General features: G+C 48.7%; 5 protein-coding genes across 15 annotated transcripts; 3 read left to right on the top strand and 2 right to left on the bottom strand.

Annotated features, from left to right (window-relative positions):
- Window positions 1-1,520: 1,520 nt before the first annotated feature.
- Window positions 1,521-109,624, top strand: SFXN5 (sideroflexin 5). 3 transcript variants are annotated; one of them, XM_074903689.1, is made up of 14 exons: window positions 1,521-1,624; window positions 14,778-14,846; window positions 25,978-26,055; window positions 43,575-43,601; window positions 44,921-44,975; window positions 46,928-46,953; window positions 51,176-51,229; window positions 54,385-54,441; window positions 55,303-55,368; window positions 69,718-69,808; window positions 74,416-74,531; window positions 76,612-76,697; window positions 85,603-85,720; window positions 108,535-109,624. In XM_074903689.1, the coding sequence occupies exons 1-14, from the start codon at window positions 1,568-1,570 to the stop codon at window positions 108,610-108,612; spliced, it is 978 nt and encodes a 325-aa protein (XP_074759790.1). In that variant the 5' UTR covers window positions 1,521-1,567; the 3' UTR covers window positions 108,613-109,624. The 3 variants fall into 3 exon arrangements, with proteins under 3 accessions (XP_074759790.1, XP_074759791.1, XP_074759792.1); XM_074903690.1 differs by lacking the exon at window positions 43,575-43,601; XM_074903691.1 differs by lacking the exon at window positions 14,778-14,846 and having other exon boundaries at window positions 1,542-1,624.
- Window positions 109,625-116,935: 7,311 nt separating this feature from the next.
- On the bottom strand, window positions 116,936-126,132 carry EMX1 (empty spiracles homeobox 1). Its single transcript, XM_074903688.1, has 3 exons — window positions 125,751-126,132; window positions 122,923-123,107; window positions 116,936-117,103 (listed from the first exon to the last, which is right to left on the bottom strand). Exons 1-3 carry the CDS (start codon window positions 126,130-126,132, stop codon window positions 116,936-116,938), a joined length of 735 nt encoding a protein of 244 aa, XP_074759789.1.
- Window positions 126,133-143,817: 17,685 nt separating this feature from the next.
- SPR (sepiapterin reductase) lies at window positions 143,818-147,402 on the bottom strand. The gene is made up of 3 exons (XM_074903687.1): window positions 147,025-147,402; window positions 145,312-145,602; window positions 143,818-145,156 (listed from the first exon to the last, which is right to left on the bottom strand). Exons 1-3 carry the CDS (start codon window positions 147,365-147,367, stop codon window positions 144,966-144,968), a joined length of 825 nt encoding a protein of 274 aa, XP_074759788.1. The 5' UTR covers window positions 147,368-147,402; the 3' UTR covers window positions 143,818-144,965.
- A 13,723-nt stretch (window positions 147,403-161,125) lies between these two features.
- Window positions 161,126-490,245, top strand: EXOC6B (exocyst complex component 6B). Of its 8 annotated transcripts, XM_074904230.1 has the most exons (24): window positions 161,126-161,308; window positions 216,403-216,568; window positions 223,077-223,124; window positions 225,277-225,367; window positions 225,475-225,520; window positions 232,236-232,440; window positions 292,397-292,468; window positions 317,739-317,915; window positions 329,134-329,202; window positions 358,973-359,056; window positions 359,221-359,267; window positions 360,479-360,599; window positions 362,986-363,057; window positions 363,478-363,575; window positions 365,329-365,434; window positions 366,611-366,720; window positions 372,896-373,007; window positions 376,454-376,588; window positions 377,606-377,785; window positions 383,135-383,164; window positions 399,841-399,982; window positions 413,810-413,883; window positions 477,815-477,927; window positions 484,528-490,245. In XM_074904230.1, the coding sequence occupies exons 1-24, from the start codon at window positions 161,196-161,198 to the stop codon at window positions 484,652-484,654; spliced, it is 2,538 nt and encodes an 845-aa protein (XP_074760331.1). In that variant the 5' UTR covers window positions 161,126-161,195; the 3' UTR covers window positions 484,655-490,245. The 8 variants fall into 8 exon arrangements, with proteins under 8 accessions (XP_074760331.1, XP_074760335.1, XP_074760333.1 ...); XM_074904234.1 differs by lacking the exons at window positions 292,397-292,468; window positions 383,135-383,164 and adding an exon at window positions 480,599-480,610; XM_074904232.1 differs by lacking the exon at window positions 292,397-292,468.
- Window positions 490,246-519,935: 29,690 nt separating this feature from the next.
- On the top strand, window positions 519,936-539,653 carry CYP26B1 (cytochrome P450 family 26 subfamily B member 1). 2 transcript variants are annotated; one of them, XM_074904225.1, is made up of 6 exons: window positions 519,936-520,286; window positions 522,996-523,220; window positions 535,946-536,221; window positions 537,260-537,415; window positions 538,069-538,350; window positions 539,246-539,653. In XM_074904225.1, the coding sequence occupies exons 1-6, from the start codon at window positions 520,083-520,085 to the stop codon at window positions 539,636-539,638; spliced, it is 1,536 nt and encodes a 511-aa protein (XP_074760326.1). In that variant the 5' UTR covers window positions 519,936-520,082; the 3' UTR covers window positions 539,639-539,653. The 2 variants fall into 2 exon arrangements, with proteins under 2 accessions (XP_074760326.1, XP_074760327.1); XM_074904226.1 differs by lacking the exon at window positions 522,996-523,220.
- The last annotated feature ends 5,407 nt before the right edge of the window (window positions 539,654-545,060 follow it).

The following is a 545,060-nucleotide window of genomic DNA, read 5'->3' as shown; positions in this document are numbered from 1 at the left end:
GACTGCCTTCCCGGCTTCATCCCCATCTCCAGTCTATTTGCTGACCCTTTGCTCTTCCTCGGAGAATTGATCCTAATCCTCCAAACAATTTCGCTGGCATTTGAAGGGCCAGACACTTCTTATTCCACTAATCTAGAGAAGGGGATTCTGGAGATCGCTTCATACGCACCCCTTCTGCTCCCAGCCCCGCACGACCTTGCCTTTATCTCCACAAATCGGAACACGGAGGAAGTGGATAAATAAGTCTGCATCAAAGTAAACTTATTATTTCCAGCTTTCCTATTCTTCCTTTTTAATCACGTATTTTGAAGGTCAATAGCAATTGTTAGGCCTCCCATCAAAGTAAGAATATGTATTTCCACAAGGAAATGATGAAATTTGGGGGTTTATTTCAGAAGCTTTTGGGATTTCACCTCTCTCTGTTATTATTTGCTCAAACCATTTCAGAACTACGGCAAACACCTGCTTTCCCCTTCACGTTCCCCTGCACCCTCTATCACCACATTCTGGCAGCTGTTGTTGGTGTCACTGAGAAAAAGGCGTTTCTGCTCAAAAAAGAACATTTGAGAGTCCCTGGTGGTCAGAATCACGACCTTGTGGTTGTGCGCCACATGGTGTACGTGCTTTTAGGGCAGGAAGAAGGGAGCTCCATCATCTGGGCATGGCTGGTTGTCTCAGACACCTCTTTAGTTGCTAAATTCAGTCGGTATTTCACAAAAATTGGAAATCGAATTTAGGGCAACGGAGCTGGGGCAGGGTCTGGAGCACAGGTCTGCTGGGGAGCGGCTGGGGGAACTGGGGGGGTTCAGTCTGGAGCAGAGGAGGCTGAGGGGAGACCTCCTGGCCCTCTGCAACTCCCTGCCAGGAGGGGGCAGAGAGGGGGGATGAGTCTCTGGAGCCAAGGCCCCAGCGCCAGGCCCCGAGGGAATGGCCTCAAGCTGCCCAGGGCAGGGTCAGGCTGGCTCTGAGGAAGGATTTCTGTGCAGAAGGGGCTGTTGGGCGTTGGAATGGGCTGCCCAGGGCAGGGGGGAGTCCCCGGGATCCCTGGAGGGGTTGAAGAGTCGGGCTGAGCCAGCGCTGAGGGATCTGGGGGAGTTGGGAACGGTCAGGGGGAGGGTCATGCTTGGGCTGGAGGAGCTGCAAGGGCTTTTCCAACCGGGATGATTCTGTGAAAGTAAGGGGGAAGCGGCAGCGGAGGCAGGGGTGCGTGGCTCTTGCAGAGCCCTGACGCCACGCGGGGGGCCCAGCGCTACCCCAGCCCTTTGCCGCTCCCTCGGCCTCACGCTGCCCTCGCCCCGCCCCGCTCCTGCCTCGGGGCTCCCCTCGGGTTCCCGCCAAACCACATTTCCCGTCGTGCCCCGCGCCGCCGCGCCCTTCCCATTGGCTGGCGGGGGCGGCCCCGCCCCGTGTCGGCGGCCCCGCCCCGCCGCCTCTCGGACTGCATCTCCCGGCGTGCCCCGCGGCAGCTGCGGTTGGCCTCGGCCAATCAGCGGGGCGGCGCCGCAAGGGGCGGGCCCGGGGCGGCGGGGGAGGCTGTTTAAAGTGGCGCTTGCGGCGCGCGAAGGGAATGGCGGAACCGGCGGACTATCCCCCGTTCCAGCTGGGGAAGCCCCGCTTCGAGCAGGTACCGGCGGGGGGCGGGACGGGAGGGGGAGCGGCGGCGGGAGCTGCCCCCCCCCCATCTCGCTACGCGGCATCGTTTACCCCCCCCCCCCCCCCTCCTCTGGGTAAGGAGAGACCCCCTCTCCTCCCGCCCCCCCCAGCGCCGCGCGCTGATTGGTGCGCAGCCCCCCTGCCGTTGGGCCGCGCGGCTGTCACTCAGAGCCACCGCCCCCCGCCCCGCGGCGCCTCCCGCGGCGGGCGGTGATTGGCGCGTCCCGCCGTGCCCCTGGGCCGCGGGTTCGAGCCCCGCGGCCGCCGCTCGAGGGCAGCGGGGTTGGGTGTGGGGGGGTCCCGGGCGCCAGCGCACGGCGCGGCCTCGGCCTTTCCCCAGCCCACCCCTTCCCCCCGCGGTAGGATGTGGTGAGGGCTGGGCCCTGCCCTGGCGGGCGTGGCGGCGGGCCCAAGGTTGCAGGGAGGTGAGGAGCTGCCCCGGGAGGGAGCGGGGCCTCCGGGGCAGCAGGGAGCCCTGGGGGGGCCGGGAGCCAGGGCCGCTCCCGGTGGGGTGCTTTGGCCACCTCACAACAGACTGGATGAGCTGCGAGGTCCCTTCAGCCACCTCCACGCGGTCGGGGTGGCAGTTGGGGAAGGGCTGATGCTTGGGAAATGGCGTCGTGTGGGGTGTCTGAGGGGGCCGTCGAGGAAACATGGGTTAGGAGCAACGCGTGAGGTGAGGAAGCAGCACCTGCCTGGCAGAGCCGCCCCGTCCTCGGTACCCGATGACCGGGGAAGGGTGAGGAAGGCCTGCGGCCCACAGTGGCCGTTCCCAGGTGAGGAGAGCCAGTGCAGGAGTCAGAGCAGCTCGGCCCCGCTGCCGCCTTCCACAGCCTCTCTTGACAAGCGCCCCACAGGCTCCCGGCCATGGCACAATGGACCGCTCTTCATTCTCATGGAGCCGTGTCAGGCTGACAGAAGTTCATAAAACCTCCTTCCGTGGCTCGTGAGCTGGTTAGGGCTCCTCTGGAGAGGAACGAGCCGTTGCAATTACCGAATCAAGAACGAGTAGCAGGAGTCTGCTCATTAATAGGTGTGTACCCCCCGCCACTATTGGGGCAATCTCCAAGGAGACTCTCTTCCCACCATCCGCACAAAATCTGTACGGGACTGCTGTTTGCCAACCATCTGACTTGTTAATTGCAGCTCGCAGAGCTTGGCTTGACCGAAGCCACCCGTTTGGGTTGCTGAGAAGTCCGGTTGCTGATTTCCCGTGGGGAGCCAGCTCTCGGGTGGTGGATCTACATGCCTCTTTCCCCGCTGCCTTATCCCTGTTCGGGAGGTTGTGGCGGGACCTCAGAGCAACAGATTTCCCCCACAGCAAGGAAGGGGTGACTTCCCCGCGCCGGGAGCCTGCTCGGCTGCGTGAGCCGAGGGATGCTCAGGCTGGGGAGATGAAGCTTTTTAATAAGGAGAGGAGGAGGAGGAGGAGGAGACGCTACTCCCTTCTAGACACCACAGATGATTCGAGGCACACTTGGCAGCGAGTCAGGCACAGAATCGGTGCGTTCTGTTCATTAAGGAGCGACTGTCACTTGTAGCAACATTTAGAAAATGTTTCGAGGGGTATGGCAGGATGTTAATGATTGCGTGCGCGTTTGAGCGGAGACGTCCTCTCTCCTCGCTGCCACTCCTGGGAGATGAGACGGGTGCGTTTCCACCGCCGGCTGGATTCAGGGTGAGGGTTGCCCGTTGACAAAAGCACCCTTGGGACTGGATGCTTCGGGGGTGCTTTGCCAGAGGGTCACACCAAGCATCAGAAATCATTCCCCTTCTCTTCTGTAGTGGTTTTATTCCTTTTCGTGTAAAATTTTCTGCAAAGCAGCGTGGAGGCCCAGTGGGAGCTGTAGAATGGGTCACGGTGCTGGTGTCCTGCCAGCTCTCACCCCGTGCTCCCCTGCTTTCTCCTGCTCCATCTACCCATGTGTTAAGACCAGTCTGGGGTCCAGCAGTGTTGTGGGGTCACAGAGCAAGGGAGGCTAGAGGCCGCTGGGGCTTAGGACACCCAGTTGGCTCTGCTCAAGCTGGGACAGAGCAGCCTGACCCAAACCCATCAGTGCTACAACCACATCCCATCGCCCGACCTGGCAGAGCCGAGGTCCTTCATCTCAGGGTCAGACAGTTATGGTTATTTATTTCCCGTATTGTTTGCTACCAAACTTCAGTCTCCAGTGCTGGGTAACAACACCTAGGTGAGCCCAAGGGATCAGCAGACCTTAAACACCACAATCCTTTTCTAGCAGCTCTTCGGTGCATTTTCCCTCATAGCTGTCAGCCTTTCCCATTCTTTCAGTGGCCTGTTGCAGGGTTTTATATGTTTATAAGATCTGGGCTTTAGCAGCCCAGCTGACAAAGGGTGCCTTACTTGTTTTGGAAAGGATTAGTGACGCTTCGGGTGGCTGTTTGAATTCTAGACGTGGCCCAGTGTGATGACAGCATTTACTTTTCCTCTGAAATGCTGGCTGGGAGGAGGACTGGGGCTATTTAAGGGGAGATTTGACTAAAACTGGGGCTGGGAGAGATGCAGGGAGCTGTGCTAAGCATCTTTGTCCCTGCGGGGGGGGGAAACAAGGAAAAGTTATGTGTTAGGAACAAAAACCTTGGAGAACAAACTCAGATGCCTGGGGATTTGGTTCAGAGGAGACACGGTGGTTTCCTTCCCCTGCCGTGGCCCTGAGCTCCCGGAAAGTGGCTGAGCAGAATTTAGGACAGCAGGCGGGAGAGGTCCATCCCCACCTCTGGAGTTATTAAATTCCCCTTTCCCCCCCCCCGTGTTTTGCAGTTCACTTCTTTTTCCTGATCTTTAGGCAAGAGGCATTCTGTCGAGTCACCTTTTTTGTTGTTGTTGTTTCTTTGCTGGAAAGAGCCTCTGCCTCCCAGTGGAAGCAGCCTATTTTTAGGTAAAAGAAGAAATGAGGACATTGGGCTTGAGAATGTGTGATAAGAACTTAATTTTCTGACAAGTAGTTCTAACTTGTTAGGAATACTTTTGTTTTTTTTTTTTTTTCCTTCCTCCCCCTTTAGGGATTTGCTAAGTGCTCCTCCTTTTAGAGCCAGAGCACTAAATATGTGTTCCCAGTGCTCTGAGGTCTTTGCCTGTAGCCCAGACATTTACCCTGGTCGAAATAAATGCAATTTTTTCTCTCAGAAGAGCTGAGAAAACCTTTCCAGTAAGGGTCTAAATAAGGTGTGGTTGTAACTGATTGCTAACCAGGGGTGTTAACTGCTGGGGGAAGGTTGTGCCAGTTAAACTGGTGGTTTTTATTGGGGTCAGCCCTCTAAAAAGTAACACGAAGTTGTGTTGGCTAGTGTGAGAGGACTGCAAGCACAGGGGAAACCAAACGAGAACTGAGCTGACTTCCTTCCCATCTGAAGTTGAGGGTGGTCATCTCTGCAAGAACTCCTGAGCATGCCTTGTCCTCTTTGCAAAGTCGGAAATAATACAAAAAAAGTCACAGTTCTTAGATCCTTCAAGGGGAGGAGAGGGAATTAAACCCAGAACTGTAAGCATCTTTTATCCCTTGAACAGCTCAGCATGTACGTACGGTCATGGAGTACATGGTGTGCTTAGGCTGTTTTATTCTGTTGGCCAAACACGCCATTTCTGTGCCTGCGATATCAACAGCATGGCTAGAGATGTGCTGTTGTCAGAGCTTGGCCTTGCAGATATTTTAAATGTTGGAACTCAGCACATCCTAATCTCAGAAATGTCTTATAAGGACATTATTAGTGCTGCAAATCATTATTTCTTGCTCTCTGTATACTTGACTCTGTTAAGTTTAAAGCACAGACAGGGTTTTTTAGCCCCCCCCTTCGCCAAACGACATGCCTCCTATGTCCAGGATAACCCTTGTAATAACAGACAGATGAAGAGGCTGTTGATTTGATACGCCTCTCAGGAACTCAGTGGGTCGCTGCTTGCGTACTCCGATTGCTGAAAGCCCTGGGACAGGCAGCAGGAGGAACCAGAGCCGTGTCGTGACATTAACACAGAAGTTTCGCCTCGTGCTGCTTGTGTGATGTTATTCTCCGCTTTAAAAAGTGAATGAAACTCCTCTCTCCTAAAGGGGGATCATTATGGAGAAGGGATTTTCTTGAAAGGCTGTGGGAGGATCACAGAATCCTCTCAGTTGGAAAAGCCCTTGCAGCTCCTCCAGCCCAACCATGACCCTCCCCCTGACTGTTCCCAACTCCCCCAGATCCCTCAGCGCTGGCTCAGCCTGACTCTTCAACCCCCCCAGGGATCCCGGGGACTCCCCCCTGCCCTGGGCAGCCCATTCCAACGCCCAACAGCCCCTTCTGCACAGAAATCCTTCCTCAGAGCCAGCCTGACCCTGCCCTGGGCAGCTTGAGGCCATTCCCTCGGGGCCTGGCGCTGGGGCCTTGGCTCCAGAGACTCATCCCCCCTCTCTGCCCCCTCCTGGCAGGGAGTTGCAGAGGGCCAGGAGGTCTCCCCTCAGCCTCCTCTGCTCCAGACTGAACCCCCCCAGTTCCCCCAGCCGCTCCCCAGCAGACCTGTGCTCCAGACCCTGCCCCAGCTCCGTTGCCCTTCTCTGGCCACGCTCGAGTCATTCAATGGCCTTTTTGGGGTGAGGGGCCCAAAACTGAACCCACTCCCCGAGGGGCGGCCTCCCCAGTGCCGAGCCCAGGGCTCAGATCCCTTCCCTGTCCCTGCTGGCCACGCCAGTGCTGACACAAATGTTTGAGGTTGGGTCATAACTGCTTTAACTCGTTGTATGTGCAGGTCCAGCCCAGCACATACAAACGACTTGAGATGAGGTTGGTTTATGGTAAATGGTGTTTGCAGTCGCCAAGCGTGGCTTTCTGAGCCCTGAAGATGCGCTGACCCTGTTGATTCCATACGGGGGCCTGCAAACACATGCTTAAAATCAAATTGCGGAGAAGAGGAGGGAGTAGGGACACCTTTGAGTTTGATGTTTCTCTCTTAACTTCAGAGAACCTGCCAAAAAAGCCATCCGTTGGCTTTTTTACATCTCTATAAGCCAGGATTGGGTTTTACACAGGGAGTTTGTTTGTTTGTGTCTTGTGCTACAAGACGTAAGTCCCTACTGCTCCACGTAACGCAGGTGGGAGGTTTCCTTGCTGCTCCCTGGCTGTGCTCACGTTCACGACCTGTCACTGCAGGGGGCTGAAGTTGCTGAGATGCAGGAGCTACTCCCCGACAGACTCTTGGCCCTTTATTATTGTAAAGTCACACTGTGAGCATCAAAGGACTGAAAATCTGTAGTTTTAGCCTGAACTTGTAAAGGGTTGGTCCACAAACATGTGTGCAATTACACAGCTCCACTGTCCGGCCGTACCTTGCCAGAGTTCTATTGCTTAGTGGCTTGAATTTTCTTAATTTGGTCTGGTTTAGCTTAAATCTCTTCCTAATTAATTTAACGCTGACGTAAGCCTGATTTTTTTAGCTAAAAAAAAAAAAAAACAACCCAAGCCTGCATGCCTTTTGCTCTGGCTTAATTAAATCCTTTTAAAAATCTCGCTGTAATTAACTCAGTAAAGTTGCGCATATCTCCTGTTCTTCCCAGGGCGGCCCAGCACATATTTAAAGGACCTCTCTTTAAGGGGATAAGCAAGTGCTTGTTAATGGTCACTCACCTCTTTCGCTGCCTTTCCTCCAATTTCTGGAGTCTCCAAGGAGTCGTTTTCCTTCGAGTTCTTCCCTCGGAGTCAGCTGGATGGCGCGTGGTCCCCAGCACAGCCCCTTTAACGAGCCGGAGTTGTGATGCGCTCGCCGTGAACTGCTGTGCCATGTCAAGGAATTAATATTCCCAGCCGCTTTGCAGAACTTCATCTTGCTTGCAGGCTGGTGAGAAGTGGTCCCAAAATAGCCGCGATTAATCACAGGAAATTTGTGTTTTTCGGTTTTCTTCCAGATAACTGTTTACTACCACAGATGTTACAGGAAGAAAATGGCAAAAAAAAAAAAAGATCGTGGATGGTTATTTGGGAGGTGAAGGTCAAACTTCTGGGTGTCTTGCAAGCTCCATCCCTTGCATGAGTATGATAGCCAGAGCTGGAAATGATCCTGTTTAACTGGAACTGTCCTGAATTCTCACTTAAATCAGAGTTTGGTTGCCTGCAGTGTGGTGTGGGGCTGCTGGTGTGCTGAGCCATGCCTGGCTGTTCCTGTGCCCCAGGGCTTGATCCTCTCACCCTGGTCACTTGTCCTGACAACTCCTGGTCCGCTGGATGGATGCGGAGTTGGTGTGTCCAGTTCAAACCTTGGGGGGAGGTGGAAATACCTTGTTTTCCTGCTATTAGATGATAATTAGCGTGGAATGATGGAGAAAGGGTGGAGGAGAAATGGTCAGAAAGGAGGTACGGGGAAAGAAAGTGGTTTGTGTATGATATACAGCAAAAGAGTAACACTGTTTTAGCGCTGAAATGGCATTTTTAAAGCAAATAAAATCAAATTCCCTCTTCTTAGATTTTGTAATAATGAATTAATGAATGAGCACGTGTTTGCCAGAGCCTGGGACGAGGCAGTAGCTGGTGGGAGAAGGGCCGAGCAGTGCCTTGGCTGTCTTGAGTTGCAGGAATAACAGGGTGCTCTGTTGTGTTGACCTGCAGAAAGTGGTTTCTGAAGTAAAAGGACTGACAATATGGACCGTGGGCAAGTTCTTGCCACAATGCCTGGCCTTTCCCTCCTTGTCCTGCACCCCAGGAGTTTGTTTTAGCACTGTTTTGCTGAGCTAATTCTGTTCTGTACGAGAGTGCCAGCTGCTCCACGTATTCTAAAGCCCTCAAACTAACAGAGCTGAAAAAGAAGGCAGTCATAACCCAGGGAAGTAAACGCTTGGTAGCAATGGCAGAATTTCAAGCAGTTATGGAAGAAAAGTATAAAAACTAGAAACTGCAATATTGTGCTTCACCTGAGGTCAGTCTCTTGTTTTCCCGAGGCTGAGGTGTTCCATGAGGTGTCTCTTCACTGTAGAAACTGCAGTATGATGTGGCAGTGTCTGGTCTGATCTAGATTAACACCAGATTTTAAATAGCTTTTTCGATAATAGTGAGACAGGAGTTAAAAAAAACAAACCAAACCAAACAAACACGTTTCTAACATGTCTGAATTTATTTCTTCCAATGCTTTTAAAATTAGCTTCTTTGTAGGGGCTTCTCCATTCCTCTTAGCAGAGCCAAAAGGTCTTGTAAGAAAACTGAGAAGGTCACTGTGGGCTTGCTCACTTGGCTTTACCTGCTGCTTTGGAGTGCAGAAAAGACAGCCAGTAATGTGCAGTGGATTCATCTGATGTTGGAAAATAGTTTGGGAGTTGAACGTATTTTAAGCTGAAAGAATTTTGTCGTGTTCTTGTTTACTTATTTCTCATCGTTTTTATTCACAGTTCAGTGCCACGCTCCCATCACACAAAGCATTGCAGTGCTCAGTGAAGCCTGAGTGTGAGCGAGGAGGGTAAAAACGTTGGTGTGCAAATGAAAGTAAATGTGTTCAGGGGCTCTCTGGGTTGAGCCCTTGTAGCCCCACTGTGGGAACCAATTTTTTTTAGTTTGTTAGAGCCAAAGAAGCCCTTCTTGAAGGCTTCTTTGTGGCTGGTCTGCAAAATAGTCTGTTTTGACTGTTGGTTTCCTACTTATCCTGTAGAAACTTGGTGTTTGCAGGAAGCTATTTGAATTAAGACTGGAGAGCAAAATCCTGATCTGTTCTGTGAGTTTGGTTTTGTGGTTAAGTCCGTGAAGGCGTCTTGAGTTGCAGTTGAGTTGCAATGGTTGGATCTGATTTAATTTACCCCTAAATTTCCGAATGGAAACCAAATGGGAAAACAAATACCAATCTTTAATTAAAAATATTCTGATAGATTCTCGTCAGGAGACCAAACCTGGGAAGCAGGAGCTGACCTGGATGTTGGAAAGGCAACCAGCAAGGTCTAGCAGTGAAGCAGCTTTCCATGCTTACCTGAAACAAACCCACAAACTCCCATGGCTGGATGGTGGTAAAAAAAAGAATATTTTTTTGCTCAGGGGCTGTAAAGTCGAGGTAAATCCACTGCTGCTTAGGAGGGCCGGGCAGTGAAATATGCAGTGATGATGTTTGGATGCAGCCTCAAAAAGACAACTTTGCCCTTGGTTGGAATTTGGTTCCATTTTTTGTTCTCAAAGAGACCACAGAAAGAGATCTTTTGTTGTGGAAAAATGAGGTTCTTATTCATCTGTTTGAAAGGTAAACCAAAACTTGTTCAAACTCATATTCCTCTCCTTTGTTTCGGGCTGTTTTTTTCATGAAACAAGCTATGGCACCGTCACTTGGAGACGTTTTAGATGTAGAACTGAGAACTTCCACCCATCCCATTCTGCCACTCATCTTGCTTTCCTGTTGTTCTCCCCTCTCCAAGGCTGAGCTTTATTTGCTTTTCACCCTTTTTTTTTGATAGCAAGCGAGCCCAGCTTGCGTGCACATGAGGGGGAGAAGTGGGATGGGGAAAGAAAGTGCTTTTTTACCAATTAGAATGTTTTTCTTTTCCGTTGCTTGATTAACAAAGCTGCTCTCTTTAAAATCTTGGCCTGTATGTGGGAGTGAATGAGGTTTAATGCAGTTGCCTCATTTGAAGGAACTTGGGCTAGAGGCAGCAGAGTGAGAAGTTTGTTAATGGTTTGTCTTCTGCTGTGGTGGCGATGAGGGATGTCGTTGAGGCGAGCTGTGAGCGTGCCCAGCTGATCAGGATGTGTTAAAGGATAACTCGCTGTCATGGGACTGCAGCTCACCCTGTTTCTTGGGATCTGGGAAAGAGGTTTTGGCTTCAGTCACTGTCACGGAGATTGAGCCTCAGGGTGACGGAAGGTTGGGTGGTGGTTGAGCACCAGAATCCCTTTCGTGGGAGACTTTGAAGAGGGGTTTTTCACTTCCAGGTGACTCATGAGAGCAACAAAGAAAAGCACATTTATGTAATTGTGTTTTAGAGAGCTCATTGTAATGCAGAAAGAAAGTGGAAACCACAGGTGATGAGTTGGGTCTTGTTGCCTGCCCAAGGGGAGGGAGGATGGGCTCCAGCTCAGGTCTCGCCGCCTGGTCTCTTTGTGCATCACTGATGGTCAGAGATGTTCTTCAGAACTGGCTTCTGCTTTGGGTTTCAGCCTGGGGAGGAAGTCCCTGTGTGCTCCCCTTGTCCTTTCTGTGAAGTGGCAGTGGCAGGAGGGTCATTTCTTTATTTTTTCAGAAGTGGGGATGAAAGAAGTGAGCACTGAAATAGTGGATGGAAAAGTGAGCAGTGATGAACCTTGGTCGTCATCTCCTAGCAAGCCCGTAGCTTGGTGCCTGCTACCAGTCCGGGTTAATTTTCTTGGTTCCTAGTCTAGCCTGTATATCCAGACTTTTATTTTCCAGGATAAAACAATTTTGTTTCTTGGAGAAAGCCTTCAGAAAGTCCCAAGACTTTTTCATCCAGTTCTTTTTAAGTTTCATGAGGCTGGAAAGGCACTTTTTCCCTTACTGGGTTGCAGCATTTATGGTTGGTTTTGTGTGTACATGTACTTAAAGATACAGATGTTGGCCATAAGCATTTGAAGGAATGGTTAGCAACTCTGCATGGTAGAATTAGCTTTTTTTAAAATTTTTTTTTGCTGTGGACCTTACTGTGAAGTTTGTGGGAGACTCGGTGAGGCCTGTTGTCCTGACCCTGCTGGAATGGCCCTGCCTTTGCTAGCCAGAAATATTTCTTTGCAGAAGGGGCTGTTGGGCGTTGGAATGGGCTGCCCAGGGCAGGGGGGAGTCCCCCGGATCCCTGGAGGGGTTGAAGAGTCGGGCTGAGCCAGCGCTGAGGGATCTGGGGGAGTTGGGAACGGTCAGGGGGAGGGTCATGGTGGGGCTGGAGGAGCTGCAAGGGCTTTTCCAACCCAGATGATTCTGGGGTTTTTGCAAACGTGCCACTGAGAACAAGCCCAATCCATAAAGTTATGGTTTCTTTTACATAGGTTAAGGTTCACAGTCAGTTTTATGCTGTGTGTTTGTGTAGGGGATGGCACGATGAATGCCAGCCCTAGTTTAGTGCTTGGACAATTCCGCAATAAATGTAAGACATAAAACTGTGGCTTGTCTGACTGCAGAATGAACGGGTTCAGGCAACACCACCACCTGAAAGCGAATCCTTTATTTAAGGATCAGCCTTTTGGCACTCTCAGCTCCCCGATCAGACGGTTGCAGCAGCGGGAGAGTGTCAGCGCTGGCCCAGGGCAGAAGAGGAGGAGAAGGCGTGGGAACGGGGTTGCAGCAGGATGGGTTTGAGCTGCTGAAACGTGTCCTAAGCTGGGGGTCACTGAGTTGGCACTGGGCAAAGATCGGAGCAGGAGACCAGCACTGGACCCGAGCCAAACAAAAACCGACCCTGGGCTACGGGACCGGCTTCCCGAGAGCCTCCGCAGCTTTCAATCTGTACTGCTAACAGAACATTTATATCATGTACCCTTGAACTTACGGTCTCATTCCCCCTTCCTTGTGCCTTCTGTCGATTACACCTTTTAAAGCAGGTGTAAAATACTGATGTTCTATTTAATTCTATTTAATATTGTTTTTCACAACGTGAAATGCAAATCACAACGATGAAGGCAGTGGAGAAGTCAAGACCACTTAAATTTAAAAGTGTGTGTGTCCTCTTTCTGTTCCTGTTTAAACCACGTACTCCCAGCTGCTCTGAATTCTCCCGTTGCTGTTTGGCGTTGAGCAAGTGCAGCAGGATGGGCAGTGGGAGAGGGACGCTGGAACGTGGGAGCGCTCAGGATAACGTGACGAGGGACCAAGTGAGTCACACGTTCGTTCTGTCACTCCCTGCACCACTGGCAAGCGTCGGGCAGCAGCGATGTGGAGGGCAGTGGCATCTGCAGAGCTCTTTATACTGAAAAATAAAAGTAAAGCAGCAAAACGCCAAGCTCACAAAAGCTAGAAATTACCAGAATTAGTGTTAATGAAATCAACGCTAATTAAAAACCACTGGGCTGCTTTTTTTTTTTTTCTTTCTGAAGTTATGTGAAGCTATTTTGTTTAGTTGCGGGTTTTTCTTTTTTTAGTGCAGAACATGGAAAAATAACAGCAGAGAGTTTTGTAAGCAGCTGAGAACGGGGTGTTGCAACGCGGGGTGGTGGACGGCAGCGATGCTGGAAACTGCCATGAGAGAGGGATTTCTGCCTGAATAAGTAGGCTGTATTACTGATATTTCTCTGTGCTCGATGGATTCAGCAGAGAATAACCAGCATGTTTCATAAAACGATGCCAGGCTGTGATTAAATGCCATTCTCACTGCTGTATCCATATTCCGCTCTTTTATTTATAGCGTGTTTCTGCATTACAAACTCAAAAAGAGGTTTGCCTGCACGTGGCTGGAGAGCACCCAGGGCAAAGGGGTCCCAGTATTCAAGAGCACATGGGGATCTGTGTCCTGTGTCCTTTCTGCATCTGTGATGGGCTGCAGATTCTGCTGGGGAGAAGCCACGGGAGAGAAAGCAGCCGCTAGACCGGGCTGCCCCGCGCCCGTTTGGCCTTGCCCGTGTCCAGATGAGAGTTTAGGCTGTGCTGAGGCAGCGCTGGCACCCAGCCTACGTCTGCATCCGGATGAAAGAATCCAGACTGATGTTTGAGTGATGGTGTACATGTGTCCTGAGTGCTCTTAACATCTCAGTATTTCATGGTCCGGTGCTTTGGGCTTGCCTAAGTTAATTTCTTTTTTTCTTTTCTTTCTTCTCTAAATACTGAGTCAGAACTGCTCTCCTTTCTTTTGGAGCTGCCTGTAATCTTTTCAACTTGTAAAACAATTTGGTTATCTCTGCCTTCTTTCAGACTTTGTTCCCTGTTCTCTGGATCCCCTTGTGGTCCTTCAGACACTTTTGCTGCTCCCAACGAAAGCATCTTCACCAGCTTTTGCACAGCGTTATCCCTATCACAGGCATATCTAGATTTAGGGAACTGGGGGGTTCAGTCTGGAGCAGAGGAGGCTGAGGGGAGACCTCCTGGCCCTCTGCAACTCCCTGCCAGGAGGGGGCAGAGAGGGGGGCTGAGTCTCTGGAGCCAAGGCCCCAGCGCCAGGCCCCGAGGGAATGGCCTCAAGCTGCCCAGGGCAGGGTCAGGCTGGCTCTGAGGAAGGATTTCTGTGCAGAAGGGGCTGTTGGGCCTTGGAATGGGCTGCCCAGGGCAGGGGGGAGTCCCCGGGATCCCTGGAGGGGTTGAAGAGTCGGGCTGAGCCAGCGCTGAGGGATCTGGGGGAGTTGGGAACGGTCAGGGGGAGGGTCATGGTGGGGCTGGAGGAGCTGCAAGGGCTTTTCCAACCCGGATGATTCTGTGATTTTTCTAAATGTGGCACTAAGAACAATCCATAAAGTTATGGTTTCTTTTACATAGGTTAAGGTTCACAGTCAGTTTTATGCTGTGTGTTTGTGTAGGGGATGGCAAGATGAATGCCAGCCCTAGTTTAGTGCTTGGACAATTCCGCAATAAATATAAGACATAAAACTGGGTTTGTGCTTGGTCTCATCTTTCTCATTCTTTCCATTAAAGAGAAAACTACTTCCCTTGCTGAGACATTAAACTCTTCTTGGAGCCTTTGAAAATAAAATCTCACATACTTTTTTTTCCAGCAGTGGAGGAGTTTCTTTGCACTAGTTTCTCCCTAAAATTGGGGACCCCGTGGTGCTGCTGGCCCTGCGGGATGGGTACCAGAGGGTGTGAGGCTGAGCGGCGCAGGGACGGCGATAAAGACACTGCGGGGTGGGAACTGCTGCCACAGCATTGCTCGGTGTGGGGGTCTGGAGCTGCACGTTGGTGACCTCAGACATCTCTCAGGAATCTGATAGCAAAGCAGGCAATATTTTATTTTGGGGGAAAAAGTAAAGGATGTTTTAGCAGCTTGATACTACCCTTTTATTAAAGCATCTGTATTAGTGTCCTGTTAATAGCAACACTGCTGTTAGCAGGATCCAAATCCTCATCTTTTCCTTCAGACTTCCTATAACAAGTTACCAGCAAATAGCTTCTATATTACTTCTTTTTAGTTGCTACTTAGTTCTACAGGGGAAATAAAACCTTTCTCTGCAGCAGGTGAAAGGCAATTTCTAACTGAACACATTTTTTTGTTTGTTTTTTTCTTTTTTTTCTTGTCTTCCAGACTTCATTTTATGGCAGGTTCAGGCACTTCTTGGACATCATCGATCCACGCACTCTCTTTGTTACTGAGGTAATGTATATGCGCCTTGTTTTCTGAAAGTACTGTTTATTAGACAGGTTTAGATGAAAAACAAGTTTTTCTGTGAACAGCAGAAGTAATGAAGTCAGGTTTCCAGTGGATTTGTGTCTCACAGTTGATTGATTGCCCAACTGAGCTTTGTTAAATGCCTAGCAGAAACCTGCTTTTATTAGACATCAGTGAATCCACACCTGTCAGTCTCCTATCTTCCTCTAGTAACTGGTGAGACCCTGAACTGGTTTCAGTTAAGGAAAATTCCTACAAGTCTTCATGGGAAAAAAATGCAGGTGAGTAGATGAGAGACCAAATTCATTCTCCTGGAGGAAGGGAGCTGGGTGGGTTCACACTGTAATTTTTCAGTGGCTACACTCGAAGACCTTTTCTGAGCAAAATGTTGCAGTTTTTCCATGGATATTTCCCTGTTTTTAACAGATGTCTGGGTTTCTGGCCCATTTATGTTTCATTCAGTGTTGTCCAGCATGACTGCATTTCTCTGCTTTCATAAAATAGGTGTGGGGAATCCTTTAGAAGAAATATTTCTACTGGTGATCTTAAATTCTGCCTGTTGGCAGAAAATTTAGGATTTTGCTTTCAGTGAGGGCAGCTGCTTTTTCCTTTTTATTTTCTCTCTTTTTTTTTTTTTTTTTTTTTTTTCCAGGATAGTGTAAGATGAAAATATATGTGCAAGCAATTCTCAAAACACAGGGTGCTGAACTGCTCGTTGTAGCTAGCGGTGAACTGAGTCCAGTTCTTTACACACTGTAGTAGTGGTGGGAAAAAAGACCTGATGCAATTTTAAATAATCTCTTTCTCTGAAATCAGCCAGCTTTTTTCCAAAACATAAAGCTAAGATGTGTGGTGTTGTTCATTTTGATACCTTTTATATGTGTGCCCAAGAGACCTGCAGACTATAAAGCAGCTGTTCTTCCACTGTCAGATCGAAGATTATACTTTCTATTGTGAATGCACAGGTTCAGATCAAGCCTGAGATTAATTTTCAAAAACCGTGCTGTGGAGCTCAGGCTGGGGAGGTAACCTGCTAGCAAAAGAACGTGGCAATTCCAAAGAGTTGTCACCGTGTCATGATAAAGGGGAATGAAAATCACGATATTACCTGGATGCACTGCACTTTGCAGACTGTAGAGCTACTCTTTAAAGAGGATGTAAACACCTATGCCAGAATAAAACCAATACTCCCCGTTAAAAACTGGGTGCTGCTGTTACCTTAGCAGAGATTTAGTTAAGTGCAACGTAGTGTGTACTGAAGGGGTGTGTTTGACAGCGTGAGGAGTCCTCCGGTGTGAGTTTGTGATGATGCAGAGGCTGTTGTATGTACTTTTTGAGCGCTCTCACTCTCTTTTCATAATTTTGATTCTGAAATTCATAAATAGTGCAGAGGGCTTTCACTGCCTATTGATTTTTGGAGGGAAGGAGAGGATACCTCGCATGCAAAAGGGAATGGGGTGGTGGAGAAAGGAGACTGTCTTTGGCCATTTTTGTCATGCTCTAAGAAGACTAATAGAACACTTAAAGACGGTGAGGAAAGAGGCTCAGAAATGGATCCCGACAAACATTGAAACACCCCTCTCTCACCATTTTCACCAATTTGCACTAGAAAGCTTTGTGGAGTTGGTATTTGGTAGGTTTCCATGAGTGTGTGCTTTCCAGCCTCCTGCTCTGGGGCGCGATGTCGGGGCCAGGATGTGCTGAGGGTATCTGAGGATGAACACGGGCCCTGGGTGCACCGCGAGGTCCTGAGTTGAGATCACTTGGACAGGGGTTCTTCTGCTCGGACAGAAGGAGGTGATTCTGCTCATCTTTTCGGTACATTTTGTTACGCCTTAGCTTGTTTTCCTTTTTTCAAGAGAATTCTGTTGGGTGGAGATAATCCATCCAGTCTGTTTAGTGAAAATTTATCATCTTTTGGGAATGTTTCCATGTTCTAATAATACTCCTCACCTTTCTCCAATCTTCATCTAAGCTATAGCATGTGTATGTATGCAGTTTGTTGGGGTTTTTTTTAATCTGGGTAACCCACAGTGCAGGACTAAGCTTGGTTTTGGCAATGACATCAATATAGAAATAAGACAGAACTCTCAAACCTACTTCTTGTGTATCACCAAAGTTGGGGATACGAGTGAATTTGATTGAGTTAGACTTTTTGCAGCTACAAAAGAGGTTTAAGAAGGCAGCACTGTGTTCACATTTGGGATGGGGTAAGCACTTTCACACTCTGGTTATGGCAGTGTAATGAAACAATTTAAATCGAGTGCCCTAACTCCGTCTGGTTTCACTGTGTACCCAAAACCTGTAATTTTTTTCTGCCCATTTTGTTATCTCCAGCAACAAGCAGTTCTGGTTCCAGAATGAAAAAGTAAGAAATTCACAAAGGAGGAGAGAAGTGAGCTTTTCAGGATCTAAAATACCCGTTTTAAGGGCTGTATCTCTTCTGCCTTTTGAGGGTAATTATCTTGCTCGTCATGCTCCGCTGAGTGTAGAGGGTGTCCAGACTCTTGGGTCAGCTGTCTGTGAGTTGGGTACCTGCTCTGAACTTTGAGATGATCTCTCCTTTGGCTCAGCCTCGTGCTTTTCTACCTGCCCGTTGTCACCTTTTCAAATTGTTAGAAGTTTTTGAAGAGCTTGGTAAGGTTGGGGGTACAGAGTAGTCAGATGGTGTAACTTATTTTATCTAGACACGTTTTGACGAGGTTCTTCTAAGAAGGTGAGACCTAGGGGGGACAAAAAGAGCAAAATCTGAGTGGCCCGTTTTTATCCTAGAGACAGCTGTCAAGATCTGAGTGCCTCAAGCAATTCTGGACCCCAAACTGAACTTCAATGAATGAGGGAGGTTTGGTGGCCGCCTCTGGAGTCTAATAAGCATAGATCTGAACTTCATGGTCTTCAGGAATGGCTTGGTGGCTTTCCAAGGAAGGAAATGCCCTCCGTCCGTTTTCTTTAGCAGTTTGAATTATATATTATTATATGATAGTGATGCTTCAGCAGAACTTCTGCAGCACATATTGTGAAGTCTACAACTATTTCATGAAATCTACTTCTCTTAAGTCTACTTGTCTATCCCTGGAGAAGTCTCCTGGCAGAACAGACGTGAACACCTGAGGTCACGGGAAGCACTTCCCGAAGCACAAAAGCTGCTTTGATTGCTGTGCTCTGTATATCTCATCTTATGCTTTAAAATACTTTGTGTGTATATACGTATAACTAAAAGCTGTTTGGTTTCCTTTGATAATTTAGGTGGCAAATTAAAATCTAGAAAGGGTTTGACGAGAAAGCAGCCGTTTATGGAGAGCTCCTTCCCGCTGACAGATGGCTGCATCTTTCAGGCCCGGGGTTCTCTGAGAACAAATAAATTGCTGTTTGTCTTGGAGGAGCTCACTAGCAAATGCAAAAAACGTAGATAAATGAGTCTCTAATGAGAATGGAGGTTAACCCCATGGAAAATGCCTGGAAATGTAATAATATAATTTTTTTTCTACATCCTTTTTTAAATTGCTGTGTGTTACATTATTGCATCCTGCTGGTGGCTGTTTTGGGGAAGGATGAAGTGATCCCTCTGAGTAGGGGAACCAAGCACAGTGATATCAAGTATAATTAGTCTCAGTGACAGTCTTCTCTTACTCATTTCTTTTTTAATAAAGCAAATTCTTAACACAATTAAAAACTTCCTTGTCTTTTAGAGGTTCTTAAGCATTAATCCTCAAGGGATGGGTGCTGAGTACTGGGTTATGTTGAGCCATACTTTGCAGTCTAAACTCTCAAAAAGGAAGTGTGTGCTTGTGCGAGGCACGTGCCAGGGGCAGTTGGAAGCCGCTTGCTCCAGTTTTATCTTTAGTGGGCTCTGGTAGAATAATTATCTATATCAAACCTGCCTACCAATTTTACTTGCTTTCTGAGTGCATATGATACTGAAACAAGGCACCGACCTCGTGTCAATATTGCATGTAACCTCTAAAGAGGAGGTTTTCTTGCGTGCTAATTCATATCATTACCGGCTTTCTAATGAAATAATTTTTTGGCAGCTACAAATTTGCAAACTTGTCCAATAATTGGGAAATGTGTCATTTCAGAGGTCAAGCCCGACAAGTCCTGTTGCTGAGACCATGAGAAACCCCTCAGTGGGTGTAATGCCTGTTCTCGAAATGTGTGAGGTCAAAATGATCGGAATAATACTTTTAATTGCTCTGTAATTAAGGTCCATTGGGAGAAGCAGTAGGGTCCAGCAGATATTTTGATAGGGCCAACATCCCATCTGACGTTAGCCTGGACAGACTGTTAACACTCTGTGGGAAGCTCTTCATGGAGAAAGCTGTGGGCCTGATAATAATTTAAAACAAAAGTGAAATAAGCATTAAACTGAGCTCAGAGGGGCTGTGTGTTATCTGCTTTTGCTTTATCTCATTGTTCAAAGCATAAATCTGCAGAGCGCCGAGCATCTTGCATTCCCATATTTGGGTTTAAAATGGAAGCAGGATTAGATGTATGTTATTTATATGAACGATACCTTCTTACTCAGCAGATTGACTGTCTGTGTTTATTCAGTGTCACATCTGCTGGCTCTACTTGAACAAAAAGTTTCTGGCTCCTGTTGTCTGTCACTGTAGATCCAATACAATAGGGCCAGCTGGAGTCAAGTCTGCCGTATGTATCATCCATGGAGCAGTGAGACAAAATCGGAAACTGTTGAGTCGCTGATGGCAGAGCACAGCTGGATTTCCATATCCCACATTGAGTTTGTGGTGCCGGTGGCCAGCAGACTCTTACTTTGGCTCACGTGCCAGGAAGTCATCGTTGGTCCGAACCTGAAACCGGTGAAACTCGCAGGCACGCAGCGGAGCATCGCTGGGCTAACGCGGCCTCAGAACCACGAGACAAGCCGTCGTCTGAGCAGAGTGAGATACAAACTGTTCCAGCTTGCCCTGTCCCATCAGTGGTTTTTCTCTTAAAAGCCTCGAATGCAAAACTTGACTCTTTTTCTGTTGATTCTGTAGCAGTAATGTTGTAGTGCTACTGGCATAATGACTGTTATTACGGTCTGTATGTGCACATATGGGTTTCTGGAGGCAGCTCTAAGCCATGTGTAGGCATCAGCTGAGATCCAAGAGAAGACAAGGCACAGATCTTTCAGACAGAAACAGTGTGCCCTGGAGCAAGGAGGACAAGGTGGAGAATGGGTACAAGAGCTCACGTGCTGGATGGAGGTGTCTGACGCGTGTATGTGTGCAGTTATCTACGGGACCCAACGGGGTTGTCTTCTGTTTGCCAGGGTGCTGGAGTGATGGCTGTGAGGGACTTGGGGTAACAATGGAGGATTCCTGGAGGTGGCCATCAGCTCAGCGTGATGTGGGCTACTTTCCTGCTGACATCTCTGAGTTGGTTCTTTCTCCTCCTTTCTCTGACGTGCCAAACGAAGCCCCGAGTAGCGTGATCCTTCAGCAACTCTTTCTACAAAGACTGAAGCATTCTGTTGATGTAGTCCTGCAAGTGTACTCCAGGCCATGAGCTTCTGAGTCCATGCCTGTTGTCCTGAGTCGAAGCAGAGTAGGTTACGTTAGCTCTTTGCACTAAAACTAATGGGTTAAATCTAAGCTGGTTCATTTTTGGCCATGCAGCCAGCCCGTGTGGCTTATGTCATGCAGCAGAGCCCTCTTCCTCTCTGAAAGGTGCCTCCAGGCAGCTGTCCTGGCCCATGGTAACTCCCAAACTGTGACTGGGAATCACTTGGCAGAGGGCTGGATGGTCTGAATCAAAATTCTGCAAGAGATCCTGCTGATGCAGGCTCATGCCCTGGCTCTGACTTGTTCATAACCGTAAACCCAGGCTCACAGATCAGTGGTAGCCCATTCCATACTTCTCGTGGGCTTAGTGAACTGAACTGTCGTTCAAAACGGGGTGTTTCCCAGCTGCGGTCAACACGAGGCAATGACTGAACCTTTTTTCCAAAGACTTGTTGCTGTTGGGGAGCGTCTCCCAGGTGGACGTGGCTTAGGCTGCTGTGGTGGAGCACCCAAGCGTGGAGTTTGTGCTTCTGAATCGCTGAGCTTGGTAGATCCCTGGCACTGCTTCTGGGCTTAGGTTTGTAAGAACATCCTCCGGGTGCAGATGGTCTGTCTAGCACCCTATTGTGAGAGCTGAGACCCCATCATCCACCACTAGAAGTGCTCTAGTTTTTATGAGAAAAGGGGTATGAAAGAAATGATACATACTACTAAAAACTGTGGTTGCTTTTTTTTTTTTAAGTGATGCTATAAAAACTCAAGTGACACTTTTTTTTTTCTACAGATAGCAGTAGAGAAATCAGGCAACAATAAATATTGAAACAGTAGCACAACCTTGTAGACAGACTTTTTTTTTTTTTTTTCCTGTTAAAATGGAAACTAAGTGTAATCTTAGACATTATCAACTCTCATAATAATGCTGTATCGTGCTAAAAGCCAGGGAGTGGAGCCGGCTGGCATTTGGAGCTGTTGCACGCTGTAAAGTTATTTCCTATTTTTTGGAGGCTCTGTTTAGAAGAGTGTGCCTGACTTTTCTAGAAGTGATTCAAGGCAACCATGTCTTTTCACTAATGAAATTTTGAGACTGTGGGTCCTTCGCTAAAACTACCTGAACACCTCCAAGCCATGTGAAAGGCATCTTCTTAATGTGGTCCTTGTGTTTGACACTTTTGTTCGCTTTTTGTACCAGGCTTTTGTCAACCTCGGGAACCATCAGCAGTGTTGGTCTAGGACTCTTTTCTTTGCAAAAGTTCCCCTCTTCCCCCCATGGAGCTGAAAGGGGAAATTCATGAAGACTGCAATTTTAAAAGCAAAATCGGGCTTTTTTGTTTTCTGTTTGTTACCATACTAAACAAGATGGGATCTGGCCAGGGTTGTTATAGTAACTACTAAGATTTCCTCAAGAGAAGGAGAAAAAAATAGAACACAGACCCATTCATCTATTACTTCCAGTTTTTCATTCAGAGTTACATGCTGTTCTGTGGAGATAATTTGCAAGACACACAGTGTAGGTAATTTCAGTGACAAAAACACATACCAGTAATGAGCACAAATGGCTCTCCAGAATGTTGTGCTGGCACTCCTGGGTTATTTTCTAGCTTTGGAGGCAAGAAGGGTTGTCTTCCCTGGATCTGCAGTCATTAGTCATTCAGCTCTCTGGCTTTCCACCTCTGGATTATCAGGCTGTCTGCAATATTATAGAATTATATTTTATTGATACTCATGCTAGGAAATAGCTTTTTTTCCTAATATGCTATTTTAAAACAACTGTGAGGCCAACAGGGCAAGGAGCTATCAAGAACAACTTCAAGGAGCTCAAGCCCTGTTGTGTTCTCGTATGATTACTTTTTCCCACAGGTTGGAAATGCCTGAAACAGTCTAAAATTCCGATTTGTTTCTCATGCCTGCAGTGCTTCACAGTTTTCCAGTGATCAACCAACACTCTTAAATGGTCTTTATTGTAATTGGTTGTTCCAGCCCCAGAGCCCTGAGGGTCTTGCAGAAATCTGAGCCTGCCCAGAAGAGCACGGCCACATGTCCATGCCATTGGATTTCATCCCATGTGCCCGTTTCTTCAGGTCAGCTTTTGTTCCATATGAGATCCTCAGTCCTTCTGGAGGAACAGTACATCACCTAGTGCTGCGTCACCAGAAAGTATCATCCTAATTCATAACTCTTCCTTTTTGTCCATCGTAAGGAGGACTTGGCTTGAAGGACTCATTTCTCTGTCTGGAATATTGGATAGACTTGGAAAAGTACAACCAGTGACTGGCCTTATCCACTGAAGTATTCAGGATGCACTTACTTACGCTCCTAAAGAATGCAGGCTCCTTCCAGGAAAAAGGACTCACATGTTCACTCTGTCACTTGCCTATTATTTTTTATTAAGAGATGTTGAAATTTTAAGGCAGGTTTAGTGTATGCATGCATAGGGAAGGGAGCTAAGAGTTAAGACACATATTTTTGTCACTACATACAGCTTGTCTGTTATGTCTACTCAGACAATGGCAGTTTGGTTCAAGAGCAAGGAGCTGGAGGAGGAATCCACTGAAGATCCCTAAATCCACAGAAACCTCATCAGCCTTGGCTGAAAGTAGTGGGAGGCTGGGAAGGTGCTTAGTGGAGACGTTATTTCTGCTTACCTCTTCCTTGCTTTTCCCTGTGAAACTGCTTGTGGCCACTGTTGGAGGAAGTTCGAGTTGGGTGGATGTCTTTCTCTGGACCAGTAATGAAAGCTTTTATATATTAAGTCATTCTCTGATTTTTTTTTTTTTTTTTTGAGCAAGGCACAGTGTTTCCATAGCCAGCTTTTTAGGTGAAATGAGTGATTGCCTAGCCTTTGAAGACGGGGAGGATTCTTGAACACACTCAGTCATCCTTCATCTTCAATACTCTTTGTAAAATCTGTAAAAACTGATGAATGTAGTTTTGGAATTTCACAATGCCCCAGTAAAATGGGGATAAAGAGAAAACGAAAAGTGTTTGCACCAACCATTAAAAATACAGTTAGTTCACTGTTGGCCTTTACTATCTTTCTTTGAGATCCTTCATCCTCTCAACATAGCCGAGTCCCCTTTGGGACAGGACATGAACGTGGCAGCAGTTGAGGGTGGTGCCTGAATCTCTGAGTGGACCTAAGCCTCATCTGGTAGGAGAAATCCAGAACAGCTCTGTGAAGTCCCAAGCAAGTGGCTTAGCAAAGTGCGAGAAGGACAATGGGCAGCTCTTTCTGCAGGAACATGTCAGGAGTGGAGCGTGGGACAGGCTGAGTCAAAGAGGGAGCTAATTTTAGGCAGAAATAGGGCAAAATGCAGAAAACTTATCACTTGTGTGTAGTGATGCAGGGCTGTGAGCTTCGTCTGGTAGCACTGACCTCGGCCTTAGCACCACTGTTAACAAGCCCCATCACCTTTTCCCAAGAGTATGTAGGGTTTTTTTACAGAGGTTGTTCCTATCTGATGTTAAGCCTCATTTAGCATCTTTGTACAGGCTCTCTACTTCTGCTGAGTAGCTGCTAATCAGTGCAAGAATATATGAAATACCAGGGCTGGAAATAGCGTGGCACTGATGATGTGAGCTCAGCCAGTGTAAAAACAGCCGTGGAGCCGATCCCAACCCGCTCCCTCTGCAAAGTGGAGGAATTGCCACTCTTCCATATGTCTTGTGTGTTGAATGTTTTAAGGACAATAGTCATTCATTAATTGCCGCTTTCAGGTTGGCGTAACTGCTGGCGCTTCCAAGGAAACAACAAAGTACTCTTTGATGTTTGCATGAAAGGGAGAAAAGTAGTTTCCCTGCAACCGATCCCATGGACGCCAGCTCGTAATGAGCTCGGGGACTCTCGCCTTACTTACAGGAGTGTTGTGAGAGCGGAGCTGCGGTGCCGACGAGGAGCCTTGACACCACTGCACTAAAGCCACGGGGCTTTAGATGAGCCACCATCACACTACATGTTATTTTAGACAAAATATTCCCTATTTATGAAATGTCCTCCGGCACTAATATTAGAAAAGCTGCCAGAACAACAGAGCTAGTGCAGAAATGTCAAACCCAAGCCGCTGTTACTCATCTGGATGACAGATAACCTGCAGGAGGCTTTTGAAAATGTTTAGCTGAGTGATTTGTTTGGCTTCAAATATTTGGGAGCCATTACTCGGCGATCTGGTGCTTTTTGCAGGCTTGGATAAGCAGATTTAACTCCACAGAAGCCTCTCTTTATATCCTGACTTGTTCCTCTTTAGCCTGAATTAAAGAATCTTTCTACCTGTCTACTTCTGCCCTGTGGGGTTTCTTTTTTTTTTTATTTTATTTCAAGAAATATATGTATTGTAGAGAGTATGTATATATATAAACCAATATATTATTAACTTACTATAATATACTAATTTATCAGGTATATAGAGTATATATACTCTATAATATAGTATCTATAGGTACACACAATATATCTATTTCTTGAAATTGTTATATGTATAATTCCTGAAAGTATTATATGTATATGTAAACTTTGCTTCAACTGCAGAACACATTTCTATATATATGAAGAACTCTTCTGGGAGTAGATTGATGATTCTGACAGGCTGGTAGCATGGCTTAATGCTCTTGTGATCCCTTGAACACATGCAATGTATTTTTTTTCTTCTATTTTATCACAATGTGAGGAAGTTCTTTCTTTACACGTGGCTGTATTTGAATCGCTAGTGACAGTCGGATTCTAACTTTAACTGCACTGGTGACTGACTCTGGTATTTTTAGAGAGAACAGAACCGGTTGCGAAAACCCCGTCTGAATAAGCGTGTAACAGGCGCCGTAAAAAAGCAGCACAGGTCAGCGGTTCAACGTCGTGGCACTCGGAGATCTGCCTGAAGTACATGAAAATGTCACGGAGTTTCAGATAAATTAACTTGGCTTGGACTTCACTGTGCAGTTACAAAGCGGTGCTGTCACGTTGCCTCGTGTGCCGTTAAACGCTGGGTCCAGCAGAGCTGCTGTTCTTTAGGGGATGAAACTTGCTGCCTTGTAAATATTTAGTGGACGCTGAGTTTGTAGCGGTGATGTTTAATACGTGCAGGCTTCTACTTTGCTCTCCCCTTCAGCTACACCTTCCCAGTACATGTACTGGGAGAGGGCACGGGGCCAAAGTCAGGTCTTCCATCGAAGTGGTTTCCCTGTAGACATCACTGGGGAGGTTGATCTGAGAGTGACGTGGGGTGATACTGAGGTGGATATTCCACATTGCACCTGAACATACCTGTTTTGTCTTAAACTATTTTCTACCTTTAAGTGAGAACTTGTTCATCTCCAAGATCTCTAGTACCACACAAGACTCTCAGGTTTTTAGTCTTCTGTAGATCGTTTTTTCTATTTTCTCTTTTGTTTCTTCCTCTATCCCACTTCTGTAGTTAAATCCAAACCAGCGGGGCTGTACCAGACAGCCAAACAAGCATCCACACATCCTTTTCCCTTTTATATCGTGCGGGTAAAAAAGGACCCATCGCAAGGTTTGCATGAAAGAAGATAGAACTCTGTAACTTAAATTCATTGCCTTCAGTAAAACGATTCAGACCGGGACAAGCATTGCAGACCACGCTGCTGTTTTATTTTTGCAGAGTCGTCTGAAGGAAGCTGTGCAGCTCTTGGAGGATTACAAGCATGGGACTTTACCCCCAGGAGTCACCAACAAAGAGGTAAGAGGAAAAAAGCCTTTGTTAAATTTCTACTTCTTCCTGTGGTCTAAAGCAGGGAGGGTGAGGTGGCATTTTAGGCTGTGTCTACAGTCAAATTCACTGCTGCAGAGCTTTTTTTTTTTGTGTTTCTACTGGTGAAATCCCCTACCAGCTCTGCTCAGTTGATTGCTGACTTCTGCAATGTTGCTTCTGGTGCCTTGCAGCTCACCTGCCAGTGTGTAATAGTGATTTTGGGTTGTTCTGAAGTTCTCACGTTATAAATATTGTTGAGCAGAAGAGCTTGCAATACAAACATACAAGTTTTTTTTATTTAGAATAAGTAGAAAGTTTGCAGTTTCTGACTTGCACAGTTATCAATTACCGTTGGCCAACGCTATTGCTTCCCTTTCCCTTCCAAAGTGTACTTGTACAATTAGAAGAGGGGAAAAAAAAAAAAAAAAAGTTGTTTGCTTTTTTTAGCTGAAGGAAACCTTGCTGTCAGTCCTGTAGGTTCTTGTACCAGCAACTGTGATGCATCAGCCCCCTCTCCTACTGTGTTCCTGTTGGTTATAATAATTGCCGTTTCTTCACGGAAATAAATGTTGTTTGGGCTATGTATAACCCTCTGGCTGTCCTCACGTTGTAGATGATACCATTGCTAGCAGTACTTTTTGCTGGGTGGTGTTCCTACTGTTAGGATGGAAGATGAAGGGGGTTGTGGAAGCCCCACTGACGCGAAGGTCTTAGCAGGGAAGAGGCAGTGGCTGAGAAATTTTTTTTTTTATTTCATTTTTTTAAATTTTTTTTTATTATTTATTTATTTCATTATTTTTTTTTATTTCATTTTTTAGTAGATTTTGGTCATTTTGGATGGAGGGATGTGCTGGGTGATCTCTCCAAGAGCCTGTCAGTCCTGTTGTCTGGACTTCGGTCTGATACTCATCTATATGAACACATGGAAGCAGAGATGAGTATTGCTGAGGGGTCAGACTGCTTTTTGAGCCTTTTATCCCCAAATCAGTAGCATAAACCAAAAATCGTTGCTCTTCTTGTGGATATCATCTCAAACTCTTCTCCTTATCTGCCCATGTGTAGGCACCGGACCATAACACCAACACAGGGGCTTTTTTGTGGTGTGTCTTTGTGCATCTAGCACAAAAAGCTTCAGTCCTGTGTAATTTAATGTAATATAAAGACCAGCATGAATTGGTTGGCAGACCAGGAGGTATAAGAAGCAGCTGTGCCAAGGGACCAGTGCACCTCCTTAAATAAACAGTGATGGAAATGGTAGAGACCTCTTCTCCCACACCCTGCTGTAGGTGAAATAACCCACACTTTTTTTTTTTTTTTCTTTTTTTTTTCCCCCCCCCATTCATCTGTAATAATTTCTTAGGAAAGACAAGTATGGCAGGTAAATGAAGAAAATTGAGATTTGAATTCACTTTTGAGACTGGCTACGTGTGTGGTAGGTGCTGTGTTGGGAAAGAGGCATGGCTTCAACAAAAAATAAAAGGGAAATATTCCCTCCCTGTGTGATGTGCGGTTTGAGACATTGCTCTCCTGGTCTTTTGATGTCACTGCATTCTTTCAACCATAATCTGATGGTAAGAAAAAAGAAACCGGGGTTGAGGAAAGGAAAGAAGCGAAGAATGATGCAGCAGCAGATGACTCAGTTCCCATCTGCCTTCAGGCAGATGAAATACAAGTCACTCCCTGTGGCAAACCACGCACAGACTTTTGACCTACATTTTGGGTTTGCAGAGTGACAAACCCAGGACGTACCCGGAATTCATTCAGAACGGCATCAAGAGAGAGCAAACAAAACCATCGTGCTTCTTGTTTCCCTCAGTCAGGAGGTGAACTTTGTTCTGCAAGTTGGAGGGTTCTGAGTGTAAAAAAAAGGGATGGGGCAGAGGAAGAGAGAGAGAAAATGATGCCAAAAATGCCTTCCCTAGAGAAATCTTAGCACATCAGTGTGAGAAAAAGTATTTTTTTGTAGTAAAAGCTTGATATGGTTCACTTTGATCACAGTGTCAATTATGGTAGAGGGGTTTGTGTAGTTTTCCTTGCTGACTGCAGGAGAAAACAGCTCTCCCAGGAGGAGCCTGGGGTGGAATTGCAGCACGTGCTTGTTATTATATTTAACTGTGCTTTACTGCATTAATTAAACCAAACCACAGGGAGAAGTGAGCAAGAGATGGGTAGGTTCCAGCAAGGCTGAGAGACTTGAACGTTCACCCAGGACACCACAACCACTCTAAAAAGGGTAAAAATGGAAGAGACCTAAAAGCAGATGACAGTAACTGTGCCCAGGCTGCAGTGGGATGGGAGCAACCACAATTACGAAGCAGCCAAAAGCTGTATTGTTAATTTGGAGAAAGAATCCATGAAGTCAGCAGATATCGGTCCTTTAGTCCTGGAACTGGCTGGCTGTAATGAAACGGGAGGTAAATTGGGCAATAAAAGCATCAAACACTCTCTGACACTCTTGTGATCCATCTGGGTGAAGGTGAATGGGAACTTCTGATTGGATTAATTCCCAGCGTGGTGTGATGGGCTGGCCAGCTCTTGGCCATGATGGTGACGTTCCTCGAGGGACACCTGGAAACCCTGAGTCCCTTTTGTCTGAATGTTCCTCTTCTCCCAAGTGTGCTTGAGTGGACTTGAATAAACCTTGCCTGCATATGGTTGCAGTGAAGCGGGTGAAAATCTTCAAAACGTGGTTGATTCTCTCTTGTGAGAGCGTGATTATCGCCAAATGGGTGGATATCTTCATCCTCTCAAGTGGAGCCACAAATTTAGAAACAAACTTCTCCTGTAGGAGGGCATTACTTTGCAGTTTTAAGCTGTGGCATCGAAAGCTGCAATTAATCATTGCAAGCACAAAGCATGTGCTTTTCTCTTAGCATCAGAGGTGATCTTTGTAGTCTTCTATCGACATTAAATATTTCCATCCCCTGGGGCATCTTCTTGTCGTGCAGCTCACGGGGTATCATTCTGCCTTTGTGTTTTGGTGTCACAAAATGATACTCAACTTCCAGCTTTGCCAGTGATGAGACTTTCTACCAAAGAACTAAAAGGCCCAGATGATCTGTATGGAAATGGGGTTTGGTTGAGCGCTAAGGCTGTGGTGACATCAGGCGTTGGGTACATCTCATGTTGGTTAGCCAACTACTTTCCTTCTCTGAGACTGAGAGGAAGATCTGGGGTAAATCTGGGAGGATGTAGGGCTGGCTGCTGCTCTCAGGCTACGCCACGGAACTTGCCCTCTGAGCATCGGTTGTTTTCTAACTCCAAGGGCAGAGGGGAAGGTGGAGGGGAGCGTGCGGGGAGATCTGGCTCGCAGGCGAGCTTGCCAGTGCTGAATTAAATATGAGTGTGCCAGCTCTATACAGCTGTAAGTGTCTCATTAATTACTGGTGCGTTTGCAGAACATATGATGTGCTGGTTGATTGCTTTGGGGGAGGGGAAGCATCTCACTTGCATAGAGATCACCTCAAATTTTCCACTGGTGAACCAAAGACACCTCGAGAATACATTTTGTTTGGTTTTTTTTTTTTTTATTTCCTCTAGCTAAGTTTTACCATTTTTATGGCTTTTCTGTGCACCACTATCTGCAGGATGGATTCTGGCTACAAGGCATTAACAATTTGCAGTTGTTCTAGTGCTAATTTGGGAAAGGGATTCGAATCAGCTCTGGAGAGGTGCCCACTTTGTGGCTCGTGTGCATGGGTTGATGTTGGAATAAAAGTCTGAGCTGTCTGTTTTACGTAGCTGATAACTGAGTGTCACACACACCTCTGATGCACTGATGAAGTTGCCACATGCTGGCAGAAGCTCAGCAGATGAGAAGTAATTTGATTTTTGACTGATTTCTTTTTCTATTTTTTTTTTTTTTTTTATACTGCTCTTTGCCTGTGAATAGAGCTAATCACCTCGTGTTCACTGTGGGCAAGAAGTGTCTACTGGAGTAGTCACTTGGCTGATCTGACATGGTAACACAATTGTATCAGAGGGGCTAATTTGCTGGTATTACTCATCAAAAAGGCTGCGTAGAACTTCATGTGATGCTCAAGAGAGAAGCATTCAACTTTCTGTTCTTTGTTTAAGAGCTGATTCAGGTTTGGTTGCTAGAGCCCCTTAGAGATGAAGTTGCTACCCTCGTAACAGGCTCTTCAGGTATGGATTGGGTATGGCACGTGCGTGGAAGAGATGCCTGAATGGTCTTCCAGGCCTCATGATCAGAATTAAAAGCATTATCACCTTAGAAGCCTTTAAAAATAACAGTTCGGGCAGAGTTTTAATGCATTAGCTCTCTAAGAACCCAACACTTTCCCCCCCCCAAATATCAGCTTGGAGATCAAGAAGACAAGTTGTTTTGACAGAGTTGTTTCACTAATCTCCTGTCTGATCCACTTTTGTGGTACGGCGTGTTTGACAGTGTTCAAATTCCTTTTTTTTTTTTTTTTTTCCCTCATTCAGAAATTCGTGGCTCTCATGAAGGATGGCAGGCAGTAGCTGAAAGCATAACAACAGCTCAGCACAATCTATATTGCTTGCTGAAATGGTTTTACCGCCTGAAAAATGGAAAAATATAAGAGCCTAAAGCTATGTAACGTCAAGTATCTCCTCCACACTTATCTTCTTGACAGGGTTCTTGTAGAGCGAGTCTTTCTCTTCTGCATTTTCAAAGCAGATTTTTCAAAATGAGCTGAAATGGAACAATTATGGACTATCTAAAGAAAAAAAACCCAAACCTTTGCAAAGCCATAATCATACTTTGCTCCAGTTCCCCATGACCATTTCTAAGCCTGTTTCCAGAATAAATGCTGCTTTTCTCCAGTTACTCTCCATGTGATGATTCATGGACAGTCACACTGCTAACACCTACATTTCATCCACTTTCAGGCCTCTCACACTCACCCAGTAGCTCTTGTACTTGCTCTTGAACTGGAGTGGTTTCACTGCTCGGGAAAACGACCATGAACTCAAGGTGGTAAAAACCTATTTCTTGGGTGTCATTAGCAAAAATGAAGAATTGATCTTTTAACCGTCGATAGCTGCTAGACTGCTGGTAGCTTTTTATTGAGGGAAATGATGTTTTTTTTCCCTACATTAGAAAAATGTTTTAAAAACATGATTTTTATCATAGATGTATCAATTATGTAGTCAGCAAAACAGAGGACTAATAGCTGCTTGGGGAGTATTTATTCAGTGTTATGTATTGAAGCAAGAAAACATGCTCTAGTCTCCACTTCTTCAGCTTAGCTTATTTACCCAGCTTTTTCTTTGAATATTTAAGAGCCAGACTTGTGTTTTATGAGATACGAAGTTGAGTGTTTCACATTCGACTTATTAAATCCCCACCAACCAAAACCCTTCCATGTAGTGGAAATAGCCCACACTGTAATTAAGCCCCATCTCTGACAGGCTCTTACCATTTCATAATTTTTCTCTAAATAAAAAGGTATTCTTGGTAATGCAGCCATTTGGGGTGTGTTTCTGTTCTCTTGGTCGCTTGGGTTAGATATTTTAACAGGATTGGAGAACATGCTTGGAGAACAATCTCCCTGATGATATTGGGGAGGTTCGGTCTCCTGGTGGGGCATTTGGGGTGGTTGCATGTCTCTGCGTTGGGTGATTGAACTTCATGGATCCAGAAGTGTTTGATAAAAGAAATGGCTCTTTCTTATGTTTAGAAGTACAAAAATTTGCTGTGAGAATGTCAAGAGAACTGGTGAGTTTAGTAAACTTCCTATTGCTTGGTGACCACATCTCTAGCTGTCCTTCATGTGGCTCCTTCTGCAGAGGGTAAGAGGATCTGAAGTGCTGGCGTGTCATCTGGTGGCGTGTATCCCCTTTCATCTCCCTGTCCTAGAGGAAGCTAGAAAATAGTAGGATCCTTAGAAGGGAGGGGAAAAAAAGGAAATGTGTAGGATTCATGTTGATGGGAGAAACTGGTTCAGTTGTCATTTATGCCCCATCTTTTCCAGCTCCGTAGGTGCTGTTGTATTATTGCCCTTCTGTGAGGATTCCTTAGTCTCGAGCATACGTTCTTTGCACTTTGCGCTCCTCGTTTCAGTGGTCTCTTCTACTTCAAGCTTTTCAGCTCACGTTCCTTACAGACGGCTCCGTGGCAAGAGGGAGATGTGCTAAAAGGCCCACTGCTCCGAGCCGTTTTTAATGACGGTTTCTGCCGGCGGCTCCCGGGGTTGGCAGAATCCGGCCCCTTCGCACGAAGCTCCGGTGGCTGGTGCGATCTGCGAGTGGGTAGGTGAAAATGACACACACAAGTGCACCCGGAGCCAATTTGCAGCAGAAGGTATAGACTGTAACATATCCAATTCTAAACAGGGCAGGCAATTCCCCAAACTGCCTCCTGGAGGGAATCTCCGCTGGAGTAAAAAGGTTTCATTTGAGGGAATAGTTTCTCCTATAAAAACAAGGGCTGTAAAATATCAGCCTGATAAACAAGGATGAAGAGCCAGCTTGCTTCAAAGTGAAGGTTTTCTCTAGCTCAGGAGCCACGGTGCTGAGGTTTAGCCTCCGACCAAAAGGCTGTACCAACTGCAGGGCATAATGATGTGTGGCTTTTGTCCTTTATCCTCAGGCTTCTTCTACTAATTTGTAGGATTGCATCTGTGTCCTCTGTGTGTGTGAGTCCCTTTCCCAACCTGTCCAACAGACCAGCACAGATTGGAGGAACAGATTGATGCTGGCATGTCAGCAGTGGTAAAAGTTAAGAGAAGCAGCACTCGGCGGCTATCAGATACAGAGCGATTTCCATCACTCCCGGTTTACGACACAGCTGCTTTTTCCTGTGTGATTTTTGTGCTCAGTGCTGCAGAAATGTGCACGGCAGAAAAGGCTGATGAGCATCGGATGCGGACAGCAGTGTTCGGGCACTGGAGATCTGCCTTGGAAGGACTGCAGTAAGGTCTCGGTGCCGGGGAGATTTTGTTATGAACTTCAGGCTGCTCTTTCAGCTTTTTTTTCCCCCCCCACAAATGCCTTGTATTTTTATTTTCTTAGCTAGAATTCCCTGCAGCTTGAGCTACACTGCTGACATGCCCAGCAAAACGTGCCCTTTCCCTTGTGCACTGAATTATTTTTGTCTTTGAAATGGGGGTAGAACTAACTGCTAAGCATTCCGCTTAATACCACTGCCTGAGATCACTGCTCCTCAGCCTAATACTGCTCCAAACACTGGCTGCTAGTTAGGATCAGAGCCCTGGTTTGCCCCATTTGTAGATTCATACCACTCCGTCCTAAAAACTTAGTATCTAAGCAAGTAGAATACAGTCTAAGAAATGCAGCAACGAAGGTTCAGTGTCCTCCTCTACCTCCCCACTGTCCCTTCGGTCTTGGTCGCAGGCTGGCACCCCAGCTTCTCCCTGTGGTCCTGCCAGCAGAGAGAGGTAAAGAGCCACAGAATAGCAGAAGTGTCTGAGGGTGATTCGTGTGCATTGAACGAGGACTCTCAAGAGTGAGTGATGCTTTTTCCATGCGAGGTTTTTATTTTTTAATGCCAGCAATAGAGCCAATAAGAGGTTTAAAAACTCCTCGAATTAACTAAATGCAACCCTGGTACATGGGCAGCCGTTAGTCTTACAGAGGTGACTCTGTCCATAAATGTGCACCCACAGTAAGGATGGTACCTATTAAATTTATCATTCCCTGAACTTTATGTGTGAACTGGTACAAATTTGTTCTGTGCCCAGAATATTGCAAGGGGAAGTGTGATGCCATGGCAGCGTGAGCTGATCTAAGTCAGCACTGCCATGTCTCTGCCTCTTCTCCTCCCGGCCATGTGTTCCCACCTCCTTGCTGGCTTGCCCTGGCACAGCTGGTTCAGAGAGCTGATCTTAATAAAAACTAAAGCTCCCTTCCCCCATTCCCAAAATGCTTCTTTTTTTTTTTTTTTTTTTGACTTGAGCAGCTCTGTATATTTTCTGTCTGCTCTGTGTTGTCTGTACAAACGTAGGGGATGGGGTGCAGGCCTGGGATGGGGGGGCTGTGGTACTGTAAATATCTACTGACTTGAGCTGCTGAAGATAAATCTGGGATGGAGGTAGGAAATTAATCCAGGTTTCATAAGACCAAGACTAAACATCTTGAGCTGTGGATCTTTTGCTGACTCTGAGACACCAGGTGTTTAGATTTTTGATCCATCCAGATCATCCCCTTTGTCTGCTGTGGGATTGTAGGCTAATCGAGGCTGGAGGGGACCTCAGGAGGTCACCTAGTCCAACACAGGTCCCTAGATTTGCTGTTGGAAATCTGTCTGTTCATTCGACTGCATGTTTACTTACACGTGCATGTTAATATGCATGAATATCTGTTTGTTAGAAAACAAGATAGCAGCGAGACAGCTCTATTACCTGATTTTGTACCCTTAGAAACCTCACCCTGCAAGCTTCACCCCTTCAACATGAAGGGGGTGGTTGGAGGGGAAAAAAAAAAAAAAAAAAAAAAAAAAATTAAAAATAAACTCAAGCTGAATGATCTGTAGTGAGAGGAAAAATGCAGCTTTTTGAAATTGTCCCTTGGAGACAGACATTTGCTATTCTCCAGCCAGCCCCTTCCTGCGAGCGTTGGCGGAGCATGAACTGTGGTGTGTCAGTTGTGACTTCTCACTCTTCAGCCTTTCCAAATGCAGTTTTGGCAACTTGCTGTTTTGAAACTGTTTCATTTCTTCCCCATTAGTATCAGTGAAGTGAAAAGAGGCTCACCAGCTTAATGGGCATATATTTATTACTGTGTTCTTCCTTCAATCATGTTAGCAGCGGGAAGAGCCGCTCATGCTGTCCCAGACACAGCAGAGAACAATGAATCTATCAGAGTCTAAACAGCATCCCTTTTGGAGAATAATAGCTTTTCTTAACAGTGTTGATGAAGAGCGAAGAGGTCCATTTGCAGTAAACTGTACTTTTTTTTTTTTTTTTTTTTTTTTCCCCCTCTGGTCTCTTGCAGGATACAATAAAACCTAGATACATCGCTGGTCCTGCTGCTTCCTTTTCTTTGCAAGAAAGTGCCTTGTTTGCTGGTCCAAGGGCTGAGCTTGGACCTTCTCTCTTCTGCAGTCTAAATAGTCTCTGTGGCACTAAGATGGGGTGAACATTTTTAGGCATCGTTTCCAGACTGTCAGAGGACAAAAGGCACCTAGGGAGGTGGACAGAAGTGTTGTAGGTCAGTGCACCTTAAGCCATGCTAAACGCTGCTGTTGATTGCTCCTACTCGGTTACAAACTGGCTTTACTTCATCTCATCGTGTGAGGATTAAGAGAATTTATCTAAAGTCATGTCTAGATTACAAATCAGATTAGATTTGCAAACTCCATATGGCTAAAATAAACTGAAACAAATCTGATCATGAGCAATCTAGTTGGATTAGCGAACCTGGTTTCCAAAAACTGTACTTTAAACTGTGTAATGGCATCTAAGTCCTTCTGCAACCCTGGTGCAAGTCATGGTTTTCAGTGAGTGCTTCTTATTCTGCTTAAGTCTTCCCAGTAGAATGCTGTGAGGATTAATTAGTTAATGTTTATTGAGTGCTGAGAAGCTGCAAAGTGTTATTTAAGTGCTATCTTTTTTTATCAGTCGGGACTTGATTCTGGTTCCACCTACACTTGGGTTTGTATCTGTGTAAATCTGTGGATTGTACTGGGATTGCTCATGGTTTCCAGTCCGGTTCCCGACGCCGAGGCGCTTGCCTTGCCGTGCTCTGGTGCAGGCAGGTATCTCAGCCGATGCTCTTCCGTGTGTGGATTTGTTCAAAAGCTTTATGGTCCTGCAGATGGGCAGCAGGTCGTGGCCCTGTGACAGTTTTCCATCAGCATCCAAGAAGAGCAGTGGCTTCTGGTGCCTCTTCTGGTGACATTTCCATGCCAGATGTAGGGCAGAACATGTATATAGATACCCTCTGTGATTTATCCCACACGTTGGATCATTTGAGCATTGGATCATTTATCTCCTTAGAGCTAAAACCTTTTTAATGTAAAGATTATTAGGAGCAGGGTTGCAAAAGGTCCATTGGTGAGATTTCCTACTGAGGAGCAAGTGTAGGCAGTGGTTTATTTTACCTTGTTTTGTCATGGAATCATAGAATGGTTTGGGTTGGAAGGGACCTTAAAGATCACCCAGTCCCACCCCCCTGCCCCGGGCAGGGCCACCTTCCACTAGCCCAGGTTGCCCAAAGCCCCGTCCAACCTGGCCTTGAACCCTTCCAGAGAGGGGGCAGCCACAGCTTCTCTGGGCAGCCTGTGCCAGGGCCTCACCCCCCTCACAGGGAACAATTTCTGCCTCAGATCTGATCTAAAACTCCCCTCTGTCAGTTTAACCCCGTTCCCCCTCGTCCTATCCCTCCCCCTGATGACGAGTCCCTCCCCCCGTTCCCGCAGCCCCTTTCAGCCCTGGGGGGCCGCTCTAAGGTCTCCCCGGAGCCTTCTCTTCTCCAGCTGAACCCCCCAACTCTCCCAGCCTGTCCTCACAGGGGGGCTCCAGCCCCCCCAGCATCTCCGTGGCCTCCTCTGGCCCCGCTCCAGCAGGTCCGTGTCCTTCTGCTGTTGGTGCCCCAGAGCTGGACCCAGCCCTGCAGGGGGGTCTCCCAGAGCGGAGCAGAGGGGGAGAATCCCCCCCCTCGCCCTGTGCCCACCCTGCTCGGGGTGCAGCCCAGCACACCGTTGGCTTTCTGGGCTGTGAGTGCCCATTGCTGGCTCACAGTCAGTTTTCCCTCTACCAACACCCCCAAGTCCTTCTCCTTGGGGCTGCTCTCAATCCACTCCTCGCCCAGCCTGGATTTGTGCCTGGGATTGCCCCAGCCCATGGGCAGGACCTTGCACTTGGCCTTGTTGAACTCCATGAGATTTGCACGTTCCACCTCCCCAGCCTGCCCAGGTCCCTCTGGATGGATCCCTTCCCTCCAGCACATCGACGGCACCACACAGCTCGGTGTTATCAGCAAACTTGCTGAGGGTGCCTCGATCCCACTGTCCATGTCTCCAACAAAAATGTTAAACAGCACCTGCCCCAACCCCGACCCCTGAGGAACAGCACCCATCACTGCTCTCCACTTGGACATCGAGCTGTTGACCACATCTCTTTGAGTGCGACCATCCAGCCAATTCCTGATCCACTGAGTGGTCCTTCCATCAAACCCGTGTCTCTGCTATTTAGAGACAAGGATGTTGTGTGGGACAGTGTCAAATGCTTTGCATTTTTCCGTGTTTATTAGTAAAGCCACATGTCAGGTTCTATATATATTAGGCACATCAGCCAGGTTTACAGACATTCAGGTGACATTAAATGTGGAACCAAAAGGTCTGGGATTCCAGTGTTGGCAGTCTGTAAATCTTGCTAAAAGCAGTCAGCCCTAACTGAATCCTTTGGCTGGAGCTTGTGATGTACATTTGTCTCTATGTTAAATATCACTCTTAAAGAAGTGGGATTTTGGGACTGAAGCTGGAGAGAAGTGGGAGAAAGCCACGCAAAGCATGAGTGATCGCACTCCTGGGGGAGAAAGGACGGGTGGAGAGTGAAGCAGAACGCGTGGTAGCTCTGTCGGGTTGCACCAACCTGCCTTGAGTGTGGCACTGGTGTTTAGTTTTAGTGAAATACTAAAAATAGATACTTATTTGTTTTCTTGTTACCTGCTGAGAGGTTCTGGGGGTGCTACCTGGGGTGGACTGACCCCTGTAAATGCCTTTATTAACTAGGAAGGTGGTAGGGAAAAATGCGGTGCTGTGGGAGACTGGACTGCTTGGGAGATCTTCATCCTTCACCGTATAAACTTAAAAAACAACAAAACCTCTCAGAAGCATAGTGAAATAACAGTGAAATAATGTCCAGGGAACCTGCTGTCTAGGATGGGCCTCCTGTTTCAGTGAGTGGGGCTTCAGCGGTGAGGCCATGGATGGATGTTCTTCTCCAGCTGCACTTGCTGCAGACTTTACCTTCTTGCCAAAAGGTTTCAAATAGAAATGTCCCACAGTACTGCTGGCAAATGTGAGTTTTCAAGTATGATTAACCTTATAGTGAAGATAAATATGAGCTGATCCTGCTGATGGGGTGTGGTGGAGCTGCTGCTGAGTGCTTCTGGTTCGTGCTCTAGGGAAGGGCCAGATCTCCTCAGCTAGATCTGTGGAAGATGTGTTTTGAAAATTTGTAGTGCTTAGGTCTGGGATTCCTAAATGTTCTAACACAAAATCTTAAACTTTCATCAAATTCCTGTTGGAATCCAAAGAAATTGTATCTTTGCAATCCGTGTTGAAGTTGGTATGAGCTGCAGGTGCTTGGCACTTTGGGATGTTTCTACATCTTGAGCTAAACCCACTTTGAGCCAGAACTAATCATGTAGGTCCCATCTTAAAGTCAACGGAGAGAGGCAAGCACTGCTTGAGTGTAGGTTACAGAATCCCAGAATCATCCAGGTTGGAAAAGCCCTGAAGCTCCTCCAGCCCAACCATGACCCTCCCCCTGACCGTTCCCAACTCCCCCAGATCCCTCAGCGCTGGCTCAGCCCGACTCTTCAACCCCTCCAGGGATCCCGGGGACTCCCCCCTGCCCTGGGCAGCCCATTCCAACGCCCAACAGCCCCTTCTGCACAGAAATCCTTCCTCAGAGCCAGCCTGACCCTGCCCTGGGCAGCTTGAGGCCATTCCCTCGGGGCCTGGCGCTGGGGCCTTGGCTCCAGAGACTCATCCCCCCTCTCTGCCCCCTCCTGGCAGGGAGCTGCAGAGGGCCAGGAGGTCTCCCCTCAGCCTCCTCTGCTCCAGACTGAACCCCCCCAGTTCCCTCAGGTTATGCAGCCTGTACTGGTCATCTCATCGGGATGAATTGAGCCGCTGACATAAAGGAAATCCAGAGGCCTTGCTGGAGGAGGTATTTATTACCTCATAGACGTTTGTTAGAGGGGATGAATCCCACCTCCAGTGTTGTACTCTGGCCATTTGACTACCAGTTAAGGGATAGAGTATGAAGTTAAAACTTGTTCAGAGTCATCACTATCACCGGACACTAATGCGATGCCAGATCCTTGTTGCTGGTCTGAAGGGTTTCTCAGTGAATTTTCCAAGTACAGAAAGTTATGCCTTTTAAGCCAGGTTTTCTTTTTTTCCTCAGTTTTGTATCATTTAAACAATCAGGGTGATCAGAAAGCTCATCCGGTTTTGGAGGCTGTCCTTCCGAATGGCCACGCGTATGAAAGCAGCTTGCTCTTCTTCTTCAGAACAAGCTTTGCTGCATCACACGCTCCGTTCCCGACACCCAATATTTGGAATTCAGTGTGGAATAGATAATCCGAGCTTTGCTTTAATAAACCTTGCAACTCCCAGAGTGTGAAACTACTGGCAATTTCTCATGGGGTGCAAACTCCAGGTCGTTACCTTATTAAAATTTCGTTGGTGCAGGTGGGGTTTTGTGAAAGGGTGAGAACCTCCCTGATGGAGCGAGAAGGGGATGAGCAGATTTCAAGATGGGGCTCTGTCTCTCCTTGAGTGGGCAGATGAAATAAATAAACCGAAAATACTCATTATTCTGAGGATTTCCTCTTCAACCTTGTCTTTACTAGGGGAACTTTGTCAACTGTTGGGAGTGATGTTGGTGCAAAGTCTAACACAGGTGAGCCACTAAGTCTTTGCAGAACTTAAACTGTTGTGGTTTTTCTTATACGTCAGGCTCATCTACCACGTGACTTCTCGTTAGCTCTTTGAAAATGAGCTAATGCCTTGTCGTTACTCATGTTTAATGTGTGGTTAATCAGTAAGAGCTTTTCTCTGTAGAGTTATTCCTGACATGGCATATCCAGAGCACGCACCCGTGAATTTAAGATCATTTCAATGTCTGCTACAGTGTTGTGCAAGGAACCCGGGTCCTGTTGGTGCCTACAGTCGAGGGAGGGAAGTGTTAGAGCATCTATTACAGATTCCTGACATCAAATCTGCCTTTGTGCCTCTACTGACCGTAGGGAGGTGGTTGCTGGAAACGCAAGGGAGTAGGTGGTGTGAATCCATCGGTGCTCTCCTGACTGTAGACACTCAAGGCCAACTTTGGTGATGTAGTAGGTGGTCTGGATACAGCCAACTGCACTGGTGTAGGGTGGAGCTGGCCACTTCTTTTAGAAGCATTGGAGCCTGCTGGAAACACGGGTGAACAGTTTGTAGACCTGGTTTTTCTAATCTAGGTGGAACTTTGTGCAGAAGGGAAAAAAAAAATCCCATCTTTGAGTCCAGGACGATGAAATCTTACTGCATTTAATAGGAGGGAAGTTAATATTTTAAGAATAACTGGTACTCTTTGTACTGCTTTTATAGTGGCAGGTGTTAGCTAATAGATTTGGGCTGGATACATTCTTTTAATAAATACTTTTTTTGAAAATTATCTCTAAGCTGCGATTCTGCTGCTAAATAAGGAATGCTAATGAATGTCCTGTCAACCAAAGATGGTCTCTATTCCCCAAGAGTTATTCCAATCTCTAGCTCCTTTCCTTAGCTTTTGTTCTCCTTCGGTTGTGGCAGTCTTTGATACCCTTCCTTAAATGTCATAAGCACTTAAAGTTTCTGTATAACTGAGTTCAGTTCCTGAGTTCGGGGTTTTAAACCTATCTGCTGTAGGCGGTGAGCCAAGTGGTGAGTATCTCTTTTTTAAAAAATTGTCAAAAAAGCAGAATCTGGAGGTGATTCCTCTGCAACGATGAAGGAAATATCCATGATGCAGAGCATGGTCTGGCCTGGTGGAAGGCTGCACTGGCCCCAGGCTGGAGAACGTGGCCATCACTGCCTGCGTAGGTTGCTGGGTGGATAGTGAAATATGTTAACAGCATTCCAGCACTCCTGCCACTTTGTCCTCTGGGCTTCTTTGGTGTAAACCCATGTATGAGCAGGTTTTGTTCTTGCACCCAGATTTGAATGGCGAACCCCCCGTGTTGCTTTGAGCCAGTAATATCCAGCAAAGCTGGTGCGAAGGAAAATCATCTGTTACAGGAGACCCACCCAGTATGGGCTGACTATATTTAGAGACCGTGGACCTAAATCTAACATAAATTGAGCACGAATCTGGAGTCATTTCACGTGCTTCAGTGAAGACGCTTTGGATTCACGCTAGTGAAAATGAGATCGAAATCTGGCTGCTTCTCGAAGATGGCCGGAGAGAGCGTGAATGAAATCCCCAGCAAAAATAGAGACTTGCTCTCAGAAACGAGCCCCCCAGCTGGCAAGACTCGTCAGAGTACTGGAGCTATTGAAAAATGCTGCAGACAGAAAATGAATTAGAGGATAAAAAAGTGAAAATGAGCTGGCAGAATCTTTAGGTGACTCATCAGGTGCATCTTGTAAAGTCTCTTTCTGAGAAGTAATGAAATCGCATGTTCTAACAATATTTGCACTGCAGCAGGAAAATGCATAAATATTGGGATCAATTAATGAAATTAGATAATTTGACCAAAAAAGCCATAGTGCTGGCTCAGAAACCATCCCTCTTCCTTTTTGCTAGTCTTGGTGCTTGCAGTTGGAGAGGAAAATCCGGTGGTTTTGTTTGACTTCTAAGATACACGAGACCTGGGCAGCCACAGGGTTACTGGGATGCTTTGAGTAGCCACCTACAGCTCGAGGGCTTCCACTTTCACCCCATGGAAGTCCTCGAGCCGGTGGGCAGGCAGGTGCAGAAAAGCCCTGGTGGCTCTCTGGGCAGGCAGCCTCCCACCCGTTGGATTTTAGGATTGGTGAGGGGTAGACGCATCTTGTCTCCGCCAACCACAAGCATTGTCTCTTCGTGTCCCTCAACCTCTGTTTTTTGACTGTAAAATGGGGAATAATGATTTTCCTTAAAAAGAGAAGTTTTCCTCAGGGAAGAGCCTTGGGGATACGTGCCTCAGTCTGTGACATTTAGATACTCCAGTAACTCGTCGCACACAGTGGAGTTCATCACGGAGCTTCAATTCTGGAGTGAGAGCTGAATTTGGAGTGAAATACTGGGGTGGCTGGTATGAGCGGGTCAATTTACGCTATTTGTAATCGAGTGGTTACCTCATTTCAACAGTATTTTAACGGATTTATATTTGGGGAAGGCACTAAACCTCCTCAGGTGAGGAAGAATGGCAGAATGAGGCTTTATTTATACCATAATACTGATAAAATTTAAGCGTGAGAGCCTGTGTTGTAAAATACGTGCACGGCGCTTGGGTAGGTATTTGGGTGGGGAATCGTGAGCTCTCCAAGCAAAAAGAGCTATCGCTGTCTTCGGATTTATCAACAGCAAGAGCAGAACTCATCAGGTTAGCCTACCCTTGGTTTGGCAGGGGTACAACTGTTGTTGGAATAATTTGTCTGGTTTCTGGCGTCCTCGATTCAAGAGGATGTTGACAAATTGGAAAGATGTAAAAGAGCCACGAGGGTGGTTAAAAGATTGGCAAACGCGCCTTGCCAATGAAACAGCCAGTCTCCTGGCTCGGTTGAATTTTGTATTTTATTTTTTTTTCTTTAAATGAAGGTTAAAGGGTGGCTTTAGCAGCTGCAAGTACCTGTGTGAAGAACAAAAATAGAGCGCGCTGGAGGCTGTCAGACAGAGGTGTAACACAAGCCGGTGCCTGGAAGTTGAAGCCAGACTTGAGCTGAGCAGAACAATTCTTAATAGTAAAAGCAATCGATCTGTTGTGGTATTTTACAGGAGTCCCAGTTTTTTATCCTTCTCTAGAATTATATACATCAAAACGGGGATTTTTCTTTTCTTTTTTTTTTTTTTTTTAAGATTATAATTTGCATTTAGGTATAATTCGTCAGGGAAAGCCCTCTGCCTTAATTAAGCAGGGGCAAACTATGGGTTTATGTATATGCCAGAGCATCTCTTGGTGGCGTGCACCTACTCATTAGTTCTACCTGCACCTCACGCGGGATGTTTCTTCCTCAGCGCTCGTAGATCTCTGCTGACTGAGCCTGACTTGAGGTGTTTTGCTGCTGCTGAATTACAGTCAGTAAATAACAGTAGGCGCTCGTGAGAGTTTTAAATGAGATTTTTTTCCTCTTCATGAGCATTTTTCGGTGCGTTTCCCTTGTGAAAAAATGAAAAGTAGTGGTGGTTTATTCTGAATCCAGGTTTTATATGAAGAGATACTTCTTGTATTTCGCTGCAGGGCTTGCTCCACCTTTGTTCCCCAGCAAGGCTCAATTTCTGCAGGAAGCTCATCCAAGGAGAGGCTGTGCTAAATTTACCTTGAGCTCTACGTGCGGCAGAGTTGCCGAGATAATTCTCGATTTGTAAAGCTTATAGCAGAGCGTGAAGTCTGGTTGTTGTTATTCTTTCTTACCATTCATTATCAGAAAGAATATTTTCCTTGCCTTGCTGGTCTTACTGGCCACACAGATTTGAAGGAGCTCGGTGTGTGTAAAGGATCTTTAAATATATCCTGGAAGGATGCAGAGAGTGAGTCTGGTTTAAAGCAGTCCCTCGTCTTCATTTACTACAGGAGCTAAAAGATGAATATTTGGGGTTGGGTATAAAACTACACTGCTCGGTTTTTTTTAAATGCAATGTTCTCTTTTATTTTTCTAGCTGTGGGGAGCTCAAAAAATAAAGCAGGTAATACGATTTTTTATATATTTCATTATTATTTTCAAATATTGCTGCTTTTTTCCTTTTTGCTAAGCGATGCTGTCCTCTTCTCCATTATTGACTCTGCCAGTTGCTGTTTTGTCTTGCCACAGAAATGTAAATGCAGAGAACACTGTTGCCACCAAAGAGTCTGATTTTTTTTTTTTTTTTTGTATTTATATATTTTGATGTCTTCATTTTCTCCTTCCTGTCTAGTCAAGAGATTTCATGTCTCCAGTCTTTTGAAAATAGTTTGACAGTTCTTTGGTAAGGCTTGTAACTGTGTCGTACCTTCCTCCCCTGCAGTCCTTGGATTGCTTGGGGACTGATTTTTCATCCCCAACCAGTTAATGCCTGTGCAACCTCCTGGGCTAATTGTAAAATTTGGTAAAAACGGGCCAAGTGAGCTTCGTTGTCTGTTTTTCAGTAGAACAGATTTAGGATTTCCGTGGAGGTTGAGCTGTCCACAGCCGCCAGCGTTGACTGAGAAGCTGCAGATAAAAGTAAAGGTGGAATTATCTGGCAAGTCCATATCCCATGACATGCGAGGGGATTTTATTGGGGTCACCCTTAGGGTGACAGCTGGAGCGGACCATACCTGCGTGGTTTTTCCCCAACTCAGCCAGATCCTGAAGCAGCGTTTCAGGTTTCCGCCGACGTGCCGTGCGGGCTCGTGCAGACAGAGCTGCAGATGGGGAAGATGTTCCTCAGTCTCAGTCTGTCCACCGTGGCTAAGCCACACAAGTTCTTACGGGGTTCTCCTGCAACTTGTTTGCTTGACAAGCAGAATAAAGGGATTTACACCCTCGTTCCCTCCTGAGCAGACAGTCCTGCCCTCCCTATCCCTCTGCCACCGCGAGGGCTTTTCCTTTCTTTCATAGGGCAGAGTTTCAGGACATTAAGCTGCACCTCACGGAGATGCTGAAAAGAGGCAGGGACAGAATTTTGCTTTTCCTTTTCCCCTCCTAAATCTGCATTTCACCCCCTGGGGTTAAGATACAGCAGTGGGTGGCCTTTGGGGACATTATAGTCTCAAGCAAGAGCTGCTTTCTGTATTTCAGGTTAAATTATTTACTTCTAAATTATTAATGTGTGCTAAATTATTTAAGGAGAGGGGGAGGCAGAGGTAGGAGGAGGTTTTGTGGAGGCTGCCGAGCAATAACTGCCTTTGGTTGGAGCTGCAAAAGCCAGGAGGGTGCCGAGGCACGTGAAGCCCCCCGGGACAGTTGAAGGTGCTGTTTGTAGAGGCTGCTCCTCGCTAACTGTTGCTCTGCCTTCACTGTGTCTCTCTGCTGACTCTTTTACAGGCCATCATCCACCCTGACACAAATGAGACCATCTTCATGCCTTTCCGGATGTCAGGTATGGTATGTCCCAATCGGGTAATCATTCATTTTACTGGGAATTGGTGCAAAATGTTGTTGTTTGGGTTGTTGTTTTTTTTTTTTTTTTCCTGTTTTTGAGTTGCATCTTGTAAACATTCAGACCCAAATCAAAAAAGGAATTCAAATGCCTAAATCCCTTTGCTATCAAGAATTGGGATCCTCAATGACTATGTGAGATCTAGCGCTTAATATTTTCCTTTCCTTCAGATATTTTAACGTGGACTCGAGCTAATGTCTTTTCTGGCATTTTTGAGGTATCCATCACTAAAACAGACATTTTAATATTGTAGTTAACCTGAGGCTTGAGGCCCAACGAGCATCTTAGGGTTTTACTCCCCAGGAGAGAGTGGGATGACGCCTATTGGTCCGTGTGTGGTGGTACCTGATAGCCATGGCATTGGGAGCCCAGGAAAGATCAGCTTGTCCGTGCCTCAGCTGGGCTGCTGAATGATTAACTCACTGCCTCCTCCTTCCCACTTCGGGGTGTCCCTCAGCCATGGGCAGGTCCACAGCTACCTCTGCTGTGGGTCGAATAGCAGCTCTCTAGAGGGTGCAAATGCAGCCTGGTCCTTTCCCAAAGGACCTATTTAAATAAACAGGACCTTTTCCATATTTTTGGAGGGAACATCTTCACCTGAATACTGGGCACAGGGGAAAATTAACAGGGTTGGTGGGGTTTGTTTTCTAGTTCTTTCGAGAAAGATAATGTTGAGAGTGGAGAGGATAAAAGCCAGGACCCACTCTTTTGCTGCCTTGTTCTGTTTTTTTTTTTTTAAATATTCCTTCCTCTCAGGTCTCTGCCCTTTCCAACTGTAAATTGGATCCATGAGGCTTAATTCAGTAATATTGGTAAAATGCTCTGAGACCTTCTAGTGGAAGTCATAGAGATGAATTATAATTAGCACAAAAATTGGCAGACTTAGCAGGGGAAAAATGTGAAGCATTTGATTTTTGTGGCACTCAACAAGATTTGGGGTAAAGCCTTATCTCTAATATAGAGAGCTTTAACTTATACCTATGATTAAAATAGTCCCCCTCTCCTCCGTGATGCAAATATACTTTCTTCAGCTTATACCCCGTTCCTTTTTCTACTGACCTAGAAATAAATGAGCTCTCCTGGTATAAAATCACTAGTGGAGAGGTTGATAAAGGAGATGGTAGAAGAGGGTGGTTCCACCTGTGGTGGCACAGTCCTGCTCCTTAACTGGCTCTGCAGCTTGTTAGATGGCTCCATGAGCATCTTCAGCACGCTGTCCTGGTGGGACCAGGCTCAACAAGAGGGGAAGTGGCATGGAAAGCTGGAGAGTTTTCCTCTGGGTTAGTGAGGGTAGGTTGTGGGAGGGTCTGATGAGCAACCAGAGCTGGCACGAGGGAGGGAACAGATTGCGTGAGTGAGCCAGGGAAGGGGGGCAGGATCTCCCCCTTGCCGTGGCAGCAAGCCACCAGGTCAGCTCAGAGAGCAGCATCCAGCTCCTCCTGGTCCAGACTAAGCAGCTCCTGGTCTGAGCTGTCATCCCTTTGCTTCTGCCAATGTGAGTTTTTGCTGGTGCCTGGCCACGCTCAACAGCACGGTGCCCTCTGAAGTGCTGATCCCCTCCACTGGCTCAGGCTGGGTTTACCAGAGTAAGCTTTGGGGTCTAGGTGTTATAACTTTCAGGGAAACTCTTAGACCACAACCCAAGAAAAGCAAATAGAGGATGGGGAGGACGTTGGGCAGAAATCAGGAGGCTGCTCTAGTCGATGCTTGGTGCATCAGGTGTAGGTGTCCCCGCTGGGGGAAGTGAGCGCAGCCCATCATGCCAGGTTGTGGCTTCTACCCTAAACTGGTCAATGTCTTAATGTGATTTTTTTTTTTTTCCCCATTCCAAAACCGCATATTAAAACTCATGCATCTCTTTTTTTCTTTCTTTTTTTTTTTTTTTTTAATAGGTTACATTCCCTTCGGAACACCCATCGTAAGTATTTTAACATCTCCCCCACCCGCTTTGTTTGCAAGTACCAAGAAATGCATTTTTTAGCACCCGCAGACAATTCTCCCAATTCCACCTTACCTTTCACAACACGTTCGCACAGGGCTCCCACCTTTCCCATCACACCTTAGCAAGGGCTTCCTCACGGAAAACCTGCCCTTTGGACCCAGCTTGTTGTGCTCGAGGTTATTGATCTATTTAACATCATTCGCCCAGCCCCCTGCAATGTCTTCAGCTTTATCTTTCCCTTCTGGAAAGGGAAGACCAAGATGAGCTCATTGCCTGCAAAATGCAACTTCTGCAACTCTCAGATTTCATCTTTGGACACTTTTTTTTTTTTTTTTTTTTTCATTTGCATGTTTTACAAGTCGCTTCCTGAACGTGACAAGCTGCAGCACGGCAAGGCCGGTGTCGTGCGCTCTCGTTTTGATTAATTAAAACAGCGAGTGCTTTCCGGGGGGTTATCACTAAGGGCTTTTTTAGTTTGTACTTGTTATTGTGAAATTTGTAAGCATTTGGGTGCTCTTGATAGCGAAAGCCAGAAGGGAGATAATTCTGCCTGTCTTCCTAATGCCGAAACCTCAGCTCCTCTTCAGGAACGGGAACGGTTAATTAACCCCATTTTATAAATGGGGAAATTGAGGCACACAGTTTTGCCCCAAATCACCCAGAGTTGGTGCTGGAAGGTCCTCCCAGCTGCCAGCTCTTGGCTCAGCTTAGTAGATCACACGTGTTAAAATGGCTGAAGGAGCAAATTCTGCTAAATTTACTCCTCCTAAACCCAGTGGACTGTGGCACAGTACTTGTTTAAAGGTAACGATCCTTCCCCAAACGGCGGTAGCGGGGTTGCTGTCACCTAAAAGCAGAAATCGTTCGGGCTGTTACTATTTGTTGTCATGAGTAAGGGTTTGGTGGTAACTTTGTATGGGGCATTTTAAAAGAAAAGGTTAAACAAAAATGAGTTAACGATCAAATTGACAATGAAATCGGCCCAAATCCAGAGCTGTCAGAGGAGCCGAGAGCTGTCAGATGAGCCCAATTTCACTAGCTGTAAAGGATAAACTGGAACCTCTTGTCATTTAAAAAAAAAAAAAAAAAGAAGAAGAAAAAAAAAAAAAACCCAAACGTTTCAAATGTTAAAATTAAAATGTAACATTTATGCCAATCGATCTGTGAAATTTAGTGACAAAATTGGCAGCCTGCTCTAGCATAAAAACAGTTTGAGTCTTGCATTTCACATAGGGGGATGGGATTTCCTCAAGAGAGACTTAATGTGCCTGCGGTGGGCTCTGCCTGAGCGAGCGTGGCTCTCCTCGCCCGCCGAGCCGTGCCGGCGTGCCCTTGCGCCCGGTGCTCGGGGGTCACTGCAACCCCCAGCAGAGACACCGGCAGAGACGTGATCAGATTATCGATGAACACGTTTTACTGCCTATCGGTCAATACACGATGCTGCCTATATACGAGTTGTAATTTTTTTTTTTCCCCCCCCCCCCGCTATAGCTAATGCAAAATAATTCAGTACTGTTTAGCTCATTGTGAAAGAGATTAAGGTCTTGCTGAAAATAATCATTTCTTTTCTGGCCGAAGCAGCTACTCCCTTGACACAACCAAATCCTGCGGCTGTTTATTCTTTCCCAGAGTCACAATCATTTGCTTTTTTTTAGCCTCTGTCCTTTCTGTGCGCAGGTTTACGGTTCGACCCCAGAATCAGGTGCAGCGGGGACAGGATGGGGTGTGTGTAAGTGCAGGGAGACTTTGCCCACCTGAATTTCAACCCCGGAGGGAGCGAATCCAGCCGCTCGCGTTATCTCCCTTTGCTGCAGAGGAGAGATGTGCAGGGCAGCTGGTGGGCTGTAGCCTTTTACCCTGGGTCTGTGTTTCATCCCAGCTCCAAGGAGGAAGATTTATCTGCATTTAAGAAGTTCAGCTCAAATGGGCAGTGAGGATGGAGCAGAAGCTGTGCTGCTGTTCCCAGCTGCCACCCACAGCTTTAAGCACCATATTTTCCCCAGCTGTTTAAAAATGGGGGGAGGTCTTGCTGAGGTTTCAAAGCACGTAGAGATAGACCCGGGTCTTGAGACGGGGTTGGGGGTGACTCTCGCTGATGCACGAGGCAGGACTTGGGGCTTGCAAGAGGAGAACTCGTAACACAAACGTGCCACGAGGCTGCTCCGAGCCGACAGCTGTCCGAGCGGCGCCTTTAGCCCTGGCTTTGGGGCCATGAAGGGCTGGTTCACACCTGATAAGCAATTAAATTTTGTAGCTGGTACTTTTCTAGTGTTTAGAAGCTTTTTTTATTTTGTTTTCCTTCTTAGTTATTTTTTCCCCTGACAGTAATTAAAAGTGAAGCTGTACATTTCTTGACAGACTCTTGCACATATGGAGAGTTTGCATTTAAACGTGCCTCTTTCAGTCATACAGATTTTGGGTGCTCTTTTTTATTTATTTATTTTCCTCTTTTATTTTTCTCGGCGCTCAGCTTCAGCTGACAATGTAAGTAGCTGCCTGCAGTCTTCCCTCTCCTCCGGAGCCTCATTAGCCCGCTGGCTTCAGGCGCGTAAGTCAGTCCTGGGGTGAGGAGGTTCATCGCCTGTTGAATTCGTTTGGCTAAGACCAGCAACGGAGTAATTAATGACAAGATCCACATATTGAATGGAAGCAGTAAATTAGTGTAACTTGCACAGATTGGCGCTCGGCCAGCGTTCAAAGTAGCTGTAACTTCACGAAGGGCTGTAGGAGGAAAAGCTGGAGGAGGAGGAGGAGAAAGGAAAGAAGATGTAAATGAAATCAGGCCTCCCAACCCTATTACCCTTTTGTTTGTTGTTATTTCTCTCTTATGTCCTTAAGCATAGAAGTTGCCTCCTCTTCAACTGATGCTGCTGCAGATGTGCAGAGATGGCTTTAGCTTATCCCTCCTTGCAGTGGGCTCTCTGTGCTCTAACAGGGAAGTTTTCTTTCTTCTCAGCTTCTTAGGAATAAACTTAAAGAAAATGATGCAGAAGATGGTCAGAGTGTGGGAATGAACTCACAGCCTTCTTGCCCAGGTGCCTCAGAAGTGTTTGAGTTCACATGAGTGTCCTGAAAATAAATGTATTTGGGATTAAAAGGAGTTGTTCAGTCTTTATACTCTTAACAAAGATGTGTGACTTTGCAACAAGAAGACCTTGTCTTCTTCCAAAACTATCAGACATTTAAGGCACAGGAGGGGAGAAAATGACAGTGATGCTATGAAGTATCTCACCAGTTTCTTGCCCAAGAACAACTCATCTTCCTGTCCACATCTGTTGGGTTTATTGCTGGGAGTCCCATTGCTTTGCATCCCTTTCCTCTGCTTCAACTTCTTATGCTTTAAGAGGAAAGGTTGCTGTGAAACAAGGCGGGAGGGAGTCTGGCAGTGCTGCGCCGGGTGTAAGAGATGGGGTCTTTAAAGAATTGCAGAGGGTGTGCTTGGAGGTCTATTGAACCCTGTCCCAAGGGTGCTCTCAGCACTCTACAGGCAGCACCCACGTCTGTGGCCTTGAGTGCCATGATGGGTGACCTTGCAAAGCCTGTGGCATCTCGTGTTCACACAGGAGCAGGCAGCACCTGGCCAGAGGTGCATGGACAGGCAGCCGTAAGCCGCTGGGAGCCGGCGATCGCCAGCCTGAGCTCAGAGCCCAGGCAGGAGTTTTCGCAGCTCGGAGTATGACACATCAACAATTCTCTTGAAACAAAATTCAGGCTCCCAAACAGGAGCACATGTGCTTCCAGGTGGCACTCCTGTCTTCAGATGTTCAAATCGGATTTCTTTCTTGTGCTTGAAACAGCGAACGTGCCAAAGGAAAATAAGAAAAGCCCCCTTCACTGCCAATAGCAACAACTTTGAACTCTTGCATTCATGCAATGTTTGTGTTGTTCTCCAGAAATACCTGGATTAAAGAACTGATTATATTTTAGTGAGCTAATCTTTCGACATATCTGCTGCCAGACTCTTTGCATGGTGTGTTGCAAGCAATAATTAAAGACGTGAAGCTTTCACGGGCAGCTATGTTACTCCAGAAATGGAGAGACAATAGGCAGGGAAGTTCAATAACTATAATGAAATAAAGCTATAATTAAGATAATTTATTCAGAGAATTAGAAATACGCTTGCTGTTTGCATGCCTAGAAGAGCACCGAGAGCAAACCAACAATGCATTTGCTAATGAGAAACTTTTTTTTCCTGCAGGTCGTTGGTCTTCTCTTGCCCAACCAGACGCTGGCATCCACCGTATTTTGGCAGGTAACGCTCGTCCTCCATCACGCACCAGATGGGGGGAGAATGGGATGGAAAGGGGAAAGCAGCAGTTGACTTGTGTCTAGAGGACAAACCGATGCACGTGGCTTTTCTGCACCGGCAATGCTTTAGTTAACGGGGACATGGTGTGGCTGGATATAAGCAGGGAAAGGTGTTGTAGGTCTGGAATGAGCTGTAAGCAAAATATTAGGTCCGTTTTCCAGCACCCAGCTATTTATGCTGTCACAGGGGAGATGCAAAATAGCCCAGGATGTCAAAATCAGCTTTTTGGACCCGTTTTGGACAGCTGTAAATGATTGCACAGTGTGTACTTCCATGAAAATGCAGGCCCTTAAGCACTTAAGCTCACACATCTGCTGTTTTGAAGACACCTTGTCAAGTAGTTGGGATCTTCCTTGGTGAATTCCCGTTGGAAGTGCAGCGTGTGCTTAAGGCTGGGGGCAGCGGGAGCCCCTGTGCCCAGGAATAGCTGTGCATTGCAAAGCCAAGGACCTCTGCGTTCAGTGTGCTATAGGGGCTTTGTGGGGAAAAAAAGTCTGTATGTAGGGAGCTGTTGGTGTTATTTCCCGTTAAAATTCTGGGAATTAAGAGAAAGGGGAAGAAACGTGCGCGTGAATGAGTTTTATCCATAGTAAACACCCCACTTGAGTATAATTTAAGCACGAACAGAAATGCAAGCCCAAGTTACTTTCAGACTTATTTTTAGTTGCGAATGTCTTTTTATTGTCTACAGAGTAAGTGATGAGAGAGAATTATGCGATTAAGAAATATCAAAGCAGAATGGGATCTGCCTGGTATGTTAGAAAAGACTGCAGAACCAAGAATGTGTTGGTACGTGCTAGTACCTTGTGGTTTGGGGTATTTAGTTAGAAGTTGGGCCATGTGGCTTTACCTTCTGGGAGTGGGAGAGTGGCTGGAGACATCTAGATTCATTCATATTTTTGAAGGCAACTTGCCTCACCCTTTTTTTTTTTTTTTAACGGAAAGTGTTGGCTTTTGGAGAAGTTACTCTTGCGCGCGTGAGGAGCGAGCCAGCCCAGAGAGCTGGTGTGGGCTCAGTGCCCTGTAAATAGCTTATGTGAGGAGCTCTTATTCCCACTATCATGGTGTAGCTGGGAGAAACTTTTGGCTTTAAAAGAGTGGAATAATTCTTTTAAAACTAGACAAATGTGGAACCAAAACAAGCCCGCTCGAGGAGGAAGTTGTAGCAGGCAAGTCCGACAGTTGTAGCCTGTCTGAGCTACTGCTGCTTGACGAGTGGTTCTCAAACTTCTCTCCACCGTGATGGGCCCGTGGGTCACCCCTTTCTGAAAAATGCAAGTAGGAGGAGTAGCAGCCTAGAGAGGCACCACTCAAAAAGCCCATGAGGGTGTCAGGTGGCCACCTGGGAAGACAATGGAGTCATGAAACAGGTAGGGGGATTGTCTTCAACCTAGAGATGGATTAAACTCTAGATTAAGGGCAATATCTGAGCAGTTTGTCTACATCTCTCTGAAAAGGAGAGTCATCTGAGTAAATAGCATAGGATTTAGGGACGGTGTGTGTTATTGCATTAACAAACTCTGGGTTCTGTAGGAGCAGGATTGTACGGTGAAGCGGTTGTCAGTGCCCAAAATGTACATGTCTCAGGTTAGCCCTAGCCCAGTCCTGTGGACCTGCTCATGTAGATATGAGCTGTGGGGGTTACAAAAACCCCCACAGCTGGAAAACTGAAGCAAATTTCCAGCGCATATTGGCAAGATTACTTTGTAATTATTACTATTATTTAAATAAAACAATAAGGCAAGGTTTGCTAGGTCCAGAGTTCCAGGCTAGAGAGCTGGTCGGCAGGAAAAACGTGTTTGTGGGCCATGGACTTGGCAGTGACCGATTCCCATGTTTTAGTGCCTCCTTTCACTCTGTCTCTCCTCACCCCTACTTTATCCCTCACACTTCTCTGTTCTGGCCACAGCTGGAAGAAGTCAGAGTTGACCCAGCGCTGAGGGATCTGGTGGAGTTGGGAAGGGTCAGGGTGAGGTTCATGGTTGGACTGGAGGAGCTGCAAGGGCTTTTCCAACCGAGAGGATTCTGGGATTCTGAGTTTGGTTCTGACACTCTCTGAATTGGGAGTGTGATGTTTTGGGGACAGAAACTATTATTTTCTTTGCAACACCATCAGCTGCTGTGAATAAAACCCTTTAGGAGCATTGTACTACTCATCCCCAGTTGCTGCTTTGGTGGAAGATCCTAGTCCAAAAATTTCTGGACAGAAATAGCAGTTTAGTGGCATCTGTATCCCTACGATGGTAGCTCTGCATATCACAGAACCCCAGAATCACTCAGGTTGGAAAAGCCCCTCGGGATCACCGAGTCCAACCCTCAGCCCGACTCTGCAAAGTTCTCCCCTACCCCACATCCCCCACAGCTCATCCCAACGGCCCTGAAACCCCCCCAGGGATGGGGACTCCCCCCTCCCTGGGCAGCCTGTTCCACTCTCGGACCACTCTTGCTGGGAAACATTTTCTCCTCCTGCCCAGCCTGAGCCTCCCCTGGGGCAGTTTCCAGCCGTTCCCTCTTGTCCTGTCCCTGATCCCCTGGGAGCAGAGCCCAGCCCCAGCCTCTCTGCAATGTCCTGGCAGGAGCTGCAGAGAGGGATGAGGGCTCCCCTCAGCCTCCTCCTCCTCACACTGAACACTCCCAGCTCCTTCAGTCGCTCCTCAGCTGTTCCTCATCTCCAGTTCCTCATCTCAAACCTCCTGTGACCCCCTGTTTGAGAACCACGGAGCTAAAGAAATGACTGATACACTGGCTGCTGGGCTTAGTGCTACGTCTTAGCAGTACGGATTTGGTACCGGCAAAAATAAAGACCGATAGCACCAAGGCGTCGTGTGGAGGTGGACTGGGCCAGGAGAAGTTGCACATGAAGTAGATGGGGAAGCAGAGCTGCCTGCTGGGCGCTGGGTGCCTCAAGATTTCTGTCCCTCCCTTCAAAGAGATTTAGCTTGGACGTAGGGTGTGCATGAAGAGAGGTGGCAAGTTGCGAGCCGGTCCGAAGGGAGATGGGTTTTCCTGCAGCGCTCTCATGTTTACAGATTTTTTTTTTGTTGCTGTTATTTTTGTAAAGTTATGTTGATGCCTGTCTCTTCTTGTTTCTTCTTTAGTGGTTGAATCAGAGCCACAATGCCTGCGTCAACTATGCAAACCGCAACGCGACAAAGGTGAGGAGACCCAACATATGCGGCGCGTGCAGCGCGTTGGGTCTGTTTTGACACAGAAACATAAGTCTTGTCTCTTTGCTGTTAATAGAAACTCTGGAGTTGACACTGTGATGAATTTATAGATTGGCCATTCTCCTGTGTAGACTTCCATTTTAAACCTCAACTGTAAATGGCATGAGGATCTCAAAATGACTTGAGGCACATAAGTAGCGCTCAGTGCCTTGAGCTGAACCAGTATATAGTTCAAACTGGTATGAAATGGTTTCATTTGATGTGTAAATGAGCACAAAGCAAAAGTGTATCTGGATTTTTGGATAGGAGAAGGTGGCTCCGTGATCACGCCGCCGTCTCCCCAGGGTTTTATATGCGCTACCAGCAGTGGTGCTGGGAAGCGGTGGGGCTGTCCTTGCTCTCTTCCATGTCTTGAGCCTTCATTCATCCCGTGGCAGGATGTGGGAAGCTCAGGATGAGAAGCTGAGCTGGAAACCATCCAGCTCATTGAGATAACATTTCGAAGACAAATATTTAAAGTGGAGAGTTTGGGGTTCATCACTAGTGTGTAAGAATGCTAATTTTATACCATTTGCTGAATTTCATTCACATACTTCTTTTAAGCTGCTATTACTATAATTTTTTGATGCCAATTAATTTTCCATTCCCTTTAACCTTGCTCGTGAGGCTACAATTTTCCTTGCTTTTGCCGCTGCTAGATGACAGACCATGTGTCACAGAACAATATGACAAAATTAAACCTGTCTCTGGTTTAAAACAAATAAGACGAAAACAAACAAAAAAGCTTGGTTGCGTTTTAATAACCAGAAGTTTGTTTATTGAAAATATGTTTTGTTTTTCTTTCCAAAGCCTTCTCCGACATCCAAGTTCATCCAGGGCTACTTGGGAGCTGTCATAAGTGCTGTCTCAATAGCAGTGGGTAACGCTTTATATCTATGTATTTCACTACTAACTGCTCCCTTGCAGTACTACTGCAGTGCTTTTGAGATGTTTGTTTGAATTGCCAAGCATGTTTTTCTTTTAATTGACAGAATTCAGTCTGCATAACCAGAAAACATTTTAACCGTGAGGTGTTTCTGTCCATGCACGCCCAAACTTTTCAACAGAAAGAGACTTCTACCGCTGCACCATGCACTGCCTGAGTCTCCGGTGAACTCAAATTATCCACACGTGCATTAATTGGTGGTGAATTTTCCTAGTCTGAGTTAAAAGAGTGACTTTGAGGCTGCAGAGTGATAGTGTGAGAGCTGAGGCTTTTGGAGATCTTCTCCTGGTGGCTCAGCACCTTAAACTGGAAGAACCACAGTGCTCGAAATGACCGTGGACGGTGTTCAAGCTGGAAACGGTGTTCGAGTCGTGTCTGAAGTAATCTGTAAGGGAGGAGATTTTAACACTGCTAAAGTCATGCTCTCGTGGTGCAGTCATCAGGCTTTTAACGCTCAGGTTCCCAGAAGCACAAGTTGACACCTTTAGCAGGGTCAGCTAATTCCCAAGGAGGCAGGTACATTTTTCAGGAACAACTTAGGGAAGTTTTTTCTTACGCTGGGTTTCAAATAAGCCTCTGAAACGTACGGTCGTACCTTTTCTGCTGGAACATTAAAGATCCCACAGCAGTTTGTATTTTTTTCCTCTGGCCAAGAGTTTTTTCCTTTTGCCCAGCCACAGACACCCTTTTCCAGGCATTTCTTCTGCAAACAGCCTGTGCCATGGGAGGAGGTTGGCACTCAGCCTGCTCACCACACCATTTGTACTCAGGTTCCCTAATTGACCTCTGGGAAGAAGCTGCATGGGCTCGTTTCAATTTCTTTGCAAGGTAAAATATTTGTCTAGAGTGGGCTATGGATCGTTAAGAGAACTATAGAGGCAGGAGCCCCTGGCTGGGAACTGGCAGGGAGTGGTTTGGCACGTCGTGTCCACAGTGGACAGCAGAAAGTCTTCCCAAGGCCAATCTCTGTGTTCTGCAGCTGCCAGGTGGCTTTTCAAAGGGCGTAGAGGCGGTGAAGTGCCTGATGGTTTTGAGTGGAAACTGTTTTATTGGATATGCTTTTGCTTGATAGTTTTCCGTATTGCTGGCTTGGCTTGCTCACCGGTTGCCGTACTCGTTGTCACCTGTGTCATCCCTTCACTGCAGAATTAACCCAGACTGTGCACACAGACCGGCCTTGCGCTGGTGCGAGCTCCCACACTTCATAACCCCCTGAGGATGTGTCCACGCCAGCTCCACGCTTCTGCGGCTGAACTACAGCCTGAGTCCCCACCCCACCAACCTCAACGCGGAGGTTAGCAGCCGTCTTCTGTCCACGGTTTCCTGGTGTAGCATGGGAGACCTTGACTATCCTCCTCGACCCTTAGTTCAGAATTTTTTCCACCTTGGGATTTAGTAATGCAAAGCTCACGCTGCTGCTGCTCACAGCCTGCCCTCCAGCCCCCCGGGCAGCTGCAGCAGAGGGATGACGACTGGTTCCATGCTGTTGGCATTAATGCTCCTCTCCATTTTGGCAACAGGGGCAGATACAGGGCAGGAGACACAAAGAAGTGATGTTGGCAGAGTTTTGTCACCCCGAGAAGCTGACAGGCTTTGGTAAGGAAACCACCTGGGCGGCGAGCGGAGGTGTCCATCTTTGGACAGCTGATGCAGGTCTTTAAAATCTCTGGTTCCTTCTAGGCTGACTGCAAAGGAGTTGAAGCAAAGAGATAGGTTCAGAGCGCAGAAGTGACCAGTAGTGGTGCTGTGAGAAAGGCTTGTTCTCTGAATCAGTGTGAAAAGCTACACCAGGACTTGTAGATAAAAGAAATCACAGCAAACCAGCAGTGACTTGCTCTTACTGCAGTGTGGCTGTCACTGCTGGTGGCTCATCAGGCTGCTGAAGGTAGACTAGCTCTTTGTCCCGTGGTGCTGTGTACCTCCGTTGAGTTGTACCGTTTATTCCCTAATGGTGAAGGAGCTGATGGTCTGTACAGAGCAACGAGCTTTGAATAAATGCAGAAACTGAAATGATGCTTGGGTTTACCCGTCCACGTAACTTGTAGGTGCATCTCCAGCTGGAGCCCCAGTGCCTGGTTATCTTGCACACCTTGGCTGTCCATCCTGGAGAGCTTTAAAAGCACCATGAGGAAAGGCAGTGCCACAATATTCTGTGCTTAAAGCATTGGGAACAGAGTTAAATCCTGTTGGCAGCCGGTCACGAGTGGTGTCCCCAGGGCTCGGTTTTGGGGCCACTCCTGTTTTAACATCTTTATTGATGGTCTAGACGAGGAGATCGAGTGCCCCCTCAGTCAGTTTGCAGAGGACACCCAGTTGGGTGGGAGTGTTGATCTGCTCGAGGGCAGGGAGGCTGCAGAGAGACCTGGCCAGGCTGGAGCCATGGGCTGAGGCCAACTGGGGGAGTTTCACTGAGGGCAAATGCTGGGGGCTGCCCTTGGGCCACAACAACCCCCAGCAGGGCTACAGGCCTGGGGAGGAGTGGCTGGAGAGCTGCCGGTCAGAGAGGGACTGGGGGGTGAGAATGAGCCAGAGTGTGCCCGGGGGGCCAAGGAGGGCAACGGCATCCTGGCTTGTGTCAGCACTGGCGTGGCCAGCAGGGACAGGGAAGGGATCTGAGCCCTGGGCTCGGCACTGGGGAGGCCGCCCCTTGCTGAGGGGGTTCAGTTCTGGGCCCCTCACCCCAAAAAGGCCATTGAATGACTCGAGCGTGGCCAGAGAAGGGCAACGGAGCTGGGGCAGGGTCTGGAGCACAGGTCTGCTGGGGAGCGGCTGGGGGAACTGGGGGGGTTCAGTCTGGAGCAGAGGAGGCTGAGGGGAGACCTCCTGGCCCTCTGCAACTCCCTGCCAGGAGGGGGCAGAGAGGGGGGATGAGTCTCTGGAGCCAAGGAGCCAGCGCCAGGCCCCGAGGGAATGGCCTCAAGCTGCCCAGGGCAGGGTCAGGCTGGCTCTGAGGAAGGATTTCTGTGCAGAAGGGGCTGTTGGGCGTTGGAATGGGCTGCCCAGGGCAGGGGGGAGTCCCCGGGATCCCTGGAGGGGTTGAAGAGTCGGGCTGAGCCAGCGCTGAGGGATCTGGGGGAGTTGGGAACAGTCAGGGGGAGGGGTCATGGTTGGGCTGGAGGAGCTGCAAGGGCTTTTCCAACCTGGATGATTTTGTGATTCATTTCAATCTTGTGCAAGAGGAAACCTTCCTCCAGCGGTGCAGATGCCGAGAGCGTGTTGCTGCTTTCTTGTGGAATTGCCACCGTGGCCCCACCACCAGACAGTTCTTCCACTGGGATGCCCTTAGTGTATGTGAAGAGTACCGTGAGGTCTCTAACAGCGGTGGGTTTGTAGCTGTGGTGCTCTGAGGATCAGATTATTGTTATAGGGAGGCTGGAGCTTTCCGTAGATCCATCGATGTATTCGGGGGAGCCGGGAAGGGCAGCAGCCTTCATGGATTCTGGATCTGAAGTGGAGCAGGCCCACAGTTGCTGTGCACTGATGTCCCTGTGTAGACGAGCCGTTGGGGACACTACTGATGTGTGTGTTACCACCGAATAGCTTGTGTCCTGATAATCCTTAGCACCATTTATTGCAGGCTCTGTTGCCCATGGAGAGCAGCCTAGAGAAAATCCTGCAGACCAGAGAGTGATTTTTATATTGTAAATATCTGCATTAATAACCAGCATCCTGAGCGTTTTGTTTTTGTTTTGTTTTTTTTTCTTAAAGGATGATGACAAATAATATAGCAATAGCCCTGAGGTTCGTTACATTGGATTGTAAGGACTCAACCCTCATTAACTGATCTCTGCTGTCAGTTAGCAACAAATCACCTCCCAGTGTAAGCCTATTAGGACCAGATGACCTGAAAACAAGTGCCACTGCCTCCAGTGGTCTGCTGAGACCCGGTATTAATTAAAGCGAGCCCCTTCCATGTTTGCAGTTGGCAAGCGACGCGGGGAGAAGGCTCACGAGATGACACATCAGTTGACTTGTGATTGTGCTTCCCATCGTCTTCACCCTCCACGTCTTTATCTAACGAGAGGGGCAAACAAATTACTTTCTCATGTGTACAGAAGAGCAGATTTTGGCTTTGCGCTTCTTGCAATTAAACTAGAAGTCGTAACAAATCTTTGCAAATAACCTGATTGTCTCCCCATTTCAGAGGGAGAGGAATTGCTTCTCTCTTAGATCCAGTGCTACATCTAGGAGTCCTGATGTGCCGCCCTTCAGGATGAGCTTTCTGAGGAATCAGTATTCTTTTTTTCGGTGTTTTTCAGTATTTCAATATTTTTTCCCCAATATTCCTTTTTTTTCCCATCTATCCCCAGCCCAGAGCAATTCACAGCGTAGCTTCAGGCAAGGAAAGCTGTGCCAGCTCCAGAATTTTCTCTTCTCCCATACTCAGGTGAAGCAACCCCTTGAATTAAGGCTAGAGAAGACGTCGGAAGGGGTAATGCTAAGACTGAGAGCGGGGAAAGAAGTGAAAAGGCTGATGGAACAGATCTCTTCCATCTCTAACTTCTTCTGTGACACTTCTGCACCGTCTCTGCCACTAGGCATGTGCCAGGAGCTGGGCTACCTGGTCCGCATGAGCGTGTGGCACCTCCGAGCTCCGCTGGTGTCCAACAATACGTTCAGAGGAGTCTGATTACCATTAAGTAACCTAGATTTCTCTTTTTCCTTCTGTGATTGTAGTTTATTTTTATCACATTTCCCATCCACCAGCCTTCTTCCTGCCTTTTCTTTTGATTACTCCCGTTTTACTGCTTTTCTGAGCGGTAATTGTTTTTTGGTTTTGGGGTTTTTTTTAAACAATCGAGTGGATTCCTGTGATTAGGCCTTATTTTCTGATATCTGGCTGCTGTTCATGATGGTGGTGTACGAAGCGCAATTAATACCAGCTGGTTTTCCTAAGCAAGGCAAACAAAGGCAGAGAGTAGTAAAAAGACTTGAGAAAGACCAAGCATATTTTACATGTTTGGCTTTTTTTTTTTTTTTTTCCCCCAAATATTCTAGCGCCAAGAGCTCTACTGATCAGAGGGTTTGTAATTATACAGAAACCCTTTCCAGCAGACACACACACGCTCTTACTAATTTTGTCACGCTTTGAAAAGGTTAAAAAAGATACATAATCAAAACCAGTTTTATTGTTAATAATTGGGGTTTTTTACATATTTTATAAGTTGATTTCTTAATTTCAGATCTAAATGTGATTTGCTGCTGTATTGCTAATCCCTTTTGCTTCTGACCCTTCAGTTCTATGGCCTTAGACTGTACCTTCGGTTTGAGGTCAGAAGTGATTCTTGCAGCTGCAGTTAAGTGCCTGCAAGTTAAACCAGGTCTGGACAGGGGCTGGGTTGTTGCTGGTGCTGAGACCTGGAGACTGGAGGTCAGTGGTGTTAGCCCAGGGGTTGCCTGACCTGGAGCCTGCCGTGATGAGTCGTTGGGTTTCTCTGTACATTCTCCTTGAAGCATCTCACGGCGCTTGGTGTTATTGCCGTTGTCTTTGGATCAGAGCTTCATGGTTTTTAATTTCCACCATCATGGCTTCAGGTTCTGCCAAGACCAGCTCCTTGTGATGCTGAAGCCCCTGTGCAGACTCTCCAAGGGGTTTCTCTCTTCTGCCAGGATCATTTGGCCACGTTTCTGACATCTCCCAGTAAGCAGTGTGTTGTCGCTCAGCTTGGTGCCCAGATCATTACCTTGTTGTCCATCTGTTGTCCACTCCACGTGCCCTGGAGGGGCCATGTACATTGGTACTGCTGGCATAAAATCCCAGAATCCTCCCAGTTGGAAAAGCCCTTGCAGCTCCTCCAGCCCAACCATGACCCTCCCCCTGACCGTTCCCAACTCCCCCAGATCCCTCAGCGCTGGCTCAGCCCGACTCTTCAACCCCTCCAGGGATCCCGGGGACTCCCCCCTGCCCTGGGCAGCCCATTCCAACGCCCAACAGCCCCTTCTGCACAGAAATCCTTCCTCAGAGCCAGCCTGACCCTGCCCTGGGCAGCTTGAGGCCATTCCCTCGGGGCCTGGCGCTGGCTCCTTGGCTCCAGAGACTCATCCCCCCTCTCTGCCCCCTCCTGGCAGGGAGCTGCAGAGGGCCAGGAGGTCTCCCCTCAGCCTCCTCTTCTCCAGACTGAACCCCCCCAGTTCCCCCAGCCGCTCCCCAGCAGACCTGTGCTCCATTGTCCTCCCCTCTTGACAGGACGGGCTCTAATTGAACAGCAGCAGGCCTGGCTGGTATACAGAGTGTGTTTTACATATATAGATGTCTATAACTTAAACAGGGAGCATCTGCTGTGACTACCTAGGCATGATGGCACTGAGCTTCCCCCTTGTGATAGGGGTTTGAATCTCCCCTGGTGAAAGGGGAAGCAAAACCACATGTGTGAGATCAGGCACCTCGTAAGTAGAGGGATGGTGGGGTTTTCCCTAAGTAATAAAGTGTCCAGGCTCCCTTCTTCCCCTTTCAATTATACTGAGGTCTGTAACTTCTTAGAAGGTTTTTATTAAGTGCAAGTTGGGGATTTATGGTCTTGTCAGTACAGAGGCAAATAAATACGTTGTTCTCACTTAGCAACCTGAGCTAAATTCTGACAAAAGTAGGTGTTTTGTCTTCTTTTGTATGAGAGAGAGAGATGCAGTGTCATGTAACCATGACTGCCAGCCAGGCTGTATATTTTGTATTGATCTGTACACTTAAAATGTACATTCTCAGGACTCAAACGTTTCCTTTTATCTTTCCTTACCGGGTCACCTCGGTGTTAAAAACTCAGGTGATTAATGCCATTAATAACGTTGGTGCTATCGGCTACTAATGACTCACCTTGGAGTCACTGCCGGCCGTGGCATACGGGAGAGTGTTTAAAGCATCTCTTCACAGGCAGAGCTAGGTCTTTTCATTTTAAAAGTGCCTCCTGGCTTCTTGACCCTAAATCCTGACTCTGGACCAGCCAGTGGAGGGAGGGAACTGGTGCCAGTATGGTTTACTGATGCTCTGACTGACTGTATGGGTGCACGCGGTGCTTTCACAAACCGTGAAAATCTACAGAGTTAAACTTGAATATGTATAGAACCAAACTAAATTAAAACTGGAGAGAAGCAAGACAGTTTTAATGAGCTAATCTGGTTTGCTGAGGTATCCCATGATAAATTGCAAGGGAAAAAAGAAACATTCCTGCTAGTCTGGAGCTTTGTACAGATCAGTTTTAGGACCCTGGGCACTGTTAGTCTTGGTTTGTGGGTTTGGATACGTCTTCATCCTGCTGTAGCAGTTGGAGATGTTGCCTCCCTTCAGCTGCTTGTCACCCCTCTTGTCCCTGCAGTGGCTGTGCAGAAGTGGAGCGTGCCAGTGCTTCGTGGCTTTGGGCAAAGAAAAAGATGGCTTTGGGGCGTCTGTGGGTGCTGCCAGCAGAGCCCAGGTGGAGGTTAATCCCTCCAGCTGCTCCTGCCCGCTAAAGGCTGGTGCCTCCACGAGCCCAAAACAGGAGTTGAAAGCAGAAACCAGCAACATCTGCTGAAGTTAAGTGCAACGAGACCACTTGGGCAGGAGCCAAGGGCAGGGCTCTCGCTATGGGGTAGCACTTGTGCTGCAGTGATCCCCCGCACGTGGTACGGGAACCCCTGCAGATCTTGGGGTGTCCTCAGGAGGGTGGGCTTGGCTCTCAGCTCTTGCACGCTTGGGAAATGGAGACAGAAGCAACGTGAGTTGGTGTTGGGACCTATGTAGGAAGCTTTTCAGAGCAGAAACTCAAACCTAGATGCTCCAGGACTCAAATTCCTGCTCTCGCAGCGGGAAATCATTCCTCTCTGACGCAGGTGTCTTAGTCATCCTGAGGCAACTTTCATCTGTACAGAAGCCGTGGTGATGTTATTTCCAAGAAAATACAGCTTTTTGGGAACTCCTGTAGTGACTGTAGGGTTTCTGCAGAGCTTTTGAATTCTTGAAGCACAATAATTTGTCTTTGAGATTTTTGGTTGTATTCCCACGGGTTTCATAGATTCTAATTCCTGCAGGAGTCTCAGCCGCAGTTGGAACTGGTCAAGCACAAAGGTTACACAAAAATTAGAACTCTTAAATTTTATATTTAGCTATATCAGGGAAAAAACAAAAAAAAAAACAACAAAAAAAGTTGTGTAGGAGTCTAATCAGCAAAGCCCAGTGTGGGTCTGAGAGATCAGGTTAAAGCAGAGGCGGCTTTTGGACAAATGGACGTTGCAAAAATGATATTTTTAAACCAGCTGGATTCCCCCTCTCCCCTAAAAAAGGTTAGTATTCTGCAAAATCAAATTGTGCTTTGTCTTGAAAACATCCCTTGCAACCCAAAACATTCTCAGGACCACATAGGATTTCAGCAGAAAGATCTTGTTTTTCTTCTCCTAAGGCAGCAGAGAGGTGAAGACTGTTCAAGCCCAAGGCTGTAAAATAATATTAGCGTTGTGATGGTTGTGTCACAGCCAGCTCTGGCGATACCTGCCCTTGCAGCCCTGACTCCCACAGCTCAGCAAACTCTATCGCTGCTACCATTTACAAGGGGCACGTTTGCTCCGATACGCAGGTTTGAAAATCTTCTGACACTGGGAAGCGTGGATAATAAAAAGTTGCTTTTACAGCTCTGTCCTTTAAAAGGAGCCAGGTGATGCTTGAGGGTGTCTGACCAAAGCTAGAAAGAGAATCTAAGACCTTTAATTAGATAAATTAAGAGTTGGGCTGGCTCATTACGCTTATAAAATTCATGAGTGATAAAAAGCCAGGATGTTGATTTTATTTTCCATGTTCAGGAAGGACAGGATCTTGCTGGACCAAGTTTTCAGTCTCATCTGCGTGTGACCCGGGGCACATCTCTGTGCGCAGTGCTCTGGGACAGCAACCCTTCTCCTTCCCGTGCCGTCAGCCCTAGGTTTTCCTCCTTCCCTTCTCCCATTGCACACTTAACTCACACACACACATACACACACACACACACAATTTTTCACTCTCCTCTCTAGGTGGAGGCGCCCCTGTGGATTTTTCTAATCCCAGCTCCTTCTTCCTGATAATTGTTTGTGAGCCGTGTGGAGCGGCTGCATTGACAGCCTGTGAATTTGGTGTGATGCCCATAATCAGCTTGTGAGACGGCGCGGGAGGCCACCCACTGCCCTCAGGACTAGCCGCCACTTAGGGCAGTCAAGAAACACTTAGAAGCCGGAGGAAGTCGGTGCAAAGTCGGGCGAGGGATGGGAGGGGATGGAGCACGGCCAGCTACTTCCTCGGAGGTGAACTGTTGCAGGGAGCCAGGAGCAGGAGGAAAACCACAGTAGATTGGAGGAGCTGGTGATGAACTTCTGTTTGCTGCTTAAAGTTTTTTAATGGAGCGGTGCCTGTCTCTAAAATCTGGATGCCTGTGCTCAAAAGCTCCCCTTCCTGCACCTCCTCTTCTCTAATGGTTCACAGAGACCAAGTCCAGATAGCAGAAGACACCAGAAGAGCACGGTATGATCACTCAGACTGGAAACCCAGCCTGGGGATTCCTTCTCAAGCCTTTGGCATAGCAGAGGCAAAGATGGGCACCCAGTCCCCTCACCCTGCCTCTGGGCTCAGGAGCACGTGGCAACAGCCAGGTCCTCGCCGCCTGCCGCCTTCCAAACCCCTCGTTCTTCTCTGCAGTATTTTCTCTCTTGTTTCACCGGTGTGTCTTTGTTTCCACCAACTTTGTTCTCACCCGTGCCCTTTCCTTCCGCCCCTGTCCAGCCCTGCAGCGCCCAGGTGTGGTGTTGCCTCTGTGCAGGATCCAGCCTGTTGTCCTGGGCATGGCCCCTGCCATCCTCCTTTCTCCAGCATCTGCCAGATTAAGTTTCTCTCATTATCAGCATTTATCCCCTCTTTTCCTGCTCATACCTCTCCTACAGTCTTGCTTCCTTCTCAAGATGACACCATTTTCTTCCAACTATGTGGCTACTGCGGTCATCTCTTCCGCAGTCATCTTGGGTGTGACTCAAATTTCTTCCTTTCCTTACTCTTGCTTCCCTCTTAACTTCCTTCTCCACTTGGATTGTTATAGCTTTCCCTTCCCTTATACTCCTCCATTCTGTTCTCCTTGACTTGGTAAAGCTCCAGTTGGTAAACAGCCCAGTTTTCCATCTCTCTGCCTCCATCTTCACCTCTCAGCCCTAATGAATGATTTTTTTCCTTCCTTCTCCTAATGCTCTTTTCTTCAGTTTGTCTGTATGGGACTCATCAGATCCAATTAGTGTTCTAATTCAGCAATCTGGTGATTTGAGGGCTGAAGGATAAGCTGCTTTGGAGCCAGTTCCTCCTTCCAAGTTGACTTTCCAAGTCACTTGGGGCAGCCAGCTCCAACTGCAGTGGTCAGGGTTGCCCCAGTGCTAGAGGAACCTCGAAAAGTTGAATCCCTTAAATCAGTGGAAATCTCACCAGTGCAATTAATAATGTCTAGAGAGCTGCTTAGTGATGTTTAGGTGGTGTCATCTGCCAACCGATGTCCACCTTGCTCGCTAGACTCCTAATACTCCTTTATTTTATAAAAGGTCCTTATCAAAATTAAGTGAAATAACTTCTTGAGCTGCTGATGTACTTACTGCTCTAGAACTGGTTTAAGAGGTATAGGGTAAGTCCTCCATCAAATGGCTCAATCGTTGCCAACTTCAGACCTTTAAAAGCCATTTCTCAGGCTTCAAATATCTTAATAGTTATAGAGAAAGAAAAAAAAAAAAGTATTTTTTCAAAATAAAGCGGGGATTTTTTTCAAAAATTCCTGTGCTTTTAACATTCATGCCCTGGTGGACATGAGTTCAGAACTTTTTTGAGACAAGGAGGAAAAGAAAAGGAAACAGAAATCTTGGTTTATTATTACATAGTGACTCTGACTGTGTCTGATGGAATGGCTTCAAGCATGGCAACACCGCAGACTGTCCTTCTGCCGAGATAAGGTTGTTGATGCTGAAAACAAAACCGGTAGCAAAATAAATAGCAGGAATTCTCGCCACTTGAAGAAGAGGGAGGGAGACAGGGCAGAGTGCTGCTGGAGGTGTAGTAGAGCAATAGTAAGATTATGCTCCCATTGACAGCGCTCGGCCCCGGTTTCATGCTGCGGGATATCAGCCGTCACAGTGTAATGTATCCCCCGTGCCCACCTTGGGGGTGCTCTGTCAGCCAGATCAAGGATGTGCTCTGGAGAGTTAAACCTTAAAAACCAGGCAATTTGAAAAAGATGGAATTTTCCCCTAATCTGTGTCACAGCACAGGAATATTTTTTAGTCTGGAGCAGAGGAGGCTGAGGGGAGACCTCCTGGCCCTCTGCAACTCCCTGCCAGGAGGGGGCAGAGAGGGGGGATGAGTCTCTGGAGCCAAGGCCCCAGCGCCAGGCCCCGAGGGAATGGCCTCAAGCTGCCCAGGGCAGGGTCAGGCTGGCTCTGAGGAAGGATTTCTGTGCAGAAGGGGCTGTTGGGCGTTGGAATGGGCTGCCCAGGGCAGGGGGGAGTCCCCGGGATCCCTGGAGGGGTTGAAGAGTCGGGCTGAGCCAGCGCTGAGGGATCTGGGGGAGTTGGGAACGGTCAGGGGGAGGGTCATGGTTGGGCTGGAGGAGCTGCAAGGGCTTTTCCAACCCAGAGGATTCTGGGATTCTGTGAATATTCCAAACCAGTACTGCCCTGAAACCAGTATGGCAAATCCACACTCGGAGCTCCCAGCCGTGAGGAGGAGCACTTGTCTTGCTTTAGCTGAGACATCACCAGTGTAGATATCTTCATCGGAGCTGCGTCCCCGGACCCCTTTGGTAGTCAGCAGGATTGAATGGGCACCGCTGGGGCTGTTCCACATGAGCACCCACAAATGGCTGTCTTGGGAGGAGAATAAAAACCCTTAAAAAGGCTCATTTCTCTACCCTGAGCTGCAGAGGCCCATCTGGAGGTACCACATTGGGTGTAATGAATCCACCTGACTCTGTGTTTGTACAGCATCAGCATCGTGGATCCCAGATCTGTGACTCAGGCTGTAGGCAGGGTGATGATGATGATGATGATGATAATAATAATAATAATAATAATAATAATAGTAATACTCCTGCAGTTGTTTTCATAGCGATGAATTTGCCTCGATAGTCAGTGTTCTTTGGCCAGCCCCATGAAGTTAAACTTATTAAGCTCTCTTTGCTGATGGTGGTCTGAGGTTGAGGAGTACCTGCTCCTTGTTGGATGCTCTCCTTAACCTGTTTACCCTCATCCCACTTTGTGACCTGCAGGAAAGAGTTCACAGATTGGCTAAAGCAATTTCAAAACTGTAAAAAACAAACCCTCATTAGTTTCCTAAATCTAGTCCTCGTGTTGGGAATTTGGGAGATTGGATTTAAATCTATACCAACATTTAATTTCATATTCACAGCGGGGTGGTTGCTGTAAGTGGAGGAGCGAGTTCATCTGCAACACCAAATTGAATCTGAAAGTAAAATGCTTTGATTACCACTAGCCTCACAGTGGTGTCTCTCCCGGGCTCGGCTACATCTTTTCTGTTTTAAAAGCTGCTGCTCTTCCACTTCATGGTCAAATCTTTCCATCAGACCTACAAGCAGAGGTTGAAAACCCAACAAAATTTGTCATCTACACCAATGAGCTGTAACCAGGCTATAAATACCTAAATCCATGGGGCAGCACTAGCAAAGCCATGCTTAAGACTATCTTAGGTTTACTCTTAAAGCCACTCGTTTTCAACTGCTTTAGTTTCTGGAAGCATTCAGATTTTGCAAATATGGAACCCAGAACTTGGAAAATGTAAGAAAAAAAATAAATCATTCAGTCATTTTTGAAGGGGAAAAAAAAAATTAAGATAAAAATCCTTATTCTTGCTTAGACTTAAGAAGAACCGCCGTGGCTCTGTTGGGCTCAACGCTAGTTGCGGTGGCCGAGGAGAGGAGGAGGGGTTCCTGCTTGGGGTCCTGGTGAAAGCCGCGTGGGGCTCTGGAAACGCTCCACGGGTTTTGAAAACCAGCACTCTGCTTATGCAGGGCTTACCCAGCAGTTCTGCTTCTCAACATCTTCCTCTCAGCCTCCAAAAAGACGAGATGCACTGCGGATGCATGTATAATGTAGCAGCTTGCAAAATATGTTCTCTCATGCTTTTCTTTTCTTTTCTTTTTTTTTTTTAAATTTAAAAAAAAAAAAAAAAAAGCCCCCAAATCACTATTTGCTGTCAGGTTTTTGGCTTTGGCTGATTTTTTTTTTTTTTTTTTTTAAATTTTGCTGCATTTTTGGCTGAAAACTTTTTGGCCAGGCGTTGCTAAAGACTTCCATTTTCGGCCTAAAATTCCCAGTTTGGGGCTGTTGGGTTTTGTTTGCGCCTTTGGGGTTTTTTTGGATGACAAAGAGAAAATATTGTGAGGGAGAGTAATTTGAAGACAGAAGTCATTCCCTGCAAGTGGGGTTGTTTAATTAATAACCCCAGTTCTGCTTGAAACAAATTTTGATGGAAATTCTCCGACTATCACTACTATCCAACCACGCTGAGGCTGACGAGGCAGCCACTCTCCTCCGTGCCGTTTATATTAACATACACAATGACTTAGATCCCTGCAAAACTGTGGAGAGCTCTGCATTATTCAAGTGTTGGAGGAGGCAACAAAAAAATGATCCGTGGTTATAATAAACTGCCTGCTATCTCTTGTTGCTATTAATAGCTCCTTTATAGCCCAAATGTTTGCATTGGAGTGGGGTGGTGTGGTTTGCACAGCCCCTGGGAGGAGGAATGAATTGTGTTGGCCCAACCACCACCCCTGATATTTGGCTTTTTTCCCAGCTGGGTGAGGACTCCCAGCCCCGATGAATTTGTGCTGAATGGGGAAAATGCCAGTGAACTGGGTGAAAATGCAGCTAAAGGCATTTCCAGGAGGACTGAACAATGTTGCAGTGGTTTCCAGCTTGTCTTTTAGCTGGAAAGGGTTTCAACTTAATGGCTGGGTTCAACCCTTTCTTTAAACCTGATGGTTGGGTTCAACTCAGCAGTTGGATTCAACCCTTCCTTTAAACCCGATGATTGGGTTCAACTCAATGGTTGGGTTCGACTCTTAATTTAAGCCCAACAGTTGGGTTCAACCCTTCATTGAATAAAGAGTTGAACCCAACACAGCTAAACCATGCGATGTATGGGGGGGGTTTAGTTCTCAAACAATTCTGTGTGGGGAGAGACCCCAGCCTGTCCCACTGAAGAGCTCTGCTGCTGTCTGCAACCTGTGGCATCTACCCTGCTCCTTGTAGCTAAATGTTTTTTGCTTCTCTGTTTTGTTTTGTTTTGTTTTTTCTATTCAAAGGTGGGCCTTAATGTTCTGGTTCAGAGAGCAAACAAGTTTACCCCCGCCACTCGTCTCTTGATCCAGAGGTTTGTGCCATTCCCTGCTGTCGGTAAGAGATAACACCTTTTCTTTATATTCAAAGCATTGGCTGTAAATCTACCGGTGGCTAAAAGCAACTGGGATGGGCACCTAGCTCCTGCCTTCTTGCTTTACACCATCGCTGCTGTCTCCCCTCAGCGGCGGGTCCCTGCGTCGGGGCAGACAGTGACGGGATGGTGCAAAGCAGCATTTCGGCAGGAAAATGATGCAAAGCTGCTGGCGGAGGCAGCTCCCAAGACTTTATCAAGCTGCACTTTCCACTCTCAAGCAGTTTAAAAAATAATCAGCGTTGACTGGTCCCTGACCAGCCAAATTCGAGAGCATTTAAATTGTAAGATCTGATTTGAAACACATCAAATCTTCCAAGTGGTAGCATTAGGGTTTTTTTTTTACAATAAAAATGCAATGAAATGCTCCTGCTCTGAATATGCAGATTTCTAAGAGCCACTGATTAAAAAAAGACCGAAGTGTGTGAAGAATTAAGGCTGCTGCTGACTTGCTGGAGCACAAAATAAACCCTTCTGCATTTTATCAGCTAACTGCTCGGTGTCTGAGGAAAGGGACACCCTGGACTCGGCCTTTTCTGAAGCCCGTGGTTACAACAAACGATGAGTTATTTTAGCCGTGAAGAAATCGCCGGTGGCGTTAGGGTAATTCTTTATGTAAGCTTGTTTATTTATAAAGATGGTGCAAAAATTGTCCATGCATGGAGGAAATCAGAAACAAAGGGTCTTTGCTCACTGTGGCACGTCCCTTTTCAACTGTGTTAATGCAAAACTTTCCTTTAAGCTTTTCCCTTCGCTGTGTGAGGACCACGTCCTCAGAGCTTTGCTCGAGGATGCCGAGCCTCTTTCCCTAGTTGTTGCTCTCGGTTTCTCCGGTCTTTCCGCTCCTTTTTTTTTTTTTACAGAGAGCTGGTTGCTCTGACCCTCCATCCTTCAGTTCTCGAGTTGCTGGGTTTCTTTGCCTTTTTCTGCCAGAAAAACAGCTGCTTACCTTGTCTGCAGAGCAGGGGGTGATGGGAATTGTGGTCTGTAGGTTGCACTCGATCTTGTGTCTGAGCACATTGCTTGTACAAAGGGGATCTGTGGACGTTACTGTTGTATTCTTGACACTTTTCTGGAATATATTTTTAGTGAGTTTCATCTTTCTTTTGGTTTTTATAACCAGGAGGGCACTAGAGGTGAGCACAAGATCCGGGAGGCAGCTCTGAGGCTGGGTTTGAGTCAGAGATGCCCATGGGAAGTCTTTGCCGCCGGGTTGATCTATTTTCACACCAAGGTGTAAGGAGAAAGAGCTTACGCTTGTGTCGGCATTGATTGAGGACCCGTAATTAATTTGTTTAGCCCGTAATTAATTCTCTAGTTCTTATTTTATTTGTGTACTGTCATGCTTCATTATGTGCCAGGACATCAGGAATCCTCCCACTAATTGCTGTTTTGTGGTTTTGAAAGCTGTGAGTGATTGGTTTGCAGACCTGGACAAACTGTTTAATTAAGATGCGTCTTCCCATCGCTTTTGAACACCAGCCCCCCGCAAAAGGGCAGAATTTCACTTTTTCTACGTGAAAAGCCAGACACTGGAGTAAAGCCCTTGCTCCACTACCATTTAGCAGTTTTCCCCCATGGCCCTTCCTTGCCTCCTGCTCCCAGTGACCTTGGCTGAGCTGTGCTGGTTGGTAGCAGCTGGAAATCTGGAGGTGAGCATCAAAGCTTGATGGTCTCTCATCCCAAGGAGGTGGAGACTCAGGGAAGTGGCACTGGAGCAGGGTGCTTAGAGGTTGGGCTGCACCCTCACCCTCTGCTAAAAGTAATTTGTAGTAGCTGGAAATCACAAGTTGTCCAAAAAATCCTCCCCTGCCTCAGAGGACGGATCCAGGAAACCAAGCCAGGTGCAGCAGCTCATAGAAATGGCCAAGGTTGTGCGTAACCAGCAGCTGGCTTGATGTAAAAGGTGTTCGTGCTTGACGTTGACCACCCTGGAGATCATCTGGGTGGTGAAGTTGTTCTCCATGAAGGTTTTTGATGCAGGAGAAGGGAAGGAGTGTGTCTGTGTTCTACAGAGACGTGATTCCCCAACTGGAGCAAGAAGGGGCTCAACCCTTCCTCAGAGATGTAGGTGGTGAAGGATATCGATGCTCAGAGTTATTGCAGGGAACTCAATTTACCCTCTTCTTCCCAAGGACTGGGTGTGGATAGCTGTCATGAAGGTAAGGGGTGTCACTGGTGGTGGTGTGCTTGGTACTGGAGATGTACGTGGCTAAAAAAACCCCAGAAAACCCCCAAACCTGATCTGAAGGACGTTAAAACTGGTAGAAAGATACCCGTTGGAGGGAAGGGAGGTGAGGAGGATGAAGGCTTTCTTCTCCTTGGGTTTTTTGGTTTGTTTTTTTTTTCGTGTGTGTGCGTGGGGTTAAAATTGTTAAATGTGTTTAGGTGGTGCACGAGGATGTATTTGGTGTGTGGAGAGCACCCTGGTTTAGAAAGGATATATATACACATATAGAAATAGGGTAGTGGGTTGCTTTTCTATCTGAACCCGGTTTCCAATATGTCACTCAGTGTTTCACAGAAGTGGCTTCCAGGCTATATTATCACAATTTCTTCCCAAATTCTGAAAATCAAATTATCTGCACATATATTTATTTATTTCTCATCCCCCCCACCGTGTTTGCGACGTCCATAAAATCCAAGTTTACCCGTAATTAGCAGCATTTTCTGCTTGCTCAGAAAGCAGAACGGGAGCTGCTAAGACTGTTGCTTGTCTCAGACAAACGGGCTGGACTCAGGTTTTAAATTTGGGACAATGAAACCCAATAAGGTCCAGAGACTTGGAGAAGCATCTAGCAGCGGTGGGGGTGCTGCGGGTTTGGACACCCCGTCACGAGTCTCACAAGAGCCTTGTGCTGGTGCATCCTGGCTTGGCCAGAGCATCTGTGCTGGCGTGTTTTGATATGTTCAGGCTTGACTGATAGCTAGAAGGACAGGGCATGCGAGTGTTAAAAAAGAACAAAAGAAGGGGGGCTAAACTTGCTTTAAATGAAATGCCTGTTTTCTTTTTTATCTTGGATTAAGGAGCTGAAGGGTTGATAACACAGATATTTTGATAGATAGGAAGACTGGTCCAGTAGTTCGAATATTAAAGAGAGAGACAGAGTGTGCGTGTGTGTATGTTCCTCTTATTCTCGAGTGTAAGGAGCATTTGTCACCACAAATCATCCTTGATTGCAGAGAGCTGCATTCGTATAGGGCTCACCCACCCACCACCCTCAAAAAATTAGACATTTGTTATATGACATGAATTGAGATTAATTAGCGAATATTAACCCATCAAGCAGTACAGAAACACATTTTTGGAAGCAGTGGTACTTGCAGCAACAGTGAGTTTGTATTAGCTCTGGTTGGAAAGTTTGCAACAAAATGTGGTGGTTGGAGGGGGGGGGGGAGTTGCTGGAAAATGTCATTTTGTCAAACCCAAAACTTTTGTAGGAATTAGCAGCTTTTCTTTGGAAAAATTTAAGAAGTGCCTGGGCCCCGGAGAGGAGCTGCACCTGGGAAGGATGTTTCTCAACCCCCACTCTTAACATGTTACTTGAGGAGCAGAGTTTGGGGTCACCTCGAGAAGGCTACAAAAGCCACGGGCTGGGCAAGGCGGGGGTTGTCAGAAAGGGTCCCAGACCTGCTCCCACCTCTGCCATGAATGCAGGGCTGAGATCTGGGAAATGTCAGTTGGGAACCCGAGCCATCCAAAGCACTGCCGGTTTGTGTCATAGTTCAGAAAAATAACGTTAAAGCAAAGAAAGGGATCTCTAACTCTACAAAATAAGCCCACAGAGCCATTTTTCCCCTAAAACAGGTGAAATAAGGACAAATAGTCAGCAGGACCCTCACTAATAGGATACGTGTCCATGGAAGCAACCCAACTTTGTCTTATTTGAGTAAAAAAATAATTCTGTCCTCTTAAGAGCTCAGATCTTAGCTGTCCTTCAGAGCTCAGTGCAATCCCTTGCAGTGTATTTCCATCGTACCTGCTCAAATCTGTTATTTAAGAAGAGTTTGTCTGCTGGCCTAGTAAGGGGAGTTAAGACCCGCTCTGGGATGTGCCATCAGAAGAGGCAGCTGCCAATCAGCAGTGCCTGGTTGGCCAAGACCAGCTGGCCGCCCAGTACAAGGACCCGTTTTGACTTAGAGGAGATGTGTGGGGGATGTGAGGTAGGGGAGAACTTTGTAGAGTTGGGCTGAGGGTTGGACTCGATGATCCCAAGGGGCTTTTCCAACCTGAGTGATTCTGTGATTGTGTGACTTAGTAGATTGAAATGTTGGGTGAAGGATCGCTGTGGAGAACGGCAACGCCTGGAAATGCTGGTGTTTCTTTGCATCAGTACGTTTCTTTTTGTGGCAGCAGATCCTTTCGTGAGTAAAAGAAAATTATCTTGGTTATTATTCCCTGCTTAAGAATCACATCTTTGTCTTGCTGTAAGAGTGGCTTCTTGACTTGCAGAAGCTTCTTGGCAGCTTGTTGCAAGCAAAGCTGAAGGGCTGTCATGGCGAACAGAAGCCTGCCATTTGGTATTGACCAGGGCTGCGTTGCTAATCATCATGCTTTTCTCATCCTCAGCTAGTGCCAATATCTGCAATGTTGTCCTGATGAGGCACACGGAGCTGGAAGAAGGAATTGATGTTTTGGACAATAACGGAAACATTGTCGGGTCTTCCAGAATTGCTGCAAAACATGTAGGTACCTGTGATGTTTCTGGCCAGCACTGGGGTGAGCTTGTACACAACTGGCCTTCTGGCTCAACATATCCCACAGCCGTAGGAACTGGTGACTTAAAAGAGCTAGAAATAGATGAGCTTTACCCATCGTGAAGGAAGAATGAAACAGGGAAACTTAATGCCTGCACTGTACCCACGCGTGCGGTTACGTAGCCCCAAACCTGAGTGTGCTGGTGGTCACAGGCTGGTGTCCTGCAGGGAAATTCCGTGACCAGCCTTGGTGGTTTGGAGGGGCACAGACTGACATCAGGAAGATCCTCTACTACCCTGATGCTTTCACAGCCGTAGGATTTCTTTGTGGAAACTTGTAAGCGGTTCATGTTAAATACGAAGCAAAGATAACTTACACCTTTTTCCAAATGAGGAAGACTTCATTTTCGAGCTGAGTAGCTTTTTAACCCTTGCTGTGTCCAAGCTGCATTAACAATTGCCAACCAAAGCGTTGTGAGGGTAGCCAGATGTTTTTGTCCTCATCCTAACACCTGCTTTGTTTTCCCCCATCACCTTCCACTCTCTGCCATCTGCCTGCAATTATTCCCTTTTCTTCCCTTCTTACATAGTTTTGTCTTCTGAGCATCATCTGATTGTCTGAGGCATGTTGTTTCCAAGTGGGCTTTAATCTGAAATGTAAAGCATGTACCGAAGCACACGCCCAGGCAGAGGAGTTAATAATATAATGCTTGGCATTTCTCTCACTCCTTCTGTCCAAGGCTCTTAAGGCACTTCGTAGACAGCAATTAATGTACAGATTCACAGTCCTCGGCAAGAAATGGGAGATCTCTAATATCTCTCCATATTGTTGTATAACAGGGAGATTAAAACAATCTGTTGAAGGGCTCAGAGATACTTATTTGAGCCAGTTTTCCTCACTTACATTAACTGGCTTTAGGACCCAGCTTCCCCTCTCCATCCTAATGGTCGAGGGGAAGACAGACAACATAAAAATTAAATATTAAAAGTGAAGGTACTTCAAGTGTGATTTACATGCATTTTAAACAAATTTGGGACTTCTGAGAACTTCTGCTCGCCTGCCATCTAATCCCAGTCCTTCTTCCCAAATAGTTTAGTACTGGGTTTTGTCGTGTAAAATTTGGCAGATCCTCAGGGTAACACATCTGTGCCTCTCGGACCTCCTCCTATTTGGAAGGAGTGAGTGCTCCCAAGCCTTCGTCATTTCCATCCAAAATCTGGGGTATCCTTTGCCTACATCTTCCAAAGCCCTATGTGTGGTCGCAGTGCTTGGGGCACCCCGGGTGGGTGCTGGCAAAGGTGGTTGGAAGAGGCACATGAAGACACCGCGGTGGTGATACACCTTGCTTGAATACCCGTGATCTTCTCGAGGTCTCATCTCAGGGTAGTTTATACAGATCACATTGCTTTGTTGGCTGCTTCCTGCTGCCAGGGAGAAAGCACGAGTGGAGGGGCAACTACAGCTTCTGGGAGAGCAGAGCCCTGTGTGTGATGCTTTGCAATAAACCACCAGTGAACCAAAACTAGAAACAAGTCTTGGAGCAGGCAATGAAAACCAGAAACAAGTCTCGGAGCAGACAACAGGGTGCTGCGTTGCCCCAGCACGTAACTGAAATTGAAACTCAGTTGAGGGAGGGAGGGTTGAAGCTGCTGCTCAGCCCATACTGAGATATTTCACCTTACAACGCCTTCCAGGCAGCTGTTTGGCCTCTCTTTCTTCCTCCAGGCAGCACTAACATGTTTGTGTAGGAATACGAGGAGATCTTGGAGCACTTTTGGTCACCTAAAGAGAAACCAGGGAAGCTGTTTGGTGTCTCTGTTTACTCCACTGGATTTATGACCAAGCATGGGCTCCAGCCCATTATTTGTAGCAACGGAGTGAAAATAGGTTGTATACAAATAGCTGATAGCAAAGTTGAAAGTGTGTGTTGATACATTCATTCACATATGCGACAGAAGAAAGGCCAGCCAAACCATCTCTGTGCCCACGTGCTGATTGCTAAGCGAAGGTACATCCTGAGATTTGTTTTGAATGTCTTGGGTTTGTTTGTTTGTTTTTCCTTTTCAGGCACTGCTAGAAACGGCCCTGACTAGAGTGGTCCTGCCAATGCCTATACTGGTTCTACCTCCAATTATTATGTCCATACTGGAAAAGTAAGTGTTGGGTAGTATAATGGGGAAGGGGGGGGAAGGGGGAATTTTCAAGGGGAAGGGAGAAAAAATCCTCAGTAGGTGTTAATTCATTGATATTTCTTAGCGTTGGTCCATCAAAGACTTTTTTTGCTTATTAAAACTTTCATGTTCTGTCATTTTTAAGCATTGTTGTAGGCTGTTGAAGTGTTGTGTTGATGTGGTTATTTTAAACCATTTTTCTGAGACCCCAGCGGTTCAAATGACCCTATTCTGTAGGGTCAACGTGAGCCAAAACTCTCGGAATTCAGCAGAAAAGTGTCCGTTAAGTTTTCAGTCCTCCACTTAGCAAACGTTAGAGCTGCCACATGGGGTCAGACAAAAGGTCTTGGCTCGTGTTCAGCCAGCGATAGGGAGTGTGGGGACCACGCGCCGCATCCAGAGCACCTTGGCCTCTGTTGGACTCGCTTATGCCCTGTTTGAACTCACTTGTACTTTCTTTCAGTAACATGCTGCGGCTTGGACTTGCCCAGAAGAATATATGTTTCACAAATTGTCCAGAAATTTGCTTTCCATCACTGTTTAAGCCAGATTCTCTCCTGGCAGATGTCTCCGTGGAGCATGAGTGCAAGGAGAGTTGGCAGGAAAGGGCAGGGTTATTATTTCATGTCTAATTATCTCCTATCAGAGTTCTTAATAGCAAAAAAAAAAACCAAACTGCCCTGTCCGTGGGCCATTTTCCCACCTTGCTTTCCAACACCTCTGCTTTGTGAGCCTCCTTGGAGCTGTTGGGTGCCCGGGGCTCCTTAGGACACCCATCAGTGGCTCGCTGGGTGTGAATGGTCCGTGGGGTGGGGATCACCTTGCCAACCCCCGGAGCCTGATTAGTGCATTGAAAGATGGAGGTACTAAAGGGTTTGCTACCTTTGTCCAGACAGCCAAGCTGGAAGCACTCTTTAAACAAATCTGTTGATAATGGCTGTTCTAAAACACTCTGCTGACAAAGTAAATAGCAATTAGTACAATTAGGGATTGACCCATAACTTTGGTTAGCCTTGTTTACCCTTGTAGAAACACCCCCGGGCAATTTTCTCTCCTTAACGGAAGGGTCGTGGCTGCTTCTGTACATTTGGAGACTGATTTTTAACACATACATTTAAAAATATAGTCTGGTAACCCTCTTATCACCTAAAGGCTCTCTTGCCAAGATCGGTTCCTCCCATGGCCTGGGTGTGGGGAGAAATAGGGCAATGAACTTTTTGGAACCCTAAAGTAAGTTCTTTCAGCTCTTTTTAGCCAAAATACACCGTTTTCCTCCCTTTTTAAAGGGACTGTGGTGGTTCCCTGCAGCAGGGCACAGTCTTAGTAACACTTCCTGCTGGCCACTGTTTGGAGGAGGCTGCTGGAGACACACAGGGACTAGAGGTAGATTCCAGTCCCCCTAATTTTGTGCAGAGCATTTGATTTTCACTTCATGCTCCTCCATGACAAAAGCTCTGCAGCCTCTTTCCTGCTCCCAGACCGATGTCACCCACATGGTCCTCCAGCCTGTGGTCTACCTGCAGGAGAGGTGCTCAGGAGTGACTGTGTCTTACTCTGGATTACCTTACTCTGGAGTACCTTACTCAGGGCTTGCTCAAAGTCATGTGCAAGAACAAGGATTGTCACTTATCTGTGTACCCCGGCGTCTTGGCAGCTTCCCCGCTTCAAATTCAGACGCGTGATTCTAGCCTTTATAATCCCATCAAAGCTGCTTTGCTGTTGTCAGTTGAGAGGACTCCTGTTTTCATCTGTCCACATGCCAGACACTTCAGAAATGCCACCGATTTGTGATGTTCTTACTACAGAGCTCTTTCTTTTCGCCTTTCTGTCACACTGAGGCTCTGCGTGTGTTACCGCTGGCTTAACGTGGGCCCTGGTTCCAGTCTAACCCTACGCTGGTGATTCGCTCCTCTAAGAAGTATCACCCCCAAAGACAAATTATCTTACTGCTGCAATTCAGAGGATCCTTGCTATTCTGGTTATCAAAATGTGAACAGACGGAAATCTTTACGTGCAAAAATTCAAAGTTTGTAGAAAGCTGCTCTAGAAATGATTGTCTCCAACGGGAAGCACTGAGGACCATCGTGGGTCTTGCTAAACATCCACAAGCTTAAATAAAACTATTAGCAAAATTTGCTTCATACTTGGGGGCATCGTACTGTCTTGTATTGATATGAGTTTTACTAAATGCACCTGTGCTCTGTGCAGGACTTATAGAAACTGATTTTATCTGTCAAGCAAATGTGGACGTAGAGGAGTTTGTCTTCAAAATGTCATCATTTTAACTAATAGAAAGACTTAATTCAGGCGTGTGAGCATACTTGCCTTCCCACCACCCCCAAATGGAACTCTGTTGATATAAAAATATCTGGGCGCTGCTTTTGCCTGCCTGAATTCTCCTTAGAGCTTTGTGCCTGTACTGTTTCATTTTCCATCAAATATCTTTGGATTCCTGGAAGACTGTGAGTGAGAAACAGCAGGGATAGGGCGTGGGGTGCGGTTTGGCCACGCAGCTAGAGGTGGAGGTATCGCTGGAGGACATGGAAGCATCCTCTGGACGTGGAGATCATCCCTTCCCATAGCCGAGGGTTTCACAGTCCGGGTGTTGACTCCCAGATCTTTTAAAGTGGTGACTGCAGGACAAGTCAGAGATGAAAAAAACTTGGAGCATTTGGTGAAAAGTTAAACTTTTCAAATTTCATAGAATTTTAGTTACACTAGGGTGTTTTTAATGGGAGTCATATCAAGGCATGCATTATCAATTTATTTATAGAAATCCTTACAGTGTCTATAAATGAGAAAGACAAGAGTGACGGCTTATTATTTGGAGGCTGGAGATCTGGAATCAGAAGTCGCAATCTGGATCCTCTACTAAATCATTTGCATTTGGGGCTGTGGCGAAGGAGGAGAGCGATTCTCCTGCCTCACGTTTAAGTCCGGGTGGAAGTGGGTGACAGTGCTGCAGTTGGGTGGGAGTTACACCACCCCGGGGAGCAAGCTCCGTGCTCCCAGCAGCGGTTTTCAGATTCATGAAGAACTCGCTCCCTCGTTTTCCTCTTGGTAGTCAAAAAGTTTATTTTAAGTGGCCAGTTCCTGGTCGTCGTCTTTCCACTTGGATCCAGGTCTTTCCTCTCTCTCAGCCATCTCTCCATCTGCATGTTTTAACTCCCCCAGCTGCCTCTCTCGTCTCTTGTGCCATTTTTTTCAGCTCTCTTGGCTTCTCTCGTCTCTTTGCCTGCTGTGTATTTTAACTCCCAGGGCCGCCTTCTCTGCTCTCCAAGTAATTCAATGTTACCTCCCACTGCTGAGCTCCGCAGCGCGCCATTCTTTCCCCATGTTTCATGCATTTCCTGCTGCTTGGACGCTCTGTTGAAGCAGCTAACATATAGAATCAATGTTTATTTTGAGACTACATATGCCATGCGGGGAACACGGTGTCAGTTATTTTGTGCAGATGTATTCTCATTTAAGTTTTATAAATAATATCTGTGTTGGCAACTTTAATATGGAAAAATATTGGTTTTGCATTGTCTATGAGACGAGGACGACTCATCTATGGGATGTAGCTGGCTTTGGAGCAGACAATGGAAACTTCATTAGTACTTCCACATCACCGATGTGTGGGGACAACGATATCCACTGCATTCAGTTGGGCTTCTAGTCCCTCAGACGTTTCCCTTTATTCAGGTGCTTCTGTGAATCCTTTTAGCTGGCAGTTATGATGAAATTTGGGAAATGGTGCAGGTTTGTCCCAGCCATCACCCAAGACTTCTCCAGTGCTGCCTTTGTCCAGCTTCTGACTCCTTGCAGAGTTGAAGCCCATCACGCAGCTGGTCTACTTGTAGGCCACCCAGGTCTGTGTGGAAGTGCAAACTCAGGTTCCTTTGTAGGCTGAGCTTAGTGGTGGGAGAGTCCAAATCCAGTGGTTCTTGGTTCATGCGGTCTGGACAAGCGGTGAGCAAGCTCAGTCCACCAGCACCGTCTGCTGTGGATGCTCTGAACTAATAGCTGGCAGTGGAACTTGAAGAACATAAGCTCTTCTTAAATCCTTATCCTAAAGCCTCTTCTCCACCTCACAGTACAAGCAACCTTAGAGGGTCTGAAGCACGGCAGTCTTCAGAGGATTCTTCACAGGATCCTCTTCAGTCTGAGGATGGTCTCCAAGAGCTCATGGAGGTCAGACTAGACAGGCAGAGGAGAGGGCCTGGAGCTGACTGTGCAGCGTTTATGGAGGAGAGAGAAAGCTGGGGCTGATGGCAATGGGCAAGAGCTGAGAGAAGTGGGGAGCGGAGTAGTTGTGTCCATGGAAGGGGAGTGTTTCTACTCTTTCTTCATCTCCACGTCCTCCTGGTCTTGGGGCAGAGCTGCCACAGCATGTCAGCATCCTTGGGGCTGTTTTCATGTAAAGCTCATAAAATTAGGGTGCTCCCAGGCTGGATCAACATTACAGAGCTGCTCTGGCTGAGCTAAGTCAGTCTAGCCGTGAAAAATAGATTCGCCTGATGGATACCCAGTGCTCAGCCCATTGTTTTGTGGTGCTGGAAAGGTGTTTTATTCAGCTTAAACTATGTTTTTCGCTGCAGAAATGTGTGTGAGGTAGGAGGTCCTCCTGGACCTCATCTTCACAGCCTTTTGCTGGAAATATTCTTCTTTTGACGGTGCGTGCAGAACCTTTCCTACAGGTGCTCTTCCTCCTCTGGAAGCGCAAAGTCTCTTCGTCCAGCTAAACCCTCGCTGAAGTTTGTTTAAACTAAACAGCTGCCAGCAGTGACACCTTAAACTGCTGTGGCTGTTTCCAGAGTAAACATTGAAACTGCTCCTTTAATTACGTCAATCAAGTACAAAAATCCCCCAACCTCACTCGCTTTGCATCTGCTGTGTCCTCTGGAGGGGGCACTGGGGCTACACCCAAGAGCAGGAGATGCTCCTTGGCGAGGACAGCGGTGGCCTGGCTGGACAGGACAGCACACAGAGCTACTGGTTGCTAGAAGACCTCAGGATTCAGGATTCCCAAAATGAGTGAGAAAAGCTCAGAAACACCCTCTGCGGATAGCAGGGACCTGACGAGCTCTCTGAAGCAGAGGCTGTGGTACGGTGCCCGCTCTGGGAGGCTCTCAGGGGAGCTGGGATCTGAGGGAGGACAACCACCTCAAAGTTTGTTTTCACGTCGGAGTGTTTTGAACCCTGGGCTCTGAGGAGCCTGGGATGCCTCAGGATAGCCGGAGCTTCAGCCTCCAGCGCTTTCCTTACCCCGCCGGCATCCTCGGCGTCTTGCGATGTATGTATTAGCTTTGAACCTGTTTATACCAAACACTACAGAAACCCCACAGAATCTGTCAGCTGGGAGACTTTGGTTAACTCCTGTCATATTTAGTTTAGCATCTGACACCTCCTTCTAGACAAATACAGCTCTGGTTCACTGAACCTGATAACTCCTTTTTAGTACAGCAACTGACTTCCATATGGAATAAATTACAGTACCTCTTGAAAAACGCCAGAGGCAGCTGCCAAATTATGCAAAATTTAAACCACTAATGAACAATGTGATGAAAGTTGAATGAAGGTGTATTTACAAGATCTACAACACACTGTCTCTGCGGAGCAGATGTACTGTCTGTACAAGTATGCGTGTGTCTGTGTATATACCTACGTACATGCACGCTCATGCATATTGAAATGTTATCCGTAAGGTCTAGCTTTAGGTATAGCTGCTAACACTAAGCACTACCTAGGATCAGTAAACGAGAAGCTCCCCAGTGTGTTACTGCCTCTTTAATATCCGCTAAGCAAATTTTATGAAGGCAAATTGCAGAAAGAACAGGCATTTGGGAGTTTTGAAAGGGGGGGTGGGTAAAGAAACAAATCTTTTTTTTTTTTTTAAAAAAAAAAAGAGAAAAAAGAGAGAGGAGGAGGGAAGTCTTGCAAAAATACATGTTCTTTGCCATCCAAAGGTTGATGTATAAACACGGATCGCTTGTACTAGCAAGGCAGACCACTGGTGCCAAAAATTTAGCTTCTAAAATTGGGAACAATAAAGCATGCATTATATTGTCTTCCTGCTCTGAGCTCTTCTCTTGGTGCTGGCTTTTCAATCCCTAATTGTCAAACCCGGGTGCCAAGGTTGAGTTCACCAGAGCCTGGCTGGTGCTGTGCTGCGTACGTGGTGACGGTCTGTAAATCCGCTGTTCTTGTGTGAAAATAACTTCAAATACTACAGAATTACTGGTAGAGCAAGGTGATATTTGCTCCTGTGAACATAGCAGTCTGCTTCAGAAGATGCCAGTAGCCAAGTTGGGCTGTCAGGGGGATCTGAAGGTCCAGGCCCCCACTTCCCTGCTCAAACCCCTTGGCGGAGCACACAGGACCGTGCTGTAAACTAATTCACTCTCCAACAAATGGATATTATTATTATTATTATTATTATTATTATTATTATTATTAATTTATTTTTAATCTGCTGTAACACTCTGCAATTAAACCCTTTGGAATCATCTAATCATTCACTTCCACTGGGGGCCTAATGGGTGAAAAGAGGGTTTTCGATTGCGTTTGACAGCTAACAAAATGCAGCATGCAATATTTAATATTCTTCTGAGATCTGTGTCGTGAGCAAAGATCCTAGGGACAGAAGAGAAGTGGACCTCTCGACTAATTATGAGTCATTTATTCTGAACCGCACAAATTTTAGAATCCAAATCCCAATTAAGACATTACACTACATGTGTTAATTAGTCCCCTCTCCTTTTTAAAGCAAACCATAACTTCTTAATTAGGAGGTTAGCCATTGTAATTTGAACTGGCCTGAGTTTGAAGCACTCCTGGAAATCACACCTGGGGGCTGTACTGGGGATCCTTTTAAATTGGTTGAGTTTTTACTTGGGTGATTATAAGGTCCCCAACAGGGCAGTAATTAAAGAGGGTGCAGCTTCCAAATTAAGATGTCAGGGGTGGTATAAGCAGTGATGTCTTGGTTCTAAACTGTACTCCAGGGAGGCTTGAAGGATGCTGGTCATATGATTTTCTCAGCGAGGGCTCTCATGGATCACGACAGCTTAAGGAGGAGAATAAATCAGTTCCAGGAGTTGCCCCTCTGCATCCCAGGGACTAGTTATCACAGCTAATTGATGGCAGTTCTTGAATGTTGCGTTTGTTAAAGAGCACGGAGCAAGGCAACCCACTTGCCTGGCTCGGACAAAATCCTTGTGGACAGGAGTAGGTTAGATTGTGCTCTGTGCAAAACAAAGTAGCTAAATATTGGAGAACAGAAGCTTGGCTTTCACAGCACAAATTGATAGGATCAACTCTGTCTCGATAGCTTATTAGTGAGGAGCTGAGATATTGGAGGAGTTAAGGCTCTGGATCTTGTTTTCCTTCCCCACTTCCCCCAAACCTTCTCAAGATGAAGACAGCTTTCAGCAAGCATTGCTAGCAAAGGGCGAAGAGTCGGAATGTTCAGACACACAGACAACGTACAGCAGGGTAACAAGTTCCCACACATCAGCTGCTCCGTTATAATTCATCAGGTGCGTGTTTGTAGCCTGCAGTAAACGTGGAGTAGACGGGGGTTGAGGTAATCTGTTATCTTGCATTGGCTGCAGGCTCGGGCTGCATGCGGAGATGTGCCGGAAAAATCACTTGTGCGTGTGCCAGAGCACACCCTGCCCTGATGTGGGAAGGGTTGGCTTGGGTGTGGGGAGCACCTTGTGAATAGGATTAGAAAAGCTTTTTAAAACCCCCATGGTGGTAACCACAGTGATGTTTAGCAGTTAGTGTCATCTGATTGGATCTTCCTCGACCAAAAGAGAGCTCCTCGCTTATCACCCCAGGGACAGATCGCAGATCTCTGCCCGTGTTTGAAGGCAGGACACTGTGAGGTGTCACCATCCTCAAGATCAGGGTGGACAGAGGAGAGATGCACCTTGGGACTAAGGTCGGAGCTGGTGACCCCGTGGTGAATCTGCTGACATTGCTAATATACACTGAATATTCAAACAAAACTCACCGTCAACTTGCTGGTTTATAATCCCGGTTGTTTCAGACCGGTAGAAAAAAATTGAATGAAGGTATCATTTTGGTGTAAATAGCTCCAGAACAAACCCCTCAAGAATTATGTTTTCCCACTTAACTTGTAAACTTGTTTCCCATTAATGTGTAAATGGTCTGACATCCTCTATCCTGGAAGATACTTAGCGTGCCACCTTCTAAATGTTGTCAGTGGTTGGGTGTTAATTGCATCAGAAGGGTCACTTAATGGGTCATTATCAGAATCTGACCTTGCAGGTATCTTAAAGTGTTTGCTCTTAACAAGTCTTGAACTCATAAATATCCCCTGGGGACAGCAGGTGTTAAAACATCCCTATTGCCCACTCTGCAGATGTTTGATTTTTAACAAATTAAGGCATTGTCAAATTTACTACTTTGTTACCCCGTTAACAAAGTCGTGTGCCTTTTCCAGTATCCCTGTGTGATAGGGCTGACAAAGTTCATAATCTCTCTCGCGAACCTAATTTCCATCTGCTCACTCGACATCGTCTCCAAAGCCATAATGCAGGTGACGCCTGCGTGTGGCCCGGTCACCTCGTGTGCCGTTCGCTCCGGTGTGGGATGGTTTGAAATGGGGGAAGCAGGCATGAAGTCAGGCTGTTTTAATTTAGGAGTTGTGAACGCTTAGGTTGGCATGGGCTGTGTAACCCCAGCGGATACAAAAGCGCCGTTTGCAGGTCTGGGGATCTTTTGTGGGAGAACTTGCTGATGACCTGCTAAGGACGAACCTAGACCAGTTAGGGAGAGGGAGACCCTGGGTCTGGGTGAACACCAGTGTCAGTTTTGATGATGGCACGCACTCACCTGCTCTATGAAATGCTCTAACCAAGCCTTTCCTTTCCAGAACATCCCTCCTGAGGTCTCGTCCCCGGATGATTCTCCCAGTCCAAAGCCTTGTGTGCCTCGCGGCCTTTGGCCTGGCCCTCCCCTTGGCCATCAGCCTCTTCCCGCAGATGTCCGAGGTCAGTACATGTCTGGTCACTGCTGTGGGGTATCTTGGAGGGACTTACTAATGCCATTGCTTGTCTGGCCTTCCTGGATTGTCTCATGTCTATGGAACCTCCTCCATTTTTGGGTGGAGTCAGCTGCTGTCTTCTTCACTTTAACGAGCGCAGGTTCACTGGGCAGGTGATGTGAGTCCCTCCTGGCTAGCATAGCACAGATGAATATCCCACGGCTTTTCCATACTTCTAACCAGTGTTTGGATCGTGCGGTGGGATGTCCCTTCCAAGAGAACAGAGCAAGAACTGAACAGAGGAACCTTTGCTCCACCCACCAAACACACCTTTTACCGACAAGGGATGGTCACGTGGGATCCTCCTCGTTCTCCCACAGGGGTGGTCTGCTCCAGGCCTCTCCCATGTGGAGAACATTTAGTAATTAAAACACGAAGTATCAGGGGGACAACCAGGTTGGAATAAGGTCGGTTTTTAAATGTTTGAGAATAATGTTCTGCCTACTTGATCACCAGCCAGAGGAGAGTCTCAGCTATCGCAGAGGGTGTCTGGTCCCTCTTTAGTGATGTCCAGGTCAGGTCTGGTCAGATCACAAGTCAAGGGATGTTGGTGTTTCTGAGGGTTGGCTTCAGCTCTCAGACTCCAGCTGGGTTCATCCTGTCTTGTCTGGGGACGTGAGCTTAGTCAGAACTGAGCTGCAGTGGGGACAGCATGGTTCAGCTCACCTTTCCCCATGCCAGTGGTGTTTCCTTGGCGTTAACAAAGTCAAAACAAGTCTTTGCCCATTAAGCAAAGAGCCTGGGATGTACATTTGATGTGGATGTACTTTCCCAGAGCTTCTTTGAAGGGTTCTGCCTTTTCATCTTCTAGCCTGGCTCTGGGAAGACACAGCCTGGGGGTCAACAGAGAAAAACTAGTCAAGGAAACAGGCAGAATGACTAATGAAATCAGTTCAAATGCATACCCAAGTTAGTTAAGCAAATTGCTAAGCTGTATTTATTTGTAAGACATTAATTTTGACCATTCGGTGTTTGGAGTTTATAGATTTGCCGATTGTCATTTTGTATGTTTACAGGGAGGGTCACTAATATAAAGTGATAAAACCTCAGTCAAACAGAGCGAAGGACTTCGCTGGAGTTCTTTTTGTGTCAACTAGAACAGTTGACCAGAAGTTGGTATCACAGCCTCTACTGGTTAATTGAGGTTTTTTGGTCTGGATGGGTTTATTCACAGTTTCAAGCCAGGGAATCTTGCACACTTGTCTGCTAGACTGAAAAACGTGTTAGAGATTTTTTTGTTGTCCTTCTAGCTGTTTACAGGCTGAGATAAAACTGTCCCTTAATCTTCTCTTTAAGAAACTGAATATAGCTCAATCTTGGAGTCTCTTGCTAAAAGACGTGTTTCCTGAAGCTTTAATGATTCATATGGCTCTTCCTTAAACTTTTTCTAATTAGTCAACATCCTTTTTGGAGCATTTCCATAAGAACCAGACACACTATTCCAGTCAGAAGTTACACAAGTACCAGTTGCAGGAGCAATGTGATCTGCCTGCTTCTACTTGAATTCACAGAATCCCAGAATCGTCTAGGTTGGAAAAGCCCTTGAAGGTCATCTAATCCAACCATGACCCTCCCCCTGACCCTTCCCAACTCCCCCAGATCCCTCAGCGCTGGCTCAGCCCGACTCTTCAACCCCTCCAGGGATCCCAGGGACTCCCCCCTGCCCTGGGCAGCCCATTCCAACGCCCAACAGCCCCTTCTGCACAGAAATCCTTCCTCAGAGCCAGCCTGACCCTGCCCTGGGCAGCTTGAGGCCATTCCCTCGGGGCCTGGCGCTGGGGCCTTGGCTCCAGAGACTCATCCCCCCTCTCTGCCCCCTCCTGGCAGGGAGTTGCAGAGGGCCAGGAGGTCTCCCCTCAGCCTCCTCTGCTCCAGACTGAACCCCCCCAGTTCCCCCAGCCGCTCCCCAGCAGACCTGTGCTCCAGACCCTGCCCCAGCTTCAATTCATACATCCACAGAGCATGTTTATCATTTTGGCATGAGCTCAACCTTAGCTCCCCGTCCAATGTTTTTTTGCTGTGATCCGAAGTTCTACTCAGAGGTTTTGATTGTGAAGGACTGAGGAGTATTTCCAGGTCTCGCACTCGTTTGAGGTACATGCCCAGAGTATGTCCAAAGTTCCTCTTGGAAGGAGACTTGGCTGTAGAGCATCCCTTGTGCTCCTGTTTCCAGGGAAAGGAGCTTCACCCGCCAGAAAGTAGCCGTGGCCTTTCCTGGGAGGTCTCCTTTCAAGATAATCAGGGAAGCCAGACCACAGGAGGTACCCCCAACCTCATTTACTCCAAAGGTGTGAAACGCTGGGGTTTCAACCCCAAGCCCCCAGTTAAGGCTGACATCTGGGTGATTCCCCCACCCTTCCCAAAGGGGGGTGAGTTTCCCTTCAGGCTTCCCCCCAGGGTGCGGGGCCTTGCAGACAGAGCCATTGGGTAAAGGAGCCCCAGGGGTCTGCACTGAGTAACCCAAGGTCAGGTGTCCCCCTGAGGGATCAAAGCTGGGACCCCTTGCAGGGAGAGAGGAGAGTCTGTGTGTGAGGTGGGTGCCCTGTGCAGAGTTCCCTGTTGGGGAAGGACCTCCCGCCTCCCTGGGACTGGGCTCCACTCAGGTCTGGCTTTTGTAAACGTGGGCTCTGTGGGGATTCATGATGGGGCTTCCTTGGTCTGATGTGTTTGGCTGGTTGACCTGGTTGTCTCCCGTCCCTTCTATGGGAGACTGTATTTCACTGTTTATCCCACCCATTGTTGGTCGTGTGGTGTTGTTGTTGGGATCATTGGGATTGATGTTGATTATGTATAACCTGATTGACTTGTTTGTACCCCCAGCGCTCACCCATGTCCTGACCCTTTTGTATCAAATACAATCTGGTTATTGGTTCAGCTTGATGCTGGCTGGGTCCTTTCTGCTAGGCTTAATAATTGGCAAAACAAGGTGACATTGCTACTGTTCTCCCAGAATGGTGCCCCGTTCCATAGGTCCACAAGCTCTTTGTGCCCAAATGCAATCTTGTGTGTGACCATAGTATGATGCACGTTGACTTCTTTTCCACAGATCACCACAAGATCCAGAGCCCTGTGACCTGGGCTCTTAATTTCTTACCACTTCCCCAGACTTTGGGTCATCTGAAGCCTTAAGCAGCAGTCATTGTGTATTTTCTCTGTTCTTGCTGACGACACCTGTGTTCAACAGTGTTGGCCAAGCCAAACCATTCTTTCAACATAGACAGGAAACTCACCCTACGATTCTGTTTTGAAATTTAGCATCTTGTACGTTTCCAGTATTTTCTGCAGGCATCGCTTAGCATGGGCTTCTGTGAAACAGCAAGTGACTACTAAGGTCAGTGGGAACTAAAGTTTCAGTGGCAGAATCTGAGGCATTCAGTGTTAAACACTTTGGGCTCTACATAAATATTTATTCATTGCCTTAGTTTCTTTAACTAAAAATGAAGCTCAGAAGGTCTTTTTGCCTTTTGTATTTTAGTTTTACGGGTGACAGATAATTTATGATGTATAGTATCTGATATTACAGCATGAAAAATCATGTTGATGCTAACAGCTGAATGAATTCTAGGCCACAAGGAAAATTAAGGTCTGGCTTCCTTCAAAGGCTATTCAATTTGCAGGCGTCAGGCAATAGTGAAACCATACAGCATCACTTGAAAATGACCTTCTAAAAGCAGATGAAATGTTATCTGCAGTATAAACATGAATCAGCGCTGATTAGTAGATCAAACAGAATGACGTGCTCCCTGCCCACGCTTCGTGTCAGTGAAGAGAAACCGTTACAGCTGGTGGTATAGCTCATTCCCTACTGGGATTTTGTCTCTGTTCAACTGGAGTTAGCGCCACACGCGCAGCTGGACCTCACATCTGTTGATGTCAAGGAATCGGGTTCTCCATAGCAGCCTGGTCTGATCAGTCTTGTTTGCATTCGTGTTAGACGCGTGCGAGCGCGTGTGTAAAGGATGCTCCTCCCATTCTGCAGAATCTCATCGGTGGTGACTGTGGGGATGCCCAAGTGAGCAGAGCAGGTGATTTATCCCAAACAATCCACAGCCATTTCTTCACAGTCTTGGAGATCTGAGTAGCCTTGCAAAGAGCATTTCTCAGAACGTGTGACTTCTTGGCCACTCATCGCTGGTCCATGAACTTGCCAGACAACTAAGTTAACAGGCTTTAAGTGTTTGAACATTGACCTCTCTCTATATGCATATTCATGTGTGTGTTTGTGTGCACATGTGTGTTTGCTTTTCCTCATAACAGCAGTAGGTGAGGCAGCTACGAACATAACACGAGTGAGATGATGCTGTTGTAATGAGCACTACCCAGGGAGTAAATTATTAACAACAAGATGTAATAGGCGTGTTCTGTTCCAAAAATATGATTATGGTCTGAGCAGCAACCCTTTCAGGAATTGTAAATGAGCCAAATTCTGCCCTTAATCACACATTCACAGTCCTTTTTCTTCAGTCAGAGAGCAAACACAGAAGCTGATGCGTTAAGCGCTTGTTTTAGCATGGGAGCTTGCCTGGCCACCTTTGATCCACTCTTCTAAAGGGGCTCAAACTTACAATTAGTTTTCAAGGAGAATGAAGCCTTGCAATAGATTTAATAAACGTGCTAGATAAATGCTGCCACCTTATCACATCAGCTGTAGCTGCTTCAGAGTTACACCTGTTTTGAAACAACATGAGAGAAATCAGAATTCGGCTCTGGTTGCATACAGAAACACCAGTATCGGGTAAATGAAGATCCTGGAGCTGAACAACCTGCATGTGTTGGGAAGGATAATGCATCCAGATCTTCTCTTGGGTCGGTATTTAGTCTAGCTAAGACCTTATACCTTCCTTGATTTTGTACAGATGGAATCTGCTTTGATGTCTGCAGCAGTGCTCCAGAATCACAGCTTGTTTCTAGATGTTTTGAAGATCACTTTATAAAAATAAAACCCTAGTGTCAGCCGTAAAGACATGGGTCCTTGTGACTGCGCACGCCTGAGATGCTGAGAAACACACTTTTCATCCCAATATAGCGTTAACTCAGGTACCGAAATGCATCCATATGCATTAAATAATTCACTGCTGTTAAGTTTAGGAGAAACATCTAGTTAATGCATTTAGCCCACAACCTCCAACTGCCTCCCATGCCCCCCGGGGAATCTCTTTTCTAACCGCCTATCCTACAGCATCCCCACTGACAACTCCTACTCAGCTATGCACTGCCAATAGAAACAGCTGTGACAGTTCCAAACTGAAAATGGGACTTGTGCAAATGAAATTCAGTGTAGCAGCAAAAGAAATAACCATGGGGTTGCTCCACTGATTTTTCCACCCTTCGGGCCCTGCTCAATCCGGATCATTCATTTTTCAGCATCCAAGGGGATGCTCTTGAACTTCTAGGGCGCTGCCAACCCACCGAAACTTGCCTCAGCCCCTGCCCAGTGTGCTGTGTCGTGCTGATAAAGGAGGATAAACCCAGGTGAGCGATGGAGCTGAAGCAAGAGCTGATGGCAGAGAAACCCTTCCACGAGCTATAATACACATGCCCTCAGCGTGGGTGAAGTTTGAAGGGCCTGGGTTGCTGGTTAGGGCAAAACAGGCCATCTTCCGGAACTAGGCTGATTTCAGCTGAAAGCCTTTTCTTAAAAATAATCTTCCTTTTGGTTCTTCAGGACAAGGGGAATAAACAGCCTAAAATCCAAGGCTGAGCTATTGTTTTCCAATCTGTTTTAGCCTTCATCTTGTTGGCAGGCTGCTTTAGAAAAGCAAAAGGTTAATGAGCCAATGTGCAGTGGGATTATTGCAGTAAAGATGACAGTGAACCAGTAATTACTAATTAGATGCAGTTTAACAGGAGGAACAAGTGAAATCTCCTCTTCACCAACTGTCAATAATTAGCAGATTTGGTGAGGTTGAAATGTGTCCACAGTTAAAAGGCTGATTTTTTAATGAAATGGCACTTGACAAAAGAGCTGTATGGAGGTCACAGCCATAGCCCTCGAGACGCTTCCCTATACCATACTTAGGAGGGAAATCAGATGCAAGACAGCAGGGGGTCCCCATGAAACCATTTCTCCCTTGGGATTACATTGCACAGGGGGAGGGGAGCCGGAGGGATTCTCTGCAGTAATTTTGTCCAACTTGGATAAGAAGCAAAGGAAAGGATTTGCCAGCTGCCATGGGGAAAAATGTTTGAGAAGTGAGAAGTTCTGTGGTATTTCTTTGCTTCTGGGTCTGAGGAATGGTTTCCTGAGAGGCTGGTAACCTGAGGGTGCTGGCCAAAGTCTGCCCTTGGGCTGGAGGGTGGTCTGGGAAGGAGCTCCGCTTCGAAAAGAAGTGGCGCAAGGTCCTTAAGGCCTGGCAGGAGGCTGGAAGCTCAGTGGAATGTGTCTCCCAAAGACTGCAGAGCATTCAAGCTGTGCCCTGAAGGTTTGGTTTCATACTGACACACAGGTGATGCTCCCTCGTTGACTTATGAAGCATTGAGAGGTTCTGCTGAGGTTCCTCTCCTGTGTACTGATCCACTTTCTCTTCTGGCAAAGTAATTGTTGGCATAAGCAAGAGTATCTTTATTTTTCACATGAACTTAAAATGGACGGGTGATGTGTGTGAGCTTCTTTAATGCCAGTGAAACCTTTTACTTGAGCAGAAACACCCCAGATTTATATGATACCAAGTGGTTGAATACTGACCAGCACTAGTGTGGCCAGCAGGGACAGGGAAGGGATCTGAGCCCTGGGCTCGGCACTGGGGAGGCCGCCCCTCGCTGAGGGGGTTCAGTTCTGGGCCCCTCACCCCAAAAAGGCCATTGAATGACTCGAGCGTGGCCAGAGAAGGGCAACGGAGCTGGGGCAGGGTCTGGAGCACAGGTCTGCTGGGGAGCGGCTGGGGGAACTGGGGGGGTTCAGTCTGGAGCAGAGGAGGCTGAGGGGAGACCTCCTGGCCCTCTGCAACTCCCTGCCAGGAGGGGGCAGAGAGGGGGGATGAGTCTCTGGAGCCAAGGCCCCAGCGCCAGGCCCCGAGGGAATGGCCTCAAGCTGCCCAGGGCAGGGTCAGGCTGGCTCTGAGGAAGGATTTCTGTGCAGAAGGGGCTGTTGGGCGTTGGAATGGGCTGCCCAGGGCAGGGGGGAGTCCCCGGGATCCCTGGAGGGGTTGAAGAGTCGGGCTGAGCCAGCGCTGAGGGATCTGGGGGAGTTGGGAACGGTCAGGGGGAGGGTCATGGTTGGGCTGGAGGAGCTGCAAGGGCTTTTCCAACCCAGATGGTTCTGTGTTTCTGTAATGTGATTCAAGTAGGGCTGTAGAGAAAACCCGAGATTCTTGGAAATGTGTTGAGCCCTGGTTTGGCCTTCAGATGAAGGATAATGCTCAACAAGGTTTGTGTCTGATGTTCTTTGGTGAGGATGGACTCGTTCCTCTCAGAGGTTGGAGGATGACTGAGTGACCCTTCCAGAGCATAGTGCTGCACCTGGAAGGGTAAAGTGATGGGAGAGGAGGTGGCGTTTGGGGAACAGCAGAACTGCCATGACTGCACACAAAGGCTGGATGTGGTTGCACAAAACTCAAATATAAGTTTCTGGCCTATCTTTTATAAGAAATAATAGCCTAAGGAAGTCATAAACTACATCTGTACTCTAAACCCATCAGCGTCCAAGCACAAGCTGGGTCACTGGCCCATGGTGCCCAGCCTGGTTAACTGTCTGCATCCTCTTTGGATCAGTTTTGGCTTCCCAGCTGATGCTGGAGGGTAGAGCTCCCTGGGACTGCTCCCAACAAATAAAACCTTACGCTCTGAGGGAAAAGTTTGGCCGTGTGGATGCCAGGTGTGCTCTACTGAACCCAAGACATGTTTTTTCAGGCAGTTGTAGCCCTGACTGCCCCATTGCAAGTACTCAGGTAGTTGTGGTGCGAGAATTTTAGTCTGGGACCTCTCTTGGGTAATTTGTTTTATGATTATCAGCTTCTCTGAGCTGGGCTTTGACATTCAGAGGACCACGGCCTTCATCTTGAGTTACAGGAGAGTCATGTCTTCCTGCACCATGAGTGGAACATGTCTCAGCTGAGCAGTGGAAAGGCAAAGATCTCTTTAGTCTTTGCTTTAAGTGTCTGAGACTGTTGCAAAGTGAAGGGTACGTCTGTCCTGCCACGCTTCTGATGGAGCCTCCCCTTGCTGTCAGCCTGGGCATGGACCTGAAGTCTGGAGACCGAAGCGTTTCTCACCAGCAGTTTTTGTGACCAATCCTTCCCTCCTCCAAAGCAAGTCACAACCTTGGCCAGGAACCATCATGAAGTCACCAGAGCAGCTCAAAGCACCGTGGGACCCATCTCCAGGGCTCAGCCCGGATTTCAGCCCTGGGCTCAGCCGCTCATGCAGAGAGGTGGGACCTTGGTCCCGCAGCGCAGCAGGACTCCTCCCCTGTACATCTCCAGAAGGTGACTGTGCCGTAACTGCAGGGAAAGTTGGCCGGAGGCTGCTCGCTAAGGGATGAGCAGTGGACTTAAACCTGACCCTGGGCTAAACAGCCGATTTTTTGGCAAGGTTTTGATCTCCCTCAGTTTGAAACTGGAGAGCTTCTACCATTTCCTTCTCTACACTTCCCTTCCTTTCCTGCTCTCACCAGCCCTCTCTGGTTGAGAGCATCAAGCAGAAAAGACGATGTGTTCCCAGCCCCCCTTCTCAGCCCCTAGCTCAGGTTTTCCTTCACCTGCACCAGCTGCTGGGGCAGGGTTTACAAACCCGGCGTGTGTTTCCCGAGGAGCCAGACTTCACACACCGCTTCTCCCTTGGCCCTACCCTTTGGCTTTCCCTTCACACCTCCCCTGCTCTCCCCCCTCGCCCCCCTCAGCAGGCTGGCATCTGCAGAACACCTTTCCTGTCAAAGCAACCAGGAAAAAAATATTTGAAAAATCACAGTGGCTTGTTTTCTGTGCTGCAGATACACTCAACAACTTTTAGTTTCCTTCTAGTTGTGTCGTGCAGGAAAGCTGCTGCCCAGGAGCCTGCTAGCCTGGAGGAGTCTCTGCATTACTGGAAGTATTTAGGTGGCTGGAGATGGTTTGTCTGAGTTTATGGTTGTGCTTAAGCTTGCAGAGACAGGAGCTGGGAGGGTGTCTCCAGAGGATGGTGATGAGCTGTTATCATAAACTATCGCAGTAATTGTCAGTGTTATTCCTGTGCTCTGTAGATGCCCATGGACTATTCCAAACCTGTCGTAGGCCTCCTACACAGGTTTTTCTGTCAGGAGCAATCTATCCAGTGGAAGGTGTCCCTGCCCCTGGCAGGGGGGTTGGAACTAGATGATCTTTAAGGTCTCTTCCAACCAAAACCAGTCTGTGATTCTGTGATTCTCTAGCTTGCTCTTGGCTGCAGAGATCTGCCCCAGTTCCTGCTCCCACCCTGAGTTTCTCTCTGCCATCATCTCCAGTGTGACACAGACAGAAGCCCAGAGCTTTCACCATATTTACTTTAGAGCTTGCAAGGTCAGACCCACCCTCCATACTATAAACTTCCAAGTCAGAGTAGCAGCAGTGTTTTTTGGGGAGCTCAGGCATATTCAGAGCAAGGGCCAGTCAGAGGGGGACCTGGGGGGTGATTGCCAGCCGGCTGAACAGGAGCCAGCAGTGTGCCCAGGGGGCCAAGGAGGGCAACGGCATCCTGGCTTGTGTCAGCACTGGCGTGGCCAGCAGGGCCAGGGAAGGGATCTGAGCCCTGGGCTCGGCACTGGGGAGGCCGCCCCTCGCTGAGGGGGTTCAGTTCTGGGCCCCTCACCCCAAAAAGGCCATTGAATGACTCGAGCATGGCCAGAGAAGGGCAACGGAGCTGGGGCAGGGTCTGGAGCACAGGTCTGCTGGGGAGCGGCTGGGGGAACTGGGGGGGTTCAGTCTGGAGCAGAGGAGGCTGAGGGGAGACCTCCTGGCCCTCTGCAACTCCCTGCCAGGAGGGGGCAGAGAGGGGGGATGAGTCTCTGGAGCCAAGGCCCCAGCGCCAGGCCCCGAGGGAATGGCCTCAAGCTGCCCAGGGCAGGGTCAGGCTGGCTCTGAGGAAGGATTTCTGTGCAGAAGGGGCTGTTGGGCGTTGGAATGGGCTGCCCAGGGCAGGGGGGAGTCCCCGGGATCCCTGGAGGGGTTGAAGAGTCGGGCTGAGCCAGCGCTGAGGGATCTGGGGGAGTTGGGAACGGTCAGGGGGAGGGTCATGGTGGGGCTGGAGGAGCTGCAAGGGCTTTTCCAACCTGGATGATTCTGTGACTTAGGCAGGCTCACATAGTTTAACCCCCCCTCTCAAGCACATCTGCCAGGTGAAGGGACTCCTGAACACGTGGGGAAGGTTCAGACTTAGCACTCCTCTCCTCTGCTGTCAGTGGTGCTTTAGCCTGAGATGCTAACGGGAACCAACAGCCACAAGCTCCCTCCTGCTTCAGGGAGGGCTTCAATACAGTGGTTGATCTTTCTGCAGGGAGCTTCTGAAAACCAAACTGACCCACAGTTCCAAATTCTGCCTCACTGCGACATCATTGTTTTTCCCCCCAGGTCATGAAACCCCCAAATTCTCATCACTCCACAGAGCTCCCACACTGCACTGTGTGATGCTCGTTTAAGTTCTTTTTCTGGGACTGTAGCAGGAGGCTAGAGAAAATGTGGCACAGTAATTTCCTTCTGCCCTCATCTGGCTGGATGCAGCAGCAGTTCCAGATGCAAAGCTGTGGGTGGGAATCTCAGAGACGCAGCATCTGCCTCGTGGCAGGGCCGCCTCCCTTTTCCCAAATTCACGACTTATTTTCTTGCAGTGCCTTTTTGATTCATGTCCTGGCACAACTGAAACTCCTCTTGCTGTGGGGTCACTTACTTGAGACATGACCAGGAAAGAAGAAACCAATTGCACGAAGGACATTTCTGGGCCCTTTCCCTTTTTTTTTTTTTTTTCTCCCCCCCCCCCATGTCTTTCTCAAAATCAAAACATTTCCCGTGCCTACTTGCTTCCTAATGGGTTGAGATTGGGAGTTCAGTCACTTCTGGAAGCAAATTTCCTTCTTTCCAAGAGGAAGAAGAAGGCTCTGGTCTTCAGGGGTCTCAGCTACCCCCATCACTCTTTACAAGCCCCTAGGAAACGTTGGGGTGGTTAGATTTACAACTGCTCAGCCTGTTTGCACCTCACGGTGTAATTATTAGGCTCAATGACATCTCTCGTCTGGGGAAGGTCACGAGTGAGCAGTGCTCTGATTGATTTGGAGCCTGTGTCTTTGTTCTCAAGTTCCCTGTCCGAGAGGCTTTGATTTGTGACCGAGCTGGTTTTTGAAGTCTGCTCGTGAGAGTGGTCCTTTGTTTCACAACCAGCGTTCGCAGGACTCAAAGGGGCTGAAAACATGACAGGATCTGGCCCTAAAATCATAACCTGGACCAGCAGAGCTTGTTCTTGCTGGGAAGCAACAGCTTGAACCGAACTGTTATCTGTGGTCATTCGAGGTGGGTGTGGGGAGAAGGGACCCCTTTGTGCTGCCCAGGGGCTTGAGCAGCGGTGTCAGAGGGGATCTGGTTTCATGTTTATATCTCTGTCCCTGGGATACAGGTTCAAGTATGTAAACTATCTATCCTGCAAGCACAGGCTGCTGCAGGTGTGTGGGTGCTAGTGGGCATACAAAAACATTCCTGACACCATCTCTTTTGAGGAGTCTTCACCTCCTGATGGCTATAAGCCATTAGGAGTCAAAAGAAAGAGCTGACATCCGACAACTCCGGATAAACAGCTAAACATTAACCCTTAGAGTGGCTCAAAAAACATACTTAAAAGGCACTTTGTGGAAAGAAGCCATTTTTTTCCAGGCCTGTTAATTGCTGTCTTTCTTCAGGACACCTTTCAGCAGCACCTACTGTAAACAGAGCAGCTCCTCGCGGAGCACTTCCCCCAAGGATTCCTGCCCTGCTCGCCGGGAGCCTGTGGAGATGGCTGTCCCCATCGCCTCCTGCCCTGTGCAGTCCTCCTACAGGTCCTTGGGTTTGCTGTTTTTTTCTTGGCCTGACAGCCAAAACCTTTCCTCTCTTTCTGCCAGCTCGCTCTGAAAACTCAATCCCCTTTCTTGGCTGCCATCAGCCTGTTTATTTGGTGCAACTATGTTTGTCCCCAGCTCCTCCCTGGCCGTTGCCTGACCTACTCCTGTCTTTCTGCGTAGTGTTGGCTATGTCCTTTTCTGTGTCCTCGGTGACAGTTGTTTTAGCTCATCTGAAGGAACTGTAGCTCAGACTACTCCAAGTGAGACGTACAGGATGCGAGCAAAGGAAGGCGGCCAGTTGTCCAGACTTGCCTGCTGTGAACATGCTTGCTTACTGCAGAGAATGCCTTATTAATCACATTTCCCAAGCGCAGTTATCTATAATTATCTGTAATTGCTTTTTAAATCATTGGGATCTAGCAGCCTGTTTCCAGTGAGGCCGTCGGTCCTTCAAGAGAAGGAAATGTGGTGGAGGTTGAGATCCCGAGGAACTTGCTTCGCTTCTTTAAAACAACAAGGGCGTCCCTAAAACCTGCAATACTCATCATGCTCTTCCTTCTTAATAGCAAGAGAATTGCAACAAATGCTCTCTCCCTCGACAGAACTGCTGGAGGGACCCTTACCAGAATGAACCCAATAGCTTATTTTCATCAGAAGAGAAACTTGCTACATTCATAACGTCCATATTCAAAAGTAAGATTTTTTTTTTTTTAATCCAAAAGAAGAGAGGTGATTCTAACTCTTTTTGTGAATGCCTGTCATTCCAGCAAGGAATGGTGAACCTAAACTCTGCAATTTTGGGGCTTCTCCAGATCATATTTGAGGTGGGTTGATGACTTTTCCACCCATCGGTTGGCTTGAACGTTCCCCACCAAAATTTACATCATGTCATGTGAGGGTTATTCCTTGAGGCCAGGAAGAAGTTTCTTTTGCCCTACACACTGCAGATTGAATGCCGTGCACAAAATGTTTGGGGAGAAACTTCTCTCCTGAAGAAGAGTCTTTACCCCATGAGGCTGGGTGACCTGAGGGCAGAACATCTGTGTGCCTGCTGTGGTACCAGCCTAAGACATCCACCTCTCCCGTGCTTCTGTAGAAATTAATTTAGTGTGGCAGACCGAGCGTTTATTTCATGAGCGCTCATCTCCTACACACGAGCAGACCACCTTCTCCAGAGTAAAGGAGAAAAGGCAGCTTAGCTCCTGCAAAGACCTTTTGTGTGGTTCTTCACCTCATGGAGGACACATCATGCCACGGTCTCAGCTTCCCTCCATCACAGCTTCACTTCGATTCTTTGCTCAATCTTGTGCTTGAGCTTCCACATTTCTCTGTATGGGTGGTAAGTTTGTGTTACTCGTGTCTTACTACTCGGTCCCTTTCAAAGTGTTGCAGAACGAGGTGCTGAGCTCACCAGGGACACGGGCTGGCTCCTCCTGGATAGCAGTGACCGTGTGAAAGGAAGGAAAGCCCCTCGCCTTCCTGGATTGCTAGAGAGTACTGGAAATGTTTCTTTTCTCTGGAAGACAGACAGAAAGAACTTTTTTTTGGTTTTGCTATTTGAAACCTTATGGTTTCAAAACCTTATGGTTTCAAAACATTTATTTGGGTTTTGGGGGATTTTTTTGTAAATACTTGAGGTTTCTGGTGCTCTGGGCAATGCTCTTCTTTCCCAGAAGACTCAAACCCACAATTTTGCAATGACTTGGGGACGGTGTCATGCGGGGGATTCACCTTTCAATCTCTTTGTAAATCTGGAAGACTTGAGAGGCTCTGAGGACCGCACGAGCCCAGTGCTAACCAAACCCAGCTCCTAGGAGTGATGTTCGTTCATCTCACCACGTCTGTTTGTCCTCGACAGAAGGGTTCCCGTGGGGAACGGGAAGGTTAGAACTGATATCTTACTGGTGGACTGGTTTGGGGCAATGAACGAACACAGGGGCTGGAGCACAGGAGTGAGATGTGGGTGTTGAACCACCATGTTGGAGGACAGGCAGGGACACGCTGAGCGCTTGAAGCTACCTTGCAGCCTTAGGTGCCTGCTGCCATTTATTATGGCACCACCTGCTGACACTGTTCCCATCAGTCATTTCTTGAGCACCAGAAACAAACGTGCCACTGGGCGAGGGGATCTCATTGTCATGTGGGCAGTTATGCTCTGCTCCGCTTGGGCAGTAGCCTAAAATGCCATGCTTGCCTTCTCCTCACCTGATTAAAATGTTGAGGGGTTTTTGATATGTATATTATTTTTCTTTAGAGAAGCTGCGATACACTAATTTGCAACTCCTGAAGCTGAAGTTAAAAACTCCACCCCTTAATCATAGAATCACAGAATCGTTTAGATTGGAAAAGACCTTTAAGATCATCAAGTCCAACCGTTAACCCAACGCTGCCATGTCCACCCGTGAAGTGGTGGAAGTCCCATAACTGACCCATATATCCTGCAAACTCTCCGCTCAAACTCAGCCAGGGTTTATTAAGCTCAGCAGAGCTTTGCTTCGCTCTTATAGGTGGGTCTGGTGCACCAGGGTGTCCTGGGGCAGTAGCATTGGGCACTGTCTCAGCCTGGCATCCACACTGCTGCAGAGAGATGCTTGCTCTGATTATTTTCCCCCTTCTAGGATGGGACTGGTAGTTGGGGGAGAGTCAGTTGTTCCCGTTCAAGGTGAGGGCAGCAACATCTTAAGCCTTGTAGCTGTCTCAAAAGCAACTGAACATCTCTATCCAAACATCTGCTGAGCATGAGGAATATTCCTGCTCGTCTCAATACAGAAACCTGATGGCACCCAAGGTGCTGCTGACACTTGGCATTTTGTGCTTTGCTAAAAGCAGTGACGTTTTCGGGGGACGGTGCAGAGGTGTCGGCAGATGTGATAGAGTGTGAATAGCTTGTGGCACTAACAGCATCACTGACATACTTTATATCTAACGGGTGTCGTAGCGGGGTGCGCGTGGTGCCACATTCAGACCCTGCCCAGCCTGGTCTGAGGAGAAACCTCTGTTTTCTACCCTGTCCTACAGGCAGCTGGAGGTAGATGCTGGTGGTCAAAGCATCCATGGCAAAACCCAGAAAAACCTTCTGAAATGGATAACCTTCAAGAGCCAGAACTGCCAAATAGTCCAACTTTCCTCCTTGTAATTGTTTCAAGGAGAGGAGAGAAAATGGAGATAAAATGAATTCTAAACAGTGGTCCTTTTTAATGCTAGTTCTAGGTGTGTCCAACCAGAGGTTAGGCAGCAGCACCAAGGTGCATCTTTGGTGTAAATGTGCTGGCCACAGGTGCTGTCAGAGGCAACGCATTTCTCCTTCAGTGTAAGCCTGGCTTACTGTCTGCAGAGGAATGATATGTCCCTAAAAACTTACTTTTTTGGAAAGAGGGCTCTGAATTCAGAGCCATTTATGTGTAATCCCCCACGAAGCTACTACGTTTCAGAGATTTAACGGGTTACCCACTTGCTAGGCACGTGGCAATACTTCCAGATTTGCAGTCAAACAAGAAACTTTGCAAATTGCACCCGGACTGCCTGGTAGTTCCTTACTCATACGCTGAATGACACGTGAATCCACTTACACAGCAGTGGAAGGGTTGTATAAATCAAATACACTCCTAAATTTGCTCTTATCAGCTTATTCCTGAGCTGTCCTTATCTGCTGCTGGTTTTGCTTTACTTTCAAGCATGTCAGGGAGGAACCTCTTACTCCCTGCGTGTGGCTGCTCTCCCGGCGTGGTGCATCAGGGCTTTAGTTGTATCCACGGTTGTAGGCTCTCATCGCTTGGTTGAGGCTGTGTCGTGGCTTCATTAGAAATATAAGTCAGGCTCTTATGGTAGTAATCGTCTTGGTGCAGGAGTACGTGACAAATTTTCATCTTTTCCCTAAATAGATGAGTCCAGAGCCTCAGGGAGGTTTAATCTATTTGCTCATGTGGCAGCTCCCCACCCTCAGTGTCATCTTCCAAAGCCACTGCCCTCCCAGAACATCTTCTGGTGGTCTCTCCTCTGCTCCGGGCCGTGTCATCGCACACCCCAGGTTGCGTGGACGTGCCGTGAGGATGCAGAGCCTTCATGACGTGCTGCTGGCGGCGTGCGCAGGCTCTGCCTGACCGACAAAGCTGCTTCCAGTTGGAAAAGCCCATCTGCCCTGCTCCTCGCAGCGTGGCGGCCGTCCCAGGCTCTTGGGGAATGTCAGTCCCGGTGCAGTTGCATACCTTGGCGTGTCGGACAGAAGGAGATGATCAAAGCAGGGGTGGCGAGAAAGGAGGCTCCAACCCCTCAGCGGGGAAGCGCTCGGTTCCTCCACACCCACAGGTGCGCAGCTCTTTGATCCCCGGGGTTCGGGGGGTCCGGCCCTCCCTCCCCACCCTGACCCTGAAGTCGGCGCTTTTTTGGGCAGGTGAGTGGGATCAAACCCGCGAGTGGGCTCCCACCGAGCTGTGGGGCTCTTGCATCCCGGGTGGGGCTGGATCCAGGTGTGTGGTGACCGGCGATGGGACAGTGGAGGGACACCCGGCTGCTGGGCTGCGAGCGGCGGCGGTGCCTTCGCAGGCTCTGGTTATATTTTGTTAACACCTTGGCCAGCCTCAAAGATGGAAATGGAGTCAAATACCATTTTTTGGGAAAAACATTTTGACTAGATACAATGTTTTTCTTACGGAAAGGGAATGTTTCTGTAAAAGAGGGGGCTCTAAAACACTTGAGAGAGACAAAAATTAGAGATAACTGTGCCAGTCAACTCTTGAGTTCTTTTTTTTTTTTTATTATTAATTCGAAGGAAAACCTAACAAAGTTCAGTTTTATCACAAAATCATTTTCCCCCAGCTTTGTGATTGGGCCAGAAAACTGCAAAATCTTTTTGGCCAGAAATCAATTATTTACAAAGTTATTTGTTGCCGTGTATGTTCGTCATGAGACCATCTCTTGGCCAATGTGTCTAGTTTGAGGGTACACAGGTTTTTTTAACTCTGTAGAAAAACTGGGAGGAGGTCAGAAAAGAGCTTTAACATCAGTATTTCAAACAATCTGCCTGGCAGAGACGCAGCACGAATTTTTGTCTATAAATTTTAGCAGAAGTGATTTAATAATCTTTGAATACCTTTATGGGAAGAAAATTTCTGACAGGAGAGAGCTCCTCGGTGCAGCAAATGGATAAATGCAAAGCTGGAAGTCTGAATTTAGAAAAATGCAAACTATGCAAAGAGCAAAAATGATGCTCTTTGAAGCAGGATACTGAGAAGCCTTGTAGTTCCATTGTTGCTTGGACTCCTTAACCAGAGGCTGGATATCTTTTGAAAAACATCTTCTGTGATTTAATCAAAAGGTTTTGGGGTGAGATGGGGTGTTTCTGGAATTCTCTCACCTGTCGAATCACCTTCGGTTGGCCGTAGCTCCAAGAGAGACCCCTTAGGAAGCACCAATTTCCTCATCCTTAGCGAGTGGATCCATGGAGAGCACTTTAATTTCTGATGTCTGGGAAGAGCTTTGGAAAGAATTTACCTGAACAGAGGAGAAAAAAAGTCTTGCTGTCTTTAAATCATTCAGTATACATTTTCCAGTTTTCCAAGCTTTATAAAATTAAGCACAGGTTCAGATTTGTGATTTTGGCCCCGTCGGCATTCTGTCAATTAAGATCTGAAACACCTGAAAGAAGAACATTTAGGCAGTCTTGCCATGGGAACAAGACCATCAAAAACCCAATCAAGTTGGTTTTTTACCCCAAGTAAGCATGTTAAACCAAATGTAATGAGGTTCTGCTTCCCAGCAGAGTTGCATTAGGTGAGCACGTGTGGAAGGTGGAAGGTTGATCTGTACAAAGGTGATTTCACACCATGGTTACACCAGGCTACGAGCAGAGGTGCCTGGGGACCGTGGTGTGGCTGATGAGCAGTAGTTCATCTATCCAAGGGAAAACATGATGTTTTTCACCGAGGATGCTGAGGACAAGGCAGAGTCTGTTCGAGGTGCTGGAGGTGCCCCATCTCTCCATCTAGCTGTGCACAGAGCCCACCACCGGGGAAGCAGCAGCTGCTGGTCCTTCGCGGTGTTTCATGGTGCTCTTCATTAACCGTAGTCCTTGTTACACCTCACCGAGCTTCCCTAGGGCTCGGCTAGCTTGGCACAGCCCTCGGGCCAGTGCCCTGCTGTCTGATGGCCCCGCAGGAGACAGCACAGGGCTGCTGGAAGCACCAGGAGAGCCCTCCCAGGCTCCGAACCGGGGCCACCACTGAGTCTCCTCGCTGGCACTGCCAAGGCAGCAGCAGAAGACGCGGTGACCAGCCTGATCGTCCCTTCCCCCACCTCCCGGTGCAGCATCCGCCAGTCCGCATGACCCTCCCCCTACCAAAATTGGCTGCTTTCTTCCTTCTTCTCGCCCCCCCCCTCCCTTTTTTTGGCTGAGTGATGAGCTGTATGCCAAATCCATCTGCTCCTGTCTCCCCTAGCTGCCTTCCATATCATTACAGGATCCCTGGCAGCGAGCCTAGACCTATCTCTCTCCCTGCACTCTTAGGAGCACATTCCTTTCTACACCTTTTCCCGAGCTGGGATAGAAATGAGTATCAACCCCAAACAAAAAGCATCTGCTTTCTGCCTGCTTCTGCTTCACCGGACGCGCATGTACGCTACACCCGTGTCAGCAGCGAATGCAAAACACACACAACCCCCCACCTCGCCGCCCCGCATCCAACATGGGCTGACGAAACTTTGGGCGCCGGGAGCCTGCCTCACACCCTCTCCCTCTCCGTCTCCGCAGCACCAGCTGTGACCACCGCACCATTTGTTCCTCCAGCCCACGCCAGCACTCGGAGCCAGTTCTTTATCACCCCAATTAGCCTTGTCTGTGCTGATGAGAGGAGAGAGGCTTCCACTGCAAGGCAGAGACGGGGGGAAGAGAGCTGGCGCGCGGTGGGCACCGCGAGAGGCGATTCCCTTTACGGTGGCTTTGTTCCCCGCGAGGGATAGATTTCACCGGGTCAGGAGCACCGCTAAAAAGCCAGCGCTGTTATCCCGCCTGCATTACCTGGGTGATGCTGGTTTATAAATAGTTACTTGATTAAGGTCAGGGGACACCGTTTCTTGGGGTTTTTTTCCCTCTTTTCTTCATGCACTTGGCTATCTGCAAGAGGGAAGAGGAGCATCCTCAGGCTGCACCAGCTCCCGGGTGTTGTGACGGGCTGTGGCTAGTGCTGGCCTCATTTCTGGATGAGTTTGGAGATGCACCTTGGCCGTGTCCCCAGCAAGGACCTCCCTGCATCTATAGCAAAGCTTCCAGTAGCCTCACAGCGAGTCGAAGCAATTCCCCCTTCTCCCGCTGCCTCGTGATAGTGTCTCCCATGCTGGTATGTCAGGATAGCGACTGGTCGATGCTGCACTGATGCTCATGCAGCCATCAGCCTGAAAGCCTGGTTGTTTGTTTTTTTTCCCCCCCCCCCAAACCTTGTAGCACTCTCTAGGAGTGTTTATACATCACGCTTCCCTGTGGTTGTGACATTGTGTCCCTCCTGGACCTTGCTTCTGCTGGATTCAGGAGGCACTTTTCTGGTAGGCACCTCAGTGCTATCATCCCAGAGCCAGGATAGGATCCATCCTTTGTCCCAGCTCACGTAGATCCACCTCACTGGGAGGAGCATGATTCAAACACAGCCCCATGATGGACAAAGTCACCCCAGATGGGGTGGGGCAGGTCCCATCAACATAGTCCCAACAGGGTTGAACGTGTTCCTCAGAGCACCCTCCATGGCAGGCGTCCCTTGTTGGAGGGGCTCCCAACACAGCCATGACCCACAAGGAGCCTGCTGGGGGTCTTCTTTGAAGCCGAGGCATGAAAAACTTGAAAAGAATCTCTGTGGTCTCCAGATCCATTTCACAATGCCACATCCAGTGGAAGGTTGACTGAGCAGCCCCGGGGCTGCTGGACGGCTAGAATATCAGTCTACACCAAAATGGGTGAAATGACACTTTCCAACAAAAAAACCCCGAGGGATTCCAATATTCAACATATCTTAATCTGTAGCCCACTATCCCAAATGCTTTTCCCTGTTCTTCTGCGTTTGGTTTCCCAGTGAGAGGAGTACGTTACTCCTGATGCATTTCTGAACAGCTTTGCCAGTGCTGCTGTGGAGCACGTCCCTCCTGTACCTGCCTCCTTGGTGCAGACGCACCCCTTGGGGCTCCTGTAGCTGAGGGTCTCAAGAAGTTTTTAATATCTGCTTTATTAAAGTCAGCCAGAAACGGATCTGCAGAAATTGCACCAGTTCAACCAGTCACCCCCTGGCAAATTTATTTCACATCTTCCCAGGCTTCAGAAAGGGGCTTAAGTGAGTCCAGTAATAACACAACTCCAACCCAATGCCTGTGACGGATTGTGTCTTCTTGCAAGACCTTCAGAGGAGTCCCTGACTGTGTGTCCATCTTGCATTAGGCTTTGTCCTTCTGCTCAGACACCGTAACCTGTCTCTGAGCTCTCACACCTCCGTCCTGTCCCTCATAACACCATCCCATCTAACAGCCTTGTGTACAGCCTTGCCATGAACGAAGAGCTCAGCCATGCAGGGAAAGGGGGCCGTTTCCCTCCTGCACCCATAGAAAGGAAACTGAAAGGACCTACAAACAGTTATTTCATCTGTCTCCTTCCACCAAGACAAGCTCAGTTCTGCTTAAACTATTCTAGATGGGTTTCATCTCATTTGTGCTGAAAACTTCCCACCACAGAGACACCACACCTTCCCCAAGCATTTGGTTGCAATACTTTGCTCCTTCCCACTAGGATACTCTTCCTGCTGTTCAGCTTGGATCTTACTCAATGCTTTTTGAATTGTGTCCCAAGAGAGCGTGAACAAAACATTACTCCTTTCCTCTGTGCCGTAGCCTCTTGCACGCCCAAATACCACCATGCTGCCCTTGAACTTCTCTCTTCTAGACTCAGCGCATCCAAGCCCTCAACGTTTCCCGTAGGTCTTGCTTTCAGACCCACTAATTTGGGGTCTGCCAAGGCAGATGTGACGTTCCTCAGAGCTCCCACCTCTCCAGCCCCCGCGGGAGAGGAGGGGACTGTGGTGGCTCTCCGTTAGCTTTCCGTGGAGACTCCCCAGTAGCAGGTTGGGCTTTGCCCTGTCCGAGCTGCCCTGCCGACACCAGCGTGGACGGTCAGGGTTGGTCCCCTCCAATCCGGGGTCATTTTAAAGCACTTTCCACCTTGATATTTTCCTACCAGTGGGTGAAACCACCCAGCCCCAATGCCTCAGAGCTTTTCTTTCTGTCTCTGGAAGAAAAATAAGAAAACAATAGGAAGAAAAGCTGCGTCAGAGCCAGGCAGATCGGAGTTAATCCTCCCTCAAAATGGATCCCGTCAGTGCCGGTGTACGTGAGAATCGCCTCTCCTGCACCTTTGCTGGGTACTCTCCCCGGCACAATGCTTCACTTTGTGTTTCAGCACAGAAAGAAATGGTGAAGTTGCTAATAATGGCACTAAAAGAAAATATGCTACATCTGTTATGGATAGCAGTACAAAATTAGCTGATCACACCTCTGACACCCAAGATGTCTTCACTTAAAATACTCGTTGGCTTACTTTACATAATTTGCTGATTATATTTAAAAGAAATACAATTTTGCAATTACTGTTCTTTCTGGTGTGCTATCTATGCATCATTTTCTTTTTATGTTTATATATTTCTCCTTCATTAGTGCAGTCTGAAGGGTGATTAGATCCCTTCAAACATTTTACAGAGGTTAAACGTTGATTAAGATTTAATTATTACTGTAAATAGCTTGGAATGACATATGGTGCAAAAACCTGACATATGTGCATTTGAATAAATGAAGTGCTATTTCCCATGATGCTTCAGTAGCTGTTTAACAGCTTTGCTGAAGGGTTATGTTGCACCTCATGTTAAGATTGCTTTGATGTTATATTTTGTTGGGTTTTTGCAGCTGAAAGCTAAGAACAGTTTTTCCAGTTTTTAAAAACATTGAATATTTTAAATACCTAAATTGTTTTGCACAAATTTTTGCTAATTTGTCTAACTAGGTTAAACATTTTCAAAAGCATTTCGATTTTAACGTGGGTTCCTAGCATTGTGTCAGCAACAGCATCAATTCAATGTATAGGATTTCTAAAAGTCTGGTCTTGCAAGGTGCCCTGTCCCAGCTGGGAGCGGGATCTTTGCTCGCTGTGGGAACTGGGAGCACCACGGATCCCTCCCAGGGACGCAAAGCTTCGGGGTGATTGCAGAGCGAGGGGAAGCTTCGTGCGAAGCCAGCGAAAGGGAGAAATGGGGAAAGGGCAGGAGATTTTATGGAGGCAGAGAAAGGGGTAGGTAGGTTTTAGCTGTGCTCCATGCCGGGGGGAGGATATAGAGCCCTGGGGGTGTGCTGTCCCCTCGTGTCACCAGGCAGCCCTTGGCTTGGCCACGTCCCTACGGGAGCAAACCACAGCTCCGGGGGCTGGATTCCTTCTAGCACCAGGCAGGGGGACCTTGGCTGTGGGAAAAGGAAGGGATGTCTCCTGGAAAACGATGGGTGGGACCTGTTTGACTCTCAGAGACACTGTAATTCATGGAATACCTCAAGGCAGCGAGCGTGCATCATTTCATGGAATACAAGTCAATCCAAAGAGGGTTGTTTTGAGACTTGAGCAGAGTAAAGCCGGTTAAAATGACACAGAAAAGGCACGATTCCCACTGTATTATTTGCAAATTCTACTTCTCCACATTAATTTAATGATCCACCGAACTCCTGTCGCAACACAACGACGCGATACCTATTCTGATCTTGCCTCCTCTTTGATTTCACAGATTGAGACATCTCGGCTGGAGCCAGAAATCGCAATGGCCACTACCAGTAAGACTGTAGTCTACAATAAAGGATTGTAAGTGGAAGCGGAACATCTCAGCCCGGAAGATTTGGGGAGGGAAAGGGGGAAACTTGAGATCCCGACTGGGAAAAAGAAAACAAGAGAAAACAAATAATAGAGCTCAGCGATAGTAACATATTACCGCTCCCGGCGAACTGGGAGTAAATTAACACTTGCAGAGAACTGACACCTCACACCAGTCAAAAAGATTAATATTAAAAGTTTTAAATTAGCAACAGGAGCAGCAACAAAAGAATCATATTCAAACACTTTAGAGAACTAGCTAAAGAAGAATCTCAGCACTTAATAGCACTGCATGGAGGGATGTTTAACGGCGTGTTTACATGGTTATACCTAACTACATGAAAGTAGGCTTCACCGAGCAAATTTTATTTTCCATGCGAATTAAACCTCCACACTGATGCTGCACAAAAATAATTCCGTAGAGACCAACGGGTGCGTGAACGTGAAGCGCTTGGTAGGGTGTTTGCTACGTGTCCTGTATTGATTCCGTGCCGATCCCGCCCCAGGGATCATGCGCAAAAGCAGCCCTTCATGGTTCGACGTGCGACGCTCCGTTAGCGCAGCGACGGGCGTAGCCGGTGCGCCCTCCATCCCTCCCTCCTCCTTCTGCAGATGGTCCTGGTGGCATCTTGCAAGACTCTGTGTCACGGGAGCCTACAGCAGGTGTATCTGCAAGGGCTTTCACCTGCGATTCAAGATACTGGAAAGCCAACACACCCACACCTTGGGTCGGAAGTGATCTTCTAGCAAAAATGTGATTGATCTGCTCTTTTCCTTTGTGCAGACGTGAAGGATGGGCTTTGTCCCACCTAACATAGGCCCTCTAAAAGTAAGGTCGTTAATCTAAGATAACTGGCTAAGCTATGCTTTGCTAAGCTAGTTGTCTAAGGACAGAGAAAGAATAGGCTTTAACTTTTGATCAGCCCCAAAGTGGTTAGCCAGTGGGACTAGATGATCATTGTAAGTCCCTTCCAACTGGAACTTTTCTCTTCTCTTCTTCTCTTCTCTTCTCTTCTCTTCTCTTCTCTTCTCTTCTCTTCTCTTCTCTTCTCTTCTCTTCTCTTCTCTTCTCTTCTCTTCTCTTCTCTCTCTTCTCTTCTCTTCTTCTCCTACTATATCTTCTTCTTCTTCTTCTTCTTCCTCTTCTTCTTCTTCTTCTTCTTCTTCTTCTTCTTCTTCTTCTTCTTCCTGTTCTTATTCTCTCTCTATTTTTCCCAATACTTTCAGCCAGCAAACCCAACGCTGCCCAAAGCCTTGTGCTGGTGCAGAGGAGGACCCAAAGCAGAAACTGGTGGGCAGGACAGCTTCACCTGGCAGCTGTGCCGAGCTGATGTCTTCATGAGACTGCAGCCTCAGAGCGGGGCAGTGCCCTCTGGAGATGGCAGGCTGGCTGCCTCTTCAACTACTCCACTTTGGGGTGCTTAAAGTGAGGTGGGGCAAGTCCCCCCAGCACTGCACCGAATCCTGCTCTCACATGGGTTTGGGGCCGTAACTTGGCTTTCTGGTATCTTGTACCCAAGAGTAAGCCCCAAGCGAGTCCCTGAGGACCAGAGGAGTTAATGCAGATTTTGAACATAGTCACCAGCAGAAGACCACGCCGATAGCGAGATCCACCTCTGGGATCGTTGTAGGGATGGAGCTGTGGTGGTGGTGATGGCCACAACCGAACGTGTGGGCTGTCACCCTTCAAGTGCCAATTTGTTGAGGGTTTTGGGGAGGGTGGGGGGAAGGGAAACCAAATCGCCACTGACACAGAATGTATTTGAAGGATTTATTGCAATGCCTGAAATCAGGAGGCCTGAGCCCCGCCATGTGCTTCTTCACCATTGGCTGCTCTCGCTCCCCACTGGAGTCAGACCAATAGGAACTGGAATCACGCGACGGTCGGGCCAGCTCAGGAAGACTGATTCTGTCCCCCACGCTGGTGTAAATCAGAAATAATTGCACGACACAAATAATTTTTGTGAATTTACATGCCAGCGTGCAGGGGAGGAGAGGCCAGCTCTGGGCTCTCCATAGCTGCTGTTGATGGGCCAACTCCCGGTCCCTGACACTGGTGGAAATGCAGTGGGTCCAGTTACACTCATGGAACTATTCTGGATTTACACCAGGGTAAGAGGCTGCTGGATTTGACCCAGTAGAATTCCTCTAATGCACTAGATGAGATGAATGTACGCTCCAGAGGAAGCGAGGCCACCCCATGCGCTCGGGGGGGGGCGGGTTTGGAGAGGCTGCAGGGAGGTGGCATCTGTCCTGTGGACATTTTCATGGGCTTCTGTCCTGTGGGCAGCACAGAGTCAGGCCCCATATTTTGCCCTGGGAGCGAGTAACTCCCGACAGCAGTGAAAGACAGGGGGCAGCCCTCTCTCCAGCCTCAGGAAGGGGAGTGGGGATGCTGGCAGTCCCCCAACAGCCGCCCGCTGATGGCAACCGCAGCGGCCAGGCTTCGGAGAGCCGGCGGGGCTGAGCCGTGGGCCTGAAAAGGGCCCTTCCCACTGCCGCGGGGTGTGGGAGGAGGCGAGGGCTGCTGCCGGGTACTGGGGGTCCGGGTACCCCCTTGCACACTCATCCACCTGTGCGTGCTGCAGGGAGAAAGCTACTCTGAGCCTAAAACTTCACTTTACGGCTCTGCCGAGCCCGCAGAAGTTCGGAGCCAAGCCGCATCGTGTGTTGCATGGAGGCACAACTTGCCTTCTTCTTCCTCCTGAATGGAAATGTGAGGCTGAGACAGAAACAGCCTCTTGTGTTGACAGTGAGAAGCCTCCTGGCTCTGGCGTCTGTCTGGGTGGATCATTTCCCCTTCCCTGGTGGGTTTTGTTGCTGCCTGAACCATTCTGCTGCAAAGCTTGTTCATCCCAGGCATTTTCTTTTTTTTTTTTTTTTTTTTTTTTTTGTCGGGGGGGACAGGAGAAATGATGCCGTGAGGTTTCGGAGGGACAGAGCAAGGATGGAGACAGTGATTTGATTTTGCCTCATGATCACCAGTCAAAGATTTCGGTGGGCTGTGAGCTCCGGCTACCTGCCGGGCCCGCAGATGGAGAGAGGGATTTGCAGCGGAGGAGAGGAGTCGGAGCTTTGCTTGCTGTATTTTAGGAGACACCCAAGGAAAAGCACAGACTGAGCAAGTTCTGCCTCAGGAAAAAGCCAATTCCCAATTTTCCCTGTGATGGGAAGCGAGTATGGATGCTTTCCCCGCGCACACATCACCTGCAGAGTTTTGGCTGCTCAGGTCGTTAATTAGCAGGGGATGCTCATCACGTTAATCCAGCGATGCTCTGTAAGAACTGTGTTAGTTTGGAGGAGAATAGGCTTAGGGCTCTACTAAGCCACGTGGCTCCTGTGAATCACGAGGGCCTGATCCTGCTTGAGGGGGTGAGGACCAGCTTGAGGGATGTCAGAGGAGCCGCGCTGCGAGATTATGGCTTGGCTCAAAAGCAGCTGCACAGTCGAACAAGTGACAATCAAACGGTCTAAATGAGTCTGGATTTATCGTCTTCCCATACAAACCCCGTCAAACTTGTTTCGCTTTATGTGTCATGAAAATGGGTCTCAGTCAACTCGGCAGAGTTTGTGCTGAGAAATAAAATCCATCCCGGGGTCCTGAGTCAGGCGTTCGCCGGTATTTAGAGCTAAGAGCCGATCACAGCCTCTGGCAGGTTGACAACAACGTTTGCTCTCCCGTTTTGTTCAATCGCAACTCAAAATGTTGTCGTGTCCCCCCACCCCGCAACCCACTGGGAAAATGCTCCTGGTTGGAACTGGGAAGGGAGAGCCCCCACCTCACGGGGTCCAGTTCCCTTTTCTAACCTCGTCTAAAAGCACCTGCAGGTCTTGGCGTTGCGTGGTAGCACCTGCGATGCCCAAGATCTTGGAGACCTGAGGACTTGGCCCCCCCCATCTCCCAGATTTATGCGTGGCCCCTTTATCCAGGCAGTCAGGATGGTGCAGACCCGTCTGCATCCCCCCCCCGCTCTTCTCTGGCTTGTCCTCCTGGGTGTTGAGGAGGACGAGGTGCATGTCCGAGTAGCACATTTTGGTGGCCCCAAACTCTCGGGGAACACGAAACCACGGTGTCCCCACGCTGGAACACTGAAGCTTTTGAGCCCGCACAAGGGCGTTGAGGTGCTTTTCTATTTAAAAAGCAACAGAATGGTTCAGCAGACACAAACCTGACCCTTACGGATCTCAGAAGACCCTTTCGCTCGCCGGCAGCTCGAGGCTGGGCTCCCTCGTGCAGCGGTCGCAGCGCCGGCTCGGCGTGGTCGTTGCCATCGCGGTGGGACCGTTGGTGAGCCCCAAAATACCGTGCTCAACTCTTCCTACAGTTTTTTTCCCTAAAAACGAAAAGCATGGAGCTGGGAAAGTGGTAGCACATTAGTACTGTTTATTAGGACAGCAAATTGTGCCAGAAAAGACTACACACAACAGCTAATGATAACATTATGCACATTCACTTAATAGCTAATTAATCTCTTCGACTTTCCTAATGTACAAAAAGGAGCCTTCGGTTTGCGAGAACAACCCAACCATTTGCATTTCTTATTTCCTATAATTGGGGAGGTGGAAGAAATGGGGAGCGAAAAACCCACCACACACACATCAAGTTGTTCACCTCAGCAGATAATAATAATGAGATGATCATCTCCTGTAGTATTTAATTAGAAATGTCGCAGTTAATTGATTTCTTGGCTATGTTAATTAAGAAATAATGAGGACCAGGTTGCAGCAAAAGGTGCCAGCGAGAAGTTTTGAGTCCCTCCCGGATGATGTGTCTGTTGGCTGCGCCCCGAGCCGGCCTGGGGACAACCCCGGGGTTGTGTCACCCATGTCCTGAACCCACCTTGAAGCTTGGGCCCAGCTCAGCTCCCTCCATTTTTGCTTGTTGCTCATTTTTCTGCTCTGCATCCCCGCGTGTGGCCGGGTGTGGGCAGCTGCCCAGGTCCCGCCAGGACAGACAGTGGGTCACCCCATTTGCTGCCTGCGCATCGTTGGGATGCAGGGGGGACCCCTGACACCCTGGGACGGGCGAGGCCGGTAGATCTCAGGGTTACACCGATGCCACGTAGCCGAGAGGTGTAGGCGTGTGTCCCCCCCACCCTGCTTCGGTGGGCTCCTCTTCCAGGGCTGTGATGGAGATCCGGAGCCTGGGGTGCCCTTCAGCCGCGTGGGGAGAGCGCGGGGGCCACGGACAGCCTTTGGACAAAGGTTTTAGGGTACAGATACGCTGGCCCGGCCCCGAGAGCGTTCCCGGCTCGGGTGTGCGGGTGGTGGAGGCTTGAAGCGGGCCTGGTGGTGGTAGATACCCCCAACCCCGGCTCGCTTTAGGAAACGGCCACTTTTGGCATTTCTTTTTCCCACTTTTTTTATGGCTTATTTTGCACCCAACCTCCTCAGCCGCCCCTTCTCACGCCGTCACCCTCCGGCACCCGATCTGAATGCACCTTATAACCGCGTTACCGGCCGCGGCAAGGGGGGAGCCGCCCGCCAGCACCGGCACGTCTTCCAGCGGCCCTTGGCCGGCCCTCGGCGGGCGCTCAACCCCTGACCCCCCCCCGGGCACCCACCTTGCGCCCGCCGTCGCGTTTTAACCTTCCCGACCGCGACACGTTGTGTAACACTCGGATCCGTCTGGAATAAAAGAGTTTAAAGACTTGGCGGTGTGGTCCGGCCTCCGCGCGGCCGTTTGACGCGAAGGACGAGGCGGGAGGTTGGGTTTGACGGGCTCACACGGGGTGGTTGGGCTGGGGGGAGCTGCCGGGGATGGGGCCGTTCCTGCAGCACGAGGGGACGCGAGGAGGGGCCTTGCCGAGGGCAGGAGTGACTCCATTTGGGTCTGGGGGAGGATATATAGAATGATAGTTCATATAATTATATGATTATATAACATTATATATTACATAATATGTAATCATATGATCATATATATATATGATTTATATATGAAATTTTTTAATTTCTGTCTCTGTATATGTATAGAATGATAGATCATGTAATGGTCTGATTAAATAATATATAATACTCTACATTATATTATATTTCATGATATTATATTATCATACATACGATTTGTATGTGAAATCTTAAAATTTGTGTCTCCGTGTCTATGTACAGAATGACAGATCATATAATCGTATAATTATATAATATAAAATCCTATATATGGTATGATGTGCGATTATATGATCATATATATATGATTTATAGATGGAATTTTTACGTGTGTGTGCGTGTGTATATATATAAAATGATAGATCATATAATGATATGATTATATAATCTATAATATATATGATTCTGTGACTATATGTGATTATATATAAAGAGATAGAAATATATATGATATATACTCTATTTATATAGAATATATAGAAATATATATGATATCTTCTGTATACTTATATAGAATATAAGTATATAGAATACTTATCTAGAAGTTCGTATACTTATGTAGAAGTATATTCTCTATACTTATATAGAATATATAGAGAGATCTATGATATATATTCTATATATTTAGAATATAGAGATATATATGATATATATTCTATATATTTATGTAGAATATATAGGAATATATACAATATATTCTATATATTTATGTAGAATATATAGAAATAGATATGATATATATTCTATATGTAGAACATATAGAAATAGATATGATATATTCTATATATTTATGTAGAATATATAGAAATAGATATGATATATATTCTATATGTAGAACATATAGAAATAGATACGATATATTCTATATATTTATATAGAATATAAATATATTTATATATTTATATAGAATATATAGAAATATATACGATATATATTCTATATATACACGATTATAGTTATATACTATATGATAACCATATGATACTACATCATTATATATAATATGTAAATATATATGACAGAAGACACAATTATGTAAAATATACGTTATAAAATACAATATATATACATATTATATGCGCACACGTACATGTCTATGTTGTGTGTCTACACTAGTAAAAGATATCTACGCATACATATAAAATGCCCATTTAGAAGTACGAGATACATACACGTTCGTGTGTGGCTGCTGTGCGCACGTGTAGCTGTGTGTAAGTGTGTATATATGGTATATTTATGTAGTTATTATACTTGTGTGAATATATTTTTATGGTTTTTAATAGATATGTACCGTTACTAGCAGTGTCCTTTGCCCCGGACGCCAGCGAGCCGTGGGAAGGACGCCCGCCCTTTGTCGCCCAAGACCCCCCGAGTCCCTGATTGCGGGGGGCTCCCGGCGTGCCTGGGGCCCGGAGGGGGTCCCTGGGCACCCCGTGCCGGGGGTGTCCCCGCGGCGGGGGGATATTCTGGGGGCTGGGGGCGGGATTGGGGCAGAGCTGCCTGGACCCTGCCTCTCCCCGACACTCAATCCCCGGCGCAGGTGTGATGCTGCCGGCGTCTCACATACCGCTCATACCTGCGGCCACCCCGGCCGTGGCCCCCGCTCCCCCGGGGACCCCCGAGGGACCCCCACACACCCCCCGAGGGCCACCCCCATCCCCAGGGCCATCCGCATCCCCCCAGCACCCACCTCCGTGGGGCCACCGAGCTCCCCCAGGCCCATCCCTCCCTGGTGACACCGCTGTCCCCACGGCCGTGCCACCAGCGATGGGAGGGGGGGGGACGGTCCCCTTGTCCCCCTCCTCCGCCGAGGCAAGCAGACAGGTTTCCAGCGCATTTTGCTTTTTATTACCACGCAGTAACACACACTACAGCTGCTGACTACCTACGACAGGGAACGCACGCACACAGGCACAAAAATAAAAGAATAAATTAAAATAAAACTGTGTAAAAACAAACAAACAAACAAAAAATAACCAAAAAAAAATGGAGAAAAGGAGGGAGATCGGGGGGGGGGGGGGGGGGAGGGGGAGAGGAAAAGTGGAAAATCAAACTGAAAATGAAAAAGGGGTTGGGTACATTGAGCTTCTAGGTAGGACGGTTTGATTTGATCTCATGGCTGGCGGGCGGCTTCCAGCGCGGAGGAGGATGCGCGGTCGCGTCCCGGGGCCGCGGGTGCCCTGGCAGCCTCCTCTTCCTCCTCGGCTCGGCGGCGGGAGCTTCTCGAAAAGCACCTCCGAGGGATGCCCCGGGGCGGCGGGGGGGGACGGGGGTCCCCGGTCAGGCCGGGCGCCCCGGAGGAAAGGCAGCGGGCGGCGGCGGTGGCTTCGGCGACGTCCCTTAGAGTTCGTTTGGCGATGCCGCCTGTGTCCCCCCTTCCTCCCCCGGGTTCCTCTCCATGGTGGCTGCACCAGGAGCCTGTCCCTGCCTTAGTCGTTGGAGGTGACGTCGATGTCTTCTCCGCTCGACTGCTTGGTGGCGAGGCGCCATCGGTTGATGTGGTGGGAACCTTTCTTCTTCTGATCCGAGTCGGGTCCTTCCTCCTCCAGCTTCTGCCGTTTGTATTTCGTCCGCCTGTTCTGGAACCACACTTTCACCTGGGGGAGAGGGAGAAACGGCCGCTCGCAGAGGTCCCGGCACAGCCAGATGATGCTGCAGCCAGGCAGCAACCTGCCCCCACCCAAAAAAAAAGCAGTCCCCATCCACCCTGCCCTGCCTCAGTTTCCCCTCTGCCCGCAGCAAGGTGGGAACGGGGAGGGGATAAACGGGGCGGGTTGGAGGACGTGGGGTGCAGCTGCCTCCTGGCTCTGCTGCACAACCCGGCCTCGGAGAACCCCAAGATGGGTGAAGGACCCTCGATCACAGCTTGGACGTGGGGTCAGCAGGGACGCGGGACCCTCCTGACAGCACCCCAAGCCGGTGCCCATCACCCTGGTGTCGGGGCTGCGCCCCAGCCAGTGGCTAAACCCAGCCCTGTTCCCTCTGGTGGCCAGTGGCAAGTTGCCGTGGGCCAATGGAGCCGTCCCAGGGCCGCAGCGGCTTGGGCTGGACCATATAGAACCCGGTAGCTAATCATAGACAGCCTACAATGACAATTACAGATAATTAATTAGGTTTCAGGAAGCCTTTTCCTGCCGGATGGTGGGCGAACGCTGTCCCAGGAGCCCGGGGAGGCAGCGGGGGCTCCATCTGAGGCCCCTGCACCCACCCTTGGTGCCAGCGCCAGGGTGGACACGGCAGCAGGGGCACGGTGTGGGGGTCAGGGTGCTGAAAGCACCCACAGGGTCGGTGGGGTGGGGTGCTGTGGGCACCCATGCGGCTGGCAATGCAGGGTGCTGTGCAGGCAGGGGTGCGGGGTGATGCAGGCAGGGATGCGGGGTGATGCAGGCAGGGATGTCGGGTGCTGCAGGCAGGGATGTCGGGTGCTGCAGGCAGGGATGCGGGGTGATGCAGGCAGGGATGTAGGGTGCTGCAGGCAGGGATGCGGGGTGATGCAGGCAGGGATGTCGGGTGCTGCAGGCAGGGATGTCAGGTGCTGCAGGCAGGGATGCGGGGTGATGCAGGCAGGGATGTCGGGTGCTGCAGGCAGGGATGTTGGGTGATGCAGGCAGGGATGCGGGGTGCTGCAGGCAGGGTGCCCCAGGCCTCCCCAGCCCCACAGCTCCCTGGGTGCTGCTGCTCGGCCGCTGCTGCCGCCCAGCATGGGCCCGGCTGCAGCCTTCACCCCCTGGCAGGCGGGTCGGGGCCCGCAGCCCCCCTCATCCCCGCACCCACCACCCCTTTCCCCTTTCCCCAGCGCCAGGCGCAGACAGTACCCGCTTTCGGCCCCGGAGCCTCGGCAGCGAGGCCACGGCCCGCGCTGGCACCTCGCCGCGCTCCCCAGGTGAGCTGAGCCAGCGCAGCACCAACCCTTGACTTTAAGCCACGCTTAGTCCCTTGAAACAGCCGCTTTATGGCACCAGTATATATTATAACCCCCCTGCCCCGGACTCGAACCATTTTCTTTCCTAGCTTTGGGGCATTTCTGGAACAATAAGGAGCTGGCGCCTTTCATTCAATGACTGCAAAGCACTTTGCAAACTTTAATTAAAGCTCTCAGCCCTCTGGGAGCGGGGAAGTTGCCTTATCCCTAAATTATAGAAGGGGAAACTAAGGCATAAAGCAATTAAGATGCTTGAGTGAGGCTCTGTGGAAATCAGGGGTGGGTATGGAGCGTAGAGCTGTTCCTGCCCAGCTCCGAGGAACCGGGCACGGCCGTGCCCTGCGGGACGAGGCTCCCCTGCGCCTCCGCAGGGGCTGGGCTGTGGGAAGGGGGAGAATTCCAGGCTGGATGGGCTCCCTGAGCCCGCCTGTACCAGAGTCCTGGCTCCAACAGGCCAGAAGCCACAATGAGGGAAGTGTGAGAACCTCTCAGTGGGCACCGGGGGGATAAGCTGCCCCCTACGATGCCTCATCCTGACTCCAAGAGTAATTGGTTTAAACCCCCGAGCTCAGGGGGGTTTATCCCTTCCCCAGCCATTAACCGTTGTCATGCCAGGGGTTTGTGTGTCTGACCCGTGCGATGCTCCCCAGGTCCCCGCCCGGCCACCCCCCGGGGCTGGCTCTGTCCCCGCGCTCCCGCTGCAGGATGGGGACAGCCCCTGGGTGGCTCCTGTCCTGTCACCAAGCTGGGGACAATTGGTGGCTCCACGGGCGGCTCCCCTGGGTGATGACCCAAACCCCGCCAAGGCTGTGAGCACGGCGATGGCTCGGGGTGGTGACCAGGAGGGACCAGCCCCGCCTGTGGGGGCCCGACACGGTGACACAGTCCCAGCCGGGACTTTTCTTCTAAAAACACCCCAAAACTTTTAAAAGCTCGGTTTTGGGGACTGTCCTCACGGCAGGGGGGCACCACTGCCAGCCCCGGGGTTCACCGGGTGGCCGCTCTCTGGCTCTATCTGGGACGTGCATCTTTCCCCCCCCCGACTCCCAGGCATTCGCTCGGTTAATTATTACCCCTCCCGCAGAGCGGCTGCGATGCCCGGCCGGGGCTGCTGCACCTCCAGGCCTGCACCCACGACGCCAGGAGGGGACGAGGGGTTGTAGGGTGCCTCCACAGTCACCCCAAAGCTGGGAGGGGATGGGGGGTTATACGGTGCTTCCGTAATCACCCCAAAACTGGGAGGGGGTGCTGGGATATATGGCTCCTCCATAGTCACCCCAAAGCCAGGAGGTGATGAGGGGTTATACGGTGCTGCCACAGTCACCCCGAAGCTGGGAAAGGGTTCTGGAATATATGGTACCTCCGTAATCACCCCAAAGCTGGGAGGGGATGTGGAGCCATACGGTGCCTCCACAGTCACCCCAAAGCTAGGAAGGGGTGCTGGGCTACGTGGTGCCTCCATCATCACCCCAAATCCGGGAGGGAACACGGAGGTATATGGTACCTCCATATTCACCCTGAAGCCAGTAGGGAACACGGGGCTGTATGGTGCCTCCATAGTCCCCCCAAAGCCTGGAGGGGGTGCTGGGCTACACGGTGCCTCCATCATCACCCCAAACCTCCCGCGGGCAGGAGCCAGGCTGAGGCCTTGCCTTAGGGATGGCAGATTGGAGGCCCCCGAGGGGCGTTTGCGCCATGAGCTGCCAGGGATGGGGAGGCTCTGCCCGGCCGGCCAGGCTGCGTGGTGCAAAATTAACTCCGGGCTGTTATTTCCCAGCTCCAACGTGCTCCCCGGGGAGGTGAAGCGACCCGACGCCACCGGCGATGGGCACAACGGCCTGACTGCCTGTGGTCACCCACCCCGGCACGACCGCAGCGTGGGACCCCCACCCGCTCCCCACCTCCCCGGCACCCCAGCCCCGTGCACCCACGCTGCCTGGCACCCCCGCGGCACACCAACCGCCAGCCTCCTCGTGCCATCACCCTGTGTGTGTGTGTCCCCCACTCGCCAAAACTCCCCGGGTGGCTCCTCTGGACCAGGAGCATCCCCCCACTGAGCCCTCCCTACGCGTGCTCCAGCCTCAGCCCGCTTTGGGACCGTGGGCTGCTGCTGGATTTTCTCCCAATCCCTTTTTTTGGGGGGTTGATGTTGCTTGGGCCTGTCTTATCCCAGACTAATGGAGCTCCTTGGTAGGAGAGAGGATGGGAAGGGGTTAAACACCTCCACCCTTCCCCACCTTATATCCCAAGGCATTTCCTGATGCTGGGCAGGTACTGGTACCCTTTTCACCTTCCCCCTGGGCTGCTCCAGGTGTTGCTCCCCGGCTGGGAGACCAGGAGCCCCTTTTCCAGGGGGAAAAGCAGCTGGGAAATAAGGTCAGGCACAGCCGTAACCGGCAGCCCCTTCTTGGAGGGGAAAAATGATAAAAAATACCCAGGCGGGGGTTCGGGTGTCTGTGCTGGGTGAAAACACGCCCGTGTCAGCTGGTGTCACACCGGGGATGCGTGTCACTGAGGGCAGGGGGAGGTTTGCACGCATGTAGGACTCATCACAGGATATGTAATAATAATAATAATAATTATTATTATTATTATAATAATACCTGGTTTTTGGCACGACCACCAGCCAGGCTGGCTCTCCCACCCTGCTAGCCCCAGTACATCCCGTAGCGCATCCCTCTGCACATTGGGGTTATTTCCCTCCAGGCAATTAAAAGATTTTTTTTTCAAAAGATTATTTTTCTAAAGCCACAAAGCTGAAAGGGAAGAAAAAGTCTTCCCTGCTCCCCCGCGCCCCCCCCACCCTCCCCCCGGCTGCCTCCGGGGACGCTTTGCTGACACTCGCCGCAGCCCCCCTGGGCCGAGCCCGGTGCTTTTTCCGGGGGGAGCCGGCCCCGGCCCCCCAAACGCTCCCGCTCTGACCCGCACTCGCTCCCTGCCCGCAGGTGATGAATTATCCCTGAGCCGAGCGGCCGCAGCAGCTTCCCCAAACCATGGAAATACCGTACTACAAAACACGCTGCAGCGCATTAAAAAAAAAAAAAAAAATTCTATATTGCCTCTTTCCATTTCCAAATCTCCACCCGGATTCAGGGACGGATGCCTCTGCTTTTTCAAAACCCCAATAAATTGCATTATTGCTTTTAGGCTCAGGGCAATGATGCAAAATCTGAGGGACTCGCTGAGCTCCCCCTCAGGCATCCCGCAGCTGCCCTTTCCTCCCCGGGGAAGTTACTATTTGTTCTTTGACCTTTCAGGGCTGGGGTTTTTTTTTTTGTCTTTAACATAATTTTCAGCCCAGACTGGTGACAGAAGCAGCAAGGAAAGGACCCGAGCTGGGGTGCCAGCGCCCTGCGAGTTGCAGGGCTGGGGGGTCAGGATAGCGTCAGCATGAAGATACAAACGGCCTCTGGATTTTGTGGGCTTGATCCATTCCCCCCAATATCTGCACCTGCGGTTTCCCGCTCTCCCCGTGACATTTTTCTCCCAGTAACTTCCCTTTCACAGGGATTTATTCGGAGGTTTTGCTTGGCAGAGCCTGGGCAAGGATAAGCCAGGTGGGTACCAGGAACACCCACAGCTCCAGCTTTATTTTCCAATTAAATTAAAGGATAAAAAATAAATTAATTCAGAATACAGGCCAAACTACCTAGCCAGCATTTGGAGAAAACTTTCTCCATCGACTCAGTTAGTGAATATTATGGGAAATAGAGTGCTTTCACCCGGAGCATTTGGGAATAGCTGCTCACCAGGACACAGGGCTTGGACACGCACAGAGCCCCGACTCCCCTGTTTTCCCCCCCAGCACCGTACGCTTTTCCATTTCCTCTCATCCCTCCGGTTCTCGTGATTATCTAAACGCCTGTAAAATGTCTTTTCTAAAAATCAGAAAGTTGCAGCTGGAACCAGCGCCCTTGGGCAGGCACCCACCTTCACACCCGTCCTGAGTGCGGGGCGCCGCGGTGGTTGTGTACCGAACCGAAGCCGCACAGCTGAGGGGTGTTTCTGCAGCTTTTGGGGAAGGGTCTCATGTTGCTGCTCCTTTCTTTAAACTTTTTTTTTTTTTAATCATATACTGCTCTTAGGAAAAACACCCCAAGCAAGCAAGAACTAACACCAGAAAAGCTCTCTGGAGAGTGGCACGGTGTGAGACCAGCATCCCCAGTCTCAAGCCCTGCTGGGGACGACTGTAACAACCGAACGCTGCGGTTTAAAAAAAAAAAAAAAAAAAAAAAGAAACAAACCTACAACAAACCAACCAACAAACAACTCCCCAAATCCACCCAGAGCCCTCAGAAACCCGCACGGCTCAGCCACGGTTTCCCCGCGGGATTCCTGGCCAAACCCAGCTGGGATTTTGCAGAGCGCGGCCCCGGTTGTGTCCGCTGCCGAGCTGCTGCCACCGGCGGCCGGCGGGACGGCCAGAGGGCCGGAGGGATGCAGGGATGGAGGGATGGAGGGACGGAGGGACAGAGGGACGGCCGGGGGGGGTACCTGGGTCTCGGAGAGGCTGAGGCTGCTGGCCAGCTGCTTGCGCTCGGCGCCCACCACGTAGTGGTTCTTCTCGAAGGCCCGCTCCAGGCGCAGGAGCTGCGACGGCGAGAAGGCGGTGCGGATGCGCTTGGGCTTGCGGGCGAAGGGGCCGTGGAGGAGCAGGCTCTCCTGCGACACCTCGCTCCCTGCGGACAGACGGCCGAGTCACGGTCCCGCACCGGCACCCCAAACCCCCCCAGCACCCCTTCTGTGTGACCCGAGCGGGGTGTTGGGGAGAGAGTCTTGCCCTGAGACACGGGAAGGAGAGACAAGGGGGTATTGGGGGGCCCTGGACACCTTCCCCGCTCCAAGATTGAAGGATTCATTTCCCCCCCCCCCCAACCCTGCCAAGTGCCGCGGTGCCACGGCCACGCTCCCCCCCCCGGCTGCCCTTAGTGGTGGGGCTGGACATGGGGGGGACGGGAGGGGAAGGGAAAGGAGAGAGAAAGAGGGGGAGAAGGGGTGGATGGGGAGAGCAGGAGGAAGGGGAAAGAGAGGGAGAAGGAGAGAGGCAGAGAAAAATAAGAGAAGAAAAAAAGATTTAAAAAAAAAATAGAGGAGAAAGCCTAAGAAAGTGATGGAAAAAAGACAGGAGAAGCAAGAAAGAACGAAAGAAAAAGAAAAATCAGACAGAAAGATGGACAAGAAGGAAAAGAAACAGTGAAAGGGAGAAGGAAAGAAAGAAGGAAAGTGGAAAGCAAGAAAGAAAAGAATGGAAAGAAGGAAGAAAAGATAGAAACGAAAGAAACTAAAAGGAAAGAAAGAGACACAAGGAGAGAAGAGAAAGAAACGAAAAAGAGAAAGAAAGAAAGAAAGAAAGAAAGAAAGAAAGAAAGAAAGAAAGAAAGAAAGAAAGAAAGAAAGAAGGCAGGAAAAAGAGGAAGGAACGAAAATGTGGAAGGAAAGAAAAGAGAAAGAAAAGGCAGAAAACCGAAAGAAAGAGAAGAAGCAACAGCGCGCAACGGCGATGGAGCCGGCGGCGGGGGAGGCACCGGCGGCCGGGCCGGGCCGGGAGCGGCGGGGGCGGCGGCTCCGGGCCCGGGCAGGACCGGGGAGCCCCGGCCGGGGCCGCTCCGGGACGGTCCGGGCCCGGGAGGGGAGCGGGGCCGTGTCCCCGCGGGCCGGTGCCCCCGGGCGGCGCCGGCAGCGGCCGCGATCCCCGGCGGAGCCGCCGGAGCCCGGAGCCAGGCGAGGGGTTGGTGCCGGACAGATAAACCCTAATCGGGGCCCCCCCGGCCGCGGGCCCCCCCGGGACAGCGGGGACGGCCAGGGGACGGGGATCGAGAGGAGATGGGAAAGGAAAGGAAAGGATGGGAAAGGAAAGGATGGGAAAGGAAAGGATGGGAAAGGAAAGGATGGGAAAGGAAAGGATGGGAAAGGAAAGGATGGGAAAGGAAAGGAAGGGAAAGGAAAGGAAAGGAAAGGAAAGGAAAGGAAAGGAAAGGAAAGGAAAGGAAAGGAAAGGAAAGGAAAGGAAAGGAAAGGAAAGGAAAGGAAAGGAAAGGAAAGGAAAGGAAAGGAAAGGAAAGGAAAGGAAAGGAAAGGAAAGGAACACAGAGACAGGAAAAGAAAGAAATAAGAAAGGGAGAGACAAAAGGACATAAAGAAATGAAAGATAAAGAAAAGAGATAGAGACAGAGTCAGGAAGAGAAGAGAAGAGAAGAGAAGAGAAGAGAAGAGAAGAGAAGAGAAGAGAAGAGAAGAGAAGAGAAGAGTCTATAGAATTAAACAAAATCTCGCTGTGCAGCCGAGATCCACCCGTAATCAATCTTTCACTTCGTTCCGAGAAGCAGAAACCCAAACTCCGGCTCCGGCAGCCGCGCAGGGAGGCGGCAGCGCCGGTCCCGTCCCCGGGAGCCCCGCGATGCCCGGCGGGACCCGGCTCCGGCCCCGGGGCTGCCCCGGTCCCCCCGCCCGCCCTCTGCCCGGCCCCGGCCCCGGGAACGCACCGGCCCCGGGCCTGTAAACGCGCTGCGTCCCGGGTGTGAGAATGTACTGAGCACCGGGTGTGTAAACGCTCTGAGTACCGGCCGTGTGAATGTACTGAGGATGTGTAAATGCGCTGAGTACCTGGTGTGTAAACGCGCCGAGTCCCGCGTTTGTAAATGTACCGAGAACCGGTGTGTAAATGCGCTGAGCACCGGGTGTGTAAATGTACCGAGAACCGGTGTGTAAATGTACCGAGCACCGGGTGTGTAAATGTACCGAGCACCGGTGTGCAAAGGCGCTGAGTACCGGGTGTGTAAATGTACTGAGCGCCGGGTGTGTAAACGCTCGGAGTACCGGGTGTGTAGACACGCCGGCTGCGCAAACGCACCGACACCGGGCGTTCAAATGCACCGAGCACCGGCTGTGTAAAGGCACCGGGTGTTCAAATACCCCGAGTACCGGCTGTGTAAAGGCACCGGGTGTTCAAATACCGCGAGTACGGCTGTGTAAAGGCACCGGGTGTTCAAATACCCCGAGTACCGGCTGTGTAAAGGCACCGGGTGTTCAAATACCCCGAGTACCGGCTGTGTAAAGGCACCGGGTGTTCAAATACCGCGAGTACGGCTGTGTAAAGGCACCGGGTGTTCAAATACCCCGAGTACCGGCTGTGTAAAGGCACCGGGTGTGCAAGCGCCCGGAGCACCGGCTGCTCCTGCAGCAGCAACAGGTTCTGCCTCCAGGTCCCCGCCGGCCGCCCCCCCTCCCTCCCTCCCCTCCGGTTACCGGCCCCCGGGGCTCTCCGCGCCCCCTCCGCGCCCCCTCCGCGCCCCGGGAGCCGCCGGGCGCTGCCTCCCGCTCACCTTGGAAGCGGTGCCCGAAGAAGCGGTTCCGCAGCACCCAGGGGTAGAAGTTAAGCGGATCGCGGTGCTGAGGCCCGAAGAAGGAATGGGGGGGCGGGAGGGCCGACCCCCCCAGTTGGTGGGGCCCGACGGGCAGCGCCGGGTGCCCCACGGCCTCGGGGAAGACGAGCTCGGCGCTGCCGTAGAGGGCCCGGCCGGCGGCGGCGGCAGCGCCCGGGAAGCCGGGGGCGAAGGCGGCGGCGGCGGCGGCGGCGTCGGCGGCGGCCCCGGGCCCGGGGTAACCGAGGGCGGCGGGACGGGGGGGCTCCTCGGGGCCGAGGTGGGTGTCTTTGCCCACCAGAGACTCGATGGTGAAGCAGCGCTTCGCAGACGGCTGGAACATGGTGTGAGCCGGGGAAAGGGAGGGAGGGGAGGGGTGGGGGGGGGTGGGGGGGGACACCCGGAGCGGGGCTGTTCCTCCGGGTGTGTGTGTGTGTGTGTGTGCAAGAAACCACCCCCCTGGGCAGAGCACACACACACAGAGACACACACACACACACCCGCCCCGCCGCCCACCCGCGGGTGCCCGCGCAGCCCGCAGAGCCCCCGGCAGCCGGTACAAATACGGCCGGTACCTGGCGGGGCCCGGGGGAGGGGGCGGCCTCACCTGGCTCGGGCCCGGGCAGGGGGAGGCAGGGGCAGGCAGGGCAGGCAGGGCAGGCAGGGCAGGCAGGGGGAGGCAGAGAGCGCCCGAAAAACTGGACTGGAGCCGCTCCCGCAGGCGCGCCGCGAAGTTGTGGGAGAGGGGCTCCGGCTGCGGGGTGGTTTTTCCTTCTTCTTTTTTTTTTTTTTTTTAAAAAAAATTCTTTTTTTTTTAAAAAAAAAAATCCTATCCCCCCCCCTTCTCCCCCTCCATCCTCCCCCCCTCCCTCTTTTTTTTTTTTTTTTTTTTCTTCACCCCCTGCTTTTTAAAATAAATAAATTAAAAAAAAAATCCGCAGCGGCGGTTTGTAACTCCGCGGCTCGGGGAGCTGCCGGCCGGGGGGGGAGGGAGGGAAGGAGGGAGGGAGGGAGAGGGAAGGAGGGGAGGTGAAGCCCTCCCCCGCGCCCCACCGCGCCTCCCCGCCTCCCGCGCAAGCTCCGCTCCCCTCCGCGTAACCCCCCCCTTCCTTCCCAAGGCAGGACCTTCCCCCCCGGCCAAACGCCCGCTCTTCCCACGGGTCCGATCCTGCGCTGGGAAATAAATGAAAAAAAAAAAACAAACCCACAACAACAAAAAATCCTAATAACTCGCGATTTTGGCTGTTTTTTCGCTGGCGCGGGGGGATGCGCGGGGTGCGCAGCCCCTGCGCGGGCCGGTCCCGAGTTCACTCCGCAGTTTGGCTCTGCTCTGAGTTTTGTCGGCCCGCGGAGGCGGGGGCCAGCCCTCCCCTCCCGCACAAAGGGGGTTGAAAGTCTATTTTCCACTTGGCTGGATTGAAATACTCCGCGCGGGCACCCGCGGATCCTTCCCCCCCCCCCTCTCCCCTCCCGCGGAGAGGAGAGCGCTGCTGCGCGCCCGCGGGCTTTCCGCGGACACACTCCCGCAAAAGGCTGCGGGGAAGAAAGCTTGGGGGGGGGGGGGGGGAATATAGAGAAAAAAAATCCATGAAACCCCACAGAAACGAAAGCCTAAAAATGGAGCGAGCGCGTCGCCAAAGCGCTTTTATTTTTATTTTTATTTGCGAAAGAGGGAGAGGAAAAAAAAATATCTACATTTAAAATATATTTTTATATTAAAAATGGAAATAAAGAAGAGGAGCTGGGTCAGCCGGCTGGTGGAGAGGGCACCCGGGCGCGGAGGGATGAGGATGAGGAAGGGGAAAGGGGAAAGGAAAAGGGAAGGGGAAGGAAAAGGGGAAGGAAAAGGGAAGGGGAAGGAGGATGCGGGGACAGCGCTCAGCTCAGCCGCGGGAGCTGCGCCCGGCTCCGGACCATTTGTGGAATTTAATTTAAATCGATTCAATTTTTAATTTTTTTTTCTTTTTTTCTTCTCGCTGTTTTTTCTTCCACCCCCCGGGCCGGACCGGGGGTGCGGACCTTCCGCTCCTCCTCTTCCCCGCAACCTCCCGGCGGGACCCGGCGGTGGCGGAGCCGCGGACCGCGGAGCGCTGCGCGGGGCCGGGATTTCGTTCCGTGCGGATCTCACCGGCTTCTGAGCATCTTCCGTGGGGGAAAAAGAAAAAAGCCGGCGGGGCGCTGGCTGCTCCCCGCGGGAATCCCCGCCGGCAGCATCCCCCCTCAGCCCCGTCTCCGCAGGAACCTTTTTTTTGGGGGGGGGAGGGAGCTGCTTTGATTTAAGGGCTAAATCACCCTCTTGGAAAATGATAAATCTTTAAATTGATGATTTTTTTAAAAATTTTTTTTTTTTCCCCCCTATTCGCCCCGGTGGTTTTCAGTCCCGGCTCAGTGTCCAGGGGAGGCTCCCTGGATGCTCCGAAGAGAACCGGGGAGCTGCTACACTGAAACTGGGCAAGAAACCTAAATTTTTCTTTATATTTCTTCCCCCCATCCCACCCCCCCCGCTCCCAGGCCTGCTCCCACCTCCAGGAGAATTCAAGCAGATCTTTATCCCCTTCAGGAATAAAACGCAGACCCCCAGGCGGGTGTCCCCGGTTTATTAAGAGGGAAACTTTGGCCCCTGCATCCCGGGGAGGAGGTGAGGCGGGAGCAGCCTGTCTTCCCGCTGGATTTCTGGCCAGGAGGAGCTCTGGGTGGAGGAGAAAGACATTTTCTTTTTTAACGAAAGAGCGGCAGAGCGTGCCAGCGCAGCGCAGGGCCGCGGCTGGCAGCGGCGGTGGGCAGGCAGGGCTGGGCAGGGGGGTGCTGCACTGGGCTTAGGGGGTGCTGCTGGGGGAAAGGGGGGGTCTGACACCTGTTAAAATACAACAGTGAGGATTTTCCGAGGAGCAAACGAAAAAGGAAGGAAGGAGAGGGAGAGAGGGACGGGACAGGCACCAAAAACTGGCCTTGGGGTTGGGGGTAGAGGGGCAGTTCTGGGGGTGCTGGAGGAGCCATCCCCATCCGTCTCTGCCCCAATCCCTGCCCGTGCCCCAGTCCCTGCCAGCACCCCAATCCCTGCCGGCACCCCAATCCCTGCCCGCAGCCCTTCCTCCTGCGGCAGCGGAGCAGGCAGGCGGTGCCAGGGCCGGATCCGGCACGCTGCCGGCAGGTGCAGCGCGTCCCCCCAGTGCGTGTGTGTGTGTGTGTCCATCCCCCCATTTTGTTAATCTATAACACATCAGCCTCCAGCATCAAAGGGCAGAATGTGGAAAATCAGGCCCCGGGCCCCAGAGCGTGGCCACGGGCGCAGCTTGCCGGGATGTTAAAAGTTGACCAGACTTCAAAGTGCTGGATCATTTCCTCCTCACCTCGCCCGCCTGCTCTTCCCATGGGCACAGCTCCTTGTCCTGCCCGGATTTCTTCTCACCAGACTTCTAGTGCCACCCTGAAGTCAAGAAGGGGGCAATGGGGCTGTATTTTGGGGCAGGGAGTCTAAGGAGGTCCAGAGTCTGTCCCACGCTGTTTCCCCGCTCCTGATTCTTAATTTCTTTTAATTATTTCATTTAGTTCAGGGATATACTGGATGGGAATAAACTGACCCTACACAACCTGGTAGGCGTCAGTGGGTTATTCATCTGACCTCCCTTTTTTAGGGTGGATTTGTCAACTGGTCCATTGATGGTGGGTGGGTGCGTGGATGGATGGACGGATGGATGGATGGATGGATGGACGGATGGATGGACGGAAGGACAGATGGACAGATGGATGGATGGATGAATGGATGGATGGATGGATGCTTAGATGGATGCTTAGATGGATGGATGGATGCTTGGATAGATGCTTGGATGGATGGATGGATGGATGGATGGATGGATGGATGGATGGATGGACGGATGGATGGACGGAAGGACAGATGGACAGATGGATGGATGGATGAATGGATGGATGGATGGATGGATGGATGCTTAGATGGATGGATGGATGCTTGGATAGATGCTTGGATGGATGGATGGATGGATGGATGGATGGATGGATGATGGATGGACGGATGGATGGACTGATGGATGGACGGATGGATGGATGGACAGATGGATGGATGGACGGATGGATGGATGGGTGGGTGGATGATTGGATGGGTGGATGATTGGATGTTTGGATGGATGAAGATGACATGGGAATATGGGGATGGTGGTAGATAAGTACATTGACGTGGATGGATGGGTCATAACTTTAATCTATGGAACCAGGCCGATACTGAGAGAGGATCACACCGCCGAGCCTGGGAACTGGGAGCCACCCAGATCACATAGTTATGGGCTGGAAGAGGTCAGTCCAGCAAGGAGAGATGCTGCTGGGTCCTCGCCCACCTACACAGGGGTCACACTGGCTTTTCCACGGGCGCTGCAGCTGCCTTTACCTCCCCGCCATGGCCTGACTGCTATGTTGGTACAGAAACCCTGCTCAGATGTGGGCTCTGGTGTGATGGGTCCTAGTGGGCTTCCAACATTCTCTGAGGTGGGAGACCCTGGAGGCCACTTGGTGTGGACACGGCTGTGGCTTCAGTGGTTGCAGCCATGTGTCATGAACAGCAGTTTCACTCTTGCAAAGCAAACGGGATTTTTGCACCCAGCTCCTTGCAGAAGTTGAAACCCCCAGCTCCTGAAAGGATCATCTCCAAGCCCTGAAACATCTTGAGATGATCGTGCAGGTGCCCATAGCTCTGATAAAGCCTTTCAGAAAGCTGCAGCACCCGCAGCCATTGGTGGCAATGCCCGTCCTGGCGCCGAGGCTGCACCCGCGCCCAGGACAGAGATTGCTCTGGTCAGTTTTGCTCGCCAAGGTGGTCCCACAGGACCGTGGTTTTGGGGAATGTCCTTGCAGCTCGTTAGTTGAAAGTGATGTGCAGAGGTTGGGCACTTGAGGACCTTTCCCCTGACCTTGTGCTTGACCTTGGGGACCCCATGTCCCCTGTTTGCCCACAGGTTGAGCAGAGCAATGAGCTGTTTCACCCACGCTGGGGCCCAAGGAGGTCAGCAGCCCTGAAACATGCAGTTTTGGAGTAGCAGCACTGAAACAGGCTGGTTTGGGTCAACATCTGCATCTCCTGCTTGTGCCACGACTTGTCAGAGCAGCGCTGATGCCGCAGGCACCAGCAGCACACACGACTCCACAGTGGCATCACCTGGTCCTCCTTGGGGTGATGGCAGGGATGGCATCAGGGGGAAGAGCTGGGGGGGTCCCGGGGGTCCCTGGGTGGCCAAGGAGTGCAATCCAGCCCCCCCCCCAGTAAACCCAAACCGCTGACCCTGGTTTGTCATCCTGCTCTCTGGGGTGGCAGCAGCAGTGGGTGAGTGGCATCGCCATGCCCCGGCCGGGAGCGGATCTCTCCCGCATCCCTGATCCCAGATTTTAAACCTCCTCGGGATGCTGTGGCCAGGAGCTCCATGCTTCAGCACTGTGATTCCTGGGGAAGGTTTGGGGGGTTTATAGTACTGACAGCACAAGGAAGAGCTCAGCTGTGGTGTCTGGGTTCACCCAGACCTACCCACTGATTTTTGGGGGTGAAGACTGGTCCCCCAGCTGAAGTCTCACCTCTCTCCAGGGTTGTAGGATTTTGCCTGTAAAAATGCTTTTCCACGCAGGGCAGGGTCAGCGTTGCAGCAAAATGTCTTTCTAGGAGATCTCAGGAAATTTCAACACAGGAAATTACGCCTCCAGCTCCGGGGAGGGGTCGGGTGCTCTCTCAGATGGCACCGGAGCGTGACCCCCATGTCCGACCCCCCAGGGCTCACGTCGGCTTTGCCCCAGAGGACAAGGAAAATGATCTCCTGCCAGATTGCACCATCGCAGGGGTGGGGAAAGGTGGGACGGCTTCAGTGCCACGATGGGGAGACACGCTGTCCCTGCTCGGTGTCAGAAGAGTCCCCCCAAAACCCTGCGGGGACCAGGCAAACATTATATTAGGGGAGATCAGCAAACTTGGCTCCCCCTCACCTCCACAACACACCATTAAATGGCATCAAGACGGTCTATCAGCCGCTTGCATATGTTGCTTATAGACGCCAAACTTATTAACACAATAAAACTGCTGCTAAGAAGCTTTCCTGCCTATTTTTCTCCTGGAGAATGTCAGTGTTGGAAGCACCTAGCTGCCTCGTATGGAAACACCCGGGGTTGCTTTTCATATGGCACCCAGGAAAATAAATATAAGAATCAGCCAGGGTGCCCTTTCCAACATTTCCAGACAGGTCAGGGAGTTGGGGACACCTCGGAGCAGCGGGATTTAAAGCCAGCCCTGGGCTGAAGCCATCCCGTCCCACCTGGGTGCCTGGCTGGGGGGCAGGCGCTGTGCCTCGGGGGGATGCCGGGGCTCATGGGGTGCTGCTGGGTGGGCTGGGTGCTGGCGGCCTCCCCCAGTGCACAATGCTCTGAATCAACGCATCTTCCTCCCGCTTTGCTTTGGAAGTGGTCGGAGGGGGACCCTGGGTGATTCATATATTTATTTTCCCGGGTGCCATATGAAAGGCAACCCCGGGTGTTTCCATACGAGGCAGCTAGGTGCTTCCAACACTGACATTCTCCAGGAGAAAAATAGGCAGGAAAGATTCTTAGCAGCAGTTTTATTGTGTTAATAAGTTTGGCGTCTATAAGCAACATATGTAAATGACTGATATACTGTCTTGATGCCATTTAACATTATGTTGCGGAGGTGAGAGGGAGCCAAGTCTGCAGCATTTCGACTAATACGCAAGGAGCTGCCAATTCTGGTGGGTTTTTTGCTTCCTTTTTTTCCCTTTTTTTTTTTTTTAAAAAAGAATTCAAACAAGTTAGCAATCTGCCCGTGCCAAAATAATGACTCGGACCCTTCCATCTCTGTTGCCATTTCTTGGAAAACGGGTAAATATTGTGTTCATCTGGCCCTGGCGGCAGCTCGAGTTCCCGGCGCTGGGATGGAAAATCCCAACTCACTGGGTATCTCAGTCCCCAGCGCTGCAGAGGGGGAGAGGGGCCGGCGAGGAAAGAGCGGAGCCGCTGCCAAACACAGCCATGGCTGTCGGTAGTGGAGGTGCCAATGTCTCCACGTTTCCCCCTTCCCTGGCTGGGAGGGGAAGGGGAGAAAGAAAAAAAAAAAAGACAAGGGGAAAAAAAAATAAAAAAAAAAATGCCGTGAGTTTCTCCCTCTCGCAAGTAATTTTCAGTTAATTTATGTTGAATCAATGGTTCCTTGCAGTCATATGGATGGCAGGCTCCCAGCCATTATTAGTGTAAACAGATTTGTGAGCAGTATATTTAGCTGTTCCATATTGCTTTTAGGAAATGTGCACATTTCAATGGCGTATACTTAGAGAGGGCCATACCCTGCCACCGCTCTGCAGGTGGGGACGGTGCCTTACGGAGGCGTCTGCACTCCCGGCCTCCTCTTCCACACCCGAGAGAAAGCCTTCAGCTGGTGTGAGGGGTTTTGGTTGCCCTTTGAGGCAGCGGGGACTCTTGACTCCTGTATGTCCCATCTGTATTTCAGCTGCAAAAAAACCTCTGTGAAATTGAGGGGTTGCTAGTGGGGATGGTCTGGTCGAGGGCACGTTCCATCCTGCAGGTCGCAGAGGCCAGATCCAGCGCATGAGTGTGGAGATGGAGGCATTTGCAGTGGGTGTGTGGGTCCCTTGGGGAGGGTCCCCAACATCGTTTTGATGCTCTGGGGCACCCGTCTGTTCCCTGGAGCAATGTGCAGTCTCACCAGTCCACAAGTGGGATGAGCTGAGCCAGGGCTCAAGGATCGTTGGGGGTGAATCCCCAGGGGCTCGGCCACTTGTGGTGCCTGGGGTGGGTCCCCACCCATGGACTGTACCGGGATGCAGGTGACGTGTCCACCCAGGGACATGCTGGGATGTGGGTGACACTTTGACCCAGGGACCATGTCAGGATGCGGGTGACATGTTCACCCAGGGATTGTACTGGGGCGCAGGTGACATGTCCACCCAGGGACCACATTTGGAGCAGGTGACACATCCACCCAGGGACTGTGAGGGGATGTGGGTGACATGTCCACCTAGGGACACGCTGGGATGAAGGTGACACATCCACCCAGGGACTGTGAGGGGATGTGAGTGATGCATCCATCCAGGGACCACACCAGGACGCAGGTGACACGTCCACCCAGGGCCACTCTGGGATGCGGGTTACACATCCACCCAGGGATTGTGCTGGGACATGGGTGACACGTCCACCCAGGGACATGCTGGGATGCAGGTGACACATCCACCCAGGGACCGCGAGGGGATGCAGACGATGCATCCACCCAGGGACCACACCAGGGTGCGGGTGACACGCCCTAGCAGGGACCACGAGGGGATGTGGTGACCTGTTCACCCAGGGACCACACTGGAATGCAGGCGACACGTTTGCCCACAGACCATGCCAGGATGTGGGTGACACATCCAGCCAGGGAGATGCTGGGATGCAGGTGGCACATTCACCCAGGGACAGTGTCAGGATGCAGGTGACACGTTCACCCAGGGATTGTACTGGGACGTGGGTGACACGTCCTAGCAGAGGCCATGAGGGGATGCGGGTGACATGTTCACCCAGGGACATGCTGGGATGCAGGTGACACGCCCACCCAGGGACAGTGCCAGGATGCGGGTGACATGTCCACCAGCCACACCGCGTGTGCAGGACCCAGCGGCCGCATACCCGCCGTGCGGGGAGGGATCTGGACCCCCCCTTCTCCGCCGCCTGAGCGGCTGATTTCAGAAAAGTTGTTGTGCTGCGGAGAAGTGCCAATCTCGAGAGGGTTGGGGCCAAAATGTAAAACGTGCTAAAAAAGAAATCCCCAGATTTCAGCAGAACGGGTGTAAAAGCCCAGCCAGCGGCGCCATGAGGAGCCCTCCAAGTCCCGCGGGACGGATCCTGCCGCTCAGCACCCGCCGTTACTCCGCTCTGCCGGGCCCGCCTGCCGTCGAGGGAGGCTCCCCGGGAGCGAGCAGGATCAGGCCCTTCCCCACCTTCCCGCCAGCTTCCCCTGCTCGCTCCGCGCCGCGCACACGCCTCGCTTGCCGCCAAAATAACCCAGAAACGCCGAATCCACAACCCGTTGCCGGTTCACATGTGCCGGGACGCCACGAAGCGTGGGTGCAGCCCCTCCGCCAAGGAACCGGGGCAGGATAAGGCCCCGGGGGGCTTTTTTTGCTATTTTAATTTTTTCTGCCGGCTTGCCTGCGTGCCCAAAATAGCTGCCGTGAGCGGGCTGGCACGGGCGGCGTGGAGCATCGCCAGCCTCCGGCGGCACGGCGGTGAAAGGATTTGGGCAACGTCTCACCATGGCTACCCGGGCCGGGGAGAAGTATGTCGGCTCCGGGGGGGAGGGTGCCGGCCCTTTTCATGGAGGAGAAAGCCGCGACATCAGGGCTCTGTTGTTGGATGTCACCGTCTCCCTCCCGCCAGCGTGAAAAATCAATTAGGAAGAATTAGCGACGTGTCAACGGGTGTTGCGCGGGGAGAGTTACGGGCCCCATCCTGCACGCCACTACGCGGTCTCGCCCGGGGGAAGGCAGCGCTGTGCCACCGCTCCCTCGGCCACCCCCACCACCACGGCAACCCCAAAACCGTGATGCCCCAGCACCCAAATCCAGCCCTGGGGGGGTTGATTTCCAGCCCAGCACCTGGCCGTGCCTGCCCGGGGAGCTGCGTGAGGCCCCAGCGGTCCCTGCCTCAGTTTCCCCATCCTTGCCATGGGGCTCGGCCGGGCCGCAGTCCCCCAGCCCCGCAGCATCACCGGCCACGGATCCTGTTGGAGCCCATCCCCGTGGCTCCGGGGCTGGAAGCGGTTCAGTGGGAGTGTAACTCACACCGTGTTGCTGCTTTTCTCTTCCCTCCTCTTTCTGCGTGTGTGTGTATATATATAAATAAGAAGAAGAAAAAAAAAAAATCCCAAACTCTGATTAAAATCCCTTTTTTTATTCACCTGCCCATCTTTCCTCTGTCTCCATCTCCCATTCTATCCAAACTCATAATTAATCGCTCAAGGCAAAAGTAATGAATGTTAATTGGCCATCTGTACAAAGACTAATTAAAATCTACCATGCTGGGGATTAAAACATACCTATAGCAACTGCCTGAATTGAGAATGAGACAGAGGAGAGATTGAGAAAACAGCTGAAAGGCTTGTGCAAAACGCAATCTCGCTTAGGTGTGAGATGAGTTGCAACTCAGAGATCTGAGATGCTTTATTATTAAATTAAAAAAAAAAAAAAAAAAAAAAAAAGGGGGGGGGGTGTGGGGAAGAAACTTCTGAGCTGAGCCGGGAGATGGTTTAATGGGAAGAAAGGCCGCGGGAGATTTCAAAGGCGGAACGACACCCTTTGGACCCCAACATTTCAGGTTTGGTTTGGATGAGAATAATAGCCGCCCGCTCCCCTCCCCGCTGGGAGAAAATATTTCATGGTGTTTTCAGCTTTTTAGGGTTTCTGGATGTGAAGAATCTGCGCCAGGTGCTGGGGAGCTGCTGGGCTGGAGTGGGGAAAGAGGAATGGCCTGAACTGGAGGAGTTAGGGACGGAGGGTTGGCACCACGCGATGGGCATCGCCGCCCAGCCCCGACGCGGCGTCGTGCCCTCGGCCACCCCGCTCCCTTCTTTGTCCTAAATCCTCGGCTTTTCAGGCCGCCCGCCTCTTTGTTGCCGGGAGGGTTTAGAAGTTGGAGGAATAGCGCAAGACGAATAAACCAGAGGTAATTGTTCACAGGGCTGCTCCTCCTCCTTGCTGTGGCCACGACTGAGCCCCCCGGTCCCCATGCCAACACCCCTTGACCCTCCCGGAGCTGCACGTTGGGGGCCAGCGCAGAGCCTGGGGCCAGACGTGTCCCCTCCAGCGCTGGTGACATGCCTGGAGGTGGCAGGAGGTGCCCAGGGGTGGGGGACATGCTAGGGGATGCAGGCAAAGAGGCTGGACACTCTCTCCAAATGGGTCCCCCAGGCACGGGGCAGCTCTGGCACGTGCAAAATGCCATATTTTTAGTCTTTTTTTTTTTTTTTTTAAAGTGCTTTTCCTTCAGCCGAAGATGGGGTGGGTTTCTGCTAGAAATCACTGACCTGCAGTTCCACTGCCTTGTGTCCCCAAGCAGCTCCAGGCCAGTGCTGTCCCCATCTATCCCCTGCGCCAGCTCTGATGCCACCAAACAACCTATTTTTTAATCCCAGGTCCCCAGCGTTTCCTTCCGGGAGCAGCAACCGCACCCCTGAGATGCCGGGGGGCCGCCGTCACCCCCGAGCATCCTTCCAGGGGCTTTTTGGGGTTCACAGCATGGGATGACAGGGAGGTGGGGGGAGAAAATTGGGCATTATCCCCCCTCCCCTGCCTGTGCTGAGTGCGCTGGTACTTTGCAGCCTTGCTGGAAGCACCCGGGCTCGGCTCTGCTCTTGTTTTCTCAGATTCGGCTGTGTTTACTCCCAACACGAGTGACCGCCGTGGCCCTATTACGGGAGCGGCTGACAGCTCGGCTGACAAGTGTGCTCGCGGCAGGAATGTGAATGCGGCTCCCGGCCTCGGCAGCAGCTTTGCCGGCGGTGGCACGGGCAGGGTGAGGCCACGCTGGTGGCTGGGTGATCCCTAAGGAAGGAGATGCTCTGGCTTTCCCATGGGATCCCACACGGGATGGGGTGTGGCGAGTGATGGGTGCAGGGTGGCTTGTTCATCCTTTCGGGTCTAAACTTGGTGCTGAGGATCTGCCAGAGCCTCCCCCCAGCATCCTAATGGGAAGGACAGGGATCTGCTGGTGCTTGGGGCTGCCCCTCGGTGAGTGGGTTCAGTTTTGGGCCCCTCACCCCAAAAAGGCCATTGAATGACTCGAGCGTGGCCAGAGAAGGGCAACGGAGCTGGGGCAGGGTCTGGAGCACAGGTCTGCTGGGGAGCGGCTGGGGGAACTGGGGGGGTTCAGTCTGGAGCAGAGGAGGCTGAGGGGAGACCTCCTGGCCCTCTGCAACTCCCTGCCAGGAGGGGGCAGAGAGGGGGGATGAGTCTCTGGAGCCAAGGCCCCAGCGCCAGGCCCCGAGGGAATGGCCTCAAGCTGCCCAGGGCAGGGTCAGGCTGGCTCTGAGGAAGGATTTCTGTGCAGAAGGGGCTGTGGGGCGTTGGAATGGGCTGCCCAGGGCAGGGGGGAGTCCCCGGGATCCCTGGAGGGGTTGAAGAGTCGGGCTGAGCCAGCGCTGAGGGATCTGGGGGAGTTGGGAACGGTCAGGGGGAGGGTCATGCTTGGGCTGGAGGAGCTGCAAGGGCTTTTCCAACCGGGAGGATTCTGTGGTTCTCTGGGGAAGGGCTGACCCATCACCACAGGAGGGTGTCAAGGCTGGGCGGAGGACAATGGGCTGCAGTGGAGGGGGAGGATGGATGCGCTGATGGGAATCAGTGACTTTTCTGAAGGAAAGGGGACAGGGAGCAGCTGATGTCAGGACCAGACACCATCCCCAAATCCCAGAGAGTAGCTCAGCTACAGCCTGCCTCCAGCTCAGCACTTGATATTTGGGGAAGAAGGCTTGAAACGCACCCAGCTGCATCCCACATGGGCCAGCGGCAAACAGGACAAAGTTTGGCTTTGGGGTGGTACGTATAAAAAAAAACAGAGAAAAACTCCCATTTCTTTCAGCTCTTTCCCACTGGGGTGGAGGTGGCCACTGGTCTGCAGGGTCTGGTTTGACCACCAGTGAATTTCTGGGTGCAGGGCAGCATCGGGAGTGATGCCAAAGCTGGGGATCCGGCGCTGATCCCAGCTTAGCGCCCAGCACAGCAAGTCCAGCTGCTCTGCCCGCACCAGATAAAAGTGGTTTAATTAATCACAGATCATTTCTGCCATGTCCCCCCATTAACCTCCATCGCAGACTAAATAATAACTCATTAAAGGCATTTGAAGCTCGCAGGAACAGGACAGTTTACCAGCAAACCCACTGCTCTTTGGCTCTAAACTGGGTTAATCTGTCATCTCTGCTCGCTGGACCAACGGGTCCCTCGTTACACATTAAATGCTGCTCCGGGGGCCGTGGTCAGCCTGGAGCTGGTCCTTCTCCTTGCTTAACACTAAGGCCACCAAAACCAGGGGACAGTGTAGAAGGGAGAAGAATAACAAGTCAGCAGGCTGGGAGTGAGGAGTGTGAAGAGCTATGGGGAGGAGGATGCACGAGCAAATGTTCAGTCTCGGGGAGAAGAGGTGGTGAGAACCATGCCAGCTCAGCAGAAAGATGTTTGTTGTTGTAACCCTCTCAGGCTCGGTGAACCTCCACCAAATCCCAGCCACGGCCCTGAGAACACCCTGCAAAGCTCCCGACTTGTCGTACGGAGAGGTGGGAGGCTTTGGGATGGTTGGTTGTGTATCCACCCCCCCATCCCAGGCATCCCCTGTGTTGACTCCAGGCCATGCGTGTGGCTGGGGTGTCTCCAGGGGCATCTCAGGGGTCTCTGCATGCAGGATGGGGGTCCCTGGGTGGGGAGCGTGGGCACCACCAGACCTTTACCCCCCCAGGAACACCGTTGCTGAAAGAGCAGCTCATTTACCTTTGGCCTCGTGGCTGGAGGCGGCTGCTTGTTTGCGAGCGAGGAGCTCGCTGGGCACTCGGTGTCCTAGCCAAAAGGCCCGTGCTCAGCATTTCTGGCCACCGGATGGGAAATAAAGGTCTTCTTCTCCCCTCTGCTGAGAAACCTTTAATAAGGGGCAGAGGGACCTTGCTGCAGCCTCTTGCCCTGTTGAGCCGGGGGCAGCCCAGGTCAGTGGCTGAGATTTGGGAGGTCGTTGGGTGCACACTGGTTTTAATTTGGGAGGCTTTGGGGGGATTTAGGAGGCTCACCCTCACCGCTGTCCTGAGGACCGGGTCACACATGTGGAAACAAAACCCCAGCAGTGACATTGACTCCTTTCATAACCCAGATCCCCGCATTTCACCGCTGGCACAAAGGGCACAGTGTCTCCCCCGGCACGGGGAGGGGGGCTGGGGAGGGTCCCCTGGGGACCTGGGGCTGGTTGCTCAGGCAGTGTCACCCCTAAGCATCACACACACACACTTCTGGAGGCAATCCCAGGCACAAATCCAGGCTGGGCGAGGAGCGGATTGAGAGCAGCCCCAAGGACAAGGACTTGGGGGTGTTGGTGGATGGAAAACTGCCTGTGAGCCAGCAATGGGCACTCACAGACCAGAAAGCCAACGGTGTGCTGGGCTGCACCCCAAGCAGGGTGGGCACAGGGCGAGGGGGGGGATTCTCCCCCTCTGCTCCGCTCTGGGAGACCCCCCTGCAGGGCTGGGTCCAGCTCTGGGGCACCAACAGCAGAAGGACACGGACCTGCTGGAGCGGGGCCAGAGGAGGCCACGGAGATGCTGGGGGGGCTGGAGCCCCCTGTGAGGACAGGCTGGGAGAGTTGGGGGGTTCAGCTGGAGAAGAGAAGGCTCCGGGGAGACCTTAGAGCGGCCCCCCAGGGCTGAAAGGGGCTGCGGGAACGGGGGGAGGGACTCGTCATCAGGGGGAGGGATAGGAGGAGGGGGAACGGGGTTAAACTGACAGAGGGGAGATTTAGATCAGATCTGAGGCAGAAATTGTTCCCTGTGAGGGGGGTGAGGCCCTGGCACAGGCTGCCCAGAGAAGCTGTGGCTGCCCCCTCCCTGGAAGGGTTCAAGGCCAGGTTGGACGGGGCTTTGGGCAACCTGGGCTGGTGGAAGGTGGCCCTGCCCGGGGCAGGGGGGTGGCACTGGGTGATCTTTAAGGTCCCTTCCAACCCAAACCAGTCTGATTCTATAAGATCCCTTCCTGCCCCAAACTGCTATCGAGGCTATCGCAGGGGGTTTGGCAGCACTTTATAGGGGTCTCACACGGGGAGGCACCTGCCCAGCTCGTGCTCCAGCTTTGTCTGTCCCTGTTTACCAGGGCTCAGGGAAGCATCACACCTTCACCAGCACCCATCCTTTACAGAAATCACTGCAGCAGGGAAGGGCCAAGCACTATCAGCATGTCCATCTTGCTGCTCTGCCCCCCAGCAGCAAGAAAATTGCTTTTTCTTGAGCTCAGAGCAAGGAGCGGGGGGACACACGGGGGAACGGGCTGTCCCACAGGAGCCTTTGCAGCCACACACCGGGAGAGTGGGGCTGGGACAGTCCTTCCCGGGGCTGCCACAACCCCCAGCACTTCTCTTCAGGATGGGATGGGAAGGAAAAAGCAAAGGGGGGAAAGGCGGAAAAAAGGGGGAAAAGGGATAAAATGCCTTACGCAGTATTTTGCTGCAGGAGGCAGGGAGGGAAGGCAGGCTGGAGGGGGGCTGGCGAGGGGGCAGACCCGCTTGGAGGGACACCCCGTGCTAGGCAGGATTTGGGGCTTGAGAAGCCCCACTTTACCCCTGTCCGGGAGAACAGAGGCCGTGGGTCCTGTCTGGGGTGGAGGAGGTGACGGCTCCTTTTGAGGTGATCCCCTTCAGCCACAGAGTTCATCCTTCATCCTCATGGGGGGGCACTGCCCAAATATTGGGGCTCCCTCAGGGCACCATCGGATACACTTTCCCCCCAGGCGGGCTGGGAGCGCCTGTCTCTGAAATTAGGAGAGCTCAGAACTTCATGTTGTTTTTGTTTTTTTTTTAAAAAAACCCCAACCTTTTCTCCTCATTTAGCCTCTGGCACGGTCCCGTAGCTCCAGAACACGAAGGCTGAATTTAAAAAAAATAATAATCAGGCATTGTAGGGACCTGTGATGAGGTGGTGCAAAGGCAGGAGGGGAGCCTGAGCTTGTGTCCCGCTCCAGCCCACCCAAAAGCCCGCTGTTCCGGAGGCACCGATGCTGTCTCACCCTCCGGACCGGTGCCCGTTACCCGGTCTCCATACGCCCTCAGCTGGTCACAGAAAATGCTAGAAAAGGGAAGAAAAATATTTCATACCGTTTTGTCGTTGCATCTCACAGCACCCATGGGTGCTGGACTCACGGAGCGTGGGAAATGGGCCCACTCCCTGGGCAGGGGATGTGGGTACTGGGGGATGCTGGAAACCAGGGGATGCTGGTACCAGGGGGGCTGCTGGTACCCAGAGGATGCTGGTATTGGGGGGATGCTGCTACCTGGGGGATGCTGGAAACCAAAGGATACTGGTACCTGAGGGGATGCTGATACCTGGGGGGATGCTGGTACCCGGAGGATGTCCCGAAAGCATCACTGGCATTTCTCCTTGGGCAGGGGATGCCCTAAAAGTACCATTGGCATTTCTCCCTGGGCAGAGCTCTTGCTCCCAGAGCAGGAGTCCTAAGATCAGAGCATCACTGGTGTTTACAGAGCGATGCCAAACACTTAAACACATGCTCAGTGAGTCTAATGGGATGAAAACCCTGAAAATAAAACATCCAGGTTACAGCTTGGAGCACTGTCAAGTGACAAGTGGCTGTGCTGAAGACAAACTTACCCCCTTGAACTCTGACCACGTGGATGCTTCACCAGCAAAATTCAGCAGTGTGAGCACAGGAGATCACTGCGGGCATAGGATTCGCACTTGGTATGTGCTTGATGTTTGTAACAGGTTCCCTCTTTGAGCAGATGTAGTTTCCTGGTTGAAGGGACAGGGACAACAAGGCTGATTTTTGCTCCTGCTGCTCAGGGGCTGCCCCTGGGCACAGGGGAGAGAGAAAAGGGGGTGAAAAGTGACCCAGGTCCCAGCACAAGACAGACACGGACCTGCTGGAGCGGGGCCAGAGGAGGCCACGGAGATGCTGGGGGGGCTGGAGCCCCCCTGTGAGGACAGGCTGGGAGAGTTGGGGGGTTCAGCTGGAGGAGAGAAGGCTCCGGGGAGACCTTAGAGCGGCCCCCCAGGGCTGAAAGGGGCTGCGGGAACGGGGGGAGGGACTCGTCATCAGGGGGAGGGATAGGACGAGGGGGAACGGGGTTAAACTGACAGAGGGGAGATTTAGATCAGATCTGAGGCAGAAATTGTTCCCTGTGAGGGGGGTGAGGCCCTGGCACAGGCTGCCCAGAGAAGCTGTGGCTGCCCCCTCCCTGGAAGGGTTCAAGGCCAGGTTGGACGGGGCTTTGGGCAATCTGGGCTGGTGGAAGGTGACCTCATGGCAGGGGGGTGGGACTGGATGGGCTTTAAGGTTCCTTCCAACCCAGACCAGTCTGTGAATCAAATCCAGTGTTTCATTAATGATTTCATTAACAGTGGGTGCCGCAGGACGTTAAGCACCTCACTATTTAAAGTCGATGCTCCTGACCTACGTATCCTCTCCTGGGGGGGAGGTTTGGGTTGGAGAAGTGCCCGGTTTTGGGTGGCACCTCTGTGATACCATAAACCCCAACGCAGATGCTCCACGAAGACACAGAGTTGCTGATACACCCCCAGCCACCGGTGAGTGGTCAGAGCTCAACCGAGCACGCGGAGTCCAAAGCCAATCCCCCCCCCTCAGTTTCCCCAAAGAACCCAGCGGCATCTCCCACCCTGCCGCTACCAAAGGGTCCCTGTGACCAGAGCAGCCCCATCCCCCAGCACCCACCCACCTCCTCCTGCGATTTGGGGCTCCTTGAGCCTTTCTGGGGGGGCTCTTCCACCTTCAGCCCAGCCTCTGGCCAGCCCATGGCCTGTGACCTGCTAAGGGCAGGACTTGGCAGCCCCAGCACTGAGGTGATTTTTTGCAGACAGCCAGAGCCCATAAGAGGATTTCTGTCCAAGAGGGGATGGGAGAAGCCAACACGGATACAAGGTGAGGAGATGCGGGATTTTGGGCAGCAGCAAGTCTGTCTGGATTTCACAGACCACATGTACGATCACCAGGCATCAAACCCCAGAAAACCCACCCCACTGCCAGTGTAGTGAGCAGCAGAGGGGGGTTTGCTAACAATGAGTTTCACAAGCGTAGAGGGAAGGTGAAACCAAGCAGCAGACTAGCTGGAGAGAAGGTTTCTTTGAGCCAGACAGGGTTAACACAGAGTTAATGAAATGGCTCAGAGATGGAAGAACAGGAGGCCTTGTTAGATGAAGACAGTGCTTAACCCAGGCTCTCTCCTCCCACAAATTTATCCACTTTTAAAGATATAGACAGAACAGACAGACAAGACACAAAACTTTTAATGATTGTGGATCCAGGTGGAAACAATTTGAAATAAGGGGGTGACAGAGACTGCAGGGAGGTTGCTGTCACTGAGCACAGGGGACATCGGGCATTTCCAGGGCATGCAGGGGATGCCACTGCACTTCGAAGCAGTTCTCCTGCACCAACACAAGCTGCAGAGCAGCTGCTTTCTAGAGGGGCAAGACTACAAATGCCTGTGCCTCTTGGAATATGACAAAAAAATGAGAATAGACCCCCACAAATCATTAAAAGAACAACCCAGGAGGAGCTGAAGCCCCAGATCCAGGCTTGGACCCAGAACCTGCAAACAGGAGCACAGTCTGAACCGAGGGCACCGTCTCAGACGTGATCTGACCCGAGGGCACCGTCTCAGACGTGCTCTGACCCGCGCTGCGCCCACACACAGGTTTAGGTAAGCTGGTGACCCCAGTCAGGCACCCAAATATTCACCTCTCCTCCGTGGCCAGCTCCCTCTCCTAGCGATATTGCTGCCTTTGTGGAGAAAACACAGGGGTAGGCTTTGGCTCCACGTCTTAACGCATAGAATTCGCAGAGAGACAATGCCAGAACTGCAGGAAAGTCTGGCCAAGCCACTGCTGAGAAAGGGGACAGACAGGCAGGGCTCTGAGGTGACAGCCACCTCCTCTGGCCATGGGAATGGCTCTTTTGCCTGTTGGTGACTCGCTCAAGTGCTGAGCACACAAAGGGGACAGACACGGGGACACTCAGCTCTAACCCCACTGTTGGCTTCTTCGAGACCTTCCAGTTGACTTTCCGACCTGGCCTCGCGTGCCCTGGTACCTCCTTGCCTCACACACGCTCTCACACAGGAGAGCTTTAAGCCTCTGCGCTCATTCCCTTGGAAAAGCCACCTCTGCTCCCCCATCCCCAGCAGCTGAGACATCCCCGCTCCTGCTGGTGGGTGCCCAGGAGGGCTCAGTGAAGCAGTAACTTCCCCTCCATGCCCATCAGGGCACTAGGAGTATTTATAAGGCACCCGGAGGTCTTCTCTTGAAAGCTGCGCAGCACCCGGGGTTCAAACACAATCACCAAACAGCCTGGAGGCACCCAAGAGGTGGCTCAGCAGAAGGCAAAGCAGGAAGGCAAAGGTGGAGGTGAGAGTAACTCAGATATCGTAGAAATCCACGTGGGCGCCGGAGGGGAAGGTGTCCTCTTCCAGGAGATTCACCAGCTTCTGAGCCGACACAGCGCAGTCTATCAGCTGGCCACTCTCCTGCAGGCTCTGGAAAAACTGACGCATTTCAGGGTCCCCAGTCTTAGTCCGGGCTAAAAGCTGCATGTCCGTGTCCAGAGGACCTGGGGAAGAACAACAACAACAGCAAAAAAAAACCACATAAGGAGGAAGCAAATTACACGATTCATTTTCCCGCTGACCCTGGCTCAGCTGCAGGACTCTTTAACCCACAAAGCCAGGAGAAAATGAATAGCAATTAACAAACTTCCCTCCTCACCCGGGGCGTAGTTGAGCACACGGACATCAGGCTCCTCGAGCGCCAGCACCTGGAACATCATGTCGCGGGAAGCCTTCCCGCTGCAGTACAGCGCCCAGTTTTTGAAGGGCTTGATGGCACAGAGCGAGGAGACGTTCACCACTGTCCTGCTTGAGCTTGGCCGCACGCCAAAGGCTTGAAGGGCTGTGGCCGTGAGGCAGAGCGCCGAGGTGACGTTGAAGGCAAAGTAGCTGTTGATCTCATCTGGGTCGGTGAGGTCGAGAAAGGATTTGGAGATGTCTCCCAGGGAGCCTAGGAGGGATAAATGAGTTAAGAGTAGTTAAAGATGGGTTCAACACCACAGCACATCCCTTTTGCTCTTGTGTTTCAGTGTGCAACGCTCTCTTACATACAGAATCCCAGAATTATCAAGGTTGGAAAAGCCCTTGCAGCTCCTCCAGCCCAACCATGACCCTCCCCCTGACCGTTCCCAACTCCCCCAGATCCCTCAGCGCTGGCTCAGCCCGACTCTTCAACCCCTCCAGGGATCCCGGGGACTCCCCCCTGCCCTGGGCAGCCCATTCCAAGGCCCAACAGCCCCTTCTGCACAGAAATCCTTCCTCAGAGCCAGCCTGACCCTGCCCTGGGCAGCTTGAGGCCATTCCCTCGGGGCCTGGCGCTGGGGCCTTGGCTCCAGAGACTCATCCCCCCTCTCTGCCCCCTCCTGGCAGGGAGTTGCAGAGGGCCAGGAGGTCTCCCCTCAGCCTCCTCCGCTCCAGACTGAACCCCCCCAGTTCCCCCAGCCGCTCCCCAGCAGACCTGTGCTCCAGACCCTGCCCCAGCTCCGTTGCCCTTCTCTGGCCACGCTCGAGTCATTCAATGGCCTTTTTGGGGTGAGGGGCCCAAAACTGAACCCCCTCACCGAGGGGCGGCCTCCCCAGTGCCGAGCCCAGGGCTCAGATCCCTTCCCTGTCCCTGCTTAACCAAAAAGACAAACAAAAGCGAGCAGCTTTGCTGGCCCAACCTCTAGCAGGGTCTCACTGCAGGGTGAGGAGCTCAGCACAGCCTGGCTTTGCCCATTGCTTTCAGGTCACCTGCTGAGCCAACAGTGGTGACTCAGGACACGGACCTGCCCTGCCAATCCTTTGCCAAGACAAACAGCTCCTAACCCTCCAGCCTGAAGTACAAGGTCCCCACGGGCCACCACGCATGTCCCTCTTTTGGAGCCAAACAGTAAAGTCCTAACTCCTGTAGCACCTATTACCTACTGCAACGTGTGGTCTTATTCATAGTGATAACGGGTGGAAAAAAAGGCTCTAAAAGCAACAGGCATTACAGATTATAAGCAAAGCGCCCGCAAGGCAGGGCTAGAAGTTTTTCTGAAGGTCTGTACTCAGGGAGCAGAGCGGAGGAGGGTGCAGGAAGGTGGCCAGCTGGCCCTACGCCCTGAGTAACGGGTAAAACCTTGCGAGAAGCAAAGCACCGCGGTCCCGGCAGCGAGCTGTCGCTGGTCCGCTCCCCAGATTCATTACTTTAATAAACCAGGAAGATCCAGACAGGGTGAAATCCCCACTGCTCCTTCACTTATTTACTGGGTTCGGTTATTTACTGGCCCCCAAAGCACCGCCCAAGCCCCGGCTCAGCCGGTGTGGAACCCCAGGGGGACCCGCCGGCGCCGAGCCCCGCTGCCCCGGGGAGGCGGAGGAGGGACGGGGGGGACGGGCGCGCTGTTACCGGCGTTGTTGACGAGGAGCAGGCGGCCAGGCGGAGCGGCGGGCAGCACCTCCCGCAGGGCAGCGACCGCCCGCCGCAGCCCCTGCTCGCAGCCCAGGTCGGCGGCAACGCACTCCACCCGCAGCCCGGTACCGCCGGCCCGCAGCTCGGCCGCCAGCTCGGCCAGCGCCTCGGCCGAACGCGCCAGCAGCAGCAGCACCGAGCCCTCGCCCAGGCGCGGGGCCAGCAGCCGCGCCAGGCTGCGCCCGAAGCCGCGGGAGGCGCCGGTCAACACGCAGGCGGCCGCGGCCCAGCGCCCTGCCGCGGGTGTCCCGCCAGGCCCCGGCCCCGGCCCCGGCTCCATCGCGGCCCCGGCGCGACGGCGGCGGGGAGGCGTGGCAACGCCCCTCGGCACGTGACACGCCCTCACCACGTGACACGCGCCGGCACAGCTCCGATTGGTCCCCGCCGCCGCCTCTCTGACGCGCGCTGGGGGGGCGTGTCCAGAGCCGCAGCGCCCCCTTCCGGCTGGGGCCGAGCCCAGGGCCCGGCCTGGCCCAGGCGAGGCCGTGGCGCGTTTTCCCCCACAGTTGTATTTATTTCAGCGCCTTTGTCAATGCATTGGTTTTAATTACTTTTTTTTTTTTTTTGATACATTCTTTCCCAGCGCGCATGTAACCCCCCCCCACGCACCTCCCCAGCCTTGGTGCTTCCCCCCCGCTGCAACCCGCCAAGTGCCTTTGTCCTCTGCCACGGCTGCTTTTGGCACCGGTTGCTTATTAAGCAGCGAAAGCGCTGTCTGATCCCAAAGAGTCCTAAACCCCTGTTCATAAAAATACAGATCTTTGCGCATGACGATGCAGACAACCTGAGCCCTGTACTCGGCACTGGGGAGGCCGCCCCTCGGGGAGTGGGTTCAGTTTTGGGCCCCTCACCCCAAAAAGGCCATTGAATGACTCGAGCGTGGCCAGAGAAGGGCAACGGAGCTGGGGCAGGGTCTGGAGCACAGGTCTGCTGGGGAGCGGCTGGGGGAACTGGGGGGGTTCAGTCTGGAGCAGAGGAGGCTGAGGGGAGACCTCCTGGCCCTCTGCAACTCCCTGCCAGGAGGGGGCAGAGAGGGGGGATGAGTCTCTGGAGCCAAGGCCCCAGCGCCAGGCCCCGAGGGAATGGCCTCAAGCTGCCCAGGGCAGGGTCAGGCTGGCTCTGAGGAAGGATTTCTGTGCAGAAGGGGCTGTTGGGCGTTGGAATGGGCTGCCCAGGGCAGGGGGGAGTCCCCGGGATCCCTGGAGGGGTTGAAGAGTCGGGCTGAGACAGCGCTGAGGGATCTGGGGGAGTTGGGAACAGTCAATGTTAGGTAAATGGTTGGACTGGATGATCTTCAAGGTCTTTTCCAACCTAGACTATTCTGTGATTCTGTGAAGCGGGTTTTTGCAGGAGATACCTGGTCTGTGTGGGATTAGCTGGCAGCTGGGCTCGGTTTCCCAGCTGTTAAATCCTGAGGACAGATGGCTCCCGTGGCGCATGAGCAGGTAACGAAGCGGAGTTTCACTCTATTAAGCGGTCGCAGACTGGGCTGAAACCCTCAGGCGTTCTAATAAAGCATTAAAAATTCATGCTGTGGCAAAAACCCAAGAGTGATATTTGTTTTGCTAAAGCAAATCTTACACATTCAGTAAAATTAAGATCATCAGCAAAAAAATAAGACAGCAAACGTGTATCTTTTTCACAAGTAGCTTCTTGATGGCAGAACTTGCTTTTGTGACTGCCAGTTCCCCCTTCCCATTTTGGCAGCTCCAGTCTCCTGCATCCATCATGCTTCTTGCCCCGGTTCCCAGGCTGGCACCGCACCCTGTCCCACGTAGCCATGCTCAGCGCAGAGCTGGGCCAGCTGGAAATGGCCAGCATTCTGCTGGACTTTCCTTCCAGCAGACCATTTCTTCCATCTGACCTGTTATCAGGCTACACCAAAGGATGTAGAAGTAGGAGTGAGGGTCTGGGAAACAGGTTTTTTTATCTGACAGAAGTTGCTTGTGCTAATATTCACTAAAAATAAAAAATCAGAGGGAGGGAACTGGTGACTAAACTATCCCAGAGCTGGAACGGGAGGGCAGAGCTCCAGAGAAACTGCAAATCCATAAGCTACCTCCTGATGTCTGATTCCCTCCTTTGTGCTCTTCTGTAAATGAACAGGCTTGTGCCAAGGACAATTTGACTTTGATATTTTACTTTGCACTGTGCAAGTTCAGGCGAATGGAGGATGATGTGAGGTACCTCCTTGTCACTGCAGACACAGCAAAACGATTTCCCGTGCTCACGGTGCTGCTTTCGCACAGCTGACCTGTGACACCACGTCACCTCCTGGTGGGTTCGAGCCCTGACAGTTACAGCCGCCTGTGGAAAAAGAACAAAAACTCATGGTTTTTTTTTCTCTTGCCACCCACTTCTTGGGGAAGTCTCGCTGCTGGGTTTGCTGTTCTGGCTCAGACACATCACTTACCAAGGACAGACGCTGCGCTTTGCTGGCCTGGGTGTCTGCCCCGACCTTGGGTGGGTGAACTTGTTGTCTGTGACTTCTTCCCCTGCTTCATCAGTGCCAATAACATCACTTCTTTAGCCGCTGTGCCCACATTTTCTTTGCTTTGCAACAAAATGCCATCCCCGTCACTGATGGGGAACTTGCATCTTGGTTTAAATCTAATAATTTTGTACGGCTGGGTCCAGCTGTTGTGGGGGGAGATGTGCTGGGGGCAGAGGGAGCAGAAGGACATCAGCATTCCCCATCCAGGGAGGGCAAACCCCCACGATGGGCGTTACAACAATTCACAACTGGCCGAGCTGGCCAAGGAGAGAGGCTGGGGCACAAACTACAAGAGTAAATTTTTATTCATACTGAGACATGAGGTGCACCAACCAAACTGGGGCACCCTGGTGGTGTTTTATGTGGGGTTTTTATACCCTTCAAGCATTCAGGTACAACATGATTTAACTAATCACCAACACACACACACACACACCCCCTCTATTATTAATCATAGTAAAACTTTGCAAAGGAACTCTATTTTTGCAGCATTCTGGCTGCTTGACAATTGATCCAGCTGTCCCTGGAGTCAGTCTTGCTGGAGTTACTGATCTACGATGGGGCCGATGCTGGGAGGGTTTCAGAGATGTGTCAGAGGGGCTGGGGTGCTGCTGTTATCTTGGTTGACCCGGGGTATCCTTTAGTCTTCATGCACAGCTCTAAGCTTCCAAGAAGCAAAGTCCTTATTTCCAGGGCCAGGCTGTCCTTTAGTTTGTTTTACATGAGCATGAATGTAAAGTGAAGTGGAAGTAAAATTCCACTACCAGTGGAGAATGTAAATAATATATATATTAACAAAGTTAATATACTTTCACTCTACAAGGATTGGTTGATATAAGAAAGTAAGAAATTTTCACAGCCCATAAGAGCTATGAAATATCCCCTTCAGATCAACTCTCTTTTCATTCCCTGTGTTGCTTTTTTAAGTCAGTCATTTTGAGGATTTGCTGAATGTCACTTTATGCCACAAAGGGCATCTCCTGACCTCAGGTGGGTGACCTGTGGGGTGACGTGCTGTGCGCTGGAAACAAGGGAAGAAGAAAAGAAGAAGAAGAAAATGAGGAGAACAAGAAGAAAACAAGAACATTCTGACCTATTAGAAAAATCTGATTTCCAACCAAAATTGCTAAGACTGTGTCCAAGATGGATTTCTCTGTTGCCTGATGGACACTGTGCGTGGTGGAGACCCTCCGTAAACAGCTTGGTGAGGGTGAGCGTGGTGTGAGGAGCTCTGCCTGCATAGTTACGGAGGTGAAACTTCATTCCCTGGTCTCTCTGTGTTCTTACACCAGATACTCTCTGTCTCCCATGACATCACCTTGCTTCTTCCACTGGATTTTAACTTGATACAATCATGCTGATAGCAGCTATTTCATTTTTATTGGAGAACACTCCATCCTAAGCATTGCTCAGCAATTTCAGGGCGTGCTGCAGCCTCAGGTTTTATGTCTCCAGAGACAGCACTCTTCTTATCCTTCTTCCAAGCACCCTGGAAGTGCTGCTGCCAGAGCACCTCTGGGAGAAACTGAGATGGTCTGCAGCAAGGGTAGGGAACTTAGCATCAGGAAATCTGGACAAAGGGCTAAATCCAGTAAAGGATGTAGATACTGGCCTGGCATGTTTTGTTTTGGTTTTTTACTTCTGATTTTTTCATGCCTCTCTTTTTATAAATCTGCGGGTTTTTTTCCAACTTGCTAGTTCCTCTCCTTCTCCACCATCCAAAACCAGGCATAGGACTGCAGGGATAATTCACAGAGAGAAAGTTTCCCCGTGGAAGAAAGACTCCAGAAATGGCAGCTGCTATCAGAGCGGAGGAGGACTGCAAAAATTAAATTAATATTGGAAAAGAGCATGGAGCGGAATACAATTTTAATGTAATTTGTGGGAACCAGTGCTTTTTGGTCTGTCTGCTCTGGAGCTCTCTCAAGAGAAAATGTTGTAAAACATAAATGGTTGCTGTTGGCTGGGGAATTGAATAGTACATCAAGAAATACAACATTAAAGCATCTAATGCATGGAATAAGGAAGGGTGGGAAGGGCTGTACGTTGTAGAAATGTCGTCTCTGGGTTTTCAGAAGTGATGGGCTGGGAAGGTGATAGAGCTGGGAAAGCTCTGGAAGGTGACCGGTTGGACAGGTGTGGCTACAGTACAGGAACACCTTCCCTAGTTAGTGAAAGGCTTTGCCTGAGCAGTGTCGGGTGAATGTTGGAGGAAGCCACATGTGACTGGCAGAGCTGGTCCAGGGAGGATTTTTCTTCTGAGGAATATGAGCATCATCTCACTCCTGGGTGAGCATGTAGGTGGTGGAGGATGAGCAGGCTGACCCAGACCGGCAGCCGGGGCTCAGCTGCCTGCCAGGACCATGCTGTGGCAGCAGGAGGGTTTGAGCCCTTTCCAGGACGTTGGGTGAGAAGATGAACAGAGATGTCCCAGAACCAGCGAGAGCAATGGTCATTCTCTTAAAAGATGGAAGATGCTCCCCTTCCCTCCCACCCTGTGCGCAGTGGGGACACTGGGCCCTCAGCACTATCCTAGTCCCCTTGAAGATTTGCTCCTGCTGGCCAGACCCTGTGGCACTGTCCTGTGCTGGGACGACACCATGCAGACACCCCTTTGCCTTCACAAAGCAGGAGGTGGAAGAAGCTGGATGTGGAAAACTAACATCACGAAATCATCAGTATCATCAGTGAGCTTGCAGGTGACACCAAGTGCAGCGGGAGCGTCGATCTGCGCGAGGACAGGGACGCTCCACAGAGAGACTTGGAGAGGTTGGATCGGTGGCCAACGTCAACGGGATGAGCTGCAACAAGAGCAAGTGCCAGGTCCTGCCCTTGGGCCACCACAACCCCCTGTGTGGCTACAGGCTCGGGGAGGGGTGGCTGGAGCTGTCTGGGAGAGAAGGGTCTGGGGGTTCTCACTGACCAGCAGCTGAGCAGGAGCCAGCAGGTGCCCGGGTGGGCAAGAAAGCCAACGGCCTCCTGGCTGGTGTCAGCACTAGTGTGGCCAGCAGGGACAGGGAGGTGACAGTCCCTGTGCTCGGCACTGGGGAGGCCACACCTGGAGGTTGTGTCCAGGTTTGGGCACCTCAATCCCAGAGAGATCTGGAGGGGCTGGAGCGAGGGCAGAGGAGGGCAACGAGGCTGGGGAAGGGCTGGAGAATAAACCCTGTGAGGAGGCAGGGCAGGAGCTGGGAGTGTTCAGTGTGAGGAGGAGGAGGCTGAGGGGAGCCCTCATCCCTCTCTGCAGCTCCTGCCAGGACATTGCAGAGAGGCTGGGGCTGGGCTCTGCTCCCAGGGGATCAGGGACAGGACAAGAGGGAACGGCTGGAAACTGCCCCAGGGGAGGCTCAGGCTGGGCAGGAGGAGAAAATGTTTCCCAGCAAGAGTGGTCCGAGAGTGGAAGAGGCTGCCCAGGGAGGGGGGAGTCCCCATCCCTGGGGGGGTTTCAGGGCCGTTGGGATGAGCTGTGGGGGATGTGGGGTAGGGGAGAACTTTGCAGAGTCGGGCTGAGGGTTGGACTCGCTGATCCCGAGGGGCTTTTCCAACCCGAATGGTTCTGGGGTTCTATGAAATCACGCACACCACGAACCCCCCGGCTCTTCATCTATCAGCGTTGGGGCTTCCCTTCCTGCTCAAGCTGTAGTAGAGAGAACCAGCACTAGGTGTCAGCTGCATTTAAAATCTGAGGGAGCTGTGGGCAGCCCCTGCTCCCAGGGGGGACCCTGGGAGGACAGCGAGGAGGCAGGGGGCTTCGCTCCTGGCCAGCGCAGGGCAGGGAGAGGGCGAGTCACTGGTGCAAGCCAGCAGAGAAGTGCCAGGGAAGTAAAATTTCTCTTGTCTGTGGTGATTTTCAGTATCTACCAGGATATTATCCGAATTGCCCAAATTAGCCATCATTTGAGATTGTAGCTATTGGATTTATCCGGAGAGGTCACCTGGATTTTATCTGGAGAAGCCACCCGAGGCGCTTTGCAGCGCAGATCCTGTTGGCACTGGGCTGTTGGGCCATGCGTGTTTGCAATGGTCTCAGCACCCTCTGACAGGGATAATGGGGCTCCCACAAAATCCAGGGGAGGGCAGGAGGGCTTCCACAGGGGAAAACCCACCCCACACACCGCAGGGGCGGTGGGAACACCGTGGGGCTGGTACTCCTGAGCAGCAGCTGCCGTGACGCTGCCAGGGCTCACGCGTGTTGGAGAGGAAGCACCAAATTCCTTCTGCAAAGGACTGTTAACAATAGCTTTCAGGAAGAGCCCTGGGTATTTCTGCCCGGCGTTACCACCCAAGCAGGGCAGGGCTGGAAGTCACACAAGGTGGCCCTGGCTGTAGTCATCATTGCCATGACTACCCGTGGGCTGCTGGAAGGGAGGACTCTGGTTTCACTCCTGAGCTCTGCTTGTTGTTTTAGTAGCCCAAAGGCCACCCCAACTGTGGGATTGTAGCCCCAAGGCCACTCCAGCTGTGGGATCTCATCATGTTCAGCTGCTAATTGTGTGACCTCCTAAGGACAAGATGCCTTGGATGGCAGCAGATCCCTTGCCCCATACAGCGGGGCTGCTCTCTGGCTGGGTTTCATGGCAGCCAGGATAATGAGGATGGGCTGAGCGGCACAGCAGGAACCTCACTCCTGCAGCTCTCTGTGATGAGAAGGGGAACATGTGGAGAGGAGATCTCCCCTCGTTACGGGCTGGGAGGTAGGATCTCCCTCCTACCCACAAACGATGACCCCTTCTGCTGCTGTCATGGGTGAGCCACAGAGCCCCCAACCGCAGCAGGGAGCAGAACTCAATGCTTGCAACGGTGCTAACCACTTCCCGGCGTACGTGGAATAGAAATATATTGTGTTCAAGCTTACGGGTGAATGTGGTTGTCCTGCTTCTAAACAAAGACAGAGCGACCAGCCCTTTCCTTCACTGTGCTGCTCCCTGCCAACACGGGCTTCCCAGGGTCAGCTAAAGAGCCCAGAGAAGGAGCAGCTCTGAACTTCAGGTAGAGACCCATCTCTTCGGTCTCCAAGTCCTGTCTAGATGAAGCTATGCCATGTCATGTGGGTTTTGGGAGGACTTTAGAAATCCCATGTCAGCTTGCCAAAAGATCTTCACCCCAGCCTTGCCACCAGAGATCCCCATGACTGTATTTAATTAAACCAGAAACTCAGATTTGAAAAATCCCCCACAAAGGTTGAAAGCCAGAACTGCGTGCCCGAAGTTCATGTCACCACTCTTTCAGCCTGCCCGAGCTATTAATTTCCTGTATTCAGAAGAAAAGGTATAATAAAATGCATGAGAAAACAAGAGGTATAATTAAAAGCATCAAAGTAAGTCCCAAGCAGGGATTTGGGGAACAGTGTGATAATATCGGAGAGGCTTAAAAATTTATTTCAGTCCTAAAATGTGAAGCAGAACAGGATTTTAAGTACAGAGCCTAGTGACTGGAAAACTGGGATTTAGCCTCCATAAATAAACTGTGGAAGGCTGGATTATTTTGCGGTTACCGATACGTGTGGCTGAATGCACCTGGGGGCAATAAAACCACACAAAGCCAGGTCTAGGCGAGGGCACCTGCCCAAAAGCAGCACGACCACTGTGGAATCGCTTTACCAAGTCTCTGGCAAGCCGGGCTGGCTCTGCCACTGCTGTGGGTGGCATCAAAGTGTGTGGGATGGTGGCAATCAGTGCAGAGGGAGCTGTGGCCCTTCTCAGAGGCGGCAGCTGCTGACAGCGCTTCTCCCACCCTCCATACAAGCAGGAGCAGCCAGGCCGGCTCCCCGTGGCTCCTCTCTTCCTCTGCCTCTCCAACGCAGCTGCAGCCCTTTCCCCTTCTCCCTGCAAAAGGGCAGCCAAGCCCCGAGCTCTCCCCCACTGGAAAGGGCAAAATTGCATTTCATGGGTGGTGGTGGTGGCGTGCTTTCAGTTGGCACCGTGTGGCAAAAACGTGGAAGGTGGCTGAGGGAGAGGGGATAAATGAAGTGCAGGCACCTCTCCGGGCAGCAGAGATTTATTTATTCCCTTGGGGATGAAGCGGAGGGTGCTAAAGGTCAGCCTTGAAGAAGGAAACCAGGCTGCTGCACACCCAGAGCAAACAGGACTTGCTGATTTGTGTGCTGAGTCAGCACCCGCAGCGTTCTTGTTGCTTTAGAAATACCATGTGCTTCTCCTTGCCCAGCTTCAAGTGACTGAGGCTGAGAAAGCAAACGCCGAGTGTGCCCAGCCCAGCTGAGAGCAGGATTGGGGCCAAAGGGGTTTGGTGAAGGCAGAAGGGAGAAGCAGGGAGCAGGTGGAGGCTGGGGATCAGAAGGAGAGTGTGGGGGCAACTCCAGGACTCCCGTCCACACCCCAGAAAAAGGAACCTGCCCAGAGAGGTTGCTTGAGACTATCTGAGTGTCTCACGACGTGGGGTACAAGTCCCCCAGGCCCCTGCAGGAGGCTGCTCTTCCAGGTCAGCAGCATCTGGTCTTGTTTGTTCCTTTCCTTCTGTTTTTAATTCCTGGGTTTCTCTTTGCTAGCCCCTTCATTTCACTCTGAAGTGTTTTCCTGAATGACGCTGGTGAGACCAAATATAAGAGTAGCTTGGCATCGTGCCCGCCTGTCGTTGTTTGAATATAGGTGCAATCGGAAAAGCGTGGAGGCAACTGGAAGGGAAGAAGCCAGCGGCGAGACGGGGGAGCGGGTAAGGAAGCAGAGAAGCCTGGAGATGTTGAAAACAGTTCAGCAAAATAACAACCCAAAATGAAAAACCAAAGTGAGCGCAGTAAGAAGCAAATTGTTAAAGTTAAAAAAAAAAAAAAAAAAAAAAAGACATTCTGATGGTGGTATTGCCCTAGTGAAACGGCAGAGTTACAGCTCGTCCTGAATTTGGGACAATCCCAGGTGTCACAGTAATTTGTAGGTGGTGATGATGACTTTTCAGCAGTGACAGAGGCAGACTGTTGAACCCGCAGCTTCAGGTGACCCACACATGGGGCTATGTAAAGGCTGCTCAAAGTTTCTGACCTGTTACGTTGATTTTTTAGGAAGTTTTGGAACACTAGAGAAGTTCTGGAGGACTGGAAGACGCTGCTGAGAGGTCAGTAATTAAAAGGGAGAGTTTGTAAAGCTCCATCAGGCTGTTGTCAGTCCCATAAAAAACAATTATATGGAACTTTATTAGTAGGAAATTAAGGGAACATAAAAGAGTTAATGTCGGCCGGCATGGTTTTAAGGGAAATAGAGTCTGTCAGGCAAACTCAATATCATTTTTAAATGAGATTATGAGCTGGTAATAGACGTCTTTGATGCATTTGTTTTGGTACTGCATGATGATTTGATTAATAAATTAGAACAATACAAATTCAGCATGCTTATGTCAGTGACTGGTAAGAATAAATAAACTTCTTGTAGACAGGCTTTGAAATGGTACAAAGTTTCTGTGGCAGCAAATAATTAGGGCAAGTCCCAGACTTCTCGGTAAGCCAGATGCAAGCAATGAATATTCATGTGAAGGTGACCAAAAGCCATGTGTCCAGGGACAAAGGATGTAGCTTTTCTTACAGAATGGAAAATTTTATCCCAGACGGCAGTGACCTGAAAAGAATTGAAGGTGACAGCGGGTAATCAGCTGGACATCAGCCTCGGCGTGACCCTGTGGCCAGCAGGACTGGCTAATGGCACCTGAGATGGTACCAACACCGCGTTGAGGAGGAGCAGATGGATTATATTCTCGTTGTGCTTGTTACCAGAGCCACTGCCCTGTCCACTTCTGGCACCCACAGACTAAGGAAAATCTTGAAATACGGTGATTTTTGCAAAAACTGCATCGATGAGTAAATTACTGGAAAACGTGCCTTAGAGGAAAAGGCTCCAAGAACTCAATCTGTTCAGCTGATGAAAGAAGAGGTTGGTTGATCCCAGACCTCAGGACAATAGGTGAACACCAAAGACTCGTTAACAGCAGACTTCTGACTCTACTGGGAACAAGTAAAAAGAGATCTGTGGTTGAAATTTGAAGTTGGGAGGCCGGGTGGGATTTTCAATGGCATCAAAACCAGCCCTGAGTTTTCCTCTTAAAAATGTGCTCAGGTTTCACCACAGCTTTAGAAGCCAATTGACGTAGGGAAAATCTATGGTTGGTTCTCCTTAGAGGGTCCTTCTATGAGGTAACAAAATCCCTCCCCCTCCTCATTTGACATGAATATTTATGAACCTGTGGAAATGATTTTGGTGCTTTTCTCTCCATGAGAAAAATATGATGTTTTGGTGGACATTTAAAAAAAAAAAATTTTTATTCCAGTGAAACCCAAATATTTCTTTTTTTGGCAGACTGTTACAGTGTCTCATAGCATCTTTGCATGTTGCTCTGTGGAGGTTAATGCTCTGGTTTTTTTAGGCTGTGATCTTGCTAGTTGTGTCACACCCATGGTGATACCACGGTCCCACCATGCTCCAGGCACTGGGCTACTCTTCTTGCTGAATAAGAGGCGTTGAAAACAGTGGTCCTCTTTCTGTTGGTGCAGGACAGTGAGACAAAATAAGACTAAAGTCAACACTGGAGTTTAATGACTAATTTAGTTCACAGAATCCCAGAACCATTCGGGTTGGAAAAGCCCCTCGGGATCACCCAGTCCAACCCTCAGCCCGACTCTGCAAAGTTCTCCCCTACCCCACATCCCCCACAGCTCATCCCAACGGCCCTGAAACCCCCCCAGGGATGGGGACTCCCCCCTCCCTGGGCAGCCTCTTCCACTCTCGGACCACTCTTGCTGGGAAACATTTTCTCCTCCTGCCCAGCCTGAGCCTCCCCTGGGGCAGTTTCCAGCCGTTCCCTCTTGTCCTGTCCCTGATCCCCTGGGAGCAGAGCCCAGCCCCAGCCTCTCTGCAATGTCCTGTCAGGAGCTGCAGAGAGGGATGAGGGCTCCCCTCAGCCTCCTCCTCCTCACACTGAACACTCCCAGCTCCTTCCCTGCCTCCTCACAGGATTTATTCTAAGTGCCCATCTCTGTGCTCAATCTCCTAGTACCGTAGTCTGGTGGACCAAGCAATGTCGTCATACCAGAGGAAGCTAGGCCCTGTTTCTGAGAGCCTTTTTTGTGATAACACCATTGCCTAACTGAGCAGTCAGGATTGAACCTGGCGTCGGTGTCATTTGTAGTGGTTCTCATCCTGTAATTAAAACCATTAAGGATTGTTGCCAGCCACTCGCTCTTCGACCGCTGGCGTTCGATCTTGTTTCTAAAGCTCAGTGAAGACAACGTGATAGTTACCACTGACATCAGGAATATTGGCTCGGTCCCCAACAGCACAAGTGCCTACTAATTTGAACAAAACCAGTAATCTCCTTAGCTGCTAATGGCAGTAGACGATGCTGGGTATGTATTTCCCGTAGCCACAGGTGGCTCATCTCAACGGTCTGAAGTCCAAAGCAGTTTCAAGTCACAGATGATCTGCTCCTGCCACGGATGCCCCAGCTCGCCTGCAGCGCCGGCCGAGGCAGAGCAGCTGGTTGGAAACAGGCACAAAATGCACAGCGCTTCCTGCCGATACAGCTCCCGACCCAGCCCCGGGGGAAGGCAGCACCAGGCTGCTGGGCTCAGAAATCACCCAGCTATTTTTATTCGCTTTCCTTCCACCACTGACATGTCTCTTTGCTTCTTGGTCCTCAGAAAGCTTCTACCAGATCTCCATGGTGACTGCCGTCGGAGGACAGATTTTCTCGCTGGTGTTAACACATCTGAAGCGACATCCATCTGGTCTGGCACGACACCGTATTTGGCAACCGTAGGCATGATGTGCAAGAGCTGGTGAACTTCACGTGAACTAAAGAAGTTTTTGCCAAGTTCTCCTTGCCCCTCCTGCATTGTTCCAGTGCACCGTGTTTTGGGAAGGTCTTTTATCCCTTTCTCATTTAATTAAGTGATGATACAGGGATATTCAGACTGGCAGCTTGAACGTAGCAAGCAGCGCTGAGGGAAGCCAGAGGCGTGCTCATACAATTAGTGTAGTTTATTTATATCTCAGAAGATGAAACGACAAAAGCAAATGCAGAAACGTTTGGTGGTTTGCATAGCCTGGTCTCGGTCCTGCTCTGCATGCCCACCGTGCCTCTGGCAGAGTGTGGGATCTCTGTGCAAGGACGGCTCCGCTGCACCTGGTAACGAGTGGCTGGGAACGGGCCCCTTCCAGCCTTGTTTTCACAACACAAAAAAATAACAATAATAACCAGCTGCTTCCAAAGGAGGGAGCAGCCCCGGGAGCCGCAGTGTTAAACCTTGAGGAGACCTTGATATCCAAGGATGTTTCTGGGGACAGGCGGTGTTTTTCGGAGGAAGCTCCACAGTGTCCTTGGGTGAAGATGCCCCTTGGGTTGCTCAGCTCGGGGGGGGCCACGCTGCAGCTCGGCAGCTGGTGGGACACTCTAGGATGAAGCTGAAAGGCGGGTCGGTGTCAGCAGGGCGCTTTCTTTGGGACCACAGTCAATGACACCTTTTTAGGGGGGGGGACGGACATCGTTTATGGGGCTGAAGGACAGGATGGGGCTGGTGAAGAGGAGGTTCATCCCTCGTGGGGAAGGGGATGGCTCTGCTCAGGGCAGTGACACAGGTTCATTCCTGCTGGGACCTCCTCTCATGGCGGGTGACAACAGTGTCACTGCCATGGGGCTGTGTCTGTTCAAGGGGAGAACATGGGGTCCTTGCCATGGTGGGTGTCATGGCCATGGGTTGTGTCCCCTCAGGGGAGAGGACAGGGAGTCCCTGACATAGGGCTGCGTCCCCTCAGGGGAGAGGACAGGGGGTCCCTGCCATGGTGGCTGTGTCCCCTTGCGGTGGGTGTTGTGACCATGGGGCTGTGTCCCCTCAGGGAGGTGTTGAAGCCATGGGGCTGTGTCCCCTCACAGATGAGGACACAGGGTCAGTGCCATGGGGCTGTGTCCCGTCAGAGGAGGACAGGGGGTCCCTGCCATGGGGCTGTGTCCCCTCAGGGGAGAGGACAGGGGGTCCCTGCCATGGTGGCTGTGTCCCCTTGCGGTGGGTGTCGTGACCATGGGGCTGTGTCCCCTCAGGGAGGTGTTGAAGCCATGGGGCTGTGTCCCCTCACAGATGAGGACACAGGGTCAGTGCCATGGGGCTGTGTCCCCTCAGGGGAGAGGACAGGGGTCCCTGCCATGGTGGCTGTGTCCCCTCAGGGAGGTGTTGAAGCCATGGGGCTGTGTCCCCTCACAGAGGCCGCCACGGGGATCCCGCCATGGGGTTGCATCCCCTCAGGGCAGTGCCGCAGCCACGGGGCCGCGTCCCCTCGGCGGGAGGTCGGCCCCCGCTGCCACGGCGGACACCTCCCCTCGGGGGGCAGCGGGGACCGACCCCCGTCGCGGTGCTCCCCTCCCGCGGCAGCGCGCCCGGTGACGGGGCCCCGGGGGGGGTGGGGGGGCCGCGGCCCGCCCCTCGGCCGCCGGGCGTGTCGCAGCGCCGGCGCAGGCCGCGGCCCAGCCCCGCCGCCCTCCCGCACTACATTTCCCGGCGTGCCGGGCGCGGCGGGGCCGGGCCGGGCCGAGCGGGAGCGGGCGGCCCCGGCGCTGGTGCTGCCGCTGCCCGGGGCGGGGAGGTGCCGGGCCGGGCCGGGCAGGTGGGCTCGGCTGCAGCCCCATGGAGCGGGGGAAGATGGCGGAGCTGGAGAGCCTGGAGACGGCGGCGGAGCATGAGCGGATCCTGCGGGAGATCGAGAGCACCGACACGGCCTGTATCGGCCCCACGCTCAGGTGCGGCCGGGGCGGGGCGGCGGGACCCGGCGCGGGGGGGGGCTCGGGCGGGCTTCGCCTCGCCACCCCGCTCCCCAGAAACTTTGGAGAAATGAGGAAACGTGAAGGAGGATTATATTTTTTGTAATAGTCGTCTCGGAGAAGTGCCTGTAGCCCCCTCGCTTCCCCCTGCCCCGCCGGGCCGGGCTGCCCGGGAGCGCCGGGAGGGACGAGGCTCGGCCTGTGCCCGGCCCCTGGCCCCGGGCCGGGGTCGTGGAGCCGCTTCTCCTCGCGGCTGCGGGGTCGGCTCCTGCGGCGGGACCTGCCCGCCGGCCTCGACCCCCGCTCGGGGCCTGCGCCCCGCCGGCCCCTCCGGGAGCTCCGGGGTGCCCGCAGCCCGCCCCGGTGAAGAGGGGAGAGGAGGGCATTTCCCTGCCTTTCGCAAGGAATCTGTCAAAGTTATTCTTGTAAACCGGCGCTCGCCTTTTTTTTTTTTTTTTTTTTTTTGGCCGATTTGTGTCCCGTTTCGCAAAAACCATGGCTAATTGTGAAGCCCCGGGTATGGGTACAATTACCATCCTGATGATGATATGAGTTAATGCCTCCGTTTGCTTAATGGATCCTTTGTTCTCCTATTAAGCATCTTTCCCCAGCGGTTCTTGCAGTATCCTTCAGCTGGGAGAACCCGTTGCTTCATCTGCGTTAACTGCTGAGTTCTCCTCCTGCCCGAGGAGCGCAGATGGATACAGCTGCCCGCCCAGGACCGCTGCCCCTTCGCTTTTCCTTTTCCTTCTGCTCCTCTCCACGAGTCTGGGTCTGGCATTTCAGCCTTTTCGGTATTGGTGATGCTGGTTAGGATTTTGTAGCAGTGGCTTCTGCTGCGTTGTTATTCTGAAAGGTGCGGTAGCTGGCTCTTTAACCGAAGCCTGTGTCTCATGAGAAATCACCTGATTTTTTTTTTTTAAAACACGTAACATTTTAGATAAATTATGCACATCTAAGACCCGTTCTTGCTAGCCAGACCACATAGTGTTAGCGTCGCTGTCCTGGTAGAAGCCATTTAATGGATTTGGCAGACACCTCATCCCTCCTTCCCCTTCTTTAAAGTAAAACAGAACTTCTCCAAATAACTTTATATCAAAATCCAAGTGGGTTACTCGCAGTGCTGAGCACAAGTGTGTGTGTTGTCCTCCGGAAGGTTGATGGTGCAAAGGGGTAGAGGATATTTATAGCTCGTTGCAACCAAATTGAACAGGCTGAAAGGTGGGGAAAGATAGAGGTGTGTTACCAGAAATGCCAGGCTTCAAAATCTAAGTAGCTGCATTATCACTAACTTAAATTCAGGACTAAGCTTTGTTGCTTTTTGTGGCGAGGGGAGCACGGTGCCCTTTCACAAGGCAGTGCAGTTGGTTCAGCCTTCCTTTTCCAGGTGCACTGCATCAGCCCCAGAGCTGCTGAACTGGAAATCACGGTGCCAGGTGGGAGTGTTTGGGTATAAACAGGACTGGAGCCTCCTGTCCCACCCCCTCCACAACAGCCCTTCATTTATTTTCGATTATTTAAGTTTTACAGACTCATGGTTTTAAATGACTCGTGCGGCTGTGTTTAAAAATAAATGAGTTTAAGCTGTTTGACTTGCAGTGATACTGCAGCGCGGGCACAAAATTAAAGTGGGGAAGCTTTTCATTCATGGAGCAGTAGAGCACTGGGTTTATCTTGCTGTAGGGTTGCCCATTTGTTCAGTTTTTTTGACTTGTTGCAGTTTTCTTTCTGAAGTTCTGTGAAGCCTTTAAAGATAAACTGAGTGGTAGGAGATGCTGAGAATTAGATTTATTAACAAAACTGAAAAAACTGGTTTGAATGTCTGGGAACTGCCAGAATGAAGAGTGTAGGTGGTGTGTGTGTGGTTTGTTTTTTTCCCATGTCATAGAACTAAGTGCAGTTGATCTTGTTTCTTAGCGTTAAGGTTAGATGAGGAGTTGGTCTTAATGTCTGTCTTTGCATACCCACCGAAGGAACACTAATAAGTATCTGGGGTGAAGAAAGGTTTGTGCTTTGCTAGCATTAACTGCTGGAGTACAGTGAGTATTAGTAATAATAAAAGCATAAGCAGTACCTGCCCCAAGGATTTTTAGAGTTCAAACTAGACTGGCTCAGGGTAAACATGATGTGCTGAAGAGTCCGGAAAAGAGGATGATGGAAACTTTTAAGAAAAGGTGACTCACTTCTTGTAGGCATCATGGAAGAAATGTGTGTCTTCAGGAGCCAGGCTGGCTTCCCTTCTAGGAACAGCAGTCCCAAAGCACGGTTCAGAAATAGTCTGGACTGCTGGGCCTCTGCTGCCAGCGGGGGCTTGTTTGCAGAATTGTGCTTTTATCAGTTTCTGCCTTGGCAGGGTGAGATATTCTGACTGCAGCCGCTCTGCGTTGCCCTGACATAGTGCTCGGGCCTGAATTGCTACTATCGGAGGGTGACGGAGGGGTTAAGATGTTAAATTTAAGGTCCAACTAATTAATCTGTCTGGGTGGGTTTGTGTCCCACCCATCAGGGAGAGGGTTTTCTGCTGGAAAAATAGCAAGTGTAGTAACTCTCGCCCTGGGGCAGGGGAAGGACGAGATGCCTTCTTGAAGTCCCTTCCAGCCTTATTTTTCTGCTCTGTTCTCGCTGTGATTCTGGGAGACAGCAGCATGGGCCGGGACTCCATTGTGCCGGGCGTTGTGCAGATGTGGGGCGAAGCCTGCCCCTCTTCAAGGAGAGGAATTTCACTCTAAATATAAAACGGGAGATGAGGGTGTGTGAGGAAGTGTTGCAACAGCCTTGGTCTGTGTGATGAGCTGTGCCAGTCTCATGTCTTGCTACGCCGGTGGCTCCGATGCCATCAAGGTCTCTTCTCTCTCTCTTTTTTTTTTTTAATACCTGATGGCGAATGTCATTGTGTTTGAAGGAGAACACCGAGCGAGTTCAGTGAGTCTTTGTGGGGATCCCCTCGAGTCTGCAGTGTTCCTGGAATCAAAATAATCCACTTCAGGATGTCTTTCCTGCTATTCAACCTCTACTAATTATATCCATTGCTCCCAATTCCACTTCCTTCTGCTGTTCTAATTCCTTTTTTTTTTTTTTTTCTTGTGTTATGCTTCTTGATTTTGCAGGGTATTTTTGGATCTCCTCTCTATATCGAGGTTTCTAAGAATCACTTAATTCTGCAGGATCAGATAACCTTCTAGGGGAAAAGAAACTCCTTCTTGCTGAGAACGACCTATTGGCTGTGCCGCCCATGTGCTCTGATTTTTATTACACTCAATTGACTGATCAAGTTTGTTGCTCTTTGAACTTTCTGTCCATTTCAGCTCAGGTTTTTTTTTTTAGTGAAGGGAAGCTGGCGGTGGATGGTAATATTGTCACTGCAGACACTGTTTCTGGGATTTCTACTCAAAGTTACTCTTTGAGCAAAGTTATTCTTTGAGCGGCATGCTCTGCAAGCTCATACAGCATTTGCTGAGCATGTCTGAAATATTTCACTTTTGATATATAGAGATTACTTTGTTTTTTGGCTGATGCTGTCTTACCTTCTTCTATGATTCACTATTTTCTCCCTTTAACTTCTCCCTAGCTCTCTGTAGAAAATGTCCTGTGCTGTACTCCTAGATTATAAATGATTGACTCAAACTGGTGCGGAATAAAGGCAGGAAAAACGCTGAGATTATCGTGTGTGACACCCCATAGATGTGGGCTGTATAACTTCACCCACTTTTCCCTGTTCTCAGCCTGTCATCTGAGGATGAGCCCGTGTGATTATCTGAATTGCTAATCATTTAAAAAAAGTTCTTGGTTTCAGCCTGTGGATGTCTTGCTGTCCTTTCCTGTGCTCCTCTGCAGTGTCCTTTAACACCTGGTGTCTTCTCATGGTTAAAATACAGGCTTGTATTTTCAAGTCACTTCTTTTTGGTTACACAGCTGTAGCTCTATAAGTCTGTCACTCTCAAAAAATCCCTTTTCCTGCTCTCAAGCTGCATTTGCAGCTTTTTGAAATCGGTGAAGGATTTTTAAACAGCATTTGATAAAAAAAGCCCCGTCTGGCCACACAGATGTAGTTACAGTATTCCTGCTGTCTCCTCACCACTGTAGAGGCAGATAAAATTACACTGATACTGTAGTAGTCTCCTGCTAGCACACTGAGAGATTGGAGAAGCTCTCTTTTCCCCAGTGTTATAACAGGATTTGTTGCTGAATGCAGAGTTGTTTTTTTGGGAGCACCATTGTTGGTAGCTCTGGATCGTGCTCCTCATTGCTACATCTGTACCTTAGCGTGTGGTTCTGCAGTGCGAGTTGCTGGGAAGGACCAAGATTTCCGAGCGATTGTTCTCTAAGCTGCCTGATTTTAACAGTTTGTTATTCTGCCAGCTATTGTGTCATCTGCAAATTGTATCATCAGTCTTTTTTTTTTTTTCTCTTTTTCGGCGAATATTTACTTTTATTGTTCCTTAGCAGTTGAGATTTTATCAGTTATGTTGGGACTAGTACTTACCTGTGCCCCTTTAGAAAACTGAGAAATGTTATTTCTCAGACAGAAATTAAGCATCCAGTCTCTGCTTTTATACAGAAAGATATTTTTAATAGGAGTCTCATATCTGTTTGCTAATTATGTGTGTTTGGAGAGATTACAGTGTTGTTTAACCCAAGAATAAAATTAAGCACACTTGATAGGGTAGTGTTTCTACTAAGCAGTTCTTGACTGAGATTAAAGTAGGACAGTAATTAAGCTCTGTTCCCAAATCCTTTATCAACTCTTCCATGACTGTGTCTGGGATTAGTGTTGCTCTGACTGACCCGTTCACCATACTGGCAACGAGCTGTGTTCATCCCCTGCCTGCAGCTTCCCCTGAGCCCAGGTTCATCTTGAACAGTGGAGCCAGAGGTCCTCAACTACTTTTTTTCTTTGAGGATTCTGGGTCTCCTGGCTTGAATTCTTGAAAAATAATGTTCTCATTTGGGACTGATGGATGTAACTAAGCTTATCTCCCCTAGGGACCTCATCTGAGGTCCTTCATGGTACCCTCAGGCTGGGGCTGGCTGTGTAGGGGTAGTGTTGAGGCAGCTGAGCTGATGTGTTTTGGAGTCAGAGGTGATGTTGTGGCAGCCTGTTGTGCTGGCAGTGTTGGGTGCTACCTCGGGTCCAGGCTGGAGCAATGTGATGGTGCAAAGAGCAGCAGCTTGTCTGAGATCCTCTGACTCCTGAGCTGGTACTGATGGCTGGAAGGGGCATGTTCTCCAGTTTATTTTCCTCTATAGCTCCAAAAGGAGCTGAGCTGGAACTATTACAGCCCCATTCCTGTGTCATTCAAATTTCTGGTGCTGAACTTGGAAAACTGAGGCTTAGTTCTTAGACATAAACTTTAGGATGGGGTCTAGCAAGTGCTGGGGCTCTGGCTTATCCCCTCTGAGCTTCCCAGTGTCTCCTTAGCTGAAAGTTGCAGCATTAGTACAAACTCTGTGGTAAACCTGGTTGGAAAATAGATCTGGATGGAAAAATAACCCAGCTAAAATATGTTTTGTTTTTCATACAGCTCTGTTTCAATGTGTTTTGCTGTGTGGTAGCACAAGTACTGTTTCCAGCGCAGAGTTTTGTGGGGATGGGAGTGAGGGACTTGGTGATGGCAAAACTCAAGACTGAGTCTTGCTAGATTTAGAAAAGCTCAGTGAGTTTGTCCAACCAGACATTAAGCTGTTGTGTTGTTCCTAGTCCATAGTCAGGGGCACTGATGTGGGCTCGGTCAAGCTGCCTGTGGTTAAGTGCAGTTGCTTCTCGTGGTTGGGGCTATGGGGTGTATTTTGATGGGTCAGTATTGGCTTAAGCAGTCTCCCCATCTTTCATTTGCTCCTTCTGAGCGTTGCTGTGGCACAGCATTGGTGTTTGTGCTGAAACACAACCTTCCTCCTTCCCACCTTAAGGGTTTTTTTTTTCAGCTGGATCAGTTTGCCCCTGCTTCATCTTGAGTTTTGTGGCTTCTCAGCATCTAGACTGGCACAAGGGGTTTGGTGGCAGGGTACCGGGTCTGGGGACCAGTTGAACTTTGAGCCATCTAATGTCCATGAACTTGGACGTGTCCTTCTTCCATGAGCTGCTTGAAGTTCCCTCACCTGGTAGAAGACTGGTTTGCTTGGCTGGGGAGCGTGACTGGTTTATGGTGGGTGGGATGAGCGTGGAAACCGTGACACAGTAAGGAGCAGGAGGAGCAGTCTGAGTTGTCTGCGTTGGGTGCTAAGAACGGGGGCTGGCCAAGCTGGTCCTAATCTCTGCTGCAGGAGGTGAGATGAGGATAATGGTCTGCGTTACAGATGTGAGTGAAGCGAGGGGTAATGACAAGCGTCTGGTTTAACAGCTTCCCTCTTTGTATTTTGGAGTGGAGGAGTGAAGATGCTCCAGTGTCCTTCTGATCGCTCTTGGGGCCACCTCTACTGGTGGTAGGGGGCCGTGATCGCTGCCGTTTGTCCTTCAGCGGAGCCTGCCTTGGGCCAGGAGAGGAGGAGGAGGAGACCCTGGATCAGCTTTGGGATGAGGTTCACCTTCTCTTACACGTGCTGGGACTGGCTAAGAAGTGTCTCCCCAAGGTCTCGGGCACAGTAAGAATTGAAGAGCATCTGAAAACAACACACAGTATCTGTAAAAAATACCCTGAGGCTCAATACTGCGAGAACTTTCATGTAACAGAGCTAAAACTGCACTGAGTTGTCCTGACTTGGCTCCCTTTAGCTGCGCCCTGTGCCGTGCTTCGCCTTGGCTCTGCCAGTCCCATCTCGACAAGCCCCATCCCTGGTTTTACGTACGGTGATTCGCGAAATGCCAACTGCCAGCAGAGCAAGTCGTGAAGAAATAGCCCAGACCATCTCCAGGCTAACTGCCGGCCGCAGAGCTTGCTCAGGAAGCTGCTTGTAACAACTGTAAATTGTCTGCTAATAAAAGCCTCACAGGATCTTTTGAAGCATCTTTCAGCCCATTCTCCTGCCACCCAGACGGGGAAACTGCAATCTCCTGAAAATGAGCCTGGGCCTCTGTTCATATGTACATAATTAAGCGTCTTTAAAAGACAGTTCATTGCAATACTGCTTGAATTATATTAGCATTCCCTTCTGGTCAGGCTGATGCTGTTCAGCTCCCAAGTTTTCTGTTGTGGAGAAAAAAGTATCAGCAACTGCTCCTGTGAAATAATTTGGGATCAGCATAATGGTCTGTCAGGAGACTGGTCTGGCTTAATGTGTGGAGTGTCAGCAGCCTCTGCCTGAAGGTATGCTTTACTTAATTATCTCAGGTTTTGTGGATGCTTTCTCATTTGCCGTGCTAAGGTTCTGCAAACAACTTCGAGATGGTGAATCCTTATGATTCATATAACCCTTTTTATTTCAGTTCGCACCCTGAAATGCAGCCTGATGGAAACAGCTTGCAAGAATGTACTGCTCAATTATTTATGCCTTCTATTTTCTTGGGGTTTCTTTTCTCACAGATATACATTTCTTTCTGGAATTTAATGAATCTCTGTCAAAGGACAGGTTATCAAATGCCTGTTCCTATTCTGTGGGATGTGGTCATGTGCCTGGGCTCTCACTAGCTCACTGGATTTAGTTCCGTGCTTACCCCCTGACCACCTCGCCTGCGACAGCAGTGTTGTGAGGTAGTGAGCTAAAAGGGGATATTTCCCTTGAATTTTAGGGAGAGGCTGCTCTATTAATTTGTCTTGGTGCCTTCTGGAGGTGTCACTGCATATGATTGAGCAGTATTTCATCTCGAGCTGGCAGCTGAGCTCATCTTTAGAGCGCTCTGCTGTCCTGCCTGTAGAGGACTGCAGAAAAGTAGTAGCTTTGGGGACTTGGTTGATTGCCCCTCTGTAGGCGGAGTCCTGTGGCATTTAAGTCTACCTAGACTGTCTTTTCTCTTTCTGATTCTGCTTTTAGTGGTTTGAAGGATTTTTGTCTTTGTCTAAAAATAAATAAATAAAATGGCCACTTAGTCCATGGCTGCAGAAGCCTAATAATACTGATGTTCTGAATCTTTTTCCCCAAAGGAGAGTAGACACAACCTTTGAGGAAAAAACCCTGAAATGACTGGGATTGATTAATCTAGAGGAGACAAGACAGGCACACAACTCGTCTTGAGATGCAGAACAGGCTGTTGAGGAGATGAAGAAAAGCTCTTGTTTCATGACGGTGTGCAGGCTGGGATCTGGCCTACAGGTGCAGCAGCGGGGATTTCGGATAGATGGAGGAAGTGCTTTCTCATATTTGAGAAAATCACGCAAGTGTTCATACTGGTTGCATCAAAAGCTTTTCTTCATTGTCCCGTCTCTGAGGGTAGTGAGGAGTGGATGCTTATCAGATGCAAATGCAAACACATGCTTCTAGTCTCTTGCAGTCTGCGCTTTGGAGTCTTTCGGCACAGTTTGTACCAGTGTTTCTCTGTTCAGGAGCTTCCCATGGATCTTTTCTCCACAACTGTCTTGTCAACATTTTAGTCTATTAGTGCTCTCGCATTGAAACATTTTTACAGTGATGAGTTCTGGAGTTTAGTTGTGCATTGTGTATTCCTTTAGGGTTTAAAATTGTTGGGGTTTTTTTTGCTAGGACAAGGTCTAGGCTGCCACAAAGGATTACAAAAAATAGTAAGTCAGTCCTAATTTTTTTTTTTTCCTTCCGAGCTGAAGGTTCTTAATCAATTCATTCTATTCTCCTGGTAAAGCTGTTTTGAATTGCTCATTATCCCTGTTGCTTTTCTTGGTATCTTTTCTCATGCAACTATCACCTTTCTGCAATGACGCTGGAAAGATCAGAGCTGCACAAAGCAATCAAGATGCAGATTCACGTCTTGAGATGTGTTAAGTGGTGCAGTGGTGTTTTCTGCTTTGCTTTCTCTTTTTTTTTTTTCTTGCAGTCTCTGGTCTGAGCCAACACTTCTGACAGTATAGCCACAATCCCGCTGGCATGTCTCCTCCTCCTCAGTGGTAGTAGTTCATTTGGAGCCCCTCGCTGCTGGCGTATTATGAAGGATTTGTCCCCCCGTTCCTCCCCTGCAAGTGTCCTGCTTTACACTGCTGACACTGAGCTTTTATTTGTCATTTTGTCACCTGATACTCAGTGTTGGAAGATCCTTTGCAGCTTTTTGCTTTGGAGTTAATTCAACTGAATAGTTCTGTGTCCTCTGCAAAATGTCATCTTGATGTTCATCCTCTTCTCCAAACCACTGTGAAACATTGAACTAGAGGGACATCAACCATCTATTTTTCCCTTTGAATTTTCACAATGCTTTTAACATTCAAGGGTGTTAGGTTGACCAGATCCCCCTTGTTAACAAGTTTGCCTCTTTCAAAGAGTGCTAGTGAAGAAGACGTGTGAATGCCACCCAAAGAAGCTGTTGTCTCCTTCTCTGTATTGTACTTTTTACATGTTTGCTAACTATTTCATAAAAAAAGACTTCTATTTTGCCCAGTCACGTTTAGTACTCTGTAGCTTGCAGGATTCTTCATGTTCTGCAGAAGCCACTAAAGAAATTGGTGTCGCGTTTTCCATCTTCCCCTTCTCACATGGTAACCATAATATCAGCGATAGGTTGTTGCCAACCTGGTGTTCGTGGCCTGGTGGTTTTAGGTAACGCACCTTTGGCGGTGTGGAGCAAACACATCCGTTCATTTTACTGAGCTGGTCTAAGCCTCTTCTATTAATTTCTCAGTCCGCAGCAGTGAGAGAGTTTTCGGGGTAGAAACTCCTTAGCCCCATCCGTGGGATGCAGCAAACCATTTTTCCAGCCATTCCACTGTAGAAGACTTCTCCTGGAAAAGCTCCCACTCCCTTGCTTGCTCTGGCAGCTTTCCTGCTCCTGATATTCGAAGAAGCAACTAGTTTTTCTTGTATGAACTAACTAGCTTTTCACATCTTTATTTTTTTTCATGATTTTGCACGTGTGCTTAGCGTACTCAAATTCGTGCTCTTTAGTTTTCCGGAGTTGAACATTTTTTCTTTTATTCCTTGAAAGTCTCCTCTACTGCTGTTTAACCATGATGGCTGAGGGGGGGGGTGTGTGTGTGTGCGCATGAATGTTTAAAGCCTTTTCATAGTTAGTATATTGCTGCCTTAGAGCACATAAATATGTCTTTTTAAGCAGTTTCATTGCCACCCACAAGCATTTAATACTTCTAGCTGTTCCTTTTTAATTTCCTTTTTGGGTAGGGAAGAAATGAAGAAGCACTTCTTTGTAGTGATGTGCGACAGGAACAGTTTTCTCTCTCCCTGCTCCCACAAAGGTGCTTGGTTTGAGCGTTTTAACAGAGAGCCCATCGTTATTTTGGAACACTTCAAAGGGTTGGAGCACAAGTGCTTTCTTCTGTAGGCTGTCCTGACTCCCCGCTAACAAAACCTAAAACCTTCATCTTGGCATAGCTCCCTCATTTGCCTACAGAGCATCTTGTGTGAAGGGTTTGCAAAGTAGGGTAGGCATATGTCTGTCAGTAGTGGCTTTAGGGAAGGTTGACCTTGCTGTGGGGACTGCAGTGGAGGAGGTGGCTTCTGGAAATCCTTGCCCTGTGAATCAACAAGGTGCTTGACTTTGCTTCCCTTGGTCTGTCTGGTCATGAGCTGAGGTCCAAAAGCAATGGCCGGGCTGGTCGTGCTGGCCTTTCAGGAGGAGGTGGTGCTATGCAGCACAGTCCTCTGCCCATCATAAATTTAGTGTGGTAATTGTAGGGGGATCAGTATGTCTCTAGCTCCCTGCTGAAGCTTGGCTTACTCTGCTTGTGCAGGTCAACTGCCTTCTGTGTGTGACACTTGTGGTGTTTGCAGTAAGCACGTGACCAAGCTTCTGGGGAGGGTTTGTCCCACTCTCCCTGGGTTTGAGGAGCCACCAGAGTGTGGTTCCTTCAGCCCGGCTCTAGCTGCTGTCCTTTGTTAGACCTTGGCTGTGGGCTGAGTTAACCGGTTCTGACAGACACTGTCCTTGTCGAGAGGGTTCTGCCTCCCGTGCCAGAGGTTAAGTGCCACAGTTTCTTGAAAAATCTGAAAATAAGAGTCCAGGCTTCTTGATTTCCTGTGGCCGCACCTTAGAAAGTAACATCCTGTCATAAAATCTCTAGACGCAGTTTTAGGTTGTTGGAGAGAATTGTTTCTTGTTAATACCCAGCCTGTTTTCCAGGTGCTGTCTGTCTTGTGAGGATGCGCGGTGTGCTTGTCTGCTGGAACTTCCTCTCTCCGCTTCCAAATCCATTTTGGTTTGGAAAAATCAGTGTGCGGATAATTAGCTCTCCTGCTGGGTTGGCCTTAGGGCTGGAAATTTGCTCAGGCAAGACACACACATTCTGATGGTTGCCCTTTCAGGCACTTGGACACAAAGGAGCTGAGCAGCATTAGCTGGGCAGAACAGCAGGTGAGCAAATCCCCCGTTTCTGCTGCTATTAAGAAAACTGAGGATGAGGCTAGTCATAATCCTGCTTTTGGGGTGCACTAGTGCCTTTGGGATTTTAAACAGCAGGCAGCAATGATGGAAGGGTTCATATCTGCAAAGGTGGCTTCTTTTTTTTCTGAAATCCCTGTGGTGCATTGACTCTTGTCAGATAACAGGTTGCTAGACGTGTTTTTCAGTCAATTGCTTCTGGCCCGAGCATCCACTGCGTTTTGAACGTGCCCAGTGTTGCCACTAGTGCGGCCGGAGCACATGAAGTTCGGGCACCCTGTGCCTGGGGAGAGGCTTTTAATGGTGCTCTGGAGAGCGACCTGACCTGTCTGCCCGAGTCCTTGTGTGGGAGCAGGGATGTCACAGAGCTGATTTCACTTTGTGATGCCCGCTCTGGGTGTGGTGACACGTCTTACACAATAGAGAGCAATGTTGTGAGCACATATGTCCTTGCATGTCCCGGCTGGGTGAGGAGGAAGCCTGAGGATCTGCCCTTGGGTGTATTAATAGATGAGGATTTAGCTCAATGGCTGTATGATGAGCTGTGGCTTGGGTGTCCAGGACTCCTCATCGGCTGCTGTCCTAGTGAAAGAAAGTTACTTGTGTTCTTGAAAATCCAGAACTTGTCAGCACTGGCGTGGCCAGCAGGGACAGGGAAGGGATCTGAGCCCTGGGCTCGGCACTGGGGAGGCCGCCCCTCGGGGAGTGGGTTCAGTTCTGGGCCCCTCACCCCAAAAAGGCCATTGAATGACTCGAGCGTGGCCAGAGAAGGGCAACGGAGCTGGGGCAGGGTCTGGAGCACAGGTCTGCTGGGGAGCGGCTGGGGGAACTGGGGGGGTTCAGTCTGGAGCAGAGGAGGCTGAGGGGAGACCTCCTGGCCCTCTGCAACTCCCTGCCAGGAGGGGGCAGAGAGGGGGGATGAGTCTCTGGAGCCAAGGCCCCAGCGCCAGGCCCCGAGGGAATGGCCTCAAGCTGCCCAGGGCAGGGTCAGGCTGGCTCTGAGGAAGGATTTCTGTGCAGAAGGGGCTGTTGGGCGTTGGAATGGGCTGCCCAGGGCAGGGGGGAGTCCCCGGGATCCCTGGAGGGGTTGAAGAGTCGGGCTGAGCCAGCGCTGAGGGATCTGGGGGAGTTGGGAACGGTCAGGGGGAGGGTCGTGCTTGGATTGGAGGAGCTTCAGGGGCTTTTACAACCTCGATGGTTCTGTGACACATGGGGGGCCAAAGCCTCCTCGAGCTCAGGTGTCCCCACAGTTGCTGGCTGCTCATTTTGGAGATACTGTGCTTCACTCTTCATGCCAAGAGGGCAAGGGTGCTGGTAGAGCTACAAAATCCTTGTTTCTCCTCTGCATCCCTCTCCCTTGGCCAGCCGGCTGATGATTCATGCGCATCCCAGAGGAGCTTTTTTTTCCATCTCAGCATTGAAATAATTTCTTGCCTCCCTTTCTGGGACAAATAAAGCTCCAAACATCTCTCCCAGGCTGCTAGCTGGCTGCATGCCCCCCGTGCAATACCTTCTGCAGATGTCGGGACCAAGGATATCGACAGAGCAGAGCAGGGTGTGTGGCTGTGACTGATGCTGAGCTACACGCTTGCTTTGAGTTCCAGGCTTGCAAGATCAAGCAAACAAAAATCTCCTCCTTAAAATCTGTCAGTGATGTTAAGAGATTTGCCAGGTCTTCTGTAAAAAGTTCACTGAGAAGCCAAGTGTTGGTTGTTTTTGTTTTTTTTTTTTTTCCCCCCTATGGCCATCCAAGTGGAACAGAAAGGGAAAAGATGCGTAAGGCGCATTTTTTTTTTTTTTTCCCCTCTCTGCTGAGTAATGAAGGGCTCGACAGTAAGATAAGTTGCTGAAAATGTGGAGGCGGCTCTTGGCAGTGTTTTGGGTGACGGACATAGCTGTAGATTTTACTTTCAGGTTGATGTCTCGAAGTCCAAGTGGATATGTACTTCCTCACTAGTAGATGCAAACTCCTGAAAGATGGTACCTGTTAACAGAATATTTTTCAAATATCACTGTTCATAAGCTATCCTTTGATTTGCTTCTGGGTGGATGGTTGTTAGGAGCTAGAGAGAGAGCAAAGATGGTTGAAACATCTTGTGAATCTACTTCCTTCTTTCTCTGTTTATTTGGAGAGAATTGGACACTGAAAGATTATATCTGACTTTGTTAGAGAAGCTATGCCCTTGAAAGGCTTTTAAATATATTGGTATTGTTCTCAGTTTGCCTTTTTCCTGACAGTTAGTGTAATCCAATGCTTCCTTTATAATCCTGCGTGGTGAGGCTGAGCACGGTGGCATGTGCGGATGAGAAGACAACCCAAGCTTCCCCTGCAGTGGGAAGCTTCTGGAGCTGGTGATGTGGTTATGGTAAAGGGTTTGGCCGGGGCAAGGTCCAGGCTGGTGGGATGTTAGGTGAACAGGCTGAATGGGTGACCTGGCCTTGGGCGGGGAATGGAGGAACCTGGAGGCTTTTAAACTCAGAGTGAATTGACCTTGTGGTCTTGGCTCAGAAACCAACCTCATGGGGTGTTCCTGCACGGGTGATGTGGTGTCTCTGGTAGAAATAGAAACTCTAGAGTGCAGCTTCTTCGGTGATCATGTATGTTTAGGCCTCAGCAACCCCCAGCAGGGCTACAGGCCTGGGGAGGAGTGGCTGGAGAGCTGCCGGTCAGAGAGGGACTGGGGGGGTTGAGAATGAGCCAGAGTGTGCCCAGGGGGCCAAGGAGGGCAACGGCATCCTGGCTTGTGTCAGCACTGGCGTGGCCAGCAGGGACAGGGAAGGGATCTGAGCCCTGGGCTCGGCACTGGGGAGGCCGCCCCTCGGGGAGTGGGTTCAGTTCTGGGCCCCTCACCCCAAAAAGGCCATTGAATGACTCGAGCGTGGCCAGAGAAGGGCAACGGAGCTGGGGCAGGGTCTGGAGCACAGGTCTGCTGGGGAGCGGCTGGGGGAACTGGGGGGGTTCAGTCTGGAGCAGAGGAGGCTGAGGGGAGACCTCCTGGCCCTCTGCAACTCCCTGCCAGGAGGGGGCAGAGAGGGGGGATGAGTCTCTGGAGCCAAGGCCCCAGCGCCAGGCCCCGAGGGAATGGCCTCAAGCTGCCCAGGGCAGGGTCAGGCTGGCTCTGAGGAAGGATTTCTGTGCAGAAGGGGCTGTTGGGCGTTGGAATGGGCTGCCCAGGGCAGGGGGGAGTCCCCGGGATCCCTGGAGGGGTTGAAGAGTCGGGCTGAGCCAGCGCTGAGGGATCTGGGGGAGTTGGGAACGCTCAGGGGGAGGGTCATGGTTGGGCTGGAGGAGCTGCAAGGGCTTTTCCAACCAGGATTATTCTAGGAGAGAAAAGAAAGGCTGGGGTAGGCACACGGGTGGTAGCACTCTTTCGGGCACTGACTGTCCATGCTGCATTTGATATCTTGCCTCTGAAAAAAATACTCAGTTGATGGCTCACCTGTCTTTTGCCTCCTGTTCTGAATAATCTGATGTGCTGCTATCATGCTTTTATCCTAAAAAGTTGTTAAGTATCTGGGAAATTTTATAAATTAAAGCCAGAACTCAAATTCAAGTTAAAATGCTATTGTTTCGGGCTTGCATCTTGTAGCCCCGTGCAAACTGGGGAGCTTTTTGCCCACAGGACTTGAACTGGCTGTTCAGAGTAGTCACAGTCGTGAGCTGTGTGAGCTCCAAGAGCCGCTCTTACCGAAAGGCAGAGCTTGGCTGGCTCCCCTCGGAAAGGTGCGGGCTGTGTTACTGATTTGCTTCTGCTCTTCTGCCCCGGGTGCTCTCACTGAAACCAAATCAGTCTTCCAGTTAGAGGTGGAATCCTTCAGAAATATTTGATGTTACTGCATCTCCTTTGCATTTAAGTGCCAGAGAAACACCAGTCAGAGCTTGTTCCTAGATCCTGCCCTCCCGTGTGGGACTGTATGAACTTTTTAATGAAAACTTCTCTTTGGCCTTTTTACGTGTAAAGGGTGTTTATAAGAAGGATGGAGAGAGACTTTTTACCAGGGCCTGTATTGACACGAGAAGGGGTAACATTTTAAACTGAAATTGGGTAGATTTTAACTGGGTGTTTTTTACAATGAGGGTGGTGAAACACTGGATCAGGTTGCCCAGAGAGGTGGTAGATGCTCCCTCCCTGGAAGGGTTCAAGGCCAGGTTGGACGGGGCTTTGGGCAACCTGGGCTGGTGGAAGGTGGCCCTGCCTGGGGCAGGGGGTGGCACTGGATGGGCTTTAAGGTTCCTTCCCACCCAAACCAGTCTGGGATTCTATGAAAGAAAGCAACAGAGGCTAAATCCATGTAGTGATGGTTATTTTTGTGATCGCTCCTCTGAATTTGTGGCCCAGCACAGCGCGCTGTGGTCCTGGTAAGATTTTTTTTTTCTTTTTTTTGCAGTGCGAGCTGGAAATGCTGCAGTTGGGCTAGGAATTGTGTATTTTGTTGGCTGCAATAGATGGAGACATTTATGTTCTGGACAAGACAAAGTGGAAATTGGGGTTTTCGAATTTGTCCTGTACTTATGGTCTTTGCTGCAGGTGCAGATTTATCTCACTGTCCCTAGGAATCTGTGTGGTACCCTCTGGTGACCAAAAACACATGCTGCGGTGGTCAAGAGTGCCTGCTAGCAGTGGGGTAGCACAGGCAGGGTAAAAATAAAACAGGTAATTGATACAAACTTTTTTTTTTTCATAAGCTGAAGCAGGTTTGAGGCCATGCAGTACTAATAGGTGGATGGTTCCTTGTGTCCACCTGCTCCTACCTGCTAGCAATTTTTTGTAGTGAATTTATGTTGTTAAAAACAGGGTTTTGGGTTGTAATTTATCTGTTGACAACCTCCCCTCCCTCACCAAACCAACAATTTCTTTCTATATACTCTGTCATATGTTGGTCCTGCTTGTTTGCTTCTTAGTTTGGAAGCAGCAACTAAAAATGAACATCGTTGTTGGTATTGTGCCATGAATTGTTGCGTGCCAGACAAACTTGTGTGCACTTTATTTTGGAAAGAATTCCAAAATAGGTGCTGGAAGGGAACTTGATAGATGACACATCCATGGATTGCAGTAAAATATGTCAGGGGTGTTTGTGTTTTTCCAAAAGCTTCAAATAGTATTATGAGTCCGAGTAGAAAGTTAACTCTCTTGTCACAAAACTACCCAGTTCTTTCATTATCCATAGATATTATTCATAGATCTTCTGTCTCATTATTTGGCTGTACTTAGTCTTCATTTGTCCATTTGCTTAATTTCACTCTTTTTAAACTTAAATACAGGAAAAATCTGAAGTTAACAACAAAATATTCTCTCGTGGGAAGCGTAGTCTCATTTAATTCCTCTCAGATTCTCCCCAGTAATAGAAGTCTATGCAAAATAACCTTGACATAAAGTTGTGTTTTGTTACTTTCCTTAAAAACAGCTGTCTGAGGGAGATAAAATTGAGGTCAAATGTTGACTTTCTAATGACTAGATCCAAAGCACAGTGAAATGCCCTGCAGCTGGGTTGTGGAGGGCAGCTTTGTTTGGATTTCAGGCTCACTTCTTTAGGATGCCCTTCTTGAGCGGATCTCTGTGTCTTGTCCAAGACAAGATTTTGGTCGTGCAGGTTAAAAGCATATTCACAATTATTGTTTCTTGAGCATTTTTAGTGCTGATGCTCAAGTCTGGATCTGGTACAGATTCATCCAGAGTGTAATATGCAGGGTGCTCAGTTAAAGTCTGAGGTTAACTAATCCAAACTGGGCTAGTTGGGGTAGTGCTTTCATTTTTATTCGAAACCGTAAGTAACAATAATCAATGATGAGTTAGAAGGGCAAAATATGAGGGATGTAAGTGCTTAAGTATCTGTTCGGCTCTCTGTACTCAGAGTCCTCAGTCTTTAAGAGGTCATAATAACAAAACCATGTTTAATTACACCATAGATAAAACTGCAGTGCAGAGGCTGCAAGCAATGGCGAGGACAGAAAAATAAATGGAAGCTGGAAATAAAAGCAGGAAGTACAAGTTGAGATTCAACCTGGCTCAACCCAAGTGACGTTTATTTGAAAAATAACTTGCCTTTGAGTGTCGGCAGCGTACACAAAAATAAAGCTCCTTGTCAAGAAGAGAATATAATCCAAAACAAAGAGTCCTGATGGGAACAGAGTGCTTGAAAGGGGGAATTTCTTGTAGAAATCTAGTTGCTTTTGTGTTTGCACCGTCTAGCTTGTGGCACGCAGTGAGTCTAAGGACGGGGGGTGTGCCCGCTGCTCTGCCCGCAGCCTCTGTGCTGCAGGGCTCAGCCCACTCAGATCTTCGGTTTACTTTCCATGGGCAGACAGGAGAGGGGTGGAGGACCTGAGGAGAAGGAAAGGCAATGCTGAAAGATGAGATGGGGTAGGGGAGAGGTCACAGAATCCCAGAATCATCTTGGTTGGAAAAGCCCTTGCAGCTCCTCCAGCCCAAGCATGACCCTCCCCCTGACTGTTCCCAACTCCCCCAGATCCCTCAGCGCTGGCTCAGCCCGACTCTTCAACCCCTCCAGGGATCCCGGGGACTCCCCCCTGCCCTGGGCAGCCCATTCCAACGCCCAACAGCCCCTTCTGCACAGAAATCCTTCCTCAGAGCCAGCCTGACCCTGCCCTGGGCAGCTTGAGGCCATTCCCTCGGGGCCTGGCGCTGGGGCCTTGGCTCCAGAGACTCATCCCCCCTCTCTGCCCCCTCCTGGCAGGGAGTTGCAGAGGGCCAGGAGGTCTCCCCTCAGCCTCCTCTGCTCCAGACTAAACCCCCCTAGTTCCCTCCAGGGGTAGGAAACCACCTCTTGAGACTGAGATTGCGTGAGTGCTTCACCCACTGGCTGAATGCCGCGATGCCTCTGGCCTCAAAATATGCTGCTAATTGTCTCCTTGTGCTTCCAAGTTTTGACTGAGAAGATGCTTCCTCCGAGCTCCACATCCAAGCTCGGCCTCAGCAGTGGATGTTGTGGTGAGAGCAGCAAGATTGCCTGGTGGGTGATTTCTCAACCTTCTAAAGCACCAAAACATGAAACAGCAGAAGCCAACTGAAACTGCTTTTTGGATTGAATTTGCCCCCAGCTCGGTTTCTTAGGTGCATTTTCTCTATACAAAGTACACATGTATAAATTCAAACGTGCTTTGCTGAAAGGCTGTGACATTTTTCATGTTGGAGTGGAATATACTATGAGTTACAAGTCAGAAGAGGAGAATACTGCTAGTCTAAGATACAGAAAGCAGCAAGTTATGTTACAAGGTTCTAAGGAGCAGGTCCTACAAAGACTTGTTCAAAAACCAGGGTGTTGATATCCTTCTGCATAATCTGTGTGACACTTAGGAGTCCTTTAACAGGTCTTTTTCTGCATCTGGTATCTGTGACTGGGTCTTCTGTGGGGACCATCCTCTTCCACACGGCTTGCAACTGCAGCTCTGCTGACTGACAGATGCAGCCACCTTATCTCTGCAAGCAGTGTGAGTATCTCCATTTTCTGCTCTATTTCTTGGGAGGACTAGCTAAATACACCAAGAGTCAGAGGACTATGAGGTATCTTAAAGCATTTCTTCGGCTGCTGCATATAAAGGTATTTTTTCCTGCAGTCCTCTGTATGGATTTGTGAAGGTTTGGTGCTAGCAACTCTCTCCTTGGCTGAGAGAAATGCAACAGGCAGGCAGCGTACAGCCGCTCCAGCCTGGGTGCTGAGGACATGGTCTCTGCTGAAACCACCAGCCCTTACCGTGTTCAGCAAGGGGTTTTGTGCCCTGATGGGATGTCACAGGGACATCTGCGTGAGGTCCTGGGGACCCTTCGCTGGGGACTGGACTGAAAACCCGATAAACCCTGCGATAACCACCCTCACCCGTTAGAAATGGGAGCCGGTTTGGGCAGGCAAAATACAGAAAAATGCTCAGTCCTATCATCAGTTGAGTGCACTGTTGCTCAGGGATGACTTTCTTCACTAAAATCTGTGGGTTTTTTTCAGTATTTCTTTTTTTCTTGGCCACTATTTAGCAGCATGGCTGCGTGAATGGGATGTTTGCATCTTTAGCTGGTATTGCTGTAGTGGGCTGGGTGTTACGGTTTTCCAGCAGAAACACATTACTAAGTGTCAAAGCTTTAGAGGTTTTTACTGTGTTTGCTCAGAAAAGGTATGATAAAGGAGCAATTTGTTTATGTTCAGTGTGTGATTGGCCAGGAGTTTTGGGAGAAGCTAGCTCTCCTAGGTGGGGAGGAATAATACAAACATACACTCCCATCCAGAAGCTGAAAAATGCCATGAAAAAACCAGCGACTTCACGTTGGCAGAGATGCGGAATAAAAATGTGCTGTATTTAGGGTAATTGCATTTTGGAAAGCTTTCTCTGAAAGATTATTTTTTTTTTAAAGTTTTAAATATAAGATTTATGGTCTGTTTGCCCACCGTCTGGCAGGAGGGAAAGACGTAGGTGTGTTTCTGGAAGCTTGCAGGCTGGTCTGTGTTCGTTCTGGCAGGGTTGGTAATTATTGGTCTGTTAATTTGTGGTGTTCAGGAGGTGTCATTTAAACTGAGCAACAGGAAAATTCAAAGCTAAAGCAAATATTCTGCATGGGATTTGTCACAGGGACATCTGTGTGAGGTCCTCGGGACCCTTTGCTCACAACATTCTCCTGCATCTGTCTGTTGTGGGACTTTTTTTGTAATATCAGCATCTCTTGGTGGTCTGTGTATGAGATTAGATGAACTGACTCTCCTACACTGTGGCACAGAAGCTATTTAAAATTCAGAAATAATTGCCTTTCTGGTACCAATTGGTCTGACACCACTAAGTCGGAAGTCTGAGGCTGGTAGTGGAATGATTTAATGAATGTGAGGGCAAACAGGTTGCTTTTTTATTTTCTTTTAAAGATGCGAATGCACTTTGAAAAATAAGGCATTCCAAGCATTTCCCCATTCCTGGTGGGTTGTTTCCTCTTCTGTAAAGAGGATTTGGACACAAGCAGAACTGTTCAATTCAGGCGTTGTGACTCATCCTCCCTCTGCTATCAAGTTATAGATACGATATTGTACAACTAGATTGTTAAATCTCTGCTGCAAGCCCTTCACATGAATATTTTCCCTTCCCTTCTCTTTCCTGGACAATAGCAGTTTTATTTTTATTTTCTTAAAACCACGGCAGAGATAATTCTTTAGGCTAATCCATAGTGTTACCTCCTGGTTTGTCCTGTTACTTGTTTAATGCAATTGGACACCAAGTTTTGTGCCTGCTCCAAGTTGTTTTGGTTTCCAGCTGCTACATACACACACACACACACACATAGAATGAAGTTTGTGTATATATATGTATATATATATATATATTTATATTTATAATTTGGGCTTGTCTGGAGGTGCTGCAGAGGCTGGCCCTGCCCTTGGCTCCGGAGGTGTGCTTTTCCCACGTGAAATTTCAGTAGACTGGATGTTTCTCTGAAGTCCTCCCCATCCTTGTTTTCAGGCTGATAGCACAAGCTGGGAGGCTGTTTTTCACTTCAACAGACTTTCCGCTGCTCTTTAATGAGCTCTTGGCTTGCTTTTTTTGAGTCTCCTTAATGTGGATTATATTTTTAGAGCAGCTCATGCTTGAAGCAGCTACGACCGCGTAAAGATAATTCCTCAGTCGTGAGTTTAACCGTCTGAACCGTCTGAAAATAGCCCTTCCCAGGGGGTGGGTGGGGGAGCATGCGTGTGCAAGCGGCCGTGCCGTGCAACTGCTCCGGTGACCGGTGTCTCCATTCACTTGTACGCCTGGGAACTACATGGGGAGACATTATATGGGGAGTTTGATGTTTCTTTAGTTTTTCTTTTCTTTTTTTTTTTTTTCCTGTCCACAGCTGGGAAGGAGAAGGTGGGCTGTGAAAGCTGAGGGATGATTTTGGGATCTGATTCAGGTTTGGAGACGGACAAACCTAGGAACTCCCCAATTTTGGTGCTGAGTCCTTGATGTATATCACAGAATCATCTAGGTTGGAAAGGACCTTGAAGATCATCTAGTCCAACTGTTCACCTAGCACTGAGAGTTCCCAACTACAACATATCCTTAAGCACTAAATCAACCCTACTCTTAAACACCTCCACGGATGGAGACTCCACCACCTCCCTGGGCAGCTCATTCTGACGCCTATATATACTATACCATCTCTCCCTGAGCCACATTAGAGTTGTACACCCGTGCTGTGGCACTGGGAGAGGGCTTTGGTGTAGCTGGCATCTGGCCTTTGCCACCTAGGGTTGCTGTGGATAATTTTCTTTCAATTGGCAAACTGCCTCAGCAGGACTTCAGTCCAAAGGGTCTTCTGGAAAGTCAGGAGCTGCATTAATTTGTCCTCGACTGACATCAGACTGATCTTAACTAAACCAGAGGGTCCTTTCAAAGCTTTGAAACCTGCCTTAAATCCATATATCTTAATGCTGCAAGGCCCCTCTTTTGTCTGGCTTTCCCACATGGACTGTGCAAGCCTGGGGTGGGCGAGAGGGACAAGTCCCTCTATAAGCCAAGAAGGTGGGACTCATAAATAGTTGATTGTCCTGATCTAATCAGGAGCCCTATTTTTACACATCCTGTGTGGTGTGTGTGTGTGGTTTTTTTTTTTTAATTGAACCAGTGTACTACAGTGTTTTTCCCCTTGCCCACTTCCCAAACAGGAAAAGTCAGGACTTTATTTTTTCCTCTCAAGGAAGACATCTAAACTGCTGCTGAATGACACCCATATTTTGACGAGCCAAAGGTGTAAATATATGAGAGATGGGGTTTGGCTTTTTAAGCCCCGTCCCACGTGAAGATTAAAGAACTCTCTTCCGCAGGACGTGGTTCATGAGAAACTCCCTCGGTGGTGGTTGCTGTCTGCTGCCGTGTGTTGGCTTGGAGATGAAGCAGCTTTGCAAGCTGATATTTCTGTGGAAAATACCTTGGGGTAAGAGGGTTCATTTGCTGCAGAGAGTGATGATGTGCATCTGGCAAACTGCTCTTGTCTCTGGGCACTGCCGACTTGTCACATGGGAAATCGCTCTCGCCCAGAAGCATCACAAACCAAATGTGGGGAAGGTGCATTGGGAGGGGATGTAGTTGAAGAGAGGATCCCTTGTTCTGCTCCAGCACCCCACGTTCCCTGGCTGAAACCACGATGGAGTTGCAAACTGCTTTCAATCCCACTGAGGAAACGTTTTGTATGGGCCGTATTTGGGCTGGATTAGGCGTTCGTGGATGTAGTAAATTCAGAATGATTCTGCCTGCTTTGGGAATTGCCGGGCTGCTCCGTGTGTTTATGAAGGAGATGGATGGCTGCGATAGCCCCTCCTGGCCTGGAAACGCCTGGGTCCTGTGATAACGAGCAGCTCCGCAGCCCCGGGGCTGAAGAACAGATTTAAGAGCACAGCGTTGCACGTGGTCCGTCGTGTAGGGCTCGTTGCCGGAGGCAAAGCACCCCGCAAAATATAAAAGCTTTGTGCATAATTTCTTTGTTTTCTCTGTGTGCTTTTCTTCTTCTTAATTTCCCCTTTGGGGACACCAAGGTCCTTTGAAGCAAATTGGCTCTGGGCCTGAGACATGACATGTTGCCTTTTTAAAATTCCTTTTGCACTATCAGTTGGACACAGCATCCTTTGCTTCCTGTCCTGAATAGCTGCAGAGGGTCGCTTTGTTCTGCCTTAAGGATAGATGTGTTTTAAGTAGCACATGAAGCTGAAGTCTGAAAACTCTCTAGGAACCCTTGAGAGGTGCTCTCCATCATTTGGGACTCTTCGTGTTACCCTTTAAATGCACTTGTGGGTTTTCTTTTTAGTGTCATTCTCTTAAGTGCACTTCAAAAAAACGCAAAAACCCAAAAAACCAAAAATGAGCTGCTTGCATTTTGAAATAGCTTGGTGGTTTTGAAATTCGTTGCTGGAGTCTTGCATCTGTGCAAGCTCAGAGCAGTGACAAGCAAGCGGTGCTTCTACATCCCTGCCATTTGTTGTGATGTTCTATAAAGTCTGAGCGGTGGGTCCCAGGACCCCACTCGGGGAGAGTTGAGCAAGGGGAGCCTGAGCCTGGGAGCTGCCAGGGATGGGGAGAGAGAAGGTCGAAGCGGTGCGTGCTGAGATGGAGGTGGAACGGTGAGTCTCGGCGCCTGGGCCAAGGCACCTATGTGATACCTTTGTTTAAAGTCCCCCTTTGCCCCCTGTGCTCGGCACTGGTGAGGCCACACCTGGAGGGTTGTGTCCAGGTTTGGGCACCTCAATCCCAGAGAGATCTGGAGGTGCTGGAGCGAGGGCAGAGGAGGGCAACGAGGCTGGGGAAGGGCTGGAGAATCAATCCTGTGAGGAGGCAGGGCAGGAGCTGGGAGTGTTCAGTGTGAGGAGGAGGAGGCTGAGGGGAGCCCTCATCCCTCTCTGCAGCTCCTGACAGGACATTGCAGAGAGGCTGGGGCTGGGCTCTGCTCCCAGGGGATCAGGGACAGGACAAGAGGGAACGGCTGGAAACTGCCCCAGGGGAGGCTCAGGCTGGGCAGGAGGAGAAAATGTTTCCCAGCAAGAGTGGTCCGAGAGTGGAAGAGGCTGCCCAGGGAGGGGGGAGTCCCCATCCCTGGGGGGGTTTCAGGGCCGTTGGGATGAGCTGTGGGGGATGTGGGGTAGGGGAGAACATTGCAGAGTCGGGCTGAGGGTTGGGCTCAGTGATCCCGAGGGGCTTTTCCAACCTGAGTGATTCTGGGGTTCTGTGTGAAAGGTATCACAAGAGCAGCCCTAAAACCGGTACCTGCTTTTGGCCAGCTGAACAGGCTGGTCAAAGTCCCACCCACATCGCTCCGCAGATCTGCCCTGTCAGTCCAGTGCCACGTTAGTCCTGTGGCCGTCACCTTTCAGCGGGACCTCACCCAGCGATCAGCAAACGAAACGAGGCCATGTGGACTGCTAGCGAAGGCACTGAAATCACTATCTCAATTTTTATTTGTCAAAGCACAACTCTTCTTGAGCTTCATCCGGAAACTACTGACTTGCTGTTATCTTGCTGCTTAATTGTACTATGAAACTGTGCAGATTTAATTTTTTTCCCCTTTTGTGTCATGCGTGTGGTGGATGCGGGTGGAGTTGCAGCCTTCAGATCGGGAGCTGTTTCTTTTCGGTGCGAGTAGCAATGAGGGGTTGTTGCTCCATACAAAAGTGGCTTTTTATAAGTTGCGCACCCAGAGTTTCCCTGCTTTCTTGTCTTTTCTTGGAACCAATTTTACAAGGTAAATTTGCAAAAACCTTCATAGGCCTGGAAAAAATTCACCTAGCACATCTGTGTTCTCTTTGCTGTGCATTAGATGCTGGTGTTGGTTGCTTGCATTCAGGCCCTGCTGTATCCTGATCTTTAGTTGATGCAGGAAATGAAATGCTTTCCTGTCTCTTCACCCTCCATCTCTTGGATTTCTCATAAGTGTTTAACCTATCAGAGCTAGATATGTTGATCCACTAGACGTTGAGGAATGTAAAGTGGTGATGCCTTTACTCAGCTCTTGAGTCAGTTCAAAATACATTTAATCCATTTATTTTTTTTGTTGCTGAAGCTGCCTGCTTTGCAACAGCTGGACAAACCTGATGTTAAATATGGGTTTTTAAAAACCTTTATTTTACTGCTTCTCTCTTCCCCTCTTCCCCAAAGGCTGCACTGCAGCACTGAGAGAGGTGACCCTGGTGTGGTGGCTGATTGAAGGGGTGAATTAATTTATCTACTCTGACCGTTGCGTGATACAGACCATAAATTCCAAAATCACAGAATCATCTAGGTTGGAAAAAACCTTGAAGATCACCTAGTGCAACCCTTAACCTAAGGCTGTGACCTTTGCTTGAGCCAGAGTACAGCTCTGAGTTGAGATTAGGCGTCTTCATAAAAGACGCTGTGATGGAAAGTTTGTCTTTCTTGACTCTTTATTACCAACAGATTACTCTTACTGCTTGCAAAACCCTGCCTTGTTCCTAATGGGAATTTGCCTGGCTCTGGTTCCTGGATGACCCAGTCCTGCTGCTGGAAGCACTCCCATTAAGTAATATTAGTGATTAAATAGTAAATAACCTTAACAGATCGAGTTACTCAATACATTGACTCCTTTATTTTTCTCATTAAGCCAAACAGATGGCACTTCTTAGGTTACTTGGAGGGCAGTTTATCTGAGCCTTAAATCAGTATTTTTGTATCTATTTCAACTTATTACTCTTCCAGTTTTTCAAGTAAATGTTGAATCAGTAGTGCCACCATAAAAATGTTAATCAACAAAGACATGCTGTGACATTCATGGCACGAGCTTTATTCTTGAATGAAAACTCAAAGCATTTTGTACAAGCTAAGGCTATTACTCTCCAGGCTTTTGGGTGATTTTGTTCCTTGTGATTCCAGTTTCCTCAGTTGTGTCCCACAAACAGCCATCCAAAGTATGGATCCTCCGGGTAGCATCATGTCACAGCAGTGATGAGAAATTTAGACCCAGATGGGTAAGTGCTGATAAAATAATGCTGGTGTTGATAAACTCGTGAAGTTCAACAAGGCCAAGTGCAAGGTCCTGCCCATGGGCTGGGGCAATCCCAGGCACAACTCCAGGCTGGGCGAGGAGTGGACTGAGAGCAGGGGAAGGACTTGGGGGTGTTGGTGGAGAGAAAGCTGACTGAGCCATCAATGGGCACTCACAGCCCAGAAAGGCACCCATGTCCTGGGCTGCACCCTGAGCAGGGTGGGCAGCAGGGCAAGGGGGGGATTCTCCCCCTCTGCTCTTCTCTCCTGAGACCCCCCTGCAGGGCTGGGTCCAGCTCTGGGGCACCAACAGCAGAAGGACACGGACCTGCTGGAGCGGGGCCAGAGGAGGCCACGGAGATGCTGGGGGGGCTGGAGCCCCCCTGTGAGGACAGGCTGGGAGAGTTGGGGGGTTCAGCTGGAGAAGAGAAGGCTCCGGGGAGACCTTAGAGCGGCCCCCCAGGGCTGAAAGGGGCTGCGGGAACCGGGGGGGGGACTCGTCATCAGGGGGAGGGATAGGACGAGGGGGAACGGGGTTAAACTGACAGAGGGGAGATTTAGATCAGATCTGAGGCAGAAATTGTTCCCTGTGAGGGGGGTGAGGCCCTGGCACAGGCTGCCCAGAGAAGCTGTGGCTGCCCCCTCCCTGGAAGGGTTCCAGGCCAGGTTGGACGGGGCTTTGGGCAACCTGGGCTGGTGGAAGGTGGCCCTGCCCGGGGCAGGGGCGTGACTGGGTGATCTCTAAAGCCCCTTCCAACCCAAACCAGTCTGGGATTCTGTGACACAAATCCAGTGTTTCATTAATGAGTTAATTAATGCTGTGTGCAGCAGCATATAAGCACCTCACTACTTAAGCTCAGTATTCCCTGCCTTTATATACTACCTATTCTGTTGATAAGATGCATCAGTGCACTGAATTGTCTTACTTTTTATAATTCTGTGTTCCTAAACTGTTCCTGAGCAGGAAAAGCGGCCTGCATTGCCCGTTCCTGGATGAGCACACGCTGTTAAATCAAAGCCTTAATATACTTATTGAGCGATGGTCTACAAAGCACTCTCTGCTGTGGTAAAGCTCATTGGGCCTTACGGGGTTTTGTTTTTGCTTGCACAAGATAGTTTTATTTTTCTGGCTTCTCCGGCTGATGTATGGCTTTGGAAATGAATGTCTGTGGTGGTCTGTGTCTGATGTTGAGAACAAGCTCGCTTTGTATTTTTGGTTTTAACTTTCAGCATGGGCTTTTAATTAAGATTTCATGCAGCTATAATGTAGAAGGCTGTCTAGTCTAATAACAACAGTGATGTATTAGAGGTAAAGTCTTTTTGCATGTTTTTGAGACTAGTGCTTCTTAGTAGGTCTTTTGAACCAAGTAGTAAATACTTGGTTCTTGGGTACCTGACATAGGTAGAAACATATCACAGATATTTTTTGAAACATAAGATGTTTTAAAAACACGCAACCCTGCTACTTTAAAAAAAAAAAAAAATTAAAAAATATATTTTTCCCTTTTGCAGCCAGTTCATCCTGCTAATTCTTCAGAATTAAGAGGTGCTCTGAGGAAGGCAGTAAGAAATGTTGATATGACTCCCATGGGTTCTTGCTATGGACATATCCTCCTGGAGTTGGGGGTGAATTTTTTGTCCTCTAACAGGAACACAAATGGAGAAGCAGAATTTATTTTAGTTCCCCACAGGGCAGCAGATAATGGGAGGATGATCCAGTCTGGCTGTAGCAGGGGAGTTTTCTTCAGTGTTTTGCAGCAGTGAGTGCTCAGTTCTGGCTCCAGGTGAGGGGAGGACTGTCCTCCCCTGGCCAAACGGGTTGTGTCCCAGGGACGGTCGTGGTCTTGGGGCTCCTGCGCCGGTGCAGCATCCCGGGACTGCTTTTGTCTGCTGAACGAAGCAGCTTTGGGCAATCCGGTACCTTGGCATTGCGGTTGACTCTTGATTAACTCTGGGCAATTCTAATTGGATTGTGGATTTACCTTGGTGGAGGGCCAGCTGGGGCTGCCAGGCCGTGGTGTGCTCAGGCTTGGCTTTGGCTTCGTTTTCCCAGGTGGTAACCCCCGTCCTGGGGCTGGTTTCCTGCTGCTCCATCCCTCTCCCCTGCGCTGCCTTTTGGCTGGGTGCAGCTAAAGAAGTGCTGGGCTACAGAGCGTGGGTGGCGAGCGCCAACTTTGTGCTTGCAAGTGATGAGATGGGTCTTCTGAAATACCATCTGCAAAGCAGTGCTCACCGTGATCCAACAGCACCGACGTGCAAATCCACCTCCTCTAAGCGTTGCCATCACCCTGGGCTCCCACAGTGGGTAACTGGTGCTCCTCTTCTTTTGTTGTGCCGATATCTTGTCACCAGTGCTGGTGGATTTGTGTTGGGTTTCATCATTGGAGCGGAGCTGCTGGTTTAGGTCCTGTGTGAGCTAACCTACACACCTGCAGGGTTGTGTCCAGGTTTGGGCACCTCAATCCCAGAGAGATCTGGAGGGGCTGGAGCGAGGGCAGAGGAGGGCAACGAGGCTGGGGAAGGGCTGGAGAATCAATCCTGTGAGGAGGCAGGGCAGGAGCTGGGAGTGTTCAGTGTGAGGAGGAGGAGGCTGAGGGGAGCCCTCATCCCTCTCTGCAGCTCCTGCCAGGACATTGCAGAGAGGCTGGGGCTGGGCTCTGCTCCCAGGGGATCAGGGACAGGACAAGAGGGAACGGCTGGAAACTGCCACAGGGGAGGGTCAGGCTGGGCAGGAGGAGAAAATGTTTCCCAGCAAGAGTGGTCCGAGAGTGGAACAGGCTGCCCAGGGAGGGGGGAGTCCCCATCCCTGGGGGGGTTTCAGGGCCGTTGGGATGAGCTGTGGGGGATGTGGGGTAGGGGAGAACATTGCAGAGTCGGGCTGAGGGTTGGACTCGCTGATCCCGAGGGGCTTTTCCAACCTGAGTGATTCTGTGACCATGGAAAAGGCCGTGCTTGTAGCCTGTAAATACAAGCGGCGTGATCTCTTTTGCTGCAGTTTGGGGGAAGGAGTAGTATAGTCTAGGAGACAGTTATTTTCTTGTGTTCTTATGCAAAAGCTTGGCCATAAGCTTTTTCCTTTAGGGTTTAGACCCTGTCTTCCCTGACTTCTGAATCTGGCCTGGTCGTATGAAAATATAGGATTTTCTCTGGTGCCATCAAGTGGCAAAATACAGTATTGTTGCTTGGTTGAGGTGGGTCTCGGGACAAACAGGGGCTGCGATTAGGGATCAAATGACTTTGCTCAAGGGTACAGTGAGATTACTTGGCATGTGCCTTGTGTGGGAAAGGTAGAACATGGGAGTGTCAGGAATAACTTTACGTGGTGGAAGAGAGAGGCTACGGAGGATCTAATGGGTTTCCTTCGATTTCCTTTTTATTCCTGGCCTTCTGATTAATCTCATGCATTTCCTTATTCGAGAGATTGTATTTACATGGCTTACATCATTTGCTCCCAAGCAGCCTTTGAACATTTAAATTAATCCTTATGTTAAGCTGTGGAGAGCTGGTCGGATGTGTTGGTGAGCAGTAAGAGGAGCGAGTAGAGGGTGCTTGGCAGCACAGACTGAACCCAGCATTTCTTTGACAGCAGTGCTGAGGATGAAGGACGTGACCATGTACCATATTTTTACCCTACAAAGGACATCCCAGATTCTGTACTTTTCACTCTTTCCACTCCATGAAATTATCTTTATATGTATAAAAGCACTGCTGGGAATGGAGAGCCTGTTTATTGCGCTTTGTCTTCTGTTACCAAAACCTGCATCATGGATTGCTGAGCTGTGGCCAGGGGAGGGGTGAGGATGGGATTTGCATGGTATACTTGCCACTAGGTGAATTTGGGTTTGCTGCTTCTAATAAAAAAACCCCATGATGAATCTGTGGCCTTGTTGCAAAGCATAGATTTTGGTTGTCAGGAAGGCTATTAGCCAAATACACGGTTTTGGGGAGGCTTTCTAGTTGACCCCCCCCTATTTTTTACTGCTCTAATGAGCTGAAATGGATGCATAGATGTTCTAGAGTTGTCGGTTACAACTTCAGCGGAGGTGATGTTTCAGGCCTTTTAACAATTCCATCAATTTTTTATTTAATCAGTTGCTGGAGTGAAAGCTGATAACGTGAGAGTTGTGTTGCAAGGGCCCAACTTCCCCTTGGCAGTGTGACACTGATGTTTGGATCAGACTTGGGTCGGGGACAGTCCCTGGGCACCTCTCTACATCCCCCTCTGTGTGGAGAGCTCTGACCTTGCTGATGGCTAAGCATTGCTGGAAAACAGAGAACTCTGAGGTACAAACACCAAACGTTGTATGGCAAATCCCGAGGATGGTAGTTTTCTAGGAGAGGGTCAGCAAAAAGTTAATACTGTGGAAAAAAAATCCTTTTTTTTATGCCTGAACAGTGGAAGTGGCTGAGCTGTTTTGACAGGTGTAAAATGAGAAACTATAAAAGGGAAAAGAGAACCACCTGGAACATAGCTGATGTATAAGGCTTAAACTCCCCCAAAATACTATTTATATATAATTCAAAACCAGGTAGGAGTACAAAGTTGGCCCAGAACTCTCCCAGAGTGAACAGCAGCAGGTATTCAGGAGAGTATAACTCCACGTCCTGTTCCTCGTTGTTCATATATATGCTCTCCTGCTTCACATACTGAAGAGATTTGGGACCTTCCTGAGCCAGAGCTCTTTCATTTGCATCGGTATTTGCTATCCATGGATTGTAACCGAAGGGCTCTTCAGCACATCCCACTTACCAAAGGGATGCTCAGCCGCTGCAGGACGAGCAGGACAGTTAATCCTGGCAATAAGGATTTACCATATCTATGAAGTGAGTGTTTTGGCTGGCAAGTGGGACTCTGTAGGTTACTTGGAAGCCGTAGTCTCCAGAATGGTGGTGGAAAACCCAAGTAACTACTCCTTGGCTCTTCAGTCCCACCTGCCAGCCTGGGCTCACTTTTCCCCATGCAGAGAGGTTTAAAGGTATGAATGTCAGCACTTGACCTCATCCGGTAGTTTCAGATTAATTTAATTAGTTTTAATGCGCTTGCTGCTTGAACTGCACAGTAGTGTTGTGATCCTGTGATGGATCAGGTTTGATGTTAACCTCACCTACAAGTTTACCTCTGTTAAACCTGTGTCTGTGTGCCTCTATCCGTGACAGTGGTTGTGGCTGCGCTGGCTTGGGCAGGTTGGCAGGACTGGGGGGAGCACGGCCCTGGCTGGACCAGGGCAGGGAGGTGCAGAGGGTGGGTTGAGAGACGTTTGACTGTTTAGGATTATCACACTGGCTGAGGAGGATTAGATAAGACTCCATCAACTGCTAAATAGGATTTTTGGACAAGTGACATTTTCCCTGCTGCAGAAATGCCTGCTTTCTGCCAGAGCACTTCTTGGGTTTTGAGCACAGAAAGCATTTGAAAGACAGCACGCCTTAGATGTCTTCAGTTTCCAGGCAAAACGCATTACTGCTTTATTTTATGTCCCTTGAGGCTGGGCTCTGTGCTAGCTTTCCCCCAGCACAGATGCTCTGATACAGCCCAGGAGCATTGGACCTCTCGGGGAGCCTGTGATGATGAAGTGCTGCGTGTCCTTCAGCTTCACTGACTTGGGTTTTCTTCTTGTAGGCATCATTTGTGAGCAGTGTGTTTTAGAGGCAGTGATTGAGCCAGCTGAAGGCATCCTGCTTTTATTTTTTTCCCTGCTAGAGTTTGCATGTGCTACAAATGTCTGGCTAAAGGGGTAAGCTCTTAAAATTTGAACCCATAATCTGACTATCTGCTTTATGCAGCCCTGAATTGAATGGGATTAGTTGATCCAGCAGCTGAAATAAAAATGTTTTGCCTCCAAGTGGAAAGGCTGAAGAATGATGTAGAGCATGGACATCTGCTTCGCTGCCAAAGTCAGTCGGATAGCAGAATCACAAAATTGTCAAGGTTGGAAAGGACCTTGCAGCTCCTCCAGCCCAAGCATGACCCCCCCCCCCGACCGTTCCTAACTCCCCCAGATCCCTCAGCGCTGGCTCAGCCCGACTCTTCAACCCCTCCAGGGATCCCGGGGACTCCCCCCTGCCCTGGGCAGCCCATTCCAACGCCCAACAGCCCCTTCTGCACAGAAATCCTTCCTCAGAGCCAGCCTGACCCTGCCCTGGGCAGCTTGAGGCCATTCCCTCGGGGCCTGGCGCTGGGGCCTTGGCTCCAGAGACTCATCCCCCCTCTCTGCCCCCTCCTGGCAGGGAGTTGCAGAGGGCCAGGAGGTCTCCCCTCAGCCTCCTCTTCTCCAGACTGAACCCCCCAGTTCCCCCAGCCGCTCCCCAGCAGACCTGTGCTCCAGACCCTGCCCCAGCTCCGTTGCCCTTCTCTGGCCACGCTCGAGTCATTCAATGGCCTTTTTGGGGTGAGGGGCCCAAAACTGAACCCCCTCAGCGAGGAGCGGCCTCCCCAGTGCCGAGCCCAGGGCTCAGATCCCTTCCCTGTCCCTGCTGGCCACGCCAGGGCTGACACAAGCCAGGATGCCGTTGCCCTCCTTGGTCCCCTGGGCACACTGCTGGCTCCTTCTCCCCCGAGCCGCAGCACGCTCCTGTGCTGCCATCCGGAGTGTGCAGAGCTCGCACTCGTGGCCTGGACTCTGGGTGCTTACACGCCTGCCTGCTGCTCCCCACGATCCCAAAACTCTGCATGTGCTTCTGCCGGCTGATGCTGTCTGCTGGTGGTAAATGTTCCTGAGCTGGAGCAAAGGATTTGAGATCTCCAGCACCCTTTTTAGAGAAAAGGAAAGTTGCTTCTGGTGGTTGGGAATATGGTTGGAAAGTACAACATAGATTGCATCTTAAAAGTGTTGTGAAAAATAGTCATTTATTCCTTTTTAAAAAATGTCACTATTACTTGCAACTGTGTATCCCAAACCACTCTGTAATTGTAGGGACTGGATCTGATCCTCTAGTAAGTGCTCTACATCCTTTGGTAAGTGTTGTGGATGGCTCTAGGGACTAGAGGACTGTGGATAATGCTTATTTATTTCTCACAGAAGAGGAGAAACTCCTGGGTAGCAGGTCCCATGCCTCTGGGCAGAGATGGGGACAGGATCTGGCGTGTTGTATTTGTTGGGGTTCGTGATATTCGTTGGTATATCTACTTGGTCAGCTTATTTTCCTTCATCTTCCAGCCTTTTCCTAGGACGAAATAAATTTCCAGTAATACTGCTGTGTTTTAACTGCTAAATCTACTGTATAAACTGGATGTAAAAGCCCTTACTCTGCCAGGCCTGTCCTCTGCCGCCTCTTGAATCTGGTGGAGTGCTACTCCAGGAGTAAGCTCAGCCTGTGCCTCCAGACAGCCAGGCACTGATAGAAATGGTCAGTGTTATCAACTGTTGACAAACTAATCACTTTTTTGGGTTTAGTTACAATACATAGCCTTTAAATGAGGAATGTTACATCTCAGAGTTTAGGCTTGGTGTTCTTCACAACGTATTCTGGATGGCTTTACCTGCAAGTGGACAGGAAGGAAGGGAGATTTTCTTGGTAGTTCCAGAAACAGATATTAGCGTGCTCCCTTCATCACATCAAGCGTGCTTTCAGATGGGGATCTAATGTTTGGCTTGGGTAGTGCTGCATTTTATTTGGCTGCTGCTTTGGTTATCTGTTACTTCTGGATGTCTGTGAGGAGCTCAGAACGACCTGCAATTGCAGCTCTGTCACCGTTGCCCACAGAACTGAGGTTGGATAGTTGTGGTTTTTTTTTTTTTCCCTCCTCATATAGCTTTCTTGCTACTGCTTTGGGACTGTTGGTGGGCTTTTCCTCCCTGGTGGGATTGCTTGCTTTCTGGACTGTTTTTGCTTCCCATCTTCTCTAGCTCAACACTGACAAACTCATTGCTTTGGTTGCTTGTCAGGTTCTTGCAGGACCACCAAGAAGGCTCTGGTGCCTCTGGTCATCATCCAGATACTGATGTTTCGTATTTATTTATAAAATCTTATTTCTTTCTTTCAGCTCTGTACTCTGCAGTGTGTAAAAGCACAAAGTGCAATAACAACTGGAAGCTTGCTTTCAGGATAAAACTCCCAATGCTGTGAAGTAGTCACGTATATCTTTCAAAAGACCTCACAGTTTATTTTATGGGTACTTAGTGCTTATGTTGTGTGCTACATCCCAAGATGATTCATCCAGCTTGGGATGTGCTTGTATTCCCTTCATTTGCTTGCTGAGGGAATGGCCTTGCCTTATAATGTAGGATTCTGTGAGTGGCCCTTGAGTTAGCAGAGCTGCCTAGATCTGCCTAGATCCTCTAATAGTAACCTCCCAAAGGAAATGGTAAGGCTGTCAAATGAAAAAAAAAAAAAGGGAGAAAAAAAGAGGGGGAGGGAGAAGAAAAGAAAAAAAAAGGAGGGAAGGAGAGGAGAAAAAAAGGGGGGTGAGGAGAGGAGGAAGCCAAGTTTAATTAGAGTAAAAAAACTGGGATAATTAAGTTCTTTAAATAGATTAAGGCAACTAAGAAAGAAATCAATCAAGCTGGATGAACTGAAGTCCACAGGTACTGACTTCTAGGATATAGGAGGTAGCAGTAAAGCTGGGTCAAGACCTTTTAATTTCTATTTAGTGGGGCAGCAAATGCTGCCGGGTCCCCAGGGTCCCTGGGAAGCCCTCTCCACCCCCCAGCATCTGGCTGCTCCTTGCTGCGGGTACCCAGCTCTGTTCTGCCTTGCCAAGCTGCCGAACCAATTATCTTAATAAAGCAGTGTGAAGGTCTGCTGTGTTAAAGGCAGAAAATATGATAAATAGTGGTTGTATTCTTCCTTAAAAATTTGTCATACTTGGGACCTGGGGACTATGTCTGGGGATTGGCAAGTGTCTTGTTGTCCTGCCTCTTAGCTTGTGTGTGCAGAGCTGAGACAGCCCGTACAAAGTCAAGTCATCTTCCCTTTACTCCTCTCTGGAGTGAGCAACATCCTGGTGGTAACAACCCCTTTTGGCCCTTATTTCAGTTTAGATGTTAAAAAAATGTGTTTGCCCAATGTGTGGCTTAATGTTTAAGAGGTTTCTGTCAGCACAGTCACTACCTGATGTGCTAAAACTCTGCTTTCAAGCTTCTCCTAAGGAGAGACTATTAAAAAAAAAAATAAATTAATTGATAAATACAGAGTGAAATCTCTCTGGTGGGAGCCTTGGTCTTTGATTGCTCTCTGCGGTGTCTGCCTCTTGGACACTGAGCCTCCACAGCTGCCTGGCCTGCGATCAGATCCTGTTGCCTCGTCCACAATTAGTGAACATAGGAGAGGAAAAAATAGTTCTACAGCCTCTTTATACGTGGGTCAAGAGCCACTTAAGGCTTGCTGTGCTTTGAAATGATGTCCTTCATTGTGAATGAAAGTATATTTAAGCTGAAATTTGTGCCTAGCTCAATTTGAAGCCTAAACAAGCACATACTTCACTTCTCGCTGGGATTTTATAAAGCAAATTCAGAACAAATGTTATTTCTCTCCAAGCCAGCTTACTTTTGTGCGTGACCAAGAGCTCCCTTCTCTGGTAGCTATGCAGGATTGCTGCTGCTGTAGCTCTTTTAGCTCCTCACTGCTCACTTGCCAACACAATAACTTTTAATTTATTTGCAATGATTGAATAGGTTTGAGACATGCTGTTGGGTCATCTGTACTTATAAAAACCACAGGATGAAAAGATGCCTTGCTGCAAGGCTGATCATGCTGTCTTGATTTGATGGTTGCCCATAAATATTAGGTCACTTTCCTAATTTCTCTTGTGCTATCATGCTGTTGTTGTAGTAATTAAAGTAATGAAAAATTGCATCTTTAAACGCTGTAAAGCAGCAGCGCTGGTTGATTTTTCTCCCCAAAACTCTTGGTTAAAGTTATAAATTGTTTTCATACATAATGGACCAGTTCAGAAAAAGCCCAACCTTAAGTTCACCGAAATGAATTGTAACGAGGGCGGTTATTTGAAATGGGGGAATGTTGTCTTGACTTGAGCAGAGGAGGAGGAGGAGGAGGGTGTGAATGTGACTCAGCTCTGCAGTGACAATTGCCATCAGATGGTGACGGGTGGCGGTGGATGAATGCGCTCAGCTCCGGAGCAACAATTGCAGTTGGGAGCACACGAGGGAATTTCCCCGCTGCTAGAAACAATCATTGGCAACTGGCTCCTGCAAACGGGGGAAGAAGAAAGGATTAAACCCTTTGAACAACTTGGGCATAGTTGGTTTTGGTGCTGTTGCAGGGGTGTGTGTGGCCTTGTATGTCTCTAGGGCCACCCCCATTACTTTTCTACCACAGTTCAGTCTTGCGTAAGGTCACTTGCACCTTTACCTGCCCAGCTGGCAGCTGAAAACAGTTGTCTTTTTAATTGGTGAATCTGTATGAACAGCTTATGCTTGTGATAAAAGCACTATTTCTAGGAAAACACAGAATTGTCTAGGTTGGAAAAGCCCTTGAAGGTAATCTAATCCAAGCATGACCCTCCCCCTGACCGTTCCCAACTCCCCCAGATCCCTCAGTGCTGGCTCAGCCCGACTCTTCAACCCCTCCAGGGATCCCGGGGACTCCCCCCTGCCCTGGGCAGCCCATTCCAACGCCCAACAGCCCCTTCTGCACAGAAATCCTTCCTCAGAGCCAGCCTGACCCTGCCCTGGGCAGCTTGAGGCCATTCCCTCGGGGCCTGGCGCTGGGGCCTTGGCTCCAGAGACTCATCCCCCCTCTCTGCCCCCTCCTGGCAGGGAGTTGCAGAGGGCCAGGAGGTCTCCCCTCAGCCTCCTCTGCTCCAGACTGAACCCCCCCAGTTCCCCCAGCCGCTCCCCAGCAGACCTGTGCTCCAGACCCTGCCCCAGCTCCGTTGCCCTTCTCTGGCCACGCTCGAGTCATTCAATGGCCTTTTTGGGGTGAGGGGCCCAAAACTGAACCCCCTCAGCGAGGGGCGGCCTCCCCAGTGCCGAGCCCAGGGCTCAGATCCCTTCCCTGTCCCTGCTGGCCATGCCAGTGCTGATCTGTACTGGGACAACTTGTCTGTGCATTATGGTGGTCTTTCCCCTATTCTGAAGCTGCTTTCGTTGTCGCTTCGAGGCTGTTAAATTTGGGAGATGGAAGTGGAGCGAGGGATAATGGAGATGAGGTTACGCAGAGAAGGAACTTTTTAATGGGAGGTGGTGGAGACTGTCAAAAGCAGTCTGTGATAAATGATGTGTGTTTGCTCCCCTCTCCCGCTGAGGGGCTTGCACAGCTCAAGCATGCAGTACTTGCCACGGCCGATGGATGCCACAGCTCCTTCACGTTCCAATTCCTCGTGCTCAATGCCGGTGTGTTTTCTGTCTTGCTTTGGAGGCTGGAATAACTGACGGCTGAATATATGTGCTTCTGAGGTGGGTTGGAGGAGAACTGGCTTGGTTCACGGTCTGAAATTTTTGGTGCCTTACTGTGGTGAACTTAAAGCTTCCTTGGCTTCCCCTTGCTCCTGGGGAGAGGCCTGGTGGCTGGAGACACTGCTTTCTGGCACAGCCAAGGCTTGTTGTGTGGCCATAGGCATGTCACTTAATTCTTCTGTGCCTGTGTTTGCCAGGGTGTAAAATACACATGGTGCTTGCTTCCCTCCAAAGGGAAACTGAGGCAGATTGGTGTTTGTAAGGTGTTCTGGTAGCTTCTGATAAGAGATAGTGTTTAAGGGTATGCAGTTGGTTTAAGTTCTTGTTTTAACATATACACGATTCAAGAAGTATTCCGCTGATCCCAAAATAAACACAAATGTTTTGAGATATCCTTGGTAATATAATACTACAGGAATACTACAGAACACACACTTTGGGTGCACCTTTACAAGCAGGAACCAAAGCTTCCAGGCTGCTGTCCTCATTTTCAACGCAGTGAGGTCTTGTGAAACGGTGAGCTGAGCTTATTCAACCAGGAGGCGATACGCTATTTCCAAATTGCTTTTGGTAAGTCTGCTATTCAGGTTTCAGTTGTCTGAGCAAACTTTCCTCTTGCTGATTCTGTGTCTGGCTTCAACTCTTACGAAACCCTCTACAGTTGGAGTCTGGATCATGCATCAGCGTGAAATACTTGGCTTCAGCTTCTCAGTGTGCAGAGTTCAACGCGAGGCCTTCCAGATAATGAAGCTGGCCTTGCTTTAGCTGCCTTGATGCTGAAAAGCGTGCTACCCATTGTTTGACAGTTGTGTGCTTTGGGGGAAGCTAAACCTCAGTGCAGTTCAGCCATCGCGACACAGGGTGGCAGTGCCACTTAAAGGTCTGCTGGCCCAAAGGCTGCGATAATCTCGGTTTTGAGTTTGCTGTTGTCAGCGCTGTGTCCTGTCCCTTAGTGGCTCTGAATTACCTTACTGGGGGTGTGTCTCCTGCTTCCAAATCACCCTCCTCTGTGCTCTGTAAGCCGTAAGTCACCGAGCTGGCATATGTGGAAGAGCTGCTGAGAAACCTTGAACATGAGCAATCATCCCATGGGCTAAGGAAGGAGCCCCTAGGATTTCTGGCAATGGTTGAATCACCCCCATACCTGGCACATGTGGCTTCCCCTTCTCAGTCTTCTAATCCCTGTTTGTGACTTTCCTCTTGACTCACATCACAGAAGAACAGAATCATCTCAGTTGGAAAAGACCTTGGAAGATCACCCAGTCTAAGCATTAACCGTACACTGACCGTTCCCAACTCCCCCAGATCCCTCAGCGCTGGCTCAGCCCGACTCTTCAACCCCCCCAGGGATCCCGGGGACTCCCCCCTGCCCTGGGCAGCCCATTCCAACGCCCAACAGCCCCTTCTGCACAGAAATCCTTCCTCAGAGCCAGCCTGACCCTGCCCTGGGCAGCTTGAGGCCATTCCCTCGGGGCCTGGCGCTGGGGCCTTGGCTCCAGAGACTCATCCCCAGTTCTCTGCAACCTCAGAACCACAGAATCATTCAGGTTGGAAAAGACCCTTGGGATCATCAAGTCCAACCATCAACCCTACTCTACAGAGTTTTCCCCTACACCATATCCTCCAACATCTCATCCGAACGACCCTTAAACACATCCAGGGATGGTGACTCCACCACCTTCCTGGGCAGCCTTTTCCACTGTCTATTCCACCTCCTGGCAGGGAGTTGCAGAGGGCCAGGAGGTCTCCCCTCAGCCTCCTCTGCTCCAGACTAAACCCCCCCAGTTCCCTCAGCCACTCCTCAGCAGACCTGTGCTCCAGACCCTGCCCCAGCTTAAAATCTCTTTTCTAGATCCCCCTGGCTGAACAGGGGCTTTGTGAGGACTTTAGTTGACCATCTGTCATGGCCATCGCTTTGCACAGTGCTGCCTCTGAGGAGTGTGTGCTTCTGTGTGTGTGGTGAGTTTGTTTTAGGCAAGCTGTGCTCCAAGAGCAATCTTTCTTCCCGAATTTCCTTGAGTGTCCCAATCTCTCTCCAATTTTTCCAATTGTCATCTTGATTATGTCTCTAACCCCGAGCTGTCATGAGTCCTAAAATGCATTGTCCTAAAGCCCTTTGAGGGATCATACAAGTTCAGGAGCAGCATGTTTGTTGGTGCCTCCTCTTAGTGGTCTGTATTTCCCTGTAACTGGGGAGAGCCTTTGGGCACCTATGGACCATCTATCTTGCTTGCTCGGCTTTGGTAAGGTCAGTTCTGGTGTTGGCAGAGGTCTCTTCCTTCCGTTCTTGGCCTGGTGCTGCTGTTCTGTTTAGTGTCCGGTGCATTAAGCTCTTGTCAGCACATCTTGCTTGGGGTTTGTTTTCTTTGTGCTGTTTTTTTTGATAAATAGTAGCCTGAGAGAGACCTTAGAGCATGGTCCTGCATTACTATTCCACCCCTTCCTACGCTGCTGGCCCTGTGGCCTTTTTCTGGGGGTCCTCAGGACCTTGGGTGGCAGCTGACCTGTAGGTCTCTGCTTGGGACTAAGCAGTCTCCTCCACTATAGAAACATCCCGTATCCTGCAGCTCTCTCCTGAAGGAGGGCACAGCAGGAGAACAGCTCTCCTAGGTCCTCCAGGCTCGGAGAACTGGCCTGACTCGACTGAGTTCTGTCCAAGTCATTTATCAGTCTGTGAGCAGGAGGAGCTGGAGAAGTGCCTCCACGATCTCACTCAGGCAAGGTTTGAATCTATCTCATTTGGAAAGGCAAGTCAGCCTGTGAAAATCAACACTGCAAAAGAATTGCCGACAAACCCACCTCCCACTACTTCTTTTTTGTCTGTTTGTGGGGGTCATTTGAAGTAATCCTTCTGGAAGCTTTTTATATAGGGTAGTTGGGGAGTCTGGATAACTGACCTCCCTCTATAAAGCTGTACAGCATATCAACAGGGTGTTTGGTTACAAGAAAAAAATACATTATAGGATGGTGTCTGTGCAGCATTTAGGAATTTTTTATTTTTTTCTGTTCTTTAACTGAATTATAATGTGCTTGTAGGCAAGTTGTGATTCTGTTACCTAGCTCCATGTAGCTCTTCCTTGTGTTGGAACTGCAAAGTCTTTGTGTAATTAAGGTCAAGAAAGTGTATGAAATACTGAAGGTGAAAACATGCTTTCAACCTTAAGCTTTCTGTTAGTGAAATGCTTATCAGAGATGTGATGGAAAATCACTTCCCGGTGTCTGAATGTCTTCTGATGTTTTGCTGTATTAATCTGTTATAGCTGAGGCACGAATAAGTGAACTATATGCCAGAATAAGCAAACCCACATCTCATTACTCCTTGTTGCTCTCCCTTCCAAGTGTTTAAAGGCAGTAATACTAGCTCCTTCCTCCCAAGCTGGAGGAGGAATGACCTGTCTAGACCCAGGGACCATAGTTGTGTTTGTGAAGAAATTGCAGGAAACCTGAAGTTTGTGACAGACCCAAATGTGTGACAGGTTTTGTGGTTGTTTCCCTACGATCACAGGAGGTGGGCCAAGAGGGGTGGGAGATGCCAGCACCGGTTCTGTTGTCATCCTGTTACCCCACGTGGTGCCTCTTTTATTGTCCTTGTTGCAAGATATTATAGTGGTGGAGATAAAGTCCTTTAGTCTGTTCCCAAAGTGGTCCCCAGGCTAAAACTGGTCCTCATGCCTCTGAGTTCCCTCTCTAAGGGTACCTGGATTTGGCTGCCTTTGTAATGTATTGCACAGAGGTGGGGGAGTCTCAGAGGTGTTGACATCCTACAGCTGTCGTGAAGGCAGATGGTCTGGTAGATCAAAAAGATAAAGTTTGTGCCTCACTGGAGAATCCTCATGGACAGTGTAACTATCCCATTCATAGCATGAGGTGGTTGAAATCCATCCACCATGGGAGAGGAGTCTGGGAGAAACAAGACTTGGTTGGTCTTTGCTTTAAGCAGAGATGAAAATCGTGTGTTCATCTGCTGGTGTCTTGGACCCTTCTGAAATCTGCTGTGTTTGGGAAGAAGGGGAAGATGAGCAGGACCCTGTTGTGAGAGGTGCTACAGGGTGAGGGTGTCTCCATGTGGCTGGATTGTGACAGTATCCTGTCCCTAGAAGGTGATTAGCAGTCTAAAAACTAGTCATTCTTAAATGGCAAAATGGGGGGGGGGGGGGGGAATGTTTGATTTATGAAAACAAACCCAGAAGCAAAGCAGATGTTGCTCTCATGAAGGTATTGCCTTATAGGGTTGCTGCTATTATTAAAGAGGCATTAGCAGGGGGTAACTACTCTGAAAAAAGAGGAATTACCTGAATTAATCTTCATTTCTGGTGGCTGTGATTCTTAATAGTGGTGTCCTCAGGGCATAAATAATGTAACTCTTGTAACCTGGGGTATTGCTGCCTGGGGGGGCTTTCCTGGCATTTATAGCATAAAGGAATAAAACATTCAGTTTGGTTCACCTGATTCTTCTTCTTTCCCCTGGGTACGGTACTTATCCAGACCTTTAGAGGTAGCTCTCCTCATGTCACATTAAACTATTTTACATAGTTTATAAAGATATACCCATCAAAACGCCAGACTGGTTAGAAACACTGTCTATTTCACTGTAACTGAGTAACAAAGTAATATTTTACAACTTTATTTCTCTTTGGCAATATTTCTGCTTGGATAAGAACATCTGAAAGAATCTCTGTTAAATTGTGATCTGTTTCATCATCAGCTTAACAATTTGCTGGGCCTTGTTGAATGTGGAAATGTTTTACTTTGGGGTTTTTTTAGAGGTGGAGAAGGAAAGAAAACCCTGGTGACTCATCTCTGTTGGTGAAAATATTCACAGAATCACAGAATACCTGAGGCTGAGTAGGACCTCTGGAGATCATCTAGTCCTACCCCTCAAGTAGGATTATCTATGGCAGGTCACTCAGGACTGTGTCTAGTCTAGTTTTGGATATCTCCAAGGATGGAGACTCTGCAGCCTCTTTGGCCAACCTATTCCTGTGTTTGATCACCCTCACAGTAGAACAATTTTTGACTTTTTTTTTTTCCTGACATTTAATGGAATTTTCTGGATGTTGCCTCTTGTCCTGTCACTAGGCACCAAGGAGGAGAGTCTGGCTCTGTCTTCTTTATCCTCTCAAACCTCATTAGATATTTATATACACTAATAAAGAATTCTCCACCTTCAACCTTCTGCTCTCCAGGTGGAGCAGTCCCAGCTCTCTCAGCCTTTCCTCATATGAGAGGTGCTCCAGCCCCTTAATCATGGTGGTGGCCCTTCACTGGACGCTCTCCACTAGCTCTGTATTTCTTTTGTACTGGGGAGCCCAGGCCAGGACTCAGTTTCCAGATGTGTCTTGCCAGTGCTGAGTAGACGGGAAGGATCACTCTCCTTGACCTGTTGGCTAATGCTTTTCCCTAACAGCCCAGGAGGCTGTTGGCCACCTTTAATTCAAGGGCATGCTGGTGGTTCATGGTCAACTTGGTGCCCAGCAGGACCCCCAGGTCCTTTTCTTCTGAGCTTCATCCCAGCTGGTCACCCCCCGCGTGTACTGGTGCCTGGGGCTGTTCCTCCCCAGGGGCAGGACTTGGCATTTGTTGACCTTCATGAGGTTCTTCTTGGGCCATTTCTCCAGCCTGCCCAGGTCCCTCTGATCTGGCAGTTGGTCCTTCCAGTTTTATCATCTGCAAACTTGCTGAGAGGGCACCGACTCCACATCATTAACGCAGAGGTTAAACAGTATTGCCCTCAGTATTGATCCCGGGGGTTATGCCACTACTCCAGATCATCGTGTTGCAAAATATTGGAACAGCAGTGTCAGCTCTTTGCTGGTGTGGAGTTTTGTCAGGGTAAGAAGACTGGATGTACCCCGTTACAGGGCAAGATGTATTTAAGGTTGTACTGCACAGCGTATCTCTCTGCTGCAGCCTGTAAATTTTCACTTTTATGCCTCTATTGAGCAAGACAACGTGGCTGGTTAGTGTGTGTTGTGCTGAGCAGGGTCAGCTTGGAAGATACGAACTGAAGAGGTTGATTCCTCCACTCTTCTGCTGGTTTCTACCAAGGGCTCTGGAAGCACACAAAACTATTATGCCTCATTTCTGCTTTGAATTTATCTGGCTTAAGACTGAAGTGATTTTATGCTATTAAGATTTTCTTCCCTGAATTAAATAGCTCCTTGGGACTTTTTTTTTTTAAAAAAGTATACTCACATCTAGTAATTACATTGCCTCTCAATCTCCCTCTGAATAAGCTAAGTGGGGACATCTTTCAGTGTCCTGACACATCCAAGGCACTTTGTCCAGCCCTGGATCTTGTGTAGTCAGTTTTTTGATTGGGACTTGTGTAGCTCCAGGACTTGCGTGTTCAGCGCTCTGATGCTGGTATTTCCTTCACATCTGAGTTACCAAATAAAAGTAACCTGTATTGTCGTGGTTTGAGATACTTTGGTTTCCCTTTTTAAAAATCAGTGCTTCATTAAAGGTCAGAGCGAGAGTCAACCCGAGACAGAGAGCAGATGACTCCATTGAGCTTTCTGTCTCTCGTTATAAATAGCACATCTGATGTACATCTACGCCACAACTCTGAGTGTGTCCTCTCCCTCCAGCCTCTGCCTGTCGTAAAGGATTAGACGTGCTGGAACACCATCGCAGGCACAGCAGAAGGGAGATTAGAACATTTGTGGTGGCTTTACATCCACATCCTCCGATTCTTGTGGGTTTGTGTCTGCCCCCTTATTTCGACACTTTTCCTAACAATAGTACATATGGTATAAACGTTCAGAAACTTCCCGCAAAGTAAGTGCGACGAGGGTGTATCATTAGATTTCTTCCTTTTTTTAAACAGTGTTGTTTACAGGCATTGTAAAGATGATTCATCTTTGTCTTAATGTTAACCAGCTTGGATGGGATGAAATTTATCTCGCTTGGTTCTAGCGAGCATTCCTATCCTACACATGGTGCAAATCAACTGTCCTTCCAACTTGAAAGAGCTTGAGAGAGTAGGGCCTGCTGACGCATCGCTTTTGTTCTTGGGGGAATTGTTTCCATTGTGCTCGCAAAAAGAGGAGGGAAGTTGAAAGCTCTGCTCGTGGCCAGTTCTCTCCATACTTGCCTCAGTTGGGGGCATTTGTATTTGTTGTAGCTCTTCTGGCTTGCCTGGCTTTGGGTTGCTCCTTACGTTTCCTGGCTCTTTTGGAGGCCGAACGCTAATTTGTTCAAGCTCTCCCTCTTAATGTCTTTTATAATCTGAAATTCGTTCTTTAATAGGGACATTATAACCAAGGCGTTCTATTATATTTTCAATTAGGGTAATTATTCTTCGTTTCCTTCAGAATCTTGTCTGGCATAGAATAGCTATATTCCACCCCGGAGATGGCTGTGGCTTTATGGTGGCTCTATTTTTCCAGTAATATATAGTCTAAAAGTTCTTTATTGTCATAGGCTCACGCTTAAGAAGGCTTTCAAGTATTTTATAATGTTTAAGAAGGCTTTAAAGTATTTTATAACTAAATCTTGTACAAATGAAGGGAACAGGAATTTGTGTGTTGCTGTCAGTGAAAGTTGAGTTGGGTTCTTTGAAATTCTTGTGCAACCCTGGAAGGGTTTAGTACCCAGGGGCAGAGACATCATTTCTTCCAGCTTCAGGGCTTAATACAGCATTGGTTGAGATCAGGTGACTTCCACAAAGCTTCAGTTATTCTGTAGGTTGGACCTATAGAAAACAGGGCTTCAAGGGATCTCAAGAAGCTGCCTACTCAATCCTCTCCCTATCGGAGGAGGTATTTGGTCTCTCCAACAGCAAATGCATCTAAACTGCTCCTGCTTGATGTTTTTCTACCTTATTCTTAGAAGTTATCAATTTAAAGAGCTTCTGTGACATGTCTTGATAATCCCTTTTAGATTTCTGTCACTTTTATAGTTAGAAAACTCTGTCTAATATTTAACCTAATTCTCTTGGGCAATTTAAGCCCACTACTATTTTTCCTTTCTTCAGTAAACACAAATATTTGCATGGGAATGAGAGTCTGGGCTTCCTCTGGTAGTCATACATCCCAAACGCTGTTGCCTTTTAATCCAGCTATCCTCCCTGAGGATGTTACTGTTACTGTGTCTCGTGTCCTCCGGATGAGTTTGCCAGGGTAGGCATCTATAGTTAGAAAGAGGATGGGCTTTCAATGATGGCATTGCAGTTCAGAAGTGAGCAGCACTTTGGGGATGAGGTTGAGATTTGTTGGCAAGGAGGGGTTTACTCGTCTGAAACTCAGCATTAGAGTCCCAAACCTCAACCCTGGATCAGTTGGGACAACAGAGGTTTAAGGGAGGGTTAGTGACTCTTGTTTTACAGAGGCCTGTTGGTTGGTTTTGTTGGGAGTCCAGAATGCTGCTCCTGTTCGGTGGGTCTGTCTCAGCAGGGCCAGACTTAGCTTATTCTGTTTTTTATAGCAAATGTATGTTGTTTATTGAGCTTCTAAACCCCAGCAGATATGCTCTGAGCTTCTGGATCTGGATTCTGTTCCTAGAGCTGGTCCTTGAGCTGTTGTCTTGCCGTCACTTCACTTCCCTCTTCAACTAAAACACAGTCTGTAAAGTGCCTTTCTGATGAAGCTTCTGTGAAGCTTAATTGAAAATTCATCATCAATTTGAGACTCCTCTGCATCATTATTAAGTCTTAGCTTGACTGCATAGGTCCTGGGGATGTGGTGGAGTGTCTGCTGGAGAAATGAAGCATTGGAGTACTCTAAGAGTAAAGTGAAATAATGCAATAAATACATTCTTCCTTTCCCAGTTTTATCTTTTGGGGAGGCCTATTCAAGTCGATTTGTGAGCATATCTCCTACAGACTCATAGAATCATTTATGTTGGAAAAGACCTTTAAGAGTCTAACTATTAAGCCAACACTGCCAAGGCCACCACTAAACCATGTCCCCGGGCACCACATCTACACACTTGGGTCAGAGCGGGTCAGACTGGCTCTGAGGAAGGATTTCTGTGCAGAAGGGGCTGTGGGGCGTTGGAATGGGCTGCCCAGGGCAGGGGGGAGTCCCCGGGATCCCTGGAGGGGTTGAAGAGTCGGGCTGAGCCAGCGCTGAGGGATCTGGGGGAGTTGGGAACGGTCAGGGGGAGGGTCATGGTTGGGCTGGAGGAGCTTCAAGGGCTTTTCCAACCTGGATGATTCTGTCATTCTATGAAATTTATCAAGGTTACAAAAATGTTTCCAAGCAGCCTCCCTCTTTTTGGGGTGCTGGTGGTGTGGGAGGGGGTATAAGGGCTGCGGCAGGGAGGTAGAAGTTAGTGGGACTGGAGTAGGAGCTGGCAGAAAACTTTCCACTGGCAAAGCTGCATGCAGAGCACAAATCCAGCTGCTGCTGAAAGTCAGGAACGTCTCAACACAATGAACTGGCAGTGAAGAGCTAAATTGTGCCATCTCGTTCAACTTTTGCCTGCGACTGAGACCTTGCACTGACCTTGATAATGAACCACGCTCTCCTGCCAGAGGAACGGAGCTGGAAGCTGGCGCTGCCGAGCCCTGCGCACTGCCAGGCAGGGCCGTCCGTGCCAGGTGCTGTTTTGTCATTCTCCGGACTGCCCGTGGAGGTGATGGAGGCAGCAAAGGTGCCGCTTTGGCCTTGAAGACCACACGTGAGCAGTGGGTAAGCCCACGTCATGCAGGCTGGGGTTGCTGCCCCAGTGCTCTTGCGGAGGCGCTGGTACACACGCTTCGAGCGTGGAAGTTATCAATCACGCCGCCGCCAATTTGAATGAGCTTTGTGTGGTTTTATAATGCAGGGCTTTTAATATCGTGCGTGTCTCGAGGATTTGTTGTGCCTCTGTTGGATGTTATGACAACATTGCTTCACAGCAGAAAGGAGCGTCCAAGACTTAAAGCCAAGAATGCACCAAAAAAAAAAAAAAGAAAAAAATCGACTTGTTTAAACAATGCATAAGACAACAAAATGAACTTTGTTAGTAGGGAAAAAATTTATTGGACAGTAACACAGCAAGTATAGACATTAAAATTTTTCTGTGGTAATCTAATCTGCTTTTATAGATGTAACGGCTAAAACACTAATTTTGTGAAGTTTATAAAAATGATGTTCTGTTATCAAAATCTGATGTGTGAATGCATTGGGAGGGTGGCTTTCTTCTTCACTGTTCAGTGTTCGTTTTCTCCTCTTTCTTGTGCTGCTGCTAAGGTGAATCTCACAGTGAGAGTAGAGTGGTGTCAGGTAAAAAGTGCTTGTCTCCAGTACCCTTGAGATGGAGATGGGCTTCATCTCGCAGTGCTTTGGGAGTGAGATGTGGCTGAACTGCAGTCTTCTGTGTTCTCTCTGAAAAAGATGGGGTCATGTGCATGGTTTTTAACTTGATGTCGTAGCTTTTACATTGAATGATGAGAGGGTGTTAAAGGTTTTTTAAGAACGGGATAATTCGCACCAAAAATATTGGTGTCTTATATCTAGTTTAGAAACTACTTGTTCCTTTTTTTTTTTTTTTTCTCTCTCCTGCAATCTGTAGACACATACAGAAATACAGAAGTTGACCCTTTCTGGAATTTAGTGGTTCAGGTAGACTTTTCAGTCTGGTTGTGGCTTTATAGGGTGGTTTGTGCCTGTTGCCTTGTCCTGGTATTCTGGTCTTTCAGTTTTTCATCACTTCACTGATGTTGGGACAGGTCAAGTCTTTTACTCTGCAGATGCAGTGTCTGGGTTCAGGTGTGACTAGAGCTCACGCATGGTTTGGTGCTGATAAAGGCTGTGATATAAAAGACATTTTCTGAAAGACAAAAATGTTGTATACTAATAATATCCCCACTTGGCTTTCACACAGTTTTTTTTTCTTCTGTTTTCATGATATTACAGCCACATACTGGCTTGCAGTGGTGGCTTCCAGAGTGCTGCTGTGGCAGGTGCCTCTGCGTGATAAATCATGTTTTAATTTGGCATTTTTCTGAGCCTGCCCTGCTGTATTCTGTTCGTAGTCTAGAGTTTATACTGTACTTCTCCGGCGAGGTCAAAAGGGCTCTTGTGTTGGATGCAAGAGGGTGTGAGGTTGGACTGATGCTCCTGTCTGTGCTCTACTCTGCTCCAGCCTCTGGCAGTTCAGTGGGGAATAGGGAGAAGAGCTGAGGTTCTCCAAGTTTCTAATTTTTTGACCCGTCTTTAAAAAAAAAAAAAAGAAGCCAGAAAGTATTTTAACTGTTGCTGAACTGCTTTACCACCCCAGATTGGTGGTACTGCCCAAGAGCCTGAGGTCCCACAGCCCAATCTCCTCCAACGCAGCATCAGATCCTCTCTCCATCCGTGAACAACATCTGTTCAACTTATTTGTAAACTCTGATGAAGAGGATTTCTAGTGTCCCAGAATGCTTTCTTCCAGGGCTTTGGCTACCTTCAGTTGCATTTCATCACAAAATCTACTCTAGTTCTTATCTCTCATCTTTCCCCTAACAGCTCTGCCAAACTCCTCACCTTCCTCCCTCCTTATCGTAGCAGAAGACTTCTTCCATGGCTTTAAGCTCCCCGTGTCCTCGCCAGCCCTTTCTCTTCAGAGCTAAACCTTTGGATCTTCAGATCTAAATCTTTGGCTCTTCATGGGCCAGTAAATAAGGTGCTACTGCAGGTGGGGAGTTTGTGGTCTGTCCTGCCCTCCCCTCTGATCCTGTTGTGCTGCAGATTTTGACCTTTTCTTGGACCACTACCATGCACTTGCCTTTAATGACCTTTATCCTTCTTGACTTCTGGAAACACTTTGAGTTTCTCGAGGTTTGGCTGCTGCTTTCCAGAAGACTTGTGACTCTTTTCACTTTGGTGTTACCAACATATTCGAAAATACAGCTTGCATTATATTTTCCAATTTACTAATAAAACTGCTGAAGAAAACCAGGCCTAGAACAAATGCATGTAGAAGCCCTGTTGAAAAGCTCCTTCTGGCCGAGGCCAGTCATTGACAAGTAACATGGTTTTTAGGATGGTTTCTGAGTAGTGTACGCGTGTGGTTTATGGTAATTTTCTATGTGGTGTTCCTCCTGGAGTGCTGTAAGAACACCCGCCGGGGCTGGGCCAGGACCTTGCTGAAATCAAGGTGGTCCCAGCTATGAAACCAGGGTTGTCCTGCTAAATCATAAAGCATAGCGTTGCTCTTCAGAAATGGCTTTGTTTTCTACTCCAGTATCTTGTGGTAACGGGGTATTGCTGATATTTCGCTGTATTTTAGTGATAGGTATGATTTCTGTTGTAAACTGAAAATAGGATGATGGTGTGTGCAAGATAAGTGGGTCTAAATAGGAAAAGTACACGTGGGAATGCTTTCTAAAGTATAAGGATGAAAAATATTTATGATTAAATATTTTATACTTCAAAAAGCAAAAAAAAAGCTTTTTTTCCTCTATATTCGTGATGCAGATGTAAACTTACGTGTGTGATATGGCAGAACACAGCAGACTTAAATTCTGTTTAATTAGCAGAATGAAACCAAGAAGCAAATTCTACACTTGCTCTTCCCCTGAGATAATTTCACGTGTAATACACGAGTAAGTGGGGTGTCTTCGGAGTACAACTTGCTAATGCTGTGTCAGTGCACGGACAAACTTTGTGAAGCTCAGGGCTTGAAGCTGTGAACTCTGACAGTTAGATATTAAACAGGTATCAGTCCTGCAAACTTTCTTTGACCTCTCTTTCCATGGAGCTGTTGCACCATTCCTGAATTTTTTTCTTTTTTTTTTTTTGCATTGCTCAGTAGTTAATTTGTTTATTACAAAAGTTAGAATAAGATTAAACAAACTGCTAATGCTTTTATGTAGCTTAATGAGAAGAAAATGTTTCTGAGGGATTAAAACCACTACAGAAGTTTAAAGGGGAAAAAAATAAAATAAAATTGAAGTCCACAACAGACTCAGGAATTTGTTCCATTTATTAATTGAAAACAAAAGCAAGTCACTTCTGTTCCACTGTCCCCAGAATGTCCTCCTCGCATTGTTCCAGATCTCTTTCATTTTGCCTCCAGAGATTTCCCTCCTCTGTACTTTCAGCTGAATTTATTTAGGTTATTTGAGTCCCCATCCTGCAGGCAGCTCTCGTTGGGAATGAAGTTGCAGGGTCAGCCTCGTGGCTTGGCCTTCTCCAAGACTGCCCGAAGCCCTCTTGGTAGCCAGTTGAGCGTGAGACATAGGAAGGACCCGCATAGCTAGTTCCTAAATATTTTCTACCATTAATTTATGCATGTGCAATGACTTTAAGCTCCTCTGGCATTTTTTTCAGTGTGTACATGGTGTCTGGTTTGGGACCTGCCAGACTGAGAACAGCCAGATGAAGTGTCTGTAGCATGGCTGGAGAGAACGTAGGTTGTGTTGGTGCTTGGTGGCAGGACCCAAGATGTCCTGCCTCTGACCACGTGTTGAAGAGGTTTCTAGCTGAGCTTGTTATCTCTTTCCATCTTCTCGTGGGCTGTATTCCCCAAACCTCTGCTTTTTCCCCAATTTTTGCTCTTGTGGGTGATGGAGTGATTGAGAATGCAGTAGAGTATCCAGTGAGAGTTGAGTACAGGCAGAGTTGAGCGAGGCTCTGGGATGTGAAGGAAGGATGAGGGTGGGGAAGGGTCACCCTCAACACATCGTGCTTCTGCATGAGCCACTGCTCGGAACATTGAAAAGGCACCTGAGTATCCGGCTGTGCCACGTCTGCAGCATCCCCGTGCTTAATGGCTTGGCCGCTTGGTGTGGGCTGGGTTTGGTTTCCCCCTATTTTGGGGGCTAAACTCCACAATAACGCAAGGCTGCAGATGGGAACTCCTGATGCGCTCGCCTGTTATAGCTTTCCTGGAAAGATTTTTCCAGTTGACCTTTGGAAAAAAAAAAAAAAAATGAAGTGGATTTTTTTTAATGAACGCAGAAATTGTGAAACTTAACAATACAATCCAAGAACTTTTTAAAGTCATCTTAAATGGTTTCGTTTAGTCAGTGTACTTTAAAAATGTAAACCAGACAGATCTGTCACTGAGCATAGTCTTCAACTGGAGAATTACAGCCTGCTCCGGAGTTATAAGATAAGTGCATGTGGGACAGACCTCTCTTCCTCAGACTTTTTCAATCAAAAGGCTTTTTGTGGGAGAGGCTTATTACTAAAGCTGTCTGACTAGCAATTTTTTATAGCAAGAAAAAAAAAGCAGCCTCAAGGATCATTTTCTATAGCATTGTCACAATGCTTTGTTTTTTACAACCAAGGGAAGGAACGGGCCAGAGCAAATCTGATTTTTGTTTTTGTTTTCCTTACTTAATTTTTTGCATTGTGCACTGTTGTGATTATTAGTGGGTATACATGTAAGTTTTTTTTTCTTTGTATAGAAATTTTTGTATGCATCACCTTTTAATGTCTTCTGAATTACTAGGCACTTCAGGACAGTTAACTGAAGATCCAGATCAGGCTATAATTAGCTTTGAACTAGGACAGATGTTTCACAGAATCCCAGAATCATCTGGGTTGGAAAAGCCCTTGCAGCTCCTCCAGCCCAACCATGACCCTCCCCCTGACCGTTCCCAACTCCCCCAGATCCCTCAGCGCTGGCTCAGCCCGACTCTTCAACCCCTCCAGGGATCCCGGGGACTCCCCCCTGCCCTGGGCAGCCCATTCCAACGCCCAACAGCCCCTTCTGCACAGAAATCCTTCCTCAGAGCCAGCCTGACCCTGCCCTGGGCAGCTTGAGGCCATTCCCTCGGGGCCTGGCGCTGGGGCCTTGGCTCCAGAGACTCATCCCCCCTCTCTGCCCCCTCCTGGCAGGGAGTTGCAGAGGGCCAGGAGGTCTCCCCTCAGCCTCCTCTGCTCCAGACTGAACCCCCCCAGTTCCCCCAGCCACTCCCCAGCAGACCTGTGCTCCAGACCCTGCCCCAGCTCCGTTGCCCTTCTCTGGCCACGCTCGAGTCATTCAATGGCCTTTTTGGGGTGAGGGGCCCAAAACTGAACCCCCTCAGCGAGGGGCGGCCTCCCCAGTGCCGAGCCCAGGGCTCAGATCCCTTCCCTGTCCCTGTTTCTAGAAGCAGAGTGTATAGGCAGAAGAAATGAGGTAAAGGGAAGCAGCTGGAGAGACCTGTAGATCCAGAGCCAAGCCAGTGGGTATCCCGAAGGTCTGGCAGGAGGGAGTGAGATGTATAATGCCTCAGGTGTGGTAATCCTGATAAGAAAGAAATATGTAATGAAGGTGCTTGGTTGAGAGCATCAGATGAGAACCACAGTTGGTCTTGAGACAGCTGGCAGTGCTTTGGTAACAGTTGATATATGTCAAGAACATGGGATCACAAGGGTGGTTTTCCAAAAGTGATGCTGTTGCTCGGGCAGCTGAAGAAACACCTTGAAGAACTTGGACCTTTACGAGAGCCAGGGAGCTGAAGATGATGATGGTAGAGTTTTGGACTTGTGGGGTGTTTTGACATGATTGCAGGGGAGGGATTTGTTCTTCTTGCAATCAAACTGAGTCCCTACATTGTGTATTTTGAGGGAAGTGTCACAGCATAGTTCCTATAGTCAGCTTATGTGGTGATGTTCAATCCAGAGCAAGACCTTCACATCCTGTAACCTTGGAGTACACTGAGGTTTGCTCTGGGACTTGCTTGGCTGTTGCCCATTTGCTGGTGTTTTAGAGGGAGGATGGAAGTGAAGGATGCTGGTTGTGCATTGGAGGAGGAGTTGTGGATGAATAGGAGACCTTAGAAGGGAAGTTACAGAGTTTGTTTTAATAGAAGTTTAGAGCTGAGCCCTAAGACACTGGGTTTTCTTTGCTGCCTGTCACCAACTTTTATTTTAATGCTAGAGTTTGACTAAAAAGAAAAATAAAAGGACATCAGACCTTTTTGTCTTAGTCAACTTGGCGACGGTTAACCTAACTTAAGACATAAAGGTCTGATGGCCTAGAGTTTGGAAGTAATTTTGAGGTTTTTCTTTTTCCCAGTGGTAGGTCCTCTGTAAATGCCGAACGTATTTTCCTTTGACTGCAAGCACGTTTATTTGGCACCCATAATTACTGTTGAGGTTGTTTTTTAAAAATTTATACTTGAATGAAAGCACAACTTGTCTAGCTTTATTTGCTTCCCATGTGTGAGTTATCATTGAATTCAGAGCTCGTTAGAGTGGAGGTGCCTTTTATGAGACCCTGCACAGAGGCTGTGCAGCACTAGATGGCACTCTGTCTCCAAATTTCATATTTCACCAGCAAAACTCTGCTAAACTCTAAGAAAAAAAACTACTAGCATCATGCTAGTGGTGGCATTCATATAATTTGAGGAAGTTATATCTCTCTTTCACCTTTAGCACCAGCCAGCTTCTACTTTGGCATGAAGAAGGCTTTGAAGACTTCATGGTGACTGTTACTTTACATTGTTTTAAATAGGTTTATAAAGATTTGTCATTTATGTTTTGCCATTGAGAATGGTTTACTGCAGTTATATAAATGAAATTGCCAAAGCAGGTTTTAAAGAATGATAATTAAATAGATTTCCTCCAACTTTATTCCTGTGTTAGGATTTTTGTTATTAAGACCTTTGTGGATTGTGGAGGTGGGGTTCTCCAAAGTGATTTGTCAGCACAGATCACACCAAAGGATCACATCAGTTTCTGGAGGCAGAAGGATTTAACCCGTCCAGTTGGATTCGTCTCCTTGTAGTTCTTTCTGAAGTGTTGCTTGTCACTGCTGCAATTAGTAATTAAAAAAAAAAAAATTCTTACGACTTGTTACAGCTGTCATTCCCCATCTTTTATTCTCTAATTGCTCTATAGAGTCCAGTGCGTAATTAATTTACCCTTACTTTCTGACACAGCACAAGCTCAGACTCCATAAAGCTCACTGCATACTGAATTTTTTCAGCCTGGGAGAGAATTCAGGTTTAGGAGTTAACACTGCTCCTCAAAATACTAAAACTTCACAAAGGCAAGTCTAAGGGTGGGATTTCCACACTCTGTAAAAAATATCTATGTTTACTATAAGAAAACACCAAGAAAACAACCCCCTGAAAACCCCATACCATTTCAGGGTGTGACAAAATCCCTCCGCTTTCTAGAATAAGGTTTGCTTACTTTGCAGTCATGATCTATTGCTTTTGCACAGTGGCTCTTTCTGCAGATGAGAGAGTCGCCTTCTAGGCTGCTTTACAAAACGGTTGGAACTAATCATCGTTACCAGACTCTGTGTTGGTAATGGACAGAACAAAAAGTGTTTTCACGTGGCAATTTAAGCTTCTCTTGCCAGTTGGGTGGAATTTAAGAAAATACAAATGACAGATTTTTTTTTTTTTTAAACTTCCACCTTAAATTTAACACTAGCGTTTTTGTTTGGTTGTACCAAAGATTCTCTGTTCCCTGCAGCTCGCACAGTGTGCACTGTCCCTTGGTTTGAGGTGTCCCCATCACTTTGGGTAGTTTTCAGCAGTGTTGCCCTTTCAGCAACAGGACTGCGCTGGCAAAATTGGGGGTGGGAAGGGAAATGGATTTTGGCAGCTCTAGAAAGGCTACTTTTCCATTGTAGCTTTTACTCTTGAAGCCCAAAGAATGTCCGGAAAATTGTCCTCAGTGTTACAGCATCCGACAGCAGATAGTGATCAGAGACGGCTGAGCTCAAAAACAGAGCACGAAAGACTTTGCTTGGGATGATTCAGCGCTGGGTTGGCCGTGTTGCGGTCTCTGAGGGAACATCAAGCTGGTGTTTGACAGGTGGAAAAAGAAAAACAAGGGCTGGAATAGAGAGGTTTGCAGACCTGAGTTTGGTGCCCAGTGTATGCTAATAAAAACCAGAACTATCCCTTTATCACAGAAGGTTTGTTTTTTCTTTTTAAGTTTTGGATATTTCTTGTAAGTAATGACGGTAACAGCTATCAGAATCTTGACCAACATTGGCATCTTCTTTTTAGGTCTGTCTATGATGGAGAAGAACATGGTCGTTTCATGGAGAAGCTGGAAGCACGAATCAGAAACCACGATCGTGAGATTGAGAAAATGTGCAACTTCCATTACCAGGGCTTTGTGGACTCCATCACAGAGCTGCTGAAAGTTAGAGGAGAAGCTCAAAAACTGAAGGTAAGAGAACACCATCTAGACATGGTCTTGAGCAACTCGCTCTAGGTCGTCCTGCTTGAGCAGGGGGCTTGGGCTGAGTGACCCAACCTCAGCCACTCTGGGATCCTGAAACCATGTGAATGTCCTCTTTGCTCCATTTGTCTGGAGCATCTCTCCTCTATCTAAAAAAAAAATGATAAAAATACACATATCTTCATTCTTCCTGTAGCAATAGGTTAGTCATGTGAAGTTTGAAAATTATTTGGGCAAAGTGGAACAGTTAAAAGCACAAGAAAACTTTAAACCTGTTCTGCATTAGGAAACATGCTTTTCCTGGTATACTTTATACCAGTTTCTTAAGCAAAAATAAGCTCTACAGCCAGAAGTGTGTCTGCTGTAGCAGCATATACTCTAGTGTCTCGTCTGACATTGAATTCTCACTCCAGGTACTGTTGTGTCTGAGACAAATCAGCAAAGATTTGACTCTGCAGTCATGAGGTGCCTGCCCAATGTTGGCGAGTGGAATGTTAATGTTTAAAAAACAAGTGAACTTCAGAGTGTTGTAAGATACTCAGTAGTGAAAAGTAACTACTAATTTCACTAAATACTGAAAGACTGTGTAAGCAAACATACAGCTTGATACTTTTCCAGTAGCATCTCTGGGTTTGGTTGGCTTAACTAGAAGGTAAAATGGTTAGAGCTGGGAATGGAGAAAGTAAAATGGTTCCAGCTAGGAACGGGCTTTGCAAGGAAGATGAGAGAAAGGTGGAATTTGCCTATTTCTTGGAAAACTGTGTTTAGTAGTATACGGAAAAAGCCATTTGTAGGATGAGAATATAGAGAAGCCGTGAGAAGGAAACTGGGCAGGCTTCTGGGGAGAAAAAGGACCTAAAGGTCGGAGGTGTTCCTACACGTAAGGGCAGGTTGGGCTTGCAGTTTAAGCTTGGCTGCTGTGCCTTAAAGTACAGGTATTCATTGTATAAATACAATCTGGGGCGCGTAAAAAAAAAGCATGGCAACGACTTAATCCGTGTCAGAGAACCTTCCTTGTTTTCCTACACGAGTTAGAGCAGAGGCAGGGGCGACCGTGACCTTCCGTGCTGCAGCAGCAAGGTGTGGCCTTGATTTGAAAACCAAAAGCAACCTCCCAGAACGGTCACTGAGTGAGGGGGGCTGAGTTTTGTGGCACTCAGAAAGCCATGGAGCGTCTCCAGGGACCAGCACGGCAATGCTTTCTGACTAGTTGGAGTCTGACTGGTTGAGAAGAACCTTTCTGGGAGTTCAGAAGCGTGGGAGACTGTTCAACGAGCATTAGAAAAGATGAAATTATAAACTAGGGGGAAAAAAAATATTTCAGAAAAGCAAGTTTTCTGGAAAAGAAGGAAGAACTCTTAACTTCGGTATGCTGACTGCTGCTTTTCGTATGTTTGTTGATTCATTCAAAGCTACTTCTGGCATTTCCTAGCAAGCATTTTAAGCTTCACACACTCCATCCCACGAACGGACGCGTGCTCTGGGGATCACCTTTGGGGGGGTTGTCCTGACACCAGAAGCACCCCTGTTATTACAACTGCATTTTCCATGGCGAGGATTCATCCAGGATGAGGCCATTGGAAATACCATGAAAGAAATTGTCTTTTTTTTTTTTTTTTTTTTTGAAAGCCATTGTTTGTAGCCAAGAATTCCACATTGTTTGTTTGCGAAGCCTTGTTGCTGTTTCCCATTCTACAAACAGCTACTTTGTTGGTGGCGCACTGTGAAGTCCATCTCTGTACCCTCAGGATCTCTCTTGATTTCCATCACTATGTGATCTATAAAACTGCACATGGGAAAAATATACACAGAAGCTTATTTGAGAAATACCGAGCCCTCTTTGTAAGGGTTTCCCCAGGGAATCATCCGTGGGTCCAGTGGCGAGAGTGCATTTTGTTCCAGCTATTCATTCTCTATTTGATCTTGGTCTTTTTCTCAATAGCACTGGTCTTTGAACATACGTGCAACCAGCAATAAAATAAATGCCCTCCCTATTGCATCTCTAGTGTGTATCTTCACTCGTGTGCTTTTAGCTTTGGGGTATTTTATATAACATCATGCTTGCAGAACTACCAGCATTCATTGTTTTAAGAGTGCACATGCTAAATATGAGCTGGATGATCTTCCCCTGTCATGTGCAACCCAGCTGCTGTCCTCCCTCTGTACTGTCATGCTAGTTTTCAGGTGGCCCCAAATCAACTTAAAACCTGCTCAGGACTGGAAGACATAAGCCTTCTGTCCTGCTTTGGTGCCCTGCGAAGGGCTGGCACCCAACTGGGAACCTGATCTCCATCAGCAGAGGAGTTCCTCTGCAAGGAATTTCTGCACTAGGCAACTCTGTGTTGCTTTCAAGAGACGGTGGGTCAACGATTAATCATCTATGTGAAAGAGTTAATTGGAAATACATGGGATATATTTTCAAAAAGGCACCTCCTTAATTTGGATATTTAATCCATAACATTTTTTAAACCAAAACTTTCTTTTGGTATTTGCTTATTCTTTGTTTTTATAACTATATAGCTTCACTGTGGCAGTTCACTTGAATTTCTCACATGGCTTCCAAGGAAAATCTTGTTGCTTTGTTTTGTTGGTTTTTTTTTTTTTGTGTTATACATCTTCAACGTGTTCATTTGTGCAGTACAAGATATGTTATCCTCATTAGGAAGTGAGCAGTGGTGCCCTGTTCTCATACCTATAAATGGAGGGTGCTGCTGGGTTTGGAAACACATACCAGTCTGGCTGTTCCATCTGTAAAGGTCAAAGGTAGATTATACATTGGGATGGTTGGAAAACCCACCTTGAGGTGTGAAGGGGAAAGGATTACAGAGTCGCAGGGCTGGTGGCAACCTCAGGAAATCACTAGTCCATCTCTTTTCTGATAAGCAAGAAGTTCTCCATGTGTGTCATTCCTGATGGATTTTTTCTAACCTCTTCTGGTGCTAGGTCCTGCTGTCTTCCTTCTCTAGGAAACTCAGGGGACATGGCTGAAAAGTCTTTTTTAGGTCTATTGCTTTTTGACCTGTCAGACATAAAAGAGAGATTACTCCTTCTTGGTTTTGCAGCAGTCTTCTACAGGTTAGAGGTTGGAGGAATGTTCTTCTCGGGTAGCCCCAGTCCATCATAGAGGGTTGTGCTTTCTAGGCATCTCACTATTTTTACTTTCCTATTCTGAAGTCCTTCCAGTTGACAGGGTTTGGTGTGGTTTTTTTTTTTTTTTTCAGTGCTAATTGTGATTTTTAAGCTGGGGCAGAGCAGTCGGTCACCGGTGAAATGGTGTAGAAGGGTTGTTTCAGGATTTTGTTCTTGTCTACTCGTGTGGCACTCACTTTCTCAGTAACATCAGAGCCCTGGCTGTTCTGCAGTTTGATGGACTGTGATCACCGGGTCCCTTTTCAAAGACCTACTGTGGAGTCACTGGCCTTGCTTTGTGTGGCTCATTATCTCTTCCCAAATGTAGGACTTCACACCTGCCACTGTTGAATGGCAATTAATAAAAAAACCCCTTCCTCTGAAAAGACATCTGCAATTCTAATCCTCCCTGCCGACACGCGCGGTGCTGCTGTGCGCAGTCATAAGATCTACGAAGTTATGAGGTTGGGGGAGAGAAAATGAATAGGAAGCAGTTTCTGTTGCTCAGTGCATTCAGATTAAGGCGGATATAATTAAATTGAGGCAACTGGCTTCGAGTGAAGGAAGCTCACCTTCACCCCTGCGAAACCAAGAGGGGGATCTTGCCCCCCCCAGGGGTGCGGTGATGACCTAAAAGCTCAACGTAGGGCAGATCCCTGTAGGGGGGGAGTAACGAACCCCATCTTTGGGTGCACCCTCCAGCCTGGGAAGTTCATGAATTGCTGACCTGAAGGATCGCTGCAGTCACCCTCCCTCTCCTGGGGGGTTGGAAATCGGTGGTAGGTGGGTGTTGGATAGAGGGATGGAGTCGGCAGAGCCGCGCGGGGTCACGGCGGTGCCCTCTGGGCTCATTCCCAGGATTCCTCTCCAGCGCCCTTTACTCCCCTCTCTCATCACTCTGACACTCTCTAAATGATGGCAGAGTGATGTTTAACCCCCCCTCCCCACACCTAAGCCCTGCTCCGTACCACATGTTCCGTGTATAGATGAATGAATGAACCACTTGAGCATCCCGTAAGCCCCTTGGGTGATCCCGTCGTCTCGTTCTTCACATGTGCCCACCTGTTGTCTGTCCCCCCCCTTGCTGTGCGTCTGTCTTGCATTATAAAATCTCCTCGTCTGAAAAGCTTCAACGTGTCTGCAGAGACTCTATATAAATAATCATCTGTTTTTTTTCCACCGTGTGGATGTAGACCTTAAGAACAAAACAAAACACAACTCCCCGCCTCCTGAAAACTCGTAGTGTGTAAGAATATATTTTTACTTTTTTGCTTTAGCTGGGATTGATATGTAATTTTAATAGAAGACTAGTACAGCCTTGGCATTATTTTAGGAGCAGTTTTAAATTACCCTACATGGATTCCTTTTTCCTGGTGGGATTTTCAGGATATAAGCAAATAAAATAATCTTTGGAAGAGATGCTGTGCTCCTGCTCATAAAATCTCAATACATCATAAAGGAAATGAGCAGTTTTTGTCCAGGGCAAGCAGCCAGGAGAGCTGAAGCTACTGCAGAAGGGGGAGAAATGTGATGCAGATGCTGTAGAGAAATTGTGTGCAGGGAGATGATGGGATGACTCCTCTTCTTGCATCATGGTAAGCTTAAAAACCAGCACGGCCAGTGTTTAAAACAAAAGGAAGCCCGTGAGGCTGGATGGCTCTGCCCTCTCTTGGTGTGAGACCTCTTGGTGAAGTTTGAGCCAGTGTGGATCATTGGCACCCTGTATCTTTTGATAGTCATCAGGAAACAAATTGGGTCCTGAATCAGTTTTATATATGTGAACACAAAGCTGCCCTCCTAGCTGAACTGGTCACCCTGTGGTGTGCTCAGAAAGGAGAGAATTGGCTGTTATTTTCTGAATCCACCTCAAAGCTTGTCCTGCCTCACTATTGCTGCTGCTCTGTGCACCGTCCACGTTCTGTTGGGTAACTGGCGAGCATCAAATGACAAATTCCTTCAGCAGTGATAAATTCGTTCAGAAGTCAGCTTGTCTCTGCAATTGTTGGAAAGCATTAGGAAATTCAAGTTGGTTTGTGTGATCTTACACTCCTGAATAAACTTTGAGAGCTCCGTGTCACAGCTCGTGCTGTTGTCCAAGCTCTGTTACTGATTTTGTCTGTAGAATGAACAGAACTGAAAACACACAGGAACCAGTTCATAAAATTTGATGATGCCGGCTGAAATCTAGCAGCAGCTTCCACTGCACAGTAAGCCTGAGTAAAATTAGAAACCTCTCAGACATCTTACAGAGACGAGCCTGGAAATGAATATTTACAACTTAGTAGCTGTGAAAAAGAGTATTCTGCAGGAAAAAAAAAAAAAAAAAAGTTTTATGGCATGTTAGTCTCAGACTGATGTGAAGCACCTGAACTCTGAGCAGTCCTTCTCTGCTGGTATTTACCTTTATAATTGCCTGCTTTTGCTCAAGACCTGAAACTGGGCATGTTTACTTGAAAGTTTGGTTGTGGTTTTTTTTTTTTTTTTTGGCTCTCCCAGCTGGTCTGTAGAAGATGGTATCTCTATTTACAAACCTCCTGTCTGAACTTGAACTGAGTATTCAAGAGAATTCCCAAAGTCATCTTTCTACTTGTTGTCTAAATAATGTGTGAGCTGCTTATTTTTCTATCCTGATGAGTCTAAGAATCCACTTTGTTCTCGTGTGTGTCTTAACTGAGTCAGACTGATGCCTAGAGCTGTGAAAGGCTAAACTACTGTGACCTTGCTAGTCCAGGGAACATACAAGTGAGAACTTTTTGAACTATGAGCCCCAATTTGATAGGATAATACAGAAAGATGGTTTTATAAAGAAAATACTTATCTTTTTTTAATACCAGGTGTATACCAGGTATGTAAAAATACCTTTTTATACCAGCCAGAAGGAGGGATCCAGTGAGCGATGTAGCTGAAGATCTGAAAAAAAATATTTGAACTTTCTAGGTAAAGCCCATGCTGAAGAGTTCTGTTCTTGTTGTGATCTTAAGGCTTTAAAACCAAATTGTGATCTATTTGGTGGTGGGGAAGGGAAATTTAATTCCTCTACCACTCAGGTAAAATAGCTTTGAGAACCCACGCGAGCATCTGTCGCGACTGCAGCATTTTGAGGCTGCCATGCAACAGCATTAACCCCCGTTGCCTTTTACTTTTTTCTAGTAGCAGGGAAGAAAGTCTGTGATATTTGTTGTGTGGCTGTGGGCACCCCATGTGCCAGAATGGCAGTGACCATTAAATCAGCAGGTTTATGCCATGCAAGAGAAGACTGTGTGAAAAGTGATGGTGTTTATGTACAATTTCTTTATTTTTGTGAAAAACATTGTCCTGACTTACACGTAGTTGTGCTTTGTCTTTTTTTCCCCCAATATCCCCACAGAATCAAGTGACGGACACCAACCGAAAGCTGCAGAATGAAGGAAAAGAAGTGAGTGATACTTTTATTTGTTTTGTCTGACTTTTTGCTTTTCCATTATTTGGCTGTGTTTGCTAGTGGCAGGTTACACTGAGCATCAGTAACTGCTCAGCATTAACTGATAATACACACAGCATTGCTATTAAAACGTGTCTTGATTTTTTTCTTTCCTGTATTTTGCTTTTCTGCACGAAAGATGAGTTGTGCAAGAGTGTTGGGAAGTGATCTTTCTTTTTTACTGCTCGTGGATTGAAAGCTAGTGGATGGCAAAGCCTGAGAAGCAGGAGAGACTTGAAGCAACAATAACCAAGTTGTGGCCTTGCTCCTGCAGCCCTGAGTGGTGTCACCGGGATCATCTGTAACAATACTGCACCCCGAGCAGGGTGGGCACAGGGCGAGGGGGGGATTCTCCCCCTCTGCTCTCCTGAGACCCCCCTGCAGGGCTGGGTCCAGCTCTGGGGCACCAACAGCAGAAGGACACGGACCTGCTGGAGCAGGGCCAGAGGAGGCCACGGAGATGCTGGGGGGGCTGGAGCCCCCCTGTGAGGACAGGCTGGGAGAGTTGGGGGGTTCAGCTGGAGAAGAGAAGGCTCCGGGGAGACCTTAGAGCGGCCCCCCAGGGCTGAAAGGGGCTGCGGGAACAGGGGGGGGGACTCGTCATCAGGGGGAGGGATAGGATGAGGGGGAACGGGGTTAAACTGACAGAGGGGAGATTTAGATCAGATCTGAGGCAGAAATTGTTCCCTGTGAGGGGGGTGAGGCCCTGGCACAGGCTGCCCAGAGAAGCTGTGGCTGCCCCCTCCCTGGAAGGGCTCAAGGCCAGGTTGGACGGGGCTTTGGGCAACCTGGGCTAGTGGAAGGTGGCCCTGCCCGGGGCAGGGGGGTGGGACTGGATGATCTTTAAAGCCCCTTCCAACCCAAACCAGTCTGGGATTCCGTGAATAGGAGGTGCAGAGTCTGGCTTCTGCTTCACAGTGCAGTACAGCAGCAGTTAAATCACAGTGGGGTTTTTGCTGCCCAGGTGGAGGCATCGAGGCAGGGACAGAAGGGAAGCGGCTGAGTGTGTCTCAGATGTGCTGTGCCCGAAGCACATTCATTCTTCTGCCCTGTCTAAGGGAACAGTAACAGCCTGGAGGGGCTCAGAGCTGAGCGTGCCTGAAGGTGCTGATGCTTGAGGGTTTTCAAGTGCCTCTAAGATGGGGATGTGTGAGAGTTCTCAGGGACTTCTTGCATTGCTCTACCCACATTCTATATAAATCTTCTCCTCTTTGCACCTTTTTTAGTTTACTCCTTAACTACCCTCTCAGACACCCGCTAGGCTTCGTTTTGCTGAGTACACGCAGGCATTCATATTTCAGTCAGCTGCATTGTGTTTGAAAAACAAATGAGAAAATCCCCATGTTGGAATGAGTCAGACCAACAAAGGTGAAAGATTAAAATGCCCGTTGGGGTGGAGGTGATGCAGCTTCTTCCTGAATCAAATAAACATACCTCTGAGTTACCTTGAATGGAGGATTCACCTCCAGGACTGGAAGAGCCTAGGATTTCAAAAGGACTTTGCAATCTCAGATTGGTGCTGTGGAGACAAGTTGGTACACTAGAGGACAAATCCACGACCTGCCCCTTGGGAAAAAAGGAAGCTAAAGAGTTTTCTTGTTGTATGCGATGGCTGATCCTTGTTTTGCCCCCGTGCAGATGCACAGGTTTTTCTGTTGAAGGCTGAGCGTTTAAAAACCCGTGTTAGTCTGTGATGGTAAGAATCCCCCTGGGAGCGAGTGGCCACATCCTGTCTTTGAGAAGAACTAGAAAAGAGAAGCTTGGAGAGGGAGTAGGGAAGAGATGAATAAAATCGGAGAGGGAAATCATTTTTGGAATTCGCAGGACGTGTTACAAGGCTGGTATTTTGACGGCTTTGGTTTTGCTGCTTGCTTACTTGTAATTAGGCTCGGGAATGCTTTTGCTACTTGATGAAACAACCCGAAGCTTCCAGTCCTCCCTGCTCCAGCAACGCTCCGCAGCACTTGGTGAGCTCGGCGCTTATCGGAGGAGGTTTTGCTGTCAGCCTACTGCTCGGATGGTCATGACAAGTGCGAAGCAGTTTATATCCTCTCTACTCCATCTGTTCAGTGTTCTTAGTGAAACTTTTTTATTTTCTTTTCCAAAGTTGATAATAGCAATGGAAGAGCTGAAGCAATGCCGATTACAACAGAGGAATATTTCAGCGACGGTTGATAAGCTAACGCTGTGTCTTCCGGGTGAGGAATCCAAAGTTGTTCTTTATTTGTACAGCTGTTTATTTGAATTCACATCTCTTTGCTTTGTGCTTGTGTCTCAATGCTTGTGTGTTTTCCTTTTTTTCCAGTCCTGGAGATGTACAGCAAACTGCGAGAGCAAATGAAATCTAAAAGGTAAATTTTGCTTAGACCAGTGTTTGTATTGGAAGAGTTGAAAAGCACCCGTTGGGTGCCAGATAAATTAAAGAGGTTCTCAAAACGCAAGACTTCAAAGTCAGCCTTTCCAAGTGAACTTACCGGATTTCTGGCTGGTATCTTCATGGTCCTGCTCAGCCTCCTGCAGTACAGCCTAGAGCTGGGATTGCAGCGGGCTCTGATCTTGTTTTATGTTGGGCTTCTAGGTGGATGTTTGCTTTTTTTTCAGGGAAGCTCACTGTTGTGATGCAGCAATCAATGCATGACTTGGCACTTAGGTGTTATTAATTAAATTTCATTCTATAAATATCATAATCTAAGGCCTGATATAAGCTGAGAGAATCTGATAGATATTACAGAAAAATCTGGCCAGGCTGGAGCGATGGGCTGAGCCCACCTGGGGGAGTTTCACTGAGGGCAAATGCCGGGGGCTGCCCTTGGGCCACAACAACCCCCAGCAGGGCTACTGGCCTGGGGAGGAGTGGCTGGAGAGCTGCCGGTCAGAGAGGGACTGGGGGGGTGAGAATGAGCCAGAGTGTGCCCAGGGGGCCAAGGAGGGCAACGGCATCCTGGCTTGTGTCAGCACTGGCGTGGCCAGCAGGGACAGGGAAGGGATCTGAGCCCTGGGCTCGGCACTGGGGAGGCCGCCCCTTGGGGAGTGGGTTCAGTTTTGGGCCCCTCACCCCAAAAAGGCCATTGAAGGACTCGAGCGTGGCCAGAGAAGGGCAACGGAGCTGGGGCAGGGTCTGGAGCACAGGTCTGCTGGGGAGCGGCTGGGGGAACTGGGGGGGTTCAGTCTGGAGCAGAGGAGGCTGAGGGGAGACCTCCTGGCCCTCTGCAACTCCCTGCCAGGAGGGGGCAGAGAGGGGGGATGAGTCTCTGGAGCCAAGGCCCCAGCGCCAGGCCCCGAGGGAATGGCCTCAAGCTGCCCAGGGCAGGGTCAGGCTGGCTCTGAGGAAGGATTTCTGTGCAGAAGGGGCTGTTGGGCGTTGGAATGGGCTGCCCAGGGCAGGGGGGAGTCCCCGGGATCCCTGGAGGGGTTGAAGAGTCGGGCTGAGCCAGCGCTGAGGGATCTGGGGGAGTTGGGAACGGTCAGGGGGAGGGTCATGCTTGGGCTGGAGGAGCCGCAAGGGCTTTTCTAACCTCAGTGATTCTGTGAATAGAAGCCAGAGACCTGAGAGACATTGTGTGGGATGACAGGAGATGTCGGTGTGAAGGCATACGGCTTATTTTGGGGTAGAAAGAATTGTTCAGGAGAGTGAGCTGAACTAATGGACTTTGTGGCTCAGAAATCACGAGCTGTAAATCTAGGAATTTTCCCACCCTGTATCTGTTGCGATGCTGGAGGATGAAACCCCGGTCCGGGATATTTGCATGGCTGGGATCCTGGGGGATGGTTTGTTTAAGCAGCATGGGACTTGGGAGGCGCGCTGCAGCCCTCGGGGTGGCAAATTGGGCGAAGAGCAGCTGCTGGGAGGAGGTCAGCTGAAAGCCCAGCGGGCTCCAGCCGAATGCCACGCAGGGAGAGCAGCCGGATCCGATGCCTGCTCTGTGCCTGCCATCCGTCACCGAAACAATACAGAAAAAACCAGATGTTTTGAACAAGGCGATAACTAATTGCATGGGCGTATTTTTACACTTCCCCTCCTGCCTCCGCTCATTTCTGTGGTCCTTGGACCCGGGAGCTTTGGCTAAAGAGATAAGCATTACTCCTGGAAGCTGGGCTGGCCTGAGGAGCTTTGGGGAGCTGCTTTAGCTGTTCACAAAGCTCGCTCTCTCTTCCTGAGGGTGGCTCAGTATGGAATAGGGCAGCGTATAGTTTGTCCAACTGTTTTTAGTCTGTTTATGGGAACAGCGAGGGGCTTATCCGTTGACAGATGTGGGGTGGGGAGCTGGAGCTGATCACAGCATTGTGAACTTCTGAAGGGAATCCACATGCCCCTCGATTCCCTCGCTCTGGATAATGTTTCCAGGGTCTGCTTCTAAGAATTGCATCTCCTTTTTTTTTCTTTCCCCTTCCCCACCCCCCCCTTTGGATTGGTTCATTGTGAAACAAATAGAAGTTGAAAGCCACATTTAAAGAAAATCTGAACCCTTGACTTTTTTTTTTTTTTTTCTTCTCTCTCCTTCTTTCTTTGTCGGAATTTGACGGCTTCATTCACCAAACGTAGCACAACACATTAAATGTTTTTGTGTCTGCACCCGGTCTCACTTATATATCATTTCATGATAGCCAGCAAGGGGTTTAGTTACTAGTGTGAGTCTCGGGTTTTGAGTACAGTCTCAGGAATAGGTTTTGCATTTGGGGTAAATAAACTTGACTCTTCCAAGGTAGACAGAATAAGTTATGTGCTGTTTGATGCGTGATGTTTATAAACTCAGCGCAGGCATTTGCCAAATGCAGAATCTGTGGCTGTTAACTGGAAATTAAGACGGGGGAACCCATGGTCCAAACCCGGAGGAGTGACTGTGCAACCAGTAAAGAGAAGAGATGGGGAAAAACATTTCATCTGCTGTTGTCCAGAATTTGAGGAAGGGATAGAATGATTTTTCTCCCAACGGCTGGGATCCATGTGGCTGCTTGTTGGAAAGTGATGAGAGAGGAAAAAAAAAATAAAAAAAAATCTCTGCCTTGAGAGATTCCTCCTGGTTCTGCAGGGCTCTGGAGGCATCAGTCTTTTTTTTTTACCCCGGGTCACTTGTCCAAGAGGTAAAAAATAAGAATTGTTTCCAAGTGGTAAAAAATAAGAATGCTTCATCCTGCTTGTAGCTGAGAATCCTCTGTAGAGCTTACCCACCTGAGCAGGGCTTGGTTATTTCCAGAAACAAAAAAAAAAGCCAGTTCTGACTCGGTTTTATCAAAATGCTGCTTCCCCTCCTCAGCAAATGTCCCCGTTTCTCTGGTCCTGGGGGTACAAAGTGGGGCAAGACCGTGGCTCTCAGCGTGGCTGGTCCCAGGCATTAGTGTAAGGGATGCAGAAGCCCCCCAGACGTGTACAGGGGTCTGTACTGAGGCAGCAGGGCTTCATCCTCAGGAATCACGGGCCTCCACACCTCGCATGAGAGTGGTGTTGAGCTTTCCTCTGCCCCCATGTGTTTCAGACTCGGTTTTCAGCCAGCAGCTGGGGACTCCACCAGTGACCATGTGCTGTCGCCACCCAGCCACCTTTTCACAACTTCTAGTTCAACAAACAATACCTTAAAATATAACAAACCACCCCAGTGTGTATTTATTCCTCTGGTTTAATTGCTGTCTTTCTGTACACTCTTAAGTCTCTCTCCAGAGAGGTTTATGTTTTATTGCAAATAGGTTTTCATACCTTGCATAGTGTAAACACCGGCCAGGTTACGGGGTTAATCTGTTTGACTTCTGGTGTTGGGAACAGGACAGGCCACTTCTGGTTAAAACAACTCTCCTGTGGACCTGCCTGGAGTTCAGGAAGAATTATTTTGAATGGGGATCTGGGCGTCAGTTGTCTTGCAGTAGTGCTAATATGTTTCTTATGACTAAACACTTTTTCTCCCCCAAAAATTCAAGGTATAAGTGGCAGGTACTTGTGGTCAGGATTAATTATGGATGTAGTCAGCTAAAGTTGCCTTAATTTACCCTGGAGGTGACTGTGACCTCATGTTAGTCTGAAATATGTTTTTACAGACCCTGGTAATGCTTCCTACATGATTCCCTGATACTTTTTTTTTAACCTTTGACCAGACGTGTGGTCAGACCAGGTGGAGGACGGTCTCACGTTTTAATGTCTTTCAGGAGAGATCCCACATTGCAGTGAATAGGCAAATCCTATGGACTCCCACTTCCCACAGGGAAAAGAGGGGAGGGCGTTTGAGAAAAATGATTTGCTTAGAATAGTTTCCCATTTAACATCCTCTGTCAGGTTATGAAGGTTGCTTTTATGCAGAAAGGTAGGATAAAATTTACGGTACCTTCCCTAAGGCCACTGGGCATGACCAGAATATAAAGGCATGTGTTGTGCGTAGGGGAAGAAACACTGGGATTCTTGTGTTCTAAAATTTATAAGGTATATTCCTTTTAGAGTGGGGAAATAATTATTTTCAGCATTGTGGAGATCACATACCCCAGAGATACAACAGTAGTTGCCAGAGGGGCAGGGGCTATGTAGAAAATATATCTGTTGGACCTGTGATCTGGGGTTTGCATTCAGGTTGTTTTCAGCTCTCTAAGTAAAAAGTACTTTGAGTGAAAAGTGTTTTAATGGCGCTTAGCAGCGTTAGAACAAGTGGGAGGAAGGTGGGATCTGACTCCTGGAATGCACAGGGAAAGAAGACCAAGAGCTCTCACATGCAGGATCTTTACAGCAGAATGCTGGTAGCAGATCTGCTATTAACATGTGTTAGATCAGTCTGTGGTTTATTTGTTGAGTGCCCCCTCAGTCAGTTTGCAGAGGACACCCAGTTGGGTGGGAGTGTTGATCAGCTCGAGGGCAGGGAGGCTGCAGAGAGACCTGGACAGGCTGGAGCCATGGGCTGAGCTCAACTGGGGGAGTTTCACTGAGGGCAAATGCCGGGGGCTGCCCTTGGGCCACAACAACCCCCAGCAGGGCTACAGGCCTGGGGAGGAGTGGCTGGAGAGCTGCCGGTCAGAGAGGGACCTGGGGGGGGTGAGAATGAGCCAGAGTGTGCCCAGGGTGCCAAGGAGGGCAATGGCATCCTGGCTTGTGTCAGCACTGGCGTGGCCAGCAGGGACAGGGAAGGGATCTGAGCCCTGGGCTCGGCACTGGGGAGGCCGCCCCTCGGGGAGTGGGTTCAGTGTTGGGCCCCTCACCCCAAAAAGGCCATTGAATGACTCGAGCGTGGCCAGAGAAGGGCAACGGAGCTGGGGCAGGGTCTGGAGCACAGGTCTGCTGGGGAGCGGCTGGGGGAACTGGGGGGGTTCAGTCTGGAGCAGAGGAGGCTGAGGGGAGACCTCCTGGCCCTCTGCAACTCCCTGCCAGGAGGGGGCAGAGAGGGGGGATGAGTCTCTGGAGCCAAGGCCCCAGCGCCAGGCCCCGAGGGAATGGCCTCAAGCTGCCCAGGGCAGGGTCAGGCTGGCTCTGAGGAAGGATTTCTGTGCAGAAGGGGCTGTTGGGCGTTGGAATGGGCTGCCCAGGGCAGGGGGGAGTCCCCGGGATCCCTGGAGGGGTTGAAGAGTCGGGCTGAGCCAGCGCTGAGGGATCTGGGGGAGTTGGGAAGGGTCAGGGGGAGGGTCATGGTTGGGCTGGAGGAGCTGCAAGGGCTTTTCCACCCCAGAGGACTCTGTGATATTATGGTGTATTCCTGTCTCCATGCCTCTGTCATATGACACGTCATTTCAAGGTGTTGCTGAATCTGACAGCCCCACTGAGATGAGTCTACTGCAGGCCCCTGCCCCAGGTCCAGGCAGGGACGAGGCCAAGGGTGCTCCCAGCAGGCACCCACACAACACCCTGCACAGCATGCACACTCGAGCACCCACAGCTGGCTGCGCAGCTCAACAGGCAGAAACCCTCTGCGCTCACCAACATCCTCGTCCTGTTCCCTTCTTGGGTGGGGGTGAGGGGGGTGCACACACAGGTGCACCCAGAATACTCCTTTACCCAGGGAAAGGCTGAGAGATGCAATACCCTGTCCTGGTTTTGTCTGGGATGGATTTAATTTTTCTTCTTAGAAGCTTGAATAGTGCTGTGTTTTGGCTTCAGTGTGGGATTTGGGATGAGGAGAATGCTGATAACACACTGATGTTGTTGCCAAGAGATCAAGGTCTCTCCAACTCCCCATGTCCTCTCCGTGCGCAGGTGCACAAGAAATTGGGAGGGGACGTAGCCAGAGCCCCGTCCTCAGATTAGGCCATGGAATAGTCCAGATCACGTAACAACATGCTCAGTATAATAAAGGAGGGGTGGTTGGGATGGGGGGTTCTGGTCACTTCCAGGATTGGGATTCTGGGGTCTTGGTATTCCACCATCGCCGCCTGGGAACGGGCTGGGTGTCAGTCAGTGGGTTGTGAGCAGTCGCATTGTGCATTACCTCTTCGTACTTTCTATTATTTTTTTATGACAATTACTAAACTATTTTTATCTCAACTGATGAGTGTCCCTTTATCCCTCTAATCTACTCCCCCACCACCCTGGGCAGAGGGAGGGTGAGTGAGTGGCTGCGTGGTGTTCGGCTACTGCCCGAGTGCAAACCACAACTTCCCCACATGCTCTTCCCCTGCGTCCCACAACGTGCCCCAAGCCTGCCCCAGACCCCCTGCTCTGTGGGGCGCTCTGGAGACCCGCTCCCCGTCGCGGTTATCGTCTCTATCCACGGGGCTCTCCTGGGGGGACCAGCGCAGGGGCTTTCTGGGGTTCCCCATGAGCCACTGTGCCATCGCACTGCTCCATGGGCGTGCAGAGTAGGTTTTTTTTCCTCCTGTAACCTAACGCTGCTAACTGTGGGTGTCAGTTTTACCTTTTCTCTGTGATATGGTGCCCCAAATGTCTTTACTGGGGGTGCCTTTGCGTTCCTCTGCTTCTCTGTTTCAAAAGGAAAAGGCTGTTTTTACACTTACCTGGATACTGAGGTCTATCTATGTTCCTTTGAACAGAGCTGAGATTCTTCAATATATTGAATTATTTTCAGTTAATACACATTTTAGAGGGGAAACAGGATATAAATAGCTGTTCTTTCTTTCCACATCTGCCTTGCTTGCTTTCCTCAGGCACTACCCTGCGCTGAAGACCCTGGAGCACCTTGAGCACACGTACCTGCCCCAAGTAAGCCACTACCGCTTCTGCAAGATCATGGTGGATAATATTCCAAAGCTGCGGGAAGAGATCAAAGAAGTTTCCATGTCGGACCTCAAGGATTTCTTGGAGAGTATCCGTAAGCACTCCGACAAGATTGGGGAGACGGCGATGAAACAGGTAGGACTCGTGTGTTTGAGAAGAGGAGGGAGGCTCACAGTGATGTTAAACGAAACTCTTTACTCTTCCAATTCCAAGGCAGCAAACTTAATTTTAAATTTTGAATTTTAATTTTAAATTTAATTTTAAAATTTTAAACACCAAAGTAATTGTGTTACTAGGTGAAGCAACGATTCTTCGTTCCGCGTTTGCGACTGATTTTTATCTTCTGATTTTTTTCATACTGTTGAAACGTGATGGTCCGTTTTTGTCGTCGTCTTCACCCACCTGTATTTTGCTGTAGACTCTTGTTAGCCCAGAGCCGAGGGGGTGCATTGGGGTGTGTAAACCATGATTTCTACTTAGGACAGGGGCATTTGTGCTGCTGTGCTTGGTGCCAACTGGAAGATTTGGAGACACCGGTGCTGATTTTTCGGGTTCAGGGTAAAGCAATTGAAGTTCATGCACTGACTGCAACTTAATTTCTTTTGCATCTTAAACTGGTTTTCAAATAGCGGGTGAAATTTCATTGTTGTTTGCTTCTATTTGCCAAGCAGTTGGTGTCTGTAAAAGATGAACCTGATTAATTGAACATCCCCGTGCATGTATTAAATCAGAATTGCGTTTTCCCACTCTTCTTTACTGTTCTGGTTTTGAATTTCAATACAGTTTTTCTTATCACAGCCAGGGAGCGTGGCTCACAGTGGCTGTTAAAAAGAACTTTGCTACTTTGATGAAATTCAAATCCACTAGTAATGAAATGTTACCTCTCATGAGCAGTAAACCGCTTCCTCTGATAGTGATTGATAGATTGGACTTGTTGATTTATGGCAAGGACTCTTGCTATAATTTTTCACAAGATGATAAAATTGTGCTGTTATGTTTATGGATAGAGGCACAGGCAAGTTCAATTTTCTGTCTTATAAACACCATCCTTTCTCTAAAATGGTCTAGCTTGAAGATTTCTATTAATCGATTTAATTTACGTTATATCCTCTGCCTTACTGTCTTCTCAACCTCTTTCTGGTATTTTGGGAAGACAAACCAAGCCTTATGTTGTGTAGTAGAGCTATGGAGAGATGTCGTGCTGCCTATGAGAGTTCAGCAAACTTTTTTGTTAGTTGTTGCACTGAATCAGATTAGTCTTCCTGAATCTCCAGAAAACACACCGTGACCTGGATATCCTGTCATGGAGCCAGATGTGCTTGGTGGGGATGTCTGCGATGGCTACAGGTGTTTTTATGCTGAATTTACCCGATACGCCAGTTTCTACAACAGTAAATATTTACAGAAATACTCTATTTTTGTTCGTTATGGCAGCCAAACTTTTTAAAAGATCCTTCCTTGGTTGCGGTGGCTCTGTGGCTGGAAGGGAGTAGGAGTTTCACTTGTCTGTTGGTGCCCAATTAATGCAGTGAATATGCTGCTTTAAATAAATAACTGCTCTATATCCTATTAGGGATATTTATCAATTATAGAGACATTTAAGAGGATGCAGATGTTGCGCCCTCTTCGTATAGTTTCCAGTGTTGTTCTTCGGATGCTGGGAGGGGTATTTAAACCTCCGGGCACCATGGCTGATGGCTCTGCTGGGTGGGGAGGGATGTGCACCTCCAGCCTTGTGTCCTCGGCTGCGTAGGCAGACCAGTTCTGAGAAATTCCCCAGCATTTCAAAGAGCTTCCTTTGCTGTCTTTTGACTAGACATATTTTTGTAGTTTTGTGCTTTCCATCCCCTTTCACATCCACAGCGCGCATCTTCCCGTTCTTCACGTCCCTCCCTCCTGTCCCTTCTGCTCCTGGGGAGAGCTCACACCCTGCCTGGAGCTCTGTTAATTCTCCATCTCTTGCTCTAAAGAAATCTGTCTTTTTACAACAAAACTAAAAAAGTCATAGTAGCCCATACTGGCATCGTATTTTTCTGCTGTGGGCACTCTCCTGCGTCTTGCTCACCACTTCTGACCCTTCCTCCCTGTAGTATTTGCCACCTGCGTAATCAGGAGAGGCACCCGGGGATCGGGGGGCGACTGGCTGCTCCTGCCCTACCCCGGTACAAAACTGGATTCCAGTGAGTAAAATCAGCAGGAGCCAAGCTTGAAATTAGGGGGGGGGGAAAAGCTGGTTCTTCATTCTGTGGGTGATGGACCCATGGAGCAACTCGTGTACAATTATCCACGGCCGTAGGGCCAGGCTGGGCAAGTGCTTTGCTGTGTTTGGGGTGGGTTGCTAACTGAACAGTGCCTGACCCGACAGCAGTGAGAAGCTGAGAGAAAACTTGAGGGAAGAACTTAATTTACCTGCCCTGTTGTTGTCACCTTTGTGGAGTCTGGCGTTTGATTTTGCAGTACTGGGTTATCCAAGCTCCTGGTCTGAGCCAGCAAGCAGCACTTGAATGAAACCTCCAGAGCGTTTTTGTAGCAACTCTTGCTTCTTTTTCCTCTCTGTTCATGAGACTTTAGGCTCTTTACTTTTTTTTTTTTTTAAATGCTTTACCTTTTGTCCTTCAGTGTTTATTTCAGCTGCTAATGTTTGAGCTTCCCTGAAGTTCGTTATTTGTTCTTTGGTTCCGGATAACCTCTCAGCCAGCACTACCGTCTCTACTTTGACCTGAACCAAGCACTCTGTTCCTTCTCCTCTCAATATTATTCTACCTGACACACTTGCAGAATTTCCTCAGCATTCACAACCTTCTGCCCAGTTCCTAACATTTTAGACTGTAAGGATTTCTAAATCAAGGTCTGGGTTGTGGCAGATTTTTCTTTGGCCTGTTGATGTTGCCAGCATCTCTGTTATGGGTGCATCAGAGCTTCAGCATTTGAACGTATCCAACAGAAGAATAGTCAAGTGGAAACGATTTTTTTCCTTCCATGTAGACATTAATAGGGCTGTTGCAAGGGAGCGTCAAAACAAGATACACCCAGAGGTGAACGTGTAGATGTTTTTAGTTTGTCTACAGATGATACAGTGGAGCGTACATCTTCAAATCCCAGTTTTCTGCTGTTTTATGAGAGCAAGGTGCAGACACGTTTATTGTATGAGGAGTGGCTGAGGGAACTGGAGCCAAGGAGCCAGCGCCAGGCCCCGAGGGAATGGCCTCAAGCTGCCCAGGGCAGGGTCAGACTGGCTCTGAGGAAGGATTTCTGTGCAGAAGGGGCTGTTGGGTGTTGGAATGGGCTGCCCAGGGCAGGGGGGGAGTCCCCGGGATCCCTGGAGGGGTTGAAGAGTCGGGCTGAGCCAGCGCTGAGGGATCTGGGGGAGTTGGGAACGGTCAGGGGGAGGGTCATGGTTGAACTGGATGATCTTCAAGGTCTTTTCCAACCCAGACGATTCTGTGACGTTAGAAGGGTTTTCCTTCACCCTTTGTGGGAACCGTTGTCTCCCAGGTTGGACTCGATGCTTTTGAGGCATTGGAGCAGAAGGTCAACTTGCCTCTTCCAGTTGCAAAAGCTGCGTTGGAACCGCTGCTGGAATTTGAGCAAGGTGCTGGGTTTAACCCTGCAAAAAATGTCATGAATCCCTTTGCTGACGAGTAGCAAGGAGAGGCTGAAATTGCGGAGCCTCCCGGCGCATGGGGGTCACTTCACGTCGTTTTGCTGAAAGCCAAGGGCAGGGTTTCCACGGCCAGAATTACCAATATCGCTTCTTGCGTCGCTGGGTCTTTTTCCTCGGTCTGTTGGCCGTGATTGATAGTCGCTCTGGAACGGAGCGGAGCTGGCAGGAGGCCTGGGAGAGTCAGGGAACTGCGATTGGCAGCTAAATACATTCGGTTTAAATTAGCATCATATAAATTCTTTTAAAATTGTTTGATTTCACCAGCGGGAATGGAAGAGGGCTCGATACAATGGGGAAAGGAAATCATGTTTTTGTAACATTACAAATCTGAGGCCGATGATGACAAGAGCTGAAAATTTCATTTTGTGATAATCAGAAGGATCTGTCTTGGAGCGCTTGGAGCTGTTGCTGCGTTTCTGGCCGGCAGTCAAGGATGCGGGGAGCTCGCCGGCCCCTCTCTTGGAGAGGAAGCCCGTGGTGGGGTGAAGTCAAGTGAGACATTCCCGGGGTCAGCCGGACGCGGGAACTGGAGGGATCTCACAGCACGCAGAGAAACCTTATAGTCTCCCCGTACAAACGATGAGCTCTCATTGACTCCTTTCCTTATGTTGTGGGGTTTTTTTCTTTTAAATCTGAGTTTTATTACCTATGGTTCTGGGGGAATTTGCTCTGTTCCAAATATTGTTCTTAATTACACGGCACTCGAGCAGATGAAAGTAGCTCTGCGCATTTGAACTCCTTTTGGACTTTGGCCCTGTGAACCTGCGTGTGTGTTTTGTTTTTGTTGGTGTTTTTTTTTTAAAGATCTGAGTTCTGGGCTTGCCAGGAATGAATTACATCTTATTAACACTTGCTGATATCCGGTATGTGGTTTTATTATCTAGCTTAATGTCTAAAGTATGCACGGCATGTGGCGGAGGTCACTTAGGATGGTGCTCCAAAGCATCCAGGGTGAGCGCGGTGAATGCTGCTGTGCAGGAATAACCCATCCAAAAGCCATTATCGGATCAAGTTTGTCAGGACAGCCAAAATGTTCAGCGTGCCTTTCACATCGATGGAGGCAAACCAGTATTTTGTAAATTTTTTTTTTTTTTTTTTTTGGATCACTCAGATGCACTGTCAAAGCTGATGGTTACTCAGTGGTGATCTAGTACGAGGTTGAATGGGGCGGTATTTCAGTTGTGCTTTTTTTTAAGGTGATATTTACTCTTCTTGTCAACGGATATTGGTGTCTCCATCAGTTCTGAGAGATACAATGGCAGGTTTGTGTCGGCATATTTCCCCACAGTGGCAGCAAATATCAACTTGGTGATGCGAGCGTAAACGTATGCTTAAAAAAAATGAGGCAAAACATCGCACAATGATGTGTCCAACTAAAAATACTGATCTGATTTTGGTAGGAAGGCAGTTCTGACCATCAGCTGGAGAAGATGAAGCACTTCAGAGCACAGATTAACGACAGCCCCCCAGAAAGAGAACTGCGTCTCTGAAATCAGTGATTCAGATCTAGGGTCTGGATGACTTCCCTCACCTCACACGCTATCCCCGCCGGTCAGAGTGGACCCAGAGCCACTCAGGTACAGTGGTGGGAGTGTAACATCCCACACACCACCTCTCCTCTTCACCGTGGCCTCTCTCGTGCCTGCAAATACCTTGGACAAAGGTTCCTAAATAGCACGTGGATCCGGGCAGCTGCCGCTGCACCGACAGGCTTTTCTCTGGTCTAAAACCATTCAGTAGCACAGGATCAAAAAGGCAGCTGGCCCTAGGAAGAAAGAAATCTCGTGGATAAGGAGTGGAGATGTGTATATATATATATATATATATATATTTTTTCCTCCCCAATTACTTCCACTGGAGATGACAGCTGCTAATAGGCATCCCCTGTGACTGCTGGGATGCTGCGCTGCACGATTATGGGGCCACGCTAAGGCTGTTGAGCACCCAGCTGTGTGCTTCAATATTTTAGGTATGTCTGGATTTAAATTTAATTCTGACCTTGATTTGCCTGGATTTATGATGATTGGTTTGGGGATGCAAGTTTCTTTGCGTAGTTTTCTCAGTGCTACTGGTTTGTTCTTACAGCTGTAATTGGATCTCAGTGTGCATTTTTACTAAGAGTATGGAGAAGTAGCTACGTGTTGGTGATGAGTCCTGAGTGTCTGTCAGTTGTCTTTAAATTTTGAAGTCGTTTTGAATACATTGGTGTTGTACTAAAAATGTTACCGTGTAATTTTTTAAAGGCTAAATAGGAAGCTTGCTTTTTTTTTTTTTAAATTGGCTCATGCACAAGCTGCCCTGCCTGCTTCTCTGCACGTTGGCCACGTTAAAAACTGGGTGTGCTTGACTTGCTGGCATGTGCAGCCTGTTTCCTTGGCTCACTGTGACTGCGGTTTCAAGCGCTTCCCTTGGTTTTTGGATCCCAGGATGGTGTTTTGCAATAAAGGGCAACGGAGCTGGGGCAGGGTCTGGAGCACAGGTCTGCTGGGGAGCGGCTGGGGGAACTGGGGGGGTTCAGTCTGGAGCAGAGGAGGCTGAGGGGAGACCTCCTGGCCCTCTGCAACTCCCTGCCAGGAGGGGGCAGAGAGGGGGGATGAGTCTCTGGAGCCAAGGCCCCAGCGCCAGGCCCCGAGGGAATGGCCTCAAGCTGCCCAGGGCAGGGTCAGGCTGGCTCTGAGGAAGGATTTCTGTGCAGAAGGGGCTGTTGGGCGTGGGAATGGGCTGCCCAGGGCAGGGGGGAGTCCCCGGGATCCCTGGAGGGGTTGAAGAGTCGGGCTGAGCCAGCGCTGAGGGATCTGGGGGAGTTGGGAACGGTCAGGGGGAGGGTCATGGTTGGGCTGGAGGAGCTGCAAGGGCTTTTCCAACCGAGATGATTCTGAAAAAAATTTTATCTTGTTGGCCTTTTTTGGGGTTTATCTAAAAAGATGATGCTAGTGATGGGGTTATGTTAGACATAGATGATGCTAGGATGGGGAGGTCAGGGTATGAGGCATCTTTACTCTGATAGCATGTGCCCCAGAAACACATGAGAAATGTGTTGGGGAGTTTGGAGAATCGAGGTGGGCGAAGCAACTGGTGTAAAAATCAGCAAAGGCCGCGTGCCATGATAATCCCACCTCGGCCGTGCAGTACCGCTGTGCTGGTGACCCCTGTCCAGAAGGGCAGGTGAGGCTGGTTCCTGTGCCCTGCAGTGGGGAGGTCTCCTGCTGTGGGCACCCCCCGGGCAGCGACCACGTCCCTCGGAGGCTGGGCTGGCTCCGGCCCCCGCTCCGCTCACGCGGGGCTCTCCTGAGGCGGGTGGCTTTAACCGAGCTGTGAAAACACGGGGGGGTTTTGTCAGGCAGTTTATTTGAAATGATGGTGATAAGTAGAAACGTGGCATGCGGCGATTTCAGCATTATTGGGAAATCCTGTCCCCTCCCAATGCTTCATTTTAAACACAAACACATGAGCGAGCGGTTCCCTGCGCGGCGGGGGACAGAAGGACATTTTCTCAGTCTCCAGATACTGCCCGGTGGCCTTTTGATGGCCCGGAAAAAATGTTTAAAAATGCAGTTTGTGTAGTGTTCTTAATTATCCCCATCCCAGACATTTTTTAACTTTATGTAATCTTCTGCAGAGCATATGGAAATTGTTTTTGCTTTGTATGCGTATATTTGAGTAAATTAGATTTTCCTGCCTTTCTCTGGCCGCACGGCGCAGGGAACGTCCTTCTGCTGGGTGTCAGGGCTCTGGCAGCAGTCGATACTCTCCAAAGTTCACGGGAGCCCCCGTGTAAGACTTTGTCTCCCCTGCCACGTGGGCTGGATCTGCCGGGGCCAAGTCCGGGCTTACGCGGAGCGTTTGGAAGATCCCTGCATCCGCTTGCTCCGCGGGGGCCCTGTCTTATTGACATGCCCCAGGACTTCCAAAAGCACCCTTAGATCTGATCTTCCCGCTGGTTTAAGCAGTGTCTCTTATTCCGGAGGTTTTTCTTTAACGAGCACAAAAAGTAGAAATAATGTTGTTTATTAAAAGCGAGGAAATTTTACAATCTTGGATGCAGGCAGGAGAGCCTTTTGCAAAGGTCAGTCTGGTGGCTGGGTATGCGGTGACTATTTACACAAGGGAGCGGGGATAAGGGGATGGTGTTTTCCGCTTCTGGGCAGGTTTGTAAAGCAGAAACTTATTTTCTAGTAAAATTCAGTAACGAGACCTTCTTAATCTTTGATACTGCTGCTCGTCTACTTGTTATATTAAAGTATTATGAACGGAAATACATCTTCTGGGGCTGTTTAGATTAGAAGTCTGATGGCCAGCTATGGGCTCAGCTGGAAGGTTTTTGGGGAAGAGGTTCATGGAACAGGCTGGGTGAAGTGGCTATGAACTGGGATGCTGTGCCTGTGAACTGGGATGCTGTGGCCTGGTGGAGAAATGATTAATATCCTCTGGTTATTGAAGTGTGGCTGTTAGACCCGTGTGAGCTCCGAGATGCCTTCACATGCCTTGGTAAAAATGTTCATTGTTAGAAGCTGATAATTTGTTTACACCCGTCCTCTTCCCCTCTACCAAGAAAGATGGATAAATAGGAGTGACTCCTGTTGGTCGCTTATCCTCAGCATCCTTTGCTTAACCTCTTTGAAAATTTACTTGAGAAAACGGATAAAAAGGATTTTTGTTTTGCCCTGGATTAAAATTACAGACAAATCTTCAATAAATCACTACTTTTTCATTAAGGCTTGGCCCTGAAAACTGTTTTTTTAACAGCGTGTTGAACACCATCTCAATGGCGACCGGACTATTCACTTGACACTTCCTGTTTGATTTGGAAGCTTTTTGAGACAAACCCCTCGTGAAGTGTCTGCATTTCTTAACTCAATCCACCTGCTCTTTTCTTGACTCAGCAGCGACCGTGATGGGTTATGAAGATGTAGATGTGAGATAGCCCAACGCCGTTTAGCCGGAGCCAGCGTGGTGGCTTTGTCCGTGGGTCTGTCACCATCTTTTGTCCCCTGCTTAGTGTGTTCAGGCTGGAGCTCACCTGCAGGAACCAAAGTGGTACCTGGCGAGGTCTCTTATGGCTGTAGGATGCTCTGCTGCTTGGAGAAGGGCTGAAAACGGGGGAAAGAAGAAGAAGGAGGAGGAGGAGGAAGAGACGTGAATGACTTTAAGAACTGGAAACATTTTTTTTGAAGTGGCTCCTGAAGCGAACTGTCAAGCCAGGAGCTTGAGGTTAAATGTGATCCTTTGGCTTCCCGGCGGGCGTGGGAACGGAGAGGCCGTGGCAGCCGGACAAGTTCGGGTTTAGCGTCTCGGGTCGGGGTAGATGGGGCAGCTGCTTGATGGGAAAAGCAGATGAAGGCATCGCCGAGGACGTCTGTAGGGGTGGACTGGAGGCCAACAGTGCATATGGGCCACGCCGGGGAGGTGGTGATAGGGGTATGTGCAGATGTAAGCATGTTTCTGGTCCCCAGTGCACGTTGTTTGAGGTCTTTGTACTTCCTCGTGCTTTAACTCTCCTTCTTCCCACATCACATAATTTGAGTGCAAATGTGCTTATTATCATAAAAGAACTTTTTATTTGAACGTTTCCTGGCTTTCTGGGGAAGGTTTCTCTGTTTATTTAAGAGGAATTCTGTGCCTTTAAGTCTGCATTTAAAATTTATACTCCATAGGAACTTTATTAATAAATGGGTATTCCTCTGAATTCTTTTTATGACCTCAAAAATGAAACTGCTAAATCATGGGCCTTTTTTATTTCAGCATATGTATGACTAATGGCCACAGGGACTGTGGTATCCCCAGTAGCATATCCAGCATGTTCTGTGGACATGGCTGCATCATAAAATCAAAAGTTTAACTAGAGGGCAACCATATGCTGGACCAGCTTTTTGTGTGGTTGCCTTTTAGACCTTTTTAAACACTTGAAACCCGGAGATGTTTCTTGAAATAAATCCTTTATCTTCCAGCTGTCGTGATAGACAGTGTGATTCACAAGGCTTTAGAAAGGCGAGGGAAAGCTCAGTGCCGAGTTGATCCATATGCACCCCTTGCTCCTTCTTTTGAGCCATTAGTAGTTGCTGTTGCACTTCTTGTAGAGGTGCTGTTAAACTTCTTTTTTTTTTTTTCACCCTGGACCGCAGGCGTTCAGCGTTATAATTTTCACTGGTCTTGCTTCTACTGGTTTTAATTATGTAGACTGTTAAGTTGTTTAAAGGAAGGCGCTGCCTGGTGCACCGGTCTCCCGCGGACGTGCCAGCTTTGGAGGTGAGACAGCGCGGATAGACCTCAGACTAATAAACTGGGTTGTGTGCCTGCTTTGCCGTACCACGTGTGGGAAAGGATGTGGAGGAGCACGGGGGTCTGGACAGGACGGCCGTGGCGGGAGAGGTGATGGAAATAAGGCTTGTTCAAAAAGTGCTGGGAATTGCTCCCATCAGGATGCTGCTGCCCGGGATGATAAATTCTTCAGTTTTCATTTGGATGTCTCAGGCTTATTGTAATATAGCTGCTAATAAACCTTTTAAATTAACTGATTTTTCCTCCTTTTTAAAAAATTCCTCGAGTGGTTTTGGTAACGGATTCTTGTGCTGCACATGGGGTGGTTTGATTTCTCTGTACTTTCTCCAGCTGGTGAATGCTCTTGCCCGGCGCTGGCTGTGTGTATGTGGAAGAGAAGCCGAGGGGGTTTTGGGAGCATGGGGACTCCTGATGTAACAGTCATGCTAAGAACTTTTTTTTTTTTGTACCAGAAGGTGCAAAACAGTTTGGGGATGTGGCAAATCGTGTGAACATGGTACTGGCCCTTAGTTCAAGGTAACAGCCTGGCACGCTGTGACCTGATCTTCAATGCTTGCGAGTGCTCCAGCCCTTCCAGTCCCAGCACCGGTTCTTGAAGAGAGCCACTGCCCATTGAAATGATTTTTTTTTTTTTTTTTTTTTTGGTCCAGGTGAGTAATATTTTATATTTATTATTTGCAGGAAGGATAACACCTCTTGCAGCAAGTTGCCAGTTGCACAAAACACCCCTTTTGGGGAAAGTCATCGCCACGTCATTTCTTCTGAAATATCAACCATCGCTTTTCAGCTGATGGGCTGTGACCGATTCACAAGCGACGGGGAAGGGAATGGCTCATGTGAAACCATGTCAGGTCACCAGGGAGCTCTGGTCTCCGCGTTGCTAATGAGATGAAGATGGGTTCGTATTAGTAGAGCTGTGGGTTTTTTTACAGTAGAGGTACAATGGTTTAGTTTTCAGGGAGAGGACTCGAGAGCTGTGCCGTGCAGCGTGCCCTTTGCATGACACTCCTGTACAAATTGCAAACGGGTGTATGCAGAAATCACCAAGTGAAATCCTTCAGCAACCCGAGACTTCCCTTACTTCTGATTTTCTTTTTTTTTTTAAAAACACCAAGTTCTGCTGACAGGCTCAGATCATTTAAGCCTCTCGACATATTCTTCTAATTCGCATATATAGCAAATTTAGAACAGCTTTCATTTGTGGGCAAAAATGCGCTTAAGTTACTCCAGGACAGCTCAGCTTTGTTTCTGTTCCCCGTCTCTTTCTAGAGTTGGACAGGTTCCTGTGGTGGACAGGGATGGGATGGCTCGGACAGGCTGTTGTGTGTGTTTGACTTTAGGAGTCTCTGTCCGCTGCAGCCGGGGAGTCCCATAATGGCACCACTTAAGTGTTTCAAAGGCTTGATTTTTGTGAGAAATCAAACTCTTCGGTAAGAGAGAAATACCCTCCGCAGCAGGGAAAGTTGAAATATGTAACTGATAGGGTGCTTTAGCCCTGCAGGATGGAAGTATTTGTTGCTTCTGCTGGATCATCTCAAAGGTTGAAGGTAGAAGTATTACGTCTGGTTGCCCTGGTCTCCAGAGGCTCCATCCCACAAGACTGGATTCTAACTTCAGAGGAGAAATGGCACCCTAAAAATAAAGGGGATTCTTGATTGCTTCACTGACACTTGTAATTATTTTTTTTTTAGTTGGCGGCTTATTTTAGGGTGGAAATGTAGTGGTTAAATAGTCTCCTTGCACTGCAGGGAAGGAAAACTAAAGACAGAATGACATGTGTCTGCTTTAGACTCTGTAGACTGGAAAGAAAAGGAGGAGAATGTGGTTTGCTTTCCCCTTGCCAGTTTGAAGGGGTTTTAAACCAGGAAGATCCATTTCCCACATAAGTATTTTTTTAAAACAAATGGAGAAACTAGCACCTGCAGTATTCTTGGATGCTATGAAGGCAGAGGGTGGTTTTGTTGTCACGGGCTGGGGAAATTGTGAAATCTAATTGTGATACCATTGGTACGGTTGATGGGAGGAAGATGCAGCGTGTAGTAGGTATAATGTTTTTGCTGGAAATAGCTATTTTTGCATGGTTTTTCCTACTGTGCAAATAGGATAGACAGAAATAAATCATACCAGTGCTCATAATGCATCTTGGGATGATCTTTGGGTGGGAACTGAGCTCGGTCCGTGTGATGGATTTCAAACGCACCCGGGATGGTGGGAGACCTCTGGGCCCTGAATAATTCAGGGACTGGTTTATCAGCTGGCTCACTTAACGAAGATTAAGCTGGCACAAGATATCGAGGACAGTGTTTAGTGAGTCTTTGCCACGTTGTGTTGGTTTTGTGTCTTCTTTTTGTGTAAAATTACAATTGTCTTACAAGCGGATGGGCCCGTACTGAAGCAGGCGCTTGGCCAAGCACCCGGCCACGGTGCAGAGGGGGTGTGTGAGGCTGGGGACAGTCCTCTTGGGACAGGAGTGGGGATGGGGCCACCCCATTACCTTCAAATAATACTGAAAGCTGCAGCACGTGGTGCTAAAATGGGTTCAGCAGCCTCCTTTTGTGCCTTCTCCTGGGCCCTCGTGACTTGCCTGACTGTTGAATTCTTTTCTTACATGCAGCTCGATGTATGTTGAACGTAATGTGCAGAAGGCTCAAGGAGGAAGGGAAAAAAAACCAACCCCAGATTGTTCCTTTTTGTGGACTTTGAAGCCTGAAAGGTCAGAGGAGAGTGGCTGTTACGTGTTAACTGAGCACTCCTCTTTCTGGGAACAGAGTTCTGCATGTGTCTCCTGTCCTCCTCCTGCTTTCAGCTCGTGCCTGGGCTAGCAGGCTGTGTAGGAGACCTCCTTTCTAGAGGAAGGTAAAAAATGGGCTAAAAGCTTGCAGAAACCTTCCTTAGAGGAAGGTAGAAAAGGGGCTAAAAGCTCGCAGAAGTGTCTGAGGGATGTGGACGCTCAGTGGTTCCTGTTTTTCCGGCTGTAGCTCACTTCAGCAATCAAACGGCTGCTCTTTGTCACATCACCTGCCCTTGGTGCTGTGTGGGACCCTTGGCTGGGGTTGGGAGTTTATTTTTGGGTGGAAAACATAGGAACAGAGAGGTTAAATGTGGCTGCTTTGCTTTGCAGGCCACATTGGTTTCCAACAGCCCTAATTTTCAGTCTAATGGCAGAAACACATACAGGTTGCAGTTCTGAATTAATTCACCCTTAAGAGCCCCAGCTGGAATTTCTCTAAATACAGGCCTACTTTTTTATAACTGTTGTGGAGTGAGTTTCCCAGCACTCCCTGTTGCATCTGATGATGACTGAGCTTGCTGTGGATTCTGGCTTTGAGCTTTTCCCCCTCACTTGTAACTTCTGCCATCAGTGAGAATTTGTAGCAGGAAACCCACAGGAGCAACAGTTTAGCTTGAAAGACCAATGAATAAATTCCTTGGCTTAGCAATGACTTTAATATGGAGAAAGCATTGCCTCGCCTCCCTCCGTGCCTTGCAGGGCTGCTCTTTAACATCCCAGCCTCTGCAAGAAGCTGTCGGGAGGTGTGTGGCTTTGTCTGCAGAGTTCAGCTGCTCCAGAGCCACCGTCTTTGCTCGGATCAGGAAGACCAACGCAGCTCAGTGCTCCTCAGAAATGCCTCTGTTTGCTTTCCACAATGTGGGAATTAAGGGAGTGGGAGCATCGCACTGTCCTGTCACCAAAACGGGATAAAAGAACTTATGGACACCAATTTGATGTAGATAAGCAGACACTCCTTTAGTAACGACTGGGTGCATGGGGGAGTTGTCTCACCACAGCACACACCTGACTTGTGTAGTGTGCTGGTTATATAGGGTACAGTCAGGCACATTAGTTAAGTTCTCATACATAAACACGATCATTCCTGTAACTTCTGGAGCACAGGTCTGCTGGGGAGCGGCTGGGGGAACTGGGGGGGTTCAGTCTGGAGCAGAGGAGGCTGAGGGGAGACCTCCTGGCCCTCTGCAACTCCCTGCCAGGAGGGGGCAGAGAGGGGGGATGAGTCTCTGGAGCCAAGGAGCCAGCGCCAGGCCCCGAGGGAATGGCCTCAAGCTGCCCAGGGCAGGGTCAGGCTGGCTCTGAGGAAGGATTTCTGTGCAGAAGGGGCTGTTGGGCGTTGGAATGGGCTGCCCAGGGCAGGGGGGAGTCCCCGGGATCCCTGGAGGGGTTGAAGAGTCGGGCTGAGCCAGCGCTGAGGGATCTGGGGGAGTTGGGAACGGTCAGGGTGAGGGTCATGCTTGGGCTGGAGGAGCTGCAAGGGCTTTTCCAACCCAGATGGTTCTGTGATTCATTTTCTTATTCCCCCTCTTCCCAGTCATGTGCACTTGAGTCCTGAGATGAATTGGGGGGCTGCTTTTGTGACCACTACAGATTATTGACCTCAAAGGAAGATCCTGCATTGCCCTTGACCCAGGGATTTTGGCTCACATTGTGATTTTAACAGGCTTTGAGGCCCTTTCACAATGTAACTTTTAGAACACCTGCTCTACAGGGCAATAAATCATCCTTACTGAGCAGTGTAACAACGCTACATCATCACGAGTCTTATTCTTTGAACAGAAATCCAGTTAATGATTATTACCAGCCTACAATGGCCTTAGTCTGGGACTTTACAAAGGACTTTGTAGCAGCATAACTGGTTGTATGGTTACTCTAAATCATTCCTTATTTAAATCCAAATCACCCAAAAATCGTTAAAATCAGCTCAAATTAATAACAAATCAGTAACAGTCATGCTGGAAAAAGCTGGGGGAGAGCCCGTGTCTGGGGCCAGTGGCTGCCGCCACCACTGGCATCGGGCTGGGGGGGCCTGTGATCCTGATTCTGGGCAGGGACCTGCTCATCAGCTGGTGGGTGCTGTAGGGAAGAGGCTACAGAAAGGGAGCCACGAGCAGACTCCAGTTGTAAAGGGCTCTTCTCTCTAATCCCTGTTGGAGGGATTTTATTTAGTTGCATTGACCCTGACAGGAGCTGTCTGGGAGCTGCGACCCTGGAGAGCCGGAACCGCCGCGTCCCTCTGTCCTTCTCTTCCTTCCAGTTCTGTCGAAATCCCAATCAACGCTAACAATTCCTGTATTTCCTGATCCGTAATACCTTCTGAGAGATAGGTGTGTGCGGGGAGGCTCGGGGGCAGTGGGGGCAGCCGGTGATGTCTGGGATCGGAGATGAGGAGCTGCTGGCTCTGGCGGGGCTGGAAGGATGCTGCCGGTTATGAGGTGCAAACAACCTGAGCCCTCTCCGCCTTCCAAGGGGGCCTGGTGGATGCTGATGCTCCTTTTCCTAGCTAATGCTTTTTTTTTTTTTTCCAGCCCCTCTTAACGCTGTTTGTAGTTCTGCTAAGCCATAAAACAAGCGCCCTGGGAGTTCTCCTTATAAGCAGACAGCAGTATAAACAAACACCCCATACCGTTCTCCTGGCGCTCCAGCCTTGAGGAGTCTTGTTTTCAGCTCTGACCCCACAACCTTTCCTCTGGTTGGCAGCGTGCTGGCGTTGACAGTTCGAATGGTTCAGCCAGAGTTGAAAGATAATTGCTGGAGGAGCAGCGGCCGGGATGGTATGTGTTATTCAGCAGGACCCCCTTGAGGCGAAGCTTTGAATCTGGTGCACATTTCAAAGCATGTGTTAAACTTTGTGTGATACTGATTAAAACGGAGGGCTTCGGGGTGAATTGGCAGGGCCCCGAAATTGCATCTGCCAAACGACATGCAAAGAAATGTCTTGCTACAGTATAGAGCTTGAGTACTTGTCTCGGCAGAATCGAGAGGGGGGAAGCCTTGCTGGGCCGTTCTTCCTATATGGTGCACACACACGAGTGCTTATAGGTCCTGTGTGAGCCCTCTTGCTCATATGGTATTTTCATTGAAAGCCTTTTTATTTTCAAACCCATATGGAAATAATACTACCTTCCCCCTACCCCCACCCCGTCATGTCCTTCAACTTTGTGTTTCCACGGAGCAGATGTAAAAAAAAAATAAAAAAAATCAAGGGAATAAATGAAGGCAGGTACAGTCAAACCCCGGCTGGGTCCGAGCGAGCAGGATGTACGTGCCAGCCCTGGGGATGCAGCGACGTTGGGTGCTCAATTGCTGTGGGCAGCAGCGCTGGAAGGAGCTCCAACAGCACTATGGTGGCTCTCTGGTTCCATATCTTCAGTGAGAATGTGTTTTGGTATATCACCAGTAGATTTTATTTTTTAGGTTTTTTTGGTTTTAATCTCTGCATCTTGGCGGTGGTGCTTTAATACCCAGCTCTAAAACCTTCCTCCGAGATGCACAGAAGGTTATTTTTATTTTTGAGATGATGCTGCAGTATGGGGTGTTCACCTGGACCAAGCTCACCTGGGCCTTAGTCGCAGAATTGGAAGGAAAATGTGGATCCTGACGTGTTCCCGTTCCTGCTGTTACACCCATCCTCTTTGTATGCACAACACAACCTGGGTAGCTCTTGCTGTTTCAGGAGTCTCGCAAAACTCCGTAACTAGCCAAAAAACCCCTCGCTCATCAGTTGATATGGCTGGATGGGAATGGTCTGGTACCTTTTTGAGATAAACCTGGTGGGCTGCATGAATTTTCTCTGGCTTTGCGAGCTACAAATGTGCAGCCCTGTGCTTTTGCAGAAGTGACAGCAAAGGGCAAGGAGTCTTTCTGTGCCCCAGAGAAAATTTGGGAATGGTTTAAGAAGCAATTCTAAGGGGAAGGAAAAAAAAAAAAAAGATACTGGGAGAATGAAGAGAAAAAAACTGTGAAATTTAGCATGCTGGAACGTGTTTCTTGGGTGCGTGTACCTGCGATGGAGCGGGTGGGTGATCCAGGCGGGCAGTGAGCAGAGAAGTGCCTCTGGGTTTTGGGGCAGCATCTGCTGCTCTACGTGAAGAACTAGGACAAAGATGTGCCTGTAGGTGTTATTGTTTAAAACGTTTCCCTAAATTGGAGAGGCCGAGGGAGTTGGCTCCTGTTAACGTTACAGTGCTTTTGCGTGCGGGTAAAAGTGGTCAACTTGCTTTCCAGCTGCTTTTCCACTTGCAGGCTGATTTATATATCTCCTATGCCAGCTTTCGCCTTTGTTTGCCCATTAAAAATAAACAGAGCCTTCCTTCTTGGAGTATCTTCTGCTCTAGGATTTTTTTTTTTTTTTTTGAAGCTGTTCGCCTTTGGCGTTAGGCGTCAGTGTTTCCAGTCGCTTTCCAGTTAGAGCAAACACCGAGTGTTTGGGGTTTTCTGGGGTTTGTCAGCATTTCCAGCGCCTCGTCCTTGGGTATTTCTGGTGATTGCAGTTTTGAACATCTTAATTGTTGAGACTTGGTGCAACCGTGTCTTTCTCCTTTAGGAGAACATTACCAAGAAGTTTTAGAAAGGCCCAGTTACACAGAGGAAGGACATCTACAGTGAAAAACAGTTTTTACCACATGAGCTGTGTTGGAGTTGTATAAGATGGGGTGTGTGAACACCAGCTGATGTGGCACATTAAGTGGAACCATATTTATTCTTCAAATAACTTGTTGTCCCTCCTGTTAACTTTCCCACTGCCAGCCAATACAATCATTTCCGTTGGCTGTTGCGTCTGTGAATGTTCACATCTTCTGGTTTCTTCTTGTTTTCAGTACTGTTTCTCCTTCTTCCCAACATAATTCGGATTAGCTTTTACTAGCCTCTTTTGTTTCTTTCTGGCCATGTTTCATTAAAACTTGCAAAATTAATTGCTGTCTTGTCATCTTCACTAGTGAGAACTTGACGAACTCGGTGGTGGGTGGAAGTGCGGCGGAATGGAAAAAAGTTGTGTGAATTTTCCATCTCTGTGTTTTAGCCAACTTTATTCTGCGACGTCCATGACTGGGGAGGGTTGAGGTCTGTCTGTGAAGCTACTGAGGCCTGCCCGACCTCACAGGTGTATTTCTCTTCTGGCAGTGAGGGCTGTTTTGTCTCCAGGTATTTTGTGGTTGAGTACAACCGACAAGGTGGCCCCATCAACTCTGTGCACCCAGTGGTAACTTAATTTAATGTTACCTTGTCCTGCCATCCTCCCCCTCCGTCTTACAGCATCGCAGATGTTGTGTAGAGAAGGAAAATAACAACACAATTAATGAGTTTTGGCCCAACCTAGATTGTGATCAGCTGGGCACGAGGACTCTTCTTGTTTTGCACGCTGGGCAGTGCGCGTGGCGTCTCCTCCCTGCCCTTCCTGGGTTCGGCATAATTGTGTATGGTTGCACAGGAATTTTGTGAACTGTCTAGGGATTACTGCTCGGCGTGTTTGGGTTTGCAGAAGTCACCTACGACCTGTTTGCAAGGTCAGGGCCTGGTCCTGTGGACAGGTTATTGCATGGCAGCTGGTGCGGGAAAAGCGATGGCCTTGCGTTAACTTGCCGATGTGCCCGAGCCTCGGGATCTGCAAGCCAGATCCCTATCTCCGTGCTGCTCTAGGTGAAATGTTTTACCATTTTATTTCACCCCTCTGTCTCTGAAACTTTGGGTGTTTGGGGTACTGAGACATACTTAGCTGCTAGGAGGAAATCTGCGACCACCTCAACCGAGAGCCCTGTGTGGGAGCTCTGAGGAGCGTCCTGCTGCTGCCGATCCCCGTCACCCTCTCCTGTGAACTTACCAGCAGTCCGCTGGCAGAGGAAAAGCTATAGATGCTTTTTGTTACTTGAAGCGTTTTCCTTCTAAAATGCTGGCAAGTGTCGTGACATAAGCGGATCGTTGAAATATTAATGAACAGATTTGTAGGGAAAGGGAATTTGTGTCCTCTGGATCAAAGAAATTTGTTGTATATTAATTTGATGTATTTACGAGTTCAAATGCTTCTAAATGTCGTCTTCTTGTGCTGTTCCTGTTAGCAACTAATGTGAATGTTTTTAATAACCTTTTATTTGTAACAAAGCTGGCAGAAATGCTTTCTGGTTTACTTCAGAGTTGGTGGCATTGCCTTCAAGCCAACTCTGGCCTTGGAGGTTGAGTTAACCCCTTCATGTCTGACGGGGTTGCGCCCATGCCAGACATGTAATATCTAGAAGCACTTGGCACAGACGGCAAGAAATCTGGTTTAGTTCTTGAGAGCCCAATATTTGACATGCAATTAAAAGGCTATGAGCTTTGCTAACTCTTATAAATTTCTTTTGCAAGTGTGGCTGTTAAAGTCCAGTTTTATTAGCCACCTGTGCACGCTTTATTTTTTAAATAGGGACACTGGCCCTGTAAATCTGACTTTTTAAAATTTAATGCATCAGATGTTATTGAAGTATCTTTACAGTGCTGTGCTGTTGTTGCAGCTGCAGCTTTGATAGCTTATATTTGCAGCTACTGCAGATCTAATTTTGTATGTGGGCTTGTGTGTGGGGCATGTATGCATACGCACAGAAATTCATTTTATGATACTCCCAGTGAAGCATCTGCAGGCAGAATCGGACAGGGCAGGGTGTTAAGGGCAAGAAGCTGTTCCCTGAGCTTCAAAACCTGTACGCAGATCTAGAGGGTTGAAGCAGCCTTTAACTCTTCACCTGATGGGTTGTCAGACATCTCATAGCCTGAAACGAAACAAAGCCAAGCCTCCGCAATGCTACAGTCCCATATATTGCACAGAAACTTCAACCAAGATGGTCTTCAGCGAACATAAGCTCGTTTGGGTTGGAAGGGACATACAGGGAGGTCTTTAGTCCAACTTCTGGCTCAAAACGGGTTAGACTTTTGGGATAGTGGTGGACGAGTCCTTGGGATGTGGTGGACGAGTCCTTCTGGTGACATTTCCAAGGGTTGTTTCATGTAGCTACTTCCCCCGGCTCCGAGTCCCCATCCAAAGGATGCTTGGATTTTTGTTTTAGTATTTTCTCTGGTTTTGGTGGGTTCTCCTTGCAGCTTGCTTTGTGCTGTTGCCCTTTTGGCAGGGAGATGACCCTGTAGGCTGAGGAGTTTTTAGGTGCTCAGGGAATATACAAACGTCGCTGAATAAGACTCCCCGTGGTGCTGCAGGTGTGAATGTCTCGCAGGACATGTGTGCTGCTGGGGTGAAGCTTGTTTGAAGCACCGGGACCTGCCTTGTCCCATCGCAGTCAAGGATGAAGGACTCGGAACCCCAGCATCATCTTGGTGGGAAAAGCCCTTGCAGCTCCTCCAGCCCAACCATGACCCTCCCCCTGACCGTTCCCAACTCCCCCAGATCCCTCAGCGCTGGCTCAGCCCGACTCTTCAACCCCTCCAGGGATCCCGGGGACTCCCCCCTGCCCTGGGCAGCCCATTCCAACGCCCAACAGCCCCTTCTGCACAGAAATCCTTCCTCAGAGCCAGCCTGACCCTGCCCTGGGCAGCTTGAGGCCATTCCCTCGGGGCCTGGCGCTGGGGCCTTGGCTCCAGAGACTCATCCCCCCTCTCTGCCCCCTCCTGGCAGGGAGTTGCAGAGGGCCAGGAGGTCTCCCCTCAGCCTCCTCTGCTCCAGACTGAACCCCCCCAGTTCCCCCAGCCGCTCCCCAGCAGACCTGTGCTCCAGACCCTGCACCAGTGGGAAACTTTGGGCGTTAGCTTGGCGACGGTGCTGGAAATCAGACTTGCCCAATCCTGTGAGCTTTGTGTGCTGGGCCTCCGACAGGGAGATCCTTGCATGATATCATTGTCCTGGAATGCAAACTCAGCCGATCCAGTGAGACTTGGATCAGCTCTCCCACGAGCACAAACAATAAAAATTGGTCTCCCACAGAGGGATGATGGGATTTATTGTGGGTGCACGTGGCCCAGGTCTGGCTCTTGCTCGCCTGTTTTATAGAAACCTCTAAAATGTGAGAGCACTACCAGGTGTCCCGAAGCATTCGCTCTTAATTCTAAACTTGCTGTGGGACTGTGGCCAAGGACTGGCACCACACTGGGGGCAGTCCCAAAAGCGTCGTCATTATTCCGTGAAGCCCAGATACCTGCGTTCTGTCTGGGCTTCAGCTGCTGTCCACGTCTTACATAGCACTTGACACTGGTCTGCAAAGATTTGCCCTGACCTTATAGAGTCTCTTTGAGGTGTAATTTTATGCTGTGCTTTTAAATATTTTTTTTTAAACATAAAGGCACAACTAATTTGCTGTTGTAGTTGGCTCAAATTTTTTTGTTTTAACAGCGTGGTGGCTCCTGGCTATTAGTGCTAATGGGGCTTTAATATCTAAGCTATGACTCCCCGCTTTGTTTTATATATGTGAAATGGCTTTTTTTTTTTTTTTGGGGTGCTTTTCCTCAGAACTACCGATTTCAGGTGTCATAGCCTCTTCTCTTCCCACGCCAGTAATAAAACACACTTGTGTGATGTTTTTAAATACTAATAATTTCCTCTTAGGCAGAGACCCTGTGTACTGAGCATCGGCTGGGCTGGGGAAAATTAGCTTTTCTGCCTTATAAACCCCTGTGAACAGTTGTTGCTGATAGAAATGTTGACAGACCCCCTTGCTTGGCGGTCTGCGTGGTGCCACTGGAATGAAATGTCAATAGTCTGTGCATGGGTGGGACAGCTTGTATACAGCTGAGCCTTGCAGCCTTTATCACAAACAAACAAGTCTTTGGAAATATTCAGTGATTTTCATTTATTTTTCTGAAGTATTTATTTGCTTTTCTCTCTTTTAAGCCAAATTCTTGTCGTTTACTGCTTCCTGGACACAATGATTTCTGATTGACTTAAAAAAAAATAATAATAAAAAAAAATATCCTGTGTAGATTAAGTTGCTGAAATGCCTTCAAGGCGTTGTTTATAGGTCTATGTTCTTTCTTTGCTGAGAGAAAGTGAGTACTTTAATGTCTTCCATATTTCGCAAATCTCTCCGGCTTGGATGCAAAGTGCTGTGGCATTTGAAGATGCTTTTTGCTGCTTTTAGGGAGAGACTGATGGAAATGTTGGCAGACGCGGCTGTGATTCTGCCTCTTAAGGTAAGTGTAATGTGTCTGAAAGGTTCAAGATCAACACTGCTGGAAGCTGAAGACCTTAGAACTGCAGAATGTGCTGTAGATGAGTTATGCTCTGGAGGAGTGTTTTTGGGGGGAATGGGGGGTGAGAAAGAACAAGCTTTGCAGCCTGGGCAGGCTCCAAGGAGACCGGCACTTTCTGAAGCCTCAGAAACATGCTCTGGTTCTACTTTGCCTTATAAAGCTCTACAGCAGCGTGCAGGTCGCTGGTGCTCCAGCTGTAACCTTCTACCATCTCCATGGGCAAGTAGGAAACATGTGCTGTGGTGGGGCTGGGTTATGGAGGCTCTCATATAAACAAGCAACCACTAAAAATTAACAGTTTATGGTCAATGCAGGTGACTAGCCCTCTGCAAATTACAAGTTTGAATGTCGGTGAGAGGAGAACGGACCAACTGCCTGGGGTTTAGTGACAACCCAAAATGCAGAACAAAGAACTCTGTAGGGTTTAATGGCAACTCAGAACACTCTATCACTCCCCCAGCAAGTGAGGACTCTCAACCTCGAGGACCTGCTCAGGGCAGTGTCCTGAGAAGTCACCTTAAAGAGTTTCCTTGGGCAGCGTCCTGACCCCAGGGGAGAGGCCTCGACCGCAGCTGCTGCTCCAGGGGACGAGCTCCCAATGGCTCCCCAGGGGACTCCACTGACACCCCGGCCCAATCGGACCTGTGGTCAGTAGTGGCTTCCATTGGCCAAAGGCCCCAACTAGCATGAAGCCCCGAGAGCAAAGGCAGTCAGGAGCTGCTACACTCCAGCAGCCAAGAAGCCCAGTTGTCATTGAGCGGCGACACCTGCCACAGGCTGCCAGTAACAGCTTGGTAGTCCTCAGGTCTACCCCATGAACGGAGACTTTGGGATCACCTCATCCCTGTATCCCTACAAGTTGTGTCTCTGGCGGAAGCTTGTGGCGTGATTTGTGTTCCTGGCCACTTCTGTTTAATTTCCAAGTAAATGGTGGTTGAAGGTGAGTTGTTCCCCTTATCTGCAGAGCCTCAGAAGGGGCCTATCAACTTCTTATAAGACCACCGCTCCTCTTAATTATTTAGCTGTCGTTCTATGGCCAGCTGAAATGCTCTTTGGGAACAGAGGGCTGCTTAGCTGGTGTCCCTTTGACCTTTCTCCCTCACCATCGCCGCTGTGAGAGGCACCATGAGGCCAGGCCTTGAGGGACGCATCCACACGCTGTGTGGTCGGGAGTGGTGATGCTGCATCGACCTGCCGGGTTGCTTCCGTACTGTTTGGGGTTTTTTAACACTGGAATATTTAGGTTTCGCTCATAGTCTTATGTTGGGAAACAAATGAGATAACTGCTAATATCAACCTCCTGATAATTTCTTTCCTTGTTGTTCCATTTATTGAATGCTATATTAGTGTACTGTAGTGGCTGCAAGCTGTTCTTACAGATGACCTCTTACAGATCGCCCTCTGCAACTCCCTGCCAGGAGGGGGCAGAGAGGGGGGATGAGTCTCTGGAGCCAAGGCCCCAGCGCCAGGCCCCGAGGGAATGGCCTCAAGCTGCCCAGGGCAGGGTCAGGCTGGCTCTGAGGAAGGATTTCTGTGCAGAAGGGGCTGTTGGGCGTTGGAATGGGCTGCCCAGGGCAGGGGGGAGTCCCCGGGATCCCTGGGGGGGTTGAAGAGTCGGGCTGAGCCAGCGCTGAGGGATCTGGGGGAGTTGGGAACGGTCAGGGGGAGGGTCATGCTTGGACTGGAGGAGCTGCAAGGGCTTTTCCCACCAAGATGATGCTGGGATTCCGTGACAAGGAGAAACCAGTGTTTTCTTCCTTTTTTGCTTCTCTCTGTTTCTCTTTTTTATGACTTAGGTTGGCTGTGAGGTGAGATTTGGGTATGAGAGAGCCTGGTAAGTGGCAGATGAGCTGCAGGTGCTTAACGACACAGGTCTGGTATGAAATGGAAGTAGCTGCTTATTCCAGTTTGGCTCTAGAATAGTTTAATGTCTGATTTTTAACGTCAACAGCTGACATTTTTGCTTCCTATCTGACCTAGTGATCATTTATACACTAGGGGACAGAGGAAGAGTTGGAAGAGAAGAAGCAGGTGATAAATCCTGTGGTTTTAATCATAACTTAGATATAGGTACACTGGTTTTTCTGTTCCAGGTTGCTTTGCTTTAGGAAACCTGGAGGGTTTTGTATGGACTCAGTATGTCCTTAGTGTGCATAGGTTGGACTTGGCATGTGATTCCCTTTTACAAGTGGACACTGGTTTCTCTCCAGGCTTTCCTGTGTCATCAGAGAGAAGCAGAAAATAATTCCATGGACAGAAACAAGTGCAACTTTGGTCACATTCCGTAATGGCCAGTAAATAAGCAGCGATTTCTTGAGATGTTTTGAATTCTGCAGATCTCAGAAAGGTTGGATAACCTCTTGGTGACCTGTCGTCTCCCACACTCTGCTGCTGTCTTGCTGTCTTGCCATGGGCAAGCAGTTGACATCCAGAAGTTCAGAAGGATGTCATGGGCTGACGTGCAGACGAGGAGCTGATGCGATTTCCATGTTCCTATCATCTCTGAAGCCAATGCTAACACTCCCGTGATGGAAGCTGTATGAGGATTTCAGTAAGAGTCTGTTGACAGTACTTATCTGTCAGAATTGCATAATTGTTATGTCGCTCCAAAATAATGAAGACAGTCCATAAATTAAAATTATATCTGTCACTTAGTATGTTCTGGCGCACAAATATTATAACTCCTGGTGAAACTTTCTTTAATGCAGTTATTACATAAGAGTTGATCTAAGGATTCTTGCCTGGATTTGGGCTTGTTCTCCATAGTGTGTTTCTTTGCATGACACAGATATGCTATATGCAATACCTGAGTTGCCACTGAAAGCATAGAAATGATCCAAATGAGAAATATTCAGTTTTATAACAGCCTTTAGGCTTGAAGTCTAAATTCTGTAATTTTTTCCAAGTTTCAGGGAACTTGCTTTCCACTGGGGAAAAAAAAAAAAAAATTAACTGGTGGCCACTTTACGGTATAACAGGAAAAAATCTGGGGAAAGGCAACTTGCAGGGGATGTGTCTGAGACTGAGGCTGAATTGTGTGAAAAGTTGTAATAGCAGCTTTGGGAGAGGAGGTTTTGATAATCGCCCTTTTGGAGTTTCAGATTTCTGGATAATTTTCTGTAAATTTGACAGATGTATGTGCAAGTTCAGCCTTGTAACATCCAGTACCTGGGCAGGGGATGGGGGAGTAGGGACGGGAGAGGTGAGAAGTTCCACAGCTGATTTCCCACCTTGGCATTGGACTGGATCCTAAAGAAAATCCCTTTGAACTGAAGAAATCCCTTTTTGACTAATTTGCCTTGAGCAGAAGCGTAAGGGAGCTCTGGACTGGCGGGGCTCGGGGTTGCTCTACCCACCGAGGGGTCTTCTCAGATTATTAGCACTCCTAGTCAAGAAGCTTGGGATTTTCATCAGTCCTAATAACCCAGTAACGCTGCTTTTTTTTTTTTTTTTTTTAAATTCAAGAAATAACCAGCCTGAAATCCTCTCATTAAGAAATTCCACCTGAACAAATGTGACTTATATACAGAAATACAGGAGTTAGCAAAGCTAGAGCAGAGGGAGCCCATCGGAGCTTGTGGGCTTGGCGTCAGTGCCGGGGCCTGGGGTGGAGGTACTTTGTTTATCTGCTGAAAAAAGAGTGATTTGATACGAGTTTTGCCCAAAAAAACCGTGTCTACAGCAAGGCTAGTAAACAACGTTCCCACCGCAGATGAGGACGTGCTGCTCTAGGACTTCAAAGTCTGTGTAGAGTATTAATGAGGATCCAGTGAGGGAGCTGCTGTAAAAGCACACGGGGTGGGTTTTTCTTCGGAGTGATAATTAGATCTGCTAATCATACCCAATTCTTCAGACTTCCAGAGTTGGTTTTGTGCAGGTAGCCAGATGCTGATTGCTGTTGACTTCTGATCCCATAAAACCTTGATCAAACAGCTGGAAACAATTGAAAGAAAGTCCATGTTCTTTTGTTTAACGAGACAAAGCCTATTGTGTGCTGGAGAAGTGCATGAAAGATGATTTCTGCTGTACTGTACCGAGGGACAAAGGGCTGAGCACTTCATTTGAAAAATTACTTTCCCAGACAAAAGAACAAACCATTGAAACAAATGTGACGTGCAAGTTGAAATTGTTCCCTGGTATGCAGGGGATACAGCCTGCGACGTTTCGCTGACATCTGCATCCGACGAGGAGTGCTTGAATAGGTATTGAAAGTGCATTTCTCTAAAGCAACTAGTCTTTGTAGTGTTGGAGCCTTCCTTTTAGTGCCTGCTGGAAAAGTACACTCCGGGTTCACGGATGCCAGAGTATCTTTTTCTTGAAGGATCAGAACGAGTTGTAATATGATAAAAATTAGCAGCATGTTTCTCTCTCCTGCGAGTCAAGGAGCAGAGCACGTGTCACTCAGCGAACCTTTCAATTTTTGGAACTCTTTAAAAAAGGAATAGAAATCAAAACCAAAAAAAAAAAAAGCTTGCCTGCATCTCTGCTCTTTACTTGTTTTCTGTCCACTTGCACAAAGCTGCCTTGCTTGCAGCAGCATCATGCTTGTCCCTTTTTGCCCCACACTTGTCTGCAGGAGTCACCTCTGCCCGCCTGCTAAATATTTTTCACATCCTTCCCAAAGCTCTTGTTTTTACCACAATTCCTTTCTAAATTGATTTGGCAGTTGTCAGCGTCCTTCCCTTGTCCTGTAGATCATCCAGACCTACATGTGGGCATGGAGGCAGCATCACAGAGATGTCTGGCCATCTTCTGGGTCGCTCAGTGGGAGCCACTGTCCACCTGGAAGCCGGGTAGCTCCGTTACCAGGCTGCCATTGCTCAGCGATGAGAGGGAGTTTGGCTGGGGCACAACACTGTGCTCACATCTGCGTGTCCTCTGGAGCAGAGTGAATACGGGAGCCTGGAGCCACCTGTGTCACCTTCTTCTGAGTTCACTTGTAGCACTGAGGTGCTGATTTTTGGGCATGGAGACCCTGAGGTTTGGTGTGGCAACATGTTTGATAACCTCCCTGAGAAACACAGAATCCTCTGGGTAGGAAAAGCCCTTGCAGCTCCTCCAGCCCAACCATGACCCTCCCCCTGACCGTTCCCAACTCCCCCAGATCCCTCAGCGCTGGCTCAGCCCGACTCTTCAACCCCTCCAGGGATCCCGGGGACTCCCCCCTGCCCTGGGCAGCCCATTCCAACGCCCAACAGCCCCTTCTGCACAGAAATCCTTCCTCAGAGCCAGCCTGACCCTGCCCTGGGCAGCTTGAGGCCATTCCCTCGGGGCCTGGCGCTGGGGCCTTGGCTCCAGAGACTCATCCCCCCTCTCTGCCCCCTCCTGGCAGGGAGTTGCAGAGGGCCAGGAGGTCTCCCCTCAGCCTCCTCTGCTCCAGACTGAACCCCCCCAGTTCCCCCAGCCGCTCCCCAGCAGACCTGTGCTCCAGACCCTGCCCCAGCTTCCTTCTGATCCCTGCTTGGCTGCAGGATTCCCATCCTTCATAGACTTGACGGGTGTCACAACCATCTGATTCTTTGATTCTTCTGAGGCTCAAGAGTGTGAAAAACACAATTTCACCAGAAATTTTCATTTGCAGTGAGATTTCACTATCGGAGAAAGGGCTGTAATGTAATTGTGCTGTCGGGACTTTGCCATGGAAGGAGTTCCATAAAAGCAGAGCATGAGGCTGCCACTGTGTATTATTAATTTGGTGTGTGCGCGCTCTTGTTTTTGAAGGGCAGAGTTACACTTCCAGCATTTTTGGTCTCTTGCTCTGACTTTACTAGTCCCAGTGTTTGACAGGATGATCTGAGGCTTTAGCTGTTGGAAACCACTTCAATGGGTCCTGTGAGCTATAAAGATTATCTAAGTAGGGGCCCAAGGAACTCTCAAACTTGAGCAATCAATCCCTTATGTACCGTTTCACTGGAGATGGAGTTCCTTACTGAACCAAACTATTTTTTTTTCTTTTTTTAAACCCGTTTTTTTAAACTATTGTCCCTTTTAAGTTAAGGACGTAGTGAAGGGGGCTGGGAATGGAAAGACCTGAGGTTGGAGGCAAACATGGGCTTTGTATAAGAGGCATAATATATCTGATGAACCTGACTACCTTGCTGGTAGCTCTAGGCTTTACACCCGTCTGCGGGTCATTTTTTATCATGGTTTCTCTTCCCCTCCTTGTGTTTCTGAGACGCCAGCTCGCTTCTCTGTTGTTTTCCCAGACTTGTCAAGGAGTTTTACTCTAACCTTGGCTCCTGTCACTTTGGATATTGGAAAAAGAGGGAGCAGCCACGGCAGATCGGGCTAGAGGTCTCTTAATTGCAGCTTCCACCAGTCATAAGCTTCCCATTAAGATAAGCTGCAGGAACTGTTGATATTTATATTACAATTATGCATCTTATCGGCCAGCTTGTTTGGAGCTGTTAACTGCAGAGTGCCAAGGGGAGGGGAGGTCTTGCTTGCTGTTAAACACTTTGCTGTGTACACGAGCAAGGAAAGCGTGGAAGCGAGGAAAGCATGAAAGCAAGGAAAGCATGAAAGCCAGGAGTGCATCTGCTGGGGCAAGCGGTCTTCTGCTGAGTGCAAAGTATGAATTTTGCAATAAAAGAGCTTTTGTGCCTCTGGAATCACTTGTGTGGCTGGTGCATGTGATTCGGCCACATTTAGATTCTTGGAAGGCTTAATTACGAAGGATTAATGGTGATGGGTACCCAAGCAGAGCCCGTAGAAGTGCTGTAGCTGAAGCAAAAGGCTGCAGAATAAGTTTGTGTTATTGGATGCTGCGGAACCGCTGGGCAGGGACCTCTGCAGTCCCGCTGCTGCGGCACCTGGGGCTCGTCCTGCTTAGGCACCAAAATCCCTAAGCCACGAGACTGAAAATGCTTTAGAAACAGTCTCGGCAGCTCTAATAGTCACCAAATTCCTCATTTGTTTTGTTTTCATCTCTAGTAATTTCATTAGAGACTGGTGCTTAATTTCTGAAGCAGGCGGTTTAATATCCCTTCCAGGTTTCCCTTGCTTTGGCACGTCTCGTGTCTCTCCTCTGTGATCTCTGTTGCTGTAACTCATCCTTCCCAGTTTTCTGAAAAGAGCGGAGGCCCTGTTTAGATGGTGAAGATGAAAAATAAAATAAAAAAGAAAAAAAAAAGCGCTTTGTAGGTTCATTTCCATACAATAAGTCTCAATTGGGGTTACTAATCGGTGAGGGGCAGCTTTTTGTAGTGCCTGGGTAAATCTGTTCCAGGACCATGAGCAGATGTGTGTTTACGTTAGTGTGTTAATTTCTTATATTTGGGGAGTTCTGATCCATGGAAAAACAAGCTAATGAAAGGTTTTTTTATTCTTTTTATTTTTTTTTTCTCTTTCTCTCTCCCCATAAATTAGAAACATTCACTTTTGGAAAAAAAAAGATAATTTTTTTTTTTTTTCAAAGTTAAAGGCAAAATTATGGCATTTATTATCTTGAATTTCCATGACTAGTTAATTTCGAACTCTGTGTGGGTGGCTAAATAATCCTTCTGTTTCCGAAATCTTCCCGAGGAATTCTTTGTTACTGCAGCAAGACAGACGCCCACTGTGGAAAGTTGAAATGGTCAACCTAAATCCTCTCCTGCTGCCGGGCGCCGGGTCGGCTGCGAGGATGGCAGATAATAAGCATTTACTTAAGGGGTTTTTCATTTCCAGTGTGTTAATCCTCATCAGACTACGCATCTGCTCACGCTTCCAACTTGCCTGTGGAGGAAGGGAGAGACGTGTGCGGGGGACGCTGTCTGCAGGGTTTGAGGCTCCTGCTTTACGCAGAAATCTTTGCGCCTGTAGAGAGCATCTTCTCTGCAGGTGGTGGTGGAGAAACCACCTGTAGGAATCTGCCGAGACGCCTCCTGCTAACCCCCGCAAAGCTGGTTTGAATCGCTTTTGGCTGTCTGTGACCAAAATTACTTGCGTTTTCCAGATTCATCTCTCTTGGTAATTCGTTTTAGCTGTTTATTCTGAAGCCTTTCAGAGCCCGAAGGAAGCATCGGGGGTTGCTTTGCTCTTTGCCAATCCGAGGGCCCATCTGGAGCAGAGCAGGTAGTGGGTTGGGAGCAGGACATCTCACAGCCGTGCCGTGGTCAGGAGAAGGCACAATTCTGGTGCTTTCCTCCCCCAGAGCAAAGGTTTGGAGAGAGGCAAGAGGTGCAGAAGTGTCAGCTTTACCCCTGGCTATCAGACAGCGACTGTAGAGTCGTGAGGTTGAAGCCAGGCTGGAGGGTGGCATCCTCCGGCCACCCAGGCAGCCTCCTGATAGCGCGACCTAGATGGGGGCTGGAAGCGTCCTGCGGCCCGATTTGGAGGCAGCTTTGAGCCATTTGATTTTTTTTATCCTTCATTTAAGGGGTGTGGGGGGCAAATGACATCCTCTATTTGGGATTTCGCTCTGGCTAAAACAATAGCGCCCGGGAAGGCTCTAGCTCTTCTGCCTTCTGCGCGGCCCTTTTGAAAGCTGAGGCTTTTAGGAGTTTAACATTATGAATACCTTGGGCTCAGTGGCATATGCAGAACAAATGTGAATCAAACACAAAAATAATTCCTTCAAGAATTTTATTTATTGATGTGGTAGCGCAATACTACACTGTTTACAATAGAGAGTTAAGTGGGATTTTGGGTTTGCTGGGAAGTTGACAGCTTGCGGTCCCGAGCAAAATTTCTGCCTTTTGTGGGATGAAAGAATAAAAGCTATGTTCTTGAAATGGTTATTTATAAATGATTTGAAAGTTTGTTCCCTTTCCAGGCGGGGGAGAGCCTGCCAGGATTGCGGTTACTGCAATGGTGAAATTTTGGATGTGAAAAAAATCACAGAAGTCTGTTTGCATTAGAATAACAAGATAAAGAACCTCGTGGAGGCTTGCAGGGGACTCAAATGAAATGCAGTTGTGAACAGATTTCGCTCGCTCCCTTTCTCACGGGTAAGACACTGGGGATCTCAAGCTGAATCTCGGAGCAGAGGAACTGTTGGAGGAGCAGAGATGGTCGGAGATGCGGAGCTCAGCCGCCTCTTTGGGAAGGGGATGGGAGATGTGGGCAGGGACCCGGCGCAAGGCAAACCTGTGGAAATGGCCAATCTCTCAAAAGTTTGGGGTTTGTTTTTTTTGCTGCTGTCAGGGTCTTTTTGCAGGCGCTGCAGTCGCAGGTCTGTGCCAACCTGTGTGGTGTCCTCTCCTCGGGCACCCTCGGCGTTTCCTTGCTGGCTTCCAGCCCGCTTGGCTGCACAGGGAGGTGGCACATGTGAACATGCAGCCCCGACATGCAGGGGCCAGGGATGAAATCTATGCCCAAAAGGAGATAACAAACAAATAATGGTTTGTTTTTTTTTTTTTTAATTCTGTGTCAGAGGTTTTTGACATAGTGCAAATTTAGCGGAAAAACAGGGCTGCTGGGCAGCGGTTGCTGCCTTCTCCATAAGCCCAGGCGCAGGGAATGCTGTGAGGTGTAGGAAATGAAACCATGCTGCTGTCACATCCAGAACAGGTCCCCAGTGCCTGATGTGTCCTCTGTCCCCACTCAGCCATGATAAACCCCATCCCACTCTGGGATCGACGAAGTTTTGAGAACGGTCAGTGTGAGGTTTATGGTTGGACTGGATGATCTTCAAAGTCTTTTCCAACTGAGGTGATTCTGTGAATTTAACCCTGTTTTCTGCCGGTGATGTAACGCAAATGAATAAAAATCTGTGTTACCTATAAAGGTATCGTCAGGGGGATAACATGTGACAACATGGATGTGTTTGGAGTCATTTCCATGGAGTAAACACTTGAGGAAAGCGAGGATCGAGTGAGTTCTGGAGCAGTTTATTGGCAATAAGTGCTGTTACGGAGGCAGTGTTTTGATTTTGTCCAGTAGGTGGCCTCTTCCGGATGTTCGTGCTGCAAGAGACAAATCTAAAGGTGAATTCCTTTTGGTGTTTAGTACATACCATGCGCTAATTCTTCAAGGTGTTGTGGTTTGCGTTTGTAACGCTGAGAGCAGAGAGCTGGATCCTGCAGAATGGGAATGCACTTGCTCTGCAGCAGAGATCCTTGCCCAAGATAGCCCGGAGAGCAGCGAGATCCCAAAACCCTGGGCAGAGTTTTGACCAGTTTTTGGAGTTTGTGGCAAGAGAGGTTGTCCAAGTGTTTGCACTTGGCAGAGAGGTCATGGTGTTGGATCACTGCCCTTAGTACTTTCTTTTCTTCTAAAGCGTTGATAATTATACCCTCTTAGAGGGTGGCATGATTATTTTTCTCATAGGTGCTTCTTGAAAGGCTCAGCTGGGTTTCAGCAACAATTTCTCAAAGCATGTAAAGGCTTTTACAGCTTTTATTTGAAAAAATTTTAAAATTAAAGCATATCTGCTCCTCAGTCCTCTGGTGGCACGTCCCCCCAGGAGATGACCGTGGCGTTGCAGTCTCCCACCCGTGGCCCGGTGCCAGCAGGCTGGCACGTGAGGCTGGGGTCTCATCGACTCCAGGGAAGGAGGACACGTTTCCATCCCCCTGATGTTGCAGTGTGGGTGGTGTCAGCCTTCCTGGAAGGGTCCTCCTCTCTCTGCTCATGTCTGCGTTCAGTGTGCGCCGAGCCGGGTTTGGTTCTGGTGCTGATCAGGGTTCAGTAGGACACCAAAGACAACTGAAGAAGCAAACTGCTGGCTCCAGCTCAGCTGGACTGTTTGTTTGCTGTTGCTTTGCTTTAGTCTGTGTGTTTTTTCCCAGATCTATTTTGTTGCAAGAAATGAGGGAAACTCTATGTGAACAGAGGAAGGAAGAGTTTAGGTTTGGGTCCTGTGTGTGCCACTGCCCTCTCCTGGGGAGTGCTTTGCTGCTCAGCAGCAGCTCTTGCACAAATTGCTACCATATATCGGGATATTTGACCAGAAGCCTGTTACTGTGGTGTTTCCTATCTCTGAACTGCCTTAATCTCAGCGGGGAGGATTACCTGTGCCAAGAAGACTTTGCAGTGTGGGGCACAATGCGCTGACATCTCCTCCCCAGCCCTGTTTTTCCCAGCTGTGGGACTGCGTGGCTGAAACGCTGGGGTTTGAACCCCAAGCCCCCAGTTAAGGCTGACATGTGGGTGATTCCCCCAGCCCTTCCCAAAGGGGGGTGAGTTTCCCTTTAGGCTTCCCCCCAGGGTGCGGGGCCTTGCAGACAGAGCCATTGGGTAAAGGAGCCCCAGGGGTCTGCACTGAGTAACCCAAGGTCAGGTGTCCCCCTGAGGGATCAAAGCTGGGACCCCTTGCAGGGAGAGAGGAGAGTCTGTGTGTGAGGTGGGTGCCCTGTGCAGAGTTCCCTGTTGGGGAAGGACCTCCCGCCTCCCTGGGACTGGGCTCCACTCAGGTCTGGCTTTTGTAAACGTGGGCTCTGGGGGATTCATGATGGGGCTTCCTTGGGCTGATGTATTTGGCTGGTTGACCTGGTTGTCTCCCGTCCCTTCTATGGGAGACTGTATTTCACTGTTTATCCCACCCATTGTTGGTCGTGTGGTGTCGTTGTTGGGATCATTGGGATTGATGTTGATTATGTATAACCTGATTGACTTGTTTGTACCCCCAGCGCTCACCCATGTCCTGACCCTTTTGTATCAAATACAATCTGGTTATTGGTTCAGCTTGATGCTGGCTGGGTCCTTTCTGCTAGGCCTGATAATCGGCAAAGCACTGGCCCAGCACGGTGTCCCCTAACCTGCTCCCCTCGGTTTTGCTGGTTGTCCATCTCGCAGCTCTGTCGGGATTAGGAGGCTCCTCTCCTCCGCCCCTTCCTCGGGGTGGGCGCGGGGCGGCCGTGCCGGCAGCAGAGCAGCCAGGGCTGGAGGGCAGTGCCAGACGGGTGAGCCGGGTGCCCCAGGCAGTGTTACAGGCCTCGGTGCCTACTTGGGCATCTCCGTGATGGTTCCCACAACCTCGTGTGTAATCTGGATGCTTACACGGTGCCTTAGCCCAGCGTCACCGTGGCTCGGCACTAGAGTCCCTTCTCGCTGCGAGCAGGAGGAGCCCCTCGTGTCCTCGCTGCCGTGTGCGTCTCCGAGGGGCACCAGGAACGAGCAGCGTGACTTCCAAGTGCCATGGGTTTGTTTTTAAGTTGTGCAAGAATGCCGTGGTGTCAGATGCCAACTATTTGTTTACTTCTTTCAAGATCTAACATAATGAGTTTGTTTACAAGGCTTCAGATAGACCAGAAGGAACCCATTTGATTATTTGGAGAACATAATCTCTCAAACCATTGCTTATACAACAGAATGACCTGGGTAGCTTTTGCACCCTGTTTTTTTTATTAAAAAAACCTGAACCTTAGTCTTCCAGTCCTAAAGAATGATTGTATTGTCTCATCATTTGTTGTTGATTCTCTGTTAAATTTTTGTGGATCGTTTTAAGTGTATAATTTGTGGCAATACTCTTGTGTTGTGGTGGATCGAGTAAGGCATTAATCATAGAACATGTGTGGTCACTGAGGAGGTGAACAACCTGCAGAATGGTTTGGCAGTCTGGGCAAGGCTTGGAGAAGAGAGCTTTGTGCAGGTTCAAGGGCAAGAGCAGCTGTGAACAGAGCTCACTGTGTTTTCTTTTAAATGCTGATGTGCATAACTGAATTAAATACAAACCCTTCCCCGTAATTTTGTCTGTTGTTACATTGTTGGATAATGTGAGTAGGAAAATAACCCTAGCTACTGTTTGTGCAGGAATATATATTGCATTTCTTAAGAAATAAGGACACTAGCAGGAGTTGTTTCTTTAGCTCTCACATCTGATTGCTGCCTGGCTGTGGCTTCAACAGGAGCTGTAAAAATCCTTATAGATGTTAAGTGTGGGATAATCCTTGTGTGTACTGGAAGGGTTTTAAGCCCTGATGTCCTCCCATCTCCTAAACTGTGTGCAGCTGGATTCCTCTGTCATCCGCATCCATCTGAGATAGTTTTCTTAGACTCAGTTTTACTTGATAGAAATATTTGCAATGTGTCACTTGTTGCATTTTTATTATTACATTTTGTTAAAATAATTATTTGTTCTGTTTGTAAAGAATCTGGAGCCTTTCAGATTAACAGAGAACTGTCCTTGAGTTTTGAGAATGGAAGAGTTATTTTAACTCATAGTGTTAACATCTGTGCCCATCCTGCACTAGGACTGGACTTTGAAGGATGCCTTGGTCATCTTGATTCTTAATCTTTCCAGGATCAAACATTGCCAGTATTATTAGATCCGTGGGACAATTTGCTGTCTCTTAGGGACTTGTCTTTATGCCTCTCACTGGCCTCCTGGAGCCAAGTGATGCTGCTTACACAGCCTCTACTACAGCTGCTGGTGGAGGGAGGCTTGGGCGTAGGGAGGCAATTCCTGTCCTCCTTCCTCCTGACCCCGGGTTGCCACCATCCTCCTTGGGAGTGTGTCACAACGGAGTTGTGGTGTGTGTGTCTTCATTGGGGATCTGCTATTCACTGACCCTGCCTTGTCCAGGTGGATTGAGTCATAGAATCATACAATCATCCCAGTTGGAAAAGCCCTTGCAGCTCCTCCAGCCCCACCATGACCCTCCCCCTGACCGTTCCCAACTCCCCCAGATCCCTCAGCGCTGGCTCAGCCCGACTCTTCAACCCCTCCAGGGATCCCGGGGACTCCCCCCTGCCCTGGGCAGCCCATTCCAACGCCCAACAGCCCCTTCTGCACAGAAATCCTTCCTCAGAGCCAGCCTGACCCTGCCCTGGGCAGCTTGAGGCCATTCCCTCGGGGCCTGGCGCTGGCGCCTTGGCTCCAGAGACTCATCCCCCCTCTCTGCCCCCTCCTGGCAGGGAGTTGCAGAGGGCCAGGAGGTCTCCCCTCAGCCTCCTCTGCTCCAGACTGAACCCCCCCAGTTCCCCCAGCCGCTCCCCAGCAGACCTGTGCTCCAGAAAGTGGAGTAGGTCATCTCCAGAAGTCAGTGCCCCTGTGATCTGTGGCTTCCAGGAGAGCGTTATGGGCAATGTGTCTCTTTGCCGTTGGGCAGTGAACCTGGTTAAGACTGTGTGGTGTGTGATGGGCAAGGCTGGACTGCACAGGACGTTGGACAGGGGACCTCGGGGTGTTGGGAGAGCGTTGGCAGCTGCTTGGTGTCGCGTTCACATAGGCCCGGGATCCTACCCCAGCGTCATTACACAGCCTGTTCCTGCCTTCTGAACACGGAGTGTGTAGGGAGGAGGAGACTCCACTTCCAAACCCTGCTGACCCTGGCTCCGGAAGGGTAGGAGTGGTGTGTTGATCAGGGTTTTGAAATACGGTATTGTGAGACCCTGAAATGCTCTTGCCTGTTGTTGACTTGCACTCTGTTTATCCCTTTCCCATGGCTTTTTAAAAAAAATCTCATCACCCTGCTAAACTGTCTGACCGTTTACTCGTCCCTTGTTCTGTTCTTGTTTCAGTCCTCATGGGAGGAAGCTGGAACACCAAGTCTTTGACTTTTTATCAAGTTACTTCACTGATTATTGTTTATTTCTCTGATTTTTTTTTTTTTTGTTTGTTTGCTAATGTTTGCCTATTGCAGCTGCCTCTGAAATACAGAAACCTTCTCTAAGCCTTTAAATTCCTAATTGGTGGCAGGGCTGAGCTGATATAAACCTTTTTTCAGGGAGAGCTGGCTGGTGTCCCGATGGCAGTGCAAAACCTGACTCCAGAAGAGTTGAAATTATGGAGAGAGACTTCCCTGGTATTTATGAAGTGAAAGCACTGGTTTTTTGGTTTTGCTTAGGTGATGTGAGAATAGACACGAGTGTTCACCATTGGTTCCTGGACTGTTTCTGCTCTGAACTTTTAGGGTAATAAACCAGAAAGTATTCCTAGACCCTGGGAAAAAATGTTGTCTGGGTTCCTGTGGTCTGTGCTGATTCACAGAATCATCTGTGTTGGAAAAGCCCTTGCAGCTCCTCCAGCCCCACCATGACCCTCCCCCTGACCGTTCCCAACTCCTCCAGATCCCTCAGCGCTGGCTCAGCCCGACTCTTCAACCCCTCCAGGGATCCCGGGGACTCCCCCCTGCCCTGGGCAGCCCATTCCAAGGCCCAACAGCCCCTTCTGCACAGAAATCCTTCCTCAGAGCCAGCCTGACCCTGCCCTGGGCAGCTTGAGGCCATTCCCTCGGGGCCTGGCGCTGGGGCCTTGGCTCCAGAGACTCATCCCCCCTCTCTGCCCCCTCCTGGCAGGGAGTTGCAGAGGGCCAGGAGGTCTCCCCTCAGCCTCCTCTGCTCCAGACTGAACCCCCCCAGTTCCCCCAGCCGCTCCCCAGCAGACCTGTGCTCCAGACCCTGCCCCAGCTCCGTTGCCCTTCTCTGGCCACGCTCGAGTCATTCAATGGCCTTTTTGGGGTGAGGGGCCCAGAACTGAAACCCCTCACTGAGGGGCAAAGTAATCAGGGTGCAATCCCGTAGAGGTGGGTGGTGTGTGAAGGTGCCTGGTTGAGGAGAACCTGTGGAGATCTGGCCATCAGGAACCAGGTGCTGACCTGAGGGAGCGGATCAGCCTCTCTCCTGCGGAGTTTGGTTTAGTTTCAGCTGAGGCAAGATGTGGTGGGGAATGCTGGGAGGGAGCGGGAGGCGGCAGTGCTGTTGAACTGGATTAGCTCCGTGGACACCGCTTGGCTGCTCCGAATTCTTTTTTAGGACCTGATGTCTGTTTCTGTTTTTAATAATCACTCCTATTGCATAACTTTAAATGTTTTCCTGTTTTGATGTCTATTAAAATTATAAATTGCAGAAAGCGACCTGGTGCAGCAGCTTGTGCACAGAGCACCAACTTATTATACTTCCAGTGTTCAGTTACGTAACTATACATATTTATAGGTAAAAACCATTCAGTTGTTTTGGGCTTGTGTGTTCCCAGCAGGATTTGCCAAGGAGAAACAAGGCGAGGTGGCAGACAAGGGAATGATGAGTTTTTTATTTAGGAAGCAAAAGGTCAAGAAAAGACTGTAGAAAGGAGGCCAGAACAGAAGAAACCGCGGCGGAGCAAAGTAACATAAGAGAGCAGGAAGGCTGCTGTATGTTTTGAGAAAGCTGTTGCCAAACCCCAGTGTCTATATCTCTCTTGGCTATAAGCAAGGGTATCTCTGTTATAAATGAAAAACATCGACGTTGTCATTATATTTGTCTTGGAGAAGCAGTCCAAGAAAGGTTTGTTACTGTACCTTGTGTCTGGCACCCTGCTGTTCCTGATGACTTCTAGTAGCTCAGACCCTTTACCTCTGGCTTGGAAAGCAACTTTATCTCTTGCTTTCCTGGGAATTGTCTCTATCTTATTTATTTTTTTTTCCGCTGTCTTTGCACCACTTTGTTCTTGTATTGTATACTTTTAAAAATCCTTATTGCAGTCTTGCAGCAAGAATTGAATTTCTTGGCATCTACATTATAATTTATAACTTTCTTGGAGCAGAACCAGGCAGCTGTTAATATTTGCTGCAGACTTGACTGTGGTACTTGCTGCACAAATACCTGTAGCATTTCTGTTGTTACCTTCCATGATCAGATTTGCACTGGAGGGTGGAGGATGCTGGTGTGGTTTTCCCGCTGGCTCTGCAGTGGGGCCGTGCCCTTCAGCGGAGGAAAATGGTTTCCTCAAACCTGCAGCTACATCTACAAAACCACAGTCTCTGAGCACATTTGTAGAGGATCCCCCCAGCTCAGGAGCTTCAGGCATGGTGGAGAACCTCTTTAGAGTTTGGACTGTGAGCTTGAAAGTGGATTTGTATGAGCAGAGATGGTGAGACCACAACGATGGCCTTGGAGGATGAGACCCAGCAACCCGCCTTGGTCCTACAGAAGGAATAGCCTGCTGCTCTTTGGTTCCTAACCTGCAATATCCATGGCCTTGTAATCTTGCTGAGGGAGATTTGTGGCTTGAGCCTTTATTTGGAACCTGGTGTGTGGGTGATGACAGCTGCAGGGGATTATATTGGAGGGACTTTAGAATTTTAAAACAGCTTTGACAAAAATGTGTGGCCAGAGAAAAGGCCCTCACGTCCTCCTGCAGCCTTGTTGCTCAGCATTTATCCTTTTTAGTATTCCAAAAGGATAAAAAAAGAAGCTGTTCATTTAATTTCCTTCCTTTGAAGAGCCAAAAACAACAGTGTAAAACCAGACACATGTCAGGAAAGAAGTCTTTTCAACCCCTCACCCCCCTCTAGGAAAGACGTGATTGTTGACATTTTCCTTTGGGTTTCTGCTGTTAACCTAGCTAATCCTAAACAAGAACAAAATTAGCAAATTAACCTCAGGACATGTTATACACATGTGTCTTACCATTGGGGAAATACAAGGCATTCTCTGCAGAAGTGCTATTTTTAAGAGCAGCATGCAGAGTGACACAGCTGGGGAAAAGTTGCTCTTTGCTGGCTGTGGTGGGCAAGCTGGCAGTGATAAGCTGTCAGGAGCCACATGGAAAGTTTGCCTTCAAGTGGTCCTGAGTGCTCTTCGTGACTGCTTTTGTTTTTCCTGTCCTCACGTCACCCTGTGTTGACCCTCCTTTGCAATCCCTCAACTCCTCCATGGAAATTACAGCCCTCACAAGTGTCATAGAATCCCAGCATCATCTTGGTTGGAAAAGCTCTTGCAGCTCCTCCAGCCCAACCATGACCCTCCCCCTGACCGTTCCCAACTCCCCCAGATCCCTCAGCGCTGGCTCAGCCCGACTCTTCAACCCCCCCAGGGATCCCGGGGACTCCCCCCTGCCCTGGGCAGCCCATTCCAACGCCCAACAGCCCCTTCTGCACAGAAATCCTTCCTCAGAGCCAGCCTGACCCTGCCCTGGGCAGCTTGAGGCCATTCCCTCGGGGCCTGGCGCTGGGGCCTTGGCTCCAGAGACTCATCCCCCCTCTCTGCCCCCTCCTGGCAGGGAGTTGCAGAGGGCCAGGAGGTCTCCCCTCAGCCTCCTCTGCTCCAGACTGAACCCCCCCAGTTCCCCCAGCCGCTCCCCAGCAGACCTGTGCTCCAGACCCTGCCCCAGCTCCGTTGCCCTTCTCTGGCCACGCTCGAGTCATTCAATGGCCTTTTTGGGGTGAGGGGCCCAAACCTGAGTGTCTTTGTGCACATCGTTGGCAGCTTTGTGGAGCAGCAGAGGATGGGATGGATGAGTAGATCATGGAAGTGCAACCACGGGGGTTGCTCTCTTGTGTTGGGCATCACTGCTGGAAAGGAGTGGTGTTACCTTTCTCCATCTCTTTGCTCCCCTTGCGTTGTGCCATTGTTGGTAAACCAAGTGAATTTGGCTGAAAAATGGACTTGGGGAGGAGGAAGGTGTTTATAAATTAGGTGTTGGCTTTGGTTGAGCTCATCACGAACTTGCACAGCTTTGGTGGGAGCGGAGGGTCCCCCACTGCTCTGGTTTAGTTCTGGTTCTTCTGATTTGAGTTTCCAGCTACGACCTGAACAGCCACCCACCTGCCTGAGTTTGTGGTCAAGTCTGGGAGTGTCCTTCCAGAACCCTGCTCCTCCTCAAGAGCATTTCTACCCTTGGCTTGTCGCCTGTTGGTGCTGCCAGGTGATTTTTGGTGTTAAAACCAGGGCTGTCTTTGGAAATAGTAAGGCTTTTGGGAACAAACGGGTGCTGGTGGGCAGTGTGGCAGGAGGCTTGAAGGAAGGGAGGAGACTGTAGGGAAGTTCTTTGTACATCTAGGGATGTTATATAGGTGCTTGAAGTCTTGATATATGATTTTTTTTTCCTTTTTCTTCTGTTTTCAGAGCTTAAAAGTTACAGGGGAGGGGAAAAAGCCTGGCATATGACTGTAGAAATGCAAACAGCAGTAATTGAGCAGGAATAATTTCAGTAATTACTGATCTTACAGAATGATGGTAAGGCTCTGTTTTAACACAGAACATTTTCTGACATGTCTTAAAGAAGAGGGAACTTTGTAAGAGTTCTCTCCTCTCACCTGGGTGTAACTAGGAGTGTAGGACTGTATTAACCACACCTGCTCCTACAGTGCTTAAGCCAAATTCTGTGCTTAGTCTCCCAGTGAAATTAATTATATTTAGTCCTGCAAATTTGAAAGCAAGAATTGAGTCTGTGCTTAACTTACAATTTCACTGTCACCAGGAGGCTTTTATTAGAAGTCTGACACTTCCAACATCTCTTAGAGTGGGCAAAGCTGTGGACCTTAAGATGTGATAAGTAGGATGGTGCAGATGGTCTCTGAGAAGGTGCATTTGTCCAGTGCACTGATGATTTTTATTCAAAGCTTTCTGGTTTGCTGGTGCCTCCTTAGATGTTAGACCTGTGGACTGCTGCATCTGTACCCTTGGGACTCCAGAAGCAACACCGCTGGCTTGTACAAGTTGGGGAGCCCTGGTACAAGAGAATAGATTGAAAAAGAAAAACTGAAAAATTAATCTTGGGTCAATTCGGCCTTTGCAGAATTCACTTCTACAGAATAAATATCTGTAAATCCCCTCTGATTTCTGAAAAGGAGTCGCCATTGTCCAAATATCAAATGAATGTCTGAATCATACAGGATAACTGGGAATAGTTCAGCTGAACAAATAATGCTCCTCTATAAAATGGACTGCAATAACATGCAGAGGATTGGAAAAACATGTCAGTGACCAAGAAAAATACTATTGCATCCATATTAATTTTTCATTTTCAGTTAGAAGAGAAACCGTAAGTCACTATTAAACTGTATTTCAAAACTTTATATTCTTTTTAGTGCCTCGCTACAGCAAACCTTGACCATTTAGGCAAGTGCTTCAGCATGCTTAAGTCACCTTTAGGGGAAATTAAGCACATGCTTAAAGCTGAGTTTGCTCCTAAGCGCATTGCTGACTCCAACATCCCAAATTACCGAGGCTTGCTGGAAAATAGCCGAAATTTGGCATTAGATTGAAATTTTGTTTTAGAAAACAGCAAGAGCAGAAGAAATATTTCCACTGAGTGCTTAAAATATGGGAGAATATTGTTTTATACAGAGCTTTTATTGCATTGTCTGCAGCCTGAGAAAATCCAGAACAGCAAAATCACAAATAAGCAGTACTGATGTAGCTCGCTAGCAGTTGGATTTTTATAATTCTTCATGTCAGTCGGAGCGTAATATATAGAGTGCACACAGTGTGACTTTAAAAACAAGGTCCCTCGCAGCTTTAAATAATTATTTGAAATAATAAAAAAAAAAAAATCAAACCAGCTTTCTTCCATCTCCCTTATTCAGTCCATGCACTCGTTTGCTGTCCCTGGGCAGGCAGCAGGGATTAGCGGCGCAGGGTGCGTTACGGAGAGCGAAACTCTCGCTCTGCTCTTCTTGCCCAAGATTAAAGTATTCAAGTTTCCCTGGTGGGTTTTTCTCACTTACCAAAAAAAAAAACAAACCAAAAAACCAAGAAACAACTTCTCTGTAATAGGGACGTGTTTACAGGAACCCTGCATGGGAGACTTGGGGGCTCTAATTCGGGCTGTCAGAAGATGCGAAGCGTCAGCGGTTGGGAGCAGCGAGAGCCCGGAGGTCCTCTGGTCACAAATTGAAATATTACAGAACTGTTGAGAAGCTTTGAGGGGAAAGGAAAGAGGAGAAGTTTGGGGAAGGGAGGGAAATGTGGATGGGATTGATGGTTTTTATTGTGCCAGGCTCCCTAGGTCTGCCAGCAGGAGCCTGCTGGCAGCGTGGGGGGCAGAGGCAGAGCCGCTGGGTGCTGGCAGCGGGTGAATCTCCTGCTGCTTGAAATTCCCTCTGGGATTTTCCTGCTTTGCTGGTGGCTGACAGCCGGAGTCTCCGTGCTGCCGAGATGTGTCTGGAGGGAAAGTTCAAACCGTTGATCCCCGTCTGGTTCAGTGGCAGGGGACTGGGACGGGGGGCTCGGGCTGCTGACGGGGCTGGTGATGAGATCTGGGGTCATGGGTCTTGCTTCCCCTTTTCTGAGGGGCTCGTCGAGGGGGTTTCTATCAAGAAATCCAGGGGGATGGCCCCAGGTGGTACACACAGCTCTTCAGCAGCAAGAATCTTGTTTTTTAGAGCAGTGTCAGGGCTTAGTGTTGTTACCTCTGCCTTTGACCCAGGATGATGGAGGAAAATCTTCTGCAGGGGAAGTAGATAAAATCGGGGCTGCTCCCTGTTCTGCATCGAGTGTGGCACATGGGCTCAATCCCAGAGGAGCCAGAGCACGTGCACACAGACTTTTCTTGGGGCTGTGTGCCTTGGGAGAAAGCATCCTTCCAGATTGCAGTTAAAGGAGCATCTTTATGTATTTATGGTGCCACACACAGACTAGCAAAGAGCCTTTTCCAGGCAGTGCTGAGGGCTTGGTTGTCTGCAGCTGTCTTAGGCAAAGTATCACTGTCTCTTAATCTTTGTTCTGTGAAAACGCACAAGCTGAGATACAGAGTTCATCGTACCAAGCCCAAATGTCAGGGTTTTGCTCACTGTTCCCACAGTCGCTGGTGCCTCTGGCTACGAAGTGCTGAGCGAGACGGTAACCTTGCCGTGAAAGAGCACCAAGGTGTTCAGCAGATTTTTGGCTTTCCCCTCATTTCTAGGCTGCTTGGCTGCCTTTTTTTAGTCAAAAGGTTTGAGGGTTTTATTTTGCCTTTTCTTTTTTCTTTTTTTCCCCAGCTGTTAGTCCATTCCAGGCATTTGTCTAAACTCAATTTGACATTGCTCCCGCCAGCAAATGTTGCTGTGTTCCCCATCACTCAGGAGCTTGGTATTCAGCAGTGACAGATACGTCTCTCTTGCTCTTTACCCAGACAGCGTGTAGGCAACTGCGTCCTCTCCTTCCATGGGACAACTGCCAAGTAGCAGTAGACAACATTCCCACCCTGTAAGATGAAGTATCCTCTGAAACTTCGAGCATCTCCGCTTTGCTAATACGAGCAAGAGGTACAGCAGGGGAGCGCCGTAACTAAAAAAACCCCCTTGATTTAGGAGCTCACTCCCTAAAGCATCTTTCTCATGGGGTGACAGAAAGCTTGAGCACATAAACTTTCCTCCTGAAGACTTCAGGAGAGCTTTGCACAGCCTGAGTTTATCTGCAAGCCTCCCGGTTAGAGCCAGACATCTAAAAAGCACTGGAGGTGGTCGGTAGGTCAAGGAGATGGCTCGAAGCCCGGTGAGCTGCAGCAGGGAGCCTGTACTCTGCTGCATAGCTCATTTTGCAGCTTTTAGCCTGTTGGTTTTTAACGTGATTGCAAAGAGACCTGGGCAAAATGAAGGCTCCGAGCTCCGAGAGTGTATTGGCTTGTGTGTGCTGGGGGAAGAAGCGCTTTGCTGCTCCGCAGCTTGAGCTTTCAGCACGGTTCTGGAGCCGGAGCTCGCTCTCACGTGAAGCAGCTTCTGGGAATGCAAAGATATGAAAGCTGCCGTCCAACAGCTACATCAGATTGCAATAAATTTTTATTCCTCCTCCTATTTCTCACTTCTGAAGTTGGGAACAAAAACAACTTCATATAAATTATGTTCCTAAAGGAGACTTAACTTCCTACTTTGCTATTTATAGATGGCTCTTTCTTCATGCATATGGATAGCAGCTTTATTTTCTCATCTTCAGTAGCTTCCGTTTGATCTCATGGGTGCTCCTTGTGCATCTTCAAGGAACATGGCTGAATAATTTATCCATTCAAGACTCTGAGCAGAAAGTTTAAAACCATTCCTGGAGTACCTTAGGCTCACGCATACACGATGCTTCAGAAGTTCAGCTGCGTGTCTGCATGGAAGACTAGTGCTACCTGGTTTTGTTGTTGTCTTCGAAGGAAGTTAAAAACCAGAAAGCTGATCGTGGAAGGGTGGTAAGAATAATCCCAGTAAAACTGGAGCCAACTGGGTTTGTTGACTTTTGCACCTTACGCTTCTCTGCACCACTTTGAGACCAGTTTAAAAATTCCCATCATCCTCAGTGCGTTTTACCCTTGTGTCCATTGGTAGAGCTTGAGATTTTGTTGTTATTTTTCCAGTAAACGGAACCAAACCCAATCAAATTTGCGTCTTTGCAGCTGTAGTGACATAGGCTGAGCGTGACCTCACTGCCAAATGCCAGCTCAGCGGAGCAGCAGGCTCCTTCAGGGCTTAGCTTGGTCCGGAAGAAGATGCCACAGGGAGAAAATGTAGGATTTGTTGGCTTAGAACAGAAACCTTCATTTTGAGTAACGCTTGTCTGTCTTGTGACTAATGTAATGGCCTTTTGGTGTTTGCGTACGAGAAGGAGTTGGTCTGTCCAGAGGGCAACTTCTGTCCTGCACCGAATGAAGCTCCAGCCCTTACTTACCTGATGTTTGCCCCTTTGCTGCCTCTGTCCCAGGGAAATCAGCTGTGTCCTTGCCACAGACAGTGTCTCTGCAGCATGCTCGAGGCAAGGTGAATTCAAAACTGCTGTTGCAGAAGAAATAACCTCTCCCTGGGGCCAGGGGAAGGAATCAGCCTCGTTGGCCATTTGATCTTTTTGCTGACATCAAGAAGAAGTGTGGAGCAGCTTGGATCGTTTCCTGGAGTGAAGCTACGTGACCAGCCAAAGGGTCGAGCCTGCAATACCCCATTAGTCTGTTTGAGAAGGTTTGTGAAATGCTTCCCTACCCAACAACGGTTATTATCACCTCTCAGGCATTAAAACTTCCCCATGCTTCTCGGTTTTACCCAGCCTGACCTCTTGCAGGAGGGATTGGTTTGCTTCCCATGCTAGGGGAGATGTCCTGATGATTGCCACGTCAGTGCAGAGGTGCTTTTAGAATTGAAAGCTTTTCTGCATTTTTTTTTTTTTTTTAAAGAAAATAGATGCATCTGTCAGCATCAGCTTCCAGAGTGTATTTGGGAAATAGTCTGTCTTTGTTAAAATATGATCAGGACCTGGTCCTTGGGAGCACAGAGAGGCTGAGAGCAAGGAAGCTGCATCTCTGATGCCATCCAGCACAGCCCTGCATGTTCATCTGTTCAACGTGGGCACACAAATTGATATAAAATTGCCCCAAATATGCTTGATACCTTTTATAGTAGAAACGTGATCTATATCTTAATGCCTCGGGGAAAATGCTCGCCCTGGAGTGTCTTGCTTTGGGCTCCTGCATTTAAAGAAAGGTTCTGAATTGAACAATAACACAGTGGAAAAAACTTGACGTTTTATTTCTTCAGAGAAGGTCCCTGATGGAGAAGGTTATTCTTGTGTAGGTCAGAAATGACCCTGAGAGGTTTGGCTTCCTTCCTTAAGAGAGTTCCCTGGTTGTGTGGTGCAGTAGGTTGTTGAGGCTTTTCTTCTGTGTATGTCTAAGACAAACAGTGTGCTTGGAAGAAGCAGATTTACTGTGATTCCATCACAGGGAGCTGTGTTAATTCTTCCCCTGTCAGCGGTGTGTAGGTTTGATTTGGTCTCTGGGCTGCTGGCAAGATGAGGTGACGATGCTCTGACTGTTAGCAAAGGCTGCGTTTGTGGAGACGGGAGCTGTGCTTTGCTGAGAAGCCCCTGCACGAGGAGGTCTGGGGATCTTTGCGGGGTTGAAGCGTGTCCTTCTAAAGTGGTTCTCTGAGAGCTCATTTGCTTTAATTTTTTTCAGTTTTCATAGTTCCTTCGAGATAGACTTACATCTCTGAGAAAGGGAAAAAAAAAGAAAAGGAACGGTTTGATCTAAAATTGAAACATTTTGCAGAGCCTAATTAAACAAAGTCATGATTATTATGTAAAACCTTGTCCCAGGCCTTCAAACAACTTCTTAAATACCAGCTTTGCTTGAGAGCCGTGCCTAATCACCCCTTGAAAGAAGCAGGGAGCAACGGGTGTTGAAAGGCACCGGCTCGAGCTTGGCGAGGGAACCCAGCAACCACAAGTGTTGAAGTTTGCACGGAACACGAGGAGGGCTTTGATCAAAACACAGCCCAAATTTCCACAGCTTGGGTCTCGACCAAGAGCGCTAAGCTAGCAACAGTGAAAGAAGGTTTTGGAGAGACTTCAGAGGTTACAACGGCAGTGTCGCAGCCTGTAATCTCAATAGAAAACTGGCTCGAGGTAATTAACAACACAGCAATGTAATCCACGTCGGGATAATCCCTTCCCGCTCCTCCTGAGAACCTCGGGGCTCTTTGGGTCCTTTGGTTTCATCCAAATTGGGTCATATGTTGAACGTAGAAGAAGAAGAAAAGGTTGAGATGCGGCCAGGGGAATGTGGAAAGGATTTTGGCCTGAGCTTTCCGGATGGAAGATCTTGATGTACTCCTCATTTTCTTAATGAAGGACAGTGTGGAAATAGAGCTGCAGAATTTAAGGGAAAATAAATGTCATTTTAAGTGTCCTACAGGTTTTTTTGAGGCAAACTTGGGACACCAGTCAGATTTTTTGTTATAATTTTGTGAGAGCTGAGAAGGCAAGTAATGGAATATTTTGTAGCTGCATCCATGGTTGATTTGCTTAATTGGTAGAAGTGGGTACGTAAATATGATGATCCAGTCTTGATTATAATTGGTCAGGCTCTTTAGCTATGGTAGGGAGGCTTTTCGGGGAGGAATGATGCTCACCCCCATTAGGTAATCTGCAGCAAGATTTCTGAACTGTCAGCAAGTCTCTCTGGACTCTCAGGCCCTTCAATCTGCTGTTACCTTTATAATTAATATTAATTCATGTAATGTTTAAGTGGACTGTGAGGAGGATTAGCAGCCAGTGAACATTAGAAAAGTGAGGGGTGCCTAATAAATACCAATTTATTCTTGAGTCTGGGCTAGGGCATGTGAGGGTGGGGAAGTAGCTGGGGTTGGGTCCCCCCATGGGGAGAGATGGCAGTGATGAAGCTGAAGTTGAAGGGAGGAGGAGGAGGATGGCCATCGGCTGAACATCTTCTAGATGGGACTGCAGCAGTTGGCTGCAGGTGGGGATGGTCCTTCAGGATTGCCTTGAGCACAGCTTTGGGTGAAGTTTGTCCTGGTGGCTCTTTGCAGCTGTGTGGCTACGAAATGCAGTCAGTTTGCAGAGGACACCCGGTTGGGTGGGAGTGTTGATCTGCTCGAGGGCAGGGAGGCTGCAGAGAGACCTGGCCAGGCTGGAGCCATGGGCTGAGCCCACCTGGGGGAGTTTCACTGAGGGCAAATGCCGGGGGCTGCCCTTGGGCCACAACAACCCCCAGCAGGGCTACAGGCCTGGGGAGGAGTGGCTGGAGAGCTGCCGGTCAGAGAGGGACTGGGGGGGGTGAGAATGAGCCAGAGTGTGCCCAGGGGGCCAAGGAGGGCAACGGCATCCTGGCTTGTGTCAGCACTGGCGTGGCCAGCAGGGACAGGGAAGGGATCTGAGCCCTGGGCTCGGCACTGGGGAGGCCGCCCCTCGGGGAGTGGGTTCAGTTTTGGGCCCCTCACCCCAAAAAGGCCATTGAATGACTCGAGCGTGGCCAGAGAAGGGCAACGGAGCTGGGGCAGGGTCTGGAGCACAGGTGTGCTGGGGAGCAGCTGGGGGAACTGGGGGGTTCAGTCTGGAGCAGAGGAGGCTGAGGGGAGACCTCCTGGCCCTCTGCAACTCCCTGCCAGGAGGGGGCAGAGAGGGGGGATGAGTCTCTGGAGCCAAGGCCCCAGCGCCAGGCCCCGAGGGAATGGCCTCAAGCTGCCCAGGGCAGGGTCAGGCTGGCTCTGAGGAAGGATTTCTGTGCAGAAGGGGCTGTTGGGCGTTGGAATGGGCTGCCCAGGGCAGGGGGGAGTCCCCGGGATCCCTGGAGGGGTTGAAGAGTCGGGCTGAGCCAGCGCTGAGGGATCTGGGGGAGTTGGAAACGGTCAGGGGGAGGGTCATGGTGGGGCTGGAGGAGCTGCAAGGGCTTTTCCAACTGAGATGGTTCTGGGATTCTGCACCTTTGCATCCTCAGCTGAGAAATATCTGTGTGCCAGCAAACTTTGCTGACTTACATCTAAGTGAAGTGGGTGTGGGGGGTAGTGACTCCAGCACCAAATGCTTTGCATGAGTAGGTGGAAGAGTGGTTCTCCCTCCCTCAATGTTTTAATTGTTTTGAGGGTGTAAAAAGTCACACTTACAATTGGCCTTCAATGTTCTGAAATGGATATTCCCCGTTTTAGACTCGAAAACGTTAATGCTTCGTTTAGACAGACTTGGGTGTAGTGGTCATGCTGTGCCTGCTGATTCAAGGGAATCATATACTGTGCAATCAGTAAATTATCCACATGAGCTCTGTATGCAGCTGCAGAGAGGAACATTTAATTAATACCGAAGCAATTATCTTGACAGTCAAACTCAGAACAATAACATTTTCCCAGTTACTGTGTGGTAGCCAGATGGTAATGCAGACTGTTAATGAGGGCTTGGCTTGCCACTCTTGAGGTTACTGGCAGGTAATCAGTATATTTTTCCCATTTGGAGGTTTGCATTTCAGTGTTCTGGGAATTAGGCCCACAGGGATGTCCAGTAGATGTTTCAGTGTGAATGGAAGACTTTTTTAATTCTTGCGAGGAAATATTTCTTACTCTTGCCAAATACCAGGATGCAAATAGAAAGATATGTGCTATGGGGTCTGTTTGGCGACAGATGGAAAGCTAAACCGGGCAGGAAGCTTTACAGAACGTAACGTAGACTCTCACGATTTGGTAAAACACACCATGTTGTAACCTCGTTGCAACCTCGTTGCTGTCTTGCTGCTGCTTTGGGTCACCTCCTTCCCATGCAAAAGCCTACCAGGCTGATAGTGGTGATCTGTACTGGGTTCAGTCGGTGGGACTGGTGTGTCAAGGCTATGTGCTGTCCAAACCCAGAAGTAACGAGCTGTAAATGAGGTCTTGCCCTGCCAACATCCCTCATCCTGTGCGTACATCACAGCTCACATAATAAGTTCTCTTTTTTTCTGCTCTGGAGCGTTGACTCTTGGTGAGGGTTGCTCACGTGGACCTAATGAAAAGTTGCTGTGTGAGTCTGGGGTGTTGCATCTGTGAAGGCCGAAGGTGCTGGTGGAGCAAAGCCACAGGGGCTGGTGTAAATGGGAAAGGTCAAGGAAGCTACTCCAGCCGTGACAGTGGTAGTGTGGGGGTTGTGGACGTGAGCGTGGTGCAAGGGGTGAGAATGTCGGCTGTGCTTTTCAGCAAGAGCTGGATACAAAATCTGAAGGGTGGAGAGCCAATGAAAGACCCAAATCGGGTCCCTGGCGTGGCCGGGAAGATCCAAACATCCGAGATAGAAATTTCAGTGTGTTTTTAGAGGAGAAGGACAGGAGAGGGGCTGAGGCGGAGGCTCTGCTCCTTCTGCTACTGGTTGTGTGGGACCTTTGGTCAAAGCTCGGTGTAAAGCTTGCTTCCTCAGTGTCAAACTTCTTGCCTGGTTGCCGCGATAGGTTGAACTACTATTCCTGTGTAGTGGAAAAAGGAAATTCAGGGTGGCCCCTGAGGTGTAGAGCACTGTGTATCTGTAGGGGGTATGGTTTCTTCTTGGTGCAGGGTCTGGAGCACAGGTCTGCTGGGGAGCGGCTGGGGGAACTGGGGGGGTTCAGTCTGGAGCAGAGGAGGCTGAGGGGAGACCTCCTGGCCCTCTGCAACTCCCTGCCAGGAGGGGGCAGAGAGGGGGGATGAGTCTCTGGAGCCAAGGCCCCAGCGCCAGGCCCCGAGGGAATGGCCTCAAGCTGCCCAGGGCAGGGTCAGGCTGGCTCTGAGGAAGGATTTCTGTGCAGAAGGGGCTGTTGGGCGTTGGAATGGGCTGCCCAGGGCAGGGGGGAGTCCCCGGGATCCCTGGAGGGGTTGAAGAGTCGGGCTGAGCCAGCGCTGAGGGATCTGGGGGAGTTGGGAACGGTCAGGGGGAGGGTCATGCTTGGGCTGGAGGAGCTGCAAGGGCTTTTCTAACCTGGTTGATTCTGGGATTCTGTAATTCTCCAAAGAACGTGCTGTAGAGGGGGACAAGGAGCAGGAGAGAGCTGCCATGTGCTCAGGTGGGTGACAGACAGCGTCCCGTGGCAGCTTAGTTGGTGGCACCAGTCCATCCCCATGTCCTGCCTGTGCTTGTTGCCCTTCCAGCAGACTTCATTTTCTCCGTGATGGTATCACACCACAAAGAAAAAGAGATTCTTTTTCTTTCCTACCCACTCTGTTACATCTCCATCCATCACGTAAGTCCACGCTGCAGCCCTGGGGTCTGTGTTTGGCAGAGCCCTCCTCCAACAACCAGAACATTGGAGGTGCTGTGAGCCCCCCCTCTGATCTACCTGCGATGAACTTCTCGAGAGACAGGCTGCTGATGGAGGTAGGCCTGCCAGTGTCTGGCCTGGGTGGTGAATCTGGTTTAAATAAATGCAGTGGAAAATACTCAACGTTTGGTTTAGCTTGTGAAATAAGAGCGAAGTGCATTTTTTTTTTTTTCCTTCCCACTTTGCTCCTTTCCTCCTCCTCCTTTCCCCCTTCCCTGAAGTCAGATTTTAATGCAGGACTTCAACAAGGGTCAACATTGAGGTGTTAAGAAAGTGCTCTTGAATCTTTCAAGGTATTTTTCCATAATAACCCCAAAGTTTTAGAAAGGGGGCAGGACGTAGAGATTTAGAATAACCTTATTTTTTTCTACCATGCACAAATTAAGGCTGAGTGTAGGTAGAAACGCTTGACTGGAGCACTGCAAAGCCCGCTGTTGGGAGCAAGCCCTTCTAAAGCAGCTTTTGAGGGCAGGGAAAGAGCTTCTGTTGGGAGGATTCAACCTCCAGCATGTGTATTTTGGCCAGATTTTGAGATTGGGATCCCGTTTGCTGACTGCATGAATTAAATCACCGTCGCTGCTTGGGAAAGCTTTGTTATTCTATTAAAAGCTGCATTTGAATAAAATACCCAGTTTATTTCTCTCGCTGACCTGTGGCTACCTTAAAGGGATGTGCATTTCTGAATGCAGACTGTGCTGAGAAGTGTTTCAGTGGGAGCATCGGAAAGTGTTTTTTTTTTTCCCAGCAAATCTCAGTAATTGTTTGTCCACATCTGATGTGTGCTCTCTGTTTTCCCAGTGATACCACTGGGCAGATGAAGACGTTTGGATTTGTAGCTGGGTCTTAGATCAACTCTGTCTTTGGTCTACAGCTTTGAGATAAATCAGCTGATGTGGAAGTGATGCTCTCCCTAAGGATGTGTATGTGTCTAGGGAGTCAGTGCTATGGGAGTTTCTGTTTAAGCCCTTAAAGTGTGAACGGAGAGCTGGGGGTCCTCAGCTAAGGTTGTATGGGACTTCTTTAATGGTTTGGTATCTTTAGAAGGCCTCTTGTAGTCTATCTGATGATGCTCAGTGTTCAGAAACAATTATTACTCACTGCAAGTCCTCTGGACATCTGAGATTCTGTTTTTCTCAGTCATTAACTTTTAATTATTATTATTAAATTTTTTAGCACTAGAGATCCCGTTGATCCTTGGTAGGATTAAGGAAGGCTGTGAGCTCACCTTCTCGACAAATTCCCTACCTGGAGAAGTAGTGACACTCTGACATGTTCCAGTAGGTGAACTGAGGAATCTGAAACTACATGGTCACTTCACATGGTTATAACTGATTTGAGCAGGTTGGTCACAACACCAGATCCTGGCTTGGTTATTATCAAATATTTTGCTCCCGTTGTGTTCCACATACATACTGTAGAACAGCTGGACAACTGCCAAGTGAGGCCTCTTCTGGTATCCAAAGACTGTAGTCTTTGTGGAAGTCTTAGAAGGTTTAGGGACAAGATGACAGGAAATCAGATGAAATTGCCACAAGCAATTTTTTTGGTTGAATTGCAAAGATGGCATCTGCTACACCAGGCTTGTGAAGGAAACGGAGGCGGCTCCATCGCCTGTGGGTCAGTTATTTTCTCCGGTGTTAGATGTATGGTTTGTGGTTAGCTGTCTTCCTTCCCTCTCTTCACCTTTAATTTATGCTTTAAATCCAAGATCCCGATGGCTGAGGTTGTAGGTTTGGGGAAGTAAGTAAAATAAAACTAGATACGTAACATAAAGGACCCTTCTGTGTTGTCTGCGAGAGCAGGGCTGAGTGGTTATGGGTTATCCACCCTGTCTTGGCTGCTTCTCTCCAGAGAAAACCTGTGCCTTGAAATTCCCCAGACAAGAACGAGTGAAATGTGTGATTATAGAATCACAGAATCATTGAGGCTGGAAAAGACCTTTAAGATCCTGGAGTCCAACCATTAACCCAACGCTGCCAAGGCCACCACTAAACCATGTGGCCAGGCACCATGTCTACATGGCTTTTAAATACCCCCAGGGGTGGTGACTCCACCACTTCCCTGGGCAGCCTGGTCCAGTGACTGACAACCCTTTTGGGGAAGAAATTGTTCCTAATATCCAACTTAAACCTCTCCTGGTGCAACTTGAGGGTGTTTCCTCTTGGCCTGGCGCTGGCTCCTTGGCTCCAGAGACTCATCCCCCCTCTCTGCCCCCTCCTGGCAGGGAGTTGCAGAGGGCCAGGAGGTCTCCCCTCAGCCTCCTCTGCTCCAGACTGAACCCCCCCAGTTCCCCCAGCCGCTCCCCAGCAGACCTGTGCTCCAGACCCTGCCTTGAACCCTTCCAGGGAGGGGGCAGCCACAGCTTCTCTGGGCAGCCTGTGCCAGGGCCTCACCCCCCTCACAGGGAACAATTTCTGCCTCAGATCTGATCTAAATCTCCCCTCTGTCAGTTTAACCCCGTTCCCCCTCGTCCTATCCCTCCCCCTGATGACGAGTCCCTCCCCCCGTTCCCGCAGCCCCTTTCAGCCCTGGGGGGCCGCTCTAAGGTCTCCCCGGAGCCTTCTCTTCTCCAGCTGAACCCCCCAACTCTCCCAGCCTGTCCTCACAGGGGGGCTCCAGCCCCCCCAGCATCTCCGTGGCCTCCTCTGGCCCCGCTCCAGCAGGTCCGTGTCCAGCATCCGTGCTGGCTGCCATCTCTGTGGAGCGGTTTGGAGCCGGGTCCTTCAGCGTCCCCCATCCAACACCCTGGGTGCAGGTTTTATGTCGGCAAAGCCAGAGCGGGGCCGAGTAGAAGGTGCAGAGCAGCCTGAGGGGGGGAAACTAAGGAAAGTAATTAGGAATTGCTAGTTAAAGCCAAACCAAACTGAACCAAACAAAAAAAAAAAAAAAAAAAAAAGGCGTAGATGTGCTAGAGCTGTGATACTCCAAATATTTGATGGTTAAATTAGCTTTATTGACATTATAAACAGTGTTTGATCCACAATTTCCTTGCAGTTGGCTGCATCAGGTGATGGATCAGTAGAGAAACTTTTAAGGGAAGTCAAGTGTTTTCAACTTGTTCTGGGGGTTTTTAGCTTTACCTTTGACTTCCACACATTCTTCTGTTTTTCTTTGCCCTGGCTTTGGTAATGTGCTGTATACAACTGGCATTATTTCACTACAGACCCTGACCACTTGTAACTCCATGTGTTCAGTGTCCCTGTATCTAACCATGCCCCAGTGTGCTGTGATCCCTCAACTTCAACATTAATTTTGGGTAAATGGAGAGGAAATTTGAGACTAGTAAGCAGTACTGACTTTATGCTCTCCTCTTTATTCCGAGGGAGGCACCGAAGTGTTCTGTGTGACTCAAAAATGTAAGAACTTGTCTCTTGGCCACTAAAGACCTGTTGATGCTTATTAGTTTAATTTGTGACTTCCTAAATTATCTTGTGAATATTTGCTTTTTGTCTGGCAGAGTTTGTGGTGTGGTGAGGGTAAGACACGAGTGAGGACAAGAAACAGCGAAATGCAAAATTTCAAAATTGTAGAAGGTCAAAGTCATGTCAGGTTCAGAAATTTTTTCTACGTCTGGGATAAAATGTCAGGGTGATAATGTCATCTGTGGTAGTACTGTCTGGGGTTGCCAGGCATAGAGGTGCCCCTCTGAGATCCTGAAAATCAGGCTAAAATGAAAACTCCCTCATTTGTTCTCAAATAGGTTTCCAGGTCCTGAAGACCTGCAGTGGCTCCCACGTCCCTGGTGCTGGACCCCTCTTTGCTGTGGGTCGTAGCGAAGGACCTGCTCCCTCTCTCTAGAATCACTTTGTCTTCAGCCCTTGGGCCTCGGTGCAGGTTTCCAGGGTGAGGTTTTGTACTTCAGTGGGTTTGTTGGAAAGATTAAAGAACTCCTTGCAGAGAGGTAAGCTCGCTCCAGAGAGTCCTGTGCTTAATAGGTGCTTTTAAATGCTGTTACTGAAGGTTTTATTTATTGGCTGTGAAGTTGAAGCTACTGATGTCGGTGTAGCCCGGTGAATGGGGAATGTGGATAATTACCAGGAAGCTATTATGTGGCCTTCAGCAAAACTGCTTTCCCTTTTTTTTGGCTGGTTTTGCTGCAAATCTCGGAAGGAGACCTCATTCCTCACCGTGGCTGAAAAGAGGGAAATTGCAGAGTCAGCGTTTTCCCCGTGCGGAGGGCTGAGCGCTGGTGCGTGCCGGAGGCGCTGGTGTGTGGTACCTGCTTTAACTGGACATGACTCAGAGGCCCTTCTGGACCTCTAATCAGTTGGTTTTTTCCTTCTAGTAAACCATATAAAGTACTTTGTTCAGCACGTGGCACAGTGCTCTCTCACTGCTTCCATCAGACAGCTGCAAAATACTTGACGAAAAAAAGTGACGTTGGTCTGCATCAGGCTTTTGCAACTTTAGAAACGTGTGATTTCCACACCCTGGTGTGTCCGCAGCGTCTCTCAGCTTGCCAGCTTTGGACAGTTCACACAATTTGTCCTGCCTCACATGTTTGCTCTGGTTCTTCTAATGCCATTTCAGGGTGTGAGGATGCTTTCAGCCTCCTCTCGTTGTCTTCTCGGTGATGACGATTTTTCCTCTGTCAGGCTTTGGAAATACATTTGGGTTGTCCTCTGGGTGGTGAGGAGTTGGGTCCTGTGTATCTGGGAACCCCTCCAGCGTGCAGAGGAGATGTGGCAATTTTTTTCAAGGGACTGAATAAGGTATTAGAATAAGTCCCTGATATTTGATGTATCCAGTATATTGGAAGAGCACCAAGAATTAAAAAAACCTGATCTGACTCTAGGGTCTGTTTCAGATGAATATCTTGAGTTCTTTTAAGGGGTAAAGTTCTGGATTTATTAATTGCATGCCGTGAATATCTGCAATTGCAAATCAGAAGTCTAGGCTGGAGGGTGCTTCTTGTGTCTTATGACTATTTTTTTAGGTGGAATTTTGTAGTTTTTTTTTTTTTTATACCCTCTTAGCATGTGGTCATCTTTTCCCTTTCTTCCATTTCACTGTGTTGAGGAGGATTTTTGTTTTATTTGCTCTTAGGCAGATTTCCCGAGATGCACTCTGAGAGCTCCTGGTCTGAACGCAACAGCCAGCACTTCAGCTCTCTCTTAAGGCACCTTTAAAAAAGACCCAAACAAACAAACCCAACACTCAAAAAACCTTCATCTGAACTATGTTCCTGCACTGTGGTGATTAGAAATGATGGTCTACTTGATTTCTAGATATCTGTTTTGCCCTCACAACCAATATTAGATTGAGTTAGGAATTCGCAATTTTGTCTAACAGGTTTTTTTTTTTGTCCCTTTATTTCATTTTTAATTTTAGGTGATAACTTTTAAGCTTGCTGCCATTTATTAATAAAAATGGTGGTAGAAGATGAATCCACTTGCCATCTTAGGAGGAGGCGTAATATAAGAGAATGTAGAAATAAAATTGAATAAAAACTTTGAAGGCCATCCAGGACACAAGCGTTCGTTTCTGTGAAGATGTGGAAAATTACAGTTCAGTTGGAAACCTCAGTAAAAGCCAACTGCAAAGTATTGTTTATCGGAAGTGCTGACCAGATGTGAACTGCAGGTCAGGTCGCTTAAAGCTGGGTGGTAGCTCCTGAAAATCATGCAGAGGGATTAGTAGCAGAACAGTTTTGGTGGGGGCTTTGGTTGTATCATGCCAGTATACATGTGGTTGGTGATGTGTGAAGTGTGTTCTCAGCCTGTGCCTGTGAAAAATTTTCCAGGCTTAACTTGAAGCAGAATGTCTGATTTGGGGCTGTCTCATAAATCGGAGATTTGGGAAGAAGGCAAGTGAGCAGGGAAAATAAAAGTTGATTTCTTATTCACCTGGTTTGCATTCTTCCCACCAGATCTTGAGCTGTCTGAAAACTCTGAGCGCTTTTTCAAGGGTTATTGATTGGGTGCAGTTATATTTTATGGTTATTTCCTTTAATGATGGATGCATACTTGTCCTGTTCCCATAGTCGCGTTGAGCTGGAATCTCCTGAGGCTGAAGATGATCTTTACATGTGTTTCCTTCTGTTGGGTTTAGGCCTGGCATTGCTTGTTACTGGTACATCTTCTGTATAATAGTATAGAATTGCTCAGTTCACATCCAGCTCATTTTCCCCTTGTTAAACGGTTTGTTGTGATGGCTGATCTGCTGCCCATTTTGTTGTGATGTTCTTGAGAACGGTCAGTGTGAGGTTAGTGGTTGGACTGGATGATCTTCAAGGTCTTTTCCAACCTGTGTGATTCTGTGAAGAAAGAACCAGAGAAGTCTTCCTCCTGCAGAGCAGTGGTCTTTCTGTTATCACATGGGGTGGATTTTAAGCCTTTCTTGTCATTTATGGTTCTTAAATGTCTCGCTTCTGATCGCTCTTTACCGGTGAATCTGTTTCCAGCCAGGTATGGTTATCCCAGCAGCTGTGAAGAATGTGGCAGATAAGTTGATATGAGCTGCTAAAGGACACGGTGGGCTGGTTATACAGAGACACACTAAGGAAGGGGTGGAAGTTGGAGGGTCCTTTGGAGACACTCTGGGTGCGTAGGGTGTCTGGGTAGGATAGATTAAACAAAAAAACCCTTTAATGTGAAATCAATTCTGGTGGACTTCAGGTGGTCCTGAAGGAATGAGCTTCCTTATGGCCAAAATCCACAGGGGAAAAGAAGAACCTATTTTTTTCTTTGACACATGAAAGTAGAGGAGAACACCTCTGCTTGGAGTATTACCTTCTAAATAATATTTTTAATTACTCTTTTGACCTGTCCTCCCCAATTGCTGCACCTCGCAGGACATAGAATAGTACAATTCAGGCAAAAATTACTAATGAGCCATGTCATGAGCCTTACCGAACGTCCTCATGGCAAGTGTTAATTTTATTTCACCTGCAGGGCATCACTTCATGCAATGCAATGTTCGCTTTTGTTGAGCATTAGGGTTTTATACAGCGGTTGTCTTAATACTGCTGGTGTTATTCGTGGTTTTGTTGCACAAAGACGTGACAGTGTGAGTCTTCATCAGGGTTAGGGTCAGGAAACAGGATTTACAATACTAGGCTCGAGGAAATTAATAGCTCTGATATACCAAGGAAGAGGATTTTGGGCTCTGCTTCTCTGGGTGTCTGTTAGAAAACACGGATAGAAGCTCCTGTTTTAATATAAGCAGCCAAAGGTTTGATAAGATGCGATGGTGAAGGTCAGAGCTGGGTAAAGGCGAGGGAGTGGAGGTAATGAGCTGCTGGAACAGTCCATCAAGATTTGTGGTGGACATTGCATCATCCCTGGAAAAACCTTTAAAATCAGAATGACTGTTTTTTTCTAAAAGCTTTATGTTCCAGTTCAACCACAACTACTGACCTTGAAGCAGGTATTAATTAGCAGATGACTCCTCGTATGCGTTGTTCAAGATGTCAGACTATCTGTCGACTGTGATCTCTTCAAACTTTATGCCTATAGGAATAATAGATCCGTACTTCATGTTTTTCTTCTTGTGGCAAAGACCAAATTAAAAAAAAAAAAAAAAAAAAAGAAGACTTGAAAGAAAAAATAAGTTGAGCACCGCTCCGGCAGCCAAGGATTTTGGTGTTCTGATTTTGACTCTGATAGTGCTCGTTGTGTGGCCTTGGGCAAGTTATTAATCCACATGTGCCTCAGTTTGCCAATTTGTCCAATCCGGATAATTTCACCCACCTAATAGGATGACGTGTTTTTAACATGCTGTTAATGTAAATGTGGAATAATTACGAGCTTTTTATGGCTATTTTGTTTATGACAAATGAGAATATTTGTATTTAGAGTAGATGCCCATTTTCCAGACCTAGTTCATTTAACTCCTGGGAGATGTTTTGACTCTTCAAAAGAGGATTTTTCTTGACTTGGGGCCACTGCTGTGGTACTCTATCCCGCCAAGTTCAATGTTCTTCTGGATAGAATAAAATGTGTTTATGGATTTTGATGAAACTTGAAAATTCTTGGATTGTTAAACTTGCTGTGTTACGGGAAAATGAATCAAGTTCTGACTCACAGAGGAGGACTGACCTTGAGGGGAGAGGGCAGCATTGTACACACAGTTTGGCTTACTAGGAAAGTATTTCTTTGGTTGTTTCTCATTTATATTTATTCTTGTTGAACTAGTACCATTGCCTGGTATCGGATGGTACCATTAAGGATGAGACAGGGTCTTGGTGCCTCTCTCTGAATTTCCACTCTTTGTTACGATATATATATGTACTTATTTTTCCCCTCAAACCAACCATTTTCAGGCTTAAGAGTTGTCTGAATGTTCTCAGTCCAGACCGAGGGGTTTGGGCAGCTTAAAGGACAGCAGTTTTTCTATAGGAAAAGTTCGTTTGAAGCGAGAGGATTGCCATTTACAATTAAACATTCCCAAAATCTGAAAGGCCAACGGACCAAACCCAGACAGCTCACAGTGGCTGTTGGTTGTCTCCAGATATATTTATTAAAGGTAGCAAAACAATTCAAGGTGCAACGCTGTTGATTTTCTCATCCCATAGGCTTTGAAAATCTGGCATTTCTGCAGTGCCAGTTGAACTTTTTGAAGTGTTACCTAACGCAGCTCTTAAGACAAATCCCTCCCTTCCTGCTCCTCCCTTTGGGTCCACGTGCCGTGTTGATCCACTGCGGTGGCCTGTGCTCTGGGTAACCTGTAGATCCGTGCTCATGGATCTCCGTGGTCCTTGTAGAGCTGGGAAACACATTTTGTTCCTTCCAGCCCTTCAGCCGTTGGAGCTCTGCACCAGCCGCTTTCCTGGACACTCAGGTTGTGCTCTGCTCTCCTCTCATGACTGGAGCTCCTCCAGCTTTCACCACTCTCTTGGGCCCCTTCCTGCCCCCTCCGAACCTTCCAGTCCTTTCTGTGCGTCCCCTGACCAGTCCTTCCAAGTATACCAGTTGTGTATTTAATTTCCCTTAAAATTCCTTCGAAGTTTGTTGTCTTCAGTTGTTCAAATACCTTAATTTAGTGTCATTGGCAGGTTTCTGTGCTGTTTACTTCCACTCTTCTTGAATTTTTCTTGCCTGTCTGCTCTCTGTCCTCTCTGCTTTGTTGTTGTTGTTTTCTCTTTTTTTTTTTTTTTAATGTTTGTTCCCTTCATTTCCTAAAGGATTGCAGATACAATCAGTGGAAAATAATTGCCAAGATATTCTTCAGTCTTCTGCTCTCTCCAAATATTAAGGTACTTTGCGCTTGGTGTGTCTATTCACTCGATCACTCTCGTTGATAATAACATGGACCTAATTTCTCGTCTACCTCTACCTTTGGCTTTCTTTGAAATTCTTGGATTGATTTTTGTGGCTCTAAACTGCAAACCCGAGTTCCCTGGCTGAGCACTTACAGTTCACTAACCTTCACTATGGTAGAAGGAATCAGTCAGGTTCTGCCTCCCAATGGAAAAACTCAAATTTTTCCAGTCTGGTCATCTGCTGGGGTAGGACATCAGAGCAGTTTTTCCCCAACGTTCTTGAATTTGGACACCAGAACCAAATCCAGTATATTGGGAGAAGTCATAGCAATATTTCCTTGCTTGTACATTTAAAATGTACTGTCTACTGAACTAAAAATGGCCCGTTATCATCCCGCCTGCCGTTTCACTGTGCACCGATGCAAGAGGGCGAGTGTTCTGCACGTCACTGACGTGATGACCTCCCTTAGCAATGCGGAATAAGATACTATTGAACAACTTTTTTTCCAGTTCTGCATTTCCCCAGGGGGGAACACCCGCCCCCAAGAAACCTCTTCCTTTTCCTAGAGGAACAATCCATTGGGCTGTTTTACCCATAACATGCTTTAAAAAGAAATAGCTGTTACTCTTAACTTGACCAGCCATTAATTTCTTCATGTGTCCTCTTGCTTCCCATATCAGCAATCTGTACAACCTAACACCAGATTTCTGTCAGCTTGAGCTTTTTTCTTTATTTTGTTTGTCATGTTCCCTCTTTCTTTTTTTTTTTTAAATTTTTTTTATAGCCTCCTTAACTTCCGTCTGAGCCAGGTTGCCTTTTAACTAGCATGGCTGCCTTTTTCAGTTGTGGGATTGTGGCTTTTGGAGCATCTAGTTAAAATGTTCTTAAACAATTTTCAATTAGTCTTCATATTTTTCTGATTATGTTCTTTTTCCCAACTGATTTGGCTCATAATTGTTTTCAGCTTGATGAAACCGGCCCTTTTTAAAAGTATGTCCGTATGTATATGTGTGTATGTATACATATGTGTATATGTGTACTATTGGTAGTGTTGTTTTATTCCTAATTTAAATGATTTTTGGGTGCATTTAAAAGTGTGACTTGCATTTTAGCCGTAAAAAAAGTGGGATAAAATATGGCTGCTGGTTAAAAACTCCTTCCAAATGGGCACTAGCACAGGGGATGCAGATTTGGGGATTTATTGGCATTTAGCAGATGGTGCTTCTGCAGAGAAGGGGCATCATCTCCAGCCCTTTGGTGTCTGAATAGCCTCAGCTCCTGCTGTATTTACCATGTGGTGGGTTATATTCCAGAGGTTAGTACCATGTTAGCTTGGAAGTGATTTAAAAAGATAAATTCTGTCTTCACACCGGCTTCCGAGGTGCTGCTGTTCACATCAGAGCAACGTGGAGGAGCTTCCAGGTGAGACGGGAGAAAACAGTGTTGCATCGTGTGTGCTCTGCAAAGCCTGTGGAAGAGGCACTGCCTGTAGAGGGGAGGTGGAAATTCTGTGTGAATAAACTGGAAGAGCAGAGGAATGCCCAAATTATTGTGGAAGATCAAGGCAACTTAAGTGCAGGCTGGTCCAAGTCCAGTTAGGGTCACTTGGAGATCTTCACAGCAACACAAAACCAAAGGGGCTGGGAGAACATTTGTGGTGCAGTGAGCAGGAGAGGGCTGGCATGGCAGAGGTGGGGCAGGGAGACCCTCCAGAATCCTGGAATCATCCCGGTTGGAAAAGCCCTTGCAGCTCCTCCAGCCCAAGCATGACCCTCCCCCTGACCGTTCCCAACTCCCCCAGATCCCTCAGCGCTGGCTCAGCCCGACTCTTCAACCCCTCCAGGGATCCCGGGGACTCCCCCCTGCCCTGGGCAGCCCATTCCAACGCCCAACAGCCCCTTCTGCACAGAAATCCTTCCTCAGAGCCAGCCTGACCCTGCCCTGGGCAGCTTGAGGCCATTCCCTCGGGGCCTGGCGCTGGGGCCTTGGCTCCAGAGACTCATCCCCCCTCTCTGCCCCCTCCTGGCAGGGAGTTGCAGAGGGCCAGGAGGTCTCCCCTCAGCCTCCTCTGCTCCAGACTGAACCCCCCCAGTTCCCCCAGCCGCTCCCCAGCAGACCTGTGCTCCAGACCCTGCCCCAGCTCCGTTGCCCTTCTAGGTTCTGCCTACAGGAGAGCCAACAGGCAACACCCACCCATGGGAGAAAGACCTGAACCCCCCTCCCACCAGCACAGCCCCGCTGGGACCTCCTTGCACCGGGAGCTGGTGAGATGTCCGGCACCGAGCCAGCATCTCTCCAGAGCTGGTAATTCTGATAAGACAGAGATAACTCTGGCTGGATCAAGCCTGCCTGATGCAGTTTTGGAGGCTCTTCTGGGAGGGACCAGCCCCGATTACCCCCCAGCTGACCTCTTCCCTGAGCTGGCTGGAAATGATCAGCGCCGTGAATGTAAATGATCAGCAGTTGGGCTCCATCTGCAGCTGGTTAATTACCCGTTCACACAATATGTTGTTAGGGGTCATCTGGTTCCAGTTTCACCATAAACAGAAGTAAATGTTGAGAACATACTTTTCTACATCCAGTTTCACTTGTTGTGGATACTTGAAATAGTTTGCAACCCACATCTTTTGGTTTTCAAGGAGGGCTTTTGGCCAGAGAGCCCTGTGACCATTTGAGATTTTTTTTTTTTCTTTAAAAAGTGCCCTGGAGGTTGCATTGTAGGGACTTTCCTTATGCAAAACATAAAAGTGCTGTTTTTTAAAATTATAACCATATTTTTCATTAAAATCAGTTGGAGTCCCAATAAACAATCGACTCCGAAAATTTTCCAAATGTTTGCTGAAGTGCTGTTTCTATTTTTAATTATTTTTTTAAAAAGTGTTTTTCTTAAAAACACAGCTTGGCTTATAATTTAAAGAAGTGATCTAGTAAATCAGAAAAAATGCCCATGTATGTAGCACTTTATTGCAATGTAATTAAAACCTACTGCATGTTTCAATGTACGAATCCTTCTGTAGCAGTGTCCGATGATTTCTGCCATTTGGTGTATTGCGGGAACTTCTTTTTTTTGGTTACCAACTCTTCTCAAAAACTCTTCCAGCGTGTTTATACATTTGTTTTGAATAAATTGAGAACTGTGTGCATATAGACAGAGATGTTGAAAACCCTGCAGAGTAGCCGCGAGGCAGAGAAATGCCTGGTTTCTAGGCGCTAAGGCACGGTTTCCACCCTGGATCGCTCTTCGGTATTGTCATTTTTAGACCTTATTCAGAGTTTAGTTGTTTCCTTCTTACCTGGTACAAGATTTATTTGCTGTCATAAAGAAACAAACCACCACAACTAAAGACCAACAAACCCAAATTTTGCATCAAAAGTTGTATCTGCTTTATACAAAACAAGTAAAGATGTCTTTGTAAAATATTTAGGGTTAAAATTTTTTATTGCAGGTTGGATTTTGAAGAGTATTATAAGATATTTTGGCACTGCTTCTGTAAAATGCCAAGTGTCTGATGAAAATACTCCTGTCTAGAAAGAACCAGGCATTGGGAGAAAGCTGTGGTGATGGGGAACCTCTCCCTCCTGCGCAGAAAAATAGGGTGAGAGGAGGAAATTTGGAGTTTACCCATCTTTGTTCTCCTTTAACCTTCTCCAGTGGTCAGTGCTGACTCTGCTCAGCTCAGGGTCTGAGCCAGGATCCCTGATGGAACCACCGGGGCAGGTTGGCTGGACTTTAAATGCCCAGGTTTTGCTAGATGCATGAGATGTAGAGGTTGAGTAGGAGGACTTGCTTGATGGGGGTGTGTCAGAGATCGCAGCTGAGCTTGTGGGTTTGTTAATTATTCTTATCTATGAACACCAAAAACCTTTGCAGAGCTGCTGGCTTATAGCGGTTGTGCTTCTGGTTGCAAAGCTGCCGTCACATGAGTGTTTCACATGGTTCAAATCATCCTGGGCAAGCAAACAAACAGTTGCTGTGCTGCTGGGTTTTGGCTCAGCAAAGTGGAGTGTGCCCAAGCCCAGGGAATTCGTGGAGCCGGTGCCCAGTGTTGGAATTTCACCGACATCTTCAGCATAAAAAATTGCTCTCTTGCTTCTTGCATCCAAAAGGAAGGAAAGAGGAGGAAGTGAATTTACTGCAACAGTTTTTGTGTTGCTCGAAGCCTGTTATGCTTCTAGTGAACGATCCAGACCATGAGTGCTGATGGGATAAATCCACGTAATGATTTTGCTTTTCATCTGTTCCAGGGTCATTTCTGTTGCGGGACTCGTTTGAAAGCGATGTAAAATGCCTGTTTTTCATGGGCCTCTTGGTCATTCAGATGTACTGCACAGCAGATGCAATACTTGCAGATAAGGATGTGAAATTTCTCCTTGATGTTAACATGTTTTCATGTTTCTTGAGGGCCGTGAATGGCGAACTGGGATTCGTGGTCTGAGTCCTCAGCTGGATACAGCGTATTTCAGTTTGTGTTTAGGTCTCCTTGCTTAAGAGTGATGGTTTTAATCTAGGAAGTGTCTGTAATTATCAGCAAATACTTATTACCCTGTGAATGAGCGAGGGTCCAGCGTAATCAGTTTTGGTTTTCTGCCGAGGACCAAACACCCTTTACGATAGGAAATTCCTTGAGTTGGTTCAGATACCCGATGCCTGACTTCCCGTACCTCTTAACACCCCGCCTTGCTGGTGGCCAGTAGGTCTGTGGGAATTTCTGTGCCCTTCCTGGAGCCTTCCTCCCTCCCAAGGTAGGTAGAGGATCTTCAGTATTGAAGTGCCACCTGTACCCATTGTGTTAGCCAGGCTAAGCTGCCTCTGGCTATAAATACGTGGAAGGAATTTTGCCCTCTGTTAAAACAGCAATTGCTTTTCTTGGGTGATCCTGCTAAGCAGTGTTATCTTCCTCCCCGCTGTGTAAGTCCTAGGCACTGAGAATTTTCACTAGACCTCCCACAAGGATGGCTGTTCTGTCAGAGCCACTGAAATGCCGTTCTTGGTGGGTTCATTTGGAAGATGAATGGTTTTCTGAAGTCTGCGTGACCAATAGTTCAGTGACTGTTTAGACTCTGAAGTGCCTTAACTTCTTTCCCTTTGCTTTTATTGTTTTTCCTCTAAAGTCTTTACAGTGAGCAATCTTGACAAAACTAGGAATGAAATCTCTGCCGAAAGCCCTACAGAAGAGCAGAGATCCACTTTGCTGAAAGGGCTTGGGAGGAACCTGAGCTGGCTTTTATGTTGAGATTGGTATCTCTTTTAACTCATCTTTATTACTTATTGCTGAGTCCTTCATCTTGTTTTGCTAAGGAAACCAAACAATTTTATAAGAACATCGTGATGCTCAGTATTCATTTCGTTTTTGCTGTTGTCTTCTGTAGAGGATAAGCATCCATCAAGAGAACTAGAATTTGTCATTGTTTCATGAAAAAGGGCAGTAGCATTGTTAAAGCCCAATGGGAACCCTTTGGTACTAAGAGCCTCCAGGGATAAATGCAAATTTTATTGGCTTTTAAGACAAGACATAACCCAGAAGTCCCTTTTAAATCAGAAACTCGAAAGATTGTTTTATCTTTGGTAACTCTTTCCAGAAGACCTACAAAGCTAATACATGAGCCACAGCGTGTCTGGAGCTGGCGTTAGCATCTATAGTCACTTGTTCTCTGCAGCTCTGTGGGGGAGCTGGAGAGTTGGTTGTAGGACTTGTGTCCTTGGATCCTTCAGTTGGTAGAACTGGCCATTTTGAATGGCAGTTGCTACCTTGAGGGACAGAAGAAGGGATGAAAAGAGTTTTCTGTTGCTATTGAGAAAGCATATTGGTCCCAGCTATGGTGGCTTTAGGATTGTGGGAAAACAGGCTTTCTTTATGGCAGAGGCAAATTGTAGGGGATTGCTTCATCGGTCATCCCATGAAGGGTTGGCTTGGGGCATGGGAATGGTTTTAGTCATGGACCAGATATAGTGGCCCCCCTGCCTTCATCTTCCTGCTTCAAGATCTGTTCTTAATCCAGACCCACAGAACTTGTTTACCAAAGTCCATCATGGCTTGTGTTCAACAGAGGATGCTGCTCTTTAGAGTCCTAATGTCCCATTGAACTTGTATCCCCATTTGCCCACAGTTAAGCAAATACCAGTATTGAAATTTTCCCACGTTGACCATTACATCGTCGTAAATAAGTACTTTTCCCAAATATTCACAAAGCCGTCTTCTCCAGGACATGATATTCCAGTATTGGATATTAAGTCGACCATCTTTGTGTTGGGATTTCTGAAGTCCTGAGGTAAATGGATGGTGCTCAGCTCTTCATCCTGAAGGAGCCTGTTGTTGCGTAGGGGGTGTGGATGAGTTCCCATTGCTTGCTTTCTTCTGGCATTCACCTACCTGTTGAGCAGCCGCTTTACTCAGCGTTGCTTAGGTCTTTCCCAATTTTTTGTCAGCTTTCGGTACAAAATTCCCCTGTTGGGTTCTCAGCACTTGCATCTTAGACCTCAGCTCAGCTTGTCCATCCCTCCTGATGAAGACCCTTGTCTTTTCTGTCCCGGGTGCTTATGGTGGTGGTCTGTTTGTCTTTCTGAACAACAGCTACCATTCCTGCCTTTCTCTGCAATCTTCTAGACCCAGCTTGTTGATGTGTGATGTGTGGGTTCACTTAGCACCACTTAAAATTTCCATTTATTTGCAGCATCTCTCTCTCGAAGTAGCACCATTCTCAGTCCTAAACCAGGTAGTCGCCCTGGTCAGCAAAATGTGATTTAAATTGGGCTGTTGCCGTTACCATCGAGGAGAGTTTATTGATAACTTCCCACAGTAGCACCTCATAAGCATGAGGGCTCTCGTTTTTCCTTCTGTTTCATATTTAACACGCTGGAATAGAAATTTCCTCCCGCAATTAGGAGAGCAGCCAACTTCCTTCTCGCACGTTGCGTTGCAGCATCTCTCAAGGTTATTTTTAAAACCTTGTTTTACTTCGGCTTTTGGCTGGTGGGAGGTGATTGCTAATTCCAGGCCGAATGATATGGGAGCTGTGACCGAGGGGCAGAAATCCTGCCTGGGGTCTGGCAAGTCCCGGTGGCTGCTTGGAAGAAGGTTTAGCGTCAGCTTTCAATGTCTCTTGGGACCAGGGTGTCCATCCACAGTCCCTTTTATCTGTCCTGTTCATTGCAGAACGTTGTATTTGATGGTGGTTTTTACCCTCCCTGAGTACCAGGAGCAGCATTTCTGCAAAACAGATCATTGCACAGGTAAGACTGGCACTGCTAAATGGCTGAAGGACGTGAAGAAGTTGGGGCTGAGTTTCAGCTCAGTTGTGGTTTTGGTCCTCTAACAGCATAGGGCAGGGGTGTGCAGCAGCGTAGGTGAGCGGTTGGGTCATCTCCTAGGTGGGCTGGTGCTGTGTCACGTGGTTTGGGTGCTGGGTTACCTTCATTGATCTTATTTAAGCATTAGTGTTTAAACTTGTGTGTGCAAAATGCAGAAATTGCACTAGAGTTTTAAAAACTTTATCTGTTCCAATCAAAACTTTGAGTTTCTTCTCTGGAATCTTCTTCTCTGGAATCTTCTTTCTAATTGTTTGACTTTTTCAGTTGCAAATTAATTGGCCTGTATTATTTTTCAGGTCAGGGAGCTGCAGAAACTTCTTAGTGGTGTCTGTATGTAGGATTTCGGCTTGTCATCCTACCTACAGGGTGTTTATTCTCTTGGAAGACTGAAACAGGGCATGGCCCAGCCAGGAGGATCCTCCTGCAGCAAGGATGAGCTGCAAACTCTCCTTAGAAAGCTTAATTCTCCATGAAATCTACTGTGTGAAATCCTTTTCCAAAGGAATTTTGGGTGACTGTCTTAAACACTTAAAATAACCAGTGGGGAGAAGAAGTTTTTTTTGAGATGTTTTAGGTAAAGGTTGCTTGGTTAAAGTGTTGAGAAAGCTTTTCTTCTTCTGACGTGAATCTGTCTCTAGGGAATAGACATGTGAGTTCCTGCAGCCAAGCAATGTGTTCTTCAAAATGGTAAAAATGGAACCGTTAGAGGGTTTTATTCTCTCATGCCTAAAGAAAATATCACGGAGCGAGGGAAAATCCTGTGCTGCTGAGTACTAGCTAGCACATTTTTAGCCATAGCAAAAATGTATCATCCAGTTAGAGGAGCAGGCAGGCTTGTTTCTTCTCTTCCCCCTGTCTCGTCCCCACCAGCTGAAGAAATATTCATGATTTACATTCTTCTCTAGGTGGGTAATGGCCTAGAAAAATCCAGACTTCATAGAAGTCAAGGCTGATGTTGGATTTTTTAACTTTTTCCTTATTTCATGATAAAGTTTCATCGTGAATTGTGAAAGACTAAGACTTCCTTATCTGCGGGTTCAGAAGCTTTTTACAGAATCCCAGAATCCTCTCGGTTGGAAAAGTCCTCCAGCCCAAGCATGACCCTCCCCCTGACCGTTCCCAACTGCCCCAGATCCCTCAGCGCTGGCTCAGCCCGACTCTTCAATCCCTCCAGGGATCCCGGGGACTCCCCCCTGCCCTGGGCAGCCCATTCCAACGCCCAACAGCCCCTTCTGCACAGAAATCCTTCCTCAGAGCCAGCCTGACCCTGCCCTGGGCAGCTTGAGGCCATTCCCTCGGGGCCTGGCGCTGGGGCCTTGGCTCCAGAGACTCATCCCCCCTCTCTGCCCCCTCCTGGCAGGGAGTTGCAGAGGGCCAGGAGGTCTCCCCTCAGCCTCCTCTGCTCCAGACTGAACCCCCCCAGTTCCCCCAGCCGCTCCCCAGCAGACCTGTGCTCCAGACCCTGCCCCAGCTCCGTTGCCCTTCTCTGGCCACGCTCGAGTCATTCAATGGCCTTTTTGGGGTGAGGGGCCCAACACTGAACCCACCCACCGAGGGGCGGCCTCCCCAGTGCCGAGCCCAGGGCTCAGATCCCTTCCCTGTCCCTGCTGGCCACGCCAGTGCTGACACAAGCCAGGATATCTGTAATAAAAAAATGCTGATCTATCTGTCCTTCATCTCTCCAGGAGACAAGTCTGTCTCTCTGTCTCTCTGTGGGAGATAATGATTTACTGCTTTGCATTAGTCCTTTGCCCTGATGGGAAAGTAAATCCCCGCTTCCCTTTCCGTTGCTGGAGTGAACACTCGCTATAATACATTCACAGTCACCTCCTGTCCCACAAACTCTTTTTTTCTATAATGCAACACTGTACTTTTATTTTAGTAGTGGAGTCTCGCGGTTCAGTAAATCATCAAGCCGATGTCAAGAAAAAAGTCTGAAAGTAATTCAGGGCTCTCAGTAGCGTCACTCAGGTCGTTAATTTGAGGAACTTTCCGTTCCGTTGGAAGCATTTTAGGATTGAGGTCGCTGCCGTGCAGGTACGCGGTGGGGATTTGAGCTGGGATGACGTGTCTCTCCAGGGATGTGAAGCCTTTTGGCAGGTACAGTCGGTCACAGTCCCCCAGCACCCACAGGAGCGTGTTTTGCTCCCTGTGCCAGGAGGTGGCACAGAATATGAGAAAGGAGGGTCCAGAAGTCACCTCTTGGAGCCCCAGGGACGTTACAGGGTAAGAATTGGTCTCTGAACTCTGGTAGATGTAACCTGCTCATTTCTGGTGTGGATCCTATGAATAAGACACTTTTTTGAGCCCCGAAACATCATGAAGTGCTTGAAGTCTTCTACAGAATTACATGAGTTACTCTTTCCTTCATCTTCCTCCACTCTCCTAACGTTTAAATAGACCATCTCTTTGCCAGTCCTCGTCTTTCTTTCCCGGAGGTAAAACGAGAACCCGAGCCTGGTTTCCAAGGTGAACTTGGAAAGTTCATATTTCATATATAACACACGTTCTTCTGAAATAAGCGTATGCAAAAGGCTACCCAAGGTGTATGTTTCAACTTAAGGAGAAACAAATCGGCAGAGAAATCACCCCAGTCTTTCTGGGCATGTTTCTGTAGCATGATGCTAACTTTTATAATGTGTTCTTTACAACATTGCTGGAAAAAGGAAAAGAATCAGACGTTTTACTAGCTGCACGCTAAGTTAACTTTGGGTTGAGCAGTACTTCAATTAGCGGGGCAGTAACTGAAGTCAGTGTCTGTATCCTCTGTGACTTGGACGGAGTCGGAGTCTTTCACTTAATCATTTATAACTAATTGCAGTAGCTCTACAAAGTCAACACAAATCTTTGGAGTGTGCTTATACTAAGCAAGAAATTAATAGCATATTTTTGCTGTTTTTCAGTGTCTCGCATTGCAACTGTGCTCAGACACACTTTTTTTCATTAGTGTCAGACTTGTAAGCCTACTTTGGGAGCTGAAAATCAAGCTGTGGTAGTTCTTAAGCTTGGTGGTTGGTAGTGATGCATCATAGAAGGATGGCCAGATTTACTTTATGTTCTTCTGTGACTGCAGAGAATCTGTGATTTAGCTCACAAAGTAGTTTAAATATGTAGGGAGGAGGTATGTATAAACTCTGTAGTTCAAGACTGACAAAGCTGATGAGGTTTCCAGCATATTTCTGAGGCACCCACATGCCCATCACCTTAAATGAGAAGTTACTTGTCAAAGAGAGAATGAGACTTGAATGCAGTCGTGGATGTGGCCCTTAAACAACCTGCAAGGCTTTAGGATGAAATTCTATTTAGTATTTCTTCAGTGATTTCTACTGAAGTATCTCCAAAAAGTTTTAAGAACAACACTGTTAAGAGTTTGGGAGATGGGAGGATCTCCCCTTTCCACTTTACTTGGAAAAGGGGAAAAAAAGGCAGATTGGAATTTATTTGGAGGATGAAGAGTTTCCAGGTCCTTGAAGGTTATCTGGTTATTTCCATCAGCAGATCTTTGGGGCTGTTCTGACGTGGGTTCTACCAGTCTCTAAGGGTGTGCTAAGGGAAAAATAAAAGTGTTTTTAGGTGTGAGTCTTGCATCTGCCCTGGGAGCTCTGAGCAACATGCTCGTGTCCAACACTGCCGCACATGGGTGAGGACCAAGGCAGAAAGGCTTCTTTCTGTTGGTTTTTTTTTTTTTTTTTGTTTGTTTGTTTGTTTTTTTGGGAGGGGGGCAGTTGCCTGCAGTTCTGTCTTCTGTCGTTTTTCTTGCTCAATTGTCCCCTGATTGCCTAAAAAATTCCAGTTTTGTGGTTCCGAGATGAACATGACAGGCTGCCTTCTTTCAAGGGAACAAATATCTCTGTAACATTACCCAGAAGCTAAGCAAAGCTTTCTCCTCTTTTCTTCCAATAAGAAATGAAATTGAGAAGACTAAACATGACTTAGAAATTGAGTCGAGCTCAGGTTCTTCGCTTCCTTTTGTGCAAGGCTCTGAGCAGTGGCTGAGTGGTTGGTTACTGCCTTTGGCAGATGTGGCCATCGCTCAGATATTAGCACATGAACACGCAGGCCTATCCCGCCTTGTCAAAATACATGTAAATCCTGGATCAGGAAAGAAAAAGTTGCAAGAAAAGGCAAATCTGGTGAGCTGGAAATCAGTTGTAGGCTTAGACATTACTTAGAGCTACACTGGAAACTCATGGTCCAGGGAGCATTTTGAAAGAGAAACATGTGCTGGCAATGCTATTGTTTTTCTTTTTTCTTTCTTTTTTTCCCATTTGGTCCATGCTGGAATTGATGACACACTTCTGCCCCATGCAAACTGTTGTTGAAGGTGTTCTGTAAATATCCCATGGCCGCGTTGTCATCCTCTCCCACCCTGACCAGGCCCGTGGAGTTACTCACTCCCATGTGCCGACCAGAGGGGTCCTGTGGTGAGGAAGACTTCCCAGGCCAAGGCGGGGGAGTCCCTGGAGGAGAGCGTTGGCCAAGTTGCCCATGAGCTGAAACACAACTGAACCTACTTCACCGGCTGCTCCCCCACGTGTTGTCCGGACACATCCCTGTTGTAGCTGCTGGTCACCGAACTCAGTTGGGTTTTCACCGGCATAAAATTTCACTGATGTTGGAGGAAAACAATATCAGTTGGTTGTGTTGACTTCTAATGATTTTTTTCTTGATCTAATGCGTTCCTCGTGATACAAAGTGATGCTTCGTTTCCGAACCTTATCCCTCATGGAGATGTCTCCCTGCTGCTGGTTGGTTGGAGGCAGTGCCAGTGCCTCCCTTGAGCACTTTTGGGGGGTCACGTTCACACCTTGTGAAAAGCAGGTGCAACCTCATTAACTCCAGATGGAGGCGTAACACTTGAAACCCTCTTGAATTCTGTCCTTCAGCTTCCCTTACCAACTTCTTGTTGGGGTTAGATGAAAATATACTTGGAAAAAAAACATTTTTTTTTTCCTATTTATCAGTAGCAGGTGGAGTTAGTTACCTGAAAAGAGGGATGGGTCAATGAAACTTCTTATTGCTGAGGTATGAACAATGATGCCACACATGTGCCAGTTACTAGGGACTAAGGGAAGACCTCCCAGCTCAACTGAGAGGCACTTTTTTTCTTTTAAAAGGTATATAAATTAAAATTGGAAAGGGCTGGAGGGAAGGTGTGAGATTTTTCTTGTGGGTTTTTTTTTTTTTTTCAGAGTTATGTTTTTTATCCTTAATAGATTTATAATATGCAGGTCCCTTTATTTGTTTCTATAAAATTAACTAGTAAATTTAAAATGGAAAAAAGCTAGTAATAGGAACCAGGCCATCTTTGCCAACGCTGAAATGTTGCTATATTTATGAAAGGTAGACAAGGGCATTTTTCCTTCTGCCAGGTTTTATGCTGGAGTGCCACATGTTGGAGGGTTATAAAACTTTTACTAACGAGAAGTTGGAGGAATGGTAACTTTCTAATTGCCCTTTTTTTGGTACAAGCTGCTGTTTATTTTGGTCTGTTAAAAATGTGATTGTAATTTTGAAGTCTGCGAGTTTTAAATGTAGGCAAGCAGGGCCTGGCAGTGTGGGAAGGCTGGTACCTGGTGGCCAGAACAAGGGCTGGTGAGCTGGGAGGTTGCAGTGCTGGCTCTTGCTCTGCTAATTCTCACACCCTGGAAAAACTCCTCCGCATTTCAGTCCTGCAAATCCCGTCCCTGTCAATGAGATCTTTGTGACTTCGTTGTTTTTTTTTTTTTCACATTTTTTTTGGAGCAAGGATTTCTTTATCATCCATAAAATAGTGACAGCGTGTTCCTGCTGGGGGACCCCTTGATGTCTTTGGATGAAACCTTTACCTAAATGTGTCGTTATTACCGGCAGCATGTGTTACATTAGATATCCTTTGCCTTAATTTTTTCTTGAAAACAGGTTGTCAGGGAAGCGTGATTAAATTAAATGGATTAATTCACTCTAATGGTCGAAGAGGGATTAAAGTGCAGAAAAGCTTATGCGAGTCGCTTGGTGTTTGAAGGATTAAAGCTTGTTTGTGCAGAGATGATAGTTTCCTATTCCAGATAATTTAAATTTGTGCTTCCCTCCCACTCTTCTTTTTTCTCATTGTCATTTTTTTGCTATTCCGTGGTGTGGCAATGGTGAAATGGTTTGAAATTTCAGTCTTTAGACCATCATAAAGTACTTTATGAGAATAAGAAATGACGCCCTGGAAACTGGGCGTTTTCTTTTTCTTCTTGAATATTCTTAAAAAAATGTATTTGAGGGGAGAGAAGCAGAATTAGAGCTTTGGGAAAAAAAAAAAAAAAAAATGCCTCCAGGTTGGGCTCCTCTCTTGTGTACCACATGTTGCTCTGAAGGAAGTTTGTCACCAAAGAGTGCCACTGATTTATAAACCCCAATGATGACTTCAGTGAATTCAGCTGAAATTCAGCAGAAAATCCTTTTCCAACGCTGTGTCTGCAGGCAAGATGGGCTAATGTCACGCGTCACATCTTTGGCAGGTACTTTGGCCAAAAATTTCAATCCGGAATAGTGGATTATTCTAATCCTTATTAAGGTACCCTAATGAAAACAACCTGTTTGGAAAGTGTGTAACACTTGGAAATGCTGTTAAGGTCAGTTTAGGGTATTAACACCCTGGCTCCCATTTAGGATTCTTGCTCAGGGAATTCAGAGGGAGGACTAAGCATGCAGCTTTGAAGATGTCTAGATCCAAACCCCCCCTCTTGGCCCTAGAAAAGCGATCTGGCTGTGTTATCGTGATTGCACCCAGGTGAGATTACAGATTTCCGAGCCAGCAATGTGTTTTCTTATGGCAAATTTCTGTATCGAGAATCAAGGGATCACTTCTGGGCAGCCACGGTCCTACCACGGCTCTTCTTTTGCTCCGTGTTGTGCTGGTGGTAATTGCAATGTGAAAAGCCCAGCGTGCAAGATTAAAACATTATTTTATGAAATATGCATTTAATTTGGTAAACGCTGTATGCGAGATCGTGCTTTCTGAATTTATAAGCAGAGTTTATGAAATGGGGACAAAAGATGCATATTCGGATCTGGTGAATGGCAGGGCTGAGCTTTCCCATCTTTTGCTCTTTAGTTGGGATGTCAGGGACGAGCACGTTTTGACTGAGAGGAACAGACTTCAAATAACCAAAAACCCGTTGTGCCACAAGGGATGTTACTGAGGCCTGTCAGTCGGGAAGAGCTGACGGCTCTGGGGACTGGAATGGCTGCGAATGTTGTCTCTTAGGAAACGAGGAGTAGAAAGCCAGCTGTAGCAGCCTCCCATCTTCCAGCTGTGGCTGACTTCTTGTTTAAGATGGAAACCTCGGCGGTGTTGAGGTCAAAGGCTTATTTGCAGGATTTTTTTGAATGGCTGGGCCAAACGTTACGTATATTGTTAGCAAACCTGTAGGGTTGTGCTGCAACATCAGCGCCATTATCCTGGCCAGCGACTTGCAAAATTATATCGAACTGTAAAATAGGTGGGATTCAGCCTGGTGCCTGATTAAATCGTATTTACGCCCGATACTTATCTCTCGGCACTAAAGAAAACACTGTAGGAATGAGATCCTGGCTCCCTCAGGGCAATGGTGGAGTTTTCTCTGAGTTTAATGAGTCCAGGATTGTTTGAGCTCAAGTTGGCGTTGGTCAAGTTGAGCCTGGGCTCCTCCTGAGAGATTGAACAGCAGGTAGTTGTGGGGAGAGCGCAGGGAGATAAAGAAAATGAGAGGATGCATAATGCTTTCAGGTCTTTATTTCTGGCTGAAAAGTTCTCTGCAGTTTCCCCATTAGCCTTTAGAGGGCAGATCATGTCCAGTAAATAGCAGATTTAGGGACTTGCCTGATTTTTCTGGTGGTGAGTTCTGAAAGTTTGGAGATTCTGAATATGAATATATTTTTTTAATACGTAATTTTAATTCTGCAATAACTTCTGGTGCTTTAAAGGAGGAATGTTGTGTCAATTTACAGAAGCAAGATGAGATCAAGTTTTGATTTATCTACATGTATTTACAGTCTTTCTAGTTTCAGTGCTAAAAATTGTGATGCAAGCAAAATACTACTTGTCGATGTGGGGAGAAAAATCATGGGAACATACTGTGGTAGGGAAGAATTATGTAATATGTTGACTAAATTCATTTTTATGTTAAAAAAGACCACAAAAAACGGCTCGAGTTTGGAGAGTGGGTTTTAGAGGGTAATACTGTGTGATGAATGTGTAATTTTATTCTTCTCTGCTGTAATCTCTTCTCTGAATCCCCAAGCCTCATGCCCAGCAGTCTTATCCTTGGTGAACGACTGCTTAGAAAAAGATTGTTTATCAACAGAATATTCCACAGTGTCAGAGGAATCTGTGTGAAACGAGGGAAGCCAAATGCAATTCAAGCTCTTCTGTAAAGTCCCTTTCAGTGAAACTTTTCATATGGGGATTAAACACCCCTTATAGTCAACGTGCTTGGAGAAGCAGTGGCTATTTAATTCTGATTAAAACCAGAAATAATGAAATAATGTTCTGCTTTCTTCTGCTGCTACCCTAAAGCTCATGGATCATGGAGAAGATGATTATTCTTGAAAAAGCCATTTAGTTCTTAACAAGAAAAGCTAGTCTTTGTGGCTCAGCCCTTTTGGTGTTTGCTTTGTGGGTTTCTCATCAAAAAAACCATAGGGGTTATTCCTAAACAGAATGAAATATTCTTTGTTCCAAGAAGGATTTCTCTCTATTTATTTATTTATTTATTTATTTTTCAAAATCTTCTGAAGGTGGAGGTATTGCTGCTGTCTGTGTTCCCCAAGGGATATAAACTAAATAGTAGGGGTTTCTTTAGATTTTTAGGACTCAGTCTTTAACTGCTGCCATCCTTGCCCTGCCTTGCTGCTTAACTAACTCTTGGCTAACTCTGAAGTTGTCCTCACGCCACCGCCTGCTCTGCAGCGGGCAGCAGTTTAGGTGAGCACCTTTAGCCCTACCACTGGAAAAAACATTTTTCTCTCACAGAAAACAGAATAATAAGGTTCTCAAGTCATCCTTTAGTCCAACAGGTTCTTGCCAGACACGCTCAATGTTGCGGAGCCTGTCCCTGGCACGCAGCCATCAGACGAGTTCTGAGGTGGCCAGTGATGGAGCGTGTCCCTGCGCCGTCCTTAACGCTCCCTGTTGAGCCCAGAGCTCAGCTTGGCGTGGTCCTGCATCACCAGGGCATGGAGTTCAGCACCCATAAGACTCTGTGAAAGTGCCTTTGGGTGTATCTCGGTGTATCTCGGAACAGATGAGTCACCACCGGTGCCGATGTGTTAGATGACATTACTTTGAGCCCTTGCCGAGAGCGTATTAGTACAGATTCTGTCTCATGGAAGAAGGTTGGAAAAGAAGATCCCTGCCCTTGCTTGAATTGGTGGAAGGCTGCCCACTGCTTTGAAGCAGCTGAGGACCAGCTGTGGAACCTGTTATCTCAGATTATTGTGAGTACGGTCGAGGATAGTTTCTGACTGCAGATCTGGACGGCGACTTAGATCCTAAGGGTATCTGCTGTGCAGATCTTCCCAGATTTCATTTAAAAGACTTACAGGCTGCCTTGTGGAAAAGCCAAAAAAAGTTTTGTCCAGGACTCACCACTCAGGGCTTTATCCTTGTATTTAGATGAGTCTCTGTGTGTTCCGGGATAATCAGGACCATCTAAGATAGGTGCTTTGAATGTTGCCAGTTTCTCAGAATCTTGAAAAAAAACCAAACCAGACCGATAAATGGAAACAAAAGCAGAATCTTGAAAGGAAACTTATCTCCAAAATGCTTGACAAGGCCCAGAGAGAGAGTGTGTGAAACAGCAGTTTGGGAACTCCCACAGAGAATGGAATATAAGGGTTTAGTCAGAGGCCAGGCTACGAAGGTTAACATTCTTTTCACTGTGTAACTTTTTGAGGGTCAGTGTGGTCAAGGTAAATCAGTCGGGAGCAGAGACCCACGTACCGATGAGCTGTAATCCTTGTTGGCTGAGGGAACTCTGCTGCAATTCTTGACGTGTCAAATGGGGATATTAGGCAGCGTGTTCCTTAGTATACCAGTAGCTTTAAATGGCCTGTACCCCCTAGACAGTGGGAATGAAAAATGAGAGTAAAACCATGGAGAAATGTGGGAAATGGCTTATGCAAACCTTTTCATTTGCCTTGCTGTGGTTTAGGAGAGGGCATGAGGGCCCTGTAGTGTGTCAGACCTCGGGCACTGGTATCTCCCAAGTTGAAGCAGCAGTTGTGAGCACGCTCTAATTGTTTTTCCAGAATTACCCGTGGATCAAACCCTGAAAAGCTTCACTGTCCAACACACCTTCAACCTTTTGTGAGACCTAATCCACGACTGCTTTTTACCCTAAATTGCCATAGGTGTGATAGTTGCAACTTCCTTGGGCAAGGTCAGAGGTGTAGGACAACGGGAGAGTTGCCCAAGTCGGTTTAAAGAGAGATGAGGGTTGACGTGCTGTCGCTTGCTGCTGGAGCTGCCTCCAGGTTTTGGTTACTAAGCTGAGAATATTCCTGCGTTGGGGGTGATGATGCTGGGGGCTAGAGACCTCGTTGAGTGCTTTCAGATAGATGAGGACATTTCCTTGGTGCTCTGTTGGCTGCTTGCTGCAAGCTCCAGTGCTTCGCTCTGGTTATCTTCAGTGCAAGCCCTGAGCCCAAGCAAGATGAAGGCAGAGTGTGTCCTTAAGTCAAAGCCTGAGACTCTTCCTTTACTCCTTCCCTCCCTTCTCCATCCACATCTCCTTTTCTCCCGATGCTGGTCTCTGGGAAAGCAAGCCCTTTGTCTGGATTTTTCCTTTTTAATAGTTTTGGCAAAAAAAACCCCTATTGCCTCTGTCATGCCCTGATTGTCAGAGAGCATGTTGAAACAAACCCTTGCTCAGAAAATAATTACTAGTCCTCAGTGCCTGAGAGAGTACTTAAAGCTGAGGCTTGGTCCTACACGGGTTTGTGCACCTGAGTCATTCTGGGACGGGGAGGGTGAGAGTTGGACCCTCTCACCTGTGACTGGTTTTGGTTGCGATTACCTTGCTGCTCCCTCTCTTTCGCAGTGGGGTTTGGTTTGGTTGCAATTAGGCTAACGAGAGGTTAAACCAAAGTGTGGGAGTTTCCACTTGTGCTTTGAGTCATAATTAAATCTCGTCAGGGAAAGAGATGCCTCTTCAATGTTATATGAAAAGGCAGCGTAAAAAAACCCCCGACATCAGAGCGTGGTTTACAGTGCTGCATATAGCAGGGGATTTCGTATGAAGGTGCTCAGCATTTAAAAAGGAATTTTAAATTGTTGGTAAAAGTTAATCAAAGAATATGCAGCCGGTTGCTTAACAGAGAGCAGTAAACTGTTGATCTCAGCCCGGCTCGCGAAGTGCTTGGGACTGATTAAACAAAGACCCGAGCTGTGGAGTTGTCAGGGCCACGGTCTTTAATGTGTTTGAAATACTTTGTAGAGCTGCCGTCCTCCTACTGCTTTTAGTCCGCTTATCTAATTTTCAGCTTCTTCACTCCATGTAAATGTGATAAATAAACTTTGTAATCACATAACTGAGCTACTTTTGATGCCTGCCTTGCAGATACCTTGTTCTTGAGGCTAGATCACACAGAAGTGTAAATCAGCACTTTGCTCAATAAAGGACTTCTTAAAAAATGGCTTTTGCTCTTTTATTGTGCAGCTGACCTGGAGGACTTTGTTGCTTAAGTCTTTTTATCAATGCTAATGCGATAAACTTCTTTTTACACCTCCTAGGAAAGGAGAGTCTTGATCATTCCTTTCTCCAAGTGCTGTACTGCAGGAGCTTCCCCAAAGAACAGTCGAGGTTTAATAGGTTTTGTATAAAATGCTGAATTAACCAAGTTACTCTTTACAACAAACTCTGAGGATATAAATAACGCTGACCTTGTCTTGCGGGTAACGAAGAGGAGCCAGGAGTGTAGAGACGAGGATAAATCACTGGGTGAAAGCAAAAGCAAAGGGACAATTGCGTGTTCTCCATTGCACACTTGATGTCAAAAATTTATGTTTGAGGAAAATTGATATTTGGGAATATCAGGATCACAAGCTGCCTTTTAGCAGCGGGTGGGCTCAGGTGGAAGAATCATTTTTAGGGAAGGAGGAGTGGGAGGTTGAAGCAAAGTCTCTGCAGGCTGTTGGGGAGAGCAAACTTGTTGAATACTGCATTTCTAAACTTATTTTTTTTAATGACCAAGAATCGAGTTTAAAAAATCATGTTCTTAGGCCTAGTTTCCTGTGCTGATGGTGGACTTTGTCAGACAAACCTCCGACAAATTGTTTTCTCTGATAACCAGTTAACACCGAGAAAGCAGATAGGCAAAAACTCTTATCATCTTGACAAGCGACGGGCTTTTTTGTTAAAACTCAAACCAGAAGCTGTGTCAGTGTGTTGAGTTTACACCTTGCAATAATAATCCGTGCTTTTATCTGATCGGAGGGGGATTTTATAACTTTCGAATGGGTCTTTGGCAGGGAGCCAGCCCTACTGTCATTTTTTATTAACTTCTTTTTTTTTTTTTTTTTTCCCCCTGTAGTCCGTCTGCTTTTTTTTGTAATATTGTTTAAGGAATATGTATCCCATTCCTAAGGGTATTGGGAAACAGTATTTTAAAGTTCTGTGTCTCAGCCCATTAGAGGGGTCTATAAAACAATCGCGGCAGCAAATATGCAGTAACTAATCAAAACCACTGAAGCTAACCACAGCGGTACTTCATTCCCTTTAAATCATAAAACTTCTTTTTTGCTGTGCCTTATCTACTGTCTCATCAGGAAAGAGCTAATTAGATTCTTCTAAAAAGTAAATATTGTCAGTTCGTTGGTGGGTGGAGGTGACAGGAGGTAAGACGTGCTCGCTGTCAACATTGGCAAAGCGATGCAGAAAACAAGGCGAAGTTATAAAAACCCTATAAAAAGCTATTTGAGTTTTAAAGGAGCTCGTTCCCTGTGTAGGTGGTATAACAACTTTCCCTTGCATGGGTACGGCTTCTGTAGGCAGAGCCTGGAGGAGGCCACGACCTGCTTTGCTTCTCCGTGTCATTTCTCAGCTTGGCTATGCAGGTTGGGGTTGTAGGTCTGGAGCCGTGTTCGCTTGATGACAAGTAGTCAAGTTCCTTTGAAAAATTCCACGACAAAAAAATGTAACTGCTGCTTGTCACTAGTGTTTTCAGGCAATAAATATTTAATTTCTCATGCAGAATGTTGGGTTGGTGCGCTCGGTTGGGTGGGTGGGCTCGGCTGAGTTGCGATGGGGTGGTGAGGGTAGAGTTGCTGCTCCAAAGCTTGCAGGATGGAGTGGAAAGTACTGAGGACTTGTATTTAGGGCTCTTGTATGACATTTTTTTGGGGGAATACCCCCCAGAGCTATATCCTGTAAGGCTGAGCGCTTGGTGGAGTGATGTCCAGATAACGTAAAAGAAGCCGATGGCTGGGGAGGGAAAACAAGTCATAAATGTAGAAGAGTTGTTTTCTCCTTTTGTTCCTTTGATTGTCTGTTTCTCATGCAACAACAGCAAAAGAGATCGATTCTTCTGGTTGCATTCAGCCAACAAAAACCTACCAACATCTCAGCTGTGGAGATGAAGGTCTCCTGGACTGCCCAGTGGCCAACCTCAGTCTGGTTACAACAGCAAACGCAGGTCGCTGACCTGAACCTGGAGCTGGAAAGCTGCTTCTGCTTCTTCTATCCCCCCTCCTGGAAATAGCGTTGCTGTTAGGGGGATTGGGGTTTCAGAGCCACGTGGGGTGTTCCTGCCCCGCACGGAGGCTGCCAGACAGTCACGTGGCTGAAGAAAGGGGCTCTGCTTGGAGGGAGTTTTGGCTACGTGAACCAAACGCTTTGCGTGTCGTTGCTAAACGTAACGTTAGCTACAACCAGACGTTTGGTTTCTTACCTCTTTTTTTAATTTTTTTATAATCGTCGCGTTTAGCAGAGAGTCAAGAGTTTGATAGTCTTGTATAATAGAGGCAATTTTACAGAATAATACAAAAATGCACTTGCTTTCATGTAAACCACACCAAAAGGTAAGGGGATTTTTTTATTTGATTTTTGTCCCTCGAGGGCTTTTCGCCTCCCCCGTAGCCCCAGGTCCCTCCGTTTCCAGAGGGCACGCTGGAGTGTCGCCTGCGCTTTGATGTGGTTTCTCAAGTGTGCCTCTTCACGGGGCTCCCTACAGATGCCTTTATGTGAAACAGAACATTAAAATCCAAATGTGCCTGATCTTCAGGTCATTTTTCATCCTTTATGTACGACATCAAATATATTACAGAGTTGTTCTGCTGCACCCCCAGCCCGGGAAGGTGCGGGTAACGAGGTGGGGGGAGGAGTGGGGAGTTCCTTGGCGGTTAAGCCCAAATTTCTCCTTAGTTGCTTCCTCTGGGCCTCTCCCCAGCTCTCTTTTTCTCTCAAGGTGAAACTGAAACCTCGGTGACTTCACCCAATCCTGCCAAAGTTAAAGAAAATTTGATATTTCTCACTTATAGGTCACTTCAGTCCAGATTGTTTCCTGCCAAGAGTGGGGGCAGGGGAAATGCCCTCCTGTTAATGGAAAAGCAATTACTATTATTTCTGGCGTGTACGTTGTGTCGTTCCAGCGTAACACCTAGATTATGGGCTCAGCTCGTATCACGCCGACTCCTCGGGCTCCCAGCTGGCTGGTGATGGGCTGTGCCCATCGTACGGCGGGGCGGGACGGGGGTTACGTGCTGTGATGTGCACGGGAGGGAATAAACATCAACTGGGTTACTCTGGGGCTGTTTGGCGGTCTTTAAGGTAGAAATCTCTGGAAAAATCTCGTCTCAGTTAGAACTTCCACCCTAGTTCCTAAAGGTACGAATTGCTCTTGGTAAGCTGCGAAGCTTTTGTGCCATTGGGAGCATCTCTCTGGCTGCTTTTTGTGGATCTTTAGGAGGTGGAACATCCATCTTTTTTTTTCCTTTTTTTATATTTCTCAGTTGGTCCCCGAACTTTTAATTCAGGTCAGAATTTTTCTCTTGATACACTTTGGTTTATTTGCATTTAAAGTGCGCAAAATGCAAAATGTGGTGTTTGAATTTGGATGTCCAACCCCTTGGCCTAGAGCGATGACTTTATCTAGAAAGTCAGACTTCCTTGGCTTTGGGGTTTTATCAATACTAGTGTTTCTCAGGTCTTGTCAATATTTGATTTGGATCTCAGCAATGTTGGCACGTGGCCAGTGGATGTTTTGTAGCACTGTGCTTCTCCAGGGAGCGTAGCTGAAGCTGAAGGATGAGATTAATACCTCTAGTTTGAAAAGAGATGGGGGAGCAAGAGAACGTGTCTTCTGAGACCGTGTCCACAGGGTCCTCTGGTGAGACTAATTCTGTGTTCAGCCTAAAATGCTGAATGTTACACGCTTAGGGCTTCAACAGTGAAGTTCAGAGCTGGCGGCAGCACCCTTCAGCTTGTTAGCCCGGATTTTTCCTCTCCCATGACCACTTTTTCTGCTGTGATCTTGCTACGCCCTGTTTAATGATCCATTTCAAGCACAATGTTTTATCCCGAACTTTGCATTTTCCCATTCTTTGATTTCTTCTCTTTCTAGAGGAAAAAAGATTACATAAATTTGAGAGATTTTAATGAGTACACTGGGCTTGCTTTTGGTGTAATTTACAGTGGATTCAGTGTTATAACTTCATTACGCTTCAGTTGAGTAACTTATGTCATAAATGGGCGTATCTGAGAGTGGAATCAAGCCTTGAATCTCTTTGTTGTGTGGGCTTCAGAAGGACCAAGCGCTTACTCCCCTTTTTGAAGTCCTAATTCTCTTTATATGATGTTGCAATGTCTTTCTATAGAGTTGTGCCTCTGAAGTTCAAGATTTCTAATGCAAAAAATACTACTTTCCCCCCAATTGCTTCAAGTATTGATGTTGCTAGAAAAATTTGTCTTCAGCAGTGTTCACACAGACCTTTTCCTGTGGCTTTGTTGCAAAAATCCCTATTGTTGAGACTGATCCCTTAAGAGGTCTTTTTAATAGGCTTGGTTGGTTGTCCCCTTGCTCAGCTGTTACTTCTCTTGTAGGAGCACTTATAGTAAACATCAAGGATACTACTTCTTTCCAACCACTAGAGGTCAAGATTGTGCTATGGCACAGCACAGGGCTGCTCATCATGTAAGGTTTAGCTGTAACTCCTGGTGCAACCGCGTCTAGTGTCAGCGATACATATTTAATTTTATTATCAATTGCTGTGTTCATTAATTAAGACAAAGCCGATTGTACGTGCACGGTGCGAAGGGCCCTTTGCCTTAGACAGCGGTAGAGCCCGGTGGATTTTGTAAGGGTTGGGATATCTGTGCCGTGCTTGGGTTTTAATATTCTTCAGATCTACACAAGTGATCGGTCTCTGATGGAGTCTTTCTTCCCAAGGAGGGATTCAAAAGGGAGTTGAGCTGAGAGAGGCTGTCAAAATAAAACTCGCTCATGAATTATTTTTGTGTGATATTAATACTTGTAAGTGTTTAAAAGGAAATAATTTTGAAGGTTTGCACTCTGGATAGAGCTTTCTACTTTCTGCAGTTCAGGTAGCAAAAGTAAGTAGTGTGTTGGGTGTTTTGTGGGTTTTTTTTTTTTTTTTTTTCTTCCCATAGATTCCACGTGTTTTACTTCTCCATTGTTTTCCTAGCACAGATGGTTTCACTGACAACAATTGTATCTACAATACAATTTCTACTATTCCTTCTTCCTTCCAAAGCCAGGCTGGCACGGTAGCGTGGGGCGGGGGACAGTCCCCTTTAGCCACTTTTTTTTGTCTCCTGTTGTAGGGGAGCAGTAAAATAGCCGGGTATTCAGGTTGTGCAGGTAATTGCTAGAAATAGAGTTTATATTAATAACTGAAATATATAAAAACCTCATTCTTTTTTAAAAAGAAACCTACCATCTAAAATAACATTTTCAGAAAGACATCTGGATGATTTCCATACACCTTTCTTCTCGTGTATAAAAATTTTATAGAAAAATGTGGGAGGGATCCTATAAATCTGTGTGTATATATGCATATAAATTTCAGGCTTTGAGAGTGTTTAGTTTCTAGTCACACCAGAGCAGAAGCCCACATGTGCAGAACCCCCCACATCCCTTGGCTTGGCCTTTTTCCCCGTCGTTTTGGCCACAGTTTGGCATTTGCAGTGAGACCAGTGTCTCTGTGCTGTTCCCTCTCCTTGCTTTTCCCATTCAGTTTGAAGTTCTTGGTCAACTCCCTTGAACAATTAGGGCTAAACCATTTTTTTCCTGTCAGATATCATGCTCGGTAACCACAAGGAAACTAAACGTGGTTTTTTGCTTTGACTCTGCTGCCAACAGACCCCAAACCCCGAGAACAGGTATCAACAGTGGATCGAGGGAGCTCCATCAAGTCGTGTGTTTTGCTCCCTGGATCACGGTGCTTCTCCCAGTGAGCAATTTTTTTTTTGTTCAATACCTTTTACAGCTCATTCTGTACATCAGCAACGTCCAATTAAGCTCTCCTGGGGTACCACAAAAATGCTTTCAGGAACCTCTGGGGTCCAGATGTGGAATGTTTTGTGCTGACATGGGTTGAAAAGAGGAACAAATCCAACGGTTAAGTACGTCCTTTAATTTAGCCTGTGACAGTCACCACATGGCCTATGGGCTAATATTTCTGCATCTGTGCTGTAAATAGATCAATATGGCAGTATGATGGGTTTGGCATTTTGATTTGTGAAGAGTCAGAATATTGTTTGTATTGTTGCATAATCCCTGGAATGGTTTTCAAATGAATCTTTGGTTTCTTCGGAATATCTGGGTTAGGAAAAACATAACGTTTCTAAGTTCCATTAAGTGTGTGTTTTATTTTGTCTCATTTGTCATATTTCATGACCGATTGCATCTTTTGGCTGGAAAAAGACAGAAAGAATAATCGGAGGATGCTGTTGTAAAAGGTGAAATCTGCTTTTTTTTTTTCCTAGGCACAGCAGCAAAGAAACCTGGACAATATTGTATCACAACATCCCAGGATAAGCGGGGGGAAGAAATCCAAGAAAGAAGTCTGCGCAAGCTCAGATCTGGAGGTAAAAAACACTAGCCCCATGTCTGAGCAAGATTCGGGTATCCTGGATGTTGAAGATGAGGATGAGGATGAAGAGGTAACTGTATAACATCAAATCCAGGAGACGGGGCGCTTTGGGGGTGACGAGTGGTGGCTCAAATGGTGTTTGCACCTCGCGCAGCCTTTGGCGTTGCTGCTCAGCGTGTGGTGGAGATGCAGGACGGGCTGGAGGACGTGGGGTGTGTTGCAGTATTGGGTTATTTTACCCTCTTGTCCCTGTTCTCGTTAGCAAGCTCAGCAGAGGGGCCGAGTAGCGTTTTGAGAACCAAGCAGCCCGTGTCTTCTGTCCCCCAGCTCCAAGGTTGTGCTTCGGGGCGCGCTTGGGCAGGCGGTTTGGTATCTGGCTTTCATTTAAAAAAAGATGAATCGCTGCACAGCGCACGAGAGACTTGGCCTTTTTGTGGGGTGTGTGTCTGGGTGGCAGGGACGTACTTTGTGTCGAAAAGGATCGCATTTAAATGCAATTTTAACTCCTTGATGTGCTCCCTTCTTTTTGTCTCTCTTTCTGCTGCTGCTTCCTCAGACCTGTTGTGATTTTTGGTGTTTTTTTGTTTGTTTGTTTTTTGTTTTTTTTGTTTTTTTTTGTTAACCATGAAGCGTAACCTCGCTGATTGTGCTGGTTGTTCTTCCCTCCCTGTGCCAGATAGTACATGACGTGGGATATCTTGGATGCATGGTGCTTAAAATGCAAGAGAGGCCTGTTCCTCTGCATTTCAGGAAGGGCAGCTTGGAGATACCTTCTTGGAGTGCAGGTCATGAGGTCTTGAGCTTGTTGGTGTGTTCATTTCTTGTGATGCGCTCTTTTGGCAAATATTATCTGCCCTGTTGGATGCTTTTTCTCTTCTTGCTGAAGCCTCTGTTATGTCAAGAGAATGATCTTTTCAGTGACAACCTGTAACTGAATTGGGAAGTCTTTGTTGCCCTCAACTTGACAGTCACTGACCCGCCAAAGAAAATGAAGAACAAGTTTCTGAAGTTTAAAATGTGGGTTGCACGAGTGGTTCTGTGCTCGTGTTCTGCCTCTTTCCCCACAGTTCAATTCTCTCTTCCTCACCTCTGCTGCACTTCCAGAGCAGACCAAGGAGAATCACCACTTGCTTCACAGGGACCAAACTGTGGGGTACGACCCAGAGCCCTCACACTGCACTGAAACCCTCTGGGTGGGCTATTTCCAGCAGCACGGAAACAGAACAGAAGTTAAACAAAAGAAAAATCAGTGAGAAGGGCATGTTTCTTGAAAACAAGCTTTGATTTGAATAGATCTATTTGGGTGTTTTCCCCGTTAAAATATAAAAATCTGGTCCTTCAGTACTTCTTGTTCAATCTCACTCTAAAAATCTCTCACTTGCTGTGGAGTCGGTTCTTGCCAACCCAGGCGACAGTGTGAACCGTGGTGGTACCTGTGTTCTGTGCAGAGTTGGAGTCAATTAGCATTAGAAATGAGAATTTAATGTAAATTAGAATCGAAAGGTATAGGGAAAAAGATAAGGAAAACATTCAGGAGGGAAGAATTTAAAGTCAATAATTTGTAGAGCGCAGTTGGGAGAAATCTAACTGCATCCATCAGACTGATTTAACTCATCTGGAGGCAGATGAAATCCCATCTCTGGGTGCGTTTAGGGCCGGGCTGGTAGTGAGGGAATAAACTTGCAGGAGGGGTGATGGGCTGAGGTGGACAGGCAGAAGGGAGCAGGGCGGGCAGGGTGAGCAGTGCGGGCAGGACAGGGTGAGCGGTGCGGGCAGGGCGAGCGGTGCGGGCAGGGCGGGCAGGGTGAGCGGTGCGAGCAGGGCAGGCAGGGTGAGCGGTGCAGGCAGGGTGAGCGGTGCGGGCAGGGCGAGCGGTGCGGGCAGGGCGAGCGGTGCGGGCAGGGCGGGCAGGGCGAGCGGTGCGGGCAGGGCGGGCAGGGCGAGCGGTGCGGGCAGGGCAGGGCGGTGCGGGCAGGGCGGGCAGGGTGAGCGGTGCGGGCAGGGTGAGCGGTGCGGGCAGGGCGGGCAGGGTGAGCGGTGCGGGCAGGGCAGGGCGGGCAGGGCGGTGCGGGCAGGGCGGGCAGGGTGAGCGGTGCGGGCAGGGCGGTGCGGGCAGGGTGAGCGGTGCGGGCAGGGTGAGCGGTGCGGGCAGGGCGGGCAGGGCAGTGCGGGCAGGGTGAGCGGTGCGGGCAGGGCGGGCAGGGTGAGCGGTGCGGGCAGGGCAGGGCGGGCAGGGTGAGCGGTGCGGGCAGGGCAGGGCGGTGCGGGCAGGGCGAGCGGTGCGGGCAGGGCGGGCAGGGCGAGCGGTGCGGGCAGGGCGAGCGGTGCGGGCAGGGCGAGCGGTGCGGGCAGGGCGGGCAGGGTGAGCGGTGCGGGCAGGGCGAGCGGTGCGGGCAGGGCGAGCGGTGCGGGCAGGGCGGTGCGGGCAGGGCGGGCGGTGCGGGCAGGGCGGTGCGGGCAGGGCAGTGCGGGCAGGGCCCGGGGCCGCTGTCCGTGGTGATGAAACGGAGCGCGGCGGGGGCAGCACCCGCAGGAGCCCCCTCCCTGCTCGGCCCGGCCGCAGGGAGCCCTCAGCCCCCTTTCCCCACTGTTATGCTGCGGGGAGAAGGGACGGAGAGCGGTCTGGTTCCCGATGAGCTTAGCTCTCCCCCGTGCTCCTGCCTCCTGTGGGTCTTTAACTTTTTTGGAAGGAAAATGTTTTCTTTATTAGTACAAAGAGATCTCTCATCTGGAGATAGAGCCAGTAAATCTGAAGGAGCCTCACTGTGCCTGAAGGCTACATCTGACAGCTGGGGGTGTTGTCTACCTGGGCTTTAGTAAAGCCTCTGACACGGTTTCCCACAGCGTTCCCCTGGAGAAACTGGCTGCTCATGGCTTGGGTAGGCGCACTCTTTGCTGGGTAAAAAACTGTCTGGACAGCTGAGCTCAAAGTGTTTTGGTGAATGGAAGTAAACCCAGTTGGCAGCCCAGTGTTCCCCAGGGCTCGGTATTGGGGCCAGTTCTGTTTAATTTCTTCATCAGGGGTCTGGACAAGGGGATCAAGTGCACCCTCAGGAAGTTCACAGACAACACTGAGTTGGACAGGAGTGTTGATGTGCTGGAGGGTAGGAAGGGTCTACAGAGGGATCTAGAGAGGCTGGAGCAATGGGCTGAGGCCAGCTGTGCAAGGTTTAACAAGGCTCAGTACTGGGTCCTGCAGCTGGGGCACAATAACCCCACACAATGCTACAGGCTTGGGGCAGAGTGGTGGGAGAGCTGCCTGGTGGGAAAGGATCTGGGGGTGTTAGTCAACAGTTGGCTGAATATGAGCTGGTGGTGTGCCCAGTGGCCAAGAAGGCCGATGGCATCCTGGCTTGTGTCAGCACTGGCGTGGCCAGCAGGGACAGGGAAGGGATCTGAGCCCTGGGCTCGGCACTGGGGAGGCCGCCCCTCGGTGAGGGGGTTCAGTTCTGGGCCCCTCACCCCAAAAAGGCCATTGAATGACTCGAGCGTGGCCAGAGAAGGGCAACGGAGCTGGGGCAGGGTCTGGAGCACAGGTCTGCTGGGGAGCGGCTGGGGGAACTGGGGGGGGTTCAGTCTGGAGCAGAGGAGACTGAGGGGAGACCTGGCCCTCTACAATTCACCGAAAAGAGATTGGAGCAAGGTGGGGGTTGATCTCCCAAGTAACAAGTGATAGGTCAAGAGGAAACGCCCTCAGGTTGCACCAGGAGAGGTTTAAGTTGGATATTAGGAACGATTTCTTCACTGAAAGGGTTGTCAGTCATTGGAACAGGCTGCCCAGGGAAGTGGTGGATTCACGATGCCTGGAGTATTTAAAAGACGTGTAGGTGTGGTGCTTGGGGACATGGTTCAGTGGTGGCCTTGGCAGCGTTGGGTTAATGGCTGGACTCCATCATCTTAAAGTTCCTTTCCAACCTAAACGATTCTGTGATTCTGCTCTGTGAGTGTGTAGCCCTCACCCAGTTGCTCACTCTCCCCCCCAGTCCCTCAGAAGAACTGAGGAGAGAGTGTGAAGGGTAAAAATGAGAAAACTTGTGGTTCGAGATAAAGACAGTTTAATAAATGAAGGGAAAGGAAATCACCCACCACCTTCCACCCGCAGACTGATGCCCAGCCAGTGTCAGACAATGGGTACTTTTTAAAAAATCTCCCCCTTTTACCCCAGTTTTACATATGAGCGTGGCATTACGTGGTACAGAAGATCCCTTCGGTCAGTTGGGCTCAGCTGTCCCAGCCGTGTCCCCTCACATCCCCCTGCCCAGCCCCAGCCTCCTCGCCGGGGGGTGCAGAGCAAGAACCAGAGAAAGGTCTTGGTGCTTTAGCAATAGCTAAACCACTGGTGTGTTATCAACACCGTTTTGATGACACATACGGGCTGCAGTGAAGAGAACGAACACACCATCCCAGCCCAAACCAGTGCAATTTGTAAACTGGGAGGTTCTTGGGTGAGGGTTCTCTAAAGAGAAAAATTTGGTTTTTATGGTTGATGGCTTCATTCCTAGCTTTCCACGTTTTAAGTGTGACTCTCCTGCTTATTTTGCCTGTGCGGTGACAAAAGGGAGAGTTAAAATACTCTTAATACAGCATTTGAGTCTCCGAAGTTAATCCTCGTTGCTTCAAATGATTTGTATTGAGTGTCCTGAGTGAACTCTATCTCATTTCCCACACAGCCCCCGTGGTCTGGAGCGCTGAAGAAGGCTTCCTGGGTTTGGGGGGACTGTACTGCCCCTCACCAAGCTTGCTGAGGCTTAGTGTTCTCACAGAACCCCAGAACCATTCCGGTTGGAAAAGCCCCTCGGGATCACCGAGCCCAACCCTCAGCCCGACTCTGCAAAGTTCTCCCCTACCCCACATCCCCCACAGCTCATCCCAACGGCCCTGAAACCCCCCCAGGGATGGGGACTCCCCCCTCCCTGGGCAGCCTGTGCCACTCTCGGACCACTCTTGCTGGGAAACATTTTCTCCTCCTGCCCAGTCAAATTTCTTCTTGAGAAAATATGAAATACTGCTAACAAGAAAACCTAGAGAAAGAAAAGGCAGACCCTTGTTAGAATAAAGTCCATAGGCAAGTAACGAAATGATCCTGAAGCATCCAAAGACTGGTAGCTCTTGCTCTTGATGTGTCACAGCCAGTAAAACCAACCAGTAAGTGCAGGCTTGGATTTGGAAGACGGGCAGTGAACGCTGGTTGAATATGGGAAGGGAGGAGTGAAGGGTGCCTTGCACCCACTCCTGCTCAGGGCTGAAAGCAGGATGGCCCTGGGTGTTTCTGATTTAAGTTTAGGTGATCCTGGTGTATAGGCTGGAAATAGTGGGATAAGTTTGGGGTTTTTTTTCCCTCTAGGAGATATCTGAGGCTCTTGAGCAAGCTGTGTTTGGGATTTCTCCACATAAGCTGCATGATCTGTTCTGGAGATCCCGTGATTGCTCACCCATATGGAGCAACCCCTTCATCCCACAGCAAAATTTATAGGAAAAGCTTTGAAAGGGAAGAAAGAGCAGAAGGGTTTTCCTTTTACTGTTTCATGTATTCCAGCGTAGGTCATCCTCTCCCTTGGAGCAGCATCAGAGAGCTCTGCCAGCCGCATTCAGGAGGACAAATACAGGACGTGGTTCTCCAGTTTGGAGACATCACGGTCCAGCCTTGTCCCCCTGAAGTCCAGGCGCCTCGCTGAGGTGGGAGCAGGCCCAGCTGCAGAGGGAGCTGGGACAAGGCTCCAATTCAGTTTTTATGAATGTCAAATTGCAAAAGGAGAATTTGCATTTCACAGTGAGTAGCTCTGCGGTCTCTTCAGTTTGTGCCAGCTGTTCCCTTTGTAGTAAAAAGCATCCAGAAAACTACAAAGCTCATCCAGATTCTTCTCATTTTCAGTGATTTTTTTTTTTTTTTTTTTTTTTTTTTTTTCTGCAATCCTGTTGAATACAGCAGGACAAACTCACCCGTGTTGTGCCTTGTTCCTTCTTGTCCCCAAAAATGACTGGTCAGGTGTCTGTGAAGTGGTTGGGTCGAGCTGGACTCCCTGGTGCTCCTTTGTGAGAGAGAGGAAGTTCTAAAGAAGGACATCACGCTTCAGAGTAACGGCTGCTCAACTGTTTTTGAAGAACAAATCAACAAATTCCAGGCAGTTTTCTATTTGGAGGAGTTTGGCACTCGGGACATCAGCAGGTGGGAGGTGTAGCCAGAATTCATCATGCTTCTGGCGTTCTTTCAGGTTGACCTGGCTGTGGGAGTAAGTTGTAAGTTGTAATTCTCTAAGTAAATGAAACAGATTTCTTACAAAGTTTTGGGAGTTAGAGGGAGGGACCGCAGAGAGCTCCCTTATTTTTCCCTGATAAATGGCTTTGTTAGGTGCCATCAGCCTCCACCTTCTGTTTGCTTCCAATAGCAATTATGCAAAAAAACCATCTTGGACACTGCGAGAAACCTCTCTATTTCCAGACAAAGCTGTCTGCCTCTTGTCTATAACGTGAGCCAGAGTGAGATCAGTTAGTCTGCAGCACCATCTGGCCACTTCCAGTGTCACAGTATCCTGAGCATCCTCCTGACTGTGCAAATACATTCCGTTTTTTCCCCTGAGGTTCAGCCACGGGACACACTGGGACACCCAAAGGGCACCAAGACCACACGAGATGTAACAAATCCACAGCGGGGTTTGTTCTGTACCTCCTTTCAGCGTGGGGTAAAGTGCCTCCTGGCTGCTGGGACCCAAAGATACTTGGTGAATCACAGGAGGGTTTGGGTTGGAAGGGACCTTTAAGTTCATTCAGTGCCACCCCCCTGCCCCGGGCAGGGCCACCTTCCACCAGCCCAGTTTGCCCAAAGCCCCGTCCAACCTGGCCTTGAGCCCTTCCAGGGAGGGGACATCTACCCTTCCAGGGAGGGGCTTTAAATTAAAAGAGGGTAGATTCAGACTAGATACCAAGAAGAAATCATTTACAATGTGGCTGGTGAAACACTAGCACAGGCTGCCCAGAGAAGCTGTGGCTGCCCCCTCCCTGGAAGGGTTCAAGGCCAGGTTGGACGGGGCTTTGGGCAACCTGGGCTGGTGGAAGGTGGCCCTGCCCGGGGCAGGGGGGTGGCACTGGGTGATCTTTAAGATCCCTTCCAACCCAGACCAGTCTGGGATTCTATGATCTTTCTTATAAGCCCCCTTTCAGCCCTGGGGGGCCGCTCTAAGGTCTCCCCGGAGCCTTCTCTTCTCCAGCTGAACCCCCCAACATTTTCAGCCTGTCCTCACAGGGGGCTCCAGCCCCCCGAGCATCTCCGTGGCCTCCTGCAGACTCCCTCCAACAGGTCCATGTCTGTCTTGTGCTGAGGATCCCAGGCTGGATGCAGTGCAGAACCAACACTGCTTTCAGCAGCAGTTTAATTCTGTCGATGAACGGATGTTTTCTGCCACGTGTGCATTGTAAAACACCTGTCCTGGTGTTTAAAGTCTGGAGGCTTTTTTCCCTTCACTGAAAGAGGGGAGAATGTATCTGTGCTTGTGTCGTGTCTTTACATCAAAACGTAACAAGGATCAGAGATTCAAGCTGTCGTATCACAAATTACCTAAAGCCGGACCAGAGCACGCCTTAACTCAGGGCCAGCCTTGTGTTGGTGGCAGCCACAGTTAAACATTTCCATGGCAAACTTGCCTTCCATGGGTTAAATTCGCTACAGTCAGTGTTTAACCCGACTGAAAATGTTCTTTCAAGAAGAGAAGGGTTGGCTGTTTACAGAGACTGACAGGTCTGCCTCTGCTCCCAGCACCGGGGACGTGCTGGATGCAGGACTTGGGAATGAGCTTTGTGAAGCTGATGTTTTGTGGACTGGGAGAATTTTGGACAAGATGAATAAATTCTTTGTTCTGCAAATCAAAAGGAAAATATAAAAAAAAAGATTAGACTGAAGGAGAGATGTCAGGGGAGTAATCAGTCCTGTTGTTGGGGCGGCTCTAGTTCTCATTTCATCATCAGGTTTCAAAAATCAAAGATTTATTTATTTTTTGAACGCTGGCAGCTTTGGCTAAGAAAATCAAGTCACTGCTAACGGGGATGTGCTAAGCCTGGATTTTTAGATATGTGTAATTATCTAAATATTAGATGAATATCTAAATATGTAAATATTAGATATGTTTACATTGTGCAATGTGTTGAACTAGCCACAGAGATAATTTCATATATTCTGTATATTCAAAGGCCTGTATTGGTTAGTCTGGAAAGATTTCAAACGGTAGGATTATTATTTCTTCTGTTGTAGGGCTATGGCTATATATGGAAGAGGTGGTCTGTTCTTTTCCTTAAAAATATATTGTAGGTTTCTATCCTGCATAAAACCCTAGCACAGGTTTTGGGTGCTTGGCCTTCTGTCTGCAAAAAAGCTTTCTTGTGGTCCAGGACTTGCACTTCCACGTCTGATAGTGTTCTACCTAGATTAGCAGTTTTAAAGCTCTTAATGTCTCAGAGATGTTAACTCTGCAGAATAGGCCAGCAGATTTTTTGTGAGAGTGTGTGTGTGTGTGTGTGGGCTTAAAAGTTTTTGCAGAAGATCAGAGACTGTGAAAATGTTGCAGTCTGCTTTGAAAGAATTTCTCTGGGGGAGTAGACTCCGTTTTTGGCAATATCCTGATTTCACAAATCTTTATCAGAAATATTTCTCCGTGGACCATGTTCAACTAGTGCCCCAAATCCAAGAGGAGCAAAACCGTTTGATCCTGAATTCAAATTCATAGGAAAACATCGCCTGCTTTGATGATGTTGTGAAGGGATGACAGATCTCTCCTCCCTTAGAAAAACACAGGGTGGACTCGGGTCCATCCAGTCCAGCTTCCCCACGCTGATGGTGGTCGCCGGAGGATGGCTGGGTCGAGTGAGTGCTGATAGATCCCCATCTGCTTTAGCCATCTCCAGCAGTTTTGCAATCGGGGATTTCTGAGCCTGAAGTGTTTTACTGTTTTACCAACTGCAGACCGATTGCTCTTGGTGCTGGAGGGGTACGGCGAGGCAGAATCTCTACCCCGAGGAGTCTACAAACTGAAATCTGGACGTGGAGCTATTTAGGGAGCATTAGAAGGCCTAGGAGACTGCAAATGGAAAATAAATGGCTGGGAAGGTGTGATAAAATTGGCATTAATGCAATAAAACTGTTGCCTAGTGTTTGCAGTTGTCAAATATAATCTTGTAAAAGGTAAAAGCTGATGTTAGTGGGACAGTGAGCTGGGTTTCACAGCTGCCTGCTCTCGGTTCAGCCGTCACCCTTCTGCAGGGGCACGTGGAGCAGCCAGGATCAACATGGAAAGGGTCCCACGGGCGATGCCAGCCCCGTCCCTCGCTTGGAAACCTTCATCCTTCCTCCTGAACCCCCTGCCCGTCTGCAGGAGCTGCTCAGAGGGCACCCTGGGGTGCTCGCTGCAAGGGAGGGAGGAAATCGCCATCCTGGCTCCTGTCAGCACTAGTGTGGCCAGCAGGGACAGGGAGGTGACGGTCCCTGTGCTCGGCACTGGGGAGGCCACACCTGGAGGTTGTGTCCAGGTTTGGGCACCTCAATCCCAGAGAGATCTGGAGGGGCTGGAGCGAGGGCAGAGGAGGGCAACGAGGCTGGGGAAGGGCTGGAGAATCAATCCTGTGAGGAGGCAGGGCAGGAGCTGGGAGTGTTCAGTGTGAGGAGGAGGAGGCTGAGGGGAGCCCTCATCCCTCTCTGCAGCTCCTGCCAGGACATTGCAGAGAGGCTGGGGCTGGGCTCTGCTCCCAGGGGATCAGGGACAGGACAAGAGGGAACGGCTGGAAACTGCCCCAGGGGAGGCTCAGGCTGGGCAGGAGGAGAAAATGTTTCCCAGCAAGAGTGGTCTGAGAGTGGAACAGGCTGCCCAGGGAGGGGGGAGTCCCCATCCCTGGGGGGGTTTCAGGGCCGTTGGGATGAGCTGTGGGGGATGTGGGGTAGGGGAGAACTTTGCAGAGTCGGGCTGAAGGTTGGACTCGGTGATCCCGAGGGGCTTTTCCAACCCGAATGGTTCTGGGGTTCTGTGAAAGCCCAGTGAGAGGGATGAGCAGGCCCGTGCCGTACCCCAGTAATCCTCTGTGCTCTTCGCTCTCTGTGAGCTCCCTGTGAGCTGCTTCCCCTCCCCGCACCCCCAGGTTGGGGCTGGTGCCTTTTTTTGGGTCTCTAAGAATGGCGGGGGGGCAGGATGGGCTGCTCCACGCTGTGTGTCACTGCTCTGTCTCCGCAGCATCTTTCCTTGTTTCATAGTGCTGAGGAGGAGATTATTAACCGGTCCCATTCCACGTTGTTACACGGGAGGTGATTTAACAAAACCCTGTTTCCCCCTTCCAGCCCATAACTTGTGCACTCCCCTGTTTGGAGCCATTACTTTAGATGAGGAGGACCGCTCGCCTCAGGTGCTTTGGGCAGCTTTGGTTGAGGCTTGTGTACTCTCATCCAGCTAGAAATATTTCTCTCTTCTTCATCCTACCTCCTTTTTAGCAGAAAGGCCTCTTAAGCACAATTAAAAATATATAAAATAAACATGTTTCCCAGGCCTGTCCATTGGTCCCTTTCATCTTTCTCCCCTTTTTTTCCACCACATGTCAACAGAACACTCCCCTCCTCTCTGGATTTTGGGGGAGAAGGACGGTTGCCTTAGCTTTATGCCTTGGCCAACAAGCTTAATACTGTGTTGGCTTGAACATATCCAAAGGACACAAGCTGCTTGTATGCAAATTTCTTCTTTGATCTTTCCTCTCGGCCTCCCTCCCTCCGTCCCACCCTTCAAAAATGTGCTTCCTTGTCCCTGTGCAACACTCACTATGTTGTTGAAAGGTGGTGGAGTCTGTGTGGAGTGTGTTTTTTAAGGAAGAAAAAAAACACCAAAAAACAACAGAATTCATGCTTTTTTAAAAAATCTAACTAGATATCTAGAGAATCAGGTTGTTTTTTTCCCCCCTGTTGCATAAGTACCAGAATGGCTTGTGCCAGGATGCTTGAAATTGTATTTAAGCCTACAGTCAAGTTAAATCTCTGCTGAGCTGGCTAACAGAGCTAAATCCTGCAATGTGATTTCATAGGGGAGTGGAAATGGAGTGAGAGCAATATTAAATTAAATTTTCCCACTTTGAGAAACTTAAAAGATGCAAATACAGACAGATACAGGTAGATGCTGATACTCTAATTGTTACGTACCCGAGATCTTGGTGTGGCTCTGTCAGACTTGCATGCCTTGCAGTTGCACTCACCTGTGTGTGATATATTAGACTTGCACGTACCTACTTGTGTTCTGCACGTTTCACACTGCTCTCCTGCTGTTGTTTAGGTGCCTGGGGCCCAGGACCTGGTGGACTTCTCACCCGTGTACCGATGCCTGCACATATATTCTGTGCTGGTAAGTAACTCTGCCCGGGAGACTGGTTCTTACACTGGACTGTGGGTTAAAGAAGGCGACGGGGTGCTGCTCCTGCCATCGATGCTGCTGGAAGGAGGTGGTTGTAAAACATTTATTAATGTTCGCCTAGCTAGGAAGTGCATTACCTGAAGTAGAAAGCGGGCCAGCGATGGATGGATTTGGGTAAAAACCGCACAGTTACTTCCTGCAGGCCGCAAAAATACAAAGGGATGTGTTCTCCAAGTAGTGTAGAGCCTGGGTTTATAATATACAAATTTCTTGGTCGTATAGTTTTCTTCCAAAAATTCTTCTTTGACCACAGTAACTTCATTATTCAGTGAAATTGGAGGAGTTGCGGGGGGGAAATTGGTTTTAAATATATTGTTTGCTGCGCTTAGGAGAAACTTTGCTGCTTTTCAAACGTTTGACAGGAGCAGATTTGCTGCCGTCCCACCCAACCCACCGATTGACTGTATCACTCCCAGTGTCCCCACAGGCTTTGCGTGGACTGAAGAATACGGTCACACCGAAGCTGTTCTCTGTTGGTATTTGGTTATTGGCTAAAAAAGAGTTATTCTGAGCAGTGTCACGTTCTGGAGAACTTCTCCAGAGAGCTCCCATCTCTGAGGATGTAGGCTGCTAGATGAGCTGCGTTTTCTCCTAGGCATTATGAGTACATAAGGCATTGATTTTTTTCTTTTTTTAACTTATTTATAACAAGGGCAGATAAGATGCCCTTTGTAGCTTACCCTTCAACTTTTAATTTCTGAGATGCCTCCAGCAGCGTGCGAGCCTTGCATCTGCGGGCCCAGAGAACCTGTGTTGTTTGCAGCCGTTCTTTACCATCCTTTGGAGAGAGGGAGCTTTCAGAGGGCTCTTCTCCTGCTGTTGAGCAACCCGAAGCCCAGGCAGCAGATGAAAGGAGCACTCTGTTCACAGCTTTCCTCCCTTTCCACGGTGGAGCCAGGCTTGAGAGAGAATTGTTTTTGAGGCACTTCTAAAGCCAGTTTCTCCAGCAATACATACAAATGAATTTGCGAAAGGAAAAGAATTGTCATAAAAAACATTTATATAAAATCTTTTTGTGCCCTCATCTGTTAATAATTATGTAATTTGGCTACAGTGCCATGATATTTTATTGGAATGAAAAAGTTAACCTACCCAAAATGTGTTACTCTGTTTATCTTGGACAAAACCCGCCTCCTCCAGCCCGGCGTTGGGAGCCCGGTTCAGGGAGTGTGCTAATTGAAGATTACAACTGGTCTGAAACGCTTTGTGGATTTCAAAGTGTCACTTTATTTGGAGAAACTTCAGTGAAGAACATGTATAATGAAAACAGGATTAGGAATCCTATTTGTGTGGCTTACGTGCATTTGTTTAATGCAAGGGTATTTATTTAATTGTGTATTTATACCTAAAGCTGTTATGGAAAGGATGAAGAGCTTTCTCTGGTGGATGTAACAGTTTTATACGTTTGAAATGGTCTCATTGCTACATCGGGGCTTTGTTGTTGTCTTGTTGCTCTACTTTTTCATCTGAAATAGCAGTTGGTCCCCCAAAGCCTATTAGGGAATTGTTGCTGCTAGAAGGCAGGTTTTGTGGCTGGTGCTCTGTGGTGGATCTGGTTGGGATTGTCTTCTGCTGGAGGTGGGATGGGGTTGTCTTCTGCTGGAGGTGGGATGGGGTTGTCTTCTGCTGGAGGTGGGATGGGGTTGTCTTCTGCTGGAGGTGGGGATAGTGCTGTCGACTCGGTGATGGTGATCTTAAACCTGCCGCAGGGGTTTCGTGCCAGTGGGTTAGTGTCCTCTCTCCCCATCCTGAGCTGAGATCATTTAGTCCTCCTCCCCCTCCTCCTTCCCTGTTTCAACCAAAAGCCCTAGTAATGAGAAAAAATACACAGCAGAGCTCTGGAGAAGGTGTGTTGGTGAGGTGGGAGCAAGAGAAAAAGGTAACCAACTGTAGTGAAGGCTCCTGACAAGAAAATTGCCCTTTTCCTGACCTGTGATTGAATCCTGCCCTGGCTTTCTAGGCCCAGCTTGGGTTGAACAATGTCAGAGATCCAGCAAGCGTCGAGGGAAACAGCCACATCAGTGTCAGACGGAAGGATCATAATGTAATAGTTACCAAAAAATCCTAATATTTGTCATTTACAATAGCGTTATCTAAATGCTTGGCCTGCAGTTAAAAAGGCCCACGTTGAATAAACATTGAGATATTTATTATTTTTAGTGAAATCGACCTTCCAGTCACCTCGGTTTTATGGCTGTGCTGCTTATAAATTCCCAAAGGATTATTTGAAAAATCCTACTCATATCTGCCAGCCTTATCAGCAGGGCAGAAGTTCACATATTGTAACGGGAGGTCAGCCTTCGGTCATGGTCTTACAGAGGGGGCCAGGCACCTGTAAATCCTTCCTTCAGCAACCAAGGCGAAGTACAATATCAAACAGGCAAGGAGACTTTTCCAGGAAACGCTGAACTTTCTCAGGAAGGGCAGAGGAGGGGGAAAGAAAGTGAAGGAAGGTCAGGCGGGGGTTAATTGAGAGTTGGACCTTGGCGTGGTGGCGGCTCGGGGAGGACAGGCTCTGGTGAGATGCTTTATGGGACTATTTTTTCTTGTGAGAAACGGGCTGCCTGACGGTGTCTTGAGGAAGATATGGGCGTAGGGGAGGCTTTGAATATTTGCGGATATCGAACAAAACATCACAAGAGCGTATTTGTGTGTTATACATGGACTTGTACACAGGGATAACCCTTCCTTGCTCAAATAACCCTTTGATTTCATGATTTGGGTTTACGTCCCTAAACCATGACTAGAACAACAAGTCCTCACCCTGCCGGTGGTTTCTGCACGCAGCAAATATACTCAGAATTGTGTGAAAATATGCTTTTTGAATTACAGGCTTGGTTTGAAGTTGATACAAATCGGTAACCACTGAACAACCTCGGTGTCTCGGTGGGAACGCTGGTAATATTAAACAAATACGTACTGTCCTTTTCTGAGGAAAATTAACAAAAGACTAGCTGGGACTGTGGAGATGGTGGTTTTTCAGGTGCCACGAGCGTCACGTAAAAGGGTTAAGGAGGGGGAGCAGAGCCAGGACACGTGAGTCTTGGGGCCTGTCTTGGTCTCCTTGGCCAAAGTCCGTGTCTAGTTCTAGCTGATCGTAAACACTAAACCCGACTCACTTTCTGTTCAGCAGCAATGTGCTATTTAAGGACATTCATCTGCAGCGTGGTTAGGCTGCTAGGCTGTTGGTATCAGGTATATCTTTTCCTTGAGTTAATAGAGAAGTTTGTTGAAAATGGTAATATTATTATATAAAGAAGAAACAAGAACATTTCAGTGAAGTGATTTTGCCATTGACGTTTTTATCTTTTATGTTGTCTTTGACCAAAGTCTATGTAATGCTCAAGTTGCTTTGATCGATATCCAAAATAAATGAGGAAAGGTGAGGTTTGGGCCAGATGGTTTATCTGCTGGAGCATCTGAACAGCTGTTGGGTGCCTTGTATTTCAAGGCCAAGACATGGAATTGCTTTGCTTTACATAACATAAAATGAAAAGCAGTTTTTGTTTCATGTTTCCCGTAAGCTGTAGCAAGGCAGAAAGCAAAGAGTGAACGAAGAGCAGAAAGGAATTTATTTTTTTTTTCTCAAAAAAAAAAGCCAGAAAAAGTCAGAGTGGTTTGCACAGAGGGTGCTCCCAAGATATTGTCTCAAAGGCAGCTGACGGTGATTTAAGTCGCTTAAGCTCCTACTTTAGCCAGCGTTGTTGCCTGTTAGTACTCATTTAGGGTTTGCCTTAGCTAGGTGGGTTTTTTTAGCTTTATGCTAATTGGTTACCAATTACTTTGAGGTTCTTAACATGTTCATGAAGACACTGGTATTGACACTCCCAGCTCTTTGATCCAAGCTACAAAGGGGTTATTTTAGGGTAAAGAACAAGTGTCCAAAAAAAAAAAAAAAAGAAAAAAAAGAAAGAAAGAAAGAAAGAAAGAGAGCAGATTCTGATGTAAATAGAGGCTTAAAACTGTAGCTGCCTCCTAGCTGATGAAGTATTTCTGGAGAATCCCAGAGCTGGATAATTTAGATAAATGGCAGTTGACAGGTATTTACTATAAATTTGTCGTATCTCGCCACTGACATTTTTATCTGCTCTATTGCTTCTACCCCAAATCTCTCTAACCCTAAAGCTGCTTTGATGCACAAAATACGTTAGGAAAGCTAAAAAAAGGTGAAACAAATAATAAAAAAGCCCCACTTTACTAAAAATAATCAATGAAGAAATGTCTTTAAATTTCTATATTAAAATGCATGCACTGTGCACAGGCTGTATCCACTTGGTATGTGTTTCTTGCCTATTTTAGGGAAGTATATAATGTTTTGTGTCTCTTAGCTGTGCGGAGCTCAGGGACTCAAGGTGAATTGTTGGGGTGAGGATGGGAAACACCACTTTGTACCTCCAAGCTGAGCAGGTTTCATTTGAAGTGGGAGATGCCACAAATCCGGCGGTTGATCATTAGTCTCCTCCCAGCCCTCCACTTAAAATCCTTTTATTTTTTTTTTTTTTTTTTAATTCCTCTTAGAAGTGTGCTGGTGATTGTGCTGCCTGCATTAATCCTCCTTTTTCTGCCTTTGTGGGCTAATAAATTGGCAGGCTGGTTGCTCATCTGTTTGCCCGTGGTGGCTGTGACGCAGCCCGTCGTTCCTGCCCCCTCTCCCCACCTCTCTGGGGGGGCTCCAGCATCCCCACCAAAATGTTTGTTCTTTGGGAAAGGGGCAAAACAATTGAAGTTCTTCTTTCAAGGGATGAGAAAGCCTCTTATAGGAACCACAATTCAAATAATAAGAGCTACCCAACCCTCTCTTTCATATGAAAACGTCTCTTCTTTCTCTTTGTAACGCTAGTTGTTTCTTTTATTTGATACTGAAACACAAGCTGTACCGTGGAAAGTCTGTGGTTTACTTCTATTTTTGAGATCAGGGTTGTAAAGTTTTCCCTCGGTGTCCTTGGGAACTTTAAAACTTTTTTTTTTTTTTTGGGGGGGGGGGGGAGTGGTGGTGGTGGAAAAAAACGTCCTTCTCGAAGTCTCTGCTAACTCCTTGTTCATCTCAGACACTTTGCAGATTGTCCCATCGTTGTGTCCTGGCATATCTCACTGTCTGCTGACTTGGCTGACCCAGTGGTGCCTGGTGGAGTTAGATAGCTATAAACACAGCTCTGAGATCATAGGGAAAGGCTGAGGGTGAGACACTTTGTGCACTGGATTGATAAGGACACAGGAAAAGCCATTAGAGTGAACTGGTGTCAGTGACCTGTGATAACCATTCTGTACTACGTGCTAATGGACCCTGGGTAGTGTGTCTGTCTGTAGTGGCAATAGATTTAACTTTTGTAATTGTCATATTGCTCTTTTAACCCCGTGACCTTATTACCCATGAGAAAACCACTTGGCTTCGATCAAAGAAGCAGCAAAGAAATCAGTGTTCATTCTAAGCTGGCTAGATATGATCACAGGCAGCCTTGATTCTTAAAATATTCAGCTTGGAAAACAGACATGTTAGGGGGCAGGGAAAAAAAAAAAAAAAAAAGGAGGTTTACTTACTACAATAGCCCGGATGCAGACTTCTTGTCACCTGAGGTTAGGAACAGCAGCCGAGCTTTCCCAGGGCTTTGCAAAGCCCAGCACAGTCACTTAATCACTGCATATACACTGATACTTTAAATTTAATGCTGATTTCACCCTGATTCCACTCTTAGTGGTTAACTCTGTTAGTCCTGACCAGGGGAAATACATTGCTTCTGTTCAGAATTTCATCAAATTATTCAGGTTGGATGGGACCTCACTCTTAGGGGCTAACTCTGTTAGTCCTGACCAGGGGAAATACATTCCTTCTGTTCAGAATTTCATCAAATTATTCAGATTGGATGGGCCTTCAGGAGGTCTCTGGTCCAACCTCCTGCCGCAAGTAGGGGCAGCTCTGAGATCAGACCAGGTTGCTCCGGGCTTTATCCAGTCTGGTCTTAAAACCTCCAAGGACCCAGACTACAAAACCTCTCAGGGCAACTTGTTCTGCTTCTTGCCCTCCCTGTAGGTGTTGAAGGTGGGTGTCTGGTCCCCCTGAAGCTGTCACTCCTCCAGGCTGAACAAGCTCCATCAACCTCCCGCTGTGGGGCAAGTTCTCCAGCCCTCGGCCATCTTGGTGGCCTCCAGTGAACTCGTTCCGGTTTATCGGTGTCTTTCCTGTATTTGGGAGGCCCAAAACTGAATGCAGGGGATAGATACAGCCCCAACGAGTGCTGCGTAGAGGGGGATGATTGCTTCCCTCCATCTACTGGCTTTGCTCCTGTTAATGCAGCCCAGGAGGCTGTTGGCCGCCTCTGCTGCCAGGGCAGACGGCTGGCCCGTGTTCAGCTCCTGTCTGCCAAGGCTCTTGGGCCTTATCCACAGAGCTGCTCCCCAGGCACTCAGTCCCCAGTCTGTGTTGTTGCAAGAGGTTCTTCCTTCCCAGGTGCAGAGCTTGGCATTTCTCCTTACTTATTTTCACCGGGTTCCTGTCAGCCCATTCCTCCAGCCTGCTGTGGCCCTGCTCTTGAGTTTATTGACTTTTCCCCCCAGTTTGGGGTCATCTGCAAAGTGCATGAGACTGTGCTCTGTTGCCTCACAGAAACATTCCAGTTGGAAAAGCCCCTCAGGATCACCGAGTCCAACCCTCAGCCTGACTCTGCAAAGTTCCCCCCTACCCCACATCCCCCACAGCTCATCCCAACGGCCCTGAAACCCCCCCAGGGATGGGGACTCCCCCCTCCCTGGGCAGCCTCTTCCACTCTCGGACCACTCTTGCTGGGAAACATTTTCTCCTCCTGCCCAGCCTGAGCCTCCCCTCTGCCTCCTCCAAATTAAAGAAGTGAAGCAGGACAGGTCCCAGGGCAGACCCCACTGTGGTTCCCCACTTGTTACCAGCTCTCGGGTAGGGTACAATTTGTTAATCACAACCCCCTCACTGGTTATTTACCCATCCAGCTGATCACTCATTCAGACTAAGACACTGGAATTAGGTACAGGAATGTTGTGGGAAAGCATGTCCGAAGCCTTGCTGAAGTCAGTGACACTCACTGCTTTCCCTTCATCCATAAATCCTGTCGTGCTCTCACAGAAGGCATAACTTCTCCTGGCTAAATCTGTGCTGGTTGTTCCCTTCCCCTCTTTATTCTTGAAAATGTGTCTCAGGAGGACTCAGCTCATGACCTCCCCAGGGACTGAAGCGAGGTTGAGTGTGCTGTAGTTCCTCATATCGTGTTTTCAGCCTTTTTTGCAACATTTACCTTTTTCCATTTGTTGGGAACCTGTCTCGTTTTGTAGTGTTTTGGTGTTTTGGTGTTTTTTTTTTTTTTTTTTTTTTTTTTTTTTTTTTAAATAATAGTATTTTAACTACTATGGGGTCTCTGGTTCTAGGGAGCTCTAAGATCAGGACTGCTTTTGTTACGAGATGTTCACCTTGAGTGCTGCAGAGTACAGACCAGCTGAAGGACCCTGACGACCAACACCACTATTGTTTAAGTCTGGGAAGGCTCTTGCTAAGTTTGCTCCGTTTCCAGGTGTTGGGGCTTAGAAGGGTCTCGGGAATGTTTGGAAAATGCCTCAGCTATCCCAGAGAACTTTGTGGTGATTTCCAGAAGCGGTGGTATCTCAAAAATAACAAGTGATAGAGGTGGAAGTGTGCTGATTTGCAAAGCATTTCCCTGAAGAGCATTGAGTTTTCTAAGGTAAAACTCAGGTCAACAGAAAGGGAAATCTCTGACAGGCATTCCCATTACATCTTTTCTTATGCTTTGGTTATAGACTTGTAATAATTTAGACTGGAAGAGACTCATGGAGAAGTTAGGTCCAACCCTCCACTGAAGGCTAAATTTATAGTTTTATTGGGGGTCTCAGAGCCACACCCAGTTGAGTTTTGAGGATCTTCAAGGGTGGAGACTGCCTCTCTGGGTCCCTGTTGCAGTGTTTGACCACCCTTAGTGTATGGGATTTTTTTTCTCCCTGTGATTAATTTGAATTTATCTTTTTGCATTTTGTCCCTTGCCTCTCCTTTTGCTGTGCATTTCCCAAGGGAAAGTCCCTATAATCCTGTGTTAGATATGCTTCCTCACCCTTCACCTTCCTCATCTTTCCTCCTGTGTCGTTGTGCTCCAGCTCCCTCAATTACCTTGGTGGCCACTGCTGCCCTCGCTTCAACGTGTAGCACACCAGTATCTCTACAGCTGCTCTTTTGCATAAAGCCTTTTTATTTAAGACTTTTAAAGCCTTTTTTTATTGCAGCTGCATCACAAGTGACACTGCTACACTGAGCTGATGCTGATAATTCAATATTTAGTAGTTATTTTGGATCCTAAAAATAAATAAATGGCAATGCCAGTGCCAGTTCATAGTGATGTGTGAAAGATATCGCAGCATAACACTAGACCCAAATTTGATCCTGGTGAATCAGTTCCAATTTTTTCTTGACTATCCCCAAAACTGGAGGGAAAGCAGAGTCCCAGGAAACCCCTTTTAGAACTGAAGTCTTGCCCGTGAGCTGCCCTTAGCACCACTGCCTCCGTGTTCCATGTGTGGAAATCACTGAAAAGCAAAAGTACTAAGATATACGTGGAAGCAAAGTTGTGAGATATACTGGCCCCGTCTTGCCTTGTGCTGTGAAGTATTTTGGTCGCCCTGGGCTTCAGCCTAGAGTATGTGTGAGATGTGGACTCTTAAGGCCGCTAGAAAAAGCGGCTTTAGGAAGATCCTTCTGCGTGAGGACTGTTGCACTAGTTGTGTTAGCAAAGCTCTGTATTTTCTGCATAAATTAACCCCAGGGGAATGATCATGTGCTGACCAGAAACTTTTTTTTCTTTTTTTTTTTTTTTTTTAAAGAGCAGAGTGCGTTTGTGGGGGAGGAGGGGGCTGTAAAATAATAAGCCACCATGTTTTATGCATCTCAGAAAATGGCTCGATGCACAGCTGCGGTTGCTGTTTTCCTGCTCTGTATGTTGTTTCTCATCTTAAAGGCCTATATGCACTGTATCTGGGAAATGATTGCCATCCTGTTTTCAATAAAACCCTTTTTTTATGAAGGGTCTTGAGTTGGCTGGACATTAATTCTCAATCTGTTTACAAATATTTGCGCAGGAAAGGGTGAGCAATGTTCAGGACGGGCTTATGACGCATATACCCCCTATTTCAGTCCTTTGTTCAGGAAAATGTGGAAACAAGGCAGTTGTTGTACAATGAACAAACGCTGCCTTCGCATTCCAGGAGCGCGGTGCGGGAGCCGCTGCCTGCGGGGCAGCCCTGCTCTCGCAGTGGGAAGATGAGAAGCACGCAGAGCACCATCCCAACATAAAAAAAAAAAAAAAGTTGCTTCGTCTCAGAGATCGACAGGCAGCTTGGGTCATGTTTTATGAAGGGTGATGGAAAAGCTCCGATTCAGGGGGTTGGTAATTGCTGTGTGCAAAAGCAGGGATACGGGCAACACGTTCAGAAGGTGAGCGTTGCCCTCTGAAAGGTTTTCCTTGGCTCTGCTCTCCTCAGTCCCTTGGAATGAGAGGTTTGGCTTCTGAGAAAGGTGTCTCATCGCTTTTATCATTTCTACCTGGAGGTCTGGGTGACTTATGATCTTCTATCTTCCTCACTTTGCAGAGATGGAATCATCTCACGCTGAGCAACACACAAGAGCTGTTATGAGAGCAGGGATTTGTCTCTTGCCTTTAAAACTTCTTGCCTGGCTTTACTCCTCCAGCTTGTCTTGCCCCAGCGGTGGTTGTTGTAGGGTGTTGAAATGCCTTGAAGTCCCAGAATCACTCAGGTTGGAAAAGCCCCTCGGGATCACCGAGTCCAACCCTCAGCCCGACTCTGCAAAGTTCTCCCCTACCCCACATCCCCCACAGCTCATCCCAACGGCCCTGAAACCCCGCCAGGGATGGGGACTCCCCCCTCCCTGGGCAGCCTGTGCCACTCTCGGACCACTCTTGCTGGGAAACATTTTCTCCTCCTGCCCAGCCTGAGCCTCCCCTGGGGCAGTTTCCAGCCGTTCCCTCTTGTCCTGTCCCTGATCCACTGGGAGCAGAGCCCAGCCCCAGCCTCTCTGCAATGTCCTGTCAGGAGCTGCAGAGAGGGATGAGGGCTCCCCTCAGCCTCCTCCTCCTCACACTGATCACCCCCAGTTCCTTCCCTGCCTCCTCACAGGATTGATTCTCCAGGCAATCCCTCAAATCCTTCAGGATAAAAAACTTGTTAAGAGTAACACAGGCTGAAAGGTTGTACCTGTTCCTTCTTGTAATTGTTTCAAATATTAACCAAAGGACGTACATGGAACTCTGTAGCAAAGTCTTTATCGTATTAATAGCTTGGATATGCCCTGGAGCATGTTTTCTGCAGCTGCTGGATAGGAAGCCTCATGATATTTTTATGTATAAACCCTATGACTGAATGGGTGTGCACTGACTCATACAAGTGGTGTTATTGCCCTTTAGAGAAGCTACTGTTGTGTCCATCTTCACAGCGTCACAGAGATTGAAGGGGAGCTCTGGCGATCGCCTTGTCCAGCTCCCCTCAGAAGCAGGATCAGCTAGAGTGGGGTTTCTCAGGACCACGTCCAGTTGGGATGGAAACCTCACAGCTTCTCTGGGCAGCCTGATCCAGTACTTGATCACCCTCACAGTAAAAAGATGTTTTCCTATATTCAGTGCAAATTCCTCTATGTCAGTTTGCCCCGTCACCAGGGGCTTTGCCTTCTTAGACTGGCTCTGAGGAAGGATTTCTGTGCAGAAGGGGCTGTTGGGCGTTGGAATGGGCTGCCCAGGGCAGGGGGGAGTCCCCGGGATCCCTGGAGGGGTTGAAGAGTCGGGCTGAGCCAGCGCTGAGGGATCTGGGGGAGTTGGGAACGGTCAGGGGGAGGGTCATGGTGGGACTGGATGATCTCCAAGGGCTTTTCCAACCAAGATGATTCCATGATTCTGTGATTCTTTATTTCCCCCATCAGGAGCTTGTACACATTGAGCGGGTTCCTCTGAGCCTTCTCTCCGCCCGGCTGAGCAGTTCTGGGTCTCTTGGCATATGTCCCACGCTCCCATCCCTCAAGATCTTGGTGGCCTTTCTCTGGGCTTGCTCCAGTGTTGTCTGTTGTGCTGGTGAGTCCAGACCTTGACCCAGCCGTGTCTCACCTGTGCTGAGTAGGAGCAGGATCATCTCTCTGGACCTGCTGGCAACACTCTGCCAAACACAGCCCAGGGGTCTGTTGGCCTCTGCTGCAAGGGCACGTTGCTGGCTTGTGTTCAGCTTGGTGTCCACTGGAACCCCCAGGTCATTTTCTGCTGAGCTTCGTCCCAGCCGGTCACCCCCAGCATGTACTGGTGCCTGGGGCTGTTCCTCCCCAGGGGCAGGACTTGGCATTTGTTGACCTTCATGAGGTTCTTCTTGGGCCATTTCTCCAGCCTGCCCAGGTCCCTCTGATCTGGCAGTTGGTCCTTCCAGTTTTGTCATCTGCATTTTCAGGGAGTAGAGGAATCACAGGCAGGTTTCACCTAACAGAGCTCAGAATCGCAGAATGATCTAGGTTTGAAAAGATCTTGAAGAGCATCTAGTCCAACCATTAAACCCAGCTCTGTGGGTAGGAGGAAGGAGAATTCTTATTCTGCTCAAAGCCAAGTGCTGGTGCTTGTGCTTATGTCTCTGCTGGTGTAACATCTATTTCTCTGCCTGGTCATTTTGGATTCTTGACTTAACTGTTTTCTATAAACCCATAATCATTACAAACGTGTTGGTTTAGGTGGGCAGAGCTGAGAGCTGCTCAAACCAGAGGTCATGCTGGTCTGCTTCTGATTGGGAATAGACTGTACGTACAGCATCCTGTGTGCCTGTTTAAGTTCAATTTATATGGATCACTGCCTTAGAAAGAGGCCAAAAAATGGTTGTGAAATGTGGAAGTGGGTTGCCAGGACAGGACTTCTTTCCCAGTACAGCACGTGTAGCTAAAACTGGATGTGCTGCTCCTCAGCAGCACTTGGACCGGGAGGTCTCTTTATTTATCTTGTTTTTATTTCTGTGTGCTCCCTGACCATTCCCCTATGTTCTGTGATGGAAAAACAACAACAACAACAACAACAAAAAAAAAAAAAAAAAAAAAAAAAGAAAGAAAGAAAGGCAAATGTAATTTTCCAACCCAAACATTTTATAGCACTGTCTTAGGAACGAGCTGCATTTTTCTGTTTGAACGTGGCGTGCGGGACGGGTGCTTCTCTGCTCCTTCCCGAGTGTGTGCTTGGATTCCGGGAGGGGGAGAACGAAGAGCTTTGAACTCAAATCATCTAGCAGTTCAGTACTGTCTCCTCATGAAAATATCCCATTTAGGGACTTTTTTTTTTTTTTCCCTCCCCGTGTGTCTCTGCGGTTAACGCAAACCCTCTCTGTCGGTGATTATTAGCTCTCTGGTAGGAGATGTACAGCTTAAAGCACACAGTATGAAACAGGCTGTAAAAAATGGGTGAGGTTTGTTACAGATTGCGTTCTTCTCCGTACATTTTGCCTCTTATTCTTCCACCTTCCTCTTCCCTTGGCTCCTTTGCCTCTCTCCGGACCTGTCCATCATCTTCCTCAAGGACTCATTCTGCACTCTTACGTTGAGGTTGGATTTTTTTTTTTTTTTCTCCTTAATTGATGGGAGCCCTGACAAGAGCTGATTAGCTGTTGGGGTTGCATCCTTCCTTGCAAAGCTTGTGACCGATTTCCACCGCTTCCTTCCTTCCTTGAGAGCGGGGAGTGAGCTTTCTTCTACGAGCAGACAGTTGCCTCCCAGAGGTTTTATGCACGGTGGCCTCACATGGAAGACTCTGTGGGCTTGTCCTGAATATATTCCTTTTCCTGGCAGCTCGTTCATTATAAAGTTTTAATGAATTTTAAATATATTATGAAAAGAGCACATGGTTAGAAACCATCTCCGCTCGTTTTTGCACTGGGAAGCGTTGGGTTGTGCTTTTCTTTGCAGAGAGGGTGGATTGAAAGCAAGTGGAGGAGAAAGGCACGTCCCCATGTGCTTAACCTTGCAGGTCACCTGGAACGGGAGGAGATTGCCAAAAATGCAACCTGAAAATGTTTAGCTGCTGCTGTTTATAATGAGGAAATATCTGTCTACATCATCGCTTTGTAACTTTTCAAAAGTATGAGTTAAAAAGGAGAAGGGAGGGGGTTGGAGAGGGAGCTACACCACCGTATTTTCCAGAATGAGAAACACAGGCTACTTGTTCAGTCAATTCAGTTTAGGTCAAATGTAGTTATGAAAAACAGATGATTGCTGGTGATCAAGCTGTACTTTGACAAATATCCCATTGTTTGAGCGTGCAGTGATTTCTTCGGAGCGTTACCCGGTGCGGGGCTTGGCGATTGCCTCCCTCCGGCCTGGAGCTGGCGCGGGGCTGGGTGCTCCAAACCCAAGGGCTTGGCTCCCCAGGAGGAGGGATTGCACAGAAAGAAAGGCTCGGTGCAAAATGGGTGAAGTTTCCACTCCTAACTATTAAAATATGAGCTCACTCGGGCTCTCAGAAATGCTCAAAAGGATGCTGCTACCTGTGTACACGATGTATCTGAAGGTTTATTTGGGCGATGCTAGTATTGGAGAGAAGCTCCTCAATAATAGTGTCGCTTTGAGTTATTTATTCTTTTGTGGTTTCCCCTAGAAAATGTTCACTAGGAATTATGTCTCTAGGGTGAGAAACATATTATTCACGTTGCAGAGACAGGACTAGTTGAAGCTGAGATACATGTACGTGTCCCTGTGTGAGTCTGACCCAGGGAAAGGCTGAGCCCTGCTCTGACACTGGCTGGGACTCGGGCTTTTCTGCTTCGGAGCTGAGTGTTGGTGCTTCGGTGGTATTGCTCTGCAAGGTGGTTGTTCTTGATCTGAAATGTCACAGTGTCTTATATTTCGGGTGTATTTTCAAATTTGTAAGGTTGAGAAGCAACGTGGACAGATACATGTGACGTGACTCTGGCTTTATGGGCTGTATGAAGACTGTGAAATGCCAAGGGAGTGTTTAATACATTTTAGGATCTTTGTTCTGAAATCAGTATCCCTTTCCTTGGGTGTCTGTTGGCTTATGGATTGTGAGGGATTAATTCTGGGTAGCTTCAACTCGGACAAGCTTTTCTTTCTCATGACTTGTCACACCATCTAAAAGCACTCACAGAATCAGCTAGGTTGGAAAGGACCGTGAAGATCATCCAGTTCAACGGTTAACCTAACACTGACAGTTCCCAACTCCACCAGATCCCTCAGCGCTATGTCGACCCTACTCTTAAACATTCAGTCTTACCAAAACCAGTCCCCAAACCCAAGAAACTCATCAGCCTTGACTCAAGGTGGTTTATGATCCAGCATGGACCAGGTTGTGTCCGTGAAGATACTGGTGAGAAGGTTGGGTTGATCGGTGCGTGAGCCAGTGGATCAGATGCTCAGGATGTATATGCAGATGGCTGGGAAGTCTAAAAGCAGAAATGAGGTTGATTTGGCAAAGCTTTTTTGTGGTAGAAGAAGCTCTCTTGTGTGTCTGTCCTTGGAGCAGTTACAGGAAATATTCCATTAGACGCCGGGAAGACCGAAGGGCTGGATTTGTGTATGGTCCCGGGCACTGACATAGCTTTTAGAAACATACACTGTTACTTGATGTATTTTGTCATCTGAAAACAAAATCAAAGCTATTAAAAATAGGGAAAATTGGTTCGTGTTTGACTTGTTATCGGTGTCACGGGTCTTCGAGGCATGAACGTGCGTTGGATCTTCTGTTGGGCAGCTACCACTCAGAGATAAACTTTTGACTATTAATCACGGGAGGAGATTAGACTTTCCAACAAATCTTAATTTGTGCATGTTACTTTCTACTCCTTTGGAGCAGCATTAACTCCAAGGAACTGTGAAAGCTCGAGCTGTCATCTCAGAAAAGTTTAATGTCCTTCTCGCCTTTTACAGCTCCGTGCGCTCTGCGCTTCACTTCATTTGTCAGGCACAGCAACTCCAGATTTGGAGTACTACGTCTTTCTAGCTATTAAAAAGTAAAATTTTTTAACAGCAGAAAAAGGCCCCCGAGGGAAATATTTTGAAGTATTTGAGTCTTTATGTTCCTTCTGGATGAACATATCCCTTTTTCATATTGATAAATATAAAAATACTGTTTTAAAAGGTTGGCCATGTGTTCAGTGTTTATACAAGCAAACCAACTCTCTTTATCTAGGATGATGTGATGTTAAATCGCATGTTGGACTGGGGTGGCAGTCTTGTCCTTGGTCTGGTTTAAGGAAAAGCTGTGGTACCCAATCCTGGCTAAGAAAAATAACAAAACAAATGATACTTGTGTAGCAGAGACTGAAAACCTTGCACTCCCTACCTCTCGTTAAATGAACCCAGCAGCTCTAAACCGATGACTGAGCAGTAGCAAATACACTAAATTTTTCTACTGCTATTAAATGGAAAAGAAAACACATTTCTGGTTAACATTTAAACCTATTAAAATGTGATTGAAGTGGAATTCGCATCTTGCATTGCTTGGAAGATTTACTGTGGCAACTCGTCTGTCACGTTAGGAGAACTCGCTTCACGCTGAAAACCCCTACATTTCACTAAAATCTCCATATTTAGCTCGTGCAGCTTTATACCCGCGTGCAGATGCTTCCCTTGGAGCTGCGATGCCTCTGCCTGCAGCGGGCAGGAGCTCGGCCTGGGTGGTGGGTGACCTGATTGAGGAAATGGCAAGTAAGAGCACAACTGCGCAGGGCGAGAATTAATGTAGTCGGCTGATAAGGACATTATAGGATTTTAGGTAAAAGGGACGTTGGATCTGGGTGGGCTCTGGGCAGAAGAATCGTCCTGGTGCAGCGAGCTGCTTGCACGTGGAAGGGTGATGACCCACCAACAGGGTTTTGGTGAGTCCAAGGGTTTTGCTTTTCCTTGGAGCGCTTCTGCCCTAGTTCTTGCCCAACGAACTGCTTCATCTCAGGAAACCCAAAGGTCACAGAAATCTGTTGCTGTATTTGAAATCTCAAGTTTCTAATTTGAAACTTCAATCAGGCCTGGGAAGAGGCAGGTCTTCGTCTCCCCATCCTCTCCCCTGGCTGATGTCTTCTCTGCTTTCAGAGTGAGCGGTGAACATACACGTGAAAAGTGCCCTTTCTCCTAGCCGGTTAAATTTTTAACAGGAATAAACTTGAAAGAGATTCCTCTCCCTTCTCCTCTTGCAAAGCTCCCTGAAACCTGTGATGCTATCGGAAAAGTGAAATGGGTTGTGAAGGCAGCTTCTCAACACGAGCGTGCTTGAAACCAGGCGTGCTGCTTGTAATTTTACTTTAAAAATTCCTTAGAAAAAACCCCATCCATCTGTTTTGTGGATAGAGATATTTGTTCTCTCTATCTTCTTGAGTGGACTTACTGCAGGGTTGGAGCATGGAGCATCACTTCTTCATCCGATCCTTCTCCTCTGCCTGTATTTGGGAGAAGGGATGAGCTTTTGGGTGGGTGTAATTCCTTCCAGAACTGCGTTTTGCAGCCTGACAGACCCCTGCAAAGGCTCTGCTGGCTGCAGAAATAAACTTTATTGGTGGGAGAGGGAGATCCACTGCACAGATAGAGCCGAGTTGTTGATGTCTTTGGCCTGTAGTTTTTAGGAGATGTTTTCTGTGTGCTTCATCCAGCCTGTCAAGCGCTTTGAAGATAAGAGCACCTGAGCCCCAATTCTCCATGGTTAGCCACGGCGTGGGGGAGGCTTCGGGTGTGCTGATCGCCTGTGCTGCCATGACGGTGCCCGGATTTGGGGCTTGATTGTAGGTTTTTGGTGGCTTTCAGCTCCTCCAAGCTGTGCAGCACAAGTCACTTCTGCTTTGTCATGCAAGCTGGATTTTTTTTAAGAGAGAATATGCACTGTTTTCATCATCATTGAATTGTAGAGTCACAGACTGGTTTGGGTTGGAAGGAACCTTAAAGATCATCTAGTTCCAATGTGCAGGGTCACCTTCCACCAGCCCAGGTTGCCCAAAGCCCCGTCCAACCCGGCCTTGAACCCTTCCAGGGAGGGGGCAGCCACAGCTTCTCTGGGCAGCCTGTGCCAGGGCCTCACCCCCCTCACAGGGAACAATTTCTGCCTCAGATCTGATCTAAATCTCCCCTCTGTCAGTTTAACCCCGTTCCCCCTCGTCCTATCCCTCCCCCTGATGACGAGTCCCTCCCCCCGTTCCCGCAGCCCCTTTCAGCCCTGGGGGGCCGCTCTAAGGTCTCCCCGGAGCCTTCTCTCCTCCAGCTGAACCCCCCAACTCTCTCAGCCTGTCTTCACAGGGGGGCTCCAGCCCCCCGAGCATCTCCGTGGCCTCCTCTGGCCCCGCTCCAGCAGGTCCGTGTCCTTCTGCTGTTGGGGCCCCAGAGCTGGACCCAGCCCTGCAGGGGGGTCTCCCAGAGCGGAGCAGAGGGGGAGAATCCCCCCCTCGCCCTGTGCCCACCCTGCTCGGGGTGCAGCCCAGCACACCGTTGGCTAAATTTCCCTATTTTTTAAAGACTTACAGCCTGTTCTGTTCTCTAACCTCTGTTTTCCCTGAAGCTTTGACACAAGGTCTTGACACTAGAAGTTTACGTGGGCACGGGAAGCTGTTGGGCAAATTTATGGAAAAAAATCCATCAAGGGCTATTAAATAATAAGACCTGGCTTGTGGCTCAGGGCGTCCCCACACTGTGAGTTGCTGGAAGCCGAGAAACTCTGCTGGAAAAGCTGGATTATGTGTTCGCCCTGTTCTTGTGTTATTTTTCAGTAACACCAGGTCTGGTGCTGGCCGGCGCTGGAGGCAGGGCGCTGTGCCCGGCCTCTGCCGCCACGTAGCATTTGCACGCGCGTATTAGGAAAGTTGGTTGTTCCTGCTGGTTGAATTCAGGTTTTATTTAGTTATCTCAAACACCTGCCTGAGCCCCGTGCAGGCAGGACACGGGGCTGTCTCCTGACAGCTCTCGGGCACGGCTCCGTGACTGCGTGGAAGACCTCAGGGCTCTCCGGTCTTGCCAAGGGTTTGAGAAAGATTACATTTCGGATCTTTTTATTATTTGAACGAGGTTAAAATACTTCTAGTTGCTTTGCAGAACAGAGGCTACTGCTTTTTTAAACCTGAGCATTTCTGATTTTTCCTAGTTATACCAGTGCAGGTAAACAAGAATGAGGGGAAAGTACTTGCGGCTTTTGTAAAAATATTTATTTCCTGGACTGAGCAATCGAAGGGCACTTTATTCTCATTTCCATGCTTTTTTTTTTTTTTTTTTTCCTTGCAGTTACAGGGATTAGAAATACCTACTTACTTCTTTTCAATGAAAGCTTAGATAGCTAGGCAGCACTCCTGATTCCAGCTTCTGAGACTGAGGTGAAACATTTGAGCCCCTGGTTGGGATCTTAAGAGCAGAGTTCACACCGTAATGGCTTGTTTGATTTTGAGAGGAGAATTTGAGGTGAGAGCTACCCAGCCCTTCCACCAAGCTGAAGTGGCAGTTCTGTGCTGACAATTTTAGTTGCTTCATTTCTTTTTTTCCCTTTAAGTCTTCAATTCTTCCATCTCGTTGCCAATTATGGTTTTCTGTCTCTGCATTGATGGTTTCCTGCTGCAAGAAGATGGGAGCCCCTGCTCATGGCCAAAGCAAGGAGTTATTTGGCTTTTCACTTCTGGTCCCCAGTTCCTGTGGTTGCTTTTGTGCTGATCCCTTGGAGAGGACGTGGAAAATGCTGAGTTTTTAGTTCCTCTACAGCACCAGCTAGCGTGGGCGCACGGGCTGGGGAGCTGGTGAGCACCAGGATCTGGTTCTCTGTTTCTGAATTCCTATGTCTTAAACTGAGAAGAGAGCAGTTTGCTGCTCTCTGTATCTCACAAGCCATAAAAATTTCACATTTCTCACCAAATTCTAATTTCCTCCTATTGGGGAAAACTGGAGCATCTATAAAAGGGGCTGATGTGGGAAGAAGTTGGCTTCTGGTCCAGACAGAGCGAGGTGATGCTCGTCTCCAGACTTGTCAGCCGTCGGATTGAGCCCAGCGCGTCGCATCCCTGCGAGCTGCCAGGCATTTTTTTGGGGATGGAAACTCCTCTTTTTGCTAGTGTGGCCCTGCTGGTTGTCATCCTGGGTCAGAGGTTGCAAAAAGCAGTAGTTAATTAAAGCTTTATTAGATGTAGTTAGTAACGCTCTGAAAGGAGCCAGCCAAGCTAAGGCCGCTAATAAAGGCCCTTTGTTAAGGTATTTAATAAATTAACACTCTGCTGTGGCGGGGAGGCGATTACAAAAGCCAGGCTCGTTAATCAGCGTGTTTACCCTCTTCAAACAGCCCGGCCGCGCGGTTCCCTAATCTTTACCCACCAGATCTGGTGGGAGGTGTGCGGGCAGCTGCTGGCCCGGGGACGGGAAGCGCCTCCGCGGGTCACGCCTGGGCCACGGCGCCGAGGCCACGCCAAGACAAACACGAGGGCCATGGCGCTAATCGCCGGAGCCCTTCGTTAAGCGGGGACAGACCTTACCTGTCGCGGGTGTGGGGTGATGCCGAAGCAGCGGGGATCCCCGAAACACCACGTTTTGTCTTATCCCTACCCCGCTCATCCTCAGATTTTTATTATTTTTTTCACAAAACCCTTTGCATGCTGTGCTGGATGTGCTGCCCGGCTCGAACATTAGAGGGCATCTCCTCCTCACACTTCTTTATTTATTTTATTTTTTTTCTTTAAATTTTTTTTTTAGTGTGTTTTGTTTTAGTGCAGCTTAATCTATAGGGCCGTCTTTAAAAAGCAAATAGAGCATTTGACCTGCTGTGCAAATTAGCCATATGGTGAAGTGTAATATCCCGCTGACCCTCATTACCGTGCAGTATGAAAAGCTCTCCCCTTTTCACATGCAAGCATATTAAAGTGGCCTTTTCAGCATTTTCTTCCATATAAAACTGTCTTCACTCCTGTGGCCAAGCAGTTAAAAGGGAACTCCAGCTGCAGCCAGGAGGGTGAAATTAAAGGCTTTACCCTCGTCTAAATGGAAATAGATATTGCTTCCTATAGACAGGGCCGGGGAACAATGCTGCGCCGCCGGCTCCGGCAGCGGCCCGGGGGGGTAATGGCCTTATTTTCTGGGAGGAAGGAGCTCGGCTCCTTTGAGAGAGGAGGTGTTGGACGTCTACCTAGGAGGAAGGGGGAAAAAGGGGGGAATCTTACCTATTTTCCTCTATAGTTAACTGTTTCATGGCCAAGCCGGTGGCAGCAGGGAGAAGCTGTGCCAGCCCCTGCTGCAGGACCCCAGGTTTCCCTAGGACAAGCGGTGGCTCTTGTGTCACTAAAGAACAGCCACGAGCGTCTTCACCCCACAGAGAATCAGCTTTAAAACCAATTCTCTGGTGCACTGATGCCTGTGTATTCCTCGTTTGCCTGCCTGGGGCTGGCTGGGAGCTCCCAGTGCCCTGCCCAGGGGGATCAGGGGGGGTGTTCGTCTCCCACCTTCTCCATCTCGCTGATGGGGGTGGCCCAGGTAACGCCACCAGCGGACTAGTTGGTGGAGCAGGAGGGAGGTAACTGTATCCGTTGGACCCAAACTTCAAGCTTTGCTTTCTTGCTTTTGCTTTGTAAATTTTTGTTGCTTTCAAACTTTGCTTTAAATGAACTTACCAAAGCAACGATCAGAGAGAGGGACGAGAGCACTGGAGCTCCTACAGACCCCTGCACGGTGGCTTTTTTGCTCTTGTTGGTCTTGCTGGTTCTCTGTTAGAGTTTCTTTCAACTAAGTAGCTCATGACCTTGGTACTAGGCAATCTCTGGAGCACTCCTGTCCTTTGGGATGGCCTTTAGTTGCACTCTTTTTCCACTTTGCTAGGTCTCAGTTTATTTTTTTTTTAAGTGCTTGAGTACAAGTCCCTTAAGTCAGGCGGTTCCTATCAGTGCACTGTTGTTGAATACACGCCTTGGAGCATCTGAAATGTGGAATTCACTTTGAAATTTGGGATTTAACGACTTAAGGGTTATGGTCTTCCATCTGGGGTACAGGTTGGAGTCGGGGCCGGATGGAGCAGAGATCAAGTCCTGCCTAGGCTGGGAGGAGCTGTAGGCAGGAGATGCGAGTGGCCCTTTTATCTGTAGGAAGAGCTGCACAGCGTGGCGAGATACCAGCCAGGCAAGCAGCACAGAAAATCTGTCTAGCCAGGATGGTGGATCCATCCCCGGGCAGGACGAGGTGGGGCTGTGACCCTTTTCCTCTCGTGTGTGCTCTTTCAGCCGGGCAGGACACGTGGAGCTGAGCGCAGCCGCCTGTGAGTGTGCAGAGCTCTGCAAACCTCGGAGGGAGAGGCTCACCTCAAAAGCGGCGCTCGCCGTGCTGCCGCGCTCTCTTCCCCCCACGCAATTTTCTGGTTAGCTTTATCTTTTTGTTTTCAGTATCGAGGTGGTGTTTACAGTCAACAAGCGGTTCCACGGGGCTGAGCAGGAGCCTCCTTTTTGATCCTGATTCAGCAAAGCGCTTACATGCTCAGTGCTGAGCACCTGCACCCGTACCTCTGTGGCTCCGTGATGTTATTGGGGAATATTTACATTTTTAAAGTTAAGCATCTGCTTGAGAGTTGGACTGTGTTTCATTAGTGGCTACTCTTGTCTTGAGAGATCTTCAGGGCACGTTAAACTTATTTTCTAAGCTTGTTTGCTTGTAATTTATTTCTAACTAGTGTACAAGCTCCTGTTGGTTTCTTTAAGTGCTGGCCAATCATCTCTCCTTAAAACAAGCTTTCCCTTTTAGGTAATTTTTGGGTAAAAAGTGGTTATTTTCAGGATTATCTGTGCAGCTTTTCACAAAGCAGGTCCCATCCAAAGTGCTGCTCTGAGCCATTGAGCTGGACTGTGGGTCTGCTTTTGGGTCAGCCCGTGCAAGTTTGGGGTTACAAGAGGGGAGTAGAAGTGAGGTCCAGGTTTGACGGAGTGTCTCTTCAACATCGATACGATGCCAAGCGTTGTTTGGCACTTATAGGCAAATTAAAATGAAACACTATCTCTAGGGGCTGTTTCAGCCAGGTGAGGGGTGACACATCACAGCGCTCTTGCTCAGTGACACGGGGGAAAAGGAATATACAGTTTCTTGTTGAAATGAGACTGAGATTGGCTAAACTGTGACTATAACCCCTCTAAAATTGGACTTTTGGCCCCAGTTCTGGCCATTCCTCCTCACAGAACATGACACATGGGAAATGGCTGGTGCTTAGGACATTTGGAGCCCAGGCTGGAAAATAAGCCATATGTAAAATACCATGAGGTTTCAGAATCTCTGTGTAGTCTGTTTGTAAAGTATGTTTCTCACAGGATAGGGTCACCTGGGTGGGAAGGAGCCTCAGGAGGTCTCTAGTCCAACCTCCTGCTCAGAGCAAGTCAGCTGTGAGATCAGACCGGGTTTCTCGGGGCTTTATCCAGTCTGGTCTTAAAAGCTTCCAAGCATGGAGGTGTGAAGCGCCTCTGGGGAACTCTTTTCTGCTGCCTGACTGTTCTCATTGGGAAAAAGTTTTTCATTACAACCAGTGAAAAAGTCTCTGTTTCATTTGTACCTGTTGTCTCTCCTCCTGTTGTGCACCGCTGTGAAGTTGGCCTGGCTCCATCTTCTCCGTGACCTCATTGTAGGTATTAGCGTTAGATACACAGATATTTTTGGCTGCTTTTTGCTGTGAGGAAGCGCTGCTGGTTCATGTTCAGCTTGCCGTCTACCAGAACTTACAGATTTTATCCACATAGGTGCTCCCAAAGCAGTGATCCTCAGTCTGTGTTGCTGCAGGGGGTGCTGGGGTTCTGACTTTTGATGCGATATTTGGCGTTTGTCCTTACTGAACTTCATCGTGTGTGCGTTGGCCCATTCCTCCAGCCTGACGAGACCCCTCCAGGTGGTGGCCCTGCCTTCAAGGATATTGACTTTTCCCCCAGTTTGGGATCATCTGCAAGGTGGACAAGACCACGTCCGTTGCCTTCTTCAGGTCGTTGAGGAAGACATGAGGCAAGGCAGGTCCCAGAACCCTGCTGCCATTCTCTGCTTGTTATGGGCCTCCAGGTAGAGCATGACCTGTTAACCCCCAACCCTCTGACCCCAGCTGTCCAACCAGGTGGGGATGGGGACCATCCAGGTACCCATGGAGCTGCTCAGTCATCCACTTAGGTACAACATTTTGGATTTTGGGACCTCCACAGTAAATTCTGCATGTGAGGAAGGAGCCATTTGAATGAAGACTTTCATAGATAGATGAATATTAACGATTAATATGACATTAATTATTAGTATTAGACAAATATAATGAATATTATAATATTGGGAAGCAGTTGTGAAAGCCCTTGTGCTTCTCACCCCTCACTCATGTGTTTTGGGAATTCTCCCACCTTTAAGAATCTCAAGATGCTGAGAATTCCCAAATCACGTGCCTGAGAACTTCTGTGGACCGAAGTCAAGGGAGGATGAAGGGCCAGTGAAAGACAGGTAAGAAAGGCAGAGAAGCCGAGATCATGCAGTGGCTAGCACTAACGCATTCATAAATCCAGATGGGTGGTGGGTTTAAGAATCTCAGTGACAAGGAATTAAGCCAAATTCATCACTGCTCGCTTAAGCTAGAGGTGCAATGATGTGAATGGTGTGGTCTGTGGATCAAGTGCTACAAAAGGAGTCTCTGATGGGTCTAAAACTAGGCTGTTACCAGCAGTGTGCCCAGTGGCCAAGGAGGCCAATGGCATCCTGGCTTGTGTCAGCACTGGCGTGGCCAGCAGGGACAGGGAAGGGATCTGAGCCCTGGGCTCGGCACTGGGGAGGCCGCCCCTCGCTGAGGGGGTTCAGTTCTGGGCCCCTCACCCCAAAAAGGCCATTGAATGACTCGAGCGTGGCCAGAGAAGGGCAACGGAGCTGGGGCAGGGTCTGGAGCACAGGTCTGCTGGGGAGCGGCTGGGGGAACTGGGGGGGTTCAGTCTGGAGCAGAGGAGGCTGAGGGGAGACCTCCTGGCCCTCTGCAACTCCCTGCCAGGAGGGGGCAGAGAGGGGGGATGAGTCTCTGGAGCCAAGGCCCCAGCGCCAGGCCCCGAGGGAATGGCCTCAAGCTGCCCAGGGCAGGGTCAGGCTGGCTCTGAGGAAGGATTTCTGTGCAGAAGGGGCTGTTGGGCGTTGGAATGGGCTGCCCAGGGCAGGGGGGAGTCCCCGGGATCCCTGGAGGGGTTGAAGAGTCGGGCTGAGCCAGCGCTGAGGGATCTGGGGGAGTTGGGAACGGTCAGGGGGAGGGTCATGCTTGGGCTGGAGGAGCTGCAAGGGCTTTTCCAAACGGGATGATTCTGTGATCGGGGCTAGCTGTGCTTGTTCTGCATACATGATTAAGTGGTGCCCACATATGAACACTAAACTAAGCCCAACTTGGGTTTATCATGAGAGGAATCTACTCAGCCTGTATTATCATAGCACATCACCTTACTTACTGTCACTGTAATGGTATTTTATTGTAAGAGCTTAGAAGATCCACTCGTTTTTAGAGAATGGATTCATGATGGTGCAGGTACGGAGTGTTTGAGGTGACTCAGGCAATAGTGTCCCCGTGGGAGCGATGGGTTACTGATGGCCTGTGTCACCCAGTTTTATGCAGCTAGTAAATTGTCATTACATGAAGTACAGAGGGTGCACTTCTGCTTCTGGGTAAGCAGAAATGTAGTAATCCAAAATAGTGTCATCTACATGTTCTGGATCCAAAAAGTCCCATTTTACTGGGCATTTTAATTATTTGCGGAGGATAACAGCAGAAGAAAACTTTCAGCAGGTTTTTCCCTATGTAATTCATGGCTAGATTTGCTTTCAGCTCTGTGCTGCTCCTGAATTATGAAACTTTTTTGGGTTTTTTCAGCTGCTGTTTTTGCATTCTTATGATTATATTCTGTTTTCCCTTATGTGGTGTTCATCTGCGATCTTAATTATCTGCCTCTCATTGCCAACTCTGTGAACTCTGAAACTAATTTGAGAGGGAGAGTTCTGCCCGGTAATTTTAAAAATATGAGGCATTATTGAGGGTTTTTCCTGGACCAGTGATTACAATAAATGTGTAGTTTCGAAGCGTAGCTTTGGATTCTTCCTGCTCGCTTAAAGAGATTGAGAATTGGGTGAAACCTGCTCTTGTTAGAAGTGAGTAGACGAATAGGAAAGGGACCTCCTTCTCCTCTCCCCACCGTGAGTACTTGATTTCCCCACGTTATGGGTTGAGCTCACAAGAAACCCAGAAGGAGCGAGGATGCTGCCTCTGTAATGATGTGTCTTAGCAACCTCTTGCTTCTGCAGAGGGTCGGGGGTGGATTTGGAAGCCCATGAGAAGTTGGGGCTGGGAGTTGCTCCTTCGGTAGTCTTTCCCAAGTGGTCCTTGTTCTCAAACGTGCCACGTGCTGCTTGAGATCTGCAGTGCATCGTGAATTTGGTTGAAAAAGAGGAGCGTTGCAGGTGCAGTGCATCTTTGCAGTGTAAAATAGCTGCTTTTAGGAGACAGGAAAAACAAAAAGAAGTTGGATTGTTTCCCACTGAGGGGATGTGGAGACCAGGAGCAGGGCACATCCGCGCATGGCTCTACTTTGAGCTTTCCTTCAGGTCAGCTCCATCTGGTATTTTTCTCAAAGCATTGGTTGATGAAGATGTTGTTCAGCTTGGGTGCAGTGCTGAAAAACCTTCAGATTTTGGAGCAAATCTTTTCTTCAGCCAGTTCCCTGCCCAAGCAGATGCTGGTGCACGAGAGGCCCGAGTGGCTTAGTGAAGCTCTCCCAACTCACTTCTCACAATACCTTGTGTCCAGCATTTAAGTCCCAAAATATTGTGTTTGAAAACCAAAGGTAAGGACGGGATTGGTTAAATTTGAAAAACCACCAGGCGTGGGGCTGTGAGATGAGAACAGGATCAAAGTGTAAATACTACCGGGTGTTTCAGATGAGTAGTCTATAAAACACGGGGTCTTGTGGTCTGTTCTGGTTACTGGTTTTGTGTGGTTTAATGTTTGTTTGGGTTTTTTTGTTTGTTTGTTTGTTTGTTTTCTTTTTGGTTGGTTTTTTTTTTTTTTTTCCCCCACTGGAAAATAATGTTTAAAAATAAAGAGTACAGAGGAGTAATGTTAGCTGAAGACCTGGTAAACTGAATAGTCTTAAATAGGTTAAATGTGGGAAACTGGGTGGTCTAAGCTAGATCTGCCACCAAGGGGAAGAAAGACTTCTCATTTTTAGGAAACTATAATACGTGACTGATGAAAAGATCTAGGGAGATGATGGAGGAATGCACTTAAGAGAAAAGGATGATATTGTGTGCAAGAAAAATGTGGATAGCGTCAAGAGAGATTTTTAGGGGAGGAGAAGTGTTTCGCTGGAGTAGCCTCTCATGAGAGAGTCCCTAATTCTTGGGGTGGCCAAAAAAGTCTCAAGAAAGAAAATACAGGGAACAATGCATTGGGAGGGAGATGTTTTTGATCAAATTGGCAGGTCTCTAGGCCATAAATTTTAGGGAAACTGTTAAAATGGTCTACAATTCTTCTTTCTTGGGAATGATTTCAAAGGGTTTTGCTGTTCTTTTTCTTCTGCTACAGTTAAAGCCCTTTGTTGGGTTGGAACAAGGAGGACCTGGCACCCAAAACCACCCTGTGAGGCTGAAGGGGCTCCCCTCCAAGGTCGAGGGGCAGGTTTATAGTGAATCCTTTGTGCGATATCGCCAGCTCGGATCACTTCTTGTGTCTGTGGAAAACATTTTTTCCTCTAAAAGCACGATCCAAAAGAGTTTAATTTTTCAGAGAATATCAATGAGGTTGGTCCAGATGCTTCATCTTCCTCAAAGCCAACAGTAAGACAGGGATAGAAACCTGACTTGTGGCTTGTCCCCAGTGCTGAAGGAGCTGAATGATGAGGTCGGGGGGTTTTGGCTCCTAGCTGTGGGGACGTGTGATTCCCACTGCCCCGTCCCCCACCACCTGGTGGCTTCTGCCTCTCCCAGCACCCGGTGACCTCCACCATCCCTGTGGGTGCTCCTGAGGAGCTGGTGGGGAAGTGGACGCATCAAATGGAGAAGCTTTTTAACGAGGTGAACAGCTACAGGATAAGGCCAGCGGGGTGATGGGAGGATGGGCAGAGCTGTGCTGGAAGCAGAGCCACGTGTGGGATGACTTTTTGGCCTTTGTTTCCTGAAGAAATGCGTGGTGAGGGTGGGGTGAGCAGGGAGGATCTCTTGGAGCTCAGCTAGAGGGAGGAGGGAAAGTGATTTCAGCTGAGCTGAAGCGCTGTGGCATAGGCCGAGCAGAAATCTTCAAGATTTGGTCTTCAAAGGGCTGATTGGTTTCAGACCAGCCCCTTGCTCCCGACGAGCTGCTTTCCAAGTTTCCAGCAGGTCCTCGAGGTCACCACAAAATCTCACCTGTGAAGCTTGGGGAAACGGCAGCTTCTGCGTGTTCAGTAACGGGGAATTAATTACTCGCTGACTTCTGTGGGATGTTGCATAAACGTGGTGGCTGGCGTGAGCGACCGACTGCCACCATGGCTGTGCTGGCCGCTGTGCCTGAACCTCGCTCTGCTCTTGCCTTAGGTGGTGCGGTACATTAATTTATGAAAGAAACGGGGAAAAAAACCCACCTTCAGTTTCGAATTTGCACCACAGATTCATGGGTAGCAGTGGGCTGTGCGAGGTTCGTGAGTAGCTTCACTCAGAGATCTCGGTCATGCTGTCACGGTCAGGGGGCAGATAATTGGGGTTTTTTTGTGCTACTTGTGTAGGTTTTGGGAGTCGAGGCACAGCAGGATTTAATAAATAACTTAAGTGCGGTCCCATCAGTGGTGGGGTGGAAGTGGGACAGCCTGTTCTGTCTTGGTTCTCCTGTGGCACCACCAAAATTGAGAGGAGATGGGTAACACCATCCTGAGAAGCTCCCAGACCTGGGAGAGGAGCTCAAAGGTTGGTCAGAGCTCCCTGCTTGTAGGTCCTCTGCAGGGGCTAGTGCTTAGCTCGATAAAAATTGTAATACTCTTCCCTGTTCTTGGTCTAACCTCTAGATCACTGGTTTCTAGCTCATGACCCTTCCCTTTCCAAGGGGAAACAGCTTTTGAGAGCACTGAGAAGATATATGACCTGGAAATGCTGGTTCCCAGATAGTTTCTGCTTCTGAAAAACTTTCATAAAATGTCAAATTAATTGTAGGTTCAAGCTGAAGCTTAACTTGTTTGTTATACCGGACCCAGATCTGTCCCTTGCTGGGATGTTGGCACCGCTGACAGTTGGATGTTCTCGGCGTAGGTCGGGAGCTGCTCGTCCTGTGCACCCCCCGATACTCAGTTAAGATCAAAAGTAGAATTCAGAAACCAAATCCACGGGATAAATCTGCATGTGCGTGGTCACAAGAAGGTTTTTTTTGGATGAATTTTAGCACTGTTGGGAAGGGCAGGACCCGGTGGGGAGCTGCTGGGTACATCAGCAAGGCTGAATTTTTGCTTAAGCCTCGAGCTCCAGCTTGTAGAAGACAAGGAGCAAGTCAGGCTACAGCTCCTCAAGGGCTCGTCGCAGACATTTCATAAGACCCCTTTACCTGAGGGCATCCTAAGGCAGCCTGGTTGTATAATACCATAGGAGCTGGAGAATCATTAATTTAGCATCAGGATTTTCTTTTAATTAATTTATTTTTCGTAGTAGAGAAGGTTGATGTCTGGTGCCTTGCTCAGGTGATCTTTGTTGTTGGGTGTTGTTTGTTTTGTGAATTCCAAATGAGATTTTTTTTTTTTTTTTGGGGGGGGGGGTGTGTGTTGCTCAGAACAGTTCAAAGCAAGACCCTGTCCCTTCTCTGAAGTATTTATAATCCAATTTCAGACATAAAACAGTGCGGGCGTGGAGGAGGGAGGAACAGGCAGGGATAAACCAGCAAGGTTTCACATAGCCTAGGGGACGGGGGCGGTAGGCGGACATCTGAACGCTTCAGCAGGTCGGTGGCATTTGAGGATCCTCCTGGGTTTGGTGCCTGGGTGGGGATGCTCAGATGTAGCCTGGCTCGGTAAAACAAGCCACCTACAGCCAAAGCCCCTAGACGAGGGGGGGCTCAGGCCCCCGCCGCAGCGCCTGGGTGGAGGGGAGCTCAGCTCTCCAGCTTTTGGGTTAACCAGCTCTCCTCTGGAGGCTCAGACCCCCAGTAAAGCTGCGAGAAAATGAGCAAAAAAACCCATTTTATTTTTTGCCAACTATATAGACCGGTCTCATGAATTATTATAACTCACACAAGCACTTTTTTTCTGATATTCCCTGATGCTTGTGGCTTTGCCTCACTCTGCACCCATGAGTCAGTGGAAGAATTTCTGGCATTTTGTCCCCTCTTTCTTTTTGCTAACACTAGAAATTGGTTGTTTCACTGCCCTCACAGTTAAGTAAATGTGATGTTTGTCCACGTTACGGTCCAGTACAGAACCTGGTTGCACACTTCCATATACCACATCCGCACAGCGATGGGGGAAGACGGGTGCAGAACTGTCCAGGGGGAACTTTTATATCTGAGCAATTGGGGTTTTTTTGACTTGGTGTTTGGAGTAAACTCTTTGTCATCTGGTATTTGGATCGCATTTTGCAAAAAAGTGTTGCCCGGATATGCTGGAGGAGTAGGAGATTTGCATCTTAAATGCAGTATATTGCAATTTAACAGTAAATAACAGGATATTGCAAGTTAATGGTTAATGCAAACCATTATAATTACTTGAATTAATCTCTTCTGTTTCCCAGGATGCTCGAGAAACCTTTGAGAACTACTACAGGAAACAGAGAAGAAAACAAGCCAGATTGGTCCTGCAGCCTCCTTCAAACATGGTACGATGGCCCTTTACTTGCGGTGCCCAAACTTGCTCCGCCGAGTAAAAGGCGCGGAGGGTTATCTCTGGGCACGCTGTTGCTGGTGGGTGGTCTCTTAATTTATTTCCAATTGCTCTTGGCCGCCTTTGTTTTAATCTTCGCTCACTTTTTCTTTGTTGCAGCATGAAACTTTAGACGGCTACAGGAAGTATTTTAATCAAATTGTAGGGTAGGTATTCTTTTTATATACATCCTCGCTAAATATGTGCGCGCGGTGTTGTTGAGGCACCCAAAAAGAGAGAGAGGAGGGAATGTTGATCTGTTTGAGGGTCCTTTAAGGGGAACCAAAACAGGGAAAAAAAAAAAAAAAAAAGGCAGTTTGGGCTTTTAAAGTGTTTTCAAGTGTATTTTATAGCACCCATGTACTTTGCTGTGTCACTAGCGTGGAAGAACCTGCCAGCTCTTGTACCAGCAAGTGCATTTCTGGGAATTTGAGGATAAATAATCTCTGTGGACTATGTGCATCTACTTGCCTCACTAATGAGATGAACAGGCCCTCTGCCCTAATTATTTAATATTTGATAATTATTCTTTGATTATTTTCCTGGTAAAGGAGGTGATTCTCAAGCCTCTATTCCCATGAGCTTCTTATTACTGCGCTCAAATTTGACCAGAGTTTTCCAAAATCAGCCAAGCTCTAAGAGGAGGCAAAAAATCTGCTAATCTAGCTCAGATAGGGTATGATGGATGTTGAAATTTCTTCAGCTAACAATAATAATTTTCAACATCTAATTGCGAGCATCACAAATGCAACACGTGCTGCTCACCTTCATACTCCGCTCCGTGCTCCCGGACTGAATTTCCCCGGTGAAACAGAGCTGAGATTTTGTGTGTTGCTGTTTAAAATGTACAGTGTCACGCTCGCTCCTGAAAAACACAGTTTCCTTTTAGCCAGTACGTTTGATAACTGGGGATCGGAGTGAACTGATTGCCTTTAAATGGTTGTGAGCATGTCGCTTGTCTGGGTGCGAGAGAGTATTTTTCCCTGCAGCGACAGTGTTTTTCCCTGCAGTTAACCAATTCTAATGCGATTGCTGCTGGCTGGAGCAGAGTTTAATCAGTGGTTCTTGTGCAAATAATGGGGTGGAGAACTCCAAGAGGGGAAATTCTGTCTTTGTATATACACAGAGTTACATTGCTAAGAGCAACTGTGTTTTAGCTCGCTCCTGTAATACACTGAAACATCCTATAAAGCGCTGCAACGTTCAAAACAGGTGAATAAAGTGCTTAGTGGTGGCTATATTTGATACAAATACCCAAGCTTGCTCTGGAGGTTTGTGGATGCCACGTATCCCCTCCTCTGGGGTGTTCCCAGATTCACTTTTGGTGTCTCGAAACCTGTAACTTTTGATGACAGTGCGATTTTCTCCTGTCCATTAGGTTTTTTGTAGTGGAAGATCACATCTTGCACACGACGCAGGGCTTGGTAAATAGAGCCTATATTGATGAGCTGTGGGAGATGGCGTTATCAAAAACCATTGCAGCACTAAGAACACATTCAGTAAGTAAAAGCCTTGGGCCGCTCAACTGTTGCTTGAGTATGACTTGACATGCTGGAAATAATTGGCTTTTACAGTAGTAGTCTTTGTTTTGCCTCTTTTCCAATGACCCTACTTAAAACAATAACATGAAGATACGCTGCTCTTGCCCCAAAACCTTTCTCCAGCATTTTTTTTTTTTTTTTTGCCTCTTGATGCGCCTCATTTCCTCGTACACAACTCTCAATGTTTTGGGAGACTGGAAAGAAGAAAATATGATTTGATATTTTTCCCCGTTACTTCGCTGCTCACTTTTGAAAAGCACCAGCAGAGGGAGTTGGTTTATCCTGGAAAACTGGGGGAAAAAAGCATCAATTCGGCACGCTGAAGTATGACCCTGTTTGATATTCCCTTAAAGTTCGTGGCAGTGAATAGGCTGCTGTCAAACTACAAATCATTTGGGTGTAAAAAGACACTGAATAGATTTCTTAGTTTTGAATACTGAAAGAAGTTTGGAAAAATTGCTTATCGCTTTGGTATTTCTCTGCTTGAGCAAAAAAAACCCAAAACAAAGCCAATTGCAAAAAATATACAATTTTTTTTTCCAGTTTTGTGCAACCTGATATAATATTGTACTGCTTCAGCTGAAAGCTGTGTTGGTTATTGGGATGAAAAAATTACATTTGACCGTAAAAGGAAAAGCATTAATGACTTTCCACAAGTTCATTTTCAAATTGTTGGGCTATTTTCTCCAGGAAAAATTAATCTTGAATCACTGCTGCTCCTGGAAGGCAGGGCCAGCTGAGAGCCCGCGCATGCTGCGGGGTCGTGTCGGTGCGGGATGTGCCCAAGTGATACCGATGGCCTTGCTCTTTGCTGAGAAAACCCTCCAGTTTCTGCCTGGAGCCACAATATGCTGCTTCCTTCAAAGCACCCTGAGTTTTGCATTTCTGTGCTCCTGGGGATAATCCAGGTGGTGGACCTGGAGCTTGTTGGGATGAGGGACCTCAGAGGCTTCCAGGGCGCTCTGACTCCAACCCAACACAGTTGTGTTGACTGGAAAGCTGCTCCCTTCCTCTTAAACTTCTGTGTTACAACAGGGGATAAACACCGAGATGTACACCCCGTTAGGTTGTAAACCTGTGTTTATTTTCTTTTTAAGCAGGGTTTTCTGCTAGCTGAAAGCCATGAGAGTAAGCCAGGCACAAACATGGTGTTTTCAATTCTACCGCCCTCTTTACTATGACCAGTTGGTTTAAGTGATGCCAAACTTAATACATGAAGTGGCTGCCAGGAGAGGGTTTTTTTTTTTTGAGTAATCAGGAAATATTACATAATTTCTCCACGTTGTATTGTGGTCATCACCATTATCTCTAAGCGCTGCTCAGCCTACAGCTCCCATATAGACCAGTGATGTCCACCCCATGTTGCCATTGAGTCTTGGTGGAGGGCTCTCACGCTGGTGAGGCTGTTTTTCAGCCAAACTTATCCCTGGATTTTTCTTCCCCTGCTGCAGACAGGGACATCTTTTATCACTTCTGATAGCTTTAGGGCATTATCTTTCTTTCTGACTTTCTTTTTTGGACAGTGAAATGGAAAATGTGTCTCTTCCAGTCTTTCACATTGATTAATGGAGTCATTCCTCCTTGAGTTTCCAGTGAGCTTTAAATCTGTTTCTCTTTCCAGCTTATGATCACTGATTCTATATTTGGTAAGACTCTGTCTGAAACTTTACATATTTCAGCATTAGGGCAGTTGTCTGCTGCATCTAGAGAGCACACAAAGCCTGTGGGTAACATGGGGTGACTGGGGGGACGATCAGCTCTGTCACCACACTGAGTTGTGTCTTGAGGGTTTTGAGCAGTGTCCTGACCCGCAATAAATACTTATATTGTCGCTCTGACCGTTAATGTTGCTGAAATATAGGCTTGCAGCCTGTTTTTCTCAGCCTGAACCACTTAGCAATGCAGCCTCTGCACAGGGCCCGGGGATGCCTTGCTGCGATGCTTCATTACCATCAGACACAACACACTAAATATTAAATGAGAGGCGCTGCTGTCGTCTTGGTATGACAGCGCGTTGATTTGCTTCATCTCCTCTCGCTTCCCCAGCAGCTCCTGGGTAATCTTAGAGACACTTCAGGTATCTCTAGAGCAACCAGAATCCTTATTCATCATGGAGAGCCTCAAGAGCGGCGCGTTACGAGGAGAGATACCCTTATCAGCGTGCCTTCCCTCGCCCTGTGCAACGTTAGGGCCTGGCTTCAGGATAAAAGCTGCAGATCATAAGACTACACGGCGTGCCTATGTATTTATTATCACTCAAGTGATAACACGGGAGCGCCGAGGGCAGTATTTTTCCCGCGTGCTGCAGTTAAAAACGTGTTTTAATTTCTCCCCTTCTTTGCAGTCCTACTGCTCGGACCCGAGCCTGGTGTTAGACTTGAAGAACCTCATTGTCCTCTTTGCAGACACACTCCAGGTATGCAGCTGTTGGTCTTGCTCAGTGGTTGTGCTGCTCACAGACGGTTTCAGTCAGCGAGGTGAAATGCATGATGTGACCTTGACTTCTTTTTTTGGCGTGGTGGTGCACGAATTGCGGTGCCCAATGGACAGCCTGCTTCGCACTGCGAATCCTCACCCTTGGGTGAGGACCAAGCCTTGGCCACCTTGCCAAGCCCTTATGCCTCTGGCTCGCACCCAGCCCAGCCTTTAATAGCCCTCGGTCCTACCACCGCAGTAAATCACTGCCTGAATCCTTCCACCAGCAGCGTTCACCTCTGTGGTGGTGGTAGGGGAGAACTGGCCCATGTGCTCCCTATTAAACAGAGAAAATAATCTTCAACTGCCTGTTAGTGGCTTTTTCTTATATGAAGTTTCTCTTTCTCCCACCCTGCTGCAGGGATATGGCTTCCCGGTGAACCAGCTCTTTGACATGCTCTTGGAGATCCAAGACCAGTATAGTGAAACCCTGCTGAAGAAGTGGTCAGGAGTTTTCAGGTAAGAAGGTCTTTATAGAATCCCAGAATCATCCAGGTTGGAAAAGCCCTTGCAGCTCCTCCAGCCCAAGCATGACCCTCCCCCTGACCGTTCCCAACTCCCCCAGATCCCTCAGCGCTGGCTCAGCCCGACTCTTCAACCCCTCCAGGGATCCCGGGGACTCCCCCCTGCCCTGGGCAGCCCATTCCAACGCCCAACAGCCCCTTCTGCACAGAAATCCTTCCTCAGAGCCAGCCTGACCCTGCCCTGGGCAGCTTGAGGCCATTCCCTCGGGGCCTGGCGCTGGGGCCTTGGCTCCAGAGACTCATCCCCCCTCTCTGCCCCCTCCTGGCAGGGAGTTGCAGAGGGCCAGGAGGTCTCCCCTCAGCCTCCTCTGCTCCAGACTGAACCCCCCCAGTTCCCCCAGCCGCTCCTCAGAAGACAAAATCTTTAAGCAAACTCATGAGATGTACCTTAGAGAGTAGTTTTGGCCCATAAATAAAATCTTTTGGGAGATTAGTAGCAAGCTCATATTTAAATTTTGGGCAGCAGTTAAGCTTCAGCCTGGGCTCTCCGTGGACCAGGGAGAGGCAGTTTAAATTCAGTTGTGAGGATCCTGCGTGTGGTGAGATCTGTGCAATAAATCGGTGTGGAACAGAAGTTTTCCATCCAGGAGGATAAGGTTATGTGTTCATTACCAAGCTCACGCTGCCAGTCCGTGCCAGAATCTGCTGTTGCTGCAGTGTTTCTGTGCCCTTTGCTCCAGCACTGAGCTGCGTGTGTCTTGGGACAGCGGTGCCCTGTCTCTGTGCTGCTGCCACAGCCACGTCTGTGAGCTGAGCAGTCACCTGCAGGTCGGGCTGGAGATATTATCCCGGGTCCCACACTGTGCTCTGGAGCCACTGGCTTGTCTGTGATGGTCCTCCAGGACATCCCAGGAGCATCGAGGTGTCTCCGAGTGTGGGACACTGAGAAGAGGTGCTGGAGGATAATGAGGCTGAGGAAGGGCCTGGAGAATCAATCCTGTGAGGAGGCAGGGCAGGAGCTGGGAGTGTTCAGTGTGAGGAGGAGGAGGCTGAGGGGAGCCCTCATCCCTCTCTGCAGCTCCTGCCAGGACATTGCAGAGAGGCTGGGGCTGGGCTCTGCTCCCAGGGGATCAGGGACAGGACAAGAGGGAACGGCTGGAAACTGCCCCAGGGGAGGCTCAGGCTGGGCAGGAGGAGAAAATGTTTCCCAGCAAGAGTGGTCCGAGAGTGGAACAGGCTGCCCAGGGAGGGGGGAGTCCCCATCCCTGGGGGGGTTTCAGGGCCGTTGGGATGAGCTGTGGGGGATGTGGGGTAGGGGAGAACTTTGCAGAGTCGGGCTGAGGGTTGGACTCGGTGATCCCGAGGGGCTTTTCCAACCGGAATGGTTCTGGGATTCTGTGATTGTTGGTGCCCTGGTAGCTCAGTATCCATCTTCCTCAAATCAGGCAGGACTGAAGCTCAGCTGGGCTTTACCTGGGGCTGCTGAAGCTCCAGTCTGGACTAAAATTGTCATTAAACTCTGGTTGTGGCTTTATGGAGGCTGAAACCTGGGAGCTGTGAGAGATCATTGAGTCCAGCTGCAGTAAAGATGATTTCAACAGTCACAAACTTGGGGAGAAGTTTAGGCCCATGGGATCACATCTTAGACCGGGCTTACTTCTTAAGAGCTTCCTGACTGAGCAGTAAATCTGCAAAATTGTGCTTGGCCTGTCGTTACAGAGCTGTCTTTCTAACTTTTCTTTTCATAGAAATATACTTGATTCAGATAACTACAGTCCCATCCCAGTGACAAATGAAGAGGTTTATAAGAAAATAGTCGGACAGTTCCCGTTCCAGGATGCAGAACTTGAAAAGGTAACCTTGAAACTTGGGGAGCAGTACGGCATGGCAGCTGGTACAGGAAACCCGCCCCCAACCCTCGCTGGTGGCGTTGAGAACTGCAAACAAAAGCCTCAAAAACGAACCCAAACCCAAAACCCCAAACCAAATAAACAAAAACAACAAAAAAAACCCAAAACAGGGGAAAAGAACAAATATACTTCCCTTGTGATGCATTTCTCCTGGTGTGGGTGAGGAAAGTGTGTATAGCAATACCTCATCGATTGTATTTTCAGCTTGCAGTGTACTGTTGCTGCTGAGCAGTGCTTGCAGTAGACAGGAGACTAGAAATATCTGCTTCCATTGGTGTTTTATTCCCATTTTATGAAACGTGTTATTAACCTTTGTTTGTTTTAATCTCCTATTTTTTTAAAAAAAAAAAGCCCAACCAAGTGGTATATCTTGGCGTTTGCAGAAGTGTGTGCTTGCAAAACCTAAGTGTAGCCAAATTTGACCTAGCCAATGTCCCTTAAAAGCCTGCTTGGCCTTCTGCTCCACATCTGGCAGCCAGCGAGCTCCAAGCCTGGTGAACTTAATTAGGGTTGGGAGGGATTTTCGATCCAAGTCAAGCGTTTAGATTTCAGAAAGTCTGTGTCCTTCCCTCAGAACTGTATCCTGGGGTCCAGCTTAGTGCTCCTCTCTGCACCTCCCAGCCGTGCGTGTGCTACTGGCAAAAGCTGCTTGGAAAAATCTGGTGTAGGACGTGCGTTTCCTCTCGGCTTTTGGTGTTGTAAGCAAGTGCTCACCTTGGGCAGTGACTGCAGGAGGTGCCCCAGCAAAATACCTTGTGCACGGTGGGAGAGAAAAGTCAAGGAGTTCTCCAGCGGGGTTTTTTCATAGGAGTTAGAGAGTTGGGAGAGGGAATGAGGGTCCCGTGTGCTGCCTGCCCCCTCCTAGCTGCACGTTTCCTTCCAGCCCGTTTCAGACTCTAAATCCCTTACGCACCCATGTGCCATTTGTAAGTGATTATCTGGTCATTCACTTGGCTGAAATGTTTATATAATATACAATAAATGCTGGCTTGTTGTTTTATTTCTGGACTTAGCTAAATACTAGAATTAATTCGACTGCTTGGAACACGTTGCTGGAAAGCAGTCGTCACTCCTGTTAAATATCTGCTCTTCGATTTGAATTCTCTCCTGTATTTTACAGCAACCGTTTCCAAAGAAGTTCCCCTTTTCTGAGTTTGTGCCTAAAGTTTACAATCAGATTAAGGAATTCATCTACGCCTGCCTGAAGTTTTCAGAAGACCTTCATCTGAGGTAGGGGATGAGCACGCTGATGGTTGTACCATGGAGGTTTTGTCTGCACTGAAAGATCTCAAAAGGTTTAAAATATAAATTTTGTTCTTCAACTGCTCATTTGGTTGGATATACCGAGGCTGGAGGTGGCTGGTGGCCTCCTTGGAGTGGTGGCATCCTTCATACACAAAGAGCTGGCCAAGTCTTCAAAAGCAGCTGCCTTGTGTAGGGAAAGGTGGCCCAGGACCACGCTAGCTGGATAAAAAGTGAGGGGCGTGTTTCCTCCAAGATATTTCTGAGTCAGTTGTACTAAATAGATGAATCTGGTTGTCTCGAGAAGGACAGTGATGTCCACTTGTCATCGGGTCAGTGCCTGCTGTAACATCTGCAGCCTCCCCATGGCCTCCCCCCGATTGTCCCTCCAGGAGCGCGTTGGCAGGAAAACTCTTGAGGTTTTGATTTGCCCTGTGTGTTAATGAGTTTCGGCTGCTGGTTTAGGGGTTTTGTTTTCCTTGTTTCCCGTGGGAGTTTATATACAAATAATCTGATTTTTATTTGAAAACCTCCAAAATCTTCCATGTGTTTACCCTCCCTTCTCCATCCCAAGGTGCCTTGATGCTGCTTTTGCCCATGTGTATGTGAGTGAGATTGGAAAACAAATATATTCACCAGAAACTGCAAGTTGATGCTTTCTTTTTGCACCCAGTAATGTCTTGGTAGAATGATATAAATTAATAACAAGATTTTTTGACTGGAAGGAGGGATCCTTCTTCCCTTCTGTTTGCAGCATCGCTGTAGTGAGAGCTTGGACTGGGGGGGTGGGGGAGTTTCACCTCCCTTGGCAGCTCCGTGTCCTGACCCTGGACGCTGCCCCAGTGCTGGTGCAAAGATAAGAGATAAGATCTGGGGACTCACGAGCTGTTTCAGCGCCTAGACGAGGCTCTTCAGGGCTTTAATCCTCCTCCTTTGTGCGAGGGATGGTAATTTGGAGAGGCCCTTTCTCTCCGTTTTCTGCTGGAGGACGTGGCAGCTCATTGGTTGAGGTGGAAGCAGAGGATGTTTCTCACCCCACGTTTAATCTCAACCTTTCACTGGTGGCAGGTTGTTCTCTTTGGTGGCTCCCAGGGCTCTTAACCCGTGGGTCACCATTAAACATCTCGGTTTCTAAAGCCGACAGAACGGTCCGATTTCACACGGATGCTGGTTTCACCGAACCCCTCCGTTGGCACTTCCCTCGTGAGTTTTGTGCTCTTCACCATTACGGAGATGATTGGGTTTGTCAGGGAAGGGAAGAAAAGTGTCCCCTTGGGTCCCTCCTCAGGGATCCCCCCGGACATGTTATTAAAATTCCTTTCGACATTGGATTTTCCAGGCCTTTTTGAGGAGGGGTGTTGGGCTGGGGGAAGGGAGCCCAGCGCTTGGCTTTTCTAGCCAAACATTTGGAATATTTCTCTGAAAACCCCTGTTGACACTTTCTTCATTTCACCCTGACAGCTTGAATTAGGTTTTATTAGGAAGCTTGGCTACAAAGCCGGCAGCAAGTTTTCTTTCTCTTCTCTTTCTTTTTCTTCTTTGGTTGTCATTTACCTTGCACCCTGGAGTGATTGGGGTCAGCCCGTCAGTCACGGGAGGCCTGAAGGTCATGACTACTGCTATGGGATACGGGACATCAGCTGTCATTAACCCAGACAGTTCGCTTAAATGCTCTGCGGTCTTTTCCTGAAGAACAGAGCCTATGGCAGAAAACGTAGCTCGGATTTTTGATTTTTTTTTTTTTTCTAATTATTTTTTTAAGCTAGCTTCTTGTATTTGTTGGACGAGAGTGTTCTCCTTTATGTTGATGTTCTTGTGAAAGTTACTTTGCTTTTCAAGTATTTGAAGAAAATTTGGAGCTTAGTGTGCATTTATAGGGGCTGCTTTTTTTTTTTTTTTTTTTTTTTTTTTTTGGTTTGGCTCTATTAATTTGATTAGGAGAAAGAAAATCTTTATATTTTCAGCAGTTCTACCTTTGTTAAAAACCATGTCTTTGAGTTCATTGAGGAGATGTCTTTAAAGGCATCCACCCGCCGGAAGACTTCTGCCACTTCCAGTGGGATTTCCCATTTGAAAGATAGGGAATATCTTTGGAAAGCAGTGGGTGGAAGGATGAGATGTCAGCTCTAATCTACCAGGAATTTGATTGTTTGGGTTGGTTTGTTTGTTTGTTTTCAAACAAAGCGCCAATCCTGAAAGAACTTGGGATACATTTTTTAAAATGTTGAAACTAATTTAAGTACATGCTGTTACTCGAAATAAAATAAAAAATCAGAGGCTTGTATAACTAAATGAAGTAGGTCCCATGGAAGTCAACTTTAGGAGAAAGGAGATAAATGTATATTTGGGGATTTGTTTTCTACTTGTGTGTTGAGAACCGAGACCCAACCTCTACTTCACAGTCAGGAGTTGGCACCGGGCAACTGACTGGTACCATTACTCCTGGCTAACTGGCCGCACTGGTCTGGGCTCTTGATGGGAGCTGCTGGTTTTAGCTGGGGGCGTCCTGGCCAAAGCAATGGCTAGCACCCATTGCTCCTGTTGCCACCCTCACCTCTTCTATTGAACCAAGGAGGATTTGGGGGATCACAGTCCAGCACCTGGTCTCAAATCTCGCTCTTCTTTTTTTTTTTTTTTTTTTTACTCCAAGGAATTCTTCTAGTTGTGTCCCTTACTCAGTGTGTGGTCCTCACGGGAGATGTCACAGATTCTTCTGCTCTGTTGGAACCCAACTCCAGGGGTTTCCAGGCTGCGTGACCCACCATGAAACTGAAGTTACAACCTGATTTTCTAGCTTATGCATCCAACATACAACATGAGAGTAGGAAACCTTTGACAATGGTGCTTGTATACAGAGAAAGCTCTGTCAGAAGTGCTTTGGAGAAGTCAAAGCAGCGTGGAAGTGCTAAGCAGTATTATTAAGCATTACTTCTTTATGCCCTGGAGGTTATCATGGTTGAGAAGTTCCTGCAGCTGAATCGAGTGGTTAAAGCAAACCCTCCGTTTGCAGAATGTTTGGTGATTCAGCAGCCTCGTGCCATCGGCTGTGGCGTGGGGCCGAGGCCAGCAGCACCCCTCTCCTGCCAAGAGCATGAGTATCTTGGGGCATACACGCAGCCAGTTACTGCCTTGTTTAATTTCGATGCCCTGATGACAGGTTGACGTTTGAATTAAAAAAAAAAAAAAAAAAAAAAAGCAGCTTTTCCAGTGTGACCTATTTGAGTGCTGTGTTGGTTTAGTGGGACAAGCTGACCTCATGTCCAGACCCCCATGGCTTTCATCTGCCCTTTCTCAGGCTCAGTAGATGCTGGAAGCTCCAGCCACCAGCTCCACTTCCAACCTCACCATTCTGCACCTCCACCATCCTTGGGGACGGGCTCCGTGACTCCTCATATATTGAATTTCAAGATTTCCCGGGGAAAATCCTGAAAAGGCCGCAGTGCTTGTACAAAGATCTAGCTTGGCGTATTGTTTGCTCCCTATGCAATTTTTTCTTTACCCCCCTGAGCGTGGGTCCAGCCCTTTTTGCTCCCCAGCCCCTTTCCCTGGTTCCCACGCTGCTCTGGCAGCAGCAGGCAGCTGCCCCTGGTGTCACAGAGTCCCTTTGTACCACCCTTTGCTTTAAAACTCCTCGGGTGTCTTTTTTACCATCTGTAGTTCGTCACAGGGTTCGATTTTTATTGTACTTTCTATATTTAACCATGCTATTGTCTGGTGGAGGGGACTGGGGACAATCTGGTTCTTCTTGGGGGATGATGGAGAGCCTGGGGGTGTGTGCCTGGTTGGTTTTGGTGTTTGGTTTTTTTTGTTTGTTTTTTTTTTTAAGTAAAACCTTATTTGAGAGTCCTACCCATAGTATAAAGACCAGAAAAATTCACTGGTTGGTTTCTTCTCCCCCCACATTTTGATTTCTGTGCCACACTTTAAAAAAACCAAATGCATCACCTTCGACCACACATCAAAACCCTGCGAGGAGGAGCCAAGGGGTCCATCTGGGATGTGAAGTGCATTAGCCCGGCTCATCACTGGCACAGGACGTGCTTCCCCACGGAGCAAGAGGAAAATAAACTCACAGGGATCAGCGGTGATGATCTAGAAAAGACCCACACAAAGATTTGGCTGATGACACTGGATTTAAATTAATCAGGAGCTGGGTCCTGCCGAGCCGCTGGCCCTGCTCTGCTCGTGTCCAGCTGGGAGGGAGACAGCGGTCAACCCTTGGCAGGCGTGTAGCTCAGAAAAGCAGACTTCTAAACATCAGGGAGAAGGAAATATTAGAGAAACCTGTTGGGGGGCGCAGCGTGGCGAGCAGCCGCTGGGCGTACGGGGAGCTGTGCAGCTGGGCTGTTCCTTGGGAAAGCTGCAGCAAGACACAGCCTTATTGCTCTCGTGGAAATCCCAGCAGGACTGTGCTCAGAGATGCAAACGGGGAGCAATATTTGCCACTTCTCCTGGGAATTTGGGGGATTTCAGTGCAATTCCTTTGCAGCAGCACAAGGAAGGTCCTGAAGAACTTGAAAAATTGGGTTGACTGAGGGATGCGCGGTGCTCGGGGAGGGTGAGCGCATCCGGGAGGCTGCTGGGGCTACAGGGTTGCTCTTGCAGAAGGCTCAGTCTTGCTTCCCCAGCATCAGGCACTGATGGGCCAGGGCTCAGCTCAGTGCATGTGCTCTAACAGAAAATAGGCACAGAAATTAAGTGTAGGAGGCGCAAATCGAGTGCGAGAGTCCCCTCAGCTGCTTTTTACCCAGTTCCATGGCATCTTCCCAGAGGAGGCCACGGAGATGCTCGGTGGGCTGGAGCCCCCCTGTGAGGACAGGCTGAGAGAGTTGGGGGGTTCAGCTGGAGAAGAGAAGGCTCCGGGGAGACCTTAGAGCGGCCCCCAGGGCTGAAAGGGGCTGCGGGAATGGGGGGAGGGACTCGTCATCAGGGGGAGGGATAGGACGAGGGGGAACGGGGTTAAACTGACAGAGGGGAGATTTAGATCAGATCTGAGGCAGAAATTGTTCCCTGTGAGGGGGGTGAGGCCCTGGCACAGGCTGCCCAGAGAAGCTGTGGCTGCCCCCTCCCTGGAAGGGTTCAAGGCCAGGTTGGACGGGGCTTTGGGCAACCTGGGCTGGTGGAAGGTGGCCCTGCCCGGGGCAGGGGGTTGGGACTGGATGGGCTTTAAGGTCCCTTCCAACCCAAACCAGTCTGGGATCCTATGAAATTTTTGAGCTGGACAAGGGCTGGCAGCGCCCATCCCCGCACCAGGAGGCACCTCAGCAGCAGCACCCCAACATCCCCCACCTTGCACGCTGGCGCTGGGGCAACTGCAAAGTTTGCTTTTGTTTCTCGTGTCAATCCCTGCTTTGTAATCTGGCCCATTTGTCAGGTAAAACAGGAGAAGGAGCAAAAGGTCACGGGCTTGATTTACCGGGAGCCTTAAAGTTATTAACACTTCTCAGCCTTCCAGTTGGAAATTGTCTTTGCCCTCAGCTGCCTGTCACTGCACTGCCAGAGATAAAGCCCTGTGGTGTCAGGGCTAATGCAGGGCCAACGACAGATCAAAGGAGCCTGTGTTGGGGTGGGTTTTCCTTCAGAAAGGAGAGCTTACACCTCACTGGTGTGCAGGGTGGAAGGGCAGCAGCGCTTCAGCAGAAAGCCAAACCCCCAAACTGCAGCACCGCTGCGGTTGCAACCATCGAGCAAAGGGCATGAACACGTTGCAAGAGCTTCCAGTGTGATTTAGCTAAAGAAAAAGCTGTGAGCAGATTGATAGGGGAGGTGTTTTGGGGGGTTGATTTTTTTTTTTTTTTTCCCCTCGTTGCAGGGCTTTCATCCCTTTCCCCTTGTGTGCTGAACGCGCGGAGCTCCCACGTTGCGTGCAGGGCCACGGCTTGGCTGCACCACTTAGTGCTGATGCCACGGGCAGCTCTGACCCGGGCTGGACCAGCCCCTCTAAGAGGAGAGGCTCAAGGGTGTAGGTTTAGCACATTCAGTTTGTTTTTTACCAGAAAAAAAAGGCCTAGATTGTCAGAATTTTGGTATATGTTAGTACATCAGCATCTGAAAGCGGTGCACCGATGATCATGCGTAAGGCATTATAGGGTTGGGAAGGAGACTGGGTGATTTTCATTTTGTAGAGCATTTTGCAAACCTCTCTTTAAATTCTACTTTTCAGCTCCACTGAAGTTGACGATATGATTAGAAAATCTACAAATCTGCTGCTGACCCGAACGCTGAGCAACTGTTTACAGAACGTCATCAAGAGAAAAAACGTTGGGCTGACGGAGGTAGGACGCGGCTTCCAGGAGACCCATTTCCAGGGCAGGGTGACAGAAGGGGGCTTGGTCCCTCAGAGCTTCTTACAGCACCTTTAGAGTGGCTGGTTTGGAGCATTATTATAAAATATGAAGTTGGAAAACAATCGTGGAGCTGCAGAGCGTTGCTGTACAAAGAAACAATACTGCAGGAAAGGGGAAAGTTTTTGGCTGTGGCAGTTAGAATTACCCCTCTTCGGAACTTGCAGAGAATTATATATCTGAATTAAAGTGGTGGGTAAAGGGACTTCAAGGAGTGCCAGAGAAGAGCCAGATGGGAGCTGGGAGAGGATGGGGGAGTGATCCCCATCTATAGGTGATGTTGGAGGCCGTTCCAGCACGCTGCAGCAGTATGAACTCTCTATTGCTATTTTCTTTTTGGAATTGATACTTTTTTGTTCAGAAAGTCAGATTTCTGAAAAGTTCAATGCTCGTAAATCATGGCTGTTTGGGGAGCGTGTGTGGTACCCGGGGCAGTTTGGATACCTTAGTGGGACCTCTGTGTGCTGTTAATAAATGAGTCAATATTAATACAGCTGCAGTTGTTTAATTGTGCTGTAGAAATGTGTCCTGTTCTCTGGACACCGTCAAGATCTTCTGGAGGTGAGTTTTGGGGAGTTTAGTGTGTTTATGGTGGTATGTATTTACCCACGATTCTTCTTCAGCCCTTTATCTCCCTGTCTGGAATCTCTTTGCTCCCTGGGGGCAGATTCCTCCTCCCTCCCGCTCCTCCCAAGGCTCCCTGCACAAAGAGGAATGTAACACTATCCCGGCACTATCCATCCCCCAAAGGATCCTTTGGCTGCTGGTGCAGACGTTCCCACGGCGTGGTTGGGTGTAGGAAGGGCAAACCGGGCGTGACAGTCCCCTCAGCTGCTGTTGCTGGGTTTGGATGGTGTAGGTGTTCCTTGGCGCCGTCCACATCGAGTGGAGGTGGTGCCTTTCCTCAGGCTAAGAGTGACTTCTTCACGTGCTTTGGAGCTGAAGAGGATTTTTCCAAGGAAAGCCAACGTAGAAAACTTGAGTTTAATAAAGGCATGGTGTGTCCACAGACTGGTGTTCATCTCCAAATCTTTTCTCTCATTTTCCCCCTCCTGTTCCTTGCCACTTACCAAGGTACATCTAGCTCTCTCCTGGGGTTATCTCTACCACCAGTCTTTTCTAATTTGCTTGAAGAAAAACTACTTTGAGCATCCTCATCCCCTCCTGCCTCTTTTCTTTGTGTAACCATTGACCTCTTTGTCCAAATGGAAGCACGGGGAAGCATTTTCTTCTGAGTTTCTCAAGTCCTTCCTACTTAAGAAACGACATTCATGTGATTATGTGGAGCTCAGGAATTAAAGAGCACGTTGAAGAGTCCCAGATCATATACAAGCTAGTTCTGGTGTCAAAAGTGCTATATTAAGTACCTCGCAGAACTATTACTTCCCAGATTTAACTTTTGCGCCAAGCAACACCATCCTTTTCTGGACTCTCTGGTGTCATCTTCCAAGCAGTGGACAAGGTAATACCAGGCTGTGTACCAACCTGCCTGGTCTGTTATCCTCTTTAATTTAATTTTCATTGCCGATTTTTGGGACTACCTCTTAGCAGTGCATGTGGAAGTTTGTCACCAAGTCTGCTTCAAATAATCCTGGCGTTTTGAGTAACCCTGATACCCCTCAACAACACAGAGGGAAAAGATGCTGCTAATTTTTTTCATTTGGATAGCCCAATGAGAAGGTCTTACCTCAGTGAGAAGGTCTTACCCCTCCAAGGTCTTACTCCTCCAAATTCAAGAGATCAGAACTTGAAGGAGCTAGAGAGGGAACAGGAAAGCTCATGACAAGTGGTGAAAGAGAATCAAAGCAATCGGAGCCTTCCTTCAAGTTTGATAGCTGATCTGGACCAGTAAATTGTGATGATCAGAGAAGAGGTTTAGGAGGAATTTCACACAGTTGGAAGTTTAATATTTAATTAACTTGAAACTGTAGGAAAATATATCATGGTCCTGATGTCAGAGCTATCTGACATGGGGGAATGCAAATGAGTGCTTGTTTGAAGGCAAAAATCGAGAACAAAATGAATCCAAGGAATTCAGAAATGAGACGCCCTCCTAGTTATGTGTAATACATTTCATGGACTAAGTACAAAACATGCAGAGTTCAAGTAAATCATAATTTGATTTCTTAAAAACAGAAACCTGACTGAAACCACGGAAGTGTTGGCTGGAGGGGACCTCTGGAGGCATCTAGCCCAACCTGAAAATGGGATCGTTGCTCGCTTGGATCACGTCAACCATACTTTCTCAACCCAGCTTTTAATTTCTCCAAAACAGAGGTCCCGCAGCTTCTCTGGGCACCCCATTCCACTTCTGCACCACCTTCCTAAGGACTCTTTTTCCTTCCCAATACCCAAGCTGAATCTCCCAAACTGTGACCATTGCCCTTTCTCATGGCACTAGCAAGGGTTGGGTGCTGCAGTCTTTGTAGGGTTACTTAATATTTCTGTGTTTGCAGCACTCAAATTACTGATTAATCCATCTCCTTCACAAGATTTGTGGGTCTTTCAAAATCATCTCTTCAGAGGATTTGACTGCGGACTGCCACACCATACTCCAGCCAGTAAATTATATTAATTGGGAGCATTATAAGGCCTTCTGTGTCTGTAAGATATCTGAGCTAGATGTTATTGGGGAGGGTTTTGTTATTGCTTCTATTGCACCTTGGAAATATTTATGGCAGTTTGCTCAGAAAAAAATGGATCTGCTTAAGGAACTGATGATGCTTCCAAGTCAGTGATCCTTAAGTGGAAGCCTGGATTGTTTTGCTCCGGATTGTAAATGTTTGTGTTGACTGACTTCAGCAGAGGCTTTTCCTCTGTAGTTGCCTTTAATGTGCCATGTGAAGGCAGAATTAAGAAAATTGCAGATAATGGTGGGTATGATAACTGAAAAGATACCAGGGTGAGATCTGCGTTCAGCCACACCACCCTCAGAAAAGTAAAACCTTGTGGTTTCTTTGTTAAATGCCTTAGTATGATGTTGTTCGGTGTCACTCAAGATACGGGTTATTTAGGGTTCATTAGCAGACAGAATACTTGGGACTTGACATGGCATTTTTTGGTAAGCCTGGTGTATTTGAGCCGTGCTGAAACGAGCACTGACTGACAGCTGAATGTAGGGAAGTCATTAAAAAAAAAAAATCTTTTGTGATATTAGTGGCTGTCATGGGAAATGCTTCCTCCCCCCCCATTATTATCTTTTATTTAAGTTTCTGATGTTGTTAAAGGAGGAGAGCCTTTGAGCGTGTAGCAAAGCTCAGTGTGTTTGTACAGCGTCAGCTTTTCGTGCCAGAAGTTGTTAAAAATTGGCATCTATTAACCTGGCACGTCCCTGCCTTCAGGAGCACCATGGTTGAATCCCTTTTTTGCCTTTGCAGCTTGTACAGATTATTATAAATACGACCCATTTGGAGAAATCCTGCAAGTTCCTAGAGGAATTCATAACCAATATCACTAATGTACTTCCAGAAACTGTCCACACTACAAAGCTCTACGGGACCACAACCTTCAAGGTGAGAAGGCTGGGGTAGATCCACCTCCAGGGAGTTGCTCTTGGTGTTTGCTTGGAGAGTATCTGCTTTCAAAGCACGTGTGTGGATGTGTGGATGTAGGGAGCTAAGCTGAGCCCAAAGGTAATTTTGTCATATCCTGGGAAGCTTATGCCATCAGCCTGGCTCTTGGGTCTGTCCTTTGGAGTGTTACTTCTGTCGAGATCGTGAGCCTTTGTCCCCTAATTCACATTGCAGCACTTATCATCTAAAGGATTAAGCAGCTTTTAAGTAAAAGCATGATTTTTTTTTTAAAATGAATTTTCATTTTACTGTTGGCCGTGAACACCAGCTCTCCTCTTTCACCCAAGAGGAGAATAGATTTTCGAAACTTCTTTCTCTGTATCTTTCTGCTCTTTTTAACGTTACCCCTGAAAAATTGGAGCTGGCTGAAACTGCTAGATTTTGCAGTCTTTAAATCTTAACCCAGGAGTGTCCACCCAGATACTTCATATGAAATCATAAGGCCCTAATTAGGTCAACCGTGGGGTGTCTGAATTGTGTCCCGCAGCTGGAGAGCAGGACATGGGAACAGCGCTGAGGACTCGAGCGACCGTAGGGAGTTGTTGGGTGAGGTTTGCCCTTGGGATAACAGGAGACTTAGGCCCCATGTCCCCAGGGAAGTCCATTCGTTGTCCCCTCTGGCATCATCTACCTGTTTGGCCTAAGGGTGAGTTTTCCAGCCCTTACTCTGTGGCCCACGCCTGCACACAGATTGGTGGCTCTCAACCTTTTGTCCATCTGGGACATTCCTCTTCCATCTCTCTCTCTCTTCCACCCTGCACTGGATTTGTCCTCAGGTTGTGTCAGAGACAGACACCACCTTGGTCTTGCCCATGGTGGCACATGTCCCCCCAGTCTGAGCTAAGCTGAGGCTTGTGCTCCCTTTAGGGCTAAAGGTTGAGTCAAGCTCAGATCCTGTTACTTGTGTAGATTGTGGAGTGAAGACTCCGTCCCACGTAAGGTTGTCTCTTTTCCCAGGACGCCCGCCATGCTGCCGAGGAGGAGATTTACACTAACCTCAACCAGAAGATAGACCAGTTCTTGCAGCTGGCGGACTACGACTGGATGGCCATGGAGCCGGGCAGCAAGGCCAGTGACTACCTTGTGGATCTCATTGGGTTCCTACGCAGCACGTTTGCTGTGTTCACCCACCTCCCGGTAAGCCACCTCCACCCAGTTCCTTTCTGTTTTGGTCCGGGGAGCACACGGGCGTCTGACGGTGCTGTGGTTGCTCAAGCTTTATGGAGTGTGATGGAAGTGGGCCCTTGGAGTGTCAAGTGTTATGAAATTAAAAAATCCATTTTTGAAGTAAGCTATTTCATATGATCCAGAAGTTGGGCTTCAGTGAGAGTCTCCCCAAGTATTTGCAAGTCTACTTATACATGAACAAGGGAAATATCACAGTCCACCCTGCAGAAGTAGGATCATAATTCACTAGCCACGTAAATTTTAGACATGTCAACTTTCAGCTTAATGGACATTCAGGATATTTTTTCAAGAGATCCCAGTATAAGGGTGTCTATTATTTGGACTGGAGATACATTTCCAAATGTTTGTCAAGTCACTGGATGCCTTACATCAAAATACTGCTCCGTTGGAAGGCAGCATATGTTCCTTTCTTTTCTCTGATATCTAAAATATGCCCGTGTTTATTCTGTTATTACGATCAGAAAATGTGTTTTATGTTGCTTTTTGCAGTTAGCTGAGCAGCGTCCCGTTGAATAGGAAAAATATAATCATCAGGGAGTTTCATTTTTGCTCAGCATTTTTTCCTTTAAATAAGGTTTGTCTGGATATATACTTATGAGTAGCTTCAATCAGCAGGTATTTTGAAATAGCAAATCCACTGAACACTATGTTTGTCCTAAAAGCAATTTCAAATCTTTCTTCTTTCCTGGACTGTTATTTATTTGTTGTTACTGGGTGCCCAGAATTATAGCACACTGGTGCACACTGGGCATCTTTCATGAGTCTGGATATAAACAGGAAGAAAAGACTTAATAATACACAGTGGCAGTTTCTCATTCTGCTTGTTCGTGCCACTGTGATTGCTCCACCGGAAGGATGTTCAAGCCCTCCAGAGCTGTTTTAGGAGGTGTTACAGCCCCCAAACTGTGCAGCCTTCTGCATGGTTTGTATCTTTGGCTGGATGGAGATGAGGAGTGCTTTGCTGTGGATGGAGAAGCCACCACAAGAGAAATCAAAGTGGTTTTCCCAATTCTCTGTACCTGGAGGTGTTGTTGAGGAGAAGGTGGTTTCTTGGCTCTGTTATCATGGGAACAAACTGCTAAATAAAGCGTTGCCTCCTGTGGAGAGAAGGCGGAAGGGCTTTCATCCATCTCCAGGCCACGTTTGTTGCCAGTGTGTCCCCTCTGTTGGCAGCCCTGAGCAGGGTGGCTGGTGGCCACACGGGCAGGCACGGGGCAGGTGCCCTCTGGAGTCAGGAGGTGCTTGGAAACGGCTGGATTTCTCCTTAAAAAAGATGATGTGGCTGCACAGGGGTGGTTTATCACCTGGAGACCGTTTCCACAAATCATACTGGGAGTACTTATGCAAGCAAGTAATGGGATTTGACAGGGAGATTGGTCTTTGCACCAGAGCATGAAGCACGGCTAGCAGGAGAGATGAGGATGGGGAGAGATGCCCACAATGATTTATGAGATAGACCCGAGTGATTTATCTTCCTTTAATATTAATGTTTCTTTTCTGAGTGAGTCAAAATTGTTTTGGAGACTGGGAGGACAGCTAATTGGTCTAAAAAGGACCGAGACAAATCAAAGCAGCCTTTTTCTCTTCCAGAACTAGGTTAGAAAGGACCCAGCTGAGGAGAAAGCTGTTTGCATTTGCAGTGCAGCGCCTTATCTCCAAAGCATGATCCTCCGACAGCCTGGTGAGCCGGGCAGGGCGAGTCCGTCAGGTGCTGCCATCTGGTTTGTGAAGCTGTAGATTGGGTTCAGTGGTTTGGAGGAGATGCAGGGCTGGGATTTTTTTATCTATATTGGAGTATCTTCCTTTAGAGGAGTGCTAGATGCCATCACTGAACACTGCTGAGGGGTCCTTGGGTACCCTTGCGGGCAGTGGTGGGTGAGAGCAAGTCAGGAAGAATCAGGGTACATCTAAAAAGCACCCAGCTCCTTTGGTGTCTCTGCTGCTTCATTCTTGTAAGGTTCAAGGGCCTTTTTCCAGTGGCTTATTTAGAAACACATTAAAATTTCTGCACTTTGCTAAATGAAATATTAGAGATAAGGCGCAGAGCAGCCCACGTCTCTCTAAAGCAACGCAGAAAAATGACGACGTTTGTGAAAGCACCAAAAATGTGGGATGAGCTTCATTTGTGAAAGGAAAGAGTGAGAAGGGTTCAAGGGGAAAAGGAACTATGTCCCAAAAGGGTGAATTACAGCTGAAAGAGGATATTACAGGGTTGCTAGTGGCAAGGTAGAGCAGTTTCTATACTGCTGGTCTGAGTCCAGCCCAAATCCTTAGCACTGTAATGTTATGATCTAAGAGGAGTTGCTGCCCTGTTTGAAGGAGTTTGCAGCCTGGTCCAGCTATAAAATACAGGATTTCCACACTGCCAGTAGCTCACAAAAAACCCCAAGTGACTGTGCAGCATCCTTGGCTGGGCATCCTTGGGTAAGGCATCCTTGGAGCAGCTTCTCATTCTTAGAAGTGGACTCCGTGCCACACCATCCCTGCCTCTTCTCACATCTTTTCCTGGTTTGGAAACATCCCCATCCTCCAGAGCTGATAATCGGGTGCCTTTGTGTTGAATTTACACCATTTAAAAACTGAAAAGTGTGCTCCTAGTATTTGAACTTGCAGGAGTTTTGAGAAGAAGAGAGTGGCAGTGTCAGGAGATGACTAAGTGGCAGGAGCTCAGCTACTCACCTGCCTTTTGTCACAACAGTAATTACACCAAGAAAAACCTTCACCTGCTGATCAAAGAAACTCAGCCTGGGCATGTCAGCAGTTACCGTGCTAAAATTACACCAACAAAAAGCTCTGTCCTGTAATAGAACGGAGCCGAAAGTCCTGAGCCTGCAAAAATGCAGGCGGCTCCTTAACATGACGGGTGTGAGTAATCCCATTGTCTCGGACGGGGCCGCTCGTCTGCAGGAAACTTTTCTGGGGTCAAGGCTCCAGCTCGCCGTGAGGCAGATCAAATGGCCTCGAGGGGTCCAGTTGACTCAACAAGTCAACATTTCGGAGAGGGGGTGAAGAGGAGCAGAGATGCTGAGCGAGCTAAAAAGTGACCCCAAGCCAAGATTTGGGCATTAAGTTTTGTGTTTCTGGATACATGAGGCTGAATTTTTCCTGTATTTATTGAGGGGAGTCGCAGAGTGGTCGAGGCTGTAAGGGACCTCGGGAGGCCATAGGATCATAAAATAGTTTGGGTTGGAAGGGACCTCTAAAGGTCGTCTAGTCCAACGGTAACACACCCCCCTGCCATGAGCAGGGACATCTTCAGCTAGAGCAGGTTGCTCAGAGTCTCGTCCAGCCTGACCTTGAACGTTTCCAGGGATGGGGCATCAACCCCCTCTCTGGGCAACCAGGTCATCTTGGTGTCCAACTCCCCCCAAAATAACCCAGACCGAAGCTAGTCCTGGCTTGTGGAGCGGCTGAAAGAGTCTCCACTTTCTCTAGTGTTCAAGCAGGAATTGGAATCCCTAATTTTTCTTTTAGAGCATCGGCGTAGACATTGTGGGAGATGGTGGAAACCGCTTGATGTTAGGAACCCCTGGAAGTGATTTGCTTTTTGCAGCTTTGCTTCGGGACGCTGAGCCCCCGTCGGCAAAGGGCACACGGGTGGGTGCAGCGTGTGCTCGGGGAGGAAAAGGTCATGGTGAAGTTAACAGGGTTTTGGTGCATACCACTGCTGCCTGAAATTTTCATGGTGGTTTAGAGCCACAATTCGAAAATGCTCCGCTAAGTGCCCAAAATGTCTCAAAAGCAAATAACACGCTGGTGGAAATCAAAGCATAATTAACATTTTGGTTTCAAGGCTGCCCTCTTCCTGCATTAACCAGGGAGAGTCGGTTACAGCTGCTGGGGAGCTTATTAACATGGGATGCTCGGGCCTCCTTTAAAAGAAAATACTTTTTTTTTAAAGTAAAAAAAAGAAGTTAAAAAAAAAGAGCACTTCAGGAAAAAAAAAAAAAAAAAAAGGTGGTTTCTGGTTTTCAACAAGTAAAGGGCCGTGGCCTCAAAAATTAACATTTCCAGCATAATACTTTTAAAAGAATGACTGAAAAAGCCTTTTGTCTTTGATGGCTGATTGTTGTTTTTATTTCTTGTTAGACAAGTTAATGTAAATCGCATTGACAGGGCTACTCCAAACACACTGATTTGTTGACATTAAGCTTCTCAAAGATGGAGGGTTGTGTCAACACCTACAGTGAACTGTCAGGTTAACAAAGCAAGGATGTTTTCTTGGGGGAGGGGAGCAGAGTTGGGGGAAGGGGGGGGGTGTTTTGTTTTTATTTTAAGTTTCCTTTAATCCTCTGTTAGTCTTGTATCTTGATAACCTCCTTTGGAAGGTAATCAGGGCAGGTCAAGAGGTGATGCTGACCCGGGAAGGGGAAGCAATCTTTCAGCGATCGAACAAACTCTAACCTCTGCCGTCTTGAGCAGTTCAGTGTGAACTCTGCAAAGGGGTTTTGGGGTTGGGTTTTTTTGCCTTTTTTTTTTTTTTTTTTTTTTTCCTTTTGTGCTTATTTTTGCCAGATGGCAGGCACAGATTTCAGCTGGAATCGCACGAATGCCGCGGCCGCTCTGCCTGCAACGTTTTTGCCTTATTCACCGTATTGGCATCTCTTCCCGGTTGCAAATGAACACGCTGGCCACGGCAGCTCTTGCTTTGGTAGAAAGAGCTTTGGAAGTGTTTATTTTCTTTTTAAAGAGAACGATTACCTATGTTTTTATTTAAAAAGCCAAATCCCTCTGTAATATTTTTAAAAGGCAACGCACTGTGCATGGAAGTAAAATGCCTTGAACTTTGCACCAACCACAACCTTGACCACGCTGGGAGTGACCCAAGTGGAAAATAACTGCCATGAAAACATCATACGAGCACCAAAGACACCTTCAGATTTGCAAGAGTCCTGTCTTCACTTAGATAACGTCCCCTTGGCCTCAGAAGAGCTGAGCAAGTTTTGCTTGAGCTGATCCCCTGCTGTCACTCACTAGGGTTTGGCGTCCATCGCCTCCATCTTACAGGTGGGAAAGCTGAGGCATCTGCCTGTTGACTTGCAGGCCACACTCAGTACTATAAAACTGATCTGTGGTTCTTTGATTTCTTCCTCATCCTCCTTAGACCAGATTCAGGGAACCCATTATTTTGCTTTTTTTAATACTCTGCCAACTGCTGAGCCGCCGGTACCTCGGTTGGACCGTTGATGGGTTGTAGGCACCTGCGGGCAATGACCACTGTGTACCTCTCTGCTTTTCTCACTGTTGCTTTGCTCTCTTCTGCATTTGACTTTAAACTCCCTGTGTTGTCCTCTGTAGGGGGATGTAGATGTCCACTCTACAATGTCGGTGAGTACAAGACTGCGTGTCGTGCGCGTTTGGTCTGCTCTGCTTGCACCTCAAATGTTAGAGGGTGAGTTGAACCAGAAAAAGTCCTTCGTCTCAGAAGGGAGGAAAGGAAAAGCTTGAGTAGAAGTTTAAATCAATAGGTTAAATAAGAGACAGGGGGAAAGGGTTTCCTGCCACACAGATTGCTCACCAGCATGCCCTTGCAGGAGCACTGCTAAATTTTAGAGCACGTTACGTTTAACTTTTATCCCCCATGCATCCCTAAATGTGTGGGGAATTAAGGGAAATGCCTGTTATTAGGGAAAGCACGATGAGATCTTCAACCTCTGCTTGGAAGAGAAAAGATCTTTGTAAAAACCCTCCCCTCGCTCCCTGTATTTTGTTCAGACAACCCCCCCAGGGGGATTTCAGCCTGACGTTCCTCCTGGTCTAAGTGCTCCAACGTGGGGCTTGACCACTCAGTCTTCCCTTCAGCTAGAGTGGTAGAATAATATTTTATCCAGAAAACAGCGTGGGTTCTTGATGTTTACTTCTCTCCCTGTTTGGATTAGGGCAGTTAGCACAAAGAACACAAAGGAGACCTTTTGGACCTGCCTTCTGGTTCAACAAACCCCTCTAATCGTCATTTCTGCTTGTTTCATGTGCGGGAGAATAAGCAGCAGCATTTCCATGGCTAGATGGCAAACAAGGTGCTCTCGAGCTACCTTGTTTCCTCTAGTGCCACGTCTGCGAGCCAAGGCACGTGCGAGCAAAGCGTGCCTCGTGGTTTGTTGGTTTGTTTTTTGTCGGTGCAGCCCTGCTCGATGCAGTTCTGCGGTGTGAGATGCGGCCGGCGCGGAGGCATAGCCTCTATCCCAGCTTCTGCTTTTCAGCCTTTAACTCCTGCTCTTCATTTTAATGCTGAGCTGCCATGGTAGTATTGATATTTCATGCCGCGGTTGGATGCTTGTAACCCTTTTCCTGGAAACTGAGCATAGCTAAGCCTTGAGTATTTGCAGGCGCTGGGCACCTGGGGGTTTCTAAGTCAACAGCGAGGTCTCAAATCAACGCCAGCTTCTGGAAAGAAAGAGCCTTGTTAAAGCAATTTGAGGCCAGCTTCCATCAAAGCTGGGGCTGGGTTGCTGGCAGGGCTGCGGGAGCTGCCCGCGCCGCTGGGGAGCAGGCAGGGATGCTTCGGGCATCCCCCCACGGCTGCGGGTTTCCAGGAGCGGTGTTGAATGTCGATCATCTTATGTGGTGTCCTTAGGGCGTACCCTAAGAGAGACAGATGCAGCAACTGGTATTGCCTCTGGCTTTTCAAGACTTTCAACCATTTAGAAGCCAGATGTATTTATTTCTTTAATTGAATCCAGTGCCTAGACAGCTATGGAGTCAGCTTCCTATGGAGAGGGGTGCATTAGTTTCATTAAGGTAAATCAATGAAAAATAATACCTGGAGGTCCCCTGGAAAGGGTCAGGAACGGAGTAATCCCTTTATATGGTGGGACTTTGCTAGCCTGCTCTTAGTCGGTTTTGTTTTTAACTGCAACAAATTCTAATTTTCCTTTTAACCCCTCTAATTTTCTGTTCTCTAGGTAGTTTGTATTAATTGGTGGAAATAAATCACTAATCTGTCTGTCTAAAAGAGGTTGAAAAATAAAAATCTGCTTGCGTAAAATAGCAGGACAAAGGGGTAATTGTAATGGAGTTTAAAATGTCCAGTGGGAAGTAGTTGTGGCTAATCCTGGAAGTTTCTTGGTGGTGTAGATACAGACCCACGTGTAAAAAAAAGCGAGTTGCCTGGGATGCAGACATGGACAGGGCACGAGCAGCATCCCAAATCCTCCCTGTATGGTCCTCAAGGGGCTTCCTCCGCTCTCTAGAGATGATCCGAGTCTCCTGGGGGGTGTCGCTCAGGCCAGCTTGCCCTGAAAGTTGGGCAAAATGCCCTTAAACCCAGGGTGCCTTGGTGGGGAGGTTTGGGCTGGTGACTGGAGCAGTGCTTGCCTGGCTGGGCTGTCCCGAGCTGCCCGCCGAGCTGCGGGCTGGCGCCTGGGCATTGCTTTCCTGGTCTTCTCCAGTGCCTCCAAAATCCCAAACGCTCACCAAAATTGAAAGGGTCGAAACAAGAGCTGACGGTTGCTTTAAAGCAAGGAGCAAAGCTTTCAAATACAGTGGATTTAGCTTTGTTGGCTGGGGAGAAGGCTGACCTCTGATTAACCCAGGAGCGCTAGTTAACTCGAATCCGGGTAAGCCAAGTTATCTTGTAATTACATGGTTTCTTGTCTGCTTTCAGCACTTTGAAAATTAATTGAAGCTAAAATGCCCAGTCTCATAAATCCTTTAAACCAGGGTGTGCACGCTTCCCTAGGTATTGCTTCCCTTTGTGTAGTCACCTTGGCATGTTTGGCTTTGATTTTTATTTTACAAACTTAGATTTATAAAGCTGTTTTATGCTTACTTTTTGCATGCACGTACATACACAAAGAATCAGATGTGCGGGACGGGGAATTTGGCAACTGAAAATCCATCCTCAGCGTGAGGAATTCAAACATGCCTGCTGCTTCCTGCACCAGAGTCCCAGAGTGTACCTTCCAAAAACCCAAACAGAAGTTAAAGTATGGGTTTGGGTTTGTTGGATTTTTTTGTTTTTTTTTTTTTTTCTTCTCCCCCTCTAGGCTGAAATTTAAGCGAAATAATAGACTTTGCAATTTTCGGTTTTCCTCTTGTTTCATCCACTGGCAACCTAAAAACTTGTGAAGTTCTTCTTGAGTTGTGAATGTGCAAAGGAACATCGATGAACACCCCAGCTGCTTCCAAAACTCCTGGCTGTCTTCCTTAACCTACCCACGGGAGGAGACCCCCCTGCCCTAGACGAGCCCAACCTTCACGTGACGTGTCCTTTGGGGTCCCCGTGCTGGGGTTCCTTGATTTGAGGGTGCAGGGAGAAGCGTTGGGAGCTCATGCCCGTCATTTGGAGCCGGTAGGCGCGGTTGGGTGTTGTTGATGGGGTTGAAGTGGCTGCAATTAAGGACACGTCGTTTCGTGACCACCGTAGGGGTGTCTTTACACAGAGATATGTTCTCCCTGGGTCTTGCAGCTTAGGTTAGGTGTAATGGCGAGAGAGAGCAAGAAAACCATTGAAAAGTGCAGATCCTCATGGATTTCTCGTGCCGTGTCCTTTCTTCGTTGTGTTTCATGAATGGCAATAAATAAGTAAAGATGGGTTAATCAAAAAGCAAGACAACAGTAATTTCTACAGCTCTCACCATCCCTCTTCTCTCTGAGTTTTTCAACTGTAACGTCTCAATATTGAGAAAGGAAATTTAATTTAAGATTTAGCTTTTGGAAACATAATGTGAGCTGAAGTTTCATGTGTTGCTTGTGTCGGTCACTCAGTAATCCGGTCTGCTTGGGGGAAAAAAAAATCATCTCCTGAACTGGGCGCTGATGGCTCACGGAGTGGAAATGGAGTGGGTGGTGGGTTGTTTTTTGGTCTTTTTTTTTTTGGTTTGAACTCATCCTTTTTTCCAGTCTGTTCAACATCTGGGCCTTAAGTCATGTCTTAGCTGCGTTTCCAAGAGGCGGCCGTACGTCACGGCAACAGCCCCGACCCTTCCTTCGGTGTCTCGGCAAGCAGAAATCTGTGTAAACGGGGAATCTGGAGCATCCCTGTGTGTGTGAAGGGTGAGAAAGCCTCTTTGTCAGCGTGCCGGAGGGCTCTGACACCAGGATGAGTGCAGCGTGCTGTGCTCCAAGCCTCAAGATCTTTCCCCTTTTATTTATAACACCAAATTATCATTATAAAACTACATAGAAAAGATGAAGCGATTCAGTTCACGCTCTTTAAGTCCTCCTACTGCCTTAATTGGCAGATGCTTCACTGATAAATCAGCAGAGAGAAGCATGGTTCTAACTCCTCCTATGTTAGGGAAAAAAATTTAAAAAAAATCTGTATTTAATCAACTTTTTGTTTCCAAAATGGCAGCTGCTTTGTATTTAATGGAAAATCAGGCTCTTCCCAATGGAAAGAATGTTATTCCCAAAGTGAGTACAAAAGAAAATAAAAGCCACAAAAGAGGAGGATGAAATATGTAGTTTGGTTGTTTGGTTTTGTTTTTTTTTTTTCTCCTCGTTCGTTCCAGTTGTGGAGCCGCGTGCTCCGATCACGGTCAGGCCACGGCTCTGGTTTGTGTCAAGTAACTTGGAAAGTCTCAGCCCATGGACACAGGGACCAGGACAGAGGCAGAAATAGGCCCGAGAAAAATTCGGGCTACTTCATGCTTCTCATGTACGTATAGAGACTCGTTAGCCGCGGGTTATTTATGGGTTCAGTTCCTTTGCAGGCTGAGATGTCTCTGCTGTTGGAGCACCATGTTTTTCCCTTGAAACCTCTTGGTGCAAGGACTTGGTGTCTTTTTCAGAGGTGAATGAACTTTGTGGAGACCCAAGTGGGGAGCATGGGAGAAGGAGAAAATTGAGGAGCATCAAGCCTGTGCCTTGTCCAAGCGCAGGCCGCGGGTCCGCGGGTCATCATCGCCTCCCTGGGCTTGCAGTGAATCTCCATCTGCTGCTCATGTTTACTTGCACTTTGCTCTGCAACGCATTTAAATGGCAAAAATTAATAATTCAGTGCTGGGGGGACGCTGCCAAACTGCCACTGTGGAAGTCTCAAATGCTTCAGGTTTGTCCAATTCCCTCTGGCTTCTGGGCCAGGGGTGTTGAGCCGCGCCGTGGAGACACCTTCGGAGGGAGGGAGAAGTCGTTTGAGCTGCCGTGACGTGCTCTGCCCATGTCTTGCGGGTTTTTGCGTGGGTTTTGGTCCCTGCTGGCCCCTGTCTTGTGATGCCATTTCGCAGCGCAAGGAGGCAGCAAGGGCATTTGCGGTGTGGCCTGTGACCACGTGGAGTAATTAGAGAGCAGGTAGATGGGACTTTTTTATCTTTTATTGTTTAAAACAGAGGGTCACGTAAAGAAAGCGGGAGGCAGCAGATTGGGAATGGGAGTTTGATGCCACAGGCATCCAGCCTGGTGGGAGAGTCGGGATCAGAGTCGGGATCAGAGAGGGTCTGCAGTTAAATCAAGTCCTAGTCTGGAGCAGAGGAGGCTGAGGGGAGACCTCCTGGCCCTCTGCGACTCCCTACCAGGAGGGGGCAGAGAGGGGGGATGAGTCTCTGGAGCCAAGGCCCCAGCGCCAGGCCCCGAGGGAATGGCCTCAAGCTGCCCAGGGCAGGGTCAGGCTGGCTCTGAGGAAGGATTTCTGTGCAGAAGGGGCTGTTGGGCGTTGGAATGGGCTGCCCAGGGCAGGGGGGAGTCCCCGGGATCCCTGGAGGGGTTGAAGAGTCGGGCTGAGCCAGCGCTGAGGGATCTGGGGGAGTTGGGAACGGTCAGGGGGAGGGTCATGGTTGGGCTGGAGGAGCTGCAAGGGCTTTTCTAACCCAGGTGATTCTGGGATTCTGTGAAGTTGCTAATACGGACAAAGACATAGTTCCTAGTGTTTCTCAGAGGATGAGGCTGTTGTATTCCTGACTGGACTGGCAGGAGTGCTTTCCCACTCCTGTTCTATGTGAAGGGCCTTGCACACATCTCTGAAGCATCTTAGGAAACCAGACAGCAGCTGGCTGCTCCATCGCAGGCGCTGCTCCCTTCGGGTGAGCCAGGCTCTCCACACAAGTGTTTCCATGCTATAGACTTTAAAAAAAGCAGTTAATTAAAAATATCCTGCCATATATTTGGATGGTGTGCAAAGAAAAAAAAAAAAAGACGCATATCTTGGAATCCTCTTTCCTTGGTGTTTTTTACATGTATGCATATGCAAAAAACACTCCAGAGCTTCTCAGCTTTGCTGCAAACTACTGAACTTGTACAGAATACCTCTGCCCGGCTCTGTGTTTGTGTGTGCCCCCATAAGGCTTCAAAGAAACTGTCCTGGGCTCAGTTGTAACAGCTGCGTCCCAAGGTACTTCCCTTCTCCACCCCCTGCCCTTCCTTCTATTTATTTATTTTCCTATTGGAAAAAAAAAAAAAAAAAAAATAGATGTTGCTTGTTGACTCTAACAGCGCAGTTAAAGTGAAGGAAAATTCTTGTATTCCTGTACATACTTTTAACCTGGATCCCACATTTATATGTGGCTACAAAATCCTTGAGCTGTGCTTTTGCTGTTGGGTGTATTCGCTCCTGCTTGTGAGCAAGTAGATGCAGTTCATAGTGCCAAGACCCCTCGATGCCTCTGTAGGAAAAACCTTGCCATGGAGCTGGTTATTCCACAAACTAGATGTCATTCGGTTAAAGACCAAAAAAACCCAAACCAAAGACAAGTGAGAATAAAATAACATTATAAAAAAACCCGCCAGGCTCTTAGATTTGTGGGAGCTGGTGGCGACCCTCACCCTGGTGTGATTTCTGCTGTGCTGCTCTCGGAGAGCCTCCAGTCTCCCACCAGCTTCAGCCAAAATAGCCTCCAGCTGTTGACCTTGGGCATCTTCGACAGCCAAACTGTTACGGTTTTTCCTCTTTTATTGGAATGTGAGGGGTTTTGTATCAGGCTGCAGTGGTTGACGTAACTGCCTGGTTTATTTTTTGTGTGGTGAGGATAATTGCTGTATTTGCTTTTTTTCCCTTTTTCTTTTTTATTTGTCTGGTCGCCTCTAAGCTTCTGTTGGGAGTTCAGCTTTGCCATGTGTTTGTCTTGCTGCCGTATCTGTGACAGCTTTTTCCTTTAATGCTCAAAATAGAATATAAGTGGTAAATGTTTACTTCTGAAAATGACACCCCGTCGATTTTTTTAAATACTTCTGGAAGACAGCCACTTAAACACGGGCTCGGGCTCAGCTTTTCTCGTGAGTTTGAAAGCTTCAGTCAGAGAATGGTGGCCTTCTAGGTTGGTTGGAGCAACTGCTCCTTTCGCTCTTCAGATACCCTCAGCTTTCCAGGTGAGTGGGTCTTTGCACGAGACAATTTTTACTTGAAATTGTGTTAGTTGGCAGGTCAACGCAGGTCAAGGCGTTGCTCTTCGTACATTTACTGTGGTGAATCTGAGATATTTCAGCGGTGGGAGGCTGTCTCTTGGACCAAGGTGTTGTGTGATAGGGATGGTCAAAGGCATCAGAAGACCACAATCCCAGTTTCACTCAGAAAAGGCTACGACAGTACCTTGGTGGTGATAATCTGTTTAAATCTGCTGATTTCCTAATGACAAGGAAGGATCCCCCATAGATGACTGCAACCAACCCTGCTCCTAGCCCCAGTAATTGGGTGTAGAGGGAAGGGGAGCAACTCCTGCAGCTCATCCTGCACAGAGCATCAATCCTCCCCCTAAACTAGAAACTGTTGTCCATCGACTCACTTCTGGCACGGCAGATCCTGGGGAGAAACAGGCCCTTCTTATTCCTCGTAAACTTGGGCACAGATGCCCGTCCCGTTCACTGCGAGTAGCAGGATGGATTTTGTAGCTGTTGGAAAGGGAAGCTGTTGACTTGAAGGCAACACCTTTGACCGTTCCAGTAGGTCCCAGCATCCAAAATTCCTTCCTCAAAGAAACACCTGGTCATTGTCTCTCCTTTCATAAGTTTAGGCATCAGGAAACCTTTACCTTTGTAACTGCCAAGGAGGCTGAAGACCTGATGGGGATCCAAGGCTGGGGAGCATCCCATGGGACAAGGCTATGGAGCGTCCCAGGGGTCCAAGGCTGGGGGGGGGTCCATGAGTGGGGAACATCTCTTTCCCCAGCAGACACTGCTCTGTGCTCAGGAGCGCTGGCCCGCAAGCGTTGCTCATCACCAACCTTCTCGTGTTGGCTGGATGGTTTCTTCTTTTCCTTGGCATATTTTAAAACCACGTGAACATCAACTTGTAGCTTGGCACCAGTCGCCTTTTTCCAAGTCCTTAAGTCAACACGCTGCCTTCAGTGTTTAGCTCCTGGGATGACTTCATGGAGCCAGAGATCAAATACGGAGCTTGACGGTGGCTGAAATCAGTAAGCGGCTGTTAACGTTCGCACATCAGTCACCTTGTGTGTCCCACGCGGGTCACGTCTGATGCAAAGTGACAGGGCTCAGCCCAAAGCACATTCCCTGCTGGAAACCAGGAACTGCTCTGCCATCATCCTCCTTCCATAAAGCAAACAATTTTGGGAGAAAAAAAGTGATTCCTTCGTAATAAGGGTGCTGCAAAGCCGAGTAAAGAGAATTAATTAATTAAGAGCTGCTCTCTTGATACCTAATCTCAGGCTAACACTCTTTGGAATGGATTTGATTCTCTGGGGTGTGTGGTGTGGTCTGACCGTGTAGAACTTTACAAGCCTCATCATCTCCTGGCCAAAGACACCACATTGATTCTCCTTTTATATTAAACATTCAACCTAGGAAAATTAACTTTTCTTTTTGCTGCTCTGCATTGTTCCCAGTGATTTGACACTCGTGCTGTTATATTTTAACTCCATATGGTTACTTCCCTTTTCGTGCCTTAATCTGAGCTTTGTTTAGTTGTGATACCCTGCAGTTCTTGAGATCATTTTAGACCCCAGGGCAGATGTTTTCTTTACCTTTCCCTCAGACTCCTCAGTGCTCTGGGCCCACTAGAAAAAGAACATTGTTTTAGGAAGCTCCCCTTCTCCCTCTGCTGGGTCCTTGTCATCCCGTCCTGTGGGTCTGTAGGTACAAGCTTTGGTTTTGGCCCATATTCCTGGTGCCGTTGCCTCTCGATGCCATCAGAGATGCACCCGTAGAGGCTGGTACAACCAAGCTGGTCATTGATGCCAGCTGGTCTCCTGCCTTCAAAGGGAGTGTCTTTGGAGACCACCCTGCTCAGGGTGGCGTTGACACACCAGCCTACAGGCTTGGTCAACATAGACACATCCTCTTGACCATCTGTTTTGCTCAGGGTTCTCACTTGTTGCTCCTGGACCTCTTTGTCCTGGTTATGCTCACATATGATACTGAGTGCAGATCCACAGCTTCTTTTTTTTTTTTTTTTTTTTTTTAAAAAAAAAAAAAACCAACCACTAAACCAACAGAACAAAACAAAACCCAACTGAAAACCCCCACAAAACCACTTTGTCACAATTGAAAATGGGTTTCTGGGCAATTAATGAGAGGTTTATTTGGTTTTTAAGTAAACCTCTTAAAACCAGAAAATACTCATTGTACATTTGTTTTGACTGTTTGGGAACTGTTAATGTATCTGGGTAAAGATTTGGGGTTTTTTGGCATCGTCAGAGATTGCTTAACCATTTTTTAAATTTATTTTTAAAGGGGAATAAAAATGCATCAGGGTGGTGTCAAGAACTTGGCAAATCAGGATGGCACAGGCAAGCCAGGAAACTCTCCTCTCAGGAGGGAGCCGAGCTGATTTACTGATTTTGTCCATGGTTTAGTGAGATTTGGGGCTCCAGTGCTGCGGGCAGCAAGGGCAGTCCAGAGGCGTCTGGGGCAGGAGGAGATCATGCCTGGGGGTCTGCAGGGTCTGAAATCTTCATCCGTGCCTGCACGGAAAGTATCCACTGGGATCATTTGTGGTTTTTTTGCCACCAAAACATTGCTCATTATTACAGCATCACGTTTCCATCTTCTGCAAAATATTCCACCAGTATTGCGTTATGAATTGGCAAAGTCAGCAAATTCAGTGTTGAAATTATCAGGACAACTTGTGTTTATAGAAGAGTGGACATTTAATATTGAAGGATTCTGATTTTTTGGCCCAATTTTCTGTTGTATGGAGTCTGTGGATTTGCACATCTAAATATAAATCACATCAATCCCACTGCTTGTTGCAGATTAAAAAGAAATTCTGTTGGTAGCGAAAAAATAAAAATAATTGGAAACTCTTAGACCATTTGAAACCTGTCAGGCTTTGTTTTTCATGGAAATGCTGCATTAATTCTTTGACGAGTTGGTGGAAGCATTCTCGGTGCTACAACAGGACTTTTGTTTGCATTTCAGTAACCACATTGCACCTAATTTTGGCCGGGTGAAAAGCAGGAGGCACCAGCGGGTTCCTCCTCACCAAAGCCAAGAGGTTCTCCTGCAGGGTGGTGGGATGGTGCCCCTTGGACAACCTGCTGGGCTCTCTTCTGGGAGCCTCTGGCCGGGGGCTGTGGGCAGCTCGTGCCAGCGCCGTGACTCCGGCAGCAGTAGGGGTGTGCTGAGGAGCCCGCTCTCCCCCCCACTGTGAGGCAGCATATTCCTGATTGCACGTTAAGATTAATGGGTATTTATTTTAACAACCATTCCGTTTCAGTAGCTTTTAATGAGTCCTTTGATAGCGAGTTCCTTAATTAACAAGGCAGCCTTTCAGCGTTTCCTTTCCCTAATTGTTAACATATTTGCTATTTTCCAACAAATGCGCTACCGTGAGCAGTGCCGGCTCCGTAGCCTCCATGCTGACCTTCCCCATGGTGGCTGCCCATCCTCCTGGGAACCCAGAGGCTTCCATCTGCTGCCCGAGGATGAAATTCAGATGAAAAGAGATGATTTCATGGCTGATCTGAAGTGTGATTGACTTGGTGGGGTCCGTGGTGATGTGCTCTGCGAGGCGTCCCTTGGCTGTGTCTTTGGGAGAGCTTCGGGGGGGTTGGTTCTGCCCTTTCACCGGTTGGTGTGGTCACGAGGAATCCCTCTAGATGTTCTCCCTGTGTGCCCAGAGGAAGCCTTGGTGGGACAGGGAGGGCAGCGTCACCTTGAGAGGTGTCATGGAAACCCCAACTACAGGCTTCAGATGGAAAGAGGTTGCCTCAAAGGCCGTGGACAGAGCAATTCATTGCCAGAAATAGGGTTACAAACTGATTTGGCCTTCAGAACAAAATCCCATGGCTTTTGCTCTGAAAATACACTTGGAATTGTTTTATTTTGCTGCACGTTGGACCAAGGGGGAGCTTGGTGGGGGTGTGCTTGGGCCTCTTGGCTGTTGGGCTCTGTCAGCTTCCACCCATGACCCCTGTTCTTCCCCATGCAAATCCACTTGGTTTTGAATGACGTTTGCAAAAGTCTTGGATGAACGAGTGATACTATAGAGGTGTTCCTGGGATCGCTTAGAGACATTTTTAAGCTAAATGATCCGTTGGTGACTTTAAAGTGTTTTTTTATCCCGTCCTCTGCAGACAGCTCAGGTTGTGGTTGTGTTCCTCCTCCTTTGCCTTCCCCTCACACTTCACATTTTAGAGAAGTTGTTCCTGAGCTGGAGGGACCGCAGTGTTCAGGCAGGCAAAGTATTTCTGAAATACAGGCAGGGACCAAGCTGGTTTGGAGCTACACCGAGAAGCAGGATTGGGACGTAACCCTGTGATTTCTCAGGGCACCAGCATGGGGAGAACCTTTGGGAGTGCCACTGGTTCTACCGTGCGCTCGCAAAAATCATCAGGGTAATTAATGGGAGGTCTGAGTCGTCCCAGCTGAGCGCGGCGGCTCCTCTGAGCCCCGGGGTTTTCTAGGAGCAACAACGTCTAGGGTTGACATCTCAGAGGCATCCTGCTCCATCTCCGTGCCAAGGCACATGTCCTGACACCGCTGCTGTGGGTGGTGCTGTTAATGATTTCGGGAGAGGGGGGGAGTCTGGTGGAAAACACGTCTGTCACGGGCTTGGCTCCGCGTGTCGACATGCTGGGCGGGCACCCTGGGGCGAGTGGGGGAAAGCTGAAAAATGAAGTAGGGGGGAAAAAAAACCCAAAAAACACCACTATGAAGCGAACCTCCGTTGTAAATAAGTGCCAAGGAACCAAGATGGGCACGTTGCGGTATGAGGATGTACTTGATACCTGCCAGCGTGCGGCCCAAACCATCCCAGTGTGAATCCAACCAACCTGCTTCACCTGCAGCAGCAGGTTATTAGCAGTGATATGTCAGTGTCCTGGCGCTGGTTTTTCTCCTGTCAACAGCAGCTGCTTATCAAGCAGATATTGCACTGTATTTCTGGGGAAATAGTCTAAAATTGATGTTTGTAAGCCACTGCTGATCTTATAAGGAGTGCTGTAAGTGGGCATCTGTTGCACTGAGTGTAGGGGTGAGGCAGTAAAGATTAGGTTCAGTCTTATTTATAAGGCTGGGTTCAGTCTTATTTATAAGAGTCAAAAACATAAATTCTGGAAGGGTTTTAGACCTTGGAGCCTAGGGAGTGAGACGCTGATCATCCCCAGTGGTACCTTCTTTTCTCTAGCCAGATATTTAGCACAATGTTTTAAACCCCTGTGGCATCTTCAATAATAGTAAATATAAAGAAAAATGGATTAATGCTTAAAAGACAGAAAAAAAATTACCTGTATATACTTTTGTCTTTCATCCAGTAATATTGGATCTAAACTGTCAGGCATCTGTATGCCCTTAAACCTAAGGTGGAAGACAGAGTCTTTTTAAAAGCAGAATGGTTTTAGGTGTTTAAACCTTAACAATAATGAAAATAAAGGGTCAGGTTGTCAGCTGGTGTGAGGAGGTTCAGCTTCAGACTTTTCAGAGATGTAGTGCACATTTGCACCGGAAAAAAGTTTTGGGCCTGGCCAAATCCTGCATGAAAAAGGAAGGAGGAGGGAAGGCTGAGCCAGAAGCTGCTGCTGGGCTCGTCGGTTGGATCCCCTTTGCCATCTCTGCAATAAGCCACGGTAGAAAATACTCGCAAACAATGTCCTAAAGTACTGCTTAGGCGCTGCTTTCACAGCAAAGACTCAGCAGAGTTGTTGTGCTGTCAAGCCCTGATGATTAAATTACTTTTTCCATCCCATCTTCCTCGCATTCGGCTTATTAACTTGACATTTCATCTCAATTATTTGCTCTTCTTCACGCCCTCCCGGTGTCACTTGTCATTCACTCTTTATTCGGGCAAGTCTGGCTGACCGGAGGAATGTGAGTTTGCTGTGGTGGTTGTAGGCTCAGGTAACCCTTTAGGTACCTCCACGCGTGTTGATCTGGCCCTTACTTGACGTGCAAGAAGGTTGTTCCTCTTAAATTTTTGTCAGCGGGGCAGAAAACCTTCCTGGGGGGGCACTTTTTGACTTGGGGTTGAGCATCTCCAAGGCTCCTCCAAGAGTTGCAGCCCTCTATGCAAACTCCTGCTGATGCGCAAACACCAGCTACGCGTTGGGATTTTCTCATGCTCTTCCAAGAAGGGTAAGGAGCCCCATCCCCGGCTGCCGAGCTTTGCTTTCTCATCCTCTGCTTCCATCTTGGGTCTTCTGCTCAATAACTCATCAGAACTACTCGGTCGTAGCAAAAACTCCAAAGTGTCTGTTGGAAGTAATGAAGAAAAATCACAGTGGGCTAGCAGCGCGCTTCCTACTGCGGTCAGGGATGAGGAATTGGCACAAGCAGTGTTTTAAATAACAGAATGTGTCAGAAGGGCACAAGTAAATGATGAAAAGCAAAAAAAAAAAAAAAAAAAAACCAAACCAAAAAACAACACGCAAGGCTCCGCTAAACTTTATGGTTGCCATGCTTCATCTTAATTTTAGTGAAGGTGTTTGTTCGGAGGTGAGTAATGAAGGCTCCTGGAGCCTGGGAACGGCAGTGGGCAGCGGAGATGAAGTACCCTGCCCCGTAATGCATGGGTCTGCTCTTTTTTTTAAATAAAAAATGATTTTTTCCCCTTCCTCCTGAAGAGGAATATGACCCGAAGATCTGAAGCAACTTTGCAGAGCTGGTAAAAACACTTCCCAGCACATACATCAAGAATTTGCTCATCTCTCCGTGCCACGGTAATGAAACTTGTGTTACTTAGCTTGAAACGCCGTGTAAACTTTAATCCCAGTTTAAATACAGTTTGTAAAGTGCTTGTAAAAATCTGCGAGATCTCCTAAGCCACTCCTTGTTTTCAAGAAAGCGTGTTAAAGTCTTTTGTGTGCATTTGAAAACATAATCTCCTGCTGAAGCTGTTTTCAGGGTAGCACCATTATCCAGAAATATTATCGTGCGGTTACACATGCAGACACCAGGCTCGTTGTGTGCAGCGTCAGCCGGTGGGTTTGTGCAACTCTTTGCTCTTGTGCCAAAGGATTTCCCCATTTTTATGGGTTTAATACTGATTCTGTATTTATTATTGCACACCCGTGCAAATCTTACCTACCCAAATCTTACCTGCCACAAATTTTGGATGGCACACAGCAATACTTGAGGAATGGGGGAAATCTTTTGAGCGTTTGGAAATGAGAGAGGAATTTGGATACGTTGGAAAAAAAATGCTGCCACATGTTCAGCACCCCTAAATGATGCTTGGTTTTAGTTCAGTGAGTGCACGGCACCTGTAACCTCTGAGACTTGCAAAACAAATTCAGTAAGAATAAAAGAAACATCAGCTTTGTAAGCGTTGTGTGCAGGAGATGGTCTGGGTTGGTTTAATGGCCTTCTGGGCGCTTTGGTTTTCCTTTTATGCTTCTTGTCAGTCAGCTTGGACTTTCTGAAGCACTTTGCTAAATGCAGAGTGTGCTCCCTGCTTGCTCCCAAGCCTGGTCCAGCTCAGGACCAGGCTCCTATGAGCCAGAGCATCGTTCCTTTGCAGGACAGGCCAGCCACCGCCTGGGTGGGGACATCAGCGTTGCTCTTGGGAAGCTCTTCTCCTCCTCTGTCCCCTCGTGGTGTCTCAAGAGGATGGGGAGTCTGTAGGTCTTTATGGAGGATCTCAGTTCTTCACCTCCATGCTCATTAACTTCCCTCTCCTCTGCTGGTGGCTCTCCTGGCAGCTGGGTTGGGGCGTGGGTGCTCAAGCTTGGTGACCTTCTTATGGCTTTTCTCAGGAGATGGAGCTTTCCGAGCATCCATCTGCCTTCCTCCTGTTCCACAGCCCATCCCTACCCCCAACTGCATCTCTTTCCCTAACACCTCTTCTCGAACATCCGAAGTCCTCAGAGGTGACTCAGGCTTCCTACCTGTCAGTTCAATTGTGGCCATGCAGCGGCTTCACCTGAAAATCAGCTGTTTCAAATGCTACAGTTCAAAGATTTAAGCATGGTAATGAAATCTTCTGGCATGATTTCTCTTCTCTTGGTTTGTAGTTGTTTCTTGACTGGAAAATGTAAGGCTTCTTTAGGGTAATTCCTCTTGCTGTGACCTGTTCACATCATTTATAGCTTGAGATCCCAGTTGTTCCTCAAAAGCGAAACATAATTGTGGTGGCTCTGAGAAAATGTGTTAAAAATAAATATTTACTGACAATGTTCTCCATTTCCTTAATAGCTGAGACTCCTAACTTCTCATACTTTTGTTATAGACATAAACATTTCAAGGGATTTAAGTAGTTTCTCTCCGCACGGCAGCCTTGGCTGTGGCCTCCTCCCCATTTAATCACCACGAATTAGGGGTGGCTCAGGAGAAGTTGAGTGTTGATGACCTTGTTCCCCATGGTACAATCAGGTGCAGGATGCGTCCGGGTGCTGGAGGTTATTCCTCCCCTACCCAGCCCTGGGGAGCAATCCTGTCCATGTAATCACAACTGACTTCTTCAGTCACCTCCTTGCCTTGATGTTGCTTCTCAGTCCTCGTTGGCATCTGGAAGGTGTCACACGGTGCTGGACATGGGCTGAAGAGCATCAACGTGCTAGAGACACCCTTGTCACAACGGCGTGTCCTCAGCTCTCTACTCCCCACCAACCAAGGCTACACCTTGAACTATGAGCATCTGCAATTCCTGTCTTGGAATATAGAGAGACTCTGGTTTCATTGCAAGCTGGAGTTCTGAATTGTCATTGACACTATTTTGGCCTATCAACAAGGTTCCTTCAAGCAGTCAGTGTAGGATGTCGAATAAAATCTAGTGTGTTGCTGTTACGGAAGCTCTCAAATAAGCAGCCAACCACCAAAAATTAAAAATTTTATTGTCAACACAATTAAGTAGCCCTCCGCAAATTACAGGTTCAAATGTCTGTGAGAGGAGAACAGAACAACTTCCTAGGGTTTAATGGTAACCCAAAATGCAGAACAAAGAACTCTGTAGGGTTTAACGGCGACCCCAAATGCTCTATCACTCCCCCAACAAGTGAGGACTCTCAACCTCGAGGACCTGCTCAGGGCAGTGTCCTGAGAAGTCACCTTAAAGAGTTTCCTTGGGCAGCGGCCTGACCCCAGGGGAGAGGCCTCGACCGCAGCTGCTGCTCCAGGGGACGAGCTCCCAATGGCTCCCCAGGGGACTCCACTGACACCCCGGCCCAATCGGACCTGTGGTCGGTAGTGGCTTCCATTGGCCAAAGGCCCCAACTACTGTGAAGCCCCAAGAACAAAGGCAGTCAGGAAGCTGCTTTCATTGGGCGAGGACACCATCTTAGGACACGATAACAAGAGATGCTCAGAGTTCTGAACATCCCAAGGTTCTCCTGGATTTGAGCTGCTCCCAGGCACTCTGCACCTGACACGGACTAACCCTGCGAGTAGCCATGGGGAGTCCTAGAAGGTGCTTCCCTCTAAAAATGGTGGTCGCCAGCAGATGGGGCCTAAAGAGGCTGGACCAATGAGTCCTGGTCTAGGGAAGTTCCTCTGCATTTTATTGTCATTATTTATTATTCCACGACAGTGGAACAGGCTGCCCAGGGAGGGGGGAGTCCCCATCCCTGGGGGGGTTTCAGGGCCGTTGGGATGAGCTGTGGGGGATGTGGGGTAGGGGGGAACTTTGCAGAGTCGGGCTGAGGGTTGGACTCGCTGATCCCGAGGGGCTTTTCCAACTGGAATGGTTCTGGGATTCTGTGATTTTGTGCTCGACGGCTTTATTAAATCTCCCTTTTCTCTTGCAGGGGAAGGTGGCTCAGACAGCTTGCATGTCGGCGTGCAAACACCTCTCCACCTCGCTGATGCAGCTGCTGCTGGAAGCCGAAGTGCGGCAGCTGACGCTGGGCGCCTTGCAGCAGTTCAACCTGGACGTGGAGGAGTGTGAACGTAAGATGCAAAATCATCTCGTTTGTGTGTCTGTGTTGTGGTTTGAGCCCGGAGGGCAATTGGGCACCACGCAGCCACCTCCTCCCCCCAGTGCTGGGAAGCAAAAGGCTCAGGAATGGAGACGAGGACAGAGGGGGCGGCTCACTCATTATGGTCACAGGCAAAAGGTAGACTCGTTAGGAGAAGAAAAAACCATCACTTTATTTCAAAATGTGAACGACAACACCACAGGCAGAATGGGACAGTGAGAAGCATTACCATATCTTAAAAACACCTCCCCTCACTGCTCCCTTCCTGCCAGGCTCAGTTTGGTTCCCAGTAGCTCCACCTGCTCCCTCAGTGGTGCAGGGGCCAGGGAATGGGGGTTTGGGTCACTCTGCTGCTCTTTCCTTCTGGGGGGGGAAACAATCCTCTGCATTTCTTCCCCCAGCTCCACGTCCCTCTCACGGGACACAGTCCCCCACAAACTCTGGGCTGTGAGTCCTCCCTATGGGATATGTTCTTCTCGAGATGCTCGGGCGTGGATCACCCCTGCGAGCTGCAGTCCTCCCAGCACCGACCTACAACTGCGGGGGCTGCTTCTCCCCACAGAGTCCCAAAGTCATCCCCAGGCCACAGGCAAATCTCTGCTCCTCCAGTGACCTCCATGGGTTCCAGAGGGCAACTTGCCATCTCACCGTGGGATATAGGGGGGCTCTGGGCTCCAGTTTACCTTCGCCCCCTTCCTCCTCCTTCCTTCCACTGACCTCGGTGTTTGCAGAGGTGTCTCCTTCCCAACTTCTCCTCACAACTCCAACTCGTCCTCCCAGGTTCCTCTTCTTAAGTGTTACCACAGAGGCGCAGCCACCGTTGCTAATTGGCCCGGCCTTGGCCAGAGCTGGGTCCAACTTGGATCCAGGGGAGCTTTGATGTCTTCTGAGGAGCGGCTGAGGGAACTTGGGGGGGTTCAGTCTGGAGCAGAGGAGGCTGAGGGGAGACCTCCTGGCCCTCTGCAACTCCCTGCCAGGAGGGGGCAGAGAGGGGGGATGAGTCTCTGGAGCCAAGGCCCCAGCGCCAGGCCCCGAGGGAATGGCCTCAAGCTGCCCAGGGCAGGGTCAGGCTGGCTCTGAGGAAGGATTTCTGTGCAGAAGGGGCTGTTGGGCGTTGGAATGGGCTGCCCAGGGCAGGGGGGAGTCCCCGGGATCCCTGGAGGGGTTGAAGAGTCGGGCTGAGCCAGCGCTGAGGGATCTGGGGGAGTTGGGAACGGTCAGGGGGAGGGTCACGGTTGGGCTGGAGGAGCTGCAAGGGCTTTTCCAACCCGGATGGTTCTGTGAGAAGCTTCTCACAGGGGCCATGGCTGTACCCCCCTCCCCTGATACCAAAAACCCCGCCACACACAAACCAGCACAGTCTGGACCCAAGCTGGGACTTTTATGGATTCCTTGGGACTGGTGAACGCCTGCAGAGCTTCGCTGGTGCTGTGCACGATGGCACTTGGCAGTATCTTCAGGACAGAAGCAGCCCAGCAAATTCTGAGAGATCAAAGCTTTACTCTTCCTTTTTCTCTTTAGTGCCGCCTTGATGCTTTCCAGACTATCCCTGCTTTTTGAGATGGAGTATTTTAAAAGTAGGAGGGATTAGAGTGAGTAAAACATGAGGAGGGCTCACAGAAATCAGTTTATTTATGACTGTTTCTGAAAACAATAACTGGCTGATGTTCTTAAGAAGTTCTGATCCTCTCCTGACCTCAGCTGTTTGTCTTCTCAATATGCTGCAGGGAATTTTTTCTCCAATCAGACCCTTTTTGCAAAATTACTGTCATGGGAAAGAGATGCCTTGCGACAAAGTAACTGCATCTATTCAGAGGTGTGCGTGGAGCGTGGCCATGCCATGGCTTTGCTCTCAATCCTGGTTATTTTGGTTCATCTAATTTACACCTGAATTAGCTCTGAAATCCCAAAGTTTCCCTTAAGGTGCTTGTTATCCTACTCAGTAGAAGAGTGACAAAGTGACAAAACGCTTTTCTTTCTTCCTGGTTTTATAACTAAGCTAAAGCAGGGTGAACACACTTCTGCACAGGAACCTCTCTCCCTTATGGTGGATTTATTACTGGGATTAACACTGGGATGGATTAGCGACCGTGGAAAATGCAGAGCTTGGTGGGGTTGATGAATAGTTCAGAAAATCTTTGCTAAACTATTTTGGGGAAGTTTTGTTTCCAAATCTCCCCCTTTTTGGCTTTCTCTGTTGCGGTGGAGATGGGGATGTATCTTGTTTAGATCATGATAAACCTGTTCACTGCAGAATCTTCTGAAATGCTCTTTGGCCCAGTGTGGCTCCCATTAAACCCCACAGCTAAGTAGTCCCTGGCCTCATTGCAAACTGAGTCTAAATAGCGGTGAATTTGCTGTTCCTATCTCTGATAACTCAGTTAAATCTGTCGGTTTCATCATCATCTGGCACTTAACACAGTCCAAAGATTCTCCCAGCCTTTATAAAACATTTTGCCTATTGTGTTTTAATTCAGCTGCATCTGTCAATGGGGAGATTAAATTTATTTTTGAGGAAGATCACGCAGCAAGATTTTTGGTGATTGTAGGGAGTGTATTTTAATTTTTAAATGTCCTTGAGCTCATTTCCAGCACTCAGCCGAATAGCCTGGGAGAAGGATCCTTGTTTAATGAATCATATCCAAAATTTGCAGCTATATTGTATGTCACAATGCAAGCAATGCCTTATTTTTCTTTCAGAAATGCCTTCAGCCCTAAATTCTTGCTGTCTAATTTGTGTCCCATCAGCACGCCGGGGCTGCACCAGTAGCAGCTGTGTTCCCAATCGGTGTCCGCAGAGGGACAGGCGATGTTGCTGAGAATAATAGGAAGCATTTGTCATTAATAATAGTTTCCTTCTTTTTCTTTTGGCTGCAAACAGACTCGGAACCCTGCAGTTTTCCGCCCCATCAGTAACGTGGGTCACTAAGCAGCATCTCTTCCCTAAAAGCCCTCGATGCTAAGTAAAACAGATGACATTTAATATCAGGTTTAAAAGCATGATTCCTTAAATTCCAATTGTTTTGTGAGACAAACCCGGGAGCACTCAGACATTCAAGAGCAGGTGACGCCAACCTGAGCAGCGGGGCAGGCGACCTGCTCGCCCCAGCCCCGGCCCGAGGAGCCGTGGCGGGTGGGAGAATGGAGACGGATGCTGGTGCTGTAACCTTCCCATCCATCACTGTCAGCCCCCCGAACCGTAAACCCAGACACGGACTTTTTTCTTCCTTTTCGGCAGCAAAAACGTGTTCCCTTGTCCCTGCGGGTTTGTCTGGTGGCGTTGCTGACACCGGGAGTGATTTTTAGTTCTATTTTTGAGAAGAAATGCATCGAGATTTTAATTTTAGGAAAAGCCAATCAGAGTGAGCTGATGTATTCAGAAAATATGTTTTAGTTTTCAAGGGTTTTATTTGATTTTTTTTCTCTTCTTTTATCCTTTTACCTGAAAGCGCAGGTGCAAATCTCAACATCCTTATTACACCACTTGCATATTTCACTTTATGTCTCTGCCTCCAGCCCTCTTCCTCTCCCCAGACTCCCAAGCCTTACCTAGTTTAGCAGCTTTATCGTGTACTTACCATATTAAAACAGGATTTTATAGCTGTTTGGAGCACTTCCAGTGAGTTCTGTGATGTGGGAACGGGGCTTCGGAGTTTCAATCCTGGAGTTTATTAGGCTTTTGTTTAAGTTCTTGCGAATGCCAAAGGTATAAACTGGTTAAAAGAGTGGTGAGGCAAATTAAAGAAAGGACCTCGTTGTGTATTAACCATGGTTTGAAGGTGGTGCAGATAATTTACTCTATATCAGAGTAGATATAATGCACATTACAAGAAAGCGTGTTTATATACACAATAGATAACAGTTGTAGAGGTGAAAAAGATGATGACTTAGGCTTAAACCAAGACACCAGTAAATTAATTCTCCAGACTTGTGGGTTCATAAAATATTTCCTGATTTAAAAAGAGTTTGCTGTCCCATCAGCATAAAAAGGGAATGGCCGCATGAACCATTGCCTCAGGCTGAGGTTTGGAACGAGACGCGTGCGAGCCTGGATGGTGCTGGGGAGAAGCTCGAGGTTGTGATGGGACCCCTTGCCTGGGCTATAAATCCCCCCTCCCTAGAAACGTGCTTGTTTTGCATGTTCAAAGCACTGAATATACAGTTTATTAACTTTATGACCTTCAAAAAGAACACTTTTGGAGGACTGGGGAGAAATAGTAAATTAAATAAACATTAAGAGTCAAATCTTGCATGCTTTGGCTGTATGAATAGTTCCGTATACGTCAGCAGGGTTTTTGGTGTGAAAGAGGCAGGGAAGAGTGGAGCTGCAAGTTGTAAAAATCCTCTTAGGTTGCCTATGATGAGAGAAACCTGGGAAAAATGTTTTCCTGTGGCATCATTCCCCCCGGTGAGGCCACGGGGCTGGAGCCTCCAGCTGGACAAAGCCCTCGAGGAGATGGAAGGCACCAGTCCCGCCCGTCGAGGTGGATGTCCTCTTTGTTTTCCCAGCAAAAAGCTGTTTCCCAAGATGTATGTCAGAGGTTTGAAAGTCTTTTGGTGCAGCTTCGCAGCAATGGGTGTGCATGGATGGCACAGCTGACATCCAGGGAAAGGCAAAAGTCAGTTTTAAAACGTTTGTTGTTGGCCAGGTGTTAGTTGTAACTCTTGTTCTTATTGCTTGGCTTTACATAATTCTTTCTTTATGCAGTCAAGAGAGATTCTCTCACCTCTTTATTTAAACCTGAAGCGAAATAAGGCATAAAGGTTAAATGAATTGCCCAGAAAGACACAGTAGGACACATCTAATTACGTCTCAATTTAGGAGTGAGTTCTGGCTCCAGCCCAATGAGCTAACTTGAAAAGAGGGAAAAAACCAAACTCTGGAGGGGAGAAAAAAACCCCAAACACAAATATTTCTGTGAACCTGTAAACAGAGGAGGTGATGCTTTTTTCTGAATAGGCATTTGCTTTTTAAAATGAATTTGCTGTCTTCCAGAACACGTCTGTAACCCAAGATTTAACCGTAAGTGCAATGTGCTTTTTGTAATTCCTACGTGCCTTGTAGCCCAGTTGCCTGCTCTGCTCTTTTTTGGACCTCCTGGTGTTGGTATATATATAATCTTTCCATATCTCCTGTACCTCAGAGGTAGTGGGAATCGAATGTAACAACCCAGATTTGGAGATTACGACCGAAAAAGCAGAAAGAAAAGGGGCTGCGCTCACTCCTACAAAAGTGTTTCCCATCTACGTAACCGGTTCCAGCAGTGGTTGAGGCAGATTGTTTTTACAATACTTAGATCATAAAATAAGCAGTTCCATAATCTCGAAAGTCTTTTAACTGCTGCTTTACGAGAAATTAAAAGCGCCATAAAAATTATATTTAAAATTTCATTAAACTCCCAATTTTCAGTCAGCCCACTCCTGGGGGCAGTCAATAAGAAACACAGATGTCTCCGCCGGATTGAGGAATCCTCCAGCCCGACACATGAACGTGCCAAAATGTGCCGATACGGGTCCCAGCGCAGCCGTTTGCCACCTCCTTCTTGGCTGCATTATCTGGCTCCGAGGTCTTTCTCACGCGGAAATCCCATGATTTGTGTAAGATGCTGGGGTTTGCCCCCCACGCCGGAGGAGTCCTCTCCCTTGAGCATGGGCTTGGCGCCGTGCAAACGCCTGCCTGATGTTCTTCCAATCTGCAAACCGCCGGGGATTAGCGTGCGCGGTGCTAGAGGTGAGCACAGCGGTTTTGAGGACAAACTCTCTGGTTTTAGGATATTGCACCATGTGGTTGTTGGTATCCATCCTGCAGCAATGCACCAACAAAAGTTCATGTGTTGAGCGGAGAAAAGGGGATGTTGCAATGAACAGAGGGAAAGGTTTGAGCAGATCGTGTCAGGAGACAGATCTCCACACCACTGATGCCAATATCTTGATGCATCTTGAATTCTGGGTTCAGTGTTGGGCCCCTCACCCCAAAAAGGCCATTGAATGACTCGAGCGTGGCCAGAGAAGGGCAACGGAGCTGGGGCAGGGTCTGGAGCACAGGTCTGCTGGGGAGCGGCTGGGGGAACTGGGGGGGTTCAGTCTGGAGCAGAGGAGGCTGAGGGGAGACCTCCTGGCCCTCTGCAACTCCCTGCCAGGAGGGGGCAGAGAGGGGGGATGAGTCTCTGGAGCCAAGGCCCCAGCGCCAGGCCCCGAGGGAATGGCCTCAAGCTGTGCCAGGAGAGGTTTAAGTTGGATAGTAGGGAAAATTTCTTCCCCAAGAGGGTTGTCAATCACTGGACCAGGCTGCCCAGGGAAGTGGTGGAGTCACCACCCCTGGAGGTATTCAAAAGACGTGTAGATGTGCTGCCTGGCCACATGGGTTAGTGGTGGCCTTGGCAGCGGTGGGTTAACAGTTGGTCTCAATGATCTTAAAGGTCTTTTCCAACCTCAGTGATTCCGTGATTCTTCAGATCTTGCAATACCTGACAGCTTTTTATTGTCTTAGTGGCTCACAGCCTCAGTCCAGCACCTCTCTGTGCCACTTGGATGTGTGGTTAAAAAGAAAAGATAAGTGTTTAAAACAAGTTAAAGGTGCAGATCCTCTGGAGACAGAGGACTCATACATAGCGTTGTGTTACTGGAGCTGGTGGTGGTTCTGCGCTGGCTGAGCTGGTGGTAACCGTGTGTGTGTGAGCTCCTCACCCATGGTGAGAGCCAGGAAGGGCACCTCTGTTAGCCCATGATGGACAAAGCTACATCCTGCACGTCCTGAGCTGTGATGGTGTGAAAGGACCATGGGGTGGTTTGGACGGTTGGCAGGAACTCCTTACGCTGCAGTGGTAGGAGTTTGCAGGTTGAGGTGACAGTGGTCAGTGGTGGCATGTAGGTGACAGGTGAAGCTGATGGAAGCGCCAGGAAGAGGCCCAACAGGTTGTAGGTTGCTTTACCACCTGCCTGCAGTGTTCTACAAGCCAGGAGGCTCCAATCTTTGTTTCAGAGCCAAGCCTTGCTGGAAAATTGGCCATCTTCCCCCTGTGCTGGCTGCCGTGCCCCGGGGCGCTTGCTGCGGCCCTGCTCCTCTGTCTCCTGCTCTGGGAGGTCCGAGACCTCACAGAGATCTGCTCCACTGCCCATTCAGGGGATGCTCAGCTCCATGGCGAGGTTATTTCCTTCCCTGTAGCACGCTCAGATACTCCATTCTCCTTCCTGGTGACTTCTCTTGCCTAAATTTCGTCTGTTTGTAGCACAATAATTCCCACGCGTTAGGAACAATCACAGCTCCTTCCCTTGCGTTTCCTCCATAGGGTGGCTTGGGGTCGTGCATTGGCACCACATCCCGGAACATCACACCTTGGAGCAGGGCTGAGCAGCAAGAAAAACAGTAATTTTGGCACAAAGGGTGCTGAACTTGGAGAGTGTGCGGGTGTATTTAGTGTAGAGGCACCGTGTCTGAAGCGGATCATGGATTTTGGCACCTTAGAAAGCTGCAACCTCTTGATTAAAGCGTCATTAGTGTCCCAAATGTAAGGTAGAGCACTGTTTGCATGAGCTGCCCACGTGGATGACTTGAAAGAACATCTCGGTGTGGAGCAGGGAGTTCCTGATGCCCGTCCAAGCACGCAGTTCAGCTCACCCCTGGGAACCTGCAGCCCCTCCGTTCGCCCAGGGCTTTGCCCCAACCTTCCTCTTGCGGTGCCAGTGACGGGCGCGTTCCCTCGGGGGATGCCGGGAACCCGTCGCTTCTGTCCCACCTCTTCACCTGACGAAACCCAGCCCTTCTTGAGAAACAAAACTTTGCATTTGCCTGCTGTTAAAACGGAGCAGGGTGGTTTGTGTTGGCAGCAGAACTGTGTTCCAAGCGCTGCTCTACGTGCTTCCTGAGATGGGGAAAGTAAATTATTGGTGCGACGAGTGACAGGGGGCATGGCAGTGGAAGCCTCTGGTCCATGCCTGTGCCACCTCCCTACACGTAGATTTATCCTCCCTTATTTCTCCCTGAATTTGTTCTCTTGGGCATATCATTAGTTTATTTAGTGCTGCCTTCATTTCCTTCTGTTGACTTCTCCTAGAGGCTGCAAGTACTTGCGGTGGCAAAGAAAGGGATGGCTGGTGAATTAGTGTGTATAAATATGCATGGAGGAGAAGCACGTGACTCGCCATCAACGAGCTACCAAAAATGTGCCCTTTTTGTTTAGATGCTGGTGGGAAGTGTGTGGACAATGCTCTCTACTTCAGCACGGTACTGAAGTGGTCTTTGCAAGCCTGACTTGAGCAAATCCTGGGAGTTTACAAGACATCAAAGAGAAATGAGCTTCTCTCCAGCCTTTTTCCTTTGCTCCTGAACTGACACCTCCTGCTTGCTTGCGCCATCTCTCACCATCACCTGATTTTTGCCTTATATTCTCCCTTCATCTGTCCTCTAATCGATCGCCTTGTCCCCTTCAGTGTTTTAGCTTTAGTATTTCTCTCTCTATTTTCTTTCCCTTCTTTCTCCTTTGTAAACCTGTTGCTAATCCCATGGTGTCACCTCAGCCTCTCCTGTCCTTTTGTCTCCAATTTCTGCTGCAACATTTTGGATATCCTCCATCTCCAACAACTTGCTGTGTTCTCCTTTGTTACCAGAATTTATTTATTTATTTACCCGTTCTTACAGTCTTTTGCAACTCTAGGAAGAAAAGACAACCTCTGTCCACACTTAATCTTGTTTAAGCAATTTTAAGAGCATCCAGTTTCTTCGTTCTGTGCCCACCTTCCCTTCCCACCCACCTCGGACACACCCACTGTTGTGGCTTGTCAACCTTTTGCAGCTTTGCGTGGTGAGATGTGCACATTTCACATTTCCTACTATTAGTATTTTGATAGAGCTGAGAACTTATCCACCATACATCTTGAGTTAAGGGTTTGGGAACTGGCGTAGATCCGTAACTTGATTCTGTAAACCTGTCCTATGGATTGGCAGGGACCAAATTTCTTGGCACACGCCTTGTACAATTTCTTCTCAAGAGCTTCTTTTCTTCTACTTGTAAATGCCGAGTGGTCCATCAGAGTTCCTCTCTGGGACTGTGGCTGCTCCTCAGCCATCAGTGGACCATCACGGCCCCTGGGACCACTTGTTTCTCTGCAGTAACAGGACTCCAGGCTCATCTTTGTTCCATCAGAGGAACAAATGACGGAGAGAGGTAGAAATTTTTACTTAATCCGACCCAGTTCAGTATACTTTGGATAACTCCTCCCTCTCCCCGCAGCTCTCTGGAATTCCCCAGATGGGAATGAGCTTTGATAATTTGGCCTGTAATGGGGAACAGCTTCAAAGCAGGGTTGTGTGGGAATGGTGTGGGTGAAGCATAAGCTCAATATGGAAATCGGGATCTTCTCTCTGTTCCTCTTGCCACAATTCCTACCCATCATTTCTCACCTTTTTTCCTGTGCAAGCTTCCCCAGATTCCACACAGAGATTTGTTCTTCAGCTTGAGGATCCTCAAGGTGTCATTTTGTGCCTCTGGGTGAGGTGCAAGAGGTCCTGTTGCTTGGCTTTTCTGAGATAATCTTCCAAGGGTTTGTCTAAGGAAGATGACTTTTAGACCTACATTCTTCATCAAGGAATACTGAGATGGTTGTTTCCCCAAATCCAAAATCTCGTTCATGACTGATGCAGCCACAAGAAGATTGTCCACGTTCCCCTGAACAGGAGCGGCTGTAACCTCGATCCCACAGGTCTGCCGCCGTGAATTCTGGTGGTGTCGTGTAATTCAGAGAAAATCATGTCCTCAAAAGTATGTTTTTGAGGAATGAAGTCGCCGGCTGTGTTCATTTTAACCTCACAATATGGGTAAGACTCTGTCCCTGTGTGTGGAGCCGTGTACAGTGTACAAAAAGAGATTCCCCCATTCTGTATAATTAATTTACAGTGGATGTCTCTTTAGTGGTGTGCGTTTGAACTCTTTACTCTTTGTTCATTGTAAAGGGCTTAACGGTTCCTGTTCCTTGATTCTTTCATCGGTGAAATGTTTTGGAAGAGAGGTTAGAGTCCCCCTGTGACCTGCCCTGGGTGGCCCAAGCCTGTAGACCTTGCAAAGACATTACTTTTTTGGCCTGAACACAAGTCTCTCAAACCTTTAGCCTGGCTAAATGCTTTGTACAAACAGCCGCATACTGATCTGCTCTATTCTCTTGTGATTTTCTGCTCAAGGGGCTGTACTGTAGGTGGCTTGCTATGTTTGCCACTTGCCTTGGTGGTGAAGACAGTACAATAAACGAATCCGACAGTACTGAGGCCAGCACTGTGCTTGGTTGTTCCGAGAAAATTATCCTGAAATCTGGTTGAAGAGATTAAACCCAAGAAGAACTGGCTGTGTCTTTCCTCTAAAGCCCTGTTCTCTTCTTTGTTTCTTTTTTTCTTTAAGACTTTGTTCATTCCTCCTTCAAAATAAGTTTGTGGCATTGGTATGTAAAATGTGACCTACGATTACAGGAGGTACAGCTATTTTCATTAACAACCATGAGGTGAAGCGTTGCATTTGTTCCTCTTCGGGCTCCTTACAGCTGTAGCAGCTTTCTCCTAGTATCTGAGTTGGATTCTTGATCTCATTTCTTCTGTAATACCAATAATATGATCTCGTATGTCATTTCACTTCTTGGATGTCAAGTGCACTGTTAATGCGGTAGAGACTCTGATCCGCTCTTTGGATGAGAATTATTGTTCAAGCAAATGTTGGTTCAGTGTGCTCCTGTCGTTGTAATGTGTGGTGTTAAGGGGCAGTGGCACCCCATAACTCCCCCGGCCTTCAGAATCCCAGAAGCATTCAGGTTGGAAAAGCCCCTCGGGATCACCGAGTCCAACCCTCAGCCCCACTCTGCAAAGTTCTCCCCGACCCCACATCCCCCACAGCTCATCCCAATGGCCCTGAAACCCCCCCAGGGATGGGGACTGCCCCCTCCCTGGGCAGCCTGTTCCACTCTTGGACCACTCTTGCTGGGAAACATTTTTTTCCTGATGTCCAGGCCTTTTCCCTTACGCTTCCGTAGTAAGAGGCAGCTAAAGGTGAGCTGCTAACGAGCAGCCATGTCTTGGGATGAAATCATTCTTGGGTTGCTCATGAGCAGATGACAGTAGTGATAAATTCACGAGGCTTGTGAAAACATTCAAGACCCTGTCACAGGCATTTTCTCATGAGGATTTGAAATCCATGCTTTCGGGAAGATCTTACATTTCACAACTCCATGTGTGCTTCTAAATAGCTTCCTAGCAGCTGCAAAGCCCTTAAATCCAAAATAGAATTTTTCTTTCATTGCAATCCTTCCAGGGTTTCTGTTTTCCAGCGTTTCTCCAGATAGAATCAGTAACACAAGGTGACCCCATCCTTAGTTCAGCCAGTCTGTTGGGTACCTCAACACACTGAGCAGCCCAGGGCAGTTTCACCTCTCAAACGCTGTTTCTTGCGTCTAAATATTTTTAGCTTCTCAGGTACGTGCTTTTCCAAAGTGGGGGTGTTTTAGGATTGATGTGGCTTTTGGGATAATTTTTCCAGATGAGACAGTGGGGTGTAGAATGAATGTGTAAAGATGATTTATCCCTTGCAGATCAGAGTCAGAGAGCTTGTGTTAGTCCTCCCTTGCGTGTGTGTGCTGGCACAGGCAAGCCACAGTCAAATTTTATAGCAGACGTACATTAAAATGCCTTTATAGTTAGAATTAATTAAAACAGTTTTTGACGGTTAAATATAAACTGTCTTTGGACTATTTGCAGCCTGAGTATTGCAGCATTGGTCAGTGAAACGGGCTGGAGGCTGAGTAGCTCTTGTCTCTGTGCAGTCCCGTCCTGTGCAAAAGTGATAAAGTCCATCGGCACAACCACGGATGGTTTCTCATGGCTTTAATTTATCCCTTTCCTATCCAAAATCTAAATGTGAGCAGTCACATAAATACTTCCTCTTTTTTTGTAATTCCTTTCTAGTAGTAACGCTGGATAAAAGGAATGGTTTTATGGCCGTGTTTGCTATTGTCCTGCAGCGCTTGTCACTTGACTGATCGCTGCAAAGATGAGTGATCGTTTCAATCTTGGAATTTTTCTGGCATCTGAAAATATTAAAAAGAGAAGCTGTGTGTGTCTGACAACTGGCCGCTGTGCCCCTGGAGGTACCTGTGTCTATATTGAAGGATGTTCTCTATCCCAAGATTTTAATTGAAGGTGGAGCAAGAAAGCTGACAAATGACCCTTCTTTGGTTTCCAAAAATAAGGCAATTGAGGAGCGGGGCTGAATCCTGATGTCTATTCTCTGTGGGGCCATGGGGAGTGCTCGTCTGACTGGGCTGCTATAGGAAGTCCTTAAAAATAGGCCTGTGATGATTTGCTTCCCTTCTTTTGTGGCATTTGCTTGAAAATGAGATAACTTTTGGAAGGAGAAGCATTCAAGATGACGACCATCTGGCACGAGATGACTGTGCCTAGTGTTGAAGGACAGGACGGGCTTTGTCCTTTAGCACCTCTGTGCACTCATGGAGGCAGAAGGCAAAATCCTCCTTCCTTACTGCCGAGCCATCCTTAGTCCTCAGCTTTGTGGAGCTGCAGGAGCTCTTTTGAGGGTTTCTGTATGGTAAAAACCAGAACAGTCGGGTGATAATAAGCCGTATATAACTTAAAAATCTGTATGTTGGTGTATATTTTCCCTCTCTCTTCCTTTCTGCCATCACACTGAGTTGCATCTCAAGAAAACATTTCGTTCCAGCGTGCAGCATCTTCAGTGTCTGCAGGAGCGACAAAATTCAGCCAAAGGCAGAAGCTTCCTCTTGAGTGTTTCGTGATGTTGAGTTGTGGCTTCACAAATTAGGTCCCCTCGGTGATAGAAAGTTGCACGGAAAGCAGAGATAAAGCCGTTACTTGTGTAGCTAAAGAGGGTGAAAATTAAGTGAAGTTGGGCAAAATCAAACTTGGGTGTTTCTTCAAAAGACACACTTGAATGTGTGCAGTTGTTGGCTTCGTGAGTGCTACCAAGTAAAAGCTGTGAAATGCCGTGGAGGAGCTAAGGTCCTCTAACGTGGATTCGTTCAAGTCCCCCTCCGTGGTTTTACACTTGGTTTAAATAATGGATTGGAAGAAAAATAAATGACTTAAGTATGAAATTTTGGCCAAATTACACTGGAAGAGGAGGTAAATGTGGCCTTGGAAATACTCTCTTCACTTTAGAAGCCAGTGTTATTCAGTTGTCAGATGTCTTCATCCAACATAAATAAATATGCCACGTAATGGCCGCGACTCTTCCCATTTGGGGTGACTGTACACTGGCAATAGCACGCCATAGCAGATAATGCAAATAATCTGCTGCCGAATAATTAATGATGCGGCTGGGCATATTTTTTTGATGAATGCTTATGGAGCCTGGTGACAGGCGTGAAATTAGAAAATTCCTTCAGCGCCCTAAAATATAAATAGCTTTCGGAACTGAAAAGAGTTTCACAGCTGAAGATTTTATTGTGTTGAGAGGAAAAACTTTTCCACCCCCATCCCCCCCTTTCTTCTCGGCGAGTTGTTTGTCCATTCACAAAACAAATACTCTGAAGCCCAGTACGGCTCATGGGAATAAATTTCAGGTCGAATTAGTACAGTTTCCTTGCTGTCAGGATGGTGGAATTAATGGTGTTTTGATGACACGAATTTTGAAGGGCGAACAAAGACGCTGAAGGGAGGGAGACATGACTCCTTAGAAGCGCGGTCCTCCTCTCCCCCAGCCTCTCTTGTCTTCCCTGTCATCCGTCTGCCAATCTCCCTGTCCATGGTTAGTTAAAGGCGCTTTTTATCCTCTTTTCTTTCCCACAGAGTTTGCCAGATCCGGCCCAGTGCCTGGGTTCCAAGGGGACACGCTGCAGTTGGCCTTCATCGACTTGAGACAAGTAAGTCTTTGTGTTTTTGTTTTTTGTTTTTCTTTTAAGATGTGTGACTGAAGACCATCAGGTCTTAAGGAAAGGGAGAGGAGGGGAAACGGCGTCGGCGATTTACGCCAGAGACCTATATTTCCCCCCTCCTCCTCCTCCCTGCGCTCGAAGCCACCTCCTTATTGAGCGCTCCGGGCTCCTGGAGATGGTGGAGGTGAAAAGGGCTGGTGGTACGGGGGCGAGAAAGAAAGCCATGCCTGACCCTGGCCGATGGGGGCCATTGTGCTCCCGTTGGCTTCTGCAGACGCGGCAAAAAGATAACTCGGCGACTCTCCCGGCTGACGCCAAGCAGGTGGTGCTAACAGAGAGAGCAGTGATGCAGAGACCGCCCGCCTCGAGGACTTTTGTTCGCAGATAATGCCCACAGAGGCGTTTTGCGAGGGCGAAGGAATTTGCATTCGGGCTTGTGTGGGGAGGGTACGCCTGTGTGTGCGCCCGTTTGTGTCCGTCTTTGCCTCGGCTTGTTCCCCCCCTCCCCGGTCCCCTCTTTCGCAGATGGTCCCCAGCCATGAATGACAAAGTGGCTGTTGGGGAAGATGATTGGGGAAGGCTCCACCCATCGGTGCCCACCTCTCGAGGGGGCCCTGTTAGAGCCAAGTTGACCATAGCAGGTACTGAGGCATCTGTGGGTCTTGGCAAGCCAGTTTAGGGAAAAGGGCCATTCTAGCGAGTCATTTGTTTGGGGTAGAAATGGGCATTATTGATATAGTAGGCTGGGGGGGAAAAGTGAGGTGGTCCTGTCATCTCTTGGCACTGAAGATGGATGGGTAGGATAGAAAGTCTGAATGAAGTAAGACTCAATGACTGATGCTTCTCTCCTATTAAAACAATCTTTTTTTGTCTGTTAAACCCCCCTGGCTTTGTCCCTCCTGCCATCATGATGCAGTGCCTCTTGTTTTCAGGGTTGACGTAGTTTGCATTCTGAAAACTTTCGGGTGCTGAGGGTATTTCTTCAATCTGCATAATCCCTTGTATCGATGATCTCCTTACCACTGGGACTCTGATTCATGCTGGAGCCGCTTTTAACCCGTAAAGGTTTGAGAACTTCTCTGAATCCAATTGATGTGCAGGGAGCAATCTGTCATCCCATGACATTTCTTGCGGAGCAGCAAGAAGTTTAATAACATTGAGATGCTGCACGCTCGCGTTGAAGACTTGGGCCTGCCAGTAATTGCCAAGTTTGTTTGCAAAATGGTCAAAATAGCTACATGGGCAAGGTGTGTGCTGTCACCGCTGTGCGTTGAGATTTTTATCTTCATTAGCTTCTTGGCACTTTATTGACTGCAGCACACAACGTGCTCGCAACCTCCCGGGTATAAGGAAATGTGGAGGCTTTGGTCCTTTTCCAAGCACGAAGACGTGAATGCAGGGATTTTGAAGAGGAAAGCTGTGGCTGTTTGAAGAATGAAATGCCTGAAAAATGCTCGGTGAAGTTCAGCTGCTCTGAGCCAGTGCATTAGCAGTGAAATGTTTGTACAGTTCATAAGTGTAAAACGCAGTCAAATGAATTCAGCTGGGGTGAGGGGAAAGCTGAACAGTAGCCCTCTGCAATTCTTCCTTCTCTGTCAAATGGTCGTCTCCATACACGGCGTTTTCGTCTTTGTTTTGGAAGGTAGTCCCAAATTTTTTTCTTGCATTTAAAAATAACGGCCTTTGTGAATATTACGAGGAGAAAGGGGAGATGCTCTGGCCTGTTGAGTTTCCAAGGAGGACAGGCAGCCCTAGATCTCCTGGATAACAGGGATGTCAATGGCAAGTATCTTACAGATCATAGACAACATCTCCTCGCTCCAAGAATCCACTTGTCACTGACTTATTGAGATTATCAATAACATCCTAATGAGATAGTGTGAAGCTCTGTTGGCTGCTCGGGGGCCATCACAGCTCCAGTGCTTCCACCACCGTGGTGCTTCTTGTTGGGCTTCAGCTCCAGCTGCAGGGCCTGTGAGCGGGGGGTGGCTGGAGGGGTGGCTGTAGAGCAAACAGAGGTCTTTGATTTGTTCTTCAACTTGTTTTTAATTTGTTCTTTTGGGACATTGCATTCTTTCTCTTTCAAGCCGCTAAATGTTAACACAATATTGACTTAAAGCTACGAACGGGGTAAAAGATGCCACCTGAGAGTGTTTATGTTTCTGGCTGTTTTCCTTCACCCGGGAAGGAATGCTGGCGTAGTCAGTGAAAGGGTGTTTCCAACCTGAAATCCAGACAGATTTCTCAAAATGTTAAAAGTAATTTCAGGTTTATATTTCAGGTAGGTTTATACTTATCTTGGAGCTGTCCTGTCAGTTAGTGAGGCTTTGCACGAGCAGGTGGAAGCGATCTAGCTTGGTTATGTAGGAAGGAAAAATGACTGGGCCAAAAATGCACCAAATAAGTAGGGAAATTAAAGAGATTTCCCTCTCTTTTCCCAATATATTTCAGTACTAGCTGTTACAGAGCAATTGTAGATGAGGGAAAATTTTCAAAGTAATGTGGGATGATTAAATTTAAGGGAATGGCCGAAATTAATTCTTAGTGCAATATAATATAATATGGTAGAAAACTGTAGTGATTTGGTTTGTGTCTTGAATACAGATCCTTGTAGTGGAAAATAAACCCTATAAAAATGTCATTGTCTACGAGCATCAGTGTTCATCCTTGTTCAGTGCAGCAAACTCAAGTGGAAGATCCCTCTGTACACTGGAGGCCTTTTCCCCTTGTGCTCAAGGAAACTGGGAGCAATTCCATCACCGTATAGTAGGGAGGAAAAGAGTCAAGCCCAGAGAGTCAAAATTGCTATTCTGAGCAGACAGTAATTTAAAAAGGGGTCCATCCTGGGACAACCCTACATACCTTTAATGAAGTGATAAAGTAAACCAAGTCGCATCTCAAATGCTTCTTTTTATAACAAGGGTCTGACCACGATACTCAAATATTTAAGGCTTTACAAGGAAGCAATAGTTACTTTTTCCCCTTAAAGTTTAACCTGCTCTTACACACCCAGTGCTATATGTTAGAAATCTGAAATAAATTTAGTTCCATAAATAACCTTGCTAAAATATGAAAGGCGCCTAAATAATTTAGCCTTCTGCATCTTTCTTTCAAAAGTGACTTAGGTGCTTCTGTCCAAATACCACTGAAGGTCCAAATACCCCCGAAGATCTGCAGGAGCTTTCAGATCAGCCCCAAGCCTGCACATGCAATAAGTTCACTCTTCTCTCAGCAGCTTCTGGCCAGCTGGAAATGTTTTAGCTTTTCATTTTCATGGGTTTATTGTAAGAAAGTTAGTTGAAGAGGAAGGTTTTATGTTTGACTGTGAAGTCACTGCAATCCACAGCCATGCTGATCTCTCCTAGAAGCCAGATCGACACTCGTGGCTGCCCGCCAAGGAAAATCTGTCTCCAGCACTCGAAGAATTTCACTCTGGGCTCTAGCGAGGGAACGTCCTCGATGGATTAGAGCTCCTTTCTCTAGGCCTCTCTGTCTGTCCGGCAAATTATATATCCTGTGTGTTGAATTTCCTCTGCAAGTGCAAACTTCGGCATCGAGGGAGATTTAGAGAACGGCAGGCAGGAGCCCATCTCGTTGCAAGCATGCGGGCACACAAGGCATGAGGATAAGGGGGTTCCTCTCTTCCGCTCCCTCATTTTCCTTTCACTTTATGGTTGTAACTTGACGGTGGTGATGAATTAGAGCATCAGCTCATCAGACCCCATCAGGGACGTTACGACAGTCAAGCGCTATCGTTGGATGTGGAACAGCTCTTTGGCTTTCCGCTTGTCCAATAGCAAACGTTTTGTGTGTCTTTTTACTGTGTTTGAAAGCCAGTTGTGGTTATTGTGGGTTCGTGTTGGATGCCGGCCAGCTGAGTAATGAGAGGTCTCCCTCTGATGCATTAATTTTTTCCTGTTACCTCTGATAGAGATGCTTAATAAAGGAGTGTTCCCCTTCCATCCCTGCTCTGTGCCCTGTTCTTCCCTTCATACAGATTTCCCATCTCTTCAGCATTGTTTGCATAGTTACTGCAGTTTGGTTTGTGTTTTTTGTTTTTTTGTTTTTTTTTTTTCATTTAGAAGTTGAGATACAAAGTTAGGCAGGAGCTTTTAGCCGTATGAAATGTGCAGTTTGTTCTATCTTTGTGCCCATCTTCATTTCCCCCAAGGACTTCTGAACCTTCTGGCCTGTTTTGGCCATATTTGGTTGATGGGCTTCAAAGCTACAACAGCCATATGCATTTTTCTGAACACAGAGCCAAGATAGAGGAGAAAAGGTGCAGTGTGATTTCATCCCTTAGGCTCAACCTTGAGAGAGACCCATGGGGAAACCTGGGTTTCTTGGTGCTGTGCTTGGAACCACCTTCTCCGTTGTAGGGAACAGCAACCCTTTACACTGACACACTAATGCTGGCGTTCGTGGATATCCAGCCTAGCTTCTTACCAAAATATCAGCTGATAAATAAGGTTTAAAAAACTCCGTCTGACTTGGTTGTTAGCAGCTTTAAAGGCACTCAGAGGGTTGGACTTGTGCAAGATGAACCTGTAGCCGGTGAGATGTAGCCCTGTCTCCTACGCTGCTACCAAGTGGTCCAGGGTTTCCATACCCAGCCCTGGGCACGGTGACCAAGGGGAAGCCCTTGCAAATTTGGGCTGAAGGGCCAAGGCCTCGTGAGTCTGTGCCTTGACATGACACTGCAAGACTCTGAGCACCTCTCTACTCTGTTACCTGAGGCAGTTTGATGGTAGGAACGTGGAGACTGTCCCTCCAAGAGCTCTGTGGTAGCCTCCAGGACAGCATGTAGGTTTGTTCCCCTCTGGGTTGGTTTTTTTGTAACTTGTTTTTCTATTTTGCCACTAAATGAGGTTTCCCTGCTCTCCAAGGTCATTAGAGATATCTGAGGAGCAGTGTGAAAGCAAGAGGTTGGGTGAGCCCCAGAGCCAATCCTGAGCCTGCTGAGAGTGTGTGCAGTGACGTGGAGAGAGGCTCGTTAAATGTGGAACTGGTTTGGCTTATTTTTCCCCACTTGTTTTGCTGGGAGATGCAACGGAAGTTGAAAATCGTATTAGAGGGACAACCAGTTAAGTCAGCTATTTCAGCGAGATGTCTCCTCTTCACATGTACTTGCTTGCATCTTTGAAGCACGGGTTTCTGTTGTAAGAGAAGTTGCAGACAGAGTAGCTGCCATGTTAATCCTCGGATGCAGTGGGGCAGAGATGAAAAGGTGACTCACGGCTTTCAGCTCGTCTGCTTACTTGCCAGTTGCTATTTTCCATCTCCAAATTGTTCTCTGGACTGCCATCCCCCCTGGCTCACCACCTTGCTCATCTTCAGCCTCGCAGCTCGTCTGGTTCTCCCAAACGCCCATTGTACTGCTCTGGCCAAAGACTGCAGCATGAGGGATCTATACACTTTTTTTTTTTTTTTTTTTTTTTTGAGAAGCACACCTGTACATTTTTGTTTCTGGTTATCTTTAGTATTTAATGCCCTTTACAAGTGGACTTTTACCATAGGAAGACAATATTTACGTTTTGCATCTCACATTCTCCTCTCCTTTTAACTGCATCCCTTTACTCCTGTGTTTACCCTGCATTCTGTCCTTGCTTAATAGCGCTTGCTTTAATTATTTAACCATTGCTACATGGCCTCTGCCACACTCTCCTCTCCAGCTCAGCTATTTGAAGCCCTTCGCTGTCTCTCCAGAGCGGTCCTGTGTGCCCTGCCAGCAGGTGCCTCCCAAGCGGTGTCAAGCGAAGTGTTGAATTCTATTAATCTTTCATGGCAAATGTCATCTTCTTGTGCACTAAGGAAGCAAGAGGTGTGAAGACACGTGTTCCAGTTGCAGCCTTAATTCTTAATTACCCAGCAATGATGGGTTTGAGCTAGTTTTATCATTACCCTTAAATACAGGGTTTTGCCGTTAAGATCGTATCTCCAGGCTGTTCATTACTTTTTGTTGCTCCTCTCTGAGTTCCTTCCACTGATTGGTATCTTTTGGATAATGCATCCACCATTATTAATATGTTCATTACGGTAGTGCCTACAGGCCAACTAATAACTGCCCATTTTGCTGGGTCTTGTGCAAACATGAAGACCTGAAGAGTCTAAACAGATGATGGAGATCAGAAAAGGCAGGCCAAACACATCTGACTTACAGCCAAACACATCACTGCCAATTAAATGGTATTTTGTTTTCGAACACCCGTGAATGTGATAGATGCTTTTCTAGGCATCCAGAAGCCATCGCCACATCAGCTTCCCAGAACTGGAGATACTATTGCCTTCATCCTCTGTCACACCTCTTTACTTCCATAGACCCAAGTTACACTGTTTTTTCTAAATGCCAGACTGCCCGAGGAAACAAATTTCAAAAGCTGTAGTCTGGTGTGAATTTATGGTGGACCTCAGTGGTGTCTGGGCCACCCCAGCATCGTGCTGAGTTTCCTCTCAAAAGTTATCTGCATGGGGTAATACAGTAATTCTGTTAACAAAAAAGAAGACTTGTGCATCAGCTTTCTCTATCGAGAAATGCCTGGATTTGTCTTCTAAATCCATATTTGGCATGAAATTACCTTTGAACACTTGCTGTAATCACTTGGTGGGAAGTAACAGTTTGTGTAAAGTTGCAGATTTATTAAGGCCCTTTTAAAAGCTCATTAATTTCTTGTACTTGTATGAGTCGTCTGCTCCTTGGAAGGTGGAGCTGGCCGTACAGAATCACAGAATCATCTAGGTTGGAAAAGACCTTGAAGATCATCTAACCCAACCCTTGGGTTCAGGTTAGAAACCTGCTGTGGTGCGAACACGGCGCCTGTTTCACCTGTGAACAAGGTGTGCCCAAGGCCCTCAACATCTGGACATCACATGAGGATCTGGGACCTATTTCCATGTCACCCCTTGGGCTTCAAATGCCCTTTCGATTTCCATTGCTCAAGGTGTTTAGGTGTCTCCATCCAACTGGCTCCCACCTCATGTCTCCCTAGGAAACTTGGAAGAGGGGAAGAAATAGAACGATAAGGTCATCGAACAGTTTGGGTTGGAAGGGACCTTAAACTTCATCTAGTTCCAACCCTTTGGATGGAATCTAGTTCCATCCAAGATGGAGTGAATGACTTTAAAAAAAAACAATCAAAAATAAGAAAAAAAAAACCCCGCAGATGTTTAATGAGGGGTGCTTTTTGCCTTATTTCATGCTCTTAATATCACCTGACCCTTCTGCCTTGACATAGCATCGTCCATTTTAACCCCTGTTGGTAACATCAGAGCGAGGTGCATTCTTTTTTCTGGAAACCAGTTGGACCTTGATTAAAAGCTGTCTCAGAGCAGTTAAGCCACATCTAAGAAGTCAGAAGAGATGGTTTCCACACTGTGTTGGAACCTCCTAAAGGTCAGGCTGGACTCCAGTGCATGGGCGTGCTCTTCCAGGCATCCTACACCTCTGGTGGTGCTCAACCGTCCCGGACCACTCATCAGAAAAGGTGCTCCATGTTGGAGACCCATCATGGGTGAAGATAGAATCATTTTTTCTCCACTCCCATACATCTTTATGCAAATGCCCACGGAGATGTGCTCAGACAAGGATTGTTGGGCAGGAACCCCCCGGGCTGCGGCTAACCCAGTGCACCAGGAAGGACATTCCAGGGTCATGGCCAAACCGCTGTGTTTCTTGCTTATTAGGCTCAGGGTACTTTTTTTTTTTTTTTTTTTTAGAGCCCCAAACCCAGCAGTATTTGAAAAGGGCACATTAAGTAGTTTATTTATTTTAAATCAGTGTTAACTGTCTGACTCACAAAGGGAGGATGCTTCAAAGTTTGTGCTGAAAATCCAAGCTGCTGCTCGCTGTGCTCTGCAGAAAGGGGATGGGGAGAGGGAAAGACACACAGGGGCGTGAGCTCAGAGCAGATTTAGAGCCTTAACTCTGATTTTTCTTGCTTTGGTGGGTTTAAGCTAGTCTTAGTGTTACTTTAAACAGCCTTTTGCAGTTCAATTATATTAAAATCGCACAGATCTCTAGTCCGTTCAGCTGCTCGGACTCAGTCAGAATCCATCGCTCTTGATCCAGGAAGGATGTTTTGGCATGGCGAGGAATTAAAAAGTGCCTGGATGCTCTCCAGAGCCTTCAAACAAAAAAAAAAATCAAGAAATCAAGAGTGCAAACATATTCTGTTAGCACTTCTCTTATGCGGAGAGCGCTGCCTGGGTTTCTTTCGTTAGGGCATGGCAATGGAAATTGTGGAGCCTGTCGACACTTTGCAGACTGGAACAATAAAAACAAACAAACAATCAGATCCTCTTTTCTTCGGAGATTTTTGGGCTAGACAAAAGAAATAAAGGGAGGAAATGAGGAATTTGACAGCGAGGAATAGGCTTTTCTACCTCGTGGTCGAGTGTTAAATTCCTGGAGCTGTCACGTAACCAGTGCACGGGGCTTGTTTAGACGTTGAAATCAGAAGGTGGTGGGGTGGGAGATGTTTGTTCTCATCTTAGTCTGTGCTTTAGGCTGACCCTTGGGATTTGCTTAGGAACAACCGGGCTTTTTGTGTCGTGGCCACCCCCAAGTCTGGGGTTTGGTCCTGTACACCCCACGCCGCCGTGTCCATCTGCTGAAGTTAACACGGAAATTACATTTTTCATTCCAAGGCTGTGTGCTGAGAGAGATTTAGTAAAACATTATGCAATCACTTATTTTTCCTTTCTCTTGTTTTCATGTATATTTTATGGTAAATGAAGCAGTGCAGCCACTCAGACAGGACTCCACGAAGAACCTCAGCAAAAGGGGACCTTGCACTGGAACGGGAACGTATTTTAGTTGGGTTTCATTCCCCTGAGACTCAACTGTAGACCCCATCTCCTTCTGAGCACCCTCAGTTCTGGCTGCTCGTGGTCCATCCACCCTGGAGCAGGTTGCTGTTACTTCAGGCATCTGCTGTGGGGCGTGAACAGCAGGAGCTGGCCTGGGAAGAGAGGTCTGGTGGGAGGAGAGACCTCCTCCTCGCTGTGGCCCCTAATTGCAGGAGGCTGTGAGACAGTCATCCGACCGGGGAAACGGACACCGCTGGAGTTATAAGGCCCACTTTCACCTTTAACCTGCTGATTGAGGCAGGATTGATGGGGAATAGAGAGGGCCAGAGGTGGTTGCCCTTCACCTCAACATCCCCGCCTGTGAAACCGAATCCGCTCCGGCGATCTGTGCATGCTTGGGAGCTGTCACTCCTGAGCTGGTGAGGAAGAGCCGTCCATAAAGAAGCCTTTATGGAGCTGCCTTTCATGACATCCTACCTTCACCTTGTGCAATGTGGGTTTTTTGGTTTTGGTTTTTTTTTTTTTTTTTCCTGTTGCTACTGTGAAAGTGAAGAGTCACTCGGCTCAGCAGCTGGACCTCGGTGGGTGGTAAAGTCAATTTTGCAGAGCAGTCTTGTCTTTGAAGCCGTAGGGAAACAGTATCCTGATGCATCCGTGTAATTCTTCTCCTTGGGATCTCTCAAGTGCAGCTGGGTCGCTGGGTTGTCATTTCAGAGCAAGGAAACGTTAGCTCTTGGAAAGCCTGTTGTGGTATTTTTGCCAGTCAAGCAGTCAACTTTCTGAAATAAGACACACAAATCCAAAAGCCACCAGTGACGTGATGAACATCTGGGGAAAGCACACAAGAGAGAACCACCGGTGCTTTTATCCATCAAGAGGACTTCTTGCAGGGTGGTTGTTTGAGAAGCCTTTAGTACACGGTATCCTTCAAGAATGAGGTATTAATTGACCCTTAGACAACCGGTCCCGGAGCAGTCTGTTGTCAGACTCTCCCATTGATTTTTTTCCATTTGATTTAAAGAGTACACATATTGACTAGCACTTATGGAGTGTTGTACGTGCAGATTAAGAGGTTAATAAGCGAGATAAGGTTTATGAGGAAAGGCGGGTGACTGATGTGAAAGAGCCTGATGAAGGAGAGAAGACAAAGGAGAGGAAACTTGACCTCTTCACTCTTCAAGCTGAAGCCGTGAAGAGCATTGCAGGAATGTCAGCGGTACTGGAGCTTTGGAAGAAAGCAGCAGGGAGGAGATGTGTCCTCCAAACAGGTTGAGAGTCAAGATCTCAGGATTCTGTTTTAAGTTGACTTTAATGTTATATTTCAGCCCTTTAATGTTATATTTCAGCCAACGATTCCTTTGTGAGTCGTTGGCTTCGGTCACTTGAGGTTAATGGACTACGCATCTTGCGCAAAAGCATTGGTCGATCACAGTTGTCATTTTTATTGATGAATTGACAGCAAGGTGGCACTATATAGCAAGGAACGTTGCAGTATGATTTATTTCAGCTTTTCTGCTAGTCCCCTCCCATTCCATGATAAAAATAGTGATTTGCATTCCTATAAATTCTGTTTATTCCGGGACACGTGTGTTTGTTTTTAAACACAGCGCAATGCTTGTTGCCGTTAGATGTGTAAATGGGTTATTTTCTAGGTGGGTTCTGTTAGGAGAGTTTCCAGATTGATCTGACAACAGTGGGAAGTTTTATGCTCTTGCTCTAAATTGGTTTATCAGTGTTGACGTGCAGTTTTCCTCTAGAATAGGAGAGGAGTGGTGAAGGTGTCTAAATATGGATGTTTACTGCTGCCGCAGAAGCCCAGAGGTAACCTAGATGTCCACGAGAGACAGGGAGGTAGGACAAGGGCATTCAGGAACCTTGGGCCTTGCTGGAATAGCAGCTGGCGGATGCCCTTAGGTGCCTAAAGTGGCACCAGATACCTCTCTTCAGGACCTGAACTGCTTTGTGTGACTGCTGGTTGGTTTATTACATGTATGTCAACATCTGTTGTAGTGACAAAATCGAGCTTTGAGGTAAGAGCCCTGGGACTAGTAGCGATAAATGAAGGTGAGGTGGGTTTTGTTCTAGCCCACGGCTGGTCGTGTTCCAGGTGCACGTGCTAATGCAGTTTCAGTTTCTATCCTTAAATGTACCTGTGCAATTTCAGGGAGCCAGGAGTTGGGGACGTGGTCTCCATAAGGCAGTTCTTTGGGAGGACAAGAGGAAGCTGCCTCAGGTTGCACCAGGGGAGATTTAGGTTGGATATTAGGGAAAATTCTTTTGCTGAAAGGGTTGTCAATCATTGGAACAGTGCTGCCCAGGGAGGGGGTGGAGTTATCATCCCTGGGGGTATTTAAAAGAGGTGTAGGTGTGGTGCTTGGGGACATGGTTTAGTGGTGGCCTTGGCAGCGTTGGGTTAATGGCTGGACTCAGTGATCTTACGGGTCTTTTCCAACCTCAGTGATTCTGTGATTCTCCACTCCCAGTGTTATAGTGAACAAACCAGAAATATCCTCAGTTGACTTTCTGGCTCTCAGGTTGTCTTTGCATTCCTGCCCATTAGTAAAACAAACACTTAATCCTCGAAACGTAACAAAATTCACCAAAGCATCAGAGATTTAACAAGCATTAGAAATCTGGTGTGCAGCTTTGACTAAATATAAGCATAAGTACCCTTATTATTGCCTATTTTTATACATATCCAAACCAACGTGTGACTTCCAAGATGGTATGTGAGATCAGCAGAGCGCCAAGAGAGCTCTGTGTGCTACCATACATGGGGAGGAAGAGATCAATTAGCCTAATGGTCTTTAATTGATAAAGATTGAGGTGGTCTGACCACCAGCGCAGAGGAGTGGTGGTTTTCTGCAGCGGGGCTTGTTGGAGGATCTGGCTGAAGGTGAAACCAGCCTAAAACCCACACACAGATTTTGTACCTGGAGCTAAGAGCAGGTATGAAGACTGAACAGAGGACAGGTTCCTTCTGAACCAGGAGGACCTCCTGAACTTTCAGGACTGTCAGAGGAGATGCAGAGGAGAATAGGCAAGGCAGAGGAGAGTAACTGAGGGTGAGAGGAACGGCCTATCCTTGTGTGTGGCAGTGGCCCACCGAGGAGTTTCTGCCTCGCAGGAGAGCGTGTTGATTGTTCCGTAACGGTTTACGTGCTGCTTACAGTGACGCCTGCGGTGAGGTGAAGCCGAGTGGCTGAACTCCGCTTTGCAGGCTCGACCCTTTCTCTCGTGAGAGGGGTTGACATATCTCTGAGGGCTATTGAGGTTCCAGCAGAGATGATCTTTCCTCTGGTTTTGGCATCCATATGGCTTCTTATGGGTCCAAGCAGCAAACGTGTGTCTCACTTGGCTCACTGGAGGTTAAGCAGTGGAAGAACCTTGAAGTCTTCCCCTCCACTCCTTTTGCATTGCTACTGGTAAAATGTGAAAGCCTTTCAGACCACGTATCTCCAAAGCCTTCTGCAGGAGGCCCTTCCAGCGCTCACAGAGAGGGTGGCTGATGCCCCTCTTGTCAAAAAACCTTGTGTTTTGTGATGGTTTCGAACCTTTGACTCTTCTGCACCAAAACCCAGAAACATCTGGCTGCTTCCCGCAGGGGTAAGGAGTGGGGTGGTTTCCACCATGGGCTACGTCTTCCTGTGTTTGCAGACAGGTCAACCCCAAAAGTGAGGGAAGAAGAAAGGTGGTTGCAGGGGAGGGAGCCGTATGACTCCAGACAGTGTTTATTATATTTAACTGTAATCTGTTCATTTAGCGCCTGTTATTACTGGATGCTTTAACGTGTTCTTAGGCACCGTGTCTGCAGCGGTGGGGTTGTTTCGAGATGCCAGACAGGTTTCTGCTGCAAACACCCATCGCCAGCTTATGGTGTGTTTTCACATGGTTCTCTTGGGTAATCCCTCGCTCTTTCTAATAAATCTAAAAACCACACGAAGTGCAGCATTTATTCAGGTCATGTGCTCATGCATATTAATCTCTCCAGCCGGCTTCTCCTTCATTCATTTAAATTCTCCTTCTCTATCAGGCCCCGCCGAAGACAGTTCCCTGGGGGATGTATTTTTGTGTAACAGCTAGCTGGCGTCAAGTCTCGCGGATCAATACTGTGCATGCTTTCAGCGTTTAAATTACCACCATGGTCTGTTGGTCTTGGCTTAGGCAAAAGAATCCCGGTGATGAAATGACACTCGATCTGGAGTTCGCCAGATAGTGTAAACAAGCACATTAGTTGGACCGGATAGGCATGATAATTGCAGAGCGAGGCTGGTGCTTGAATGGATCCATTAAAGTCGGCTTCAGGGAGCTGCATCATCCTTTTAGATTGCTGTAAAGAAAGGACCAAAAGAAAATTAATTGTGGCTGGAAGGTCTTGCTGCAGGACAGCGAAGCACCAAATTTATCCGTAACTCTTTGTTACTGAGCTTGTGCCGCTTGCTTGGTGCAATGGGGGGTGTTGGATCGCTTGGGGAGCCTCTTTTGTGCTTTGGGCTGAAGGAGAGCTGTGCTTAAACGGGGTTACATAACTGTTGGTGTTGAGCAACCACACGCTGCAAAAAATGGGTAGAGGTTTATGTCCTCCTATTCCAGACCTCAAGCCCCTCATTGATCCCATCAGAGAGGAGAAGCATCCACCTTTTTTCCTTCTCCAAAGTGGTTTTGACTGTTTGCAGGGAGAGGGGGGTGAATGTTTTACTTGCTTTCAGAATTTTCCTGCTTTGGAGATGAGTACCAGGAATGCTGCAGTTTGGAGGGGAGGTCCCTGGGAGAAGCAGGGTTTGAATTTGGAAAGGTCTGCCTGAGGAGTGATGGGGAGATCCTGATGTTTGTTCCCTGATAGCTGCTCACGTTGGTTGAGAAACAGCTCTGTCATGGGGAAGAAGGTTTTTGGGAGATGTTTGAGTTATTTTGATGGAAGTTTGAGAATTCAGCTGTAAGAATATATTCACAATTTTAAGAGCTGTGGACCAGGTCTTTAAAAAAAAAAATAACCACCTGTCATTCTAGATGTTAGCTGGCCCAACTTTGTTGACCCTATTTATGCTTACTAGGTAATCAGTTGGGATGGCAACGGTTGAATTCTGTGCACCACCAAGAGTCTTCATCTTAATTGAGCAAATTCTGAGTTCATTAAATCGGGTGATTTAGCTCTGTGACTTGGTTCTTGGAGTTTTTGATTAATCACTCAGCTGTGGTGCTTGACCAGTCAAAGTGGCTTGGGTTTGATCAGACATAGAGGTTGCAGAGCTTTCCTTTCTGGTAGTTGGGAGTTTGGTGTCATTTGGGATGAAACCCTTTGTGAGCAACAGATTTGTTTCATTTCTGTGACTTTTTTTTTTTTTTTTATAGCTTCCCATGAACTGCCTGGTTCTGTCTCCTCGGATGGGTGCTGGGCTGGGTGGAGCTGGGAGTTCCTGGCATTGGAAATTCAGGTTGTCCTGGGTGAATGCATGTGTCTTTGAATTTTATTTAAAGCGTGTGTATGATTTGAGCATGGGCTGGAGCACCGTGATATGCTGAATATCATAAAAAAAAAAAGAAAAAAAGTCTGGCGTTTGTATTACGTGGTGTCAGACAGAGAAGGAGCAATAGGTGTGTACCACGCCAAGACTCACTTGGCATCTCCCCATCCTCCCGTTCACAGCCGTCGCATCTGCCCAAGTGGAAGAGTAAATACTCCTCCGATCTAATCACGTTAAATGTTCCAGAGTGTAATACCTTAATTTGGTTGCTGACATGACGGCTGATGGGGAAATGATGTGGTAATCAGGAATGACAGCGATGGTAGATAGGAATCTTTTGTTTCAAAGATTAAGTGAACCTGAGTAGATAGTCTTGTCGGGTGTGCCCCCTAACCAGAAATAGTCCTCACACGCTGACTCAGAGCACAAAGCCACTCAGGAAAGTGAAGTCTTTCTGCAAACGATTTGACTTGTTCTCATCTAAACCTGTTACTGGCCCCCGGAAGATCCAGTCCAAGGTCAGAGGCACCTGAGGTTGGACCCTGATCTCAATGTTCTTTTCCAACCTAAATGATTCTATGATTTTATGATTCTACGTGGTATTAAGTTGTGAGTACACCACAGAGTAAAAAGCAACAAAAAAATATAATGCACCTTTTCTTCTTTTTTTGTGGCAACGTGGAGCTGAAGCGTACGACGTCTGTTACTGCTCTGCTCCTCTTAATGTTTAAAATCTGGAGGGGGGAGGGAATCCTCCCTGGAATGCACACCCTATGCAGAATTGCTTTTCAAAAGTGTTTGAAAACAATTGCTTCTGCAGGAGTAGGAGCTAATTTGAACAGCCAGTTCTGTCCTTGAGATGTACATTCCAGGGTGCCAGAGGAAAATAGCAGCCTGGAATTTGTTTCATGTTTGAGGTTAGTTTGAAAGGAGTCCGGTGCTTTTATTGAGAGTGGTTTTATATAGCAGCTCTCAGTGGAAACAGTTTGTCTTTTATATTTTTAGGTTAAGGGATTTCTTTAAGGTCAGCCTGAGTTCACACAATTTTCTTTTCTGCCTTGATGAAGGTAGGCATTATTATTTGAAATGACCGGGGTCCAAACTTGCTGGATAACCTCTTGGGCACGTTATTCTGTATGGTTATGGAAGCAGGTTGATGAAACGAATGTGCACATGTCATTTCCCAGTTTGTGGAAAAATGCCACTTCCATTTTATCCCCTTGAACGGGTGGAAGTATTCCGTGAGCATCACCCGGTGTCCCAGGCACTCGTTGCCTTTAAGAGGAACATTGCTCACGAATTTAATTGCGGATTTTATAATTTTGGGCATTTAATGATCCCTCTGCCTTTCAGCCACTTGCAGCTTTCTCCAAAGGGCTCTTAATAGAAGGCAGAGAAAGCCTCCAGCACAAATTTCTCTCCAGTAGCATATTTTTCCTATAGATTATCCTTTAATATACATGATGAGAATATTCTGCTCTCGTAAAGAGATAGTACAGCATGTGTGGGGCTGTATGCATAAATACATATGAAGCTACAAAGTTTTCCAAGAGGAAAAGGTGATGTAATGGTCTGTGGAAAGAATATATATATATATATTTTTTTTTCTTTCTCTCATCTGATCGCACTTACGATATAAATAGTGGAAAAAGGCACAACCCCATTGAAATGCAAACCACTCCAGCAGAGCTCCCTCCTCGCTGCGTGCTGGGTTCAGGCAGCAAGAGGCTTCCATCAGTGGTTTCCAGCACATTAGCAGCAACGTGTGGAGCCATCTGTCATGGCTTGGAGGTGTCAAACTGATTCAGCAGTTCATTAGGTAAGGCTAGAAGAAAAAAATAAGTCTAGAAAATCAGCGTCTAGATGGGAAAAAGGGAGACTGAAGAGCTGGAGGAAGCACGCTCCGTGCAGGGCTGTCGTTTACTGAGGCATTTGCCATCGCACCCTGTCGCGGGGTCAGGGCAGTTCACTTACCAGCTCTGCAAGAGGTTTTGGTGTTGTCTTCAGTAGGTTAAGGCATGGTCAACAGCAACACAGGGCTTTGATGGGTGGCGCCTGTCCTCTCCCAAACCACCCTCAGACATGTCCCTTCCCTGGCTCCTCACAGGATTTATCCTCCAGGCCCTTCCCCAGCTTTGTTAAAAATATTGGTGGGGAGTGGGGGTGGGTTTCTTGACACTTCAGGTGAAGAGCAAGGGGAAGCTTTGATTTCTCCTGCTGCCATGGAGTTCAGGGATTCCCCCCGTCCCAGCTGGAGCACAGGGCTCAGGCCAAGGGGACAGTTGAGTTCCAGGCCTGAACAGAGCAGCACCGTGAGTTAATGAAGAAATCGAGTCTTGAATCAAAGCTCCGGGGTTGCTGATGTCCCATTAAAGGCCACTTTGAAGGATGCATGCAAAGTATTTGCACAACTATTCTAGAAGGCAAAACTGTTTAGATACATTGCCAAGGTTGGAAAGCTCGTTTTTATTTTTCGGTTGGATCTGTTTGCAGAGTTTACATAACTTGGAGTGTTTTCCCTTAAATAAGCACTCAGTACTCTTTTAATCAGCATCTAAGACCTCCTCCAGCAGTGGAAGGTACATGAGAGACCCAGCGAGGCACTGCAGCCCCGAGCAGGAGCAGCACGTTCCCTGTTAGCTGTTTTCTGTGGAACAGATGGACATGCAGGTTTCTTCAGAAATTTCTTCAGAAATGCATTTCTCAAGTTTTCCACACCTTCAGTGACCCGGGGAAGCCTGCATGTGCTGATAGCGAGCAAGATTGATGGTAGACTTTGAGTCTGTGCTTAAAGATGGAGAGCTTGAATAGACAACCCAGTTGAGTATTTTTCAGGTGAAGCCAGTGACAAGTTTGCTGAAGTTTTGGGCAGGATCTGGCCTTTGTAGAGTAACTAAATTCTCACAGCTATGCTTAATGGGAAACTCCTAACTGTACCAGTTAGGAGCACTGGTATATTCTCGCCACTCTTGGCAGGCTCTCATACCTTTCTTCATGCAGGCATATACCTGTGTATATACATATTTCCTCTTGTTTTGTCTTTTTTATCACTTTCTTCCCCATACAGATCTCCTTTCGTACTCTGTCTTTCTCAGACCCATCTTGTTCCCTCCCATTTGTAATTCATGGTGTTTCCTGAAAAACTGTAAGGAAGCAGATTCAGAGATTCAATGAGCTGTCTTAAGGTGGGATGTCTAAAATAATTCTTATTTCTTTGGGGGAAAAAAAACCCCAGAAGTAATTCCAGAGTGTGACCATGTGGCACAGAAGAATATTGGGAAGGGACCCTCGGGCATCTCTGCCCCAGACTTCTGTCCAGAGCAGGGCTCATGTCAAAGGAAGACCAGGTTGCTCAGGACCTTGTCCAGGGGCTTCCCAACCTCTTTGGACCCTTTCCCATCTCTCTGGGAGGTGCTTGGGTTTTACCCTGTATGCCACTGTGATTTCTCTTGCTGTAACCTGTGCCTCTTGTCCTTTTGCTGGTTGCCTCGAGGAAGCTCTGGTTCTTTTTTCTCTGCCTTTTAGGTTGGTAGGTACCAAAATTCTTGACCTCATAACTCTCAGCTTTTAGTTTGGGACCAGTGTAGTGCTGAAAATATAAATACATTTTTTAATTATTCTTTTTTTCTCCTTAAATGAAACTAGTGTAAAGCAGAAAGAATTAGAAAATCAGTTTTTGTGAGGAATCCATCCTCCCATATGTCACAGAAGAATGGGATTCATCTGCCTTTCACTTTCTGGGTCATTTTGAGCATTTTCGTTGGCTTTAATTTAAAAAGATTTGGGAAAACATTGCAGCTCTGCTGGCTGGCCAGCCTTTTCCTTCTTGGGCTGAGCCTTGCTTTGTTTCAGGATGAACCTTCCACCTGGTTTCCAGGTCCAAAACCCCTGAAAAGTAAATGATCAGTGGTTTTGATAATTACTTCTTCAAAGCAGAGACTGCCCATCTCCCGGCATCCCATCGCTCCTCTTCCTCGGAGGTTCCCGAAACTCTGAACTCAGCCCCGCTGGGATGGAAACTGAATCACGGTGCAGGAAAGTCCCGCTGTTCGAGTCACAGGAGTCGTTCACATGAGCAAAACGCTGGCCCAAAGGCTTTGCCAAAGCCACTAATAGGATCCAGGTTTCCTGGGTTGGGGATGGAGTCGGTGGGGGCCGGGGCTGCAGCTCTGCACCCCACGCTGGCTGGTGTCTCAGCCAGAGCCCCCGTGCCTCAGTTTCCTCCTCTCTTCCATGAAAAGCTTTGATATATGTGAATATTGAGAAAAAGCCAAATAATAAGGGGGGAAAAAAAGGTGGGTTTTTTTTCCCTTTTCTTGCAGGGAAAATGTCTTGCAAACTCCTATGGGACCTGAAGCTCCCTCTTTTAAGACATACTTTAAAATTTAGGATGGAAGAGGGTTATTTTGGCTGTTTACGGTCAACAGTTAACAGTCAGTCTTGCCCCAGAATGTGGTAGGTGGTCTGCAAAGAGCAGCAAAGACACGATTGCTGCTCCAGTCAGCCTAGTCTAAGTGGAAAACACTCAGACCGTGGCTGGAGGCTGGAGCTGACAGTGAGCTGAGCGCTCGAGCCCTGAAACTCAGCACAGATCTCGTTAATTCAATCACTTTTATTTGGATTTTTATTCATATATTTTCCACTGTCTTTTCAGGCAGCATTTTCTGCAAGTGACTGAAACAGTTTGTGGCTAGCACTGCAACTAATGAGCTGGCTGCATCCAGCTTTACAGAAACTTGTCAAAACAGTGAAGTACAACCAACTCCGGCTCCCTCTTCTCAAAATTCATGGGGGCTCTGTGCATGGATGTTACAGACTGAAGCAGCTATAGTAATCTACAAATGAGATTTAGTTTTTAAAGTAGATTATGCTAAGAGGATTTTTTTTTTTTTTTTGGGTAAATGATAGGTTTGCAATTTTATCTTTTGACAAAATCAGCTTTTTGGGAGGTGGGGAAGTATTTGGATACAGCAACCTGGCTCTTACACAGAAGCTTAAATCTGTCTTCCATCAATGAGGCTGGAAATCACCACGTGTGTCGTGGTATTTAGTTTCTTGAGGACTTTGTCCATGCTGTAGGAGCAGCTGCTGCCTGTAGAAAGGCTCCTGTTGAGCTCAGAGCCCCGAGCCACCCCGCAAGGTGCTGCTCTGCCCTGGGATCTCAGGATTTGCTGCAGCTTCTCATCCCTGGGAGTTGAGTCCTTGGAGCAGGATGAGCTGTGTGGGGAGCTGGAGCTGCCCCCCAGCAGCAGAGAAAAGCTGGCTCTGGGAGGTCAGCGAGGCTCCCAGCACCCTTCCTTCACCACTCCCATCCACGGCTCACTTAAAGACGAGACGTTGACTTTCCGCACTCGCTGCCTGCCACTCTTTTTGGCTTTAAAATAAAATGAGCAAACTCACAGTAGCGTGGTGTTTTTAAAAGTAAAGGGCAGTGTAACCGGGCTGCTTTCCAGATAAATGAACAACTTTGGAAATTACATGTTGAAAACACATGAAAAATGGTTGATGGGTTGGAATATTTGTTTTGAAGATAACGTATCCCACCCCGCATCCTCTTGCTTTGCTCTGGTTTTGCTCTCCTGTGGCTCTAGCAATGAAGAGCTTTACTGTGTTGCAGAATTTCTATAATGCACACATTCATTCTCCCGTGGGCTAGAGACTTTAACAACACGTTTTGGTCAGTTTTACAGTGGTTACAGTGACTTAATAAAATTTGTCAAGACCATATTAAATTATGTCTTCCCCATCGCCCTTTGCCCTGTGAAGGTGCGAAATGGCGACTCTGCAAAGAGGTGACATCAAGAGCAGTTTCTTTCTGGTGGAAATGATCCTGAAGCTTAAATTTGCTTCAGTGGTGTCTGAAAGAAGTCTGGTAAAATGTTAAAACCTGGCTCATTTACTCTGATCTTTAAAGTTGCAAGCTTTTGCCTTGAAAGTGAATGAATAAAAGTAGGCTTGTGTCATTCTTGTGCTTTTGGTGGCCTTGATGCTCATCTTTTCCCCTGACTTCAAGGCCCAGGGAGCTACAACCTGAATCATGAACGTGTTTTCAAAGGCATGGATGCTAATGTGAGCAGCAGGAGCTGCTTCGTGCATGCCTTTCTCATGTAATTACTGAAAAGAAGGCTTAAAAAAGAAGCGCAGGAGAAGCAGAGAATATAAATCTGCTACATGACATGGCAGTGGAGAAAGCTCTTGGTCTTTCCTGCTGGTTGGGAGTCTCGGTGGTGCTCTGCCAACACCTTGACCGTGTCTCTAAGGGGGTTAAATACATACACCTTCACTTAAGCCATCCAGTTATACGATCAAACAACATTCCCAGGGGAATCAAAGCTACGTATCATCAATTTTGTTTCAGTGAAGACGGTTTTACTTGACACCTAATCAAATGATATTTACTTGCTGCCGCTCCGGCTCCGAACTGTCATCTCATAGTTGTGTGATTTTTCACGAGCACGGTGCCAGTAGAGTTGAGGAGACTGTGGTTTGGTTATAGCTTTAGGCTAAACTAAGCCAGATGTTATGGCCTTTATTTGAAGTCATTAGTTCTTTGCCAGTCGGTCCGTGCACATTCCTTTCATTGCTGGAGCTCTTTGCTTTTCTGAGAATATCGCCTTCTGCAGGGAATCCTGGTCATTGTTAATAAATTACTTCTGGGCATTTCAGGAAAAATTAAGTAAAGACATGATTTACAGAAAACAAACAACATGCTGGCTTCATTCCACAGTGGATAAAGAGCCAGGAGACCCACAGCCACCCCAGACCATGCAGTAGATCCTAAGAGCAGAAGAAATGGTGGAAGAACCTTCTTCAACCTTCTTTCCAAGAGTTTGTTCCAGGGGTAGTTGGAAGAAGGAAGGAAGGGAATTTCCATAGATACTTCTGGGGGTTGGGAGGCTCTAGGTTTGCCTTTGCCAGTTGATCTTGATGATATTGGGCAACTTGTGTTCTTGACTTTTCCACAGCTGTCATCTGGGCGTATTCTACCTAATGTGGGACTTGAGGCTTTATTCAAGTTCATAGGTTGGTTTCTAGTTCATAAAAGAAAGGCAGTAAAGAACTCCACAGCTATGTACCATAACGAGGCCAATCGTTGCCAACCAGTAGATTTTAATTCCGTGATAAATATGAAAAATGTTAAGAAATGGGTGTTTTCTCCCATGAGCAAAGAACTGCGAGCTTCAACAGTGCTCCAAGCCTGCACTAATTGCTTAAGAAAATTGCTTAAGCAGCTCATTATTTTCTTACATAGGAGCTACACTTCTGACCTTGAAAATCCAAAGCGTGAAGTGTGTTTATTGGTTATTGTCCGTACTATTATTTTTTTATTATTATTGTTGTTGTTATTATTATCATCATCATCTTACAGTTTGAGTTGTCTCTGAAAACAAAAGCTGTTGCCTGAGACGCTGCCCTCTTGGCCTCTGAATTTTGTTGGAAATGTAATGAGTTAAAAATTGCTGCGTTTTCATATGCCTTCGGTTTGTCTTAGGTCTGCAATTCTCAGAAGTTAGTTTTAATTGTTGAATAATCTCCATGACATTTGTGATGAGTGACAATACAATTACGGCGCTAGAACTGCACCGCGAAGGAATTTGGCTGCAGAAGTTACCTGCGTTTCCCACAGCTGAAACCTTACCTCATTTAACTAGTATTTGGTTGTCTGGTTAAGGTTAAGCCAAGAAGAAAAAGTTGAGCAACAGTTCTGGTTTGAGCAAAATGGGTGGATGAAGCGAAGGCTGGAATTTGCGGCAGGTCGGTTGTTCCCTCCATGTGGTCCAGCCTGGTTTGAATTAGCTTTTCTGAATAAGCGGCACCCTACGACGCCAGCCACGGGATCCATAACCCTGGCTTAAGTCGCATGTGTCCGTGGTAGAACGGTTGCATTGGTTCCTTCCTTTAAAATGGCCAAGATCTATTTTTGTATGCGAAAAGAAATGTGTTCCCAGCATTTGAAAAGATCTTTCTGGGGTGGGTTTGTTATGCTCAATCAAGACTCCAGCTGCTTGGCTCATAGTAGGCTGGGTCGGTGGTGGAAGGGCTCCATCACACAAGTTCAGAGTCAGAATTTACTCCCATGTGGTAAAATCCTAAGAACCATTAAGCTGGGTTTAAGCACTGAAAAGCTATACGTCCTCTGGCCAGATGAGAGTTACTCCCAGTGATGAACTTCACCAGGTAGGGTACTGAACTTGCAAAGTAATTAGGAGTATTTCTGTCCCAGCTTTCATTCAGAAGTGTCTCAGATCATTAAAAGCACAAATTAAACTTCCAGACAGCCCTACCCAGGAGGGAGGGGAAGCATTGTGCTAGGTTTATAGTCTAGGAGCTCACATGGAGATGCTGTGGCAGGGCAGCAGAGCTCCTCAATCTCAGTTCCCACCACCCAGCTCTTGGTCCAGGCTGGCACGCTGCTTTTTGCAACTACAGTTTGCAAGTATAAATGGGTGTTGCACACCAGGTGTGGTACAAATTAAGGTTTCTCTTCACCTGAAATGATGGCTAAAGCCACTCCCGAGTCCCAGGCTTGCTTTCAAGCTTGGGTGTACATCTGCAGTGTTTGCCCAACTCGGATGTTGGACGTGGATTTAGGTCCTGGAGTTGAGGTGTGAGGCCATGCTTTGTTGGCAGGCTGGAGCTGTAACCTGATTAATCTGAACAGGTAAAAAGTAACGCGATCCATCAGCATCACAACTGGCAGCGCAGCCCGGCGAGTAGTGAATTTTTCATCAGGGGGCCCTTAGAGAGGAGGTGTACGTTACCGAGGGTGGTAGAAAGAAGAGAAACTTAGCCAGGCTTTCATCCGGAGGGATATTGCCTAACCAGCGAGGAATCCTTTCATCAATAAATTATGAGAAGAATGGGAGAGTTTCGAAAGATCAGCCTGTTAACGTGCTCTCATCCGGTAAATTTAAGGAACATTATATTTTGGCCTGGGCTGCCTTGCAGGAATCGAGAGGCGACAGCGTGCAGAGGTGCAGACCGAGGAAGGTGAGACCCCGTTGCGTGTGTTGGAGCTGGGACGGGCAACGAGCATCCATCAGCGGAGAGGAGAGGAGGCAAATGTGGTGTGACCGCTAAGCCCCAGTATTAAATAACGGGAGGAAAAACCAGGCAGGCGCCCTTTTGTTCCTCCACCTGGCTGCCATCCACGCCACGGATCCTGCCTTGGAAGGGTGGCCGCGGCGGAGCAGACATCTGGTCGGCTTTCTGACAGCTTCTGCTTGGCGCCGGTGGGGATCCCCAGCTCGTCCCATGTGCAAAAAGCCCCAGTCCCGCCGCTCCGAGGAGTTTATCCGTCCAGAGTGACCAAATCACGTTTCGAGAAGGCAGGGTTTTAAAATGCTCATGTCTTTAATTTGTCGTAACCTCTGTTCGACTTGGGCCTGAGTGAGCAACAAACGATACTTTCAGTGCCTTTACGAGAAGATGTCAGTGCGCTCTGCAGGTGGTGGGGGATAAGTTGAGCAAGAGCCTGTTCTCCCTGGAGAGACCATCTCCTCGCGTGGGTGGTACCCAGGTGGTGATGGCAGTCGAGCAAAGTGGCTCCTAGACTGCACCTCCACATCCCCGTCCTTCGTCCCACGCTCGATCGACGGAGCCGCGCTCCCTCGCTTATGCAAGCTGGCACGCGCACAAGAACTAAGTCATAACAGAAAGCAAAAGAATTCGGAGCTGTGATCGAACTCCCGCCGTGTTTACGGGGTGGAAACTTACCCAGAAATGCAGTTTTCCAAATGCCTCTTACTGTTAAAGTTTTTTTGTTGCTGGCTTTTTACTAATTCGGCGTGAGCAGCTCTGCACCAGCGAGATGCCTGCTGATCCTGACAATTGGACAAATTATTTTCATGTCAATGAGAGGGGCTGTTTCTGCTGGGCGATGAGCAGGGAGCAAACCAGAATTGGAATTTACAGCGTATTTGCTACCATCCTGCCTTAATTTCCTCATGTTTACTATGTGCAAAGATTCTCTAAGTGTGACCTCAAGCACGTTGTCTTCTCTAGCAGGCAGCTCGGAGCAACAGCGTAGGGAGCTTTGGCTCTCAATGCTCTGGGTGCCTTGTGTTGCCCCCACACTGGATGTTATATGGGCGTTTGATGCTCTTACACCCCACTAACTACCTCTTCATGACCTTTCAGAGCCCTTCTTCTACAGCTGTTCATAGTGGGCCCAGCACTTTCTCCAGGGAGACTTATTGCTTAGTCGCTGCTGGAGCAAACGTCCCAACAAAGCAAATTTCCCGTGACCCAGCTGTCTGAAGGTCACAAATAGCGCGTTTTCATATCCAGGAGAGAGAAAATTTCAGATCTTTTCCTGCAGGATCAGCTCTCGGTTTGGATGTTGGCAAGGAATGGATGGTTTGGAGTCTTGCTAATAAATTGTGTTTTTCCAGAGTAATTAGCTCTTGGTGCTGAACTGCAACCTGGAGCAATTGGTGTTGTCCACTTGGAGTAGCTCAGGATCATCCCTGAGAACAAGAGACAGGAGGAATTTAAGTTCTTTTAGTGTTTTGACTGGCAAGTTTTGCCTTATTTTGATCCTTGTCCTTGAAACCCCAGTAATCGATGCTACAGGAATTAATGATTAATATTCCCATGTCCTTTCTTGCATGAGAAGGTAGATGCTTCTACCATACATTAGCAGCTTTTAGTAATCTTGCGCTTAAATAAGGCTGGACTCCTCCAGCAAGAGTTTGTCTTTCAGAGGCATCTCAAATCTAACAGCCCAGAATCAGAAAGTTCAGGTGGTAAAACCCTCCATGTAAGTAAATCCACTCTTTGCCCCTTTGCCTTTGTCCTACGTTTCAAGAGAGAATATCCAAGTTCCTGCCACAGAGTGGTGTGTGGGAATGAGTCCGTGTGAACCGTCCGTTACATAAGGTATTTTGACATCAGGTCTCTGAATGATGGGATAGATGGTCTCCAGGTCCATTGTATCAGGTCTCTGAATGATGGGATAGATGGTCTCCAGGTCCATTGTATCAGGTCTCTGAATGATGGGATATAGGGTTTCTAAGTGTTTTGGCCATCCAGTTTTCTTACGAACGCAGACCATCAGGGCTCTTGCCCTGGCTTTGGACTGAACCACTGACTTTTTTTACTGTCTTTGCCTTGGGTCATTCAAACCTCCTTAGTCTATCCACCTTGGAAGATAATGAGAAACCTGGATGTAATGAAGCCCTCCTAAAAGCTAGAGTAGACCACATGAGTTTTATCCTGATGATGTGAAGGGTAGAAAGCCACCCCTGTTTTCCTCAGTGTTGGTAGAGATCATCTCCTCCAGAGAAGCAGCTGATTTTTTGTTGTTGTAGGTTTGGTGGGGCTGAATCAGTATGGGGGAAGTCTGTGAGGGTCCTTGGGTGTTTGGCGTTAAGGTATTGGCAAAGCTTGGACCTGGGAAGTTCAGCAGCCACGTGAGGATGTGAAGCCAAAGGCAGCACCGATGGCACGTCCTTGGTGCTGTCCTTCTGGGAGCAAGAGCTTAACAGGATCAGAAAATACGTGGACACGTTGGGGCGAAGAAAAGGAGGAAACCAGAGATCCCTTATCGAAACAAATCCTGCCTCGAAGGTACTTCCAACTGTTAGGAGCGGAGCCAAGCTTGTCTTCGGAGCTTCGCTGCCAAAACTCCCGCAAGGACTTATCTGATGAGCGAGGAAACGGAGCGGCCTCCCGTTCTCCCAGTACGGTGGGGTGTCTCCGAGGGAAGGCTGGGCTCACACCTGCCTGGAGGAGAGGAGAAGCCAAAAATAGGCGCCAACATATTTTGGCTGAGGCAGAGTATGAATCCCCACCTCTACGGAATGGCTGCGTCTCGGGCTCTGCCGTCAGCTGGCGTGCAAGGTGTCTGGTACCGCTTGCCAGCTGAATTTTTAAGCTTGGCTTAGAGGTTTGCATTTGGGAATATCAAACGTGGACTCAGAAATGCCTTTGTGGTGGTAATTCCTGGAGCATCCAAGGGTCCCGCTGGGGTTATTTCTGCACGGTGGGCTCCTCCCTGTAACACCACAAACCTCCTTTCAGCTTTCGGCAGTGAAAGTGTCACTAAAATTGCTTCAATCAGACTGAAAGAGAAGATGATATCCCGAGGTAGCATATGGTTATCTGCAAATGGAGTAGCAGGCTGTGAACAATGCATTTGTTCCCAGTCTCACCGGTACTGCGGTGTCCTAAAAATGGTCAGAGTTAAGGGAGAATTAGCATCGTTTGTGGCAGTGCAATTCTTTCCTTAGTTTGCTGGTGGGGATAAGAGCAAGGATGATGCGAGAATGTAGAGAAATTGAGTTGGAAAATAACTCTCTGAGTTGGGGAAGGACCTTTGAAAACATCCCCACCTGCCCCAAAGGCCCTGAGTCCGCAAGCAGCTCTGCCCAACAAGCAAACAAAATGTTTAGATTTCTTTTCTTGAGATGACCCAAGTCAAGACAACTCTGGGTCAGAGCTCAAGTGCACAAGGCAGGGTCATGGGCACAGGGCGAGCCGTGGGCTGGAAGCGATGGCGAACGTCTTGGGATGGGAGGTTCTGTCAGGCGTGAAGGTGTGCATCCATGCCGAGATGGTACGAGCCAGATTGCTGAACTGGGAAGGAAAAGAAAATAACACTGTGTGTCAAATGTCACATTTCCAGGAGCAAATTGTTTGCCGAAGCAGGGAGTGACAGCAGGCAGGGCAGGCAGGGATGTTCTTGGAGCTGGCAGTATCACCTGGGGGTTCTCACGCTGCCCACTGCCTGCAGTCCTGGCAGGGATTTGCTGGATTTTTTTTTTTTTTACACCTCTAAACAAACTACACGTTCCAGTGTTAAAAAAAACCCAACCTTACCTACGCCCTTGTGCTCAGATTGTGACTGATTAAAAAATACAAGGGTTACTCACCAGATTTTATCGAGACTTTCCTTATCCTAAAGGGTCTCGCACAGGCTCCACATACCATCAGCTGAACTGCAGCTGCAGATTCAGCACTATTTAATTTTAATGAATCCTATTTTCTTGTTTTGAGATGTCAGCTCTTAGGCACACACCTTTGCCGTCAGCTCACTTGTCAGTGCTTTGCCTTTTGGACTCAAGACCCAGTAAGTAAAAAAAAAATTATAAAAGATGGAGGGAAAGAAGTAGCAGGAGATGCAGAACAAAGCGGGTAGTGCTTGTCCACATCCTTTCTGAATCACTTTAGGATCCGATAGATCAGGTTCCTCCCTACCTCAAGCCAGCCTAGAGGTTTTTGACAGCTTAAAAACACACAATGAGCTTTATCAGCCAGAGGTTTTCAGAAGTCTGGGCTCCACAGCGATCTGATGCCAGCAACCAGAATAATTAGTGTTCCTACTGCTGCCTGCTCTGAGGTTTTCTGACGTAATGTGGTAAATGGTGACAGGACCCTTCTGTCTTTGCTGTAATAAAGTGGGAAAAATAATCATGGCTGTAAAACTACGTTAACTGGTGAGCTTCCCTCTGTAACAGCAGGTAAACCCTCAAGTGGGTCTACAAGCTGGTCTCCAGCAAGGTCTTGGTGAGGAGAAGGAGACTTGACTTGGTTCTCCTGGTCTTGCTTATGAATCTTCTGGTTGAGCACAGAAGTCTTCTGGAAGACGTGCCCTGGTCTGATGCGAATTATGGTGCTCAGTGCATAAGTAATTGCATGGAGCAGTGGTTGGACAGAGCTCAGATTAATTAAACTGGGATTACTTTGGTATTACCTACTTCCATCCCGGGAGAGACATGTGAGCCAACCGTGTGCCCCATGCTGCAGCAGAAAATGCAACTGCTCTCTAGGAAATTGGGGAAAACGTGAGAAATACTCTCCTAGAAAAGCTAGAGGTGTGTTACTGGCTACTGAGGGAGGGGCAAAGCTTCAGCTTAGTAGGGACCTGGACTAGAGTGTGCTATTCAACAGTGCAGCTGACCTTCAAATGAATGAGTATTAGCTCTTCATTAGGGGGAAGAAAATCCAGTTTGTCAGTAATACACTATTTTTGACTATATATTTCACCATCCGACGGTGAGGCACTACCGAGTTTCCAGAGGAGAGGCCCTGAGGATGGTGGGCACAAAGTGCTCCAGGGTTTTTGGGCTGAGCCATAGGCTTGGCTTTGCCTTGCTGCTTTTCTCTAACTGGCTTCGTGGGCTTGCAAGTTGGTGAGCAAAGAGCAAGATCAGCCGAACGTGTTCCCTGTGTTTTCTTTAATAAAGCTACAAACCCATCCAAGTTCCCCATCATCTGTTCAGGGAATGGAAGGTTGGTTGTTTTTTTTTTTTTTCCCTATGACTGTCATTCCCAACTGGATGTATTATTTAAAAAAAAATAAAAAAATAATCAGAAAATCAATTCCGACCAGTGCCTCTTCATGCCGAGAGTGCTTCCATTAATATCAGATGGGAAAGTCAGTCCAAACACTGAAAGTGGATATAGTTTGCATTTGAAGGAAGGTTTTGTGTATGAAACTGAGAAATGCTTCCCAGTCTGACACCGGTGATTGATTGCAGTTCTGCTAAAGATTAGCCAGACGTTTTAAGCACCACAATTATTCATGTTTTCATAGTTAGATGCTATATTTAAACTGTGTCTAACAACGTATGTACACTGGGTTATGCTGCTACACAGGCCCCGCTCCTGAGTGGGGAAGGAAAATACAATTTTTTTAAAATTATTTCATTTTTCCAGATATATATATATATATATATGTATTGTGCCATGTGTGCTCTCTAACACAGCTAGCTCAGTACACACATGATGTCAATTATAGCTGCGTCGCCCTTGGCACCGGCATCTTCGCAAGGACAGCGGGTGAGAGATGTCCAGCAAGGAGAGGGGGACCTGGGGGGGGTTCAGGCATCGTGGGGTGCAGCTTCTGGCCAGGGTCCCTCTAATAACAATGAACCCCAGGACCTCGTGGGGATGTCTGGTCCTAATGGCTCCGTGTTTACGAAGCGTTTCGGTATCAATGGGTGGAAAGAGTTTGTAGAGTATTTTTTTTTTTTTCCTGCTGTTGGTGGTAGTGGAAACCCAAGGCAGGAGCTGGTTATGGGATTTCTGAGGATTTCTAGAGATGGGCAAAGGGATAATAGTGTAACTTTCCCAGCCACCAATTCAGACAGCGAGTTAAGGCGACCTTTGCTCTGTGCAATCGTGCTCTTGAATGGTGCGTCTCCAACAGCACTTCACGCAGAGATCTTCAGCCACATCCCCATCTCTGTTTCCACCTGAAAACAAGAAAGGCCATCTTGCAAACCTCAAACCTGCCCCACTTTGAAATGCTTTTAATTTTTTTTGGATGAACGGCGCCGTCTCTGTACCCAGTGATGCTCCTGATAAGCTTTTGCTTGCTCACCAGTCTGATTTCCTACCAGCATGAGCAAGCAAACTCTAGGTAACAAAGTTTGGTTTGCCTGAAGGCTTATCTTAAAGATATTGTAGGTGAAAGTGGTGGGTTTGAGTCTCTGGACAACTTCTGAGGGATTTAGAAAAGGCAACTCAGACAAGCCTTTTGCCAGTAACCCTCAATTAATTATTCCAGAGTCTGTATCTTGCTGCTGAATTTGGAGAGCTCAACAAATCAAAAAGAGGTTGAGACCCCCAGGCTTAGGGAGAAAGGACGTGAAACACCAGGAAACCTGGTGGAAAACCCAACCTTACGATGTGTTTCATTTTAAGAAGGATGGATGAGAGCATGTTTACTGCTGCGAGGTACCGGCTTGGAGATTCATCGGAGCATTTATCATCCGCCACTCCTTTAGATTTGCAGCTTATGGCAGAGCTTTGAGTCAACATTTAAACTCCTACTGTTTCTGCTAAAGAATAGTATTTACCACTTTTCCATTACTTTCTAGTGCCTTGAAAACTCAGGAGACAAGTGAAACCTGCAAAATAGATGATGATGATGATGGTAATGTGTATGGCGAACGCAGAGTGTGGCGATGGCCGTGAAAGGGTTAATTTGGTGTGTTCCTGATTTGCCATGTCAGTGAAATTCCTTGATGGAGTTGATGGTGTAATTGAGTACAGGTGATTTTTTATATATATATATATATATATATGGATATGTATTGGTTTTAATCCATTTTTGGATGATTTATAACTTTGGAACTTTACAGCTGTTTAGACTATAGAAAAGTTTGGCTTCACATGGGCTCACCTCCCATGTGTTACAATATTAATAACTGTCTATGTTACTCATTTTTTTCAAAAACCCCCCCCCCAACATTCTGCCGACAACAAGCCACACAAAACAACTGTCAGGTGTCCCAGAACCTTCAGGAAGCAGCTCAAGCCTATAAGCTGCAGTGAGGGGCTTGGCATCACCCAGGCCTGGTCCATGTTGATACCCTTGGCTGTAGGGATTGCCTCGTGCTGCTACAGCTCTCTTTGCTGGGAAAAAAGAGAGGAAAAAGAAGAAAAAAAAAAAGGGGGGGGGGGGGAAGAAAAAAAAAATAAAAGGAAAAAAGAAAAAAGGGGAGAAAAAGAAAAAAAGGGGGAAAAAAGAAAAAAGGGAAAAAAGAAAAAAGGGGAAAAATATAAAAGGAAAAAATTAAAGAAGAAAGAAAAAAGGAGAAAAAAGGAAAAATGCAGTGTAATGTGGCAGTGAAAAAAATAAAAAGGGAAAAAATAAAAAGGGGAAAAGAACAAAAAAGAGGAAAAGGCAAAAAGGGAAAAAAGAAAAAAATGTAAAAATTGAAAGAATGCAGTGTAATGTGGCAGTGAAAAAAAGAAAGGGAAAAAAGAAAAAAGGGGGAAAAGAACAAAAAAAAAAGAAAAGGCAAAAAGGGAAAAAAAGAAAAATGTAAAAATTAAAAAGAAAAAATGCAGCATAATGTGGCAGCAAAAAGCAGAAAAAAGTAAAAAAAAAAAAGTAAAAGGGAAAAAGGAGAAAAAGGAAGAAAGGGAGGAAAGGGAAAAAAAGCAAAAGGAGAAGAAAGGGGGAAAAAGGGAAAAAAGAAAAAAACAAAAAAAGGAAAAAATGCTGTAGTGGCCTACACCCAGACTCAGGCCTGCGTGAGCTCTCAAACCCTCGTGTTGCTCACGATTCGCGATGACTTCTCAAAGGAGCCTCCGAAAAGGGGGTACCCGGATTTTGTGGGGCCCCTCACGCTGGGCTGTCGTGCGGCCTCGGGGCCACGAGTCCCGTTCTGGTGGCCGTCGGTTGGAGTCCTTGGAAAGGAGCCTTGGGCCTACCTTAGTGCCGCTGTGCCACTGACGAGGAGTCACTCCCTGTTTAAACAGGGGTTTGTGACTTACAGGGAGCAGGGTCAGGACTGCCGAGCTGTTTGCAGAGGATAACATTTGGCTTTACCATGTTTTCCAAAATCAATTTAACCTCCGCTTACCGGCCTCACTGAAGCCCAGATTCTTCCATGGAAGTGAACGCATGACTCCGGCCAGCCGGGCTTTCCTTGGGAAGGGGCTCAGCCTGCTGCAACTCCTGCAAATTTAATCCTTGGTGCTGGGATTCGGGGAGCATCACCCATTTTATAGCGGGCAGGAACCAGGCGGGAGATGGCTTGGCATCTTCTTGCCAGTGGTACCCAAGGCGTCAAACCCAATCCCTATATTCTTTCACATAAATCCCCATATTCCATCCAAAGCTGAACCCAACCCACAGCTGAAGGTGGTATCTCGTGCCGCGCTGCCTGCGAGCTGTCAGAAGGAAACTTCAGCCCCACGTGTTGCTTTGGCTCTGCGACGGGGACAAGTGTAATTTATGATGCTGAGAGCCACCATTGTCAGGATTTAAAAATACAGCATATGTTAGGCTTGGAAACTTGTTTTTGCTCTTGCAATTAAAGCACCAAATAAATATCCGACAGATGAGGTGCTCCAGGCTCGCTGAGTTACGGCCGTGGCTTGTAGAAATCACTCCAGCAGGCATTGCCATACTGGTATTTTCTATGCTAGGATTTGTATTTCTCAGTTTCTTAAAGCTACTGTATATTCGTGTTTAAGGTTAAGGTTTAGTTCTGGGCAACCTGCTAAGAAATGTGAATTGTTACCGTGAACTCTACTTGGCCTTTCAGCTTTGTTGACAGAAATTTAGTCCACATAGACAAAAGGGAGGAAAAAAAAAAAAAAAATTAAAAAAAATTAAGCAGGTGAGGTCATTTGGAGTTGAAAGGAGTCTGAGGCGTGCCTGTTGGAGAATGAAGCTGCAGTGAGCTGAGGCGTCAGTGGAGGAGCGTGGCCAAGCCTCTTTTTACTTGAAGAAAATTTTTAAAAAATTATACTTAGAGAAGTGAAAATAAGAATAAAATGAAGTGCACACAGGTAAGACCCTCTGGAGTCTGGCTGTGTTGGCACAGCTTATTTTTGCTGGTGGAGGTACGGGGCCAGCTTGCTGTTCCTGGTGGCGTTGGCCCCGTTGTGCCGTGGCATCGCGGGGAGTCCCCTTGGTCTGGCTGCCTGGGCAGGCAGGGAGTGGGACAGGCAGGGAGTGGGACAGGCAGGGAGTGGGACAGGCAGGGAGTGGGGTGCTGTGAGCTGGCAGCGCTGCCCATCAGCTAAAGGGGGGCCCTCCCGCATGCAAGGGCGAGCTCGGGGCGAGCTGGGTGGCTGCTGGCCGACCCCGCCACTTGCCAGCCAGGTGCCTTCGCTGCTGGTGGGATGCAGGACGGTGCTTTGGGCCACCTGATCCCAAATCAAAAGGCATGATCGAGCAGCATCAGTTTGTAGCCAGGAAGTTGGAAAACTGAGCTGGAATTTGTCATTTCGTTGCTGTCTCGGAACAGACCTGGCACCCCCTGATATCGCTTCCAAGGAGGTTCAAGAAACCTGCCAGGGAAGAAATATCTCCCTCACCCCCAGCTCTGAGAGGGTGGTTTGTGCTCTGAAGCAGATGGTTTGATAATCCTTTAAGAAATAATCTATTTAGCATCTCTGTGGCAGATCACACCCAGCGGGTCAATGTCCACAGAGCTAACAAGAATGGGAAGGTATATATGTATAAAATAAAGTTATAAAAGCTTTGTGATGAAAATTCACCCCTTTTTATATATTGTAAAATATTCTGTAAAACTAAAACAGGGTTTAAGTGATTTGATCCAAGCCCTGTAAACTTCAGTCGGGGGCTCTGATGATAAACTGCCGGGGAGTTGGGGATTTTGCAGTTTGTCATTAGATGAAGAAGTGGTTTCGTGTTGTATTTCAAATCCCTGTCTGCACTGCAGGAGAGCGCTGAGGTGCGGGGTGAAGTTTTCCTGGGAGCTGGTTTTCAAATAAGAATTTCCCCTGTTATTTTGAGCGCTGTGGGTGTGCTTTTTGCTGAAGCAGATGAGTGGTGAGACGCCTGCACTCAGGCTGAGATGCTCAGGTCTGTGGTGGTTTCCCACAGTGCTCCGTACCTCCTGCGGTCACCTGGCCAGCAAAAGCTCCTGAAACCACCCCATAGCCCTGGCTGGATACACGATGGTGGGAACAGTCAGTGCAAACCTTCCTGCCCTTGGGCCACAACAGCCCCCAGCAGCGCTACAGGCTTGGGGAGAGCTGCCAGTCAGAGAGGGACTGGGGGGGTGAGAATGAGCCAGAGTGTGCCCAGGGGGCCAAGGAGGGCAACGGCATCCTGGCTTGTGTCAGCACTGGCGTGGCCAGCAGGGACAGGGAAGGGATCTGAGCCCTGGGCTCGGCACTGGGGAGGCCGCCCCTCGGGGAGTGGGTTCGGTTTTGGGCCCCTCACCCCAAAAAGGCCATTGAATGACTCGAGCGTGGCCAGAGAAGGGCAACGGAGCTGGGGCAGGGTCTGGAGCACAGGTCTGCTGGGGAGCGGCTGGGGGAACTGGGGGGGTTCAGTCTGGAGCAGAGGAGGCTGAGGGGAGACCTCCTGGCCCTCTGCAACTCCCTGCCAGGAGGGGGCAGAGAGGGGGGATGAGTCTCTGGAGCCAAGGCCCCAGCGCCAGGCCCCGAGGGAATGGCCTCAAGCTGCCCAGGGCAGGGTCAGGCTGGCTCTGAGGAAGGATTTCTGTGCAGAAGGGGCTGTTGGGCATTGGAATGGGCTGCCCAGGGCAGGGGGGAGTCCCCGGGATCCCTGGAGGGGTTGAAGAGTCGGGCTGAGCCAGCGCTGAGGGATCTGGGGGAGTTGGGAACGGTTGGGGGGAGGGTCATGGTTGGGCTGGAGGAGCTGCAGGGGCTTTTCCAACTGAGACGATTCTGGGATTCTATGAAATTTAGGATGTGTCTTCTCCATGCTTCTGCATCCACCCCTTGAGCCTCAGGTCCACCTTGTAGGGCTTCCTCAGAAGGAGATGGGACCCAGCATCTCGGTGTCTTTATACACCTGTGACACACAATGCAAATACTGGTTGATTTTCTGCTAGGTTTGCGTGGCTATGTGTAAAGAAGTTTCCATGCCCTCGGCGTTACCCGCCATCTCTGCCTGCCTCGCTCTGTTTGGGATTGGTGGTAGGGCAAAATACCTGGGTTTTCTTTCAGTAGTCACCTTTTGCACTTCATCAAGTATCTGGTGGAGACCTCATTTTGTTCAGAAAAAGGATGTTTCTGTTGCGTTTTCAGGTTTCTTTAAAAAGGAAAAAAATAGGTCTTGGTATCTTTTGGAGGCTACTTTTAAGGTTTTATGGGTTTGGTGCTTTGAGCCCGTTTTGTGCTGGGAGAATCTCCCCAAGGTGCTCGCAAGTGGTAGATCACAGAACACTGCTGCACCGCGTTGCTTTTCAGTTTCTCCCCTTGCATTTAAGGTCCTGGGTGGGTGGCTGTCTAACCGAACCAACACAGAAAACAGGTCTAGAAGGGACACAGAGAGATCCCTCTGACCAGAGATACTCATCGCTACGATCAAGCCCTCTGTTGACAATCTTTTGCCACCCTGTTCTTTAAAAATACCCTGATGATGGGGTGTCATGAGCTCCCCTTCACTGTCTGTCCTAGTGCTCGCTGCTCCTTGCTGGTACCAGAGCTCTTCTACTGGTCAACATGGGTTTTAATTTAAACATGTCGTTCCCTGGTCCTCCTTGGAGTGGATATATTTATCCTTTTCATCCGTATAGCTGGATTTTCTCTGCATCTCCTTGTCTCCAGTCCTGTCCCCTGACTGCTCACCAGACCACCCCCATCCCTTTCGCATCGTCATCCCCAAAACCAGATGCCTGACACCAGCTGAGGAAGATGCAAAAACGACTCCCCTGTGTCTCACAGGCCTTTTGCTCAGGAGTGACAACTCACTTTTAGTTTGTGGGCCATTATAATCGTTAGAGAGACTCTCCCTGCACTGCTGGAACCACATGAGGTTTTGCACAGGTGGGAAGGTGGGATGCAGAGCTCTTGCTCCTCGCGCGTCCCTCCCCAGCAAATCCTTTGGATGCCACTGAATATTTATTTTGCGGTCTATTGCAGGCTGTGCGCGAGCTTTGCTGGGTACCTGTGTGACTTTATTCTGTACACATGACTGTGCTCTGCACTGGTGAGGCCACACCTGGAGGGTTGTGTCCAGGTTTGGGCACCTCAATCCCAGAGAGATCTGGAGGGGCTGGAGCGAGGGCAGAGGAGGGCAACGAGGCTGGGGAAGGGCTGGAGAATCAATCCTGTGAGGAGGCAGGGCAGGAGCTGGGAGTGTTCAGTGTGAGGAGGAGGAGGCTGAGGGGAGCCCTCATCCCTCTCTGCAGCTCCTGCCAGGACATTGCAGAGAGGCTGGGGCTGGGCTCTGCTCCCAGGGGATCAGGGACAGGACAAGAGGGAACGGCTGGAAACTGCCCCAGGGGAGGCTCAGGCTGGGCAGGAGGAGAAAATGTTTCCCAGCAAGAGTGGTCCGAGAGTGGAACAGGCTGCCCAGGGAGGGGGGAGTCCCCATCCCTGGGGGGGTTTCAGGGCCGTTGGGATGAGCTGTGGGGGATGTGGGGTAGGGGAGAACTTTGCAGAGTCGGGCTGAGGGTTGGACTCGGTGATCCCGAGGGGCTTTTCCAACCTGAGTGATTCTGGGGTTCTGTGACTTCCCTCATGGAGTCCTTTACCTGCTCCTCTCTGGCATCTCACAAATCTGCTTTTGTCCTTATTTTGCTGTATTAAAGAAGAGCAAAGTGCATTCTCTTCCAGGCAAGGGTTTCCCTGTATTCACATTCTGTGCTTGCTGTAGGGACTGACGCTCCTTGGCCCACACTTGCAGAACTGACACCTTGTTAAAGCACAGATCCTGCCTTCAACTTGTTCCTCTTGAGCTGAATTAAAAACCAAAACCCTTCCCTGGCTTGTCTGGGGACTTTTTAAGCACTGAGAGATGTGCATAACGCAGTGCTGGCTGGACCTCAGCCCTCAGCTCCCGTTTGAGCATCCAGCTGCCATCTAATCCCACGGGGTTTTTTCCGAGCTTGCTGGACCAGCAGTGGGAGAGGGGTTGAACGGAGCACAGATATCCTAGAACAGCACGTTCCCCACACACAGTGAAGATTTTTGGGTCCTGTAAAATGCTAAAGAAGATTTTAGCCCGTCCCCATTTTGTGGGACACATCCCTGCCTTTTCTATTTATTCTTTGCAAGAACCAAGCAGGACCAAGTGCGTACTTCTCTTTTCCAAGTTCAGAATTATGTGGCTTTGATTCTCCTGCTGGGTTTGGCCCATGTTGGTTCCAGTTCGTTTGACACTTCTCTCTTCCTTCATCCCTCCATCCTCATCATCCCACTCCTTCCCCTGCGATAACACCCCGCTCGAGCCTCTCCGAGCTGCCACCGCTCTTCTGAGCCCCCAGAGAGAGAAATAAATTGTGCAGAAACAAATTCCCTGCATATGAATTCCCCTTGGAAACCTGCCTGCCTGGTTTATAATTAATGCTTCTATTGTTCTCCTCTTTTTGTATATTTAGATGGCCTTTTTGTTTAAAGTTGATTACTTGCTGCTCCTTTGAGTATCTCTCAGGGGAGGGAAATGGATGATATTTCAACAGCGGATCAGCCACAATATGTACTAAATAAACAGACTTGCTAAAAACACCATAAAGGCCCCTTTGTCCTGTCGGATAGCAAAAGGGGATAAAAAAAAAAATCTCCCAGAAGGATGCTGGTGAGTGTAACTTATCTATGAGATCTCCTATTGCTATGATTGTACCGGAAAGTGTCCTAAATTAAACACTTCCACCCTTCACCGGTCACCTAAAATGTCACCCCAGCTTTAAAGGCTTAGCAGATGGTATCAGTGTAAGTATTCCCAGTAGCAGCCCAGCCTGTGCTGGGCAACGTCTCTGTGTTCGGCCGTGTTAACACACCGTGCGAGAGCTTATGTCAAGCATCGGAATAATACGTTGCACATGGCTATCGATTAAATGACAGCTTTCCCTCCTAACAAAATTGATCTCGGCTTTGGATTTAGTGGGCCCAGGCCCTGGCTGTGAGTTTGTTGTAATGATCAAGTTTCCATTTCTTCTGCAAAAGTAATTTATGTTTCAGTGGCTTTGGAGGGGGAGAGGAAAGGGGAATATATGAACACTGAGTGATGCAGAAGAAAGGCTGAGCGACCTTCAGTCATTCTGGATCTGTCCCTGGTACGAGGAGGTAGCTAGAAAATTATTTCAGATCCTGATTTTGGGGAGGGTTGGGGGAATCTCCGGTGTTTTCACCCCCAGGTGATGTCGACTGCACAGACTGTATCCACATGAACTTGAGTCACGAGGCTGGTTTTCAGCGTAGGTGCCCTGCAAGCGATAAGAATCTCCACCAGCACGGGGCTGGTTATACTTTAATTTCTCCTTGACCTCCCCTTTGGAGTGGAAGCGTGTCGTGGAGCTGTTACACAGAGGCAACGACCTGGGTTCAGCCCTGCCGTTGGCTCCCGACACAAGCGATGTGCTCAGATAGACGTGATGGTGTCAGATGGTGGCACTTCCACCGGGGAGGCTCTTCGAAGCTGATCGGACTCAGCCTGCTGAGGAGCGATCTCGATTTATTATTAATGATAATGGGTAAAACAATCTCATGAATGACTGCAAAAATCTTGCATCCAGTCAGACGGACGGTTATATGCTGCTGCTTTTCGGAACTGAAGTTCAACGCTGGGTTAATTGCTTTTGGTCTGTAGTTATCTCTGGAACATCCTATCAATGTTATATGATCAATAAATAAACTCGGAAGAAAATTTAAGACATCTGTACGGACACAAATATTGGGTATGAAATCATAGCAAAATCTGCTTGGCAAAAGAGGCCGTTAAAACCAGATTAGTTTTCATAAACAACATCACGGCGTGTTTTGAAATGCTTGGTTAGACCGCGCAGAAGGAAAGCGGCTGAGCGAGTCGAGATGAGGAGGGAGCCGTTGACTAGAGCTGCAGTAAAGCATCCCAGGGCACATCAGCGTGCCTTAGCCTGGCACAAGTTGAAATTCATGGCAGAACAGCTGTAAAATCCATGAGCTGAGGGGATGCCACCAGGCCCAAGGTGGCTTCACGAGGTTCAAACCTTCTCCCCCAACACCCGCGGGTTAAAGGCGGGGTTCGTGTCCTGGGGCGGGGGCATCACACAAGGCAGCATCACCGGCTGCTCTTGTTTTCTACCTCTGGGTTTCTCACCAGGCTTCTTGGACTTGAAGTTGATTTTTTTGAGAGCGAAAGCCCCGTCTTAACCGCCTCTGTAACCGAGTTATCAACTCCGTTTACTTAACGGCATGTGGAATCGCCACAAACAAGTTGTCGATGCAGAGAGTGAGCTTTGAATTGTAATGCAGAACAGAAGGGGAAACTGTCGTAGACAGAGATTAGTAGCTGAGGCCCTGCAAAACCAGAAAGAATCGTGATGCTTTTCCTTGGTGGTGAGAGGATGAACGAGCTTAAAACCAGCAGAAAAAAAAAAAAAAAGAAAAAAAAAAAGGCGAGAAAAATCCGTTTGGTCCTGCTTTTTTTATTTGCCCCCATTAAGTGAGAACAAGGTAATGAAGTTAAAGACTCTTAAACTGAAAGGGATGGGAACTTGAATCCTGATAAAGTTTGCTTTTTTTTTTTTTAATAAATAGCAATCCGCTGCCACAGTAAATCAAAGCTGATGTGGCTGAATTTAAAACACAGGCTGCCTGAGTCTTCCAAAGGCGAGTTCAGAAAGGAGCGGATGAGAAAAAAGGGGGTTTGGGTGGTAATGCAAAATGTGCTTTTCCTCCCAGGTGGTGTGGGTTTCTGTTTCTTTTTAAAGAAACCAAAGTTTGCAGGATTCAGGTCAGAACTTTGAAAATCATCATCGTCATCTCTCTGCGTTACGTGTGTGCTTTGTGCTGGGTAAAAATACCTTTCATTTGGGGGCTCTGTGCAGGCAGTAGCAACGCTGGGGGTATGAGGTTTCTTCCCCACTGGGATGCTGTCCCTTGTGCCCTCTGCGTAACTCCCATCGAAAGAGATACGCAAAATTTCCAAGATGCTGGGAGAACAATTAATAAATTGCATTGAATTAGAATTACGTGAGCCCTACAACAGAAAAATGGATTACTTACAGCCCTGCCAGCCTCCCTCCCCGATCCCTCTCGCGGCCGTAACCTTGGAGCAACACTCACTTTACAGTTCACACCACAAGGTCAGATCCAGTGTCGAAATAGGATGAAGTACCAAAGGCAATCTCAAAATAATGTTAGTCCGAGTGAACCCTGATAAAAATCAAGGAAACTCAGAGCTCAGATCTCTCTCAGCCTGAAAGCACGGCCTGTGTCGGTGTGTGCCAGGGGACTGCATCTCCGAGGTGTTCACCTGGAGAATGAGATTTTTTTTAATTTATTGTAGGAAGATTTAAGGATGGCTTGAGAACCCACACCTTGGGAAATGTGTTGAATTGTCAGCCAGGAACGTTTCTGTGCCTCAGTTGTCCATCTTCATGCAGATACTGATTTTTCATCTTAACCTCCTTGATTAAGCTCTTAAATTTTGGTTGGGTGCAGGGTGGATGTAGCTGCCTATAGATAAACCTCACGGTGGCTGTGCCTGGGCTGTGGTGGACGTGGCTGTTGTCTCGATCATGGTTCAGGGTTGGGAGCTAAATATTTGTCCTCCTCCATCTCCATCTGTTGTTTCTGTTCCCTTCCATCAGGAATTCACCTTTGCATTTGGCATTGCTTAGGGTGGAGAGCCCAGTTGTACCAGTTTGCTCTTCTCCAGTCTTGGGAGGGTATTGAATCAGCTGAGAAAAAAGATAGAATTTAATTACAGTCCTAGAGGAGGTTATGGAGGGATGATGGTTGAAATTGAGAGGTTCAGGCTGTATTAACAAATGGGATAACCCCTCCAGGAAAATGGAAGCCTCATTATTTAATATGCTCAGATGCTCTTATCACAGAATCATAAAATCACAGAATCCCAGAACCATTCAGGTTGGAAAAGCCCCTCGGGATCACCGAGTCCAACCCTCAGCCCGACTCTGCAAAGTTCTCCCCTACCCCACATCCCCCACAGCTCATCCCAACGGCCCTGAAACCCCCCCAGGGATGGGGACTCCCCCCTCCCTGGGCAGCCTCTTCCACTCTCGGACCACTCTTGCTGGGAAACATTTTCTCCTCCTGCCCAGCCTGAGCCTCCCCTGGGGCAGTTTCCAGCCGTTCCCTCTTGTCCTGTCCCTGATCCCCTGGGAGCAGAGCCCAGCCCCAGCCTCTCTGCAATGTCCTGGCAGGAGCTGCAGAGAGGGATGAGGGCTCCCCTCAGCCTCCTCCTCCTCACCCTGAACACTCCCAGCTCCTGCCCTGCCTCCTCACAGGATTGATTCTCCAGCCCTTCCCCAGCCTCGTTGCCCTCCTCTGCCCTCGCTCCAGCCCCTCCAGATCTCTCTGGGATTGAGGTGCCCAAACCTGGACACAACCCTCCAGGTGTGGCCTCCCCAGTGCAGAGCACAGGGACTGTCACCTCCCTGTCCCTGCTGGCCACACTAGTGCTGACACCAGCCAGGAGGCCGTTGGCTTTCTTGCCCACCCGGGCACCTGCTGGCTCCTGCTCAGCTGCTGGTCAGTGAGAACCCCCAGACCCTTCTCTTCTCTGGAGAAGCAGCCCTCTGTTCAGAGAGGAGACCAGTGGAGCTGGGTTTGTCCGTATCTAGACTGTGCTGAAGAAATGCAGGTGTGCTCGGTGATTCCGGCATCAGCCTTGCAATAATAAACACCGTAAATCCCGGGTGAGCTCAGTGCAGAGGAGGGTGCTCAGAGGAACAACTTGTCCCCAGCTTGGGCCACCAGCTGAAGTCATAGTAGGTGCTTTCCAGACACACGTGATGGGCTTGTGTTCCTGATGATGGACTTCCCTCACGATGACATTTTAATAATAGATGTTCAAGATTCGCATGGAAATACCATTTTTTCCCCCCAGCTTTAACCACTGCAGAGTCGGTACAGGCCAGGACAACGGCTTAACTGGCACTTCTGAGGAATTTGGTAGCTCCTAAAAACACAACTGCTTTTCTGGGCCATTTCTGCCCTGTCTCTGAGTGTAGCAGAGGATTTCTGGAGGCCAAGGCAACTGCTTGGAAGGTATTTCCACAGAAAGTTGCAGAACTAAATCAGCTCTGCGTGCTGGTAGCTCTATTATGATGAAATGAATCGAACCAAAAAGTTCAGCATTCTTGGAGGCTTTTCGTCTGGTCAGTGCCAGAGATTTCTGATTAATAAGGAAAACAGGACGGCTTCCTCCCTCTGAGGTGCTGGGATTAAAAAAATTAAGCAATAGAGATGAGGAGAAGCTTGGAGCCAGAGGACATAATGGTAGCAAAAGAAAGGAGAATAAGAATAAAAAGTATTTATCCCCAAAAAAAGAATAAGGAGGGAAGTGGTTTCAAAAAGGCAGTGGGAGCCTTCTTGGAGAAGAGGTGTGTTCGATGCCCTCTTGAAGATGCGCAGATGATTTGCCGAGCATCTTTTCCAACCCTGATAAACATCTGAAACAAGGGGAAACACCCCTGTCCTGGGAGCAGCATCGTTGGGAAGCCTGGATTCGGCTTACCCTTGTTTGGATTCTCTAGTGTCTAATAGAGCTGAGCTTTTCTCTTGTATGGGCTTGTCTTTAGCTGGCCATCTGCTTTGAGTATCCAGGGAAGGTAATTGCCCCAAGGAGTTGTGGAGTCTCCATCTCTGGAGATACCTAAAACCCATCTGGTGGTGTCCTGAGCAAGCTGCTCAGTTCCATGCCTTGAGCAGGGACCAAATGATCTTCAAGGGATCCCTCGAGCCCCAGATACTCTGTGGTTCTCCATGTTGACAGCTTTGAGATCTCCACCTGTTTGTATTTGTGATTAACCCTTAGAAGTATTAAATTGAAAGAAGAATAACCATGTAGGCCATGTTTTCCCGAGGAGCCCATCCATAAAGGAAGCAGTCGGAAAGATAGGGGAGAAAAGCAGAGTAGTTTCTTCAGAACATCCACATTTCATCTGTAGTCAGCAGGAGAGTGAATCATGGGGTCGGCACCAGGCGGGGTTGGGGGATGAGGGGAGGAGGCTGAGAAGAGCCCGGTGGATGCACAAGCAGCCGTTGCACCATGGAGGGGTTTTATTAACTTGAGCAAGAACAAAGTTGTACCCAAAGGCATTTTGATGTTGTGCAGACATTTACGTAAGGATGTCTATGTTTTCTGACTGTCCTGTGTCCCTGCCAACTAAATCCGATCACCCTGCGCTCAAGTACTTTTTTTCTTTATAAATGTAGTTCGATAATGAAATAGAAACACATGGGTGTTTTTTTTCCAAATACCACGTTAATTTAAAAAAGGCCTTTTTCATTAGACATTATATACACAAGGGCTACAGATTACAAATGCAGAAAATTAAATTGTAAACTCTACAGCGAGGATTTTTTGGGGGGGTGAGTAATGAGAGACGCGAGCCCTCCCCTTTCCCCAGCCTCCAGGAGGACGCTCACGTGGAGGCAGGCTGGGGAGGACTCCCTCCCTTCAACCTCCAGAAACCGCAGAGGATGGGTCAGATCCTTATCGGCTTTAAATTATACCCGTAACTCCAGTCTTGCTCACTTTCCCAGAGTTAAATGACTTCTTTGCATGGATTTGAAATGAATTAGGGATTTTGCCTTTTTTTTTTTTCTTTTTTTTTTCTCTTGCTGCTGTTTCTTAGGAAGTTATTAGTAAAAAGACAAAACAGATTGATCCCTTTTCTGATCCTAGATCTTAATTAATATTAATTATTGCAATAAGTCTGTCTCAGTTGAATCCCTTCAGTGGCTGAAGTCCGTTGTTGCAGCTGTGGCGACAGGTACAGCAGCATCCTTCTTGGTATTCTTAATAAACCGTTTGCTGCTTCCTTAAGCCCCCGAGGAACTGCGTGTGGTTCCTCTCCCATTACCTGCGGTGTGCACCCATCCTCCTGGCAATCACTCCGTAATCCTCCCTTGTCCCTTTTTTTTTTTTTTTTTTTAAAATCTTCAACTGAAAACACTCTGTGCCCTTCACTACTTAATTTCTCCTCACAGTACAGCTTCTTGTGCTGTCTCTCCATCCTGAATCACGTCTTTTTTCTCTTTTGTGATGCCCCTTGGCACAAAGGATGCTGAATTACCCGTATAAGTAATTGTTATATCCCTATATGCCTGGGATATATAGCATATAGACTATAGAATAATCAATAGAATGGTTTGGGTTGGAAGGGACCTTTTAAAGGTCATCTAGTCCAACCCCCAAATATATTTGTTGTATATATAATAATATGTATGATATTCTATATTATAATATAGAATATATAATATCTAATTTGATAAATCCTATATTAATTTAATATCTAATGTTATATATAATGTAATATAATAATATATAGTATATAATTTAGTCTTATATCTAGCCTAATCCTTCCCAAAGGAAAAGAAGAGCCAGGCAGTCATGTTGCCTCCACATTTTGCCTGTGCATTTCCCCCTCTGCTCCTCTCAACACTTTTTTAACTCGTCGAAAGAGTTCGCTGAAATCTCTTCTTTTTTGTGATGCTCCTCGGCAAGAAGGATTCCGAATTGCCCATAAATTTTGCCTGGGATCTATAAAATAGATAAAAGATAATATAGAATATGTATTGTATAATATGAATTTTATATAATAATATATACTTTTATATAATTTTAGATATATGATATAATCCTACATCTAGTCTAATCCTTTCCAAAGGAAACCAAGACTCGGGCAGCCACGTTGCCTGCGAGTTTAGCCCACGCTTTTCCCCCTCCGCTCCTCCTGACCCTTTTTGAACTCTTCGAAAGAGTTTGCTGAAATTTCACACAGGGTGGAGGGTTATTAAATTACTACAAGTTTCGTGGAAATAGGATAAGAGGGGGAGTCCCACAAGTGCTGTCTCTAGCAAGGGGCTGTGCCGAGAGCTCACGCTTTGTTACGCCTGGAGAATCCATCGGGAAGGGGTTTTATGGATGGGATAAGGTTCAAGCGGGGTTGGCCCATCTTTGTATCAAAGTCAGTGAGTCCTAAGACATAAATTTATATAAAGCCAAGCTTGCTTAATTTGGTGCTTGCCGAAACGCTTGTTTAGGACTTAGGACATGGCCCATTTTACAAGCCCCTGGCTGGCTCTGTAAATGACTTGACCCTTAAGTCCCACGTGGTCTAATTAATTTTTTTTTTTTTTTTTTTTTAAATGGAGCTGCCCATTTTCAGCATCTCTAAAATGTCTGGGTTTTATTTGGAGGTTGAAACAAGATGGTCTTTAAGGTGCCTTCCGACCCAAACCATTCTATGTTTGTATGATTTGTTCATCTTTATTTCCTGGAGCATTTCAGGGCTGAGCTCACCCACAACAGCCTCATCCCTGTGGATGATAACAACTGTGCCACAGTATTTCCTGCAGCTTCTTTATACTCTTCTCAACTCCATCGCAGCCACTTCTCCCGCGCGGTGTCTTCACCACCGAAGGGTTTTGCAGTGGGAGCGCAGACGCCTCCTCAAAATCTGCAGAAAACTGATTATTTTTTTTTTTTTTCCCCCCCCTTTTAGTTATTTTCTGTGTCCCTCCAGGGTGAGCAAGCTGTGCTGCCCTGCACGGAGCAGCCGGGACCAGGGGGTTGCTTCAGGTGAGGAGGAGGAGAACTTCTGCTAGAGCCCTTCTGGTGGCTCCCTCCCAGGGACAGGTTGGACAGGCACCACGATATTTAACATCACACACATCTGTGGTGCAAAAGGAGGAGAATATCAGAAGCCTGAGGTTCTCCGGGCTGCTAAAAGCAACGTTGTTTTCCCTCTTGCCCATCACATCATCTTTGCACTTCTGCTTTAGGCATTAGATCAAGCCTTTGAGCAGGCAGATGATTAATAACCCATATGATTTCCATCTCCGCTGGCGTTTCTCTCTAAATCTTCTCAGTCTACAAGGATTTTTTTTTTTTTCTTTTCATTTTTACTAAAACTCAGTAGTCCTGTAGATCAGTTGTACGACCAACTCTTTAAATATGCTTTCTTTCAAGCAGAGCTGGGGTTTCCTGGAGGCTTTGCTGTCTCCTCTGGGGCTGGGTGAGGGTGTAGGTGGGCAGAGGTGTTACTGATCTATCAGTGGAGTACAGTGATATGCGGAAGGTCACGGACCCACAGACTAAATAAGTGATGAGATGTCATGGAAAATTTGTATTTGAGCACAAGGAAAGTTCAGCACATGCCATGAGCTTGCTTGGCTTTTATTTATTTTTAATTTTTTCTTTCTTTTTGAATTCACTAATTTATTCATGCTTCTGTCTCAGGAGACTGGAGGCTTTCTGGGCTGTTCAGAAAATAAGCCCTTTTTAAAGAGAAAAGAGTTATCAGGCACAGCCGGTGGCTCAGAGAGGAAAATCTCGAAGCAAGAGGAAGAAATGTGGGAGAAAGCATTAAGGCAGGAATGAGAAATGAGGCTCAGAGAGAGGCTTGTTAGCAGCCAAGATGGATGAGCAGCAGCATATAAACAGGAATTTCTTTACAGAGTTTTGAAGTTGCGTGACAGTTTCAGGGGTACAAGAAGTGCTGCGTGCCCAACTTCTCCTGGGGTTGTCCATCCAGCCTGTCTCTGCTGGATCTGCTGCAGGAGAGAGGGAATTGTGTTAGAGGTGGATCCTGCTCTTGGTGTATGATTTACAGCAAACCTCTGGGGAGACAGAACTGCAGACTCCGGGCTGGTTCTCCAAAACTCCGAAGTTCACCAAAGGGTGAGAGCAATCCTGCTGAGTGGAAATTGTAGTTTCGCTGGCGATTGGAAACGAAACCCTGCATGCGATTGCCTCCGGGGATGTACAAGTAATTCTATCCCATATGGATCAGGAGATGGGAAGAGGTTGGGTGCAGAGACAGCCAGGCAGACTCTGACTGTAAATTTTGAGGTTAAGAGGCCTCTCTGCCTTTTCTGTTGCAATGTGTTTATATCTCATTCTTTCCTTTTGTCTAAATTTACTGATATTCATGTATGGTCTTTGATAGGGTCACTCCAGCATCCTCTGGCTTTGATGAGTGCCCTCTCAGTGATTTATTTCTTTCCCATAACATCACTGTTGCCATTCCTTCCCTTTCCTTTCCCAACCCCTTCTTCTTATTAACACTCAGTCCTTCAACCCCTTCTGCCATGAGTGCAACTGGTGTGATTGCAGATGGAAGTTTTTGCTGGAAATAACCATCACCTGAAGGAGTTAAGTGGAAGATGGCTGAGGACACCAGCTTCATCTGCTGGGAACAGCACACAAACCCAGTTAAATTATTTTTATGCTGATCAGAACTTATCTTCGGAAGTATCCGGTTGCAGAATTTCTTTCCTCTGGACCCAGAGCTTTGCAGCTCTTTGGGAAGTGTTAAAATATCCCGTCCACCCACAACACAAGCCTTCACTTGCAAACCTCTGGCTCTGCCAGTGGGAAGCCTTGGGCCGGTATTTGCTTGGGAAACGAGCTGCTCGATGCCATCACCCTCTGCTTGGTGGCCTGCACGTGTCCTTGGGACAACGTATGGCTCTTGCAAAGTTCCTCCTATTAAGGAAGAAGTTTTCAGTGTCGATTTTCGGGATAAAAAGTCTTTTGAATCCCTGATACAAGTCATTGTGAGACACGTGGCTCTGATAAACGGCTGTTGCACCAGTGCTGTTTTGCTAATGGTTTTTCTGGGCGAGCTGGAGGACAAAGTATCTCCAGAACCATCTGCTGCCCTTCCAGAGCTGTCTCTTGGGCACCGGAGGGGCTGGGATTGCTCTTATCTTGTGATACCATGTCAAGAGATTGGAAGAGGCGGTGTTATTGCCACCAAAAGTTCCTCTTCTCTGGGCAGTGACCCTCAGGATTGGGGTTGAGAACTCAAAATACAGTGGGGCTTCTGTGTCCAGGTTTTGTCATCTTAATAACGTGGAGAGAGTGGCTTGGACTGGCAGATGGAAAGCATGTGCACAGCTTGTGATTCTTTAATTTTTTTTTTTTTGCCATGGATTTTGCCGTGCACCATTCAGCTCCCTTTTGTGCAAAGCAGCTTCCACTCTGGCTGTAACATTAGTCTTGCTTTTTTTTTTTTTTTTTTTTTTTTTTTTTTAAATTTTTTTTTTTTTTTTTCTTAGCTAACAATGACCTCAGCTGTTTGTTTAAGGAGTTCATAACCCCACAAAAATGTTATAGCAACCAAAAGGAAGTTTGCAAGAAGCCCTTTGGTTGGGAGCCTCTGGCATTGATCTGCTGGGCTTCTGCTTTATGTTCCTATCAAACAATAATAAAATTAGCAAAAGAAAGAAGAAGGTAAACAGTTTGGTGTAAATAAAGACAAATCCGTGTCGTTTTATCCTTCCTCAAACACCGCCGTTGGAGCACAGGAAAGGGTGAGCAGACGCCTTGGCCCGGCTGCCTGCTCCTGCCTGCCGGGCTGGGCGGGCAGCAGGATGAGGCGGCGGAAAGAAGTGAATGAGGCAGCAAAAGGGTGAAGGAAATGTGTGTGCCTACGGGTGAGCCCCGCCGTCTGCGAAACCTTGAGAAAAAAGAACGCTTTCAATAGAAGGAAACGATGCAGAGTGGTATTGTATAGTGCCAGCACCCAGCTGAGGCAGCCCCCTCATTTTGGGTTGAAATTGCCCAGAAAAAGGGATGCTCGGCCTCAAAGCGAGGCTGCTAAGGCTGGACTTAAAGCTGAGCTGTGTTTAGTTTAGGATTGAGTGAACTGACATTGTGTGAGCAGGCCAAATTCTTGAGGGTCTTGCTGGTTTTGGAGGGTTTTCATCACCTGTGGCCACACTGAAATAGTTGGGAGTTAATGGGTCCGTCAGACCTGGAACTGAAAGTCCGGTGCTGAAATCTGGGCGGCAGTTCCCTGAGCAGATGCAGGTTCCATATAGGAGTTTTTATCTGCTCTGGCAAATCCCTCCCCTCTGAAATTCCTTCTAAATGAAATTTTTCTGTCTTTTTTTTATTACTGTTATTTTCTGCCTTTTTCTTCTTTTTTTCCTTTTCCTTAATTTTTTCTTTTTTCTTTTTTTTTCTTTTTTTCATTTTTTCTTCTTTGTTGTCTTTTTTCTTTCTATTTTCATCTTCTTTCCCCGTTTTTTCTTTTTTCCCTTTCCCCTTTCTTTTCATTTTTCCTCCTTTTATTTTTTCCTCTTCCATATTTACCTCAAACCTGCCGGAGCAGTTTTCTCCTGGCACATTTAAAATTCCCCAAAGTTTTGAAAAAAAGACCTGCCTTTGAAATGCTGTTGATCGTTGAGACTGACCCCTGTGGCACAGGGGGAGCATCAGGTTTAGGCAACACACCGTGCAACCTGTCCTTAAGCAAGACAGCACCTTTTGGGGTCCCACCTCAGCCCTTGGGAACCACTCTCACCCCAAACCCTACCAGTGTGCTTAAAGAGCATATTTAACTCCAAAAGGGACTTTCTCCTATTTCCTCCAGCCCTTCGCAAAGCCTCGCGCCACCTCCCCATCGCCGCCCCGGCCGCGGGTATCGAATTCCCCTCTCCGCTGGGACCCTGCCGTCATCCGCTATCGCCTTTTTTTCCCCACAAATTGCTTTATAATAGGGCGATAACTCTGCGTGCACATCATAAAACATCTCTTCCTGGGATTTATACCCTAGATGTCAGTGCAAAGGGGATTTCGCAGCAGCGGTGCCTTTCCTTTCTCTCCTAACCCGGCTCTTGGCATCCGAAATCCGCCTTTGTTTATACCTTTCCAAGGCTGTGACAATAAGCGCGAGGCCATCCAGAGGTTAGTGTGACACCGCTTAAGGAAAAGCCTTTGCTTTTGTCTTCAGATTCCTCCAAAGGTTGAGGTGTGGTTTTTTTTTTTTTATCTACAACAAACAGCCATAAATCCTACTGGGTCTCCCCGTGCCCAGGGCTGCCCGGCGGATGCAGCAGCAGGATGAAATGCTGCTTCAGCTGGGATCCCTCCTGATGTTCAGCCTGTTCATCACATCTTTTTTAGTTCCAGGAAAGCATGCCCTGCATGGGCATGGACTGGGGATCTCATTAATTGGAAGCTGGAACTGGTCACCCTGGGTATTTTCAAGAGGTTTTTCAGGATGCCAAAAGCAAGTGTGGCATGCTTTCCACATAAGAACACTGCATTTTTTTCCCCCCTCCCCATTACTTTCCTTCAAACTTAAAGTTCCCAAAATGGTTTGCACGCACCAAAAATATAAGAGGTTCAGCTAAGCTCAATATTTTCTAAAAAGGGGAGGGTTGCTGTAGGGCAGGAGGTGGCTGGCGAGGCTTCCAAACAAACCTGACATGAGTGTGAATTTTAAACCCTTCTCTTTTAACCCTTCCTGAAAGCACATTTTGGGACTCGCCTGAAAGTCTGGGGTCTAGAGCATGCAACCCCCCAAAAAAGCATCAATTCGCCTGTCGCCATCAACGGGAGCCCAGCAGTTTCACGGCCTTGGCGTGTAAAATGTTCTTTATCCTGTAGGTGCTAAGAGGAGTGATGACCCATCCCAAGGGCAAGTTTGGTGGTGCCCACTCAACCCAAAAAGACACTTTTTTTACAGTGTGGCTGGAAAATATAAGGTGAAATAAGGAACTTCAATCTTTACGTTTTACATGCTAATTTGTTAGTCTCTAGAACCTGAAGAAAGACAATATTTTTTTTTCCCCTGACGTCGGGCATTACCAGATTCACTGATTTCTAACCTTCTGCAAAGTTATTTTGTTTCTGTGTTTGCTTTTAGCCAAATGTTTCCCACCAATCTTGTCTTCACAGCTGTTTTAAATATCCATTTGCTTGTGCGTCTGCCTCTCTGTAGAATACACTAAATGGCTCTAAATGGCTCTCGCTGTTTTCCAAACACTACTTCAGACTCTGGAAATATATATCCTGCAGCTTTATAAAAATAGTTTTAATCAACCACCCAAATTGCCGGGTTATTTCACGGGGTAAATTAGTTTTGCAGGTGATGCTGATAGATAGAGGGAACACCGGCGCCTTTGGGGAGGACATCTCTGGGAGCTGGTGTGTTTGCAAAGCTGAGCAAACCTTCTCGGTGGGAGCTGGTGGCATCTGAGGCCACGTCCTCCATCCCCTGGCCCCTGCCCTTTGCATCCTCTGCCTTGGGCAGAGACCCCAGTGTCACCAGTTTTTTTCTGCACTGACGCTGGATCCATCTTCTTCGGGCAGGCTTCTGCCAGCTGTGCTGGAGTAAGTCTTCTCCACACCTCAAATACTGGGTTCAGTTTTGGGCCCCTCACTATGAGAAAGACCTTGAGGTGCTGGAGCGTGTCCAGAGAAGAGCAACAAAGCTGGGGCAGGGTCTGGAGCACAGGTCTGCTGGGGAGCGGCTGGGGGAACTGGGGGGGTTCAGTCTGGAGAAATGAGACTCGGGGGAGACCTGATGACTGTCTACAACTCCCTGAAGGGAGGTTGGAGCGAGATGGGTGTTGGTCTCCCAAGGAACAGGTGATATAGGGAATGGCCTCAAGCTGCACCAGGGGAGGTTTAAGTTGGATATTAGGTGTAGACGTGGTGCCTGGGGACATGGTTTAGTGGTGGCCATGGCACTGTTGGGTTAATGGTTGGACTCCAGGATCTTAAGGGTCTTTTCCAACCTCAGTGATTCTGTGATTCTCCTGGGAGGCTGGTCTAGGAACCAAGGCAGAGAGGAGCCATGAGGCCAGCAAATGGGGGAAAAACCACCCATTTTGCTCAAAATGTTTCCTTAGTGGTGGAGCACAAGCAGTCCTTGCATCCCCCAAGCTCCTCCTTTGCTGTCTGCTGGGGCGAGGATGTTTCTCTGGGTGAGGACCAAACCCACGACGAGAAAATAATGGGAAGCACAAAACCACATCTCGGTGCCCCCAGCACCCACCAAATCCCCATCTCCTGTTGGGTTCCTCCAGCCATCCCTGATGCATTCCCCTCTGCGAAGGTTTTATTTTGTATTTGTTCCCACGTGCCACCCCATCGAGGGGGATGCTCTCTGGTGGCTTTCTCGTTCACCCTGAGCACCTCAAAGAACTTCCTGACACCTCCAAATGATGCTGCTCACCTCCTCAGCCCCTGCTGATGGACATTAAAGAGGTCTATAATTAGGAAAGCGGCACATTTTCAGCCTTGCAAGTGAAAAAAAAAAAGGGTCATTTATCCAGCAAAGCAGCACTGGAGCCGTGTGGTCCCCGCTGCGAGCCCGGACCACCCGCGGGTACCACAGCCGTCTTCCCGCATCCCACAGGTGTTTGAATCCTTGACGCGAGCAAGCCCAATCTTTTTGTTTCCTGTATTAAAAAAAAAAAACAAAAAAACCAAAAAAAAAACACCACCAAAAAAACCCCACAACACAAAAAAGAAGTAGTTCCAGGTCTGAGCCTGCCTCCTGCAAAGCCAGGCAAGGGCACTGCAGTGTGTTTTCTGTTTACAGTATAGCTTAAAGAAATAAGCATCAGTTACATAGGGGGAAAAATGAGAACACAGTCAAATTGGACCCCAGGGCAAGGCTCTCTGAGAACAATAGATCTGCTAAACAAAACCACTGAGGATAAGGAGGAAGTTATCATGAAAAGCAGGGGATATATTAGTTTAGTTTTGAGTGTTTTAAAAAAAAAAAAAAAAAAAAAGGTATTTCAAGCACTTGAACTTGAGCGTATCTATTTCACCGCCCAGATACTCTCCTCTTGACCGGGCGAGCGACCTCTGCGGCAGGAATCGCCGATGCTGAGCTCTCCCTTTCCTTACGTGTCAGCTGGGAGATGAAGAGGCGGCTGCCTCGGCCTCCCTCACGCGTGTGTCTTGAAAAATAAATGGGAGGACGGCGACGGGCTGCACCGCTTTGCGTGAAGAGGGCAGCCAGAGTTTAGGAGGCCGCGGCCTGAGGAAGGTTTCCTGCTGGGTGAAGGGATCGCCGCACTGCTTATCTCTCCTTGTTGCTCTTTTCTTTTTGGTTTTTTTTGTTTTTTTTTTTTTCCTCGAGCCTTTGGAGCAGAAAGCTGTGCAAAACCCTCCCATGGGTCGTCCTGCTCACAGTGGGCACCCAGAGCCGCTCACTCCTGCGGGAGCTGCCGCTGAGGCTGTACACAACTCATTGCATGCACAGAGGACAGCGCAGGAGCTGCTTTATCTCCCTCCTATTCCCTCAAATAGCTGCTTCTCCATCCCCTGCCCGTGCCGGTGCACACCAGGCCTGGATCCCCCAGCACCTCCCGGCGTTTCCATCGCTCCCCCTGCCCGAGGAGGCCGGGAGGAAGCGCGCTGATAATGCTCATTAAATTTATAGCCGCGTTACGCTGTAATGTTTAATCAAGGTTACGTGACTGTGTGCTGCCGCGCAGGGTACAAGTTCAATGCAAGGTGAATCTTGTCTGAGATAATCTGAAAGTTCATTCGGAGGTGAAGGCAGCGGCAGCTTCTCATAGACCGGCTGGGGTTAGCGAGAGGTCACTGTTTTTTTTTTTTTTTTTCATCCCCTTTTTTAATGTGTAAACAAAAGAAAAATGCAACTTTGCAGAGGACTTGGCATCAGCTGAGCAACAGGAAAAATAAGCGTGGCGTGCTGGCCCCACGGCAGAGTTTGGTACCCAGCAAGTGCCGGGCTGTGGGGTGGGGGGAGGAGATGCCTTTAGGGACGGCAGGAACAGTTTAACTCCAGTATCGTGGCTTTTTTGGACAGTGGAAAAAAGGGACCCGAATTGCTGAGCTCAGAAAGACTCCACTGATTTCCCTGCTCCCCACTGCTGGTGGGACCCCCCCCCATGGGGAAAACACCACACGATGCCCCTCACCGGGATATCTGGGCATCATGTCCGGGCTGCTGGTGGCACCAGGTGGGGTTGTTTTTATCACAAAACGTGGCTCCGTTGTCTTCTGGGCAGACCCTGAGCTCTCTGCAGGTACCCAGATTTGCTGCTGCAGTGTCAGCAGACGGGGGAGCGTTAACCTCTCCTGGCCCAAAAGCTTTTTGGCTGCGATCTGTCAATTAGTTGGGAGCATTTTTCCCTAGAAAGGCAACATTTAAAGTGATTTTTCTCCCCTCTGACACTGTAGGGTTGATGGTAGAGGTGGTTTGTGCACAGCCTTATTTGGAGGATCGCTGCTCTTCTCCCCTCTCAACACACTTTTCCATGTTTAGAGAGTTTTGTGCATTTTTGTGCTCCTGTTAACTCTTCTCCTGCCTTCCTAAAGCGTCCTGAGCTGCCGCTGAGATAGGATTTTCCATGTTCTTTCTTAACACTGAAACATCCATGTTATTTCTTAACATTCCATGGATTTTCCATGTTATTTCTTAACATTTCCCACTGATGTGGAAGTGCAGGTCAGGCAGGACGAGTCAGATAAATGCTGTATGCACCCGGGGTATAGCAGCAGCCAAGGCATTTCTGTATACACGGGGTACCTGAACGCACGGTGCCATCATCTCCCGACCACGGAAGCATTAGCAAATCCAGCTTCTCCTCCCCATAATAGCTTCAAAAATGCTTCTAAGAACAATCACCTACAAGCTGAGCTCTTTCCAAGCATTGCATCCCAAATTTGGCCCCCGTAACCTCAGATGTTGACCCCGAGTGTTTAGCCAGGCTCCATCCTTGCCAGGCAGAGCCATGGGTGCACCTCCTGGCTGTGCCCCCCGAAGATCTGAGCCAGAGAGGCTACTGGGGGGATGCTTCTAAGGGAGACATCTTTGCTTCAAGAATAAATCCCCCTTTGTGATGGTTAAATGGAAACGCAAAGTGTTATTCAATAGCGGTCCCTGGAGAACAGTCTTCCGAGGCTCTTTCATTTCTTTTGGCCGCTGCCCAGTATTGTCTCTTTGTCTTACGCGGATTGTAGGATCTGGAGGGTAGAAATAGGGTCGTCTTCTCCCGGAGGAAAGCACCATGCAAACTTGTGAACCTGCGTGGAGAATTTGATGAGTCTGAATAATTATTTTTCTAAGTGCAAATTGGCTACTAAACCCAGCAAAGCAGTTTCCTTTTGTTCTTTCGGCCATTCACAAAACCCCCCATCTGGGTGGTTATCGTTAGAACCAACTGATTTTATTCAGAAACATTGAAATCCCAGTGGTTTTCTACCAAATAATTTTCATGCCTTGGTTTGTTGTGGGTTTGGTTGTTGGTTTTTTTGGTTTTTTTTCAAGCATCGTTGCACAGTGCTTTGCGATGGTCAGAGAAACTTGGGATTTCCCTAGAATTCAGTTGAGCCTTCCCTGTGGGCAAGCCTCCAGCGAATGACTAAACCTGTGATCCTGCACCATCAAAGTCAAGAGGAGTGTGAACGAAGCTGGTAGGGACTTTCCAACCGTCTTTGAGACTGTCACCGTAACATGATGTGCTAATCCTCAGCCTCCCCACCCTTCGCTCTTGGGCTGCTTTGCATCACTTCTCTTGAAGCCCGACAACCTTTCGTGGCTCCTTCGTGTGGTTTCGTGTTGCAGGCTGGGAGGAGAAGGTGGATTCCTCAAAGCCAGATTTAACCCAAAGGGGAGTTTTTTTGCCGTAAGTGCGGAAGTGAGCTACAATCAAAAATTACAACATTTTGGGGGGTAAAATTGTGTTTGTTAAGATTTTTAACGAGACCCTTGGAATAAATATCTTCTGAAACAGTAGAAAAGTCAGCCTGTGTAATTACAGCATTACTTCAAAGCAGGTGGAAAGCCAGAGGTTTTCCTCCTGATAAACGATGAACATTTGCAGATGGAAAACCAGAAGTACCTTTCTGTGCACACAACTCAGGCAAAAATCTTTCTGGAGACGTTCCCCTGGAAATCTGGTGTAAGAAATACAAAAACCTATAAACAGGCAATAATATGAATCTGACAATAATCCAGACTGGACAGATTAGGGCTTTGTTGGTCTCAAACCTTTCTCTGTTACATATTGTCTCATCTGCCATAAATCCTTCCAGATTCTTCTCGTGGTTTTTTCCAGGAACTTTTTTACTTTTGCAGACATAAGTAAACAGAGGAAAAAAAAAAAAAAAAGTAAAGAAAAAGGAAAGGAAAGATAAAATTGCTGCCTTAACTTGCAAAATCAGTCCAGTTAAAATGTGAAATGAGGAACTTTGTATCAGTTCTCCTCCCTCCAGCATGAGCGTTTCAGAGGAAGGACAGCCCCAGGTGGGCCATCTGCCCAGGAGACCTGGAGGGGTCACTTGAACACGGAGTTGTTGTGCCTTACAGAGAGGTCCAGGCAGGTGGAGGGCACTCTGTGCCCTACAGTACCTCCTAGAAGCCCATCTCTCTCTTGCAGACAGGTCTGGTAAGCACCTAAGATAAGATTAACCTTCCCTGCACTCCATGTGTCTCGATCCCTTGGTTTGTACAACGTCAGGTTACGGTGGGTGCTCTCCACCCCCTTGTGCAAAGCACGATCGATACGTAGAGCAAATATTTTCCAGTCAAACTGGTGACAAATCTGCTTCTGCTTTTACTTCGGCCACGATTTTACCCTCCGCATCTTTCACAAGTAAACGAACAAACATCGTGTTCCAATTCCTGGTGCCTTTTCTTCTTAGCAGTGCTATTGTCCAAACCCGTGTCTCCCCATGGGTTAGAGTATTTCTTTCTCTTTCAGTATGACTTTCCCATGAGATATAATTGAAACCTCACCAAGATAAATTATTTTGAATGTACTTGTCTGTGGCTGCTGATGTTGGAAACTCTTTGGGCTTTTGTGCTCCATAACACTCACCCGCTGCCAGGCGTGGGGGCTGCTCAACTGGGGGTGGGTCGTGAGCGAGTTTAGACGTGGGTAAACTGGGAGTTGGCACTGGTTTGGATTTGGTAGTTTCTGGTGGAGGTACCCAGCAGGACCAGGTTTTACTTGGGAGTTTTCTGGTCTCACTGGAAGCGTCTTGTCCCTTCGTACAGGTGGTTTGGGTGGGACGATGGTAGGACCCGAGTGCTGCCCTTCTCTGAGCCTCCTTTATCAAAGGAGCTGGGGTGTTAAATCGGTGAAATGAGCTTTTTAAAGAAAAGATGCCAGTAGGTTTGTAGGCTAACAGTGTGATCTCTTGCAAACTGAAGCACAGCTGGTTTGTGGAAGGTGTCGGGTTCATTCTGTGTGCTGCCCCCAACAAAGACTGGGGAAGTGGAGCATCAGGCTGAGAGTTTAGAAGGATAAGGAGGGATTAGAGAGCTTTTTTAAGCTGGGTTCAGCTTGGTTCTGAAAATATTCCCTCCCTCTGCCCCCAGAAAGCAAGAGCAGTTGCTCATGAATGTGACCCTCAGCAGGTTTCAGGGCAGGAGTGCTGCTTCCACCTGGGAAATCACCAAACCCAACTTAATTTGCACTCGTCTACGCCCTGGCGTCCAGGGGACAGAAAGCTCATCACGAAAGCCTGTCTGTAACCATGTGGCATCGCTGTCCCCTCCATCCTGATCTGATCCTCCCCCCAAAAACCAACCACAAAGAAGATCTCATGCACCCGCTGTGGGCACTACCTAGACCCAGGCCAGGCTCCTCAAGTCACAAGAAGTTCACTCTAATTCCCTTAGCTTGGTTGGATGTGAGAAATCCAGGATAACTGTGTTTAAATTTTTTGAAACGGGTTGCAATATTTGCCAGCTAATGGTCTCGAGTTGTCTTTCCCTTTTCATCCTTCAGGGTGTGCGTGTGCATGCTGATGGTGGGTTTTTTGTTTGGGGGGTTTTAAGAGCATTTGGTGCTTTGCAGGAGATGTGTCAGACAGTAACGTTGCAGCTCCAATGTGTTGTCCCTGAGCACAACTCCTTAGTAGAGAAGAGTCTGTCTCCCGCTGTACCTGTGCTTGGAGGAAAAAGGACTAAAAAAGTAATTAATAATGCAGGGACACAAGAATTCCCTAATTTCATAGAATCATAGAATCGTTCAGATTGGAAAAGACCCTTGGGATCATCGAGTTGGGCTTTTATGGAAGGATATTTGGGCTTTTATGGAAAGGGAGGTTTAGTTCTTTAATGGGATGTTTCCCACCAGCCCTTGCACCATCTCTGCTGATCCTGTGATGCTGTTGGCAGAGGAAAGTCCTTTTTAAGCCACCTTGATGCTCTCTCTTCTCACTAGGAGTAAATACTGTGGTGGATAAGAGGGGAAGGGCTCTTTGTTTCTTGGATAGAATCACAGAACCATAGGACTGCCCCAGCTAGAAGGACCTTGAAAGATCATGTGGTCCAACCTTTCATGGGAAAGGAAGCCTGATGAGATGATCCAACACCCTGTCCCATCGCCTCTTGAAAACTTCCAGCAATGGGGACTCTACCACATCCTCGGGGAAGTTTTTCCAGTGAATGATTGTTCTCACTGTAAGAAATTTCTTTCTTACGTTGAGACGAAGCCTTTCCTGGTGCAACTTGGAGACACCTTGTCTTCTCCATGTGGCTCCTTGTGAAGAGAGAGCCTTCATACCTCCTTGTAGCCACCCTTTAAGTACTGGAATAGCGTGATGGGAGTCCCCGCCGAGCCTTTACTTGTCTAGGAACAAACCTAGACCTTGAAATAAAGTTAGTCTTCAGGCTGGGGTTGTTTCTCCTTTTATCATCCAGCTACTGTGTAGCCGTGAGGCATTTGAGCCAGGCTGCATCTGGTGAGGGCTCTTTATAAATACTGATGTTCATGGGTGATTTCAGCTCTGCAAAGTCAGGATATTAAAAAGCAAAAGGGCTGGGACACGAAGGAAGACACGAACATGAGCGCAGAGGTGGGGCCAGCTCTTTTGCCTCGAACGGGACCGAGGCGCATGTCTCTTATGCAACCAAATCCCTTTGGCAGGGCCTGAAAAAAAGCAAAAAGTTTGCTTGCCGGGGAGCGGAAAGATGTGGTTTCCATTTCTGGCTGGACTGCAGGCGGCTCTTGTGTCTTGGAGCAGCTTCAGTTTTGGACAGTTGCTGTTCACTTTTGATTTGGACAAGTTTTGCTTCCCGCTCCAGTGGATGTAACATCGTGCCCCGTGTCGTGGCCGTTGTGTCCCAGGAAGGCCTTCCCTCTGCTGACAGGGGATGGTCACACTCCTCTTCCAGTGGACTTGTCCGTGGGCCCAGAGCATTTGGTGCGTCTCAAGTGGCAGTTTGCTGCAGGTCAAAGCGTTTGGGTGCAAATCCCTGTTTCTGGATACTCAGAATGATGCTACATCAGTTCAGAAGAGGGAAAAGATAAAAATAGAAGTGGCGGGTGTTGCATGAATTTGGGGAGCTCAGGGATTTTCATCTGTCCTGCAATAACCCTTGACCTTCGTCTCTTAGGCTTGAGGAGGGGAGGAGAGGGCCTTAAGGCTGGGATGATCCCTTATCTTAGAGTTATCCCTGCAACATCATCCTGCCTGCTCCGAGACAGGACACGTCTCTTTTGAGTGGGTTTATTTTCAGCTTTAAAAACACATGGGTCTCCCTTTCCTGTCACCTTCTTTATCTCTAGCCACCATGCATCACCTCCCAAGTTTGTGCAGAGCCCGCTGTGATGCTGGTGCAAGCATGCAAATGCTGGTGCTTTCCCCGATCTTCATCCACGGGCGCCGGCAGAGCTCGCAAACTGTGTTTTGAATCAGTTTGGCTTCACATTGCATTATTTCTGGCTTGGCTGAAAAGAATTTTATCCAGATCCAGCACTGTCATCTCGTGTCAGACAGAACAGGCTGTCCCGCTTTGCTTTGCATCTGGAGGGAGAGGCTTGCAAAGTCATCGCGATGTCCCCGTTTCCTTTGCAATTAAGTTGCAACCATCCTTTCCCTATACTTGATGCAAGGGCTGTAAAAACATGCCTTTGCTTTGAAAAAAAAAAAAAAACAACTCACAAAAAAAAAATTGCTTTGAAGAGTTTGAGATGGTGATATTACAAAAGGGGAGTGACAGAGAAGTGTTTTTTGAGGTGGAGCTGAGGGAAATGGGGAGAAAGAGCCTCTTGGCCCCTGCCAAAAGGAGCCTGGGGCAGGTTGGGAACTGGTTCCCAGTTTAATTCTTTCCAGGGTTGCCCTCTCTTGAATCACCATTTCAATAAGAGCTCATACATGTGTATAAAAACGGTTTTTATTTTCTGTCAGTATCTTTCTTTTGGAGGCGCACTCAAACCATTTTCCATGTCTTCATTTTTATAAATATATACATGAACCTCTCCCCGCTCTTGCAGCACAGACGCTCCTCGTGCCCCAGGAAGCTGCAGGTTCTCAGCCCTGCTCTGCGCGCGCAGCACGTCTGCAGCTTGCTGAGCTCATTCCGCTTTCATATACTCGCGGTAAAAGCTCCTCTTTTTTTTTTTTCTTTTTTTTTTCCCCCCCTCCTCCTCTTTTCCTTTCCCCCTGGTGTATGTCCTGTCGAGTCTGATTTATAGCCTTGAAAAGGAGACTCTAGTTTGAAGAATTAATAGTATTTGCATATTTTATTTGGAATCTCCCCCGGCAGGCCCGCCGCAGCCCAGCACCGCCGCGCAGGCGGGTTTTTCCTTTTTTTTTTTTCGGTCGTTCAGATTTAGCAGCAGAGGTGAAAAGTTTAAACAGTAAAACCAATAAAACCACATTTATGTGACAGATAAATCGTTTTGAGACAGCTTGCCCTGAGCCGTCAGGCTTCCTCCTGCAAGACCTCTCTCCTACGGAGCACGACCCGCGGCAGAGCCCTGCAAGCACCAGCGATGCCCTTCACCACGTGGCAGCCGGGGGCCAAAGGTGCTGGCCCCGGCTCTCCTTGGACCTTCCTCGCCAGCAAGATGGATGTGGGCAAACAGTTGTAAAATACACAGGCTATCTGTCACTGTCAGGAGCCGGCCGGGGGGAGGGTGGCTCTTCCAGTGCTCGGGGAAGGTCCAGTGTGAGGTGGGAGCACATTTAGGATGGGGCTTATTTAGAATCACAGAATTATTTTGGCTGAAAAAGACCTTTAAGATCCTGGAGTTCAACCATTAACCCAATGCTGCCAAGGCCACCACTAAACCATGTGGCCAGGCAGCACATCTACACGTCTTTTAAATACCCCCAGGGGTGGTGACTCCACCACTTCCCTGGGCAGCCTGGTCCAGTGACTGACAACCCTTTTGGGGAAGAAATTGTTCATAATATCCAACTTAAACCTCTTCTGGTGTAATGTGAGGCCATTCCCTCGGGGCCTGGCGCTGGCTCCTTGGCTCCAGAGACTCATCCCCCCTTTTCCCCCCTCCTGGCAGGGAGTTGCAGAGGGCCAGGAGGTCTCCCCTCAGCCTCCTCTGCTCCAGACTGAACCCCCCCAGTTCCCCCAGCCGCTCCCCAGCAGACCTGTGCTCCAGACCCTGCCCCAGCTCCGTTGCCCTTCTCTGGCCACACTCCAGCACCTCAAGGTCTTTCTTGTCGTGAGGGGCCCAAAACTGTATCCAGCATTTGAGGTGTAGCCTCATCAGTGCTGAATACAGGGGTAAGATCCCTTCCCTAGTCCTGCTGGCCACACTACTTCTGACACAAGCCAGGCTGCTGTTGGCCTTCTTGGCCCCCTGGGCACACCACCAGCACATATTCAGCCAACTTTGACCAACACCCCCCAGTCATTGGGGTTTCTCTCAAATGTACCTGTTGCACTCTTGTGATGCGCACAGCTGGAGCTACCCAAACAGTGTGATGGATGACAGTAAAATCATAGAATCACAGCATAGTTAGGCTTGGAAGGGACCTTAAAGCCCATCCAGTCCCACCCCCCTGCTGTGGGGGCACCTTCCACCAGCCCAGGTTGCCCAAAGCCCCGTCCAACCTGGCCTTGAACCCTTCCAGGGAGGGGGCAGCCACAGCTTCTCTGGGCAGCCTGTGCCAGGGCCTCACCCCCCTCACAGGGAACAATTTCTGCCTCAGATCTGATCTAAATCTCCCCTCTGTCAGTTTAACCCCGTTCCCCCTCGTCCTATCCCTCCCCCTGATGACGAGTCCCTCCCCCCGTTCCCGCAGCCCCTTTCAGCCCTGGGGGGCCGCTCTAAGGTCTCCCCGGAGCCTTCTCTTCTCCAGCTGAACCCCCCAACTCTCCCAGCCTGTCCTCACAGGGGGGCTCCAGCCCCCCGAGCATCTCCGTGGCCTCCTCTGGCCCCACTCCAGCAGGTCCATGTTAAAACAGGTCCATAAAATAACTTACCAACTATCCCTTGAGGCCGATGCCAGCGCAGTGGAAGGTGTAGCGGTGCATCTTCAACGCCAGCACAGCCCAGCCCAGTGGCCCGGCAGCCTCGTGCTGGGGACCTGCATCTCTTCAGCCCGGCTGATTTGAACCGAGGTGGAGCAGAGCTGAAGCGAAGCTGTGGGGTGGGGATGGCCAGCGAGCCAAGGGCTGTGTGCCATCCCAACCCGTCGTCACCTGGCCCTGGTGGGAATGGCGAGTGTTAGCTCAAGCTCCTGGGCTGGAGAACAAGGGTTGAGCTGCCTGACATGGTTGTTTGTCCAACTTATGCTTAAAAAGCTCCCCATGCTGGATTGGCTGCACTCTTGGAGACATGCACGGGAGGTTTATCCAAACCCTTTCCTTACCCATCCTCTGAGCTCCTGCATTGTTCTCTGAGCCTCTGCTGTCCTCCCTGCTGCATTTTTTTAATACCTCCTGATGCTTTTTACTTCATCTTCTCCTAACTCACTTCTAATCATCGCTTTTTTTTAATTTTGGTTCTTCTTTTGTTCCTCTCTCCTGAGGCTTTATTTCCACCCCCCATGAACGGCTTACCTGGCCCCTCGACGGTCTGGCCGTGCACTTTCTAAGACAGTAACTCATGCTGCTTTGTTTGTGGTTTGCCAGAGACACGTTCAGCCCCCCAGGGCCACCAGCAAGAGGACTTCGGTGCATTGGGGGGGATCCAATTTAGCCTGTACAACCATGCAACTTCCCCCCAGCAGCTGGCAAAGCCGATAGAAGAGTTTTGGCCCCGCTGTGCCCTATGAAAAGAGCCTGTGAAATCATATTTAAGGTTCTCTCTTGAAGGTGCCCATTGGGAAAAAAAACTCCTGCCAATGGTGGTCAGCTCGGGTTTGTAGTTAACACAATGGACCCGCCGTACAAAGCCGCGCGGGACCGCGGGCTGGAAAAGCCCTCTTAGGTCCCGGCTAATCCGTCCCCCCCGCCAGCCTGAGGGATTGTTCCCAACAGCTTGTTTTCTTTGCCCTGACCTACATAGTCAAAAAGAATCTTGTTGCACATTTTTGTTTTGTACCGTGAGGTCTCGGCGGAGCTAAATCCCCTTCTTGGCGGGGCGGGATGTGTTGTTAAACAGTGCTGGTGCCTCCAGGAAAACCATGGAGACGCGGGGACAATGAGCCCTCTATGGTCCTCGCTTGGGCATGGGATGGTCCTTCTTCTCCAGGCTTCAGTGGTGGGCGCCGAGACACGCAGAGGTGGGCGATGGAGACGTCCACGCGCTTGGCAGCCTGTCCTGCAGCGGAGTGGTCACAGCGGCTCTCCATGGCAGGAGGTTGGGGTGGGGGGGAAATGCAGCTGCTCTTAATTAACCTGGTTTAAGTGATGGAGATGAAGGTTGCATCTCATCCATCCTCAGCTGTGCTCTCGTGGGTGGGTGAGGGACGTCCTCTCAGGGGTGAGGAGGGGTGGGAGAAAGACGTGGGAGCTGCTGTTCGCGTTGTAAGGAGAATAAGGATGTGAAAGGTGAGGTGGAAGAGGGCATTTAGGAAACCTGGGCTGTCGTTTGCTCATCCCTCACCTGAATCAGCAGGGAGGGATGGAGTGCCGTGGGGTTCCGTTGTGGAGCCGAAGGGCTTCAGCTACAAGTTTTGGGGGTCTGGAGCAGGGCCCGTCAGAGACGGATGAATTAACCCCCTTTTTCCTTCCCCCGCTGCTGAGGTCAGTGGTGGTTTCTGTAACAAACAGACCTGGGAGTCTCAATCTCCTCCTGCAGCTTCACTCACCTGAGATAAACCCCTGAGCGCCTGATGGGTCCCACAGCCGCTCCCCGGGGAGCTCCCGGCACTTACAGAGCACTTGGAAGATGTTGAGATGGAGCAAGCGTGATGAGAAATCCTTGTGGTGTGCTTCAGAGGATGCCGGGGGGTTATTTGGGGACAGAAGAAATTTGGGGTGATTTTGACCCCAAAAGTGCCCTCCCGCCGTGGCTGAGGGCATCAGGGCACCTCTGGGGGTGTCTCAGTCCTCACATCCCCTGTACCTCTAGCTCACCCCAAAGGTAGAGATAACGTAGCAGGAGTGCACCGTGGCTAAATTAATATAGATACACATAAATTAACATTCAATATTAATAAATTAATAATTAAATAAGAATGAGTTAACGATTGCGCATTAGCAGAACGATATTAAATAAATGAATGAAGACTGCAAACCATTTTTTGTGGTTAACGCCACCTGCCCAGGATCTTTGCCAGCTTTCCTATAAACCACCTGCTCTCTCACCAGCTTTTAAAAATCTTATTTCTGTTTGTTTTTTCTTTGCTGCAGCTCTTAGATCTGTTCATCCAGTGGGACTGGTCGACGTATTTGGCTGACTACGGGCAACCCACGTGCAAGTATCTTCGTGTGAACCCGACGACAGCCCTCATCCTGCTGGAAAAGTGAGTGCGGGTCCCAACACCCGGGATAATTCTCCCCCCATCATCTCATTTTGGGCAAACGTGTGTGTCAGCAGCTGATCCATCACGCGTGGGGCTGGATGGAGCAGGCTGGGAAGCAGGAGGCTGCTTGTGATCCAGTGGGCAAAGATTTCACCCCTGGGTGGACAGTGACAGCTCAAACCGAAAAATCCTCTTTTATCCCACTAACCTGAGTCCCAGAGTTGGTATCAGACAGCACTGACTTGGCTGAGCCTGTCTTTTTGCTTCGCTCTTAAGCAGAGTTTTCCTTGTCTTGCAACGGGATTCCATTGTAAAGGTGTATCTCAAGCCCCCAAAATCATTTAAAATTTGCTAACCTGTGGGCATGTGTAACTGCCCCAAGCCTGTCAGTGTTTTAAGAGGCTTTTAGACAATGTCCTTAATACCATGTTTTAACTCTTGGTGAGGCCTGAAGTGGTCAGGCAGTTGGACTAGATGATTATTTTAGGACCCTTTCCGCTGAAAATACTCCTCTCCTCCTTCTCCTTCTCCTTCTCCTTCTCCTTCTCCTTCTCCTTCTCCTTCTCCTTCTCCTTCTCCTTCTCCTTCTCCTTCTCCTTCTCCTTCTCCTTCTCCTTCTCCTTCTCCTTCTCCTTCTCCTTCTCCTTCTCCTTCTCCTTCTCCTTCTCCTTCTCCTTCTCCTTCTCCTTCTCCTTCTCCTTCTTCTCCTTCTCCTTCTCCTTCTCCTTCTCCTTCTTCTCCTTCTCCTTCTCCTTCTCCTTCTCCTCCTCTTCCCCCCTTCTCCTCTTCTTTCTCCCCTCTGTTGGATCCATGGAGAGGACCAAGTGCTGGGAGCCCAGCTACAGGCCAGGGACGGTGTTTTAGGTGGCTCTGTGCTCCAGGGCTTGCCCTTAGCAAGGACGTGCTCTTTGGGAAGGATGAACCTGAGCCTCTGTGAAGGCTGTAGCTCATGTGCTTTGCACAGCTTCAGCCCTGGAGCTGTGCTGGGACGTGCCGGGTGAGCGCTGCGTGGTTTCTGCAGGGTTCTGGGATCCCTCCCAAAGCACAGTGAGAAGGCTTGTGCCAGTCCTACAAGCCAGCAGCAAGGAGGGAAAGCCCAGGAGTTTAGTGCAGACCCAAAGAGTTGAATTTGCTTCGCTTGTAAGCCCTCTAGCACGTGGGAGAGAAGTGCCACCAGTCACCCATCCTGCCCCTGGATGACCCTTCCTCTGGTAAACCTCCAGGCTCTCCCTGGGAGGATCAGCCCTAGTCCTGCTCCTACCATCAGACCTCACAGCTGGTCTTCCAGCTGATCTGACAGAGAAGTAACCTGCCAAAAATGATAATTAATAATTTCCCAAGAAGCTCTTGCCATGGCCACTCTTTTGCTATGTCTTGTGTGGAGGAGTGGGCAGGATAAGTGAGTTGCAGTTAGATTTGGTTTCTGTGAAATTAGACCCTGAGGAGGAGTTTGAGTTGGTTTTTTGGAGTACCTCTCTTTCTTCGTTGCTTGCAGAGAAGGAGGTGACTAGTTTAGAGTCGGGCCTACACTTTTAGAAGAGCAACCTTGGTGTGCTTCTGAGCTTTGAGTTGCATCTCTATTATCTGTGGTGCACGTAGCAGCCCTGTTTTCCTCTCCTGCAGAGGAGAACAGCTAATTTCACAGCAACTCCTGACATCTGAGGGTTAGCAATATGGTACACAGGGACTCAATGTAGGTAGTTGCTGTGTGTAAAGCACTTTTATACCTTATAGCACCGGTTTTATATATGTATTTATATGCGTTGTGTAATATGCCGTGTTATTCGCAACGTATTCACAACCTGACATCCATGATGCTAAAGCGTGTGGTATATTCAGAGCTATGAGTAAAATAAAGAGTTACCAAAAATCTGAGAGCTTGGACGTGAAACAGCTGGAAAAGCCAGGGAATTGGGAGCAGGCAGTCAGCTGGGATCCGTGGCACTTGCTGGGAAGAAGTGGGACAGCAGGAGGGTAGCTCCATGCTCCTGGCCATTTTCCCCAGGTAGTATCGAGTGTGCAGTGTCCGTGCTCAGTGCTGGTATTACTTGGATAGGTTGGATCGGTGGCCAACGTCAGCGGGATGAGCTGCAACAAGGGTGAGTGTCAGGTCCTGCCCTTGGGCCACCACAACCCCCTGCGTGGCTACGGGCTCGGGGAGGGGTGGCTGGAGCTGTCTGGGAGAGAAGGGTCTGGGGGTTCTCACTGACCAGCAGCTGAGCAGGAGCCAGCAGGTGCCCGGGTGGGCAAGAAAGCCAACGGCCTCCTGGCTGGTGTCAGCACTAGTGTGGCCAGCAGGGACAGGGAGGTGACAGTCCCTGTGCTCGGCACTGGGGAGGCCACACCTGGAGGTTGTGTCCAGGTTTGGGCACCTCGATCCCAGAGAGATCTGGAGGGGCTGGAGCGAGGGCAGAGGAGGGCAACGAGGCTGGGGAAGGGCTGGAGAATCAATCCTGTGAGGAGGCAGGGCAGGAGCTGGGAGTGTTCAGTGTGAGGAGGAGGAGGCTGAGGGGAGCCCTCATCCCTCTCTGCAGCTCCTGACAGGACATTGCAGAGAGGCTGGGGCTGGGCTCTGCTCCCAGGGGATCAGGGACAGGACAAGAGGGAACGGCTGGAAACTGCCCCAGGGGAGGCTCAGGCTGGGCAGGAGGAGAAAATGTTTCCCAGCAAGAGTGGTCCGAGAGTGGAAGAGGCTGCCCAGGGAGGGGGGAGTCCCCATCCCTGGGGGGGTTTCAGGGCCGTTGGGATGAGCTGTGGGGGATGTGGGGTAGGGGAGAACTTTGCAGAGTCGGGCTGAGGGTTGGACTCGGTGATCCCGAGGGGCTTTTCCAACCCGAATGGTTCTGGGATTCTGTAAAAACCCACAAACCCCACCTCGGCTTGCCAGCCTTCTCCCTGCAAGGGATCTCATCTGAAGGGCAATCTTCACATACCCAGCTTGCTTTCCTGAGGCAGCTCCCGTGGAGTCCCAGGGTTGGCACTTGCAGCTCCCACATCCTCACGGCGTGGCATCGCCTGCGTGCTCCGGCGGGCTCTGCCCTCTCCCCGCTCGGGCTTCAGGCCCTTTGGGGGGGTCTCTGTGCATCATCCACCAGCTCCAGCTCCCCCTGAGACTCTGCACCGACCTGGCTGCAGCTTCAGGCACACCCCAAGCCCACCTCCCCAACCCTCTCTGTAGGCAGCCGAGCTTTGCCGACAAGGCGACGTGAAATTCTGATCCGCTGGTTCGTTTGGTAACCTGTTTTCATCATTATCTCTTTTCCTAATCACACATCTCTCATAGGATATCACGAGTGTAAGTATGCTGCTTGCTTGGGCTTTTACCCTCACCTTGCAGTGACTTTATTGTTTGATTTAAATGGAGCACTAAATGATCTAAATGCAAGCTGTCTTTGAAACGGTTCCCTCCGGTAACTTTATCGTCTCAAATGCACTAATTAGAGCTAAAAGAGGAGCTTTTACTCTGTTGCTTTTTTTTTCTTATAGATTAATTTAAACAAAGCTTGGCTCTATTGAAGGTGGTGTTTGTTGACAGGGGTGGGGACAGCGCTGAGCTCTCTTTTTCCCTTCTTCTTACTTTCAATTCTTGCGCTAACGCCCAGGAACCACGTTACAAAACTGTGCTGGGTTGGCCCAGGGCTCTGCAGGCATACACTTAAAGAAATAAAATTTTCAATCCTCCAAAGAGCTGCTTAGCTGCTTGAAAGCATTGCCTCCCTCTTTCAAAGCTGATATTGTTGGTGTCTGGATGCACTGCTTGATCAGGGACTGGGTGCTTCCTATAGCTAAATGCTGGGGAAAAAAAAAAAACAAACAAAAAAAAAAACCAGCAGGCTGGCATTTCTGAATGATTTTGCCACCGAGCACATCACGTTGGCTCGGTGTTTGTCTGCAGGGCTGTGACGGCAGGACCGGGGCTGGTGTGGTCTCCTCCCAGCCTCAGCAAGCTCAGCCTCTCCCAAGGATGCAGCTGCTCCCGAGGCTGCCCGCTCCCTGGCACAGCACAACCCAAATTCGGCAGGATTTTGTGTCCTTTAGGCAACTTAATGAATTAATAATACTTAACAGCTTAGTGCCTCTACCTTCACGTGATACCTGGGGATACCAGCAGCTCCCATCCCTCCCAGACACTTGTCCCCAGCTCAACAGATCCACCTACGTGGGTTTGTTGTGGGATCAGTGCTCTGACCGCTTTTTCATCCTGATCCAGTAGTTTTATCCAGGTAACTCCTTTCTAATTGTTCCAACACAAGCAAAAGTTTTCTTGCATGCAACATGCAGAAGCATTTCATGGACCTGAACAGGTCCCACAAGACTGAGATGGCTCCGAGGATGCCCAGGATGAGAAGGGCAAAGGATGCTCTGCTGTAAATTCCCCACGTGTTCCCCGGGGGTAGGTGCAGCAGGCAGTGATGGAGAGTGATGGGTACAGCACTGGGCGGAGGTTTCTGAAGGTACAGGTTTATTTTCAGCACCTCTGATGTCCCCACGTAGCCTAGGAAATAGAAAACAGAGCTCTCAGCCCTCCTGGTGAAATGCTTTGAGATCCTCTGGGTCCTGCAGGAGGCTGGTTATTTCCGAAACTCACGATACCGCGACGCCTCTAACCCTCGTGACTCAAACCCGCTCCCCGGCGGTACCATCGCTCCCTGCTTCTCGTGGCGGAGCAGCTGGCGACCTGCTTTGGTTAAAAAAAAAAAAAAAACAAACCAGAGAAAGGAAAAAAATAATACTTATTTTGCTGAATAAAAGCCCTCCAAGCTATCTTGTTACTGTTGGGAAAGCAGCTCGATTGTAATCCTGTGTCTTTGGGCACTTATAACTTTAGCAAATTAGCCTTTGGGATAAAGTTGTTATCCTTGTTTCCAGTTCCAAGCTGGATGTTTTTGGGAACATTTCAGATTCCCTTTGGCTCTTTTTAGGAAGACTGAAGCATGAAAAATCTTAGATTTTTTTTTTTTTTTTAATCAGTTAAATAAGTTTCAAGAGGTTTGATTTGTGCTCGGTTCACTCAAAACCCCCCTGGTTTGATTAAGTTCCAGGTTCCCAGGGTCTCAGCGCTCTGTCCCAGCCACTTTAATGCTTCATTTAGGTCCCCGAAGCTGAAAACACAGGCTTATGTGACTCATCCAAAGCCATCAGCCTCTGCCAGATCTGATTTACCGAGAAAATCATTTACAAATTGTGGTATTCCAAAAGCGGTGCCGGCTGAGGCCCAGCGGGTTGGATGTTGAGGCTGATACCTCCAGGATCTGTTGGAGGCTTGACCCTTCTGAGGTGTTTTCCTTTCCCAGCACATGCCCTGCCTGCGTAAAGCTCACGCTTGGACCATGCAACGAGACCTGCCCCTTGCAAAAAAAAAAAAAAAAAAAAAATCATATGTGAATGCATGACCCCCCAGCTTTGCATGGGGAGGGAGATGGAGCTGCACCAGCTTCGCCTTCAGGTCCCATCCCACCACCTGCTCTTCTTCTCTCTGGCTTTTTTGGAAACCTTGTGGAGACCAAAGTTCTATTTCATGTATCAAATGTAATTTTTTAAAGTTACAATTCTCAAGATTTTTAAATGTAATTTTTAAAAACTACAATTCTCGAGGTTTTTAGATGTAATTTTTAAAAGATTACAATTCTCAAGGTTTTAAAATGTAATTTAAAAGAATTACAATTCTCAAGATTTTGAAATGTAATTTTTAAAGATTACGATTCTCAAGATTTTTAAATGTGATTTTTAAAAACTACAGTTCTCAAGGGTTTTAAATGTGATTTTTAAAGATTACGATTCTCAAGACTTTTAAATGTGATTTTTAAAGATTACAATTCTCAAGACTTAAATGTAATTTTAAAAAACTACAGTTCTCCACGTTTTTAAATGTGATTTTTAAAGATTACAGTTCTCAAGACTTTTAAATGTAATTTAAAAAAACTACAATTCTCCAGGTTTTTAAATGTAATTTTTAAAGATCACCATTCTCAAGGTTTTTAAATGTAATTTTTAAAGATCACCATTCTCAAGACTTTTAAATGTAATTTTTAAAAAAATGACAATTCTCAAGGTTTTTAAATTGAGGGAACCAGTGCTGGATTCCTTCCTTTAATATAAATGATATAATAGAATATTTGAAATTCACAACTCTAAACCATCCTGGCTGCCACGAAAGCTGCATCTCTTGGCCGCATGCAATGCACCGTTTCCAATAAGAAGCCTTAATGCTGTGGATTGGATTTTAATTTTTTAATTTCCTCCTAACGCTACAGCGTGGTCATTTTCCACTTCAGAAGGCGACATGGGAACGTAGCAAAAGCTGTTTGGAAGGGGAGAACAAGAGGCTTTAAGGTTTTGTGCATTTTGGCATTGGAGCCAGGCCCTACGGTGGCATTGATTGGGGTCTGCGGGGTTTAAAGCAAAAATGCAAACTGTATAATGCTTGCTCTGCCCATCTGGACACAAACACGTGATAAAAATGGGGGTGGAACCTTTAGATTGAGTCGCCTCCTCTGTCAGAGCCTGAACACGGGCACTTCACACGCGGTTCCTTCTTGGGGCTTGGGTGCAGCGTTGAGCGGCGATGCCTGTGCCATAACCTCTTTCTGCTCTGCGCAGGATGAGAGACACGAGCAGAAAAAACAACGTTTTTGCCCAGTTTCGGAAAAACGAGAGGGACAAGCAGAAGCTGATAGACACCGTGGCCAAGCAGCTCCGCAGCCTGATCAACAGCCATCACTCCTGAGGGACTGGGGGACCTCCTGCACCGCAGCCTTCCACATGCCCGGACTTGGGATTCTTGTTCAAAGAGAATATATGTATTTTTTTATTCACCTGTATAGTATTCACGAAACCTACCCCCGATGACAAAATGGTCCTTGTTAAACAATCCCGGGGAAGATAGGCAGCACTTCTTGTGAAGGTGGTGTCAGGAGTCGCCTGTTATAAACTCCTATTTTCAGGAGTTTATAAAGTGACGGTAAATCCTGAAGCCTGAGAGAGAAGGTTCACACCCAGACTATTTTCTTTTTTTTTTGTTGTTTTTTTTGTTTTTTTTAATAAGCCAAATTGAGAGAATCGCTCTGACGTCCTTTTGTTAACTTATTCAGTTGCAGAACAAATGAAAACAAAACATACAGGGAGGAGTCGTGGTTTCAGGTTCTTCTCATGGGCTCCGGTAAAAGGAGCACACATTTAGAAATGTGTCAACCAACACGTGTCTTACCAACTTGGATACTGGATTTAGGTAGGAAAAGAGGCAAGCTGATTTCCCAATTTTTCTCCTCTTTTTCCTGGAAGGGCTCCGCCTTCGCTGGAGCTGCAGCCCTTTCCTGCGCGTCTGTCGTCGGCAGAGCCACCCCCCGAGCTCCACCTCTAGGACCGGCCGGTGTCTTTCGGACATGTAGAAGGGCTTTGAGAGCTGCCTCGTTCATTAGATTTGGAAAGGGAGAGCCAGGAGGTGCCCTGGCAGGGTGTTCTGCCCTACCAGTCTGGTGCTGGGATGCTCCTGCTCCCACCCAGCACGGTTGGGTAGCGGGAGAGGAAGGATGCTCAGCAGGGATGGTGCAGTCTGGGCTCTCACGTTGTCCAGGGCACCCTTCAGGGTTGGTTTTTTTTTTTTCTCTCCTCGCATCTCTTTTCCATGCTGTGTCCCGTTTTCCCTCTCCTCCTGATACGGTGCAATGGGGTGAAGCCCCTCCACTTCCTGCGAGCGCCCTGGCTCGAGGAGCGGCTCCGCCAACGCGCCGCTGGCCGGGACGATGAGGAGGAACCTCCTGCAGGTGCCCGAAGCGGAGCAGCGGGAGAGGCCCCGCGGAGCAGCATCTCCCCCCCGGCTCAGAAGTGCCTACGGACAAAATTCCCCTCTCTGCTCCGGAGGTGCCCAAACATCCTCCGCTCCGGTCAAGACAGAGGATGGTAACGCTCCCAGCAGGACTTGCATCCAGGGTTCAGGTGACAGAGAGAAGGGACTTTCACCCTTATCTCCTCGTTATCATTTTGACTCTGATTACTGCAGGTGAAAGCTTACCCAGCCAGTTCCCTCACCACCCAAACCCTGATGTTTAAAGGGAATTAAAATCTTCCCCGTGGATGTAACAGCCCTGGCAGTGCTGCTGGAGCACGGGCACGAGCCCTGCCCGTTTCCCACCCTCGTGTGAAGGCGGCGGGTGCTCAGCCCTCAAACCACTTCTGGAAGAGGAGGAGGGGTCCCCTCCTTCCCCGCCCTCGGCGCAGGCTCCCGAAGCTACGGAGCGGGCAGGACGTGTTTGATCGTTGCCATGTGGTATTTGCAGAAGGGCAGCAGCACTTCCGTGGTGCTTTCGGTCCCTTTGCTCTCCGACCACGTGCACTTTTTGCTCAGTGTTTCTTGCCTGGGGAGCTCTTCTGACACTCAAGCTCTGGATACACCAAGGGGATGGTGCTTTATCTTCCCTCCTTGTTCCTCAGCAATACTTTTTTTTTTTTTTTTTTTTTTAATTCTCAATAAGGGTACGTGTTACTTAACCCTGAAAGTAATTAGGCATGTTGTCAGCAATGTCACTCTGGGACTGTTGTCCTGTCCCAGCAGTCTCCAGCCACGAGGACCAGTGGATTATTTCCATTAAGAGGGAAGAACCAAACCTGGTCTTACGGTTCATTGCTTTTGGCAGGGGATCAGAGGTTAATTTCTTCTTAACTCCTCTTTGAAGTACTTGTAAGAAGGATGGAGATAAAAAAGAAGCGGCTGAATGAAAGTTGGTGTTAGTGTGGCCAGAAACGGATCATCTATATACGACCAAGCAAAGGCTGTCAGAGCGACCGGTGAAAATGAACTCAGTCCTTGCCCCACTGGCAACCTCTTTTCTGCTCTCCAAAATGCTGGACCTGAGCATGAACCAGCCTGGCCCCTGTGAGCCCCAGGGGATCCCCAGCTCGATCTTGGCATCCCAAATCCTGCACAACCAAGAAGGAAAGATTGCCCGGCTTGTCGGACTTCGATAGGAAACTCCTCCTTGCCAGATTGCTGGGGAAGGGAGCAGAGCGGTCCGTATGGCCCTGGCAGCGTTGGGAGAGCCCTCAGCCCTCCAGCCAAGACGTGTCCCACGAGCCACAGGACCACAAGGAAAATTAATTTCTCCTCCCCATCCCTCAGCAGTGCTGACATGGGGACGAGAGTGCAAAGGAGGGGGCAAAAGCTGATGGGATCGGCTGGTTCAAGCGTCAGACCTGAGCTCCTACCCAGAGGTTGGAGATCAAAACGGAAAACCCAGCTATGGTGACAGTAACAGGGGAAGCTTCAGTCCACAGGGCACTTCAGATAAGGGCCGTTAAATAGTACCAAGCACTTTAAAATCCTTCAGAATCAAGCTGCTACGGATGCTGGCAGTGGCATCACTGAGCATCAGCAAGCATGACAAATAAGGCACTCTGGCATTTCCAGGTTTTATTAGTGGGAGGATAGACTGTCAAACACAATTTCTAATTGCTTTTGTCAGCGTCTGGCATTGCTGCCAGGTGAGACCGTGCTTTGCTTTTGCAGATTTTCCTCCCCTCCATGGTAGGTACAGGATGAAGGAAGGAGCAGGCACCGCCGGGCAGCACCGCCGGGCAGCATCGCCTCCGGTCCCCGAGACATGGGGAAGGGGCTGAAAACATCATCCAGATCCCAACGCCACCTTGAAACTTCACTTTTTTTCCCCAAGGAGTGACCCCTATATTGCATTGCACAAGGTAGACCCACAAAAAAAAAAAAACAAAAAAAAAACCAACAAAGCAGCTGGATTTCAGGGCAAGACCTCGCTTCGGACGCTCCAGGCAGCTCCCAGCCTTCCCCGTCGCACAACTGGGCTCTCTGTCCCGTCTCCACGAGCTTTAGTTAAAAGAGGAGCAGCACGGCATGGCCGTGCCTGCCTGGGCTGGATTTCCTGCTCCTCTGAGCTCTGCTCGGAGAGGCTGGGATTGGGATCCTGCAAACCAGCTTCTGGCGCTCAGGACTTGCTGCTGGGAAAGTCAAAATCGGCCAAGGGAGAGAGATTCAGCGAGTTTCTGATTTCGGGAGGTCAAGCACCTAACCGCAAGTCACAGACCGGGATGAAAAATGGCATTTTGGTGCTCTGGTCCTAATTAACTTTTTGTTCTGAGAGATGCAGTTCTATCCCTTCAAAATAAAATTAATCTTTTAAACAGATTGCTTAAAAAGCCCTGGAAGACATTTAAAATCCCCTCTAAATCTCTTACTAACGATTGGTATCCTCCGATACGGATGGTATTGCTTATGAGGGAAAGGATGTTGCTATAAATTTATAATGGGGGGGGCGGGGGGGAAATTAGCTGCTGTAATCAAAGATTTGCAACCCCCAAAACAAATAATGCTGCTATTAACACCTCCATGTACATACATTGAACCATCCTTAGGGTTTTGGGGTTTTTTTTAAAGAAAAGACTGGCTTATCCCCTACCTTTTCCCTGACCCAGCAAACATATTTCAGCATCAGTGGGGGGGGAAAAAAAAAAAAAAAAGACACACAAAAAAAACCCCAAAACCCAGACGTTTGGCTTCCTGAGAAGCATCTGCACATCTTATCTTTATAATCTTCCGGGGTTGTGCAGAATAATTTTAAATAAGGTCTCTAAAGTGCTAACTTGCAGCCCAAACCACACCTATACATGAGGGGGATGGCCTCTGTTCAGCATCAGCGTGTGTGCATGTGTGTGAGAGAGGAGAGGAGATGTTTTTTTGGCATTTTCTTTTTTTTTTATTATTATTCCTAGGGCTGAAGTTCAAGTCAGATGCTCTCAGCAATTTTGCACTTTGTTCTACATCCAACCACAACTCCAGGCTCTGATGCAGGGGTAGGTGGGGGGGACAGGGGAGGGGAGGGAGGAGAAGCTGAGAATCTGGCTGATGCTTTGTTCGAGGGGCTGTTTGGGGGTTTTTTTTTTTTGCTTTCTTAAATATTGGCTGCTTTTGTGCTGCTACGAAAACGGATGTTTGGGCAGAAGGCGTGGGCGCTTGCAGGCTGGCCCCAAACTTTGCAAGATTCTGGGGGACAGCGTGGAAAACGGAGATGGAGCCGCGTGGCACTGCGGTGGCATCGGCTGCTGTCGGCACCTCCTGGGCTGATGCTGGTTTTAGGGGAAAATCTTTTCCCCCCTCCCCCGAGGTAGCAATGCTGGGAAGTGGGAGATGAGGGAGGTTTGTGGTCCCTGTGCCTCCAGCATCCCTTCAAACCAGCCTTCAAACCCCGGGCAGAGAAATCTTGGCCCTTGGTTGTTTCCTACCTCTCCGCCGCACCTCGGTTTGGTTTTTTCTCTTTAATTCTGGGGTGGGTTTGGGGCTTTTTTTCAATCATCAAGTGGTTTGGAGCATCGAACCACCCTCCCACGCCCTGGCTGGATGCGTGGCCCACCCCTGGATGCCGTGGGGCTGTTGGGGTCTCTGTGCCCCATTTCTTTTGGTGCCCAGAGACCCCGTGTGCCCCCCCCCTGCCCCAGCAGCACGACTCGTGTGTTTATCACGAGGGAGGGAGCACAACTCCTGAATAAATCCCAACTAAATCGCATGGCAAATGATTTCAAGATGGGCCCTTCTCTGCTGTCAACTGGGAACGTTGTGCGTTTGAGGGAAGCGACCCAAATACACCGTGCTCTGGGCGGGATTCACCCCAAAAACAGCAGATGGAGGGGGGGGCTCAGGCTGTGACCTGGGGACCGGTTGATTTGCTTCATCCCTGAAGCTGCTGCTCTGGTCTCGAGCCCCTCCCTTGCCCCCAGGGCCGGGCTGGGGGCAGCTTTGGCCAGAGCCAGCATCCATCCCACCTGCAGCTCCTCCAGCTCGGGGGGCAGCACCCCAGAACCTCCACTGGCAACAGGGTCGGGCCGGATTCTGGAATCCAGCCTGGCCCGAGTTGCTTTCTGCCTTGCCTCATCCCTCTGGATTTATTTTGACATGAAAACACACCCACACCCTCATCCCCATCCCTCCCTATCCACTGGCTGCTTGTGTTGCCTTTTCTCATTTTTTTTCCGGGGGGAGGGAAGGACGTGATTTTGTAAACTAATGTGGTGAAAACAGCTTTTTTTGCACAAGTCGTTGCACAATAAGGGGAAAAATTAGCAAATTAGGTTTAACTTTAAAGGGAAACTTTTTTGTTTGGGTTTTTTTTTTTTTTCCTTAAAACTCACTAGCAGAGCTACTGATTAAAAGAGAAAAAAAAAAAGAGATGGACTGATTAAAAAATGGACTGCATGGTTTACAGGTTAAATTGCGTTAGAAATTAGCATGTTGATTTGGACTGTACATTTATCCTATTGTAACTTCTATTAAACAATACAGCATATAACTGTTTAAATAAGTGCCTGTGCTCGCCGTGGCTGTGTGCATCGCTGCGAAGGCGCCGCCTTTGCCTTCCACCTCGCCGGAGAAAAACCCTAAATCCCATAAAAGACAAAATTCACCATCTCTTTTATACAACCAGCAAAAATTTGCTGCTGAAACACTCAGTTTTATAGATGGTCTTGTGGGGGAAACAACCCCTTAACGAGCGCTGGCTCCCGCACCCCGTGTTGCATCGCCGTGCTGCGAGCTAAAGCCAAGTTTTGCCTAATTCGGTGGCTATTTTAATTGGTTTCTACCATAAACAAGCGTGATTAAACCCAAGCCTGGAGCTGAAGAAGTAGCCGCCTTGCTCTCATCGATTTCATCTAGGTTTGCATCTGGGGAAGGTAATTCTGAGCAGGAATTAAGGTTTTGGAGGGCAGAGTGGAGGGGTGCGTTAGCTTTCTGTGGGAAATCTTTTTGCCCGCTCACATTGCGTATTTTCTTTCATGGTATTTATCATCCTTTGTAGTTTGGTGATTATATTAGCATGTTGGTTTTGGGTTTTTTTCTGGCCCTAACTGCGTTAGGATATTACGTTCCCCAAACACCTCCCAGGCCTGGCACTCAATGTGCAGTAGACTCTGGTTTCTGTAAGATGTTTGACTTGGTACCACACGGCACGTTGATTAAGAAATTAAAATGTTATAAAATCAACATGATACACGCTAATTAAAAATGGGCTGACTGGGCTATCTCAGCATGTCATCCTAAACAGAGGCGCAGCACTGGGGCATCTCCATGGGCCCGGGTGATGCAGAGCGTGCCAGGCTGGGGGGGACTTGGGGGTCCTGCCTCCCTGGTAGGGGCCATGAGGAGGTTTGGTGGAAGGGCTCGGGCAGACGATGTGGTTCAGTGTGTAGGAGTGAAGGATTTAGGGAATGGTCATGGGCTGGGGGACTCTCTCCTGGAAAGCAGCAGCTGTGTGAAAGGATCCTGGATGGGTTGTGTTCTCTGAATTCCTCTAAAACCCTTTTTTAAGCCGTTTATCCCTTTTGGTTTCCATCACATCCTGGGGCAGGGAGTCCTGCCTGTTAATTTGCAGTGGGGAGGAAAAATGCTCCCCGGTGCTCATTTCTAACTAAACCTCTGCAAGGGGCATTTGCACATGCACATGGGGCAGAAGAGGTTAAAAGGAGGATGGGAACCTCCCAGATTTCATCTGTCCACCTCAGCATATTCTTGGGCACTACCTGGCAATGGCAATCATGAACAAAAGGAAAAGTGGCATCTCCTCTGACAGCAGGTCCAGGTAGGGCCCCAGAAATGCACGAAGCCCCCCAAGGTCGGGCAGCCCACCCTGGGACCCAGAAGCTGGTGCAGCACCACGGGTCAGCCTGATGGCTGCTCCCACAGGGGAGTTGAGGGCTTTGACGTGAGCCCTGGGCCCCTTGGCCTGGTGTATTTTGAGTGCTGAGCGGTGCTGAGAGCACCAGCATGCTCCAGGCTGAGGATCGTGCTCAGGGGATGCTCAGCCCCGGGCAGGAGAGCTGGAGATGTTCTGCTGCACCCATGGGGCTGAAACGTGGTCCCACCACGGGGCTCTGGTGGGAGATGGTGGGCAGAGATCTCCTCGGACCATCCCAGCCAGCAGATCGTCAGCTGGAGCCGCGGGTACGTTTTGGGGCGCCAATGCGGGATGCTGCAGCGCGCAGCGATGTTACACCAAAGACCAAGTGCTGCGGTGTGGAGGGGCCGTGCCTGCCCCTAAATCGGGGCAAAAGCAGGGCCAAACCTCACCACAGCTGAGTGGCACCCCAGAGCCACTTGCCTGTCCCTGTGCCACCAGGCCTGGTGGCACCCCGGCTGTCCTCAGGACTTGTTGTGACCTCCCCACCAGCCCCTGCAGGCAGCTGCCAGAGCAGCGAGCTGCTTGTCCCAGCCCTGGGGACACGTTGTAAGCCCAGCGCTGGCGGATGGTGCTGGTATAGCCCCATCCATACGAGGAGCCATCCCTGGAGCAAACCCTCCCCAGGAACATGCCCAGGCGTCTCTGGAGAAGAGCAAGTTGGGACGGCGCAGCCAAGGGGGCGAGACGTGGCCCCACACCTCCGCTCACACCCTGGCCTGATGCCGTGTCACTGGGTAGATGTAGGGAGCATGCCCGGAGCCCTTGAGTTGCTCCTTTTGTTTGTCCATGCCTTGATTTTCTCATTTTTAAAATAAGAGTTTCTTATTTTGATGTCTTCTGCAGGGCACTGGGTTTTGGTGCTGAGATTTAACATCCTTGTGCCGCGGTGGCTCGCTGCCCGTGCAGACAGGAGAGAGGCCAAGCGACAAGTCTAGCTGGGTTATCGCCATCAGCAGAGCTTTGTGGGGTTCTGCACGACACCACAAGGAAGAAGATCCAGCACAGCCTTAATGTGCTTAACCCTAGAGATGCTCCTGCCCCCTCCAGTGGGACAGGACCTCTCTAGGCCAATCTCTTGCTCAAAGTAGGACCGTTGCTAATGCTAGCCCAGGAAGGCTGTGTCTTTATGTCTTGAAAAACCTCCACGGATGGACATCCCCACCTCTCTGGTGGCCTGTCCCAGGGCTGCACCACCCTCCCAGTGAAGACTTCCTTATTGTCCAGTCTGAACACAACTCCTGGAGCGTGGTCTGGGGTGCTGGCAAGGACAGTAACCTTGGGCTCATGTTCATCCTGGTTGTCGCTGTCACCGCGAGGTCTGATCCAATGGAGCTGGTAACTCAGCGGCGCAGTTCCCACTCTGTGGCTGCTTTCTAGGGTGGCACCAGGCAGAGCATTGTGCTGGAAGTGACGAGCATGCAGGCTGATGACTGTCCTGTACGTGGGACATGTCGCAATAACAAACCCACAGCTCAGTGCAGGCATCTTCCAGTCCATCCCATGGCAGCTCCGTTCCTGGGGCTGCTGAATCTGGCTCCCTTAAGGAGGAAAATCCCACGGGCTGGAGACGGGCTCATCTGACAACCTCACTTTCCTGCAACCTCAGCCAATCTCATCAAGGAAGGAGTTAAGAGGTAAATCAAGGTGAAGGCAAGAAGGGACAGAGACAGGAGGAAATAAATGCTCAGGAATATCTGTTGAAAAGTATTTGTCTCGCCTGCCTTGAAGAAAATGAGGAGGAAAAAACTTTCCTGCTTGTGGTTGCTTGTGGGTTTGGGATTCAACTCTTTGTGAAACAGCTACAGTGACTGCAACAAGAGAGGAAAACCTTGTTGGGTGATTGCTGAACTCTGAGTCAGGGTGGTGGCTGCAGGCAGGAGATTGGGGGGGAGCCAAAACCTTCCCAACCAACCCCCAAATGGGTTGAGCACCAGATAATGATGGCCCAGACATCCTCTTCTCTTCATCGGCTCCCAAAGGTTGACAAGGTGAGATGCAGGTCCCTGCACACAGGCAGGGAAAACTGCCCAGAGCACCTGGGCTCGCTTCGGACCTCAAAGCCTCTGTCCAGGACTCTGCTTCTTGGAGGTGTTGGGCTGATCTCGTCAGGTCCTGTGGTGTTAAACTGGTATCAGTTGTGTTTAAATCCGCCCCCCCTGAACTCCCTGGACACCTCTTTGGAAGCCTTTCCAGCATCTTACTTCCCAGATACCAGTCCCAGGTGCCACCAGTGTTTATCTGAGACCAGTTTGCACTTACTTGCTTTTGCTTCAGCTCTTGTTCTTCAACTTCATTAGCTCTTTCCCCTCCCTGGTGTTGTCTCTCTTGATAGGTATATAGATAGAAATCACGCTGTCTTTTCAGCTGGGGTTTTCCCTGCCCAGCAAAGCCCAGGGGCTTTAGGTTCCCCGTTCCTCTCCATTTTCTGGTGGCTGTTTCACACACATGTTCCCCTCTCCCACACGTTTCCATCTGAGCCTCTCTTTCTACATGGTGGACCAAAAAGACGTGTGCTGCAAGGAGCTGCCAGGACTGACACATACACGGGTATTAATGCTTCACTGTCTCAACTGGAAATGTCTCACCAGATCCTAAACTCCCTCTTCCAGTGCTGTGACAGAATTGCTTTGTTGTAGGCAGCGACCATCGCATCCACATCTTCCTTCTCACTGGCCATTGAGGGGAAGGGTTCTTTGCGTGGTGCCCGACCCCGCACTTTTCTCTGGTGGCTCTCACCCTCCTGCCTTCACTCTGCTCATCATGGTTGCTCAGTTCTTCCCGGTTGACATCACCATGATCCCTGTTGGTGGGGATGTTGTTGCAGTGTGGAGGGTTTGCCAGATTTCTTCCTGCCATGGGTCAAAACCAATCCTAGCAGGGGAGGGAAGATTGTGTGAGATGGATGAGAGAATGTGGACACCATCAAGGAACTTCTTCCCACCCCTAAGAGCAAGGAACGAGGGGGCTGATGGACACTGCACCAGAACGACCACCAGAGCTTGCGGGTTTAAAACTTAAACTTCTTAAACTGAAGAGTTTAAAGCAAAAGTCGAGGAAGAAAGCTGATAGAGACAGCTGTCATCACACGCCCGGAGAGCACAGGTGAAGGAGGTGGTTGGAGCAGGTAAATGTGAGAAGGGAGAGGAACAGATAGCCCAGAGATAGCACAACCTGCGATAAGGATGGGTGAGGGAGCTGGAGCAGGTAGGGAGGGGATTGCACCTCCCCTGGCAAGAAGACTGGATGAAATCCAAGAGGAATGAGCACAGAGCATTACGTACGGAGGAAGAAATGTGGGCAGGGAGACACAGGAGGCAGAGCAACCAGATTTGGGCTGTGAAAGTGGGTCATGAAGGGAGTAACGTGGCAGAGCAGTCACAATGCCAAGAGAGGGCAAGGATGGTCAAGCCAGACAGCACTGAAGGCAACGAGGGTGGGAGCATCGTGTGGTGATGCTGTGTGGTGGGAAAGAAACAAGATGGGGCTGTTTGGGGTAAACAGGACTTTTCTTCTCGATGCTTCTTTAGCGTTTTGTCCGAATGCACCACAGTGCATCCGATCCCCAGGTGGGACCGGGCGGCGTTCCTCCTGGTGACAGCCCCTTCATCTTCGCACTGTGCCGTGATTATGAGGCCCACGTGGCTTCGCGGCCCTGCTAATTGCATTCTGTGGGGCAGTAATTGAATGAAGGCTCACGAGAGCCATGGATCAAAGGCAGGCGCCCATCAATATCTGCCTGCCCCAGAATCCGATTAGCAAGGAGAAGGCATAAATCACAGCTGCCCCTCCCTGACCCAGCAATACTTAATGCAGGTACGGAGCCCAGGCCGGTGTCAGGAAAATCTGATTTGCTCACGAAAGGTTAAGCAACACTGGGGATGAAAAATTATTGCGATGCTGTGTCTTCTCAGCAGTCATTCATCTCCGCGCCGCTTGCCGTGGGATGGAGGGGCTGCCTGAGCAGGCTTTGGGAGATGATCACTCAACGTCGCCGGGACGTGTGAAGTGTTAAAGACCCCCCGGCGGGGCACGGGGCAGTCGTTTGTATTCATTAGCCGGCCGGCTGCAGATGTCGGCTCACTCTTTGAGGGGGCACAGAGACACACGCTCGCTGCCCAGGTCCTCACTTACGGTCCTCAGGGAAGTGGTGGGACCTGATTTCTCCTCCCTTGGTGGCCCCAAGCACGTGTTGCTCCACGATGCAGGGGCTCCCATCTGAGAACAGTGATCCTGTTTCTCCTCCATCCACAATCCTGGTAACAAAACCATCCCAGTGGGGTCAGGTGACAGGTCATGTGGAGACCTGGAAAGAACTTGAACTTCAGTCTTTTTCACTACTGTCCCCTTTTTAAGCTCAAGCTGTGATGGTCCCCAGGAGTGTGCAGAGTGTAGGGGATGTTCTACAACCCCATTGCACCACTATCATTTGCAGCTCTGATAATGTTTCTCCACCATGAGGTGCAAAAGTCCTGGCTGAAGGCAGAAGTTGGCTCTTCTCCTCCCCAAATCTTTGGCACCGAGCTTTCACTCTGCCCTACCAGCCTCTTACCGAGCCAAAGCCACGGGTTTTCCCAGGCAGAGCCTGGTGGGTGACTGGATCTCTAGGTATGTTTCTGTTCCCATCTGCCCAAGAAAGGACGGGCAACAGCCTCTGAACTGTCGTGTTTGGACAGGTCTTCCCTACCTTCCTGCCTTATGCTTTTCCACTTCACCACAGCATCATGATTCAGATTAGAAGAAACCCACAGAAGAGAGGAAAAGTGTCCTCCAGGTGAATATCCTCAATGCTGCCCACGCTGGGGGATGGCCCCTCTGCAAGGCCAGCTGGCAGTGGCTCCAGCGGTGGGTGCTGCTCCCTCGGCACCCCCACATGCCCCCGAAAGCTGCAGCTTCTCCTGCGCAGCACCGCACAGCTTTGGGGCTGAGGCACTGAGATCTGCTTTATAAGGAAGAGACCGCTGACAACCTAATATTTGTTGTCCAAATTTGCTTTTGGTGGGTATTAGACACATAGCAATGGGCTGTAAAGAGGCAGACCCTGGCTGACGTTCCCCAGGGGTTGAGATATGAGCGTAACTTTGTCTCAGCTGGGTCCTTTCCTGACTTCAGCTGCCCTCAGCTCAGGAGAAAGCAGAAAGCTATGTGAAGAGCCTGAAGCAGCTTCTGGCAGGGTGCACCTGGACTGGCTTCTCCTGCAGCCATGGCTGTTGGAGGTGGAAATCCCTTGTTTATCTGTTAAACACCCGCTTCTGGCCTTGGCATTGCATCTTGTGCCGTGAAACCCCTCCAGGTCTCGTGTGCACCTCTTGTAGGTACAGACTGGGATGTATCCACTTATATCCATCCGCTTGGAGGGCTGAGGGCAGGCTGTAAGGTAGCCTGCAGTCACTGCGGTCAGAAAAATGTGGGTTTGCATCAGACCACTGACGAGAAGTGGAGCTGAGCGAGGTGCAACAGCCTGAGGCCCTGAGCTACACAATCACTGCGTCTGTGATACTCAACCCCATCTCATCATAGTCTGCCGTGTCCCGCTGAGAGATATCCTGCTCCACAGAGTCTTCCTTCCTCGCTATGGAAAGGCAATTGCTTAAGAGATGCAAAACTTGGCTGGAGAATTAACTTCCTTGATGGGAGTGGTTGGCAGTCTTGTTGCTTGATGGGCAAAACATGCCCAGCATGGGGCTCGTGAGAGGATTGAGAAGCATTTTTGTGCCTGGCGTAGAGGTTCAGATCCCTTTGGGTACTTCACGGCTAAAGTGGCTGAGAATATTTTGTTCATCCCAAAGCAGGTGGTGGAGGGAGGGATCGCAACAGCATTTAAGGTAGGACGATGCAACAGCACAGCTGGGCTTCAGGTTGCGTGTGCTGTCGGAAGCACGAGGGTTAAAGGGTGAGCACAGACAGCCGGGGGGACACAGACCTGCTACTTGTATTTTGGTACTGAGGACCTTCTCAAAAGTCCCCCAGAGCTGCGATGCAGCGTGGAGCAAGCCCTCGGTGTGCAGAAGTGATGTGAGCAGCATCGGTCCGATGCCCTTTGTTCTCCACAGGAACCACCAGCTTCCCAGGAAGCGATGGCTCCAGTGCTGCAGAGCTGCACCCAGGTTTGATTTCTCACTCTCCTGAGCTGCTTCGTCTCACCAGAGGACCCAGGAGAAATCAAGCAGCTCCTCAGCACAGCCACACACTGTGCACTAGATTCTGCTTTGGCCAAAAAATCACCCTTCTTCAGCATTGCTTGGGAGAAGACAACTCCACTGTCAACTTGGCGGAAGGGACGCCAAGCCAGCTCATCCCCAAGGGCTGCACAGAGCCTTCAAGGTCATGCCCTAGACATCTCGGCATCAAAATCTTCACTGGGGAAACTTACACAGGCAGAAAATCCCCATGAAGGAGCCACCCTGGGGATGATCCTGCGCATCCAGACCCTAGGAGTGGTGAAGTCACGGCTTTCCTTCCTGGCTCCAGCATTCCCCGACTTCAGGAGAGGTTTGTGAGCTTTGTCTGCAGACAGACCAGCCCAGGGCTCGTGCACGCGTGTGGTGGCATGCAGGGGTAGATAACATCTCTTTGGGGTTTGGCCCCAAGGGGCTGGAAGGAGTGCATGAGGGTGCTGGCTTCAACGAAAACCCAGCCTGGTGTTGGACACTGAACACAGTGTATGTCAGGACTGGCCTTTTGGGGTTACCAGGGCAAGATTTCCCCACCGCTGACTTCAGCTTAAAACCAAACCCTTAGTCCTAACCCAAGAAAACATTTCACACCTGCTCGAATGCTTTCAAGCCTCTGGGATGCTTTCCCGGGGTAGGGCTGCAGCGAAAGCCCTGAGGCTGTGTCTATACCAGCAAATTAAACAGTTCCAGGGTTCAGACACCAATTATCCTCGCTGTTAAATTATTAGCACTCGCCCAGGTAATTCTCAGGCATGGTTCGGGAGTGTGCGTGGCCCCAGACCCTTCCCAATAGGCAGGTTGGATGTGGCCACCCTGTTTTGGCAGGAGGTCGGTTCAATGGCCAAAGGCTCGGCCGCGGGGCCGGAGGATGCTCCCAGACACGTCCCTGGCCCCGGGGTGGATGGAACTGCAGACGTGGTCAGCCAGGCTCTCACTTTTCAAACCTACAGCTCAAGTCTTTACAGCTTGGCTGGTTACCAAACATGCAGCCGTGAATACCTAAGTGATAGTAATTAATTATAATTGCAAACATTCATATTAATTTACAGTAGCGTCGGTTTTAATTTTTTTTTTTTTTTTTTTTTTTTCCCCAGGATGCTTATTTTTGCTGATTAAGGCCATGTCTACAGCAGCTGGTTTTGCCACCAGGAAAGGCCTAATTCCTGGCAGCAGAGACAAGAAGAAGCCCTCACCTGGCGAGACACCAGCGGCTCCTGCCATGGCGCCCCCATTCCTCCCGGAACAGCCGCTTCCCCCACGAAACAGGGACCGTATGACCTCCAAGGCTGCCCAAGCTGCCTGCTCCTCCTCAGCCCACACCAAGCACCTCGTAAAACCCTCACGCTTCCCTGGCACTTCTGATCTGCCCGTATGTCGGGAAGGTGGGATGGGCGGGCGAGATTTGCATGCTGGAATTTCGACGAGGAAGTTCCCCGGTGCAGAGGGCACGGCCTTCTTCCTTGCTTTTTGCCTTACTATATTTTTGTTTGGTTTTCTAGTCATCTAGTGGACAATCTTTTATTATTTTTTTCCCTCAAGGGCTACTAGAAAGCATGTGAATGTGACATGGGACATCCTTAACCCCAGAGTCACCCTGACGCCCATTCCCATATAGATAAGCCGATGACTAAAGTACATCTTGGGCTTTTCTGAGACACGCCTAGTTGCTTGGCTCCCTTCTAAATATATTTTTACAGCTGCTCTCCCCACCCTGCTGGGGAAATCACACCCAAGGATAGCTGAATGCATCTGCATCTGGGTAATCCCAGGTAGAGCCAGGGAGAACTGATGCTCAGGGAAAGCATTTTCCTCACCAAAGAATGATGGGAGCGGGAAGGTCTGAGCTCAGTTCTGCTGGGCGTGGTCCAAGCATCCAGTCTCCCTCTCTGGCATGGTGCTACTGAGACCTCTGAGCCCAAATTTGTAGGCTGCAGGCTGCAAAAGAGTCCAGAGGACTGGAAATCATGGCCGAGGAAGGAAGATCAAAAGGCTTACAGGTGTTTAGTTTAGGAAAACTTTCTAACAGTCTACAAATATGTAACAAGCTTCTGCAGCGGGGAAGGGATGAACTGTTCTCCTTGTTCACCTGGAATGGGACAGGAGGCAATTGTCTTAAATTACATCCAGAGAGGTTGAAGTTAGGAGAAGCATTTCTCGGTGGCGAGGACAGGCATTCGTGTTGGGGCTGCAGCGAAACAGCCTCCCCGTCCGTGGAGGCTTGAGAAGAGGGAGGACCAGCGTGTGTGGGGAGCGGTTTGTGCTGGAGCAGATGCTGCACAGGGACCCCTGCACAGATGAACGCCACGCCACGCCAGAAAAATGCATTTGGAGAGATTTTTGAATTGTGCTCAGCACGGTGGAGCAGCACGGGGAGGAGGCAGCTCAGGGACCCCCAGCCCCAGGGGCAGGAGATGGTGGGAGCTGCTGCCTCGTCGGTAGCAAGGATGCAAGCTGGATTGTTGAAACAATCTGGTAGCAGAGTGGTTTTAAACACTGCTTTCAGGGGTTTCTTTCTTGTTTGTTCAAACCCAGATCTTTTCAATAATCCTGTGGCTAAGTCAGCTGGGAACAGGACTTCTTAAACTAGTTTTGCTGCTGCAGACACAGTAGCATCATCACCCGGTTCTTCCCTTGAGCCGCCTCCAACAGCCATTTTTCTTTCATAAAATTAGTAACTAAGCTTTTTGCTTCAGCGCTCATGAAATCTGGGGCTCCCTCAATGCCTTTGGGGTCCTTCCAGCCTTATCACAGTGATAGAAATGAGGGTCTTGCTTGTCCCTGGCAAATGGGTTCCAGCTGGACAGTGGGCAGGATTCAGCTCCCAGACTCCCACACCTAAATGTAGAGGTGAAATCCAGTTGCAGACATCTCAGAGGCCAGTGCTGGTTTTAGAGACGTGGAGCCCACCTGGCCTCCAGTTATTGTTCATGGAGGTGCTGAGCTCTTACCATCGGCTCCATATGGACGTCTCGGATACCCTGAGCACCTCAACCACCACCTCGTGCCTCTGTGTGGGCAACTGAAGGCTTTCCTTGAAGATCTAGTCTGCCTAGTCAATCCAATGGAGAATCATCAGCTGACCACACGTAGGTTGGCATGAGCTGAAGACCTCCATAGACTAGGAAATATCCCAGGAGGTAGAACAAGAAGGAATTTGCTCTTTTCTTCTGCAATGCCCATGACTACACTCACTCAGAAGGCAACAGGACCTGAGCATGGGGTGTGGAGCCCTCCCAGGTGTTGTGTAGCACACGGAGGGTCACCACAGAGCACGGTGGTTTTCTGAGCAAGGGGCAGCCTTGCGTGAAGGTCATTCTTGGTCAGATTGCTACTCCCAGCTTTTTATGTGTTGTCTGTAAAGCAAATGCCTTGTTCAAACGTGCTCCTCCATTGGCAAATGGGAAATGAAAAGCAACAAAACGTGGTACGTAAAGGGAGCCTACGAGAAAGCCAGAGAGGGACTTTTTACAAGGGCATGTAGTGATAGGACAAGGGGTAATGGCTTTAAACTGACAGAGGGGAGATTTAGATCAGATCTGAGGCAGAAATTGTTCCCTGTGAGGGGGGTGAGGCCCTGGCACAGGCTGCCCAGAGAAGCTGTGGCTGCCCCCTCCCTGGAAGGGCTCAAGGCCAGGTTGGACGGGGCTTTGGGCAACCTGGGCTGGTGGAAGGTGGCCCTGCCCGGGGCAGGGGGGTGGGACTGGATGATCTTTAAAGTCTCAACCCAAACCAGTCTGTGATTCTATCAAATATTGCTGCTTGGGGCTGGGAGTGGGAAGCTGCTATGGCCTGGCAGAACTGAACTGCTCTGAGCTGAGGTGGGAGGGAAGGCAACAAGCCTTCAGATGTGCTGAGTGGTGGCCAGCATGCAAGTAGCTATACGTCCTTATATCCCTGTCCATCATCCCTCCTTCCCTGTAGCACGCACGGTTGCAAAACTTCTTGTTTCTGTGAAAAGAGTGTGTGGTGTGTCCTCATCGTCATTGCAGGACTTTGTGAAGCAGAGATGCTCGAGCCAGCTCTGATTGCAGACACGGGTGAACTGGGAGAGAAGGGAGTTTGTTTGTTCTGTCCCATTTCTGAAACCCTGAGCTGGGGCTTTAGGAAGAAGCAGTATTTTGTGCAAGTGTTCTATGTGAATAGGGTTGGACACGTTTTCAGGCATGTGAACATCTCCATGGGTCCAGAGTAGGACACACCTAAAGCCAGGTCCTGGCCAAGGATAACTGACTGTGACTTAATGATGCCAGCTGGGCAATTAGGAAAAAAAAAAAAAAAGGTGGTTGTCAGGCAGAGTGGTAGGTTAGGAAGGGCAGAGGTGATATGGTTGTTAATCCCATAAAACAGAGAAAATAGAGGCAATAACTGCCTGTGAAGCAGAGAAGCTGCTGTTGGGGAAGCCTGTAAAACACTGTGAGAGCAATACTGCTCTTCAATCCATCATCTTTAGTGCCCAGTAGTCACAACCTGTATTCTTTTTTTTTTTCTTCCAGGTTGTTTTTTCTGAACAAGGCTGAGATATGAGTGGGGATGGTGTGGCAGAGGGGACTGTGAGATTCTCATCATGGCCAGAGCAGGGGCTGGTCCTCCTCGGTTTGTGTCACCTCTCTGCCGGTGCTGGTTCCTGGAGTGTGGCTTAGGATCCCCTCAGGCAAAAGCAAGGGAGAGAAAAAAATCTGAGAAAAAAGCTCCCCAAACTGATGAGAAAAAATAATACCCAATTCCCTCTCTGCTCTTGGGAAATCAGTGCCTGTGCTATGAGGACCTTCATTTAAATATGGGAGAAGGATTCATCTCACCCAACTTTAGAGCCCTGGGATCTTTCTAGAGCTGAAGGACAAAGTAGACCCTCCCACCTGGGATTCACTGTCTGATTTTAGGTGGAGAAGTCAGGATGAGATGACTTGTAGCACTCTGAGTACAGAGGAAGCCTGAACAGATGCTCTTGGGGGAAATGGCTGTGTTCAACCAGAAGAAACGCACGTGATGCGAATCTTAATGTCTCCCCAGTGAATGTCCTTGCTAGACCAGGGAGTATTCCAGTCTCCTGTCACACTGCCCACCCCAGAGTGTATCCGCTGTATTCCTTCCCTCCTTATCTTCTTTTGCTTGCCTTCTCTCCTCTTGCTGAAGTGAGGCTGTACCAGGCCATGAGGCACTTCCAGGGAGAGATTCATCCCATCCTACGACATCCTAAGCCCTTCCGTGGGAGGACAGATCCTGCCCCTCTGCAGCACCAGTCCTGGGCGGAGGTGCCTCCAACTCTGACAGCACCAGGGGACCTCAGAGAGCGAGACTGGAGCCGGCGCCTGGTTTGTGGGCAGCTCCACATCGGTGGGATGAACCATACCCACTGACAGCCGTGGGTTCCTGATGTGGTTTTTCCATTGTAAAGAGATTTAGTCCCTCCAGCTCATCAAACATGTCCCGTGGGCTCCCTCCCTTTCCAGATGATGTCTTTTAGATGCCAGGAGGAGCGCTGTGAGAGACATTGGAAGAAAACTTATGAAGATGGAAAACACGTGATGAAAGAAGACATTTCTCGTTAGGTGTGATATTCTTGCTCTGGACCTGCATCCCCAGGGATGTCATGAGAACTCAAACACAGAAACATTGAACACCAGGCAGCACAAAGCCGTGCAAAGTGTTTTTAAAAGTCTATTCTTCCACTATGCTGGTGAAGAAAAGTAGGCTAAATTTGACATCTGACTTCTCCTAAAGGCCTGATCCCCCTGGTTATTCTTCGAAGTGTTATTGGACAGTGGACTTTGTTGCCTCTGGAAGCCACCAAGGCTCAGAAATTTATGAAGGGTCAAAGAAGAACTGAGTGTCTCTTGGGGTGATCAGGGAGAGAGCTGGGACACCTGATGGTGCATTTCAGGACGGGGTTTCCGAGAGCTGCCGATGGGTTTTGGGAGGAATATGGAACCCAAACGCGGGTCTCCGTTCACCTCGCAAGTACTTAACTGCCAGTACTTGGCACCCGGGAGCATCCTTCACGGGAGGAGGTGGGAGAGCACCCAGTGACCATCGCGTGACGTCCCTGAGCGCAGCAGGAGGTGGCTCTGTCCCTCAACATCCCAGCAAGGTTCGTAGTGGGTTTTGAGGGAGGAGGTGTTTCGGTGTGGGAGGAAACCTGGAGCAGGGCAGGGAGGGCGAAGTGCCCTCTCCCAGAATAATCCTCCTTCTCCCAGGCGGGAGTGGGACTCTATAAGCCGCTGATGCGAGTAGGTAGTGTGGAGACTGGTGAGGGGGGCTGAGCTTTCAGGCCAGATATCACCCCTGTAAGATATTCAAGCCAGATACCACCGGTTTCATCTCCTGCCTGTCTAATAGGGTTCCCCTCCTTTTTAATCTGCCTCCACTGATGGGTATCTCATGACATTAATTTGCTTTTTCCTTCACTCTCCCCTCACGGCCCACCCTTCTGGAGCTCAGCTTCGGCGAAGGAACAGAAAAAAGTGGAATGCCCCTAAAATCCCGTTTTTCCCTCAGCTGAGGGCAGGTGCTGAGTGGGGTCCCACCACCCCGAGATGCTTTCGAGCCCCGTGGTGGGGTGTGCGTGTGCGGGCAGGGAAGCCGGGGAAAGAAACAGTAGCTTTTTCTCTTCCCAGCGACGCCGACGTGGTGATCAGAGGAGCTGGCCAGAGTCCTAATGAAGATAAATGAATATCCCCTCTCCTCCGCTCCTCCGGCTTTTATTGATGGGCTGCGGGGTGAAAGGCGAGAGCCTGAATGTTCATTTAAGCAGACGTCACGAGTTTCTTTGGAGGGGAAGGTGTAAGAAAAACCGCCTTGTGCTTGAAAGTTACTCCAAGATGAGCACGCTCGGCTTTACAAGCCTTTCTCCATTCCTTCCCCATCCATCACTTCCCAGGACCCCTTTGTAAATGCAAATTGCACTTTGATAGAAATAATGCACTGAGCCTCTATTAGTGTCTGTGTAATGGAGAGGGCTATTTTAATGCAATCATTCTTAAAAGAAGCTCCTCTGTGCCTTATTTTAGGCTGTGTATCAAAAACCAATCTGAAAACACGCTCTTCCCCTGCCCTCCGCTCCTGCCCGTCTCTGGCCTTTGCAGGCGCTGGGATATTTTTTAGTTTGGGCTGGGGGTTTGTGGGGCAGTCTGGGGGTTTCACCGTGTGAATGAGAGCTCAGGCAGACACCCCGTCCAGCCTGGTCCCAAGGGCAAGGCTTGGTGTCCCAGACTGGGATGCCTGCACCATGGGATGGTGATGGTGAAGATAGTGGTGGGGCAACCTGCATCCTTCAGAGCTTGCTGTTGGGGAAGGTCCAGCTGTGGTTTTAGGGGGGTGAGATGCCTCATTCCCTGGTGCTGTTTCTTCGGCAGAGCAGCCCCCGAGATCCCTGGTGTGTTTCTGCAGTCGGCAAACTGATTTTTCTCATGTCGGCCTGATCTCTCCCTCCCAGGGTGTGCAGCAGCAGCTCCAGCACTGAAGTCAGTCTAAGCTGCTTTAAAAAAAAAGAAAAAAAAAAAAAAAAAAAGGGGGACATTTTAAGCCACTGAGATCCCTCTCCACACACACACACTTTGGGAGGTCAGAAAAAAACCGGCTTTGAACTGTTTAAAAACAAATCTGAGGCGTCATTCATCTTCATTAATGAGATATTTAACCAGTTCCTTCTAATAACTTTTTGATGCACACGCCAAATGAAAAACCATATTTTGGGCTCACTTTCTGCTTAGAAGGCCGTTATTTTGGTCTCATTTTCTGATTAAAAAACCACTGTGCTCCATGCCCCTTCTCACCTCAACCCCTAAATCCTGCTTTTTTTCCTGGTATTTTCATCACGCTCCCTCGGAGCAGCGCAGGCTCCTTCTCACACCTCCACGTGCACCCCTGTGATTCGTGCTGGTGAGGGTCTGCCCACAGGTTGGGGAAAGGAGTTGATTTTACCATCACTCCTGGAGCTTCTACAGCGCTGCCGTGCAAGATTTAATCTCCTGGAGAGATTAATCGCGGTGGATCAGTCTGTCAGCCTCTTCCTACCCATTTGGGTATGAATTATACTGGGTCCTGGAGTGGATTTTCTGCCATTACGGGAAATCAAAACCATTCGGTAGCATAAATTTGAAGCCCCCGTCCCAAAGGGTAGATCCAAAGGTGTGGTCCTCCAGCACCTTCCCAGCGGAGATGGAATATTTAGTGCCAGTCAGAAACATCAGAGGAAGCCGCAGAATGGTTCTTCTGAACTCCGGGGTGGGGACCACCGCTTTTTAGGGGTCCTCACTCACAACAAGAAAGATATAGGGGGAGAAAAAAATTCATAAATCAGAGAAGCGGCTGGAGAACAAAGGGAGGAAACATAGAAAGCAGAGGGGGTACTTTCCTGTTTCTCGAAGAGCAGAAGAAGAGGAATGGGGAAGGCAGTGTCGTTAAAGTGAAATCCCGACTGGAATGACAAAAGGAAAAGAAATTAAAGCCAGATTTGTTCCCCTGGGCTGAAGGAAGGAGGATCCCTTTTGGTTTGTTCCTTCTTTCTTGTTTCCTTTAAAGACAGGAGATCAATTGCGGGGCTTAATGAGAACCGTCTAGTGCGAGAGGTAGACAATGCGAGTCGGCGAAGGATGTCCCAGCGCCCCGGAGATTTTACAGCAGCTTTGAGCATCGGGATCCGCCGCTGTAAGTCGCAGCCCGTCTCCGGGCCGCGGCGTTGTGCAATGTGAGCATCACGCAGGCCGAGGGGGGACTGCCGGGACCCCTCCATCCTGGGGGGCCACCGTGTCCGTGGGTCCGTCCTCCGGCCGCCACCCACGTCACGGCGGGTCGGGATCTTACGGGGCTGCCGTGGCGGTGACGGCCCTCGCAGGGGTTGGTGCCCTTGAGCTGCCTGCAGCGTCGCTGCCCCTGATCCCTCATCGGGATCCTCCTCATCAGGAGGCTCTGCCTAACTGGGGTCCACATGTCGGAGGTTTGGGGGCACTGATTTCACGTTGCAGGTAACCTTAGGTGGGGAGTTTCTACCAAGAGCTAAGGAGGGCTTGCTGGGATGTGCCCTTGGAGGGAGAGGAGGTCTCCTCCTGGGGAGAGCATCCCAGAGAGCATCTTGGCACTCCTGGAGACCCTCAAGGGAGACAGGGGATGCCCACGGGAGCAAATAAACCTGCTCTTTGCATGCCAAACCCCACCTCTCCCACATTTAAACCCCATCTCTCTTATGTTTAAACCCCATCGCCCATTAGAAGGCAGAGAAGGATGCGGCGGGAGGAATAAAATCCCTGATCATTCCTTCCTTCATCCTGGGAATGGCCACCCTCTTCCCCGGCTCCGTGAGCAGCAGCGAGAGCTGGAGGCCCTTGGACACATCCGTGTCTCTCCCGGCGGAGCAAAGCCTCCCAAATCGGTGCGGAGCTGCCTCTTCAGAGGCCTCAGCGCCCGGCCCTGGGGATGCATCCTCTTTCAGAGTGAATTATTTTCTCTGTCACTTGATAGGTCTCGAGCCCAGCACGATCCCTTGAGCTTCAGCCGGAGAGAGGGACCTTTCACAGGGCAGGTAAGGGGGACGGGGCGGGGGACGGAGAGGAGGGGGAGCAGGTCTGCGGTAATAGCTCTGAACTTGGCTCGGGACTGTTAATGAATGCAAATGAGCTTTTAGCTACTGGGTCACTCCGCGGTGTTTTGTGCAAAGGTTTTGTGCTCTTAACCGTAACTGTTCACGTGCCCGGCTTGAATGGCGAGGGGCACGGCGGAGGCTGAAAGGATGAGCAGGTACCTTCTCACACCAAAATGTTAACAACTTCCTCCCCACGCTGCTTGCCAGCTCCAGAGATTTGATACGGTTTCACCCAGGCCTCGAAAAACCCTTTGCAAAGGTGTTTGTTTTGTTTTTGGTTTTGTGGGTTGGTTTTTTTTGTTGTTTTTTTTTTTTTTTCCTGAGCCCTCGTCACCCCAGATATTTAATGCTGGTTTATGGATTTGCTCGCCCTCGTGCAAACAGGAGCAGAGGATGCAGGAGGGGGGCAATGTCACCCAGTTCTCCTGTACCAGTACCCCCAAACCAGCCCAACAAAGCACCTGATTATTGCTAAAGCTACTAATTTCCCAGCATAAATCCAGGTTATTTTATGCAGAAAGATGAGTTTGGCTTCCTCAGAAAACCTGAAAATGGGTTCAAACTGGATATTAATTTCTTTCCCTGATTTTTAACTGGGAGCGTGGATTGATTTTGAGTTTAAGGAAGTTTTCCTTAAAAGAAAACTAAATTCTGTGAGGGGAATGGGAAAACCTCCTTGTGACTCATTGGTCCCAAAGATGGGCTAGAGAAACCATCAGTGTGTGTTTCAGGAGATGGGGAAATACATGGAGCCAGCATCCTCCCACCTCATCCACAGGTGAAATACCAATTTATTCTGTGGCTTTCAGTGAGGCCGTTGGGTTTCCTTTTAATCATAACGTCCTATAAACAGTTTGCAAGATTGGGACCTGTTTGAAAGCGTTTTGGGGAAAAAAAAAAAAAACAAACCAAAAAACGCTGTGTTACTTTCAGCTTCGTTCCACATGTCCTTGAGGGAAGGGGAAAACTTCCCCAAACTTCCCAAAACTAGAAAGACTAGTTCTGAAAAAACGCTGTTTTCTTCCTCTTCTCCAATACCTTTCCTCTCTCACAAAGCTCCCTCTCATTTTCCGGGTGCAGAGAAGAAAGATATCCCTCCTTCCTTTGCTAAAAAAAGGGTAAATTGAAAATTCTGCTGGGGGAAAAAGTGCTGGTTTATGGCTTTTTTTTTTTTTTTTTCCTTTTTCTGAAAAAAATGTCAACCACATCTTGTGCCTAACTGGGACGCAGGCCTGGTTTTATCCAACTTATGAGAACAGACACCCATCCCTTCTCTATCCTGCTTTTTAGTGCCACCTCTTGTCCCCAAGGCTGGGTGAGCTCCCAGCACCGTCCTTTGGCCCAGGGGTGCCATCCTGCACCCCTGTGCACCTGCTCTCGAGCAGGTTGCAAACCCAGGAGCCCCAAGCAGGGTTTCCACCCCCAGGGTCCCCCCTCTGTGCCACCAGTGGGTGCTTGGGTGCTTCACCCCAAAGCTCCGCAGCAAAGGGGCGGCCTCATCCCAGAGCATCTTCCCTCTGTTCAAGGCTTCTTGACCTGGAGGAATGTAGGTGCTGCAGGCTGGGAGGGTGCAGGGTTAACCAGGGGGGGTGTCCCTCACCCAGTGAGGGCTCTACTGGCTGCTCTAAATGCTGAGTGCCCTAAATTCTGGGTGCCCGAACCGCTGGGCACATGCACCCTAAACACCCTGAGTGCGCCAGCGCTGGAGCCGGCCACCATCCTCAGCTATTTGAACCAAAAGAAAAGAAATTGTAAAAAGGTATGGAGGGGAAAAGGGGTTTTTTTGGGGGGTCCTTTAGGAAAGCATCTCCTCGGCGGGGAGCCCCGCTCGCTGCTGGGCCGTGTCTCTGGAGGGCAGTGTGTGCCTGGCACAAGCCGAGCCCTTCATTTCGGCGCTCGAGGGGACAATGAATCCCACGCTGAACTTCCTCTCGTTTGAGGCTTGATGTGTTTTTCATTTGGGTCTTGTTTTGTTTTCTTTCTTTTCTTTTTCTACCCCTCTTCTTCCCTGGTTTTCCCAGCGGGATTTAATAAGCAGAGCAGGCAGGACTCGGGAGACGGGAGCTGGCAGTGGGACATCGCCGTGGGGAGCTTAACGTGCCCATCGGCTCCTGCCCTTTGCTCGCCACCGATCTAAAATCCCCAGCTGCCGTGCAACAGCCGTTGGTCTCCACCACTCTCTTCCTACAATCTTTTAAAACTCTTTTTCAAAGGATTTTGGATGCGTTGGGGAGAGGGGGCAGGAGCAGGGAGGGGAAAGGGAGCTGGTGGGGATATTTTAGCGTGAAGAGAAGCGTGAAAGTCCGGGATAACGGTGTAAATCCCGGCCCCTTTCGTGTGCACCCGGCATTTTCAGGGAGAAAAACTTCATCTTAGAAAGAGGTTCCTGAGCAAACTTTGCCTTATTCCCAGTCCGCGTGTCCTTGAAGTTGCCTCTTCAGCACTGTTTCCTATTAAAAGGTCTGGGATATAAATAGTGTTTCAGCAGCATCTTCAAAAATCTCATCTCTTGAAAATATACACATGCACACATGTACCTCTCGCTCTCTCCCTCCCTCCCAGCCGGTCCCTGTCTCGGATTACCCTGGCATTTTCTTTTGAGATGAACGGAGAAACTTCAACGTAGTTTATTTTCCTTCTGAGCAGGGTAAGATGTTTCTCGTTATGCCTTTTTAATTTTCTAAAAGGCTGCACGGCATGTAGAATAATAGCGGCTGTATTCTTGCAATGATGCAAAAATCCTTCGCAGCCCACCCTTTCGAGTAATTATCTGCTGCTCGCTGAAGACCCAGGCAGGGGAAAAGCCAGATGGTTTTCAAAAAGGGCTGAGATTTGGGAGAATGGTTTTGCTGGTAGCAGAATTAAAAAAGGAAGTTTGTGAGGAAAAAGGGAATAAATACCAGCCAGGGCTGGCGGGTTGGGTTTTCGGAAAGGCATTTCAACCAGATTTTTTTAGGGCAATGTTTTGCAAAGATACTAGAAAGGAAGATAAAATAGGAGATGAGCTAGAAAGCACGAAGGAAATTTTTAAAAAGGAAGACACGCGGGAAAAGAATCTCTTCTTCTGATAAAAGATTTCAAACCAGGAGACAATAAAGAAAGACTGGATACCTGAGGTGATTCACAATATACAGAAAATATTGCCAGCTTGCGGGGAAAGGCAGTTGCATCCCCATTTATCTGACCTACTGAGGGGCTTCCATCTTCCTATTTTCAGAAGCAGAGGGAGAAAACATGCAAAATGTTCCTAATTGAGAAAAAAATAATCAACAGACGCTCAAAACTTGCTGTGTGCAGCCCCTACCGAGGCTCCCAGCAGGGATGCCTGCCCGGAATTCAGGATTTAGGATGCTCCAAAGGGACATCGAAGCATTTGCCCACTGGCTTCTTGCCCTGGCGTTGGGTTTTGAAGAAGGGAGGGACAGGATGGCTTCTGGGGAGGTAGAAAGGGGCTGAGAGCCACCGCAAAATGCCGCTGCAGTGCGGGGTGGCACCTGGGGGAAGAAAAATGAGCGTGGATGGGAATAAATCTATGGGTGGGATCACGCCGAGGGGCTGCGTGGGTGTCCCAGGAGCATCTTCCCGAGGGACCGTCCAGAGCTCAGCCCCGAGAGCAGGTTATGAGCAGACCCAGACACCCCGCTTCTGGCTTTATAGGATGTAAAAAAATGGCTTGAGGGATTTTATTTTTGTTTTATTTGTCTATCTCTCTGTAGCCACCCTCTCTAATAACGCCTGGAGTGGGCCCAAGCCGCGTTTCTTTTCCTTGGGAGAAGGCATATGCACAAAAAGAGGAATATCAAAATGATCTCGTTTCTGTCTCTCTTCGGTCTCATATTGAACAAAGGACAGATGGGAACAAGAAAGGAAGAAAAAAATATCACCTGTTCCCATCCAGTCTTAGAGAGATCGCAGTCATTATCTCGGCAGCTTCACATTTCTAAAGGGGCTTCATTTTTCTTTTAAACACTGGCATCTTGTTAAAAAAACGAGAGGAGAAATCCCCCATTTAAGTCCCCCCCAAACCGAATGGCTTTTCCTTGCCTTTCCCTGCCCTCCCCACAGCCCCAACTTTAACACCTGGGAAAAGAAAGTCAAAAGGAAATCCAACCAAAACAAAAATAAAGGCCCCCAACCCTGGCTTTTCTCGATGGCGTTTCTCCATCTGACAAAAGCCTTTGGTTTTCTGTCATTCTTTTCATTTCCTTGATGGCTCCCCAATTGTCAAGCCTTCAAGAAAATGCACTTTAGCTCTTTGTCCCCAAATGTAATTTGATAAACTCTTTGCAGAAACATTCTGGTTTCGGAGGCTTTTCAGAAAAAAAAAAAAAAAAAAAAAAAAGTAAAAGAAAAAGAAGGAAAAAAAAAAAAGAAGGAATAAAAGGAAGGAAAAAAAGAAGGAAAAAATAGAAGAAAAAATAGAAGAAAAAAGGAAAAAAAAGAAAATACAAGAAAAAAAAGAAGGGAAAAAAAGAAGAAAATAGGAAAAAGAAAAAGAAAACCCCACGAGCTGCTCCTGCAAGGGGTGCGGGTGGGGGAGACGATATTTGAGAGCCTATCTGAGCATTTGAAATAAAAAAATAAGGGTTTTTGCAGCGGGGTGATGGAGGAGAGGAAGAAGCGGGCCGGAGGGGGCCTGGCCGGCGATGCGGGCGGGCGGGCGGCAGCCGGGGCTTGGGGGAGCGCGGAGGAAGCTTTACATTGTCATCGTCCCTAAATGCTTATGAATACTCATTTTCCAGCAGCACCCTGTGGGCGGGGACCACCCCAGCTTTCACGCTATAAAATGCTCCGGGTTTCCCTGGCGTGGGGAGCGGTGCGCGGGACCTACGGCTTCGGGGTGCCTGAAGTCAACTTGGACTTCGAAGTTTGGTAAGTGGCGAGAATAATACGGATTTTATTCTTATTTTATTCCCCTGGTGGGAGCTGGTTGCTGAGCAGGGTTTTCAGTGCCGGGGAGCTGCACCCAATCGCTCACAAAATATCTGTTCCCCATCCTTCGCTCCCCTCGGTTTTTATGGAACCGCTTCTGCCCAAAGGGTTTGTTGTTGTTTTCTTTCATCTGAGGGGTGAAAAAACCAGTGATGACAACTTCAAAAATTTCATTGCAGGGCTTTAAAGGCGCCTGGTTGAAAAAAAAAAAAACAACAACCAAGAAACAAAAAACAACAAAACAACAAAAAAAACAAAGCAAAACAAAGCCCTAAACCAGAACTGGGGGCCTATTCCCAGGTGGGGGAAGTGGTGTAACTCTGCTCCAAGCAGGGCACGCCAGCTGCTGGGATCCCCCCACCCCAGGACTCTGGCACGTTTTGGGGGGAAAAATAGCAAAAGTGAGCAAGAAGCAAAAATTAAATTGGACGTTTGAGATGCAAAAATTAAATTGGAGGTTTGGGTACAAAAATTAAACTGGAGGTTTGGGTGCAAAAATTAAATCTCAGATTTGTTTAGTGGGTGTTTTTTTTGGTTGGTGGTTTTTTTTTTTTTTTTTCTCCATTAATAGCCTGGCAGGGATAATGGTTAAATTACAAAGGAGCTGGAGATGGGATATCTCTGAAATGTAAAGCTTCCATACGTCCTGCAGTGCCCCTGGGAGCAGCTCGGCGGCCGTACAGGTGGTTGAGCAGTTAGAAAGAACGTTGCAGTCCATCCCAGAAAAGTTATCAAATCAGCTATGAAAGTGTTGTCAGAGGAGAGAATATTAGTGCCCACTAGAGATAAAACACACCATCAGCCCCAAAAGAAGTAGCAATGTTCGTAGCAGACTGTTAGCAGCAAGTCCCGGCTCAAAAATTAAAGTTTTGGGGTTTTTTTAAGTCGAACAGATGCGCGGTGTGATAAAACCAGTCTTCGAATGGGCGGTGAAAATTGGAAATTGCACTTGTGCGTTTCCAGTTTCTCCCAGTTCCCTTTTGGGTGGGTTTTGCCTGTGCTGGTTGTTACACAGGCAGGAAAAATCAGGGTATTAAAAAAAAAGGGGATGGGACATGAGCGAGCATCCAACAGCGAGAAAAAGAAAAGGCGGTTTTAGAAATAACTGCTCCCTTAGGGGAAAAAAAAAAAATAATAATAAAAAATAACCTAGACATGCCTCTGGGAATATTTCAGGGCATCCACTCTGTCCGTGCAGCCCAGAGGGACGCAGCTCGCTCTGCCGGGGACGGCAGCGGCTGTGAAAGCGGGAAAAAAAAAATAAAAAATGCACATAGGGAGGTTGTGTGTGCAGGGAGCAAAGCAAGCACCTCTTTTTACTCTCCCCGTAATGGGGGAGCCAGGCATGACCTGGAAAGGCAGAACAACCCCCCCATTTCCTAATAATGAGGAAATCCAAGCGAGGTGGCGGCGTGTTTAACCTACGGGACTCTCTGCTGCTCTCTCCAGCCGGAATTGAACAGCGCTGGAGTGAGTTGGGAGCTGCAGGGAGAGCATCGTCCTCTCCGGGGAAGTCAAAACCCATTACATTTAGAAAAGAAAGAAATTAGAGGCACAGGGCAGCATCAGTCAGCCCGGAGGGAGCTTTTCCTGGGGCAGGTTGTTCCCTCCTTTGCACTGAATTTTCCTGGTTTTTTTTTTTTTTTTTTTTTTTTTTCCTGGCAGGAAAAGTTCATGATCCCGTTTATGTGGCAAAATTGGCCTCCGGGATGGGACCTGATGGGGAAAGCGGGATTGAGCCCCAGGGTGTGGGACCTGGTAGTGTTGAGCCCCAAACCTGGTGCTGGTTTTTGGGCTCAGGCGCATCCCAAAACGATGGTTCCCTCGTGCTCGTTCCCGGTGGGAGCAGCAAAAACCAGCCACAAAAACGCTCCTTGGGGCTGGTTCGATCAAACCTGTTGCCTGCTGGTGCCATCACCCCTTTCCTCCTCCTGAATTATTGCTGCCCCGTTGAACTTCTCCAGCCCGTTTGCAATTTTACAGGCTTTTGGCTTTATTTGCAGATAATAATAAAATTATCCAGCTCACAGTAAAAGTTGGGGCAAAGCCTGGAGCGTGTGGGCCGGGCCGTGGCTGCGCCCCACTGACGTGGTTTCAGCTTTGCCCCTGACCTTGGAAAAGCCGTTTTTGCTCTGGAGCCTCGTGAGTTTTTATCTCCAGAGGATGAAATTCTGCACAGAAAAACAAAAACAAAACAAACTAAAACAACAAAAAAACCCACAGATATTTTTTAGGCTTTTCCCCCTTATCCTTGAATTTCCACCAGCGGGAAAAGAAACTGATTCTTCTGAAAAATATGTGCCGGTGGCTTATTTCTGCCCCTCTCCCAGCCCCTCCAAGGGGCATTTTCACACACGTACAAAGCAGCGGGAGACATTTCGGGACACGAGCTGTGACCACACGGCACCGGGGCTTTGAGGGGGGGGCGAGAGCGTCTTGGGGGTGGTTTTCCCCATGGGAAAGGGAGGAGGAGAGGGCGGCAAAGGACTCCCTCTTTGCTGGGCACCTCTCTGGTCGGCGCTGTGGTTTGGGGGTTCCTGGGGTGTTTTCCGTGGCGGGCGTTGCCCTCAGGGGTCGAGGCGAAGCTGTTGGTGATGGATGTTTTTTGTCTTAAATGTGGTTTTTTTGTGATTCTGACCCCCCCCAGCCCAGCCCAGGGTTGATGCTGAGCCCTGCGTTGTGCTGTCTGAGACACCCAACATCCCCTTCCGCACCGATCCGGGGGGACAAGGGGAGAGCTGAGCTGCCCCCCCCTCCTTTTCCTTGCTTGGGGGGGGGGTATCTGAGCCCCTCGAGGTGTGCGGGCTGGCGAAGGGGGGGTCAGCTCGGTTGTGGGGTCCAGCACTGCCGGTCTGGGGGGCTCCCAGGGTAGCGGTGGGCAGGGAACAGTGGGGAGTGTGGGAGGAGGAATTTGGGGAAGCCGCTTGAGGAAAGTGTTTTGGGAAGATGCTTCGGGAATGTTTTAGGAAAATGTTTTGGGAAGGTGTTTTGGGGAAGCGCTTTGGGGAGGTGTGAGGCCCCTTTGGGAATGTGCTTTCGGGAGGCACTTGGAAAAAAATGTTTTGGGAAGGTGCTCTAGGAAAGTTTCAGGAAGGTGCTTTAGGAAAGCGTTTTGGGAAAGTGTTTTTTAGGAAAATGTTTCGGGAAGGTGTTTTCGGAAACTTTCGGGAAGGTGCTCTGGGCGGGTTTTGAGGGGAGGTGTTTTGGGGAAGCGTTTCGGGGCACTGTGAGACCTTTTGGGGAGGCGCTTTGAGCAAGTGTTTTTGGAAGATGCTTTGGGGAAGATCCGTTGGGAAGATGCTTTGGGGAGGCGCTTTAGGGAAGCGTTCGGGGAAGGTGTTTCAGGAGGATGCTCTGGGAAGGTGCTTTGGGGAGGAGCTCCGGAGAGGGAGGAGGGGGCTCTGGCGCTGCGCGGAGAGGCGCGGAGAGGCGCGGAGCGGCGCGGCCACCTGCGCTCCCGCGGCTGCAGTGCCGCCGGCCGCCACCGGGTGGGGCGACAGGGCAAAGAGTGAGAGGAGCGGCGGCGGGGGGGTGCGGGGGGGGGCTGCCGGTCCGCAGAGGGGAAAGAGGAGGGGTCCTGCACCGGGATGGACCGCGGGGAGCGGGGGGGGGAGCCTCTCTGAAGCGGGGTGCGGGGGGGGCTCTGCGTATGGGTGCACGGGGTGGGGAGGGGGGGTCCGGGAGGTCCGGGGGGGGGGTCTCCCTCCATCGGGATGCAGCAGCGGGGCGGGGATGGTGGCAGCTCCCATCGCTGGGATACTCGGGGATGTGATGGGTATGGGGGGGGGGGGGTGGCTCTGCGTTGGGGTACAGGGGGAGAAGGGGGGGGACACACACACCCGGCGTGACGGGGCTGCCGGGGATGCGGGGAGGGAGAGAGAAAGGGGGGGGGGGCTGTCCCCAGAGCATCCCGCGGCATCCCCGCACCCCGAGTCCATCCCCGCACCGGGACGGAGCGGGAGGCGCCGCCTCCAGGCCAAGCTCCCCCCGCGGTCACCCCAAAGGAAAGTGGGGGGGGGACACGACACCCCCACACCCCCCCCACCCCGATTCCTCGGGAGCCGCAGCGGCGGGGGGGGGGGCTCAGCCCCTCTCGGCGCTCCGCGGTCCCACCGGGCACCAGACTCAAACCAGCTGGGGGGGGGGGGGAGGTGAGGGGGGGGCTAGTGAAGGAGAAGGGGGGGAACTCAATGAACTTTTGTTTTTCCTGTAATCTGAAGCAAATGCTTTTGCAAAAGTGCCTGTGAGCAGGCAGCCCGGATACCTGCCTTCGCCTCCATCGCTGCTGGGGCTCGGGGGGGGTGCTGGGGGGGGGGTGTCCCCGGTTTTGCAGCCTCCTGTGCTGTGTTTGGGTTGGAAAGACCCCTCGGGTAAAGCGGGGGGTGCCCCAGCCCTGAGCTGCCCTGGGCTGGAAAGCACCGGGGGTGGTTGTGTTAGTATAATCACAGCCACCCCCCCCCCCCAACAAACAAAAAAAGAAAAAAAAAAAAAAAAAAAAAAGAAAAAAAAAAAAGAAAAAAAGAAAGAAAAAAAAAGGTTGCGTTTGGAATATAGCAACCCCCCCCCCAAAAAATATTGTGGGGGCAGAGAGTAAATTATTGCGAGGGGCAGATCACCGGGAGCATGTAATTGGGGGGGGGGGAATTAGTGTAATTAGGGAAAGAATTGATTGGGGGGGGGGGGGGTGGTAATTGCAAGGGGCCAAATCATTGCAGCGGTGTAAATTACTGCAAGCAGGGAGGTAATGGGAGAGTTGCGAGCAGGGAAATGGGGGGGTCAGAATTTTTATGGGGAGGGTTAATCACTGCGAGGAGCAAGTAAGGAGGGGGGGGGAATCAATAGAAGGGGGTAAATTATTGGGGAGGGGTAAATCATTGCCTGAGGTAAATCGTTGGGGGGGTAAATCACTAAAAGGGGGAAATCATCGGGGGATAAATCTTGGGGGGGGTGTCATTGGAAGGGGGGAGTTATTGGGGGGAAGAAATGATTGCAAGGGGAAATGGGGAAGGGTTAAATATTGGGGGGGGTCGTTGTGCAGGGGAAATCGTTGGGGGGTCGGTCTTGGGGGAGGGAATCACTGCAAGGGAGGGAGGAATTTGGGGTTAAATATTGGGGGGGGTTATTGTGAGGGGGGATCACTAAGGTTAATAGAGCGGGGGATCATCGCAAGGGGGGGGACATCGCGGGTTAAATCTTGGGGGGGGGGGGTCGTCGCAAGGGGAAATGATGGAGGATTAAATATTGGGGGAGCATCTCAAGGGGGAGATCCCTGAGGATTCAATATTGGGGGTGTATGACCAGGGGGGAGGCGATCAGGGCTTAAATATTGAGAGGATCATCGCGGGGGGGGGGGGGAATCCTTGAGGATTAAATATCGGGGGGATCGTTGCGGGGGGGTGTTTAAGGTTTAAATATTGGAGGGATCGTTGCGGGGGGGGTGTTAAAGGATTAAATATTGGGGGGATCGTTGCGGGGGGGTGTTTAATGATTAAATATTGGAGGGATCGTTGCGGGGGGGGGTGTTTAAGGTTTAACTATTGGGGGGATCGTTGCGAGGGGGAATCATTGAGGGTTAAATATTGGGGGGACATGCAAGGGGGGGGGGTCATCAGGGAGGGGGTGGGAGTCATGGCGAGGGGAAAATGATGGGGGGCATCACTGCGAGGGGGGCGTCATGAAGGGTTAAATATTGGGGGGCGGGGGGATGATTTCGGGGGATGGGGGGGGGGGGGGGGCAGCAAATCCTCCGGGGAGGGGGAGCTGAGCCGCGCTTGTCTCTCCGCAGGCCGAAGGTACGGACGGCGGCGGTGGAGGAGGAAGAGGAGGAGGAGAAAGGAGGAGGAGGAGGAGGAGGAGGAGGAGGAGAAAGGAGGAGGAGGAGGAGGAGGAGGAGGAGGAGGAGGCCGAGGAGCGCGGCGTGACCGGGCGGCGGGCGGCGGGCCAGGGCTCGCACGCTCCAGCGCCGCGGCCGCCCGGCTCGGCCCGGCCCCCCCGGAGCCCTCTGAAGTGGGGGGGTGCGGGGGGGGGGTGCGGGGGGGGGCAGCCGTGCTGGCGGCCAGCCCAGCCCCGGCTTCCCCGCCTCTATATAAACACACATTGACTTTCTTTTTTTCCTCAACACTGCGAGGGGCTAAACCCAGCCGCCCTGCCTCCCTCTCTACAGAAGTCTGGGGAAAGTCTGGGGCTAACAAATAACCGGCATCCAGAGAGATATTTATAGAGATATTTATAGAGAGAGATAGAGATATAACCGGGCCCTCTCGCTCCGTGTGTATAGATACATGTATACAGCTATTTAATTCTTCCATCTCTCCAGGTCGTGGCTGAATTATTTTATGATTTTTTAAATTTTTTTTTTTTTTTCAAAAAATATCTCTCTTTTTTTTCTTTCCTTTTTTTTTTCTCCTTTCTTTTTTTCTTTCTTTTTTCTTTCCCTTTTTCTTTCATTCTTTCCTTTTTCTTGCCTTTTTTTTCTTTTTTCTTTCCTTTTTTCTTTCCTTTTTTCTTCTTTCCTTTTTTCTTCTTTCCTTTTTTCTTCTTTCCTTTTTTCTTCTTTCCTTTTTTCTTCTTTCCTTTTTTCTTTCCTTTTATTTCTTTTTCTTCTTTCCTTTTTTCTTCTTTCCTTTTTTCTTCTTTCCTTTTTTCTTCTTTCCTTTTTTCTTCTTTCCTTTTTTCTCTTTCCTTTTTTCCTCTTTCCTTTTCTTCTTCTCTTTTTTCTTCTTCTCTTTTTTTCTTCTTTCCTTTTTTTCTTCTTTTTTCTTCTTTCCTTTTTTCTTCTTTCCTTTTTTTCCTCTTTCCTTTTTTTCCTCTTTCCTTTTTTCCTCTTTCCTTTTTTTCCTCTTTCCTTCTTTCCTCTTTCCTTCTTTCCTCTTTCCTTCTTTCCTCTTTCCTTCTTTCCTCTTCTTTCCTTCTTTCCTCTTCTTTCCTTCTTTCCTCTTCTTTCCTCATTCCTTCTTTCCTCTTTCCTTCTTTCCTCTTTCCTTCTTTCTTCTTTCCTTCTTTCTTCTTTCCTTCTTTCTTCTTTCCTTCTTTCTTCTTTCCTTCTTTCTTCTTTCCTTCTTTCTTCTTTCCTTCTTTCTTCTTTCCTTCTTTCTTCTTTCCTTCTTTCTTTCCTTTTTTTCTTTCCTTTTTTCCTTTTTTCTTTCCTTTTTCTCCTTTCCTTTTTCTTTTCTTTCCTTTTTTTTTTTTTTTTTTTTTAAATTTTCCCCCTTCTGGTGTGTGTGGCTTTGCCTTGAAAGCAAGGGAAAGCCAGAGCATCTGCATTTGGACTTTTTGGGGTCTTTTTTATTTATTTATTTTTTTGCACTCCGGGGTTTTTCTTTTTTTAGTATTTTTTTTTCCTTGCATTTTTGGGCTACTCAGTTCCCCCCACCCCTTTCCTTTGGGGTCTCTCCAGTTTGGTTTTTTTTTTTTTTTTCCCCCCTCCTCTGTTTTTGTGCTGTGTGGGTTGTATTTTTTTTTTTTTCGCCTGTGTCACTCTGTCAAGTTTATTCCAAACAAAGTTTTCAGAGAGAGACAGAGAAGAAACTGCTTTTTGCCCCCCCCTTTCCCCCCCTCCCCTTTTCCTCCGCCCCCCCCCGCTCTCTTTTTTCCCCCCGCTGTTTTTCTAACCTGCCAGCGAGAGGGGGGCGAGCCCGGCCCCCCCTGCCCAAGGACCCCCCAGGCAGCCTTTAGCGTGCGCTCCGCACTCGCCCTCTTTTCGTGCGTGTGTGTGGGTGCGAGTGTGGTGCCTGTCAAGGGGCCGTTTCTCTCCCCACCCTCCTCCTCCTCCTTCTTCCAAATATGCTTTTTGCAAGTTTTGATCTCGTCTCGGCACTGGCTACCCTCGCCGCGTGCTTGGTGTCACTGACTTTGCTGCTGGCCGTGTCCCAACAGCTGTGGCAGCTCCGCTGGGCTGCCACCCGCGACAAAACCTGCAAGCTACCAATCCCCAAAGGCTCCATGGGATTCCCTTTAATCGGAGAGACCTTCCACTGGCTCCTGCAGGTAAGGAGGATTCCCTTCCCTTCCCTTCCTTCCCTCCCTGGAAGGTGGGCTGGGACCGGCTTTTTTTTCTTTTTTTTTACAAAAAAGGGCTTTTTTTCTTCTTCTTTTTTTCCTCCTTTTTTCCTCTTCTCCTTTTTTCTTATTTTTCTTCTTTTTTTGTCTTCTGTTTTCTCCTTCTTCTTTTTTCTCCCCTTCTCTTTTCTTTCCCTTCTTTTTTCCCCCTTCTTTTTTTGCTTTCCCCCTTCTTTTTTTGCTTTCCCCCTTCTTTTTTTGCTTTCCCCCTTCTTTTTTTGCTTTCCCCCTTCTTTTTTTGCTTTCCCCCTTCTTTTTTTGCTTTCCCCCTTCTTTTTTTGCTTTCCCCCTTCTTTTTTTGCTTTCCCCCTTCTTTTTTTGCTTTCCCCCTTCTTTTTTTGCTTTCCCCCTTCTTTTTTTGCTTTCCCCCTTCTTTTTTCCTTTCCCATCTCCTCCTTCTCCTTCTCCTTCTCCTTCTCCTTCTCCTTCTCCTTCTCCTTCTCCTTCTCCTTCTCCTTCTCCTTCTCCTTCTCCTTCTCCTTCTTTTCGATTGCATCATGCGGGTTCCCGACGAGCTGGGGAGGTAGCTGGGGCCGGGGGCTGCTGGTGACTGGGGAAAGCGGCGGGGGGGGCACACACACAGCCGAGGGAGCTCTCCCCGGAGTGGCCACAGCGCTGCGGGCTTCCCCCGGCCGGGCTGCTGGGACCGGGGAAGCCGCGGGATGGGGTGGGGGGGGCTTGGGGTCTCCAAAATCTTTCCTTCGCCCTTCCCCAGCCTAAATTCTTGGGGAAAAAAAAAAAAAAAATAAAGCCAGGGGTGAGAGGTAACCCCGGGGCGAGGGTGGATGTCGCCAGACACAGTGCGGGGGTCCCCGGGTCCCGTCCCCCCACACGCACCGCGGGGGGGGTTGGAAGCCGCCCGGCTCGGGTCCGGTGTTGGGGGAAGCCCGCGGAGGTAATCGGTAGATTAACCCGGGATTAACCTTACTAACTGCTGAACAGCGGCGGGCGGAGCGGGATCCCCTCGGACCGCGTTGCGAGAGGGTGACTGCCAAAAAAAGAAAAAAAAAAAAAAGGGAGAAAAAAAAAAAAAAGAGAGGAGGAGAAGAGGGAGGAGGCGGCTGAGGGGTGCCCCGCGCTGGGGGGAGCCGCGGGCAGGGCTGGGGGCACCCCGCGGGCTCTCAGCATCATCCCAGGAGGGAACCCCTGAGGAAAATTAGCCCGCGGGTTTCCCACCTCCTCTTCCCAGGGCAAAATAATAATAATTTTTAAAAAAAAAAAAAAAAAAAAAAAGCAAAAAAAAAGATCATTATCCCGGCGAGGATGCTCCCGCCAGCGAAGGTCCCGTTTCATTGACGGGACCTCCGCGGGGGGGGGGGGGGGGAGCACGGCAGAGCCCGCGGAGGGGCTGGACAGCCCGGGCCGGGCTGGGGGGGCTGCGGTGTCCCCCAGGGGTGTCCCCCCAGTCCCCTCCAGTGTGTGTGTGTGTGTCCCCTCCGCCTCCTCCGCCACCGGGGAAGCCCCCACGGGAGAGCCCGGAGCGGCGGCCCCGCTCCCCGGCCGGCCCCCTCCCCGCCCTCGGCGCCGAAGGGGTTAACCCCCCGCTCTCAATAGGGCTTTATTTTTTAAAGAAATTTATCAGATTTTTACAGGGGGACCAGAAAAGGGTTCTCGCTTTTCCACAGGCTCCGTCCAAACAGAGTCCAGGGCTAAAAATACAAAAATTTTGTATAAATTGGACTCCACTCGAAACTTCTCCCACATAAAGGTCCTCTTTGTGCTGCCCTGGAAATGGTGTACAAATAACTCTTTATTAATGCCACAAAAAGGACTTTAATTATATTTACGCAGATCAAGAAACAGGGTCACCTGAACATCTGAAAATTCACAACCGCGCTTTTGTTTTAAAATAAACACCCGCGCTCACGACCCAGCGCCGGGGCGCGGAGCTGCAGCGCTCGCAGCTTATTCTCCCCACTCGGGATGTTTGTTGTGTTTTGGTTTTTTGGGGTTTTTTTGGTGTTGTGTTTTTTTTTTTTTTTTTGGGGGGGGGGAGCGGGGAGAGCGGAGGACACCCACCCCCACCCACCTCGGTGTCTCCAACCGCCTCTTCACTGACAAACCACCCCACCACCCCCCCCCCCGGAGCATGTGGGAAAGTTATTAAAGGCGCTCCAATCTGGAGATTTACTTAGGCAAATTGCAGCCTTTCGAGTAAATTCAGCCTGAGCGAAAAAAAAAAAAAAAAAAAATTAAAAAAAAAAATTTGAAGAAAAAAAAAGTAAAGAAAAAAAAAGTTTAAAAGTACTAGGGGAGGTAAAGGTAGAAGCAAAAGGGAGGAGGAGGAGGTGGAGGAGGAGGAGGAATTGGGGGGGAGGGCACCGAACCCCCCCCCCGGGGCGGCGGGAGGAGCGGGCAGCGCCGGGCGCCCCGTCGGTGGGAGCGGGGCTGTGCGCGGGTGGGATGCCGGGGTTACCCCGCTGCCCCCCATTTCTGCCCCCCACACCCCACCGCGTTGCTCCCAGCCCCTCAAGCGAGACGACACCCCCCCACACCCCTACCCCTCCCCGAGCTGCTCCCCGTTCCTCCGTGGGGATCCCCACGCGCGGCGGCTGCGCGGGCGCGTAAAGACCGTGCGGTAACCCTCCTCCCCCCCCAACCGTGTTTCCCCCCCCCCCCCCCCCCCCCCTCCCTCAGGGGTCCTGCTTCCAATCTTCGCGGCGGGAGAAATACGGGAACGTTTTCAAGACGCACTTGCTGGGGCGGCCGCTGGTGCGGGTGACGGGCGCGGAAAACGTGCGCAAGATCCTGATGGGGGAGCATCACCTGGTGAGCACGGAGTGGCCGCGCAGCACCCGCATGCTCCTGGGGCCCAACACCGTGGCCAACTCCATCGGCGACATCCACCGCCACAAGAGGAAGGTGAGGGGCTGGTCCCCACGCGGGACGGGCTGGGGGGGGGGTGTGGGGGGGTGTGGGTGCGCCCGCGGGGTGGGGGGACCCCCTTTTCTTCTTCCTTCCTCCTTTATCCCTTTCCCTCCCTCCTCCTTTATCCCCTCCCACTCCCCCTTTTTTCTTCACCCCGCGGAACATCCTCTGTGCGGGGGAGATGCTGCGTGCCCCCCCCCAAAAATATCCGCGCTCGGTGCCGTTGAGGAATTTAAAAGGGCGATGGAGAATCGCGGATGGGGGCCGTGGGGGGGTGTCACACGCGGGACGTGCTGCTGAGGACGGAGGCGATGCCTTTCCCCACCTCACCAGCGCCCCCCCCCGCAAGCGGTGTCACGCGTGGCGGGGGCGGCCGTGAGCTGAGCGCGGAAAGTGGTCCCGGAGGGCTCTTAAAAGGGCGATGCGTGGAGCGGAGGGAGGGAGGGGGGCTGTCCCCCATTTCCAGGCTCTGCCGGAGTCGGGGGGGGGGGTGTATGGGGGGGGTGTTGCAGGGAGACCCCGCGGGGTTTGTGTTTGCTGGGGTGACTCGTGGCGCTGAGTGTCGCGTTGGATTTTGGAGAAATTGGGGTGCTGAGGGGGGTCCCGGGATGAAGCGTGGGGTGGGGGATGCTGAGATGGTTGGGGGGGGGGTGTTGAGACCCTCCCAAGGCCTTTCCTTGCCTCACCCCCTCGGTGGTCCTGGGGTCAGACCCTCCTTCAGGCCCCAAGGGTAAGGCGGAGTTTCGGGGTGCGCCGAGCCCAGAAAACAGATGTGGGGGATCCCCCTCATGCCCCCCGCCCCCCCCCCCCAGCATAAGTGGTGACAAAGGTGACAGCTCCGGGCTGGCTTGGGGGCACGGCTGATGCCCTCCACACCCCTTCCCAGCTGGGTGGGGGGCAGGCAGCAGATTTGGGGTGAAGGGAACGTGTCCCCCCACTTGTCTGCGGCGCAGAGACGGTGGCACCCAGCGCCGGGCCCCTGCCCCGCGGCCACGGCCGCTCCCTCGCTCGGCTGCCGCGGGATTTCCTATTGTGGTGCCTCCGTTCCTCTCAAAATCCCAACCAAACCCAACCGCTCGCTCTTTCCTCCTGGGGGAGAAGAGGAGAAAACAAACCACCACATGACACCCATTAGTCCCTTCTCTGAACGCGCTGCGACTCGGGCGCTACCACAAGAAACGCCGCGTCAATCCCCACCCGAGACACGGGCAAACTCGCTCTTGGCTTGGGCTAGTCCTTTTTTTTTCCTTTTTTTTAATTTATTTTAATTAAGAAGGGAGATAATTTTTCCAGCCTTGGTGTCACAGAGAAAGGGTGATGGTTCAGGGGGCTTCCTTCGTCGTGGGGAATAATTTGTAGCAGGAGAGGTGCAGGGACACGGGAGCGACCTTGGCTCGTATTTATTTCCTATTAAGGGAGGGTTAAGCGGTGGCAGCCAGTGGTTTGAAGGTGCCTCCTCCCCTCCTTCGCTGCTTCTTTTATCTTCTGCACTGCAAGATAATTTTTTTGCTGCCGAAAAGCGGGTGGCTGAAGGCCTTCGGTGGCGATTGCCTTGATGCAACCGCGGAATTCAGACCTTGGGAACAGGCACCGGGGGAGGTGAGGAGAGCCTGGGTTATGGGAATGGGGGCGTGGAAAAGGGAGGCCTGACCTCTGCGGTATCCTGATGGACTTGTCACTTGTGCCACAGCTCAGATGGGGAGTGCTGGCACCAGCAAGGAGCAATACCAGCAGCAGAGAAAGGGGAGAGCCTCTCTCCCTCGATACTTACACCTGAAATTCTCACTTTTCTCTTTTTGCCTAGTGGGTTTTATATGTCCCACGCTAAACGGTGAACTTTTGGGTTTTTCTGAGCCCAAAGTCTGGTCTGGATCTCCGTTCTCCTCCTCGAAACCCTTTTGCCTTCCCAATTTTTGGCACCATGCACGATCCCAAGCTGGCCAGGATCTTAATTCCATCTTAAGGGATGGCTAAAGCCTCCTGAGAACAGGTACTCTGGCAAAACCCCGTCCCAGGGTGCCCCCGCCTGCCGTGCCTGCCCCTGATCACACGCCTTGGCTCAGCTTTGAGCTCCGGCGTACCCGCCAGCAAACGCTTTCCCCCTATCAGCAGGACTGGGGATGTTAGAGTAGCTAATTATTTTTTTAGCTTTCTCTTTCAGCTTTCAGGTTGGGCCCTCTGGGCTCAGCCAATTCCCTTCCCTTTGAAAACGGGAGGTTACTCTGATTCCTTCACTTGGTTTCCTCTTAATTCCTGCTTTCGTGGAGCTGAGCATCTCGCGTGTCACACACCCTTGGGTTCTCCCCGAGCCCAGCAGCCTCTTCGGTCACCTCCCCCCCTACCCAAACCAACCCTCACCCTGGACCGAGTGAGTTGCGCATGCAGAGATAAGGAGAACCTGCTTCCAACAGGTAGAAAATAAATTGTTTTGTTCTTGGCAGGATTACAATGACCAGGTTAAAGCTTTTTCCAGGCCGGGTGCCTTCTACCGGTAGAAACTGCCGGTGTCTTTTAAGTTCATTAGCCCTGAGCTTTTGTTGCTGTTAAATGACGTTGACTTTAACCCTCCCCACCCTGCTGCTGCCACTCTGAGAGGTCCAAGGAGGAGGCACTAGATTTAAGACTGAAGCTTGCTCCTTCTAGGTAGAAGTTTTTTCTCTTTGACACTTGGTCTGTACCGTCTTCTTGACCTGCTGGGGAACTGAGCAAAGAATTTGTTGGCAGAAAGCACCATTTTTCACAGAATTTGCCAACTTTCATAGTAAGGATGCTAGTATTAATGGAAATATCAAAAGAATCGGAGCTCTCTGAAAGCTCCGTGCAGAGGTGCAGTAGTATTTCCTGGGAAAACTTTTAGGTTGTCGATAACTCGATTTAAAACATCAGAGGGCTTTCTGGAAGAGTAGTTCCACCCACGTCTCCAATTCTCTTTTCTGCCTCATCTCTGAGCTTGAGCCTTCACTTCCTCTTAAGTGGTTTCTCCTTCTCTGATCTTGCCAGTTGTACATGAGGTGTAATTCCTCATGAGGCTGCTTGTGATGTAGGGTGCCAGACGACACGAGGCAAGGTGGAGCGTGACCCCCATGTCCTCACCCTCTGCTGCAACTCCAACCGCTGGGGTCATCTCTAGCTCTTGTTCCACCAACCCTTACATGGTCCCCACCTCCCATAAGTCCTTGTCACCTTTCTAAAAGCCAGTGGAGTTGTCCTTATCTGCAGCAGCACTGGAGATACTCTCAACGTTCCCTGGCAATCGAGCCGTGGTCTCCCCTTGATGGGACAGATTGCCACTGAGATGTGAAGACAAGCTCTAGCAAAGAGCTTGAAACCCAACACGTTCTTGCACGATGTTTCTGGTAGCTTGCCGTCGAAATTTTCGGGTTTGCTGGCCACGTGTTGTGAAGCTTTCCAAAGAGTTTTAGTTCTTCGGTGTAACTTCAAGATCAGCAAATTGCAGCTGTCGCTTCTGGCTCTGCAGGAGGACGCTTTGCCCATGAGGGTGATGGGATCAGAGCTGGGATGGACGACTCAGTCTCTGGAGCTCTTCTCTCAGATTTGCCGTTTCTCAATCTCAACTTCTCTTCAGGATCTTGTATGGATTCGATATTCCCTTCCATAAAATGGGTGAATATCCTCTTCTTCATCCCTGGGCTACCAGGAGCTTTAATCCTGTAGGTGTTGATAAAGGACTCTGAGACGCACGTGTGAAAGGTGCTCAGGAGGAACAAAGCCGTATTAACAAACCCGTAGCTACAGCAGCTCTCTGCTTCCCCATCCCCTATTTATTAAAGCTCCCCTGCAGGAAGCTGTCAAAGTTAACACAAATTGGAGAAAACCTCCCCCTTTTGGGAAATGAACTCTCCAATTACTAGAGGGGGTCTCAGGGTATAAAATCAGCTTTGCCCAGGGACGTGACAGCTCGCGTGGGGCAGGATGGAGGGGGAGAGCGGGGCTGGAGCCGGGCTTCCCTGCGTCGGGGGTTTCGCTTTATTGCAGATGTCATCAGCGTTGGCTCTGTCCTTGGCCTGAGATGAAGCTGGTTGATAACAACAGTTTACACGTAGTAAACAAAAGCAACTCAAAACTCCTCAACCGCCCTCCCGAGATAAATATCTACCGAGAGGCTGTTGCTGCTTTTGGGTCATGGAGTTTATGTTGATGTCGGGGAAGGATCTGGGCCACCCGTGCTGCAGCTCGTTCCTCCGCGGTGGCATTTTTGTCTCGAGATCACCTTGCGGGTTACTGGCAGGAGCAGCCACGTTGCTCTCGCGTCTGGCTGAGCAGGGGCACGTCTTTGGTCTGGCTTTTTGGTGGCAGGTCTCTGGCCCTCCCCATCACACGAAGGATGCGCATCATCCCTTGGGGGCAGATGTGACATGTCCCAGGGGAGGGGACCGCCTGCTTTCCTAGGGGACTCCTCGGGAAGGTGTGAAGGGGGACGGTGCCTGGCTGAGGGTTCTCCTTGCTCCACGCTCTGGTGCTCTCCCCAGCCTGCTCTTGTTCTGGTGGCCCAGTCATGCCACCTCTGCCATAGCCCATCCCAGCCTGGCTGTTCACTCGGTGCTTTCCATGCCTCGCTCTAGATCTCTCCTTGTAGACATCTTCAGTTCCCGTTTCTACCCCTGAGCTCCCATTTCTACCTGTGACACCCCAGTGAAATCAGTGCAGCCACTCCGGATTTACCGCGCGTGTCTTTTGGAAGTGTTGGTCAGTACAAGCGGTAACGAAGGGAAAACAAATCTGCTCTTAGGCACGGTGGTAGCGTGGGCTCTGCTTTTATGGGATGTGAGGCCAGTGGGGAGTTGAAGTTCAGCAAACAGAGGGGGAGGCACTCCTGTGCCTCTGCCTGCGAGGGACCCCCGCAACTCAGTGGAGGAGGAAATGGAAATTGGAAATGGCCAGTACGCATGGCCCTTAGGTTTTAAGTCGAGACTAAGCAGCGCCTGGGGCCAGGAAGGAGTTTCCCCGTGCAGGATCCGTGCTGTCGGCACGGCTGTGCTACGGTGCACGGGGAAGGTGGGACTCAGACTTTCCTCGGAAGCATCCAGCCTTGGCAGGAGAGCGCTGGACTTGCCGGGCCCGTGCTCTGTTCCAGCATAGTAATCCCAAAATAGGCACAGCTGGCTTAAAAAAGGAAAAGAAAGAATAAAATAAAGTCACTCCGTGGGCTGAGTAGACATCCTAGACTCGGAGACTCGAGGAGGAAGCAGACAGTGGTGCAGAGAAACGGCCTGTTTTGTCTCACTGTCCAAAACTACATCATTCATTAACACACCACAATTAATGTTCTGCCTCGGAGGCATACAAGTGTTGAGCTTATTAGCACCAAGTAGAAAGGTCTGAGGCTTTAATATAGTTTGCAAGAGGATTAAGAACACAAAAGGGGCCATAAATTTACAACCAAATATAAACCAGCTGCTGTGGGCTGGACTGGGGGGGAGGGAGGGAGGGAGATGGGGGAGAGGGGCGGGAGGAGGAAGGAGGGATGGGAGGTGGTGGGAACATACCTTTCACCCTACAAAAAAACCCCTGACCCAAGTTATTAAGGTTTTGTTGTTTGTTTTTTTTAATTTGGGGGTGTTTTTCTGTATTTCCACCCAACCTTGCTGCCCTCCTCTGTGTGATTTGTAAATCCCACGGTGGAAAAGAAACCATCCCCTTCCATCTGAGCTCCCCCCCCCCCCCCTAAAATCACATCAGTCAGCTCAAGCGGGCTGGATTCCAGCTGCCATCGGCTGGCCCAGTTCCAGCCCCTTCTCGGCATGTCCATGCCGGGCTGCTGCCCTGTGAGCTTTAACCCACGGGCAGAAGCCACAGGAGCTGGAGAAAAGGCTTTCATTGATGGAGGAGGGCTCCCGCTCGCGGTCTTGGGGAAGAATTTGTCGGCTAAGTTGGCTCATTGACTTTAGACCAAATAGCGCTGTCATCTAGAGTGGTGTAAATCCAGAGTAATTCCAATGGATTAAAAAAAAAAAACCAAAACAACCCAAAGTGCAGGCACTCCTGGCTGAAAGACAAATTTCATGCGTTTTCATAGCACCTTCCACCCCAACGTGCCCTGCAAGCTCAGACCCTGCGTGGAGAAGCTGTGCTGTGTCGGAGCCGGGTTACAGCCCAGGAGCTGAACCTCTTCATGTAGGTTCAAAGTTCAAAATTGAATTTTGCTCTACCTTCCTGTGTCGCCTGGGATGGAAACTGTTGGATGTCCTTTGAGGATGAAACCCCTCCTCTGTGCTGGGTGGAACCACAATCTGCAGCCTGTAGCTCTGCGCGGGGCCAGGCCCCACTTTAGAGATGGAACTGGGGGTGCCAGCAGCTAATCCCAGAGATGGGGGGAGACCTTTTCGGGCTCAGGATCTGTCCTACACCATCTCTGTGTAGCCTTAGTTTCCTACCACATCACGCTCCATCCTTCCACGCAGCTTGAGCAACCTGCTGAGTTGTGGGTCGTGCTATCCCGCTCATTCCTCTGGGGACTGAGTGCTTTGTCTCGCATTAATGATGCTCTCCATTACTTCTCGGGTGGCGCTTCTACCACTAAATATATCTCTGTCGGCCAGCTTGCTCTTAAACTTTCTTCTTAATTTTGTAGGGTGGCCTTGGGTCATCTCAGCCCTTACCATCTCCTCCCTGGGCTTAGTTTAAAGCTCAGAAGAGGCCTCTGATAGTCGTCAGGAGCTCATGTGTTCAGAAGCGGGGACGTCTGCACCATCAGATGTGTGCTCATCCCCATCGTGATGCACAGAGGTCTTACAAGACCTTGCTCAGGATTTCGGTGGCAGAACTGCTGGAGGAAGCGCTTTGCCAAGCGTCTTCCCTTATTTCTGCCGAGGTGCGTGCTCGGGAAGGGTATTTATTTCGCCTCGGGGATGGAGCGGGCTGCGTCACGGGGCAAGGGTTTCCCTCTCATCCTCCCTGCGAGCGTGGCTGCCCTTTGTGCTCTGCTCTGCTCCCAGCCTGTGGAGCACTTGGCAGGACTGAGGTCTAAGCAACCCCATGGAAGAGCACTTGAGGCTGGTTCCTTTGCCAAGTCTGGCTTTGTCTCTAGGAGAGTCCATCCTCTTACTTAAACATGTGAGGTCCCTTCCCTTTGGTCCCTGCTCCATGCTTCATATTTCTCCTAATATTTCTCCTCCACTGGCTCTGCCGTGGTGGACAGGGCACTATCCCTGCTGCCTGGGCAAGCTGCTCTCCTCCTCTAGCTCTGGGTAAACTCTCATCTCCACACCACAGATCTGGGATTTAGTACGTGGTCTGAAACTAAAGGGCATGGCCCATCCCAGCCCAACCCAGCCCTCTGACGCCGATGAATGGCTGCTCTGACCATGCAGCCCTGTGTCCAGGGGGGTTGCAGGATGCTTTTTCTCCACAGCTTCAGCCCAAGACACCAGACTCAGGCAGCAGGTACATGCCCCATTGGACCTTGTCTTGGCCAGCCAATCCCACTCTTCCAATCCAAACCCTCTTCTGGCTGGACACAGCTCCCGTTTCTTTGCCACCCTCTCCGTTGGTGTGATATCCTCCTTCTATTTCCCCCCCTGTGTTTGATTCCCTCCTTGAAGAGCAGTGACAACATATAAACTGAATTTTGCTCTCTTCAGATGCACTGGTTCCTCGTGAATAAATGGGCATGGGGGGCACTCGGAGCACCACTTCAGAGGTGGTACAGGCACACAGATGCTGAAGAACTGTGGTGTGTTTCGTTATCCTTGTAAAATGGGCCGAAAAGCCTAAATCGCTGAACGTAGCTGGTTGCATTTTGCTGGTGATGGTGTTGGTTTTTTCGAGAGATGAGGCAGTTTTGCAGAGGCAGGTGCTGGGACAGATGTCGGGTGTCCTGCTTGTTCCTTGCTCTCCCCCCCCAGCTGGCGTACCACCACCCCTTCAACCTGATGGTCTGTTAAAGAGTTTCAGGTTGAAAGCGAAGTCTCCCGTGCCATGAGGAGGGTTTGTAGGAGGGGTGCTTGGACGTGGAGATTTTTGAGCCGTGGGGAAATGGGGTGCTCGGGCTTGCTTTTATTCTGAACTCAAGTGGAAATATGAAATGCTAGAGTTTCTCACAACCCTAGATGTTTAAAAAAAATAATAATTAAAATTACAGGTATGGGTAACCCTGAAATGTGCGTGATCATCATAACGTGGCCCAAGGATGCTGAAATGATCTTTACTTTTTTTTCCAGCGCATTTTTTTTGAGAATCATTCAGATTTCACTGAAACTGCCTTTTGCAAAGGCACTCCTTTGCTTCAGCTGGGCCGAGTTTGGAGACTCCAGCTACTGTAACCAGACTCCCTTTGGAGACGGGTCGTGGTGTTCCTGGGGCTCTTGAATCTCTCTGGGGGAGGTTGCAGCCTTCAGCTCCCACGAGACACCCACACTCCTCACCTGCACTCTACGGTGGGAAAACCCAGCCTTGCTCAGTTTGGGTGGTCGGGAGCTGAAACTCTTGGCTTTCCCTCTCGATGGGCCTGGGGATCCCTCCCGTGATGGAGCATGGCGGGAGACTGTGGAGTGGTCCATGTGCTCCGTTTGCCAGGTACAGGGTGGGGAGGAAAGGGATCAGCTCTCTGCTGTGTGTCTGTGAAAAGCAAAGCCCTTCATAAATAGACAGCAGAGTGTCAGGGCAGCAGTGGGGTTTTGTGGAGGTCCTTTCCTCTTTGCGGTGCCTTGCATAGTCTTCACAACTTTTTTGCCGTGTTTTCCCTTTGCTAGTGTTCCTGGTGCCAGGACAGGCTTTTGCCCATGAGCCTTCTCATCCCACTCCAAAAATATCATGATTTACAAGCCTGCTGGAGCATGGCAGTGGGCTCCATGTCTGGCGGAGAGAGGCAGACATCCATTATAACGTGGTGACAGGACAGGGCTGGGACAAACAACGCCTCGTTTTTTGAAATGTAGGAAGAAATAGTCTGTTTCCAGGTTGAGACGCTGCTTCGGATGATTCCTGACATGTCCTGCTGGCCAAACTGCCATCAGGTGCCAAATTGGTTTGTGAAAATGCCTCCACACTCCGCGTGCCTTCGTTTGGTCGGGCCAGCGGCTCTGGCCGGCGTCGGCTGGACAAGATGCAGGTGTCTGATCCCAAAGTGTAAGTTTTCCTCCTGGAGGGGAGGAAGGAAAAGCTCTGTTCCCTCTTTGCCGGGCTGGTGTGCGGGGTGGGAGCTGGGGACCTGCAGATCATGGATGGCAAAAGGCAGCTCTTTGGTGTGGGGAGGCTTGGCCGGCATGGATGAGGATGAAAAACATCATCCCTGCTAACTCCTCTCCACCCCAGCCACGAAATAAAGCTTTTTCTATGCATGAAAATGCTGTGGGTTGAAGCTCAGGGCCCTTCACTTGAATTTCCTCTCCTCTCTGGTGTGGTTTAAGGTTGGGGCTGGGGTATTCTTCAGCCGGGACTGGGGGCAGTTTGCTGTCACAGGGAGCTGGACCTCTCCAGGAGATCCTGGAGCTGAGACACTGGGAGGGAATTTTCTGCCTTAGGAAAACCATAAATCTTTAAATATCCTGTTTCCACTGTGAGATGGATTCGGAAGTTTCCAGCCAGGCTCGCTGGGTGGTGGTGTCTCCCTTGGCGCGGGGTGAGCGTGTGTGTGCAGATGTAAATGAATGCCCCTGGACAGAGCAAATCCCGGGACTTTGTTGTGGGGGGAGATATCAAAATGTGAAAAAAAATGGGGGCTCTTCCCAGCATCCCCAAAAAATCCTGGCCACTGCCCCGGCACTTCTGTCAAGGCCACCTGGATAGACCCCCACCATGGCTGGGCTATTGCATCTCGGTGTTAGCAAAGCCGAGCATATTCTTAGAGCTGAGTTTGCCTCTTGGAAGCTCTGGAGCAACTTTTTTTTGCACCGATGCTCCTTGACTTTGCCTGGTTTTGCTCCAGCGAGCGGCCGAGACGTTCGGCTCGGCTTCACTAGAGGGCGCAGGAATTTTAGGCTAGAACTGCGTGGAGATTTGTCAGGGAAAGTTGGCTGCCTTTTCCTCCTTTTTAATCAACTGGAAAGATGCAGGGTTGAACTGGAGGTGACTGGAAGGGGATCCAGACTTGTGTCTGGCTGGGGAAGGATCCGCTGACATCTGGGATTAGGCGGCGTGGAGCGCAGCGGCGGCGAGCGGACGGGACGTTGCAACGGGCCGGCGGTGTGGCCGGGGCTCGCGGTGTTGGCTGGCCCTATGGCCAGGAGCTGAAGGCTCCCTCAGACGAGGGGTGCAGCTGGCTGGGGCTGGAGGAGTCTGATAGCACAAGGACAGGTCAAAAAAGGGGAAAAAACCCCCAAATTTGAAAAACAAATCCTCCCTCAGCCCCCCAGTGCTAAATGTTTTCCCTTTTTCAGGCTGGGCAGGGGGTGTGTTGACCTCCATGGGGGCTCGGTCTTCTCTTCGGAGGGTCCCCAACTCTGCGCCTTCGCTGAGCATCACTCCTTGGGCTGGGCACTCTCCTCGTTGGGGTCTGGCGTGGTCTGTGGGGCGGGGGTATGGCCCTGGGTTGGTTCTCTGCACTGCTCCAGCAATTTTACCAGCAGGACCAACAGCATTTCTTGGGATATTGTTCTTTTTGGGGGGTGTGGGGGGTCCCTGGGCCCCTTGTCTGTGGGCAGAGCTGGGGGAGGACAGGTTGGGACCCGCAGGGGCCACCTCCACTGGGATGGTGGCTCCAAGCAGAGCTGTAGACTTGGTGCCCCCTAAGCTGTCCCCTCGCCAGTTTGGCTTTCAGCTGGAGAAACTGAGTCACAGGGAGGGTTTGGAGGGAGTAAGGCGATTCACTGGGAGCCTCTGTCCTCATCCCAAACCCCGCAGCGGGGATGAAGGGCAGGCACCAGCCAGATGGGGAGACTTTGGTGTCCCTTTGCCAGCCCCACTCAGGAGGTCCCGTCCCATCCCCGGGGAGCAGCTCGTGGCAGCCAGCTCTCCTCCAGCCAGCAGAGCACCAAAACCTGGTGTCCTTGCTCATGGCCACCAGGAACCGGCCCCCTCCCAGCTCACTGTGGACCTTCCCCGAGCAGCCGGGGACTCGGCTTTAGCACCTCCAGGTTTTCTTTTCCTAGTGGCTGCTTTTTCACCCCCTCACCCAGGCAGCTCTGCCTGAGCATCGCTGCCCTTTCCAGGCTTAAAAATAGCTTGCGCCATCTCGCGCGCTCGCCGTGATCTCACTGCGGCCCCGCTGCTCGTTCATTCATTCCTCTGCTCCGCTCATTCATGCCCCCGCTCCATGTGGCCATCCGGGGACGGCTGTCTGTCTGGAGGCAGATCTCTCTGTCCTTCCGCTTGCATTTTTCTCTCCCAGCTCTCCTCCCACCATCCCGTTTGCACGCTGGTATTTCCACAGGGAGTCTCCAAGCTCTGCTCCACCGTGTATTGTGTGATGAGTTTTACTCAGGGCTCAGCCCGAGTGCAGCTCGGTATGAAGTGGCTCTTGTCGAGCCTCCTGCCCAGGGCTGAGAGGGGACAGAGGTGTTATTTCACCAAACAAGCTCCCAGTGAACGATGTGCATTAGCAATGAGGGGTCGCAGCCAGGAAAATATTACCTTTCCCTTTGAGTGCTGACTGCGGAGGAAATTCTCACATTTACAGCTCCAGCGAGTCCGGCGCTCATGGAAAGAGGGGGCGGCTTTGATTTCTCTCCTCTTGTTGGTTTGATAACTTTGCAGCCCCCCCACTGTGCTCTGAGCCCCCCCCCGGGGACTGGCCACCGGTGGAGGCTACGCAGGCTGGCAGCTCCCTCCTTGGGAGCCTGTTTTAATTTGATTTTCCCGGAGGCCTGGCATGTGGCGGTTCGTGTGTGCGTGCTGCCCCGTGTGTGTGTGTGTGTAGGTTAATAAAAAATAAACAAACAGCACTTTTTCCTCGGGTGCACTCTGGGAGGGATGCGGCGGGGATGCCGAATGAAAGCGTGTGCTGTGGGCTGCACTGGGGAGGGCCGAAGGGACATTCCTGGCATTGCTGAGCTCCTCGTGCAACGCGCAGGCCCTGGCCCAAATTGGAGTAAGGAGCCATTAGCATCGGGGACCTGGGGAGGCCCATTCCTGTGCAGTGTTTACTCGCAGAGCTTAAATTAATACTGTCTGCTGACATCAGGTTTTTTGCCCGGTTTCCCAAGGAAATAAGCCGTTTGTGATCGCAGCCTCTGCGTACGTGTGTGACTCTCTTCCCCATTTGAACCCCTGCCTCAATTCATCCAGATTTCACAAAGATCCTAAATGCTTCCAAAGAATTATCTTAAAAACTATCTTAAAAAAGGTTGGTTGATAGGCAGGAGAAACCGCCAATGCCTCCCGTTGAGAGAAAAGTGTGTCTGCATGCGTGCACAACCATAACGTTAGACACTAGAGAATCCCCATGGAAGCGATGTATTAGTAGCATCCAAATCATGGGATGAGTGTAACTGGGAGCCAGGAGACATGGAGCTGTGGGAGAACCATCTCCATCCGTCCTGCTGTGTGCGGGGTGAAGCGTTTCCTCTCGACTCCGGTTTGCACCCTGATATTGCCCGTCACTTGTGGTGGGGCTCAGCCTGCAGAGGCACTGCCGGCTGATATTTCTCCATCGACCCTTTTTGGCAGCTCTTTTAGGAATCAGTGATTCTGAATGATGAATTCTGGATGATGCTGAGCCTTCTGCTCGGCGCAGGAGATGGGTGATATCCATTTCTGTGGGCAGAAGCGAAGAGTAGGGTGTTGGGGCTGTGTAAAAAATCTCTGCTTGCTCTCTTTTGTAGGTTTTCTCCAAAATCTTCAGCCACGAGGCACTGGAGAGTTATCTCCCCAAGATCCAACTGGTGATCAAAGACACTCTTCGGGCCTGGAGCAGCAACCCCGAGTCCATCAACGTCTACCACGAGACCCAGAAGCTCACCTTCCGCATGGCCATCCGTGTCCTGCTGGGCTTCCGCATCCCCGACGAGGAGCTCAACCGCCTCTTCGAGGTCTACCAGCAGTTTGTGGAGAACGTCTTCTCCTTGCCTGTGGATCTGCCCTTCAGCGGCTACAGGAGGGTAAGAGATTTGGGCTGAGGCCTCCACCAGCCACTAACATCAGTCTGGGGTTAATGTGACAGTGGCTAATCCCCACCTTTACGGGTTCTTGGTGGGATGTTTTCTCACCCTCTAACATCTAGAACTGAGTCCGTTTTGGGCTACAAAGCTCTGTTTTGGTGGAGTGGAGGGGAAGATCCATTCGGAGGCTTTTTGAGTGGTAGGGACCATGTGGTTTGACTCGAGAGAATGAAGCCAGGACTTGCCCAGATTTAATGCATAATTTTACCTCACTTCTAACTGGCAGTTTTGCCGCATTTTTTAATTTGTGGGGCCTTTCTCCTGTTAATTCCCTCCTGTCCCCAGGGTGAAACAGGTCAGTGGGCTGAGCAGAGTCATTCTGAGAACTATTCTAGTTTTTTGACGAATGATGCAAAAAGAAAACGTAACAAAAAACATAGACAAAAAATTGTATTTATTTCATGGGGAATTTTGGTAACAGAAATAGAGGGGTTTTAAATTTATTTTGGTCGATTCTCCCTGCAAATTCTGTAATTGTTATTTGACCACGTGAATGAGCCCAACGATCTGCAGCCCTGAAGCACTGACAGCAGGTAATTATGGTTAGGCCAGAGCAGCTGCACTCAGGAATTGCTTTACTGGGACCAGGTGATGAAATTGCTTGGGAAGGCCATTACGCTCCTGGGAAGAGGATCCTTTCAGATGAATTGACTTTCCTTTGTGAGATAATTTTCCCAGGGACTGCCGTACATCCCAGAGTGAGCCAGAGGCCTGTGAACTGGTGCAGTACTGGGTCTCCCACGTCAGACCTATCATTTGCACGTAGGTGCTGATTACTCTTGCCTGTAATCTCGCCCACTAGGGGCTTGCTCCTCCTGCCCAGGGAGCAACTTCAGCATCTTTATACTTCTCTTTGAGCATCTGAAATTGCAGTTGTATTATTTAGACGTGTCCTGAGCACGTCTCTGGGGATGCTGGGCTGGGGATGGCGGTGTTAACGTTGTGTCCTGTGTGGTCTGATGGCTTCCTGCTCCCCAGGGCATCCGGGCACGTGAGACGCTGCAGAAGGGGCTGGAGAAAGCCATCCAGGAGAAACTGCAGAACACGCAGGGCAAGGACTACGCTGATGCGCTGGACATCCTGATAGAGAGTGGCAAAGAACACGGCAAAGAGCTCACCATGCAGGAGCTGAAGGTAAAGATCTTCCCCATGGTCCCCTTGTGCTTGTTGTGCTCAGGGCAGGGGCTCCCGAAGAGCAAAGCGTGAGCTGCTGTAGGGAGGATTTTTTGGGGCAGATCTGAGATGATCAGGGGGAGCCGGGGGACCTCAGTGTGTTGTTGGAGCTGCAGGTGAATGCTGGTCTGGTGGATTATGGTGCCAACAAGCCAGTTGCTTTCCTACGGGCCATATTTATTTGCAGGTCATGCTCAGCCCTTTCTAAAAAGCGTTTCTGGGGAATACCAGAAGACCGTACAAGTCTGCTGAAGCTTTCAGCCTTGACCAGCTTCATCCCCTGTTTTATGGTGCCTACTTTTCTGGGCATGTGACCCCTTGGCAAGTTGTTATCTACATCAGGGTCATGGCATAACTTGTCCTTCATGTACCATCAAGAGCCATCCCCATGTTTTTTTGTCCTGCCTGTCTGGTCCTTAGCATCCTCCAGGGTTCTGTGGGATGCTCCCTGCAGCGGGTGTTCAAGACCTGTGCCTGCACAAGGAGAGGCCCTGCAGTTAGACATGTCCAGGCTGGAGAGCTGTTGGGGGAAAAAAAAGGCCTTATGTCAGGCTGTGCACTTGTCTGTCTGTCCGTCCCCTGTGTCTCAGCCTGGCTTTGCTCTTGTCTCTCAGGATGGCACCCTGGAGCTCATCTTCGCTGCCTACGCCACCACTGCCAGCGCCAGCACCTCTCTGATCATGCAGCTCCTCAAACACCCCCGGGTGCTGGAGAAGCTGCGGGAGGAGCTGCGCAGCAAGGGCATCCTCCACAACGGCTGTATCTGCGAGGGCTCCCTCCGCCTCGACAACATCAACAGCCTCCACTACCTGGACTGTGTCATCAAGGAGGTGCTTCGCCTCTTCACCCCCATCTCCGGGGGGTACCGGACGGTGCTGCAAACCTTCGAGCTGGATGTGAGTGTTGTCATCTCTGTGGGCTGCTCCCCAAAACAGCCTTTTGCATGTTGTTGCAAAGCTTGCTTGAGCCTGGCTCAGATGAGACCTCAGGGAGGACAAATTTGGGCCTGCTGGGGATGGGAGGTGGAATTGTTCTGGATTCAGAGGAGGGTGATGGGATCTGTGGCAGGGAAGGGACACACTCGAGCTGTCAAAGCGAAGACAGGCGTGATGCTTCAAAGAGCAACTCGTGACGGTGTTTGACACCAAAATCTGAACTGGGCTGTGACAAGGGACAGGTTTACTGCAAAGGGCATCTCCAGGTTGCTGGATGACAGGCAGATTACTCACGGCGATGGCTGGAATTTCCTACTAACAAAAAAAAATCTTGAGACCTGGCTGTAAATCCTACTAATGAAATGATTCGAGTCGGAAACCTTTTAGAGTGCTCAGGGGATGGATGATACATTCGCCCTGTTTCTCATCTCCCAGGCCCTGACGTGTGCGTTGGGTGTGTGGGGCTGACAGATGGCGGGGTGTGAACAAAGCCATGGGTTGGATGCTCTGGGGAGGGCTGGCCGATGTGGGGGGCACGGCACGGGCGCGAGAAAAGCTGCTTCCCTTTGCTCGGCAGCAGTCGAGCACCACGGGGTTCCTGGTAGGCGACTCCTGCCAGCGACCGCAAAGCAAATAAATAGCAACGGATCATCCGGCGGGTCCCTGGGATAGAGGCAGGAGTAAACTCAGGATTCCCACCTCCCAGCACTGCATCATGCTCGAGTAATAAACCCAAAGCAAATGGGAAAAAGCAGACAAAGCAAAACGGCTTTATCTTGTCCTCCTGCTCCCTCTCTCTTTACAGTAGGGTTGACTTGCTCTGGTTTTCTCTCCACCCCTTCCCTCTTCTCCTCAGGGTTTCCAAATCCCAAAAGGCTGGAGCGTGATGTACAGCATCCGAGACACCCACGACACCGCCCCCGTCTTCAAGGACGTGGACATCTTCGACCCCGACCGCTTTGGGCAGGGTCGAAGCGAAGACAAGGACGGCAGGTTCCACTACCTCCCCTTCGGAGGAGGCGTACGGACCTGTCTGGGCAAGCACCTGGCCAAGCTCTTCCTCAAAGCATTGGCCATCGAGTTGGCCAGCACCAGCCGCTTCGAGCTCGCCACCAGGACTTTCCCCAAAATCACCCTGGTGCCCGTGGTCCACCCGGTCGACGGACTCAAGGTCAAATTTTTCGGACTGGATTCCAACCAGAACGAGATCCTGACGGGCACAGACGCCATGCTGGGGGCAACGGTGTAAAGCCCACACCGGCGGCGCGAGGGACGGGCGGCCGGGGGACGGAGGGGTGGGGTGGGGGCAAGGGGATGAACAGGAGGGGAGGAGAGAGGGATGAGAAGCTTCTCCACGACGCTCGCTTCGCAGAGCCTCCGGGTCGGGACTGCTTTCTCCACCGGTGAAGCTGCCAAAACCGTTTTGCTCTTCCCGCGGGGCGCGGAGAAGGTTGGGGTCTCGTTGTGCGTCTCGTTTTGTTTGAAAGGAGGAAGAGTCGCAAAACCTGAGTCGAGCTGGGATGTCTGACCATACACAGTATCTAAATATTATAAATATATATATATAAATATCTATAAAACACTTCTGCTGCGAGGAGGAGCGTTGCGAAGGCCTGACTGCGGGAAAGGCTTGGGAAATCAGCCGATGATCAGAGGTCTGGCATCCCGGGGCCGCTCTCGGGCGGCCTCTGATCTTTTTTTTTAACAGTGTTAAATTAGCTGGTGATAACAGTGTTTTGGGTTTTTGGTTTTTGTTTTGGTTTTTTTTTCATTTGTTTGGTTGTGTTTTTTGTTTTGGGACATTGGAGGCTTTTCTTGGTGAGAGGGAGAGGGGCGATGCCCGTTCCCGTCCCCTCTCCCACGGGTGCCGGGGCAGGCTGGGGAGGGGGGAGCTGCTGTTTCGCCTCTGCTGCGGGACTAAAAAACCCTGTGGTGTCTTGTCTGGGGCTGAACAGATGTCTGAGGCCTCGGACAAGTGCATATTTGCATTTTGCAAAATGCATTTTCATTTGGGGCTCTGGGTAGGGGGGAGGGTGTCCTTTTTTTCTCGTTGAGTTTCCTGCTGCTGCTACACGGCCTGTGCGCACCCTTTCCCCCGCCGCAGCCCCTCACCAGCCCCTTCCCTGTGCAAAGGCATCCATTTTGGGGGCATTTTGGTGCCTTTGCTCTCCCTCAAGGTGCAGGCACCAGCCTCTGAACTGCATGGCCCCGCCAACCCACCCCAGCTCTGCGAGCACTGGGGCACTGAGCAAAGCCGCCCCGCTCAGAGCTGCTCATTTCAGTGCGTCCTTTTCCACGGGAGGCATTTGCATTAAAGGTGATCTCTATAAATAAGCCAACACACGCATTGTTTGTCTCATGTTTGGGTTTTGTTTGGCGATGGGAGAGCTCGGCAGGAAGGAGAGCGAGCGGCGGGCGCCTTGCAAGCTGTCTGCCCTGTCCCACCGCTAACTCAGGAGAGGGGCCCTGCCCAAAGCTTCTCCAACACAAGCAAGCGGCCACCAAGGTATCTTGCATTTGATTTGCTGGGCGGGCTTGTTTTATTTTATTTTTGCATGCAGGAGGCTTCTGCGCTGAGTGTGAGATGGGCAGGTTGAAAGCAGACATGGCCTCGCGCGTGACTGCAGAGCAAAAGCTCCTCAGCAGGCGTTTGGTTCAGACCAGAGTCAAGCACCAGGCTGGGAGATCCCTCGTTGACTCGAGGCATCTCTGCGCAGCCTGCCCAGCCCCACTCCTCTCCCATCTCCTGCCCTCCAAGGTGGAAAGAACAACACGAGGACCAGGGCTCAGACCTCTCCTAACTGTGATGGGAAAAGATCTTGTGCTTGGGTGGGCAGCTTGGCTTTCAGCTTTAAAGGTGTCCAGAGAAGTCAGAGGGGTTGAAATAAGAAAGACGAAGGGGCAGGTGTGGCTTACCAGATTGCTTTGCAGGTTGTGCTTTTGACGAGTGGGTGCCTCTTTGGAAGGTCGAAGGAAGTGTGAAGCGAGTGATGGTGATGGCTGCCTTTGCCAGCCCATCCTCTGGTGGGGGCAAGGAGGAGGAAGGCAGTTTTTTAGCCAGGGGAAGCACTTGAGGTTGGATTGCCGTCAGCCAAGCTGCCAGAAAACCCCCAGGAGCATCCCAGTGGATGGTCTCTACACACATCGGGGTGCACAGCTTGATTTTCAGGTTAATTTAGCCTGAAAAAAACCTCCCACTCTTCTAGGAGATGCCATCAGATCCAGACCTTGCCTTCTGGTTGGTAAACAACACATCAAACCCAAAAGCAAGGCCTCCGGAGCCTCTATGTGCACCATGTCCCTGAATCAGAGGCTCATCTAGTTTGCCAGCCTGGAAATTTTGAGTGGAACACCGCTAGCTCAGGCACTGTTGAGATTTTCAGGTACTTTCCTTGTCCCTGATGGCGAGAAAACTTCCCCGGTGATAAAGGGAGCTTAATCCCAATCAAAATCCCAAAGGGAAAAGCAAAGAACATAAACCTGAACATGGTGGGAAGGGGTGAGTCCCCCAGGGGCAAACACTAGGGGAAAAGTAAGTGGCACGTGAGGGTGTCCACGGTCTCTGTGGATGATGAGCCCTTGTAGGACATGGGGACGGGGGCAGGAGGTGGATTGTCTGCAGCGGGGAGCTGCGGGGTGAAAACCTGTCAGAGACCCACAGCTGGGTGCTCACCAGGAGCCCCCATGTCCATTCGAGACTTGTCAGGGGAACAAAACGGCCCTCGGCAAAGAGGAGGCTGAAAAAGGGGAAAGCCGGAGAGGAGAACGGACAACAAGGTTAAAAGGTCCAGCCAGGCTCATGGGTGGCTTCACGCCGCGCTACGGCGAGCAAAACCTCTCGGGCAGATTGTTCCGAAAGGGCTCGGTCCCGCTTGTGCTTAAGGGAAATCAGTGAAGGGTTTCACTGAAGTTTTTATTTTAACTTCCAATGTCATTACAAAGTGAAAACCAAACATGCTTTTGAGTGAGTGGTTGATTGGAGAGCGGTAATGTAAGATGCATACATCCATTATATATATATGCTTACATCATGTGTATATATAATGTGTGTGTGGGGGGGTATTTAATCCAGGCATAAGTAAGTCATGCTTTTGTTTTTCATTCCTAACTAATATAACTTGACTAAAAAAAGTTGCTGCAGTGGGTTTGCAGAATAAAGCACTTTGAATCTCAGAATTGTTTTTTTGTTTTTTTTTCTTAGCACAGTCCAATTTGCTATAATATTATTTTATACACAAATTTTTTTTTTTTTGGTCTGTCTTTATAAACTATTATAAGTACTATTTTTGTTATAATTCAAAATAGATATTTAGTATAAAGTTTTGCTGTTAAATATTTGTTATTTAGTAAAATATGATTTTTTTCCTCTTTATTGTAAACATTGTCTGGAAAAATATTAATATGTTTTATCACAGTTGTTTTTAATATTAAAAAAAAAAAGAGAAAAAAGCACTCGTGGGGTTTTTCGTTATGAAATTGGTGCCGTGTGAACATGTGTTTCAGTCATGTGGTTTTTAATATGTATATAATATTAAGTGTCGCATATTAAAATGAATGTTGTGTATTTTGTGATCTTAAAAAAAAAAAAAAAAAAAATTCCATGTGGCTATTTTATAGACTTCCATAATAAAAAGAGTTGAATCTCCAAATTATTATTTTTTTTTTTGTTTCATATCCATCTGCATCTCCTCTCAAAGGGCTTGTGGCCACCTGGTTTGGGGTGTCGGGGTAACACCCCCATCCTGGGAACTGGGGCACCCTGTAGGTGGGATTTTTGCACCCACCAGATGGTGGGTAAGGCCAGATGAGGCCTTACAGGCTGGCACGGGTTGAAAACTTCTGCTTAAAAATAAAAAAGCTTTTTTTTTTTGATAGGGAGGATGGCCAAACGTTGAACTGAGTTGCCTGGAGATGTTGAGTCTCCATCCCTGGAGATACTCGGAGCCTGACTGGACACGGCCCTGAGCAACCTGACCAAGGTGCCCCTGCTCTGACATCCATCCTGAGGGCTTGGGGAGCTCCAGGATGCCCAGTTTCTGCCCAGAGCTTTTACCTCTCCCCAGCAAGAGACAGAGGCTGGACAAAACAGGCAGGAGGGAAGGGACAGGTGCTTATCTCCAGCTGCATGTGTGCCCTGGCCTTTGCTGTTGGCTCTTTCGGGAGCTTACACCATATTGAGGTGGCACAGGAGACCACCACGGGTTAAAGAACATACACCCAACTACTAATTGCCTTGACAGGCCGGCTGGTGGGTGGGATGTGCGTGGTGGGCCAGATGAGGCAGGACACACTTCCCAAGGGTAGCCCAGGTGGGAAGAACCCTGTGATGGGCAGCAGCAGCGCTGCAGGTCGGGTGGGAGCAGACAGGTTGTCCCCAGCCCTCCCATCATCTTCCATTTGAACTACTGAGAGGTTGACTGCTCCGGTAATCAGCTCCTCAGCAAACCTGTGTCCCAGAGACTTCTTTGAACAGCTTTGAGCTTTTTAGATGCAAAAAGTTTTAGGAACTTTTGGCCCTGGGTGGTGGGGTGAAGAGCTTTAATTGAGATGTGACGGGACGAGCTGCTGGTGGGAGTTTCAGCTGCACCCGTTCCAGAGTAGAGATGGGAGTGCTTAGAGTAATTAAGTAATTATTTAAGTAATTAGCTTCTGTCTCCTTGCTCTTCTCCCCATAAAAACAAGTTCTGATAGCGGCCTGGCTGTGGTGGGAGCATTAGAGCACAGGATGTTGCTGCTCTGTGAGCTCTTCCTGTGACCACATTCGAAGGCAAGTGAGGGCTGGAGGAATTAATGCAGCTCTTTGTAGCTGGCTGGAAAATATGACCATGCAACCCAAGCCTGTGTCCCTTCGGTGCAGCCAAAGGATCTGAGGTTCCTTTCCCTCCCTTTAGTGCTTTGTGGCTGCTCTCTTTTCCTAGTTGCTGTTCTGGACGTGTCCTGCCAGCAGCGGTCTTGCCGTGTCTGTCCCGGCTGTCGCCAAAAAACCGTTGTGTGGTTGCGCTCGTCTGCGGGCCTGTCCCCTTCTCGGCCTCTCCTTGAGCTGAAGGGGCTGATGTGTCACCTCCTCGCCCCTTTCTTTCCCTTCCAACCCGCGATGCATTTATAATACCCGTCTGCCACCTATTTAATAGCAGGGAAGGTCATTTCCTTTTGGCCTTTTCTCTTTGGGATTTCTTTTTCTTCCCCTCCTGCTCCCCTCCCTTTGCTTCTATTTATTTATTTATTTTCCATTTACGGCTTTTAGCGAGAAGCCGTACCACCCCTGGAGGGAGATGATGTAGCTCGCTCGGCTCCAACAGAAGCAGGGAGCTTTTTTTCGGGTGGTCTCGCGGGAGCCGCCGGACGGCAGCGCAGGTCAGTCGGACTCCGTGTACTTTCCATTCGACTCCGGCACCGAGTCTCACGTTACTCGCTTTGTTTTAACTTTAGCTGAACTCTTGGAAAGTTTCTTTTGAAAAGTTGTGTGTGAGAGCCTAGAAAAGGTGTGCGAGTGTGTGTGCGTGCATACATGGACTTTTCTATTTTTCTTCTTTTTTTTTTTTTTTTTTTCCCCTCTCCTGACCACAACCCAGTGTCTCTTGCAAAATGCAGTGGGCTGCTGGAACGGGCTTGTGTCCCCTTGGTCTGGTTGAAGCACGGCTTTAATCTACAAAGCTCAAGGCTCAGGCCTT

The sequence above is a fragment of the Athene noctua genome, chromosome 4 (genome assembly GCF_965140245.1).
Source record: "Athene noctua chromosome 4, bAthNoc1.hap1.1, whole genome shotgun sequence".
In the NCBI taxonomy this organism is placed as follows: Eukaryota; Metazoa; Chordata; class Aves; order Strigiformes; family Strigidae; genus Athene; species Athene noctua.
The sequence above is the reverse complement of the archived record's forward strand: the minus strand, read 5'-3'. Positions and strand labels throughout refer to the sequence as shown.

Excerpts from the sequence above, each read along its gene's own strand:
- SFXN5 (XM_074903689.1), top strand. The coding sequence starts at position 1,568 with ATGGCGGAACCGGCGGACTATCCCCCGTTCCAGCTGGGGAAGCCCCGC. Across the intron at positions 43,602-44,920 it reads GAGCTCAAAAAATAAAGCAG|GCCATCATCCACCCTGACAC; the intron begins GTAATACGATTT and ends ACTCTTTTACAG. Across the intron at positions 76,698-85,602 it reads ATTATGTCCATACTGGAAAA|AACATCCCTCCTGAGGTCTC; the intron begins GTAAGTGTTGGG and ends TTTCCTTTCCAG.
- EMX1 (XM_074903688.1), bottom strand. The coding sequence starts at position 126,132 with ATGTTCCAGCCGTCTGCGAAGCGCTGCTTCACCATCGAGTCTCTGGTG. Across the intron at positions 123,108-125,750 it reads CTTCGGGCACCGCTTCCAAG|GGAGCGAGGTGTCGCAGGAG; the intron begins GTGAGCGGGAGG and ends GTCTGTCCGCAG. Across the intron at positions 117,104-122,922 it reads TCAGCCTCTCCGAGACCCAG|GTGAAAGTGTGGTTCCAGAA; the intron begins GTACCCCCCCCG and ends CCTCTCCCCCAG.
- SPR (XM_074903687.1), bottom strand. The coding sequence starts at position 147,367 with ATGGAGCCGGGGCCGGGGCCGGGGCCTGGCGGGACACCCGCGGCAGGG. Across the intron at positions 145,603-147,024 it reads GCTCCTCGTCAACAACGCCG|GCTCCCTGGGAGACATCTCC; the intron begins GTAACAGCGCGC and ends TATCCCTCCTAG. Across the intron at positions 145,157-145,311 it reads TGTGCTCAACTACGCCCCGG|GTCCTCTGGACACGGACATG; the intron begins GTGAGGAGGGAA and ends GTTCTTCCCCAG.
- EXOC6B (XM_074904230.1), top strand. The coding sequence starts at position 161,196 with ATGGAGCGGGGGAAGATGGCGGAGCTGGAGAGCCTGGAGACGGCGGCG. Across the intron at positions 363,058-363,477 it reads TCTTTGCAGACACACTCCAG|GGATATGGCTTCCCGGTGAA; the intron begins GTATGCAGCTGT and ends ACCCTGCTGCAG. Across the intron at positions 365,435-366,610 it reads AGGATGCAGAACTTGAAAAG|CAACCGTTTCCAAAGAAGTT; the intron begins GTAACCTTGAAA and ends TGTATTTTACAG.
- CYP26B1 (XM_074904225.1), top strand. The coding sequence starts at position 520,083 with ATGCTTTTTGCAAGTTTTGATCTCGTCTCGGCACTGGCTACCCTCGCC. Across the intron at positions 537,416-538,068 it reads TCACCATGCAGGAGCTGAAG|GATGGCACCCTGGAGCTCAT; the intron begins GTAAAGATCTTC and ends CTTGTCTCTCAG. Across the intron at positions 538,351-539,245 it reads TGCAAACCTTCGAGCTGGAT|GGTTTCCAAATCCCAAAAGG; the intron begins GTGAGTGTTGTC and ends TCTTCTCCTCAG.